The following is a 483129-nucleotide window of genomic DNA, read 5'->3' as shown; positions in this document are numbered from 1 at the left end:
TGGTGACAGCACAGGGACGGAGTGCCATGGGCATCCTTGGGATGGGCTCCAAGCTCCCCAGCCCCTTTCCCATCACTGCAGCTGTTCTCACAAGACCACGGTGTGTTTACACCTGAGTCTGGTGTGGGCCCGCCCAGCTAGCAGCAAAGGTCTCCTGGGATCCCTGGGGTGTCCCCAAGGTGAAGCTCCCACTGTACGGCTTCAGGCAGGTGCCAAGGGGCTGCAAGCTCCCTGCTTTTGGACTAAAAAGCAGCGGGGATTTAATTTTTCCTTCTCCCTCTGTTGATGCTCAGATCAAAGTGTTCTCTGTAGAACTCAATCCCATTTTTAGTCCACTGGAGCCAAAATCACTGCTTGCATCTGTTGAGCACCCTAAGCTGGCAACGGCTCCTACACACCCCTGCTTCCATAGCCAAGCGCCCAGGGGGCAACAGGCACCAACAGGTCTCTCTTCAGCCTCTCCCACCTCTGAGAAAATGAAATGCCAAAAAGAAGATGAAAAGTGGAGCATTACAGGGGCCCTGTGGCACTGGGGATATTCAGAGCTGGGCTGGTGCTGCTAGAGCATCCCTGTGCCACTGGTGGTGGGGTACAGTGACGGTCCCACAGTCCCATACTGTGGTTCTTTGTTGGCTCTGGTGGACACAGGGCTGGGTGTTTTAGGGTGGATGCTGCTTGGGATGTAGGTTGCCCTAGCAACCGTTGCTATGGAAAACACTTTAGTGGCAAAATTTCCAGCCATATTCATGTGTCCATCATTGTCTTCTGGAGAGTCCCTGGTGTACGTATGACAAGCCAGGCACGGCTGGCTCTGCACTGGGCAGGCTGCTGCGGCTGCAGGGGACTGGCTGTGCTGAGCCTGGCTTTTCTCAGCTTTTTGCAGCTTTTCCCACTGGTTCTGGCGTAAGAAGGTGTAAGAGGACTTTAAAGTAGGATTTGGGAGAGCGTGGCAGACATGCACAGGACAGGGGGAGAAGGCTGTGCTGTGCCATGCCATATTGATTGGCTAATTGCCAATTAATGTCCTTTGGCTCAGCTGTGTCGCAATCATCAGATGAGACGCACTTTGGTGAGTGAATGCCAGGCCTGGCACAGCTCTGGGATGGCAGGCCGTACCGGGAAAGGGACTGGCACTTGGATGTTTGTGGGAACCAGTGGCTCCACCCAGGGCTGCCTGCTCCTGCCCACAGCCCTGCCAGGTCCACGCTTCGGAAAGCTGCTCCCCACCTCCTGGAGCAGCAATAGGATTACACGGGACTGAGTCTCCTAGCAATGAACAGAGAAATAAATCCTGTAAGGCAGGACAGGATTTATTAGACTTCAATATTCTGGAAATAATGAGGACATTTCTCTTGGCTTGTAATATCATGGGACCCAACTGGATCACAACCAGGATTTATCTCCGTGCTTCTCCACGGTGCTGGGTCAGTTCTTAGATGCAGAGAGAAGCTGTTGGGGGAATCTGCTTTTCTTTCCAGAGAGCAGGATGACAGGGCACCCCCTCATCTCCAGAAAAGCTGAGGCGGAGTGCAGGCCTTGAGCTGCCCCAACAGTAGCGGCTCTGTTTGTCTCCCCATTCATCCCCCGGCGAGGGCTGGCGCTGATCCTCACCCCCAGCCAGGGTTTGCCTGGGAGCAGGAAGGGCTGGCTGTGCCACTGCTGCCAGCTGAGCTTCAAATGCCAGTGCCAGCACCCACCACCTGCACAAGGATGCCCCAGGGTGGGGACCCTCCTTATACAGGGTGGGAGACCCACTGGCTGCCCTGTTACTCCCTATTTGCCTTGAACACACCACAACTAGAATCCCACTGTGCTGCCGGATGGGACATTGCCCCGAGGTGGGAAGAGGCTGAAAACAGCAGCTTGGAAAAGAGGATGTAGTGCTGCCAGCACCACCTGCCAGGCAGCAGCCTTGCCCCTTGGAAAACTGCTGTCCTGGCTGTGGGGAGATGCTTCCGGGTCAGCTCCACACTCTGCTCCCACCTCCCAGCTGCCATGTTTTACCCCATGACAGCTCAGTCCACAATTCCCTCGTGGCCCTTGGGACAGCCTGGTGGGGGCCATGAGATGCACCTCCAGGCAGCCAGTGTTCGGCCTCCTCCTGTGCTGAGAGCCAACATTTATTCCCACATCCCTGTCACTGAAGTAGCATTAAGTGCAAGACATTACCTCCCTGTCACAATTCCCGTGGCTCCGTAACAGCCTCCCCAAACTCCAACAGCTCAGTAGAGCTGAGCCTGTGGGTGCGGGTTGGACACAGCCATTTTTACCATGGCTCCAGCACGCAGACACCACGGCAGAAACCCCAACCACTGGGGCACAGGGACACAATTGGAGCCTTGTTTGGGGCTCAGCTGCACAAGGGGCCCCTTCAGGCGGCCAGGGAAGGGGGAGCTCCACGGGGTGAGGTGATGCTCTGGCCATGAGGGACTCCTTGTAGGGCCAAAATTACCCCAAGCAAGTGCTCAGGGCGGGTCCCAATCCACAGAGGACACAGCTTTCCAGAGAAGACAGCTCAAGGTGGGAATGTCATGAATGAGGGACCCACACGCCCTGGGAATGTTGCTCATTCCAGAAAGCACAGAGCTGTTGGGGACACCAAGGGCTGGCAGGGACACAGAACTGGCAGGTCCTGGGGCCAAGCCCCTTCATGGGAAGGTGACTGCGCAATGGAAATAGCAAGCAGAAAGGGGGTTTGGTTGGGTTTTTTTTTCCTTCCAAAGCAGCTAAGCTGTTTTCTGGAGACCTGTAAATCACTCCTCGTCTTCAGGAAAGAGAGGCGAGGAATACATGATCCAACCAAGCAAAAACGCAGGACACTTGGGAGCATGGAGGAAGCCAGGAATCAGCCCAGGCTGGAGGCTGCCTCCCAGTTGTCCCGCCAAGCCTGTCTCAGCTTGCTGGGCCGGGAGCTGGCACTGCATCCCGGCATCCTCAAGCCGAGCTGGGCACGCCACGCTGCCGCCAGGTGGGGAGTCCCGCAGAGAGGGGAGCCGAGGCTCTCAGCCACCGCTGTTTAACTGTGCTTTTCCAGCAGGTCAGGTTGCTTCCAAGATTTCAAAATTTTCCACGCTTGCTCAGCTCAAGGAAAAGAAAAACCCCAGAGAAGAAAGGCTGGAGGGTTTGTGGAGAGCAGAGCTGGGGCTGGCAGGCAGGATCCCGTAAAGTGGGGGTCATCGATCTTCCCAGTTCACCAGCATGCCAGTGGAGGCTGTGCTGGCCACATACCACTAACACACCATTTAAGAGTGTGTGTGAATCCAAAGCCACCCCCAAGTCATCCAGAGCCAGACGCTGCCGCAGGACTCACTCTGGACACAGTCTGGAGTTCTTTAATGCTTTTAAGAGCAGGACTAGGTTTGGTATCTCTGGCCTTTGGGATCTCCAAATGTTCTCACTGCATCTCCATTCTGCTCTTGGTCATAATATAACACACAGAATTATTTTCTGTTTCTTACCTACTTTTGACACCAAGTGCTGCCAAGCTGCTGGAGCAGAAAGAGCCCTACAATGCAGTTAGGATGCCCATGCCACAGCAAAGATTTTGGTTGGCAGCCACCAGGAGCCAGATACCACGGGGAACCAGCCTGTGCAGGGATGACATGACCTTTCCTCACCTCTGTCCGATGTGTGACAGGAGTACAGCCATGAAGGGACATGGAACAGAGAACAAACCAAATATTCCCTCCTGTTGTCTCAGCACCAGTGGAGCAAAAGGCAAGCCATTTCCCTGGCTATCTGCTCAGCACCCACGGTGGGCCAAGCTCTCCCAGCCCCACTTGTGGCTGCCTCAGCTGAGCTGCCGCCCCAGCATCTCACTGTCATCAGGCATCTGCAGCAAAACAAGCTCTGGCGGCCATGAGGTCCCTGTTGGGAGGGACCCTACAAGGAGGGCAGGACCGGCCACCTCCCAGTCCAGCACACAAGGAGAGAAGGAGCTGGAGATGATCCGGCACCACCATCCTGAGCAGGCAAACAGCCTGGCTACTGCAGCACCTGCCTTGCACCACAGTCCCCACCAAGGTCCAGCCAGGGCCACTCGCTGCCACCCAGGAACACCAAGCTGAGATATCCCCACAGCAGTGTGCTGGACAGGCTCCAGTTGGTCTTGCAACCTAAATCAGAGCAGAAGCTGGCTTGGAAGTGTTTGGAGATGAAAACACATCATCATCCCATTGTTTTGTTTCTGTCCAATTTCAGGCTCGTTTAAGCAGTTTCATTACAGCTGATTCTGTATAGAACAGGGTGCCAAAGGCTGCAGCTCCCCCAGGCACGTGGTGTTTTGTTCTTGTCTATCCTGAAACATGTCCACAGAGCAAGGGTTGACTCAGCAGTGGACATGTGAGCCCAAGGCTCAGAGCCACAGGCAAGGGTCCAGTAGCAGTGACGGCTTGTGCCACTTTTCCCTGGCACAGCACTGGCATGGGCTGTCCTGCTAAGCAGGCTCAGACCATCCTGTGGGGAAGCGCCAATGAGCATCTCTACTCCGAGGATGTGCACGGCCCAGACATCAGGAGCTGCTCAACCCCACAAGTGCCAGGCCAGCAGGGATGGCTGGGATGATGAGGCATTACTGGCCTCCAGCTCTGGCCACTCGCTCCACACCCAGGCCCCTTGGCCTGCCCTCGCAGGCAGCTGTGCTTGCTGAATGTCCCTGCATGGCCATGCCTTGGATGGGCTTCTTTACTCCTGCAGCACTGCTACAGGTCTACACTATCACCTCCAATTCTGGATTTAATCCCACCATCAGCCCCAGTACTGCGGAGGGAAAGCAATCCAAGCACTTGCTTGGACCTCCAGGCTGCTAATAGGGCAGACACCATGCAGGCACCTCTGAGCAGAGGTTTTCATGATCTCAGTCAGAAATTCCTTACTGTATGTGACCCTTAATTTCTTTGTCCTCTGCTTCCTGCAAAAACCACGCTGCCAGCATGCAAGAGTGTTGGGATGGAATACTTTATTCATGTGAACACTCCAATCCTGGCCCTTCCTGCCTGCTGCAGCTGCTCCCATCTTCTTGACAGTGTGAACAAGGAGGATTTCTTCATCAGCTTGCTTAAACACCCCCCAGCATCATCATACCCCACAAACAAGTACAAACAGTTTGGCTTTGTCTGGACAGGAGCAGAGGGCGGAGGGGCAGGGAGTGCTGTGGGACTGGCAGAGCAGGGAGAAGGGCTCCAGCCCACAGCTTGCACACGCAGGGCAGCCATGAAACCTTCCCGCAGTTCCACTCTCACCACCAAATATGCCAGCACCCTCCCAGCCTTGGCAGCTCCTCCTGCAGCCAGAAGCACCTGGGGTTGGCAAAGGATGGGTGCCACCACTCCTTCTCCTTGGAAAGCTGCTGCCAGAATCACAGTGGTGTCTTCTGTCACCTGCTGGGCCATTTAACCCTCGAAGTGCCCCATGCCCACTGACAAATACCCTCCCCACAATATTACAGTAAAAGGAAAAACCTGTATGTTGAGACATACAGGCTGAGTCTTGGGTTCCCGTGCTGGGTGGTCCAGCGGTGGCCAGCAGCCCCCAAGCAGCCCATGGGCACAGAAGGGAGCAGGATCCACCGTGGCCACCCCTGGCACATCAGGGCTTCATCCTGCTCAGTCTGATGTCACGTTCGATTTCAAACTGCCTGTGATCCACACGCTCCAGGAATGCTTTCCTCTCGATGTACCTGCAGGGAGGCAGAGGCTGTAAGCAGTGCCTGTAGCAACCAGTGGCAAAGCCCACCTAAAGGGATGAGCAAGGAGGGAAGGCACCATCCACCTCCCTCCCTCTCTCTCCATGAGCTGATCACCACACTGAACATCTTCTATGGCCCTGGCTACTGGCTGTCTCCCCACAGAGGTGTGAGATGAGGGGTCCCCATAGATTGGAGATCTGAACTGGCTGCTTCTGCTTCCAGCTCTTTTCCTACAGCTGAGAAATGTCCTTCACAGACACCTCAGAGGGGTTCAGAACAGGCCTTCACACCACCCAGAAAAGCACCTCAAACCCAACCACAGCAGCACAACCCATGATACAAGCTGGTAACAGGCTCAGGGAGCATTAAGGATACAAAGAGCATCATCCAGCAAACCTGCAGCAGCTCGGGGATGCAGGCCAGGGGCTTCCCACCCACAGAGGAGCTTCTAACCACCACTGAGTATTTACTGCCGCCCTTCAGAGAGGCACCTGAGTGCTGTGAGGAATAAGGCACGCCTGTGCCTGGAAGAGCACCTTGCCACTCATTAATGGCATGCAGCTGAATTTTAATGTACTTCTCTGCAAACCCTTGCCACAGACAGCCCGGGGGCTGTGCTACTAATTAACCTACAGAGGGAGTGAAATTGCAATTCAAAACAGGAGCTGTAATTGAATCATCACAATTGTTTTGCATTTGTTCCAGGGTGGCAAACGCTGGACTGCCATGACAAGGTCATTATGCTTGTGTGTGAGATGCATGGGGAGCCACAGCGTTCAGCTTCTCCGTTGGTCACTGCTTTTCCTGCATCGCAGCTGGTGACTGCTCACCAAGCAAGACTGAAGGCTGAGGGAAGATGAGCATCACAGGCTCTGCAGTTTTCCAGGCTGCTGGGTGGTTGGTAGTGTGCACTGAGGTGCCCAAGACAAGCTACGTGGGAAGGTTTACACCCTCTTCCACCATCAGCAAGGTTCCCTCTCACACAGAAGGACCTTTCGTGATGAGATCTCTTCAAGGTCAGGCAGGATGGGGCTCTAAGCAATCTGATCCAGTTGAAGATATCCCTGCTTAGTGCTGGGGGTAGGATTAGATGGCCCTTAAACATCCCTTCCAACCTAAACCATTTCATGATTCTGTGATTCTTTATGCTACAACTATCAAACCAGTGCTGAATGCTCCCAGCACCAGGGTGCCTTTGCCCTTGCTGCAAGGGATGGTCCTGACACTCCTGCCCACCCAGCCACCATTGGAAATTAATTAATGCAGATTCATTTCAGTGATTCCCTCAAGTGTATGAACAGCCCCATGTGTTCCTGCTGCCACCCCATCCCCACGGCAGCTCCAGCTTGCCTTGTGCTGACACAACTGGGTCAGCTCCTCTCCGCCGGCTGCGGGGGGCAGGGACAGCACGGCGCAATGCAGACGATGAGCTGGCTGTGAGGAGGTATTGTCCTGGCCCCCTCCCTTACCGTCGGAGAAGGGCTGTGCACCGACACCCCCTCCCCACACTGGTTCAGGAAAGGCGAGCAGGGGAGCGTCACTTTCCTTCACCCTTGCAAGCAGGGAGGTGACCCGTTCCTGGGGCCAGGCTCAGAGAGGCCACGGGAAGGAAGTCGAGGGGTCACGCAGTGTATTACAGCGTGTCACATTGCTGGGTGTGTGGTTTTCCTCCCCCTCCACTGCTAAACACCAACCACAACCACAGCTGGGAAGGCAAGGACAGGAGTTACTGCTGTTACTCTGGGAACACTATGACTGCCTGGGCAGCAACTGCCTGAGCTACTGAACCTGAAGCTCCTTTGGCCCCTCTGCAATATCCCTCTTCCAATGGGTCAGCAAATGGGAAAGCAAGGGGTCAGTGCCTTCAGACTCCTCCTCCTCCACGACTGCTGTGCCTCTCCTGTGGGCAGGACCTGGCTCCCGGGGGATCGATATGGATCATGAACCAGGAATGTGGTCTCACAGACACAGCCAGCAGTGCTGCATGGAGGAGGAATTGCGACGTCACCCCCGGCTTTGTCCTTGGCCAGCCCCAGCAAAGTGCTGTAGGGGCCAGAGCAGACCCTCCAGGCACTATCTGTGCATACACAGGGGCCTGGCTGGCTTGTGCTACAGGCACAGAGGCTGGAGGTGCTGATGGACATGAGCAGGGCCGTTGCAGGGTTGGTGCAAGCCTCTCTGTGCCCGGAACTCTCTGCAGCAGCTGCATACTGTCTCTGTTCTCAGCCAGCTCTGTGCGACTGACACCAAGGTGACGCCAAACATGGTCCAAAGTGCACAAGTGAGGCACAAACACCCATCTTGTGCTTGTCTAAACAACCTTTGCTACCTGAATCAATACCTTCCAGTAAATTATCAACCTGCCTGGAAACAGGGCAGCTGTGATCCACAGCAGAGGAAAGTAAATCCACTGAGAGCAAGGCTGTCTCTGGTAACAAGGGCAGTTGCTAGCTGCTCTGGGGAGGGTCTCGGTGGTGCTGCCTGTCCCCTGCCAGTTGCCATCAGTCACCCGGTGCAGGAGTGCACGGGTTGGCTGCTCCCCCTCGGGGCAGCCCTACAAAAGTGGCCCAATTAAGAGGCCTCTAACACATTTCCATTTATGAAGCACATCAGAGAGATCAACAGCAAAGGAGATAGCTGCCTCCTCTCCTTACTCCAGCCCCGCCTGTCCAATACAGGACAGGCCCTCAGGACCTGATACAGACAGGCTGCACAAGCCCAGATCCTGCTCCCAAGGAAAGGCAAATCACTGGCTGGGGCTGTTGATACAATGGGTGGAAAATCAGAGGCAAGGGAGGACAGAGCCAAGGGGCGGCAGTGTGCCCTCTGCCTCGGGAATCCTGGGCCCAGGCTGTGGCTGGCTGATAACTGGCACTGGCAGCAGAAAGATGCCACAGCCCCACTGCTCCATTGCCTGCTGGTGTTCTGGCCAAGCACATGTTGCTGCCGGAGAAGGGTCTGGGAGGTGCAAGGCACAGGGAGCTCTGGGCTGTGAACAACTTCTGCAAGGCTACCACAAACAAGAAATTCAGCCTGCCTTTCCTCCTGAACAAAAAGTAATGCTTCCTGCCTTCCTCGAGACATGCATGGAGCACCTCTGTAAGGGCACAGGCAAGCGTGGCATCGAGCAAACGTCTCCAGGAGCAGGCTGTGCGTTTCCTCATCAGGCAGACATTTACAATCACACAGTAGGACACGTGAGGAGCAGAGGTTTCTAACAGCATCAAGGACTAAAGGCAGTGCCCCACTTCCTTCTGCCTGGGTTGAAGGGTTAACAACAGCTCATTACAATTTTTATAGAGATGTGTAAATGATTGCCCACTGAAGGGTGAGCACAGCTGACATCATTAAAGCAGAAGAGGGGGCTGCAGAAGGGACAACAGGCTCCTGTGAAATAACCTGAGGCCTGCAGCAGCCGTGCCTGTGTGACCTGCCCCCAGGCAGGCTGGCTGCTCCTTAGGGATGCCACACCCTTCACGCTGTGGGCATTTAGAGGTGGCCTACAAGCAGAAATGAAGTGGGCCACACCTCCACCAGTGCTCCTCCCTTCTGCCTTCCTTCACCTTGATGTGGAAGAAATTCCCAGTGAGCAGATACCCAGTCGATCCTCTCATATTATATGCCTGACTAGCACAAACACATTTGAAAGGAGTGTGTAAAGTTATCATGGCATCACGTTTCTCACTTGTTTAATGACAAAACCCCTTTGCCAAGGGCTCAGCAGATTTTCCAGACTGGGATGTGACAGGCAACAAACCCCCAAACAGTTCAAGATTAAAGACACTCTTAAAATTGCTGCTCTGCCTTGCTCATCTTTTCAATGTGCTGATCCCTCCTCTGGCCTTCAAGGACCATTACATGAGCATCTTTGGAAAGGTCTGCCATGTGTGAAGAGTGACCTGTCCTGCTTAAATGTGGTGGGAAAGCAAGCAGCACTGGCCAAGAAAGGTTGGAGTACTAGGTTTGGGAACACAAGACATGGCACAAACACTGCTCTGCCACGCCTCTATGTGGTGTAAATCATTCATCTCCTTGGATTTCAGGGATCTCAGAGGAACACCTGACCCTCTCCAGCAACTCCTACTGAATTGCTCTACTCGTTCAAGGGCATGTGACCAGAAACAGATCAGGGGACATCTGATGGAGAATGAGTGTTGTGGAAGGGTGCAAAACCAAACTGAAAATATCTATTTGATAAGTTTGACAGTTATAAAATGTGCTTCAAATATAAAATCCAATCTGTTGGAATGCAGAAGCTCTGAGTTTTTCCTGCTGGGTAAAAGAACAGCTTATAATAAAATACATTTTACGATCTGTCCACTAAGCCGGCTACGTTTTCCCAGAGCTTAGCAAAGCACTTGTAGAGGAAATGCTGCTTCTGATCTCATTATCACTCCCTGCAGTGCATGTTATTAACTTTCTGTTTTATTTACAGCATTGCCATTTACTTTTATGATACTTCCATTAACTTCATTGGAGTGAACATTGCTTGATGCACACAACCAACGCCCAGCACTGCCATAATTTTGACGCACCTTGCCAGCTGTTCTGGGTTTGCAAATATCTTTATGAAGGAGGAGGGAGAACAGATGCAGCTGGAACATGTCATTTGAAGAACAGAACAAAAACCATACCTCCCAATTTGAAAAAAGAAAATGGGGCAAAGGCAACTCTGTTTCCTCAAGGGAGTGCTGGATTAGACTGGTTCACACTGCATCTGTGCCATGAGTAGGAGAGCTGATAAAGCCAGACATTGGCTGGACTTGGAGAACGCACAAGGTTGTTAGCAGAGAGTGATAGGTGTTTGCAGACTTACCTGTCTCGCTGTGACATCTACAGCAGCTACTGGCTTTATGTATCCCTAGAATAAATCCTCAAGAAATCTCATGGGTTTTCTGAACTCCGTAGCAGGCACCAGACTTCCTACATGTATAGGAAGTGGTAGGAGATGCTGGACTACTATTAGGTAAAGTCCCTCCCTCTTACCCGTCTTTCCCTCGATTGTGGATTGCCAGCTCCTCCACGATCCCCTCCTCCTCCTTGAAGTTCTCCCAGTCCAGTTTAGATTTCTCCAGTGTGCTCATCTTCTGCTTCTTGGCACCAATCTTCCCCAGGAGGCTACTCATACCGCTTGGCCTCTTCACCCTGATGGAGATTAGGGAGACGGCAATTAAATGCAGAGCTGAGACGTGAGAGTGGTGGCCTTGATGCTGGTGAGCCACTGCCACTAAACAGATGGCCACCAACTCCAGGCATCTTGCAGGCAGCAAGGTCACGCTTCCTGCAGATCCTGATCCACCATTCCCCTGGAAGCAGCAGAGTTCATTACACACATATCTCAAGTGCTTGCTTTTTGTGGAAGGGCTTTTTCATTTATCTTCTTAAGAGAACAGAGAGCTTTCAGGCCAAAAGAGATCATTAAATCATCTAGTTTGACCTCTTATATACACCAGGCCAAGCCATTTCACTGATCACCTCTGTGCTAAGCCTGGTTCTTTGTCTTCAGTTAAAGTGTTGTTTTCTGGAAGGGATCCAGCTTCAGTGCGTCACCAGCGCTGACAACACATCTAGGAATTAACCATTTCATTGCTATTAACACTTAATTTTCTCTAGCTTTAGGTTCTGGTTGCTGCTGCCTATTCTAAATCCAAGAGCACTCTGGTCTCCAGGTAAGACTCACTAGTGACATACTCATAGACCATAATGAATTTACATCTGAATTAAATTTTGTGCAAACAGATAGAGCTGTTTTGCCTCTCATTAAAATGCATTTTGTTCCAGCCCACATGTCACTTCTCAGGTTTTGTTCCCCTGCTTACTTTTCAACACTCTTTGAAGATGGGGGCACCAGAACGGCCCCATAGTCCTCCTGATCTGTTTCTGTCCAAGGATTGCCTAAATCCTGTTAGTTACACTACTGTGTGACACGTTGAGTCCCAGTGCACGTGCACAGCAATCCCACACCACCTCCAAGGTCCCTCTTTGGGAGGAAGACCACTTTGGTCTTTCATTACCTTGTCCTTAGAGGAGTGAAATCCCACCCTTGTGGCGCGGCCCCCTGAATCTCTCTTTATGCTGGGAAAAGTACACACACACAGACTCAAGTCGGCTGGGTTGCCCTCTCAAGGAAGACAACTCTCAGGGATAGGAACCCATAAAACAAACTCAATTTAACCCTTCTTAAACCCCCCCAGGAGAGGGGGGCAAACAGCATCCCACTGAACTCAGTGTTTACACACATTCCAGAGATAACTTCAGGTCTGCAGGGCCTTTGCCTCTGCAAGAAGCCAGAGAGGAAATGACTCTCGTTCCTGAGAGATGGAGGAATCTGGGGAGGGGGGCCCAAGGAAGGCAGCCAGGTGAGCGTGGTAAATTGCTCTCCATCAGTGCTCTCTGAGCACAGTCCTGCCCAGGGGTTGCCATTCTTGGGAACATATCCAAAGCTGTCCTTATCGGATCATTAGTGTGGTTTATGCTTCCCTAATTTGCAAGCCTCTAAAGGAAAACAATTCTGCAGTTTATGTGGAATTAAATCAAAGAAAATGACAACTCTGTAAGCCCCAGCCAGAAGCCTCTCAATGCAAGAATGACTGGCCAGAGTCACTTGGGGTAGCAGCTTCCTGACATAGATATATTTGGACTACAGATTCTGGATTAAGGGCAACTTGGCAGGCTCGATAGCCCCTGGATGAAGCTGCCTGCCCCTGCTCATACTGCCCAACCAGAGGAGCAGAATGTCCTAGGACCTGGCCCTCTTATTTTCTTCATTCCCTGCCCCATGGCTGGAGCACAGACCAACAAGCCAGCCCTTTTCACTCTGCAGGGACACAGAATACATTGGATGGTCTTTGATTCGCCTTTATCTCTGAGCATCTCATCAAGATGTCTACAGCCCTTCACATCATGATCACACAATAAAACCTTGACCCTTGCTCAGCACCCAATTCTACCTTACTTTTCAAGACTTGATGGCTCCAGGTATTCTTATCTGAAGGTAGCAGGAAAGTGGTGCTAGAGGGTAAAATGGACAAAGATGTTCTCAGCACAAGATAAAACTGAAGAGATTTGGTTCCCACATCTGGCTATCCAGGACTACACAAGCTTTGCACAACCACCAAACAATGTATCAGTGAAGCAGAGATTGAAGGTGGTGTCCCTTGTCCCTATATTTCTCCTAAGTGTTTTTCTGGGGAAAAAACCCACAGTGAACAAGCCATCTCACCTGTCCAAGGGCACCCACAGCTCATCTGCTAACCCTTTCATGGGTGGGAGCCCCACAGCCACTGTCAGCTGAACTGCAGACAGGCCTGACTCTGCAAAGGACACAGCATGCACCTGGAAAAACCCACTTGAAGCTGTTTCAGGATCTCTCCTGTGTGGTAGAGGAATATCTGCCCTGCAGAGGGACAAGCAGGTTCAGAGGCAGCCTCACACATGACCTGATGAGATGATACCTTTTCAGCAGAACCCTGGGCTGTTGGATGCTGGTGGGGAAGAGCTGAGTTGGGACAGGGGCCAATTGGCCAAGCTGGGCTGCCAAACACATCCTGCATGAAACACAGACAGAGACGTGCTGATAGGCCACTGCTGTCCCCAAACCACACTGGAGGATATACAGGAGGGAAGGGAACCAAAGGCAAGATGGTTCATAGTCAGAGGTGGAAGAAGAGGTGGTTCTGGCTTCACAGCAGGGAGCAGGGGCTGTAAGATGGATGAGGGTTGCTCATCAAGCACCTTGTCTCCCATGGTAATTTCTGTCATAAATTAACAATGTCTACATGCACACACCCACCTGTAATGGTGCTCAAGGCCTCTGCACCTCCTCTTGGCCATGGACCTCAGGAATATCTCTTAAGAGATACAGTTCACCCCACGTTTGAAGTTACACAGGCTAGGCTAGCACATGGACCTCCATCAAGCACACCCAGATAACCACAAGAACACTCACAAGACAACAGCTCCTTCAAGGCAAGGAAACCCGATGAAAAAGGGCAGGCTATGTTGCACCCTTGTGTTGATGACTACTCAACAAACACTGTTAATATCCAGTGTCAGGCCCATGCTGGAAATGGGCTCTGGGCAGGATGACCTGGCTCTGCTCCTGCCCAGACAATTCTGTGCTGCTGCAGCAGGACCAAGCCTGGGCCGGGCAATGAGATGGGGCCAGGTACAGGCTGAAGGACATGTTCAAGTCTGCTGCTGAGTCTTCACTCCACGCTGAGCCTTTCATCACCCTGAATAAATCCAACAGCAAACCTGGGGGTGGGAATTCCTATGCTTGTGCCAAAATGAAGTAAATGAGAGACATTAAAGTCCAATTAAAAACTTGCTTGGCCTTAAATGCCTCATCTGTTTAAAACACAAGTAAAGGGGCCTGATTAATTGCATTCAGTGCCAATAAGAGGAATTATTACCCTTTTTGTACTCATTAAGGGTATCTGCTGTGGCATCTTTAATCACTAAGGCATTTAAAAGAGAGAAAGTAATTTGCTAAGACATAATGGATCCCGGGGATGAGGATTGGGACAATCGCCTATTTAGGACACAAAGACATGCTCTGAATTTTCACAATTAAAAAAGCACAGCCAAAGTCAGCCCCTGAACCAGCAAAAAACCCCAGTGCTGAGGAGCTCTGCCTTGGTGAGGGGGATTCCCCTGCACCATCTAATGCCGTGAGGATAAAGACTGCCTGTGCATCATCTGGTATGGTCAGACCCAGGGACAAGCAGCAAGCCATGAGCTCCCTTGCTTTCCCACTGTAAGTGAACACACTCTGTATTCCTGTCCTTAACAATGAGGCTTCCTCCCAGCTCAGTGTGAGCCTCCAGCTCAACCAGGACATTGGAGAATTGCTGCTATACCAATGATAAAGTGTCACTGCCGCCTGTAATCCCTGTGATATGAAGGTCAGCAGCATGTGGGAAATGGATGCCTGCACCAAAGAGACAGAGTTCATCACGAGCTTTAGAAAATAATCTTCCAGTCAATTGGGAATATGGCTACAAAGGTCTCATAGTGCATCCCACCAGCCAAAGCCAGATGAGTTCCTCTCACACCCGCCCAGAGAGAGGTGCTCTGAAGGCCTCCTGACATCAACTCCCCATGGCAGCAGAAGTTTCAGCACTTCATCAGCCTTTCACTTATGCAAGTCTTTCCCAATGATTAAATTTCTTGTTCTGCCTATGGCTTGGTATCTTCTTCCTAGTAGCTACTAAGAACAGATCATTCCCTCGCTTTCTGCAGCAGCCTTTTATGTCTTTGAAAGCTTTTCGTATCGCCTCCCCACTCAGCTTGCTCTTTCCTAGACTAAACAATCCCAGGTCCTTTCAAGCTTTTCTCATTCCTCATCGCTTCCAGCCCTCTGACCACTCTCACTGCTCTTCCTAGACTCTCTGCTATTGGCCCATATCTTCCTTGAAATGCAGCATCCGAAATGGGAATAGTTCCAGTGATGGATTTACCAGCACTGGGAGCAGGAGGATGCTTCAGATGCCTTGCAACGCATGCAACTCCTTACACAGCCCCTGTGACGTTTGTCTTTTTCACAACCATGCGACAACATTGACTCATGTCAAACTCATGTGATTCACTGAGGTATCTGTCTGCTCTGCTGCTGCCAAGCCATTTCCTTCCTCTATCCAAGCAGAACATTCCTGCTACTCCAAGGCTACCCTTTGCACTGTGCTGCCCCTCCTGTTTGCCCTCACATTTCCCTCAACACAGTGGATCTTGGATGTCTCTGCCAATCAGCCTCTCCTACGCACAACAGCCATGATGCAGCTGTTGGAGATGAACACTGGGGAAAGTACCTCCCCTCTTTGTGAAATACCTATGGAAACTACTCAGCAGCTGAACCAGCACCAGCTGGCCAAAGATCAAGCTGATGGCCAGCACCAGGCAGGGACCAGCAGGGTCAGACTGAAGGAGCTGTAACAGTTCATGTTGTTCAACTCCAGTGAATAAAGTGAGCCCAAAGGACACCTGTTCACATGTTGACCAAGGAGCCAGCAGTGTCCCCAGCTTTAGCCTGACCTTCATCCACCCTGGGGGATCACAGTCCCTCTGCTGCAATGTTTCTGTTGGCTCTGTGGAAGTGTGCAGACCATAGACCCTGCACAGCTTCTCCATCCACCTTGTAACATCCTTCTTGTTGTGGGTAACAACTTCCGCAGCAGGAAGATCCTACTTCTGTCATCTGTCTATCAATACTTTTAACAACAGCTCAATTTGTAAGAAGAAAACGCTTAACACAAAACTTGATGTTACTGATGCTTAGCTAACATCCCAATGCTCCCTGAGCCCTCTCCTTGTTATGCCGTGTTTTGGGGAAATAAAGTGAGCAAACACACTGAGGACAGTCACTGACATACACAAGTCACAAATGAGATGCTTCCTTTGCCCCACTAATGAAACAAACCCATCCTGTTCTGCCAGGGAGGACCTTGTGCAAAGTGGCTGCTGCAAGACTTTGACAAGAAGCACATTTTTTTAGATTATCATGATTCTGACAGTGGGGCATCTCTGGCCTCATCACAGGCTTTTGAAATCTCCCAGAGCAGAGACAAATTGATGGTGGCCACTCCATCACCTTCCAGCATAACCCTGACATTAGCTCAGCTGGTGCTCTAGCATGATGCCGACTATGCCAAGGTTCAATCCCTGTACCTTCATTTAAAGAGTGGACTCAATGATCCTTGTGTGTCCCTTCCAATGCAGAACATTCTGTGATTCTGTGATAAAATATCTGGTGACTCTCCACGAGGCACTGCAGAGCAATTTTTCCTTTTGCAGCAATAAATGTGGGCTCACAGAGGTGACATAATCTCATCAGGAGGAAATCTTGTAAGACCAGGAAAGCCTCCATATCTCCTGCCCTAGCCTTTGCAAGCAGATTTTCAAAGAAAACACTAATTAGCATGTAAAAAGGCAGGTTATACCTACAACCTAAAAAAAAATCCACTTTCAAGGAAGGTTCAGAACTTGGATGGATAGTTTTTGTTGTGTGTTAGATGATGAGACCACTGCAAGGGCAAACGCACTTATGGTGTCTGGTAGAAGAGAAAATGCAGGAGGCATTAATTCCCAGACCTCCAGTAGGGCTGCATGGCTTTGCAAATCTCCAAGCAGCTCAAACACAGCTAGAGCACAAACTGCTACCCTGCTGCTCCCTGCTACACCAGCAGCACATCCGATCCCACCATCAGGACAGGATGCTCATGAGTAAATGTCACTGAGTGCAGAAAGATGGCACCTCAGGCCCTGCAGACCTCAAAGTACCATGTTCATGATGAAGTCCTGGCTCTCCCACAGCCCCTCTCCTGCTCTCCTCCCTTCCTCACTGGGCCTGTGATGTTTATTTGCAGCACAGTGACAGCAGCTCTGTTCCTGTCAGCCCAAGTGCTTCGATGGCAGGGATGCAGGTGAGAAACTCGACCACTCAACAAAGAGAAGAGCACAAAGGTTTTGGACATGGTAATATCTCTTCCTGCCGTGATCTGCTCTAAAGCTGAATATTTCACTTAACAGCAGGAAATGGTTCTCATACAAACAAACCCACAGCTGGGCAACTGATATATAACCAGTAAATACTTTCCTTTTAATAAAGTGGAAGATTCCTGCCCAGGGCACACGGATCACCCACCCCACCATCTTCCCTTCAAACAACAACATGCATGGTGTGTGAGAGACACTGCCCAAGGAGGATGCATGCAGAGAGCAGGCTGGTGCCTCATGTGCCACCTCTACTATTCACTCTCAGCCTCTCCAGACAGGCTTCCTTGGCAGAGGAGTGAAAATGCTGGCGGGGGGAAAAGGGGCACGTGTCAGGAAGGGAAGTGTAGTGACATCTTCCCCTTTGGGTCAGGGTGGTCTGGCTGGCTGGAGCAGACAGCAGCAGAACAACAGTGCCTGGTATTGCCAGGAACCTTCCCCAGAATGACATAACAGGTCTTCTTCAGATTATCAAATCAACTGTCTATTTTCATCCCTCACTCCATGTAACTGGCCAAGGACAGAAGAGTCTCCCAGGCAAAACCCAACTGCATTTCCACTTTTTCTCCCTCTACCTGGTATCGCTTCCCCAAGAGGCTTTGGGATTGATGCAGAGAGCAGTCTGTCTTGTTTTCAGCTCTGCCTGTCACAACAGGTATTTAAAAAAAGCAAAAAGAAACCCTTCCTAATGCCAAACAAACAAACACTGAAATCCCAGGTGGAAAATAAAAAGCAAGCAAGGAGGAAATTAAGATAAAAGCAGGGTGGATGGTGCAGGAAGGCTGGTGATGGTCTTGTTGGGAGGGCAGCACCCAGGGCAGGCTGGCAGGGAGAGGACTGATGGATTCCCACTGCCTGGCCAGGGCAGTACAGCCCAGGAAACTCATTGGCAACACAGGTGCCTCTCCATATGCTCCACTTGCTGAGCTGGTAGCAGGCAATGAGCATTTACACTCCAGAGCACACAAAACGAGCTGAAGAACCTGCCCGAAGTGCTCTGTGAACAGCAGTGCTTTCTGACATGGGGTTATAAACCCGTATCCTTCTAGTGAGAGCTGTAAAACTTCCTGCACTCTGAAGAGTGACATGCACCAAACCACTGTGGAAAAGCAGCCATGGCTGGGACAAAACCCATTTGGTGGTGCTACAGGGCACAGAAGAGCAGGCAGTCATGTCCAAAGGCAGCAAGAGATGCGAGTGCATTGGAAAACTGCAATTATAGGGCTGTGGTCTGGCCAGAAGGCCAGGCTGGGTTTTGCTGTACAGAGAGCTCTGAGGGCAGGAGTCAGCTCCCAGTGAAAGTGGTGAGTACAATGACACCTCCAGAAGGTGAGTGGTCTGACTGCAGCAGGACCAGCTTGAAGTACTTACAAGGAACAAGGAAATGTGGGTTTTAACTCAAGCCAACAGTGTGAGTTAACTTTTCTCAGGCTTTTGTTTGGGCTTGCCAATGCACACTAACCCCAAGTTTCTTTGTCATCACTGCTGGTGCAATCTGAAGAGGCTTCTGATGTCATGCCATACTCCCTGAGACCTCAGACAGCCTCATGATGGAGACTCCTACCTGAACACTGGTGTCCACAACTTCTTCCCACTTGCAGGAATTCTTTGACACTGGCTCTGACGAGCTGAGGAGGTAATCCAGGATCACAGCTAGAGCACACTAGTGTTCAAATAAGCGATGTGTCAGACAAAGAAGAAAGTGTAACCTCTCCACAAGAGAGAGTGATAGCTCTCCTTCCCACAGCTGGGTTCTGTGTAGAAAAGATGGACAGCCAGACCACTCCACCCTGGCAGCCCAGCAATCAAAGCCTGGCCAAGATGATGAGGCTTCCATCAGTGTGGAGAGGCAAGGGTAGATGGAACAGAGTAAGAGCCTTGGTGAGGGCTGCTGCAGGCAGTAGCACAGCTTGCCACAGGCACAGTTGATTCTAGATGTATTTGTGTCTAAAAATAGTCAGTGGGGGAACAGAGATTTGTCACAGGGGAAAAACCCATGTCACTCCCACCTCCCACCTCAGCAGGAGTGAGCAACAGCTCACCAAAGGACAGTGCTCTGGTATCCCAGCTACTGGTTCATTGCTGGATTGGTTATTAATCCAGCACAGTGAGTTTCGGTGTGACTACATGTTGCACAATGCTGCTCTGGCAGTGAGAGTGCAATTCACCTTCAGGAAGGAAATAAACATTGTGAAACTGGCTTACAAACAGCAAAACCGACATGGCAGCTGGTGAAAGAGCTTGCAGAGCATCACACCACAGGCTGCCAGGGGAGATTCCAGTCAGTGACTTCTTTTCTGGTGCACTTTCCAAGATACAGAAATACTTCATTCTCATCTCCATGTCATGGATTGTACTGGATAGGCCTTTCCAAAGTGCAGGGCTGGAAAAAGAGACCTAAGCATGCCTTGCTCCAAAACAGGACACCTTATTCTCCAGCTGGCTTTCCAGACTGGGGGACAACCCAGGTGTAAATATACATAATATTGCAACAGAATTATTCCAGGAATAAAACCAGTGTTGGGTCTCCAAGCTGGGTCAAACTTGCTGAGGAGGTGAGAGATGGGATGCTCCAGCTCACGAATGGCAGAGAGCTGCAGCAGTAACACAGGTGCACAACTCTGCCACAGGCAGGTCCCATTCCATGGCATCTACGTCTGCCCCACCTTGCTGGAGGGCCTGGAGCCTCATTTTACAGGTTCTGGAGGACATGCTCATCAAAAAACACATAGTTCTCAGGGAGCTGGCTGGCTCAGGCAGAGCCTCTGACCTGCAGGTTCTCTTATCAGCAGGAAGGGCTCATTAGGGATCGGATCAGGGTTTCCTGCTCAGGACCAAACCCTTTGTGAAGGGACTGCTGCCATGGAGAACCCACTTCCTAAGAGCCAGAGGAAGCAAAATATTTTCCTTGGGCCTCTGAGACAGAGTTGCTATGGGGTGGATGTCAACAAAATAAAGTTGCACTTGTGGAGCTGAGCAGTGCTTACCATGCACAGGCTGTTACTGTAGGATAAAGGTACGCCAAGCAGCATCAGTGTCTGTCCCCAGAGCCAGAGACAATTCAGAGCAGCATAAGGCCCCTCTGTGCCAGTGGAACTGCAGCTGCCCTCTGGGCTGTACTGGCAGAACTATTTTAGCAAAAACAAAATCTCGCACCCTCCCAATCAGTATGACATTGTGCAGAGCCTGGGGCTCACTCTGGCTCCTCTCCAGCCCTGAGCACAGACAGAGGCTGTTTCAGCAGCAGACTCTCCTAATGCACTTGCAGCAGGCCAGCCAATTACATTACTATATCTGTGTGAGGAGCTCAACGGGAGCTTAATTGAAAGAGCTGTAGCATTCAAATGACTTCTGATACTATGAAGACGTTAACAACTCCAGCCCAGCACTAACCAGCCATGTCTGATGCTTGGCTGATGGGTAAGGACCTGTAAACTCAGGGCTTGGTCTCCAGCCAAAGCTACACCCCTGTTAGCACACACAGCACCGCAGCTGCAGCCAAATGCTGATGGTGTTGCCCCTTCCCAGCTGGAAGCTGCAGTCACTCCTCACGTGAGCTCTCCTCCACCCAAGGCGTCCACACAACACAAACCAGACCTGCCCCTGCCACTGAGGGACTGCATTACATGCACCAGAACTCCTCAAACTGTTCCCACATGGACTAGCTTGAATCTGCAAAGAACTGCTTGCATTAATTAACTTTATTGAAAAATATCATGCATGCTCTTCATGCATATTTTACATTGCCCTTAAGTTCTGCAAATGTTTAGGGATAAGAAATGTGTTAGTTTCAGATGGATTTTGCTACACCAGCACAGAACCAGTATACCTACCCTGCTTGAAGGTGCTGGGCTAGATTTAATTTGGTATCTTAGTGCTGCCACTGAGAGTGGCAAGAAATGCCTTTCATAAAGCTCTGACTGTGTATGTGTTGGGGGGGAAGGTGTTCTGCTTCTACTACTTTAATTTCTGAACCAAAAGCACAGAAGTCAGCAAAAAATCACACATACACAAGTTTCCACTGGGATTACACCTGTGTGGCTGTGAGGCCTCTCACAGCCCAACAGCAGGTAAGAACAAAAATTTAAAGTGAGAAGGCACGATGCGTTTGGTATCCAGGTCCAACAGGTTGATGACCTCAAAGCTGCCAGAAGCTACTGCAGGTCAGTGTCTGGCATAGAGCACATTTGTTGGGCTACAACTTGGGTCACACACTGGAGCATTTTAGAGTAACACCATCTATTATGCCCATATTTAGCCATGGAAATCAGGGTGACGACTTTCAAACACTTGCAGCTCTCACTGACTTCACTGGGTTCAGTTGAGACATTTCAAATAAAACAATAACGACCACAACTCTGGGCTGGGATCAAGCACAGACCATTTTTATCTTAAAAGGCATTTGTTTGAGAACATTCAGAGCTGCTAGAACCAACAGCACTGAAGTTATTTCACCGTGCAACCTTAAAACATGGACAGCTTTGTCTGCAGAATGACATGGATTAATTGGTGACCAATCTTTAAAAAAATAATAGAAAAAAATTGCTGGCAAACAGAGGAGAAATTCTTCCTCTCTTCAGAGTCTCACTCTTTCCTCCTTTGTCTAACAGCAGATCTTTTGTTCAAGATTTCAGCTGCAAGCAGCCCCGAGGTACGCGGGGAATGTCTTGGTTATGACAGACTGGTGCGCGGACTTGGTTTTAATCAGCAGAGAAACTGCTCCCAATAAGGCCTAAGAAGTCCTGCTAATGGAATTGTTCCAGTGCTAAAGGGATTTCAAAGTGAATGAGTGCGGATGGCAGAGCAGCTGGTGCAACTCCCAGGTTGCTCTTTACAGCGCAGTGTGCCTTGCAAGGAGGATCCAACGCCCCAACCACCCTGCCCTTGAAAAAACAACCACCAGTGGCCCCCCAGCAATGCAGAATCCCTGGCTGTGTCTCTGTGACTCACAGACAGCTCCAGTGTTTAGTCCTGGTTAGCTTCCCACTGTATCAGATCAATGCCAGGCTTTGATCAAAATGAGAGACAGTCAGGACAGAGGTAGGAAGGGACCCCCCTCCTCACCCAGCGATTAATCTGACAGCTTTAAGAATAGGTCTGATGAAAACAAATACTCTACCTTCCACTGGCAAATGTTCACAAAGCTCAGCAGCCTAGGAGAGGGGAGAGTTCCCAGAAAATTAAGTGAGGGTAGAGGAGAGTCAGGGCTCCATAGTACAAATGCATCACTACAACAAGCAACAAGCCAGAGCCCACTGGAGTGGTTGCTTTGCAGTGCTGTGCAAGTTAATCAATAGAATGAATATAATATATTATCTTCCAGTGGAAAGCCTGGCCTGGCAGCACGTGGGACTATGGGGGACAATAAACGTTTGGACACTGCTACAAGCAGTCATAAAACAAAAATGAGGGTTTGATCACATTTAATTGCTTTTGGGAAGGCTAACATCACTGGGGGATCCATCACAATTATCATCCCCTGTTCCAGTCCAGATTAAGAGCTGGCCCAACAATCCAGATCAAAGAGGGTATTTCGAGGGGTAAGGAAAGGAAAGAAATATCCTAAAAGCTTTAAAGATGTTTCCCATATAAAACATGAAGTCCAAGCCACAAGAAAACAGGCAATAAAAAGTCAACCGATGAAAGAATGTGCTTTTTTTCTCAAAAACAACTTTCTAAGGCTACAGAAAATGCTCGGTAACAAAACAGAGGAGACAGTGCGGAGAGTCCAAAATGTATGTAAGAGGAGAAACTAAGAATATTCTCTGTCTTTTTTCCAGGGCTTGACTGAAGTGTTTTAAATGCCTGAGGCTGGCAAGGCCACCCCACAGTGCATTTCAGCTTTGGCAGAAGGCACTCAGAAAAGTTGCTCTTCCTCTTCCCAGGGACCCACCCCACTGGAAATAGATTTCAAGTCTCCAGAGGAAGAAAATGGAAACAGCTGACTTCTCCCAGCCACAAGCTCAGTTGTCACCTTCCAGCTGGAGGCAGGCAGAGGAATAAGCCAAGGCTTCCCTTCCACCCACACAAAGCGGGAGGTTCCCAAATAGATTTCTCAGCTAACATCCACCTACCAAATCTGCTCAGAAAGAAAAGTTCTCCTTGAATGTGGGGACTGCAACCTGTCAAGGCTCCCACCACCTCCAGCAGCCTCATGCAGAGGTGGGTGGCAGGGCAGGGCCAGGGTTTCATGACACATGGTCTCTGGAATTCACTGGTGAGTGTCTCACAGCCTCTGCCTGGTACAATGCCAGAGCTGTATCTCGACTCCTGTGTGACCTACCAGCTGCTGAGGGCACAACAGCAAGGCACACATCACCCAGAGAGGTGAGGATCAGTGGGCGGCTGCTGAATGAACAGACAAATGCTTCACAAAACTCACTCCATACTCGGTTGGAGTGAGCAGGTTCAGCTCCCTGGCTCTTCTAAACAGCCAGCATGACCCCAGGAAGGCCATTCAGTCCCCTTGTAGCAGGACTTCTGTCTCAGGAGGCAGCGAGCTTTGCAGCAGCGGTGAGCAAGGCAGGCAGGCTGCCAGCTGAGGACTCAAACTCCTTCAGGGAAGTGTAACAGTTATGAAGTAAACGCATTAACCATGGGAACAGCTTCCCAAAGGATGTGGTGGATCCCAGATTGTAAGTCTTTCCATTGTGAGTGGATGCCTCTTTCAGAAATGCAGGCTGTAGTTCAACCACAAATGCTCACAGGGAGCTCTCGGGAAAGCTCCATGACCCCAGAGACCAGGGCACCCGAGCAGCCATTTCAGACCCTCAAGCCACAAACCCATGAAATTCCTGCCCTTTGCACTGTACCATGGCAATTCAAGACTTCTCTTGGCTATGATCTTTTTCCATGTCTCTGTACGGCCCAATTTTCAGCTGTTTCTGTGATCTGCCCCAGGACAGCTAAATTCCCTTTGACCCAGCCCACTGAGCAATCCTCTAAACCTCGTCACCCCCTCTAGCTGGTTTTGTTTCCTTGTTTTTTAATTACAAATCAGATCTCCTAGTGAAAGTTTCTCTGTCTCTTTGCTAGAGATTCTGTTCCCCCAGCACCAGTTTCTTGGCAAAACTCCCAGAGAAGGACTAGTGAAAGCCTTCACAGCAGGGAGTACCCAATGACCCACACTGCTGGAGTCAGATCCTTCACCATCCTGTCTACTTTCAGTTCCTGGAGAGCATTTGCTGGCGAGAGCGAAGAGATTGAGCCTCACTCATAGCGTAATTCTTCATTTTCTTTAACTTCATCTATGACAACTGCAGTCAAGGCTGTCATACTCTGCCTGGGAGCTGCCTGGGGACACCTCAACACAGGTACTGCAGTGTGCTCACTTACGCTAAGCACCCAGTGATGTCTGTATTCTGAGTCCTCTCCTGTCAAACCAGATGCCTCAAGCTGCTCAAAACATTTGGTTTCCAGTAGAGACTCTGCTTCTGAACAATTCTGATGCATTTTGGAGGCTACTGTTACCAAAGCAGGGGAAAAATACACTTGAAGGGAGGAGAGAGGTAGATGCTTTGATCCCTCCTGACTCCAAACCGCGCTACAGGGCTCTCCAGGACCAGGCTCTGCAAATGGGCAGGTACAAGGAGGTCATGCTGAACGTCCCAGGAGATCACCAAGAGGCAGGAAACTTTCTACATGAAGAAAAAAATTCCCTTATCTGGCCAAGTCACAGTAGTATTTGGACAAAGTGTTCTTGCCTGTATCTGGACTGTAATCTCGTGTTTCAGCAGGGCTGCTTTCAGGTCTCCAGCAACACTCAGCTGATCCACACATACACCTTGGTGGAAAGCATTATTGTATCATATATAAGTTCCTCCTTTTCTTATCTCTTGGCTTCTGAGTTTCTAGTTCTCTTCAGGTTTTATAATCAGGGATTTTGAAGAGTTTATTTATAGCCAATAAAAAGTCACAGCCTCCTCCACAATACCTATGCTACAGCACTTCTCTTTCTGAGACTCTTTTCCTTCCATTCACCAACCTAAACCATCTCCGTGAGACTAAAAGTCCAAGCAAGGTAAAACCTTGCCAAGGGAAGAAATTCTCCCATTATTCTCATCCAAGAAAGTGGCACAAAGGAAAAAAGACCAGAAGGGATGGCTCACATCCCTGGGTCATGGCAGAGAGCTGGAAAAGGCTCATCTCCAGGAGGATGGAGTGCCAGCACTTCTTTTTTAAACTTAGCCAGCAGCTGCAGAATTTAAGCTTTATTAAAAGCCTATTTTGCTTTTGCTGCTGCAAAGGAAACTGACTCCCTCCTCTCCCCTCCCAAATAAAAGGGCAAAGTCTGCAAACAGACATCCTGTAATGTCACCTTAGAAAGAGGTGGCAACTTGACTCATCTCACTGGAACATGCCCAGAGCAGCTTTACTTCAGGTTACAACAGAAACACACTGCTGAGCCCTGCTTTGAGGTTTTGTTATGAGCAATCCAATAAACCTTCAATATCCTCTGATTACAAGTGTCTGGAGTTAAAAAGGAAGAGATAGGCAGAAAACCAGGCGGGTTAGATTTTGAGGCTCCACTCATGTCAGAGTCTCCCACTTTGTTCACAGCACCACTACATGCAGAATCCCCCTCTCTCACAGACATGTGTTTGAGAGGTCAGAGAGACCCCATTCAAACAGCCTTCCTACAATATATTTCAGTATAACACAAACAAGAAGCTGCTTTTTTTGTCATGCCAGAACACCAAGAGACGGAGACCACTAGATACCATTAACTAAATATTGTTTTCCAATGGCAATTCTAAACCTACCTCAATTTATAGATTAATCTGCTGGATCAGTAATTTAGGCTATTTGAGGGCTAGCACTTAGAAGTGCACATTTCTGGGAAGGCTGAAAATGTGCTTGTGATTTACAAAATTACTGCAGGGTCTCTAGTGGATTATTTGTCAGAGGCAGGTGTTTGGTCTTAAGACACATTTACCCTTCTCTCCCCACATCCAGGTTTAATATCAGCAATGAAATACCAACTGCTCCTGCAGCATTTACTCTAAAACAGCAGAGCAAGCATGAATCTTGTCCCCCTTCCCATTTCTACCCTCCTGCCACACAATATTAAGGCTTAGGATGATGTATATCAACCAGCTGGTTGGGGGGAAATGGGACTGGAAAGCATCCAAGTAATCTGTGCCCTCCCCACGCCCTGGGGAGAGTACCCCACACGTGCCATGACAGGGAACATTCCTGCCCTGCATCCGTGCTTGTGGAGGAGGATGGTGCCAGCGGCTGGCCAGGCTGAACAAAGCAGAGATTTGAAGAGGAAAAGAGCCTGTCTGCTTCTGATTGCAGCTTGCCCCTCCTTTTGTCCAGCCCTTTCTGACTGTGACCCCAAGCTGCTGGTATCATTCAGGCCTGGGTTGGGATTCCCTCTGGACTCTGTCAGCACAGCTCTTTAAAATGGCAGTGGGAATCCTCACAAGCAATAGGACTAACCATTCCTCCTCAAACACTGGGTGCATGGGCTCCAAACTCTTTCCAGAGCCTGCAGTGTCCACAAAGCAGGCAGCAAGTGTTGCTTTAGCTGGCTCTCAGCATGCCCATTTCATAACACAAAAGGAAGTTTGAATCCCTCAGGGCTCAAATTTTTCCAAACTGGGTAAACACACGCAAACACGCACTATTTGCATGCACAGCAACTGGGACAAAGGCTCTGTGGCCAGGTAGTGTCTAAACGGTGGTCTGGGCATGTGGTAACATGTGCACAATCCTAGAAATCTTGAGCTAAAAGAGACTTATCTCTAGACTGACTCTGTGTTGCTTCCAAGTCTTGCTTTTGAGATTAAAAAGCAGCCTTTGTTGTTTGCAATATTACCATTTCAGAAAAAAACCCCACCCCTTCTCGGCCCCCCACCCCAAAGGTTTGGTTTATAACCCAAAACATTGGCACCTTAACAGCAGAAGGTCAAAGCCCTCCAGTCATTAGGCAGATTATGTTTAAGAGCTCTATGTGCAGCTGATCAGAGGCTTATTCCTTAAAGGATTGCAACGGCAAGCCAGTGCACCTCAGCAAGCAATCTTGTTTAATAGTCAATTAGCAGATATGTGCTCCTCTGAGCTAAAGATCACTGCAGAGAAAAAAAAAGAGAAAAATGCACCACCATCAGATTTCCTCCACTTCTGCTATTACATCAAGCCAGATGATCTGCTCTTTCTTTAACTGGTAAGACAGGAATGCACCTAAAAGTCACCCAGCAGTTTTAACCCAATCAGGACAGTAATATCCTTGATAATAAACAATTGTTTTAGACTAGAGGGGGGCTGGATAGACTCAGAAGGCAAAAGAAAAACCTCCAACTATTTCAATAAAAAGTCTTGTCTCTGAGCATGTAATTAAACCAGGGTGAGATATAATCCTCCAGCAGGAACTCCCTTTGCAGCTCCAAATACCTAAACCCCACATGCACTGCCATACATCTGGGAGGAGGAAGGAGCTAACTAAAGGCAGATTTGCACAGTGTTGATGTATTAGTACCTGCCAAATCACAGTGAGGGCAGGCCACCTACACCCAGCCACATGCTGGTAACAAGCACTGCTGTGAACCAGAGCACACACCCAGATTTCACAGGCACATGGGCATCACTGTAACCAGGAGCACATGGGAGCTCTTCTCTAGAGCTGCCAACCCCAGTGTTCAAAAGCCATGAGTCAGCCTCCACACCCCCTCCAGTCGACGTTAGTTTCAAAGCCAGGCGTTGTAGAAAAGGAAGAATATCAGAAGCACCATTAATTTGCCTCCTAGTTTCCTACCCTAGGCTAAGCCAACCAGAGTGGATGTCTTTTCTTTCCAGCCATTAGCGGTAGAAACTTTCTCTTCCTTGCTCCAAAGCTGAGGCTTTTACATGATTGCTTTCCCCCAGGACCTGAGCACTAGAAGGAAAACTTGCCAAGTATTTGAAGACTTGGCAGTTCATTCAAAGCTGGTGTCGCCCACTCCCACAGTCAATCCACTGTGACACTGCCTCACTCGATTTGCAACAATAGGCTTGTGCCTGTTGGTTGAGAATAGAGCTGTTGTCCACAACCCAGCCTGGAGAGTCTGATGGAAAGGTTTGTACCACTAAATCAGTGCATTTCACCAAGTCTCTTTAACAGTGTGAACAGGAAGACTAAAGGGTTAAACTGCCCAAGGACTCTGAATGACCATGTGAATGACCCTCTAAAATCCTCTGTTCTGGATGAGGTGTAGTGTAATGTTATCCTGCAGAAAAACGGGGTTACAAGTGTAATCCTACAAGAAACAGCAAAAGCAGGGTATGAAACCGGCCCATCAGCATCGACAGAACAGAAACCACAGAGGTTTCAGAAAATCGTTCTGGTGACACAACCTGAACAACTAACAACACAGCAGGGAGGCAAGAGGAAAGGGTCTGCATGTCAAATTAAGGTTCCTGCTCGCTTGTGGGTTACCACAAACATCTCTGCAGGCTGACACTTACCCCGGGGACTCCGATTTACTCTCCGGCATTGAAGAACTAGGAGAACACAAAGATGCTCAAAGCCTGATAAGCCAGCTTGGTGACAACGTGCAAAGAGAAATTGAAGCTTATTTTCTGTTCTTATCATTGCCATGTTGACTCTGCACAGAGTGAACAAAAGCAAAGCAAGACTGCCTGAATGCCCTTTTTCAGCAGCAGAGTTAAACAAGACCAATTCTGAATGGAAAAAGACTGTGGAGTGAAGCTGCCACTAGAGACAACCATTTTTCAGTGTATCCTTGCCTGAATGCGGAACAAGAAGAATAAATTGTGACAGAAGAAAAACTGACAGCTTTTGCCATTTAAATATATGCCTAAAGGCACCACTTAGAAGCAGGATTCTGAGGCTATGAACAAAAAAACCCCTTCAGTTTTCTTCTCCCTCACAGCAAAATCCTACAGGAACATTTCCCAGGTGGGGTGATGCTTACCTGAGTAGACCCTGCTATGCTCAACTCCATAGAGAACAGAGCAGATGGAATGTCTGCATCAGTAGAGCCCCAAGTAGCCACTTCAGAAGGCAAATGTTTATTTTGCCTCTTTCCTCTGCTTTGAGTTGAGGCAGAATTTCCCTGCTGGCTTCCTGACCTTGCACATTTGATTGAGATAAAGGTGTGAAGTATCAAGTACTTTCAAACTCAGGAGCAGCAAGGGACTGTTGGGGCACAAACAGATGAGCAGAGGGACCAAAATTACAGGTGATGTTGGTTTATACCAGGAAAGGTGACTTGGAGGTAGTAACTCTCAGGGTTAAAGCACTGTAAGGAACAATGCTACACTTCAGAAGAGGGCAGACACAACCCCTCAGCCCTCGGCAGGTGTGAGGCACATCCTACAACCTGGGGGAGAGAACAACAGTAGGCAGAGATGAAGCCACACAGCAAACTCAAAGGCAGAGCTAAGGAGAGCCAGGGTGTACTGGGTCCTGGCTATTCTCAGCTACCAGGATCACCTCCTCTTCACCTTGCCCTTTTTCCCTTTGGACTGTATGCTACCTGCATGCGCAGCTTGGCTGAGAAAGCCTGTCTGTGCTGTGAGACTGCCAGTAACTCAGCTGCGTGTCTAATCCAGATCAGGGATTTTCGTTGCTGTGCCTTGATTCCTTTGCTTTTTTAGCTTATCCGGTTGTAACAGCCTCAGGGCCTGAAGGCAAGATCAGAGAAATAGCAAAGGGCACTTTTAGCTGCAGGGTTTCCCCATGGCCTTCACCCTGCATGGAGTGGCTGCACCCAGAGCCACATGGAAAAGCCAAGCTGGCTTGGAGCACACCAGCAGCATGGGTTCACTCTGCTGTTCCAGAGCAGCAAGCACTGTGCTGGGTTGCTTGGCACCTTCACTACCCTCCAGACACACTGCCCTTGCTGGGGCTGGAGCTCCCCACATCCTCCTCATCCACATCATGTGCATCAGGTGATACAGAGTGCTGGGTCTGCGTGCCCAGCTCTCCCCTACACCTCCAAGTCTATGGATCACAAAGTCAGAGCTTTCCATGTCCAGTTAAGCTACTAACAAAGCAAGCACCCCAAGATATCATTATGCCTGTTACATCACACACAACCCACTCACCATCAAATCCTCTTGAAGCAACTTCATCACCTGTTTCAACCCGCCGACACACAGATGAGCAGGACGACGTTAAACGTGGTTTCAGGCTGCTCTGGAGAAGGCCATGTGGGAACTGCTCACACGCCTGTCCTGAGCACACATTGGTGTAACAGTCTGTACACTACTCATTCCTGAGATCATGCAGCTGCACCAAGGGGAGCATCTTTGTTCCTGCCACATGTGTCTGCCTCAGAGGGGACATGAAAGCTGCTGGCTTTCTTTTACACTGGCATCCATGCCTTTTGACCATCTTCACAGCATTTGAAACAGAGGCAGCTGGAAGACTTTCTCCAGGACTTTTTCCCCTGCTTCTTTCTCTTAGTTTAGGACAAAGTTAATTTGTTGCTCTCTGATTTTGCCAGATAATTTTATGGAGAGTTCAACGATGACTATTTTTTTGATTGAAGGGCTGGAGCACAACAAGGCTAATGAAGGTCCTTTTCCCAAAAAGTGTTTGACAGTCAGTGGAGACAGCAAAAGCAGGACACTACAGGAATCTTTCAGTGCTTCTCACATTACATCCTCCCCTTTGCTGTTCATGTTTAAAGCCTGCAAAGCCCCATGTATTTAACTCCCTGTACGTTGCTGAGTCTCCTGCATTGCAAGCAAGGCTATGTCATGAGAACTCCAGCACAGCACATCCTTACCCATCAATTTTGGGAAATGGGGCTGGGCTGTGGTAAGCAGCAGACCAAGAGGAACATTGTTTTATTCCCTGTTGGATCTCCACATGGTTCCCTACCCCCACACCATTCAGAGGAAGCAGCAGGGAAAAGAGGAGCATGTTAGACACTTCAGTCTTTGGTCTTTTTCATATCTGCAAATACAAGTTTCTTATTAAGAGATAAAGAAAAACCCTTTCATCCTCTACACCCCAACCTAATCTTTAAATACCTAGTGAAATATAAGTAATTGAGAGATGCCTTTAGCAGCTGTGGGCTCAGTCATCCCTTTCATGTACATAGACAGAAGCTGACTAGGACTAAGGGTTGCTTAACTTAAAACTGACATAGTGAGATCGCTGTGCCTGGCAATGAATATTAAAAGCAACGACAAGATTGACATTATCTAGCTGCACTGTAGCTTCTACTTTTTTTTCCATTTAAATACTCCATTCCTCAGTTCTTACTGCAAGGATCTGACTCAGGAAAATACAGCTCAGACTGATAACTTCCAGAAGTGCCTGCTAAAGCCCAACTTGTAGGGTGCCAAATTTAAGACAGTTAAAAGGGTTCAGCTTACAAAGCAACACAATTTCCTGAAAACAAACATGAATAAAAACACTCCTCATGTGTCATGTGCTGTGCACACATTCAAGGCTACAAAGAGGCACTCCTCAGGTTTTTTTTCTAGACGTAGGGCAATGTTGTAAAAGCCTTCTTCACCTTCACAGCCAGCTCTGTTCTCTGAGAAGTGACTGCAGAGAGGCAGTAATGAACTGGAGCTCTCCCACATGCTCCAGGGACCACGTTAACTACAGTTTCTGCTCCCAGTGATGACAGATGTTTCCTGAATGTGTAGAATTCATTTTTTTCCCCTAAAGAAATGTCTTAAAAGCTGCTAAGTGGCATTAACTGAATGAGTGGTGGTTAAACAAGGGCATAATACAGAACAAGCAAGTTGCCAAAATGCTTTCTCTCTTTAAATAGGAGAAAGCACCAGTGCTTGCACAGACTTGCTCCAGTGCTCAAATTCTCACCATGAATATATACCTTATTTCTAGCTCCAGCTCTTTCAGTCACTCCTTACAGCTGCTTCTTCGTGGGCTGGGTTAAAGAGCATGTCCTTCAACTGAGAGTTCCATCCTTGTGCTGAAAACTACAGGCTAGGGTGAAGTCATGATTCTTTCTTACTCCAAAAGCTGTACCTCATCTCTCCTATTAATCAGAACCATCATGTGATCCAACAACACGTGTTGTGTTTTGTAGTGGAGGTGGGAGCTGTTTCCAAGTAACAGGGCTAAAACCTTGGGCTGCCCAAGGTCACAGAGGGTACCTCTGTTGCAGAGTACACTCAGGTACTTCTGCAGCTGCTGCCCTGAACTCCACAGAGAGCACACAAAGCCTCTCAGGGGATCCCCTCATACGCTAAACATGGGCCAGCTGGTTTCTCTGCAGCTGCAGAACAAATCTAAGCACAGCTCTGCCACAGGCTGACAGCCCCACTTACTCTGCAGCAAGGATGAAGGCCACAATGCACTGGTTGGGTCTCCACAGCAGAGCTGTTCTCCCCCAGCTTCCAAGGTTTCTCCTCTCCACTGGTCTTACCCTGAAGTGAGGCAGGAGCATTGCTGCCAGGCCGGTCCCATGCTGCCATCAAACCTCAGCACTGTTCTAGTCTTACCTCTTCAGGCTGCCTCATGGTATGACTTTAATCACTACAATCCCAGAGTGTCAGGACCTAACTCTAGATACCTCTTTCCCCTTTCCCTATCCTTCAAATAAAAGAGACATTTGCTATCAGTCACCTAAGAACAGTGTTTTCATCAGCAGATGTTCTTCTTGAGCACCTTGTCATCAGTTTGTGCCCTTAAATCTTTTTGAATTTACAAGATCTTGCTGAAAGCTGATGGTCAAGTGCTCACACAGCAAAACTGAGCTTGGCCTGGCCACTTTGTAAGTAGTTTTATTGTACATGGAAAAAGGTACAAAAGCCCTGCACTGGGCATAAACAAGCTGACTGCACATAATGGACATTGTTAGGTGTCTGAATAGGTCACTGACTCAAAGGAAAGTTCAGCTCCACAATGCAGGTCTTGAGCTGTGAACACAAGCAGAAAGCATCCCTGTGCACTCACACCCCAAGCATTCAGCGCAGCTGGATCTTTTTGTATTTCTCACTGTCCGTTTCCTCCTGAATTTCCCTAGTTTCCTTCCATTTGTGTTATGAGCCTTTGTTCTTTCTCTGCCCTCTTCCTCCTTCTATTTTGAAGTGTACAGATGGAGTCAAAGGGGTGGGGAAACAAGCAGAGTCACAGCATGTTAGAAAAACAACATTTGCAGCTCAGTAAAAATAGGATAAACCTGTTCTAGCACTAGTCACTCTAGGAAGAGTGGCCCTTGCTGCAAGAGGGAGGACCTTGCCAAACTGCAGCTACAAAGAATTTTGTATGTTAAGAAGTTGAAAATAGGGCTCTCCATGGAATTAATTTCATCCTATACAGTTGTTCAGTCCTTGCAAGTAAGGCTTTGCACCAGGACTCTCACTGTCCATCATGTGAATGGGCAGATAGTGACAGGACATAGGACAACGGCTTGAAACTGAAGGAAAGGAGGTGTAGGTTAGATAATAGAAAGAAATTCCTCACTGTGAGGGTGGCAAAGCACTGGCACAGCTTGTCTGGAGAAACTGTGGATGTCCCATTCCCGGAATTGTTCAAGGCCAGGTTGGACAGAGCTTGGAGCAATCCCATGGCAGTGGGGTTTGACTAGATGATCCATTTAGATCCCTTCCAATTCTACAATGCTAAGAATATTCTACTTCCCATCAACATATCTTGAAGTACCACAAGCATTTAGGCAGTAGAGTTATCCCAACTTGGAACATGGCTTAACTGAGACATCCTGAGCAGCCAGTCTGAGCATCCCTACAGTCTTCCAGCACAGAGGGAAGGTATTTGCACAGTGACAGCCTGGGTTTGGGTCTGATGCTGACAAGCTTCTCTTTGGACAGAGACAGGTCACAGCTTGCCTACTAACAAGATTGTAAGAGGCACCTGCTGTGAAAAACAAACCCAGAAGCTGGGTCACCAATCTACCCTGACCCTGGGGAGGCCCAGCCATGAGAAGCACAAGCTGAGAGAGAGGTACTCACCTCTAACGACAGAGCCAAGGAAGTGCTGAAAACACCCATGGAAGTTGTTTAGTTGTCATCGGCCTCACTTTGCTCCAGGTTCCACAACCAGGACTGTTCCCCATTGAGGTCCAGGACACCTTGTGATTTTAGGGTTGCTCTGGGACCAGAGTAAGTCCTGCCCCAACAGAGCAATGCTCAGCTGTCCTGCTCGCAGCACAGACAAGCTTCTTATTGTGCAAGTTTCCTACAGCCTTTCCTTCCAAATATCCAAAGACAACCTGCATGCATTACAAACAGCATCAGGACTTCTGCAGCACTTGAGACTACCACAACTGTCAGGTCTTTCAGTGATAATAATCACCTGTCAAAAATGCAGATCAGACTGGAGAAGAAATCAGGGTTAAAAGGAAAAGCATGAATAAGTACCTGGAGCTGTAGCCAAAGCAATCAAGAGACTGAATTCAGCTGCTTTGGTAAGTATCTTTTAATGCAACACACTCCTTCCATAGTGCAGAGGCCTCAGGGTGACTCCACAACAGTTTTGTGCCTGTGGCTTTAAATTTGCTAATAAATAGCCTATGAACTCATGCACACGATGGATGTTGTGGAGAGAGAAAAGAGAACGAATTCAGATTACAACAAGAACAGCATTTGTCACTTGCTTTACTTGGTGTGAGAGGCAGTTTCCAGGCTCTTGGACTCAAGAAGAATATTTTCTGTTCCACTCCTGATGTGTCTGGCTGTCTTCTGCCAAAACCTGTTTTAAATCCATTAATGAAACTAGGCCGAGCCTGCGTAAGTTCTTAATACCCCAGTGGAAAAAGGGCACTTGAGCATATTCCTGGGAACAACAGACACCCACAGTTCCCACCACTGTCATGCAAAGCACTGCTATCTGGCCAGCTCCCTCCTCAAAACCCACTTTCTCTCTGGAATATCACCCCAAGTTGTCACTGATTGCTTTATGGAGAAAACAGGAACGATGTAGCAGCAACTCACTAGTGGTTCCTCCTGCACTTGTGCTGTGTTTGCATCCAGGTTCATACACACTGGGGAGGTCACACTCGGACACATGGATCAGGTCCTGACACCACTCTGCTTCAAGGTCATGAACAGATCTGCTCCAGGTAGTAAGGATAATGGGAATGGTAAGGAAGGCTTTTTACTCCTGTACTACCCTGTGCCTGCTCTAAAGGGACACACTCAGCACCACATCTGTGCCCCCTCTCCCTCAAGAGAGAGCAGTGATGCATCCTGACAATTCCTAGCAGGAACTAAGTTTGACAGCTCCAGAAACAAACCCACTTCCAGGAACTGAAACAGTCCTCAGCAGAAAGCTGGTTGGGGGCTCTTTGCAGATCCAAGCACAACCTGGAGAAATCCTGTGGGGCAGAAAATGACCTGATCTACAGGACCACAGGTGGGCCTGAACCTGTGAAAACATTCCCATTGTAAGCAAGGCCTGCCCGTTCACTTACACACAGCAGCTCCCATGTCAGTTTGCATGAACTGAAATCCTTTAAGGATAGGGATGACAGCTGCTAGCAACGTGGGCTCTGCCTAGGGCAGAGTCCTTCTCCAGAGATCTAGAAAAGAGATGTTAAACACTTCTAACAAAAAGATCAGAATTATTCCAGTATATGAAAAGAAAATCCTCTTTTCCGTGTTGTTAAGGCACAGGTAAACTACATTTTTAAAACCCCTACATTCTCTACAAAACTAAGTTAAAGGACATAGCAACAGCTAATAAAATGGGCAGCAGTATTTTTTGGCAGAAGTATTTTAAGGCTAACCTCCTGTTCCATGAACAGTGGCAGCCTAAATGGGAAGGATCGCTGAGTCAGCTTTTGCTTTGGACTTCACAATGTGCTCTATGTTTTCTAGCAGGCTCTAATCTTCCAGGGAAAGCTGAAGTGGGGGGAAAGGGCAAACATAAGACCTTTGAAGAAATGTGGAAAGGAACATATGGAATTCAAGTTTAATTAAAATGCTGAAGAAAACGGTATCATGATGTCATAGGTGTGAGTGAGCTCTGACTGCAAAGACCAAGGGCACCAGCAGTTGCGTGTGTGTGTGTATGTGAGTCCAGCAATGCTCTGCTGGGACATGAACCATCTTTTCTTTCAGCTCTGTGCAAGAAAAGATGATGCTAACCTAACAGTAACCTTAACCCACATACACACAGAGCAGCTTTCAAAACAGGAGATACAGCAAGTCATTGTCCAAAGGGCCTGTTTTACCCAGAAACCTGCCTCTATACTGCTGCCCAAGAGCATACATGTAAGAAAAGAAAGCATCCAATGGACCTTCTTTGGTGCACCTTTTCTGCCTCAAGAAATCAATCTTGTTTGGAAAAGATTAAGTTCCTTAACTGAGAATGAAGTTCCTTCACTATTTAAATCCCATCCATGTCTTCCATGACATTGGCTCCAGCACTCAGCTGTTGCAGGGCTGGTTTAGCTGCAGTGCTGGCAGTCAGGCTAGTTTCAGCTAAGTGCACTGAAATAGCTCAGCAAAAAGCTCCAATGACCATAGATGCAAGAGGAATAGTGGGAACACAAGACCGTCTGGCTGACGCTGCAGCAGAGCCTCAGCCTGAATGAAGTGTCATGCACAGGACCACTCTGCTAACAGTATCCTTTGCAAGTAGCCATGAAAAGCTTTTATGTATCAATAAAGGACTTGGCAGAGAAAAATCACTTCCTCTCGTTTACTCTCTCCACATTCAGCAAAACTTCAGTTGAATTACAGGTTATCATTGCCCTCCCTGTCCCAGGCAGCCTCTCATCAGGGTTTGCTTTTTACATGAGGATAGTTATCCTAAATTTTTATAAGCTTGCTTTTCCTTTACCAACTAAACATGCTGAGGTTCTCAAACTCTACCAGGCTGACTGTAGGCAACGCTAACTCATAAAAATGTGCTCCCATATTGCTCGCTGATGCATTCCCTCCTGCACAGCTTTACCTTGCCCACAGGAGTCCCAGTTGTGCTGAGATGTTCTCTGCTGCCCTCATCAATAACCATCCCTGTATGTTGAAAGTTTTGAACATTTCTCACAAGAGCTATACCCTACACTGGAACCACCTGCAAAAATTAAGTAACTGTGACTACTAGTTGTGCTGTAGACCACAATAGTTACATCCAGTTAACATAAACCCCAGCACTGAGACACAGAAAGTATCCTACAGTCAGCTCCCCACCTTGACAGCAGCAAAGAGGCTTCAATGCCCAAAGTGCCAGACCTGCACTTGCTACACAACCAGCCTGCTTGTCTCAACAGGCACTGCCCAGCAAATCCCACTTGGGGAGAGCCGATTAGACCAGGCACAGGAAGGCACAAAGCCAGGGTGGATTTGGAAGCAGCAGAGCTCATCCTGCACAGAGCTATGCTTTGCTGGTAAGCCCTCTGAGGACTGGCAGGTATGCCCTGAGGGGAGCCAGCTCAGGGGCCGTGGGTCTGTTGCAGTTTATTCACAAGGGGCGATGGGGAAAAGGCACCTGCACACACACGAATGCCAACACGTGGCTCAAAGTCCTAAACGGACTGGAGTGAATGAGAACACTTAAAGTTACTTTACGAAGTTTCTCAGCCCTCAGCATTCCTTCTGGATAACTGTTCAACTTGATTAGCTGCTGAAGAACCACACAGAAGTACTCGGTACTCTACAAATCGAGGCTCTAGAGATGACAATGACCCACTACACTCAACTCTCCATTCCATGAGCGTTTCCAAGGAACAGGGTCTTCATCTCCTCCACAGCAATCAACCCATAGGCATATGGGTTTTGGGGTAGCTGCTTTTTTTTCCAGTTACAATTAAGATCAAAATAAACAAAGAACTCTGTCAGGGGCCTCTTCCGAAGACTCAGCCTGAATCTTTCCTTTCCTATTTTCAGCCCCAGAGCCTGTGGACCTAAGAGGATCCTGTCCGTTATTTCTCCATCTGAAGCATATTATCACTTTGCAAAGCCCTTTCTTTTATTTTGCACACCACTGAATTCCCCAAGGAATTCAGCATAATCTCTGAGCTAATGCTTCAAGGCTCCCAGATTGCCACAGCCTTGTTACATTGGTATCAATATTTAAAACTAAGAGGCCTTTTCCTCCAACACAATCTGCATTTCCAGGTTTATCACAAACAGTAAAAAATTCATGCATGTACTTTCTGCTCAAGATGCACATACAAAAACAGATTCACTCATGCATCAGCCAGACAGCTGACATCCACCCTGACATTTATCTCCATGGATGAGGAGGAAAGATGAATCACTCACAGCTATACAGCTCAAGAGTTTGCCCTTGGTCAAGCCAGTAAATGACACAAATCAGCCACTGTGCATCCTCAAATTCAGGGACAGACACTTGGAGAGAACTGGAGAGCAAGAGGGGCAGCAGCAACCTCTTCCAAATTAAACAGGCATAAACACTACCATGGCCTAGTGACACCTAAATAAACCCCACAATAGCAGAGCTCAAGCAATTTGCTGTATTCTAGGAAGTTCTGGCATAATTGTAACTGTTTCAGTTTGTTCAACAATTACTTGCCGCAGTTAATTAACCTCAAAGAAAGGGAGGATTCTTTATTTATTGAGGTATTCAACTCAAAATTAGCTACAATCCTTTACCAGAAAGGCCAAACAAAGGCCACTGTTTTGGCACAGGGCTGGCTAGTGAGCATTCTGCATGCCATGCAGGAGCTGAGGCAGATGCTGAGGTGCTGTGTTCCAACACAGCTGCACACACTGCCCAAAGCTGCACATACTGCCCAAAGCCACTTCAGGCTGAGATGTTTGATGGTTTAGTCTGCTAGTGTGGACAAAATGATGCCACTCAAGGTTCTCCTCTATTTCAAGAACAGATCTGACTCCCAATAATCCAGCATGACTCAGGACACTGTTCTTTTACTGGCTAAAAAGTATACAAGCTGATTGAGGTCCCCATCTCAACATACAAGCAGGATTTAGGATTCACCCCACTGAATCTCCAGGTACTGAGTTCTTGGGGCTTCCAATGGAATGAGAGGCTCAGATCTTTTTCCAGGAGCCACGTGTCCTACAGAGCAGGTAGTGGCAATAAATGCATATTGTCAAGGTTTTTCTCCTCCCATGTACTACATCCAGCTGTAAGCAATGAAGCCAATCCACCAACAAGTGTACAGGCACCCTCAAAGCTTTCCTCATCACTCTGGGAATGGGATTGCTGGGATGATCCAGCTTGCCTTGCCAAGTCTCTGTTTCAGGCTTGTGCCCTGTAGTAAAGTTACACCCAGCAGAGGCTTGGGTTCTGTTCCCAGCAAATGGGAGAAGCCAGTTGCAGAGCTTGCCTTGGGAGCCCTAGATGGAGCATTACTTGGGTGTTTCCAGGACTGTCCCAGGCTCCCTCCGTTTGTAAGTCTGATACAAGAAATGAATCCTGGAATGACTGATATCCAGCCAATCCCCCTCCCAGCCAGTCATACATCAAGGAAAGCAGAAACTGGCACAAAGATGAGCATATCTAGGGAACATGCCAATTTCTGTCTGGGTTTTAAGTCCCAGGACACTGCACTCAAGGTTTTCCACAATCTGTGGCAGGGCCTGCATGGATTTATGTTCTCAGTCCTGTCAATGTGACCTCATTGTCTCCTAAAGGAAAAATATGGCCAGAAATTCCATGGCCAGAGACACCACTCATTTATTTGTTTACAGGTGTCTATGGTGCCAATGCAGTCCCTCCCAAGCTCCTCCAGAGGTGCCACTGAGTCCATACTTGTTGAAGACTATTTAGCAGCTGAGAACAAAGCAGCATGAATGCCTGCCGACCTGTCCAAAGGTGAGCAGGGCAGTTTGTGGATGGAAGGTATAAAAATTGACCAGAGAATCCCTGTGCCATGCAGAGACAGGAAAGCACTCCTTGTAACAGCAGTGCTACCTACCAGCTCACCTAGTGCTAAAGAAAGGAGGCAATAGGCAATTTTTTCCCAGAAGACATTTGTTTGTAACAAAGGAAGTGGAAGTGTAGTGTCCCTCAACAGTTACGACTAACAACCTCTTACTGATATTCACCAATAAACTTTTACTCCCCAAGGCTTTGGAGAAAAGTCAGGATAAAAATTTACCCCATTTGTCTGACTGCTGATATTTTGCCCCCATAAAAGATTGAATCCCTGCTCTGCAATCACAGCAGTGACCAGCAGAAAGATGCCAAGCACTGTGAGTGTCCTGTAGGACTACTAAAGGTGATGCCATACCATTCCTTCAAAGGTTTCTTAAGAGTCCTTGTTAAAAACAACCACCATGAAAAGTGAGGATGGAGATGGCTATCCTGTACAGTCTTCAGAGTCAGTCTAAAGCACATGACCTGTTTGTGCTGATCTGTTTGCAGAGGCCATGTAATCCTCAAGAAGCGTTTTTGTTTCCAAAACAAATGCTACACACTCTTCTTTGACTTGAGAAAGTAGGAAAAAGTCCCCCCCAATGCAAACAGCCCAACAGTGCTGGTGAGGCTCACCAGTGCACGCATGTGAGCAGGAAAGGAAACAGAGAGCCCTTCCAGCTTTCCAAAGGGTTACTGCAATCAGCAGGGAGGGAGAAGGGATTTTACACATTAGGGAAAACACCGTGATGGTGCTTGTCCTTAAAGAGGACGCTGCACAACAAAAGGCCCTGGGCTGCATTGTCTGTTTAACACTTCTCTAATACCAAAGGTTACACACTGAGACGCAGCCTCTGGCTGTAGGGTTCATGTCATAGAACTGCGCTGGCTGCAGCACAGGTCAGTATCCCGAGGGCTGCACAAACCCTGCTGAACCACCTTCGTGTTTTTCTGGCCTATCTGACTTGCTGTGCATCATCCAGAGCCTACGGCAAAGCCAAGGACACCCCCACATCCCAGTCTCCAGAGAGTCAGAGATATCGTATGTACCAGCTGCTTCCTCAGCTGCCCTGCAAAGGGAAATCTGCAGGTCACAGATGAAGAGGCAGGGACGCTGCATCCCAGACACAGCGTAGGGGAACAGCACGGACACACTGGAAAATGACTCTTTCAGTGTTCTCCCAAGAAAGTTTAATAATCTCATCTTTCACACACTTAGGCCTCTGCTGGGTTTTCGCAGAGCTTCCCTGTGCAGGCGGGACTGGCAGGGATGCAGGAGTCAGGAAGGTTATCCTGCCTCCAACAGCCTGGAAGGGGGGTGAGGGGGATAGGGGAGATGAAGCCGCTGAATTCCCACAGGCTTTGCATTATGAAAGCCATGAGCTGCAATCAGCCAGCCTTTGCGGGCTCGCTTTAACCCTCTCCTTGCTGCTAAACAAGTGTCTCAGCTGATCTCCCAACACCCTACACATACTGGTGGCACACAGCACACATATACCCACACAAGGCAAAACAGGCAAGCATCTAAAAACCAGCTATTTGCTTGCTTTCAGTATTTTCCAAAAGGTACAAGTTTTCTCTGTGCTAACATTCATGGGTGCTGCAAACAGCCCTGCTGCTCTCAAGCCTGCAGCTTAAAGGGAAAAAAAAATAAAGCGTTCCAACCCAACTCTGCACATGCCCAGGACTTGTTACTTCAAGAAATGCCATCATTGTTCTCCAGTCAGGCAGTCCAGCGATGAACAGGCGTCACTATTGTCCACTGGCTGCCTGGAGGCTCAGAGCAACAGCACTCAAGTATGAGCTCCCAAAAGGGTATCAAAGCTGCTACACAAGGTCAGATCAAACTCATATATATCCACTATTATTTGCTGATAATCAAAGAATCCTAGAATGGTGCGGGTTGGAAGACATCTTATAAAGATCATCTAGTTCCAATTCCCCTGCCATGGGCAGAGACACCTTCCACTAGACCAGGTTGCTCCAAGTCCCATCCAGCCCACTGGCCTTGAACACTCACAAGGATGTGGCAGCCTCACCTCCCTTGGGCAACCTGTGCCAGGGCCTCACCACCCTTACAGGGAAGAATCAATAGCAGACGCCATAATAAGAAGAGAGGGCACAAAATGCATCTTCCCCTGGGATTACCAGAAAAAAAGAGCGGTCTCCAACAGAAACATCAAACAAATCTGTTCCCTCTACTCCTACCTCAGCGGGTACAAGAGCATGTCACACACGTCCATGCACACCCAGAGGGACATCTGCTGCCAACACATTACCAGTTATCTGCCTCTGCAGAGGGTCCCTTTGCACAGCAACTGCCCCAAGGACGGTGTGCTCTCTGAAAAGCACTACGGCAAAGGCTCCGGGGCAAAGACGACTGGGCTGTAATCCAACACATTAGTGAGGCTTTGAAACTCCTTGGATAGCGAGACAAAGCACTCGGTGGCTTGGCAGACTGGATTAAAGCACCCTGGAGAGCTTGAGACAGACTGGAGCTTGTTTAAGGTGCCCTTTCAGCTCAGACCATGCACCAGTTCACCTGAGGCTCAGGGTTTCAGGCATGAATAAGTAAAGGGAGTGCAAAAAATGGGGGGGCTCTGCCACCTCCACACCAGGACAGTGACAGTTGAACTCCAGCCATCCTAACCATCCTCATGGCAGAGAAAATCCCCAAGGCGTGGGCAGACACTTGCTCAGCCTCTCTTGGGCTTTTTCTGGAAGAAAACAGAAGAGCAGTGGCAGAGGTTGCTGCCAACTGAAGAGGTTGGAGCTCTGAAGAGAGACCAAGCACCTTTCAACAGTTCAGAGTCACACCAACATCTCCTTTCAGGCAAGAAGAGAGAAAGCTGGTATTTTAGTTGGTAAATAACCCTAATTGCTTGACTTCACATCTTCATATCAATCCAGCCAGCCTGGGCATGCCTGTTTTCTGCACATAGTCCTGCACAAGGCTGACAACAACAACAGAGTGCGGATCAAAGTTTTGGCTAACAAACATGCTGGAAAATATTGGTGTGTTCATTTTCCATGAATGAGGCCACTAGTATGAGGTTTTCCATGAATGAAGCCACTACTATGTGAAAAGCCTGGGGCAACAGGACTGCCTGAGAGCAGGGAGCATCACTCTTCTCTGACTACCACTCCAGCCTTAGCTGGTTCATATTTTATGAAGAATGATTCAGCTGAACTTGCTCCTTGACATGAGAAAAAGGGAGGAACATGAGTGTGGGAAAGCAAGAGGATGTAACACAAGCATCTGGTATGGGGGAAACACTCAAGGGACATGGTACAGCTCAGTTAATATGCAAGGAAGCACTATAAGAGCAAAATAAAACAGGAGTGGAAACAAGTCTCGGTAAACACACCCCCAAGGCACGGCACAGCTGGGAACAGGAGCTCAGCATTCAACTTCAATACCAGGCTTTATCCATAAAGCAAGGGTGCCCTTCTCACCTCTCACTCCAACCAGAGCAAGTTCAGCATGGGAAGATACAACTTTGCAAGGGATCTGGAATAAAAATACAGCTGGCTTCGTTCCCCATTAGCAGTTAATTTCCTCAATCATTCTTACAGAGGGAGAAAGAGAGATGCTCATGATTCAAGAGATGAAAGCAAATGAAAATAAGCCTCATAAAACCTGTACTGCCCTAAGGGAAAACTGCCCCATAACTTTCATTGGGGAATTATCAAAGGCCCCAGACTGGTGGGGGGTTGTTTGCATTTTATAAGACAGATGCTTTGGAGATGTAAGTCCTCAAATAGCTGAAATTCCATTCTGCTGAACCTCCAACGAGACGAGAAAAAGAAACAGCTGATCCCAGTTAGTCCAGCCCAGGGATCCAGCTTAGCCACATCAAGACAGAGGACTGGAGTAAGGCACAGAGCTGTACAGGCACTGCTAAACTTCTTTCCAGTAAGATGCCATTGCCCCAAGGAAAAACAACCACACGCATGCTAGCAGGGCCACAGGAAAGCACAGAATGGAGCTGAAACTTCTCATTCATTCCCATTGCAAAACAGAGGTGGGGGGAGAAGGCACTGACTCATTTGGCCTGAGAACAAGAAGGGACTGCTCCTGAGAGACTAGTTTAAAACAAGGATGTTTAGTGCACGTTTTGCTTTGAGTCTGGGAGAGTGAGTATGAAGCTTCCCACACTCAGAGGTCTGTTTCTTATTGAAAAAGTTTTAACGTAAGCTCAAGAGCAACCAACTGTTCAGAAGAGAGGCAAAGACCCAACATGGCTGAGCTCTCTGACCCCAGTCCGAGGTGAGTGCAGTCCCGGACCAGCCTGTCTGCAGGAAGCAGTCAGGTCCCCAGCACAGGGGCTGACAGCAGTGAGGCCACAGCTTGGAGAGCCTCACTTGGTTTCGCAGCTGTGCAACCCATACCTGTGCCCTTGCTGTGCCAAACCTGCACTGGACAGAGATCAGGCCCTTCAGTGCTGCGGGCTCTGATCCCATGTGATGCTGGACACCTAATTCCATGCTGACTCCAAGAGGGGAAGCAGATGTTCAGAGGACAAGGTGTTGGGCATGATTTACAAGTGTGCAGCAATCAGCATTTTATTTACTATGGCTGATGAAAACACTTCAACACTGATCCAGAGATCACTTTCCCTAATGACAAACCTGCCCTTCCCCACACATACAAACACCTTTCCACACTCAGCCCCACGGGGTAATTTATTTTGGTTCCCCTAGCAAATAAAATCAAGATCCTCCAAAAACTCACCCACTCCTGTCACCACATTGACTCAAGGACTGGATACCTGTAAACCAGTGGAGAGACACTAACAATGAATAATTAAAATAAAAATAATAACAACAAAGGACCTGAAGAGAAATTATTCACTTGGAACAGCTACTGCCACATTTAATCTTTCACAAGCGAAGCGTATGAATAGAAAATAAGTAAAACTAGCTCCAGGGCAAAGGAATATTGCCCCTAGCTGGCTCATCTTGTTCACAGAAAAATATGTCATGTGCTACTACATTCAGGCATTTGGCTATGGTGCAAGAGGCTGGATCTCTCCATCTGGGAGAACAGCACTCTCTGGAGCACAATACGGGAAGAGCAGGAGAAACATGAGAAGCCTTGAATTCACTAAGAAGAACAGAGATATTCAAGTGCTTAAGTGACTACTGAAAAAAACTCACCTCCAGCTCCATGAAAGGTCTTTATTACTTACTTTATTTGCATCCTTACTCAGGCTTGTACAAGAAAAATGTGCAAAACTTTTAGCTAAATTACTGTTTGCAGTTGATGCTGAGCTGAAATTGGACTGTAAATTTCTGCTTTCTAAAGAAAAAAAAAGCTTATGGGATTGCTATGAAATGAAACTGCTCCCTGGAGGCATGTGAATGCTGCAGCACTTGCTCTGGATCATCTGAGTATTCCAGAAGCTGAGACCCTGTGCCTGCCTCACCAGTGTACACCTATGAACTCAAGTAACCAGATTGAGTCATGACAGCAAAAGAATCCAATTAGGTCCAGCCAACTTATACAGAAAGAGCATCTTTTACAGGAAAAGGTTTTGGATGCAAAGTAACTCCTAGGAAGAGCCAGGCTGGAGAAGGAGCTTAGCTTAGAAATTACAGTTAACAGGTCAGGATGCTGCAAACAGGCCCCAGGCTCTCCCACAATCCCGATCCTTCCACAAAGACTGCACAATGACTCCTCCTGCACACTGAAGGTCAGAAACAAGACATGTACACATCTTGCTGCTGGAGTCACTCTACTCTAACATTAGCATGCAGCAGAGTAAATGACTTATAAAACCAAAGGCCTGAAGCTTTTCTCACCATTTAATGGTCAGTCCATGAGAAAGGCTCTACTGTAGGCTCAGGGAGGAAGGCATCCATCATGAACAGGCTAGAGTTTATCTGGCTTTCTTTGTTCAGGGCAAGTATGTGTCTCTGGGTCAGAGCTTTCCTACAGTGCCTCTTCCTGTTGGGTCTTGTACCAGGGTCCAAATGCTTGCAGACCCAACTCATCCTGGGGGTCAGCAGGCACAGCAGCTCCTGAACTCCGTGGGACCGGTGCCTGCTCACTTCAAAGGCAAATTGTACCCTGTGTTTATACCAGCCTACAAGGCATGAAAAGGCCTAGGAGGTCACACATCCACCACCGTAATTTCAGGCAGGATCAAACAGAAGCAACAGCTGGGCTGAGTGAGCAAGTCCACGTTTAATTACAAATGGTTTCGGTAATAAGCAAAGGCAAGAACAAAGCCAGTTAAAAACCTCTCCTTTTCTTCCTGGCTCCTGTTCAGGCTGCGTAGAAACAGCTGCCTAGAGCGGAATCTCAAATAAGATCCACCAAGTACATTTTTTCATTTTCAGGACTGCTACAGCAGCACTGTTCCCTTTGGAATGCTGCTGTGCTCTGGCAAGCGCCAAGGACCGATGGGCAGAGCGCAGCTACTCCTGCCCAAGGGCTCCAGTCGAGCAGGGCTTTCCCAGCAACCCCCTGCTGTGTCTCACAGGCACATGCACAGTTGTGCTGCACTAAGCCTCTTGGAAGATTCAGTTGCTTTAACAGCCTTTGAATATGAAATGCTGGTTGCAAAATGGGATTACTAGTGCAGAGGATGATGGACCCAGCTCACAGGTCCTGCCTGGCCCAGGGAGGAGGCAGAAAGTGGCTTGTGGAGCACCAGGAATGCCCACTGAGCTGAATGATCCCTCCATCAGGTCATGCATTTCATTTACAGACAGGAGCTACTCTTGCTGCCTCCAAAACACCCTGGAACAGGGGTTAAGGATAGGAATGAGCCCTAATACACAGACAGGCAAGAAGGCTGAGCTGGATGGGTGGAGGGCTGTTTTTGAACACTGGGAGCCTTCCACCCATTTACTGGGGCAGCAAATGGGAAGGCATCAGTGGGTCCCTTCATCACATCTGATACCTCTGATGTCACCAGTGAGAGCCTAACACAACCCAAGAACACAACAGAAACAACTAGAACAGAGCATCACAACCCCAAACTCCTCCAACAAACAGATATCCATTGCTCACAGAACACTGCCTAGCTGGGTGTCACGGGGGAACATGACGGGAACAACGTGAAGGCTGGGAAACCATCACATCCCTGGGAACCAAGAGCTTCTGACCTTTCTAGCAAAGCCTGCTGAGAGAACTGGGTGGATTGTTTTGTACTCCTGGTTTTAATTACAGCCAAGTGTTTAAGTTATTCTCCTCCAACCACCCCCATGTCCCTCACAAGCACAAATCTATCTTTTTATAGCACATCCGGTATGGATGTTAAACACATTCAGGAAATGCACTTTCAGCCCCAAACAACCCCTCCCCTGGACCAGTTAGGCTGCAAGGGTTTGTGCCATGGAGACGTGGAGCCGGATGTTTGGTTTTGTGACTGCTGCTTTCCTGGATTACTTCTGTCTGTTTAGAGAAGGGAAATTAAATAAATGCAGGGTAGGCTGGAGGCATCCAGAAATAATGCATGCTGCTTGCAAGGTGAAGAAAGAAAAGCCAGATGGAGAGGCCACTCTTAGCTGCTCGAATTCCCTGCACACAGGGCAAAGCTTTTTTTTTAAATAGCTGACAAAGCTCCTGGGGGCTGACAATGGCTCACAGCACAGTGGGTGTTCACAGGCACAGTGAGAATCCCAAAATCACATGTTTTTCACTGCCTTGTAGTGATGCTGCCCCAGACTGGGGCTATCCTGTAATACTCAAGGGAGAAATGCACCCTCTCCCTCAAAACTTTTATTTTAAGTAGCCAGAGGACACCTGCAAAGAACTGTCAAGCTATGCCAGGCTGTCAGTCCCCAGTCACTGCTCTGGCATGTCACTGAAGTTTATGGCTCTTTGCTCCAGAGCAGCAGGGCCTGGATTATAGCTTGGCTCAAGTCTAAAACCTGACCTTTGTAACTTTCTTAACATAAGGGGCTTGCCTCTGGCTTTAAGGAACACCACAAGCCTGCTAGTAATTTTCTCACCTGAAAATACCCTGGCTGGCTCCCAGCTGGAAGCACCTTCCTAAGCCCAAAGCAAGCATGTTTGCTGGCAGTCTCAGAGATCAGTCTGGGTACTACCCCAAGGTAGGAAACTCCCTGGAGTGCTCTCAGAGCACAGGGCACACGCTCATCAAGAATACTGGGCTATTCTACACGTTGATCAAAACACCACTGCTGTACCTCTGCCATAGGATCACTGCACAAAGCCAGGATGTGCTGTAGCAGGTTGTGAAAGGCCTGTGCTGCATCAGGGTTTGCTGCTCTGAAGAGGCCCAGGGGATTTTTCCCCTCCCTTCCCCACAGCCAGGTCACCTCATGCTCTGGGCAAGCAACTGCCAGTAGGACATCACACATCAGCACGCTGAACAATGACCTAATTAAGCTGCTTCCAAAATAATCACACTAGACAAAAGTTAAAGGAGTCCTTGAACTCATTATTTCTTATATTGATTTTTACTCCCTTTTTTTCCATATTTGATGTGGATTCTTCAGTTACCTGCAGCATTAACTCAAACTGGGCTCTGGCTATCACTCCTGGGCAATCCAAGCTCCAGCACAAGCAGCCATGCCTCTTGGTAATGACCAGGCTGTGCTGGCCCACTGGCCACCCAGCTCCTCCCTGGGCCTGTAGGACACAGGAGGAAACGTGGACCTCAGCAGAGCAGGAAGGTGGATAGCTCATGGAGCTTTCCCAGTGGGCTGCCAAATCTGGTGCACTTAGAGCAGCAGATCAGTGACTGGAGAAACTGGAAGGCAGGTTTGAGGACACGGGACCACCAGCACTGTACACAACAAGAAGCTTCACCTGTCACCCGAACCACTTCTGGCCACCAAAAGTGAACAAAGAGTGCCAGCCCAACCCTAAGGCAAGTTTTCCAGCACAAAACCCCCTCCACGACACTTAGGTTACAATTAATGAGCTCTGCTGGGACAAAGCCGTGTGCAGTGTGAACAACAGCACCAAGACTGTGCTCATCTATGCCCTCATTCAACTCAGGGAACAGCAGCTGCCAAGGGTCATGCACACTGTGCTTTCACTACCCTGAGATAACTATGAGCTATGCAACACTTAGCTGGAAAATGAGTGACAATCCAGCTGCAGCAACTGAATAACAGTATCTTGGGGAAAGGCAGCCTTAACTCATACTGCAGAATTGATCTACAGCAGATGGAAGGACAATGTATTTATTTGATGGGCAATGTTTCTGTGTGACCAAATACTACACAGCTTATGTCTTTCAAATATAAATGCAAACAACTGACTTAAATAAAAATCACTGTTGGAACACAGAAGCACCTCCTCTATTCCTAAGAAGCAGGTGATCTCTCAAGCTCATCAAGAACCAGAGTGGCATGTCAGACACACAGAGGGCCCGACCTCCTCGTATCTTTGACAAGCATTATGATAATCTCAGAATTAGGTGTTACAGCTTGAACAGAAAGTGACAAATCCACATCAAAATGATATTAGAGAACATCAAAGAGGCTGAAACATCTCTCGTGTAAATGCTCACCCAAAGTTTGTAAGAAGCAGCAGCCCAGCCTGTCATGGCTTTTTACAGTCCTGAGAAGCATCTGTCCAAAGAACTGCAGGCAATCTCAGGCATGTTCTTGGCTACCTGCAGTTTCATCAGGCTGCTCAAGACATTTAAACCACTGTTTCCTTACTAGGATGAAGGACTTATGGGGATTGAGAAATTTGATCCTGAACATGCGAAGTGAGTCACTGGAAGTCATGGGTTGCTTTCCTCACTTCCCTCCCAAATCATCACCCCTTCCAGGCCTAGTCTTGCTCCTGCTGAACTCCTATAGAAAACACACACCCATTGAACACTGCAGAGCCTGTATTACTGGCTCGAGTGCCATCTTTCTCACTGGGCAGGGAAACCACATACTCACCCTGAGACTGTCGGGAGGGAAGGTGGGGCTGCTGACTGCAGTTTCTCTTGCTGCTTCAGAAAAGATTTAGCTTCTTTTGAGTTTGCATCCACTTCTTTAGTCACTCTGTTGGATGAAAACAGGCAAACCAGAGGGTAAGGAAGAGCTGTACTCAAGAGCAAAACCAAAGATCCATCAAGAAAACATAAAAACAGGTACAAGAATCCCCACACCCCCTGCACAGAGATCACCTCCATCAGTTGCAAGATGAAGATTGTGCCTCTTTTTAAGATTTCATTCCAGAGACAAACCCCTTATGTTCATGGCAGAAAAAAGGAAAAGAGGAGCTAATTGCAGCTGGAGGAGGAGGGGATTTTTTTTCTTCCAACAAACAGGAATTCTTATTCATTCAAGCAGGCCTGTCTCACTAGCAGCTACTAAATGCTCTCCTCAGGTCACTGGGGGCAATTCCAGGCTCTTAATTGGGCTTCTGATTTCCTCATTTGTTGGTCAGTGAGGCAGGTCTTCTGTCACATCTCACAGCCCACGGCACACAGGCTTGGCAACAGCTGCAACCCAAACTAGAGCACAGAAACCAGCTCCAGGCATAGGGGAATGGGAGAGAAAGTTCTGACGAGGCAGAATGCAGAAATTTATTCTTATTGTCTAGTTAATTTTTGTTTGAGGCCCTGAGGGTGCAAAATATTGAACTTCAAAAAATTATAAATCAATATGGCATCTACAGTGGGGAATGAATTACAAACATGAGAAAGAATCTCTAGAAAACCACTCAATAATTAATTGTTAGAAAAGCCCAGCTACTTTAGCCTCCTCATTTACCATGACCTGCCTCCAGCAACACTTTTCACACTCTCAGTAGCTCTAAATGAAATGCCCCAACTTGCCAAACTAACAATTTTGTTCCCTTGGACCACAAGCCTGTGATTCCCTCCAGAGCCCTGCAGCTCTGTGGGCACAGGGGCAGCCTGACCCACAGCTCACTCAGTCCAAAGAGATGATCCTCCATTCCACCCTCTTGTATCTTGGAACTCTGGCTGCATCTACTCCAGCAAGGGTGGGGAGGCTCATCCCTGGTTTAAAGCAAAAGCAGATGAGAGGCTGAAAGCCTCACTGCTCATGGGATCTGCTCTGGTTACAAGTCAGGCCAGTCACTGCTGGCCTCCTACTCCCCAACCTGACCCTGCAACTTCCATGTAAGAACTGGCTGATGGACATGAAGAAACCCAAGGAGCTGCAGCCCCAGATGGGTTACTGCTAGGCTGGCAACAAGGAAAGCAGCACATTCATTAAACCTGGAGGCACCAACATCCTGAAATCAAACTTGCACATAACTAGTACATCCATGTCTATCCTGGCAGTGAATCAGCATCTGAAACTTTCTTTCTCCTTCTCCATAGATTGCAAATACAGCGGAAAAAGTGTAAGAATAAACTCCTGTGCTGTACAACCCCTGCTCAGCCTTGTTCTGCCAGCACAGGAGGAGATTAACCTCGTTTGCCCCCTGCATTGTCACATGCCTTTCAAACCAGCAGCAGTCATGTGCATAGAGACAAATCCCACACCATGAATATTTAGAAGCGTTTGCTGATCAGATTGGTAAGGGGTGGGGTGGGAAAAGGGGAAAAACAGTTCAGGAAGAAACAAAAGCCTTGCTACAACTTTCACACAATTTAGAACTTCACAAATGCCCCATCCAGTCACAGCCCTCAGCAACAGTGGTCCATCATGCAGCAGCCATACACCAAAGGTGACCCCATGTCCATGGATTTCCTCTGACAGATAAATTCAGTGTTTTCATGCAGCAATAAGGCAGAACTCTCCTCTCAACCATGAGGGCTGAGTTTAGATCAATATAATCACACAGTCTATTTATTTTCAAACACAGCATCCGAACAGCCAGCTCTGTCCCTTGCTGAGCTGGGAAGCAGCACCTTCCCCGTGCACCCTGCAGTGCTGGCTCCCAGCACGGGACCCCCTGCTCCTGTCACCCCCCTGCACTCCCATTGCCACCAGGGTCCATCCCCAGCGTGCAGGGAACATGCAGACCACTGAGAGAAACATCAGGCAGACCTCAAGCACGCAGGAATCCCGAGAGGTGTAGTGTAGTAACCACATGTCCTAGGGAAAAACACCCAAACCACAAGCCTGTGCTGGTGTCAGTACAGCTGTGGGATGTGCTCCTGGGTTGGATCCCAGCTGTTAAACCCTGCATGCTTCTAGGCCTTGAAGAGTGTAGGACTAAGAGGAGGCAGAGGTTGGAAAAGGCAGCAGAGGTCACTGAAAGCACACCTGGCCACTGGTTCTGCTAAGAGATGACAGCCCAGCTCAGCTCTACAAACCTACGGGAATCTGGCAATTAAACAGCTTATGGGATCTGGACATACGCAACAGTGAGCAAGTGTTCAAAGCCAGGGGCAGAGCTGGGATGTCGCCATAGGGCCCTTGGTCTTAAACTCTTGAGTACCCTCAGCCTTCTCCAATACAGAGGCAAAACTGCCTGATGTCTGTCCTACTAGCTGAGCAAAAGAAAGGCACAAAAAATAGCTCCAGGGATCTGCACTCTGACAGAGTTAGCATGCTCTTAACTGAATCAGTGCTACAAGCCACAGCTCTTGGTGCAGGAAGATGCCAAATTCCAGGAAGGCTGAGAAAGGAGAAACTTCTGTTTGCTGAGGTCCCTCAAGCAAGATGCACAGGGAGAGGCAATGACAGACACTTCAGCTACCCAGAAGCACAAGGTAGGTTGCCACCAATGGTTTACTTATGCCTCAATACTCTCATCCTCCACCACCTCAGGGTACCAGCAGCAATGGCTGGGCATAGAATATGACACTTGGTTCAGTTTCTTTGCTCCCTTTGGCCTGCCAGCAGCTGCTCTAGCATATATTTTTGAACTTGTTTGCTGCAGAAATTCAGCTGCAAAGCTGAATGCAACCTGTTCCACCAGGACTACACAGCTGGGGACAGAGGAATGTGACAGGAATGTAATTAAAAGTGACCTTTCGAGGCAATTCCATCACAAGACCCACTGATTGCCTCATAAACTGAAACAAAAGCTGCTCTGAAGCAGGCTGCTGCTGGGCTGATGCCAGCAACAACTCCTGCACCACTCCAACAGGAATGATGAAAGAGATTTAAGAGCTTTACAAGGTATTAATTCAGGTTATGCACATTTCAACTTTTCCCAGATCCCAGGCCAGGAAGGAAAAAGAAATCCTCTGGTCTGCATTATTATGGGAGACAATAACTCTCTCCATGTAGAAACCAAAACACTTCTTGTTCTTCCTGGGGAGAAACGGCAGTCATTAATCCAGCTGGAAGAAATCACAGTCATTACTAAGGAAAATTACAAGACCTTTCACTTTTAAATAGTAGATAAATAACTATTTGCCTGATTATTTACTGGGATGCTATTCACACATTGTAATCCAGGAATAAACATGAAAATAAGTATATTGTCAGCAATAAAACAAGTAGCTACTGTCTCACCCACTTGCAGCCCCTGTAATTCACACACAAAACCACTCTCATCACTTTCCCGCAGAGATTTCATTATACGGCTATGCCATTAAATTGCATAATAAGGTTTTTTGGACCATGCTGGAGCCTGGTAGCACAGATGATGCTACTGTACAAGGTGATGTACAACTGTAAAATAGAAATGTCTTCCATATTTAGAAGTTATTATTCAGAAAACATGCTAGGAACTAGATCACTGAGTGCCTCAAGTACTTTCAGATGTCCTCCTTAGGATCCTTCATCTCTGAACCAAGCTTGAAGTGGCACCCAAGCATTTAATCACACCCACACCCACCCAGCCTGCTGTCTTGGTGCCCAGTGGTGGGTATGGTATTTCCAACTTCCACTGAAGAACTCACCATCCTTCCTTTTACATTTATCAACCGAAATGCTGCAACCTTTGTGCATGGAAAATGCCCCAGTTACACACACCGGGCACCAAACCACATGAAGACAACACACATGCTGTCACAGGCTGTTCCATAGAGCACTTACAGCACTGAAATGCAGCATATTAACTTCAGAATAAGTGCTTGATCTGCTCCCAGCAGTCCCTTTAACCTCATAAGCACCTATAAGGAAGGAAGAATACAGGCTGGAATGAACACTGTGCTCAGACAACTTCAGCTAATCTGCAGAAGGGCTTAAACTCCAATTTTCATGATTTGGTTCAGTGGCAGAGTGAGTCTAACAGATCAGCTTGTGTTCTGCACTCTGGTGTTACAGCAGGGGTAGAGCTGCCAGGGTGAAGAGGAGGGTCCCAATCCATCACACCAGGCACAGCACAACACCCACAGTCCAGGACTTGCCCCAGGGCAGTGCTCAGGTGCCTCCACTCCAGCACAACCGGGTCCAGTCCTGATTGCCACAAGAACTCACTTGGGGATGCCAAGTCTGTCTTGTGTCAGCAAAGCGCCCAGCTCAGCACTCAGCAAGCTGCCCTGCAAGCCCTTAGAGGAAGCCATCAACTGAGCTTCATCCTTACAGAGAGGGCAAAAAGAGGCAGGGTCTCAGAGGCAAGATGGAGGCAGCCAGGAAAGACAAACAGGCACATCAAGTAGGCTTGCAGGCTTCTATCTACAGTCTGCTGTGTAAGAGCAACCTTATGTGTCCCAAGTGCCAAAATCCCTCTAACTTCCCCCCAGGTGGCTCAACAGAGCTGCACTCTCCTAACCAAAACACCTGGTGCACATCAGGCTGAGATGTTGCTATTGGGGTATAAGAGGACTTGGAGAAGAGAAGAGAGTTAAATACTTAATCACAGCAGTGCAAAGTTACCATCTCCCCTGACCTTCCTGCTGAGAAAGGGAGAGCAAGAATGGCAGCTCTGGAAAATGCCAGCTCTTTACCGCTCGTAGGCAGGACAGTCCTCACTTGGGAAACCTGCCCCAGTTTAGACCTGGCACAGTTATAAAACTTTCCACACAATCTTAATGTTGTTAGCTCTGGGGAATCACAGACCAAGGGGGGCAAAAATGAGGTTAATTATCCTTTTTCAATATTCCCCATCTGTGTTCAGCCTCAATAAATAGTCCTCCAACCTTCTGGAACAATCACTTGAGAAGAAAGTAATACTCATCTACAGGGACTTGTAAAAAAACCTAAACCCTTCTGAGTCCAGAGGAACATTTTGTTTCAATATTTTTAGTGGACTTTAGTGCTCATGCTGCCATGTCTGTGGCTCCCACAGATGGATGGTCTGTATGAAAGGCAGGTGCTCCAGCCTGCAAGGTCCTCACACTGCTGGAGTGCAGTGCAGCCCTTTCTTGGAGGGAATTAAGTCCTCACACAAGTGAACCTCCACATCTGCCTGCACACTGCATACATATGTATTTTATGTTGGATTACCTGGTGTAGAGCAGACAGAACTAAAATTAATATGTTCCAATCACTTTGCTAATTTCAAAGTAAAACATTAGTCTTTCCAGCCTTCAGAAAAAAACCCAGCATCTTCCAAATCTTTCTCTTCAAACCAGGTGTGAGCTGTTCCCTGGGAAACTGAGCCTGTCCCCTGGAGCAACACAGACAAGACCAGGCTGGAGTGACTGAGAGTTTTGTGGGCTGCCTAGATAGGCAGAAGAAGCTTGCTGGCTTCTAGACAGAAGCTGCTGGCTGGTTTTTGAAAAGAATCAAATGTGATCAGAACTCTCCTGGAATCAGGCAAAGGCCAAGCTGCCTGCCTGGTGCTGTTCCTCACAGCAGGTGTGTGCTGCTATCCAAGCAGTCAGCCCAGGCTGCACCTCAAACCAATTCACCTGAAAACAGGCAAAAGTGAATGGTATTTTAACATCAATAATGTATCAAAAGTACTTTTTGACATCCACATCATAACCTCATAAGCCTTGAAGGAAGCGACCGATTTTCCATCATCTCCTCTGTGACAAAGACTCTGTGACAGATGTAAAGAAAACACATGGACAGTGATGCCTCCTGAGTTGCTGACCAAGGTGTCAGGCCCCTTTTGGGCTTCAGCTTGCTGCTTCCACAAGAGACTCTCTAAAACCCAGAGGGAAGTAGCAATCCAGTTACCGAGCTCCCACTGGGACTTGCAATAGGTAGAATGTGTCAAACGGCTCTCTAGAGAAGCTGATCCACATCCAGGGACAGGCCTTCATCTCCTTGTTGACTGGAACTTTTATTCACCCCTCTTTAAAGCATCTCCGAAGTATCAGATCTCTGCCTGCTCCTTTGGGTAATTATGCCCTTGGCCAGTTCCGTTGTACTGCCTCAAAATCCCACCATGTGTTAGCATTTCAATCTTTGAGGCATCCCATGGCTTTAATTTGTACCTCCCCAAATGATTAACTCACATTATGGAACACACCTCCAAGCTGAGCAATCCATGTGAGCAGATGAGCTGCTGCATGTGTGAGTGTGACAATCCCTGACCCTGTTAACTACAACTTGCAAATACAGTGAAAGCAAAACAGATCCCTGCAGCCCCCCAACAACTGCAGCGAGCCTCCAGCTCCCTAATTAGTGCAGTGCTTTGGTCATGCATTTCTTTTCCCGCTGAAGGAGGGAGTACCACAGGTATTAAGAGCCAGAAGTTCCAAATTCACTTATAGCTATGAACACTGGACACAAAGGTTACACAGATCACAACAGGAGGCAACACACTACAAAGTAGAAGCATTTCCATGGGGAAAAGGCCAGACTAAACTTGATTTGGTTTGTAATGTGTTAATGAGATAGTAAGGCAGTGAACAGCTCTGCCTTCCCTTCAGGCTAATACAGAAATTCTCCTGCTTCACCATCTCTTAGTTACAGAAAAAAAAATAATGCAACTTGCAAGCAGCACTTTCCAGCAGGGGAAACCCCAGGCCCAAGGGCAGCAAAGCAGACTCTTGCCAACCTCTCACCAGACATCAAAAGCCCTTTGCTGAGCCTGGAGCTGTCACAAATGAGCAGCAGCTTGGAAACAAGGGGAACAGGGCAAGCAGCAAGATGCTGGGACTGGATCTAAGGCCCCTGAGATGAAGGCATGAACAGAGGGACAAAAGATCCCCTTACTAACAGCAAAAGAGCCCTCTGTGAGACCAGGAAACTGCCAGGAAACTGCCTGAGACTCAGGTACAGACACAAGGTCTCCTGCTAGGAAAGGGTGGAATTTTTACTGAAGTATTTCCACACTAATTACACAACACTTGGGAGGACCTGAAGATGAGAGAACACAGATTGTCATCCAGTCCCCAAAGCCAATGCAGCACCCAGATACCCCAGGTTTGAAAGACCTAGAAATGCCCAACTTAATCTGGAGGTCAAGCCACGTTTTTAGATTTGCTTCAAGACTCCTCCCACCTTTGGAGATCCAAGCTGAGCCTTCTTTTTCATCACACTGATTATCAGCAAAACCACACAAATGAAACCAATACACATAAGTTATTTCTTTAAAAGTATCAAGGCACATTAGAAGCATAAGATGACTTTCAGGTGGACATCTGCTCAGTCACTTTGGAATTTTCAAAAGCATGGTGAGACGAAGAAGAACTGGACAAAGCTGGCAATACTGTGGTAGCCTTTGCAAGTCACAGCCCCTCCATGCTTGAGCTTCTCCATCTGAGCAGAAGCCTCATCTGCACATCTACTAATGAAAAAACCCTAAATAGAAGCTGTTCATTAGGCCATTCCCCTTCTCAAAGCACATTAGGCAAACCATAACATGATTTACTTTAGAAACAAGTGCTCTGGCTTAGAGTCCTGGCTAGGTTTGATGTTTATGAAATCACAATTTCTGCAGCTGCCTCTAAGAAAGGCAAGTGAACCAGCACACAGCAGAGCTCCTGCTCACACTCACTGACCTCATCTCTGGACCACCACGGTGCCAATCAGCCCTGTACATCAGGATTCCCCAAGGAAACTGAGACATCAGGGATGATGCACACAGAGGAAAGGTTACCAAAATGTGTCCCAGAGAGTCTGTCATTCTTAAGCATCCTTTGAAAGGTAACATATTTTCCCTTACTGGCTTCCACAAAAAAAAAAAATCAATAGCCGTTTAATAAACTGGAAAAAGCCAATATAAACTGTGGATAACTGAGGCATGCTCTGACCTCTAAGAATAACAGCATAAGGGCAGAAAGAGGTTGCTGCCTACACTCCATCATGCCAAGATCAGCATTTTGGTGCTTGTTTGTAGAAAAGCAACCAGTCACTTCTTAGTCTGCCACCTCTGAACAGCAGTCACTGACATTCCATGTAATTCTGAGTGGTTTGATCTGTTTTACGCTCCCAAGACATCATCCCCAGGCTTCTACTGCTTACAGTAAATTTCTGGAAAAATCTTAAAAGCCAAGTTTTTTGCACCCTGCAAGCCTCCTTGAGGAAGTGGTATGTCACCAGAAAGTGGCTAGGACACATTTCTCTAGGACACCTTAGCCAGGGAGGGCTGAGGATAAAACCCTACAGACATCAAGCATCACCGGTCAGCAACACAAAGCAGAAGTCCCCAAGGAGGCTGAGCTTTGGAGTGGCTTCTCAAGGGGCTACTAAAATTTATTTGTCTTTTTCTAACACGTCCTTGCTACTGCAGTTAAAGCCACTACAAAAACACATCAAATATGAGTGGTTTCTTCCTCTGCCCCTATTAGTTCAGTTCACTGTCTTCCATATCTAGCCTGACAACATCCATCCACCTCATCTACTGGAAGCTGTGCAGCACTTGCTATCCAGGTGGGAAAAAGGCAGGGCTTTCCAAATATTTTCCTTTTTTTTTAAAAAAAAGCACATATGGAACATGTCAAGTATATGTGAACCTCGATCTGACATGCACCACACCACCTACAACATCAGAGATGCACACACAAACTCCTGATCTTTCTCCTGATTTTTAAAAGTTTCTGTGCTTCAGCCTTGTGCAAAACACCAAGGACACAAAAATGACCAGGATTCACACCCAGCAGGAACTGTGAACATGCTGCCAACCCCATGCTTTGATTCATCCACTGCCTTTCCTGAAAAGCATCACAAGGTAAGGAGGGAGTTAATGGTGTTACATGTTCTCTCCTGCTCGTTAGCCAGACACCTGTGACTGAGCCATGCTGGGATCACAGAGCAAGAACACAGATGGACAATTACACGTTTTTAAAATCGCCCTCTGTGCCAGTTCTAAATCTTGAGACTTGTGGGAGTAAATTCCCTGCCCTTTTTACCCAAACCCCTTGAAATACACAATAAGCCTCAGGATTTTCTCCACTTCTATTCAATGCTTGCCAAGAAGAAGCAGAAGCAGCAACTACTGCTCAGACAGCTACCTTAACTGTGTTTAAAGCAAAGCAATAAAATAGGAGGCAGTCTCCCAAACTCCCTGGCTTACACACCCTTTGTTTGCCAGCTCTGTCACATTTGGTCAGTCTTAGCTGTCATGTAAGGAGCAGAGAGGGCATCACAGCCACTGCTAAGGAAATCAGAGGGTGAACACGAACTGTGGAAAGCTCAGGCTGTTCTCAGAGGTCTGATCTGCTTCTCCTGCAGCCCCTTCCACCTTCTCTCTCCTAGGAAGGGCCTGGATCATGCAGCTGAAGCTCCTGGAGAGGACAGCAGATCCAGAGTTAGAAGCAGTGAGCAGTCCAGGACACAGCTGTGCAGTCAACAAGCACACAGGTGAGCTGGATTAAAAAAAGAAAACCAATATTGCAGTAATGAGAGGCTGCATCAAGAAATGCTGAAGAAGCAGCACTGTAGAACTGCAGAGCACTGAATTATAACCTCACCGCAGCTCTCAGGCCAGCACATCTTGCTGCAAGGGGATCAATCAGTCCTTCACCAGCTCTGCACAGTCTCCTGAGGAGCTCAACAAGGCGAAGAGTTCAGTAGCCCAGACAACACCATAGGCTGGGCTCAGACCTCACCATCCCAGTCACCCAGGCCAAAGTTAAATCTCAATGACTTCACAGGACACCAAAACCTGAAACTTTGGCCATGGCCCATAGCCCTGCCCACACAGTTCCCTTCATCAATGGCACTCTTGTACAGAGACTCATGCTAGTGGTGAAGAAAGGGCTTTCTTATCACAGGAAAACCTCCTGACAAGAACCTGCTCTCAGCCACCTCAGATCACTTCTGCTTCTTCTGCTCAAAAAGTCATGAATTTCGCCACCAGAACCTACTGATTCAACTTTAGGTCCAGTTAAGGTCCTTGAATTTCATCTTGAAAACAATTCTGAGTAATTTTCCTGAATCCTTAGGGCAGGATGAAACCCTGTGAAGCAGCAACACAGAATGAGTAATGAGTTTTCTTCCCAGGCATATCCAGCTTGGTTGGATCCCTGCATATCCTGAGCCATGAGATCCAGGAGTCCCAGTGAATCCTCAGATGTCATTGACTCCGCCATGCCTCAGTTTCTGTATTCCCAAATAGGGAATAACAACACCTCTTTAAAAGGTGCCTTGAGATGCATGAACAGAAAGTTCTGTAGGAAAGCCAAGGATTCTACCTCTTTACATCTTTAAAGCCTTCAAGGACTTCACACACATCAGAGAGCTTTCAGTTCCTTTGTACGTACCTCTGGACTATATGCCTGCCTGAAACCTGCCTCAGAGCAATATAAAAAAGCAAACAATATCTGTGTAATTGGGTCATCATCTGTCCCTTTGGGAAAAAAAAAGCCCACCCTAAGTCAGTTATTTTCACAGCTGTGAATTTTATCTGAGAGCTCTCTCAGTGAGGGCCCTGCATGGGGCTTCCTGCCCCACCAAACAAGCATTTCAGCACTGAGGTCCAACAGCAAACTTTAATCAGGTAAACACTGAAGAACACCTTCAGTAGCAGTCTGAATTAATCAGGAAACAGGCACTCAAGAGGCAGATAAAGATTATTGAGCTCAACCTTAAAAGATGAACTTCAGTCAAACTCAGCAAAATCTCACCCATCTGCTCAGCCTTCAAATACAAAAGCAACCAGAGTTCACTGGACAAACCTTTACCTGTTATGCAAGATCCCACAGCAAACCCCCACCTCCCTGGCTGTAAATGCCTCAGGTTCAGGTCTCTGTGGCCTGGGAATTTCTGAGGTTGCAGTAAGAATGATGCCTTCAGCACTCACAAGCTGTTCAGCAACAGCAAGACACGCAGTGTGCAAGAAGTGCCGGCTGGATCTTTGCACCCACTTATCCTATCCCAGCATCCAGACAGCAGAAGGAAGCTCACACTGCAGACCAGGGGAGATCTTGAAACCTCTCTCTGAAATATCTCACATGGATCCAGGCCCAGCATTCTGCCAGCAGCCATGCAGCCTGCATGACAACTCTGGCCCCAGATGTGGCCAGAAGCCAAGAATTACTCACATGGCAGGAGCACCTGCCAGGGACAGGTTTAACGTGTGCGTGCACAGTGAAGAAGCTCAAGAAAAATTCTCAAGGATTAGTGAAAAATCTAATCTGCAAGTCTTCCAAGCATCAGGAACAATCACATCTGAGAAGTTCACTATTTGCCACCTACCAGTGGTGAGGAACCAAGCAGAGACCACAGTTCTGAGGTCACTGAGCTTCCTGGGAACCCTTCTGGATCCCACAGTGACATTCCTGGAGAAGGTACTTTCCTTGTGGGAAAGGAAAGGGAGCAGCAACAGCCTTGCCAGATTTCAGGAAGAGAGCAGGGCTATCCCCAGCAACAGATGGAGAGTGGAGCCCTGCTAAGGCTTTGCTTTGGCTGCTTCGTTCCTGCACACAGGTAAGTGGCTGAGATCACTGAACAGCACCATCCACAGCTCTGCCAGCACCACCAGCACAGCACAGCAACTCTGCAGGACCACAAACCATTCCCACCACAGGAATAACCAGAGTCTGTAAAGTTCTGCCTTTAAACCACGTGAACAAAGTATGTGCACAGAAATACAAAGCTTCTAATTTGGAGTCCTTTAGTTGGAATCTGTGGTGTAAGAACAAAGCAGGGTGTTGAGCACAGGCCTCCCATTCCCGAATTAGCACCCAAGCCAGGCCCCACTACTCCTCTCAACTTTGTTCTGCCTCCCATAGGCTGAACTAAGGTACACAGAAGATGTTTCAACATAAAATTACTCTTGATAGCCTTCAATAACCAACCTGACTCTGCTTTTCTCTCACAAGCTGTCACACTGACACCATGACAGCAGGCTCCACTCTGCTCAGTCCCAGCTGGACACAAAGTTGGATTTCATGGAAAGAGCACAGAAGAACCATATTGATACACTGAGCACAGTGGCTGTTTAAAGAAAGCCAAGGACCAAAGCATACTGGAGTACAGAAGATAAAATAAGCAATTACATATCACAGTAGTTAAACCCTGGCATTAGGGATGCACTTCCCTATTAATGCAATCACACGTCCTGCACTGTGAGGCAAGTTCATAAACCAGAGGCTTCAAAGAAGCTTCAAACTCCTCTGCCAAGGAGAAACGGCTTGAACTTCCATTTAGATGCTGAACTGCCTTTGCAAATTGCTCTCATTGACCACAATTACAATCATTTGGGTGACAGTGACCTGCGGCTCCCCCTAATCTATTCAGCATCAGAGAGGCAAGAAAAGCAGACAGAAAAGTCAAAACTGGAAAACACTGCAATCAGTTAAAGATTGCTTCTAGTTCCAGGCTTCCACAGCTTTAGTTTTACAAAGTAATGTTATACCATGTATTTTGTAAACTAAAAGCCATTACATTCTTCATTTGTTAATTGTTAATTTGTAACACATTGAACTTTAAATTCAGCATTAGCAACTTAAACGAGCACAGACTCATCAAAACGGACATTAAATGCAGCAAAAACCTACAGGGGAGTTGACAACTTAACGAGAAAGGTGTTTCACTAATTCCAGTACAGCCCTGTAGCTGGGGATCTCTTTCAAAAGAATTCTGCTACTCCCATCAGGCAAGAGAGACCATACCATCTTCTTACAGGAGAAAATAAACTGTTCTGCAAGACGAGATCAGGACTAAATGATCTTCTGTTAAGGGCTTCAGTGAGCAGACTGGAAATTTGTGCCCTGAATCTACTACTGCTTAAATACTGATCTAAATTCTTCTCAAGCTTTCAAAAGAGCAACACTCAACAGTAGCCTCAAACCATTTGAAAGGAAAGTGACAGTTCACATTTCAGTTCTTTCAGTCCAGAAATGCACACACACACAGAGACACACAGAGCTCCCATGTGTTGGCCTCCGTACCCAACTATTTGCCAGCTGCTTCCCCAGGCAAGGAAGTCAGTGTTTGGAATTCAGAGCATTTGCAGACGTTGGGGCGGTGCAGAGACAACCTCCTGCTATTCCAAAGAACGAGCAGCCCTCTGGCCCTCACCTACTGCCGTTAGGGGAAAGTACCAGCAGCTGTGAGCAGTGAGAACCCCTCTGCCCCACCCACAGCCAACAGTGTAACCCATTTAGAGAAGCAAGAGACAGCAAACAACAGAAAAGCCTCAGCTTTGAGTATCAGAGAAATCAAAGGGGCAGAAAACATGGAAGGATTTTTATGTTATCACAGAGCTAAAGAGCATAACTTTGTTTTAACTCTGGTACCAGCAGAAAAGGGTCCAACAGACCTCACTGCAAACCTTCTGTTGCTGCCTCTCTAATAACCTATTGATGCAACTGCTGTAAACAAAATATGCATGAGCCTTGGGGTTTGCAGGATTACAGTCTCATTGTCACCCAGGCTCCAGCTTTTGTCTCTTTCATCAAAAATTCATAGAAATTTCTAGTGATTCCTCTGCATTTTTCAAAGGGAAAACAGTCAGTACTGAGCACTACAAAGGACACTACAAAGGCACATTTTTCTGCACCAGTTGCACTTCTCCTAGTTATAACTATGAAAAAATTACAGATAAGATACTGACATGAAAAGCACAAAATCAGCATCTTAGGAGCCCTGAACAACTTTTGTTCTCACAAGGCAAACCACTTTTCAAAGGACAGAGAAAGTTGCCCCAACCCTTACAACAAATATTGCCAATAAAAGGAAGAGCTGCACTCCTAAAGCTGATCTGTCATCTCCATGCAAAAGCTAAAACTCCAAAATCAGACCATCACCTGAGCAATTCTAAGCTTAAATCATAATTATCGGGGGCTTCTTTCCATAGAGACAAGTAAATAAGCAGCTTCAAGGCAGATGTTTTTATTTGCTCCTTACTTTAAAAGTTCTCATACTTCACCCAAAAGTTTGCACATAAAACATTCCCTTTCACAACTGGAAGCCTCATGTTCTGAAGGAATCCTGCCAGGCAGGATCAACTCTGTTCTGTGCTCGTGTTAGGCCACAACACACCTACAACACACAGAGGGATGTGTCCCCATCAGTCACACAAGACTGCTCATTGATTCCATGCAGCCCCAAACCACCAGGGATGCACTTCTGCCCTGTGCCATCTGATAACACATCAGAACCCAGAGAGGCTTTTGTGTGACAGCCCTGTGATCCTACAGCTCTCACCTGGTAGGACATCACATTTTAATCAGGAAAAACCCCAGGAAACTTGTGGACAAAAGCTGGTGGCTAAGGAGGGCAGCAGAACACACTTATCTGTCCATGGCAAGAACTTTGTCTTGCCTTTGGAGAAAGGATATGACAGACACACTCTTTCACAAAAGCTGCAGTGGTACAGTCCTTTGCCATTTCATCAGTGCACAAAGGGTATTCCTGCAGCCCGGACTGTGCAGGGAATAGGGAAGCTCCTGCTATGGCTCCGGGCTCTCCTCAGCTCAGGTAGCAGGGCTAACACTAAAAGCAAGAGCAGTGGAAGCCCCAGCTCTGTCTCCTCCAGGCTTAAGGCAGCGCGGCTGTTATTGCTGGGAACTGCTGCCCTCTGCTGTCACACGAAACAGCCAAAGCGTCTGTCTAACAAATCCAGATTTACTGCTACATAGAGAGAAAATCGCCCGTGGCAACAACCAGAAGGTCACAGCACAGTCAGATTTCAGTTGCCTTCAGCCAGGCCCCTCAGTTCTGGCCTTACACACTTACAGAACACCTGTCCTTTCCTGCAGCACAGCCTGAGAGGCCTCTTGCAAGCCAAACTCAGACTGAAGTGTGATTTTCTTCAGCCCACCCCCTTTGCTGCAGCTGTTTCAGAGGTAAAAGCACACTCAGCAGTTAAGTCTGCTCAGCAAAATACCTCCCATTGCTGCTCTTTATTGTGGATCGTGAGCACCACCAAGGAAAGTGCCAGCCAATCTCCTGCCCCCAGCACAGGCCCTGGACCAGCCTGAAGGAATACAATGTGTGACCCTCATCCCTGTGTCCCAGCCTTGTCCCAGCCTTCACAGTGGCAGTGCCACTGGGCAGCTCTGCCAACATCACAAACACTGCCCAGCTGAGGAAGCCCAAGTGAATTTACAGGCATATTTTGAAGTTGAGCAAAGACTGAGGTCTGCATGGAAGGGCACTCTGCAGCTCTCAGGCAGGACAATCTTGGCCTTGTATGTATGTACTCACAATAGAAAAAAAAATCAGTGCAAAGGAAAGAGAAAACCCCGTGTTTTTCAGAGTCCAGGTCCAGCCTGCCCACAGCACACCAGCATCCAGGTTGCAGTGGGCCCACAGTGGACACGTCACATCTGCCAACTTACTTGATTTCCTCACCAGCAAAATCGAACGTTTTGGTGATTGTCACTTTTCCTGGATTTTTTGGCTTCTCCTGAAGCTTATTCCCACTCTTCTCTTCTTCAGCCTACAAAATACATGAAGGAGAAAGCAAATCATGCATTTGTGGAGCCAAGGCACATTCCCATTCCAAGGGGCCAAGGACCCAATGCAGACCTCAGGCAGCACTGCAGTTTATGTTGGTGGTCAAAGCAAATCACCCACAGGTAACAAAAAGGAAATAAATGGCCCTTCCACAAGAATGAAATTCCCCATTTTTGCTCAAGGCTCTCATTGGAGTTTTAGGATCAAAACAGACCCAAAACAAGAAGTGAAGTTGTAATAAATTAGGAAGGAGACAGAACATGTTGCAGTGGTTCAGAAAGCAGGCAAAAAAAAAGACTTTGTTGTCCCAAACTAAGCACTACCAGGCAGTAAAGCTGTCAGGGTGAATTCCACAAAAATATGATTATTTTTACTCAAGAATAAAAAAGAACACAACCCATCAGCAGGACAAGCAAGGCAGATCTTCACACTTGTCATTAATATCTCTCTAATTTGAGAGGGAAAAATCTTTATTAAGCAACTTGTCAACAATGCCTGAATTTACTCACAGTTACAGCTTTTAACAGCATACAGAAAAACTCCTCAGATCCTATAAATAATCAAAACAACCCCCCTAAATTCTTGCTCTAAATCAACCACACACCACAAAATGAGAGAAAGTCAGATTTGACCTCATTACAAACATGCAGCACCTTCCAGATCCCTCACTGCACAAGGATGAATGCTCTTCTGTTTCCCCACTTTCACACACACACAGACACAGAGCCTCCCTTTTTTTTTCCTTCTGAGCATCACAGGAAAGGCAAAAGCCTCTGCAAGAGCTGTACCCACAAGCACAGCTCAGACCAAAGCTCACCGTGCTGTTCCTGTGTCACAAGGAGAATCCAAGACCAGGAAGAAAAGCCAACAGAGCTCCATGGGACACTCTGAGATGCTGACAAGCAGCTCCAAAAGCAGCACAGCCACACCACAGACCTCCTCAGCTGGAAGGAAACCAGCACCCTGCTGTTTGGCCCTTCATGGGGCTCTGGTCCTACAAAGCAGGAGAGGCAGGGGCAAACCCAGCCTCTTCCCAGCTCTGCCTGGCTCCTGGTACCAGCCAGAACCAACTCTAAACCTTCAGGCCCTTCCCACACTCCCAGGCCCCTGTTACCTTCTTGCCTTCTGTCATTTGTGTGGCAGCCCCTGCTTTGGGTTTCTGTCCTACGTCACTGAGGAAACTGGCCCAAAGAGCATCCTCTTTCTTTTTTTCTTCTTCTCTTCTTCTTTCCACGTGCTCTGCATTATCAACTTCCTCTTCTTTCTCCTCCTCTCCATTCTGCTGAGCCTTTTCTTCCTCTTTCTCATCTGGCTCTAGCAAGAGACCTCCTTTCTTCCTCTTCCTGAAACCAGATGCCAAAAAAAAAATATATATATATACAAACACTGAGGTGCTGCAACACCGAGTGTGAGCTTGACTGAAGCCACACAGTATTTCATATTCTCACTACAATATTCAACCTGGGATAGTCCCTCTAACCTTGGGGGTGAAGGAATTTAATTAAAGATGATGCTGTTCAGCAAACACAACGAGACTGGTGCAGGCAGTGCCCCTGAAGTGGTACGTGTGTGGTGAAATGCTGGCACAGATTCCCCAGAGAATCTGTGGCTGCCCCATCCCTGGAAGTGTCCAAGGCCAAGTTGGATGGAGCTTGGAGTGACCTGGTCTAGTGGAAGGCGTCCCTGCCCATGGCTGGGGTTGGAACGAGATGAACTTTAAGTTCCCCTCCACCCAGACCATTCCAGGGTTCTGTGATTCTGGGCTAGTGCAGGAAACAGGAGTGGAGGAGGATTGGGCTGGACAGAAACCAGCCTCAAATAACATGTATCTGTATGGGTTTTTCTCCCACTGATGGGCGCTTTGCACATAAAAAGGCCTATGAAAAGTGATGCAGCCCCTGCTGGGAGGGGTTTCAGGGACCGTGTCCACCAGGCCCGAGGCTGCTCCTAACGCAGAACCGGAGCCAAGAGCAACACCCCCCGTTCCTCCGCCCTTCGGCGGCCCCGGGCCGGGTCACGGCGGCCGTACCTGCCGGGGGTGTTGCGGGGGCTCCTTCTGCCGCGGGGCGGCCGCGGGCTCTCCGCCGGCTCCTCCTCCCGCACCAGCTCGCTCTCGTCGTCCTCGCTGTACTCCGCACCTGCAAGCGCAGCCACTGAGTGCCGGCACGGCCGGCACCGCCCGCGGCACCGCCCCCCGGCCGCCCCCGCTCACCTGAGGGCACGTAGTCATCGTCCTCGGCCGAGGAGTACTGATCCTGATCCTGATCCTGCTCCGACTCGGACCCCGACATGGTGCGGCCCCGGCCCCGCCGCCTCGCGCGCACCCGTCGCCGCCCAGAGCGCCGCCACCGCCCTCGGGCGCCCCCTGGCGGGCGGGAAGAACGGCCGCGCCTCCCAGGCGGTGCCGCGCGCGGGGAGCAGCGAGGAGAGACCTCCAGGGGCCAGAGCGCCCACCAGTCCCAGCACTCCCCGCGGCACATCGCCGTTCCCATGGCAGCGCGCGGGAGGGCGGGGCCCTGCTGTCCGGAGCGAGCAGCGATTGGCAGAAAGTCCTGCCTGTCACCTTTTAGCGCTTCCCATTGGCTGCTCGGGCGGAAGGGGCGGGCGGAAGGGGCGGTGGCGGATGGCGGCGGGGCGGGCGCGGAGATGGAGGGCGGCGAGCCGGGCGGCGGCGGGGGCCTCCTGCAGCAGATCCTCAGCCTCCGCCTCGTGCCCCGCGTGGGCAATGGCACTACCACCTACTCCAGCCCGCTCTCCACCTTCCCAGGTACCTCCCCGCCGCGGGGCCTGCTCGGAGCGGGCCCGGCCGCCGGCGCCGCTGGAGGCCCGCGGGCCCCGGGCCGCCCTCACAGCCCTTCTCCCCACAGAGATGTGGTACGGCGTCTTCCTGTGGGCCCTCGTCTCCTCCCTCGCCTTCCACGTCCCGGCCGCTCTGCTCGCGCTCTTCACGCTGCGGCACCACAAGTACGGCAGGTTCATGTCCGTGAGCGTCCTGCTGATGGGCATCGTGGGACCCATCACCGCCGGCACCCTCACAAGTACGGCGGGCGGCGGCACTGCGGGGCGGGGGGCTCGGTGGCGGTCAGAGATCGCCTCTGCGGGCGCTCCCAGGGGTGGGGGTGAACGTTCTGGCCCCATTCCCCCCTTACCCCGCGTCTGACCGAGCCCCCTCCCGAGCCCGGTGTCGAGGGTTCCAAACGTGCCCCCGGGGCGTGGAGCCGGGTGGGCTTTCAGATTTCTGAGCACTCGGAGGAAAACCACCTCAAACATTGCCTGGAGATGTTCCCTGTTCCCTGCCCCAGCTCCTTCTCCAGAGGCTTCCCCTCCATGCCCGTGGCACAGCAGCGGGTGCCTCCCCTGCGCCGTCACAGCTCGGCCTTTCACCTCTCCACAGGTGCTGCCTTTGCTGGAGTTTACAGAGCTGCGGGGAAAAAGATGACCCCCTTCGAGGCCCTCATTTTCGGCGTGGGGCAGACCTTCTGCGTGGTGGTGGTCTCGTTCCTGCGCATTCTGGCCACCCTGTAGCCCCCCCGGGGGGGCTGGAGAGCACAAACCACAGGGGCTGAGGGACCTGTCACCTGCTCTGCCTCTGCAACAAATCACAGGGAGCTCGAGGCTTGTGCTTCCTGCAGTGATTTAAGGAATTGTGAGAGTCTGCTCCTGCCTCTGGTGTGGCTTGGGATTAAGCTAAAAATTGTGAATTTTGTTACTTTTTGGTAACATGAAGTGCCAAGTGAAACATTTCTCTGGAGGGCAGGAAAATGGTTCGGGAGGTGGAGATCCACACAGCCTGCAGCAGTGAGGACCTGTAGCCACGGCAGGTAACTGGGATGTGACACTGGCTGTGCTGGGCTGGGAACAGGCCCACAGAGGGACAGGGTGTGCTCAGAGCTCACCCAACGCTCTGACCTGGTGTTAGTTTGTTTTCAGTGAACATGCAGCTCTTTTAATGTGATTTTTTTTAAATTAAAACATTAATTTGTTTTCTGCCTGACCCAGACTCCTTGACAGCAGGTCATAGTCATAGTGGATTTGGGAGCAGCAAAAGGAAACCCCATTTTAGATGGATGAGGGTGCAGATTTGTGAACACTGTGCAGGGGAAATGACCCAACACAGCCCCCACCAGCAGGCAGAGTAGTGTCCTCATTAACTGTTTTAGTTTGCTTTGTATTTAAGTGACTCTTAGCTCAGCTGGTGACTCTGCCCTTGTGCCTGGAGTTGTGCCACAAGGCTGGGGTGCTCAGGCAGCTCAGGGGCTTTCCAAGGGCCTGGTTCTTTGGGGAGGGTGAGGTTGGATCCCAGGGCTGTGCTGGGGCAGTGTAGCCACCCCCAGGGGTTTGTTGTGGTCCCTGTTTGTTTGTTCCCACCCTGTGGAGGAGGGAAGGCACTGTCTGTGTCCAGCCTTGTAGGACACACTCCCATCTGTGTCTTTGCTGAACTGCTTTGGTTTCCAAACCAGCTGCTTTTGTACCTGCAGCATTTCCTAAGGCTCCTGACCTTCCCTGAGCCTCTGCCCTCTGAGCTGGAACAACTGAACATGGCACTTGGTGACAGGGTGGTGATTTGTCAAAGGTTGGACTCAGTCATCTCAGGGGGCTTTTCTGAACTAAGTGATTCTGTGATGCCTCAACAAGGCAATGTGTTTGTCATGGGAAAGAATTTCTTTGTGCACTGACTGCTCCAGAGTGGTCTGTGGCTGGCAAGAGATGTTTTGCAGGAGCTGCTTACTGAGATTACACTAAATTTTAGCCCAAGTTAATTCAGGGAATAAAGCTGTGCATTTTAGGAAAGAATTTAATGTGAATCCTTCTCCTTAGGTGGGTGAGGTCCAAGTGATACTATTTATACTAAACCCTGGATCTGCAGTACCCTGTGTGCTGTGCTGTGCTGTGCTGCTTGTAGAGAGCCAGTCTTCCTGCCAGGGCTGCCCTGGGGGCAGGTTGGGCCTCTCCTGCCCTCTCTGGGGACAGGAGTAATGAAAAAGCAGGAATAATGATCTCTCCAACTGTCTTTCCCCCTTCCAGTTGATTATTTCAGCACGTGTCCGGAGTGCCTGTTTAACTCACAGGTATTATCCTGCCTCTTCCTGGGTGGATTGGAAGTCTCCCACGGGACTGGGTGTGCCTGGCATCCCTCAGTAGCCACTAAGCTGATTGCAGCTGGGAAAGCACTTTATCCATGTGCCCTGTGCTCTGGCATGGGGATGGTTCCTCTGCAGGAACAGGGCTGAGGAATGCAGGACACAAATGGAGCTCAGAACAAATGAAACGTTGCTCAGTGAAATCATGCAGTGCTGGGCAAACTGAGAAGCTCCTGTTCCCTACCCATTCAGATCTCCCAAAGGCTGTTTTGAGGGGGCTCTGGTTTACTTTGAGAGTTGGCAGCTTGGCTGCTGTTTGGCTGTGGAGTGGTTGGAGCTGATGGTGCCTGTGCCCAGACACTGAGAAATTTTTAGGGAATTCTCACAGGTGAACAATCAGTTTCTGATTTGTCTTGACAAGTATTAGTGCTGAGGGCAAGTTTTTTGTGGCCTCTTAGTGCTCACAGAGCATCTTCCACTCCCCTGTCTGCCTTCCCAACTTCCCTCTCCAGTAAAACCAGATCCAGACAGGAAGGAGGAATAGACTTGAGTCGAAGCACCAGGTCAGTCACTGGCAGCAGTTTCCTCCCCTCTCATCAGTTTGGCCTTCCCTTTCCATTCCTTTATCCCAAGGGAAACAGGTGGAGGAATCCCTTCAGTTATCAGCAGGTATTGGTAGACTTTGCTCAGTCAAACTTGCCAAAAACTGCAAAGACCCTGCAAAAATGTCAACACTGAAGGTGTCCCAGGCTGGGCAGCTGTGAGCCCCTGCCAGGGAGCCCAGACAGAGTATTGATCAAGGAAACACCTTCCAGGGAAGCTGCCTGTCCTGGAGGAACCCCTTGGCTCCTGGCCCTGCTCCCTGTGTGCAACATCCCCCCTGCTCCCACCCCCTTCCTCTCTTGCTCACGACTGTGGCTGTCATGAACAAATCTTTGTATGATCAAAAAAATCTGTAAATTTTATTTTTCTACTGACACTTCTAATCCTGATGGTGATTATCAGTAAACTCTGTAACTATTGAAGTGAGTGATGTCGTGGTGTGTTTCTCCTGCAGTGCAACAAAGTGGTTGTGCTTTTGGACATGAGCCTCACTGCTGTGTCACTTGGGGCAGGTTTCTCCTAACAGGGGCCATCTGCACCAGGAAATGTTCTGATTCTGGTGGTTAATGTTGTCTCCATTAGGAGCTGGCCCTGTGCCTGGAGCCAGGCATGGCAGCCTGAGGTGACATCTCGCTGCTCAGCTGCTGTTCAGCTGCCGGGTGGTCTCAGCTGTCATCCCATCCCTGCGGGGATCTGCTGGGTCCCTGCAGCCCCTGGGCTTGGTGCTGACCTGCTCCCGGCCCATGGGGCTCTTCCCTGTGAGATAACTATGCTCAGAGATCACAGCTGAGCCATCAGGGATCTGGGAGGTTTTATTGGCAGTAGAAGGTCAGCACGTTCTCTTGGTTTCCCCGGGTGAGGATGATGGGGGGTCTCAGGTCCTGCGAGAGGGTCTCGAGCCAGGCCATGTAGAGGGAGCTGGGGCAGCGCCCCTTCCTGCCGATGGGCGGAGTGCTGCGGCACAGCGAGGGAGGGGCTGCTGAGGCACCGCCCCGCGGGCCCCCAGCCACAGCTCCCCTGCAGCCACAGCTCCCCTGCAGCCACAGCTCCTCTCCAGCCACAGTCCCCCTCCAGCCACAGTCCCCCTCCAGCCACAGCCCCCCCCCCAGCCACAGCCCCCCCCCCCCCAGCCACTGCAGGATATCTCCCGAGGAAGGGACAAGAACAGGTCCTCCCCCGACAGGACCCAGGCCAGACTTCTTGGTGCCTTCCAAGGGCTATTCCCAGTGGTGTGGCACCACCCCACCACAGCATTAGGGTGTCTGTCCAGGATTTGCCTGCCCAGGAAGGGGTAAACATCCAGAGGGACCATTTCCATGCGGCAAGAAATGGGCACAAGGGCATTGCTGGCACCTACATGGCTATGAGTGCTGCATCCCGTGAGTAGTCCAGCAAAATCTCGTTCAGCCTCACTTGTCGCAGCGACTGTGAAGGAAACAGAGTTGACAAAGGCAAAATAAAGGTTTCCAAAAAGACTGAATTTTGTCTAAAAAGCAGGAGACCCTTTGCAGGAGCCCCCCTGGGACTGGTGCTACCTTGGCTCTGTTTTTATCAACCTCATCATCAGAAATCTTCCAGGGACAGCCCTGCCTCATCTCGTTCACCGTGGCCTCGTCCTTGAAGCCGTCATTGAGCCTGAAGGGAGCGATCATGTCGTCGAACCTCTTGATGCTGCAAGACAAGCAGGTGGTGACTGGGAAGGGGGTCTGGGCGGGATTGGGGGTGCTGGGGAGGCAGAGGAAAGGGGAAGGGGCCATTACTGCTCTGGCCGGGGTTTCTGGTTGATGTCAGGGAGGATGTGGACTTCATGGAAGCCGAGGCGGAACTTGCTCAACAGAGAGACAATCCTGCCAGTGGAAAAAGGACACATTTTCCCCAAATTAGCAGGGAATGGCAGCTCTGGCAGGGACCTGCCATGGCAGAAAACCCTGCTGCCAGCTTGGTTTGCACTTGGTTTTCCCACAGGCAAAGCATCCAGGTCAGACCTCACAGACCCCGTGGGACTCAGTGTGAGGGGGAAGCAGCTCCTGCCCCCACCCAAGGGGATAGTGGTGGTGCTCATGGGACTGTGGGGGGCTGTGGCACCAGCACTTACGCCTTCCTCTCCTCATCCATCCTGTTGATCTGCCCACCGACGAACACACGGATTTTGCACTTCCCCCACCGTTTTTTGCGCCCCAGCAGGTACGGGATGAGCAGCGTGAGACCTGCCCCCAAAACACCCCATGGGAGACACAGCAGTAAACCCCAAGCTCACCAGGGCTTACTTGATGCCAAATGCCAGGGATGCCCTGGGACCATTTGGCAAGGAGCAAGCCCTCCTGGGCACCACAGTGAAGATGCTGGGCTCACATTAGCTGGACAGATGGACAGTAGACAAAGGTGAAAGTTACCTCCATCATCAAAGAGCCAGTAAATGTCAATGGTCTTCTTGCCCTGCTCACTCTGGAAGATGGTGCTTGCCTGCTGTTCACTGGCCAAGGTGGTGGAGCCCACTGTCGGGGCAAGAGGGTCCCGGCATCAGCAAGGGGCACCCCCAGCTGCGGATTAAAGGCACCACTTCCTCCTGGTCCCAGCCCTGCTCCCTGTCCCTGCAAACCTGGCTCCCCGAAATTAATCCTGAGAGCTGAGGATGCTCTGAGTAGCCCCAAGACAGGACCAACCTACCTGTGCTTGGGGCTGCTCTGCTGCCAGTGCCGTTCTCAGGGTGCTCCTCTGCCTCAAACATGGGGTTAACTGAGGAGGGAGGAGAAGAGTACAGGCAGCACAACAGCACCTCACTGTCCCAGTTCCCTCTGATCCCAGCCCAGGAGTGATGTTCCCTAGGACTGTGACCTTGGTCTGGGACACGGTGCTGGCTGGCACATCCTGCGACTCTGCTGAGCATCCCCAAACTACTTACCATGTGCCTGCAGCACTCGGGAAACATTCAGCCCTTCCTTCATCCTCATTACACACACGCCGTACTTGAAATCAAAGGCGTCGCTGGAAGGAGGGAGGAGAAGGCAGTTAACAGGGGGCAGCACTGCCGGCAGGGGGACCCTGCGCGTGTGGCCGCAGCGTCCCCGTCAGCAGGTGCTGCTGTCCCCGGAGGAGCCAGCATGGCCGTACTGCAAGATGCCCACGTAGTCCTCCAGGCTCTGCGGAGACGCTGTCTGCCAGTTCCTCTTGTAGCCCAGCACTAGGATGTTGGGTCTCATCTTCCCAAGGCCAGCAGCCTACGGAGAGATGTCCTGTGAGACCTTTCTCAGGGACAGATGGACATGAGTGGTGTCAGTCCATGGCAGAGTGACGCAAAGGGGGTTGGCTGGAGGTTGGGGGGGTGTCAGAGCCCCTCTAGCTGTGATGAAAGAGAAGGGACCTTGGTGATCAAGATGGCTGTACCTGCAGGAGCATTTGGACTCCACTTCTCAGATCCTCAGCCACCACATCTGTGTAGAACGCCTTGATCTTCCTCTTCATAAGCCACTTGGCGTGGCCATCTGCTGTCAGCCGGGACTCTGGCATCTTCTGCTTCCGTGGTCCCTGCAGGAAGCAAGGGCAGGGGCTCAGGCAGCCCCTTCCAGCTGGTGTTCTTGCCACCAAGGATCTCCAGCTCCTCTCTTCCCAAATAATTGGTTAAGAGGTGGATGTAACCACTGCACACATGGGAAGTTGCAATCACAGTGGGAAAACCAGGGAATCCTGGTGACTTGACAGCCAGTGCACACGATGCTGGCACTTCAGGTGTGGATGAGATGGCTCTTACTGCACCCAATTGCTCTGGAGGCTTTAGGGCTGCAGGACTCCCTGGTCCTCTGAGCAACTGCCTCATCCTACCAAATATTTGGCAATTAATTGGCAAAGAGAAGCCATTAGCCCATAAGGACATGATGGTGCTTCACCAGTATTGTCTAACAACTCAGAGAAACTTCTGTTCAACACACTTCATCATACAGCAACAAATATGTGGGCACATTTCAAACCCCACCCCAGGAGCCTACCAGGACACATCTGATTTCCCAGCCTACTGTCTGTGGGTGGCCAGAGCGCCCAGGACAATGAACCAACTGGCTTCTGCAGGTGACTCACAATCAGCACGTTGCCACAGAGCATCAGGCTGAGGTTCTTGGTGAAGGTCCCCACAAAGTCCACCAGAGCTGGACGGAAGTTGGGAGGGCCAGTCAACACCAGGCACTGTGGTCTGCGGACAGGAGGGAAAAGGGGATGAGGGATGATGCTCTGGAGGCAACTCTGTGGAATGAATTGCAGCTCCTGTCCCACACCTGGCCAGTGGCAACTAGAGGGAGCATCTTTAGGATGAAAAAAATTCATGTGGCTGAGGATCCAGTCTCACTCTCTGGTCTGATATGAAAAGACCAGCGTGTCTGCATCTGCCTGGCACAGGGAGGGCAGGGTTTGCTCAGCTATTCACCTCTGCCAACAGGACATGGGATTTTGGAGGCAGACACATTTTGCCATAGCTCTGGATTACTGAGGGTGGTGGCCATGGGCACAAAGCCATCCTGGGTTTACTGGTGGTGGTGGCTGGCTCTACATCCTCTTCCCTCCATGCCCCGCACCTCACTGAGCCACCCTTGCCTGTAATTCTTGATGTGCTCGTCCACCTCGCTCAGCCCCACTGAGTAGTTGAGGGCCATGTTGTAGGAGCTGGCTTGCATGGAGGAGCCCCAGTTGACATCTGCGTGGGGAAGATGGATTAGCAATAGGGCCAGACACCTTCCGGGTCACAGCTGGTGCCAGGTCACTGCCACGCACCCGGCTTTTTGTAGAGGACATATCCCAGGAGGAAGATGACGATGCCAAAGGCAATGAGGGCCGCCCACCAGGTCAGCAGGAACATGATGACCACCGAGACAGCAGCCCCGAAGAGCGCGGCCCACTTGCTGTAATACCGAAAGGAGGGTCGCCAGCCTGCACGCAAACACACACAGCGGGACGGGACGCTGCCGGGACGGGGCGCCGGATGGGAGCCACCCGCCACCTGGCACAGCGTGGCAGGGCACAGCCCACCTGGGGAGTTGGTGATGGAGGCATGGAAGCAGCTGAAATTGATCAGGGCGTAGGAGCAGAGGAAGAAGTTGGAGATGATGGGAGCGATGGCGTTGAGCTCAGCTGTGGGAGGAGGAGGAGAGCAAGCTGTCAGTGGCAGTGCCTGAGCCACCTGGCTGATGTCAGGGCCCAGGAGGGTGCCAGGGTGGAAAGCACCCACCGATGAGGATGAATCCAATGGCGATGACATAGGTGAGCATGTACCCACGGATGGGCTCGCTGTTCCTCCCATAGCCCTTCCCGAAGAAGCCAATGAGGGGGTAGAGTTGGTCCCTGCACAGACACTGCAGGGAGAGACACACTGCAGATGTGGGGCTTCACTGGAACACGGGATGGCAGTGCTGTGGTGGATCTTGCATCCATAAGAGCAAGGGCTGAACTGGCCACAGGTCTTACACCAATGGCAGCGTCCATCTCACCCCGAGGCTGCTCAGCTGCAGATCCCTGCACTCAGGAGCACCACCCACTGCCAGGCTTGGGGAGGGGAGCTGGGGTATGTGGGCACACCACCCTCTCACCTGGAATACTTTGGGGGCTGAGACAAGGCAGGCCAGTGCTGAGGAGAGGGTAGCACCAAAGATCCCTGCTGTGATGAGGGGGCCGAATCCAGACACCATGCTCATGCTCTGCATGAAAACCAGGGGGTCAGGAACCCTGGCATCCCTGGTCCACCAACCTTCCCACAGCCCTGAGGGATTTCCAGCCCCACAAGCCCCATCCTGCCACCCTCAGTGCTTTTCCATCAACATCATCCATGTGAGAAAATCCAGCCACATCCAAAATCCTGAAGAAGACACACTTCCTGGTGCATCCCTGTTACGTGTGTGCTTTAACAGCACAGGTACACCCCCGGATGCCAGGCCCTGGGAAATCCATCCATTGCAGCACAAACCCAGCCAGCAGCAGGCACTGGGACTGGTGATGGTGCTGAGCAGCACCTGGTAGTAGTTGCTGAGCCCATATCGGCAGCTCTGCCGCTGGACGCAGGCGGTGAAGTTCCAGCCGTAGCCGCAGGCCAGCCCCTCGCAGCCCGGCGCCCACACCGCCACGCTGTCGTTCAGGCTGCCCGAGGCGTCCCGGACCACGCAGGCACCTGGGGGGACACACAGGGCTGGAGCGGGGCTGGTGCCTCCCCACACTTCTGTGCAGCCCAGCCCCATGTCCCAAATTCTGTGACAACCTCCAAGTCCCTGCCGTGGGGCTGCCCCACTGCACGATGGCTGTGAGCAATGCTATGACTTCTGTTGCCACCCAGGATGACTTTGCCCCATGTGGAGGCAGGAACAAGGTCTGGCACCTGTGGGACTCACCCCAGGGTGTCATTGCTGGTGTCCACAGCTTGCTCCTGGATCCCACCCAGCCACATCCTCCCAGCTCACCCATTTTGGGGGAGGACCAGCCTACCTGCCCACCCAGCTCACCTGAGGACATGCCACTTACCAATCGTAGCAGAAAGCACCAGGTAGGACACAGTGGTCCAGAAAATGGCCATCAAGGTGCCCTTGGGGATGGCCACAGCGGGATCCTGCCAAAGGGAGTCACAGAGATATGTAAGACAAATTCCCAGCAGCAGCACTGACATGGCATTTTATTTGTGGCTGCTATACAAGAGGAATTATAATTCACTACATCACAAAGCCACAGAGCATCTCCTGGCTGAGCCTCCCCCAGAGTTTATAGAAGAAATAAAAGAGAGTCTAATGATTGGATCAAAATGAAAGCCCCAGAGGAAAAAGGGTTTGAGCTCTCAGAAATGCTGGCTTCAGTCACAACCCACCTTCAGGTCACCCGAAATGTTGGCCCCAGCCAGAATGCCGGTTGCTGATGGGAAGAAAATGGAAAACAAGCCAAAGAAGGAGCCTTCAGGTCCACGCCAGTTGGGCACAAAGTTCTGGGCAAAGATATCAGCTGAGGGAGGAAGCAGAGAAGCAGCATTGGGGCCTCCCAGTTGCCTCAGTCCTGACTGAAGCACCTCAGCACTGGATGGAGGCAGAGCACTGACAGCAGGGAACCCACAGGAGGGGACACTGTGCTTTTAGTGAAGTTTCTCAGCAGGGAGCACCTTCCCATAGCAAATATCTGCCCCAGCAGCAGCAGCAGCAAAGAGCTGGGATCCAGTGATGCCCTTGTACCTGCTGAGCGTGACCCCAGCCCGTGGTGAACCCACCTCGGTAGCTGAAGAAGCCCTTCGCTTGCTTCTCGGCAGTGGCCGGGATCACCGTCCCCACCAGGTAGTTTATGAAAGAAACCAAGATCACCAGGAAGAACAGTATCTGTGCCTGCCAGACCAGAAAGAGCCAGCTGAGGGGCTGGATGTTTGGGCACAAATAGTGTGAAAGATGAATCAGGAGAAACCCTCACATGTTTTTGGGGAGTTACAGGCATCCTCCGCTCCTCGGATGCCTGGTGGGCAGCAGGGACAGCTCTTACAAGCCCAAGGGAATAATGTGAGCAGAAGTGATGGTTACCTTGGCCTCCCACTCCATGCCAGCCAGGGAGATGCCCAGCAGCACCGTCACAGTGATAACTCCAATGATGCGAATGTCGTTGGTGGGGTCCACAATGAGGGAGTTGTGCTCCTGGGAATGGGGAACCATTAACAACATGGAAATAACCCACTCCCTTACTGAAGCACTGGGATTGCCATGAGTTTTAGCAGCCACTATTTGATTCCAGTGGTCCAATATTAACACAAATATTGTTAATTAATGCAGGTCGTGCAAGGAGAAGGTGGGGGGTGTGGGACCCAAAGGACACAGAGCCACTTTCTTACCTGCAGCAGGTCCCGGACAGTTTCGGCGAAGCCCACTGTGTGCATGGCCACGGCCACAGCGTTTGCAAAGGCAAAGATCAGCCCGATGGAGCCACCCAGCTCTGGCCCAAGGCTCCGTGAGATGAGGAAGTAGGTGCCTCCTGAGGCAGCAGGAACACCCCAAGGCATTACTGTCTCCCCCACATATTTTTGGGGACCCCTCTGCATCTCGTAGCCCACGCCAGGAGTTCACATCCATGGGGCAGCCCCAGGGTGAAGGAGCCCCCTGGGGTGGCTGGGAGGGAACAAGCTACCTGACTTCACTTTGCCATTGGTGGATATGGCAGAGATGGACAAGCCAGTTATGGTGGTCACTGTCACAGACATCAGGATGATGAGCCATGTCAGGGCTGAGGGGAGAGGGCACTGCTTCAGTCCTGCATCACCCCAGTCCCACAGTCCCCCTTGCCTTCCCTAGGAGACCCACAAAGACCCTACACATCACCCCATGCCCGATGCTGCAACATTCCCACCCCAGGTGTTTAGGTGATGATGAGCCCAGTGCCACCATCCAGCTCACAATGAATTGCAGCACCCACCGATTCCTGCCTGGGCAGTGATCCAGGGCAAGCGCAAGTAGAGGATGACTCCCCAGATGTTCAGCATACAGCGAATCTGAGGGACAGAGAAGGGTACCAGCCATCAGGGCACAGGCACCTGGGGATGGCCAGGCCATGCCAGATCTGCTGCTCTTGAGAGAAAACCACCCCGCTGAGGAGGGCAGGAAAGGCTCACAGCACAGGTGTTTGCAAAAAGTAGATACTGGGAAAAAGGCAACAAGAGGGAAATGTTTGTGGGGTGGGAGGGCAGGAGGATGCTCCGTGTGGGATGAGTCATACTCACCATGACACCCTTCACCCACCCAAAGCGGACAGGTTCTGGCACAGGTTCTGACTCCCCTTCTGCCTCCTCCAGCCCAGCCTCTGGCCCAGCCTCTGGCAGGCCATTGCTCCGCTGCAGGTCACACACCGGCGTGCGGAGGTGGCCCGGGTCAGGCTGCGGGATGAGGGAAGGCAGGTGAGGGTGGACAGCAGCCAGCCCTCCCTGGAGGGAACACTCTGGCTGAGCACACAGCTGGAAACAGCTGGGTCCCCCCTCCAGCTTCTCCTGGTGCCTTCCCAGGGATCTGCAGTTGGCACAGCATCAGTTACGGCACCAAGAGGCAGGAGACAAAGTGACACACCACAGACACATCGCAGGGACCAGTGGCATGGCCAGCGGATGCTGGAGATGCCCCAGGCACGGCCGAGACCCCGTTACCTTGAGGATGGAGTGCAGGTCAGCCAGCGAGGGCCTGCCCTTCCTGGGGTCGCCCACCCCCTTGGTGTTGGCGTAGTGCTCGTAGGCAGGCACCACGTCCACCGTGTTGTAGCCGAAGGTCCTGGTGCAGAGCGTGCTGCTGGAGAGGTGGGTGGGCTGGGCGCTGTCACAGCTGCTCCCCTCAGTGGGTGTGTAGGGACCCCGGGCCCCCTCCTCCATGCCCAGGAGGGTGCTGATGGTGAAGCGGCCGCTGCAGCGGGACGGGGGCAGGTCTGGGATGGGCAGCTCGTCCATTGCCCCTGCCCAGGTACCTGCCAGGTGGGGGACGGGGGGGTGGAGAGGGGCTTGCCGGCTTTATACCCCGCAAAACCGGAGCGAGGCAACCGGCACACACCCACCACCGATGGTAATGCAGGAACACAATCAGCTGGAACCACCCCAAGCTGGTCAGGAGGAAAAAAATAGCTGGAAGGGATACCAAAACTGCCGTAATGGGCATCAGTGCCTCCCAGCGCCCGATGGGGGCAGCGATAACAGATTTGAGATTAAGTCCCAAGGACAGATCAGCAGAGAAATGCGGCGTTAAGTTTGCCTCTGGCCGCCACCAAGGAACATTCAGTTCCCACAGGGATTTATTATGGAAAAAGGGAGCAAGACTCCCACGCACCCTCGCCCTTCCCTGGGATACTGCCCCAGCCCCGTCAGATCCCGAAACTCATCTTGGCTGGTCTCCAAGCTGCTGCCCGTGGCATGGAGCTGGGCCGGATGTGGGGTGGGGGATGGCCCTTTTATCTCACAGTGAAACCAGGGGAAAGGGAGGAGTGTGACATCAAGGGATCTGAGAGATGCCCCTCCTGGGACTCAGATGCCAGTGGGCTGGAGAGGCCAGGGTACACCAAGCAGGGGCAGTCTGTCCGTGCTTGCGCAGGGCTGGGAGTGGACAGCTCTTCAGCACTGGCCAGCAGAGATGCCCAGAGTCCCAGAGCCCGCTTCCCCTCCCAACCAAAGGAGAGGGCACTGCTGAGCACCCAGGGTTCAGAACTGCCCCAGTCCCATCCCGGATTTGATAAGCCACTTAGACGCTTGCCCACATCACATAAAGCATGAACTGAGCCCGTGAGGCTGCTCAGCATTCATCCCACAGCCACAGCAGGGGAGGACAGGGGGAGAGATGGGCATTTGTTACACCTCTGCAGCCTCTTGTCACATGTGCCTCAACAGCAGTTAGAGATAAGATCAGCAAAGACAGCAAACAAGGCCAGCAATAAAATTCCAGGGCAGCCCATTTGAATTTCAGCTTGGTGTGGCTTTGCAAGTAAATGGAAAATTGGGCCTGCCTGCCCTGCTGCCTCTGGCTGTGTTTGCATTCACACACAAATTTTAACCTGCTTTCTGAGGACTTGCTCCAGCCCCCTTGCATAGTTTGTGTGCAAGCAGATGCCAGCCACAATCACCAAGGTCCCGGAGCTTACCCGGGAAGCTGAGGGCAGGCAGCCTGGCCTGCAGCCTGAGCTCAGCCCCCACAGAGCTTCAGCACTGTGGGTGAGGAAAGAGTAACCCCAGCACCTGGTGCAACGTCTCCTACAAGGTGGACACCAACCAGCCTCCTCTCCCCACAGATGCGGCAGCCCACGCACACCCAGCAGAGATGGCTTTATTTCAGAACCTCGTTATTTCAACAAAAATACTAATTTTCCCAAACCAGCACAAATCACAGTCCCTTCAGTGGCGGGGGTGGGTCTGTTAAACACAGCATGGTCAAAGATGCTCCGGAGGAGACAGGAGGATTCCGAGGCGCCGGGCGAAGAGCGAAGCGAGTGGTATGATGCAACCCTGGTGTAGTGAAATAGCCGGATTGTAGGATGCGCTTGTCGTCGGCCTGATTCACAACACCAGCTGCAGCAACAATACCGGGGCTGTGCGGCGCTGGGAGCTGGGGCAGGGGGAGGAGAGCTCTGTGGCACATCCCTCCAGCCCCTGCATGCACAGGGAAGAGGCGCCGGGTTGTTTCTGCAGAGCTTTCCCTCACTTCCAGCCGATCCCCCAGTTCGTTCTGGCTACTAAATGCATCAAATGAACCAAATCGAGTTAAGTAGAGAACGGTGCAATGCTTTACACACAGCTTCTCCTAAAGATTGTCACAGTGCTGTATTCCAACAGGCTTTAATGAAGTTTTAATTGTTCTGTTTCCACCCCTGTGGAAGAGGGAACCTACCATCCTGAGGGACACAGGACAGGCAAACGATGCAGGGGCTCCGTGCTGCAAACCCACCGCACAGAGCAGGACTCGTTTTCTCAGCCCTGCAGCAAAGGAAGCCTGGGAAGAGAAAACAGATGGTTATTCAGCCAACTGCCTGCAACCTTTCCAAATGGGAACAAAGGAGTCATCTCCTGTCTCTTCCAGACACCACGTCCATCCTTCCAGCTTCAGACCCGGAGAGAAAGGGCATGAAATGCTGGTACAGGGACATGAACAGGGTCAGTATTTGAGAGCTATCCCATGCCAGGGACACAGAACTGCAATTAGCAATATGCTCTTCCTTCCTCCAGGCTGGAAGGAAAACAGCTTGCTTCCTTGAGAGGCTGGAGTGATTTTTTCTGCACACAATTCCTTCAGCTCCTTCAAGGAACAAGGCCCAAGCACTGCCTTAGACAAATGCAGTAGTGATAGGAAACAGTAGTGGAGAACACAGAAGCCATCTAATTTAGCAGATCTACTCCAGCCAGAGGGTCTGAAAAACACAACAAAAAAATCAGACTGAGGTGCAGAATCTGTGTTCAGTGGGGAATTTCAAGTAAAGGCAGAGGAGTAGGAATGTAGCCCACAGAATGTAAGCAGTACCCTGCTTACATAAAATACTTAGAAGAACTAATTTTCTTGTGAGGACTAAAAAAACCTCACAGCAACAGCTGAGAAGACAGGACCCAGTGACACCAGCTCCCTGACAGTGTTCAGGAGGGCCCTGAGGCACATTTCAGCAATGTCAATTCCCACACAAGCTGGCTTGCCTTAGTTCAGTGTAGTTTTTACCAGGTTAACCCTGGGTAGAGCTTTAAGTATTTTTTTCCCTACTGGACAGGTAACCTAGGGCAGAAGTTTACAGTGAGTATTTCTACATTTCCCTGCAAGTCCCCTGTAAACCCAGACCACATCACTCAGCCCTTGTTCCTCAAAGGAGGTGCAGCCTGTAAAGCTTTAGGAGCTGCTGTGCTGATACCACAGCACAGGTGGATGTTTCAGCACTGAAGAGCCGCTCAAACTGTGGAACACAGACCTGGAGACTCTGCCTGTCTCTGCTGCATCCACACCAGGACAGGATGGCACACACTCTCATGGCAAACACCTTTTCCAGCAGCACAAGCTTGAGCTGCACTTGGTTCAAACCAATGAGTCACCTTTCAGACGCATCTCATCTACCTGGAAGACCTTTAATGCCGAGGATTTGTCCCAGAGCAGGAAAAAGCAGATGGAATTATCCTAAATTTAATCTGCAGCATTCATCTGTACTCGTTTCTGGTATAAAGAGCAGAGCTCCACTGATCTAGAGATTTGTCAGTTTATACTAAGAATGAATTCAGCTCAGATGAACATCCCCAGCTCTGCTGCACACTGTGCTCTACTCTTGTAAAGGAAGTGCTTAGTGACACCAACAGGCTAAACCAGACTCAAGGTATGAGTTTAGTGACACCCCAAAAAAACCCTTCCAGCAGATAAGCTATTTAGAAAACCAAGGCTAAGCTTGTACATTAGCAAAGTCAGAGCATGATGGTACAAAACCTGAGGGAGCAGAACCCAGTTTTTTTCTCCAGCAGAATAAGCATGAGGTGGAGGGAAAACAGGGACATCTGGAAAATCACAAGGGTGCCTTATTCAGCAAAACACCAGTATGTGCATCAGCATCTACCTCAAAGCAGCAAAGCTCTTAAAAGTCGTGCAGAGGAGAGCCAGGTTTGACAGAGCCAGGTCTAGGGAGCTGGAACCTGCCACTCTGGGAACGTGGGAAGATGGATGGGCTGCAACATTCACCTTCTGCACAGACCTAAGAAGAAATCACAGGGCAATCGACAAGTAATAAATTATTTCCAAATATCAGTGGCACCTTCTGTTATACCCACAATCTCTCATCTTGACTGAAACAGGGCTGGCCTTACCTTTCCAGGGTTAGTCTCAGGACTTTAGACTCCCTGGGGTTTATTTCCTCTGACTGTCCATCTCAAAAGAATTATCCTGGGTTTTGAAAGCATGAAACAATTCAGTTTCTGATTAGGTTAAAAGGGGCCAGAGGCTAGAGTTAGGGCATAGAGAGAGCAAACTGTATACAGACATTAGCATTCCCTTTTACCAACACCCATGAAGGCTGAGAAGCACCACAATGCACCTGCCACAGCTGTCCTTGAGGGGGAGATGGAGAAAGGGCAACGTGCTCCTTAACAGAGGGCCCCCAAGTTAAACACTGGACATCAGAACATGCAGTGAGGCAGCAGGACTGCTCTGCTGAGCAGGGGATGGGCAAAAGACAGAAGAACAAGGTCCTGCAAATGGCAGTGTTAAGAGCTGAGCCCCAAAGGACTTCTGTCCCCACATGAACGGCAGAGCAGGGAGAGAGAATTCCAGCAGGGAAGGTGGCCTTCACCCTTCCCGACTCCAGCAGACGCTGTCCCTCTCTTGGTCAGGTCAGTGGTTGCCTGAGGACAGGTACAGACTCGCCAGACTCTCTGTACGTGAGGTGGTTTGATGCTGGGAGTAACTCAGGGACAGGAGCTGAACACTGGCCAGGAAAACACAGGAGCAGGGTCATCCTGCAGGGCCGTGTGTGTGGCAGCCCTGGCCACCCCAGGAATGTCCACAAGCATCAGGGAAGGTGCCTGTTCTCTAGGGAACTGGGTCAATTGTCAATGGAGACATGCCAAGAACATTTCCACACAAATATGCTAGAAATGTTCACAGCCAATACAGCTTTCCACACTCATCTGTTGACAGGTTGTCAGGCAGTTCTACCTCCCACTCCCAAATAACTCCTTGGTAACTTACTATCTCCCCCTTACCTTGCAGGGTGTTGTCCAGGTCTTCCTCAGCCTTTGGAGCAATCCTGGCCATGCTACAGGTGCAGTCTGTGCCATACACAGTCCCTAGCTCTGTCTGCTGGGAGTCCCAGCAGCTGGTTTGTCAATGTTGAGAGACATGGTTGGGGTGGCTGGGCAAGCCCTTTGCTTCCTGTCCAAAAGCTGGACAAACTTTATAATACATTTCTGGTGAAAAAAGTAGTTAGGAAATTGCCATCAAGTCAGTCAGATATTCCTCCATCCCAGCGAAGCCAGACATTGCAAAATGGAGATGAATTCTCTCCCACCACAGCCATTAACACATAAAAGCTGAAACCAGCCCCTACATTTTGCTGCCTGTTCTGCATCCCAAACTGCATGTTCTCATATCCCAGTAACACAAGAGGGTGAGGCAGCAGCAGGGGAGCAGCAAGAGTAACCACCAACATTCCTGTCATTTCATTTCAAAGACAGCTACATTTAAAAAGAAAAGCTTCTACTATAACATGCTCCCTGGGCTTTCACACTTATTTAATTGTAGCTTAAAACATTTAAAGGTAATCATTTTTAAAGTCCCACACTTCAGTGGGACTCGTTTCCCACCAAACCAACAGTAGCACTGCACCCACACTTGGACCTCTCTGGTCATCCTCCTCACCTCTCCACGTGACCACTTTGAATGCAACTGACTAAAAACCCATGTGTTGCTCACAAAAATCTCTCCTACCAAAATATGCCTGTTTCCAACCCAGGTCCTCCTGCAAAAGCTTCAGGAGAGCTCTAGGATGGGCAGAGCTGGGAACATCCGAGACACTGACCCAGGAGTTTACACTTGGTTAAGGACATGGAGTCTGTGGAGCACACAGAGCTCACCTGCAGCACAGCAACACAAGCACCACACAAGACAAGGTGATGGACTGATGGCAGTGGATCACAGGGGTGGCTGGTGCATCACCAACACATTTTCAACACTTAACAAGCATTCCAAACCCCAACCTCCTAAAGTTTCCCAGATGTATGTTCATTAAGCATTAAATCAAAGTTTTCTTCTCCACTTCCTCTTCTGTTATAAAATTGCTCATTCACCTCCCTGCTGCAGAACTAGGACTTCTTTCTCTGCACGGACCATTAACCAATTAAGAATAAATTTCTAAATGTAAACCAATTGAAAATAAAATAATAAAAACATAAAAACACAAGAATCAGTGAAAATGAAAATGTCAAAAACAAATATCAAAACCAAAGAAATTTATTTCCATCAACAAAAATACAGAATACAAAATGACACTGGTCCCATGGGCCCTCTGAACGTACTAAAGACAGGCACAGGCTACTCCAACCCCAAGCCAAAGCTGCTCTGCTAATTCATAAGGATCTCCATTTGCACCAGTCTTGCATTTGTGTCTCCCGAGGTCCTGTAGGGGATCATCCCAGCAAACATTATCAGGGCACGGGCTTGAGCCTGAAGTTGCTAAAAAACAGAAAAACAAGTACAGTTACTTTAGTATCAAACCCCCCACAACAAAAGCTGAGTTAGACATGAAGTTAAAACACATGCCCCTTCAAACAAGCAAACGTAATCTTTATTTCTCAGAGCTGCTCTCTGGATAATGAGTCTTTGCATTTGGAAGGAAATTCAGTTATTTCCTTTTCCAACCATTACAAGCATGTCGAGTTACCCTTTTGCTTAAAAAAAATAATCCCATTTATTTGAAATTACATAAGAAAAAACATTTTCAGCAATGTGGGGTGGTGTTATACTGCAGCAATCTTGTAATTTCTGCATAAAGTGGGCTTGCCCAGGGCAACAGGATTCTTTCCCACCTTGCAAGATCTAAAGTTGATCCTGCTGAAATGCAGTATTAATGTTGTCAAAGCAGAAGTACTAGAAATAAACAGGTAGTGCCATGCACACTTGAAGATCTCCAGCATCACCTACAACACAGCAGCTTTCTTAAAGCAGAGGTACCAAGTACACAGAGCCCTTTGCCTGAAGTAACTAAACCCCTTCTTGTGCACCTGGAGAGCTGAAGGAATTCCAGAATAATTTGTTTCATTTGTTAAAACTGTTAGTAATTTAAAAAGAAAATCATTCCAATAACTGGTAAAAGTCAGAATACAGAAAGCTCAGACTACTTTGATTGCTAACAGTGGATTCTTGTTAAATATCAGGCAACTCAAAATTGCTGTACTATAAGATCCCACTGTTCAAGTCTTCCTTTCACCTTCTGACTGCAGGGAAAGCCGAAGTTCTTAGGTTGCTGTGGGCACGTGGATGGTAAATCTGACAGCCGGAATTCACAATCTGAGAAGTGACGGAAGCCCATTCCACGGTTGGGAACTGCTACAAACACCATCCCCTCTGTTCCTCTGGCCAATTCCACTCCTTTTTCAGAACCAGTCTGTTATTCCAAGGCCACAGAGAAAGTTTGGAGGCTGATGCTGGAAAAGCTGGGACTGACCCAATTGCTGAAATCTCCCGGGACAGTTTCCCTCCCTCTCTGTCTGTTACCACCAGTGCACTGGCTGCTTAAGGTGGCCTGGAAATTACTTCCACTTCCAGACACAGTCATATTTCTCCCAGTCTGCTTACAAATGTGTTACATGGCAGGGTTGTGTAATTATGTCTGAGCTGCTGCTTTTCAGTGGAGGTCAAAACAGGTGGTGGATGAAAAAAAAACATGTCAAGGTGTCCGATTCTTTGGAATTAAAGTATTAAGAGGCAGAAACTCTCATCATGACTAAGAAAGGCTGAGGAGCACTGTAAATTACTGTTCCCTTTACCTTTACAGTAGCAATGACAGCTGGCCTATTTTCAAAAATCAAAACAATACTTTGGGAAGAATGAACAGAGGTTTACAGAGGTTAAGAGCGGCCTGGAGGTCTAGATGTTCTATTGGCTGTAATTACTTAACAAATGTTAGAGTTACTTGCAATTTTAAATAAGACCACAGATTATAAAATATGTAATTCCATTCCATTCATGACCTAATTTTGCCACTGAGATAATGCCCTTGGGCTGCTCCAGAGAGTTCACCACCCCAGCTCAGAGTGGGCAGCATGACATTGCTGTCATGCACTCACAGCATCTGGGTCAGGGCTGTCACTGCAGCCAAGGGTTTCAGCACTGCAGGCTGGAAATCTCTACCCGAAATCTGACAAAATGGATCAGGTCAAGTGGGACAAGACCTTGCTCCCTCGTTCCCAAAACTAATTAATGTATAAACTTAAAAAAAAAGGAAGACTTAAAACACAATTTGAATGATTTCATCCTGAAATAAACAAAATGCATAAATGCCAGCTCTGACTCCAGCTGTGACCCTTTCACACAAAGTCCATTCCACCTCCACAGCGGGACAGGAGATGTTTAACAGAGAGCATTACTGAGTTCAGGGGGCTCCACTACTCCAGTACTACTCCTCTCCATGCTGCCCTTCCTGTCAGGTCCAGCCCTTTCTGCCAAAGTCCCTTCCCATCACAGCAAGATGAGCAGAGCAGTCCTTGGCACCAGAGGGCAAATTCAAGAGCTGTGTGTTCCTACTCTGGGGGACTCCATTCCCTGCTATGTGGAATAAGCCTCAGAGTTACAAATAACTAATACCTTGTGTTTTCTTCTGATGAACAGAAGATGGATCTGGAGAAAAGCCAGGAATTTCAAAGATCTATTCAAGGAAAGGTAATTTTTCACTTTCATTGTCTACTGGGCAATGTGCCGAGATTGTTGGAGTTTCTGAAAGAGCTTGAATCACCCTAAAATTTGCTTTCACAGAGGAAATGGAAAAGCTGCCCTTCTCCCAGGGAAGATCAGAAGACGAATTCTCAAGCATAGCCTGCTGAAGCTCATGTCTGCCATCTCTGTTCAGGTGAATGAGATTTTTGTGAAGAAACACCTCCCTCCATGTTTGTAATGCCCTCATTTCTATCACTAAAATCGCCTGAGTTGCTTGCTTCCCTGACATGGAAACTGCATCAATCTGGATTCCCTGGTCCTGCAGCCTTGTAGGAAATTCTTCAGAGTAAGAAAAGAGGGGAACATGTGCTAAAGCTGTTCTTACCCTACCTTCCATGTGCCCCTGCCTGGTATTTTACTGCACATGCAAATCTTTCAGCAGACGGGAGCTGCAAGGCAGTAGTTTTTTCTCCCACTAATCCTACATTAGCAGATTTGTGCTCCCTTGTGACACTGCAGTCACATAACTGTTCTCTTATCCCCTCCCTGACAGCAGAGGCAGCAGGCACTTGTTCCCTCTGATGGCTAAGCACAGCTTGTATTGCACATGGCAGCCAGAGATTTGTGACTCAGAACCCCCCTGTCCCAAGCACTGCTGACACCCAGAGACCTGCGACCCAGAACCCCCCTGTCCCCAGCACCACTGACACCCAGAGATCTGTGACTCAGAACCCCCCTGTCCCCAGCACCACTGACACCCAGAGATCTGTGACTCAGAACCCCCCTGTCCCCAGCACTGCTGACACCCACCCAGCTGCTGTGAGACCCCACAAGGCCAACAGCTTGATTAACAAAACTTAAAGCCCGAAAAAAGGAAACTTTCAAGGGTTTTTAGCAAGGTACATCATCAGCTGATCTCCACAACTGTGACAGCAAAAGAGAGCAGAGCATGTTTATGAAGCAGCTGTTGATACCATATGATGTCATGGTGGCTCCTTCCACACAAACCTCTGCCAGTGAAGCTGCTCATCCATCCCAGCCCCAACCAGCCAACAGTGTTCATACTGAGGTGACACCTGACAGCACTGCATCCCTACAGAGAGGGTAAATGCTTCTACATGAGGCACAAGACTGAAACCGAAACCAAAACCAACAGCTCCTTGGAAAGCAAGGAGCTAAGGCTGTTTGCTCAGTGCCAGCCTTGTGCAGACACGGAGCAGGTACAGATTGTGTCAGCCTGTGGCTTCTTCCCATGTGTAGAATTTAAGGTGGGAGAAGCCCAAGCAGCATGCATCCTTCTCCAGTGCTGCCACCCTAGAGTTAAAGCACTGCTGTAGGGCAGGATCCTGCAGCTCTCACAGGCTGCACCCCAAAAAGAAAAGATGTATCATACTTGAGACTGTAATTTTTTAACACTGTTACTGATGTTCCAATTTACAGATCAAAGGCACTTTTGCAGCTGACCAAAGCCTGGAATAAAGCTGGCTGTGCCCCAAGTTGGTTTTCACTCTCAAAAGGAGTTGATATTTATTTTCTAATCTGTTAAGACAGGATGAATGGCTTGGCCTTGGTTTCCAAGTGCCTGTGGCAGCTTAAGCTTAATAACAGTGACAAGACCAAACCCGACAACATTTAAGCTGAGAGCCCTTCTGGTCAGACCTGCATGTTGACAGGTGAGTGCCCCCAAATCTGGCTGTGCCCTTTAAATGACAGGCATTCTGTGGCTTGCTGAAGGTGGAGGCTCCTATCAGTGGGTTGGGGAAATGCTTCTGCATCAGCTCCAGCAGTGCAGTCAAACCCAGGCAGCCAGAACAAGCACTATTTAAGATCCCACAAAGAAGTAATTTGCTTTCTCTTGCTGGGGGGATATATAGAGGTGTAACATCTCTGTATCAATGCCATTTAGAGCAGCATCATGGACTCTGAATGGTTTGGGTTGAAAGGGACCTTAAAGATCATCCAGTTCCATCCTTTCTTTACACAAAGCTGAAGGTATCAGAGACCAGCCTTGAGACTCAGCAACAGAGCACGCTCAGCAGACCAAGACTCCAAGTAACTGAGCAAGTCAAGAGCAAAGACCATTAAAGACTCACGGTTTTTGAAGCTTAACCTCTTAAAACCGGGGAACAAGATGTAGGAAAACTTGTCAGACAGTGAAGATTATATTCTTACCGAATCTCTGTCTTCCATTACCCGCTGAGGTCTGGCAGGAGTGGTTGGGCTTGTGCCTTTCATCCTCTTATACTTGGTGAATAAAATATTCATGGTTGCAAGCAGGACCTCAGATAAATTGTGCTTGATCTACACAAAGGAGAAAAAGACGACACATTGCAGTGAAAAGCAGGTTGACAGAACCATTACCCTTGATATGCAGAATCAGAAAGCCAGACAATGACAACGATGGTTGTTATTTAGTCCTGTAACAGTCATGGTTGCCCCTCCCTGCTGTGATTGCGCCATCCAGCAAAAACACTGCCCAGAGCCTTCAGACAGACATGCATAATGACTGCACCTTCATGTGTGATAGCAACAGGTCAGACAAAACCCAAAGTGCCTGAATACAAAGAACGCTAAAGCTCCCAAATACACATAAACACCGTCTAAAAGAGAAGTGTCATCCTCCAGCTAAAACAGTGCAAGAGCAGTAACAGCCCTCCACATTGCTTCCTCTGCTAATACACAAACCCATGAATTCCTCTGATTCAGAGGGAAGGAGACAAACACCCCACAAATGCTTAAGAGCATGGAAGAACTAAGTCACCAGCAAGTTAAAACTTTTCAATATTTTGAATTCTTGGATCAAACTCAGGAAGTTCAGGGAGACTCGGGCAGATGCCTCCTTCAAAATGGTGACAGGATTACTGGGTAGGGAATTCTAGAGCTCAAAAGAGTGGCACTGAGGAGAAAGTTTTAAGCCAAGAATCTACTGTAAAGATTCAAAATAACTTCATCCTATTTCCCTGCTGAAGAATAAGGATGATGAGATGACAAGGTTTTAAGATCCTTTTAACAAAGCAAAAGGCTTTTGAAAGCTAAACCCAAGACATTACTTACTTCATCGCTGAAATTCCGGAAGGCAGCAACTCTCTCCTTGACGCAATCTTGGCTAAGAGGTACAAGCTTCAGGCGTTCAATAATCTGCATAAAGGAAAAGCAGGAATCAGGGTAGATAATCAGCATTCTATGTACCATATACTAATAAAGTGTGTTTTTGAAGTATTAATGAAATCCCCTTGGTTCCATTCAAGAGAAATAATTTCATTGTTATTTATTGGTTTATCTCCTCACTTTGTTAAGCAGTAGGAATATTTTGTTCAATGTCTATAAAACAGCCTCAGAAGATCTTCCTGTTTATCAAGCAACAGGGAAGAAACACCTTTTAAAATTCCTATAGCATTGCAACCCCTTATAACTCATTAAATATAATTTTTTAGGTGATGTTATTTGAAACATTCTAGGCTTTCAAGGACATTAGGAAGGCTACACTTCAAACAGAACTCTTGAAACTTACATCAAAGGCCCTGTCAACGTGGCCAGCGTGATATTCATCAAAAAATGTGATTAAGTCTAGCAGAAGGTAGAACGTGGAGTCAATGGATTTCTTTGCACTTATCCCTTGTGCTTTGTACCTGAAAGAAATTGTTTTACAATTTTATTGTCAAAATGGCAACTGTTTATAACTGTGTTCTTGCAATTCTTGGAAGTGAAGACATCAAGCACAAGGACAGAGGGCATTTAACAAAGGACAGCTTTCATTTTCCCTAACCAGGAGGCAGAATTTTCACAGGTTCTGACTTTAAAAAATACTTTTAATCACTTCCAGTTTTGCATCAAATCCAGCAATTGTTTCCTTTTAAATGTTTACATTTCCCACATTCATGGGGAAACAGTGCCAGGCAGCAGAGACCTGCAAGGCAAGCTCTGTACAAGCCTGTTTAACACGCTGTTTTACAGCAGACAATCCTCCAGCACAACTCCCTGCTTCAGGCAAGAAGTTAAGACTTTAAGATGGATTAAGTGCTCCTCCTGCACGCTCTCTGCAGCTGCACTGGCCAGGGGATGAACTGCAGGGCTGCCTGCTCTTACTCCTGGCTGCACGAGGTCACAAACGAGCTCCTTCCCCAAGGTGCTGCAGAAGAGGAAGCCAAATAACCTCTTGGCCTTTTCTGTTCGGTGTCTTCCCTGTTCCAAAAGCATCATAAACGTACAGGAGGAATCCTGCATCACTGTAGCACTGTCTGCAAGAGGGGTTCAATGAGGAAAAGCCCTGTCTTACACTTAACTGGCAAAAAGATGCACTAATCAGAACTGTTCTGGCTTTGCAATCACCAAGGTTTGCAGCTGTGAAGTGGCATTATTGCACAGCAATATTTAGTGCTTTCAAACAGATCAAAGCAAGCAGCAAACCAAAGGCCATTACAGCATTTGCTGAAGCTTTAACTCAAGCCATAGGTTTAATTCTCTTTAACGTCTGCCACGAAATCAGTCTCTCACTAAGTCAATAAAGCACCAATTTTCACTTGGTCTCAGCCTGGTTAAATGAGGGAAAGGCTGACTAGAAGGAGAGACTGGCAAATGTCCCTTGTCAAAAGAAGGCAAAGGCCTCTAATGGAAATCAATACATTTCTGTATTTGTCTTTCCAATTTCAAAATGCCAGCAAGCAGGGTTGGTTTATTTTTATTCTCTCCACAGCTGAATGGAAAACCAGTTAAGACATTTCTCACAGGTACCCACATTTGCTGTAGCAAAATGCAGGAATTTTCCATGGAAGCCACTGTAACAGGATACATCAAAAGAGGACTATCTTAAAAAATAACAAAGTTATTTTGCAATTACAGCCTTTCAGAATCAGGCTATTCCTAACTTGTAGCTGCTAATGAATCTCGAGCACTGATGTCTCTCAAACATGTACCCTAATTAGCACATGGACATTGCAGGGGACATTCCTTTTGGTCACTTCCACTTCTCTCTTTTCTGAGTGCCACACAGCACTTGTCTAATGCAACAGGCTGTGGAAATAAGATCCACTGCTTATATTAGCCATATACACACCTCAGCTTAAACACTCCCATTTTAGCCTTCATCAAAGCAGCATGAAAGAAGGTTTTCAGACAGCTACTGAACTCACTGTGCTGCTGTTAGAACTCAGAATTATTGGGTTTGTAGCTCTCTCTTAATACTGTCTAAAACAACTGAATTGTGTGCAATGACTCTCCAAATGTTATGATATTTTGCTTAAAAATAATATAAAACATACAATTCATGACATTGCTCCTTAACAGACTCTGTCTCAGCTGGCAATCCTGATTCACCTACAGATAAAGCTTCTTGTCAATTTACCTGCCCTGCCCCAGGAGATTTTCTCTCTGGCTTCAGAACTGCAAGTCAAGAGCAGGAGAGGGTCAATTCTGACCTCTTCTCTGTCTTTCTAAATCTATTATTGTGGATGCCACAGTCCACCCTGCAGAAACAACATCCAGAACTAACACCCAGCACACTGACAGCCCCAGGTCAGGTCAGGGTGAATCACCCAGTCCTGCCCTTACCTGAGTCTTACCTCTCAGCAATGGAATGGGCCATGTTCTTCAGCCGCTCTTTGTTTGACTGGGGAGTGCTGATCTGGGCGACAATTGGGCTCAGAAGCTTGTTCATCAGCTCTAAAACCTTGTCAGGGTTCTGTTGACATTAAAGTTACACACAAATAAAAGGAACACGATGGGACTTGGTGTTTTAATCTCATTGAAAAAGCAGGTAAGTTTCGTGCTTTGTGCAAGCTCAGAGACACTTCCCTCCCACAAAGAGTCAAGACTGTATTAACTACAAGCAACATAATGCTGCTGGCTCATTGAAAAAGTATTCTCCTTTAGTTTTTCTCTAAAATAGTGGCTATGGTTGTATCCACTTTTATTTCAAATGTATTTCAAAAGGAAACAAGAGTACTCACTACAAAGTCCAACTATTTTAGACCTCAGTTCAACACCTATGAAATTGGAAGAGTATACTCCAGGTAAGTAACTTTGCTGAACAGAATGAAATCATGCAGGAGGGAATCTCTTCAAAAGATCACATTGATCAAGAACCAGAATGCCCTAAATCAGAATCCCCAGAGTGCAATCCACCTGAGTTTGTTCACTGAACCCCCTCTCTGTGCAGCCAATAGTTCTGCTCTAACAGCAGCAGAAAGAAACTGGTTGAATAAGGGCAATTCAATCTCTGAGATGAAATGTAACCCCCTAATCACAGAGAGAGTGGAAAGAAGAAAGGCGAACCAGGTACATAATTAAGGCAGCACACAGGAGATATTTACCTTTGCAAGGTCATAGAGTTTTGCAGCTTCTTCAAACAATCCTTTATTTTCTGCTGCAGAAGCCACTTTGTTAATAACGGATTTTGTGTCACTTGTGAACTTGTCTATCACTCCAGGCTAAGGAGGTGAGACAAAAACAAAGGGAGAAAAAAGCAAAATCAGGATGTTTAAATACTCCTGAATATTCTATTGAGGCAATGAATATTTCCCGTTTTGGCTTATCATTAGAATGGCCTCTGCATTTCCATGGGAAGGCGCAAAAGTGAGACATTAAAAATAGAATGAGCTCTTGCAGGAGAGACTTTCTCCAAAACAGAGTCAGCACTGAGACATCCTTAGTTTTTATTTCACTCAAATGACCCAGATAAAATAATTCAAAGTTTGAGCTGTTAATTGCTGATGACACATAACAGAGGAGAAGAAAACACAAAAGACTTCAGCATAACATGCCAGAGGCTCCAGGGATGCTGTTTGTTTATACTGCTGTGACAGGTTGCAAGTGAAATCTTACAGTTAAAAAATGATTTTACTGTAGTTGAGCAGGCAAAAATAAGACTAGATCATCCAGAATTTATTTTAAACTTAAGATTGCTGGTTTCACACCAAAGAAAGTGTAAAATATTTGTAAAGATTCTTAAATTACCTCACTCTCTTGAGTGCAATCTCACTGCTTTTGAACTGACAAAACAAAGACATCTTAAAAGAAAATCCTGACAGAAATAACTTTTCCCCCTTTTTTTGACAGCAGCATGAGACCTAATTCTAAAATTAAGAAATGATTCTGTAGTCTGTTTTACACAGAAAGCTTCCAAAGTTGCCACAGCAAACAAATAAATTTTCATTAATTATCTACAATTTTCATAATTTGCATGCATTCTTGAAACCTTAAGGTTTTCTTTATCTTTCAATTGTGTAATCTTACATTTTCCTTTAGATAACTGCTTTTACAGTGGAAATAAGATCCATCACAACTAAAAATGGCTGAACTTTGATCCAATACTTACCCTCACCCCTATGAAGGTCAGATCAGTTGTGGCTATGCTTGTGCTCCCTTAGCCCTTGCTCCTTTCATTACAAGAATTATTAAAGGTATTTCCTACTGAAAACATGAAATTCTGACCTCACTGAAGTTACCTGGTGCCATTTGTTTCTTCAGTTACACCCACTGTCTAGAGAGACAGTTTGCCCTGTGGTTCTTGACCTGCCTTCTCTTAGGGCAGGTCACAGATTATTCTGTAAAAGGATGTCATACTGGGAGAACTTAAATTTATTCACACACAGTAATAATTTGGCAAGTGAAAACCAAAGAAAAGCAAACTAGCCTTATGACTGCTTTGGAAATCACACATACTTTGTACTTTTTATGTAAAATATAAACATAAATTGTCAACTCACCTTCCTACTACCATCTTTTTCCAGCTTTCCAAGAATCATATCAAACTATATCCAAACAAGAAAAAAGAAAACAAAAACAGAGAAATGAATTACACATTTCCCAACATACTTTCTAAATACAAAGATGAAGTCACGGATGAATAAAAACCAGTGACTGGTGTCTAAAGTGTTTATAACTAAATAATACGCAAAAAGATACGATCAAATATGTTAAACATATGGTCATTGCAAGACCTTCCAACATCTAGGTCTGCATCAGGCAGAAAGGGTAAACAACTGTTAAGACTCTCCTGTCTAATAAAGATTTCAATGAAGAAATGAACTTCAGTTTAACTGAGGAAGGCAAAACACGGCCAAACGTACCTCTCTGCTTTCAATTACTATTTCACTAACGCAACGCAAGAACATATTCTCTCCTTGGCTGTCCTTCTCATTTCTACAAAAGAAAGAGAAGGAGGAAGGCACTCCTGTTTCTGAGAACTTTCCAGGTAAGAATAATTAAGCAGCAATAACTAGGAGAAAATCTAGGGACATATATTAGCTCCTACCTGAGAAAGTAAAAATACTGCAGAGCTTCCCTTGGGTCTGTTGATTCAAACTTACGGGTGTAAAGCATCAAAAGCCGCACAAAATTTAGACGCCTGACACCAGGAGGGTCACCAACTTCATGGCTTACTGCAATGTCAGAAACAACACTGTCAGAGAATCCAATGCCAGGGAAACTGTTCTTCTTCTCAAATTAGTCAGAGCCATGTTCCAGAGCGCTAATGCTACTAAAACAATTAACCTTTATGAGATCATTCTGATAAACATGACTCGTTTGATCAGTTGTATAGACCTGCAGTGTTGACAGCGTACTCTGAGGGCTCAGAAAACATTCCTTTGTTGTAAAGTAAATAGGACTTACACAGCTGTGCACTCTGTCCAGATGATTTCAGGAGCAATTTTAACTCAAACAGGACCAAAGCCACATGAACAGCGTGACAGCGCAGGCGTTCTGTCCGAAACAGAAAAGCAATTGCAGCTTCAAACTGTGCTGTCAAGAACAACACTTGGAAGTAGAGGAAAGGTGGCTGGTTCACTGCAAAATGTGATTCACCTGAAAAAAACAAACCATGGAGCATTTTCACATCATTTTCATGATTTTGCAATCAGAGATGACTGACAGTGGATGCTTTCTGTCACAGTGCATCATCACTGTTTACCCAGTGCCAACCAAAACAGACATAGGAGACAATACTGAATTCCTAATCACACACCAGTGGCTCATCTACAACTGCTCCATTGCAAATTTATCATGAAAGATCACAGTGTCTTTTCAGACAACACACCATCTACTCTGATAGACTGCAACACGACTTCTTGCCTTCATTCATATTTACGCCAAGTGGTACAAATAATATCGAAAAACTGGTGTTTCTACCCAGTGACACCAACAGTAGCTTACTGTATTTCTTTTCCACACATTTTTGTGTGAGTATGAGTGATACTACAAACTAAAAGGCTATGGAGAATCAAATTCTGCATGTTTTGGATAGTCCAAATGAATTAATTTTGAGTGATTGGCAGATGATTACAGGAAAATGACCCTGGGATGTGGATGTTATAAAAAACTTTCTGAGGTGTAAGAAACTGATTTGGATCCACAGAAAATTATTTGACATTCATTTAAGGGAAACAATGATCATTGGATGCATATAGAGACAACGTTTGGAAAACACATGCCTACGTTAGGAAGGGATTGCTTTTCTGTTCTGTATTCCAAAACTGGAAGTTCTGCTAAAAGGCTTTGGCACATTTATGGTAAAAGAAAGCAATCTGCAACTAAGTATGGCTCAAAGGAGAAACAGCAGCAGTATTGTTCACAGATGAATATTTACTCTCTGGATTGCTGGGAACACACTGGACTTACTCATCACGTCTTACTGAAGTCTGCCATTACTCCAGGGACACCCTGACGATGCCTGTCACTAGTGGAGAGCTGCAGGGTTTTGTGTGCAATCTGTGGTTTGTGTAACAAGTGGAAAGTGTCCTAAGCAGAAGAGCAGAAGCCCCAAGTAACACATTTCTCTGTGGTTTCTCACCATAGTCTTCCAGCAGCTGCTTCTGGAACTGTGATAACGTTAGTCGGTCCTGTGGGGAGCTCGCACCCCCATCATCAAAACACACTTGGTTCAGCTGGAAAACACATCCAAAAAAAGAGGCACAGTTATTTCCCCTTGCACAAGGAATGCACTCAGTCCATCTGAAGCCCCTCCTGGGATTTGACCAACTGACTATAAGCTACTTCAGTCACATCAGGTCCATCTATTGCCAGGAGGCAAAGATGCCTAATGCAGCAACAGCAGCAATCCATGCAGGTACAGCCTGGGGGTTCTGTACCTGTCCATGCCATCATCTTCAATGCAAGGACTCTGAATACTCTCTAAGCAATAACTAAAAGCAACATTTTTTAGCCACAAATACAATATTATTTTAACAAGTACATAGTTCTACCCCCTTCTTTCCGAGAAAAGGGAGAAACAGGTAGCAACCAGTGTCGGTCATGCCCTCACCAAAACTGTAAGGACTTCAGACTACAGAGACACTGACAACATTGTCTGTGGTCAATTGACACCAGCATTTCAGACACAATCCATCCAGGGGGGAGAATCCAGAGAATCCTCACTGTAGCTAACATTACTTGTGAAAACAGCTGACAAAGATCAGTGTCAAATGAAGAACACGGTACTTCCAAAGACAAGACAAGACAAACCCAGACTAACCCCTGATAGTACTGAGGGGAACAGAGCAGCTCTGGAACTCAGGTTCCCAACCCTTCACTCTTTTCAAGGTTAAGTCACACGCATTACACTGATGCAAAACACAGAGAAGCAGGTTTTCCCTAGCCTAGAAACAAGCAGGGCAGCAGAGCAGTGCAGAAACACAGTACCATTTAGAACTGTTCTTTAAAAAACCAAAATCCAAACACCAGCACCACAACCCCAGCATCACACTTACTTTTAGCCAAAGATAATCTTCTGTTTTATCAGCAACTTCACTCTGGTTGTCTGTAATGTCACAACGGCCAATAATACAATAAACAGCCCTTTTGTACGGATCAGTATTATTTCTCAGAGCTCGTCTGTAGTGAAGACGCAGCTTATTTTCTGTGGCAGGAGACAGTCTAAGGAAAAGAAAAGATTGGAATACAAGACATGAAACTCATTTTCCCTATATAAGGAAACCTGGATACAAATCAATGTAAATAGGTGCATATTCACATCAAAGGTATGACAGCAAGCACTTTGTCAGTATTTCCTGCACTTTCCATCTATATCTGTAGATCAAAACTTTGCACACATGAATTTAAACACATAATTGAAGTTATGGAGGATTGTCTTCAAATACCCATTGCAGGAAAAAAAATCATATGACAGTGTCTTTAGGGGAACATTAATACTGAGGTAGATGAGCTATTTTTGTCTGACCCTGCTATTTCATAATTTCAGAAAAAGAGAGCCCACAAAGCCTTTGGAACTCTTTGGGTTAGTAACGAACAAGTGAGCAGGTCATTGTACCATGAAATCTTTTAGGAAAGACACTTTTATCCTTATTACCAACTACTGCCATAATGTTCTTTGTCATTCTTTTTTTGCAGCCTTTTCTAGAGAATTTTACAGAAATGAACCAGTTAAAGTGTTCTAGACAAAGACACTGTTTGTCTAATCTGTAGGCAGAACATCTTTCCATAGCTGTAATAAAAACAAAATAAATCAATTACACTGTATCTCATTAAAGTTCTTGCAATGAAAACAATGATAGTACCTTCACTAAGGTTTCTGGAACAATCTTAATATAATGAGCACTCCTAAATACTCTACAAAACAGGCTAATTTATAGAAGAATAACATGGCATACACTACTGGGTAAATGGCACTTGGATTTTTTTTTCCTTTCAATTTATTTTATTAGCTTGGTTATGTTTGGGTTTGGTTTGTTTGTTTGTTTGGACTTTTGTTTGTTTTGAAGACATGCAAACCAGTATGTTCTTGCTCACATTTCCACACCTGAAGTGCCCAAATACATATTGCAGAATGAAATTGTCATAGACTGAGGTGGGATGTTACAGGTTCCTGTCCTGGCACTTACCTGGGCCCTCCAGTTCCCCCAGACTTTGGGCAGTAGCTTAACACAGTGTCATTTCCTGAAGGGAACACAGCTACGATGCAAGAGGTGACCGTGTACTTGTTTGAAAGTCATTGTAAGTAGAAAGATAGAAAGCAAAACCACTGTGGAGTTCAGAGCACACCTTAAGATGCACTGACTCAACTGCTTGCAACCACACCAGCAGCAGTTTGGCCAGTGGCCTCTGTCCAGTGATGGGCAGCAAAAACTGGGAGAGGAGAATAAGCACAAGAAGGACATGCATGTGAATGCCTCTAAAGGCCTAACAAACACTGCTTGCTTTTCCTGTATGGTATTCTTATGAAAACAGGTGTAGGAAAAAGTGTTTCCTAAAGGAAATTCAGCTAAAATCAGCAACGGGGGAAACAAAAAAAAAAATGGGATTCATGACAGCAGATTAAATCTGATCTATTGCATGTAGTACCCTGCTGTTACACAGGGCATCTCCTTCTGTAAAAATCAAAGCTACACCACACTGTATTCTTTTTTAAATGTAAATTTTTGCATATTTTCAAGCAACTTTCTCTCTATTAAGAGCTCTAGACTTCAAAGCCACAAATTAGAATATGCAAACTTCTTACATGTAGTTTAGGTAGGTAATATAAGCAAACATCAGGCAGCCATCACCACCAGAAGAGACCTGAACTTCTTGTATTTCTACCAAGCCTCTGATTATTTCACTACTCCACAGCAATTCCCACCCCTCACAAAGATCTTTCCTAGTTCCCAATTACCTTCTGTCTTTACTGAGCATGTACTCCTGGAACCAGGTTTTGAACTCTCCCAGCTGGTGCTGTGCCCGTTTCACCACATGCATGGCCGCAGTCAAATCTCCACAGCGCATGCAGTAGTAAATCAGTGCCCACACAGGATGGCCCTCCACCTCACCATCCTGAGAAGAAAGTAGGAAATACTTAACTTTTTAGATTATCCTTTGCCTCATTCATTATACCTGCCTTTATACCCACACTGATTTTGGTAAAAAATTCTATTTGTGTTACAGAAGCCAGAGATCATAAGGGTTAAAGTCCTGTGAAAACTGCACAACTTGGCAATGAAGGGTGTGACTCTTTTCTGCTTGCCCAGATTTCAGTTTTGAGTGGGGTTCTGACAATCCCAGAAGTAGCCTATGATATTTTCCCCACCCAGGAGGTGCATGTGTATTAGACCTGACACATTAAAACACTAACATCAAAATTAAAAACATTTTTACTGAAACAAAGATACCAAGCTAATCATAGATCCCAGCAGGAAAGAAAACAGCTGCACTTAGCTGTATGCTCTCCAATGTTATAATTTATTATTTCTTCATTTAACTTTTAAATTTAATTTTTAAACTCAGCCTGCCTATCTGCTGATTTTGTAGATGCACAGCTATGCACCTTCTACTACAAGCAGGTAAGCAGGGTTTTATTCAGATTTCTAAATAAAAGGCTCAGTCTACAATTCAGATGAATTCATTACATATTTAGTCATCAAAACTGGTGTCATCATCTTACAATAAGTATAAAAAAAGAGAAAATGCAAAACAGGGAGATGAAGTTACTGCTTTTTGAACCATTATAATGTAGTCTAATCCTTGCTTGTTGATCTCTGAAACGACCACCAGAGGAAACAATAATTTCTAGCTCAAAGAATGCCCCATGTTTTGTAACTAGCTCTGAACTCAGAGTGATTTTGTCTACTATCTTCAATTTTCCTAATGAAAAATTCTAGAGAAGGACTAAGAGCCTGCTACCCTAAAAGCAGCTACAACAACAGAAAAGCCACCAGAGGCTGCACTAGTTTCCCTTCTGTACTGAAGTGAACAGATTTGTGTTACCTGGAGACCAGGGACAGACGCAGGGAGTTTGATGTTCAGGAAGCTGCGGACTAGTTGGTAGGTCCCTGGGACTCCACCCAGCTGAGCCTGGTGCAAGTTCCCAAAGACTGTCACAAAGGTGTAGTTTTTGTAACTGAAAAACAACACAAGCAAACCAAACATGAACAGACTGAAATATATCTGCTACAAAAACATCATTAGCAATTTAAAGCAAATTACCTTGATATTCAAACATTATCATTACAACAAAAGGAGGCAAAAATTTCTATCAATTTAGGAAGATCCTTGATTCCAGCAGTCTCGAGAGACACCATGTTTGGAGGCTGTGGTGGACTGCTCCAGGTTCAACCCTCTATTATGAAGTTCCTCTTAATAGGCTTCTATAGTACTAAGTTAAGCTCAATGGGATAATTGGCAAAAAGCCTTTCCATCCTAATGCTTTAACTCTCAATTCCCTCACTAATGAACAGTTAAACATCACAGATGTGTCTGTCTCTCTTCCCTGCCCTATGAAAAAATACCATCCTTAAGGCTATGACTTGCCAGAATGAAATCCCAGAGAAAGAGAGAATTCAGAGAAACACAACTGAAGCTTTAAGAGCACCTTTTAAAATAACCTATCAAAGCATTTAATCAAGGCAGATCAATGTAACAAATACTCATGTTTAGAAGCAGGAGTATCATAAATCTGTACCCTAATGGAAAACCTATGTAAGCAGCAGCAATAAATGCCATGAAGTTCTTTCTTTCTCTGCAGCACACACTGGACTCCTGCACCATCAGACTACAAAACTGAAAGGCTATGCTAAACACAGGCAAATATCAGAGTACCTTCAACATTATGGCTTAGTCAAGAGCATGGTCCTCAGGGCTTAAGATCACAGTTGTTCCACAGCAACTAATGCAAGAATAGCTGTGAGTGGCATTCCATCTCCTCTGTGTATGTGTGAGGGGCTCGTGAGGCATGGAAGCACTCCAGGATTAGTCAATTCCCACTAGGAAAGAAAAACTCTGAAGCTAAGCACAGGGCTGTGAGTCAAGCCTGAGAGGCACAATCTCCACAGCTGGGAGGGTTAGGGGAGAACTACAGGTAACTATTACAGTTAGCAGTTAATGGCACTGTGAAAATTTAGCAAGTTGGATCTTTGGCAAGTCAGGGTAAGAGTCACCAACTGATCACACTCTGCTGAGACCAAAGAAGTGGGAACAGAAGATCCTTCCGATGTGTCAGTTCCTCTGTGCACAGGCAGGCACAGGTGACACCCAGGGCTGGTGAGGTGTGACAAACAACTGTCAGGGCCAAGAACAGGCTGTGCCAGAAGTTGAAAGCAACTCTTCCCAGAGTGCTGTAACACAGCAGAGCACTTTCTGTGCTCTGATGACAGATCTGAGTCCTTAGCAAAAGCCAACATACTGCACTGCAGTTATTGTTTGCATGGGCTGATTGAGCCTGCTGGCATCACATCATGGCTACAGCACATGAGAGACACTGCAATAGCCACATGTGCAGTGAATGGCTAACACAGCCATCCAGGGACTCAGCTTGGGGCAGCTCCACAGCCTGCAATTCTCCAAATCCTCTTCTGGTCAAGGAACTTAGGCTCCCATGACTCTTACTGATGATACACACAGCAACCCCCTTTCTACAGTCTGAAAATCACTGCTGCATGTCTCAGCTTCAGCCTCTTCACATTTTCAAAAAGCTTTACAGTGTAGAAATGGCATGATCAGAACCTGACTCCTTGCACCAGGTTTGACAGTACTGTCCTCACAAGCTGCTGACAGTGATCAGCAACCAGAAAGTGAACACACAGAAAACAGGAAATTTTTTTTGCAGAGGAGAAACAGATTCCTTTACACAAGTGAAAAATCTTCACTTATCACTGTGCAGATACAGAATATTTATAAGCAACATAGAAGAAAGAATAAGAAGTCTTTGCGCCTTCCAAACAACCTCCCCATGGGATTCAAGGCCTTTTTAACTTGGTCACTCTTTAACTAAACCAGTTCTGTACTCAAGTGGCTGCTCTGAGCCCTGCACAAAAAAAAAGGCAATAGACACTGCTGTGCACATTACAAAGACATGGCTCATTATGAGGGCACTCCAACTGTGCTGCCCAGAGCATTCCCCTTACCTTTGCTCCAGGTAGTGCAGCGCGTGCCTCACGAACTCCATGCGCACCTCCATGTTGGTCCTCACCTTCAAGGCATCGCTAGCAGGAACCAGGGTAACATCAGTCATTTGCTTCACCATGGCCCACATCTCGGTGATGTTCTATCAACAACACATTCCACACCTCAGCAATTAGTACAGAATGAAGGAGAAACACGGTTTTGAGCTACCTGGTGTTTTGATGCTTAAGAAAAGCATAAAAACGAAAGAGTAATGTCATTTTAGGTTTGTACTGGAGATACTGGATGCAGTCATGAAGGTAAGCTGCTTCTGTCCTGTGGAATTCAAATTTCACAGGCTTTTCTGCGTAATTCCAGTGCACGAAGACGGCTCTAAATGTTGTACCTGCAACTCTCACCCAGGATTAAAAATTATTTCCAAAACTAGGCTGGGTACTTGGTGCTTGGCCTCTTGCTCATTTCCAGTTCACACTTTCCACTCAATAAATATCGTAGCACCATCAGATTTCCATGTAAGCAATGGCTCTGGTTGCCACTGGAAAGCTGTACAATGAGCTGTGATAAGAAGCATCAAAAGGACACTGATCACTTGGACAAAGGCTCAGTTATAAATAAAGGCTGAAAACCATCCAGGTCTACTTATTCACAAGGACGAGATCGTATCAGTTGTCTACAGGACTAGGGCATCCCTGCTGAAACGGCAAAATACTGAGAACTAACAGCTCTGTTCGCTTGGGCAAGGGCAGCTCTTTGATCTTGGTGCTTCAAAACAGCAAGAACATTGAAATTCCCCTTGCAAAACAAACAGAGCTATTCAGAGCAAAAATGCACATCTGTAATTCAGATGTGACCGAAGCACTTTCTGAACAGCTTTTTGTTCTCTTCATAAGTTTTTCCATGGCTTGACCCTCTTGCAATATTCTCCTCCAGGCATTTCTTGAAGGTGGCCAAGTTTGTGCATTTGTTTTGATATTGGGGTGGATCAAGGCAACCCCGTTAAAGGAATAGAGAAAAAGAAAAGTAGGCAGATAATTGGTTTAAAGTCAATCCTAGGGGCTTTATGCTTTGCTATGGGAGCCTATTTCAGCTCTACCAGAGTCTGATTGAAAACCCTTCACCTACAACTAAATACCTTCAAAGGATATGAAAAGACCACATTTTGAAAAGTAAACAACAGAATCTATTTGAAATTGAAAGCAAATTTTTCCTCCAACAGCTCATCACTTATGATGGGAGAGCAGGGTTGTTTCTTCCTCACTGTGTTAAGAAATTTTCACCATGACCAGCTGCGTTGCAGGTGGGCCTGCTGTACTAGAGAAAATTCCAGTATTGACTCCGTGTTTTCTGTGGAGCCACACAAATTTTTTTGGCAGTATCAGTATTTTTCCCCTGATGTCAGCAGGCTGTTAATCACAGTTGAAAACAGATTAAACGCATTTCCTTATGTTAAAGTACTGGCAGTACCTTATCATCCAGTCCTGCAGTAGCAGCACAAAGGTCCACCAGGTTAGGCTGCAGATGTCCATTCACAATCTTCTCATTATAAATATAAATCTAAAACACAATTAAAGTAACCATGTTTAACAACATATATTATGCCCCTTCCCCTCCCCAGCCACAGCAGCAAAATCTGAACCAGGCTTCAGAAGCAGTGCCCCCAGCAAGTCCCTCTGTTTCGCTCCCACATTAACTGCTCCTAACCCAACGGAATGGCAGAGGAATCGGCACCAGCCTCATCCCAGCTCCCACAACACCCCAAAGCCCCAGGCCTGCCTGAGGGTGGGCAGCAGCCCAGCTGTTCAGGGGTTCTGCATGGCAAAGCACTGACTGAGTGCCTTGTTAGACTAATTGCAGCTAATTGTTCAAGGACAAAGATTCAGAGGTGACCTGACAACTAGATGTCTGTGATATTCCCCTGCATGGCAACCTCCTACCTGCTGACACAAAAGAAGCAGGATTTTGCTGGGTTTGTGGCAGTATTCAGGGAAATCTGAGACAAGGAAATGAACAGAAACCTGGTCCTTCAAAGCCCCCCCTTTAAATCTGTACATATCCTTAAACATCCTCCTGTTTTGATTTAATTGAGCTTTACCTACTCTTGTTTATTCTACTCTCAGCCTAAAGACTGTCCACTATGTCTAAAAATAATCACTCTCAATCCTAGAAAGGCAGTGCCATTGTACTCTAACTCCCTTTGTCATGCACTACTTCAACATGCCCAGCCTGCAAACAAGATGCAGAGCTCAGGACTGCAATCAGAATGCAGCATTAGTGAAATCATGTCCATGGACATCACTGTGTTCCTGCAGAGCAGTTTGAACTGTGCACGAAGAACAATTAACCACACGAGTGTAATTAAAACACATCTCATGGCTGCTGATAAACCAAAGCAGCACAGACTGCCTGATTCCAGGTGTCCTAACCCCCCACTGAAACCACGGGAGCCTCAAGCAGGCTGCTGACACCCAGGTATTTCTGCACTCCAGCAGGATGATATTGAGCAGAGCTCAGCCAGCCCAACTCCTCCAGAGGGTTTGCCAGGAGCATTCAGGGACTGCTCGGAGTGTTCTGGTAGCAGAAGCCTGGCCACAAACACCACATTTCCAGGGCACATTGCAACAGCCTGTGAACATGACGAGGGCCCACCTGCCAAAGTGACTCCACAGCTACCTCAGAGCCAGCACTGCTAGAGAGGTTGGGCTTTCCATGTTCAAAAATCAGCAGGAAATAACAATGATAGCCTCGAAGTACAGACACAATCATGCTGTAAAGAAGACCCTTACTGCAGGTACATTACAGCAGGTATGAACTAAATTAATGAACTATTAACAGCCACCAAATCAAATGTACACTTTATCAGCACAACCATGAACTTTTTGCAATTTTTCCTTTCCAGTTACCGTAATGGAATGTGGATGTAGGAAAACAGATGTACAAGCAGCTATCTCTGCCTCAGCACAGACTGAGCCAACACACACAATAACAGTAATTGTGTGCAAATTAGGCAACACTTTGTCTGCGTCGTTTCACATATTCCATTTTGAAAAAAATCAAGTCCTTTTCTTTCATTTTGTTCCCAACAGTGCTGGTAAACAGAAAATCTCAAATAACAAAAGCAATAAATTGGTTATGTAAAGAAAGGTTTATCAGTTTTCCATGAAAATTTTCCAAGGGAGTCTAATGCTAACAGGCATATTAATTCATAGCTCATGCATTAAAGCTTCTCAAGTGATGCCATTAAAATAGGATACAATTTGACAAACATCAGGATTAAGACTTCAGCATGTTTTTTCCTACATGCATACCCAAGAAAAATGATCTGCCACATGTGAGAATATAAAGCCTTCATTTGCACACAATTATGCATTGACACAAATCCTAAAAAAAATCCCACTGCTTTTGAAAAATGAAAAGAATTTCAGTTTACTTCATAAGCATAAATGCTTTCTAGAGTCATTTAATAATGGTGTTCAGGATCTCTTTTTTGACCAAAAAACAAACCTACAGCAAACAGGTGAGAATGCTTCTAAAACATGATGCAAGGTTTATGTATTTGCCAACTGCATTTTATCTTCAGGCAGATATTTTCATGTTTTACTTACCATACCTTCTTACACGCTGTGCTCAGATCTATTTTTCCCTGCCTCTCCCCCAATAGAACACAATGTTGAGCTGTGCTTTTTCAGTTCCACTCACCTGACGAGCATATGCCATCTCCACACTGTCCAAGGAGCTGCGACCTGGAGGACCCACCTCACCAACGTAGCTGGGCTGTTTAATGAGAAGTACAGGAAAAAATAAAGCATAGAATTACCACAATGCATTTCACCAATGTATTTGCTCCTAAAGAACAACAGCAAAAATGTGTTCCTGACAGAACTAAGAACAGGGTTTTGAACTATCTATAGAAGAAAATGCAGTCTCACTGCAAAACCCCCTTATCTTCCCAATAAAGGTTCAACTTTCAAAAGTGACAGAAATCCTCCTTACTCAGTGCACAAACCAACCATTAGCTCTCTAGAATTAGGACATCAGTGTCTCTTGGTAACATCTTATAATTTTAATTCTTTAGTTCTGTTCCTTGAAAGGTGGCCTCTTGTCATATCAGTGTCTCACTGTGAAGCATCTAGTCTGAAATTCCATCGCAGCAAGGACTTGGAATGCAATAGTTCAGCTCAAACGGACCTGATACTCCAGTTTTGTCCCAGCACCACGACACAGACACAAAACAGGACTGCAGCATTAAATTATGTGCTGCAAAGTGCCCCACTGCTGGTCTGCTGCAGGAAGAAGTACGCTGGCAATATCCTGACCTGAAAAAATAGTCTTTTTACCCATAGAGACTATGCCAGGACTGAGATATTTTAGGTGTAGAGCAGGGAGAGACAGCTGATGGAATCATGGCATGGAAAATTCATACTCTTACACAACTCAAAATACAACATGCTGTAAAAGTCTAATTCTGCATAAGCTATTCCTGTATGTGTTCACTACAAAGCACAGGTGTGTTCTTAGTACAGCCACCACTGAACGCGGAGGTTCCTCTAAAGAAAAGAATACTCCCAATGAAGTATGCAACACTGTCTGGTATCTCCTGCTTCCAAAAAAAAAAAAGTAATTCTTCATTTCAGCATCAGCATTGCAAGTGTTGCATTGGAAAAATAAAGTGCAATCATTTTTAAGACAGATCCTTTTGAGACCAGCAGCCCATTAATATCACCCATTTCATAAGCCATGCTGGTCTGAATATAAAAGCAAGACAAGCTCAGTACAGGAGCATAATATTTATTATGAAGCCAACTGACAAGGAAAGAGGAACAAACAAGCTTTCAGAAGAGCAAGCAGGTTTTCAGGTTTGTTACCATCTAACTCTAGTCCATCAATATTCCTTTAAACTGGAATCAGTAACTTTTTCCAAGAAAGAACAGGTACACCTGCAGAATTTCACAATTAAGCTTTTTACCCAAGCCATTTTACAACTTGCTGCACATCCTCATTAGCTGTTACACTGCACCTTAGCAAAACTGTCAAACAGCTTTACTTCTTGTATCAGTTACCCAGAATGTCAGTACTTCACTGTGCATACAGGATCACCTCCTGGTATTGCTTAAGGACATGCTCTAGTCTTCTTGGAAGAGATCACTTAAATGGGACCAACTTGCTACATGTACAAACAACATGAAGCCCAAATGCAATGAAAAAATCATTGTTTTCACTTCCAGTTTAATCAGCTGTAGAGTTCAGCTTTGCTGACACCTGTCAAGCAATGTTCCTGCCATGACCTGGCTTGCACGGATTTCAGGAAGAGATCCAGGAATGGGTAGCATTTCTCCAGATGGTGCCATCATTCAGCTTCTTATTTCAAATGAGGATGAAATGCTGGCAGATTCTCCAAAAGAATCACACTTTTTTGGGAACTGTATCCCAACTTGAAACTTAAATAATACAAACATATAAAATTCCAGACATGTTACTGATCAGTTTTCCACTGAACAGTCTCTCAATCATTCCCAAATTAATTTCATATTAGTTTAACCTAGAATATCTTCTACTGCAGAAGACCTCCCTTTACATTCATAAGCAAAGACACAAAATGTGTTCTTGTCAAGACAATGGTTACCAACTGTCCTAGTCCAGGAGTTTAGATCAGGTAAGTTTTCACAATTTAAAATCTAGAAACAAAAAAAGTGACACAAATGCAATGGCCAAGAAGCTCTTCTGAATTAGCCAGGAATTTACATGTGAAGGTAAGGACATTGACCTCTGTCAAGAAATTGTAAGAGCTTTGTGCAATCTGTGAGTTACTGCTTTCTGTGCAGCATATAACAATTGATTACAGAATAAAAAATACTCAGTTGTGTTTGTCCCTAATATAATGATTTATAAATGAATGACAGCACCAAAGACAAACCTAGACAATCCTTTAAAAGTGTTGGATTTAGTTTATTGCTGCATTAATTTCTCACTAATAATGCTATTTAAATAATGTCCAACCTGATTATGAAATCAGGCAGGTGCATTTAGACCTTAGGTTATATAAAAAAGCCTTACAAAAAAACCCAAAAGAAATCCCACTTTTTCTTTTTGCAACTGAACTTACACCAAAAATATTCTTCACAGTGCCTCTTAATGGATACTGATATTCAGAAGCATTTGCATTTTTCTTTCAGTGCCAAATGATCTGACACAAATTCCTTTAAACCCACCTAAAACCCGACAAATTCTTTGTTCTAAAGAACAAAGAAGCTGTTAAAGCAGGTTTCCTGGGAAACAGACATGATGGCAGAAATAGCGCTTTGCACCCTTCCCCTACGCTGTGCCAGATAAAACGCAGAGTTATTTAAAGTAACGCTAAATTATGGACACTGTCATTAATTACTGATGAGGTTTTATCTCCTAAAGTAAGTGAAGAACAGTACATGGTGACTTAGTGTCACTTTTCAACCCGTGCCCAAGCACCAGACCCATAAGGATTGGGGCTTTGTTTTGTGACTCTGGTTCCTTTTTCTGCTGTGCAGCCCCAAAGAGCACCCACGTGGCTGCCACTCCAGAGTGGTGTGTGACTGCTGGGTTCAAACCCACAGGTAAGCCTCTGAATTCAAAAGTGCATGCCTGAAACTACAAAACAACTCCTCTGAGGTTTGTGTTTTCCTTTCCCTTCCCTTCCCCAATTTTAATTTTACCTCAACCATTATGCTTTGAGGATCACTTATTAAAAATCCCACAGCTGAGAACTGTTGCATTAAAATTAAACTCTTTAAAAGTCCACTACTGACTTGGTACTCCAGAAAAGAAAATTAAATTCAGGAACTCCAGAATTTGTCCTGCTTTTTTTATGTTTTATTTTCTTTTGGAAAAAGAGCCATGGAAGCAGGTTTATTTCCTTTTCTTTTTTCCAACTCACACACACATTCTGGCTTCATCTTTGAATTATTAAACTTTAAGAAAGCACACGCTCACTGAACTATTATGTCATGGTTGTGCTAAAAAGAAAGTTCAAAAGGAAAACTGAAGCAGTGACTCAGCATGGGGAAGGAAGGCCATTCCACTCTTCCCGCTGAACTGCAGAAATGGAGAGTTGTGCAGACAATCCCTCTCTGGAAGGATGTAAGAGGCATTCCACAAACTGGGGTGGGGTGTGGGGAAGGGGGAGAATACCCTTTGCTGGCAAGTCAGAACTTACTAAGTTGTCAAGCAAGGAATGAGAGAAGTGCTGCAAACAGCAGCTAGGAGCACATGAGAAGAATCGTGTTTCAGGTCAGGTTTTCAAGTTTAACTGGAGCAGCAAAAGCTAAAACAGAAAAGTGGGGAATGCACAAAGGACAGTGGAAGCACAGGCACACACACACATACACCTGTCTGCATCTCTAGTCTGATACTGCTTAAACGTTTATCTCAAACACCTTTGCTTTTCCCTGCCCTGAAATTTAGGTCTTTCCAAAACATTCTCCAGAACCTTAACATTTATTCTGACTATTACCCATTTCTGAAAGCTGCAGCTGTGCTGCACTGCCACCACATTTTTGTATTTTAAATTCACTTAGCCTAACGACACCGGTTTTCAAAGGAGTCCTCTTTCATTTCTACTCAGCCAAGCATTCAGCCTCACTCGCACACCAAACCTCGTGCATGTAAAGATGCATTATTCATCACCCTCATATGCATATGCACATTCCTCAGCAGAGGTCTGGGCAGACATTTTGTCAGCTCTCCAAATGGCTTGGCCAGTAGATGCAGCGAATAACTGGGCAGGAGATTGAGCTGGAGAAGTCCCATCAAAATACACTGTGGTGGAGTGGAAAGCATCTTGCAGTCCTTGGGATGTAAGGGACTGAAGACATGATACAGAGGGGCACAACAGAAACCAAGAGCACCAGTGTCTCTTTGTTACTGCAGGAGTGTGTTGCTTTTCAGCAGGAGTGGATGAGCTTGGGGCAAAGGTGGAAGGAATTAAAACTTGAAATAAAAGGACAAAAGAAATGCCTCAGCAGCTAGTGGCTCAAGCCTCATAACAAACACCTTGAAAGCACAGGTGTTTGATACCTTGAAAAACAAAACTCAGGTATTCCTCCCTTTTTCCCCTCACGAAGCACCTTTTTGCCGGCTCTGGTTTTCCCTGATGGGAAGGCAGGCAGGCTGGAGGACAAGGGGGAGAAAACCCTAATGGCAAGTCCTGCACTGTGCTCTTTGAATTGTGAGCTTTGCCTGTTAATTGGTCTGATTTCCATGAATAATGTGTTGGTATTTCACTCTGCCCAAATTAGCTTGCCCGAAGCTTGAGAATTGGCTCGCAGGCAGACCGGCCCCCTGCTGCGTTTGGATCTGTGCCTTTTCAGTTGATTCTCCATCTCCAGAGGACATCAATTAAACCACTACTATATTCTACAGGCTGTGTCTGTTTGTGTCACACACACACAAAAAACTTATTTGACTGGAACAAGGCTTTAGAAGAACAACCTGCTGTGGGGAGGTTAGATAACAGGCTTTTAACACAGTAGACGCACTTCAAACCTCTCAGACCTTTGACTTCTTGAGGCTAAGACTAGAATATATCAAGGATTTTAAACACTCTTGAAATGATATACTGATACTATGAGTGCTTTGGAACAGAGAGTGGAGTATTACTAAGTGATGGTGCACATTAAGTCTTTAAACTCATTCATGAAAAACATTAGGAGGTGGGTTTTTTCCCCTCCTCTCTCCCACCAATTTGATGCTTGGCATCTCTGAGTGCTGTGGACTGCAGGTAGCACCCATCTGACACTGAAACATCATAAAAGGTCCTTTACCTGTTCAGATTAGGTTATAATCAAAGATGTTAGAAGCCATCAGTGCAGCTGCCAAGTCTTCAGACTCACAGCCTAAAATAATAGGGTAGCTGTTCCTAGTTTTAAATGACATCAGTCTGCATTATTTAGTATTTCTAAGATTGGATAGCTGAACAACCTTTAAGAAGTCACTGTAAGGGATCAGTAAAATACTTTCTGGGGAAGACAGCCTCTATAAAAAGATGTATGCTAACTGGGATTAACCTATATTTAAAAGAACAGTGATCAGAAAGAGACATTTCATTAACAACTTTAATTATTTCCAAATCCCTATACAGGTCATACTCCATTAGCACCAAGGGCTTTTTTTATTTTAATATACTTGCAGGTCTGTAAGTCATTCCAGTGAACAAGAATTCATTTTCATGGGTGGAGAACACAGCTATAAAAAAATGGGTCTGTTTTCTTGCCTGAAAGCTCAGCAACTTGCATCCCCCCACTCCTCTTCTCTCCTCACCTCTCCTGTCAAGGTGAGCATTTTCATGGAGCACTGTGCAGAGGCTGTGATGTAACTTTGTGCTCCAGGGATCACACCTGCTGTCTGATGCTTCCAGTTCAGAGGGGTTGAGTTCCCACAGCTCTGCCTCACTCTTTTCTATTCATTTAACCGGAGTATTTTCTTTAAGAGAATGAACTGTAAAGTTTTAAGTTGTAACAGAAGATGAGGAATGTTTAAGATGCTGAGCAGTATCTTTTCATGTTAAACATGGAGTTAGTCTTGCTCAAAGGATTTGGTCACTACTGGACTAACTTTGACCTGATAAACACTAGAGGTCTTAGCAGCACAGAATTCTAATCTGCTCTGCATGAGACAGCAAGATAAAAAGGAAAGATTTTTTTTTTAATTATTCATTTGGTATTGCCAAAAAACCTGAGAGACTTCATCAGCTTCCTAAGAAAAGCCATAAATTCTGGCTAGCACACAATGATAAGAGAAAGAGACACTGTAAGACCTATGTGTAAGCACAAATGCACCTGAGAAATTGTCTGGTCTCCCAAGCATTGCAAAAGTTTCCTGAAGGTGATGTTCCTCAGGGTGTTTTCTGTCCCCTTGGTATATTGACCTAACATGTATTAGTGTGACAATTTCCAGCTTGCACACAGGTGGCTTAAAACAGCTTCAGCAACAGGAGCTCGATTGCCTGTACCCATCAGTCAACAGAGACAATCAAAGAGGTTTGATATTTTGCTAGACAATGCATTCTGCTAGTCACAGGCATTCTGGAACTAAACAGAGATTTGATACTTCTCATTTTCACACAGTTGCAGCTGCAGAATAATCCAGAAGTGGGTTCAGCAGTGCTGGAGTGCCAGCTGTGTACAATGCTGTACATGACTGTGCACAGTGTTTAGAAGGACAGTTACCTCATTTTCCTGAGTGAAATCAAGAGCATCTTCCCCTGATGCAAGTAGAGAATGAAGAATCCTTTGTTTCACCTGTTCCCATTCAACCAGCATTGATTCTCGGTGATATTCCTCAGCCATAGCAAAAGTCTGTTGGTGAAGAACAAGAGCTAAGGAACACAGAGAAACACCCACCAGCCCAGTTCTGCTATTAATAGACAAGCCCAAAAATGAAAGAGATAATAGCAACTACATAAATCAACCAGGTCAGCCCTCGAGAGCTATTCATGTGCTGCCTATTTTAACAGGCTTCCTGTTCAGGCGCAGGGGGACTCAAAAAGTAGATGTGTGTTCTAAGACAACTCTCACGTACCCCCAGCTGGTAAAAGAAGGAAACTGTGTCTCTTCCATGGTACTGCAATACACAAATCTGAGCAGGCTGGAAATCAATATGCTTGCTTCTTTAACTTATCAGCACACACCCAATATCCAGGTCACCACTGATCCGTGTGGCTTGTTGAGACTTAACTTCTCTAATGAAAACTAGCTTTTCACCTCCCCGGAGGCTACAAAGGTCTGACTCGCTGCATTCGTAACAGAGATGTGTGTTCACTGTCCATAATTCACTACCAGTGTTTTTCTTTTAAATGGGAAATAGGATAAAACAAAAATTGAAAGTATTAAGGGAAAATTAACCAGTGCCAAAGAATAAGAGTGTCTCTCTCGTCAGGAATGTAGCTCAGGAAAGCACATAGGAAAATCATATCCCAAGAAAAAAAACCTATCCTTTTACCTTGCAAATGGCTGATGTACTACATTGTCTTCAGATTCAATGGCGGAACACATGGAAGGAAACGGCTTTTCCCTCAACAATCCTTATTTTGGCAATAGCATTAGAATAGAGGAGATGCCTCACTATCTTTCCTGTTATTGTTGGGGTGAGACTGAACACCCTTGGGTATACTGGGGCAGGAAATATCTCCACTAATTCTAAGTACAGAATAAGTGTTATTGTGTCTTCCACTTCTTTCCCTTTCAATAGCTCTGTACAGCAATGGGCATGACTAAATGTCTTGGCTGGCGAAGTTTCTCATCTCTTTGCAGTCCATTGTTAGGATATTGCCAATTAATGAGCAGAACGTTTCTCGGAATAAATGAATTGATAGGAGGAAGTGACATTTGGCAAACATTTAATTACAGTGAATGTATGCAACTAGAGCATAAGATTTGTGTTTCTTTGTTTCATTAAATAAATTCACTTTATACTTTCGTGGTAGGATATAGGTCTTAACCTCACCTTCACAGTAATAATTTCAACAGTATTTTAAACAGGCTTCAATAATTACAGTATAATTATACATAATTAAAATAATTTAATAATGCTTAAATACTATTTCTTATCATTTGAAAGAAACAGGCTCAGTTCTAAACCTGATGCCCCAAGTGTATATGGAGGGAAACAATTGTAACATAAGCACTAGGAAATATGGAGTGACATTTCCAAGATGCAGTTTTAAGAGAAACAACAGGAAGCGTTTTTCCACAATGCATAATTCAATTGTGAAAATCATTGCCCCAGAACATGACAGATACCAAAAGCATAAACAGATTCAGAAACACGATCAGATGAATTTCACATCAGGAAACAAGTTGCAGCTCAGATGATCTTCAAAACAACTACTTGTTTGGAGGTGAAAAGACAGGAGATGAACGGGGAAAGCTGTCTTTTTCTTACAGACCATGTACTGGTTCCTTTCAAGGGAAGAAAACTAGACTCTGCAGACCTCTCCTGTTTTTGTTTTAAAGAAAAAAAAGTTCTTTCTTCCAACTTACCCTCCTCCTAGACTCTTCAATGGCAGACAGCAATGCATTATCTTTTTCATTCTTCAGGAATCCCTGCAGAAAAGGAGAAACAGAGCTTCAGCCAAAAAATCAGCCTTGCACTAACATCAGATACACATTGTAGTACTCAGCTCTTTCAGCTGTGAGAAGTGCTCAGAGCTCTCTCCCCAGCCCACTCTCGAGAAGTTTAAAGGTCACTTGACTTCACCAGAGGTACAGTAAGATGCCCATACAGAGAAATGTGAAAATGAAAATGCATTAATCCCCTCTTTTAATATGCATTAAGTCCTAGTGAAATGTCCTGCTTCTATTCTATTTTATCTCTGTGTCCCAGCATCTGCTTCCTCTTGCTCTCCAGTTGAGGGAGCTGGGATGAAAGCTGGTAGGAGCGATAAGACAAGATAAGATTGTTGGACTTGAGTATGCTGAAAAAAATAAAAGAAGCTTTGACTTGGCAGCTTCAGGCAGAAGTGGAGCTCTTGGAGGACTGATGGGAACTGTGAAAAAGAGCCTTAAAAATAGTCAGTTGATGAAGGATGGAAATAACTAAACAGTCAGAAAGCATACAGAAAAAGTTTACCACACAGCCTTTCTCCATGCATACAGTACAGTGGGTAAAAAACCTGTATTTTTAATTTTCAGTATATCAGTAAATCTCAAAGAGGTCAGGTGTATGTGAACAGACTGATTTAGATGAGCTGTTAGCTCTTTATCCCCAAGTTGACTTTCATGACCTGTACTAGAAAATAGAAAATAGTTTTAACTTTACACAAGTAGCCATAGGGTAAACTGCAGTAACACACACAGGCAACGATCAGGATATGTTTATCACACCTTAACTTGAATATCTTTCATTTGCATTTTCACTGTTATATCACCAATTAGACAAATCAAGTTGATTTGTACTCCCACACTTCAACTTAATTATTATTCAGATCATAAAAAGGAAAAAGAAGCCTTTGTCTCCCTGTGAAGTAATCAACTATAAATGATCAACTCCATTAAGTGCTAATATCTTAGAAGTCTGTACACTCATTCCACAGCCCTAAAACCAAAAGCAGTTAACAAACCTAAAGATTGGGAACTCAATGGACCACACCATGCTCTTACAAAAGAGAATACACAACTGCAGCAGTGACCGACTGAATTTGCCCAGAATCAGGTTTTTGTGCCCTGCATTCTCCCCCCGTTCCTGCAAAGAACGCCTGTGCTGCCACAGAGAGATCTGAGCCACTGGAAAAACAGAAACAGCCCTGCAGCAGCAATACATACAGCCACAGGTATCACAGACTGCTACCTAGCTCTGGGAGATAAATAGCATTTGAAACCCCCACAAACTGAAGAAATCTGGCAGGAAACTGCTGCATCAGTGTTCTGCCTGCCTTCCTGCTATCCAGCACAGGAAATGAAGGGCACTGCATCCTTCCCTTCTGAAATATGTAGAACGAGCATCTGAGATGCATGGGACAGGCTGTGACCCCCTTCAGCTGGAAACAGGAATGTGACTCCTTTCTGTTCATCAGAGGGAGAACAAACTGCCATCCTCCAAGACAGACATGCAATGCAGTTCTCCAGAAACAGCCCTTGGATTACATATGGAAGAGAGCGGTCACTTCCACCCAGCCTGCTCTTCATTCCACCAGCCACCATGTCCTGCTTTATTTTTAGACAATGCCCGCAGAGAAATCACAGTCACAATCTGAAAAAAGGAAGCTAAATCCAGATCCTTGCACACGTCTGGGGACCAACTATTCCAGCAGCTGTCACTGAGACAAGGGCTGCCGCAGTCACCGAACTGGGCCAAGACCCAACCCTGGCTCTGTGCAGGAGAGGTGGGAAGGGATGGAGATGTGCTTTGTAGGGCTTGTCCATGTCTACATGGGTGGAAGGACTTTGGGAGGGCAACAGGTTTGCTGGGTTTTTTTTGCCTCTATTTCCCCACCTCTAACCTAAAGTGGAAAAAGTTATCTGGAATTGTAACAAGTAGTTTTTCTAGACCTTTGAAGCACACACCAGTGTATGAGCAGAATACACAGCTACATTTCTGACGGCAGGGATGTGATGCTACAAAGAACAGCATGCTAGCAGTATTCTAACAACACTGTTAATTTCACAGGCAAAAGCAGGCCCGTCTCCGACACCCAGAGCTGCGGCTATCTGGATGCAATGGATGGTGTGAGCTTGCAGAGGTCCTGGATGCCTGGATCCCTGCTTGTTCTGTGAACACTGGACTCCTGAAGGCCCCAAGAGATACGAGTCCTACCTTTATTGCCCTTGGTATTCCCCTCTGTCCTTGGAGGGATGTGTGCCCTGAGCTGAGCAGGTACCTGCCTAGAAATGTACACAGCAATAATGGTAATCGACAGAGTAATTTAAGATGTGCTTGAACTTCCCTTGATGTCAGTAAATCCAGGCTGAGTATCTTAATGAAACCGCCCAGCTCCCAGAGAGTTCACTGGGTCCATTTAAGGGATTACATTACACCGAATGCCAATTAGAGGATTACAAAATTGTCTTTTTCAATCTCAAAAACTACTCCTTTAGCAAAAGAAAATCCTCATACATTCCAAATAATATCTGTAATGCCTCACTGAGGAGAGGTACATTTTAAAAAGGTTGCCCTATGTCTTGTGCTAAACATTATGACTGTAGCATGACAATTGCTGCTTCAGTTAATTACAGGCTAATTGCTAAACCTCAGAAGAGTGAGTTTCAGTAACTGACGCTGGAGCTCCAGTTACTGCTCATGAGACTGCTGCTGCTTAGTTTGGCCAAACAAGAGCTCCTGCAGGTGTCACTCCAGGCTTTGGTGGCCAGAATTTCACTCATTAAGAAAGTGAGGGGTGCCTGGGTGCTGGATTCACCATATTGCCACCTAGTGGTGCACTACACTTTGGTCCCTGGACACGGAGATTTCACAGACATACATAAATGCACACAAATGTCCCTCTGTTATATGAGAAAGCAGAGCTCTGGAATAATATGGGCAGAAAGGCGGAAGAGATGTGCTTTATATCAGAGAATTTTGATCCTCAAAAATCCCAGGCCACAACTTTAAGGGTTCATTCATCTCTTAAGAAGTCTGGGCTGTGAACAGCGCGGGTTGTGCTCACCAGTTACATCTGCCCTAAAAGCTTCCTGCAATCCCAGGGGCGAGGTTTGACTTTGCCGGGAACACTTGTGGGCTGTAACAAGGATGCGGCGGGACAGCGCTCGGCACGCACAGGGAGTACACGACCCATATCGCAGGAGCTGCCCCTCTCAGGGGAGATGCTGCTGACTGTACATCGAGTAACGAGACATATTCGGCATCCAACGAGGAAAGAGGGAGGAGAACAGAGGTTATTGTTAGATGACAAAAGGGTATTTCACAGCAGCAGATGACAAAGACAGGAACAGCCAACATGAGCATTGCTAAAACCTCAGAGGTGGAAAGCTCACCTTGCAGCTCTCTGTGCACAAGTTCTGCCGTTGCAGGGATCCCAACATAGCCTGGATTTTGCTTGAAAATTAAAATGCAGGTTTACACAAAAAGCTCAGAGCCCCAATGTCACATTGCTCTGCCCTGCTTTAGTGAGTGGCTTTTTGTTTTCCTCTCTATTACTGTGGGACTCCCACACATTCTTCCTGTGTTTAGTTTGGAAGGGAAGCAGCACAAGTCTTTTTCATCGCCAGTTCTCTGCAAAACTCGCTGCTGAATGTTTCCCACACACCATTTGTACAGTATCCGATGTGATGGTGTTTGCAAAACAGGGACACAGGCATAGAAATACACTCACTCTCCCACCTTCAGGTTCCTGTTTTTCAGTTAGTCCTGCTTACTCTCACATGTCTACTGGCTCTCAGCATCTTTCCTAAGCATGCTGTAGATGCTCTTGGATCTCTCATACCTTGAATTCCAGCCTGATCCTCTCACATCCTCCCCTTTCTGCTGAAATCCAGCCCCACTCTGCCTTGCTCAAGGATGGTTTGTAGAGGCCCCACCAGTGGAAGGGCAGGTGTCTGTGTGCCCCCAGTGGCCAGTGCACTTCCCTGCTCTCATCTCCCTCCTTGTTCTACTGTTACTGCTCATCTCAGACTAGCACTGACACAGACTGATCTGACAGGAACCAGCACTTGCCTTGTTGCAGCCTGAATTCCAGCAAGGAAGTGTTCCAGTAATTCATTATCTCTATGAAAGGGCACACACACACGCACCAACGGCCTTTTTTTGACAGGAGACTGAAAATCTCTTCCATTTACTGCAGTAAATGAGGTTAGTAAACTCTCCTGGCTGAGAGAAGTCTCTTAATTACTTTCATCAGCCAGGCCATACTTTTAATACTTGATTTTGGTATTCAAGCTGTCAAGAGAAGGCGAATGTTGCCAAATAGTATACTGAGGCCTTGGATGTTGACAGCAATGGTTACTTTTTCACTGGCAGGGAAAGAAAGAAGAAAATGAAATGAACAATCTGGGACCATTTCAAGTCAATTGCTCTTTGATTAACATTTTTCCAAGTGGTGGATTTCCAGTAGATCCAGTGAACCCAGCAGGGATGGTCACCAAAATCATTCTTTGGGAATGGTTTGGGTACAGCAGCTCCAGATGAAGCGACTGAATTTATTATCTCTACTAGCAATTCCAAGAAACAATTTGTTAAATATAATGCTATCCCAAACATGGACATGTCTGAGCCCACTCATGAGGTGGTATAACCTGGCACAGCCCTCCTGGTCATGCTCTCTCTGGAGCCAGAAAATGAAGCAAAATTGCCTGGAACTCATAATAATAGACCTTAATAATAGACCCATAATAATAGACCTTAATATGTACTATTGCTTTATTTATCCAAGTTATTGTTTGTGCTGACACAAGCATCGGTGCTTGCTGGCTGGCTTTACAAAGATTGGTCAGAGGACCCATAAGCCATGGGTGGCCAGCTATTGTATTCCTGAGGATGGGGACACACCAGTGTGGCATGGGTAGTATTTCTCTCTATTCACTCTTCCTTTCCAAGCATGATACTGGTGCCTCTTGGAAGCTTCCACAGGTCTTCTCAAGATTTGTTTTGCAGAAAGCATTGGGTTTTGCTAAAGCCACATGGATAAGCAGCTTCACTACAAACCTTGGCCAGCGCAATACCACATCCTCCAAAGCAGCAGCTGCCCAAAGATCAGCTACCAAGCACAACCAGCCAAGGGCATTTGTGAAATTGGCTCTCTCCTTGGAGAACTTCAAATGGCAAAACTGCTACAGGGCCAAAAAAGACTGAGGGCCTGAGTGCAGAAATCCTCAGGGAAGAAGAGAACCCAAGGAAGGGTTCAGTCAGTATCACTTCAAAGCTGCACAAGGGACAAGGAACAATTGACTGTACACAGACACAAAGATCCACTCGCAAGGATGGTCTGATGAAGCTCATCCCATGGCTGTATACATTGTTCAGTTTAAGGATTTAGCAGCACAAAACTTCCCCAGCCTAAGACAGCTGTACTTGTCAAACTACAGCACGCATTTCTCAGCTTCCTTACCATCATGTTTAGAGTGGGAAATCCTGCCACATTTTTAATCCACTGTTGACTGAACAGGAGAAGCAGGGAAAAACCAGAAGGCTTTACAGTTTGCTAAGACCCAAGAGCCTCTTGTTGCATTTTAGACTTTCAAAGCAACAGCCATGTTGAAGCTGAAGAAGCAAAAACACGTAAGCAATAGCTTGAACACAAAATTCTGCTAATACAGCCCAACTGGGGAAGATTTGCTGCTCTGCTACCTGCTTTCACAGAGGTGTCAAACCACATCCTCCCAAGCACTGAGACTGTGCTCCACACTTATAGCCAACACTCACGTTTGACTGGTTTGAGAGCCGAGTTTGGGGAGTTATTCCCCATCCTGCAAGCAGACAGCACTTGAGTAGCAGCAAGTCATTAAAATATAGAAAGCACTACCATTGCTCTACTCCATTGCGTGACTAGCAACAGTTATAAAGATTACTTCAGGTTTTTTTAAAGTGGTTTTCTGCTCCAGCCAAATTAAATTTTGCAGAGCTGCATTACTGTCTCCTTTTATGATGGAGAAGCAGCACCTCACCCTAGCAGCAGCAGGAACTGATGCACACCCTGATGGAGCCCAGTGGGTGGCACACATGGTGCAGAACGGAGAGGGGCACCTCCATCTGCCCACAAGCCTCTTCCATGGGCTGCGTGCACTGTGAAGGATGCACAGCAGCACCCTTGGCCAGAGTCAAGACCTGAGGCAGGAACAGGGCTGCCCTGCCCCACCATCAGCGCGCCATTGATGTAGTGCCCAGGTTTGAACACAGCCTTTAATCTGCGTAGCAGAGTGAGCCCTAGGCAAATATTTACAAAGTACTCTCGGCTGCAGGTTAGTGCCGGCAATTCAAAAAATCTAGTACATTTTTTTTTGTATTTTACTGTTTTAGACTGTTTGATCTGTGAAATTCATGCAGTTTTCACAGTAATCTTCAGACCATATCCAGGAACATTGGATTTTGCTGTGTTGGATAAATACCACTATTCCTTGTAGCTGTGACAGGAAAAACTCAAAACTGCCAAAAGAAGCACTCCTCAGGAAATCACAGATCAGCTCTAACAGAAGCAGGGGCAGATGGTGCATGCTCTTTGACTCTTGCTGGGCCTGTTTGGATCTGGCAAGTGAAGACTGGAAATGTGTTCCTTAGACATACAGGCTCAGAGGGAAGAAATACAAATACCTCTGAGCTCTCTCATCTGCCAGGACACCGTCCATTAAGCACAGAGGGCTAATACCAAACCATCAGTTAATACCAAACCATTCCCAGCACTGAGAGGCACCACCACAACCTACACCCAGCCCACGAAACACACCTGCAGCATGGGGGCATCAAGGAGAGTACAAGGTGTCTGTAGTGAATAGAAGCAACACTTACCGTGTAACATACAGGGAGCACAGCTTTGCCACACAGGAAATGTCTAGAAAAATACCACTGCTCAGATTTCCTGTTGGAATACTGTGCCAGGCACTCAGCAGCCCCTAAAACTGACCTCTCTCCTATGTGGCACTGCTTGTTCTGCATTAAAGGGAGATCATCGCTGTTGGCACAAAACACGACTCCGCTCAGTTTTAGTTTCTCCTAATTCAATGTAGGATGTTCAGCAAGTTCAGGCTTTCAAGCAGTATGAGATTACAATATTTCACTCAAAATTGTACTAACAAGTGGCTTAACTCCTAACATAACATGGAAATTCATTGCGGTGTTCCTGTGTATTTTAAGATTTTACAAAATATGTCAGATATGGATGAATTAAAAAATCCAAACGCAATGATTAAAATGAGTGAAGTAGGACGCTGTTCTAAAAAACACCACAATACATAAACCATTATATGTATAATTTATATAGTACTTACACAGTGTACCTAATTATTAAAATATTAGTAATAATCTTTACTATTTGTTTTGTATTTCCTCTCCATCAAAGTGGAATCAAAGTAACTTCAGTTACACAGATCAGTCTCTCATTCTCAGGCTCTACAAATCATTGCCGTGTCATGTTGGGTTGCACAGTGCATGGGAATGCTGTTAGAAGAGGATTTAGTAGGCTTTTTTCAAAGTCACAAACACTTTAATGGCATAAAACTAAGATAATCCCTTTTTTAATCTGAAATTTTACGGCAAAGTTGCTCAGAATGAGATTCTTTTTCAAATACAACTATCAGCCTCCCCTGCACGGATCATTTTTGACAGCAATTGTTAAAGCAACACAAATGTAGTGTAAGCAACAGTGCTGCCTTCTCCAGTGATCCTTTCTTTTTCCCCAGGCATGTTCTCATTTTCTTTCTCCCTACAACACAACTGGGAGTGGTTCAACAAGAATCCCAGGTCCCACCAAGCTAAAAATCGCCAAGGAGATACATGGAAAATACAGAGCCTTGAACAGTCCTAACCTGTTTAGAGGTCATGCAAAGAACAGAAGGAAGAACAATAAAAATATATCTGAACTAGAAAAAGAAAGTGGACAGACTCTTGCCAGCCAGCTATGGCAGTAGGAATTCAAAAGCTACCAGAAGGAGCTCGTTCAGCTGGATAACACTGGTACATCACCCCTGAAAGCCTCTCAGGTGGTGTTTTGGTTTGTCTTAATAAAGAAATATCACAAAGGCAAGTGAACACAATGCTACCTCACTGGGAATAGAACTTCTCAGGTGAGGGAAGCCCTCCACACAGATCAGGTCAGCAGGACCCGTGGGAAGCCCATCTCCTTTGGCACTGGCATTTCACCATCAGTCATGGCATCAGCACAGAGAACGGACCACACAATCTGAAATCTGAGCTCATTCACCATGTTTCCAAATACATGGCTACCTGTTTTTCTCAAAATTGTTAACTGCAGGGGGATGACCTTAGTGTGGAGCTTTGCTCAGCGCTATGATGAGTGGCTACAGTCTCTCCCCTGTGCTATACAGTCCTTGCAATAGCATCGTGATTAAAAAATACAACCCTACAAAAATCACTAACGCATCAGGAGATCCACAATCAAAGCACAACTCAGCTTTGCCTCTTCTTTTGAATTTATTTTAGCTCAATTAAATTAGGAGGTAATTCCAAGGGGTTTGAGATCTACAATACAACCCCATATTAAAAATATATATAGCATGCAAACAAAGATAATTTCTGCTCATCTACTAGAATAAGCTCTTATATCCGCCTCTCTGGTATCATGCTTTTTAAGGGAATACTGTGAAAAAAACTAGAAGTAAATGACTTAATGTCTGTATCTTTATGTGCAGTCCTAACTAAGGCTGTAATGTAATACCTCTTGCTGAAAGCACTCTCAGATGAGGCTGGATGCCCTCAAATCAAGCCATTGAAACTAATTTCACTGATGACGCCATTTTCTTATTTCTTTCGCTGCCATTTTAGCATCGTGGTTACTCCACATTTCCTCGAGAAGTAGCTGCACCTTCCCCGCTTCTAAGAGGAAGCCATGCTCAAATAACACAGTGACAAATAAAACCTGTGTGTTGAATTTCTGGCTGTGTCACGTCCTTGCATGCAAGGCAGGGACGAAGCACAGTTGCCATTGCAGACCACACCTCAATTCACTGTACCGAGAGCCAGCGAGGAGTCTCCTGAGATGGTGTAAGCTGAGAAAGCAACCACTGGAAATCCCTCAGCACCACACGGAAAACTGATAAAACTGAGGAAAGAGGAGTCTCCAGCCCTGTTACAGGATAGCCTTCTCTCTGAGCCCCATAGAAAACACTAGCTAATAAAGGGGTAGTTTGAAAAGAAATGCAAAAGGCATAAAGGAGGCACTGACAAGCTTGCAGGGTCTACTGCTGGACTAATTGTACATTAGCATCGACACACAGGCAGCCACAATGACCCACTCAACCTGGCAGAAAATTAATTTCTCAGGATCACGTTCAAAAGCCGAACTGCCATCCCTATCAGTCCATGAAGTATTTCCCACCCTGAAATGCCACATTTCTGATGGATCACTAGCAAGAGGGGTAAATTATTAAACAAATCTGCTGCTACTCATTAACACTGAACCCTCCTCTAACCCACTTCTGAAGATTTTAGTGCAGTCCTTCGGTTTCCCACACCCCTGTTAAGTGCTTTATCCTCCTGTCTGTCTGACTGGGAGCACGTAACCTTGCTGCTTGTGAGAAACAGGGATGACTGATATTTGCACATCTCTTCCTTCACAATTTCAGATGTGTAAAAACAGTTCAACGCCTTCAAGTCAGTCTGAAACTGTATGTAAAAAACAGCAATGAAAAAAATCGGTTCTCTTTACCTCCTGTGAATGCAAGCAGCGAGCCTGACAGCGCTGAGCCTGACACTCTCCCTGCTCTCAGGCTGACTCCAGCAGGATTTCGGCTGCCGTGCCCCCATCCCACAGCCCAAAGCCTGTGTCCCACCTTCCTGAATGTTCCTCAGGAGCACTAGTTATCTTTCAGCTTCAGGAAAAAGAAAAGCCAAGCAACATCTTCCAGCCTCCATCTGCCTTTCAGCCAGGGAGTGATGCACGCAGCGAACAGTCACTGCCTCGAAGGGACAACGCCTGGTTCACAGGCATCAAAGCCCTGTCAGTACCGTAAATGCGACAACCAAGTTACACCAGGATGCAAAGCCTGACCCAGCACAGGTGGCTCTCCCCAGTGCTGCACCTCCACAAAGGGGTTCCCCAGAACATTTCTGCTGCAATTTGAAGTCTATCCGAAAAAACACACATAGATAAAGAAAACCTTTCCCAAGTTAAATTTACTTTATTTCACTAATAAGGACTAAGGCTACAAAGAAACAGCCAAGATTACATGCACTGTAGTGGGAAGAATATGAGTTTCTTTTTTTGAAATACACACTGGCATGTTAAGAAAATGTGCAAATGCAAAGTTCAGACCTCTTAAATAACATGAGATGATTTGGCAAAATCATCCACTCCAGTTAAAAAAATCAGCCCAAATTAACTAGTCCATTCTTTTTCAATATTTGTAAATAAATCATACTACATGGCAGCATGTCCCTTGGAATAAAGATAAATATTTTACTGACAGTGAAAGGAAGCAATTTGGAGTTCATACATACTATGATATCTTTAAATCCTCAATTTAAATATGCCATGGTCTTTAGAAATGGTGTTTCCTTACTAGATTACTGATACATTTCACAAAGTTAATTATTTAAATTATCTATGAATTATTAATTACAGATCATTAAACTAAGAAACAGAGGTCTGGAATATGCCTGTAATAATTATGGAATGTGTATTTTAAAATGTTAGACACTATAAAGCTCAGAGAGAAAGGCATGTATTAAAATTCTCAGCTACAGTAAATGATATGTTATAATAAATACTTTATCCTTTTTCAGCTTATTTCTCCTATCCTGTAATAAACCTGAGGTTTAAACTTTCCAGACTTGGGGCATGAGACTGGTGTGCTGAGGATACACCAGAGACAATAGGTTTCCATTTTTCTCCTTCGGCTGTACTCCACCCTGGCTAAGGAACTGTCTAGCATTGCATGCCTTTATTTGTGCCTTGCATTAACAAGGCACACAAGCTTTCGGACTTTAATGTAAATGAAATGTCAAGTCCAGATGTTGCCAACAGATACCACGGAAAACCCTGCCATAAGAGACCTACAGCTAATTATTCATTGCAGTGGCTCAGTCATTTTTCCATACATTAATTTATGGAGCTTAGTTGAACTCTGTCTCCCATCCACTTCAGACAAAGGAAAATAATTTGCCACACTGTACCAACTGCAAGGATAACCGAGCTGTCTCCCATACAGGGTCAGTGGGGATGGGATGGCTCCCTCCATCTTTTTACACATGCAAACCACACATTTCATTGTCTTTTACTTGATTTCTTGCTAAGCTGCTGTTGTTGTAAGACCCCCGCCTTTGCACAGGTAATCTGGTTGAAGAGAGGCAACTTTTTGGCCATCTATGTCACTGTTCTGTGTCTCCCCTTCTGAGCATTTCCCAGTTGACAATAGAAGAGTGCAGAACATGGCACACAGGCACCTTAATATCTGGGGAGGGAGCCCCAAAGGAGGCGAAACACCCTCTGCTGCAAGAACACAGGTAGCTGTCCCAGCACAGCACATTTTATTAAACTGCTTTTTTCCGTATAGAAAAACAGAATTGAAAGGACAGGAGAAAAAGTAACCCAGCCTCTACTTTTGTCCCCACAGCAAAGGCAGGCAGAACTCCCAGTTTGTGAGAAGCCTCTGAGTCCTCAGATCTGAGAGCATTAAATCAGCTGCCACCCACCCAGCTAGTCACGGCCACCACATTTATATAAATGTTAATTCCCTGACTGCTTCCCTTGACTATCATTTTACTGGCTTAACCCCTTTCATAACGTATCCTATTCACTTGAAAGAGAGGTGGGATCTAAGCTGCAAACTCCAGTTGACTAAGCAAATATACTTCACCACCTCAGTCAAAAAGCTAACAAAAAAAGCAAATGTCCAAGTGCTTTCATTTACTTTGTAAGAGTAGAAATAATTCCTTATTTTCACCCCACATTTGAAATCCTTACTTCAAAATAAAATTAAAGAAAGTTTAGTGTGTCTTCTAAATAAATCATAAGTGCATCTGTAAGAATAGGGGAAACAAAGTGGACCAGTATCTTTGCACAATGAAAACCAAGAGGGAAAAAACCCCATATAATCAAGTAGCATCTTTATTTTTTGTTTAAAGTACTTCCACAGACTTTTCACAGCCTAGGGAAGAGAAAACAGGAATAAAGGCATTCAGAAAGTTATGCTACTGTATTTCTGCTTAAATGAAAAGCAAAGTCAGCAATGTCAAGAGGGTCTTTAAAAAGGCAACACAAATGAAACCCAAAGCAGACGCTGGACTGCCCCACCCAACAGCTGCTCTAGCGAAGAACACTGGAAGGTAAAGGCACAGACCTTCAGGTTTCTTTCCTGTGAGCAGAGCACCGTTTCTCCAAAACTACCCACCTGTTCTCGTTAATTACTCACCTACAAATTTAAACAGCCTGCAGCAACAGCACAAAGAAAAACCGCCATAGAAGACACCTGAAGGAAAACTCTCTCTTACCAAAGCAAGCTTTTTACCTTAATTTTATATATCTTAAAAGATAGACATTCCTACCTGTAGATCTCAGTGCTGAGGAGTTACAAACCTGTTAATGCTGGCTGTAACTGCCACACTTCAGTGCCTGGTATTAGGCTTACACAGCTGTATCTATCTCTATTAATGTTCAAGTTTTCTCATCTAAAAAAAAAAGTATAAATCAAACCTGCAAGTCCTGAAATGGCTGAGACAGTCAAGAGTCCAGCAAGACAATAAGAAAGCAGCTGCTTTCCACGGCTGAACACCACTGCCTGTAAAGCATCTATATTTTTTTTCCAGTGGTGCTTTATTCAAATTCTAGGGAAAGCATCAGTCTGGAACCAGTAACTGATGGGAGTAACAGTTTATAGGTTACAGAAGGATATTTTATTGTTAACGGACTGTACCATGTAGGAATTAGGAGGGGGTGAGGTGGCAGGAAGGCAAGAGGAGAGAGATGCTACTATTTTTTTTCCCCGAGCCACTGCAATTACTCTGATGTGAATTTTTGATGACTTCCGACATATTGCATGGTTAATAATCGTTTCAGCTGTCATGTTTAGTTAATGTGGAAAATGCATTTGCTGCATTGTGATGCAGCACTCCAGCCACAGATTGTAACACCAGTTGTGAAGCTATTCCCTTAACTGAGCTGCATGAATTTGCACATACCATGAGGCTGAAATAAGTGGTAGTTTGATTTTATACAGCAACAGAAAGCTTCTGCCATTTTAGACCTTCAGAGCTGTTGGTACAACTTGTACAGGCAGATAATTTCACTGCATATTAATTGGTGTTGATGTTCTTTAAAGGGGAGCTTTGATTCTCTATTGTTTTGCTGGGTTTGCTTATTTAGCAGTTAAAAGACTGAGATCCTATTTACATTAAACATGGCTCTTTTTTGTAGCTTTGAACAGCTTATTTTACTGTAAGCATATATACATCAATGAAACTGTCAGCACTAAACAATGCAGCCCTGTTATTCACACAGGCTCAGCCTACTTCTTCCTCCATGCCATACTTATGAATGTGTGTATATATAACCTTGTCTTACAAATGATTGCACATGAGGGGTGAAAATAAAATGATTGCACAGGAGGGGTGAAAACATGCTGCTTACATTCAAATAATGAGGATTTTATTTCTAAGTACCACTTCACCTACATGTCAAACACCAAACAAAAAAGTATAAGGTTACATAAATACTGGCGTGTGCCTTTCACTGTCACCAATAGAAAAACAATGCTGCAAGCAATCGTGCAATTACAGGAGGAGATGTAAAACAGCAGAGATGAAACCATGCTAAGAGCCAGTCACCCGATGATTAAAGTCAGGCCAGTGTATTCCAGCAGTCAGGTGATGGTGCCATCATTACAGTGCAGAAAGCCACGGAAAAATCGAGAAACAGACCACCCCCATCTTAAAGAAAAAAAATTAGAAGCAGCAAAGGAAAAAGGAATGCATTTGCTAATATGCGTAAAACCATGAAGAAGTATTCCATAAAACGTGTGTCTAACACTATCAGGAAGTTACAGCCACAAGTCCCAAGTGTACATTTAACCCATGGTGCCAACCCAGCTCCCATCTGCAAACTGCTGGTGACACTCCCAAACTCAGTTCTTCTTAAATTCCAGAACAACAGCCCTGCTGCAACAGTACTGCATTTCACAGTTCAGTAATTCTGCTCACAAAATGCACTGTCTTGTATTTGCAAACACACACACAGACAAAAATCCAGACTTGAGATGTCTACGTATAATTTAATGATAGACAAAAAGCTATCAGGAGAGTGTTTTACTGTGCATGAACATCAAGGTGTCTGCAGAATCACCAGCAATATCACTAATGCATTATTTCCACTTCTCTTTTAATTAAAACAGCACTGCAGGGATATCTGTTGGACACGAAGTACCAGTAAATATGGTGCAGGATATTTTATACAGAAAAAAATGAGAATCTGAATTAACATTGTACTCTGGTTTGGGAGCAACTCCCATTAACAGGATTATGTCTTTGGAAGGTGCTCTGTGGCTCAGTCTCACCTACCCCAAAGGTATCACTGGGTACACATTGCAGAAGTCAGGGTTTCACAAGTGGCAGAGCGATCTCTTAAATGCAGTGTATTTTGGCCTTGAAACGAGCAAACTTGATCCTATGGGTGATTTTCCTCAAAACACTGCAAGGAGCAAACCCTCCCTGCTTTTGACCAAATGAACAGTGTATGGAATATTTGAATCCTCTTACCAGGCACCTCGAGTGAAGACGACACGTCCAAATCCAACATTCTTAGGGGAAATCTGCAGTCAGTTGCATTGCAGGGAAAGCTATTGATCGAGACCAGCTACACCCCATATTGCAGGCAAAGTCCCTTTTGGGAGAGGAAGGGTAATGCATTTGCAGGGATAATTTAACTCTGGCATTGCTCCTGCATTTCTGAGCATCCATGCGTGGCACCATCCCTGCTGCCGTGCTCACCTCGGTAACTCTCCACTCACCTCACACACTGCTCAGGTTTTGGATGGCTTCTCCCACTACTTACCTCTAATTTGCATAACCCACCAGTGGTGCAGAGCCAGGAGCACAAAGGACACACAGAGGTTTTGTTTTCTAGTCAAACCTTGACACAGGTAAAGGTACCCAGAGATACAGTCGGCTCTTTAGGACAGGCTGCAGCTTCACCAGAAATTTCAGCACAACCATCCACCCAGAGCCACTGCCACAACTTTAAAGATGATCAACAGAATCTTTTATCAACAGACATTCTGTTATTTTCTGGACATGCAATGTTACTGCAGAAGCTACTCCCAAATGCAGAACTATGCATTACAGATCAGCACAACTATATATACACACTTTGTTTTACATATTGCATTGCCAGGGAAAGCCTTCCCAGTGCAGCCCGGCACAGCACTGCCTTCTCTTACCTATGGATTTCTTAAAGCAACAGCTTTGAGGGATATGAACAGAAACCACTCACCCCAAATGGCTGTTAGTGTAAACAGCTCTGAGTGGTAACCCGGCTAAGATGTCAGAACCACTATCTGTTTTTCACTGGCAATCAATTTAGTGGAGCGTTCAGTCAGCTCATGCATCAATCAGTTCTGCACTCTGATGTGACTGTGGGAGGAGAAAGGGAAAACTACTGTTCAGGGTTGCTGGGCCACAGCTCAGGAAAACCATAAAAAGTCTTCCTTTGGAGTAGAAAGCATCGTATCTCTATGAGAATGATGATGCAAAGACAATGCAGAAGCCGCTGGAATAAGAATATCCTTCTCTGTGTCAGGATCATTCACTCACTCCATCTCTGGGTGTCCACAAGGATCTCCTGCCTTGACAGGCACAGCTGCATCTCTGTAGTGAAGGAGGTTCCTTCTACCATGACTGCAAAAATCAAGATATGCAAACACTCCCACCCTAAAACCCAAAAAAACAAACCATAAAATATTCTAGTAATCTGCCATCACTCATACCTTCTTTTCTTTCAGTCTTGCACTGGACAGGGGTAAAGGGGAGAACAGGAAGAGCATCCCTAGATCTGCTCCTGTATTAGCTCCTTTTTGAAGTCCTACAGCTTCAGTGCCTGCCAATGTTGGTGAGCATTAGCCAGCAAAATTGAGACACACCACTGGCAGTGAGCTGTAACAGTGATAGGTAGCTGTTTCCCAAAAATCTTTTTTTCTCTGCTTAATCCAGCACTGTAGCAGCACCAGCAAATACTGCACTGTCATACTGGGTCTGGAGAGCATCTTAAAGCATTCACTGCTGCCCTCTCTGCGGGGCTGGCAGGGTGATTATCCAGCATTAATGACAGGCAAGGTCTCTGTCCAGAAGCAGGGCTGTCACACCCAGCATGCTGCCTCTGCCTTCAGCTCTGCACACTCATCCTCCTCCTCCTCCCCCTTCACAGGGATGCAGAAAAAAGGGCCAGAGAGTTCAAGAGTTCGATCCAAGCAAGTGGTGGTGAAAAGGAGAGGAAGAAAATCCAGGCTAACACTTTCACATCAATACAGTTATAGTCACACAGAAACAGCGCAGAGCAAGAAGTCAGGTGGGTTGAGTGCATTATGATGCTACTGGCCTGTCTAACAGGGAATTTGGGCTTTGTGGCAAAGGGCTAACTTTCATGGACTAAGAAAGTATGAGCCATCCAAAGTGAAAGCAAAAATTACCGCTGGGAAGTGATCAGCTCCAGTAACACCCAGTACCAGCACTACAAAGAGCCATCCCCTTGCAAAGAAAAAGCCACCAGCACGCTCAGAGTTGCTGGCTTATTACAGAGCTCAAATGAGACCCGAATTTCAATACAGCTTTCTGGAGATAAATTTGCACCAAACAAGAGGCAGGATGTAAAGACAGTGAGTGGGAAACACCCCGAGAGCACCGACTGAGCAGCAGCGCTTTGTGTGACCAGGCGGATGCAGGGGGAAGAGAAACACAAACCTTGTAAAATTCGAAGAGTGATGGTCCCAAGCAGGGGAGAGCTGGGAAAAGCCCAGCCAAGCTGAGAGGATTAGCACCAACACTGGCAGTGCTGTTCCTGCCATCCACACCCCAATTAGCGGTATCATTTGTCAGGATGAATGGGGAACTTGCACTCAATTCGGCAATTTGACAAGAGTGTCACTGAACCACCTCACGTCCATATTTATCCAAGAGGCAAGTGCAGGAACCAGTTTTAATTAGAGCCTGTTTAACAAAGAACCAAGGGTATTACCCATGCTCTCACCATCAAGCGATAATTGAGATGTAATCGTTTAAACAAAGCGCAACAAGTGTCCATTTACCCAAAGCCATTGTTAAATATCCACTAGATTATTTTCAAAATTATAATGTGCCATGAATATGCAAACCACTTTCCATCTTTAGCATTGAAAGGAATAATCACCTTTAAAAAAAACACACCACCAAAACCCACAAGTAGAAGCCAAACAGCTATTTTGCAGCAGAATCTGAGGAGTGCTTTAAACATGCCAATGCTAATTTAAAAGGAGGGGGGGAAAGAAGTGATGGCTCTGCTTTGGGGCCATTAAGCTCTGTCTGGAAAGCCCTTTTTTGTACAGCATTAGCGTGCTGTAAGTCTGTAATTATGCAGAGAATGTGTTAATTTTTAATTCAGATTGCTAACCCCTTTTTTTATGTACCAACCCTGCATGTCAATCTCTCTTGCAGATGACTGTAAGCACCACCATGACCAAATTCAGCTCTCGGTGGTAGAAGCACGCTCTCCCTGGGAGGTTTGGCACTGCGCATTGGAAAGCAGCTCAACTCTGTAGTAAAATAGCTCTTTTATAAAACTGTCACCTCAGCATCGTGGCAAGAAAATCCTCTCAACCCACAGCCTATTAAACCAGAACCGCATGGTCACTGATATTCACACCTTCGCTTCAGCATTCCTCAGTCCAGCTACTGCCTGTCTTAGCACAGCCTCACTGGAAGCTGAAGAGTTCCCACGTCCCCTCACATCCCAAACAGAGGAAAGCACAGGATGAGAAGTTAACCTCACCCTGCCTAGAGACCCGCACCAAGTTAATGGCTGTCAAACACTAAGCCCATCTTTCATCTCTTCTGACTCCTCCTGATGCTGGCAATCCACGGAGGAGCCTGACTTAAGAGCTTGCTTTGACACAGTCCATCAATGAATTATTAACTCTGGCGGAAGCCACAAAGCAGGAGCAATCGTGAGCCTTCGATGATGATTTACCAAAATGCAATTACCAATGCTCCTGCTTCTCACAAAATGTCTCCAAATTCCCCTTCCCACAAAGCCCAAAAGGCACCACACAGGAATGCACATCCACATGTATGAAAGCAGGAACAATTCTGTGCCTTTACCTTTGTTTCTTCAGGGTTAGATTATCAGCCATGAACAGTCTGAGAAAAGAAAACTCTGCCTTGCCCCCTTTATTACAGCATTTACACAGGGACTTGCATCACTGAAAGAAGAGTGACATATGCAGAATCAAGCCCATATTCCTAATTTCCACAGCAATTCAATCCATGCAATCACAGAAACTTGCCTGCAGATTCAGAACCATCCTTTTCCCACGTTACATCTTGTAGCAGATAACATTTCCAGCCCAGAGTGTGCCTGGGCACACATATGAAGAAGCTTTGGATCCCAGCCTGCTCACCAACAGCAGACAGATGAAGATGGGTGCATTCACCCCTTACAGTGACTGCTGCCCCAAAGGACATCCCCAGCCTCCCTCCAAAAGGCAAGAGGACCTCCCTTCCAGCTGGATGTAATCTGTGGGCCTCCAGCAGCATTCCAAAACTCAGGAAGAACAACTTCCTCAGCTCTCTCCAAAGGAATTCAGACATCTCCCCTTATTAGACCATGAGGTGCCCAGAGGCAACAAACACTAGTAATGGACCTAAGAAGACCAGCTGGACCCCAAGATGCACAGGGATGTTTTCTTGGGATGGGATGCTATGCAGTTCCGAAATTAGCAGGGAAAAGGCATGGTGAAGACAGCATATTATTAGGTTTGCCTTAGCAGAGAAGCGAAATTTGTGCTTTTCCTTTAATTACAGCTGCCAGCTCTGAAGAAAGTGGCACTAGAACTGCTGGCCAGCATAGGAAATGAACACCCACAAGCATGCTGGTTAAAATGAAGCACAGCAGTGCATGGCTGCCTTGTCAAACCATCCTTGTATTTCTCATGGTGAAAGTACAACTGAAATCAGTATTGGCATCTTGGTGGGCTTAATTACAACTCAGGTCTACTCTATTCAGGTCTTTGTACTGCGCTCATTACATTAATATCCAAGTGCCTTCCAGTCCTGCATTAAGTGACATGACTAACATCTGTCACACATTGTTTGTTCTCTTCTCCCTTTCCTGGAGGAGTGGAAACACAGTGTTCGAGGGGATCACAGAACAGCAAGCAACTGGTGAGGGAGATTCCTCCAGCCCTGGCTCACAGAGAGCATGTGCTGGCCATGTCTGCTTGGTTAATTGTTTAATAGCAGCAGCAGCAGCACAATGATTAAGAAGCTGTACATATTAAGAGCACCAGGTCTCCTCCCAGTTAACATTTCCATGCAGGCGTGACAGGATTTGAAGACAAATAAAAATCTGTCCTTAAGTCATTTGGGAGTTTTATCACTTCATTTCTCTGACTGGATCTCCTTGCCTTGTCATCTTACATTAACCAATCGTGCAGATACAACTTCCAGCAGAGGAAATACAAGTGTCCATCTGTTGAGTTTGACTAAAAAGGACAACAAAGGTATAAGCAGCTTATCCTGATCTTAAAACCCTTCCAAAATGCACCACATTTTAAAGCTACAGAGGTTTCACCTGGATATCAAAACTAGAAGACTGAAGTCAGTAATTATTTCTTTTATCCTCTTTTGCCTTTCACCTTTCCCAGTGATCCTCCATTTGCATTATCTCTGCCCATTTGATGTTGAAAAGTTCTAATGTCACCCTTGCTTCTCAGTTACTACCCAGTAATTCTTTGCAAAGACAGTGATAGGACAGATAGCTAGAGAATGGGAAGAGCTAGGAGGAAAAGAACTGGGAGGGATCAAATTTTAGAGCTCAGTCAAGATGATGAAGGACTGGCAATGTTACATGTCCAAAAGTCAGCTAGCTGTGGTTAGGCAGATGTTTCTACAAATGCCTGGAGAAGGGTCAAACTCAAGAACATAAACTTGGTAGAGACTGGGAAACAACAGGCTGAAGAGGATGAGACCCCTGCCATCACCTTCTCCCCATTTGTCCAACTAAACATCCCAAACTGAAGGTAATAGAAGCCCACTGAAGCTGAGGCACAAACTGTGAGATCAGAAAAAAAGCAAGGACTTATTCCAGGCAAGTGAGGGGAACACATGGAGCTTTCATTTAATGCAATGTGCATAGCCATACAAAACGGGGATTAGTCTTTCACAAAAAAAGAACAACCATTTCAAGTGTACAGATAAAGAGACTCTCAGGAAGGGAGAGAGGCTGACTCAGAAAAACTACTAAAAGGACAAAGTGACTTTCAGAAAGAGGTCATTAGTTCAAATATGCACTAGATCAGCAGTGGTCAAGACTAAAGCATCTAAAGACTGATTAGTGATGTAAACAAAAATATGTTGTTAATCCTCCTTGAGCTGCTACACAAGAGTCCATATTCCAAGTTCACTGCGGAAAGCAATGCAGAATTTACTTTCTGTCCAGCCCCAGAGAAATAGTCAGGTCTTAGGTGGGCACCCAGACACCAAATGCCTGTCTCCACAGTCACTGTAGAAATGTGACAGCTGCACTGCTCCATTTGCTTGAAATGAGTCAGTTATTTCTCCTGGTTATGACACTCTACCTTGGTGTGCACATCACCAGATACCCCACTAAACAACACTCACTTAGTGCATGAAGATCACATTGCGGGTTTTGGGCATTATTTTGTCAGAGAATTTTCCTGCAAAATTACTTTGATGATTCATTAATGTCATACAACTTACATGTTAATGAAAAACAGATCCACCAAGCATCATTTATCCTTTTTCCCAACACTGATCAGAAGAGGTTCCAATTACCCCAGAGACCTCGCAGCACTGCAGGCTCAGACGTACATTATTAAAGGTCTTACTGAAGAACATCCTTCCAGAAGGCACCCACAGAGGGCAGACAGGATTCCAAAACATACATTTCACTAATGAAAAGCAGTAAGCCCACAATGTTTAGCACTCAGGAGGAAGATCCAGTAGTGCAGCTGTTTGAACTTTGGTCATCAAGAACAGCTTAGGTGTTTGCCATCCATCTTCACAGGCAGCTGCAGCTCTAACACCACACCATGCTGTAAAGCAGAGACATCCAGTGAAGCACTGTCCTTCTCACCATTACTGGGCACAAAAATACAGGCTGCAGATGTATTTACTGGGGAGTTTGGGTTAACCACTCTCCATCTACTATTAAATAAACAAACACTTCCTTGTGGACCAGCAGTTTCAGTAGCACAGTCATGATTACACACATCAGTGCATACTTTTATAAAATATCTTAGTTTCTACTCAATTATGATGTAACATATTATTTACAAACTATTACTGAACTAGGGTACTGCAAACAATATTAATTTCTGTGTGTATTTATTGAAAGGAAGGACATGCTGGAGGCAAAGATAAAGAATACTTGATTTCCTTTTTAAAGAAAACTTTTATTAATATTTGTTTCAAACACGATCCTCCAGCTGCTGAAGTTTAATACTACCCAAAATGCATTTTCCCTTGGGTCCTCCATTATCAGCAAGGGCCTTTCTTGTAAGTCCATATGTACTTTCAACAGATTTCCTTTGCTATCTAACTTGAGAGCCTTAGGTGTTCTGCATTTGAGGAACGCAATCAAATCCTTCCCCTACCAGGCCTTCTGGGACACCTATTAATTCACCCTCCTGGAGAGAGGGAGTTTATCATCTCGTGCAATTGCTAGTATCTAAGAAAGTGGAACAGGGCAACTTAAATTGGCATTGCAATTATTTAAAGTCTATAAATAGTTGTTTCCATAGTGTTAATGAAATTGCTATATAGTAACGTCCTTTCTGTTTTACCTTTTAAAGCTTAACTCTGATTAAGTCAGGTAAGCTGGGACCACACCATACAAGAGTCCACGGAAAGGACTACAAATGCTTGGAAATTGTGTTGTACTCCACACAAATATGAGCTGAAAATCCAAAATAGCTTGTTATGGTCTCTGTTTCCTTGGTATGAAAGAGACTAATTTCCAAATTGCTTCATCATTTGTAACCTAAACTCAAAATTTTGAAAAATCACCATAAAATTCAACAGACCAACCACACTAAGTGAATGGATATGAACTGCATAGAAAAAAAAATCTGAAAGTTCTTCTCCAGCATCTTTGTACATTTTGGAAACACAGTGAACAACGGCAACAACCACCTCTGCACAGAACAATCAGATCTGGCAGATTACTGAAACAGGGGAACGGAGAAGGTCACATCAGTGGGGAAAGAAATAATAAACCCAAAATATTCCATGTCAGAAGTCAACTTTAACACAAATACCAGCACAATCTTCATCTCAGTAATTACACCGCTCCCACCAGTATTTGCTAAGAAAGGGAGCAATTGCTACTACTTCCCAGTGACAGAAAACCATCTATTTTTTTCGTAAAAGTATCATACTAATTCCTTTTAAAAAGGTAGACTCTGACAGACAATAACCCTACCTTACAAAATCTTACTATTTAATGGAAAGCTGAAATCACAGGAAATGGACTGAAAGCAAGTCTTGGCTAGAAGTCTAAGTAAGAGATTAAATAACACTCAGGACAGCGGCCAGAGGGCAAACTCTTGGATCCTCACCTTTTGCCAAGACTTTCCCATCACATTTGGTACAGTGGAAAGCTGTTTTGGTCTCCATTTCCAGTATTTACTTCTTGCTGCAGTGAAGTATTTAAGGTTTGTACAGTTACAGTTCTTTCTTCATGGCAGGTTGTAACAAACAGCAAAACTGCCTGACAGAACCAGATAACTGAAAATGTCATTTTCCACCACAAGTGTGTTCATGCCACCATCCAAAACCGGGGACATGCAGAAACCAAAACAAGCTTAATCCTCTCTGTTTTGTGAAGGTTTGTGTTTCTGTAAAAGGGAGAGATGGCTCCTGAAGGAGCACTGGGTACCTATTCCAGAGAGCGATTAGAAAGAATTATAGATCGAATGGGTTGGAAAAGATCTCCGAGATCATCAAGTCCAACCCCTGGTCCAACTCCAGTCCCTTTACCAGATCATGGCACTCAGGGCCACGGCCAATCTCAGTTGAAGAACCTCCAGGGATGGGGAATCCACCCCCTCTCTGGGCAGCCCATTCCAATGCCTGATTACTCTCTCTGGAAGGAATTTTTTTCTGATCTCCAACTTCAGTTTCCCCTGGCAGAGCTTGAGCCTGTGCCCCCTTGTCCTATTGCTGAGTGCCTGGGAGAAGAGACCAACCCCCACCTGGCCAGAACTTCCCTCCAGGTAGGAAGAAAAGGTTTTGGGTAACTGGGTTTGCTGTAGGGGTAAATGATTCACAGCAATTAAAGGTTCCTCCCTGTCTACCTTATCAATACAAGGCAACCAGCACCATAATCAGGACAGCTGCTTTTTACAAGAGGGTTCGTGTGCAAGAGAAATAACATCAGGCCTTCCATACCCATCACTTCAAAACCTGCTGTGGTCTTTCCTACCAGCTGGAAAGGTGGCCCATCAGGAGCAGGGGGCCAAGGGGAACATGGACCATTAAACCAAACCAGGAAGCACTGTGGGAACTGAGCACAGATTGCTAATGGTGCTGCAGGGGGGACAGCACACCCCACCTCACATCTGAGAAGCACCACACAATGACCACAACAGGCCTGTTCTCATGGGTAATGCTCCTAATATACAACACATCTGTGAAGCTACACAAAGGAAAAACTTTCCTCTAGAAAAATTAATGATTGGTTTTAAATGAATAATATTACTCTGCATCCCCCAATGTCTGTCAGCAGCCAGCAAGCACTGAGCATCTCAAAGATGAAAGGTGAACAATTTTAAGAGACACAAACCTCAAAACATCCAGATTTCTGCCTGCCTCCCTCTGTCTTATTTTCAGCATCTCCTACTTCAAAGGCTCATTTCAGCATGTGAAGGTTAACAAATACAAAACAAGGAAAATCAAGACTTGCCTATTTATCTTTTTTTTAAAATCCAAACCACATTAGTACTTTTGGATAGACAAATTATATTATAAATGCAGGATTTCAACATTCTGGCATCAAGCCAACATTTTAATGGACATTCAAACACGAACTAAGGAAATGGTTGTGCATTAAGTCTACCAATAAGTCAACAATCAATACTTCAGTATTGCAGTAAAAATACAATGCACTCTTTATAGCTGCATCTGGCCTCATCCTTCTTTGCCAAGCTAAGTTCTAAATAAAAAAATAAGTCTTGAAGCAAGAAATGAAGCACATACTATTTCACAGCCACCAAGCATTTATCCTAAAGTCAAGATCTAATTGGTCCTCTGAAATGTACAAATTTTTGGTTTTCAACATTGTACTGACAGGGCAGAAGAGTCAAGAATAAAAAGAACAGAAGTTCAGACACAAAATTAATCAAGCAGGTCAACACGTAAGAGCAGCAAAGTAAAGAAACTTCAAACAGCTAAGCCCCAATCACTACAGATTAGGAGCTGGTTCCAACTTTATCTCCAAAAAGCATCTCAGTCAAAAGAAAACAAAAAAGAATCCCATCAAAACATACTAACATTTGGGTTTTAATCCAATTAATATTTTAATTGCCTGCACAACATCAGTCCTGCACAATCCCTCTCAACTTATTGTATCAGTTTGATCAAATGAAACCAAAGGCAAGCTCTGCAGAGAACAGGATCTGGACACCATCTGGGAGGCGTGAGCATCAGGCAGTATTGCTCTGCCACTGAACAAATGTTTTAAATTTAGTTTACCCTGGCTCCCCATTCAAAGCCATGGCCATAATGTTGAGCCCCCACAGTGCAAAAACACCCACAGTATTTGGATGCTCAGAGCACTTCCCTGTGTCTGCAGAAAAGCTCAGGGTAAGTCTGTTTCTCAGGAAGAAACAGTGGCAGAGATTGATCCAACTCTGTGAAACCTGAGTGTAAAAACAGGAGGACAAAACCAATCAAATTGATCATTTTTATCTCCACAGCCTAGTAAGCTCCATACTGAAATGGACCTTCATCATGGAACAGCTAAGCCAGTGTAATAGCTTGGGTAAACAAGCCAACCAAATTCTCAATTTTCTTCTCCGAGTCTGCAAATACACAGAGGGAAACAGAGAATGATTGTTTCAGAAATCCCTCCACAGATCCCTCACGTTTATTTGCTAAAACTATCTTGCATCCCTGGGGTTTCAGCTATAAACAAGCACAGAGCACAGCTGGGAATCTGGAAAGACTTTTTGGTGATATTTTGAAGTCAGAGCATCTGCATCTTGAGGCTGAGCTCTGCCAAAGGAGCCAGCGCTGCAAGCCCAGCAGCCAAGGGGCAGGAATACCCAAGTCCTCACAGACCACAGAGCAGTTTGCTGGTGCTTGATCCAAGCTCAGGAGCTGGGTAGGTGCCCAGCAACAGGCTGGGCCAGACTTCTGATCACTACATTTTGCTACTTCATCTCACCCTCTCTACATCAGGCACATCCTAAATAATCCATCTCAAGTGAGAGTTACCACACTACAAAATACTGTTGCATAAAATGATTATATTGGTAGTGGCAGTAGCCGTATTGACTGACGTTTTAGCCTACAACTAATCAACTGTCAGCTTAAAGGGTTCTTGCATGGCCAGAATTCCAGCTCAGGGCAGCAACTAACAGCAGTCTTTGGACAATTTCAGCTCAGAGAATCTGAAGATCTCCAGTCCAGACTGGTGACAGCCACTGCAGGTGTCTTCAGGATTAAAGAGTGGTTTCAGCACAGCTGCCAGTGGACAGATGTTGGCAGCAAAGCTTCAGTTTCTTGTTTCAGGTGGGGAAAGGAGCTCTGCTGACAGCTGGTGTAGCACAGGAGCAGCCAAGGACTGTGCTGCTCAGCACTGTTCAACCAGAAAACTACTGACAGAGAAACAATCTTATTTTTCACAAGGTCTGGTATTCTGAGGGAGGGAAGTTGGAGGCCAGTTAAATGCTGTCAAATACTGATCTGATCAGGACTGCAACCAATAAAGACGTCTGAGAAAATAGCAAACAGGAAAAAATCCATAAGCTTCCACCACAAAATCTCACAGTCTTGTGAGAGTCAGTGGTAAATGCAACTTTCATTTCTCAGCTGAAGAAAATGATGCATAGGAAAACATTTCTTGAACTCAATGTCAGGCATGAAAATCATGACAAAAATTGGATCAAAATCCAGCTTTCCCCATTTCCTGCAATGAAAAGCAGCTGCCACAGAAGGACGTTTTCTAAGTAAATACACACATCAGGGGGTGCCAGTCAGGCAAGGATCCAAAAATTCAAGGGTCAGGTGCTATTCAATATTTGAATCAGTACAATAAAACACTACATAAATATTTAAACTGGCATTCCTGCTCCAAAATACTCTTGGAACGTATTTCAGCAGCTTGTTTTCAAAGTTTGTAACAGACATCCCCTTCTTCCTTCTGTCCTGTGGAATCTGAAATAAAAAAGCATCCTCTGTTCATCCACAGCACCTCTGACAGCTGTTTGCTGGTTTGTTTTGAATGTGCTGCTTTCAGTCAGCAAGTACAAATGGATAAATCTCAAGTGCTGAAATCCTATATCCTTGGCTCTTTATGAGCTCTTGTTCTAAATCTGCCCTCCATTCTGCAGAAAAACCCAAATAAAAAACCAAAACCCCAAACTCCAGAACACTCTCTATTTTTCCATTTCACTTATAGCCTCTGGCTTCAAAAGCCTTTCCTTCCTACCTGGAGGGAAGTTCTGGCCAGGTGGGGGTTGGTCTCTTCTCCCAGGCACTCAGCAATAGGACAAGGGGGCACGATGGGCTCAAGCTGTGCCAGGGGAAATTGAAGTTGGAGAGCAGAAAAAATTTCTTTCCAGAGAGAGTGCTCAGGCATTGGAATGGGCTGCCCAGAGAGGGGGTGGATTCCCCATTCCTGGAGGTTTTTAAACTGAGATTGGCCGTGGTGCTGAGTGCCATGATGTGGTAAAGGGACTGGAGTTGGACCAAGGGTTGGACTTGATGATCCGGGAGGTCTTTTCCAACCCAATCAATTCTACGAGTCTATGCTTGGGTTCCATTTTAGTTGTTCTCATGAAGTGTGCTATAAAACAACGTAAGATGCAATTTGTCATTAGACAATTCCGAGCTCTGGAGTACACATGTGTTTAGATCTTAATATATATCTCAAGAAGTCAAAGTCAAGTAACAAGTGCATTTTGACATTCCATGTGCACTCGAATCTCTTAATTGTTTTAGCTTGACAAAGAAAAAACATCATGCCAGTCATTAATGAAAGTTATGATTATGAGCCCGTAGGGCATCATTTCCCTGTTGGTCACGACCTGTGCTGTGCTGCTCAGTCCCTGCTTTTAAACTGTGCAACACTCAGAGAGCTGAAATTGCTGTAACTGGAGGTAGAAGCCATGCAGATGTGCCCTGCCAATAACCCACCTGGCTGCACACTCAAACAATTCAATACACTGAACTGCACCTCTACTGAAGGTTCCAGTCCTAAGATCTCCACAGTTACACTCTATACTGATTTGCTTGAACCTATTCCTGTTTCAGCCTTTATCTCCCTGTGCTTCTACACCCTCAGCCTGTCAGTGTACCTATGCTCCAAAACAGCTAAAGTTTCTCTTGAAAATAAAGTTAAAAACTGTTGGAAAAGATATTCTAATACACATTCTAAGAATCACTAACATTTTTTGTAACACACACACCTAAATACCAACCACAGAAATTTGACAGTAGCAATAGCTTGTTCAGAAGACGCTTCTCAAAGTAGCTCCTGTGTACATTCTTCAGAGAGTAATAGTAAAAATAAACCCAGATCCAAATCATACCCAAAATATAAGGAACAAAAGACAGCTCTTTCTGTTTTATTTCTGCTGGGCTATCAGAAATAACAATTAACTAAATCTTTGGTATTAATGCAAAAGGAAGCTCAGCTGATCCCACAGGTAAGATTGTTCTGATGATCCCACAGGTAGGATTGCTCTGATGGAATGTACCACAGAGTATGAAAAGGCACTGAATTCATAGAAACACTTCAAAAGGTAGTGCTGCACTTCAATCAGTTACACTCATGATGGCCCTGGAAAGGAAGAGCCCAAAGGAATCAGCTGCAAGACTTGTCAGTCTGAGTAAACAACATTCAGTCTGTGAAGCAGTGCCCATCAATCAAAGTTACATTAATTAACACTCTGCACTGATTTCATAAACAGCATGAGAAAGGCCAGTACTTCAGCCTTTCAGATGTGGTACTTCTCAGGGCCATCATCCTTACACCAAGGAGCACCACTGTGTGACCACGTGGAGGCCTCTCCAATGGAGGAAGAGGTTCCCACTCCTGGTGCTGACACAGTGTCACTCCTGATTTGCTCTGGATACTGGAAGTTCATTTTTTAAAGATAATTAGTCAATACTACACAGCAAGGGCAATGATCCAATGCAATAACTGTAACAAAGGGTTCTTTCAAGATGTAAAACACTTGAGTAAAATAAATTGATAAGCTCAGGAGTTATGTTTAAATGCTGAGGTCCTACCTACCTACACTGCCTCCACAAGTTAATGAATTGAACAGAATTCCTTGGATTCTCAAGGAAGTGCATTAATGACATAGCTTACAAAAAGAAAGAGCAGCACTTGATGAAAAATAAATTGTGAAAGAAACAAAATGCCCTTTTCTTTAGTCACATGTGACAGTGATTCAATTTCATTGTCTGCTGCATGCATTTTCCATAAGGCAGAGGGGGACAGAATAGTGGCCATGACAGTTTTCAATTTATCATTCTGGAACTTCAGTTAGAACAAGGATGAAATCACCAAACCATTGCCACTGACACCAGGAAGAGCCTCACTAAGGCAAAGGCACAGCCTGCCCAGCTCTCTATGCTCTGCTGTGACATGGACAAACACAATGTAACTCGTGCACTAGAGGCAGCGCAACATCGAGCTTTGCTTGTATAACCTGCTTAAAGTCAATTAATCAGTATATAAAAGACTGACAGTAAAATTCACGACCATTGTAAGTGGTGGCCATCCTTGTCGTCCTTCAGCATTTGGCTCTTTCCAGAGTCAAATTTTTCATGTTGAGGTTCATGTGAAGTTTCAGAAAAAAACTGGTTTTTTCTGGATGGCCATAACCATCCAGCACTCTTGCCACCAGACAAACATTGCACTTGCAAATCCCAGCACCAGGCGTGTTCTTTCCTATACATGACACCAACCAGGGGTGCTGAAGGCAAAAGCATTCCCCTTGGAAGTCTGCATAAAATCAACGGATTTAGAAACTCCTTTGAGATGGCAAGATGAACCTTCCCTGGATCCACAGGGGCACTTCCCACATGCAACATGTTCTGCTGAGCCGTCTCTGCAACGACACGAGTCTTTGAATTGCGCTTCCCACCTTCCTCTCTGAATATGTGGTTTCAAGCAACATTTGTTGCCAGGATGCACTGCTAATACATAATATATTGGCTGGAAATTAGTATTTCATCTCAGAGAGAAAATGTTACAGGCACTTCTTTAGGGGCAATGCATGCAGAAGAGTTTGAGGAAGAAATTTTCTAAGACAAAGAGAACAAACCTGTACCAAGAGGAGACAGGTCTGTTGAGACAAACAACTAAATCCTGCCCTTTAAGACACTCTGCAGATTCAACCCCCTGTGGGAAGATCTGTTCTGCTATTCTGCTGCAAAAGAATGTTATTTCTCAAAGCTTAGCTTTGGGTATTTATTATAGGGATAACTTCTGACTGAACCCTGAGATTAGCTCAGTTGGTTAGAACTTCGTTGTAATAACACCAAGGCCATGGGTTCAATCCCCTCTGTGGGCCACTGACTTAAGAGTTGGACTCAATGACCCTTGTGGGTCCCTTCCAACTCAGAATAGTCTGTGTGATTCTGTGTGTGTGTGGTTCTGTGTGAGAGCAAGACTTGCTTCTCTTTCCTGCTGATGCTTTGCAATCAGCATCCCATTTCCAGCATTCCTGGGGATAGACAGACTCACACATAACATTGCCTTCCCAAATCCGTCATCCCTAAACATCAGCAAGAACCACTCAGCCTTCAAAACAAGCCTTATATTCTCTTCACACAGAGGACTGTCACTTTGACTTGGAGGACCTGCCATACACCAGGGGCAGGACTGTCCAGAGGTGTCCAGCTGCCTTCTGACGGCCTTCATAGCATAACACACCTTACGTGCTGGAGGGACTTCTCAGAGAAAATGCCAAAGCAAGAAGTAAGCAAATACAGGGACCCAGAGGAAAGAAGTTAACTTTGCTCTTACAGTAACTAACAGGGATACAACTGAGTGAAAAGTTACCATACAACTTTTAGGCAAAGATGGAAATCATACTAATGGTGGGAATCATTCCCAGCTCAGCTCCCCCTGCTCCAGTAACAAGCCAGAGGAGGTGTCCACCTTGAGTGCTTATTTCCATAATTCACTAAGTCATAAGCTTATGAAGAACAAACCAGTTTTTCCTCAGAAAAGGAGGGGAAAAAAATCAAGAGGATATTAGGAAAGGTAGAGAATAAGGCCTCTAAGGGTATGAAACTACAGACAAACAACAAAACGTTTAGCATAACATTAACTAATTACGCACAGCACTACCATGTACTTCATCCTACCAGCAAATATGAAGCCATAACATTAACCTCAAGTCAAACAGCAAAACAAAATTAAGAAATGATATTGATTCAGTGTATCTATTAAGTAATCAAGCTTCTTACCATTAGCAATGAGCTGCAAATTTTCTGGACAAGCCAATTTTAACCTTGGAAAAATTAAATCAAGACAGGTAGGTAGTAAAAGAAATACTGCAGGGTTAACTCTACAAAAAAACCCAAAGCAAACCAGAGTACAGAGTCCTAATGTGTAATTCCACAGCAAGAGAGATATTTGCATCCAGCTTCCAGCATTTAGCTTTCATTAGGACCTAAAGATGGTCAAGAGAATGGTGACTCTTTTGACTGCTGTATTAGTGCTTATTTTGGATTCATTAAAGCCTTCAAGTTTTGGTATATATTTAACAGACAAAGTAAAAGGATTTACACATGTATTTTCTGCTACAAGCCCTGGGGCAGGAGAGGAAAGCAATAATGAATGTTTCAGAGTTACTATATGGTAACCATAGCAGGCAAAATCAATTACTTCTCCACGGATCTGGAGATAACATGCAAGTTCCCACTCATCTATTTGAAATGTGGTTTGGTTTTTCCCCCTCTCCATTTCCTCCCCCACTTGCCTTCAGAAATGTCTTTTCTCATACATTAGAATCTGGCCCAAAGAATCCTACTGGCTTGCAAACACATTTAGAGATAAGGATTTGTCATGATACTGTACAGCATCTCCACCTGTGCACTCCCACTTATCCGAGATTAAAATCAAATCCTTCACAGATTACTACTTCTGCCTTTCACACCAAGTTTGGCTACACTGAACATCATGATCAGAAAAACCAAACAACAACGTGGTGTTATCAAGAACACTGTCTAAGCTGGACAGCCAACCTCAAGAGAAACTGCAGGGCAGATCTGGGGAATTAGCAAAGCCATGCGACATGAGCTGGGAACACTTAGGGGGTGAATAACATTAAAAAAGGAACAAAGTAAAAGCTGGTACTTCAAAAGTCTGTGAAATAACTGTTCCAGAAAGGGCAGATCCAGAAATCCAGTTCACATGGGTCTGAACAAAACCAAAACTATGTCTGTTTAAATGATGCCAAGCTCAAAAGCAATAAAAGGAAATGAATTTTAACACAATCTGTAACTGGACTGTGGTCCTTAGCATCCCAGGAAGATGGCAAGGCCAAAAACATAATGGGATTAAAAACAGACTCACTATGTGCACGGATATTGACAGTATCTAGAGCTGGGTTTAATGCTAAAATTGAGGAAAGAATCATTATTCTTCATGCATCCAGGATAACCAGTCTCTAACCACCAGGGAACAAGGTGATGCTCAATAAACAAGCAGATATCCCCATGAACATCTTTGTCAGTGTTTCTCCTCCAAGTTATCCAGTGCTGACAATAAGAATGTAAAGGCAACCAAGCAGATCTGTCCCAAATGCAGTCTAAGAAATCAACTATGACAGATTTAGTTTCAGCTAATCCTGTATCAAGCCTAGGACAGCCAACTGAAGCATGCAAAAGGGTTTAATAAAGCTGCTGAAACTGAAATTAAGCACTGAGGTGACTACTGCTTTCTTTCCTCATCCACCAGCCTTTGAACAGCACTCATGTAACAGAGTTGGACAGCACTGGCCAGCCCTCCCTTTGCTCACTCAAAAATAACACAAATTAGGAAATCTGTCTCCCCTTTTTCACCTGCACCCCACAGTAAACAGTGAAGATAACACGTAATTCAGAAACTGATGCCTGAAAAGCACAGTCCACAGAGACTTGCACTGCAGTCACAACAGCTGGCAGCATGCTGTTTCATTCCTCTATAAAGTTATTTTAAAACTAAATCTCTCCAACCTTCTCAAGCCTTTATTACCAAGCAACAATTAAGCATGCTGTTCCAATTAAGTTAAAAAATAATCTAGTAGCTGTTGCCCAAAATGCTGCATAAACATTTTGGAGGTTCTGGTGGAAGCACCATGCATCTTGCACACTTGCTGAGATACAAATAATGGAATGGTATAGAAAATTTCCAACTCATCTCCCTAAGCTTTTTTCAGTCATTTCCACATGCCCGGGAAACCATTTTGCAATAACTGCTTTTTGTTTAAACAGGAGTTGAATGTTTTAGCTCCAAGTAAGCAAATAACCCTTTTGCACCCAAAATACCGTCAAAGCAGAAACTTAAGTAAAGAGTTGGGAAGAGGTAATAGATGAATCCAGAGCAGAAAAGCAAAGAGAATAAATACAACAGAAGTCAGAAAAAAAATGAGACAGGAATAAAGATGAGAAATAAAGGATAGGAAAGAAAACAAAAAAGAGGTAGCAAGAACAGAAATTATGCCAAAAATCTAAATGAGTGAAGCAAATGCATGTATCCTTAGTTCTACCTCAAAAGGCTGCAACTTTCTTTCAGGAGCATATCTTGGCAGGAATAAGAATTCATTTTGACTTCAAAAAGAAAGTTAAAAAACATCCATACACACAACCCAAACATTTCTTCTGCAAACTGCCAAATTTTCAGGCTGCCGTTTTGCATGGGGAAGCTTCAATGCATCTCAGTTTGATGCCCAGGCATTGATAAACAGTTGACACACTTCTTAGTTAGTGACTATTTTTAACCAAGGCTTGATAATGCCTAGGATTCAAATTTTGGATGTGGAGTCAAACTGACTAATTACTACAGCAGAGAGGAGGCCACGCACAACAATGTACCTGTGGCCTTTCCCAGACTGCTAAATTACACAAATGGTTTGGTTATAAACCCCAGTGGAATTCATCAGTGGAGGACACTTTCAAGAGGCCTGAGTAAATTAGGGGAGCTTGAAAGGAGGGGAGGGAGTCAAGAGCTGCAGCAGCTGCTGGTTTTCCTAATAAATTTGATGAACTGCCTCACTGAAAAGAAACTGTCCAGGGTTTTATGCTGTTTGTGACCACAGGAGTTCAGCGAGAGACTCTGGCCTGCCCACATTGCAGATTTCCCTTGTGGAAGAGGGATTCATTCTGTGCAGCTCACAGCACCATGACGGATTAGTCGAGAAAGATGGTCCAGATAACACTCATGTAATAAAGACTGGCAAAAATCCCTGCAAAAGCAACAGCTCAGGACAAAGGTCCACATCTCTCACAGGTCAGCTCCAAGCCCCTCTGTCTCGTTTCAGGCAAGTTTGCTCAAGATCAAAATTCTTTTTTCCCTATTGCAGTAGGGAAATTTTCTGTACTTCTCTTTTTCAGAAGAGCTGAAAAGCCACACTGACATAATCAGGTGCATTTTTCAACCCCAAACCTATAGCTTAAATCCAGACCCACTGCAATGCTGGGACTGAAATCTTCTGCCTTCTGTGAAAAGTCCCTGCAACAAGACCTCTGCATGGCTATGAGCAGGTTTCCAAAAGTCAAGAGTTTCCATTTCCAGTTTCCACAGAGGCCCTAGAAGGAAATACCAAGGTCCACTGAGAAAACTGGATTGCTTTCAAAATAAATACATAGAAAATAAAAAGAGAAAACCTCCAAACTGTGGCTTTATGCTGCCACTACACAAAATGCTGTTCGTATCTTAGAAATCTCCTTTACCTTCTTATTAATTTTTCACAACTTTTTTTTCCCCCTTAAATGCAACACAGATGAACTGGGTTCACTTTTGTGTATAATCAATTCCACTGTGAAATTCCAGCACAGCTTTGCAGATTTTTTATTTCAGAGCTAAAATTAAGGTACTGGAAATCCTCTCATATAAGGTCTATACTTGTAATGTTTTCAAAATTTGACAAAATAGGAGTTGTGCTTTGCAAAAGCTACATTTAAGACTAAAATAAATAAATAAAACCTTTTTTTTTAATCCAAGGAAGTTCTCTATTCCATGATACATGGAGGAAGTAAATTGCCAGGTTGCAAGAATTTGCATCTCAGCATTGTTTCTTCTCACCAATCTGTATAACCACAAAGATTAAACCATTCCACTAAGTTTTTCCAACACCATGAAAACACCAATTCCACATTCATTTGCACATGCTGAGCACACACAGTCTAGGTCAGTAGTCAATAGAAGACTCAGCGAGCACTAAATTAATGGGACGGCGTGACACTCAGAGGTATAACGTTGCCAGAAGTGCCATCCTCCTGGTTACATGGAACACAGATCCTGAAAGCCATTAATGATCCCACCATCCTTCTTGTAATAGTGCCACTGCTACCAGCAGGGTCTGGGTGAAATTCTGACTCTGATCATCACACCCAGGCTTGCCCTGGAGTTTCAGTATTAAAGGATCCTGCAGTGCTACCAAGAGAATCAGAGAGATTTACACCTCAGCACAGGAGATGCTTTTTGGATATGTGATGTCCAAACTGCCTTTTATGCTGCATTTGCTCCTGCACAAGGGTACGAGTTAACATTCAATTAGGAATGGGAACAATTTTCATCCAAGGGCAGAGCTACACAGCAAAAGGAGGAAAACGGGAGGGGAATAAAGACATTTATTAAAAGTCTACAGTTGTACCTATTTGAGATGCAAAGAGCATCATATCTGGATTAAGCAGACAGGAAACATGAAATGTGCCAGGACATAGCCAAATTTAAATAGATCAATAAACACAGCTACTAGAACAAGAGTTCCCAATTTTTCCATCTCATGACCTTTGCATTAGCACAAAGTTTGGAAATATCCCTTTCATACCCTCTTGTTTACACACGATGAAAGAGAAGGGCAGATCATGTCTCTTTTCTCCCTGTTCCCACCTACCTTAGGGTTGGCAATCCATGGTCAGAACCGTAATGAACTGGAAGGTCACCACGTAATTACTCCAATTAGCATGCAACCAAGCAAACAAAATAAATTTTAAATAATTCAATATCACAGTATTTATTGAGTGACTTTAATCTGGCCAACTCATGAAATGCCAGAGTATTCTACATTAAATGTGCCACGGTTTGGGTTTTTGAGGTGTGTGTATGTTTGTTTTTAAGGTGAATAAGGCCAGGATAATTTAAAAGTGCACTACTAAACCATGCTAGTGCAGTAAGGAGAACTAGAGACAAATGCTGCTTAGATGTAAACTAAGCATGTGAGGGGAAAAGTGAAAGAAAAAAAACCACCAGAAAAACAAAAAACCCACAACACCAAAACCCTCCAAATACATTCCCAATATCTTGGGCTTTTTTTCTGTCTCTCATATCTCTTTTTCTACAGTGTGAGTCACTCACCTGTCTGATGCCAAAAGGAAGGGGGGTTGTTTCTTTTTTGTGTGTTCATGTTTTTGGGTTTTTTATTTCTTTTAGCTTAAAACAAAAACAAACCCCCAAAACCCAATGCTGGCTAGGAAACATGGAAGCCTGCACTCACAAATCCCAGTCCCATCCCAGTCTATGCACGCCTTGGCTCTTCCCAGGGCATCCCTTAATGATGACAGACCTTGGGAGGTTCAGGGCCAGCCTGTTCACTCAGAGGGGCCCTGGGACACTGCCAGTGTCAGGAGGGTGGCAGACAGGCCACCAAACCCCTGGCTGCCTCACTGAGGCCCTTGAAGAGAGCACAGGCAGGCTGCAGTTTATGTAGAATTGTTACACATTACCTAGAAGTAGGGAGACATGTAAACACCTCAGAGATGAGTCAAGGAAGTTTCTGTAATTTATATTTCTAAGGTCCACATCCCGTAACTCCATTTGCTGCATGTCAAAATACTGATTCATTTCCCATCATTGCTTTCTTCAACGGTGTTAAAACTGCCTCTGGCCACATTTAATTACCAGGATATTTATATTCTTGATTTACATGACTAAACGCATACACTAAGGCTCAAATTCCAGTGCAAGCAGTGAGACAACCCAGGCAAAGCAGAGAGCAGGGGTCGACACATGCACGAGCAGCTGCAGAACAAAAGAATGACTTCTGAGAACCTCTGTAGAGAGGTGTTTTTGGAGCCCAAGATTCCTACAGCTTTTGAAGAATTTACAGCTACGACTGCAAATAACATTTTTCATTCAGACTGCAGCAATGAAAAGAAACCAACAGCTAATGACCAACCCTAAAAAGCCAAGGTCAAAGGCTGTCCTCTTGCACTCACTGTCATGGCTCTGCAATGGTTAAAAGGTCCCCACAGCTGTGCTGGCATCATCGATTTGGGTGAACAAGGAAGCAACAGAAAAATAAAGCCACCTTAATTTCAAGCTCCATTAGAACTGAAGGACTTGGGGGCGGGGGGAGAAATCAATGTTTGGCAAATGGAAAAGGACAAAATCTGCAAAAGGAAAAATGCATTTTCAGGCTAAGCTAATGCAAACAATGGATGGTGAACAGCACTTGATGCTGCCCCTTTAAGGTTGTGTCAGCGTTTCCATTTATAAACTCTGATTTTAGTTACCCTCTAGTAGATCACCACAGGCTATGATATTATTCTAGCAGATACCACAAAGTATATCACAAATGGCAATATAAAACAGCAATAAGAGCTCAGTTCTTGAATAATGCACCCTTTCAGTACCTGATGCCAGAGTAAGAGTTTCTAAAGTACAAGTCATATGCTCACACACACACACACACAGTGCTGGAGCAAGCATCATGGGACCCAGATCCTACCAACACTACAGCAGAACTCAAAGCTCCCTTTGATACAGAACCTGTTTATGGTATTTTAAAAAGCTTGAAAATATTCCAGATGCTTAATTTCAGTCTGTCTCCATTGCCACTTGGATGGATTTCAGTCTAACTCTCTGCCCTCATTTAGATAAAAGCTCGTATTTCTGTATCTGGACCTCCAGAGAGTTATTCAGTCAATACTCTGAACATCCACACCCAGAAATCAAAACCAAACCCTACTATGCAACCTTTAATTTCAGTTCTGCCTAGATCAGAAGGTCAAGGTGGAACTGTTGTATAAATTAGGTAATTCAAAGCTTTCCTTCAGTGTAATGGAGCCAGGCCTTCACCTCAAACTTCCTAAGCAGGTAAGCAATGCATGCAAGGAGAGCTCGTGTCTCTGCTTCATGTCACAAACCTGCACAGAGCTGGAACGAGCATGAAAAGTATGAGCAAACCCATTTCTTAAATTTACCACCATGACTTTGGACTTAAACATTTCAAAACAAGCATAGAAGGGGACAAAATCTAGTATCAATGTAAGATGTTCAAAACACAAAGTAGACAGGAAAGCATAACATACACTGTAACCAGTCAAACTATCTCACCAGGTACGAATCAGGCCTTGATGCTGCAACTAATCCCTACCAGGCACCAGGATCAGTTTGCCAGAGCAGCACCAAACCTCTCTCTGACCTCCACACATGAACCAAACAGCACAAATGCAGGGCCAGGTCCCACCTCACATGTTACAATAGCACAGCTTTCCATACTCCTGGAACATTCCTTCTCTGGCTGCCATTACTGCAACCCAAGAGAGGATCTGCTATGACAGTGCTCAGTAGGGGAGGACATCATAGTTTGCATCTTTGGAAGCGTAAAGAAATACTTTTTCTGAACAGAATATCATTATTATGTTTAGATGTACATAGCCTCATACTCTGTCTCTGGGATACAGACTTCAATGATTAAACCTTATCTGGGATTTTTAAAAGACACAAAGAAACAAACAAAAAGAGCCAAGCAACTAAATACATGCTAAATATGATGTTAAGAATCACCTGACTAACATAGTTAATTTTGAAAAGATTTTCCCAATATGGGGCATTTTGGCAATATAGAAAAATCTTGATCTGTATAAATTCTTGACATAACTATTATAAACTGAATTTACTGCTATAAGTGTTTGTTGTGTTGCATGCAATTTAAGAGCCCAAACTGATATAAGAGAGGAAAAATACAAATTCCTATAATTCAATGGCAAGCCTAGAATCTTTTACATAATCTTCCCGGCCTACTGCTCTAGTGGGAGACATTTCCTGGACTCACAACCCTTTTATGTGCAAGCAATCTACATTTTACAACTGATAAATAATTCAGATAATTAATTGAGCTGCAATTTGGTGCACTTTTTAGTCAGCACTACAGCGTACCTTTTAAAGAGGTTCTGTACAGAAAGTCCCTCCTGCTTGTTAACCCAAGCTGAGACTGCTATTAAGGTGAATTCCTAGATTCTCCTAACATTTTCTGAATGTCTCATCAGCATCCTAGGACTTCATGCCTTAGGATGCACCCCTCTGATTTTTTTCTTGCCATGTTTTACTCTCTGTATAAGAAACAGTGTTTGCTGGTATTGTCCTTCTGCAGTGCTGATTGCCATCATTTGAGAGGTTAGATTCTAGCCTGTTTCTCTCTCTGTGCTGCCCTCCCACAGGCTTCTAGAACAGACCACAGGGGAAGAAGGAACAGAGACAATAAGTAAATACTTTAGGTCAGAATGCAGGAGAAGCTCAAGCAGACTGTCAGAGAAATCAGTAGATGCAAAGGACTTATGTGGGAGCACAAGTCAGGAAGTCTTAACAAGTACTTTCCTGATGTAGGAGCTCTGACAGAATTCAAAAGTCAGGAGAATCCTAAAATTCACACAAATAAAGATTTAATCACATTTGAGCTTTCACATAAGTGCAACAGTCAGAGATTCGCTCAGTTGGTTAAAACTTGGTTGTCATAATGCCAAGGTTCAATCCCCTGTGTGGGCCATTGACTTAAGAGTTGGACTCAATGATACTTGTGGGTCCCTTCCAACTCAGAACAGTCTGTGATTAGGCCTCTGCCTCTGGCACAAGTGCCCCCATTCACCACCTTCTCCAGTGCTGTGGTGCACAAAGGCTGCCCCAATGCAGAGTCCCATCACTGCTCCACAGGGAGAGCACACAGACCTGCAGCTTCAGGCACTTACCTCAAAAATGTTTTAGTCTCAATCAATTTATGAACTGATAACACTACCTGCTCAAACTGAAGCTTGAGAGACAGCTAAGAGGAAGCACATATAAAAAAATAGCTGGTATTAAGGACTCTACAAATGACAATTAAGTTTCAGATAGGATTTAAGGCTAAATAAATCTGCTACAAACTACACAGAGTTGTAAGTATGTGTGTTGAGCATCAAGAAAAGACAGGACTGAGAAAGGACAGTTGAGCCTGCAACACTGACGATAAAGTGTGAACCAAGTTCATTAAATATTTACGAAGTTTTTGCTGGTTAAAAAGAGTAATGGTTATGCTGGAAAGCACAGACTGAGGGCTTGAGGCAGAACAGAACAGGCCCTCCCAATTCACAGAATTAAAACCAACCAGTATGTGTGTGTAAATACTGAGTAACCGCAGAGGAACTCTGAAGTCCTGTAAAGAAATAAACCAGATCTCTCCCTTTTATCACTCTTCACTCTGCCTAACAGGAGCAACTTAGGGAGGAAGGAGTCTACATGGTGCAAAGGGATACATACACCTGGCCAAAACTAAACACAACCCATCTGAAGGAGCCTTATGAACTTAATTATCTAGGAAGATGATATTATAAACAGTAACATACAAAGAGACACATCTTATCGGAAAGCATCAAATAATTTTAAGACCTGCTTTGTTAACAGAGACAATTAGAGGACTGTCAGCAGTGTCTTACATAATTAGAAATAAAAACTTAACAAAAACTACACTGAAAGCATTGGTGACTGCATACCAGAACCTACAGATGAGTGCAAAGCCTTGTACATATTCTAAGAAATTAACTTTCAGGTAACAGACCACTGTTGACACCAGCCAGACAGTCTGAGATGTGACTGCAAATATCCTCAGACAGAGCAGAGGATGATGTTCTTGCAAGACAACATAAAAATTATTGTACCTGTTAACTGCAAAAACACGCAGGGACAAAACATTTAGAACTCACACTTTTATTCATGTGCCTGCAACATGACCTAAAATGGAGCCCCTTGCCATGCTTCTCACTGCAGGTCACTTTTAGCTGACTATGAATATTGTCTGCACATGGCCTGCAACAAAAATTTAAGATTCCAAGCACACAAATATTAGGCCTAAGAGAGGAGTTGTTAGAGTTAAAGTGATCAGTGATTAAACCACCAGTGTTAATCATGATTCAAAAGAGCAAACAGGGAGCTTTGATTTAAATGATTGATTTTAACCCTGTTTCTCATTTGTACTTTTAAGCTGTTTTCCTAAAGAAAGGGCTGAATCTAATTGGCTGATTTGGCCATTTAAACACATTGATTTACAACTAACTAGCAGTTTTATGCTAAATTTGAAGCTTTTCCTGAACAGGAGGATACATTCAAATATTGACAAGGATGATGAAAAAATACACTGGAGATGAGAAAACATTCTGAGACAACCATAAGGATACACCAGAATCACCCTAACAAATTAGGCCTTGAGATCTGGGACAATTAAGGAAGAAAACTTTCACATTTTAGTTAGGTAACCAGTAATAATATAAATGTGATTATTGTGCAGTCCTATCTATTTTGTTACATGCCTCAGATTACAGATCCAAAGAGTCAAGCACTCCACTGCTTCTGGGTTTGAGAATCTGCAATAAGATTCCTCTTAAAAGAAAACCACCAGAAATCAAAGAATTAGCAACAGTAGAAAATCCTAAAAGAAAGGAAAAGAAAAAAGAGGCAGGAGTTCTTGAAAACAGAATCTAGACAGAATGAGGTCAAGGAAGACGTGCACAAAGTTTAACATCACCAATTAGAAATACAACAACATCAGAAATTGGAACAAAGGAATAAAATGAGAAAAGACAGAAAGTGAACAATGCCAGTGGCTCAGAGCTCTCACTCTATGATCAGGCAATAGACAAAAGTCTCCAGAGCACACTAATTTTTGGGGAAAGAGAGGCCTCAGAGAACTGGGATTAAATAAACTTGGCTGAAGACAGAAGACCACCAGGCTCCTAACACTAGAATGAGATTAAAATAAAGGTCCATTCACCAAAAAGGGATGGCACCAAATGTTAAAATAAAACACACATTAGATAAAATGGGTTAATTTCACATTCCTCCCTTCTCCTCCTGAAGCTAAGTAGTTTAGAGCTACTTCTGCAAAAAGAGAAAGAGCTAACAACTCCTCTGACCCTTCTAATTTAGCCATCTGCCAATAAGGAGAGGAGATAAACTTCGAAATGATTAACAAGTAATTCAGACTGCTACCTTCAATGCAACCCACAACATCAATTCTATTACCAGCTCTTAACTGAGTAATGAATACTGCAGATTTCATCCTGAAGATACTCTACAAGGGCAGGTGATGAACAGAAAGCATAAATAGATGGGTCACATGAATTTCTAAGACACACAGGGAGACAATGCAGAAGAAAATTTTCTAGATTAAATCACCTGGTAGAGCATACGAAACATGGCAAATTCAGTCTGCCATCAAGACAAGGCTATGACATCTGAGATACAGTGAAAGCAAAGAGCTATACTCACCTCTTTTCTTGTTGACTTAAATGCCCCCTATTCCAGCATCTCAAAATTGCCAAGTGGTTCCATATGTGTTTTTGCAATCAGACATTAAAATAGGTCTCAAAACTACGAGGAGAGGTATATCTGGGCAATTTAGGTTGCAAAATCTACAGAGACGGGTCCACAGAGGCACTAAGTATGTACCCAGTTCCTCTTGAATTCAGCAAGAATTTGGATCTTAAAGTATTTCTGCTGATTCTGGTACTTAGTGCTGCTTCTGATGGCTAAATCAAACACCTTCCATCACTGAAAGCAGCATCTCTCCTCTGCACTTCCTCGAGCCAGTGCATTAAACAGAAAGCAAGACTATCTCCACAGAGGCCTAGGAACAGGTTAGAGCCACAGCACAGGAATGGCAGTGACAAGGCCAATGTAATTCACATGTCAGAAATGTCCCTACCTGGATGTCAGTGTCCTTCACAGGTTCAAGAGGCTCAAAAGTAGTGACTGCACTCAGACTCTCCAGTCGCTGAGAAATGTGAGATATATCAAGCCCTCTAGACCCGAGAAGAACAGACCTATAAGGAAGAAATTGTACAGATACAAAATTAGTATTGAACAGACAGAACTCTAAACCCAGACTCATTGCCAATATTTAGGTCAGCAGCTAGCCAATGCTCCCAGCTGTGTCATAAAAACTGCACAAAACCAAACTCAGAGCAGCCCTATGTGCCTATCTAACCAACTCAGCCCTGCTGAATGTTTTCTGCTGTTCCACTGCAGTGCTGCACAGATGCCAAATCCTTCCAGACAGAAAAAATGTACACCATGTTGGTAAACATCTTCAGCAGCAGCCAGAACAAGGTACTGCATTTTTTGCTTTTAGTGCCCAAAATCAAGAACAGTGGCTCCTCAAATAAATCCCTCCATTACTCTATTGTTTTTTAAAAGTATGACAAAGGTGAGAGGGGAAAAAAAACCCACAAAAAAATGCACCCCAGATAAGTACCAGCTTTGCAGTCATTGTATTTCTTCCAGGCATGTCCTCCTGGCAAGAGTCTCCACACGTCAGAAACCAAATGCATAGACAGCTTCCACCCTCAGTGCAGAGTTTCCAGTGTCAGTGCTCCATACTTACGCCTTGACATCTGCAGTCTCCTGGGAAGTGCGGGTCAGAGTGCGGGACCGCAGGCGCTCCCCGGCCTGCTGGATCTCCTGCAGGTTCCGTTCGACGTGAGGGAGCTCAGAGATCCCTTCTGTCTCGGCTGCCAGCTGTTCTGCCTGCTGAAGTAGCTCCCCAAAGCCTTCCGTGTCCATCTCTGCCACAGGTTGCACTCAAGATACACTTCAGAAAGAGAGAGAAAATTCTTGCTCAGTTATAAACTGTTTCCACACTTGTGGGGTCACAGACAGACCAACAAGAGCAGGTCTTCTAGAACAGGATACTCTGTCCAATCTCCCCAAGCACTAAACATAAGGGAAATTCTTTCACGTGATCTCACAGAGCTTTCCCTTGCTGGTCTACAGATCTGTGGAACTGTCAAAAGAGGGAAGCAGATGTGGTATGACAGTTCATATATTGCCTTAACACAAAGCAGGGTGAAAGCAGAGAAGTCCTATGGAGAACTTGGTGTTAATTTAGCTATAAACTACGTGCATATTCACATAAATAGCTTGGAGGATTGGACTCCATGATCCTTGTGAGTCCCTTCCTATCTTACAATTCTGTATTTTTATATATTATAAACAGAGATGCATAGATATACATGATTGGTATATACAAGGGCTGAAAACACACTTAAACATGAGGTTAAGAGCTCCAGATGCCCATAGACAGCCATAACTAGCTATTAAATGTGTTATTCCATGTGTCATTAAACTTCAGTCAAAAGAAACAAGTATATGTTGTTCCAATGTAGAAGACCTGTGTCTAATTTCAATACCTGTAGAAAGTTTTACCAGAGTGAGAATTCCTTCCATAGACCCCATGAGAGGATAGTTAAATAAACCACAGAGCATAAGGCAATGGCTGTAACAGACAAGGGCATTAATGCATCACACAGTTCTAAATTCAGAATGCACACTTTGTTATAGAAAGGACAAAAGCATATATATGTTTTGCAGCACAAACCCAAACCCTCAACTCCACACACCAAACCTTGATTTGCAGCTACGTGTGATGAGCACCTCTGTAAAGTCACTGAAGATCATGGAAATCTGTGGTGCTAAATGGTGCTAGATATGGAAATCTCCAGCAGTCTGTCTCCCACAGCAGGCGGACCCAAAACCAGAGGGCCTGGGATGAAATAAGATGAACCACATCTCAAGCAATAACTCCAGCTCCAAAGTAAAATCAGTGGGGCCTATCTGATTCAAGGGAGCTCACCAAGAAGAAAACAGGGATTTTTAAAAAACAACAACAGCCTGCAATTCAAGTATTTTTTGGTACCCTCTGAATGATCCCAAAGCAATTTTACATGACAATTTGAACATTCCTCATGTTCTCAATCTCACCATCATTCCCAAGTACAACTACCAGTAGCAGTGCTTTCCTCTGTCTGGACAAATGATTTAAAAGCACTGCATGATGATTCATCCAGACATATGCAGTTAGAGAGAGAAACTGATCCCTCCTGCCTGGTGCCAGGACAAACCCTAACAGCCGGCATCCAGGAATGGAGAATTTCACAAGCACTCCCCACACACTTCTGGAAAACTGGGAGCTGCTGGGGGAGGCAGTGATTGTATTTGCACTGACTTCTAAATCAGATGAGATAGCAGAGACCGGATTTGTTTGAACAGAATAGCGTGACGCCGAGATGGAGCGGAACAGGGAGGAGCAGGGTGGAAATTAGCAGTTTCATGCCCTGCAATGCAGTACAGAACATCTTTCCAGTGTTTACTTGCGATAACTCAGGTGCACCCCTGCCAGGAACAGCCTCTGTTGGCAGACACTGACCGGAACAGCCACACTCTGCACAGTTACAAACTGATCGGATCCTCTGGGAGCAGTGACTGCGAGAATAACACAGACATCAGCTTGATTTGATCTGATCTGGTCCACTTTCTCTTTTCATTACCAAGATAAAAAGCCAGGACTGTAAGAAGCACTAATTTCTTAGAGCACTGAAACCAAAACTATGAACAATCAGTGCTATAGAACTGCTCCCAAACCTGCACTTTTTAGCCCCAGACACTACGTCAATACCATGTAAGGTCTGTCCCATAAATTTGCCTGTGTAGGACAATTGCAACAACTCTGTGAGACTGAACTCAATTCAGCAAATACAGAATAAACTAGTTACTTTGAAGCAAGTTAAAATACCTAGGATTACAACTAAGCACTGGGAGTAGCAATTCAAAACTTAGCCAACACTAAACAGCTTTTTCTAAGTGACAGAATTCAAGTATTTAGACCGAATATTTGTATATATGTAACAGCAAGAACAACTTTGTCTCCACCCTGACAGAATTTACTGCATTCAAAAGACTGCAGTCTGACTCTTCAGGCTGCTGTGCAAGATGGAAACTGCTACCACAGTAATGAGCAGAGCGATGGCAGATTTTCATGTCTGGCTGCGGAAGAAGCAACAACTCACACCTAAGGGAAAGAAAATACGTCAGAAATTAAATTAACATCGGTGAAACTACATTGACCTTGGGCTAAAAGCCAGGACTGAAAAGGCTCTTCTGTAAAACAACTTTGATGAGTTATCAATAGAAGCTGCTGCATTAGACTACGATTCCATTAAACCCCAGTTTAATGTTTCCCCAACATTTAAAACCACACATAAGCACTACAAGTGCAAGTTGACTGAATTTAAGCCAAAAATAAAATAGAAGAGATGACAGGTTTCTTAAGTCTATTTAGACTGATTATAATTATTTATTACCTAAAAAATGCCAAAAAAATCCTCAAGAACACTACAATACTATCTAAGGAAGAATGCTGTAGCTATTCTACTCCCCATATGGCCAGGATAAACAGTTTATTGCACTAAATTCAGAAAGACACCAAGATGAAATACTCCAATGCATATGGACATGTCTGTTGTAATTCACATACCGACACAACTTGCCATCTAACTTACTAGCTTTGAGAAACAGAGTAAAAACTTCAGATTTTTCCAGTGCTTTGGGAAAAAGAAAGAATGGAAACGCCACAGGGGAGAAGGAAAGCCTCACCCACTACTATCAGAATAGTTCCCCACAAGTTTCAGAAAGATTCTTCAAAATCGGAAATGAAGAGGAAGAAATCCAGTGTTGGCCTCTTACAGAGGCTCCCACCTCAGAGCGCTCAAGAGACTCAGTTTGATGAGTCAGGATCAGATTCTTGTGGAAGACAGAGGAGTGCAGTAGGAAGAGCAAGTCGGCAATTCTCGACTTGCTACAGCCAAGATCTGAGGCACAAGGGCTTTGTCAACAGTCTCCAAGCCTGGGCTGCTACAGAGAATGTAGAAGCTTCTGTCCACTAAGCTAAAAATGAATAAGTAAAAGGCCCATTTTGCAGGTCTGGAGAATTCTGTATGAGCAGCAGCAATTTAATCCAGCTCCTGCACAGCACTTGGCAGAAGAGACATCCAGACATTTCAGAGAGGAAGTCAGCAACATAATCCCTGTGTTACAGACAGGGGAACTGATTAAGAAAGGGAGAGATGGAAATCAAAGAGCAGGTGGTCAAATTTTTGTTTGTTTTTAAAGGAAAGCACAATTACATTAACAGGATATTAGACAGACACTGAAATCAGCTGTCTTCTAAGGATGCAGACACTGATACTGGGGCTCTTTTAGAGAAGGACAGGAGACCTACTGATCCCTCACCAGCAGCAGGAGCAAACACTGGGGTCAACTCTTGAGGTCTCTTCCTGCCTTATTTTCCATGTTGCACAAGTGAAAGTGATCAGGTACAACCCAAATATCTGCTGCACTTTCACCCTCTCGTCTGTAAAGCACAAATAACTGTTTAGTCAAACCTAACAGAGGGAAAACTTCCATACCCTAGTTACATCAAAACCAGATGAAATCAGGATAGGCAAGCTTAAAAACAAATACGTACAAGCTCCAAGCTATACTTGGAACCCATCTGGTACAACAGCCTGTTCCCCCCACAACAGGCTGATGCAGGAAAATCCTGAATAGGCCACACAACAATCTTCCAAATCTGTTGTTTCTTCTACTACCGTTCAATCAATGCTCCTCTGCCTCCCACAGAGACTTTCAGTCCTGCATCTTTTCTTCTTCATCTGTAGGTAGACACACAGAAGTCCAATCTTTCCACGGCCCCAAAGAACCCTTACAGTATGTATACTGAACAAAATGGGGGTTTTTTTCAAAGTTTTAAAGGCAGTAATATTGTTATTTACTCTTGCACTGTGAGAAAGGAGAAACAAGAACACACAACTCTTCTTTACACTGTCACTATTTAATCTGGTACTGAAGAGTATGCATTTTAAGTAATTTCTTCCAACACTATCACACATTTGTCAACACTGCCTTTTACCTGCCACAAGTTCCTCAAGTGGTCTCAAGTCCCCACTTTTCTGAGTAAAGTGACTCAGCTGGCAGCTTTGCCATCTTACCACTCATCCTCTTTTCCAAACACTTAGTACTGATTTTAAGCACCTGACTCAGCAGAACACTAACTGCCACAGGGTGGCAAACTGACCCTCATTAAACAGAGCATTTGGTTTAATTTGAAAGTCCTTACAGGAAACCTATATGCTACCCCCTCACTGAATTTCCTATTATATCAGTACCACAGAAATATTATGGATATAGATGACAGAATCATGTACATTCTCCAAGAAATTTTAAGCTTTTCCTATTGGTAAGTTTTCCCAAGGAATAGGAAACCTTTTTAAAATACACATTAAGTGAAGAGCAGTGAAGTGCACAGAAACTGGTGTTTCTTTGTCACCCTCACCCTAGCTCTCCATGCCATAGCTATTGTCCCTAAGACAACATGACCAAATTGCAGAAGAGGAGCAGCCCTTCTTTGCACTTGGACTTTAATTCAAGCCCTCATGCATTCTGGGTTAGAATAATGTCAGAACACAGATGGCACCTAACACTCCACAGTGGTTGCTTATGAAATACCCATAGTCAGTGAATCCACAGCTCAAGGTTTAACAGAAAGGCACTTCAGCATCACATCACAGAAGCGTGGCTGTTGCCTGCAGTTCGGACCAAACTGGGAAAGCAAGTCATCCTGTACACCCTATGCACTTCATGACGACTCTGGAAAAACCAAACCTGTAACACAGAGCAAATCTTGCCTAGGAGAGACAAACAAATAGCATTCTTTAGGTTCAGGAATAGAGTTCCGCATCCAGTGTGTGCTGTAAGAAATCCTTACAGTCATTTTCACCTGTTTAGCCAGAGAAGCCAGAGCTGCTACTGGTAGAGGACTTGTGACCCAGGGTACTCTGCAGGGTCCACATTAAGTGTTTAAAGACAGCTATCCTCTCCTGCATCAAGCTCACCGACCTGAAAAACACCAGAGCCCCAAATATCATCTATGGTTTACCTTCTGCATTCTGCCTGGCATATATGAAAGCAACGCTTGGCAACTCTGTGGTTGCTTCATGACATGATTCTTGAGGCTATCCTGTTCAGAGCCACAAGCTGGATCCCTGTGTGTCCCTCCCAACTCAAGACATTCTATGAACTATAAGGACACACGAGCTTATCAAAATCTGCTATAAACCAGCACTTGAGTGGAGGGCAGGGCTGTGAGCACTGTGCCTTTCACGAGCTCCCACTAGAGCAGGGGCTCTGTCTCTCACAGCAACCCCTCAGTAACTGAATGGGGCCTACAGGGAAGCTGGAGAGGGACTCTTCATCACGAATTGTAGCGACAGAACAAGGAGTAATGGGTACAAATTGACAGAGGGAAAAGTTAAGACTGGATATTAGGAAGAAATTCTTTACTGTGAGGGTGGTGAGACACTGGAACAGTGCCCAGTGAGGTTGTGGCTGCCCCAAGACTGACATTGTTCAAAGCCTTGAGCAACCTGGCGTAGTGTGAGGTGTCTCTGCCTATGGCAGGGGGGTTGGGACTAATTATCTTTAGGGTCCCTTACAACCCCTTAACATTCTGTGATCCCCTAGGAACCAACCAGCATCCCCACCGTGGTAAGAAATTAACCCTACGCACCGAACTTGAAACAGAGACACCAAACCACACGCATACACAAACACGCTCTTCTGAAGCCTTCCCAAACAACGAGCTTCAGCGTGGCGCAGTCCCAACACGGCACGCTGGTTAAACACTTAACTCCCTTTCCACAGCCAGGCTTGGCACTGCCGACCACCACAAAGGGGCTCAGGAGGAGAGACCCCTCCTCGGGCACTCCCAGCCGGCCCTCCTGCGAGAGCTCTGCTCGGGCAGAGACACGCGGCTACTCCAGGGAGAAGAGCCCACGGGAGGCCCCGCAGCGTGAGCTGTGCTTGGGCAGGGACACGCGGGAACCCCCCAGGGAGGAGAGCCCACGGGGAGGCCCCGCAGCGTGAGCTCTGCTTGGGCACCGACACGCGGGAGCTCCCGGGGCGCCCCAGGAGGGCCCACGGGGAGGCCAGCGAGCGCTCCCCGCCAGCCTCCCGCCGCAGCGGCCTGCGCGGGCCCCGCGGGTGGGGGCCGGCTGCCGAGGGGCTCTGGCCCCCGCGCGAGCAGTGAGAAGCCACAGCGGGAACAGGAGGAGGGAGAAGAGGCGGCGGCACCGCAGCCCCGGCGGGACGGCGGCCCCGGCCCGCCCGCGCACCGCCCGCACCGCAGCTCACCTGCGCTCTGCCCGCCGCGCCCGCCGGCCCCGCGCCGCGCGCCCCCATTGGCCGACCCCTCGGCCCTCCCTGCGCTCCCATTGGCTGGTCCGCAGCACTTCCTCGGTCCACGCGCTCCTATTGGCCCAGCCCGCGCCCTCCGCCGCGCGCCGGTTCCGCCCCCTCGCGAGAACGCCACTTCGTTGAGGCGCTCCAGGGGGACGCGCACGGGGCGCTGTGATGGGGACGGCGTCTCCCAGGGCCGGGGGTTCGAGGCTGCCCCTGCCTGCCCTAACCCGGGCGCGCCGAGCCGCACCGCGGGAAGTCACCAAAAAAAGAGAAATACTGACTGAAAGTACTGATCTCTTCGCTCTCGTGACCACTGCCATGAGGCTGAGTCAGGGGAGGTTTCGACTGGATATCGGGAAAAAGTTCTTCACGCAGGGGGTGGTCGCGCACTGATCAGGCTGCCCAGGGAGGCGGTCACAGCGCCAAGGCTGACAGAATTCAAGGAGCTTTTGGACAACGTTCTCAGGCAAGAATCCCTGGTGGGATTCTTGCCGTGTTCTATCTAGGGACAGGAATTATACTCTATGATCTTGATGGGTCCCTCCGAACTGAGCATATTCTGTGATTCTATGAAATAAAACACATGGGGTTGTTACTCTCTGACCTCTCTCTCCCTTCTTAGTCACACCTAACTCTTGCTGACAAATCCTGTCTGAAAGCTGATTCATTGGAAGGTAAAATGAGGATAACCTATTTATCCTGATTTTCCCTCCTATGGCCAAATACATCAGCAAACAAACCCACAGCCAGCAGGAACTCTCCCCATCACCTGTGGTATGGTGTACTGGAGGTGTGTAAGGGTACACTGTGTTTGGTCACCTCATGGGCACAAGAACATGATAGCTTAAAGCAGATGTTGCCAGTGACCCAGGATTTGTCAGACAAGATCTGGGAACTGAGAATTTCATGGACTGGCAAGAGTACATATGATAAATGTGACCATGTGGTTTTTTGTCATTAAATCTTGTTCTAACAAGCAGCAACAAGAAGCAGTCCCTGCTTCCCTTTGCCTCGATCCCACTCCACTGCCTTTTGCCCAGTAAAGAGGCAAAAGTCCTCACATTCCTGCTGAGGAAATGTATAGCACCACAGTTCAGCAGCAGTGAAACCCTTGGATACCATTTTGTGATACCCAGAAAGGGAAGCAAGTGGATGCAGCCCCAAGATTTCCTATAGCCCTTCAAAACCAAACAGATAGAACCTCTGCTTCCAGAAGTGCCCATGTAAAAGGCAGTTCCCAGGCCCGAGGCAGCTCCAAGTCCAGGGGCAGTGCTGGTATGAGGTGCTGTCACTCCCCTAAATGCAAAGTGCAGGCAGGGGGTCAGGGTGCATCCCTGACTACTGATTCATGGCTCTGCTCACTGGGTGGTGAAGTAGCTGCATGGAAATCTGCCCTTGCTGGGATGTACTTGGACAGATTACATCCCATCCTGCCTCAACACCTAAATCCAGATTTCCCCAAGCATATCTTCTTGAAAGCAGGATGACAACCATCAAAACATGGCTTTCCCTGAGGTCTCCTGTGGGTTTCTTTCCTTTGCCTTACTAAATACAAGTTTTCTCAAGCTGTCATATATTATCTCCTGCCACTTCATATTTTCCCAGTCCACAAGCATCACTTAGGGCATAGAAAAGCACCCAAGGTGTCTAAAATGTGGCTGTCTGGGAGCTGCCTGCCTCAGTGCTCGGTCTTCCCATGCCCCAGACCACAAGCCAGGAGCATCTCTGAGGTAGGGCAGAGATTTAGGACCCCATCAGAGTGCAGGGAGGCCCATAAGCACTTCTGCTATAAATTACAGTCCTGCTTCAGGTCTCCAAGGAGGTGAAGGTGATTCACAGCCATTCCAGCTCAGCCACCTTGCCCAGCAAAAAAAAAGTGTGAGCCCCAAATGTTCCCCCTCTGAAGTGGGTAGGTTGCTCTCCCTGCACTGTGACAAGTCACCGTTTGATCAGCAGCTGGTTGACATCACTGAAAACTTTTTTTTCCAGTGCTGGGTGCCTGCCTGGCTCCCTGGAGTCCATGGTCTTTGTAAATCTGTAGTTTTAGCAATTTCTGGTGTATTTAGCACTGTATGTTGAGTCTTGGCACATATAAACTATGTTTTTTCTGTTCCTTGGGCTGTTCTATGCTCTGGGGTCTTGCTATGTTTGGGCTTGGCCCACAGGGTGCCCTGTTAGATCAACTGTGGACCTTCATCCCAAAAATTAGCAGGGGGAAGGGGCTCTGGCACTGGAGTGTTTGGAGCAGATAGTTTGAGGGGTGCACTTGTTCCCAAAAGGTTGGCCTAGTGGAGTGGATGTACTGACAGGATGGGACTCCTGGTGGGATGGAGGTGTCTTGGTGGGACAGATGTCCTGGTGTGATAGGCATCGTGATGGGATGGGTGTCCTGGCAGGGTGGCAGTGCCACCACACCTCTCTCTGAGCCCGACCAGGCTCCCGGGGCACTTTTCCAGTGGGAGGAGGAGAGTCCAAGTCTGCCCGGGGACCAGTGCTGGTGCCCCCGGGGATGAGATGGGGAACAGGCGCCCTGAGGGGCCGGGACCGGGAGGGAGGAGGGCAGGCGGGAACTCAGGATAGAGGGCACAGGCAGAGAGACCGGGAGAGCGAGGACAGGATGGCATCGAGGGAAGAGGGGACAGGCAGGGACCGGGCGGGAGCAGGGACAGTCAGGGACCGAGGGAAGCGGGAACAGGCAGGGGCCGGCGCTGGGCGGGCGGCGATGCTGCGGGCAGGCAGGTGGCAGCACATCCCTGTGGAAGGACTCGGAGGCACCGGTAGCGGGAGGAGCCGCTCCTGAGGCGGGGCACGAGGTGCTGTTCCCTCTGTGGGCGTCCGTCGCCTCTGCAGTGGGTGCACATCTCCTCTGCAGTGGGAGCACGGGGTGCTGTCCTCTCTACACCGGGTGCTCGTCCCCTCGGTCCGGGTTGCCCTTCTCCTCTATACCGGGTGCCCATCCCTGAGCATAGGGTGTTTGTCATTTCCTTGCCAGAGGCAGCTTACACTGGATATTGGTAAAAATTTCTTCACTGAAAGTGTTGTCAAGCAGTGGAACAGGCTGCCCAGGGAAGTGGTGGAGTCACCATCCCTGGAGGGATTTAAAAGACCTATGGATGTATCACCTGGGGACATGGCATAGTGGAGGGCTTGGCAGTGCCGGGGTAATGACTGTACTTGTACCTGATGACCTTAGCAGGGCTTTTCCAACCTTAACAATTCTACAGCTCTATGATTCCCCTTCCACCGTGAGCACATTTTCCCCCTGCACTGAGTGCATGTCCCCTGGGCATATTTTCCCTGTGCACACGTGCCTGTCACCTCTGCACAGGGTGTGTTTGCTCTCTGCACACAGTGCTTGTTCCCTCTGCACACAGTGCTTGTTCCCTCGGCGCAGGACGATGTCCCCTTGGCACAGACTGCCTGTCACATGTGCACAGGGTGCTCTTCCTCTCTGCACACAGTGCATCCCTCCTCTGCACAGGGCACACATCCTGTCTGCACAGGGAACATGTCATCTCTGCACATGGTGTATGTCAGCACCACCCAGGGTCAGGGACATCCATCATCCCTCTGGGGCTCATGCAGAGCCAGAAAAAGTGGAACTGAATGCAGCCCCATGGGTAGCTGCAGGGTTGCATGGGTCATTTGCCCAGTATCCCTGGTTCCCCTCGGATGCCATGGGGGAATGCATGGCCACCTCAAACCACCTCTGCAAACTGAGCTGGGCTTTTTTCTTTGAGGGGCTTGATAAAGCACATCAGCCTCTGCTTGCATTGAGCAAAGGCTCCCATCACCCTCCTGCTAAACACAGCCACGTGCAGGTTGAGATCAGTTCCTGCTTCATCAAAAAGTACTTCTTTATACAGAAAATACTCCTGAGGGAACCAGAAAGCTCTAAGTCACCTCACTGAGAGCAGCTACAGGCAAAGCTGGGTGCTGGGTACATTCTAGGCCAGTGCCTCACATGAGTGCCAGCACCCATTCTGCTGAGCCTGTAGCTTTCCTCACCCCAATCCCTCCTGGGGAGGCTGGAAATGGCACCGTGGCTGGGGGTCCCCACCTCTGCCAGATGGATGTGCAGGCAGAGCCAGGAGCAGGCAGGGGAGGCTGGCAGCAGCAGCAGGTTGCAGAGGTTTGTGCCCACATTCCACCCTGGCACTTGCTGGGAACAGGGAGCGGTTGATGCCTGAGGCTCTTCCTGTGAGGGGAAACCCCAACCACATCCTGGCCTTGTTTCTGGTGCAGGATTTGGGCACCTGGCCCCAGGGGGTGCTCAGCTCACAGCCCCTCTGCTGCAGTGGCTGGGGTCACAGCCCTGCTGCACAGGGATCCAGCAGTGGGGCCAAGTCAGTCTTATTTTCCAGCAAAGCATCTTCTCATGGGATTTATTAGGGGTTTTTTTTAAATGCATATAGGGCAGCCCCTTGAAACTCATCTCCAGCACTAAGCCTCTGTTGCAACAGGCAGTGCTGGGAGGCTACTTAGGCAAAGATACACTAATGTAATAAGGCAACACATTTAAAAGGCAAATAGGTGCTGAGCTGGGTGTTGCCTTCCTCATTGGCGAGGCTGGGTGCTGAGCAGGCTGTCCACCCACTGCAGAGCCATGTGCTGAAGCTGAGCAAACCTCCATGGAAGGGGTGAGCAGCTCCCCTGGGTGCTGACATCCTCCCCCCCTGCAGGCAATCCACTTTGTGCCACCCAGCCTAGCAGAAAGGACTACTTGGGTACCCAAGGGTCTGATTTTGCTGGGTTTTAAATTGGTACTGTCCCTGGTGCTTTGTCATCAAGGGTTGGAGGAGACATCCCTGCCAGGCTGGGCTGTCCCACTGCTCCAAAAGGCACCAAAAGGGTGAGGGCAGCAGGACTGGGAACCTGCATCCATGGCGGGGCACACCCAGGAGACATGTATGGGCAAGCAGGTGCTTGAAAAATTACTCTCACTTGGCAGAGACTTTCAGAAGCAAAACACATCCCATGCATCTTCCCATTGCCTTCCCTCCCCCACTCCCAGCAGCCAACCCTCATCCAGGCAGCTGAGTGCTGCGTCCAGGGCTATGGTTATCTGCCCTCCTGCCTCTGGAGGTCATCGCAGCTCCAAGCAAGATGTTCCCCAAAAATGAACTGGAAAAAATACTCCTGTGCAGGGCAGGAGGAATCAAGCAGTAGGTATTTGGCATGGGGAGGCTTCAGGGAAAGTGTCCTTTTGGGAACGGGTCTGCTCTGCAAGATTGGGGTTTGCAAAGCACAAGCTCTAGGAGAAGGGAGCTTTGTCCCCGCTAGGATTTGTTCAAGAGCTCTCCAGCAACAGCTCAGGGTGTGCATGTTGCCAGCCTCCCACTCACCATGCTTGCTTCCACAAGCTCTTTCACACAGAGGAAGCCCCAGGGTGGTCCAGAGGTACCTGCCATGAAGCCAGAGAAAGGCTGGAGCCCTCCCTGCCACTGCTTGCCCATACCCCTAGGCATGTCACCTGTCCTCACTGGGAGACCAGCACCTTAAAGATACTCAGAGCCACCCCACATGCAGGATGAGATCTGTTCCATGCCCTGTGTCCCAAGTCCTTTTTCCTCCCAGGAAGGCAGAGGCCACTCAGAGAATTTTGGCCATAAGAGCATTTGTGAACAACACACCCTCCAGCAACAATTCCCACACAGGTGTCAGGAGTGGCTACCACATGTAGCCTCTAGCCCAGCCAGACAGCAACACTCGTACCTCAAGACAAACTCCTTTATTTCCATCCAGTTTCACCACTCGTACAGAAAATACAAAACATGAAAAAAATATTTTTTCCGTGCCCCCCACCCCCATCCCCGAAGCGTGCCGGCTATTTACAGGCGCAGGCGAGCGGCTCAGTGGCAGCAGCTGCACTTGCTGCTGGCCGGCTCCTTGCACACGCAGCCCTTGGCGCAGTTGCTGCAGCTCGCGGGACAGCAGGAGCAACAGCCTGAGGGGGAACACAAGAGTTAGGAAGTGGGTGGAAGAGATGGGGATGCCACGGGACAGGGACACCAAATGGGGACCAGGAACACCACCTCCTCATGAGCAGGGCTGTGATCCCAGTGGGTTGGAAGTCCCCAAAAAGGTCCTACAGGGCAGGGCAGCCCCCTCACACCGGAGAGGCTGATGGTGTCTCTACAGGCCAGAAAAAAAGGGAAGGATCCCAAGAGGGTTCTACAGGGCAGGGGCCTCACCATGGAGGAATGGTGGGATTTCCTACAGGGCAAGAAGGGGTTGTCTATGGGACAAGTGTTGGGAGGTCCCCATGGCAATCTGACAAGACCCCTGTGGGGCAGGAAAGGACTAGAAGAGATTCCCCTGTGGAAGGTCCGCAGGGCAAAGAGGGGTTCTATGGGGCAGAGAGGTGTCCACGGGGGTCCCACAGGGCAGTGGCAGCCCCCCCCCCCCGAGCCCCCCACTCACTCTTGCGGCAGCTCCGGCAGCGGCAGTTCTTGCACTTACAGGACCCTGCGCAGGAGCAGGAGTCACCTGGGGAGGGAGGGACAGCGGAGTGAGCGGGAGCGAGCAGAGAGTGATCGGGGAGCGATCCGGAGTGAGCCGGGACAGAACGGGGCACTTACCGGCGGCACAGGTGCAGTCCTGGGGGTCCATGGCTCGGCTCGGCTCGGCTCGGCTCGGCTCAATTTGGCTCGGCTCGGCTTCTGTGGCTCCGGTGGGGTGGCAGCGGTGCTGAGCGGCGCCGGCCGTCCCGTATTTATGGGGCAGGGCGCGGGGCGGTGCTGGTGCTGCGCACGGTGCGGTGGGGCCGCCGGCACCGGGGCCGTGCTCACCGGGGGCGGTGCCGTGCCGTGCCGTGCCGTGCCGTGCCCACCCCGGGCCGTGCTCACCGGGGGCGGTGCCGTGCCGTGATAACCCCGTGCCGTGCTGACCGGGGGAGGTGCCGTGCCGTGCCGTGCCGTGCCCACCCCGGGCCGTGCTCACCGGGGGCGGTACCGTGCCGTGCCGTGCCCACCCCGGGCCGTGCTGACCGGGGGAGGTGCCGTGCCGTGCCGTGCTAACCTCGGGGCCGTGCTCACCCCGGGGGCGGTGCTGTGCGGCTGTACCGTGCTGTGCCGTGCTCACCTCGGGGCCGTGCTCACCCCGGGGCGGTGCCGTGGGGTCGTGCCATGCCGTTCCGTGCCGTGCTTACCCGGTCACGGACCTGCTCATCCCCCAGCCCGCTGCTGGGAAGCTGGGGAGTCCCACCCGCATCCCCCTCCCCGGCAGGGTGCTGCATCCCTGGGGACAGAGAGGATGGAAAGTGCTAGGTGTGTGGGTGACAGCACCAGCATGGCACTGCCACTGGGTCCCGCACACTCGGAACATCCCCGACACTGCCCTATGTGCCCAGTGCTGGGGCGTGGTGGTACCCCCCACCCTAAAGGTGGCCGCGGGGCTGTCTCTGTGGATGGGACTGACCATCTCAGTGTCCCACTGGAGAGCAGGATAGCCGTGGGTACCCTCCGTGGGGCTGAACTGCTCGAATGGTCTCTCAGGAGGGCTGAATTATAGAATATCCTGAGTTGGAAGGGACTCCCAAGGATCTTTGAGTCCTGCTCCTGGCCCCGCACCGGACAACACTCAGAAGAATCACATGATGTGCCTGAGAGCATTGTTCAAACACTGAAGTCTGGCAAGCTTGGTGCTGTGACCAGTTCCCTGGGGCCCCTGTTCCAGTGCCCAACTGCCTTCTGGGTGAAGAACCGTTTCCTAATACACAGGCTAGACCTCCCCCAGCTGTTCCCTCAGGTGGGCATGGGGATGCAGTGTGGGAGCATGGCATCACTGGCCAACTGCTGATGCATGGTTTTCCATCCCTGTGGGTTTTCCATGGGTGTTTGTCATGTTTATGTGCCTTCTGGCTTCTACCACCCCTCACATGCTGGTGGACAGTTCAACATCCAGCATGGAAATCAGTGGCTGGGCCAAGGCCCGCTGCTCTTGGTGGTGGTGTCACACATGATATGCCTGGGCTTGGAGCCAGTGCTGCCAGCAGGGTCTGTCCTGTGGAGTCTGGACCAGTGGGCACTGGGACCAGAAGAGAGTCAGTAGCCCTGGGAGGTTGTGCTAGGGAACGGTTCATGCTTGTTATTAAAAGCAGAGAGTTGTTTTTTCCTGGCAGTGTTTGCAGGCAGCAGCGAGGCGAAGCCAGCAGGCATTGCGCACGCCACTGGCTGAGCGGGAAGGAGGAGAGGTGGAATCACTGAGCACATGTGGTCATACTGCACATAAACATGGGTTGCGAAATCACTTCCCTCCTGAACACCCCCCAGCACGGTGCTGTAGGAAGGACCTGCCTTCCCCACCCCTCCCTGAACTGTTCCTGACCAGCCAAAATGGGATCGTGCATCCCTACACGGGGCCATAGTGAAAGTGGGTGATGAGTGTGCAGGGGCAAAGCTTCGGGAAAAGGAGGGGAATTCCCAGATTTCTAGGAATCCTGCATGTCACACGTGGAGGGGCTGTGCTGAATCCTAGGACACGTTGTCCCAGGCCCACGTCACTGTGAGCAGGAAGGGGCAGCACAGCATCCCCACAGAACTGTGATGGGAAAAGAGCCTGGAAAATGCCTGGTTTCCCAATCAGGGAATTTCCACTGAATAATGAGGTCATCCTGCAAGCACCACAAGGTAGGAGTATGTGTGCCCCAAGCTGTGGGCTTGCTGAAATGCTGGGGTACAGGGCACATACTGGACATCAGCGGGAAGAGGAGAGCTTCGGGAGGGTCTCTCGCATTACTTATTCCAGTTTCCCTTCCAGGGACAGGGAATAGTTAAAGCCAAGGCTGTTCCCATGTAAGAGGAGTGCCAGGTACAACTCTGGTTTTACAGCAGCCATAAAGTGAGCAGTGGAGCTGCAGCTGCACAGCACAGGGCTCAGGGCTCAGAGCTGGACTGCTGGAACCCCCGTCTGCCCCTCACTCCCCCTATAAGAAGGACAGCATGTGGCAGCTGCTTTCCTTTACACTGCTGTGGGGCACAGGGATGTGCACAGCACTGAGCCATGGGACAGGACCAATACAAACGCATGGGGACCAGCAAAGCTGGACTGATGCTGTGTGCCCTGCTGGTTAAACCACATTTGGTGATAAATCTCATTAGCAACCTCTCCTTCACCCTTGTTGCAGGCTCACCAATGATGTTTTTGCATGGTTGACACTTAAATCTCTCTGGGATAGAAAGAATAAAGATAACCATGCTCTTTGCAGAATGCAGTTTAGTGTGAGGCTCCGTGCCTGTGGCGTGTCTGCCCTGCCCTACATTCAGCTGGCACAGGAATGGGCTCACGCCCGTCAGAAGTGTGGGGTGATGGTGACATCTCAGGGGACACACTGTGGGAGGAGCTCTCCTGGAGCAAAAAGTATCCCCTAGGGATTTGCACAGTGAGCAGCCAGTGGGCAGGAGTGTTGTGCTGTTGGCTGTGCCAAAACCCAGTCTGAATCCTGTCAGTGGTGACTGGATGGGTCAGAAAGGTTTTGCAGATAAAAGGAGGCCATGAAAGGCTGCATTTTGGGGACAATAAGGACCCCTTGTGTGTGCTGGGAAGCAGCACGGTGGAGCTTGGTGCCTGGGGTGCAGAGTTCTGGCAGCAGCATGGCTGTGCTTGGGCAGGGTGAGCATCACACACTGGCATGGGCATCAGATCCCCTTGCAGGCATCACATCCCATTGTGGACATTCCATCCTGGTATGGGCATTGCAAACTGTAGTGGGCATCACACCCCAGTGTGGGCATCACACCTTATCGTGGGCACTGCACCCTATTTGAAGCAGTGGACTTCATCGTGGGGATTGCACCCCAATGTGAATACTGCACCCCATGGTGGGGAGCCAGGTCACCTGATGCTCCCTAGAGGTGCCCAGCCAGGCTGACAGAGGTGGCAGAGGGGATAAGCAGTGTGGTTCTTCCAGCCAGTTCAACTAAGCTGCCAGGAAGGAAACAACCTGTTTCCCCGCCACCCCACCTGCCGTGGAAATGTTCCCCCTGGAAATGGGCAGGGCTGGGATGGTTATTACAGTGAAAGCTTGTAATAACGAGCTGCTCATTAGCCCTGAGGATTTCTGGTGGAGGAGAGAGCATGGGATTTGCCCTTGGGTAACAACAGGGTGGGGGGAAAAAAAATCCCTTGTTGTGTAGGGCAAGTGTTAAAACAAGAGTCAGGGCTGCTGGTAGGGAGAGCAGAGCCAAGACTGGAAGAAAGGAGCAAAAATAAGATGCGGGCTTTTTGCCATGGCCTTTCCCCCCCTCTCCCCCCCGCCACTGCCCTACCCCTCCCCAGGGAAACCGCCCCATTCAACAGAAGTGCCAAGTTCCTTATGGACCTTTATATACATATCATTTTATTTAAGTAGCTTATTACAGGTCAAAGTGACAAACACTAAAGAAATCTGAACACATATGTAAAAAAGACAACCAACATACACAATAAGGTTATTTTTCTTCGGCCCCCCAGATGTGCATCACCCCCAGATGTGTAGCTGGGGTCCCCTATTTGCAGCAGCTGCATTTGGCAGAAGCGGGTCCCTTGCAGACACAGCCCTGTGCACACTTGGCACATCCTGCTGGGCAGCAGGAGCAGCAGCCTGTGGGAGAGAGAAAAATGTGTTAGGGACATTGCTGGGGGGTCTCAGGGTGGGTCTGGGAGGGGTCTCACTGGTTTGGAAACATCCCATGTATCTGTGTCCTTCCCTTATGGCAGCACCTCCATCCCTGTCAGCATCTCCCAGGCTATTTGTGCAGCCAGGGCCAGCACTGGAGAAGCAGCAGAAGGATGTGGAACCCTGAAGGGCTCTCTCAGATGCCCCAAGTGCCTCTCAGTGACGGTTTAGGTGATACTAGGGGGCCTGCATTGCCTGGCAAGGGGGTGGGATTCACACTGCACTTCTTTGGGGGAGAAAAATAGGTGCAGAATAAACTCAGCTCTGGCAATGCTGAACCTGATTTGAATGAGTGCACCCAGAGCTATGTAGTGAACTCCCCCTGAGTGTTTCTGACCCTCCCCCGGGGGCTCAGGGATCTCTGTTACCTTTTTTGCATGATGTGCATTTGCAGTTTTTGCATTTGCAGTTGTCCCCGCAGGTGCAGGTGCCACCTAAAACATAAAGAAAAGGAGAAAAAGGGTTTGAGAGGAGGTGGTGGGAGGGAATCCCCATATCCCAGTGATCCGCGGGATGGGCATTGTCGCCCCTCTGAGCATCTGCTCATGGTTCAGCCTTGCTCAGCACGGAGGTCACGGCATTCTCAGCCACTTCCCATGAGAGGCTCCCAGTGTGACATCGCAAAGCTGGGAGAGGATTTTAGAAGCCGGCGCAGCACCGGGAATAGCGGAGGAGGCGGGTGGGAGCGACGGTGTTACCGCAGGGATGCTCGGGCTCCTGCTGCCCCCCGGGATGGAGGCAAGCGCTGGCTTACCCGTGGCGCAAGGGCAATCCTGGGAGTCCATGTCTGGCTGGGCTGGGTGCCGGCTGTCGGACGCGTTGTGCAATGGGAAGAACCTTTGGCAGGACTGGCAGCCGCCTCCTATTTATCGTTGGCCAGGCGAGAGCGAGTGCAAAACCTCCGCCCCTGCAGCCTGCGCACGGCTCAGCCCGGCTCCTGCCCCGGGCGCTGCTGATTCACTCCCTGGGCGGCCCAGCGTGACCTGGGGCTCCCACAGCCCCCCACGCCCCCCACCCCGGGGGGCTGTGGCAGCAGGGAGGGCTGGTGGGGTGACCACCCCTCTCTGCTGAGATCTTGGGAGGGGTGCAGAGAATGGCAGATCTCATCACATGGATGGCACCTGCCCTGGGGAGTGATGCTCTGCTCCCAGGGGCTGCAGAGGTGCACCCAGGGAGCCCCCCACGGTGCAGCCCTTGATTGATTGATTGATTGATTGATGCCAAAATCAATCTATCAAGCCCCTAGGTGTCTCAGGGGGTAGATTGATCCCGGGAGTGCCACCATTGGTGAGAAATCTCTGTGCCCTCCTCTCAAAGCTGGCGCAGTGGGGAGATGGGCAGCTGGCACAGTGAGGTGACAGGGATGCAGTCCGTGCCCGAGACCCTGTCCTGTGGCTCTGACACCCTCCCCTTGAGCGGGAGCAGCAACAAGCTGGACTGGCCTGGCTGGAGCCTGCCATGCCCTTCCAGTGCCCCAGGAGAGTGGCACCCACGTCCTCTCGGCGCCGTGCATGGCACCTCAGGGCCCTGTCTGCTTCCTGGCTGAGGTGCTCCATCCCACTCGTCTGAATTAATTTCCATGTGCCATTAGCCGTGTGTGCAGGGGAGGAGGGTGGCAGGCGAGCTGCCATCACCCTGGTCAACTCCTCCAGTGGGTTTTACCCACCCACTTGAAAGAGCAGAGAGGGTTTAGAATGGAAGGCACAAAAAATAGTTATGCTTGCTGAGATTTTGGGTGTAAGGACAGTTTAGCCCATGTGCAGGAGACACTGCCAGCCATGGAGCATCCATACTCCTCATCCTAGGGGTTTCTGTGTGCTCCCTGGTATTGGTAGTATCACATCCCACCTGCCCCCTTCTTTGAGAGTCCTCTGCATTGGAGTTTTATCTAGGCTTGGCTTTTGCCTGTAGAGCCTGGCTAAGGTGGATTGTTGATGCTAATCCAGCCAAAACAACAGCCTAGGGAGTATTTTTACCACTCAGCTGTCTGGGCTTGTCAGGAGCTTGTTGGGTGACCTGATGGGGAGTGTTGCCAGCACCCCAACTCAGAGTCTTCTCCAGCCTCACTAGGCCAGTGTGGGAAATCAGAATGGAAAAGCCTGAAGAAGGCAGAGCCGATAGGCCCCTTCCTCACCTCTGCTGCCCTGGAGCAGGTTGTTGGTGCCCTGGCATGCCAGCCCTGTGAGGTCGTGTGAGTGTCACACTGCTGATGATGCACTGGGGCGTGATTACAGGGGACAGTGCCAGGGACCAGGCGCGTGCCAAGGGTGTTAGTTGCTCCTGTGGGAGCACGGAAACACAAACATATGAGGAACACATGTGCAAGTGGCCACCTGCCACCGTGGTTACAGCCCCCAGTACTGTGTTTGTGGCACGGCAGAGGGGACACATCTTGGTGTCCTGCACTTGCTCTGCTCCTGAAATTATTCTGCAGTGCAGGAATATGCCCAGGGAAGTGCTTCCTGCCATGTTTTGATGGATGTATGGAGAACAGCAATGCCACAGTGGCATCTGCTGTGTCCTCCCCCACCACCTGGCATCCTTGACCACTCAGGCAAAGATTGTCCCTGTCTCCAGCTAGTGGTGGCCCAGGCACGCAGGTACAGGTGGCCCCTCCAATATAGTCCCTCGCCTCCCATCTGTGGGAAGAAAAGTGAAACCCACACTTCAGAGGGAACAGAACAATCTCTGCCATGAAAGGATGGGATGCAGAAAAAGTTCTCCAGTATCTATCCTCAGTTTAGACTCCAGCCCTTTTTATGTTCTTTCCTTCCTTCCTGCACAAAGAAATAAAATATCTTCCAGGTGATGCAGAACTGGGGGTCAAGGCTCTGGGAGATCTTGCACCGCTCATGCTCCATTCTGTAATTAATTTGGGATATGGCTGGAGCAGTGGATTATCAATCAGACATGCACCAGCCCAGCCACCTCCAGAAGCAACCTGTGATTGGGGTGATAAGCTGCAGAACTGGGATCCCAGAAGAACCTTCCTGCTGCTTAAATACCCTCTGTGACAAGATCTTGCCAGCCTCCTTTTGCCTTCTGGCCCCTGCCTGCCATTTGCTGTGAGAGCCTGGGGGTTCCCCATCATTTACATGAGTCTGACTCTGCTCCCCAGAGCCGAGAAAAATGGGCAAGATTCCTGTGCAGCATTTATTCACCCTCCCTTGCCGTACCCCTTGGCGATCATGTCCCCTGCGTGGGATTCCCGGCTCTGTCCCCAGGCATATTCGTGGCCATCACCCTGAGATTGCCAGGCAGATTAACTCAGGTGAGTCAGCGTCAGCTCCAGTGCTCCAGGCAGAGCCGGAGATGATGCTCACTGGTGGGGTAGTGATGGCTGAGCATCAGTATGAACATGTGAGGAATGGGGCTCCCTGAAAAGGAGTGGAGGAGGCTGACAGTTTTCAGGAGGATGTGTTGGAGGCACCTGTTCCTGTTGACACCTGAGGTGCCCAGCGTCGATTGCTGAAAGCCACGGGCTGGTGCCAGGGCTGGTGCCAGGGCTGGTGCTGGTGACTGGCAGTGACTCAAGGCTGGTGCCAGGCAGGCGAGGAGGACAGCAGCCAGCTCCCGTGGAGGTGACCTGGCACAGGTCTGCCCTGGCTCCCTGCTGAAGAACACGTGGCTCCAGTCACCCATGGGCATGCAGCAACCTGTGATGGACCTGCATGAGCCTCCACCTGCCTGTGTGCAGCCACCCAGCACATCAGCTTCAGGGGGCCCTGCAGATGACAGCAGGTCCCCCTCTCATCTCTCTGATGGCATATGTCTCCCCAAAATGCTCAGTCCAGGGTCATCATCTCCTCTGGAGCAGTGATGGGTTTGGTGGCCTGTCCTTTGCAGATACAAATTCCCAGACAGGTGTGGGGCTCTGCTGGCAAAGCACCACAGCTCAATGGGTACAGATTGGGGGCAGGGGTGCAGGGAGCTATGAAAACAGAGTGGGCACAGCATGGACACCTGGGGGACAGTCCCTGGGGGTACACTGCCCTTCATCATTGCCTATCGCTTTCCAGGCAGGGTGCTGATGCCGGGCACCCGAGTGTGCCCCTGACACTGCAGGAGTAGCGAGGACAGCTCAGCTTTAGCAGCTTCAGCTGCCTCTTTGTTTTGGACTATGGGCAGGAGAGTCATGGCTGGCTAGTGCTGAGCTGCCAGGGGTGCACTGAGCCATGACCCACCTGGGACCAGCCTTTCAAACTCAAATAGAGAAAATAGGGGTCCTTATTTGAGTACCCAACAAACACCCAGCACACTCTAAGTGTTGAAAGCCAGAAGGAAGCCATGGGAGTGATGGATGCTTAGAAAGCAGGCTGGTTCAGCTTTGATCCAAATCAGGCAATCTCAGGTTATTGTTTGCTGATGATAAACAAGTGTTTAAAACATGGGAAATAGGTGCTGACGTTGTTTTGTTTTGCCAGTGCTTGCCAGCCCTTTGGCAGAGGAGGAAGAGGGTGAATCACCTCTTGCCTACCTTGGGAAGCCATTCCCAACCGCTCCCCATGTGCATAGGTAAAGCCTTGGAAACCATTTGGGAGTGAAACCAGATCAGTGGAGTGACCTCAGGCAGTGCAGACTTCTTTCTTTTTCCCAGAAAATGGGGAGCAAAGACTTGTTCCACTCTCAGTAGCAGACATTGGCTAAAACCATCGTCTGATTTCCCTCCTCACATCTTCCTGGGAAGCTGTGTGCTTCCCTGCCTGCACTTTGATTGCAGCTCTGGGAAAATATATTCCAGTTAGTACTTCTCCAGCCACCAGCCATAGGCAAAGACGTGATGTGTCCCCATTTTCCTGGGGAAATGCCCTCTTTGGTGGACTTCGCTGGCCCACGTCACATTTGTAGCCATAGGAAGGGCCCTTCAGTGAGGGCCTGCTGGCAGGGGGAAGGGAACAGGCAGATTTCCATTAAGCAGGAATTGCATGGCATGCAATACTGCGACGCTTTCACAACCCGGCAACACACTTTGATGTGGGCTTTTTGGGAACCGCCCTGCGACCCAGCCAGCTGCGCTAGGGCTGGGACTTCCAAGGCCAGGATTATGAGCCGGGCTCAGCTGCTGGCTCATCCTGTGGCTCCAGGCAAGGGCTTGCCATTTATTCTCTATTTCTTATCTGTAAGGGATATTACCCTCCCCTTGAAAGTGGTGCAGAGAGGGTGGGGATTTGCTAATTCTTGATATTTAGGGGGAAGGGAAAGGAAGAAATGCTGAACTGACGCCATGAACTGCATCTAGGAGGGTAAACTGACCCTGCAAAGCCCCCACTGGTTTTGGGGTGTGCATCGTGAGGGACCCCAGCACAAGGTGCAAGCTCCCACCCGGCAGTACGGGCTTTTGGGAATGGGTGATGTGTGTTTGGACATGTCTGGAAGATGAAAGGGCTGATTCCTCTTTTGATCATGAAATTCTCATAAATGTTAATGGGAATTACTTCGAGGTCTAACAAGGGTTGAATTGCAGCCCCCAAGGGAAGGAAGGGGGTGAGGACCAGCCAAGCTTTGGCTGGGAAATAAAAGGGCTTAAATTTACCTCGTCCCCCAGCTGTGAGAGCAGAGAACTGGTGGGTCAGGGGCTGCCAAGCATCCCTGCACACCCTCATGGGAAAGGGGGTCCCCAGGTGTTGCTGCCCTTGCCCAACACTGCTGGCACCTTCATGACAGGCTTTAAGCATCACTCTAATGCTAGGCATCATTTCAACTCACCAATCTGATGCTTTCCCAGTGTGCATTTGGATTTTCTTTTTTTTTTTTCTTCTTTTATTTTACCCTTACATCTTCCCTTCCCTTTTGTCTCATTCAAGTTCCCACAGACTTCAAACTCACCTGCTCCAACTACTTGCCGCCTCCCCTGGCTGAAACGTGACCCAAAGTTTCCAAGTATCGTTACCTTGGGCGTATTTAATTATTTTATTCCCCTTTAGTTGCTAATTAGAAGCCAAGAGTAGAGGGGATGAGTAATCCCCTGGGATGGCAAGTAGACAACTTGCCTGAACTTGCAAAGAAAACACCAACCCCCTTGGTATAAAGGTGTGAAATAAAAGGATGTGATATATTCCTTGATGTCTTCACAGCCTGGCTCCTGAGATCCAGAGATCCTTGTTGCCTATCCTGGGAATGATTCACACAGCTGCCGTGCTAGATCCTGCCTCCCTGAGAGCAGCATAGCTGTAGAGAGAGGATCTGGCACAACAGTCCTTTCTATCCCCATTCAAAAGCATCTCCCACCCCAGGGATAAGCATGGGATGAAGGGAGAAATACTGCTCCAGCTGGGGCAGCAAACCTGGGATGGGGAAAGAGTGAAGTCCCTGCAGACAGGCTCATTCTTCATTTAAAGTATTATGTAAGTGCACAGATGCAATTGCTTGTCCCTCCCCACTCCTTCCAGCCATATTATCCCCTCCTCAAAGGCTGGGGATAGTTATTTTTGACAATATTTTTCCAAACTTGGTATCTGAGTGCTCTTCAGTGTTTTCCTGCCAGGCAGATAAATGCATCAAGAATTTTCAGTCAGATTTGAAGTCTTTGCCAAGAAACAGCTTCTGGGTGGGTGATGATCCTTGTACCTGCTGTGGAGTCATGGCCAGCTTCTCCACACAACTTGCCTAGAAAGCCAGTAACCCATGCCAAGCATGTTTGATTATATACATATTGCTTTAAAATATTGTATCAAATTAAGATATTGTTATTACATTGTATTTATTATAGTACATATATAAAGTTATTTTCCCCCAGGAGCTAGAAAAGAGCAAACATTGGCCACAGGGCATCACCTTGCCAAGCCTGTCCAGAATATCCAAGAAGGAGCACGGTGATGATCTCTTGCTGGATTTTAAGACCCCTGCTCTAGTGAACAAGCTGAATAATCCTTCAAATACAGCCCCACTGGTCCTGGCCACACAGCAGCCCCCAGCTGTGCAGCAGTGAAACCCAGGAGCTCAGCAAGGATTATATGGAATTTTCCCCATTATAAAAGTGGAGAGAGGGAAGGACCCCTGTCCCAAGTTTTGCTCAGGTCTCAGGACTGGATGCTGTACATTTAGATGTAAACACATTTCATTAGATTTTATTATTTTATTTATAAAATAAATAAATTTAATTTTGTTTTATAGATGACGAGCCTTTCAAATGAAGGGAAATGAGTGCTAAAAGCCATGATTTCAATATTAAGAGTTTCAGAGCCAGCCGATTCAAAGTGGCAGCTGTTGCAGACGTGCCAAATCCAATACCATAATTAGTGATGCAAAGTAATATTTACAGCTCAAATCATACATATTTGTGAGAAGTTGAAATTTTCATCTATTTACAGATTTACCAGCTGAAAAAGGTCTCTGAGACAGTTTTTCCCCATTTTGCTCAGCTGGGTTTGCAGAGCCCAGCAGAGCAATGCTGGGCACTGCTGGGAGGGGAGCTGGGGATTTTGTCCCTGCCTATGGAAGGAACTAGATGATCTTTAAGGTCCTTTCCAACCCAAACCATTCCAGGATTCTGTGATTTTCTCTGTGAGGGCAGCAGTGTTTGCTGGCTTTGAGCAACATCCCATTGCGTGCCTAAGTTCACGCTGCTGCTTTGCCTTTGTGCTCCAGTACCAAAACCAGCACACAGGAGGGGGGACCTACTTCAGGGCTGGCACCAAGACCCACACTCACCCCAAAGAGAGCCACAAAGAGGGAAAAAACACCCTCTTTAATATGCTACTTGCACTTGCTGCCTTGTTATCCACAAGTATAATGGCACATTGATACAGCTGCCAGAAAAACTTGGTAAAAACAAATTAAAAAAGAGGAAAAGGAGGTTGTCACATTCAGAAACACATGATCCCCACTCAAGCACTGCCTTTGAGAGCCCTCCTTCTCATGCAAGGCAGGGATGCTGCTGCCGGCCACAGCTCGGCCAACACAAGTAAATGCCAACTGGGACATACCTGCCAGCTCTCTTAGGAATAAATGAATCTCTGCCTCAATCCAGTGGCCTCTGCATGGAAGGAAGAGCTATTGTTCCAGTGCATCCTTTTCCAAATCTGCCTCTTGCTGGGATGGGGATGATAGCATGAGAGCAGATGCTGGATTCAGGCACTATTGGGGAGCATGGTGTATTTACGGTCTCCGTGAGGGTTATAATTTTAAATTATTTCTTAAAGCCAAAATAATTTAGGAGTTTTGAAAGTCATGACCTTGAGCCAGGTTTCCCTATCCAGCCCATAGCTGGGCAGGGCACGGGCACTGCAGGGAGACCCGTGAGGGTCTGGGTACTGAAATCCACACTGGGATGGGGACTGGCATCAGAGCTTACACTACGTCTGTGAGGGGATTTGCCCTCTAAACTCCCCATTTCCAACCTCCTCCCAGTGCCCCAGTGGCTGGTTTCTGTCTGAACCAGTGCATAATCCCACAATGCAGCAGCACTGATGCTCTCAGGCTGTGCTTTCCCATGTGCACAGAGAGTTGTACCTCTCTGGGTTGAGTTTTACTGCCTTGCTGCTCCTTGATTAGAGATACTTCTGGTTTACACTCAGGTGCTGGACTGCCAGAGAAGGTGTGAGTAAGGGCAAGTGTGGCAGCTTGTGGGCAGCAAGGGGTGAGGGGAGGGGACTGGAGACAGAGATGAGACACCCTTTGGCCTTCCCTGGGTGCTGACCACACAGAGGAGTTGGGACTGAGATGGTGTGTGGGTGTTGGGGACCACTGTGGCTGCCAGGGGGCAATTGCCTCTAACCTCCTGCCCCCTGCTCCCCTAAATACCCTCTGGGATATCCAGTTGCTCCCCCAGTTCTCCTGACCTCTGCAAATGCCTCACCTAGTTCCACACCTTCAATTGGCCTCCAGCTCCTCCAACTGCCCCTTGCATCCCAAACTGCCCCTCAGCTCTCCTGCCCCCTAATCCCATATTGCAGCTCCCTCAGATGCTCCACAGTATCTCCAGTTGCCCCCTCCCCATCTCCCCTGGCATTTGTGAACACTCCCCCACCTCCCCCAGTCCTGCAATCCAGTCCATCCCCAGCTCTCCTGACCTTTGCAATACTGGCCCAGTCCCCCCCACTCTGCTCCCCCAGCTGCCTCCCAGTCTCACATCCCATCTCCCCCAGCTGCCCCCAGTCCCACATCCCATTTCCCCCAGCTGCCCCCCAGTCCCAGCTCCCACAGCTCCCTAACTCCCTCCCCATCCCATCTCTCCCAGATGCCCCAAGTCCCACTCCATCTCCCCCAGCTGCCCCTCAGTCTCACCCTACACCCCCAACTGCCCCCAGTCCCACCCCACCTTCCCCCTCTCCCCCAGTCCCACCCCAGCTGCCCCAAGTCCCATCCCATCTCCCCCAGCTGCCCCCCAGTCCCACCCCATCTCCCCCAGCTGCCCCCCAGTCCCACCCCATCTCCCCCAGCTGCCCCAGTCCCACCCCATCTCCTCCAGCTGCCCCCAGTCCCACCCCATCTCCCCCAGCTGCCCCCAGTCCCACCGCACTCCCCCCTCCCTCTCGGCTGGCCCCTCCCCGCTGACGCGGCCGCGCTGCTGACGCTGACGCGGCGGTGCTGAGGCCGGTCCCGGTGCCGGCGGTTCCCGGTGTGGCTGCGGCCCCGCGGCCCGGCCCGGCCCCGCCTGTGCCGGTGTGCCCGCTCCGCTGCCGTCATGCTGGTTCCCGTGTTCACGCTGAAGCTGAACCACAAGATCCTGCCCCGCATGGTGGCGCTGGGCCGGTACGACGGGACGCACCCCTGCCTGGCGGCCGCCACGCAGGCGGGCAAGGTAACGGGGCCGGGCGGGCCGCGCCGGGCCCCGCCGGCTCCCCGGCCGAGCCGAGCCGAGCCGGGCCAGGGGCGGGCGGCCTGTGCCCCTCTGCCCCCGCCGCAGGCCCCGGCCGAGGCGCCGGAGCTGAGTGCGGGGTCGGAGCGTCTCTGTGCGGCCACAGGGAGTTTGCAAACATCAGTAGCTGTGGCCCGGCTGAGCACTGGCACAGGCTGCCCAGGGAGGCTGTGCACGTTCCTGCCCAGTGATACTCAAAAGCTGCCTGGTCTGGGCACAATCCCGAGTAACACGTTCTGGGGACCCTGTTGGGGAAGTGACTCCAGTGGTGCTTTCCAGCGTGACCCATTCAGTGAACCCAAGTTGTCAAGGAGGCCTTAACGTTTTCTAGCAGACTATTTTTTGGTTTTGTTTTTTTTTTTTCAAGCCATGTGTTTTGTCATACAGTTCTCAGTCACAGCAGTGAGGCTTGGCACTGGTACAGACCAAGCTCTGATAACGGCAGTGGTGCTGAGGTTTCTGTGGGTGATGCACAGACAGCCTTGGCAGGAACAGAGAGCATCCTGTGTGCCCTGTTTTGAGTTTGAAACATAAACATAGAGGGTTAAGTACAGTCTGAATAATAAACAAAACATAGGTTGAAGCATAAAGCCACAGAGGCACTTGGGTTGTAAATACAAACAGGGTTCATCTGTGATGCTTCCCAGCACTATTATTTTGGAGCCTTTAGGAACCACACAGGATGCAGCCTCATCCAAGGAACAGACTGCACAGCCATAAAGCAAAACCTATTGAGCATAATATCCTGAGATACTCTGACTTGGCTCCAAACAATTACAGTGACTGCATATTGGTCAGTAAGAATAAAATCTTATTTATCATATTTATCATAGGCATCTTTTTAAATTAACCATGCTCACCTGTAGATGGAGGTTACAGATAGGTACCACGTAAATTGTCCTAAATATTTGGGGCTTTTGCAAACACTTACCAGCTGGATGTAATTTGTTTAGTTTTGTTGTTGTTCTCTTTGGTTTGCTTCTTTTGCCTTACCTCCAAGACTTGTCAGTTGTCATTTTCAGAAACAAACAAAACAATGGTGTTGCAACCCCACTGGCCAGAGCAGTTTTTCCTGCCGTTTCCCTTTTTCTGGTATAGGTTAAAGAAATATTATTGTCAGCAAAACCCCCAGTCTTTTATCCTCACTTGCATTAAGTAAATGCCCTTCCCCATCACATTTATTATCCAAACAATAGTCTTCACTGTTTGTATACACAGATACATGCTTTGTGTTCATATTTATGTCCTTGTTTCCACAGGTTTTTATACACAATCCTCATGCCCGAGGGCAGAGAACAAACACAAACCGAATGGTGCAAAGTAACCAAGATTCGGACATTTCTCTTCTCAACATCAATCAAGGGATCACTTCTCTGGCTTCAGGAGTGCTGAACCCTCAGCTGGGTTATGATTGTCTTCTGGTTGGAACCCAGACTAATTTATTGGCTTATGATGTGTATAACAACTCGGATTTGTTTTATAGAGAGGCAAGTTAATTTAGCTGTCTGTCCTCTTTTTTTAGTGTCTCTATTGTTTTCTGTTTTTTTCCATTCTAGAGATTCCAAAGTTTCTACATTATGTTGTCAATTAACTGTGCTTGTCTTCTATGGTTTAATTCTATTACTGTATTCAGAACATTTTGTCTGTAGAATATCTGCAGTATTACAAAATAGAGATATGAATGTGATGTATGTCTGTATGTGTGAGAGCAAATTTTCACAGTATGTCACACATCACGTAGCAAGACAAAATTAAAGAAAATTAATAGGCATTCAGAGCTCAGCTTAACTGGTAGTGATAATGTTTGAAGCCTTGATTTGTGTACTCTGATGCCTTATTGTCTCTGTTTCTTTTTCCTTTGATGTTTCTCTGTAGGTTTCAGATGGGGCCAATGCAATAGTTCTTGGAAAGCTTGGAGATATTTCACCTCCACTTGCTATTATTGGTGGAAACTGTGCCCTGCAGGGCTTTGATCATGAAGGAAATGACCGGTTTTGGACGGTAAGGCTATGCATAATGTTTTTGATGTTATTAGAATATCCCTTCAAAGGCAGTAATTCATCTTGATTTTTTTTATATAGAGTTATACAACGTTTGGGTTTGGAAGGGGCCTTAAAGATAATTGAGTTCCAACACCCCTGCCATGGACAGGGACACTTTCCACTAGATCAGGTTGCCCAATGCCCCGTTCAGCCTGGCCTTGAACACTGCCAGGGATGGGGCAGCCACAGCTCCTCAAAGCAATAGTAAATATTAATTTAGTTGTTGTTCTGCCTTAATTTATCTCAGACCTTAAACTGTATTTTGATTGTGTGTTCAGTGCACTCAGATGTTGGTTGAACACAGACTATGTCAATTATTCTGTTGCAGTTGAGATAATAAACCCAATTCAGCTTCTGACAGGTATCAGCAGCACTGAGGACTGTCCTTCTCTTTTTAGGTTACTGGAGACAACGTTCGTTCCTTAGCCTTGTGTGACTTTGATGGTGATGGCAAAACTGAGGTTTGTAACCATTTGCACATGAACTCAGCTGTTTTTGTGGTCTTGTAGTGAAATTATGAGAAAAAAACTTCACTTATCAAGTATGACTGACTTACATTACAAGTTGAAGGGATCCCTGTGTGGGAGATGTGTCTTTTTGAGACGCTGGTCTGGCAATGACATGCAAAATGGTGAGTTGATGTATAAGGAGCAGCACTGCTGTGGTGCTCCTTGGAGTGGCTAAAACTGGTCACATCTGGGGTCTTCACAGCATTGCTGCCAAGCTCTGGTGCCTGGATTGCTGGCTGCAGTGGAGAACTTCTCTCATGTTTCTTCCCTGCACCAGGAACAATATCATGAAATCTCTGTGATCATCAGTTACAAGGCATCTCTTTCAGTGGTATTTCTTGAATATGGTTATTAATTCTTCTTTGAACTTCAGAGAAACAACATGCAGGCATCTTACATGTAAAAGTGAGCTCTTAAAAAGGTGTCCTGTGAAAAGTTTCACTTATACTTAGTAAAACCAAGAAATCTGTCTTCACATCCAGCCCTCCTGTTTCTTTATAGTGACGTGGGGAAATGAAATAGTGTTTGCTTTGCTGATTTAAAATGATAACTTGTAGCACACATCTTGCTGATAGGATGTGAGACAAGCAATAGGAAACAGCTGCCATTCTGATCATGCAGGCTGAAATTGTGAATTTGCATGGCATTCTGTGTTGGAAATGTTCTTCCATCCCAAATGAAGGATCATACTTCTAAATACGAATCTTTAAGAGTAATGGCTTAATAATGTACATCAGATGCAAGTTAAGACAAAGATAAATCATTATGCTAAAAATACTTACTTTTCTTATCTGTCTTTCAACTTTAATCATAATTACTTAAGCTTTTCTGTGTAGCTCTGGAAAAATCCTGGTTTGGAATATCCAGTAGGACTATGTAATAGTGAGATACAAAGGGATTCAATACCTTTCACATGTTTTTTCCTAACACTGAGTTGATACAGACATTTTGCTTGATTGGGATCTTCAGGAGGTGAAGCAAGTTCAAGTTTTCAAATCAATTTCTGCACAGCTCCTTGCAGTGTATTTTTTTAATGTGCTAAGAGATGGTTGTAGAAATGGAGACAGTGTATAAAAATTCAGAAACAGGGAAGTGATCTGTGGCACTAATTGTAAATGGTTTGTGCTTGTACTGCCAAGTGGGTTTGTGCTGTTTTCCTTATTTTCCTGCATGATAAAGTTTCCTTCTCAGCAGTTGGTGTAATTTGGTGCTACTTTGAGCTGAGCAGAGTTGAACGTGTTATCCAACTAACTTGCTGGACCAGTTAGCCCAGCATACATTTGCTGAGACTTTTTTATGGTTCTTTTTCATCTTAATTATGTAGGTGATTTTTAAAAGTATTTATTTATTTATCTTTATTTGCTGCTTTTGTGAGACTGCCTCTGGTTTAAAATTGAAGTTCTGAGAAAAGGCACAGAAACATCTTCCTAAATTATCACTGCTTGTCTTACCTGGTAAATAAATGACTGTGCTACCTTCATTTCCCTTCTTTCTGAGCCAGTAGAAAGATGTTTACATTTAAAACTGACTGATTTTCAAACTGCATGAATATGCTACTGTTAATCAGTAGCTAACAGAATTAATTTGTTGTCACTGCTTTCCTCAGGATTTTTAGATTACTGCAGGTTAATTTCTCCAATCTTGGCAAAGACTTGAGGGGGCAAAACTTTTGACTTGCTTTTCAAATTCCAGTCCAGTGAAATGAGAGTCATTGAGGTGGATGAAGTGAATCAAAGTAATGAAAAAAATGTTTGAGGCACCTTTAGGAAATGCAGCATCACCAATAATTATTTCAGGATTCTGTGCTTTTAGCTGGTTGCCTTTTGCTGCTGGTTACAAGTTGGTCAAGAAATCTGTTTCATAAATACATTAATTGTAAATTTTTTCAGTGGCTGCAGTAGGCTTAGCTTGGTGTGATTCAGGTTGTCGTAATTTGAAGCATCTTTGCTTTGGAACAAAAAAGGCCTTTAATATTTTTAAAAATCCGATTTTAGTATGGATTTGTATCTCTTTGCCAAGTAAAAATGTAAGGCTCATGGGTTCCAGTGGAGAAAAGTCCTGCCAGGTGTTAAACTTTGATTTATAATTGCGTTTGTCACTGATTGATGGATGACTTCATGGGCAAGGCACTGAGCAGATCCATTCCGTAGTTTCTCAATTTGCAATATAGAAGCTGAGACTTGTCATCTTTATCCATGTGCTTTTTCATGGGGCTCCTTTTCAGTTTACAACTTCTACCTGCTCAACAAAGAAACAGGAAAAGAACTAAAATGTAAGAAACTGTAAGGAATGAGGATGCAGAAGACCCACTTCAGTGCCTATTTGTATAATGATTTACATCAAGGCAAAACCCATTTCACTCATGCTTTTTGCAGTAGTGGCAGCCACCACTTAGATTGGAGGAGCAGGGGCAGTTTGATACTTGGATTCATTGGTTTGGGTTTTTTTTGTTTTTTTTTTTTTTAATGAGGGATGTTTAGTGCTAAGCAATTCTTTTTTTTTCCCCCAGAGTTTTGCTCTCAGGCGTAACCAGGAGATGCTGTTTCTCTGAGCCCAGTAGTAAAGTCAGAACTGAGCTGCAGGTCTCCTTGCTCCAGCACAGGCAATGCAGTGATTTTGATGTGTATAATTGCAGTTATAACACTGAATCTTCTACAGTAAGAAAAGAGCAGAGCTCTGATGTTTCAAAGTGTCTTTTCTCATTCCTACTCTAGGTATTTCACTATGCTTTTGTAGAGACTGGCTTGACAAAAAATGAATAACTAATACTTGATCAACAGGAGACTTCTGAAATCGTGTCTTGACAGAGGGTACCTTTTGTTTTACTGGCAACTTTTCAAACAGCTGTTAAAACTTCTTTATTACTGGATTTGGAGTATTTGTTTTTCTTCTGGATCCTTGTGTATATTCTTTTTATTTCCTTAGCTTGAATAACTATTTTTAAGATACACTTCTTTTTTCCAGCTTCTTGTTGGCTCTGAAGATTTTGATATCCGGGTGTTTAAAGAAGATGAGATTGTGGCAGAGATGTCAGAGACAGAGGTAAATTACTTCTAGCTAATGTTTATTATAGTTGCTGATGGAGCTGAAAGTGTTTTGTACTCTAAAGCTTTTCTGATTCAGATTTATTGTGCAGTTAATTAGTTAATTATTTGGCACAGTATCTATTCTGCTAAAACTGCAAAAGTTAGAGTTTGATAATGTCTTTCTTTATGCAGGATTTTTTTTGCTTTGTTTATTTACAAACCCCTGACCCAGCTGAGAAAAGTGACTGTTGCTTGGCTGAAAGCCAGGGATACATCCAAGGGTGATTAAGGTTACTGGATTGTGAATGAAGCTCTTAGTGCCCTCTGAGCAGAAGAATGTCTTCTACACATCTCCTCAAAGCCATCAACACAATCATAATGATGTAACTTGTCCCTGTGTGTTTCCAGACAGTGGATGGCAAGGTAGAAGAGGGATGTGCAGGCAGAATTGAAAGTGACAACTGGAGTTATGCACTGGCTGTATAAGAAGGGCTTTGGTGACTAAAGTAAGGTATGGGATAGATGGGTTTACAGGGGGATAAATAAAAGATGTAGGAGATGCTCTTTAGCTTAAGAACTGATACAAGATCCTCAAGATTTTGGTTTCTTGGAAGGGAGTAAAACAGCCTTATCACAGCATTTAGGAGTGTTCTCAGTCTTCTCCTGGCCCTTCTGGACCCAGGGTAGAGTAAGGACATGTTACAGGCCTTTGTGCTTAAAGATCTGAGGTCTCCCCACTGCCCAGGTTGGGACTCAAAGGCTTAGCTATTAAACCACTTACGAAGAGCTATAAAAGACAAATCCACTGTTCTAGTAAAGGAGGCTGGTGCTGTTACTGGAATTAGAACAGGGCCTGTAACACAACCTGCTGTGTGTGCAGTGGCCAGTCTAGTCACGTAGTGATTTCTAGTTAAAGCGAAGCTAAAGGTTCATCTCTCTCATGTCTGATTTATTTCCAGATCCATAGTAGAATTGTTTTAAATTCACACCTGCAGAGTCTTAGGAGGCTTGTTACAATCCTACTGTTCCAATTTAAAAAGACACAGCTACACCTAAACCTCTAATTTTTAGGAGAGTAAATTCAGGGAACAACGGCTTTATACCTTGTACTTGGTTTGGAAGTTTTGAATAGTTTATATTTTCTTTGTTTAATCACTTACTCTGGTGAAACTGAAGCTGTAGACTGTTGTGACTCATATAAATGGACAATCAGGTGTAGGTTTAGGGAGTGTTACCTTTGAGTTTCTCACTTTTGCTGGAATCTTTTGTCCTTGCTGGATGCTTGTAATTTAGAGGGTTTTGATACTTAGGAAGGACTTTGGAGAAGATTGTGTGAGGAAAGGATAAAGGGTTTGGAGACCATGTTTTATGTAAAATCCCAAGAAGCACAGTCAGCTGAGTTTAAATAAGAAGTTGAAGAATATAATTGAATGAAGTCTCCTGTGCTACTTTGTACAGAAGACCAGACAGATGATTGCAATTGTTCCTCCTGACATTAAAATCTCTAGTCGTAGTGTGTGGAAAAACCTGCATTTCCAAGCACTGAGAACCTTAGCTCAATGAAGAATGGGTCTTAATAGGAGTGAGAAACAGACGGAGTTATGACTCTCAGGTCTTTCCCCAGAGCTGTTACTTATTCGGGTAATATCTAGCCTGGTGTTCCAGTGGTGTTCCAGAGAAGTCCAACTGTGAGAGCTGTTAATTTTTATCTTATTAATCTTGGGTGAAGATTTTCTACCAATAATTTCTGGGCTTTCCTAACCCAGGCAAAGTTGAACCTTTGACATCCTCAGCACCTGAAGCTTAAGTGTTGTTGTGTGTTTGGACTAGTTTTTCAGTGATAGTGTGTTAGCACTGATGACCACAGGAATCCTATGAGCAGTTGTGTTGCTGCTTGTGGTCGGAAATACTTGGGCAAAGTACACAGTTTGAGGGCAATTCTGCAATCCTTGCTAAAGTGTGTCCTAACACTGGCAGTGCAGGTTGTATGAGGAAATCCTGCAAGGCCTTTGGTGATTTCAAACTGATTTTAAAAAGTATTTTTTTCAGTACTCAGTGCTTCTTACAACAGACTTATTTACCATTTAAGTACTGTAGAGTTCATATGGTAGATCATATAGCCTATTCCCTGCTACTTGAAGTTGCAGAAGTTTTCACTCCTATATGCTCTCTCTCCCTCCTTTCCCCACAAGACCATCACTGCACTCAGCCCCATGTATGGCAGTCGGTTTGGCTATGCTCTTGCTAATGGGACCGTCGGAGTGTATGACAAGACATCCCGTTACTGGAGGATTAAGGTTAGTCCAGCACTGGAATATCTTCACTGAAAGCTTGAAGGCTGCTTGGAGACTTGGTACCTCATCTCAGGTCATTCTGATGTTATCCTGACTCTTTAGATGAGCAGAGAATCCAATGTAATTTTGTTCTTACGAAATCTACCTATTTTTATAGGTATGTGCTAAATAAATACTGTGTCAGTTCTTTTTGGGCTGTTGGTGATGGTTTAAACAACATGGATACAACCACACACCTAGGGATGCTTCAGCTTCACAGAGTTGTTTAAGTAACAGGGAAAGCTGAGTTCATGTTAGATAATGCTTCTGTCTGTATTGTTGAATCAATAAACTGTTTTTCAGAGACTGTAATCTTGCATTGTCTGTGTTCAAAGTTAATTTTTCTCATCAATAGCAATTTGCTGCTCCAGCAAATCAATTTGGCAGGATCCTTTCCTGATGCTCATTTTAATATTCTTAATATGACACAGATTAGAACAGTATATTTAATAGTAATAGGAAGATACCTTATGAGGTGGTAGGAGGAGGCTCATGGCTGTCCTCAGTGGTCTCATTTTATGATACTGTTGAAGACCAGATTTTTTTTTTCTAGAGGATTTGCCTTTTTATTCTTTGTTTTTGTGAGTTTAATCATCTGCTTGGATGGAAATATATTTAAAGGAACAATCAGATCCTTTGAAAGTAGCGAACTGGATTTGTAATGCAGGGCCTAGGCTAAGATTTCACACCTCTGTGTGTGACCTTAGATAGTGATGCTCAAACTTCCTGTTGAGAGACAATAGTGTATTTTTTCTGAAATCTCTGTAGCCTCATAGTCCAGTGTTTTCCATGTGTCAAGCATGTGCAATTCAGATAACATACCCAAGCTTAATTTGTTCTTTCTGTCCTCAGTCAAAAAACCAGGCGATGAGCATACACGCATTTGACCTGAACTCTGATGGAGTGCCAGAGTTGATCACTGGCTGGTCCAATGGGAAGGTGAGTTTATACAGAGGGGAAACGAGGAGCTGTAGATATGGAAACTGTGTTTGATCAATGCTGTTAAATTACCTGAGGAACAGCAATCCATAAAATGAAAAAGACTTGAAAACTGAGTGGTGAAAATCTAGTACAATAAACCTGGTTTGGCTGGTGAGCCCTGTGCCAAGTGCAAGATCAGAGAAAAGCTGCTTCCTCTGCTTAGCTCAGAGTCAATTGCAAAGGTGTGGCAAGTTGTTTCTATGGCAGCAGAGATCATATGCCACATCCTAAAGCTCCTGAGTCTCTCTTTTCAGGTGTGTCTTGAGGACACGCTAATAATCCTCTGCAATGTTTCCTGAACGTTCCCAAACTACAGGGAGACAAAGCAGTTATGTAACAGCAGAGCAGCGTCACTCTCGACTGTGGCAGGATTAGTAAAGCATTATTTAATTTCATGTAAAGGCATTCTATACAGCTCAGACATAGTCTTTTAAACCTGTTTCTTGGTATTCCCCTTTGCCAGGAATGACTCTTGTAACTGCCACATCTCTCCTGTTTGCAGTTTGCCAGGTTTTTCTGTAAAGCTATGCTTTTTTCTTCACACCTCTCATTACTCTCATTAGCTTGGGGGAATTTAATAACTTCATATCAAGCTGGCAGTCTGGAGCCCAGATATGTTGTAACTTATGTTGGATTAGGTGTATAACTTAAAGGGAGAACCTTTCCTTGCTTTACTCCTGTTTTTTTCCACTGGCAGCTTGTTGGTCTGAAACAGTTCACAGATCCTAGAAAGAGTAGTGCCGAAACCTGTGCTTTGGAAAACACACAGTGCTCAGAACTGAGCCCTCCTCACCCTTTTTCTGCAGTGAAAGATAATTGAAGGTTGTGGTATTTGTGTATAAAAATAATTCACCACACAAGGGCTGCAACTGAGAGGAGAGGTTGTAAATACTGCATTATTCCTGGTTTAGTCCCATCGTTGCTGCATTTGTATGTACATAACCTGCCCAGTGCAGACTTGCAGTCCCCTTTATTTCCTTCCTTGTGTGTAACATGGGGAAGCGTCTCTGAAGAGCAGTTCTTTCTAGCTGAGTCTGCCTAGAGGTTGTTTCTTGATGGTATTTTTTTTCATGTGTGTTCAGATCAGCAGAGCTGCAACTTCAGCTGCAGTTCTATGAGTGGGGCTAGCTTTCAGTTAACAGCTCAGACTATGGCATGACACCTATTTTGGAGTTGGCTTCTCTTTTCATGCTGAGGTTTGGAACTCCTTGTTGTTCCAGGTTGATGCACGCAGTGACCGGACTGGGGAGGTCATCTTTAAGGACAACTTTGCTTCCTCAATTGCAGGAGTGGTGGAGGGGGATTACAGAATGGATGGGAGCACCCAGTTAATCTGCTGTTCAGTTGATGGTGAAGGTAAGAACAGTGTTGAGGATATTAATTTAATGCACAATAGTATCAGGCACATCCATCATCTCTGATTAACTAAACATTGTTTTGCTTTCAACACTCTGTGTGCCAAATTCCCTTTGCTTTATGTGAAGTTAAGGGAATTTTGAGCGACACCATCTGCAAATAAGGTTTTGAATATTGCCTTCTCTGTGAGAATCAGTGTGTATTTCATTATGATCCAAGAAGCCATCAAAATTCATTTGTCTAATGGAAAAAGCCCCATCCTAATGCAAAGATAATGATATTCAGTACAGATTCTGGTTCTTCAGGCTACATTATAATAGATGAATGTATAGGAAATCTTTTTTTATTATTAGCTGCTTTACAGTGGGTAAAGGTGTTTAGAGAGCTAAGAGTGTGTGTGTGTTTTGGTTTTCTGCAGACACATTTTTATATTAGAAATTTTAGATGTTAACAATGCTTTGCTTCCTGGAAAATGCTCTCCAGTCTCTCCTGAGGAGGGAATTTATCCCACCATGCATTCTAAAAGTCAGACCTGGTTACTGTGAGTGGAGACAAATATGATCACAGATTATTTAAATAAGGTCAGCATGAATTTACAGGAATGGCTTCAGGAAAGACAGTGGTGTGATTATCCGACTGCTTGGCGTCGGTGGCCTGAGACAAGCAGGTCTGGCACAACCCATTTGAAATAAAAGCCTGTCCTTGTTAAATAGCACAGTGTTTTGCTGTTTGTCTTAATCACAGGCTGTAGGGATTTGCTGCACTTGGGCTTCAGCATATAAACCTTTTTCCCAAGCTTACAGAAAGGGTGCATTGTACACAGTTCAGAAGAACCTTGTCCTTGCAGAGCTATGTGGGTTTATGTCACTGTCCAACACCATCCTTTTCTGATGGGTCCATCATAAACAAGTCTTGGCATGGTGGGGATTCCTTTAGGCCTTACTAGTTAGTGCGGCTGGGGTTATACAGACCATGTCATTAGACTTCTGTTTGGGACCAGCATCCTTTCACATGAGGTGGTGTTCTGTCACTGCAGTGTGTTTTCTCTCTTGCACTCATTTTAAATGAAATAATAAAGTGGGTCATTTCATCAGTGTGCAAGCCAAATGCTTTCCAAGTTCCATGCAACCTTCTATGGGGCAGAGTCAAACACAGACAGCAGCATTTTCTTCACAGGTATAAGAGATTTGTTGCTGACTCTAATTGTCAGCTGCAATCAGAGCACACAGCCCTGGAGCAAAGTGGAAGTTTAGAGCAAGTGTCTTTGTCTCCTCATCTGTTGAAGTCCTCTGTCTCCATAGACAGAGATTTCCATAACTCAGTGCTCCACTGGACTACTGGGAAACAGGTCCTACCCCTTGAAGTGAAGCATCCCTTGATTTGGGGAAAAACTACTGTGGGTAAATCTTGTTTACTGGCTGATTGACAGTGACTTACAGTCACTTCCAGACAGCAAAACTCCTCTGACCAGCTCTAGAAATCCAGGTACACATTTTACTAATTTTACATAATTGCAAACTTGCCTAAGCACCTGAAAGAATGATTGTAGTGGGAATCCTCTTGTAAAAGGACTGGGTGCTGCACTTATCTGGCCAGGCGAGTACAGCAGCTTAAAGGCAGGTTGGAAATTCACTTTTTTTTTTTTAAATGTATATTTCTCTTGTCCTGATCATCAAGAAAGTCAGTGCCTCTGTGGGTCTAAATCAATGATTAGGTTTTCAGCTGAATAGTAACAACTGAAAAACAGAATTAGTGTCTCTTGCAGAGGTGATAGAAGGTAGTCTTGTTACAGAAAGTTTTGGGGAGGCTGTGAAAGGCTTTGCTGACATTGGCTGTGTTTTGTTTCTGTACAGTCCGGGGCTATCTACCAGGAGGGGAGGAGATGAAAGGAAACCTAATGGATACAAGTGCTGAGCAGGATCTGATCCGAGAACTTAGTCAAAAGAAACAAAATCTGCTGCTGGAATTAAGAAATTATGAGGAAAATGCAAAGGTACTATTTAATAATGTGTAAGGCCAAAACACACCTTCCCACTGGTATAAATCCACAGTACTCTGAGAAGTGGTTGTGGGGCAGTCCAGACAAGTCAGAGCTGTAACCTGTCAGGGTGCAGCAAGATTGTTTGCTGGGGGTTCCTGCTTCTGCATTTGGCTTGTTCCTTGTGCAAGTTCAGAACTTGCTTTGTGTATTTTAATAAATAACACTTTCCTTGCTCCTTCCTCTTGCCAGAGCAGTTGTGTTTGGAGCTGGATCCCCCTCAGCCCTGTGCTTTGGCTTATGACTGCAAATTGTAATTTTCAATGTGTAAGCCAACTTGGGAGTCAGAGAGGATTGTGTGAGAGGATCAAGTCACTGGGTGAGGGGTGGGAGCACTGCTAGGGTATTGGAAATGCACTTGTGTCTTGATGGTGAATGTGCAGAAATGGAGAGTTTCAAAAATAGTCTGAGGAAAGAGCAAACTCCTGTTTGAACAGCAAACGACCACCACAGAAAAAGCTTGAAATTCTATAAGCTTGTCCTTAAAGTTGATACTTATTAAGTGCTTTTCTGAGGAAAGGTCTGAATACAGAGCTGAGCTCCATCAGTTATAAAGCACCCAAAGAAATTGTATCCATAGGTCTGTGCCTAAGCCAACTGCCACTCATAGTTATGTGAAGTGCCTGGGAATTGCTGTAATGCAACCTTCTTCTGCAAGGAAAGAGAACTTAACATGTATGTGTTACAGGTTTCTTGACTGGAAATCTTGAAATCCTGTTACTGAAGGGTGTGTGTTTTGCAACAGGCTGAATTGAACACTCAGTTGAAGGAAGCTGATGGGCAGAGAGGTGTGATTCCAGCAAACACCCAACTCCAGACAGCCCTCTCAGTTAATCTGGGCTCTGACAGCCAGTCTGCTCATGTGGAGCTGTGTATTTCCACCACAAATGGTGAGTGGTAACCTGCAACCGTTGACATTCATTTAATGTAAATTCATGCAAATGTTTAGTTATATTTAGCTCATGATTTGCATGTCTCCCCTTTGTTGTCTATAATGTCCCCTTTGTGGTTTATTTGCTTTCACAGTGTTTTGAATCAAGCTGTGTTCCTTTGTTTGGTCTCAGGAAAGAGGAGTTTGATGGAATTTGTTTCTTGTTATGTGTTATTTTCTGAGGCAATTAACATTTAGCTCACATAAAACCAGTGCTGGCGATCCCTGCAGCACTCCTTGTGCTGACTGTAAACATTAACCTACAGCTGCCTTCTGAGGGTGTTGTGTGAATGCAGCTGGACCTCAGCTGGCTTTATGTGCACAGCTGGAAGTACCCCAAGACTGCAAATCACCACCAAGCATGCCGAGGATGCCTCAGGTGTAGATGTGGTAGTCCTGGTCATCTGGGATATTTAACAGTTCAGAGGAGGGGGTGTAAATAGTTGACCATGCCTAATTCTGAAAGCAGTGGTGGTTTGTTGCCAGAGGACAACTTTTAATTTAGGAACTGCTTTTCTTCCTGTTGCTAAGACACAATCATCCGTGCTGTGCTGATCTTTGCTGAGGGCATATTTGAAGGAGAGAGCCATGTGGTACACCCCAGCCTCCAGAACCTCTCAGGCTGTGTTCGTGTTCCTCTTACTCCACCCAAAGATGTCCCTGTGGATTTGCACATCAAAGCCTTTGTGGGATACCGGAACAGGTGAGCTGTGATCTCTGCTGGTCTCCAGGGCTAACTGTGTGACCAGGAAACAGCAGTGATGTGGCTTCATGCTTGTCCCATGTGAAATGCACCGTTAGTTCCTGGGTGCCCCACTTGTCTGTGTTACTGGAGGGAGAGCCAGAATGCTTTCTTAAATAAACTGGTGCACCTGTGATATTGAGACTTCACCACATAAAGTCTAAATGCCTTGGAATCACTGGGTTCTATTAAGTTCTGGTTCTGCCTGTAGGGAAGGAGTGCACATTTCTGGTCTGGGACATGCTGCACTGTGAGTCTGTGGAGAGGGAATCGAGAGAGGCAGAGGCTGTATCCTGTCTGTCTTGTATCATGTCTCCCTAAGGGGCTACCTCTCCAGGCCCTGAATGGTGGCTGCTCTGGAGAGAGTACTTGAGCAAGCCTGGAGACACAGCTATGTCTTTCAAGCTATAAAGTAACCCTGAACCCATTTGGCTTCTGGGCAAATAGGAAGTAACACATGCTTGATTTCAAGACAACGTTTTTGCAGTCTCCCATAGAAATATCTCTCCATAGAAAACAAAATGTCTCTTCATACACCCTTGAAAGCAACATTCTCCTTGCTCACATCTGCCAGAACTGCTGGGGCCCCAGGAGGCAGCATCCTTTCCCCGCACAGGGAGGCGTATTCTGAGAGCAAACCACCTACTGCAGAAAGAATGTGGGGACTGAATTCACTTTTTGTTTCCTCTGTCTTTATTTTGCTGTTAATAAGACTTCACTGAACTTGTAAAGAAAATATCCAGTCATGTAGTAAAATTGTAAATGTGTTAGTCTAGAGAGTGTGTTTCAGTGGAAGGATTATCAAAAATGTCAGCAGTGAAGGGGAGTCAAAGAACTTCATGATATGATAAGGCTGGAATTTTCAAGTTCTGGTGTTTCTTCCTGGGAAGCAGTAAGCAGCTGATTATGTAGCTGCAAGCTGCTGATACCAGTATCCACCTAAAAAAGAACCAGGAATCCATTGCAATAGGTGAATGAATCCCTGCTATGTTAGTAATGGTTTCTGTTTTCCGTTTGGATTGCTTCCAGCATGCAGTTCCATGTATTTGAGTTGACACGACAGCTTCCCCGCTTTTCCATGTACGCACTGAGCAGCCCAGACTCCGCCACGGAGCCCCTGAGCTTTGTTAACTGTACCACGAATGAGAGGCCACAAAGGGTGAGTTTCTGCTCAGCTTCCTATTTTGCAGTCCTTCATAGGTGGAGGGTTTGCAACCAGCCTGTGATTTCCAATAGCAAAGCAAAAGTTATTTGGTGAACTGCACTGCTGGCCTTTGGAGTCTGTGTGTGGTAACTTGGTGCAGCTTTTTCTTTCCGTCTTTAAAAGATGCCTCAGTTGAGGCATTGCCAGCACCAGGAATTCTTGTAGGAACTAAAGGCCTGAAATCATGAGGTGTTTCGGATGTTATCTTGTTTGCTGTGTGCCAGCTGCTGGAATGCCAAGGGCAGGAGCTCAGTAGTGAGTGTTGGTTATGTAAATAAGCAGGGAATAGGAAGAAGGCAGCACAGTGCCCAGGTAATGGCTCTGTTTCAGAACAGATGAGCAGCTTTGGTTCCTAAAGATCTGATTTGTGGGATGGCAGTAATTAAAGTGGGTCATTTCCCTCACCGTAGGGCTCTGCCATATTTCCATGACCTTCACTGCATTGAATGACTAGGACAAAAACCAAGATGAAGCAAAATTTTTAACTCCCTGCAGTTAGAACAAAGCCTTGCTTTCCAGCTTTCTCTGGTCTCCAGGCTTGGGTTTATGTTTTGATCTTGGGCTGTGGTCTCTGATTGTTGGATTTGACTCCTCTAGGAATAATATTCAGCTTTGATGCAGGGATTCAACTGTCTTCATTCTAACAAGTTCATGGTTAGGGGATGAAATTTAGTAAATGAATTTTCCATGATGTCCTGGTGCACATCACGTGCAGGGACATTATGTGGTTCCCCAGGCTTTACACACAGTGGGTGGCTGATGCTCCTAATTTTATTTTTGCAAGATCGTTATGTGGCTGAATCAGAGCTTCTTGCTGCCAGAGGATGCAGAGTTTCAGAGTGCTCCCTTTCAGGTTTGCTTCACTTCCCTTCGTAATGCAGGTCAGCTTTGCATCAAAATCAAGCCTGGTGGAGAGGTGAGTACCTTCATGGACAAGGGGAAACACCCTTTTAATTACACTCCAGTGAAACTGAAGGATGGTGCCAGTATGAGGCAGTCAAAATGAAGGACAAGTGAATGGGCAGAGAGAGGACTCATGTTAATAGGGATGCTTTTGGAAACTTTAGTGTCTCTTTACTGTTAGTGGGTAAAATTGCAGGGCCTGTTAGTGAAGTAAACTTCTTAGCCTGCAGATCTGTAGGAAGGAGGGTGTTTGTTTCCTCACAGAGTAGTTTCAGGTCCCCATAATGTGAGGCACAAAGGTTGTCTGTAACTTCTGCACTGGTCCTGTGTGTACAGATGCCTCTCTATCCCAAGCCTGAATAAATTCCCCTTTGAAATCAATGTCTCCTTGTCTACTGAAAGCTGCAGAGCTTGGCCACGCAACAGTGTTGCCTCTTGGTTAAAGGACCTGTTTTGCGATGCTGGGCAGTGTTCTGGAGTGGAACGGTGCTGAAGTGCTCTCTCTCCTTTCTGACAGATTTCCATCAACACAGATGACATTGATCTAGCTGGTGACATTGTCCAGTCCCTGGCCTCCTTCCTGGCCATTGAAGATTTGCAGGTGGAAGCAGATTTTCCTGCGTACTTTGAGGAGCTGCGGAAAGTGTTGGTGAAGGTGAGGAAGCATCAGGCATTTCTAAGTTGGCACATAAACAGTCAGTGGGGGCATTTTATAAGAGGATCTCTAAATTGCTTTATCATCTTTGTGGAAACCAGCTTACAGTGGCTTGCTGTATATTCTATGGGACACCCTCAACTCTCGGACTATTCTTTGTTCTGTAGAACAGGCCCTTGGACCCCAGATGTTTGTTGTTTTCAATAATGTAAATTTATTTTTTGAGGGCCTGAGCTGTGGGTTTGAGTCAGAGCATAAGGTGTGTATTTGAGCCTGCTCACCCCCTTCTAAGGCTCAAGGTACTGCTCTGGCAGCTGAGGGTGAGGGAAAGGACAGTGGTCTCAGGGATGCTGGTAGGTCAAGTTGTGGCATTATTTCGTATTTCACTGGACCAAAGTTTAGCCTGAACAACTACCTGTGTGCCCAGGGTGCTAAGGACCCTTCTCACGACTTGTTTGCCTTGGACAGGTGGATGAACACCACTCAGTGAATCAGAGGCTCACTGCCGACATGGCTGAACACTCCAACCTGATCCGCAGCATGCTGGTTCAGGCGGAAGATGCACGGCTCCTGGGAGACATGTGAGCAATGGCTGCTTAGCCTGTGTGGCTTGGGTTTGGAATGAACAGTCTTTGCTTTCCAGACAGAAACGAGTGTAAAAAACCACTGGTGTGATACAGGAGTTGTCTAGTTACAACTTGTGATGTAGAATTGTACCTTTGCTGGTCCCACTATGAGCTGTCTTTGAACCTTGTCTTGTTCTTTGGGTGCAGAACCAGTCAGGGGAAGGCAAGAGGGCAAGGGTAGGGGCTTAGTGTAGAGCAGGTGAGGGGGGGTGTGAATCTGCTTCAAGATGGTGAGATGTTAGAAAAGATACATTAAGTGAAGAAGGCAGAAAAAGCTGTCTATGGTGTATGAACTTTAGAGAACACCAAGAGAAAAATGTTAGGTGTCAGTCTTTTCACTCACATTTTCTGTGGTCTGTTAATGTCTGAGCTTTACTGGGAAAGGGTCTGAGCTACTGCAGGGCGGTGGTACTTTCACTGGGGAAAGTGGCATCTCCACTTGGGCTTGCTGGATAAAATAACTGCAACAATAGACCATTTTTTAAAAAAAAGTAAAACAATGAGTGTAACCAGCATGTTTAGACAAGTCTGTTGTCTTGTAGCTGGCAGACTGTGGTAGCCATCCCAACCACGTACCACTCCACTTTTATTCTGACAAACCAGGAATGACTTTCTTGTCGCCAGAGAGGCAAATAACTGGACTGATTGTTCCCCCAGGAAAAATATGAAGACACGGTACATGGAGCTGTATGATCTGAACAGAGACTTAATAAATCAATACAAAATTCGTTGCAACAATCACACAGAGCTGTTGAATAACCTGAAGGCTGTGAATCAGGCGATCCAAAGGGCTGGGCGGTTACGTGGTAAGTCTGTGTTTTTGGAGGGAAGGAGGAGTCTCAGACCTCGGTGAGGCAGATAAGATGTGTCCCAGAGGTCACCTGGGTTGGGTAAGTGACTTGGGGCTTTTTGGCCTGAAAGATAATTGGTAGAAGTAATCTTTAGTTTTTCAGTTATTGCCAATTTCCTGTGACAGTCAACTGTGAGTATCCAATATAATCTGGGATCACAATTTAGAAAAAAGTTTGAAGAAATTTCCAGCTTTCTGAATGATACAGAAATTGCTAGTTTTGTTGAACATAAATTCTAAAAATGTAAGTAGTATTTCAACTCTTAGTTTATAATTATGCTTTAAAAAACAACTACCAATTTAAGCAGGGCTCTTTCATGTATTATTAATCCTGTGGGTCTTTGGGGAAGGAAGTACTTTTTTGTCTATAGCATTCCTCTTCCAATCAGTGCTTTAAGCTGTCCTAAAAGAGAGCTACAGATGATTCTTCTTTCAAGAAATTATTTTATTTATGTATTAGAAAAGGGCGTGTTTCACCATGTGTTAAAAAAATACCTGAAAAAAACTCCCAAGTTTTTAGACTGGATCAATAAGCATTTTGTCCAGTTTCTTACTCAGTAACTGAAATGTTTTTTTCTTTCTTTCTTTTCTCTTTGCAGTTGGCAAACCTAAAACACAAGTGATAAGTGCTTGTCGGGATGCAATAAGAAGCAACAACTTCAACACACTGTTCAGGATAATGCGTGTGGGAACAGCCTCTTCTTAAGGAGTGGAGCAGCAGCTGCACAGAGGTCGTGTTTCCAGGCAGCAGGCAGATAACTCAGGCAGTTAATTCAGTCTCCTACTCCACTGTAGGGTGAAGTAATTGCAAAGGTAGCACTGTAGTTAAGCTGTCAGCTGAGAAATATGCAGGCCAAAGCTTCATAGAGAGAGCATCAGAGATAAAGTGCAGATGTGGTATTTATGCAAGACAGAAGTATAATGTTTGAACAGTTATTTTTCTTACAGTAACTTATTTATGTATTTGAATATATTTTGTAGTTAAGGTACCGACCTTTTCCATTAAAACAGAGACTGACTTGACTGTTTTGGTTCTGATTTAGTTGAGGAGATGCGTAGTGTTAAGTTTATTTGCTGAAAAGTCCAACTTCTCTGGCTTTTGCTGCAGTGTCTCTGTGTGCTTGAAGTCCCTGTGCTGGAGACTCCCAGGTTTCATTGCAGGGACACGTGGCTCTTTAGGTAAACTGCAGCACCAAAGGAATAATGTCTCTGTGCTGGCTTTTAAGCCAGATCTTTGACAACCATCCAGTTCCATGGTCTGCACAGGTAGGAAGTGGTCTGTTTCATATCCCTCTGACACTTGCCCACACCTGGAATGCAGGAAGTTTTGCTTCCAGCTGCTGGTTCCATGCTATGGCTGGAAAAAGTGCAGGTACTGAGGTGGGTAAGGGTGCATTTCAGGAACAACAAAAACAAACTACACCCCCAAACTTGGTGCATACTCACAAAGAGTTGGCAGTGCCTAATGGGATCAAAAGAAGAAGGTACTGAAAAATCATTTGGCTCCTGGCTCAAACCCATTTAATTGTGGAATCTCTTTGAATTGGATTAAAATATTACAGTAAGGCTCTGTCTCAGATCTAAAGATATTTTTGAATCTTTGACAATGCAAATTTCTTTTAGAAGCTAAAAATATCCAGCACAAGATGGATGAAGAGCCCTGGTGCTCCTTGTTCCTGTGCTGTGCATCACACCTGCTGCTGTGTGGATCAGGGCTTATGACCTGGGTGGGGAGGAGTTGGCCTGTCTTGTTGAAACAAAGTTCTGTGTTGCTTCTTCTTCCTTCAGAAGGATTTGTGTCCTGTAGCTGGTCTGTCTATTATGAGCCACTACTAAATTAAAAATAGCAACCCACCATTTTTTAGAAGCAACTGGTATGTGACCAGTTGAATGGGGAATGCAATTCTTTAAATGTGCTCTAACCCCCAGAACTCCCCTTTACCACTGATTCAGCCCCTTCCATACAGAGAACTGTGCTGCTGAAAGTACAGACCTCTGGCACTTTGAATCTGCAGGAGGAGCTCATTTGAATCCTTTTAAGAACCTGGTTGTTAGTCAAATCCAGCTCTTTGGTAAAAGGGTGGAGAGCCACCCATGCTGTTCTAAGCAAGTGAGCTCAGAGACTTGATTATGGAAGAGTCTCCTGGCATAAGTGCTGGGCTTTCTGCCACCTGCTGTAACTATTCCCACTGTTTCAACCTCTTGTTCTTCATGTTCAAAATCCTAATGCTTGCTTATATTTATGTACTCCATTTAATGATAAGAGAGTGGCTCTGATCAGAAAGCAGCTTTCCCATCAGCCTGATTTTCAGGACTATGCACCAGGCACTGCCAGTCCCACCTCTGTTTTATTCTTGGCAAGGTCAGTCCTTTGCTCACTGTCCAGACCTCTGATAAGACTGATTTCTGCAATCTAAGTTTCTGACAACAAATTTGTACTTTTTCCTGTCAAGCCAACTTTTATCTGCCAGGTGGAAAATGCACATCCTGTAAGCTGAAGTGATACCTGTTGCCTGTTGAAATAAAGCTGTTGTGCAGTAGCAAGCTGGCATAAGCTGAGCCTGCACCGGGAGACCAGTGGCAAACAGTCCCCAGTCATACAGTTCAGCCTAGGACTAACACCCAGTGACCCCATTTTTGGGTATGGGAGGGGAACTGCACTCAGCAGGTCAAGCTGCTGGTCAAGTATAGAATAAGCTCTGAAATGATGCTAGCAGAGCTGTGTCTTGCTAAGAGTTCATGGGCAAGGCTGCTTACATGGCACCACACCTTGATATGTGTGCTGGGGATTGGGTCTAGACAACTGTCATGCCCTGCTGGGATATGGCAATTTGGTGTGGAACCTTCCTCATGTGGCCCCTTCACTGCTTGGGAAATGCACTGCAGCAGTACCATGCTGGATCAGTACCTGCTGAAGAGGGATCTCTATAGCAGTGATTCCATGTCCTAATTCAAGTTCCAGTTTGGAGTTGAAAAGAATAAACAATTGGAATTGAAGGTTATCTGATTTGAGACCCTGTTTCTTCAAGCCTTGTGTATTGCTGCTCATCTCAATACTAACTCACTGAATACTCACTGGCAGAACTTCTTTGCTGCCTGTTTATGAATGCTGGAACCATTCCTGCAGTCTGGTCTGCGGCTGAACTGTTTTATCTCACTCCATATTGAATTGTTCCTGTTTTCAGCTACTTGGCAAACTGATAGCCACAAATCTCTAAATATTTGTTGTGAAGTAGGTGAACAGCTCAACACTTAAATAACTGAAAGCCACTGGTGCCCTGCCTCAAATGCCAGGCTTGGAGGTGCAGTCAGCCGGTGGGGAACGTGCCCTCGTACAGCCAAGCTGATCCATGGGCTGCACAAGGCCACCTTGCCAGGTATGAGGTTTCTGTTCTGTTTCTTCCCCTCCATAACTGTTCACTTGCCCATGTTCTTTAGCCCACTTTCCGGTATTGTCCTGCTTACTCATTTTGTGGGTATGTGTTTCATATTCATACTCCTTTCCATAATGATCCAAGTACTTTGCAAGCGGCTACACCTAATTGTAAATACAGATTTGTACCCCGCAAGAGCATCTGTAGAGATGGTTCCCTGTGTAAATTAAGACCCCGTCTTCCCCCCAGTAGCTCATGTCATTTGAAATTCCAGTGAGTGGAGTCTTTGCCCTGTACCTGCAGTGCTAGCCTCTGGCTTTCAAGATCTAGGACAGGAAGGGTGGGAGAGCAGACGTGTTCATTTTTAAATCTTTGAAAGCTAACTGCAAATTTGGCTCCTTAAATTACTTCATCTGAGTCACCGGAGGCAGAAGGGTGGTTCCTTGTGTGATCGGGTAGGTAGGGTTTTGCTCAAGCCGGGGCTGGTACGCCCTCTAGTGTAGTATTATTAAAAAGCAGCAAGCTCTAGAGAGCCCAGCTTCTTCCCAGTCTCCTGGGAGGCTGTTCCAAGATCTACCAAGCACAATCTTAGGCTCACAATGCAGTCGAAGAAGTAACTTTGTTTTGTTAATTAATTTACTCCCAATTTTGCCAAGCAGACTATGCTGTGAATAGCTGTAGTGTCTGCCACTTTTGTACAAAGCTACCCAAATAATTTTTTTGTTTTTTGAAACCTCCATTACTCACCTTTTTCTACTTCTACTGGAGCAGTTTAGAATAAAAACTATTTTCTCCCCAAGGAGAGCTGCTGCCCAGATGGGCAGCACAGTGCCTCACAAACCAGTGATTCACAGAGTCCTGTCCTTTTTTGACCCTTGTGTTTTGGGATTGAAGCTGAAGATTGTTGCTTGTGTATCTTCATGAAGATTTGCCCACAGGACATGCTACATGCTCAGACAAGGGTGCAGAGTACTCATGTCACTTGCTTTGAGCTCACTGCTCCTCTGCTGCCAGCTGTGGTCTTACACCACTGTGGTGGTCTTCAACAACAGGCCTGGAACTGGACAAGGAGCAGACTTGAATCCAAAGCTACTCTCTCCCACCCCAGGAGAGGCAGGAGGAATGAGACATGCACACTGTCCCCAGCTCACTGCAAGCCTGCACTGTCTGGCTTGGATGAAAAAACACGTGTGTCTCAGTGCCAAAGTTTCCAGTAAGCAGGTGCAGGCCAGGGCTGAGCCTCCAGCAGGGAATTATCAGCACAGCTCTGCTGCCCTTTTTGGTGGGCTGGACACTTAGGAGGTGAGTCTGGCTCAGTCCTACTTGCAGTGAACACAGGGCAGGTGCATAGTACTGGAAGCACATGCAGGGAGGTGCACCAAGAGCACTGCCCAGGACACAACTAAGAGGACACGAGGCCATGCTGTGGATCGCAAGCCAGAAATAGGTAAGTTACCACATTCCTGCTGCCAGCACACCAGCCCTGCTGAGGCTGGAGCCACAGCCCTTTCAGAGCTGAAGCCAGGAGCTCTCTGCACCCCACCCATGCAGAGTGAATGGGAGCAGGTTCTTCTTTCAGCTGTTCAGCTTGTAAATTCTGTGAAAAAAGGCTGCATCTGGGTCTGTCTGCACAACATTTAGCATAATAAAGTCCTGCTCCTTGTTAAAGTGCCAGGGCCTTCCCAGTGCCAGCAGCTTTACAGCCTCACTGTCTTCCTTCTCAACTCCACAGAGTTGTGCAGCTGGAAAAACCTCATATTTCCCATGGCAGCTCCTTTATTTTTGCCTCTACAAACAGGGAACACAGTTAAGTCCCCAAAAATGTCTTGGACATTTTGTAACAAAACTTGCTTGACCAGTGTGTTTGAAGCATTTAACTGACCCATTTCCTTTTTTTTTTTTTTTAATAAAAACAGTCTTTAGCTCAGAGCAATGAACAGTTGTAATTCTCACCCTGACAGGTCAGAGATGCCACTGTGCTGCTCCCTGAGAGAACAGCTGGAAAGCTGACAGTTGTGGGACAACCCTCTCCCCGTGGCATTAAAAGCAGTTTAGAGTGTGTGTTACAAAGGACTTGGGAGAAGACTGAATTTCATTTGTACAGTTAAAAAAGCCACCTGGATCCTACTGTATGCCTTGATGAAGGTGGACCAGCAAAGTTTGTCTGCTCTTAGACAGGTCCCAGCTGAATGCCTGGACAGGAACCTGCCCACCAACATCTTCTGTGCCAGTGGTCACACTCTGCACCATCACTCGTAATAGACAAAGGAAAAATCCCAAAATCCTGTTCTGTTGCGATGCTTGTTCGGGCCTGCCAAGCTACGATGGTTGATGTATTTCACAAACTTCATAGTTTCTCTGTCTCTGTAAACTAAGGCCAAGCAGTTGTCCTCTGGGTTCACTGTCAACAGCTAGAAGACAAAAAAGTAAGAGAGGAAATCAATTTCATAAAAATTGCTTTGATAGAAATTCTGAAACAAACAGAACAGTTTCAAGTTAGTGAGAACAAAGGTCTGGTGTTAGAAAATTAACTGTGACACTATTTTAATTTTAATACCCCTCAACCTGAAGCATTATTATACAGTTGGGGAGTTCTGGACTTCTTACTAGTATGAGTGGTCAGCGCTGTCGCTGGTACTGATGCTGAATGTGACCCCACTGACCAGTACTTCCCTGGAAAAGTGTCATCTCTGCTACAGCCTTGTGTCCCTCCAAGGCTGGCGGGTGCAAGAGCTATGAGGCACTGTCAGGGCCTGAGTCTCATGCTGTAGGTGAACACCAGCCTCCTGAAGCACGAGCAGTGACGGGGGCAGGAAGGCTCCAGGGCAGTACTGAGCACCCCCAGGATCGTGTATGTGTTATGACAAAGCATAACGTTATCACTCCACCCTGAACAATTTTATCTGATTTGCAGCCAGTAACTGATGTCCTTACCTCTTCATCTTCACCTTTAGCAATGTAGGAGGTAAAGCCACCATATTCAGGGTCCCAGTCTTCAAACAGAAAAAAAAAAAAGATTCTTAGTAAGTTCAATGCTGCCCAGGCTCCATACAGCCCTCCTGGAGATGCCATTTTATCACCCCGCTGCCCAAAGTTACTGGATACAGAAAGATCCCAAGTTTACCTCCTCCAGTCTACTTTTTTCTTCTGTTCAGAAACAACTTGAAGCAATTGTACTGGATTTGCCTCTTACAGAAGACAGGCTATTTAAAATTGTTTGGTGCTCTGCTCCTCACATGTAGAACAGTTTTGCCTTTGTAGATACTCAGATGGATTTCAGTATAATTACCAGCATGTGCCAGATAGTTTCAGATGTCTGTTCTGGGCTCAGCTGGTCTAAAATGCTTGTGTTTAGATTTTTATTTTCATCACTATTTAACTAGCAATCAACCTAAAATGCCTAGACATGCCTAAAGTAACTTTTGAAAACCCTGGGCTTTGTGAATTAGAGATGCAGTGATAATTCTGATGAGAAAAGGGGTGAAATGGAACACCTTTACTAGCTGTTCTGGCCACCTGACCCTCCTTCCACTGTGCCCAGGGCCATTGCATTGCTTAGGAGAGGAAAGGTCTGGGAGACTCAGCCTTTCCCTTTGCCCAAGCGCCACCTCCTGGCTCCAGCAGGAAAGGCCATAATCCCAAATCTTTGTATACAAAGATACTGAAACAAGGGTTTACGCCGAACTAGGACTTGGACAAAATCTAAAGAGACTTCTGTATAGAAGAAAGCAGGGACATTTTGGTTGTCTTAGCACTGCTGAGAATTCAGAAGTCATTCCCTTATGCAGACCTTGTAAGGAGGGTGACATCTCTCTCCTGTTCTCACTTACCCTCACAGCCACAGAAGAAGAGCAGGTCAAGAGCAAATTCTGTTGCTTGAGTGTCATGGACCAGAGTGTAGTGCCCGTGTGTCCAGCGCCGCAGCTCCCCTGCACACACAGGGGTTCCCGAGCCTGGGAGAGGGCACAGACATGCCAGGGAAAGGCAGGAAGCCACGCAACAGCATGTGGGGAGCAAGGCCTGGCACTGTCACACCACTGTGAAAACTGTCTGCTGGCCCCAGTGAAAAAAAGGTGAAACCACAGATCCCATGTCAGTGTCTTTCCCAGAGGTGGCTCCAGGTTATGGACTTGGAACAATGTATAGGAGCGGGACCGAGATTTGCTCCATACAGACCCAAGCTCTGATGTGCTTTAGTTTAACCAGTTCTTCCTTTTTTTTAATGTTCCCCTCCCCAGATTGAGCTCTGAACCTCAACAGGCAGCATCCTGTCTGCTCTGGAAGTACCCTGGAACTACCAGAAGCCTCAGTGAAGAAGGATATTGCTCTGAACTGACTCTTTGTGCCCCTTCCAAGGAATTTTATTAGAATCTGGGGAAGCTTTTCTTTTCTCATGAGTTTAGTTCAGTTTTCAATCCACATATACCCAAACTATGGCCTCCTCATATATGAATTTAAAATCACACAGTGGGGACAGGGCAGATAGAAGAGCTAAATGACTACCTGTGGAAATTAGAAAAACCAAGCCTCTGTTCCTTCTAAGTGTTCTGATGGGATTTTTCAGTAGGACTATTTTGTTTACTAACTTTTATTCCAGTGTCCACTAATTTGCCTGCCTTAGTGCAGGATGAGCATTTTCAAAATTCTGCCCTTAAACTTCAGAGCCACTGTTTCAAATACACATCACCAATCCACACATCCAAACTTAATCTCATCTTTGATAGCAACGGTATCTCACTGCTGACAATAAATGGTTATTAAAGCTGACACTGTTTTCTCAAAGGTTAAATCCTACTTTTTAGGTATCACTTTTCTAACTCTGAAAAGACCTTACTGTTGACCTGTTCACCTTTTTCCTTTGAATTTGTTATCTTGTGTGAGAATCTGATTTATACAAAGCAGGGATATTTGGATGCAGAAACCACACAATGATTGACAAAGATTACTGGGCAATTAGCAGCTCCCACAAGAAGTCCCACCCTTTAGACTTAGGTCTGTTCAAAACAGTAACTTTAAGTTAGTTGTTAATTTACTCTACATTCTTTTGCAATGGTCACTGATTTTGGATACCCAATCTGATTGTGCTTCAGGTCCTGCATTTGTGCTGGTGCCTTGTGCTGGCCGCAGTACAAGATGAAATGCTACATTCCATGAAAATGATTGGGAATTCTGCTGCCAGCACTCTCAGCATCAGGATTGTGCTTGAGTCCTTTCATGCTGCTGCTGGTCTACTTACCGTTCTGCATCTCGCCGTCCTGTGTCTCAGGAGTGTTGTCAGGCTGGTCTGGCTGACAGGCACTGCCATCAGCGTGTGGTTCAGTCTCTTCCTGCTCAGGTTTGGGACTGCTGTGCCCAGCAGTGTCTGCTGCTTGTCCTTCCCCAGCATCTTCATCCTCATCAGAGGGAGCCAGGAAGTGCAGCTTTAAGCCAGTGAAGTTGGAAAGCAGCAAAAACAAGGCCTCAGAGCGTAAGAGCTGCAGGAATTTCTTCAGGGTGTCAGGGAGACTGTCTTCTTCTGCTGCCTCGTAGAGTCTGAAAGACAGCAGGTGTATCAACAGGTGTTATCTCCTTGCTGGAGAGCCAACAAGGACCACTGCATCCTTGGGGGTAGCATGACCCAGTGCAGCCTCATGGCAGCTCCTGCTGGGCCTGATCAACAAGTGCAGCATTCTGTCCTTCCCCACCTTTTATTGGCAGGCCCTCGACTGCTCCACCGTATCTCTTTGTTCTCCAGCGCTTCACAGAGTAGTTGGAATTTCTCTTTCTAGGCAAAAAAGAGATGTTAATGCTTAGCTCCCGGGTGTGCCAGAAGCAGTGCCTCCAGATAAGGCTCTCTAACTTGTCCAAGAATCCCAAAACTGCTGAATTTAGAGGCACTGCCTGAGCCAGCATCGTGTCTTTTCAGTGTCAGTGACCAGGAGGTATCAAATGCTACTTGGTTGGTTGCTGGGTGAGAATGCAGTTTCACTGAGATACAGGTACCCAGTAAAACAGGTCAGTCAGCCTTGAGAAGCAAAGCCCTTCAAGTAAGACAAACCTGTCATGGGTCATTTATTTCACAAACAGGTGGGGTTCCCCAAATGCTACACTGTAAGAGTTGAGGGAAAGGCTGGGAAGCAGGAAAGGGGTCATGGGTTTCCAGCCTTCTGCTTTGCTTCTTGCAGGAACTAAGTCTGAAGACAAGTGTTTGATTTTTGCTGAGTCCCTATGCAGAGGTGTACAGGCAGTCAGAGGGGATCCATCCACAGAACCACAGTGTGGTGGATGTTGGAAAGGACCTCTGGAAGTCACCTGGTCCATTCCCCAGGGCATGAAACTGGAATGTGTTTTAGTTAACAAATGTGCAAGCAAGCCCTTTCCCAGCCTACATGCCATGTGGTACCTGTGAGCCCTGCAACCTGTTCTGGCAGATCAGATCAAATGGAACCACCAGGCTCACCTTAAGAAAGTCTTTCAGGAGAATTTCTGATCGCTCCTCAAATTCCTCCTGGATTTGAGCTTGGGAGTCCACATCCAAATAAACTAGATTGATCCACTCATACAGTATTTCATGCTGGAAGGGAGATGGATCGGAATGCTGAATTTGCAAAAGTTAGGAAGATTCTTCAATTTCCCCTACTGAGCTGCCACGGGGCTGGATTCCTACCCAAACACACTCCATTGCTTGCTTTATTTCATTGCACCACGAGTATTTGCCACATTTTCTGAACTATTCTAGGTATGCAAAACACACAGAGTCAAGAAAGATGCACAGGAAAGAAATTGGATACAAATTTATGGACAGGAAACAAAAAGCATCCCCAGAACATCAGTCCATCCTATAACAGGTATTACAGGAACATGAAAGAGAGAAACACAGACAAGCAGATGTGGGTTTGTTACTCACATCATAGGGGATGTGGGGGCTCCTGGGCAAGGGAGCCTCAACGTGGCGTGCAGGTCTGGCCACCGAGGGGCCATGAAACCAGCCACTCACTGACAGGCGGCACTTCTGGGACACAACTTCTGATACCTGCAACAATGGTGAACAGCACATTACTGTTTAGACAACAAAACATGTAAGGACCAAGTGTAACAGGCACCATATAAACTCATGACAGCAGATGGACATACTCCACAGAGCCCACTGCAAATGCAGAAAAGTCAGGCAGGGGTAGGCCAGGTCAGATTATCAGAGGTCTAAAGCAAATTCTGATGCTCAGGTCCATTTTACATTTCCAGAATTTCAGTCTAAGCTTCTACTCCAAGCTGACAGCAGAGCCTCTTCTCTCTCTCTCCGAGAGCTTTGTCATTCTGTTACTAAAGGTCGTGGTATTTTATTTTTCTACCATTTATTTTGTTGAAGGACTAGCCATCACAGACTGCAAAAATCAGCTGTCACAGCTTAATCTGGAAGCTCAGACGTGGAGCAGCTGTGGGCCTCAGCAGACTATACTGCTCTGCCTTTCTGTTCCTCACTTTTTAAAAAATGCTGTAACACAAGCCATGATGAAGGGCATTTGCCTGTAGCTTTGGCTCTTTGTCTGCCTATCTGTGAGACTAAGAGCAGCCACTCTATCCTGGCATTTATCCTGGTTTGTGGAAACTCTTAATTTTCCCACAGTGATGGTCACTGTTAAATCTTGATTTCATGAAATTGTGCAGATGAGCTAAATGGAACAATTTCACACTCTTGGGTGCTGTAACAGTAGTGTGAAGAGAAAGCCATTCCTTTATGACAGGTTTCAAGCCACAAAATCTTGCAAATTTTTGAGGAGCACATACAGACTTTCCACTGTTGGTTTTTGGGTTGGTTTTTACAATATGCTGATGGAACAGGAAGAAGAAACACAGTCCGTTTTGAAAAGGTTTTGGTTCTTATTGTTACTGCAGTGGCCCTTGTGTAACTCAAGAGGTGTTCTAAGTTATTTGGAATGGCTACGGAATCCTAAATCACTTGGGAAATGGAAACCAGAAAAATGCCTGGTACTAAAAGCTCATGGATCTGCTCTGCTCAGCAAACACCTGCAGCTTTATTTGTCATTTCTGAAGAAATGTAAGCTACCAAGGCCAAAACCTTAAGTTGAAGAGAAAATACTGACTAAATGGCCCAATGGCCCACAGGAATTTAAGGCTGAGCAGCTTCATATCAGCCTGATCCTTACATAGTCCTCTAATGGCAACTCACAGGCTCTGTTTATTGATGAAAGGGTCAAAGAAATGATTCCATGGTTCAGCAAATACTCTGGGTACAACCAGTGAGGTTCAGATCTTTGAAGTTTTGATTCCCAGCACTCCCAGTTAGGCTTATTTAAGCTGGGTTTATTCCCTGCGTTAACAATATCAGAGACAGTACATGGGATATAGTGCTAATGTGGCAGATTAGGTCAGGAGGAGGCAGTCACAGGTAAGTGGAACATGGACATTAAATGATAGGATTAAATCACTATCTGAAAACAGTTAGAGCAGTGACCAAGTAGATGCTTCTGTAAATTAACTCTAAGATATAGATGACAAAAAATAAACCCTTAAGTGGTTTAAAGGAGGATATGTCCAACCTACATCACTGATTGTCTTCCTCTCCAGCCTTCTGCTCTTTGGCCCTGTTTAATACAGTCCCTCATACTCTCACGTTCACAGGAGTTTCAGCTTTCAGTCAGCTGTTTGTATCCTGCAGTTCCACAAATTATGCCCCTGTTGGCAACATGATGGGCTAAGGAGCTCTTCTGGAGCAAGGTCACAGCATCAGCATGAAAAATGTGAGCTAGTTTAAAACAAGCCAACAAAGAAAAACAAGCCCCAGCCAAATTCACAGCTATGGCTTGCCAGGATAGCAACACAAAAAAGAAATTTTTCTTTCCCAGAATGATGATAGTTTAAAGTTGGCTTTGTCAGTTCCTGTCCTCTATTTAAAGTCCTTGAAGCCCTGCCTTTAGCACACAGCACTTGGCATGAGTAACCACTCTAGCCCCAGCTCTTCTCCCTACCCATCAGTATTGTAATAACACACAGAGTAAATAACCACAACAATGAGAATCAAAAAATGAACAAGAGACAGCTCCTTGCCTGGTGGAAAGAGACTGGAGACACTTCAAAGAAAACCAGAGTGTTCCATGAAGGTACTAATGACTTGGTGATTTGCTGTGGCTGAAAGTGTTCTGAGGAGGAAGAAAACATACTCTGGTTAAGATATTGAACTGGAACTTGTTAGAAACTGCCATTTCTCTCTGACTTCATGACACTGACTGGGGGGAACACCTGGGTATAAGAGATGGAGCTCAGAGAAAGGGCTTGGTGAGGAATCAGGGCAACTCTGCTATGGACAGGCAGACAAAGTTGGAACTGTTCAGTCTTGAGAAGAAAAGGCTCCAGGGAGACCTTAAAATCCTTTACAGTGCCTAAAGGGGCTACAAGAGAGCTGGAGAGGGACTTTGGACAAGGGCATGGAGTGACAGGACAAGGAGTAATGGCTTCAAACTGACAGAGGGCAGGTCTAGATTAGATGTTAGTAAGAAATTCGGTACTGTGAGAGCATGAGGCACTAGCACAGGTTACACAGAGAAGCTGTGGATGCCCCATCCCTGTTCACAGCCAGGTTGTACAGGGCTTGGAGCAACCTGGTCTAGTGGAAGGTGCACCTGCCCACAGCAGGGGGTTGGAACTAAATAATCTTTAAAATCCCTTCCAACCCCAAACCATTCTGAAGTTCTGTTGCTGGTAAGGGACATTATCCTCATCAAACTGGAGTTACTGGCATCGCTTCCAGCTTGCCCCCACTCTTGGCCCTCCCAAAAGAAGGAAATAAAAAGCTGTTTCTTTATCTGCTGTTGCCCATTGCCTGCAAAGCCCAGTACAGCCCAACTCCAAGGCACAAATTTTACCTACACATCAGCTTTTCTGGACAAAGGCAAAACTCTTTATCTCCCTTTTACTGAGGAAAAGAGTTGCTGCAAGGGGTGCACAAGCTTCATGTTTTTGATCTACCCAAGGCCAAGCTCGCAGCTCTCACCATCTGTGCTGAATAGGTCCAGTGTTCCCCCATCACTGCTCTCCCAGGGTGGGACGAGGTACAGGATGAAGGCGATTCTCCGACCTTCCAGCTCATCATCGTGGCACAGCAAGACATCTGCAATTACACACGGTTTGCTCCTGGGGCATCTTTCCAGTACACACGTGATTCATTCCAACAACTGCTTCCCAGATTTGTTCCAAGGACACAACAATAAAAACAATAAAATCCAAGAACTGCATTTTCAGTCAGCAGTATCATCAGCCCAAGATCTGCAAGATTAACTTCCATGGGACTGCACTGCCATTGTTAGATTAGCCCACTGTGAAGGTACAAGCAGGCAGACCTTATCACCCACACCTTCCTGGCTGCCACCAGGCACAGAGGCCAGAGATTCCCAATGGAATGGAGGTTTGTGGCTGGAATAGAGGCGAGGGGGAATCCGGGGAACAGAAAAGCTGAACCAGCAATTGGTTGTGTGAAAGACTTAAGAATTAGAGCTGATTACAGTAAAAAAATTCCCCTTTCTCCAGTAACTTTCTATGACTAAAAGCATAGGCACAGCTAGAACATGGAGTCACCAAGTGATGTTTAAACATCAGACAAACTCAACTGCAGCATTTGGAAGTTGAGCACGTCACCCTTTTACATGGAAATAGGCACATAAACATGGACTGAGTATCTCTGAAAAGGTGGGGACTTGCAACAGCACCAGGTGCAGTTAAAGCCACCAGCAACAAAACTACAGCAACAGGTTTTTTATAACTTGTACTTTGTTTTCTGAGATTTTGATTTGCTGCTGACAACCTACAGGACCCTCTGGAAGTAGAAACGGGATGGAATGGGTTATAAAATTAGATTTTCCATAGACATTTTGTTCCCTACACATGCACAGAAGCTTTGGGGAAAGGATCACTTATATACTGACCTGTATACTCATATTTAGCACAGGAGATGTCAATAGTTGGCTCCAGCTCTATCTGGGTCACGGCAGAAAGCCACGGTCGGAATTCTTCACACAGAGCATGCCTGGGAAGACAAGCACAAGGTAAGTGTCCTCCTGTATTATAAAACACACATATCACCACAGCCTAAACTAATTTATTGCTTCTCCTCCAACTATTTAAACAGTTACAGATGCTGTTGCTGGGGGTGACAGTGTATTTCCTGTAGAACCACACAAGAATAGGTAGGCAAACAGCCCAATGTTCACAGCACTGCTGGCAACAACCAGCCAGAACTGCACAGGGAGGCGTTTCAGAGGTGACAGATGCAGGAGGGCCGAGTAAGGAGGAGAACTGAACAGACTGAAGTGTCACGAAGGGCACAGGGCAGACTGAGGTCCTCAGGACCGGTCTGTGGCCCGAGCACGGGGGCAGAGAGGCGGCCACGCCGAAGGAAACCCCTCGCAGCCCTCGCCCCGTCCCCGAGCGGGCAAAGCTCCGGGCTGGCGCTTTTACCTCAGCGCAGCGATGTGCGGCTCCGGGCTGGCCCCCAGCTCCTCGGACTGCGGCGGCCCATGGAAAAGAAGGAACTGGGGTTAGGGCGGCTCATCCCGGCTCGGCTCATCCCGGCCCGGCCCAGCCCGGGGCGCACCTGCCGCAGCGAGAGGAGATCGTTGCGCCGCCCGCAGAACTCGAGGCTCAGCAGCTTGTCCCGCAGCGCCTCCGCGAAGGCCGCGCCCGCCAGGAACCCGCGGATAACGCCGTGCCGGAACGGGGCCGGCTCCAGCACCGCCGCCTCTGCAGGGGAAAGGCCGCCGGTGAGGGGCGGGGAGCCGGGCCGGGCCGAGTCGTACCGTGCCGCAGCCGCTCCCCGCACGCCCGGGCCGGGCCGTACCGTGCCGCAGCCGCTCCCCGCACACCCGGGCCGGGCCGTACCGTGCCGCAGCCGCTCCCCGCACACCCGGGCCGGGCCGGGCCGTACCGTGCCGCAGCCGCTCCCCGCACACCCGGGCCGGGCCGGGCCGGGCCGTACCGTGCCGCAGCCGCTCCCCGCACACCCGGGCCGGGCCGGGCCGTACCGTGCCGCAGCCGCTCCCCGCACGCCCGGGCCGGGCCGTACCGTGCCGCAGCCGCTCCCCGCACGCCCGGGCCGGGCCGTACCGTGCCGCAGACGCTCCCCGCACACCCGGGCCGGGCCGGGCCGTACCGTGCCGCAGACGCTCCCCGCACACCCGGGCCGGGCCGGGCCGTACCGTGCCGCAGACGCTCCCCGCACGCCCGGGCCGGGCCGTACCGTGCCGCAGCCGCTCCCCGCACGCCCAGGCCGCCCCCGCACGCTCCCGCAGCTCCGCGTCCCCGAGTGCCTCGCACAGCTCCGCACGCGCCTCCCGCTTCCCGCGCTTCGCCCCCGGCGCCGCCGCCACTCCGCGGCGTTTGGTGGCCATGGCGCTCCTCGCTTGGACTGCAACTCCCGGCGGCCCCCGCGCCGCCTCTCCGACGGCCAATCGGATGGCGCTGAAGGCGGGACAAGGCGCCGCTGGCCAATGGGTGGGTCGGACGGGGGCGGGTCCCGGCAGGCGGCGCGCGGCGCTCGGGGCCGGCGCGCGTTAATGGCGGACGCCGCTGCCGCCGCCCAGCGCTGACCGCCCGCTCCGCTCCCGCCGCCTCCCGCCATGTCCGTGGTGCCGCCCAACCGCTCGCAGACCGGCTGGCCCCGCGGGGTGAACCAGTTCGGGAACAAGTACATCCAGCAGACGAAGCCGCTCACGCTGGAGAGAACCATCAACCTGTGAGCGCTGCCTGGGGCCTGCCCGCCCCTGCCCTGTCCATTCCCGCTGCCGAGTCCGTCCCCGCTCCCACGGCAGCCCCGGCTGGGGTTTCCCTTCCTCAGTGTCTGCTATGCGAGGGCCACAGGGTGCCGGCTCCCGGGGAGCGGGGGCACAGCCCGGGGGCCGGGGGGGCTGCCCCTCGCAGGGGCTGCGGAGCCGCACGGGGGGTCCCGAGGGCCTTCGAGGGGTGTGGAGCCCTTGGCCAAAGTGCTTTAGAAACAGCGTCTGCCTCGGGAGGTGTGAGCCCCAACAGCACAGGGAGGGGTTCGGCGTGATGAGCATCACAGACAGTGGCGCTGTCCGCTCCCTCAGGGGTATCCAGAACGGCGAAAAAGAGAAACACTTGGCCTCGCTGGGGTCTGGGCTGACCCCGTGCAGGCAGCAGGGTGTGGATGGATGTGCGTGGTGTTTGCGGATTGTCTGGTGCAGGTGTTGGCGTTGAAATTCCGAGTGGTTGCTACCAGAGAAAACTTTATAGATATAAAGTACTTGCTAATAAGTATTTACTTATTTTTTAATGAGAAACGATATATTTTATCTTCTTCCGGTAAACTCTGGTGGATGTGGAATGTGTTCTTTGCTAAACACATCTGTCAAGTTGCAAAAACCAGCAAATGTTAACTGCAGCAATCAATATTCAATTTCAGCTATTCATCACTGAATGATGAATATTTTCATTTTTTTTTGGTGTAGCTGAGTTTATTCAGAGACTCTTTTGAAAGTTCAAGTATGAGCTTTAGAGATTGGAATATTTCTGTAGGGTTTCTGAAGAAATGACTCATCAGGAAACTGTGTTATCAAAATAATTTTTTTGGAGTCTAGGCTAAGGGTTTTGATGTACAGTCTAGTGCATCCACAATAGTATAGTAGGGGTTTGCATAATGGGTCATTAATAAAGGTATTTGTCTATCTAAAAGTGGAAGTGAATGGAAAAAGAAATGTAGATTAAACTATCAGTGCTAATGGGAGAGCTTGCTGGTAAATGGATCTGTGGTTTGGAAACTGGTTGTTTTGTCTCACTTGTCTACGTGAGAAAAGGCTCAACAGCAGCTGTTTTGTGCTTTCACCACTGTAAAATATGAGGAGAATTGGGGGGCTGCAATTTGAGAGGAAAGAGTGTGTACTATTTAAATCTGATATGATTAAATATTGAGGAAAAAATCAATGACAAAATGCATCTCAAGGAAAACATTCCTCAGGAGGTCAGACTTTTATTCTGTTAATTCAGTTGCTGAGTGCCACAGGTCAGTAAAACCATGTTGATAACTCATCATTGCTCTCCCAAAAACTGTTTTCCTCACCTTTTTGACTTGGATGGGTAATCCTGTCTTTCCTCCGGGCCTGCTACCATCAGTGCTCTGTGTTACATGGATTTAGTTGTACAACGCCATTCCCCTGTTGCCCTCTGTGCTCTCTGGGACTGACACATTTCTTGCCTAACCTTTCTTTTCTGACTGTTTTCAGTCGCTCTTACCTGGAGAAGTTGCTGAGTTTCCCCTGCACTGCCCTGAGAGGGCAGAGGCCCAGCACCAGTTCAACAGAAGGATCTGCTCACACTCTTTATCTTACCCCAGGCTCTGACCCTGCACTCAGACACTCAGCATTTCTCCTCTTCTTTGATCCAGATGCCTGACTTCCCACTTCAAAACAAAACCACTTCTAACAGTTTAGTTTTCAGCCCCTCCATTACATCTGCAGAGTAAAACTGCAGTCCTGTGCAGCTTCCTTCCCTTCCCCTTCCCTTCCCCTTCCCTTCCCCTTCCCCTTCCCTCCCCCTTCCCTCCCCCTTCCCTCCCCCTTCCCTCCCCCTCCCCCTCCCCCTCCCCCTCCCCCTCCCCCTCCCCCTCCCCCTCCCCCTCCCCCTCCCCCTCCCCCTCCCCCTCCCCCTCCCCCTCCCCCTCCCCCTCCCCCTCCCCCTTGCAGACCTTTTCTGTCCTGTCTCTTTTCCAGCTTCTCTTGGAGCTTTAGCTGCCTTTTCTCTGTGGCATGGAGATCAGAGGGTAGCTGTTGAATAACAGTTGGTTGTTCTGGGTTTCTTTCCGTTTTTTTGAGCCAGCACCAGGCTGGTGTGGCTCAGCAGGGCTGTCTGTGCCCATGTGGTCCATAGTGCAGCTCTGTCTGTGAGCCACCAACAAGGATTTTAGCCCTGCCCTGTGAGTTACCCCTTAAACACAGAAGGTTCTGCTTTAGACTACGTGCTGTGTCAGACTGATTTAAAGTGAGGTGTCTTGCTGTGCAGTAACATTTTTGCCCTCCTTCACAGGTATCCTCTGACAAACTACACGTTCGGCACGAAGGAGCCGCTGTATGAGAAGGACAGCTCGGTGGCCGCGCGGTTCCAGCGCATGAGAGAGGAGTTTGACAAGATTGGCATGAGGAGGACAGTGGAAGGGGTTCTGATCGTGCATGAGCACAGGCTCCCCCACGTGCTGCTACTGCAGCTGGGTACAACTTTTTTCAAGCTGTAAGTGTCTCTTAAACTTTAAACTTCAGTTTATTGTTACAGACCACCAAATCTGTGGGCTAGAGGTTAAATGGTGGCCAACTGATTGATGTTTTGAGTGGGATTCATTTCTTGCCAAGACTTAGTCTGGAAAGTCTTTTTTGAGTGGTGGGGTTTTCATCTGAAGTCTGACTGCTCAGAGGGGGGTGACTTAGTTTGAATCTCCATTATGGTGCATCACTACATTAAAATCTTGTTTAAAACTCATTGTCAGCAGTTAGTCTGCTGTACTTACATTGTGAAAGCTGTTATGCTTCAGTAGTTATGCTATGCCTAGAAAGTGAAAGTGGAGTTCAAGAACTAACCTCCTCTAAATGCAGAATGATACCTGTTTACAAGCTGCTGGGTGAGCTGGGATAGCAAGAAAAGTGGGCATCTAAACCTGAGGAAATCAGTTCATCTCATAGTTATCAGGGTCAGAGTGAAATTTCAGTGTTTGAATACAATCCTAGTGATGGTGGTGGTGCTTGTTTTCTTTTTTAAACTAGATGGCCTTGTCTGGTGTCAGGTTATCCTGATTGTGTTCTTGCTCTTGTTTTTAACATTTATATTGTTTAGTCTCAGCTTTGTGCATGTGTGAAGTCTGATTTTACAGCTAGGTTAGTTTTTCACATCTTGATTTGAAGGGTGTTTGTGGGTAAACTGGGGCTTGACTGTGAAACAGACTTACAAAATGCTGTATTGATGAAAATGTGATTTTAGATTTTTCATTAATTCTGCATCAAATGCAGGATGGGTCCCCATGTGGGTTTTATTTTCTACTTCCTGTTTGCTTCAGTATGTGCTGGTTTTGAGATAAGAACAAATACAGGCAGTATTTACAAACCTTTTCTTTAACTTCTGGTTATTGTTATTAAAACTGTTAAGTGTCCCAGTCATTATCATCTGTGTTTTTATGCTTTGTTCTGCTCAGCTGAAAGTATTTTATATAATAGTTATTTTTACAAGGGACATAAGTAGCCATTTTAGTCATGGGTTTGGTGAAAACTTACCCTGCTGTCTTCAATTTCAAAGTTAGATTTGAAATTTCTGACCTAAGGACCATAAAAGAATTTGTAACTCCCTGCCTGGAAGCACTTCTGAACTTACCTATGAAAGTTAGTAAATGCAATAAAATGTAACTTTAGCTTTCATCATTGATTATTTTAACAGACCTGGTGGTGAACTCAATCCAGGAGAAGATGAGGTAGAAGGGCTCAAACGCTTAATGACAGAGGTCTGTTTTCTTTTGTTGTGTTGCTATAGCAGAATGCTACATTATTTTTGAATTAGCAGAATAAGCCAAAACATTAGAGTAGTCATCTTATCACTGCTGTTGTTTTGTTGCTTTTGTGATGTTCTCAGGTAGTTACAAATAAAGCAGTGGTTTTCATTTATCTGCATCATGAGTGTGGCTGACTCCTGCTGCTCAAGGCCTGTGTTGATTTGCAGCTTTGCTGTCTGGCTTCAGGCAAGTGAGTGTGCAGATGAGCAATAAAATACGTTGTGGAGCACAACTGATGGGGATTTCCCTTTGACAGAGCCCTCCCATTGCACCCATAACTCTAAATGCTCTCCCATTAGCCTGAATTAATTCTGCCAGGTAGTGTCACAATGTATTTCATTCTTCCCATTGGTCTGATGGAACTCAGATGAACTGAGTAGAGCATGGAATTTGAAATACTCTCTGAAGTGGCCTTGTCCTGCCAGATGAGGCTTTTACTAAAAAATTCCACTTTATACAAAAATATGATTTTGTTGAAAGCTGTCTCGGAGCAGTTCTGAACTACCTCAGACACTACAGCAAGTCTTTGTTCTTCCAGTATGTGTTTTCTAAAAAAATGGACTTGGGTTAGTTAGAGTTTTGTTACTGGATTTTTGGCAGATACTGGGTCGTCAGGATGGTGTCCAGCAAGACTGGGTGATTGATGACTGCATTGGCAACTGGTGGAGACCAAACTTTGAACCTCCACAGGTGAGTGCTGCTGTGGGCTGCCATCTTCTTAAGTCAAGTACTGATTGTACTTCCAAAAGCCTTCAACCTGTTGATTGGGCATTTTGAGTACCTGCTGCATGAACAGTTAGTTTTTCTGGTTTTTACCTATTTCATCTCCTTTTTGTGACTGAGGAGAAGCTACAACCTTTTTTTCTGGAAACTCCTGTCTCCCTCCTCACACCTGTCATGGTGGATGAGAAACCCCTGGGTGTAATAGCTTTCAATTTTGTGCTGAGACAGATGCACCATTTGCTTTCGTTGCTTTTATCGCCACAGTGGAAACTCTTGCACTGCTGCTTATGGAACAGATGCCTTGTGAATAAATTAGTCTCACTACCCCATTTCTAAAGCTTTGTATACTGAAAATCCTTGCTCAGTTTGCTGTTATGTATTTCTGTCTTACTGGGTTGCTTTAACTGCTTGTTAGTATTGGTGCCTCTTTAGATCCTGTTAATAGCTCTGACAGCAATAGCATTTCTTTCTTAAGGACTTTCTTATAAAATGTTTTTTTCTATTAGAGGCCATGAAAGAACAAAATATGACACATTGAAAGCTTGCACAGTGCTTGATTATTTTATAAAGTAGCACTTAAGATTGCACAATATTTTCAAAGCTCTATTCAACTAATTTTTACCATTTTTCTTCTAGTATCCCTATATCCCAGCTCATATTACAAAGCCAAAAGAGCACAAAAAGCTTTTTTTGGTCCAGCTTCAAGAAAAGGGTAGGTGTTTGTTTGCAGCAAAGGGTGGTATTTGTAACAATGTCTAAATGCTTGCATTTCACACAAGGAAATGTAGTAGCAAGTTTTTGTTCATATGCTTGTAGTTGTTTATAGTTGATTACTAACAAAGTTATGCTGGTGTTGGGTTTGAAGGTAGATGATCTTTTGAACATGAGTTCCTAGTAAATTCTCATTCCTGCTCCTACATCAGTCTGTGTTCAGCATGTGAACACCCCACATTTAACTAGAAAAGGAATAAATGTGCTTAAATGCTCTGTGTAATGATCTTGCTTTGAGGGCTGTGTGGGATGATACTCTGGCTGAATGTTTGCTGGTTTCTCTTATTAATCAACTTGTATTTGTTTTTAGCTTTGTTTGCAGTCCCCAAAAATTACAAGCTGGTTGCTGCACCCTTGTTTGAGCTCTATGACAATGCCCCAGGATATGGACCCATTATTTCCAGCCTTCCTCAACTTCTGAGCAGGTATATTGTGTTTGTGTGATGGTTCTTGGGAACACATTTGCTTGTGGGACACCAGAGCAAGGCAAGGCACTGCAGAAACCAACTTGAAAAGGTTGTTGCTATCCCAAGGAATCTGTCTCAGACAAGGTGTGATGGACAGCTTAGAGGCAGTGATCATAACTGGCTGGCACCAAAGTCCTACTCAGCAGTTGTAGCTCAGAAACCTGAAAGACAGTGAGGATGAGGCTGTGCACAGACTAAGGAACAGCTTCTTGTGGGTACTGGGGACAGCATGAGAGTAAAAGCCAAGATGTGAGGTTGAAGCACTGAATTAGGTGTGCATGTTATCACAGCTTCCTGCTGATTAATGTGATGCATTTTTTAGACTCTGCCACAGTTTGTAATGTGTAGCATTTTTATGACATCTGTAGAACAGCTGTATTTTTTCCTTCTTCTTCCCAATATACACACTCTTTGGCTTTCTTACCTGGAAGTGGCTTGTGCCTCAGGTCTCCAGAGCTCGCTGGTTTCTTATTTCAGTGAATGTTCGTTCAGACATGCCAGGTGTCCCACAGCCTGCCAGCTCTTCCTCAGGGAAGTAGTTCTGTCATCCTCCTACTTTGATGAAAAAAGTCTGCTAGCAGAGTGTCATTATTGGTGTTGCCCTTAATAGGCTTGTTTCCTGCCGGATTTCTTTTTCTTTAGCCAGCCCCAGTTTTGGCTTCCCCCTCTAAGAACACCAGGTACTTCTGAGTACCAGCAAACCACTGGCTGTTATGCAGACAGGTGTTGGTTGGGTAGTGGTACAGTAGAGGCATCCAAAGACTGGGCATCTGGAAGTTGAGAGGGAGGCTTGTTTCCACGGTTATTTGTGAAATTTAGTTGAGAAGAATTCTGTCTTCTGCCATGTCTGTATGTTACCCATGGAATATGTAAGGTTGGCCTGACAGCAGAAACACTGCAGAGGAGTTGCTGATGGAGGAATGTAACTGTCACTGGGATTTTTGTGTCTATGAAACTCTCTTAGGAGATGAAGTGTTAGTAATTATTTATTCTGCGGCTGTAAGAGGCAATTGTGAAATGTTAGGGCAGGATTGGCTGTTGAACATGACTGTAAAGCTGTCATACTAAAAAGTGTACTTTTGTCCTGTCAAGTTGAGGCTTATCCAGAGCAGAAACAAAGTATTTGCATAATAATTCAAAAGTAACCTTAAATAGAAAAAATGAAAATTTTTCACTTGGTATAATCCTTTTAATTTTAGGTTCAACTTTATTTACAACTGAATTCCTGTTTACCTGGACTCCTGATAGAAGAAGCCGTCTCTGTGAGCACAGCTTTAAAATGTAGAGTAAAAAGTACGTGTGACACAAGGATTTTTTTAAGTCTTTGTGTTCCTGGAGGCCATTAAAGTTTCTATGGTATGAACAGAGAAGTGAATCTCAATTGCTTAGGTAGAGAGATGGCAATGTGATACCAGTGTTTTAATCCCTTTTCATTGTAATACTCACCAATTTTTTGTTTTGTACAACATTAAATAAAATGGTTAAAATTCTGTTTGTCTTGTGTCTTGGGTTTGGTTTGGCTTTTGGAGTTTTTTGGGTGGTTGGTTGGGGTGTTTTTGTTTTCTTGTTGGGTTTTTTGTTTGGTTTGGGGTTTTTTTGTTTGTTTGGGTTTTTTAATTTTTGTTTGTCTCCTACTTTTAGAGACATATTTTAAACTTTTATTACTTTTCTTCAGGAGTACAGAAGGTCTGGGAAACCAGAGGAGGAGCTAAGCCATTCAGGGCCCATTCAAATGCTCTGGTCTGCATCCCTGAGCAGGGAATTAGGATCAGGGAGAAATTGAAACAGTATAAGTAGGTGCAATATAGTTTTGAGTCTTAACTTGGAGAACCGAACTGCTGTTTTGAGGGAGTATGAATACTTAGAGGTAACTGTAGCCTTTACCTTTGACCAGAATTGGTCTTTTTGTACAGGGCTTGGGTGAGATGCAACATGCTCCTTCTGTGCCCCCTTAAGATAGTAACAACCCAAAAAATTGTGTTGGACTGGCCTGAGATAAAGTTAAAATAGGGAAAGTGAAGAGAATTTTGCATATTTTTCCATAGCTACAGGACAGAATTGGGGTCATGTTGAAATGCTTTGCCAATGCCATTGCAAGTGGTCCCATGTTACGCCGAGCTGTGCTGTTGTCCTGCGAGGGATATCTGTGCTTATACTTTTATCTCCTCAATATTTCAGTCTCTTGCAGGTAGTAAAAATCAATCTTACTAATTTTGGGGTTTTTACATGCTTGGCTAAACATAAATTCCAGTTGGATGTGAGATGTCCCAATGCCTTTAGCCTTCCATAATTTTGCTTAATCAGTCTTCAAAAGATTTGTTTCCAAGTTCTGTCTCTGCTCAGAAGGTGCACTGTTGCTTCTGCACTGTCCTCTTTTATGAAGGCAGGGTTGGAAAATGCCTGCTGCCAAGAGAACTGAGTCTTGCCAAAGTGCTTGGCTCTGCTGCCATCTGCACTGGTAAGCAATGTACAGAACAATCCTGACAGCTTTGTGCCTTGGTCAGATTGAAGCCGTGCATATGGCAAGTGTACTGACAAATGCTGGAAAAAGTAGAGGTAGGGCTGTTCTCTTTGGTGCTATGGCTGGAAGTCCAAGGCAGTTGCTGAGCAGAACGGATGGTTTCTTAGCTGCCAGATAGGAGAAATAAAGCTGGGAGTGTAGAACAGAACCATTTTTGCCTGTGGAAGTGAGGAAGGGCAGGTGCAGGTTTGGAATTCGGCTCCTCCAAGAACAAAGTGGAGTGCCGCTTCTGAGCCCTGGCATTTAACAGCACCCTCACCTTCCGTTACCACATGGTAGTTGGGGAGATACTCTTGCTGCGGCTGCCCCTGGCAGGGCGCTGCCCGCGCCGCCTGCCGCCTTCTCCCCGACCCCGTGGCTGCGGCTCTGGAGGCTTCCGGGAGGCTCCTGAGGGTCCCCCGGCCCCGCCACGGGGCTGTCCGGACGCGGGTGCGGATTCGGGTGCAGGGCAGGGCCGGCCCGCGGGAAGCGCCGCCCCGGCCGTGACTCAGCGCGCGGGTGACGGGCGGACGCGGCGCCCGGAGCCGGGGCGGGGGGTTCGGGGCCGCTCGGCTTTGCCTTCCGCGGCGGGGGCGGCTCGCCCGGCCCCGGGGAGGGGCGGCGGGGCGGGCGTTGTGCCGCGGGAGCGCAGCGGGCCGCGAGCGGGCCCGGGCGGCGGCGACGGCTTCGCGATGCCGCTGCTGTTCCTGGAGCGCTTCCCCTGGCCCAGCCTCCGCACCTACACGGCGCTCAGCGCCCTGGCGCTGCTGGGCGCCGGCCTCAGCGCCTACCGCGCCCTCAGCCAGGCGCCCGCCGCGCCGCCGGGCCCCGAGTCGGCCGAGTCGCAGCGCTGCGCCGGCCCGAGGGCCCTGGACGTCGCCTACTACCTGCTGTCCGACAGCCTCTGCGTCTGGGTGAGCGAGCCCCGGGGCAGCGGGGCCTGCGGGCCGCGGCCTGCGGCGGACCGGGAGCGGGAACGGCCTTCGTCGGCACCTCCCGCGGCGCGCGGGGGAGGGCTCGGGGTGTTTGCTTATTGTTTGCAAACTGCTCGCGGGCAGCCGCCTGAGCCCGAGGGCTCGGCCCGCGGCTTGTGCCGGTCCCGAGCGGGCCCCGCTCGCCCGGCCCGGGGCTCTCCGCTGGCAGCCCTCGCCGCGGTCCCGGCCCGGGGCTGCGCTGGGGCTGCCCAAGCACCGCCCCGCCTGCTCTGCCAAAAGTCTGAGTAAGGGACTGCCAGGTGCTCGAACCTAAGCCTTACCTACCTTTTTTCCTTTTTTGCCTTGTTTTTAATAATATTTAAAGTCATGTAAGTAAGAGGGAACATTCTCACCATTTAAGAAATCTGAAAAGAAATCTGTATTTCTTTAAACCCAAATCTGGCAATAGTATAAGAATCTTGGCTCACTGATCTCAGAGGATATCAGAAACCTCCTTGCTGAGCTCTTGCTGTTGAACTTTTCATGTGTTTGTCAGTCAAAAGTGGCAGTAGTTGGATATCTGCTTCACAACATGCTTGCTTGACTGAGGTGCTGATTTTTTAATAGACTAAACACATTCATCTTCATTGAAACCTGGTCTCAGGACCTTAAATTAATAGTCCTGGAGAAGTTTATTGTATGCCCTTTAGAAATGACAGGCTGAGGCTGCTTCATGATCCCCCTTCTTGCTTTTTTAGTGTCCTGCATAGGTCAAAAGTCAATTACACGTGTCTTTGTCAAGTGTGAGAAGCAGTTTTCCCAGGTCCATGTGTTCTCCTTGTTGCTTTGCTTTAACGCAGTTTCCCAAGAAGGGTTTAGTCAGCGTTGTTGCTGAAGGGGTGTGTACTATTCAGCATGTTTTGTTTGAGGCAACCCTTGAGTCTTGTTACTGTAACAACAGATCCAAAGTGGAGTTTTCTCATCTGCCATATGTTAGACAAAATGAGCATTTCAGTGATCTCTAAGTTTCATCCCCATGTTCCTTTGTGCTGAAGTTTGCCAGTCTGTATAAAATGATTTATTGTGAAGAGGTAGGTCAGTTTGTTGGCTGTACTGCTGCATCAAACTGACAGTGTTAGTATTTCTAGAAGAAAAAAGTTAAGTGACTTATCAGTTGCTACATGGGTCTTGGAAGAGGCCAGGCTTAAATTTCACCAAGAAAAAAAAAGGCAACTAATACTGTTTTGTGAACAATGGCAGGTTTTGTTAGACTTATTCATCCCCCTTCTCTTTCTCCCTTCTTCTAAGTAGGGCAGAAGTATTTGTCACTGACTGCTTTATTTCTTTCCAGGTGCTGGTGAACACTGCCTGCTGTTTTCTGATGCTGGTTGCCAAGGTAATCCAGTGTATGGTGTTTGGTCCTCTTCGTGTCAGCGAGAGGCAGGTGAGACAGCAACACAGTGCCTTGGATATTGTACCCTAGGAAATTGTGACACGTAACAACAGATATGTTTTTATATGGAATTGCTGAAAGTGCACAAGAAAAGTAAAATTTTAGAACAACATGAATCTTACCATTTGGTTAGCCAGTATATCCACAGCCACAAGTTTCCAGTTTATTTCTGAGGGAATTTTTCCTATTCTATTTTATAAGCCCATGGTCAGCTTGAAAATCCTGTTTCCTTAATGAGCTTTGTCAGATTTCTTACCTCACTTCAAAATGCTTGTATAATGTTCTTCTCTGTCCAGTCTGCACCTGGCAGTATTTCTCCATTGCATTTTGTAGCTGTCAGCACTGGCAGTCTGAGTTCCCTCTTCTTTGTGCCTTGACTGCTGGAGAAGTGCTGTCCATCCTCATATGCTGAGTAGGTGGTTTATCAGCCCTCAGGTTTAGGAGGGAGTAGGGAGAAAACTGAGAAGTGAAACTTTCCAGAGAAAGGAGGTGAGCAGATCTGGAAACCGAGGCTGTTTAGTCTTGCTCTAGGGCTAAGTGAGAATGTTTTTAAAAATTCAGCAAGGGAATCATGATAGCCCAGGGTTTTTAAAGAGAGGTCCTGCAGAAGCTGAAAGCAGCACCAGGAGTTTGAATAGTATCTGTATATTTAAAAAGAAAGGCAAGTGCTTAAGTTGCTCTGTAGATGCAGCAGCAGTGGTTTGAATGTGGTCACATATTAAAAAAAAGTCTGTAAATGCAGTTCTTTAGGAGGAATCAGGCCATGATGATTTTTGACATGCAGAACTGAGGCACATCAAGCCTCATTAATAACTGTGGATCTCTCAAAGCCTGTTGCATTTGTAATTCACACACTGCAGGGTCTCTGAGTGGTGTGTTAAAACCAAGGCACTATCAAACTGCACTGCCTCAGATTTTCTTTCTAGCCCATATTAACTCTAAGGATGTGGAATTTTAACCAGTGATGGTTTCCAGAATATTGTCTACCCTGTTGAAAAGTGAAGTGAAAAGCAGTGGCAGTGTGGATCCATTTGTGTTTGGACAGTGGGAATATGCTTCAGTTCTCATGTAAAGGAAAGATGTTATTAATATGGGAGAGCCCTAAACAGGAGCATCGTGAAGGAATTCTGGGCCTGGCTTAACCAAACTCCTGGTGATTTCATTGTGTTCTTTAACAAAACATGTTGTTTCATAAATTTTTTTCATCCCTACTAAGCTGACTTGCTGTCTGCTGCTTGAGAGCATGATATTGTTTCTTTCATACCGCATATGCGTGGGAATAATTTTTTTTCATTGCTTATGCATCTCATTCTCCACTGTAGGCTTTGTGATCCTTAAGAACAGACTTTGTCATCTTTTCTTGATCATCTGTGCTTTTTGTCAGGTTTTTGGAAGCAAGGTGCTAGGTGATTTAGGCATCTTGAATAACCAACTGTGGCACCTCTTCTAGCAAAGAGGGCTTTGTGTTTGCAGCCTGGTGGCTGTGTTGCTTGGGTGTAGAGAATCGAACTGAGATCAGACTTGGTTTGTGCTGAGCTCTGTTTTAGAAGTATGGCAGGAAACTGTGCTCTGTGCTGTGGGGCACAGTTATGGTGCTGTGGTACTAAAGACTATCTGAATACTAAGGACTGCTAATATTTTTAATGGTTTTTAATTTAGTAAAGGTAACAGATACTACTCAAGGTGTGTATGCCAAAGTATTATTGCATTTCTCCTTCCACCTTTTTTTCTTTCCCTTTCTCTTTTCCCCTTCTTCTTCCCACTGCGTGTGGATTGTCAGTGCTTTCACTACAGTAACCAAGTATCTTCCATTCCAGCACCTCAAGGATAAATTCTGGAATTTCATTTTCTACAAGTTCATCTTCATCTTTGGTGTGCTGAATGTTCAGACAGTGGAAGAAGTGGTGATGTGGTGCCTGTGGTTCTCTGGACTTGTGTTTCTCCATCTGATGGTTCAGCTCTGCAAGGATCGCTTTGAATATGTAAGTTTTGATTAAGAGCTGTCTCTTTGGAGATGCAAATTCTGTTTCTGGTTCAGGCAGTGGCTCCTGATAGGTTACAAACAGGTCATTTAGACCTTTTCCCCACCTCGTGACACTGAACACGTGCACATCCCAGTAGCTTCAAATACTTGCTTTAAAGTGTAATGTCAATCTTACTCCTTCAGTTTTCCCAGGAGACAAATGGAGCTGAAGATACTTATTTTCTTTGATAAATTGCTCCTTATATGTGCCCTGTAATTACTATTACATAACTGCATGAGATGTCTTCATAGCTCTCCTTAGTGAAGACATCTTGACAACAGAACATCCCTTAGATTTAGGATTGGCCTATGGACCTGTTTCTGCAGATTCTCTGCCCCACTTAAACCTGCTGGATTTTGACAGCCAGTGTCTTTACAACATACAGTGCAACTTTCTGCCTAAGCTACATTTGCTTTCTGTTGATACCAAGAATAAATCTAGTAGAGATGCAGAAGTTGAAGGCTAGGCAAGGAAGAAGGAACTGAAATTTGGAGAGTAAATCTTGGCCTTTAAGCATCTATATATGGGCATGCATTTTCCTAGGCTCCTCTCTCCTGGAAAAGAAGTTTGTCCTAAATTGGATTGGTGAATTTTTTTGGTGACTCTGTGCTTTGCAGGTTTTTAAAATGTCCAACAAGGCCTGTTAATTCACAGGTAGCTGAGCACTAAACTTGGAACTAGATTGTCTGGGGTTAGGAAAATGGAGACAGCAGTTAACAAGGCAATCATCTGGTATTTTTGGTGTTGTTCAGAAAGCTGTGAAAGAACAAAGGTCACATGGGAAGAAATCATTATTATATTCCTCTTGCATTCAAAGCATGTATCGTAATTTTTTTCTTGAACAAATGATACGTGTGTGATCTGCCTTGCAAAGACAGGGGCATGTGGAGCTGAACTGGATATAAAGAAGTAAGAAAGAACCCATTTAAAACATGAGGGAGTCAACTCTGTATATCCAACTAGGGTGAAGCTTTGGGCAACTGCTTCTTGCCTTGTCCTATTCTTCCCCATCCTGCTCTGAAAGTATAAGGGGATGGACCAACTAAACACTTCACCCCTTGGGTCACCTTTGAATTAGACAGCCTAGGTGTAACCTGCTGTTAGGGTTGTTCAGAGCTTTGCATGCTTTGAATGAAACAACTTTTTCAGTATAGTCTGCCCAGCAGTCTGTAGCTGCAATTTACATTCTTTGGGGGAGATGTCTCTTTCTTCCAGGGAAGAATGATATTGGAAGAACTAGAGGATGGAATATTAAGCTGGACAAATTCAGATCAGCCGTTAGTTGAAAAGCTGGCAGAACATTGCTCAAAGGCTATATATTAAACTAGGTGACTTTATAAAATGCATGTTCTTCCTAAGAAGATGCTGTAAATTTGATGCAGAAACTACTGTGTCTGTGGTTTTCTTGCACAGGTGATTCAAACATTAAGTCAAATAATAATTATAAATAAAAAATTGTAAATGATTGTTTAAAAGCCTGGTGAATGTAAGTGACAGGAACACGAAAGAGACTTTGGGATGGTGTGTGGGTTTAGCTTTATTCTGCACAATTTATTACTGAATTGCATGGTTGAGGTTCTGAAATTGGTTTTATTCTAGAAAGCAAACTTTTTTCCTGAATGAGGACTTGTTTGGTGAGGTGTCTATAGAGGGCAGGGTGAATGAACTACTCCTTTAAACCTGTCATGTATATATTTATGTGTGTTTCAGCTTTCCTTTTCTCCTACCACACCCATGAGCAGCCACATCAGAGTCCTGGCCCTGCTCATAGCCATGCTCCTGTCCTGCTGTGGGTTAGCGGTCGTCTGTGGAGTTGTTGGCTACACCCATGGCATGCACACGTTGGCTTTCATGGCAGCAGAGGTGAGACTTCCTTCTTACATGTTGTGGTTTCTGCTTTGTCTTTCACCCCTCACTCGGGGTTATCCTTGTACACAGTGGATTTTCTTTTAGTTCTCATAAGGAAGAAACTTTGAATACACAAACAAGCCATCCCCTGTGTTACAGTAGCTGCCAGGTCGGTGTGCTTGCTCCCTTTAGCCTTTAAGCATGAAAAAAATGTTTATCTGAAAGAGAATGAGAGGATAAACCCATAAGATGATGCTGAAATCAAATGACAGCTTATGAAAAAATAATAGTTGTGCTTCATGAGCATTGCAAGAACTGTTCGTTGAAACAGCACTAGAGAGAGGCAGAGAGTGTGTATGAAAGTGTAATGTGCACTTCAGCCTCCTTCTTTGAGGCTGTATTTTCTATTTCATTTTTCCTCAAAAAAACCTGAGAATCCTTAAGGCACAGTCCTGGGATTTGCTGATGTTTGTGTAACAAGTTGTGTCTCAGCTGAGATGAACAAGCATGTTTGAGCACTCCTGAACCCTTTGCACTGTGGAGTAAATATCAGTGTGTTTGTGGATTGAACATCAGTATGTTTTTGTTGTTGCACCCTGCCTGAGGAAGTGATAATCTTAAATAAAGGAGATGAATCCAGTATAATTGCAAGTATGTTGTGTTAGCACATCCTTAGTTCAGATAACAAGTAGCATGTACGATTTATTTTTTTTCTTCTATCTTGAATTCGTACTTGTGAGCGAGGGAGGAGGAAAGGAAACAGTTTACTGATAGTAGGAGAGTATGATGCTGATCACACCACAGTTCAGTTATTTAGTATGTCTCTTTATTTTTCCCTAACTATGAGAATATGCAAGACCAGATTTGTAACTATGCAGTGGAAGGGTATTTAAGATTTGCCAGTGTCTGTCATAAGTGGGGTCTTGTTGGTGTCACGTCTCTTATCTTGGCTTGGCAGAAGGATGTATCAGCCTTGCACCAGCACAGGGCAGGTTTATCAGGGAGTGTTCTGGTGCCTGAGTGTTGCCTCCTTAGCACTGCACTGTGTGCTAGTGAAGTGTTTTGGGTTGCAGGATGGGGCCCAGCTGCTCATTTCCGTGGGAGCTGTTCTGTCTGCTGATGAATGGAGTGGCTCAGTCAGAGTCAGTGCAGTGTCCCCAGCCAAGCCATGGATCCCAACAGCCTGCTGTGCTGCTGGTGGGCAGTGAGGAACGTGGTGGGAAATGCAGAGGAAAGGGTTTCCAGCCCTGCTTGCAGCCACTGGTGTTTGAGAACATTCCTGAGTTGAGGGCTGCATAAGTTCATTGAGTTTGGTAGTCCCAGAGATACTCTGGAAAGTTGTCTGAACACTTGTTTAACTCATTTATACCTCACCCTCTGTAATATCTAAAGTCAGCATTTACTTGGCTTAGTGTACAAAAAAAGAGCTCTTTTAGTTCTGAATCTTCTGTCTGATAATCACAGAATCGTTTGGGTTGGAAGGGACCTTAAAGACCACCTAGTTCCAAACCTCCTGCCATGGGCAGGCAATAATGTTCCCCAGCTATCTTCTGATATATTTATGGTGAAAATCTGCAAAGAATTTTCCCCTGTTTACTCTTCCTAAGACTATTGGTAATTTTACCATCCTTTCTCCTGTTCTTGTCCTGACTTTCTAAGCAAAAGAATTGTAGTCTGTTTGATCTTCCATCGTAAGAACTTGCCTTTTTTGAACATTTTAAATGCTGCCAGCACTCATGTGAGTGGAACAAAACATTTTAGCTTTCTTTCTGTACAGGTACTGGCAGTGACACCTCATGGCAGCCCTCAAGCTCTCAGCAAAAGCTTTAAATCTTGCAGACTGCAATGTTTTCCTGGTGGTGGCTTGTGTGATGCTGCTCAAGAGGGGTCCTGCCAAGTGTATCCCATTAGCATGAATGAATTACATTAAGTTACATTAAGCTATTAATCTCTTTTCTGACTCTGCAAACATCAATTTAGGTTGATGCCTCAGGGGCTTCAATAAAACAACATAGATGTTTTTCTTGTGTTTTAGGTAGACTTCCCTTTGTTCTCTGTTGTTTGTCAGCATTTTCTTTACTGAAGAGGGTGGATGTGGAACCTGCAAATGCCCAGAGAAAGGCATTGAATAAGGACTGTCTGTATTTTTGAGTAAATATTTATCTTTTTTTGCCTTAATATATGATGTTTGAAAATTATAGGACAGCAAGCAGTGTCCAGTCAGTCTAGTCTATCTTTGCACCCTATTTATTGTGAGAAAGAATTACTCCATTCCTATAGCAGCCATCTTCTGCTCCTGTTTGATCTCAGTTAAGGCCACGATAATGATAGTGATATCCAAGTCTTAGAGTTGTACCTTATGGATAATAAGCTTCTATAGCTTCTCACTCCACATCCATTCTCTTCGTGTTTGAGTGCCTTCCAGCCTGATGTACATGATGAGCATCTGCCTGAGTCAGAGTCCCTGCAGGATAAGCTGTCAACTTTGGGCAGCACCAAGAGCTCCTAAGGTGTTGGAGCTGAAAATGGCCTGCTACACACTTAGAGCCTCAGATTACAGAGCTGTGTAACTTGTGATGCAGTCTTGTACTTTCTGTGAAGTACTTCTTGTGAAGGAATGTTGAAATGCATTTCTGGAAACAGTGGAGGCACCAGAGGCCAGTGCCTTCACCAAATCTGCACTAGCTTGTCATTTCAATTCTGATGCTCCTGTTGCCTCAGCACTGACCAGTACACATTGTGTCTTGGCAACATTAACTTAGTAAAAATTACAAAGACTAGACCCTTCAGATTTCTGCCTGAGAGATGCCTTCCTTACTGGGGACTTTGTGCCACATGTACAGGTTTTGATACAAATTTGTGCTCAATGTCCAGCAGCTCAGGTAATCCCTATGTTTCAGCCCTTGTGGTTAGAACTGGGTAAAGTTTCCCTTTCCTCTGTGGTCTGGTCTCCCCAAAGTTCTTCTGTAGTCACAAAACATCATGTCAACCATGTGTAGTCTCTGTGGTACCCACTTGCAGGGTAGCAGGAGAAAGAAGAGAGTCTTGTAATGTGCCTTGCAGGAGCAGCCAGTGTGCTAATTAAGCTTTGTTGCGAGAGGTGCTTGTGATGAGAACAGCCCACTGTGCTAAGTGACTTGCAGTTACTTTCTTGACTTTTTTTGTATTATTTGCATGATTTGTGTATCTTATCCTGAAGTGTTTATTTGAATAAAAGATCACACTGGTGTTTGAGTAGTCACAGGAACACTTATTTTAAAGCCAGATAGTAAACAGTTGACAGATATGTTGGATTTTATAAAGGGTTAAATATGCATAGAAGCATTTAAAGAATGCTTTTTACAGATGGAAAAAAATATTCAAACCAACTGGTTTATTGCTACATTGGGAAGTCAGTGGTTTTGGTAGTTCTTCTGTACTGTTTGTAGTCCTTGTGCTGAAGGCATGCCATCAGACCAGATCTTCAGAAGTGGTTTCAGTTGCTCATTGTCAGTCCCCTGCCCTCAGTGCCAGCTCGTGCTGCCAACCACAGGGCAGTGTGGGCAGTCTTGGACCAGGGGCTTATCCTGTCCCATTTTTTTCACTGAGGATAGAATGAAGGGCCGGAGCACTGTGGGCTTGGTGGGTTAGGGAGAGGTGATGGGGCCATGTTTCTTAGATGATAACAGCCACAGAGGTGTGGTTAGGTATTCTGGAAACAGTTCTTCCTGATGACTTGTCTTTACGCTTCTGATCTTACACTTTGTGATATACTCTGTTTTTTTCCTCTGTACTTAGCCTAGAGAGGTAAGTATGATTAAAGAGAGAGGTTACCTTAGCAGCGTTTACATCTCAGCAATAAGGGAAAATTATTTGAAAGTTCTTCCATGGTTTTCCTGAAATTCCTGCTACTACTTAGTTCTTCAGGATTTTTTTTTAGAAGTGGGATGAGGAGAGGTGGTTGGTGGGATTGTGGTCTATACACATGCTGCATGATAATAATTGAAAAGGTAGTATGTCCTGTGTAGTGGGGGAGAAGTGACACTTAACAGCAGTAACACTAGTGGCTGCTCTAATAACATGTATTTGGGAACAATTTCTTCCATATTTATTTATAAGCTTCATGTTTGTCACAGCTCTGTTGTGCACACAGTCACCTACAGTGACCATTGGTTCACAGGAACTCTTAAGCTGCAATAAATGCATTTTGTGTTTTAGCTCTTGAGCTCCTGTATCTGAAACACTGTCCCAGCCATAATGTTGTTAATATATATGTTTTTTCTTCCTCTTTTGCAGTCCCTGCTTGTGACAGTCAGAACCGCTCATGTGATTTTACGGTGAGTAGCTTACGTTTTACAGGTTCTTGTTCAGGAAGGCAGTGTGTATAGCACGTTGATGTAAGAGGTGTTTGTAATTACCTTGTTGAATTCCAAACCCTGAGAGGGAAGAATTGGGGGTGCTGGTGGATGAGAAGCTTGACGTGACTCAGCTTTGTGTGTTTGCTCGGAAAGCTCAGCTGTATCTGGGGGAGCATCCCCAGCACTGTGGGCAGCTGGTCAAGGGAAAGGATCTTGCCCTTCTGCTCTGCTCGGGTGAGACCCCACCTGCAGTACTGCCTCCAGCTCTGGGGGTCCCCAACATGAGAAGGATGTGGACCTGCTGGAGTGTGTCTAGAGGAGGCTGTAAAGATTCTCAGAGAGCTGGAACACCTCTGTGATGGAGACAGCCTGAAGAGAGTTGGAGTTGTTCAGTCTGGAGAAGAGAAGGCTCTGGACAGACTTAAGAGCCCATTCCAGTACCTAAGGGGGCTCCAAGAGAGCTGGAGAGAGACTTTGGACAAGGGCATGGAATCATAGGGCAAAGGAGAATGGCTTCAAGCTGACAGAGGGTAGAATTAGATTAAAAATTAGGAAAAAAATTTTCCCTGTGAGGTTGATAAGTCGCTGGCACAGGCTGCCCAGAGAAGCTGTGACTGTCCTGTCCCTGGAGGTGCTCAAGTCCAGGCTAACTGGGGCTTTGAGCAACCTGGTCTAGTGGAAGGTGAGGTATCCCTGCCCATGGCAGGAAGGTTGGAACAAGATGAGCTTCCAGCCCAAACTATTGCAGAATTCTGTGAGATGGGCAAAGGTGGTTAACTTTGCCTGTGCTGTTGTTAACCATGAGTTCTGCAGTGGTAGCTGTAGTGGGTGCTGATAGCTTGAGACAGATTAAAGTGGATTGATGCTGCTGTGTGAGGATTGACATATGATGCTTAATGTCATCCTTTGAATTTCTTTGAAGATCTTGTTCTCTGGATGTTTTGCTTTGAAAAAGTCACGTGCACGTGTATGTGTAAAGCACCTGTGTGTGCATATGTAGGACATGGCATGTAGCACAGGAGCCTCTTTGTTCAGGTCACTGTTGGCATTTCAGGTCTGACACCAAGCTGCAGTGACTCACCTGAGAAATAAGTCACGTGCTGAAAAATGTGGCTCTGTAGTTACTGTAATCCCAAGACTGACTTTGGACATGTGCAGAAGTTTTTAGGAAATGTTGCATCTTCTCTGTTAGCTGGCAGTGTCTGTAGTGCCACTGTGGGTTAAGCCTTGATTGCTTTTGCCTTTTTAAAATGTTGCTCTTTGAAACCATTAACAAAAATCTCCCCTGGGAAAGCACAGAGTATGGGCACAGAGCTTAGGACAGGCAAAGAATCCATATCCAGAACTTGTTTGAAAAATGGATGAAATAATTTGAATTACAGAGATGCTATTTAACAAAAAAGATACAATAATTTTTATTTCCCCACTCTTGCAGATATGTGGTTCATCTCTGGGATCTCAACCATGAAGGAACATGGGAGGGCAAAGGCACTTATGTTTACTACACAGATTTTGTCATGGAGCTAACATTGCTTTCCCTGGACTTGATGCATCATATTCATATGCTGGTATGAAATACTGAACATAATGTTGAACAAATAGACTGGCCTTAAAAGAAAGGGTATTTGTTATACTTATTTAAATAATTTTTTTGCTTAGCTTATTTTAGAAACCAGATATTACAGAAAAGCTATTTAAATAAAAATGAAAATATAGTTGGGGGGATTCTGGCATTCTTTCCTCCTGTGTAATTGGAGTCATCACAAACAACTTTGTTATGGAGCATTAACTACTGTGTTAATAGTATGTGTTTAATACATGTTTAATTAGCTTTTTTATTGAGTTATGTCAGACTGAATTATTTTCATTGGCAGCAGGGGATGCTAAGCTGGACAGGACTGAATACAGTTTGTCCTCATTATAAATGCAGTGCTGCCAAAGTTGTATCTGAAGAGGTAATGAGTCGTAGTACCTGTGAACATATGGGTTAGTCTAAATGGAGTCAACAAAAGACAAATCCGTCAGTGCTGGTTTCTCGATTTCTTTTTGCCTTAAGACCTGATGTAGCTTGTTGTTACCCGTGGTTTCTGTTCCTGATGGCTGCTCTGTTTTTCCCCAAGCTGTTTGGCAATATCTGGTTGTCCATGGCGAGCCTGGTGATTTTCATGCAGCTGCGCTACCTGTTCCATGAGGTTCAGCGGAGAATTCGGCGGCACAAGAACTACCTGCGTGTGGTTGGGAACATGGAAGCGAGGTGAGCCTGTTACTGTTACTTCCTTTGCAGTATTGATGTAGATCTAGGAGAGAGGATCCTGACAAAGAAGTTGGGATTCTTTTACGTTCCTTTGCTACACAATGGGATGATGTAAGCTGGAGAGATGCAATCTTGCAAACCTGACTCTTTAGACTTTACACTTAGAGTTTGTTTTTATCCATTTTATGTGTTACAGGGGGACTCTCTCTGGTTTTAGCAGATATGTAGGGTTGACTTTTATAATAGCAATATTACTGGTAATGTATTAACTGGCAACAAGTGAACTCCCCTGTCCAGTATTTCTTCTCCTGTATTCTCTTGTATACTGCTCTGGTGGAATGACAGAAGCTGTGCAGAGCTCTGCTTGTTTCAGTTGTCAAATACTGGCTTTGGCTGTGCTGGAAATAAATGCTCTTAATTTCATTAGGCCATACTATTCAGTAACTGCGTGAAATGAAATAAAAATATTAACTACAACTTGCCTAGCTTTACCTATGTATTTATTAAACCTGAAGCCAGCTCTAAACAGACTCTGTACCTGTAGTAGAGCTGAGAGCACCTTGGCATTACTTTAGTCTGGCCCCTGTAGTGAGGCAATACAGAGAAACTGGGAGGTCTGCTAAAACCTGGTGTTGTGCCAGATACTACTGCATTTCTGATTCAGTGTTTCCATAATTTGGCTATGCCCTTAAAAAATTTAAGAGCAACAGGGAGTTTTGCTCTTTCTGTACATCACTGTGCTGTTTTAATTTTGGACCTCTGTGGATTTGATTAACTCTGACGCCTCTTGCTGTAGTCCAGATGGAAAAGGCTGGCTTGCCTAGAAATTCCTGTGGCTTTCTTCATATGAAACAGTTGTTTAATGGCTATGATATCAGGTTAAGAGCTGCAGAATAAAGTTCATCCTCAATGCATTGCTTCCTTTCAGTAAGATGGCAGCCACTAAATCCCTTTGAGCCGCTTACAAAGCTGTTTAAGTTGCACATGTCACAGACTTCTTGTCTCAGTGCCTTGATGTGTTTTGGTCATTCTGACTGTGCTGGAAGAGCCACATTGCAGCTTCCTTCTGAAGCTGCCAGTGGCAGTGAGCTTCCTGCCTTTGTGTGGTTGTTCTTCGGGTACATTCCACACCAGCAATACTATGAAATATTGTTATGCCACTTATCTCTGTATTGTCTGTGTTTGGCTACTGTGTAGAAACTGCTTACAAGGCACTGCAGCTTCAAAAAAAGGAAAGCAAATCAAGACAAATGGGGGTGGCAAAATCTGAAGCCACATTAGTCAGACCATAAATGCTTATGATCCCAAGGAGACATCTTAATGGGTACAGCTCTTAAAACTCATTTAGAAAAATGACATAAGCCAAATCTTTACAGATTATAACTTGAAGATCTCAACCTAATGATCATATAATTATCTTGTGGAAGGTACAAAGTCAAAGTTTTTTGTGCTTAGGATGTATGAGGAGATGTGCAAAAAAGTATGCTTGCAGAAGGCATGAGAGGGATGTGTGTTTGTGCTTGCTCCTTTGCATTGTCCAGCTGAGTTATCAGAAAAAGCAAACTGCTGGCACAGCTCTCCTAAGGCAGAGTTAACGTGGAAGGATAAGGCTTTCTCAGGGCTGGATTCTCTGGAAAGGAGGCCATGCTGAGCTGGTGTAGTCATTACTTCTGTCTCTTTCTTCTGTGTAGGTTTGCAGTTGCAACACCAGAGGAGCTGGCAGTCAACAATGACGACTGTGCCATTTGCTGGGACTCCATGCAATCCGCACGCAAACTCCCTTGTGGCCACCTCTTCCACAAGTACGTTTCCAGGGCTGGAGAGGCTGCACCTGACTCAGGAGGGAAGGGATAGATGGGCATGGCTGAAATTTACAGAGGGTTGATGAGTAATGGCCTGCCAGCAGAGCTGTGGGTGTTTGCTGCCTGGGTCCCCTTGGTGTGCTTCTAATAACAAAATACAGGTCCTGTTCATGCCAGTGGTTTCCATGTTTGAGTTGTTTCACATACTGCCTTTTTTCCACCAAAACTAAGAGTATGCACCTAATGGGTAGGTAGTACTGAGTTTCTGAATAGCAAGTTGATAGGTTTGTTGTCCATGTGGTTGTGTTGTTTTTCAGGTGAAGAAGAAAAAATTTAGTTAAACCTTTAAGTACCTTTCAGATACCAACTTTAAAGAGAAAATGGGAGTATTTTTATATAGTGCATCCTTGCAGGGTGCTGAGTCCCCCAGGGCAGTTGTGGAGGCCAGGTCTGATTCTGTGGTTTCATGGGGGAATGAGTCCATCAGGGGTGTAAAACAGGTTAACCAAATTAGCTGAAATGGTCCCTAAGCAACTGGTAGTTAGACCTGGGAAGCTCTTGGCCTAAGGATCTCTCATTGTGCTGCTTCTTGCACTCATTTTGTAGTGAATAGTAGCAGATGCTCGTGGAGACAGTGTGCTGAGATAGATGTGACTTTTCTGGGATCTTTTGTAGCAGTATTCACACTTTCATGCATGTGCTTAAAAATGAAAGGACATGCAGGGATTGACTCTGGCGTTTCTGGAGTGCCGTGTGATAAACGTGCACGATCAGTTAAATTGTCCCTGTGGTGTTACTTTCTGAAAATAGCTTTTTACTTTTCTGGTAACTATCAAACCAGAGGTTGTAATCTTTGTGCTAATTTGTTGTCATTTATGACAAACCTTGCCATCAATATTTATCTGTGTTCCAAGAAGTCTCTAATGAGATAATGTGCTGCTGTAGCAGAAACTCCTCTTCCAGTGCTACTGAATCATGTGAATATTTAATCACCTGCTGAGCACTTGAGAAGCCCAGGGTATTCTCTTCAGAAAGTCATTTTCTCTGTATTTAAAAGGATCCCTTTGTATTTTTTTTCTGAAGCAGTTACGGTTCTGAAGCAGTTCTTCTGAGGCAAGTTACACTCCTTGGTGCTTTTAACATACTACAGTGGATGACTTATGCTTGCATGTAAAACCAGATGTAACTAATAACCCTATTTACAACCTGAGAGTGGTTTCTCTCCTCATAAAAGCTTGGTGATTTTGCCAGCAGGCTGAACATTGTGTCCATTCTCAGTCACATGGGATTTCTTTTTCATTGTCATGTATTTGGAATGAAATAGAAGGTGTCAGGGAAGATTCACATCCCTGAGATCAACCCTGTGCCTAAATATTAAAGAAATTTAATGGGAGTAGGTGTCTGTACCTTTTAGGCTCTATTGAAGCTCTCTTCTTTATGTTTTAGGAAGCAGTCAGTTTCAAAAGAGTTGTTGCTGAAAGGTTGCCAGGCTTGACCTGGTGTTGGTCCTCCTACTGAGGGGCTGTGGGTGACCAAGACCCTCCTGCCTGTGTGGTACAAATGGGTATAGCCACGGCTGGTTTTTAGGAGGGGGTGCTGTTGTGGGCTGACACTGGTCATGTCCACTCCAGCACCCTGTGGCTGAGCCCCTGAGGAGCGGCAGGAGTGTGGTGGCAGCTTGTGTCACTTTGGGTGTATCCCAAGTGATCCTTTGAGTGTGGCTCCAGCAGAGGTTTGAGCTTGCTGTGGGCAGGGTGGTTTTGCTGTGGTGAGGGGGGTGGTGTGTGACATCACCACCAGTGCCAACATACTGGCTGTGCTGGTGACCAGGGTGGTGGAAATTGGTAGATTTTTACTGCTCAGTTGTTTCTGGGAAACCCATCACTGTGTATCCTCCACTGCAATATAAAGGAAGTGTATTTGTATCCTTGACTTTGCTGTAGTTCTGCAATTAGGACTTACCCTTTGCTCTGTCAGTGCAAATCTGTGATCTGTGCCTTTATTTTGTTTGCAAGTACACAATTTGGGGAACAGGTTTATTTGACTATTTTTGTATGTCTTTACCTTTCTAAAGTGGTTTAAGAGCTCCTGCTGGAAAACCCACCCTGCAAGCATGAAGTGTGTGCTATGAGAAGTGTTCAGAGCTGTGAAATTCAGTTCTTCCACACTGCAAATTATATTTAACTTGAACAAATACTGCAATTGGGTCATATCAGTCTGAATCAAAAAGCATGCACAGCTTTGAGTGTTTCAACCTTCATTTCACACGCTTGTCACTTTCTGCAGGACTACAAATGTTCAGAATTAAGTAAGGATTGAAATGGCACAGAATTGTTAGTATGAATAAATCTGTTTAGAGTTCCTGGAGTGGTACTGACTTTGGTGGTTTGGGTATGGATATTTTAAAAAGCTGTTTGAAAACATTGGAGATGCCATTGCCACATCACAGGCAGAACTGCTGTGAAAATGTGTCAATATTATATTAATTATGTGTCCAGTTGGTTTTTGTCTTTTTCAGCTGGGGATGGTGAGAAAAGACAAATGCTGTTTTCCCTTCCAGGCAAAACTTGCTTGTTCTGAGCTGGAGGGACAACAAACTTGGAGAGTGTTTTAAGTGTGTGATAAATCTGCACTTGAGTATTTTCAGCTGAAAGAAATAAGAAACTTATGCCAGAGTTATCAAGGCTACCTCTGGGAAGTCCATGTGTTGATGCAGTGTACAGAATATGCTACAGCTGCTTGATGTACTTGTGATAGTGGTGTCTTGGGAAAACGCTGCAAGCTCACCATATAATATTCCTGTTTTTCTGTCAGCTCGTGCCTGCGGTCCTGGCTGGAACAAGATACATCTTGCCCCACCTGCAGAATGTCTCTTAATATCACTGACAGCCATCACGTGAGGGAGAATCACCAAAGGGAAAATCTGGATGAGAACCTGGTCCCCGTGGCAGCAGCAGAAGGCAGACCACGCCTGAACCAGCACAATCACTTCTTCCACTTTGACGGTGAGCTGAGCACGTCTGACATCCACTCCTTTTGCCCAAGTAACAAAGGGAGCAGCCCTTCTATGGAAGGGAATGCTGTCTGCGCTTCAGCTGAAACACAAACCATGCTCTCCTTGTGTTTGTCAAACACCTCTATGTTTCTCACGGTTCTTTTGCAAGAGCTCAGATATGTGTGTCTGAGTTTGTCCAGAGCTACAGAGATTTCTTGAAAGATTTTGTACAAGTGCTTCCTTTTTCTGGATTTGTTGTGGTTAACATCTTCCATACTGGCATTTGTTTATTGTGTGCCATGTTGACAAGCAGAATGGGAAATTCATAGACTCATAGAATCAATTGGGTTGGAAAAGACGTCTGAGATCATCAAGTCCAACCCTTGGTCCAACTCCAGTCCCTTTACCAGATCATGGCACTCAGTGCCACGGCCAATCTCAGTTTAGAAACCTCCAGGGATGGTGAATCCACCACCTCTCTGGGCAGGCTATTCCAATGTGTCTTTATTTGTTACCATGTGGTGCTTAATCAGTGCTGTCAAATAGGGGAAAAACACCCTCTGTGGTACAGTCTAAAGATTGACCTTTCTCCTATCTCCTTGCTAGTACGTGGGTGTCAGAAGTCCCTTTGCTGCTCAATTTACAACACACTTGCAATGCTTGGTTAGGTGCAGTTTAGTCTTAAAAGCAGTGGTGTAACTACAAGTTTTTACATTTGTTTTTTTCAGTGATGTATTATAAGGACTCACAAAGCAGATGTGATTTCAGACCATGATAAATTCTGTGTATGCAGACAGCTTGCCTTGAAAAAGACAATTTATGTTGCTTGTCTTCCAGATTTTTTTATAGTTCGAGTATCACCATGTGCTTATTGTTCCTCAGTTTCCCGGGTTTTGATGGCAGTCTTGGTATTTCTCAGTAGGTTTCAGTACTGCAAATATTCAGGTTTAGGCTCTGCTCTTGTGGAGCTCCCACAACACAGCTGAGATGCTGAAAACTCACATAGAGACCTGTTCTTAGTCTGTGCTCATTTTGCAACCTTTGGAGATGGTGGGAGGGGAATAATGGGCAGAGAAGAGTCAGACATTTCTAGGCACACTGAGACTGGCTGATGGCTTCTGCATGGCTTCCACTTTTTGGGGGGTGCTTTAGGTCTCCAAAGGACATTTATTTAGAATAACACTGTATTTCTGATGGCTGTCCTCCCCAGTGCTCTCCTGTGGCTTGGAGACCTGCAGGATTACCATTGAGATAGAAGGAGAAGTGACATAGAGGAAACCGTGTGTTTATTTAAATGGCAGCACAGGAGGAGGAGGAGCCAGCCAGGTGCCCTGCTCTGTTGAGCTGAAGCACCTGATTGCAGCAGTCACTTTGTGCAGTTCCTCTGTGCTCCTTTGAAATAATATTTTCTCAGTGATTACCCATTTTGGGACTGGATTCAAATTGTTTAGAAGGTGTCCTGTTTTGAGTAAGATTACTGGAGTTATTAATGTATTCCAGGACTGAATTTGACTCTGGATTATTTTAATTTTCACTGTAATGGGAACATTAAAAGAGGAAAACAAGAATGTTTTTTTGATCCTCTTCCAGCCCTCAGATTTTTCCACCACTGTGACAGTCTGAGAATAAATCAGCTACTGATTTACTCCAGCCATTTCCCACGTTTGGGAGACCTTAGGGATGGATTACACTGCAGAACTCCCTGTGTATACCTTATGGAATATGAAGAGTTACGTTAAATACATGCAGAAATTCTTCCCCTGCTGAGAACCCCATATTCGTTTTTGACTTTTTTTGCGATTTCTTGCCCTCAGGCTCCCGAATTGCCAGCTGGCTGCCCAGTTTTTCCGTGGAGGTGATGCACACCACAAACATCCTCGGAATTGCACAGGCCAGCAACTCCCAGCTCAATGTTATGGTAAGAGAGCTTTAATAGCCTGCACCTCAGCCTTCCTGCTTGTGTTGTGTGGGGGAAAGGGTTATGTGGAGATGGAGAACAGAGAGGAAGGAAGTCAAAACAGTGGTTAGACACTACATGGAAGCTGTTTTTTGGAGTGAGAGAAGGCTTATTTTAGAGAAGTTAGGGCTATATTGGTATTCTAATGTGCCAACATAAAAGTAGGCCTGGAGGTAGCTGAATGAGGGGAAAGGTTACATGTACTTCCTGTAGACACAGGGAGACTTTTTCTCAGCTTGCTAAGTCCCAACTTCTTTAGCTCTTTTTCAGTACTTCTTGTCACTCACATTTTGCAGTACCAAAGAGTGTGAGTCTGAAACCAGAGGCTTTAGCTGTTGGTCAAGTAGTAACTGATCAAACTCATTCTATAGCTTTTGATTTTTAATTTAATCTTTAATGGTACTAAGCTCCAAGACAGCTGTTTCTCTGAGTGCCTTGTCAGTGAGGTGGGGCTCTCTGGCACCCTCAACTCTTGCTGATTCATGATGATGGTAGAAATGTAGAGGATGAAATCCCAGATTTGTTGAATTTATCCGGAAAAACTCTAATGTAGTTCAAACAGAGAAGGATGTGGCCTCATGAAACACAGTTACTTAATTTCCTTTGAAAAGTGCTGTTTCCTTTGAGTTCTTCAAGTTATAGCTACATCCTATAGCATGTTAATGAATATTCAGTGAGGTGCCCCACTAACCTTCACTACTGTTTAAGCCTCAACAGGGTAAGGCCACAATTTTTAGGGGGTCTGACACAGGGCAGGCAGGGAGTATTAAGGTGTTGACAGATGATTTGTTATTTAAATACGCAGGAACTCTCCATCTGAAGTCAGTTGAGTTTTTCTTTTACTGGACACGTTTACACAAACTGGCTTCTGTTAAGAATGAATAATGATTTCTTGGGATTGTGTATTATCAAAAGTACAGTATCAACGTCTGTTAAAATGCCTACCTTAATGGAAAGGCCCAGGTTAGCAAATTATTGAAGTGTTACACATTTTTTAATAGAAAATAAGTGAAATTCTCCTTTGTGTTTCTGAACAAAAACCTAGGGAAGTATTTTGAGGGGAAGGTCAGAGACTGAAGTGCTACATCGGTTGTTTTGGTCACAAGTTCATACAATGGAGAGTTAGGTTTGCAGTAGTACTTGTGTTGGAACTCCCCGTCAGCTGGTGCATAGCTTTTGCTTTGCTCTCAAAACTCCTTCCACCCTTCTCTTATTGTTCTCATTTCCCTCTGTCTCCCATGGTTTGGGCATTACTGAAAATAGAGATTTTAATATTTAATGAAATATAGTCATTGGACTCTAAAAGCAGATTATTTGTCTACCCTCTTATCTATTTAATTTGGATTATTTAACTAACTTGAAATTCAATAATAACAGTTTCTCAAAAACTCAGTTTAATTTACTTGAGCTTTCATATTCTGTTAAACTGGTTTGTAGGCAGAGTGGCTGGAGAGAGTGGGTTATTAAAACTTATTCCACTTGTCCTTAACAGTACCATTTTGGAACCTGGCTGGCACAAAGAAAAATTTCTTTCCAGTATTGTTTTGACTTTCAGTCACTGGTGAATTTTATATAGATCTTTATTAAAAGGACTGTCATAAAAAGAGGGTTGGGACACTTCTGAAGCCTTTGTGCATCTACAAACACTGTTAGGAACTTAAATTTTCAGGGCCAAGTGGTGTCTCCATAGAGTTGCAGTTTTGCTGTTGACTTCAGTGAGGTCAGCGTGTTGCCCTTTGAGTCCATGCCAACAAGGGTTTTCTTTCTCTTTTCTTTCTGTGTGTGGGTTAGCATATCATAAACAGCATCTTTGAGCTGATAATATTTTCAAATCTCTTTCTGTTGACATACTTACCAACTTTTATTTACTGTTGATATTGACTGTATAAACCTTGCTTTTTCCAGGCCCATCAGATTCAGGAGATGTTCCCTCAGGTTCCTTATCATTTAGTTCTGCAGGATCTGCAGTTAACTCGTTCTGTAGAGATCACCACTGACAACATCCTAGAAGGACGCATCCAGGTGCCTTTCCCTACACAGGCAAGTCATAAGACTGTCACTTAAAATGATTGACTTTGTTACTTACCACAGCACTGAGCCTGTAATAATGAGTGAGGGGGATGATGTAAGTTGAAGCATTGGTGAATCCAGGATTTGTTTTTCCCTTTGGTTAAATCTCTGTAAATGCAGTGTATTCAGTCATGTACCAAAAATATATTGAAAATGTCCTAGCTAGACTAGAGACAAATATTTACTCAGTTAAAGCAGCTCTTCCTGGTCTCTCTTGTGCAGAGCCTTTAGAGCACTTCCAGTTGATTTCTCCGCTGACAGATAATTGAATTGTACCACTTAGGAAGGTTTTCTACAAAGAAAGTAGTCGGCAAAATGATGCCTTGTTCTTAATTAGTGTGAGCAGATTTCAGTAAAGCAGTCTGGGGACAATGCTTCTGTTAATAAGAATATTGAATTCTGGTTCTGTGCACATCAGATAGTACTGTTGTCTGGAGTCTGCGTGTGGGGAAGCAGAGAGAATTCTCTTTCAACACAAAGCATTCTGTTTATTGCTAACTTACCTGTTTCTAAATTGAACATAACGCCTGACGCTGCAGAGGGCAGAGTGTGAATGAGCTCAAAGGACTCAGTTTTGTTGGCCATTTCACGCACTGTACTGAACCCATGATGTTTGCATTTCAGCGTGCAGACAGCATCAGACCTGCATTGAACAACTCTGTGGAGCAGCACAGTACTGACCAGGAGGATGCTGGAACTGTCACACAGGTAATTTGGCATAAAAATGGGCAAAAAGCACAATTAGAAGCTGCATGAACTGTAGGAGCCTTTGGCTCCACACGAGGTCAGGTTGGTGGCAGCCCTTCCTTGCATTTCACACACCAGCTAACACGGGCAGATAAGTCAGACTTGAGCATGGTGCCCCTGTACAGGATTATCTGTGTGCTTTTCTTTTTCCTCCTTGAGGAAAAGTGCTCCCAAATGATACAAAGAACTGAAGATCACACCTCTGTTCACATCTGGTCAGCCAATGCCTGTCTGGAGTATGAAGACCAGAAAGCTTTGCTCTTCACCTTCCTCTTCTCATTCCTATTCTGTGTATTGCCAGACACTTACATTAAAATGAACAGTATTTCCCTGCTGGGTATAAGAATTCTTCTGGAGGAATTGCTTTAAGACATGGGGAACTTTTACATATAAAGCACAATAATGGATTTTGCTGTTCTTCACTAAGGGCTTTATTAAGCAGCATGTGCCAGCTCAAATGTGGCAGCCCTGTGGGTGGACTAAGGTCTCATTCCACTTTTGTTTTCCCTGACTGTAGCAGCAGCATCCTGAGGTTTTCTGTTTTATAGACCTCCCTTTCTGCTGGCTTAGAGTGTGAATTTGTGAGGTGTGTGACTTTCTGCCTCTGCAGCCTTTAGTGACCTGAATAGCCAACCTATTACTCAACTGGAATTGAACAGTGGCAGTTCCCTCATTAGCAGGTTGTAAGATACAAAGAACTTTGATCAGGTTTGATTATGCAGTTGAGGCTGAGGAAGAAGTGGTGGGGATTGGTACAGTTATTTGGTAAGAGCCTGGGGTAGAAGCACAGAAAGGCAGGAATGAACATCTTGAGCTGGTCTAGCAAGTCTTAACTTTTCTGGGTTTATGTGGAGGTTCTGGTGGCATTTGCCCTGCTCTTTAACGAGCAAATCTTCTCTTTGTACAAATGGTATCTAACTAGTTATCCTTAGCTTGCTACTGACTTCAAACCCTGCTTTGAATCATTGTGGTGCTGTTCATCTTTCTTCCTTCATGCCCAGCACTGCCTGTGTCTCTGTCCTTCTACAGAGCCCTAAAAGTCTGGGTGTGCTGTTCACATCACATTATTGAGCATGTGCTCTGTAACGAGAGACAGCTTTTTGCTTTGGTTACTGCTGAGCACTCTGCTCAGGTGATGCGTTCCTGCTTCAGCAAACAGTGGTTTGAATGAAGAACCTGTTTGTGTTTTGTAGAACAGCACAGAGCTGGCCTGGAGAGTGGGAAGCAGCTGTGAATGTCCCACAGCTGAGTGAGGCTCCTGGTGGTGTGTGTGGGATGAACTGGTGGCCTCTGTGCAGGTTTTCCTGGATGGATATTTACCTTGCCAAGTGGGAATCACAGACAAAGGCTGAAGTGGGCGAATGAGACTGCCATGCACGGAGAGAAGTGTGTTGCTGGGTAGTGTTGTGGAAGCTGGAAGGTGGTGCTGTCCTCCTGCTGCCTCATAAATGCTTTGTGCATGCACTCTTGGCTCAGGCTGCCTTCAGACAAGCTGCTCACCCTTGTTACAGAGCTCAGTTCTAGCAAGGAGATGGGAGCTGGTCCGTGTTATGGGTTTAGCCAGGTGGGCCTAAATTTAGGTTTTAAAGTTCAGCTAGGCCTAGGATTGTCAGCTGATTTAAGCTGGGCTGAGCTAGCTAACAGCTGACTTCTTCCAGCCAATAATATTGTATTCCATACCATACTACATCATGTCAAAGGGGGTAAAATCCAGTGTGTGGGAGTGGCTTGGGCAGTTGCTTCACAGCTGTGGTGCCAGCAAGAGACTCTGCTGTCCCAGGAGGGATGGGGAGGCCCAAGCCCAGAGCACCGGCTTAACATCATGTTATCTGAGGGAAGTAAAATGTTTGTTCTTAGCTTTTCTCTCTGCTTAAGTCTGTCTCTGAAGAACCAACTTCTCTAGAATGATTTGTAGTTAAAATGGTAGAATTTGTGTTTACTGGGAAGTGGGAAGTTATTTCTTGTTATACATAACTTGTGTAAGTGTGTGTTATATTGTAGTATCCTCTTAATTTTCTCTTTTCTGTATAAATACATGTAGTTAGTTTCAGCATAGACCTGGCTTTGGAAGTTTTTTTTTCATCTCTCCCTCTTCTTTTTCCCTTAGCTGGTTGGAGGGAGGAGGAACCCTTTTCACTCTGTCTTGGACAGTTGGCATTTTGCCAGCTCAACCCAGGACAATCCGACACCTCTTCCCACACTGGGAACACTCATAGGGACGTTCCCCAGTGTGGATCATCTGGTGGTTGATCAGGTTGGAGCTCAGACTGAAGCCCTTCCCACATTCCCTACACAAGTAGGGCCGTTCCTCAGTGTGGCTGTGCTGGTGGCGAATCAGGTGGGAGCGTTTGCTGAACCCCTTCCCACATGTCAAGCACTTGTAGCGCTTCTCCCTGCTCTGAAGCTGCTGCTGCACTCCCAGCTCAGAGCTCTGGTTGAAGCTCTGGCCATCTTTCCCACACTGGGTGTCTCTATCCTGCTTGGAGGACCCAAAACTCGGTTGAGAGCTTCTCCTCCTGAGGGATCTCCGTGGCTTTTTCTCCTTGGTGACTTCCTGCTCTGTGGAGCTGTTCAAAGTGGCCTCTGCCACCAGGTTCTGCTGGGGGGATTTGTCCTCCGTGCTCCCCGTGCTCACCTCGGGGCCTGGGGCAGGAAGGAACAAGGACAGGCAGGGCATTTGCCTCCGGCCCACAGGGAAGGCCAAGGACATCCCCCCAAACCCGGCCCCAGCAGGACGGCGCCGGTAGCAGGGTTGTCCTGCAGCTGGGGCCATGCTGGGCTGGAAGATGCCACGCAAGAGTGCGGCAAAGAGGCACTGACTTCCTCCTCACCTGCCTGGGGGTCCCAGGGCATCTTCCTCTTCCTCACAGCCTTCTCCGCCATTCCGACACACCTTCAGAAGGATAAATCCTGTTTTTTTGGGGAAAGCAACCTGTGAGTGCCTTGGGTTGAGTTGCCCAAGGAGTCAGGTTTGCTTGCATCCTTGCTATTGACAGTACTTCTGTTGTGGAGAGTGAACTTGGGAGCCTTAGGGACATCCCTCCTCTAGGAAGCTCCTGTCACTTCGGTGTCCCTTTGATTTTGATTTCCATTTCAATTTGTAACAAAGTATCTGGTGTATTGGAGATGTTCTCCTTCTGCTTGCCAGAGGAATCTGTTGCTGTGGTCAGTCAAACGCTGGTCTGTGAGGAAAGGGCTGGCAGCAAACTGGCTACTTCAGCAGTGGCCACTGGATTTTTGAGAAGCCTTTTAAAGGCAAGTGGGAAGGGACATAAGTCACCATCATCTCCTCTGGGTGATGCTTGAATTTCCAAATTATGAATAGATATACTCCACACCTAATGACCCAGTCTCCAAGAGACACCATGGAAATCCCACTTGCTTTGTGCTGCAGCCTTAGAGTAAATTTTGCAAGCATTCTATCCCTTTCCTTTTTTCCCCCCCAAACCAACTGAGAGTCTTTGTAGAACAGCAAGTGCCAGACCCATCACAGTTCTGCTTGTTGGAAATAACACTTCTTAGGACAGTTAAGGTGCTCAAATAAAAGCACTCTTCTTCATGAGTAGTGTTGGTTTTCTTAGTGTCATATGTCATACTATGACCTAATTCTACCTAAAGTTCAAACATCTTAAGATGGAAATAATGACTAATTTTGTTTTCCCTCAATTGTAGCTTGTGGTTTTGGGGAATCAGTGCTGATACAATGTAATGGTAGTTGAGAGGCATCTCTGAGCACCATCATGGTATAAATCATGTTTACAGGGTTGTGAGATAATGCTCTAAACACTGACAGCTTCTATCAGTCCTGTTCTGTACTGTTGGTGAGATGCTGTGCACGTGCTCCTCTCCAGCTATGCATTGGAATGCTGATGCTGCCAACGATGTGGATAATGCTCTGCACCTCCATCCCCATCCCATTTGCCCTTCCTCCCTCTTTTCTGACTGCTATCATTCCCACAAGAACAGATTGCAGTGCAGCTTGAGCTACTTTCTCTAAGCTTTTATTTTGATGTACTAAAATGTATTTAAAGATTATCCTTTTTTTGTGTGTATGTGTGTGTTTGTTTATCTGTTTCTGTAATCCTGGGCAGAGGTTGGGTAGGACTGCTCAGACCTGACTAGCAAGGCTGTTGTTACAAACCTGAAGCTTGGCTGTGCAGCTCTTGCCTCCCTCCTTGAGAGTCCAGTTTATTGTCATTGCTCAGGTACTTGGTGACTATTCAGAGAATCTTCCAAGGCATTCCCTGGCTTTCATGAAACATACTTTTTCTCCTGGAGTCTGAAGGAGGAATAGTTTCTGTAGCATACAGGCTTTTGCATCTGCGATGTGCTGCATTACTGAAGCTTGTCATAACTTTTACTGGAATTAGTTGTGATAGTTTTGTCTCTAAATCCTCCTCAGTAACTGTTCTTGAGCTCAGAGGACTCTGGGTATTGATTTTTGAATCTGTAAATTTACAAAAAACCACCAAATCTCCGGTGAGTGAACTTGCATCTTCTGATACAAATGGCCCGGGGGGAAGAACAAGAGATCTTGTCTGAACATTGACCACCATGAGTGGCCTCCTCACTGTTTCCCCCAGCAGAGCTTCCCTTTTCTCTGCCTGCCTGTGTGCTCGTTGGAAGCAGCAGTCAGGTTGCTCCATACCTGTTCCACTGGGTCTGCTGAGGTCATCTTGGCCCCGAGTACAATCCATGGTTGTTCTGTGGGGCTCTCCCTTCCTCCTCAGGGATGTGGCGCTCCCCCGCGTTACCCCAGCACATTGTTGTGCATGGTACGGGACCCTTTCTGTCAATCCCAGCGTGCTGGGGTTTGGCTGAGGGAGGCTGAGCACGTGTACTTGTGTTTGAGGTTGCAGTGTCTGTATTGCACTGACTTGAGCTCTGGCATTCCTGCTTGGCTCACCTACCTAATGGGAAGTGACATCTGCCTTGGTGTTTGCTCTCTTGAAGGCGTTGCATCAGGGAGATGGCGTTACTGGCCTGTCTCTAGGGCTTTGGAATGACTCAACTTGGTTTGCACATCAGCTGCCTAAAGCTGCATGTTGCCCACTGGAATGCTGCCGAGTCTGGGCTGTCGGGACTTGAGCAGCAGCCACAGAACCGGCTGTGGAGGCTCCTGTGGTAGCTGTGCCCAAAACGAGGCGGTAGGAGCTGACTTGGCTAATACCTCCCCAAAGCATCCCACTTGCTCAAGCAGCCCTCTTGGATACCAAATGATGGCTAAACTCCTCAGCCCTTCACTGAGGTGATTTGTTTCTTGACACTACCATGCTTGGTATCATCGTGCTTTCCCATCTCAGGGCTGATCTGATCGTGTGTGACAGGATGTGATCAGGACGTGCTGTTTCACCTCTGTTGGTGCATCCAGCGTCATCATCCATCAGATCCATTTTCGTGTTAGTGTTGTCAGCCAGATGTCAGGGGGGAGAGGTGTGATGTGTGGGGCTGCCAGCTCCTCTTATTGGCACACTGTGCTTGGGACAGTTGCCAGCCTTGCTCCAGCAGTCCAAAACATTTGGGTGCGGCAGAACCCACTGAACTGAAACTTCATAAATTCCCTTCTCGAGCACAAATCATCTCTGCAAATACATTCACTATTCTTTCTTTAGTATGTGGATTTCTGCTTTTTCTTGTCTTTACTGTTGCATCGCTTGTCAAGTCAGCTGCAGAATCTGACTTTCAAATGGCCCATTTTCAGAGAGCATTAATTATGAGTAATTAATGTTTGTCTTTGACATTACTTTCATACATGGCATAAAAGATAGAGCGTTATAGGATACAGGCTCTTTGAACATGGTTTGAAATAGCTTTGTTCTGTTTTTTGGCTGAGCTTTTCAAAGGAGCCCAAGGGAACTGGGTACAGCAGGTGAGAGTCTGGTTTCTTCCAGTGCCTCAGAAAATGACAGTTCTTTGTAGCTTGTTGTTTTGCTGCAAAGAAGCCCAAATTTTGCAAAGACTTATGCCTTTTTTTCTTTTCTCTTAGACCGAGAGAGTGCCACTGGAACTCAACTCCAGACTGGAAGAAATGGTGGAATTCAGTGAAATGGAAGCAGAGCCTAGTGGAGCAGAAGATTTTGAGGCCAGGGGAAGCCGCTTTTCAAAGTCAGCTGACGAAAGGCAGCGAATGCTGGTCCAGCGAAAGGAGGACTTGTTGCAACAAGCTCGAAAGTACGTTCCCTCCTAAAACTCCAGCCTGGCCACTCAGTTAAGAGTCCCTCAGAATGGGTTTCAAATGGATTGTGACCACTGAGAGCCTGGGTTGATGTACAGAGCACTACGAGGAATGAATACATCTGCCATGGCAGGCTCAGGATGCTCTTTAACACAACTGTTGCTGCTAAACCCAACTCTGAAAAAGCATCGTGTCCCAACACATACACAGCTTCCTACTTGGTTGATCCAAAGCTCTTTGAAATCAAAAGTTGATTTTTCCAGCTTCAATGGACTTCAGTCTGAGCCTGTAACAAGTGAGAAGGGGTTACTGGGGCTGAGTCCTCTTGTAATCTTTAGGTTGGCTCCTGGCACAGGTATCAGCCCTCACTGCCTGTGCTGTTACAGCTGAAATTCCTGTCAGAATTTCCAAATACAGAGCCAGAACAGCACAGAGCGGACAGACAACCCTTACTAGAGCTCTCCAGAGGAGCTCAGGACCAGCCAGTCAGCACCACTGAAGACAGAGGGACCAACTTGCACTGTTTTCTTTAGCCCAAGCAGTAGTAAGTGTTATAGGTAGAATTCAACTTTTTAACCTGCATTCCAGACATTTTGGTGAATTTTACTAGCATCCAGTTGCTGATTAAACAGAGAAGGAAAAGCACTTTAGTGATGTAGAAAAACTTCTTAGTGTTTTTAACAAGTGTTGTCCCTTCCTTTGTATTGCAGGGACACAGCTGAGAGGGTCTACAACGACCCCAGAGTTCTGGGTCCCTTGGTGTTGTCAGGGTACTGCTGCTCTATTTGTTTTCCACACTGAATGCCTTATAAAGACCTAAGGGTGTGACACCTCTTATGAGTCTGTAAATAGACTTGCTCCTAGACTTAAATTTTTCTTGGTGTTTGAAAAAAATGTCTCTTGGAGAGATGAAGTATTTTTGACTTTCTGGTTTTCTGGTTTGAAGAGCTGTTGAATTTCAAACTAAATTGGCACTAAATGTAAAAATTCATTGGGATGTTCACTCTGGCAGCAGCTTCCTTGTTCTCTGGGCTTGCCTTACGCTTTGCAGCCCTCGTGCCCCTTCTGTCTCAGACTTCCTCTCTGTCATCAGGGAGTGCTGTGTTGTGGTAGGCACTGCTGGCGGCTTTGGAGTGGAGTATCACAGAATCATAGAATGGATTGGGTTAGAAAAGACCTCCGAAATCATCAAGTCCAACCCTTGGTCCAACTCCAGTCCCTTTACCAGATCGTGGCACTCAGTGCCATGTCCAATCTCAGTTTAAAAACCTCCAGGGATGGTGAAATGGGAGCAAAGAGTCAGTAACTCACCTGCAGTCCCAATGAACTGCTCAGAGTTGAGAGTAGAGCCCTTACCTTTGGAACTGGCTCCTTCCCACAGGCACAGGGTGGGATCTTGCACAAAACCTGAGAGCTTGTGCCAGCTCTGCAGAGTCCATCGTAGGTGGTGTGGGCTTCTTTTGGAGTACAGAGCTTGTCTGTCCCTTCTGTGAGGCATTTTCTTGCTAGTGCTTTCCAGCCCTCCCTGACTCCTTGGATGTGTTTCCCAGAGCCAGAATGAGGTGGGCTCTGCTCAGCCATCTTTTTCTTTTTCTCTTCTCAGGCGTTACTTAAACAAAACCTCTGATGAGGAGCTGACCCCAGGGAGGCCTTTGCCCGAGGGAGCGGCAGCCGACGCCGTCACGCTGCGCCGCAGGACGCTCGCTGCCGCCGCCGAACGCAGACTCCAGATGCAGCAAAACTCGTAGCGCTCGCTGCCCCTCCTTCCTCCTCCTCGTGAGCAACGTTGAATAAATGAATTAAATACAAAACCCCTGCGCTTTCTATGCCAGCAGGAAAGCGCCTCTTCAGAGCTCAGCTGGGTGAGCTGGCTGCCTCTCTGCTGTACAAAGCATGTGGTCTAATAATGTTCGGACAGCTGACAAATTAACCTTTTTGTAATATTTTTTCTATGTGACGTTGATTCCCCTCCACAAACAAAAGGCAATTTCTAAACCATGGGCATGATTTCTGCAGCTGGCATGAGCTGTGGGACTGACTGCACTGCAGAGGCTGGGGAAAGTGTGTTCTGAGGTAGCTGTAGGTGCAGGTCACAGAGCACATGGGCATGCTCTGCTCAGGATCAGGGAGAGTTACTCCATGGGAGGGAGGCTTAGAAGCTTTCAGCAAGCCCGTGCTAGATGAGCAGGCGCTCGCTCCTCAGGCCCTGCTCCCATCGGCAGCGAAGGCTGCCACGCAGGGTGGCCTGAAGGGCTGGGGGAGCGTTGCTGGGAAGTTCTTACACTGGATGAAATTGTCTGGCTACGTAACACAGGAAAACCCAAATCCATGAATTGGGCAGCGAAGCGCTGATTCACATCGATCCCAGCATAAAATAGTCAGTTTGCTGTTGCTGGGCTCTTCTGCTCGGGCACAGGTTTGGCTCTGCTCATCGCCAGGGCTGCACTTTTCCTTCATGTCCAGAAACAAGCAAAGGACAGAGGGGGATCAAGTGAAGAAGAGGGACGTGAGGCGAAGTTACAGCCCCTGCCATTCAGTGTTACCACGAGCCAAGGGAGTGGAAGGTACAACCTGCCTGTCTGGACTCCAGCGCAACATGGATGGGACGGTGCAGAGATTGCTCTGGTACCTTGCTTTTTATTTTGTTTTTAACCCCACAACCTCACTGTGAGCTTTTTCAGGAAGTCTGGAGGAATGGGGACAGCTGGACCTTCGCTGGCTGCAGCCCAACCTGCTAACCTGGATTTTTCTTAAGAACTTTGGAGATCCCCTCAGCGCCGCCACCGCTCGCTTACACAGTTGAATTTACATGGCAATGACTTAATTTTTAAACTTCTGAAGAGTGAGTTCTAGTTTCACTGTCCTTTAGAAGGAGCCCAGTATTACCTAGAATTGTTGGTAACCTTTTTTTACTGTTGGTTTTTAGGTGAAGGTGAATTTAAATGAGAGGAATTGCATTGATGTTTAGGTGAAAATAATTTATTTCAATAAAACTCTTTGGGAAGCCTTACCTTGCAATGCTATTAGTAAACCTCAAAAATTTTTTGAGATCTTTGGTTTTGCCTAGAACACAGCTGTTTGTTTTTATTGTTAAAAAAACCAACCAACCAAAAATAAACCCTTGATCAGTGTTGGAAATTGTTTGGAAATTTCTGTAGTGTGATTTCTCATGTTCCTGGTTGTGTGTTTGGTCTGTAAATGGGGCACCTGCACTTTGAGGAACCATCCGGTGAGAGGGAGCACAGCCTCCTAACCCTGGGATTGGGAACAGTTCTCCCAAGCCTCGGGTCGCAGGGCAGCCATTGCTACTGGAATTCGGCCATGCTGTGAACATGGAAAGGGAAGAGAAACAGTGTGTCAAGGGACTGAACACCAAGGGGGTTTTGAGCTGTATGGAAGGGTTGAGAGCTATTGTATGTGTGAGCAGTGCAGAGTTTGGATTTTGATCCAAGCAGCAGAGTCCATGTTCCTCTGGGACTGAAAATCAGAGGGGAATAAACAGCACAGAAACCTTCTCAGGGGTTGTGTGTCTCCATGAGTTCTTGCTGTGTTTCTGGAGATGCTGTGCCTGCTGATGCATTTTGTACATGATGATGCAAAATGATTCTGTACATGATGATGCTGCATCTCGGCAGAGGGGCTGCCTGCAGCCAGGACAGGTTACTTGAGCTATTCTTTCTGGACTTCTCCTGCTGGGCTCCTGACCTTTTCTCAGCAGCTCTTCTCTTTGCTCCCTGAGGAGCGGGCCCTGGCCAGCCACTGGATGGCATCTTTGCCTGTGGCATCACTGCAAAATGACCTCCTTCAGCCACTAAAGGCTGGTTTGTGCAGAAGAGCACAGGGACCAGTGGTGGCCTCTTGGCTGGATCAGCCTTCCTGGAAGGGGAGGTCATCTGAGGAGAAGCCTGATGGACTTTCCCAGTGCCAACAGGCGCTACTTCTGGTCACTGTGAACAGCAGGAACCTGGAGGAGCTGCGCTGGGCAGGAGCTGCTGCCATGTGATGGGGGCTCTGCCAACCAACCTTCCCAAATCCCAGGGTCTGGGCAGGGGATGTGTGAGGGGTGGCCCCACGTAGGGCTGAGGTTGGGGGTCCTGGCTGCCTGGGCCACCTACGCTGTGGCTCTGTCACTGAGTGGCCCTGGGGGGCTTGGAAGTGTTCCTGTGGCACAAGAGGGGATGGTGAGTGCGGTGCCATAACCTTTCCCTGTGCCAGGCAGTGCCCAGTGGCTCCCCAGTGTCCCACCCGTGGTCATGGTGCCCAGCACTGGATGTCTGGGAGTCAGGGGCCCAGATTAAAGAGGAATGCAGGAAAAAACCCCAAACTGAAAAAAACCCTCAAACTCCAAACAAACCCCACAACACGCACACAGCAGGGAGAAAACCTCATCTTTCTTGGAGAACCTTCCTCTATATCTTAGGGGGGAAATCTCCAATATTGTGGCATTTCTTACGTTGCCACAAACGAAGGACTTACCCTGATGATTTTGTTTGCTTTTCCCAAAGAAATAAAAATATTTTCTTGTTTGGGGAGGTTTTTCTGAGGGTGATTTTTGCTCCTGGTGATGTTCTGAAACACCAAAGGGCTTCCACACACTGTGTTCCCAGGATTTATACCCAATCTTCTTCCTGTGCTATCAGCAGCAAATCCCTCCCAGATGTGATTTTTAGTATCTTTTCTTCCTCCCTTTGGAAGGAGTCAGGCAGGCAGTGGAAAGAAGGAGGCAGAGGCGCGGGAGGGGAGAGCCCGGGGTACAGACAAACATTCTCTTTATTGAGCTACACATGAATTTTTCCATTAGTCAGAGAAAGAGATTGGCAGTGTGTAATATATCACAGAAACCTCACTGATTGGTAATAGAAAGGCTTAGAAAGACCTGGCGCTTTTTATATATATATATATAATATTTTTTTAAGTTTCCTCTTTATTTATTCATTTTCTTTTGAACAGGTGTGACTGCTCTTCTTCAGCAAAGGTAACTCGTAAAAGTGAAACTGTGAAGACATCTGGTTACTAATCAAAGTAGAAATGACGAGGGATTGGTCATGAAAACAGTGGCTTCAATGTAAACACTACATTCGATTTTTGTTGTTTTTTTATTTTTTAATTATTTTTGTGGTTTTGTGTGTGTTTTTTAAAATTTTTAAATTATTTTAATTCTTGCTTTTTTTTAAAGTTTGTTTTTTTAAAGTTTTTTTTTTGCTTTTTTTCCCCCTTTTTTCTTATGTTGCAGCACAACATCCCCACATGAGAGAGAAAAAACACCACTCACTAAAAGGGAAAGAGGACTTGGGTGACATGGGGGAGAGAAAAGCAGCACAAAAAAGCATTCACTGGAAAGAGTTAAAAATTAATAAAAACAAAACGAAAACAAAAAATAATCTAAACAAAAAATAAAATAAAATAAAATATATATATATCTGTATAGCCCTCCCTGATGCCCCTGGTTGGCCCTGCAGGAGGGGTGGGGGGAGCCTGGCCTGAAGGGGCTGAGCTGTGCTTTTGCATATGGACCTGGAGAGTGAGGGGTGACCCGGAGCAGGGAGTTAAACCAGGATGGAGGGAAAACTGGGAAAAACCCGCCAGCTCTGGCTGGTGAGGGCTTTGGCCTGAAACGGGGTGAGAATTCAAAAAATCTGACCGAACCCCCCCCCCTTCCCCCCGAACCCTGGCAAGGAAGCAGGAGGAGGATGTTCCCTCTGCAGCTTCCCCACGAACAGCCAGGTTGGGAAATGCGAGATCTCTCTGCTGCTGCTGCTGATGTTTCCCTTTCTATCTGCCACAAGTAGCCGGGGTAGTTTTCATTTTTTCCCCTCCTTCTTTAAAAAAAAACCCAAACCCATCTCTTTGTTTCTGGAGGCAGTGGCTCACCTGGGCTGGGCAGTGGGGCAGGGGCAGGCAGGGGCAGCCCGGCCTTGCCCACGCTGGAAATAAAAATAATTGATCACCATCATAATAATAACTAAAAAAAAGCCAACGTACAGTAATCAATTATAACAGTAATAATTAAAAAATAACAGCCCATGGTCAAATAACTGCTGTGAGAAGTCCCTGCTCAGGGTGACCCTTTGCCCCCTCTCCCTGCCTGGTGCCACCGGGGGGACCCCCGGGAGCTGCTCGGGGTCTTGGCAGAGCCCCCCAAGCCCCGGGGGTGCCCCGAGCTGGGACATTGTGGGGCCAGAGCCTGGCGGGGGACGGGGGGGCTAAAAAAATCAAACTAAAAGGGTGGGTGTGGATTTTTTTATATATATATAGTATATATATAATTTTTCCTTATGCCTTTTTATTTACCAACTTGGATGATTATGACAACAATTTTTTTTCTCTCCTTCAATCTGTTTTTTTCTTTTTGTTTCTTTTTTTTCTTTTTTGTTTCCCCGCGCGCGTGTGTGTCTGTGTGTCTGTGTGTGGTTGCGTTGGGGTTTGGGGTTTTTGTTGTTGGTATTTTATTATTTTTACGTTTCTTTTCTCTCCTGGCGCCGGGATCGCCCCCAAGCAGTCGCTGTGCGCCAGGCGGGGTCAGTACAAGCCGCAGCCCCGCAGGTTGTTGGCAATGATGATGTCGGTGACGGCGTCAAATACCACCTGGATGTTGTTTGTGTCTGTGGCGCACGTCATGTGGCAGTAAATCTCCTTGTTGGGGGAGCGGTTTTTACTCTCGAACTGTGCTTGGATATAGGCGGCCGCGTCCTCGTAGGTGTTGGGACCTGCGGGCACAGGTGGGGCAGAGCAGGGCGTGTCAGGGCTGAGCGCCGTCACCTCCCACTGTACACCCGACCCTTGCTGCTTGCAAAGGGCTTTATACCCCCAGAAACAGGACAAAACTATTTATTTTCACACTCCTATCTCTCCCCATTCATCCCTCAGCAGGGTCCATTTATCCCTTTTGCAGCCCATCTCCCTCCTTTCCCCCCTATCCTTTCCCACCCCATTCGGCCCCATTTTCTCCGTTTTCCCACAAATTACAGCACACCTGAGTCCTGTTGGAGACTCCTCCCCCCCAGGTGTTGCTGCTTTGCTCTCTCCCCTATTTCCCCCCAGGAGGGGCAGCAGCCCCCAGTCACGCCCAGCCGGGCTGAGCCTGAGGGATGATTTCCCCCTGCTGCCCTGGCCTCACTGGTGAGTCCCCAGGGAGCACAGAGTGAGGGGTGGGGGGGAGAAAGGCTGGGGGGCCTGGTGGCCCCCCAGCCAGGTAGGCAGTGGGAGGGATGGCCAGAAGGGTTGGTGGCCACCCTGGTGTCACTCACGGGTGTTGGCTGTGCACCCTTGGTGGGGCAGAGCCCCTCTGTGCACTGTCAGGGCAATGCCTGGGTTGGATGAGGATCTTCCTCTGGGCTCTGGAAGGGGTGAGGGGTGGTGATGGGGCAGGAGCTGTGTGAGGATGTGTTGCTGTTGCCTGTTGGCTCAGTGAGTGGGAGGTTTGCTTTTGTAAGGTGGGCTGGAGAGGCGCCAGATGTTTGAGCCCAAAAATGTGCATTATTGCATTAAGCTGCTTATGCCAGCAAGAGAGGCTGTGCTGGCCCCTCGTGGGAAGCCACAAAGCTGAGTTACGCCCCTGAAATCGCCTTTGCCAGAGCTGCTATTATCTGGAGATTTATTTTCCTTTTCCAGCTTGCTGGTTCCCCTTGTGGGTGGCAGAAGGAGAGGGGCTGCGGGCTGGTGACACTGGGCTGTCCCCAGCTGTGGGGTAGCCAGGATGTGCCATGTGGCCGCAGTGGGATAGTTTGTTTTGCTCAAACAGGTGGCTGTGAAAAAAGGTACTGCTGCCTTTCATGTTGGAGAAGCCCAAATGCCTCTGGTGGAAGTGCCAGTACACTTGTGCTGTAGGGGAAGGGGGATCCCCCTGTCCTCAGGGTTCAGCATCCAGGGTGGGTGTGCTCTGCGTGGAAGAGTTTGGAGACATCTCAGTACCTGAAGGGGATCTCCAGTCTGAATCTGAACTGACTTTTTTCTTTCCCTTAGGGAATTCTGAAGTATCTCTTCTTACACATCTTCTTGGCTATTTGTTCTTTACCCCAAACTGTGCTGGTTTCTCTACAAAATGGATGATTCTCTTGTGGTTCCACAGATTCCGGCTGTAAAGGAGCTCTTCCCTTCCCCAGCTGTGCCATGCCAGAGGCACTCCCAGGAGGATGCAGCTTGGAGGACCACATGTCTTGCTTCCTCTTACAGGAGCTTCTCGGGAAGCACCAGGAAACAGGATGGCTCCAGTGGTGGGCAGGGTGCTCCTGCCAAGGCTTCTCCTTTCTGGAGCTCCCTGAGCCCAGGCTTGTTACAGCTCCTCTCCATTTGCCTCTACTCTGTCCCACAGCTGCCTGTGCCCCTTTGCCACAAGAACTGCTCCAGGCAGGACACAGCCCTACCCCACCAGTGGGGTGCTGGAGCTGCACCGCTGCTCCTGAGGGTGGGCAGTGTTTTTGCCCCCCCCCCCCCCCCCACCCCGGAAAGTTGCCCTGTCCCCTCCTCACCTCTGGGGTGAGATGCAGTCCCCCGACCCGGGTGGTGCAGGGTAAGTGTCACGCTGGGCTGTGCCATGTCAGCCCTGGCACCTACCTGTGTATTCAGGGAAGCAGATGGTCAGAGGAGACTTCTTGATCTTCTCAGCAAATAGGTCTTTCTTGTTGAGGAAGAGAATGATGGAGGTATCGATGAAGAATTTGTTGTTACAGATGGAGTCGAAGAGCATGAGAGATTCGTGCATGCGGTTCTGCAATGGGGAGCACAGAGGGAGGAGAGGGGAGAGAGAAAGGCAAAGACACAGAGTTAGAGGAGAGGAGAACATTTTTCTGAATTGAAATGGTTAGAAAGCAAAAATATCTGTAAAATAACAGTGGTAAATGTGAGCTGGTTACAAAAGTGGAGGAAATAGGGAATTGCCCTGCTCGTGGGCTGGAGGCCAAGCCAGGTGTGGAGACTGAGCTGATCTTCCCCACATCCCTTTGAGGCCACTCTGGCAGAGCACACACCTGAAGCTTCAAGGAAGAGCAGGAAAAAAGTAATTTATTCCTCTCCTGCCTCACCAGAGGTGTGGGGAGGGGCCCCTGTGTCTCCTCAGGGAGTGGGTGCCTCTGCAGCATCCTTTGCGGAGCTCAAATAAAGGCTGGACAAACAGCAGCAGCCAGGACATACTGTGCATGAGGACTGGGATGGAGGGGGCTTTGGCCATCCCAGGATGGTCCTATGGATGGGCCTGGAAGGGTTTTTGGTGCTAAGCAGTGCCATCCTGGTGAGACCAATGCCAAGGGATTGCCCAGAGGTTGGAGCAGGTCCTGTCTTAGCAGGACCCTTCTGCCTCGGAAAAATCTTCAGTCCATCTTTGAAAACACCACAGTGGTAACTGGGTTGCCCCTAAGAAATCCCAGTGTGGCTGCGTGGAAGTAACCAGTGGAGGTGTCTGCCAGCCCACCTCCCAGCTCCCCTGAGCCTTCTGGACTGCTCCAGGAAGTCTTTTAGCTTGTAAAAGTTTTGGTGGAAGCATAAGTATGGGCAAATTTCTAAAAGCTTTCCAAAAGTTGTTGTTGTAGGGTTTTTTGTTTAGTTTTTTTTGCTGTTGTTGTTTTCTTGTTTGGGTTGTTTTTTTTTTAATTGTCCTTTCACATGTGGATAAAAGCCATATAAAAGCCATTTTTGCCTGTGCTACTGAAGGGTTTACCAGGAAGAAGTGGAGAGCAGACAGCAGAACAGGAGAAGGAGGTGAGGCTGTTCTGGGTGGAATTGGCTGCCACAGGGCACCACAGAACAGGGTGTTCTCATGCAGGCACATGCACTCACTGTTAGTGTGAAGATGTAGCTGGACAGGACAGATTTGGCTCTCCAGGAGCTCCCAAATATTTTCTCCATCATTATTACCAGAAAGCCACTCCCTGATACTCCACTGACAGCTCTGGGGTCCCTGTCACCAGGCATACCCACCCAGTTTCTACTCGAACCTGCAAAGCTTCTGGTGCAAACCCAGGGCTTAGTGAAGTCTGAAGCAACTGCCCCCCTCCCTGTGCACCTCTCTGCAACCCTCTCTTAGGGCTGAGCCCCCCAGTTCTGGCTCAGCTGTCTGCAGCCCACATGGGGACACCAGCTGGTGACAAAAGCCCTGTGAACATCTTGTGTAAAGCAGCTCTGGGGCTCGGCAGCCAGTGGGGAACCTTCCTGCAGCAAATGTCCCCCACAGCCCCTTTTTGAAGGAGGCACAGCAAAGAGGGGCTTTGGACTTGCCAAGGATCTGTGAGAACGCATGTGTTTCCTAATGAAATGATGACCCAATTACACATTTTGGAGTTTTCCATGAATGTTTTATTAGTGACTCATTTTATTAGCTCCACTTCAACGGTAGCTTTTGCATGCAAAATTTAGCAGCTGTCTGATTTCATCTTGAAAGGCTTTGCGATTGCACTGTCGGTTCCTTGACAAAGAGTAGCAAGGGATGCCAAGCAGGCGCTTTCCAAAGCTTTGGGACTTCAATTTGATCCTTATCTTGAAATAAAAAAAAAAAGCCTTATTCATGGGGAAACCAGAAACTGCCACAAAAGGCTGTGGTTCCTCTTGACTTGTGATTGTAGCAAAATCATGGGGTCTTGAGATTTTCAGGGAGAGTATCTGGGTGGGATTTTTCCTGTTCATCCCTGGTGTTGTCCCCCACCTGTGTTGTATCTAAACAAAGGAGTGGTGATGTTGGTGGAAGAGCAGCTGCAATAAAGCATGTGCCCAGGGAAAGGAACATCCCCAGTCAGGCAAAATAACCCTGGTGACTTCAGGGCCCTGGACACCTATGCAGAAGATCTGAGCTGGATGGAGTCCTGGAGGAAGTTTTTAAAAATCCCCAATAGCAACTTGCAGAGAAAAATTCGTTTCCTTTCAGCTGTTTCCTTTTCTCAGGGCTGGTCAGTAGTTCTGTCTCATTTGCAGGGTGGGCTGTGGGGGAATTTGTGACTGAGGATGGGTCCAGCTGATCAACATCACTGCAAATTGGTGAAGACAATGGGAATAATGGTTCATTTTTCTTTGCTGAAGTCTATGGAAAACTCTCTTCATTTCTTAAAGTTCTGTACTTCCATTTCATGCCCAAAATAATGGAAGATCTCTGGTTTAAACATAAAAGAACCAACTGGCCCAAGCATTTGGTGCTACTGCAGGGAGGAAAACACATCTCAATCAAACTAGCAATGGCTCTTGTGCCTTTGTGCTTGCACAAAGAGATGGAAAAGTGAAGCAAAGCTTGTGATTTGTGAAGGATTTGCAACCAAACTGTTGGAGGAAGCAATGGGGCAGCAGGGATGCTCTGCCCTGCTGGCACCTGTGGTGAGCAGAGTTAAAAAAATTACACCAAATACTTACATAAAATGAAGTACTTTTTAATTTTATCCTTTTCAAATTCCTTATTTCTGGGTGGATGAGGCTGTGGCAGACAACTGACACTGCAGGTGTGCATGGAGCAGCCACAGGGTTAAAAATTGAGTTTGAGAAGCTGGACACGCTCAAGGGAGACACAATAAAACCACTCTCACACTAGAAAAGAGCTGGCACTTTATTAACATTGTAACTAATAAATACATTACAGACAGCCAATAAATTATTACAATAACTAATGCTCTATTAAACCAATGGACAGTCACTCTTCATACAAAATTACAGTTAATACAGTTTGGGCCATCAAACATGCAGGAGAAATGATTCAGCAGGAAACCAGCAAAAGGAAAGTTGTGACGGCCTCCGGTGATCCTTCGGGAAGAAATGTGGAGGGGGATGGGGAGTCCAGAGGCAGTGATGGTCACTGTTCCCTTGTTGAGCTGAAAGGGGAAAAGGGAGGTGGGGGAATAGGGCTGAGGGTTGCAAATTAGAGACTGGGCTGCTCCAGAACTAGAAAAGCTGGTGAGACTCAGGCACTGCTGAAAATGGTGTTTTACCTGCTCTGATCTGCTCTCCCCACCTGGAACAGGGAGTTTGGCTCTGGAGCTGCTTGCCTGCACTACAGGACAGTCAGGATTTGGTCTTGACATTGATTTCCATGACAGTGGGTGGGAGAGGGCCTAGGGCAGCAAGTGTCCAGCTAACTCCCACTCTCTCCCTCTTCTCCAGGTATCTCTTCCTTGTGCCTACTGCACCTGGTGTCCATGGAGAACAGAGCTGTCCTTTCTGCCTGTAAGATGCCAGCTGGAGGCTTTGGTCCTCCTCCTCTCAGTAAGGCATTGGTGTTTAAGGGTTGCACTTGTGTTCACTTGCTTATCTTTGGATACAAACAAAGATCTTACAGGCTGCAGGTTGGGCATGACTGGTCCTGTGAAAAGGCCCTTTCTGTAGCCATGTTCTCAGCCTAACTCTTTATGTAGGTCATGTACCTATATCTGTCAGCATCAATTACCTCCTGTCAGTGCTGGAGGTCAGAAAAGACACAGTACCCTCAAGTCTTTAGGAGCCTCAGGAGTGTGTTGGCCTGCTCTTTCCTCTGGGGATGTAGAGGCAAGACCATAGTCTGCAATTTTGTGCTACTTGGACCATATCTCTCCTTTCTTGTGTGTGCACTGGGGATGCAAGTGAGTGATGGGTCTGGGCACTTCAGGGTGATACTCAGTAGCACCATCTCTGCTGACCTTGATGCTTCCAGTACCAGACTGCTGATGCATGTTTTAGTCTCCTAAATGGAAATGGTTGTGGAGTTTTTGGTGCTAAACCCAAAGACAAACCTGGCCCGTGACAAAGCCTCAAGTACACCAGCACTAAGCTTCTCTAATTGACTTGACAGTTAGCCTTGTTCCCAGGAACTCAGCAACTCTCCCTGGCTCTAGGAGACTTTTTGGCCACAAAATGCTCGGGTGTGTTGCACAGACTAACACTGCAGGGTTGGTCCTTTCCCAGCATCGACTGCAAAATCCTTTGTGGGTGATGTCTGCCTTGCTGAGCCACACAGTGAGGCACTGCCCAGTGCTTTGCATAGCAGCTGCTGGGCAAGGGACCTTCTGGCACAAGGACATCTTCTATGTCTTACCCTGACCTCCTGGAGGTTGCACTCCTGGCCTGAGAACAAGGTCTGTTCCCTTGCAGGCAAGCACTGGGCTCATGCCATGATAGATTAAACCCACCAGACACACTATTATACATCACAGTAAAGACTGTCCTCATTAATACTGAAGTGTCCCGTAGAACAAAATCCCACCTACGAAGGAGGCACAGCAGGCTCCTCCTGAGGATGCTCTGCCCTCCATGGAGGGACAGGCTGGTTGGCCATCCAGGAAAGCTGGATGAAGGCAAGAAGCTATTTCTGGTACGAAACTCCTGAGAGAGATGTCTTTGGGAGTGTTTCTGGGTGGGTGGTGGGAGCCCCTGGCCCTGGCTGGGCCCGGTGGGAGGGCAGGGGCCGCAGGGACACTCCGCGCTGGCAGACGGCGGGGCCAGATGGCCTCGCTGAGCTCCTGCTGCCCTGCTGGGCTCCTCCGGCCTCGTGTCAGAGCCAGACTGTGTGTTGAGTTCTATTTGCTAAACTAAAAACTGGCATTGGCACTATGGGGCTGTGTTTTGTGTGTGCTTTCCCAGTGAGTGGTTATTGCTAGTTCTCCTAACCAGCCCAGCTATTGCATCCTCCAAGGAGCACAGTGCTCTGCAGCTCAGCCCTGCAGCACTGCAAGCCTTTCCTTCTATGGGTTTCTGTATTTCATTGAAATTGTTGTTTAAATAAAGGAGCTATTTGCATTTTTGTGGTCTCACAGCTCCACACCCAACCCTCTCACTGACTACGAAGAAAGATGGGGAGGGGCTTCCTTCTTTCTTTTTGCTGCTCTCTTAAGCCTATCATGAGTTGCTAATGCTACTTTCAGTGCTGACACCCCTTGGATGCTGCTGCTGGACAAGTGATCCCAGCCATTAAAAATCTCCTGCATCCCAAAAAGGGGTGTGTTTTTTTTTTCAAATTCCCACATTAGTTTTGAAGGGCAGCAGGGTGTATACATAGCTGTTTCAATTCTGTGCTTTTAAAATCTATCCCCCATGTCCTGGTACAATTTCTGATTCAGCTGTACCAGTTGCAACATCCCCGCTATGTGGAGACTGCAAATCAAACACAGCTCGGGGTCTCCAAGGGTCTGGATTCAGAGCATGGCAATTGCAAAGTACAAGGAGCTGTTAAGAAGAGGCTTTTGAAAGCAGGCAATGTATTTTGAGGTCTTTCTAGGCAACTGCTGCAAGAATGGCTGGTGTTTAGAAAAAGCAGGGGCAAAAGATTGCCTGCGGAAGGCACATCTGCCACGAAAGGCTTCGAAGGATGCAGGAGCCAGCAGTGAGTAATGATTTGGCAGCCACTCTGGAGACAAAAATCTATATATCACCATCAAGCAGGAGAAATAGTAGTGTTTAACACGGGAAGCATTTCATCTTCCAAATGCTGTTTCCAGCATTTGTCAGTGAATCCTCATGACGCTTGTGTGAGGGAGGGGTTGTCAGCAGAAGCAGCTGAAATGAGGCTTTAGACACACAATATGACAAAGAAAATGAAAGAAGAGGCTCTGTGTGGCAACATTTCCTCTGCTTTTTCTCCCCATGGAACACCAGCTGTTGGTTGTGACCAACGTGCTGGGAACCAACTGAAGCTGCAGAGGGGTTTTGGACCTCCCAGCAGGCATAGCTGGGCAGGGGTTACCTGGAGAGTGGCAAAAGCACACTGAGTCAGAACTGGCCACTTGGCTACATTTGGCAGAGTTTGGAGTTAATTTCAATTGTCTTTACCAAAATATGCCTGTGTGCTTTGTTTTGGGAGCTCACAAAGCCTTGGCATGGTGCTGCCTTCCCTGGGAACAACTTCTGTTACTTATTTACTTGGATAAAATGTCATCCACAGCAAGGGGTGGGAACAGAAAATCTCCAAACCTCCAACCACTGCTGATCAAACCCTTCTGACAAACCCACCAGCCATCAGCACACGGGGGGCTGGCACTGCACTCTTGGGTCCAGTGGTGACACACACTGTACGTACCAAACATAACTAACATGTGGCTTTTCAGCCCTTGCTTTGACACTCAGTGCACATATGGGTGCTGGGTATTACTGGTGGGGCTCAGCCATCCACGTGGGACAAGCTCCAGCAGCATCCCTGCCCCTCCACATCCCTCCAGCTAATTCCCTGCTCCTTCTGCAGCAAAAGCATTGCCCCTTGGCTGGTCCCTTTTAAGAAACCAAGAACTAGGCAGGTGCTTCCCGCTGGGAATCCTTTCTTTGAAAAACCTTCCCATCAGCTCCTAAAATCCTAAGCTAAACCAAAGACAACACCACGTGCAGACCTTTCCTTTGGTTCACAGTTGTGCAGCAGAGTGTGCTGGCAGTACATGGGGCTAGGACCCGGGAAAACAAGGTGTGTGGGTAAGAGCTCTTGGCTCTGCTGGCTGGCCAGCTCTCTGCAGGAGCTGATGTCACTGGAGGCATTTAAAGACTGAGATGGTGGAGAGAAAGGTGGGTACTCGCTGGTGGCAGAACAGGGGAGGCAGAGACCTGGCATTATTGCTGTTAGTGCCCAGCAGAGCACCAGTGGGTCCTCACTGTACAATACTAAATACAGTTTTATAATTTAATGCTGTTTAGAGGGTTACTAACAGTTACCAGCTGTGCTGAGCTGTGAGCTGGTTGGATGGGTGACAGTCACCTTGCTTTTCTCTGCAGGCCTTTCCTGCTTGTCCCGGGGTGCTCCTGCTCACGTTCCTGCCTGAAGGTTTGTCATGGATAACCCATGAGCACTGTCCTGGCAGAGCACAGCCTCTGATGGGGACTCACCTCTGGCTCCCAGCAGCCCTTCTCTTTCTGTCCTCCCTGCTGCCTCTATCTGGCTCATCTCCCTCTGCAACTTCTCTCCCAAACTGTTCCCTAAGCCTCTACCACTGGTCCTCTCCATCCTGTGCCACCATACCTGCTCCTGTCCCTGCCTCCTGCACACTGACACACACCTGGCACCTTCCATTTGGGCTGGGCTGCTCTGGGCTGCTCTCACACTATCTGTCCTAAATGGGCACAGTGAGATAAGAGATATTGTTCCTCTCAGGAGAGGCCTTGGAGAAAACTCAGACCTTCTGAGACCTGAAAACCACCCCTAGATCAGGCTGCCAAGAGAGGGCAGTTGAAATTGTGGCTGGCCTGGAAAGACTCATGTTTTCCACGATCATGGAATTTTAAGAGAGAAGAGACAGGTATCAGCATGGCTACTTGCTTCCAGGTGAGGTGGGCCCTTAGTGGGACCTCACAGGTGGTTCTCACCCAGACACCAAACAAGCTTTTGGGGTGGACTTCCAAGATTCCCTCCATGGCCCCAGAGGTGACACCACACCTCTCACATTCCCTTCTGCTTTCGACCTAATGGCACCCACAGCTCTTGGTAATGGCAAGCGAGCGGCCACATGTAACTCAGCCCACACACATTTGTCCCTCCCTCTGAGCCCCCACTTTCACTGTGCTGGGCACTACCTTTGTCCTTTCCACACCTCTCCCCTTGCTCTTTCTTCCTCCTTTCCTTGCACTTTTCTTTTCTACTCCATCCCTTGGCTCAAATCAGCTCCCTGAGCTCTCATTTGCCACTATATGGCCAGTATAAAACATCCTTCTCACTTCAGATACTGGTAAAGAGATGTCTGACTGAAGACACCAAACCTGGAGCTGTCTCTTGGTTGCTCAGGCAGGAGATGACACAGGAGCCAAGGAGGCTCAGAGCACAAGGCTGTGCTCCTCAAGGGTGTTCAGATGTCTGAGGGGCGATGAAGAGCCACAAGGCTCCCGCACACCTTCCTGACACCCAAGCACAGGGAGGTTTGCCAAAGCACCTCTCACATCTCAGGTGCTTGAGGGTCAAACTCTACCCACAAGAAGCCAAGACTAAATATTTTTGGTGCACTCCAGTGTTTCAGGGCTGAAGTTTGGAAAGACATGTTGTGTTTGCAGGAGCATTGCCTGTGCTGAAATCAATCCCTTAGGCTGGGAGGTGCTTTGGGAAAGGTCACTGAGTACCCAGGGAAGCTTCCTTGTCAGGACGCCCCTGAGTGTGGGGTCCTTGCTGCCAACACCCCAATGCTTCCAGCCCAGTGGCTCCGTAGCCTCTGGCAAAGTGTCTCAGAAATGGGTTACTGCAACCACTACATATATTTTAATATTAATTTTGAAAAATTTGAGGTAAAACTGCTACCAGTAACAAATGCTTTTAGACAAGGCTTAGTAGGTTTTGTTACTGTGTCCCTGTTACTCAAACATCAGCAGAACTTGATATGGCTGTTTTACTTGTTCAAATAGCTGACTGGAAAAAAGGACAATATACAAATCCAAGCTACAGCAGCTGCATTCAACACTGACCCCTCTGGCTTTGGGGTCAGAACTACTGGAGCCGTAACATACCCTCAAAATGATCAGGTTGTATCTAGTACTTCCCACAGGAATAGTGTTTTTTAAAAAAAAGATTAATTACCAGGCAAATAAAAATTATCCCTTAATGTCAAGGCAAAAAAAGAGTTTTGGTTCCAAACTACTCTGTTCCTGACCAGTGTTTTAAGGCTTTGATTTTTTTTCTCTTTTTAAAACTGAAGTATTTTTGTCTTTTGGCAGTTGAAATGCCCTTTGTGGGAAACGCGTTAGCTCCCTGCCCAGCACTGTGAGTTGGAACGGAGGAGTAGAACGAGGCAGCAAGGGAATGAACCAAAAATGAACCAAAATAAAATAAAACAGGGCTGGGGAGAGCAGAACTTGCTGCAAAGTTTCTGGGACGGGAGGAGGGATTTATTATTTCTTCCTCATCATCTTCTGAGGAGGAAAGAACAAGGAAAGAGAGGACCTGTCCGTGGGACTGGAGGATAGTCCTGGGAGGGACCAGGAGAGGAGGGGAGGAGAGGGCTTTAGTAGAGTCCACATCCCCGCAGGTTATTGGCGATGATGACATCCGTGACAGCGTCGAAGACGAACTGGATGTTGTTGGTGTCAGTGGCGCAGGTGATGTGAGTGTAGATCTCCTTGGTGGTGGACTTGTTCTTGCTCTCGTACTGATTCTGGATGTACGCCACTGCCTCCGTGAAAGTGTTGGGGCCTACAGGAGAACCGAGATGGAAGGAAAAAGAGCAGGTTAAGGCAATCCTGTAAGCCTAAATCTGCAGGGTGCCTGCAAACACCCTGTGTTGTGGGGACATGGGAGGCTTGTGCGGGGCACTGCAGCCCAGCTGTCCCATCTCCATCTCAGGGATGGGCACTGTTACAGCTAGGATTGCTGCCAGGCAAGACATGCTCTCTGACTGTCAGCTCAGCGGTATTTTTATTCTGAGTTGCTGTTTATAGTCTACAGAGATGGGGGAGCTGAGTGTTAAACAGGCTATGATGGGAAAACCAGAAAAAATTCCACATCATGATGACAAAAAAGAGAAGAAATCTGCCAGGAATGCAGCAAGTGCTTGACCTGGGGAAGAGGCTTAGCGTTTTTCCTTTTTTAGATTTTTTTTTTATTAAAGTTTCAGTTTTTGATGGAAAAGAAGAGCTAACACCTCCATGAATTGAGGGCAGTATCAGTAGCTGTGCCCTCCTTTCCCTGAATCACTAAGGACATGAAAAGACCCAGCCTCTGTTACAGAGCAAAGTGGGGTTTTCTCAGAAAACAAAAGTAAAGTACAAAAAGGCTAATACAAAATGTCCCTCTTTTTTAGGGATTAGAGTTGCAATACTCTCTGTTAGAGCCATGGCTAAAATCATAACACAAGGGATTTCTTGTTCTGGTGTGTAGAGGTGTCTTTGCCACACCTTATTAACCATCAAGTTTTGTGTTAAAAACGCTTAGGAGGAGTCAAGCAAAAGAGCAGATCCTTTCTCCTCTGGCCAGCCCTGGTCCTGCTCATACACACAGCTCCACTTGGGCACCTGCTCAGGGCTAACGAAGGTGGTTTCTCTGGCTGGCTTGGAGTGCAGCCCTGCAGCTCTGCTGGGCAATGCCAGATGCCTGACCCCCAAAAGGCTCCACAGCTCCTGCTTTTGGGTCCCTCTCCCTCTACGCTGCTTTATTGATAGGAAATGATGTTATCTGCTAGAGAGAAGCTCACTGGGGCTTGAGATGTGCTGTGGTGGAAGGCAGCTGGTCTGGGAAATCACTCTTGCATGCACACACATTGCTAGTTGAAGACACAAGCACATGAAGACCATGGGACTTGAGAATATGCTTGAAGAAAGAGATGCAAACTGTTTTCTGGGAGCAGGTTCTTGCAGGAATAACTGCAAAGAATCTGTGAAGAGTTCCACATGCTGTGCACAAATAGGAGAGTATTTTATGAACGGGAAGTTGGTTGTTCATAGAGATGAGGATTTAGATGCTGGATTCTGTCTAGGAGAGCAGGGAATCATTAATGCCAGCTTGGTTTAAAACATGCCATAGATTCTGCTGCTGCTTTGCTAAGTATTGTGGATTAGTTAAAAGCATGAGTGAATTAAGGGGATGGAAAGAGTTAGTGTTCCAGCAAACAGCAGGCAAATTTGTGGATGCATCTTCTAATAATTCCCTGTCAGCAGAACTAATGGACATCAGAAACTTCATTTCATTAAAAGCATTTTGTGGAACCTACTTGTGATGTTGAAAGTCTGCTTGTTCAATTTATAGGCTTTCATCAAATAATTCTTTTTAACTCCAGGGCAACATTCTAATAATGCTGCTTTTCCACAAGACCATGAGGGCTTCATCCTCTGAGCTGTGGCCAGCAAAGCAGGGGTGAGCATCCTGAAGTGTCTGCTTGGGTCCAAAGTGTGGGCTGAATGCTCGCTGAAAGGATGAGCTAACTTGTAATGGCATTGCTGAATGCCTGGGGGTGGGATATTCCTCACCTCTGACTCAGCTCCCTGTTGGATCAGTAAAAGGACTTTCAGCCATCAGACTTCCAGCCCTCTCTGATGGTACAAGAGAGACATGAGGTCTGTGGAGGGTCCCTGGCATTATGAGAACCCCCAGCTTCCAGAACAGCACCTTGAAGTAATTTAGAGCATCTCTGGGGTCCTCTGAAATCTGGGGAAGACTGATTTGGTTCACTTGGGGCTGAAGTGCTCCAGAAAGAAGCTCTGTTTGTTTTCCTCTGTCAGCCTGTGGTCAGCCAAGAGCTTAGCTATGTGTGTCCAAGGGTCTGCCTCCCTCACTGAACTCCTCTCTTGGGCTGGGATAGCTTGGGAAAGAACAGTTACATCTATAACTACATTCCTTCTTGTTCTAGTCTCACTGGGGTCTGTAAGAATGTTATTTCACAGTGAGGTTTCTGGGAGACTTCAGTGGAGAAACCAGGTGCACAAAATATGATCAGGAAGGAGTGAGAGGTGCGAGTTTGCTTTGCTGAAAAAGGAAGAGGCCATGATAGAAACCATCCAGTATATAGAAGTGCTGCTATAAAGAAGACAGTGATGAGCTGCTCTACAAGCCATCCAAAAGCAGCAATCCAATTTCAACTAGGAAAATTTGGGGTAGCTCATTATTATGAGCTTTCAACTGTAAAGACTGAAATTTCCATGATTAGATCTTTTCAGACAAATGTGTCGGGAATGTGTTGGTTCTGTCTGGACCAAGCAGATGAGTAGATGGCTGAAATGTGTTGGTAGTGACAAACACCCAAGCCTTCCCTAGAGAGGAAGCCTGCAGATGTTCTTCTGAATTCAGCTGGAGTCGTTCTGCTCCATGGCCACAGACCATTCAGCCCAAAGCAGCAATGAGGGATAGCTTTTGTCTATTCACAGTGAAAAATCAAGTGTTCAGAGATAAGAAGCTCTGGTTAATAATTTGTTGGCCTGCCCAGAAATGTGACACTCTTGGTGCTCCTGGTTCACAACCACGTTTCCTGACAAAGAGATCTGCTTCTCTGTCTGTCGGCTTGATTCATCTGGATGTCTCCTGTGAGCTTAAATAATTCATGACGATAAAAGTTTATTTTTATGCCGTCTCGGAATGGCAATGAGGGACTGTGGAAGCTGGCGAGATGCAGGGGGAAGCAGCGGGGTGCAGCTGCAGCCTGTGCATGGGTGATGTATTCCCATCATTAGCAGGTCAGATGCCAGGCAGGCAGCAGAAGTGGGGGCTCCTTGCACGCTGCCCTGTTGCAGAGCCCCTGCTCTCACCTCGAGATATCACTGAGGCCAAGATCAGGGCATGCTGTCTGTGGCTGTCCCCTGCCTGCACTATGGATTAAGGGGTGTGGGTGACAAGGAGAACAGAAAAACAAACACCTTGTTTTCTACCTGCATTTAACTGGAAGTGTTTCTATGTCCAGATGCTTCATTTCAGTGAACCTGAGAGTGAAACTGGGGACCTCCTCAACTAATGTGATGAAAACGTATAGCTTGAGTTGAAGCAGCCAAGCTGTGAGACCTGCTGCCTGCACACTGGGGGGCTGATCCTGGGATCATAGAATGGAAGGGACCTTTAAAGGTCATCTAGTCCAACTGCCCTGCAGTGAACAGGGACGTCTTCAACCAGATCAGGTTGTTCAGAGACCCATCCAGCCTGGCCATGAATGTTTCCAGGGTCATGAGGTGCCTGGCGGTGGAGTAATGGCCAGGAACTGCAGAGGGATTCTTGTTGTGGCCAGCCGGAAACTACAGGAGAGCACGGTGGGTTTTGAAAGAGCAAAGCTGGACTCCAGCTGAGGACAGCCTAGCAAACCCCGTGCATTGGTCTCCCAGAGACCAGTCACCCATTTGTAATGGTTGAGCTCACTGCACCTTTCTGAGAGACCTGCAAGGGGGTTCATGTTCCTGTGTGACACAGAGAAGCAGGACATATGGGTTTGGAGAGTGCACTGCAGCCCCACACCTGCAGGTGCTGGCTTGGCATCAAAACCACCTGTGAGGCAGAGACCAAACACTCTGCTCAGTGGTGGTGGCCCTTTGCCAGGCAACAACTTAGTTTAAGTCATCCTCCTGCTTTAAGTGGACCACTAAACATGGTGGGGATGATCCTACAGCACTTACTGAAATAAAACCTGCAGTGAAGCCCAAGGGAACTCAAGCTTTGCATCTTTAGCCTTGTTGCCTGTGATACACGACAGCATCAGCCCTGCTGGGAAGTCCTCTGTGGTCCCTGTGCTATGCATTCCTCTACAACCACCTTTCTCATTACCTGTATACTCAGGAAAGCAGATAGCCAGTGGAGATTTCTTAATTTTCTCCTCAAATATGTCCTTCTTGTTTAGAAAGAGGATGATAGATGTATCTGTGAACCATTTGTTGTTGCAGATGCTGTCAAAAAGCTTCAGAGATTCATGCATGCGGTTCTGCAATAGAAAGGAGAGATCCCATCAGGCCAAAGGCAGTGACTCAGAGACATTCAACATGTAGGGAAATCTAAAACAACTAAATTAAGGAGGAAAACAACAAAAAAGAAAAGCTACAATATACATAATAAATTTATGTATACATACAGCTGAACATATACATACACAGATGCAATCCCTATAACATTTGACACAGTTAGTAACTTAAGGGCATTTAACGATACAGAGCTGTTTTGATTTTGCATAACATTAATTTACAGGATCCCAGCTCACAGAAATCATCATGCACCATGCATGGATGGAGACTTATTTTTGCCCTTTGATCAGATTTTTGTGTCGGTGTAGCTCATGCAGATTTTCTAAAATGTTTTCAATCATCTTTAACAATTTTTTTTCCACTTTCTCAAATGTGTGCCGCACACAACTGGTTGGATACATTAACCAAGGACTGGTAGATCCTTGAATTAATCTAGAGTTGGAAGCAGACATCAAGGTAACATAATTTTGGAAATGACCTTGCCGTGACCTGTGCCTGGTTTTGTTATTTTGTTTAGTGTTGTCCCTTGTTGGGCTTTTAATTTTTAAAGGGTTTTTTGGAGTTCTCTTGGAAGATGGCTCAACAGAAAGTGACTTGCAGAGAGAAAAAAAGTGAAAAAGGAAGAGGAAGCAGTATAAAAAGGAAAAACGTAACAAAGAGCATCTAAGAACAATCAGACTAGAAGTCAGGCAGCTACCAGTGATGTTAGCTCATGCCTCTAGAAGAAGATTAGCTACTTGCTAGCAGAAGAGCCATAAGTTCAAATGCACACACAGCGAGAAGTCAGCTGTTTGGTTACAGGTCATGCAAAAAAGGACACAGAAAAGGAGAGAGATAAGAGGAATGCAAAAACCAGACCAGTTAGAGAGTTGCAAAGTCCACCACATGGTTTTATGGTAGTGGAAAGAGCTCACGGCAAAGTCAACCAAGTGTCATGTTCCCCGCTGCTTTCAACTCTCAATTCAGTTTTTCTTTTTTTTTTTTCTCAGTTCAAGAGAAGCTTCATACCTGCCAAATTTGGTTGGTCTCTCAAATGCTCATTTTTTGGCCTTTGTTTGGCTAGATAAGGTCAGTCGGCCGAGGAAAAGCTGTGGCGGTGCCGAGGCTGGTGATGTTTGGCACGCGAGGCCGACGCCGGAGTGCGCACGCCGGTCGCGTGGCCATCTCTCAGCCGGGAGCCGGATAGCGGAGAGAGCAGGTGCAGTGAGGACGAAGCACACCCAAGAGTCAGGGGGTTATCAAAGGCAAAGCATGGTACAGACCAGACCGGCTCCTCGGCTTTTCCCAGCGGGATCTCCTTGGGATAGCATTCCCCAAACCCGCCAGTGCACGTAACAAACTGGCTACAGCCACCACCACAGAGACGCTGGAGAGGACAGGGCTGCACGGGCCGGTTACTGGAGGGTTTTTGGCGGGGGGTGCAGCATGTCCTGCCCGCTCAGCTCTGGATTTGGGGATTTGGAGTTGTACAGGAGTCAGCTGGGGGCCTTTACCCCACTCCCACTCCGTTTCACACCCATGCTGGCAGCACAGTTGAGCCCAGCACTTTATTGATTAACACTTTTCGTTTCATATACTTTAGCTGCTGCTGAATGTTTTATACAGAAAGAAGTGGCTCCATGGATTAAGGAAACGTCTGATCCAACCCAGAGTAAAACAGGACGCATGAGATTTGCTGTACCCTGTCCTGAATGACTGAGCATTTCCCTGCTGTGCATTGTATCAATACATGGGGATGACGCGACCCTGTAAGAATGTAAAAATGCATTTACTCATTGGCTCTCAGTTGCAACATGTTGCTTATCTGGATCATTCCGTGCCCGTGGGCTGTTTTTTGCTAACCCATTTGGTACTGGCTTTGGTGTGGGAGCCCTGGAGCAATGCTCCTCTTTGCTACTTGTGGTCCCAAAATGTTAACCATGTAGAAACCTGGTGTTCAAAGGTTTTGCACAGGAGATCCTTGGCTACCCAAAGGCTTTTGAAGGAGAGAATAAAGTGGAGGGTGGTTCGGGGAACAGAAAGGAAATATAATTAACCATTTTTAAAAATAAAATCCCTCACAGAACATTTTAAATGACATTTTTATCATACTTGCTGATTCAAAATAAAAGCATGGAAAAACATATGAAGGCTGCCTGTGGGTTAAACCTACATATCTTACCCACAGCAGCTGCCAGCCTTTGGTCATTGTACGTGCCCCACTGCCCCTTGGCAGCCCCATACCATCCTGCACAGCCCTGTGTCACCCTGCACCCCTGCACAGACAGCCCCGTGCCACCATCCACAGCCCCATGCCACCCTGCACATCCTCATGCCACCCTGCACAGCCCCAAGCCACCCTGCACCCCTGCACAGACAGCCCTGTGCCACTCTGCACAGCCCCATGCCACCCTGCACAGCCCCGTGCCACCCTGCATCCCTGCACATCCCTGTGCCACCCTGCACATCCCTGTGCCACCCTGCACATCCCTGTGCCACCCTGTACAGCCCCGTGCCACCCTGCATCCCTGCACATCCCTGTGCCACCCTGCACATCCCTGTGCCACCCTGCACAGCCCCATGCCACCCTGCACAGCCCTGGCAGTGAGGGGTGGGGTGAAACTGCTCCTCGTGGCACAGGGAGCATGATGGGCAACATTGAGTTTGTCTAAGAAACAGAAGCTAAGGAGTTCTCAGCTGGGCTTTGTGGTTAGGTGAAGCCGACTCTTCTACCGTAGCAAGACTACATAAGGAGAAATCCTTCTAGTTCTCTCATAAAGTTTGATTAATTTGCATTAATATATGCTAGGAAATGAGAGTGTTTCCCCAAGAAACAAGGACTCTTAGTGTTCAGTCGTAACCAGAATACAGCATCACAGAATCATATACACACAGCACAAACCAATAGACCCCTGCAGAACAAGAGACTTACACAAAATGTCCTCTACTCCTTTCAGATCCCAGAAACAAGTTTTAAAGCTTCCTAAGGCTGCCTGACCTGGCTTTCTGATCTCTACATGTTGATTTCCCCCCCCAGCTGTGCCAGTTGGCTGAGTAAATATAACCAACTGTTCAACCCACTCATCCTTATTTACATGGGCAATGTTTTGGTCTTAAAATCCACCTTTTCCTTTCCCATCACTAAAGAGAAGACAACATTATTCAAAATCCAGGAACTGTCTTCTGTGTGTGGTAAAGATGCAGAGCAATATCCTGGTGAGTGGGCACAGATGTTTCTGTTGTCATTCCTGGATGTCATGTGGGAAATGTTGTCGCATCCTAGGAGGACTTCTGGGAGCCTAAACATGGATGCAAGCTGACCAGGTGCTTGCTAAATCAGGAATGCCTCAGTGTCTCCCTTTCCTTTCCCTTCCCAACTGTTAGTAGTTCAATAGATGTCTGTAGGAGCCCTCTAACAGCTATGGCAGACCCAGCCTGAGAGGTGAGAATGGGGAGGAAGGGTCTGGGGACCAAATGTAAAAGGACAGGCTGTTGCCAAAGGAGGAGTGAGAAGTTAAAGCCTCCAAATGATTCCACTCCTCCCAGTAAATCCACAGTGGAAGTTTTAGTCCCTCAGAGCTTGTATTGGGTTCCTCTCAGGAGCACCTGTGCTGCTGTGATGGGGTAGTCATGGCTGCTCTGCTAGGAGCCACCAAAGGTTACACTCCTCATACTTTCAGATAAAGTGATATAAACTACATCACCTGCTTATGGATCCATTGTGTTGCTTTTTCTCACTTCATGTTGAGTTTGTCATTAAGGGAAGGGCTCCTCAGACTTTAACATCTAAATGTCACTTCCTATTTCAAAATTGAAATAAATCCTTATGCCTGGAAATACTTTATACCCCAACAAGGAAAGAAGCTCAACCAGCCACGCTACAGAGAAGTAACCACTTGTTCATAAAATTCAAAGTCCAGTTAACTTTTCCTGCACAGGACAGGAGAGAAATTGCTCACAGCTGAGTTCAGATGTCATTGCACAACCATGTTCCCGTCATTGATGTGAAGGGCAAACAGCTCTCCACTGAGCATGAGGCAGAAGGGATGCTGCAGTTAAGACTCTGCCAGGCAGAAACACACTGATAAAACCCATCATTTCATTGGAGCATGGGAGGAGAGCTGGTGATTTCTGCAACACACAGTTGATTCAGTCTTTTCTGTTTTCCTTGGTGATTAAGTGGTAGCTGTCATGCAAACTATAAGGACACTGATGGTTATCTGAAGCACAGAAACTCCATATTCCCCCTCCTGCTTATATTTCCTAAGATGTCCAAGCCACTTTCACTTGCTTTGTCACTCCTAAGGCAATTTCTGAGTGCTGCAATTCCATTTTCCTTGCCTAATGACAGCAGAGAGAACACACTAACCAGGTCATGCAAAGCAACATGAACCAACAGGCCAACACTAATGCATGCCAAGGGTCACCAGCACAGTGCCCTCAACCCATCCCATCCTCAGCAATGGGGACATGAACAATACTTGCATGTCTTTGCTAGACAGGGTTGACCTAATATCTCAGTTTCAAAGGCAGCAATGTACAGCATGAACATTTCCCGCTCTTGCCATGACTCCTTTGAATTTGCAAGGAAAAAACCAGAGGATAGTCTCAGTTTCCATGACAGGTCCCATGCCGTTGCTGTCTTTTTTAAAAATTCCATTAGGAATGCCAAATGGAATTCCAAATTAGGAATTCTGAACAACAGAAATCTACCTTTTTTAATAATTTCCTCCAATTTCACTGAGTGATAAACTGCTGTCCCTCTTGCCTCCCAGATTACAGGGCTCAAGCTTTCCCGCCAGTAACCTCAATTTATGAAACATAAAGATAATTCACAAATGAGACAAAACAGCCTTGTTAAGATAGAAAGACATAACCCATGAAGATGTTCTGTCACTTAAAACCAGGACATTCCCACTGTGCTCAAATAAGGCAGAGATCGTGGCAGCTCCTTGTGATGGACTTGGTAAAGGCAGAAGCAGGTGTAACACCTTGAGGACAGTGACTTGTGCGTTGGATAGGCTGGGCAGAGGATGTAATTTAGCCTCATGAACTGTAGCCTGGGCTGTGGCTGGCAGCTGTGGGACTGATGAAGGCACTGCTTGAATCTCTCTCATGGCTGGTTCTTCTCTCCTAGGAGCTGGGCACACAGTTTAGATCTGCCAGCAGCAGTGTAAGAAGGTGTAGGAGGCAATGGGAGAAGCTGGGTTCAGCAGCTCTGGGGATTTCTGGGCCTAAAAATCACAGGTGCAGAAAGCTTTCTTTATTTTCTTTTTATCTTTCTGATCTGGACATAGGGAAGTACTTGCTTTCCTTGACTCCTGTTGTGCGGTTTTTTGTGGCAACAAACTGGAGAGAAAATACATCCCTTACAAAAGACTGCCTGCTCTTAGGGAGCAGGGATGGCTTCACACACAACAGCCCTGTTTTAGCTGCTGCAGGAGAATGAGTGCTCAATCTTTTAAAACAAAGAGCGCAATAAACCACAAAAAAACCTCTACAAGTGTAGAGCTGTGTTTGAATTTTAAGGGCAGGGACAGGTCAGGGGGTGTTTAACCCAGCATTGTTTAAGCAGCTCTTTGGAAAGGATTCACAGTAAACCTGTTTGTGAGTTTTTCCAGTGAGACAAGCTGACCCGACACTTGTTCCAGCCTGGAGCTCAGTAAGACGAGCCCCTCCCTTCTCTGTGTTAGGCTGACTGCATCTGAACTGCAGTTTCCTCCACCTGAAGCGTGGTTTGACGTACAGAAGTGCAAAAAGCGCCAGTGAAATCCTACGATCATTGACAACTGAGCACTGAGCACAGGAGGAAAAGCCATTCTCACCCTGTGCACCCAGCTTTCTAAGGGCTTTTTTGGGCACTGAGATACAGTAGGGCTTTTTCCCTCTCATGGCTCCATGACAGCAATTAAAGCCCCTTGCAAGTCTTCTCATACTCCCTGAGACATCTGTACAGCCCCCAAACCTTCAGGGACTCAATACAGCTGGAAGTGCCCAGACCATAGTAGGCATCTCTAGAAAATTAAGCTGGAGGAGTGGCTTCCAGATCACTTTCTCAGCTGCCTCCTCTTCGTGTTTTCCAAGTGAGAAGCAATAAAAACTGATTGACGTCATTAGAGCCGGCAGATGTGAGGGACGCAGACAGATCAGCTGACTGAGGAGCTGCTGCTGCACTGCTGGGGTTTGGGAGAGGCACCACCTCAGCAGGGAGGAGACCAAATGCTTGGGGGTTCAGCTGGGAGGGGTCAGGGTCTGCGGGTGCCACCTTTCCCACCTGCCATTTGTGATGGGGATATAATAGGGCAGGCAATATCCAACACCACTGGTTTTTCCTATTTGTACTGGCCTTGCCCAGAGTTGTTTATTTGGGTTAGGCAGGGGCGTCTTGCCGGCGCGGCAGTGGTGATACTGAATCCTTTCCCCGTTTACGCTGAATGTGTAAATGAGCAGCAGCTGACTCTGCCCTCCTGTTGCTCAGCATCCCCCAAAATGTGTTGTGAGAAGGGACTGAAATAGCAAGCAAATGTCAGCGCTGTGCCAGAGTTGAACCAGCCTGCTCTCCTGCTGCAAAAGGAAAGTCAGAGATGAATAAATCCCAGTTTCTGCAGCAGGGCACTTCAGGAGGGAGACTGAGCTGGCACCCTGCTTGTCTCCAGGGTTGTGCTGGGTGAGAGTCACTGGGAGGGCTCTCCCCAGGAGAGATGCCCTAACCTCCAGTTCAGAGGAGCGGAGTTAAGCCTGACATTTAAAAAATGGCATTGGCATTCATGCCCTTCCATTTTGTGCTCCATGGCTTTGAATCACAGGCTCTGGCTTGTGTAAATGAGCACCCAAAGGTGACCTGTATTAAAAGCTGCCATTGGCTTTCCAGTTTGGCTGTCACAGTCCAAGTTATACCTAGAGAGCACCTTGCTCTCTGCTTGGGTCCCAGCTTTGCTCCCTGACCCCTGGATGTGTTCTTTCCCTGTATGTTCTTCTGTATCTCCTGGCTGTTTTCACTGCCTGGCTGCAAAGCTCTATGGCATTGAGGATTTTTCAAACCACGTCAGGAGATTTTGGTTCATTCCCATTAAATCCTACAGGGCAGAGCATCTTTAAGCATATCAAGTCCAGTGTCAGAAGGAGACAACAACTGAAGGGTATAAATAAATGGACATGAGAGGATGTAGGGTGGCTCAGTCAGTCTGGAGGGATGTAGTCATGATCACAGAATAACAGAATCATAAAATATCCTGAGTTAGAAGAGACCCACAAAGACCACTGAGTCCAACTCCTGGCCCTGCACAGGGCAAGCCCAAGAATCACACCATGTGCCTGAGAGCACTGTCCAAGTACTTCCTGAACTCTGGCAGGCTTGGTGCTGTGATCATTTTCCTGGGGAGCCTGTTCCAGTGCCTGATCACACTCTAGATGAAGAACCTTTTCCTAATTTCCAGCCTAAACCTCTCCTTGACACAGTCTCATGCCATTCCCTTGGATCCTATGACTGGTGATGTTAATATCAACCTGAATTCTGGCCTCAATACCATCCAAACAACCAGGTGATTTCACCAAAGAGTTTGCTAGAGCTCCTAAACCTGGTTCAGAGGCTAGAAACCACAGTAGCCCTAGTCTTTTTGGGACAAGATAGCTGTTATCCAACAGCAATCTTTCCCTGTATTCCTTCCTCATGCACAGCTTTCTGCAAGCCTGACATCTTTACCAGCAGAAAAATCCAAAACCCGCTGAGAGACAGAGCTGGCAGGAGTGAGCCCTCCATGCTGCCACAGACTGGGCACCAATGAAATCATTACTCAGTCTAAGTATGGCCTCCAATTCCTTTTCATTAGGCAAATCCAACTGGGTACCCACAGCAGTTGTCATTAGTCCCAAAAACATGCATCCCCATTACACCAAATGAATGGCCAGAATACAGTAATGAGTCTTATTGCATCCTTTCTGTGTATTCAACTCACTTGTATTAATTGCACTGTAATACCAGGGAGTACACAGGTCCTCTCCAGCTTTATTTCCAGATGGTATTTTGAATCTAATGTCACAGTGGGAAGTCATAAAATCTCTCCTAGAGCAAATTACCTGAGGAATCAAACAGTTCCATTCTCACTAAGGAAAATGAATTTCTGTAGCCTGAAGAAATTGGTTATACTTCTAGGCTGCCTTGGGCACCTCTGCACCACAGCCTGACTGCTTCCCTAACATCTGATTTAAAGCCCATCGTGCTGTATCTCCTCTTGCTGATACAGGGTCCTGTAACACATTTTGAAAACACACAGGTCGGCTAGAAAGGAGAAATAAAACACTGTGACTTTACCAGTACAAGGAAGCATTACCTGGGCATGCAGACTTCATTTCAAAGAGTGTGGAGGAGGACAAATGTCCCCACGATTCCAGAGTCAAGAGGGAATGACAGATAAAAGCCCATTATTGTAGCACTCCAGGGAGCATTCAGTGATCTCCAAGGAGTTCCTGGCTATGCAGTATGCCATAAACAGGTGTTGGGGCCTCCAGGACCCAGTTGGACTCACCGTGGTTTCATCTTCATGGAGCACCTGGTCGTAGCCACTCAGCGCGACGCAGAAAATGATCGCTGTGACATCCTCAAAGCAGTGAATCCACTTCTTGCGCTCTGACCGCTGGCCCCCGACATCGAAGAGCCTGTGGCACAGGAGAGGACCATCAGCACCCACTCTTTCTCAGTTATCAGGAAGCTTCTTGGCATTTTCTGATCACAGGGTCCAAACACAAAGCAATGAGTCTTTCACCACTAGCATGGTCTTCTCCTATGGAGCCTGGAGCCTAGGAGGACTGGGAGGAGCAGCTTCAGATCGGGATGTGGGGATTTGTGGGAGAGCCTTAGCAGTGTGCTGGTTCTGGAGGGTCTGTGGAGGTGGAGGCCTCATGCCCTTCAGGTTTTATACACTCTAAATACTGTTTGTGCATGGATTTCTGTCTTTGTGCTTTCTGCTCTCTATTGGATGGGATCATGAGGGTCAAAGTATAGCATTAACTACATGGGACCAAGTCACTTCAGAGAAAAGATTTGGTCAAGTATTTTAACATTTATGAGGCTTGTCCTGACTTGGGAGTCAATCTCATATTATACTTTCCAACAAAGAGGTATTGTTTCAGTTAGAAGAAGCTGTCATGAGCTTCTATTTTACAGGCAGTGACTTTCAAGACAGGATTGTCAAATATTTCATGTTGCTGACCCTCCAAAACACCATGACTGCTGCAGTAGGAGCTATGTATGCATTGACCAGCACTTTAACAACTTTTCCTTTAGGCATTATGAGGAAATCCTGTGATAGTTGTTCTGAAAAATTACTGTGCAGTTCTAGACTAACCTGAAGTGGAGGTTTTTGAATGTGAAATGGGTTTCTACGATGCCAGTTGTTTTGACCCTGGTTCGGAGGATGTCCTGCTCCGTGGGCTGGTAGTCTGCAGCTCCGATTCGATCTAAGCTGTCTAGGTAGCTAAGAGAAAAAGGGAAAAGAAAAAGAAAGCAGATAAGAATAAGACACACATTAATCTTTGTCCATCTCAGATGAATCTTTCAGCTTCCTATTAATCTTTTTCAATCTCATCTTTAATGGCTGAATATATTGTAGTTAAAGGGGAAAAAAACCCTATTCTGGGGAAAAACAAACCTCACTAACCTAAGTATAAAATCTGATAGTGAACTGAAAGCAGGAAATTAAGTGTGGTGTGTTATGAGTCCTGATTACAATCTGTGAAAATACACAGTTTTAATATTACTTGCTATTTTTATTCCCCAAGGAACAGAGGTCCCAATTGGTTCATTGTGCTGGATTCTATATACACACACACTTCTCTCCAAGGGTTTATTCAGAGAAGAGCTTGTAGCACATAGGTCTTGCTCCCAGAACACACAGGTCAAGTCCCCTTTGGGAGATGGCTCTCCCTGTGCTGGGAAGGGAGATGCCATGTTCTGATGGGAACCCTTGCCTTCAGTCAGCTCAAATGAAGGGAGATGAATCTGCCCAAGTGAGTCACTGCTTCAGCCTGAAACCCAGCTCTGGGCTGGATTATGAATTATAAACACAGAACTGCATCACATAGGGAGGTCTTTCTCACCACCATTAAGGCTGCATGCAGACACTCCAGTTTCTCTTAAGGAGTGTTTGATGTGCATTACAGGGCCTAAACGTCCACATCTAGCCCGAGGAACATCAATCTAATGAACTGAGATGCTTTCAATATTCTATGGTATAATAGGGCAGGTCTGTTCATAAGCAGTGTCTCTGATCCCCATGCCTGCATGTCACCCAAACAGGCAGTGGGGCAGGAGGTGACCTGCTGGTGGCGGGATAGGAGAGTACCTGTTGAGGTGCTAGCCAGAGGGTGACAACTTTGCCCAATACAGTGGGCAAGAGATTAAAGAGTAGTAAGAGGAGATGTGCAGTTGTAGGGAAGGAAAAAGCTTCATGGTCTTTTGTCTGAGTTTACTGATGAGCGTGAGATAGTATGAGATGAAACCATTCACTTAAGACAGCCATGATGTCTAAGCTTGACTTTTACTTTAAGTTTAGCTAAATGTGATTAAATGTGATTTCTTTTAAACACATAATGTGGATTTAGTCCTGAAGAATAACCAAATCACCTCCCCAGACTCCTGTGTCTTGTCACAGCACATCCTGCTTGGCCCAAACTTGGCCCTGTCCTGTTGCTGGAGATGCTTTTCCTGCTGCATCCAAAAGCAGTGAATGGCTTTCCATTTGTGTCCTGGAGGGAGTGCTCTGAGCCAGGGCTCCGAAGCACAACCTGGTATGCTGGGGCTGTGCACTCTGTTACCCAAGAAAACTCCCTGCCACTGCCTTTCACGCCTACCCTGCTAGTCTGGAACAATAAACACAGAGCCAAACTCTATCCTAAGGTCAAAAACAAACCTCACCCTGCTCACATCACATATTTTCCTCACCTATCATATTTATAATTTATTTTTGTTAAGGAATTCCAAGAATCATATCAGCCAGATAAAAGTATATAACCTAGGCAGGCATATTTTTGTTGTGCCCTTTTCCAAGCATTTAAAGGCATTGTGGTTTTGTGGCAGATGCTCCCTTAATAACCTTATGATGGGCCCTCGATAGATGAGGGGCTTCATTTGAAATCAGATCCTCTGCTGTGACGGCTGAAGCCACGATCACTCATCTATTCACAAGTGGTGTCAACTCTTGTTATTTAAGGGACAGCTGCATCTCTTCACATGGCCCTGCAGACTGAGGCAGCCCTGCACTACTGGTATTTAGACATCCAGGCCCTCCTCTGTCCTCAGGAATGAAATTCTTCAAGGTGATGGTAAAAGGTGGAGGTGTAAGGATGGGGTAACAATTTTCTTTTCTTTTCTTAGCTCTTGGCAGTACCCTGAAGTCCTTTATCACTTCCTCCATTTTAGTTTTCTGTATTTTCTGATGATCCTACTCTCTTCAATTTAATATTTTCCATTAATTATTCTTGCCTTTGAGATCCTCCTTTAGAGCTGGGAGGGCAGCAAATGAAGAAATTTACTGCAAACTGGCCAAAGGATTCAGCACCACAGCAGTGCGGTGACAGAGGAGTTTATTACTATAATTACTGCCCTTGACCTGCGATGACTCGCAGGTGAACAGTAGCATCCTTTAAACTCTGGGCTGTGTGCTGGGACATCAGGGGGTCCTCACTCCTGCTTCTGGTGTGCATAGCCCATGGCTCTTCCACACAGCCTTCCCCATGGCTGCCTGACAGCTAGTTAGCTCCAGGTTGGATTTGACCCTGCACACATCCTGGCTCCCTTCATGTACTTGTCCATAGAGGTGATGCCGCCTCGTGCCTGGCTCCACCTGAGCTACTCTGGGAGATCAGAGGTTTGGGGGAGCTGGTGCAGCCTGCCAGCCTAGAGAGGGCAGCATGACAGTGAGAGCAGGATCCATCCTGGCCACCACCCTCTCCTACCTGACAGCATCCAGCTTCCAATCCCAGCTGGGATATCTCCCTAGGAACTTTGGCTGGAGGGCCTGTAGCACTGCTTCCCAATGCTTAACTGGTGTTGTGACAGAAGAACACCCAGTAGTCTCAGTACTCAACCTGTCCTGGCTGCAGGTGAGCTGTGCTCTGCAAGTCTGGTGCTGTGGGGTCACTACCATGCTAATGCCTCCAGCCTGGTTGTGGGCACCCCCGCTCCAATACCTGCTTGCCAATACACCCTTTGCCTTTTCTTTTAACTTCCCTCTTCATCTCTTCCCTCATCTCTAGTCTTTCCCCTCACTTTCTGTGTGTTTCTCTGGACTTAAATTCTTTCAGTTGCCTGGGTCTGCTTTTCATCTGTTCCTTGGAGTCTTGATGAGGGTCAGCCATCAATTTATATGAAGTTATACAACATTTTCAGTGCTGGTTTTGAGGCTGCATTCCATAACTGTTTACTCCTCTGGCTGCTCTCCCCTGGAATTTCTCCCACCTCAGGCTGCAGCAGATATTTTTTCCCCTGGATTTGGCTGCAGTAGAAGTGGACCCTGTCAGTGTATACACCCTGCAAAGCTCAGCTGGAAGAGCATGTCATGGCATGGCTGCCACAGTAATATCCAGCTGTAGGAATGGGAAGCTCAGGTAGTCTGCTGTTTGCATGGTGAGCTGATTTTAGCTGCTGCTTTTTCTCCTTGGTTCCTGCTTCAGGTATCTCAGGTTTCACTGAAGTGCTGGTGCTCCTTGCCCACAATGCCTGGAAGTACCTGCTGGTTTGCTGGTGTGAGCCTGAGCTGGGGAAGGACAGGGTGCCTTGGGGATGGCACTTCTTTGGGAACAGAGAAACCCAAGTGGGGACAAATTGCTACACATGGCACTGGATGGCAGCACTCGTGGGTACGCCCTTTGAACCACAAATCTCGAGGCCAAACTGTTGTGGGAGATAATTAGTTGTCACAGCCAACAGGCTCGATGACACATAATCCCCTCAGAAACTGGCATCTGTTTAACCAGCAGAAATAAAAGCACTTTGGAGGCCGCAGAGTGAGAGTTCGGCTCTCCCTCTTCCGCGTCATCGGTGCTGGCATCAGTGCTCTCCTACTTCCCAGCTCCAGGGTTTGCACACTGGAGTGGAAGCACATTTGAAATGACACATCAGCTCTTACTTGCAGCCTGCCTGTCCCAGGGTTTGCAGGGGTTAAGAAAAGCTGAAGGAAGGTTAGAAGATTTGTGAGCACATGAGTAACCCTCTAGCATTTTTGCTCCTGCATAGCTCCATTACTGCTTGCATCTTTTATCTTAAATGCTTTGTTTTGAAGCAGATTGCAGGTTTCTGAGTCATTCAGTTTATCGGGCTCAAGGAGGTGAAGCCCAACTTTGTTATGCTGCTAAAAGCAAAATGAAGAAGAAATGGCAATTCCCAAATACAGGGAGAGAAGTTCATTGAATGGAGGCTAGGAAAGGCAGAAGCTCTATACAGACTGGCTGACAGTGAATATTGGCATGCAGTCATATTGCCAATACAGCATGTGGTAGCAGCACTGCTGATGCCAGAGACACGGCACGGAGAAAGGACTTTTGTCCAAACTGTCCCACAGGAACAGCCTGGTGGCAGCAGCCTACGTGCAGTGCATGGACAGGGACCCCTGCCCGGGCTCTCTGCTACCACGAGAACCTTCTCCCAGGACCGTGCTGCCTATGCCACAGGCTCCACTGGCTGCTTTCTTGGATGAAGGAGCACAGCTGAGGTTGTAGGCTGTGGTCAAAGCTGGATACCTGCGGCAAAGTTTACACAGATGCACATTCACATCTGTTGAGGTTAACAGCAATAAGATGGTTAAACATCTGTTGGGTTTTTCTTGCCTCCAAGGTGACACAGTGGCAGTCTTTTTGCAGGCAGCATTCAGGTCTCCCTGTGCACACCTGAGGTTCTCACACTGTGCTGATGCTGAGCTCGTGTCCTGAGTGCTCAACAAGCTGCAGCAGCAGCCACAGCTGGGTCTTGGTCTGGGGCAGGTCTGTGGGTAGTGAGAGTGGGAGCTTCAGGACAGAAAGCCCGGACACAGCATCATCTTCCCAGTGGCTTCTCCATCCTGGCAATCCTGATCTCTGCTGTATCTCCTCCGTGAGGGAAACGCCGTGTGTGCATGGGATACCCCAGCCTTGGTTTGTTGGCTTGCACTGTATTTGACTGAGACAGCAGATCCCCATTTGTCAACATATGCAGCTGAGTCACTGCTGAGTTATTTTGGACTCTGTGTACTGAGGCACTCAAGGGGCAGCTCCAACATTGTGTCCTGGCAAATGCTGAGTTTTTAATCAAGGTTGTCACAAGTAGGATCCATCTCATCTAAATCTAGGTGATTATGTAAAGTTATTTCCACTCAAACACTCCTTCCTTGCTCATGGATGGAAGGCTACCTGCACCTAAACTTAGTTTCCACCTTACCTTCTTCCTTTCCTTCACTGAAGAACACAGCTCAATGTACATTTAGCAATAAAATAATTTAATATTTAGTGACCATATGGGTTTCGGGAGTATCAGTAGTGCCTCTACAACAGCACAATAAACACTTATCTCTTACCAGAAAGAAAAACTGTGTGGGCACTGCTGCCCAAAGGTGTTATAAAGGTTTGTTTGGTTGCCCAGGGCAGCTGGTGCTGGGCAAGCACCCAGAAGTCATGGCACCTTGGTGTTTTTCCTGCAGACACTATGCCCAGACATATCAGCTATATTTTAGGAGAAGGGGAAAAAATCAAGCACAGCCCACTCTCAGAATCCAGCACCCATCCAGCACCCACAGCAGTGATGTCACAGGTGTCTTAAATAATTATCAGTTATGAAAGGCTTGAAACGTTGCCAAGCAGTGGCATTGTGTCCCTTCAGGAATTGATCCTGCCTAAGGGTAGGGACTGTGGTGTGCACACACACGTGCAGAGCTCTCCCCCTAACAAAAGCCAAAGGTGGTACATTCTGTTCCTTGGCCATTTCCAGGTGGGTTGTGGTAGGTAGGGAAAAGACCTTAGGGGCTAAGAGGGCAAGAACATTGGTGTTTTCTCAGTCCAGCCCAGAGAAGGATAGTCTTGGAAATGTGCTTCTGGATTTTGGGCAATGTGTTTTGTGTCTCTGGCTGCATTCCCTGATCAGCCAGTCCTGCCTCGATGGGAATCAAATGAATTACATGGCAGGCTCTGCTGTTCTGCTGCTGCTTCCAATGATCAATCTCATCTCACATCCAACCAGACGAGATACAGCATGGACACACCCCAGCTTTCCCCCTTAACTAAATCCAACCAGTGACACATCAATCCTGGTGCCTGCTCCTTGCAGGCTGCTGAGAGCTGGAGGCTTAGGGATTACTGGGGTTACTTCCCTGAAAGAACCTTGCTGCATGACATGGGTTTTCATTACTCTCCCTTGGGAAATGAGGAGGATGGTCCCTGCTACTAAAGGAAAGTGACAGAAAAAAAGTTGCATTTTGATGCCTTTTTTTTTTCGCCCTGCACTGAAGCAGGGCTGTACAGGGTTGTACATCACCATCAGCTTGACAAGTTGGTATTAATACTGCTGAGAGGCAGAAGGAATGAAAAAAAGCAGGTTGGAGTTTAGCTGTCCTAGTTAGACTTGCAGTTTTCCAAGGCATGACTGGATCCAGAATAACTTTTAGCATCACATTTGGATAAGCAGAGTCACTAAATAGCAACCATTTGACAAAGATACTTCAGGTGCAAGCTGCAGGCTGGCTTTGCTCACAGGTGGTGGTTTGGTCAGCAATGAATCATGGTTCCCTTTCTGCTGGAATAAAAGTCCACTGTGTTATGGTTTGAGTTTGCGACCAGAGAGCTCTGGCTGGGGGAGAGGTGGCCTTTGGAGGAAAAGCCAGCACTAACAACCCATTCAGAAAGGGTTTTGGAGGGGCCCTGGGAAAGCAGATGTGGGCTCATCTTTCTGCAATGAAGTTTGCAAATTGGATGGGATGTAAGAGGAGATGAAAAAGTTTTGGGGTTTTTTACATATTGAAACCCTTAAAAAAGAGAAAAAGAATGTGTCTGGATCAGTTCAATGACTCACCTAGCTTAGCTGGTGTCCAAGAGCAGATGTTGAGAGAAGAGTATGAATACAGGGCAAGTACGCAGTACTCAGCTTTTCCCAGCCTGCAATACTTCATATGGATAATAGAATTTCAAAGAGAAGTGTTATGTCTGTATATTTATTACCCCTCAATGACTTTTCTTCCAGAAATTTGTCTAGGCACTTTTTGCAGCAATTTAAACTTATAACAGCCACATCTGCAGTGAGGAATTTCCAAGCTCAGCTACCCTGTCTGTAAAAAACTGCCTTTTTCCGGTTTTTAAACTGCCATGTCAGAGTTTAACTTTGTTAATTTCTGAATGGGAACAGCTGTCCTCTCTTCCCTATCCCCACTTCTTTCTCTGTAGACATCTCTGTAGACCTTTACACATCCCCTGTGAAGCATCTTTACTCTGCTACCTGTGTGGAAGCACTTTGGAGCCTTTCACCACATAGGAGGGAGTTTTCTCATCTCCTGAATCCTATCTGAGGTGGAGAAAGGAGGGAGCCATAGCTGTCTTGTTCTGTAAGTAACTATGGGCTTTATGGTCATTGAATATGATGCTACTTGGAGAACCAGACAGTGCAACTGCAGCCCCTTGGAGCTGCTGCATGGGCAGATTTGGTGACCACAGTTCACCAGCAATGCTGTGATCCCTTTCAGCAGTGTCCTCATCTGGGCAATGCCGCTGTTTTATATAAAGCCCCTGTGACTTAAACTGTTTAGTGCAGAGCCACTGACCACAGGGCACCCTCCTTTTTGTTTTATAAGCAAAAGGTTTTAGGGGACTGGCTGTATCTTTCCAGTGGTGCTGTGTGAACCCAAGCCTGCTGGGATGACGCAGGGCTCAGGCTGTGCAAGGTCCTCTCTCCTGGTGGCCCTGCAGGCAAAGTGTCCTCTGCACAGCAGGGCAGACGCAGGCACTGATGGAACTTTGACTGAAGCAGAGAAGGCTCAAAGCTCCTGCTTTACGTAAGTCTCTGCTCCCTTCTGACGCCCAGCTCTGAAGGACAGTAGCTGAGCTGGAGAAGGGATGAGGAATGGTGGGACTCAGAACCCTGGAAGTGAGCAGGATCTGTGCCAAAACCTTTATGCAACAGTTCAGTAGGTTTGAAGCTTTTTTCCTTTGCTCCAGGACTGCTGTTATAAACCTGCTGACAGTGGAGCTGATGATTTTCTATACTGCAAAAAGAAGGAAGAAAGGAAAATAAAGGAGGGGCTAAAAATAAGCCCTGGGGAGTTTGGGATAATGAAGGGCTTGTAATGGGATGGAGCCCTGCTCAGAGCATGCAGGCCCTGTGCTGCAGTGGGTCTCCTGGTGCATTCACAAGCATCTGCTCAGTCTAAAGAGGGGAGAGACATCAACAAACCCAGCTTGCTGCATCCACAGCCCCAGTGAGCACGAAGGATCACTCGCCCCAGTGCTCCTCACATTGCATGGCAGACGATTAAATTTGGCCCCAAGGCCAAGTGAGCTAATTGTTTAGAATTACTCCAATCCTGGAAAGCAGACAGCTGGGACCACAGATGAAACCAGTCCCACAGACTTTAACCTTTTGATCAGCCGCTGGCCAGAGATATTCATCAGGGTGTGCACAAAGGCCTGGGACATGTATTTACACACTTGTGGCAGTGGGAAAGTAGCATTAACATCTCCATTTTTAAGCAGGAAGGAAAAAATTAGATATAGTTGTAGTGTTTTGTAGCACTACGTTTCTGCCTCCAGCAGGGATAGCACCAGTGAGGGATTTAGATCTAATGCTGCAAAGGAAAGCACCAGTTAATGAGATCTGTGCTCTCGTATCAAGTAGTTGGAGGATGTCCATGACTGGACAATGGTGCAATTATGAAGAGTGGGGTGGGTCTTTCAGGAGATGGCTTCATTCAGGGGCCTCATTTATCCACTCACCCTGCTGAGGAAGATATGTTACTGGCAATGGAGTGGGAATCATATCTCTGGATCTTCTCATCTGTCCATTTTCCTGATCTATTAGCAAGCTATAGGGATTTCTGCTTTCAAATCCTACTTAAACATCCCTGCCACAAACTATGGGTACCAAAATTAGCTGGTGCTCTGCCATGGACAGATGTGACCCAGAGGTAGCAAAAGCAAAACCTGGAAATTTTACCCTTGGCTATATGCTAAAAACATCTTAGTTATCCCAGACATAGGTGAATCTCTTGGGCGAGTAAAATCTGTGCTATGCAAATGGACTTTCTGGTCCTTCTCAGCAGTGTCAGGCTGAGGCTCCTCTGAGAACAGCCCTGCTTGTGGTATTGCAGCATTTTAGTTTCAGTCCAGGCCAGACCCAGAAGAGACACATAGGGGAAAATTCATGGAGTTTCTTATCCCTTTAGGGAATGTTCAGCCGAATCATTGTTAGGGGAAAATTTGTATGTCATATATGAAAATACCTTATTGTTCCCACCAGGAAAACCTGTCACCAGGACTAGGCTGGGCTGATGAGGCATCCTGCTGACCCCACACTTTTCCCCCTCTTTTATTGGCATAAGCAACCTCAGAGCTCTGTAACCACAGTCTCCTGTCACCACACATCCACCACTGGGATTAGGCTCCTGCAGCCCTCCAACAGTAGTTCAGGTTGTTCCCGGGTCTCTGCAGAGGTGGGCTGATCCCTGTGTTCAGCTGAAGATGCATTAGAGATGTGTGCATGATAAAATCCATTTGGGATAATCCTTATGGCACAGCCCAGCCACAAAGCTGGGGTGGCTTTGTGGGAAATGAGCTGAGGTTACCACCTCAGAGACATGTCCCTCCATGAGGGCTGAGGACAGCTGTCTATACACTTGAAGTTGTGCAGACTTTCTCTGGTGCCCACCAGAAACAGCCTCTGCTGTCTGTCCATGGACCTTGTCAGTGACCACATCTCTCAGGAGCACATTTCTCAGGCGCAAGCAAGCTGTGAGCCATGGTGCTGCCATAAACCAGGTGAGAGGAACAGTAGTTCCTGCCTACTTGTGGGAGAAGTTTGATTTACCCAGGAGCACCTCATCTCCAGTGGGAGGATGGATTTGGGCCAGAGAGCAATAGGTCTGGAAAACATCAGGAGTTCTTCCAGACAACGTGGGCTTTATTGCCAATAAATACTTCTGGTGAGCTTCCTCTTGGCTGCAGGAGGGGAGGAGAGCACCTTGAGCAGATGGCTGGTTAGCACAAGCTTTGTCCTTGCTCCCTTCTGCTGGAGCACCTCAGCTCTTCCTGGGCAGGATTGATATGTCCTCCCAGCCTCCCCCTGGAGCCAGGAAATACTATTAATTACACTTGCTTTGGGAGGAATAAAAGTATTAAGGGGATAGATGACTCGCCTGAGGACACGATGGGAAGTCAGTGGTGGCACTTGGAAGTCACTTTGGGTTCCCTAAATTGCAGTCAATAGACCTTTCCATATTGAGTTTTACAACTCTTAAGCAATATTATTCCATATTTTTAATAGGCATTTTGCCCATGTAGGGGCAGATACTGCAAAGGTGGTAGAAATAAAAGGTATTATATTAAGGCCTATTATAAGAAAGAAACATATTCCATATATAAAAGGCAGCCCATAAAATGATGTTACAATTGATGATTAAATCACAATTCAACCCAAGAATCTTTGTAGAGATAAATAAATGCTTTCTTCTTTTTCTGACGAACAAACAAGGCTGAAAATGGATGTTGTCATGTACTTTTCTGCTTCATCCAATATAATTTCACGCATTCCCATATGGATTTTGATGAGTTCTGCAGATCAATGACACTGCATTTAAACACAAGCTAAGCAGTAATTACAGATGCATGCAAGATTTATTCATCTGGTGGCACTGCACCAGCTGATGGAAGGATCAGCCGTATCCAATCAACGTCTGAAGCTTCTCAAAATAAAGAGTTTTTTGGCTCCCACTGTGAAGTGAAAATATAAATAACCCTAAATCCGAGGATTGCCCCCTTAGGTCCATACAAGGAAGGCTGCAAAGTGGGTCTGGGTCATATCTGTGGTGTTACTTATCCCTTGCCTTTGCACCCCACAGATGTTGTTCATGTGGGGGTCTTCACACATTCACTGCATGACCCACTTGTCTCTGGGGCTGAGGACTGGACTGATGAGATTTAAGGCACAAGTGAGGAAAAAGAAGTAGAAGAAGCACTGTAGAACAAGGGGCCAGGAAGCAGGCAGCCAGTGTTCCCTGGGATCATCTCCCATGTGCCCAGGCCTGGCATGCACGGGCAGGGAGCCAGTGTGACGTGCCACACTCTGTACAAGGGGAGCAGCTGCGGGACTGCAGCTGAAACCACAGAGGTGCGTAATGTGGCTGTTGTTATGGGAACACGTGGCAGGGGATGCAAGGTAGCATGTGTAAAGAAAGATACTGGATATAGTCCAATTTTTCTTCAGGTCTTCCCTGTTGATGTGAGTCACATAGGAGCACTCCCCTCCCATGGAGCAAAGCTGCTTGCTCCCCACTGTCACCATGTGTTGCCCTGACAAAGCTGGGGAGTCCCACTCTGTTGTGCTCTTTGCTGGGACTTCAGAGAGGGTCCTTGTGTGCATCCTCCACCCAGATTTCTTGACAAGCTGGTGGACACAACAACACCTCAACCAGAGTCAGCAGGGTCAAAGCACAACCTACAGATCTCCAGTGGTACTTCTGTTCTGGGGCAAGGGAAGATAAATGTGAGACAAACTGACAGAGGCAGGTAGAACAGAGGTTTGGGCAGCTCCTTCAGGCACCCGGGGTCCCTGCACTGCAGTCAGAGAAGTCTCTTGGTAAGATAACTGGTCATGTGGGTGACCTCTCTGCATTTAACACATTCCTATTAGAACATTTTCTATTTACTACCAACTATTTTAAGCAGATGCTCTTAGGTCTGCCATAGTGACTGCAGATGTTTGAATGAACACAGCAGGCCTGAGCCTTGCTGTCCTGCCCGTGTGCTCCCCTTCCGAGGTAGCTCCACTGGTCCTGGGAAGGCAAATGGGAAACCCATCCAGCTCTGCCCAGAAAGCAGCTCCCAGGTGGGGAGAGGTTGCTCAGATGGAGGAGTGTCCAGTGCTGGGTGCTCCCCTCTGTTACCTTCAGGACTTGACTGCCAGTGCTGTGTGCAGGTGGGACTGGATTGAGACAGTGGATCAGGAGATGCAGCTCTTTATCACGTGCAGGGATGAGGCTCTTCCATCCTCAAGTGCGGTCCCCTGGGCAGGGTGCAGGTAGTTGAGCTCCTGGGCAGAAATGTGTGGCCTTTTTTCCTGACTTTTTTAACTTCTGTATTTGTGTCATTTCTTTGTTTAAGCATTTTTGTTCAGTGAGAAAGGCCTCTGGGGATTTCTTCATGCAAAGTTGCTGCTTCCAAGGTTAGTTTAATTTGAGCAAAAATTCTTGCCTGGACTCTGTTACCAGTTCCCAGCTCTCAGCATCTGTAGCTAGCATCAGCCTCCTCTTCCTTTCTCCTATTCCCCTTGCAGATTTGCCTCACTGCGCAGAACACTCCCTGGTGCAGTATTTCTCATGCTGGGGACTGCAAGACCATGGAGCTGTTTAACTGAAAATGTTTAAACTGACATTAATGCTGCTCGGTAGGATGTACTGGCTGGTATTTTCCTGAAGGAGGATTTGGAAATGGTACTTATGTTATCACCAAACCTTACATACCAAGAGCAGTACTGAGGGATTGGGAAATTCTGATCTATGCCATTAAAAGTGCTGTCAAAGCCTCAGAGCTACACTGACTGCTCACATGGAGTTTCATGGCCTGGGCTTGCAATTTTAGAGCACTAAATTTCTTTTCAAAGCTGGTGCTCCAGCAAACCTGCTGCTCAGCACTGGGATGGCAATGCAGCCCAGGAAGGAAGGCATTACAACAAGGCAAAGTGCATTGCAAATGCCCAGCAAGGCTTGGACTAACCAGCAAAAACAGAGCTGACACTTCCTTGGCGTGGCTCCATGGTGTGGTTTGTGCCTGGTTTCCCTCTCCCCTCTATCTCTTCCCTCCCCTCCCAGGAGCATGGAGAAGGTGCTTTCTAAAATCTAGGCTTAGAACAATTTCTCCTCCTTTTTTCCCAATAAATTCAGCCACAGAAAAGTCCCAGAGTCCCCAGGGACCTTTGAGGAGGTCCCTTCTCCAGGCACTCAAGCATTCAAATGCATTAAACATACTGGAGATGAGGAAGGTGAAAGCGTGAGGATTTTAGCACAAGGATGGGGGTTTGCTCTACTGTTCTCCAGCCCCCTTCTGCTCTGAGCTCTGCTGTCACGACCAAACTAAGCAGCCCCACCCAGAACCTGTGCCCACAGCGTGGAGTGAACGTTTGTCCCTGACAGCCCTCGCAGTACTACCCTGAGAGTCTGGGTTAGGGCAGATGGAGAGGCAGGTGCGGGGTTACAGGGTTTTCTGAGGGGAGTGACAAAAATAGGAGTTGTGGGTTTGGATCTGTGTGTTATGCCAGTGGTCTGAAAGCAAGGAGAAGATGAAATAATAGTTCATAGACAGTCTCAGTGTTATTTTTACTGTAATACTGTAAAAGGGTGAATGAATGGACTGATATGGACCTAGGTAGTCCAACTAGTGTGCTGGGGCAAAAAGAGAAATTTATAATAGTAAAAAGTTAAAAACCTGCCTGCAGTGTATCAGGCCTCCCGTGCTGACTGGGCTCATGCCCAGCTAGAACAACAGAACGGCATGCGAGCAGTAACGCAGGAGCATCACATTCTTCTGCCTTTGGCTTCCCTGCTCAAATCAATGATTGTCTCATCTGAGTGTGCTTAGGGGAAAACCAGGTACAAATGAACCCCTTGTCAGGTTTCCAAGAGAGGGAGGAGGCAGGAAGGCCAGCCCTGGCACTGACCCAGCCCTGGAGTGTGCCACAGCCAGGCAGTGCATGTTCCCTCCAGTCCTGCTGACTTTGGGGAGCTGGGGACACGGTGCTGGGAGCAGCTGTGCCTGCTGCTCTCCACAGGGCTGTACTGAAACTTCAAGGAAAAGCACAGTTCTTCCTGCCCACACTGCCTGTGCACAAATGCCCCTGGTGCCAGGTTTCCTCCAATACACCCCATGCACACACCACACACATGGCACTGGCCATGCCTAAACTGTGCTCTTACTGCTGAACCCTGGAGAAAGAACCCTGTATTTCCCTTTTTCCCACCTAAAATGCAGTAATAAATTGATGGCTAAGTGTTGAATTTTGGCTCAGTGCTTGGCCTGGATCAGCAAAACACAAAGTGTAGTTTGCTCCAGGGCTAATGAGAGCTATTGTATCAATTAGTCTGTGAAATAATCAGTGCCCTGAGCTACACAAGGTGAATCCCAGTAGGCAGGACTGTCTCAGCCAGGTGTTGGGACTCTGCTTCTGTGGGGCTGTCCCAGCCTCCACCCAACATGTTCTGCCCACCTGCCCAAACCCACCAGCTCCTGCCTTGTCTGTTGGTGCCTCTGCAGCTCCTGCCACTGTGCATGTCAGCACCTCATAAACAGGAGGGTGTTTATTGTCCCCTTTGGGGAACCAAGACAAGGAGCTTCAGCCTGCTGACTGATGGACACCATGGGCTTTTGGGGGCCTGGGGAGCTCTGCCTTCCTACCAGGGGCTGTGCCACCCTCCCTTCACGGGCGCAGATCTGCTGCTTCAAACCCATCATTGCCAAGTCCTGTGATTTTACGCCATGTCACAATGTTTGCTACATCCTTTTTTTCCCCTTCATTTCTGTTCTCTCTTAAAGCCTCAGCCCTTCAAGGCTGGATATTAGACAGACTATTTGCTTAAGGAAATAAAAAAGGACTTTCCAGCTGTTCTGTTCACAGACAAAAGGCTTTACAGTACAAGCCAGAGGGTTTAGGAAGCAGCAGATAAAAGCAATTTTCCAATGGTTGTCTTAATATATATTGAAAAATGGGTAGTTTTATATAAGCTTGTGATTGGTTTTGGATTTAACTCCTAACCCTGAACTTGCATTTTGGACAAAACTCCAAACCTGGGCGTGGGGATGCTGCACTCTTCTAGCAGGAAAGGTGCATGTATGTACATTGTGTGACCCCCAAGAGGGGATGGGGGATGAATGGCAGCAGCTGCACATCTCTGTGGGGCCTGATGAACAGCTGAGCAGGGGCAGGACAAGGGATAGGGTGACCCATGGAGGAACTGCCCCTCCTGCAGGCAGGGGAGGGGAGCTGAGAATCCTGGGGTGGGCAAAAGCTGGTGGCCATGAAACTGTGAAGGGAGAGAAAAGGGAGATAACTCTATCCTGAGCACACAGAGCTGATGAGTCGTAAGCTGGAGTGGCTTCTCTTGGGCTGTTGATCCCGTGCAGGCAGCCCTGGGCAGGCAGCTCTGCCCCAGAGCTCCCAGTGTGCTGCTATGTGCTCCACAGGCTGCAGCAAAGTCCCTTTGCAACTTTTGCTTCAAACTGGGATGGTTTCTGGGACAGGCCCTGGGGATGGGGGGGTGGGAGGGCCACAGGCAGCTGTGCAGCATCTCCCTGCCACACCATCATTCCTGTTGCCTGCAGACCCGAGTGGAGGACAGCTTGCTCCACCCTGGAGCCTGGCTACAAAGAAATCCCTGCGTTCCTGCCATTCTTTGCCATTTAAGGATTTCAGATGGATAACAAATAGTGGGGAAAACACACATGCTCCTGTCCCAGCATGGCAGATGGTGCCAGACCTGGCGCCAGCCGTGTGAAGAGCAACAGCATGGTGGTCTCCTGACAACTTTCCCTGTAGATGCACTGCAGAATCAGGAGGGTGAGAGCAGCCAGCCAGTCCCCACAATGCCACATGCACTGTGGGGTAACGGCTCACAAACCACGGTGAGTGATGAGCTGGGTGCTGGCTTAAAGCAGGAATCACCCACACAGGGGGACATAGGTCTTGTTAGAGCTACCTGATTCCCTAAGGAGCTTCTAGGAGCAGTAGGATGCCCTGAGAGCCTCTCTGTTACACCTCTCAGGAGACACCATCTCCTGCCCTCACTCGCTGTGAGTGATGCTGTTTGTCTTTCAGGGCAGACTGTGATGGCAGAGCTGGAGGTGCAGGTTATGTCAAATCACAGGGTGCAGAAAGGGAGAGAGAAGCTTGGATTCCTTGGCTGAGTAGGAGAGGAGGAGCAGGGGTTGCAGGTTTCCAGGAGGGCCTGGACTCCCTGGCTGTGAAGCTGCATCTCAGCACTGCCATCTCCCAGTGTGGGAGGCACAGGGTGAAAAGGTGGCAGACTGCAAGGATGGGCTCACTGTAGGGCACAAGCGCTGCCTGTGGAAGGGCAGAGCTGGTGGGAGAGGGACGCTGCAGCCAGCACTAGGGGCAGCAGTGAAAAAACAAACTGAACAGAACAAAAAAACCCAACCCCAACCCCTTGGTGGCAGCCTGCCAGCTCCAGCTGGTTTCATAAGGACATTTCAGCCTAAAAATACACAAATACTCAGCCAAAAAAAGTCAAATCTTTCTGTGCCGAATCTGTCACCCACAGCCCTTCGTAAGGCAGGAAGAAATTCCTGTTGGGTCTGTCAGTCGCAGATGAGAACAGATTATCCGGGTTCAGCAGGTTTCCTCAGAGGGAGGATGCCCTGTGCTGTGTTTATAGGTGGTGCTGGCTGCTCCTCATTGCTAGGCAAAATGTGAAAAGAGAAGAAATTGTTCCCAAATTCTCACAGTGTTCACTCTTCCAGGCAGTGTGAACTACCCTGGCTCCTACCTTTCTGTGTGGGAGCTTTGCCATAATGGGGACAGCCCTGATTGGAATTGTGGGTCATTAAATAGCAATTTATTTAGTCAAGATGTCAAGATTTTACTAAACCCTGAGCCAAAACCAACACTGTTACAATGCAACACGGCAATGAAAAATGGCAGAGAGGTGGCTAATACTGCTACATCTTTGTCTCCAAGGAATGAACTACCTACATAACTTCTCTGCTCCTGCTTGCAGTGCAGTCTGTATCTCCTGGCTCTCTCCAGACAGAGAAATTTTGGGGTGTACAGAAGGATTAGATGTGTGGAAGTGACAATACTGTACCACCAGTTTTTTGCCTGCAAGTTCCATACCCAAAGCAGCGCTGAGTTTTTAGCAGAGCTGGCTGCTGGATTTGGTATGTCACATGGAAAGGTGGTGAACAAAAGCATCAGAGCTCTGGTTCAGCTGGTGAATGCTTTCCTGGTCTTCTCAGATACCTTCACATGGGCCAAGAGGGGATATAGTCCTTCAGAAACCAGGTGGTCACTTGGGATAGAAGGCCCTGATTTCCCTTCTCTTGCATTTTCTTTAGAGGCTGCATGAACTTCAGGCTGGAAATGTCTTTTGAGACTCTGCCTTTCCCTGATGACTTGCATGCATGGCTTGGAAAGGTTAAAGGGAAGAGCCTGGCTTGGACTAAGCTTCTGGGTGGCCTCTTCTCCATGGAGAGGCTGTACCCCTGGAGAGAGACGGTCTGGTGGGGCTCTCCTCTGCCCAGGGGTCTGAGGAGGGCCTGGTGGGGTGGGCACTATAACAAGTGCCAACATCTTATAATGGAGCTCAGTGATGCAGAGTCCTGTAGATCTCTGCCTGTGAGTTTCCCACCAAGGAAATTCAATACTCATGCTCTGCTGGCAGCGTTTGGTGGGAGGGGAAGTTGAGCATTGCTTAACATCCACCTTCAAGACACTGTGACATGGTCTCCATCCACCCTGCTACGGGCCAAACGAGGCTGCCCCTGGAGAGACTGTATTCAATTTTGGTGACATTGGGTGTTCCAGGTGGATGAAGATGGAGGGTGAGATGCTAGAAAACATCCAGCTGATTTAAAAGACAATGCCTATTGTGCCCTTCCTCTACCTCATACTCAGCCCTAGGTGAAGTCATAAGACAACATAATTTCTTAATTTATGAGGATGATAGCAAAACCTGAGACCTCTACCAAGCCCAAGCCCTGCTGGACCATAACACACTGAAGCTCAGACTGCTCACGTCTCCCCCACCTTGCACTGACAAGAAACAGCCCCACTCCAGACCCAACACCAGAAGACACTGCAGAGCTGCTCCTCCCTGGAAATTGATTTGCATCTCATTTGTGGAAATGGAGCAAGGCTGGTGATTCCAGTCAACCAGCTCTGGCCTTTATGGACTGTTTTGTTTTGCTTATTGTAGGGGAAACTTAATTATTCGGAGCTGGTGGGCATATTTACTTACTGGGGTAAATTAAACCATAAATTCAGACAAATGTACCTACCTCTACACTTGTGATGTATTTTCCCTTTCTGCTTTATTGGGCTCCAAGACACAAAGGTGGGTTGTTCAATAAACAGTGCAATGCAAGTCATCCCAATTAATTGGATTGTTCCATTTATGCTGCTACTGCCTCCAATTAAATGCAAGGGAGCACAAGTGACAGGCACGAGTAAGGCGGGTGTGCAGAAAACCATATTCTAATTCAAAAGCTGTGATAAGAAAATGTAATCTATGCACCTGATGGGAATATTAATGCAAAACTTTGACCTATAATTTTTATTTCTTCATTTGAGTGCACCAGCAACAATTGCAGCTCATTAAAGTAGATCATGTCCTGACAGTCATGCATAATGTCCAAGTCCCACAAGTCCCATGGTCTAAATGTTTGCCTTGCTGGTGAAGCCACTAAGGTAAATGTTTAGACCATTAGACTTGTGGGATGTGGACATTATCATAGAACTGCATGGTCCTGCATGACTAGAAACAGGAGACTGCAGCAAACCTCAAAGAACTTTTCTCTCTTTTAAACCCAGTATTATCAGAGAAAGAGGGAGGGCAAAAAAACCCGAGCCAAAAGTATCAGAACTCCAAGACCTCTGGAGTTCATCTGGCCCATCCTCCTGTTCAAAGCAGGGCCAACTTCAAAGTTAAATTCAGTTTAAAAGTTAGTTCAGGTGGCTCAATGTTAAGCATTTCCAAGGATAGAGATTTTACAGCCTCTCTGGGCAGCCTATTTCAATGCTGCCTTGTCAGGGCTCAATCTGGAAGCTGTTCACCACAGCACAACAACATCTGGCTCTACTTTCTTAACTGCTTTTTTGATGCAAAGTGTGTGTTGGCACGTGGGATGCAGTAGGTATCAGTAGAGAAGGTGATAGCATCATGCAAAGACAATTCTTTTGCGAGGAAAATAGATCAGAGAACAGTCCCACACAAGATGGAGTGAGAAGGAAGACACTGCAGTATTTTACTCTGAGTTTGGTGCTGCTTTTCTATAAGGCACTGCCAGAGCAGTTCTTGGAGTAAGCAACTGTTGTCCAGTTTGGGCTTGGTATTGGCACAGACTTGAGATGTCAGGGCTGTGGATAGCTGTGGGAGAGCAGCAGACACAATTGCTTCTCTATTTCTCCACTGAGCAGTGAGGTCTGTACCCATCTTTCCTTCCCATTGCTCCTGACTGAGAGAGCCAAAGGCAACAAGCCTCCTAGCCCTGACACCTCTGATATGTGTGAAGATGGATGGGTTGAATGCAGGCCTAAAATATTTTACATTTTCACGGTAGTTTCACAGCCCTGGCATTATCAAATGATCTTTCAAAGTACTTGGAAGCAGGAGGAGAATAACTTGAGATGGATTCTAGCTTTTCTGTGTCTGTGTACTTGCAAACTGTCTCTGCCTACTCATCTTGCAGGGTCTGTGCCTGTTTGGAGATGCGCACGGAAAATCAGAGCTCGTGTGGATGCTCCGTCTGCTCCATTTCCCCCCTGAAGTTTGGAGGCTGCTCAAAGCAGGTCCCTGTCCCTGGGTGGTTAAGATCAGTCTTGCCCTATGTGCTGCACTTCACTGACCAGGCTAGTTAGGAACTCGAGGCTAAGAAACACAAGACAATTTCAAAATCTGAACAAAAGTAGGAGATTAAGGAAACCAGCTGGAAACCTCTATTTTGCTGATTTTGAAAGCAAAATGTGGGTCACAGATGTGCTTCCACAGACAGAAACTGGCTAAAGAAGAAAAAGACATCAACAGTGACCAAACTCTTTGATGATCAGAGGTAGATTTAGCTCCTAGGCATGGAGACAAGAAAGGAAGAGGAGACGAAATAGGAATAAAAACATAATCAAGATATTAGGAATGTGGAACGCAACCCACCCGTAAATTTGCCTTAGGGAACTATGAAAAAATGCAGTAACAAAAAAAGATGAAACCAACTGCTACATCTTACTCTCTTCCCTTCTCTTGCCATCCTTATGGTTTTACCTTTTGCAGTCCAAGACACAGGAGGTCCATTATAGAACCTTTTGTCTTCCTCAGTCATGTTTTTACTTTCTGAAAGTATTGTTTTCTACTGCTCCTTTATAGCTAAGGATCCTTGCTAAGGACAGGTGGACTTTAGAGTGCAAAAGAAACAAAGACTTGCAGGAAGGTGTTAAGGAAGCACGTATTGAAGACTGGAAAGCAATGTGCTCCTGGCCTGTCTTTGATAGGAGAGAAAAGCTACAACTCACTTCTGGTTTAGTCTAATACAAAATATTAAATTTATTTTCAATGAAATTGATGACAAAATAGTAAGAGCTGTGCTGCTGATTCCTGCAGACTGCTGATTAGCCTGAGACATAACAGAAGGCCTATTGTTCAGCCACTTAAAAAAACTCAAGGTAAAGCACTGGAAGAGCAATTAAGAACAACAGCAGCACTGACAGCAGAGAAGCCCAGGTGGTGGTTCCTTAGAAATAGACAGGCAGTGGGGGAGGTTCTGAAAAGCACTGAGAGCATTTGGCGGGTGATTTCTGGAGTGAAGGGAAGTGCCGCTCCTGAGGGTCCCACCTGTGCTGGTCATGACACGACCTGGTCACTTGGTGCCTTTGGGCTGTGACATGTGCTGAGCACTCGTGGAGCATCTCCAGCCATCTCCAATGGCTGCAGTAAACCTCCCTCCTCCCAGCAAAACACCAGTCCCTGCGGCTTAACACCAAGAGAAGCCTGAAATAAAAGCTACACTAGTCCAGCTCACTGCCTGTCACTGTTTTTCAAACTTTGGAGAACTTCAGATTCAGTTCTTGTCTGGAATTTATTTTTCTTAGCCCTAATGAAAACACATTTTGTAGTTGTTAGGGTTTCAAATACAATATCAGTGTCAATAAAGATAAGCCTTTTCCCAGGGTGGGGAAAAAATATAAAACTGTCTGAAATCTTACAGTCATGCAAAAGAAAACAACCCCAAAGCACTGAAGGATTAAATGAAAAATATGCCTCTTTTCACTGGGAGTCCACTGGGTGTGAATAAGTGCCAACTGAGCTCTCACTTGTATCACCATCTAGTGTGATGGCACCAGGGCCTAGAGGTGCAGCAGGATGTGTTACAGTGCCCTGCTCTGCAACAGCAGCTCTGCTCCCAGAGATGGAACCACCAGAGGCTCCTAAACACCAGCAAGTCCATAAATGAGAAGGACTTTGTTATCTTCAGCTTTGCTATCCAGCCTAGCCCAGAGAAGACAAGTGTCCAGCCACAGCACAACTCAGTGTGGCTAAGGAAAGGGGCAGCACAGCACTTCCCTGGCAAAGAGGCTTGTGCATCCTCCTCTGGATGCAAGTGATTATGTCAAAGACATCGAAATTCATTTTGCCGGGCTGCACCCCCACATTGAAATGGCTGTGAATACCACGGCACAGAGCCTCTTCAGTTGATATCTAGAAACTGCTTGTGGTTTCAGAGCTCTTGCTGATGAATTGCCCAGCAGCTGGTCACATTGGGAGGGCTCTGCTTATTATTTTCAACTGCTTTCTCTCATGGAAAGAAAATCAAAATACTTTCCTCAAGGTAATTGGCTCTAAAACAATTGAAGAATTTTCCACAAGGTTGTAATGCAATTAGGACTGGCATTTTAGATAATTTATATCTCTAAAGGTATGTTTATGCCATCATACCCTTCTTTGTGAAAAAAAAAAAAAAAGAAAAAAAGAAAAGATTGCTGGCAACAAAAGGCTGAGTTTGCTATTAAAGACAATGAAATATAAATTAAACACGGACATCCACCTCGTACTGATTAGAAGGCAACATAATGCCAGGATCATCTCTGAGCTGTGATGATGCTTGGCTTGGATGCTGTGCCACCAACTGCACATCTGCAGGTTTTCCATTTGGTTTTCCATCAATGCCAAGTGATGTGTCATCACTTGCCTTCTGCTGCAGCACCACAAGAGCTGCGCTCCCTCCCTGCCCTGCCAGCTTGGGTGGGAGGAGCTGGTGCAGCCTGGGACACCAGGCCCACCACACAGAACAAAACCAGCAGCCATGCCCATGCTTGGGCTCGTCTTTGGATGGATATCCAGGAAAATCCTAAGCAGAGTTGCCAAACAATCCAAACATACAATAACAACTCCAGAAGTGCATGAAAGAGCTGGTGAACTTATTGATATAGGATGTTGTGAAAGCCAAAAGCATGGACGTAGCATTGCCCTGACACCATTGGGAAGCCTCTATTTCCCTAAGTAACAAAGGGTCCAAGGGTACAATGGGAGAAATGATCACTCTGTACTTGCCTGTTCCTTATACCTGTACTTAATCACTTTTTACTGCCTCCTGCTCAAGACTCTGTACAGGACCAGGGAACATTTTGTCTGACTGCAACAACTTGTACAGTTGAAATTACAGGATGAAGACCTGGCCTAGATACAGGCAAACAGATTGGACAAATTATCATTACAGATGAATGTGAACTAAAACTGGGGAGACACTCAATGTCTCTTCAGAGCCAGAGCAGCCATTTACGGGCAGATGTTCTGTCCTTATGACAGGATGAACCAAAACCATGGATTCAGACAATTGCCATTAAAAAACATCTGGATGTGGTCCCTAATGGCAAAGATGCCACTGACTGTATTAGAGGAGTAATGCAATGCCACTGGAAAAGCAAAGATGTCCCTTACCCTTGGTTGTAACCCAGCTGACCTATCAGTACATTGTACGACTACCAGAAAAGTACACCCAAGATCTGTCCTGCTGTACAAAGCAGGTGATCACACTCTTCTGCTCTCAATGAGACAGACAAAGAAGGCATCAGCCACGTCCACGGGTTGATTTGCCTCTATTCACCAGATCAGTGTTTGCAGAAACCTATCTTGAGCTGTTTGGGAGCAATTTGGGAAACTGGCCCTGGGATCACAGACCTGCCCCCTGACTGGCCAGAAGGGGACATGAACATCCTGCATGATCCCTTCTGCCATGCAGCAGCCTGTGACACAACACACATCCCAGTGTGTCAGCAGAGACATGGTCAGTTCCACTGCTATGAGGTCATTAACAACCCCAAATGCACCTTCTTAACATGAAAGACTATGGACAGGGATACTCACTACTGGGCTGAGTCATTGAGTTGATATTCCCGGGACCGGTTGAAGCATTCTTGGATCCCAGAGTCTGCCCAGAGTCTCATCATAGCTGACAGCAGCTCTGGAGAGAAGGGCTCTGTGTCCTCCATCCGACTTACGACATCACAGACCATCTTGGCATCAGCCTGTGGAGGAAAGAAACGAGAGGTCACACAGGTGCTCAAGGCAGAATTTGGAGCCAGGAATTTCAGAAACAGTTCAATAAACCATCAGGAGTAAAGAGGTTGTGTTTCTTGGAATGGGGCTTTAGCGTTCACACTGTGTGATCCAGCAGAAAGGGCAAAAGGAAGATGGAGCAAGGAAGTCACAAGGACAAAGGTTGTTTGTCTAATTCACTTCATGTCAACAAATACTTGTATTCAACAGACAAAGCAGTCTGCAGTGCACATGTGTGGAGTTTCTTGGGAACAGAAAGCAATGCACACATGTACAAAGTTATTTATTTAATTGTTAGCAAAGTGGTGCATGCCCTGCAACAACGCCTGCACTAACCAAGTGTAGAACCCTTCTGAAGTAGGGGTTTTATATCAGAAAGGACAGCAGAAAGATTTCAGAAACAATTTTTTCCAGATGCTGGTTTATTGCTTTTCCTGAATGCTTGTTCCTTGCTATGAGCCCCTGCTATGAGGGCTAATGCATGTTAATGCAGACCACCTTGGCTGGCTGTGGTACTCTGTGACTCAGAGGGAGAGGAATCTCCCACAGTTAAGGAGCATGGCAGTGAGGGAAGGGCCAGCTGGCCATTTTCAGATGGAATCTTTTTTGGTGAGAAAAAGGGGATTCACTGGAACAGCAACTTTTCCTGGAGGATAGTGCTCTGACACAACTTTGGACTGGAATATGTCTCTGATTTAGGATGGAGATGTCTAGACAGCCATAGAATAGCTGAGTTCCGCCCTACTGCAATAGTCCACAGTGGCCGATGCTTTACTTGTTTGCAAAGCAGGACACCCAAATTCATGACTCCCTCTGCTTGCTTTGCAAGAAGTGAATCTCCCACACCACCACAGACTCCTGAAACCCTTGGGATGTTGCCTCATCTGCAGTTTTTCTTTCATTCCTTTGAAAATGTTTCATATTTCTATGAGTCGAAAAACCCCCAATTATTATTTCTATTATTAATTGGAAAAGAGTAGCTCTTGTTCCTTGTGTGTGTACAGCAAACTCGTGAAGACGTATCTGTGTTCAATTAACTCTCCTTGTTTTATTACCTTGTCTCTTGTCTGCTAGATTGAGCCCATTTCTGGCCAAACACAGGTGGAAGCCTTCACCTTCCAGGGTGTTTGATCCAAACCAACAAACACAAACCAGAAACACAAGTTCAGACTCTCTGTGAGAGAGTGTAGTGCAGGAAGTGCCCATGCTTTGCTGTGTACAATTAGAAGTGGAGGAGTGCCAGTGTTGAAGAGCACCATAATAAACCAATTGCATGGGTGGATAGGACAAGGTATATGATGGGGTTTGTATGGCCAAGACCAAAATTCCTCTGCAGCCTCTTTATTGGACACTGAAATTACAGAAAAACTGCAGGGCACCAAACTGCTAACATTGGAGACTGAAGCTGTGGGAGATTTCAGTGTTCAGAGAAAGAGCCTCAAGTTCCCTGAACACCCAGCCTTTATGGGCTGGAGAAGTCTCAGTACTGTATGTATCAGTACTGTATCCCATAAAACTTAATGGAGTGGACTCTATGCTTTGAAGGCTTTATGAACATAAGTCTCTCAGAGTATTTAACTTTGTATTTTAGTGCCCAGGGATCTTCTCAACCCTATGTACAGAATATGCTCATTTTGGAGAAAGTATTGGTGACTCACACCTCAAAGCCAAGACAAACGAAGAACCTTGAAGAGTTCAGTTAATTTCAAAAGCTTGTTTTCTGCCCCGGAGTGCTTCGTGAGCTCAGTGAATATTCATAAATCATCTGTATGGTTTGCCTGCCCTGCTGGAGCTGCAATTCTGCTCTTTTCACAGACTCTAAATGACATAAAACCTGCTAATGGCTGCGGTCTGGTGTGGCCCCATTATGTGTGCATGGGTGGTGCAGGAAAAGCATCCAAGCTTTCAGTCAGGTAGAAGGAGGTCTTTTTATGTTATCCCCACTATCAGGGGGTTTATAAGTGTAAGTTACAGATCTGTCCATCTGTCTACAACGGCAAAACATATGTGAAGCTCTCCAGCTGTTATGAGCAGAGTCTGGGCTGCTTCTGAGCTTTGTGGATTTAACTGCAGGCTGCTTCCTGCAAAGCATCAGAGGGAACAGCATGGTCGTTGCATTTTCTGTGCTGGGAAATGGCTGTCTCACCTTTTCAACTACTGAGACCTGTGGCAGTTCTCCGTAAGTAAGACCCAGCACAAGAGGGTTTGAGCAGAAGATACATATGAACAGTGAAGGACAGGACAGAGTGGGAGTTACCAGGGACAGCCATCTTTGGCTGTGGTTATCAGGTCTGCTTGGGCCAGAAGCAGGGCTGAGCATGTAGGGCAGGGGGTTATTTTGGTACACGCTCCTCTGCAGTCACTGGAGGTCCCTTCTGGGGACAGAAGAGGCTGCCTTCCTGCAGCATGGACACCTGCCTGCAGGGCAGGCTGAGTCAACAGGCTGGAGAGGGGAATGGCTTGAAGAAAAGTTTATTGCTCCTGCTGAACAGTAATAAAAATATTCCAGACTTAATTTTTATTTTGTAGACTGAACCATTGAACTCTTAGTTTTATAGACCCAGAAAAAGCAGGTGAAATGAGTATTTTTAAAAATACTCCTCCCCCCTGCCAAGGATGAAGCCCCTCTGTCAAGGAGCATGGGGCCATCCAGGAGTTCAGGGATTTGTTAGATGATTTAACAAGCAATTACGGATCCAAGAAGAGAATATCCTGCTTTCTTTTCTCACTCTCCAGGCTGCATTTCAAGCTGGGAATGACATTAAAATCTCCAGCCCCCTCTGGGCCCAGCAGGTAGACTTTTAAATACTGCCTGATTGACTTTTACCTGCCCGCCTCCCCTGGGTCTGGCACTCCTGTTTTCCTGAGGTGAGAGGAGCTGAGCCTCCCGCCACGCTCTGCCTCTGTACTGCAGCCAGCAATTAAATAAAGCAAAACAAAACAGGCCAACCGGCCTCCCCCACCCCGGCCTTGCAGTTCCCATTCGACAGGGTTTTCGTTAATGAATATCACGGTGGTATTTCAGCTACCTCGGGAGCTAAAAATAAGCAGCCCTTGGCTCCTGGGAGTGCTGGAAGGAGCTACAAAACGGTGCACTGCTCCCACCACTGCTGCCTCTGCCTTTCCCAGCTACTCTGTCTCCCATCTCCTCAGAACAAGCCATCTGGGAGGAGGGTAAGAGGTCAGGATGGTCTCCTTCATGCTGGTTCTTATCCAACAGGAGCATCCTAGCCTGTCACTGCAGCATTCCCACATGTCCTGCTGCCACTTCCCAAGGCCTTGCATTTTCCATAGCAGGTGAAACCCTGACCTGTGAGCTGATCGCCTTCAGGGTGTTCATTACTGAGAGTGGGATTTGTTACTTTGTATCAGTCCTGAATGCTGAATCCATCCACCTACAGTCGGAGAATTAGAGCTGGCTGGGCTTGGCCTGGGGAAATAGCTGACCTCAGAGACCCTGGGAAGGTGAAATACACATCCAGACTTCAGCCATTAAGCCAAAAAAACCAAATAACCCTTTGCTTAAGAACAAGCCTCGGCACTGGTCAGGAATGGAGAGGGCTCTGTAGGTACAGGGCAGGGTCTGAAACCCACTGGCAGATGTGAATTAGGAGCCTGTAAACACAGCGGGAAGTCAGCGTGTCTCATTCCTAACCCCGGGCTGTGGGCTCACCTGTGCACCACAGTCACAGTATAAATCCAGCTCATAAGTGGACCTGTTCTCTCCCAAACCTGGACATAAATGCAGTTATTTAATTGTCTCCCATATGTCACTGTCACCAAGCACACGGACTGTGCTCAGCATGCAAACTTGTGACTTTGCTTGCAACAGCCACATAGCCCAATTAATGTGTTACCTCGCTGGCGGGAGAGGGGCCCCTCCTATCAGCCTGATACTACTGGCACTTGTTTGTCTCTGCAAGCAAGTTATTTTCCATCACACCAATACAGACCACCCTTGATTATTCATGCCTCACCACCAGCCATGATCAGTGCCCATGAAGGTACCAGCAGAGCCGCTCCTGCCCTGGCTCCTCTAGAGTTGAACTGGAGTGTGACACAGGTCCCCATCTCTGACTATCCCAGGGTAAATCCTGGCTATGATCCTTTGAAATTGCCTGGACACTCATTAGGGGACTCCCCAACCACCACCCCCCCCAAAAAAAAAAAAAAGCAATAGTTTTTTGGAAGGGGAAAATTTAAGGAAGACAAAGCCTTGTGTGAAGCTATTTGGTACAAATCTGCTAAACCCTATAGAGCTGCACTGAGTTACAGCCACAGGAGAGCTAAGCCCTTGTGTCACATTGCACCGTCCTTTCCTTTTGGTGAACTAAATCTCAGCAAATATCATTTTTTGCTGTTATTTACTCTGATTAATGATACTTGTCACTCAGCCTGTCTCAAAGGTTAGCTCTGGGGCAATTTCCTCTGGTGGCTGGTTGTACTCAGAGCTGCATCTCGGAACATTTCAGAAAATCCATGCAGTGGGGGAAAAGATAAGCATTGCAATTTGGCTGATGGTGCAAGACAAATCAGCATGGCACTAGTTATCAGAAAGCAATCTCATGAAAAAGATAGTGGCCATCACCAGTCGTGAACTTGGGGGAAATCAAACTGATGTCTTAAGAGCAACCAGCATCCAAAAAGGATGTCCCTGGAAGGGAACCTTCATGGGGGATCCAGATCCTGATGCCAGGGCATAGCAGTGCATGCCTCTGCTAGTGCAGTGGAGAAATAATGTCCTGTAACTTAAGGGCAGAACATGTCTCATAAACTGAAAGCCTCCTCCTCCTCCTTACAGAGTGTCTCAGAAGTCTGGACCCTGCTTCCCAGCCAAAGAGTGGCTGCATCACAGCAGAAGCCAGGGATTTTCACAGCATTTGCAGCCTGAATAAATCCTGGAAACAAAGCAGGGCTGGTGAACATGCCTCTTCCAGAGACATCCAGGGCCCAGCTCCAAGTCTATAGGAGTTTTTGGAGACACTGAATAGCTGCACATATGACTCTCCCTCTCACTCTCCCTCTCTTTCTCACACATCTGTGTTTCCGAGCTGACCTCTCAATCTGTGGAAATGTGTCTGGCATGAAGCAGCTGCTGTGCATTGCAGGAGAGACAACCTTATCCCTTCCTCCTCCACCCTTCCATCCGCCTTCAGAACATTTAATCAAGGCCTCCCACCTCTGCTTGGCATTTGGCTTGCTGAGAGATCCTGGAAGGCTCTGAGCAGGTAAAAATCTATCCAGTAGCTTATTAAAATCTATCCCTTTGGAGAATACCTTGAGGTGGGCACTCAAACTACATCCCCTCTGCACTCTTGTTAGTTGGTGGTGGGACTGCAAAGCTCCAGACACAGATCCCAGTGGTCTGTGAAAGGGGTTTATGCCGAGCTTCAGTGTAGTGCTCTCCAGCAATTTGCATCACATAGCAAAGTGAAGCCTAACAAATTCAGTTAGAGATGGTTGGCTTTCCACAGTGTCACAGTAGCCATCTTCTACCCTGCTTGTGTACAATGGCTCACAAAAGGATGGTTGACTTGGGATACAGCACTGAAGGGCTGTTTGTGAGCAGACAGACTGTTCTGCACAGAAAACATAACTTGACAGCCATGGTGATGTCCAGAACTTCTCCTGAGGTTGTGCTGTCTGGCTATCAATTAGTACAGCCCTGGTTTTCACATCCTTCTGGAGCCAAGATGGCACCATCACCTCTGACTGTCTTGGCCAAACAGTTCTGTGTGTCTGGGATATGGTCTAGGATCTCTAGCCTGAAACCTTGTTACAGCTGTTTTTTTCTGTCTGCTGCTTCCTATTTGGAGAGACACTGAGCAGGACTGATGTTATAGATTATTATGGCTCTTACAGCAGGCCAATTGCTCTGTGTTCAGTACCACCTTTATTCTTACCCATTCTGTATGATACTGCAGCTGATCAAATAATAACTGCTAGCCGTTATGTGGGTATAACTTTCTTTTTCCCCTCCTCCAACATATGTAAAATAATACTCCCTGTTTGCTTGGACTAATGACTATCTGACAATCCAGGGACTTTATAATGCATGGACTAAACTAAGCTCTTGGGCTGCCAGCTGGCCACCACCATAGTAAGAGTTCTTACAGCTCTATGTCTGGTACAAAATACTGCTTCACTCCGCAGAGAGGTGAAAACCCACCACCCAACAATGCAGAACTCAGCCTGCAGGAGGGATGACAAGCCATATCCTAAATTTCCTTTATTCTAGGAAATTGCAGGGTTCTCCCCTGTTCTTGAGGAGCTCAGAAGAGCTCCTGAACTGGGTGAGACAAACGCGGTGGGTAGCTGACCTGATTTTTCCAAGCAAGGGTGGGAAAGCCAGAAAGCATGTGTTAAATGGTCTCAAAATAGGTCCTGACCCACTAGCTGCAAAGGAAGGTGAGAAAACGGTACTCTACCCATCCCAGTCCCTTCTAATTCAAGAAGAGGGCATTCCCAAAAGACCTAGAGCCAATGCAAACTCCACCAGCATCCCTCCCAGGGCAGCTTTGATGGGTCCTCTGTCCTACAAGCACTGAGCAAAGGGGCTGGGTGTGGGACCTGCAAGCGTAAATGTCATCATTGCTGAGGACTTTCAGACCATGCAGGCACAGACAGCGCTGCCCACCAGGGAGGGGATGAGAGAGAGAGTCACAGATGGGGGACATTAGCCGCATGGCTTCATGCTCTGCAGGGAAGGGCTCTGCCGCAGTGCTGAGGAGCAGACTGGAAACATGGAAAGATGAGAGAGCAAAATCCTTGCAGCTTACTGCCCTTCTCCTCGTTGTAAAATCCTCTGATGGGTAAAAGTCCACAAAATGTAATGGCAATGGAGTGTTTGTGCTGCAGGAAACGGCAGGGAAATGCCTGAGATGCCACAGTGGGAGGGCAGGTGTGGAAGCTGCACTGGCTCCTGGCATTTGTGAAATAAACGGCTATTTTACATTCATTGCAACGCCGATGGCTGAGGACGAGCTGAGTAGGAGTGGTGGCGATGCTCTGGGAACCCGCTCCGGGTTCGCGAATTCCTGACGGCTTTAGCCTGCTCATCTTTCACTCTTCAAATGTCTTTAAGATTTTCCACATCAACATCCCTCGAGGCGACTGCGTAAGGATGGCAGGGCAGAGGGGACAGGCTCGTTCCAAGCTTTCCCACCACAAAGGGGGAAGGCAGGCTTTGTCTTTGGAACAGAAGGGGAAACCAGCCCCTATGATGGGTGCATTCCCAGGAGAGACAGATTTTTTTGAACATCTCTGGCTAAATGCCCCCTGTGTATGATGATTTATAGGGCAGCACCTTCCTGCTGGGAAGCCGTGCAGTGCTGGAACCTGGTAATTAGTTTAATGCTCAGAGCTTGATGCTGAATGGTGGGTGCTAATCTCCAGTCTACAATTAATCTCGCAGATTTATCAGTGCCTCGTATGATGGAGGACTAAGTCTGTGGGTTACAGTCATCTGTCCCTGAAGAAAGCAATGGTGTTTCAATCAGAAAGAGCTCTGTTTCATTTTATGGTCCTATTTCACTTGGTGATCTATTTTGAAGATATGTACCTAAAGGGGGTGTAAGCAGGGGGAGAGGAAAAATTCCGATCTCCTTTCACCCCAACCCTGTTAAATTTCAGCTCTCTGTTGCCTCTTCTCTGTAATCCATAATTGGGATATCTGGGTAGGGATTTCTTACTGCTCTCCACCAAAACAGCTACAGCAGTCAGTGAGTTTGTTGTTCATACACAAGCCTTCTGCCTGACAAGGAGTCTCAAAATGATTTCCTTCATTGCTGATGTGACATCAGGCATCACAGCAGCCAAAGAATACTGATTCTTCCACTTGGCGGCAGAACCAAAAAAATCAGCTTGGATGTTCCCTTGCATTCTCCTGTGGACCCCAAGTCCTCTGAAAAATTTAATTTCACATCCAGCCAAAGCACTTGCCCTAAGTCCTATCAAAATATTTTGAGTTATTTGGGTGATAAGTATTATTATTTTAGATTTATGTCAATTTTCAAACAAAAATATTATTTCTGAAAGAAAAGTTGGAAAAATTAAAGCAAAATACTTTGCCCTTTCAGGAATGCAGAATCCTTTTGTAAAATTCCCATATAATTTCCTTTTCTCCATGACTACCTGTAGATTTTGGCTGGATTAGTACATTTTGACCAGATTTTACAAATTGTTTTGGTTTCTTTCAGACTGTTTTTTAGCAATTTCAACAAAGATTTCTGTCCAAGTCTATTAATAAGTACAACAAGAACTTCGTTATCAGGAGTCCTTTATTCACATCTTATTTGCTGTTTCAGTTTGAATTCTCCAATTTTCTGGTTTTTGGTCCTGTACTCTTTCACCAAATGTCTTACAAGATGATCACTGCTGAGTGCAGATGAAGGGGTTTTCCTTGGACTTTACAGGAACAAAACAAGGTGCTCAAAGTCCAACACCTGTCCACATGGTGGTTTAGGAGCTGTCCCAGTGACTGACTAAAGTTTAAAGCAGAAGTATTCTGGGAAGAGAGATCTCAGAAAACATGGCAGTGCTTTGCTTTGCCCAGTTTTCCCTTTTGCATATGTGTATTTCTGGGGAACCTCTACAAAAAGAGACTAGAAGTGTGCAGATGGAAGAGTGCAAACCTGCAGTCGTTTTAGGGTTGTCACTGGCAGCAGTTTCCAGTGCAAATACCCAACAGAGGTGCCAAGTAACGCATGTGCTTCCTCTCTTTGCCCGTGCTAGTGTGATACATTTCTGCTTTTTGGTCTCTGGCTGCAGCACAACCAGTGGTGGAGACGCGGGGTGACCCCAGACAAGGGGGAATGGCTTCACAATAATACATGGCAGGTTTAAATTAGATATTAAAAAGAAATTCTTCCCTATGGGTTGCCCAGAGAAGCTGTGGGTGTCCCATCCCTGGAAGTGTTCAAGGCCAGGCTGGATGGGGCTCTGAGCAACCTGGGGTAGTGAAAGGTGTCCCTGCCTATGGCAGGGGTGTTGGAATAAGATGATCTTTAAGAGTCCTTCCAACCCAAACCGATCCAGGATTCTATAATATTAACATTGTGAGGGGGATGGGCTGAAACAAGATGTAATTCACTGAGTGACTGGTTAGCAAAATTTTGCCCATGATTTCTTACTACTACAGTGATTGTTTAGTTTCTCTCCCTCTTAATTTCCAGGTGACTGTGAACCTTTCTTTGCAAGGAAGATGAGAATTTCCAAGAAATGGGGGTGGAAGAGCATTTGGCTGAGTTTCTGCTATAAGTGAAAGCTGCATCTGATGGGGCCGAGGTTGAGCAGTGAATGGTTGAGGTGTCTGTGACTGCCTAGAAGGAGCCCCAGAGATCAGAGCAGATGAAAGACAAATTTTTAGTTAAATCTCCCCTGTGCTGCTGTATTTCCAGCAAAATCAAGACTTGGGTTCTTGTAACAGGCTTGGAGGAGCTCTTCCTTTGATCATCAGGGATTACAGAGACTAACCCCCAGCAAGTTGCTCCTTAGCAGAGCTGAGGCACGTCACACACTAACAGATTTGCTTATATATTGTTTCAGGTTGCTGCAGAGAAAAATGTTCTATATTTTCCTTACAAGAGCATCAAAAAAGTTCTCCAACCCTTTGGTAGCAGGAGGGTGAGAAGAGGAAGAAGAGGGAAAGGAAAAGAAGAGGCAGGGGAAGAAGCCTGTTGGGTTGAGTGTGAGCATTGCCATTCCAGGGAAAGCTGTTCTTGGGAATACTAAAAGGAACTTTATTTTTATTAAGTACTCTTTTCAGAGAGAATGGGTAAATGGGACCTCAGGTGCATCATTAGATGACAGGATAGTTCATAAAATAAGTGGCTGGCAGAGAACTATCTAACAGCTTAACAAGGATAAGCAGAAACAGGCTGGGGGCTTGGAAGAAGTTTTTGATGATGTTGTGTGTATTTATTATTTATTCTTCTGGCACAAATATAGCATCAAAGAATGTCAAAACCAAAAAAGCTCATAACCTGCTGTCACTGGATTAGTCCTACATCTCTGTAACCATGGCATCATGTAGTATTGACAAGGAAAATCAGCAACAATTGGAAAAAAGCACCCGGCATTTTTAACACTTGTGAGGATGAGGCAGACTTCCTTGCTCTGGTGAGGATGCACCAGAAGGGATAAGAAATCTGTGAGCATCTTGCTAGCCTGGGCATCTGTGAGGCTCAGCTATGATGGAAAATGCCACGAAACAGCAGAATTGCTCCCTTGTGTGTAATCCTATGTGATATATATGGGGAAGAGAGGGTGGAACCTGCCCTAAAACATTTTGCTGCCATTACAGGTCACCTCAAGTCCCACCAAACAGTGGGGATGGCACCAGTGCCTGCCTGTAGTCAAGAATGGAAACAGCTGCACCACCCCAAGCACCATGGTCAAAGCTCTCTATGCCTGTGATGTGGTGGTCATCTCTGTGGTGTCCTTTCCCACTGGGTGTGGTGAGTCCTTGCTCACCATTTCTCAGGCTCATCCTATTCCAGTGCTTTCCTTCCTTCCCCTTGGTGCTCTCTTCTGGCCAGCCTCCCTGGCTCTGCAGCCACTGCAGTGGGAAGCCCTCCCTTGTGTCTATACAGAGTAGAGGACTGTGCTGACATGAGTAGCAAGGCACAGGCTTAATATTGGACCGATTATTTTTTGGAAAGTAAAATGTGTTCACGTTTTCTGGAATACTTTGGCTGGACTGGAAATATTTCAAGTACCATGAGGGGATTAGGGAGCTTCTTTAAATCTGCTTTTGGTTTGCCTTTTTTTTTTACATCTTTGCAGGAGGAGTAAAAGCCAACTCCAAAATGTTCTTCATGGAGGGATTGGGATTTGGCAGTGTCCTGCAGTGATGCCTGTGGATAAGGGGACACAGGAACAGTCGAGCCTCTGACTGCTTCCCAGTACTCCCTTGCAGAATGGGTCAGACTTCTCCTGCAGACAGATTTGGGGCAGAAGGAGCCAGTGTGCTCCAGCTGCCCAAATGAGAGCAAAGCTCAGGCTTGGGGTCTATTTGCACTGCCCCTTACTCGCCTGGTGGCACAGAGCAGAGTTGCCAATAAAACTTAGAGCAGAGACTTTCACAGCTGCCTAATAGGTCTGGAAATCTGATTTCCTCTAAAATAAGCAGACCAGGCCTATAGCCACTATATACATGTTAAGCATATATATACTATATACAGCAGAGTGTGGTGGGTCCCTCCATGGCATGGCCAGTCGGTGGAAAGTGAGAAATCCCAGGAAACACAAATGTCTGCCATTCATAGCTCCTTTTCATCTTCCCTTCTCGGTTAATTAGGCGTTTTCTCTCCCTGGCGCTACTGCAGCTCTGTCTGCCTGCCGCCATCCCAGCCCCAGGCACAGCCCTGCCTGTGCAGCACTCTCTGGAGATGCCATGTCTCTCTCAGGCGTTCAGCCCATGGTGCATCACAAACAAATACCCACTGAGGATTGAGTGATGCCAGTAAGATGCTCGCCTTCCCTCCACCTCCCAGGGCTACTTTCTGCTTTGGCTATGAGCCTGCTGCATCTTTGTGTGGTTAATAAAAATAACCTAAAAGTACTCGGGAGCAGACAGAGCAATCCCAGAGACTCCAAACATCTAAGGGGCTTTGTTTCCACGGCAACATCTTGTCTCCTAGCTGCAAAAGGCCACGGGAATGAAGGCAGCCTATGGAAAATGAATAGCTAAATGACAACAACAACAAAAAAATCTGCTGGGGAGCGTTTCAGGGAGGGAGGGGTGTTCGTAGGGGGGCCAGGAAAGAGCAAAGCTGAGCAAGCCAGGACTAGCTGCACAGAGCATGCAAAGGGACAGGGTGCAATTTATCTCATGAGAAGCTCAGTCCTGCCCCCATTGAAATGCAGAACATCACTTCCACCGACTTAATGGGAGCAAGGGAGCTTGCACAAATCAGCTATTCTTTCCTTTTCCCCCTTTTTTAAGCTACAGTGTTTGAAGATTGGAGCTAGTTAAAAATAATCCATTGTCCGAAGCAGAGCATTTCCCGGTCCCAGGAGCTCCTCAGCCAGGGCTGCAACTCTCGATTTTGGCCACCCCAGATTCCCACTGCCAGAGCTGCCTCCTCCCTCCACAGCGCAGGGTGGTGATGTGGGAGGTGCCAGAGAAACAGAGCATCCCTCCAGCTCTTCTCAGTAAGAAGGGATGTGTTTTCACCCATTTTCCAGCGTTTCCAGAGCACTGTGTGAGTATCCATGGGCCATCCAAGCTGCAGAGCCAGTCCTTTTGCTATGGCTGCAAGGATGGTTTTGCTCCTACCTCCCAGATAGTGGACTTAGAGCATCAGGAAGGGGGAAAGCACAGCTCCCTCTGCCCTCCAGGACCCACTGGTGACACCTGTGGCCCCTGTTTGACAGCACCCTCCCTCGAAGAGGGTGGGTGAGCAGCTCTGGGGCTCCACCATGGTGTATCTATAGCAAAGTTGCCCTTATGTAAGTGACTGTGGCAGTCAAATGCCTCTGGGATCATTTATGGGATTGATATCAGACAGGGAAGGGAGAGGCTCCCCAGTGCCAGCCGAGACGCCTGCCTGCAGATGCACTGCTCCTGCCTTTCCTCTCCCTTGTGTCTCACGGGAATGCCTAAAAGCTGAGCATCATGATGCCAAGTGAGCTGCTGGAGCTTTTCCTCTGTGTCCCAGGAGGTGGCATGGATGCCCTGGGAACATGACAGACATTGGGTCAGGAGCTCCTCAGCAGCAGCACAACCGACAGGGAGCTCAAACATGCCAGGAATGGTTTCCAGACACAGGAAGGGGAGGAGGAGGAGGGAGCCTGAGTATTTCCCTGGGGTGGCCAGGAGGGATGGAGGATGCTGGGGTGTGTTGGTGCTGGTCTCTGCCCTGGGCTTGAGCCAGGCTCAAGCTTGAGCTCTCCCTTTCCTTTTCCTCAAAGACTCTTTGGGATGATGAACAACTCAACCATAGATGTCTTGCCTGATGTTAAAACATTTTATTTAACTAATGTCTTTTCTTTGTACCTTCTCTCAATCAATACCATGTGAGCAAGAGGTTTCCAGAGGGAGAGCTGCTGGGAAATGTTCCCCTCACACTTCTTTTTTTCACACTCTCTTGCTGTGGGCAGGGCCAATCCATCCACATGGATGGATGACTGCTATTTATTATTCATCTTGCTATGCAGAGCAGAGCCTCTATCTGAGTAAGTTTTGCGATGATGAGGTTTGCTTCTCACTCCTCCTCCTGGAAACCTTTTAAATTTGACTTAACTCCAGGGAATTCCTCTGAAATTGCCCTGGAGAAGTAAGGCTGGAATTTGGTCCCTATAGCCCTGCCCAGAACTGGAGGGCTGCCACATGAAGTCTGCCTGCAGGGAAGTACAGCTGGCCTGTCTGCTGTCACTGTATCTCCTCCACCCAGAGCCTGCACCTGGCTGGGGATGCAACGGGCAGTGCTGGTTTGCCACCCTCCCCTGACTCAGGCAAAGCAGTCTGGTTCCTGCAGCCACTGGCTGGAGAGTGCAGGCTCAGGAGGCACGAGCTGTTGGAAAAGCTGGGGATGACCAGTCCGATGGGTCACTCTGCTCCCTCTTCCCAGAGGACACCCTGTGGGGGCCAACCTGGATGACAGGGAGTTCCTGAGGCTTGAGGATGGACCAGCAGGGATGAGACCCGATTTTAAGAATTGGAACAGCATGAAACTTGGACTTCTGCTTCAAAACTCCACAGCCATTTTACCCTCTTGTCCCCAGTTCATCCTTCTTACAAGTATCCACCAAGAGTATTGTACAATTGATAGTTTTCTGCCCTGAACTACTTTGCAGTGACCCTGGATCACCTTCCACTGCCATAACTTTCATCCCTATATAGCTAAACTTCACTTCTACATGAAGTGATTCCTGCAGACCACATCAAGTTTTCACTTGCAAATGCTCTTGGACCATTTTCAAAGAGCTCAGCCCCACTTAACCATGACATATATTGTGTAGTTTGTACCATCCTCTGTACAACTGGGTCTCAAAATAGTTCAGAATATTAATACAGGAGTTGGGATTTTCCAAAGCTGACCTAACCTGATTCACACCAGGCTTGGCTGTAAATTGTTAACAACAGGGAACAATGAATGTTCCTGAAAATCCCATTGCTTGGACATAATGATAGAGAAAGTAGACTTTGCAGGATACATTATTATTGGCTTGTTAAAAATTCTCACCTAGATGTCTTTAAAAATGTATCTGCTCAGGTCATTAATGGCATCTTGTCATTATGACTGAATGAATAAATAGTATTGATTTACACTATAATAAATTTATAGAGTAAATTAGAGCTAAAATACAGCCAGCTGGGTGACCTGCTACTTCTTCACAGTATTTGCTGGCAGATGTCTCATGTTTTAGTTTTTCAAAAGGCCTGAACAGGAGACAATACAGCTGTTACCCTTGGTCCTAACAGGACCAGGTGATGAGCACCCATTGAGCAGTCAGGGCACTCCAACCACTTCCTGAAAATCTGTCTGCCCCTTCATTTTCTCTGTCACCCTTCTGTTTCAGATGGTTTAGCTCACTGGCTTGGTCTTGACAGACACACACATGCTCAGACTGCCTTCCAGACCCTCAGCCAGGGACAGACAATACATGCTTACATCTCCTCTGCAGATAAAAACTGTCAAGCTTTCAACTTGCCTTTGAGCTGATATCTTCAGAGTAATAGGTCAAGCTGGAAATGCATTTCCAGCCCTTGTGTGCCTACCAGAAGCAAGCTCTCCTTCGCTCCTTGCCACTGCTTGTGAGCCACAGCACTCAGTAATGAGGCCATTGATGGAGCAGTGGTATGTTCTTTTGTCCCTGCCAAAACCCTGCTCCCTCCTATTCAGCTCAACAAGATGCGAAGCCCTGGTGCTGCCAAGTGTCCTTTCTGCTGCCAAAGGAGAAGGAGCTAATCAAACAAGGAAAAGAGCCCAAGCACCAGGCTCTGTTCCCAGCTCAAAGCCCGAGGATACAATACCCGCTGGCCGGACTGGTCAGCCCCAAGCAGCTCCTGCTCTGCCTATCCCGGGCTGAGAGCTGTGGGCTCCGCCGCTCCCAGTCCGCATTACTGCTGCCTCAGTTAGCCCGTGCCGGAAAGCTGCCACACTGGTCCCTCTCAAGGCACACCACAGGCTGTACTTGTTACTCCTTTATTTTTTTTTAGTTCCGTTCTGCAATGCCAGCTTCCTATCTCTTCCCTCCTTATTTCCCACACAAGCAGAAAAGCCTCATGCTGTGCCTTTCACGTCTCCTGTCCTGTCGGTGGGCAGCACCTTGGAAGTCATCTTTTTGGCCTCTGTTTCAAACTCTGCTTGGTCAGAAACAAGAGGAGACTGTTGTTTTTCAGTATCAATATTTGAATTGAATATGAGTTGTTGTCCCATAGCACTGGTCGGTCCGCAATGCTTACATAGGTGGCTGGGCTGTGGCTGTGAACTGGTATCACTGCCTTGGTTCTGATGCTGTTCCACATGGAGTTATACCAGATGAGGATGGGGTTTGTTTTCGGCTGTGTCCTGATCCGCTTCTCCACGACATTCTTCCATTTCTTCATTTTTAGCACTGACATTAAGTATTTAGAGCATAAAATGACTAATTTGCCTCTGCAGCCGCTATGTTTTGAGGCCATTTGGGAATTGCTGAAGTTATTTGCCACCTACAGCCCAGTGAGTTTTACAAAGGTATTGTATGTTTTCATACTACTTCTAACTTCCAACTGCTTATTTACCACGGAGCTACCACTGTGCCAGTTGCTGGGGGGCAGCCACTGCTGGGGTTAAACTTAAGGGTTATTGAACAGCCTGGTTACCACACATAACAGTTTAGGATGGGAGGTGAAAAGGCTCCTTTGCCAAATGAGTAACACCAAGTTATCTGTTTCAGTTGGAGCTGCTCCAATGCTTTTGGCATTTCTAGAGCTAATGGACACCGCAAAGAATATTTAAGGAGGCAAAAAGTGATCTGCACGCTTTGGAGGTTGGCCATGGTGTCACTGTAAACGTCTCTCTGCTCTTGTAAAGAAGTACCACAGGCACTTCAAAGGTCGCAGGCGCTCAGCTGCTCAGGGTTGCATCTCTCCTGCCAACAGGAGCCCCTCACATTGAAGGGAGAAGTGGGCCAGCTCCGAGGTGGAGAAGGGTGTGGTATGCTCAGCAGCCCTGCATCCCTCCTCTGAGCTCTCCTCCCCCACTGTAAAGCCTGCCCCAGCAATCTGTCCTTGTGTACACTGATCCTGGATTGGCTGGAGTTGCTGGAGGAGAAGGCAGCTTTAGCACTGCGATTCCAAGAAAATCCCAGGCTGGTGGTATGGCCAATGTAGTGCTCGTGATCCAGGGAACAGGGCCATGGGGATGAGCTGGTGATCAGCACAGTGTTCCCCAAACCCAGGCACAGCAAATACCTGTGGGGCTGGTCAGTGTGAGCAATGGTGCTGGTGCCATATCACAGAGGCATCGGCAAAGCTGCTCCTGATGGACCTGTGGCTACTTGTGCTGAACTCAGTCTCATGGTTACCTTGTATGCCACTCTTCTGCAGCACCCAGGTGCTGGGTCTTTGATGTCCATGTGCCACTGTGAAGTGGAAGTAGCACAGGAGCTTTCCAGCAGCTCTGATCCCAGCCCTGACATAGGAGGTAAAGTGGGAACATGCCACTTGTGGGTCCACGTTCCTCTCCATCACAGTCCATCACCCCTGCACTGCAGCCAGGCCCCAGGGTGCCTGCTCATTCTTTAGCTTCATACAAACCTCTTCTGCTCTCTGGTTGGGCCAAGCTTGGTCTGGCTGCACCTGTACCACTGGCTGCTGAAGGTCTGAGGGATGAGCCTGTGTCCTTCCTCCAGAGTCTTAGCTGAAGGTGTCATGGTCTACAGCAGACAATATTTTGTCAAACTAGTTTCTGTTTATTGTCACGGATCTGGTGAGTCTTGCCTTGAAAATTCACCTGTGAGCCCTGCATGCTGCTGGGTTAGGGATAACAAACTCCTAAGGAATGGTGTTCTGCAGTGGGCATCCTTCTGGGCTGTGGTGTCAGGTGCTGGTGCCCTTCTCTGTCTGATATCTGTGCACTGGACCAAACTTTGCTTGCTCTGTGAGAGTGCAAATTCCCCTCTCCTCACCTTTAGCCATGCTACTTTCACCTGCCCATCCATACCCAAAACAGAGTTTGTGTGATGCAGTATCTCTACCCACTCTCACTGCATCCCAGCAAGTTTTCCTTCTCTTCTTCGTTTCTATGAGAAGCTGTACAAAGCTGTACAACGTCAGGGCCTTGTCAAACAAGTGAAAAACACCCATGCATGACCTACCTCATGAAATTTCCCATCCCACCCCTCCAAACCAGCCTGATGGACTCATAATTTAACAAGCTTTTCCATTTTAATGTGACCGATCCTCATCCTCCAGCTGGAGTAATGAACACTGGCAGGAATTTTCTGTGCTCGTAAATATTTCCCTGCTACTGTGAAGAGGCTGTTTTTCCCATTCTTCATATCAGATGAAGATGGCTGCTCTGCCAGCTCACCATGTAAATTTAATAGCATTCCAAAACCTCTGTCCTACATAACTATGAATGTGTTTCATCCAAGAAGAACCCGTTATTGAAGGAGCTGCATTGCTAAATCATTCAGAAGGTTATTGTTTGAAGTACTTGCAGTCAACGGTGCCTTGGCGATTACAGCTCAAAAAGGGAGGGAGGGTGGAGGAAAAAAATGAGTGGGGATCATGGAAACTTCTTTAAATGAGGGAGCTTATGCACCAAGATCATCAAGGTATAAACAGGGCATTGCCAACCAGCAGGGCTGGCCCCAGGAGGATGGGCCAGCTGCAAGCAGCTCTACAAATTATTCACTGGCAATTGCTTTCTTGCTGCTGCCCTGACTTATTTACACTCCAAAAGATTTCTGAAGTGTGTTTATTTAAGAAAGATGCATCCAGAGGCTCTGGAAGGGGAGAAGAGCTTTCCAAAGGAATCAGGCCCTGCCACGACGCAATTCGTTTCACTCATTAACCCCTCCACACGAAGAACACACTAAGTGCTTATGCATTATGCATCATCAGGAAATTCTGATTTGATGGAGACTGAAGGCTAAAAGGCTTTTCTGTGCTTTTCCTTACTACTCATTGTCATGCTAGGAGATGGAGCAATATTGTGGAGGTGGGGAAAATTGGGGGAATGGGAACCCCTGTACCCAGACACTGAGCGCCACAGTGCAAATGGAAAGAGCTTCCTGGTTGCTGAAGGATGTGTGTTCCCCTCACATTATTATCTCTTAATGAATTCAAACATTTCCACCACCTTTAGTAAATTCCCTACTTTCTCTAAACACTTTCATGTCAAACACCTTCAACCCTGTTAAGAAACACAGTTCTGAGTACTGCAAGGACTCAGAGAAGGCAGAAGGTCCAAAGGGAGATGTTGTTCAGGCTGCACCTTCCTACTAAGCTTGTAAAGCAGCAGCTGGCAGAGCTCAGCGTTTCTAAGCTGATTTCAGTCATTTCATTGATGATGCAACTGTAGATATCTGCATCTCTGTTCTTTACTCTTTACTGGTTCATCTGTTCCTCAAGCAAATGTTTAAAATGAATTTGCTTTTTTACACCTGCAAATTAACAGAATCACAGAACCACAGATTATCCCAAGTTGGAGGGGACCCACAAGGATTACCGAGTCCAGCTCCTGTCCCTGCATAATACCCTCCCCAAGATTTACAATACCTGCCTGACAGTATTGTCCAAACACTTCTTGATCTCTGCCAGGCTCAGTTCTGTGACGATTTCTCTGGGGAGCAATTTTAAGATGTCAGTCTAATCCTTGGGAGGGCACAACTAGGCAGATGTTTATCTGCCCATAATGACTGGGGTTCATGTCACAGGGAGCTGTAAGTGATAAACCTTTGCATCATGCAGAGAGGTCTCCTAGGAGCATGTGCCTCACAACCAGTAACCCCTACTTGCATTTTGGAGATGCCCATCATGGCCAGCATTCTCCTGGTTCTGGTGCAAGGCATCTCTGACTGATGCCAGGAGCAGCTCAGGTCTCTTGAGTTACCATGGGATGGATGATGGTGCCATATGATTTTGCTGTTGATCCAGCTCTAGATAAGAAGTGGTTATTTTCCTGTTGCTTTGCTCCTCCACATGATACTGTTCAGCACCTTGTAACGCCAAAGGTCGGGACCCCATCTTGTTTCTGCTTAGGTTCAGCTGCATTTATAATTCATATGAAGCATTGACTCCCAGTGCTGCTGCTGGAAAGGCACCTCTGACAACCCTGGCCTGGCCCTGCTCTGGCGTTAGGGCAGCAGGTACTCATTTTTATGATGAGTGAAAGACATCTTGCAGAGTTCTGCTGAGGGTCTTTGGACTGTTCAGAGTTCAGAATTTTGTTTTTTGGCAATGGGCTTTCACATTCATATACTCCTCAAGCACTGCAACAAGATGAAGCTATTAAAAACGGAATTTAATTTTGGTCTCTCTGCTGATCAGACCAGTGGGAATTCTCACTTAATCAAACTTTAATGTTTTCCTTGTAAATTTCAGAAAAAATCAGTAATTGGTCTGATAATTGAATTTTCAGATCATGTGTCAAAGGAATAATGGCATGCATGGGATAAGCAGCAGTCTGCCTCTGGAAGCCCAAATATCTGAAATGGAAAATTCTGTAGAATTTAGATAAAGATTTGAATACACTGCTGTGGAGCTAAGAATAGACCATATTATTTATATCGTCAAAGGAAGCGGTTGAAATCACAGAGATCTTCAGAGAGTAAAGATGCTCAGACAGTTGTGCACAGGAATTGTGCTCATGGAGCTGACGTGGAAAGTTACTGACGTCTCAGCACAGGCATGCTGCTCCCAGCGGGCCCCACGGACCAGGCGGCATTTCATGCAGAAGAGAAATGCCAGGCTTTTCCCTCCTGGAAGACACACTCAGGGTACCTTCCAATAATCAGAGAGAGAGTGGGGAGTAACGTGCCCATGGCAGAGCAGCTTTGTGCCCCACCAGGTGCATCTCCCCTGTGCTGAAGTCCCTGTGTGATGTATTTGTCCCATGTTTCCAATGGAGAGCTAAATTTCAGAGATTCATCAGTGTTTTCCCATTGAGTTATTCTCCCAGTCCAGAAGCAGATTTCTGACTAGATCGGAGAAGGAAATGAAACAGCTAGTGGGAAAAATTCAAAGCATCCTTTAAATTAAAAATAAAATAAAATATAGGCTTCATATCCATAACAGAGGCCTGCGCTTCTCTGAAGTTCACATACTTTAAGAACAGTGCCCCCCTCTCCTGGGACCATGACAGCAACACTCAGTTTTCCCTCACTTCAGATGCTTTCCAGCTTGGAAGCATTTCCAGAAGTACAATACATCCTGCTTTCAGCTCTTTTTCACTTATTCTGTCTTTCCTCCCAAGTATGTTTCTTGTCTCTTCACTGACACTTTCCACCTTCCCCTCTAGTTCACCATCTCTCTAATCAAAGGTGAACATCTCCAACCCCAAAAAGGATATAGATGTAGGGGTACTGTTTCCTCTCTCTCACAGTTTGTACCTCCAGTGGCTTTGGTAAATTCACTCCTGCTCACATTAAAATACATGAGAGGAGAATGAGAGCCCAGGAGCCCACTTCTGTGGGTCTATGTCATACCTTCCTCCATCAACTCAAGGCAACAGCAGTGTGTGAGATGAAGGCTGGAGCGTGCCCATCTGCAGGATGAGGAGACAGATGCTGGGTAGGAAGCACGACTGCAACCTGCTCTGAGAAGCTCAGGTGCCAGAGGAAGGATCTGCTTTCCTGGGAGGAACAAGCAGTGCCAAGCACATTCTGCATCCAGGACTCTCCCCTGCAGAGGAGGGGAGCAGGGGCTGTTCTCACACTGCCTACATGGGTACCACCAGCCTCTTCATGGAACTGCAGTCAACAGTTGCAAGGAAGGTGATCACTCATCACTCTCATCAGCTTAGGTGTGGAGGGAGAGATGATGTTCACACTAATTCAGGCTTCTTTTTTTTTCTTTTTTGATGTGAGATATCTATTTGGCTTTGCCAATCCCATGTCCATCAGAGCCAGCTGGATGCTGAGGTTTCTTCTCAGTGCCATGACAAGAAGTTACACTGTTCTTTGCAAAACAAATGCGTCAGCAGATTTTGGCAACTGGTTCTCCCCATGCCTTGTTTAGATAGTATTAAGTTCTGTCACTTCAGCAATATCAAATGTTTCCACTAGAGTAATGGCAAAATATTATTTTATTTTTTCCTTTAATTTTAGTTTTCCTCTCACTGCCACCTCTCAACTAAGCACTGATATTGCTATGTAGCAAAAATTAAGATATTCAAACTGTTCTCCTCAGTTTTTCACTGTCAAAAATTCCAGCAAAACCACTTTCCCTGAAAATTGTGGAATTTTGAGAAGGCTGCATTTTTAAATGGAATATTACTTGCAGGGAAATAAAAAAAAATTGGATAGAGTACATTTGCTGGCATTAGCTCAGCTCCTTCCATCCAGGGGATGGGGAGTTGTTTTTAAATTAATTCACTTGGATGTGCAGGAAAAAATGGCTCTGATTTGTTTTGATGATTGAAATATCCAAAAATATCAGTTTCCTGTCCATCATTCAGAGTGTGTTTATGCCACAGCAAGATGAAGGAAAGCTTATCCTTGAACAGCAACAGAAGACCAAGAGACCAGCTACCTCCAGCTGCCAAATGCCACTTGCCACTGCTGGCCTTGGTGGTCATTTCCACACTATGCACAACCACTCTGTCAAGGTTAAAGGGTTACAGAGTTGTGGACACATTCATCTGCAGACCCAGAAATGTGTAGACAATTCCTTAGTAATAGCTTTTCCTGCTATAAAGCCCAGAAATTCTGTGCTAATTCTGTCCCATCAGGTTTTAAGTAGCAACAAATGCTCTTGCCCTGATGGTGAATACACAAGTGTAGCCCTGGGTGGTTTGCAGTGGGGACAGGACACAGCCCTCAGCTTCAACTTTCAGCAATGCATTGGTGATGCTACCTACATGTTACTGGGAAGAGAACATATTCCCTTTGCCTCCTGCTTTCTTCATCTACAGCATTTCAAGTGTGAGATGGGCAAAGAGAAGGAGCTCTGTATTGGTTTAACAGTCCATAGCATCCTCAAGGGGTGAGAGCCCTGGTGTAAGGCCAGGAGAGCTCCTGGGCTGCTCAGGTTCCCTGGCCACTGTTGGAACCAGGCATTGCAAGAGGGAAGGAAGAGATGATTGCGTAGCTCTGAGACACACATGGGGTGACAGTGAGGTTGGCAGCTCCTTCTTCTCCAAGATACTGATGAAAATCTGGCTTGAGAGGAATTTTCAAAAGGTAGGTAAAGCTGTGGAGAAGTAGGTGGTTTGGAGGCGATGACGAAGAAGTGGTGGAGGGAAAGGGTGCTCCCAACAGCAAATTGCTTTCCAGAGTGATATGTGTAAAATCACACTCTGGGCAGCACCAGGGATGTGTCTGTACCCAGAGCCAGCTCTTCCCCCATGCAGTTCACACAGCAACCATTCTTCTCCAAGAAAATGTCAGGGGAACATACTGCTGTGATGGCCTAAGGTGCATTCATTCCTCATACATTCCTGGGGAGCCTGATAAAGATAAACCCTCCTAAGTTACTGGGCAGCACATACAAAGGGAGCACCTCTATGGGGCACACAAGCCCAGGCACAACAGCTGCCTGAGCCCCATGCAAATACACACCACACACAACAACAAACACACTGAACCTCCCTTCCAGAACACTGCAGGCTTACTGAAGGAACAGCAATGGGAAAGGCAGATGAACAAGTGCTGACAAACCAACAGATGTTTCCTGTACCAGCACAAGCAAGTTGGACAGAGAGGTGTGGGATCCAGGAATCGTGTCTGTCAGTGGGTGAACGCACATCAGAGTCAGTCAGGCTGGGGAGCAGACCCTGCGCTCACAACCAGTAACAGCTACAGCCTAAAGATACTCTGTCAAATACTTTGGGCCTAGCCCTGTGGGGAAACTCTCCATGGGGTGATTACATAGCCAGTACTACTCACCTGATAATGATGGTTGGCAGAGCCACATACATGGAGAGACTGGTGTACCAAGGGGCTTTTGCTCTGGGGGACTGAGAAGTGCAGGATGCTGGAGGGCTCAGCAGACACAAGGAAAGTGCAGGGTACACCTCTGTTGCTGTCTAAAATAACTCATGGGCATCATGTTCAAATGCAGCAATTAGAGCTTCTGTTAGAAAATCCATACTCCGCTTTAAGGGGCTTCTGACAAGCAATAACAGGAGATTAGCAAAGTACAGAGGGGCTCTGAAGCTCCTGACAGCAGAGTTATTCTCTTTAAGATGGAGCTGTTGATAGGCAACCAAGTTACAAGTTGGGGGGATACAGCTGGTGTCTTTCCTATCACTATCATTCTTCTCTTCCAACCCTTTTAGCCTCTTCCTGCATGCAACAGATGTTCCAAAACAGTCACCTTTCTAAATCCAGAGAGTCAAAAATGCTCATTTTATAAGGGTTACCAAAGTTATTTGCCCTTGTTCATTTCAGTCTGCAAAACACTCCTCTCCAGCCACCTGTTTGTCTGAAGGCAGCTTTGAGTTCCCTCTCAAAGCACAGTGGGACACAGGTCATGGCTCTGAGATTAAGAAACTAGGTTTTAGACATTTTTTTTTGGAAGAGAAATAAGCCCAATCACCTTCACAATAAAGGCTTTTCTGGCTCAGCTGCTGGGGTGTTGCAGCAATGTAGAAGTAACTTCTGGTTTCAGAGTTCCTGCAACTGAGAGCAGTCAGGAGCTCAGCCATGGAGGAGAGGGAAACCCATGAGGTGTGAAATCTCAGCCCTTGTATTGCTTTTTTTAAAAGTTCCTAAAGAAGTGAAAAATGGCCAACTGCACCATAAACTTGAAGGCTGGACCCTTGGGAACTCCTCCAGCTTTGACTCTTAAATACCCTTTGTTCCTCTTTGCAGCTAGTTTTTGCTTATTTATACTATTCAGATCCTGCTTTGTGTATGTGCTGCTTCCCATCTCACCTGGAAATGCAAAGCTGACTTGTCACCCTAAGGCTGTTCAGCAACTCACTGGTCAGATCCAGCCACAAACCCCCTCCATCACACAACCCCACGGTGGTGCCCAGAGTGTCAGTGGTAACCACAGTTGGTGTCACAGGGATTGTGCAAGAAACAGCAGATTTCGAATGGCTGTGCCCCTGTTTAGGGCATTGTACAGCTTGAAAGCCCTCTTTATCTCCCTGAAGCTTAATTGCACAAATCACTAAAAGCTTCCACCCTTGCTCAGTGGCAGCTCTGGAACTGACTGATCCAAACCCTGGGTGCTTCCCAGCCTGTCCAGTGGTACCGAGGACAGTGGATTTGGATCCAGGTATCAGGAGTTCCCAGCTAGCAAACCATAAAAGTTTGTAACCTTTAAATCCTACTAAGCCGCTCTCTTTCAATGCCTGTGTATTAAGGGTGCAAGGCTTGTTACTTGTTGGTACTGAGTCACTGGGACTTGGTCTGAAATACAATGGGAAAGTTCACAGCTCCAAACTGACCTGACCCCTGCGACTCAGGGGGTGCATGTGTAAGCACTGTATTAAATTTCACTTTAGGGTCAAGTGGAAAACCAGAAGATTCCAGCACTGTGAGAAACTATTTGAAAGAGTTTAAGGAGTAATGGGAAGTAGAGACTTAGCTAAAAAAACCAGGCATCTTCAAAGGCAGGAGATCTCAGGGTGTGGCAACTGAATGGGCAAACATTGCAACAGCCTCAGATGCTCAGAGACTTTCCCACCCAGTAACAGGCAGAGGAGCTTGGAAATGTTAGCTGTGACCCTGTAGATCACTAGCATGGGGTGTTTCACGAGATACCACTTACAAAGACAAAGTCCTGAGGCGCTTCAAACCTTGTTTCAAGTTCCCAAGCTGGTACAGCGAAGGAAAAGGGGAAAGGCAAATAAAGTTGAGATGTGGAGGACAAAAGTCAGAAAGAAGGATATAAACCCAAGACAAATAAATATTGAGTAGTTTCACTTCTGAGTCTTCTACAGTGTACAAAACATAGTCTGCTGGACTTTTTCTCTCCCTGCCATAACTTAAAGGATATTTTTTGCAATGCAGGGTTGTCTCTCCCTGATCCCATCCCATTACTGGTACTGGCCATGGATAGTTGATACAGTCAAGAGAGTAAGCACTAGAATGAAATTTGCAGTAAAGACCAGGCAAGCAAAGCTTATGAGAGGTGGGAATGGTGACTGGATACATGGACAGCTTGACAGGATTGACTTCATGGGAAAGAAAAAGCCTGAAAGACCTAGAAGAGAAACTACAGGGCATCAAGGGAAAAGAATAGCAAAGGAGGTTTATTGTCTGCTTGCACCCCTGCACAGCATTAGGTGAAAACATGGAAATTGAGACTGCATAGCCCACTATTGGTTACGGGTCAGGCTGTCACCTCACGTTACATCATCTTACTCAACACACAAATCTCTTGCTGGGTAACTTTCCCCTAAATGCCAAATTTTTCCTTCTGTCAATTTTTCCTATAACAGTAGCTTTCTGTTTGAGCAAAAGCTGATGTTTATGATTACACTTCCAAATGCCAAAGTTCCCTAAGAATCAAAATAGACCCACGATTACCTGACAAGTATACTATTTTAAAATCTTTTGCAGGAAAAAAATCGATGGTTAGGCAAAGTATACATAAATAGCAGTCAGCTTGGCGTCATTATCCCAAATACAAAAAACATTTGGGGACCTCTTTTATGCGCTGAATATTTCATTCAGTCCTGCAGTGCAGTGACTCCCTAAACCTTCCCAAGCTGAGCTCTGCTTTTGAGGCTCTAATTTGCTGTTGCCATGACATTGTTAATGTCTGAACTGCTTTTTTTAACCAATTTTCTCCTTTTTTTCAATCTCTTGCAGAGGCATTCTGAAACAGTGGGCACGAGCTGATCTTGTGGAACAGCCTGTGTGTCCTCAAAAATAACAGAACAGTGTTCATTTTTACAAGCTGGATGGCTGATAGAATCCTGATGGATGGATGATTACAATCCTGAAGGATGATAGCTTTTTAATTGGAGAAACTACAATGAACATAACTGACCTAATTGAGATTGTTTTTGCTTTGCTGTGGAAGGGTGAGAGGTGGGGGCTATTTCATCTGCTGGGTTTTTTTTAAATAGTGACATTCAGAAAAAATGTTATTAAAAAGGCAAAAAGTCCTTATTCTCTTATGCTTAATTGGGCTTCCAGAGTGAGTAGAGTGTACAGAATAACATTAAGTTTCTCAGCAGTGAGTTTATTAACATACTTGCTTCCCAGATCCAAATGAGAATGGAGAAATCTCTGTGAAGGTCAGCCTTAGCAGAACAGCATTACTTGCTCAGGAACACTTTTCACAGGAGATGTACTTCCTTTAATGGGGTAATACCTTCCAATTACCTGGCTTCTTAGTAATATAGCAGCATTTACTGTCCAAGGGCTTAAAGAGTGTCTTTTCAGTCGCTTTGGAGAATAGGTCAGCTCAGCTCAGCCTCCCTGGGCTTCGATTCTTCCCTCTGATCAGCCAACCTGGATGTGTCCATCCTGCAGCACATCCCCTTTGAGACTCACATGCAGCAAACACTCCCTTTATCACCTGTAACAGCAGCTGCCCCAGACTGGCAAATACCCCTCTGCCAGCGAGGGTGAGGAGAAGGGCCCCAGTCTGTCTCTGCTGCCTTCCTGAGGGGCAGATCTCCAGAGCCTGATGAGCCTAAAGCTGAAGTGACTCATCTGAGGTCACCTGCTGTCAGCTCCCCCCGGTAAATGCATACAGTACTAGTCCCAGCCCTTGTTTCAGCACGAGCCTGAGACAGACTCCAAAGGTATTTTGACATCAATAATTTGTCTTTGGGATATGTCTCTGACTACCAAGGCTAGAGAAGTAGAAGATGCTTAACAAGCATCCAAACTTCAAAAAAAGTACCATGCTTGACAGAATGAACAGCACATTCTTAGTCATGTGATTTAGTTTTAGGTCATCCTGCAAGGAGCAAGGTGTTGGACATGAAGATCCTCATGGGCCCTTTCAACTTTGTGACTCTCTGACCCTCTAAAGGCACCATCAGGATTGTCGGTAAAATTTCAGCAGCTGTCATGACACAGAGGTACCACTCCTTTCCTGAAGGCAGGAGGGTGATGATGGTGCTCAGAGAGGTGTCCTTGGCTGTCAGATGTGGACCCTGCTGGATCCCAGGAAGGGGCTGATACTGGGACACTGGTAGATCCAATGCTCGTGAGCTGTGTTGTACTGTAATGACGTGGGCTGTGCATAGCTGGAGTGATGCCTCTTAATGATTAAATGCTGACGTATCAAGCAGAGATTGAGACCAGTTATTCCCAAATGTTCACTCTTACAAGATGGATGATGATTCCTTAATGCCCTGCCCAGATGTAGTTGGTGTCTTTTCAGTTTGATCTCTGCTGGGGTGGCTCTACCCTTGGATGAGTTAGTAGGCAACGAATCCTCTCTCATTAGGGCTTTCTCAAGTCAATGATAAAATTCCCGTTCAATGGAAAGAACAGGTTCACAGATGTTGGGTCTTTTGGGGCCATACAGAGTGCAAAATGCTACTCAAAACTTAATAAGCCTGTAATGACTTTGAATATTTCCATGCTTCAGTCTTAGTTTTTATAGGTACATCTGAAAATAAATAACACTCTTAGAACACACTGACAGTGACAACTGAGCATTTCCAGGAACCTACACTATATAAAAATGTCTGCCCACAACTGAAAGGAACACAGATAGACATTTCAGATAACAAACAAATGCCTTTGATTTTCTCTCGGTGCCAAGGAACACTGATATTGTCTCTGTCTCCTGGGTATTCCTCAATGTGCCTCATTAGAACGTTACGAAGTGTTGCTCTATTTGTTCTGTTGTAAAACAGCAAAACAATCCTTGGGGTCGGAGTGACTTCAAGGGAGCTGGATGTGTTTGTGTTCAGGCTGAGGATCACCCCTCTGCATGGGGATGCTCGTGCCTGGCATGGTTGGGGCACAAGGGCAGGGAGAAGAGTGGGGAGAGGGAGAGGCAATCCTCTGTCACCTTCTTGCTGTTTTCTTCCAACAGTTCACTAAGAAAGGCCCTAACCTAGAGCTGCTCTCTTTAACAAAGAAGCTTGGCAAGACCAGTTCTGCTGTGTTAATGCACATGTGCAGGATTTCAAAGGTTTTGGTCTTTAAGAGAGAAGTGGAGGGAAAGACAGATATAGAGCATTTTTAGAAATTATTGTTTTCCCAAGTTGGAACTCTTAAGCTAAACAGATAGCTAAGAACAGCTTCTGAAAATATCACAGGGACTCTACAGTCTTACTGTGTTTTTTCACTCAGTGAATAACAGGAAAATGTGTTTGGGTTTTTTCTTTCATTTTTTTTTAAGAAACACTTGCAAAGAGCAAACCAGAGGTCCAAGGTTCAAACATGCATGGAAGAACAGTCGCTAATTTTGCCACTGCATTTAACAAATTTTGCATGTTCACATCTACTAAGGAGTTTCTTATTGAGCCAAAGTGGTTCTCTGATCTGCACAGACAAGGTGAGCAGCTGTACACACACAGTCACTTACAGTAAGGCAGAGAATCAGCCCACACCTCTTCTGCTATTGCACATGCCAGTGTGTTACTGGGGAATGTCTAATCCTGCCCTGTGCTAAACCTGTCATGTTTGCTCAACTACTTTAGTCCAGTTACTCCCATGATCTTTCCCTCTACAATGAATAATCTTCAAGCTCAAGTGGCAAAGGCCCATTTCCATTTTTAGAGATTTGAATGTCAGCCACAAACTTAGATGTAGATTGCTCTGGAGATCTACCAAATATGGACTCTTCAAAATTCAGTCCTTTCAGAAAGGTCAGAAGTGACTGGGATTGCAAAATATCCTCTAGCCTGGCAAGCTTGCTCTGAGTTGCCATGCTTTGACTTCTGACTTTGGACAGAACTTCAACAGTGTCCTTTAATCCTGGTTTGTCAGACATCATGATGGGATGTTGCCATGTGAACTCACATCAGGTTTATGTACAAATCAAAGTGGAGCACAATTGCTGGCGTTAAACCCTTGAAGAGTTTACGCTGCATGATATAGTTAATACAAAACTCTGAAATACTGTGATGGAACTAATTAGAGTGGCATGAAATAGGATTGTAGTTACAACATCTAATTAGAAAGCACTGTGAAATATACACTTTTTATTATATGTGAGCTGGTTATAAATAGGAAAGTGGGATAGATCAACAAAAATTTGCTTCTTGAAACCTGCAGTGCAAAAGAATATTATGGGATCAGCTCTTTCACCAGAAACCAGAGCACTTTATGGTCTTCCTGGCTCAAGCCCTGAAGAACTGATTCCCAGGATAGCAAAGATTAGTTTCTCTAGTAGCACAAGCCCATATTAAGTCTTTCAGCTAATATTTTCTTCTGGGCAGAGACTAAAGGGTCACTGACAACATTTTTGAAGTTTTTGGTTGGAGATGAGCTGCTTTCACTGAGGAATCATCTCCCATCATCCTGCACCTGCTTAGCAGGTATAGACGGTTGTTGATACAGAGGGTTCCTGGACCTGATGCTCTGTTCATAATGGGCATGGCTCCATCACCTGTTTGAGGACTTTCCCTCTGGTGCACCTAGAGGTGATGGCAGCAGCATAACCTCACTGTGTGGGCTAATGAGGTTTAGGATAGGCTGCAAATATATCTGCCTTCCTCCACCTACATATTAGCATAGGAATGGCTTTGCTGAGACAGGTATCTCAGGGCTGGCTGGCTCCAGCAGCCCGGCACTGATGTGTGAAGGAAGCAGGACAGCTGCTTCAGAGAGGATGGCAACATGCAGACCCAAAGGAACTGTCCCACTCCCCTCTGTTTGCTACATGAACCCTACTCCTGAATGAATATCCAGAGAGTCCTTGTGCTCCTGTCTCAGTGTTCTGGGAACATTTCTGTGAGACACATCGATTTAGCATTTAATAAACTTATTTGGTTTCAGTTTTGTTTCTTAGTTGCAAATTAAAGTGCCTTATTGCCACCACAACAGAAGGACATCCATAAAAAGCATGGGAAGAGCAGGGCTGTGTTACCCCAAGCCTCATCTGTCCATCTGTGCCACCAGGGCTGTGGGGCCCTTCTGTTTTAACTCAATATGAGAGAAAGAAAACATACAGGCTGGACTGCCAGGGTTTCTTTTCTGACATCTCACCTTAGGGGGTGGAAAAGGAAGCCTAACTCCAGATAAACAGTCTTGGGCAGAGTATACAGAATGAAAGGCTTCTGGGTTTTGGCTGTGCTTTCAAAGGGATGCTAACCAGCAGGTCTCTGCTCCGGGTGTGTTGGCAGAGAGCACAGCGGCATCGCTGTCTCTCCGCAGAGGGGCACTGTAGCATTTTGAAGCCCAGGGATGAAGGCTTGGTGGTGAGGATGGTCCATGTGAGCCATCTGCCCTCTTGGGTTGCTCTCTGCCATGTTGTGAGTCGGATCTGCAGAGGCAGAGCCTGCTCTTGGAGCCAAGCCATTCCCAGTGATAACGGATGGGACAGCTTTAGCCCTGTTTATTTCAGCCTGTCCCGGCCAAAAGCTCAACTTGTGGATGAAAGGAATAGCTATTCACAGAGCTAGGAGAGTACATGCAGATCTGACCTTTAGAACAACCTTTTGCAGTTACAGAGATGCTACGTTTATCACTCCACTACTTGCTATTCTATTTAGCATTCAACTAGAAGTTGCTGCCCCTTTCTTTCCCGTGAGAGCTGGAAACAAACATCTAAGAACCTTTGCTGGTGGTCCTGCACATGAAATTGGATCTCCTTTCCTTCCACACATCAAGCCTTTTATTTCTGAGCACTCCTGGCATATGTCCATGCAGATTTAGGTGCTGGGCACTGCTTCAGATGCCCTGGATTTAGAGCTGTAATTTTGTGTGTGTGCACTGAGGTGCTGGTGGTTTGGCTAATTGTTTCATACAATGCTGTGATCTCTGGTTCAAGCCCAGGACTATGGTAACCCCCAACAGAGGCCAATAGCTGGGTCACTGTGGCTTTGGAAGAATACCATCTCTCAGAGCTGCCATCTTTATCCCAAGTATAAACAGACACTTTTCATTAGCAGCCTCCCCGTCCAGGGCAACTGAGAGGAAACAGAAATTAAGTTGGTGTCTCCCTGTGGTGTGCCCAGACTTGGGCTGCCATTTGCAGAGGGTATTTGAGCACTGATAATTCCCCCAGCTCCTGGCCCAAAGGAGAGGAGCTGTCTGGTTCAGTAATGAAGAAACAGAGCGAGGTCAGCATCGCCTCTGTCCACCTGGGAAGACCCCACTCTTTAGCCTATGGATAATCACCCCTTTGTTAGAACAGCCAAAGAAGAACCCAGTTCAGTGGGATCAGGGACAAGTGGTTCACTGGAAACTGTCCTGGCACTATTAAAGCTCCTTTGCAGTGTTGAGTGTAGCAAACTGATCAGTAACTCCTGGTCTGAACCAGGAACTGCATAATCAGTATGAAGCAAAATCTGATTTTTCTGGCTTGAGGAACTAGCTGGACTAATTCTTCCTGATCCCAGGCAATACCCTCCAGCTTCTTACAGAAAAGGGCTTATAACTGCACGGTGTGCTGGTGCTGCCTGATGCATATAATAGGGTTTGTAAGGGCTGCTGGGGAGAACATCTGTTTACATCTGGAATTTAGCTCACAGAACGCTGGTGCATTGTGATGGACTTGGCTCCTGAGGTCAGTTCTCTTTCTAAAAGGTCACTGAAGACTCTCTAGCACTGGAACTCATTCCTGGTGATCTCTTGGAGGATTTCAAGGCAAGTCAGATAATGATAGTGTGGATTGATAGGCTTCCCCTCCCCATCAGCCTTCACTGTTTATTTGCTGCCCATTCTTTCTTTGCAAAGTTGATGGCAAAGGGGAAAGGGACACGGTGCAATAGCCTGTTCACTTTTTCTATCCTTTGTCCTCTTGGATTGGCCTGGAGATACAAAGCTGAAAATGCATGCTGACAGGCAGCCTGACCCCAGAACTGGGGTCTCGCCTGCTCAGGATTTTAGGGGACAGATGATTAGTGGTGAAAAGGTAGCTCAGAGCTGCTGCCTGTGTGGATTACTCCTAGCAGCTCTCTCCTCGTGATATTTCTTCATTTTACAAATAAATGTGTCAGCTGATCATGCTTTCTGATGGTGTGAAACGTGGTGGGCCCTGCTTGCTCCTTGGCCTCATATGCATCGGTGCCCAGGGAAGGACAGTCAGAGATGTCTGTGTGGTGGTGTGGTTGGCTCAGGGTTAAAGGCTGCTGGGGGACACTGACTCCAGACACTGCCTGAGCAGAGCCAGGCTTTGCACCCTTCAGCTCCTTCAGGAATGGGAAAAGGGGAGCCAGAAAAGGGAGGTCACCCCAAGAGGCAGATTTTAAGCTGATTCAGTATGGAAAATATCTGTGCATACAACACATGACTGAAATAAGCAGAGCTGTGGTTTGGGTCTGGTGCCTCTTGGTTTCTGAAACCTCATGGCCTGGAGCCTTGATGCCTAAATTGCCCAGAGTCTTCATGCTGTGTGACAGGCTCGCTCCTCCTGGTTCACAGTGCAGGGCTTTAGCATTTGGATAGTTTTGCATATATAAATTGTTTGCTTGGATCACGAACAAGGAATATAACAGGCTTGTCACTTAGTCCACAACTACATAAAGATCATCTGAGCCCAAAGCTCAGCCTTGCAGAGCATTACATGCTGCTACAGATGGTCCTACAGCCTTCCTGAGGTTTTGTTCTTGGAGAGAAAGTTGAGGAACTAAGGATTTTTCCCTACTCACTGGTCACAAGACCTGCCTGGACTTGGCCCATGATCCACTGTAATGCTGAATATGGTCTTTCCAGCCTTGGTACGTTTTTTGCCTCTGGAGCAAATTAAAGAAGGCTGCAACAGCAGCAGGCACACCTCAACTGCAGACAGCAGATTTAACCTTGTGCCATTTCCTGGGTGAAGGGATGGCACTTCCACTTCAGTGGAAGTGAGCATGGGAAGACACATGTGCCAGGGGAGTTAAGGGATGCAGAACTTGAGCTCACTAGCAAAAGGTGTGTACCTTGCTGGGGGCTGCCTGCAATGCACATTGAGGGCAGCTGAAGTGAGACAAAAGCCTGTTTAAAACTAAGGGACTCCAATAAGGACAGCAAAAATATCACTGGTTAGAAACATGCCTCATAAATATAGTAGTGGAACTTGGCAAGAGAAAAGCATTCTGCAGCTTTTCGTACCAATAACAGCAATTATGAAGAATAAAAGCTGGAAGAAAAATGGCTTTGAGACCTCTGGCTAAGGTGATGGTGAGGTGGTGAGGAAAAACTACCCTAAAATTCCCATCTTTGGCATCCACAACAATGTCACACTGTATCTCCAGATAGGCTGTGTTGCCAAACCTGCCCTGCTGAAAAGAAAACAAAATTACACCAATGTGATGACATGTAGAAGGGAGAAAGAGAGATGAGACCTGCTTCTCACTTGGAAGAAACTAATTCATAACTTTACAGAACTAACTCAGACTCACTGGATGGTGGCTACTGGCATCCCCTTTTCAGAAAAAAATTTTTTTGTTGCCTGCAATGTCATCTACCAGCACTGAAAGCTCTCACAATTTTAAATAAAAACTCAGTAAAGTTGCCAAGCCAAACTCTCTCCTACACTCAGAAAGCTCTACTTCTCTGCCACTGTCTTCTCAGCTTTGCTCAGCTTTGCTGGCACACACAGAGACATGGATGAGAGCTGGGCTGACCTGGGATCCAAAGGGAGCGAGCATGGGTGTGTCCTGCTGTGCCCTTCCTGAGGAAGGCTGGGGAAAAAAGGTTTTTCCTTTGGAGCACAGCAGATGCTGGCAAGTAGGAGGGAGCAGGATGGGACAGTTTTTCCTTCCCAAACTCGTAAAGAGTTATTTTGGGGATGTGTGTTTGTATCTTCTCTCATTACTGGATACTCCTTTCCTCTGTGCTACACATTAATTGCCCCCCCCATTTCTACTTGTAAAACCTCTTCAAACTGGAAGGAATTTCTCTGGAGGACAGTCTTGCTCCTGTTTTACTATCAGGCTAACTAAAGACTAACTGTTGGCATTCAACACATGACCTGGCCTGGATACCCAACAGAACATCTGTAAGGTGTATCCAGCAGGTAAGACTGAATTACTACCCCACCCACTTCACATAAAGGAGCTCAGGGAGTTTTAAAACGCAGAAAGGTGGATGACGACCATATAACCAATCTGAGGATTTACTGCGGGATTGCTCCTGTGTTTTACTTGATTCTCCATTCCCACGATCTCAAGTGTAAATCAAGAGTAATTCCCATCTAATCAATGGAGTTAATGTAGTCTTAAACCAATCTATAGAAAAATGAGGACTTAATTATAAATAGCCAGCCTAGGGGAATTATCTCTTAGCAAGGGATAAGTGTCTAGCAACAGTCATGCCACCAACACAGATGCAACATGTTGCTAACCAGAAACTCCTATAGCCCTGGAAAATGAAGAGCACAGCAGAAAGGAGGAAATTTGTTCAAAGCTTGTGGGTGAGATTTTCTTTGGCTCCTGAGTGGGTTTTGACACTTGGAAAGGATGTGCTGTGGTGCCTGGAGCGATTCCAGGGTGACGTGGTGCAGATGTGGGTCTCTGCTGGGGAAGGATGAAGCGTCCTGGGGCCCCAGCAACTATCTATCAAAACGCTAAAACAGACACAGGCTAATTCATGTGTCCTGCACTTTTTTCCTCCACATTTTGTCTCTCTGACTTTGACCACAAGACTAAACGTTGCCATGGTGCAAAATGATACTGTTTTACAGCAGCTCTTGAGGCTCTGTTTTTTCTAACCTACATCTGGAGCTTGATTCTTTCCTTCCTCTGAATAAAACACCAAGAACTCCTGCTCAGCCCTCACCCCCAACAGTCCTGACCTGGATGAATGGCATCTTTGGGCTCTTGCAGCCCTGGGTGAGGCTGGTCCCTGCTGCATGGCCAGACATCCTCACATCCCACTCAGTGGATGAGGCTGAGGTCAAAGCAGTAATCGCAGCTGTTAAATGAGTTCCATTTAATTGGTTATTACTAAGGTACACAATACTGATTAATAGCCTCAGTAAAACCAGTATTCAGGTAATCAAGTCTTCATGTGTGACAGATTTCTGCCATCCCCATGACTGATGCAGTACAAGGGCCACATTTGAGGTGCTGCCACCCCACTGTGTCTCTGTGTGGGGGAAGGCAGGTGTCCCCAGGCAGCTGCTCCCCTCCCTCCCTGGCTGGCTGACCCAACTGCTCCCTTTGGAGGGACAGGCTTCCTCTTGGGAGGAGCATGGTGGTGTGGGGTTTGGGCACAGTGTCAGCACATTTCAGCTTCCTTAAAGGCAGGAACCAACTGGGAGCTCTGTCTCGCAGCCTTGCCTGCTCAGCAAAATTCCCCTTTTGGAAGGAGGGGACTTCACAGCCACAGGCCATGAAATGGCTCCTCTGCTCCAGTCTTTTCCCTTGTCTGGACTAATTTCAGGGTGTGAAGGGACTGGGCTGTCAGCGAGGCTTTCAAACACCTCCCTGCTGAAGCTGACAATGAAACCTGCTCTCACAGAGCCTGAGGCAGCTGAGCACTGTGCTCAGTGTGCCCTTGGACCTGGTACTCTTGCAAGGGCACAGGACATTGTGTCCCTCGGGGGGCTGAGTTGCTTTGGGGTCTGTGGCCAGAGCAGATTGTGGCAGGACAGTATTGTGTCCCACGTTTATGAGCACCTGGTGTAAGTGAGGACCATGTTCCCTACCCTTCCTCTCCCACGTGCCTGGGTACAGCAAGGCCAGCTGCCCACACTATCCGCCCTCCCCAGCTGTCCCATGCCTAGCCTGCCTGTGGTCTTGTCATTTGGGAGCAAAGACTGCATTACCCCTCCCCACAACCTCTGAATAAGCATGATATAACAGAGCCAAGGGATAGGTTCCATCCCAAGATGGGTTTTATGCCTTTTTGTGAATCATGCACCAGAAATCTGTTTAAGACCAGGGATACCCTACATAAATATTTTCATTTTACATCAGGAGACATTCAAATAATAGGAACATTATAGAAGGCATGCAGAAAACAAATATTTTAAATGGCATTCCTAAAACTGGTAAGTAAGAAGTGTGACTCAGCAGCACTTCCCAACAATTCCCAGAAGAGATGGAAATAAATCCACTTAATAACTGACATGTATTTGAAATGTGCTGAGTAGTTTGTAGTTATCTGCAATTGCTGCTGGGACAGCTGAATTGCAACCATATCTGAAGGCAGCACCCTGCCTGCACCAGGCTGCAGCCAGATGCAACCTGGACTTCAGTCTCAAACATGGTAGTGACTTTCTGGAAGGACCTGAGTGACTGCCTGATCACCCACACAGTGAGAAACATGTGAGAAACATCTGAAGCTTTTGCCATGTCAGTGTTTAACCTCAGTGCATCAGTTAGCAGTCCATCAAATCACCAGATGTATCTTCTGTTCTGGCTTACAGGCCCTTCAATCCCTTCATGGACAGAAAGGCTCTAGTGAAGGACAAACAATATCTGACTGTGCTCACCAACACCAGACACTACCCAGGGCAAGGCCACTGCCGTCTGCCCTGAGGGAGGAGCTGAGCTGAGCTGAGCCCCACTGGATGGGCTAAAATCTGCCTTGGCCAGGCTGTGCCAGCCATCAGGAAGGAGTGGATGGGGGTGTGGAGCCAGCCCTCACCTGACCCACATCGCCCACTGGATCCAGGAGCTGCCAGGAAGCCCCTTTGCATACATCAAGGAAGGTTTTCACCTTCTCAGGGCTCTGCTCCAGCTGAGCTCTTCTGCCAAATATTTTTGAACACCTTGTCATTTGTGTTGTCCCAGTGCTTTCCAGGGGCTCCCAGAGAATCCATCTTCCATCGGTATGTTGTGGAAATGGAGAGCAGCACACCACCTCTCATTAATTCACCACTAATGTCAGTCCCGTGGCTGCTTTGCTCTCCCCTGTGTGCAGAGCGATTCCCTGTCACACCACCACCCTGGCAGCCCTAACTGCGGCTGCATTTGAATAACAAATCTCACAGGGGAAGGCAGGCAGCCCTTCTTCCATGGAACAAGCTTGGGTGGGGTTTCTTTCTTCTTTTCAAACTAAAAATATTCCCCGCATCATCCAAAAAATCAGTATCAAACACATAAAGCTCATGGAGGAAAAATACATCCCTCTCTCAGAGAAAAGAGAGAGCTTGCACACAAGGAGCAGGAAAAGTCTAACCTCCCCATGGCACAGGGTCTGCATTTTCACAGGTGTACAGAGGTGTTGGACAGGGGAGATGAGGATCTTTTTCAAGAATCCTTTAGAGGCCTGACTGTTGCTCAGTCCCCAGAAATCAGCCTGAAATGGGAGTTGACAGCAGAAGCACTATGAAAAATCTAGCATCTCTAAAGATGGACTTGTACCTGAGGAGAACTCATCTGAGAAGCCTTTCTCCTGGTGGCTGGCTGAAGAGGAAGGCAATACCCATAATTTAAAAATCACCTTTTGGGTTATTTTTTATTTTCATTGATCCTCCCATACACAACTGTCCTCAGACCTCTCTTATACCTCCATTCTTCTAATTCTCAAAGGGTTAGGCAGCCCTTCAAGTGCAGACTGCCCTGATCTCTCTTGATGCCATGGAGAAAAGAAGAGGAAAAATGCTATGAGCCCAAGCCCACATCTGACTGGAATTCCCTTTCCTGGCACCAGTGACTGCTGCCTTGTTCTCTCACTGTGTCTCTCTAGGAAGACGCAGGCACCAAGTTCTTTAAAGCCCTGTTTAGGTGGTAAAAGATGTGATTAGACTCCAAGTCTGGAGCTTGAAGTTGAAGTGAGGTGACTGTGGTCTCTCTCTTATCAATGATCCCTTGAGACATCTCTTTATCTCTTCTGTTTTTCTTCAAAAGAATATTAAAAGGCTAGTTTTAATTGATGGCATCTGTTCTGCTCAGTGCTTTTGTAGGATATTTAGCTACAAAGCTCATCTCAGAAATGGGAAGGCAGCGTGGACAGCACATATCACCAACCTACAGTGCCTGGTTGATGCCAAGTGCTCACCAAAGAAACAGATCTGAGCAGCATTTTAAGGTGTGACCACATCACTTATTCTCATCTGGCTCACTTAGAAATGACACTGAAGTGCTTCACAATACTTTTTTCTCTAGAAATGTGTTTTAGGAACAGATTTCTGACTGCACAGAGGGACTGGAAGACCAAGTTAACTTCTCTTCCACCCCATCCCCTGACTGCTGCCCATTCACTATCAACCCACAGCGTCTGGGAGAACCCAAAAAGTACACTCAGTGTTTACTTTTGAGTTTAAAGTGTTGCTCTGCCAACACCACGGATATCATCCTGAAACAGGAACAATGTGAAAAACACCATGCTGGTACATCAAGGCTCAGCCAGGTGACACCTCCAGCCTTCCACACGACACACGTTTCCAACGTGCCACGCAATTGCCACCCACTCTCCCCTGCCTCCTTTTGGCTCCATTTCAAGAGACCTTTTTTCATTCTCCACAAATCTAAACTAAAACTGGGTACATTGGGCTACCCTGGGAAAGTCTGGGTTTTTAGAGCTCTTGTGACTGATTGACAGTCTTCTGCTGAAAGAAAGGTTACTGGTACTGCCTCTGGGTGCAGCGCTGTCCGTGCAGTTCAGTCGCTTGCATAGCTCACCCAGCTGTTTCTACTACTATTACATTTTCTAGGCTACTTCTGTGTGAGTCCCCATCTCTCCCCTTTTCCCACCAGCTGATATCATCTCCCTCCCAAAGTCTCCCTGCTCACAAGCACTCTCACACATTTGCAGAAGCCTGGGGTTCAGGCTGTTGCTCGTTGCCACTACTGCAGCCCTGTACATGGCTGTAATCTGTGCAGTGCCAGACTTAAGATCACATTTTAGCCCTAAATGAATTGCCAGTTTTCTGTTGGAGTTACCCAGGTTATAAAGCTGTCCTGTATAGCCTAAGTAGAACTCTACAGCCCCCAACCCTACAACCTGCTTATTTGACTGGATGGCTCTTCCAGGTCAAGTTCTGTCTGCAAGAGCAAGCCATGATGTGTTTATAGCCATGACACCGGCGGCTTTTCTCTCCCTTCTAATGGCTGTCTTTGTTAGCAGCATGTCTACAGCCAACCAGACACTGATTCTGGGGGATCTTTTTTGCTATATGAAGATCACTGTATGTTATTGACTTGATGGTCACAACTTCAGCTCTGCAGGAGCACAGGGCCAGGCTCTGCTGCTGCTGCAGCAGCAAAGCAAGGTCTGCTGGGTCCAGCCACAGATCTCAGCTGACTTGGCTGGGATCTCTCCTGGTGACAAGAGAGTTTGACTCTCACCTAAGAGGCAGAGTAAAGGCATGGAAGTAGACCATTCCAGGCTGTTTCAGTTGGCACGAAGGGTTATCATGAACTGGCTTTGGGCTCTGTTGGTACTCTACTGCAATCATTTATTAGAGAAAGATTTTGTGTTTTCAGAGGCTCAAGACATTTCCAAAGGAGGAAAATATATTAGTGGGATGTGGAAGGTGCAGCTTTTGTTTAGAGAGACTTCAGAAGTGGTGCTGCAGGGCATGTGGGTCATGTACCATGGCCATGCAGGCAGAGCTTGCTCTGGGCTTTCCCTTGTTCTTTGCTCTCCCTCTTTCTCCCACATCCTCATTTTGCAGCAAAGATTTCCCAATACATTGGCCATCTTGGCCAGCAATCACAAGCATTTCTTGAATAAGCCAACCATCTCCCTGGCAACAAGGCAGGCTGTGACAATAACAAGTGCTTTCCTCTCTTTTCCATGTTTCCTACCTCTCAAGAAATGTCCTGCCTTTTATTTTTTCCCACTGCTCAGGAACATGAATGATGGCAACTGAAATGCACCTCATGGAGGCACCAAGGAGAAGGTGCACGAGAAAGATGACTTCAGCCTTAATGGAAAAAAATGACAGACCTTTACCAAGGGCAGGCTGAAATATTTGTCCTGGTCTCTTACTTGGATATTTGTAGTGGATCTGAGACCAGCAGACTCAGGACAGTAGGAACAATTATATGCATGTTGTGGCTATTGCAAACAGACTTCAGCTGCAGCTGGACATCCAGACAAATGCTGACACTAGGCAAAAATGTAGTGCCTAATGCCACCCCTGTATTCAATTTTCCCTTTTTTCCCACTCCATCCTGCTCTTCTACAAAGCAGCCCTAAGTTATGCTTCACCGTGGTGAAATTGTCATTGCTCTCAGCAGCAGACCAGGAAGAGCCGGCTGCATTCTCAGTCAAGCAGCCAGGAACAAACCTAGGAATCCTGTGTCCATTCTCCAGATCACCCAGCCAGCTAACGGAGGCTTCCTACCAGCACGGCAGTGCCTGATTCACCTCACCTGCCCTCCCCAAGGCTGCTAGCAGCCTTTTTGCATTTCTGAGAGAGCTTGGGGTTAGGGACAGGCAGTAGGAGCCAGCTGCTCTAAACAGATACCTGACTGAAACAAAGTAACATCCACAAATATCTTGAGCTGACAAGTAGAAAAAGCCAATTATACGGGAGCAGGTCTTACAAAAGAGAGATCCTCCCACACACTGCTCCCCTCCAGCGCCTGGAAGGCAACCGGTGACAGCAGCAACTACCCCGTTCCTGCCACGGCCAAGCAGGAGCCAGAGGAAGGGGCAGCTCCCAAAATCCCCTTTCAGCATGTGCAGAGAGGATGGGGCTGGAGGCACCAGGTTTCTGCAGGCACTCCAATCTTCAGAAGCAGATTTGACGTGGGCCCTCTTTGCCAGCCACCTTGGGTTCCACTACAGACATTTTTTTAATGCTACTAGCCAGTATTTTAAAGTGTCCCAGCACATCTTTTTTTGTCCCACAGTTCAGGAGTTACACACTGTACACAGCAGAAGGTCACCACAGACACATTTTGCTACAAAGTCCAAAACAAAAAAAAATCCTTATCAAAATATTTTAACACTTTAGCAGTTTTTTAGTTTTCCCTTTCATAGCTCAAGCAGAGACATGTCCAGACTCACACTGAGAAAAAAGTTCAATGTGAAGGTCACTGCCTGCCCCCTCCAGACCCCAAGCACTGGACCTGTGACCTGCCACCTCAGACACTTGGATCTGAGCCACGCAACTGATATTTAGATTCTCTGTTGAGTAATTTCTGAACAATTTCAGCCTGTTTCTGCCTGGTTTATGAAAATATGAGCATGTTACATGGCTGTTTTCATACCAGCCTGCACAGGGCAGGGTGCCTGCACCTGGGCAGGCTCATTGCAGCCAGGGACCAACCCAACCTTCAGACAACCCCAGGCCTCCCAGCCTGGCTGCAGCTGTGGCATTTCACCCAAGTGGGATTGCAGGTGCTGCATTTCCAGGCAGCTTCTGGGGTCTGACCCACTGAGGCAGAGACTTTGTGCTTCTGGCTGGGATTTCTGAAGCCAGACTTCAGAACCAGTTTTTCAGAGATGGGAGACTCCATTCCTTCCCTGCCCCTCCTGCCTGATCAGCTCCAAACACTTGGACTGACTTTTAGATTCCTGGCTTCAAACATCCATTTCCCATTTGCTCTGCCTGGGTACACCAAAATGGAATCAGTTAGGAGCTTGTTTTATTAATACATTTGCACTTTAGAGGACCATTTAATCCAGAGGCTACATATTAGAGCCTGACTCTTTCCTGCCTGTTAATCTGATTATAAGGGTAAGGACTGAGTAGTGTCCTACAGACCAGCTAGAGGCTTCTGAGTAGCCAAGTGAGACTAAGCCTGTGCCCCTCTTCCTGTGTGTAGCCCCTTAGCTCACTGGGGATCCAGACCCAGGGAAGTGGTGGCCCTGGAGAAGAGGAACACCCATGGACACTGCTGCTCCCACAGCTGGCTCTCATCTCCTCCTTTTTCATCCGCCCTCTTGCAACACGTAAAGCACTTGTGACTCTGCACTTGCACAGCTTTTCTGGAGTTTCAGACTGACCTTCCATGCTGTGTGCAGTGACAACGTGCCATGAGCTGGCAGGATGTGCTCCTGCCTCCCTGTGCTGAAGGACATGAGACAAGGACCTGGGTGCTGCCCACAGGCCATGAACCTTTTGCAAGCCAAGCAATAAGACCCACTGCCCTGGACAAGGGCACGTATAAAAGTGAAATCCTACATGCACACAGACTGTTTTGTTCTTAACCTGGGGACAGGTCCTGATCAGCAGAGAGGGTCAGTGAGACCTGGAGCATCTGCTTTTTGTGGTTTGTCTTTTTAGCTTCTATTTCCTACATCAATCTCACTCTGACTGCCAAAACCTAAGGGGTTTAGTCTGGACTCTTTCCCCAGTTTTTCACTTCTATTAGACTAAATACTGGAGGTACAATTACAACCATGAGAAAAATGAGAACAGACAGAGAGGATTTGGTTATTTTCCTTCAATAGGAACAGCACAAACCACCTCGTTCATATTTATTAAATAAGGGAGGTTTTTTTTCACTCTGAACATGGTCAGGGTGCCATTTGGAAGGGATACAGGGGCAGATGCATCTTCCAGGAAATGAGATGGTGGAGGTGCTAATAACCAAGCAGTCCCAGGGGAAAAACTGCCTTGGGCCCATGTCCCCTCCTTCCCTGCTTGCTGAATCAGGCTTGAAAAGCCACAGCCCTGGCACCCCTTACTGAGCTCTCTTCTCCTGGGGGCTTAAGTGATGAGTAGGGGAAAATCCCCCACTAAAAGATTTGCATTGGAAACCTTTGGCTGAGGAATGACTTTTAAAATAGAAAAGCTTTGCTTGAAAAGGGATGAACCACGTAGCATAATACTCAACAAATCGCCTGTTTAATGGCCTCTCTTTATAGCAGCTGTGCATTAATAACAAAAGCGGGGTAGCAGAAGCCATGTGCTTCTTTGTAAGATTAAAATAAATACTATTTCATGCTAATACCAGCAACTTTCTGTGGAGGTTGCCTAAGAGAAAGGAGAAAGTGAAAGATCACAGTCTGAGAGACTCAGTTTCCTTCCCTTATGTCTGCTGCTGGATGAAGAAGTATTTCTGCCATCTATGAAGGGAGCAGATACTCTGAATCAGGCCTCCCAGGCGGTGGTTTGGTTTATTGTGGTTTGTGGCAGGCTTGTCTGACACAGTCAGCATGACACCACTGCTAGACAGAAGTAATTCCTTCAGGACTGCATAGCTTAGGGGAAACTAGGTTGAGGAGAACTTAATCTAGCTTGTTTTTACTTTGCAAGGCATAACATAGGACCCCTACTGCCATAAAACATAAATTGAAACAAGAGTGGTTCACAGTAGACGGAAGGAGAAATCTTTTCATCAGGAGGACAGTAAAGCAGTGGAGCAGGTTGTCCACGAGGCTGTGCAGTCTCTGTCCTTGAAGGATTTCAGACCCAACTGGGTACAGCCCTGAGCAACCTGGTTTGACCTCAGAGCTAACCTTGTCTGAGCAGGAGGCTGGGCTAGATACCTTCTGAGCTCCTCTCCAGCCTGAGTTATCATATGATCCTGGGAACATTTGGCATCTTTTCCATAGGAAAATGAACGGACACGACATTTTGTGCAGACCAGTATTCCACCTCTCGTTCCTGGCAGTCCTGATAACAGCTCTCCCCTTTCACACCCTGTACTGTGCCAGGCCTGGCACTAAAGCAGTGATGAGTCTTCCCTCCTTGAATTAGGACTTCAGGCATTAAAAAAAATTTTTTTTTTACATTTTAAAACTGTCTGCCTTAGACTATTTATCAGACATGGAGAATGATTTGTTTCTGTTTTCCTGGGCATAGGTTTTCAGCTGAGACGAGATACGTTGCCTTGCTGAGAGCTGAGTCACCGAGTAATCAACAGATTAATGTATTCAGTTCGAAAGCCATCAGCATTAGTTCTCGGCAAGCTCACAAGAACTCCATTATGGTATCATCTCCACCTTTGGGATAGAAATGTCTCTGGGATTTAGAGTTCCTATGGGAAAATCCCTAGATGCAAAGAAATCAAAATACCTCTTTGCCATTGGGAGAAATAAGGTACCTCTTCATACAGTGACACTACAGCAGGATTTTGGCATCCCTTCCAGTAAATGCTTTTATTATCAACCCTCAGATAAGGAGTTGGGGGTTTGTCATGCATCTGTCATTTGATAGCTACCTAAAAATAGTCATGACAAACTCAGTGGTATATAGGACTTTGCTTTTACCAGGTCTTAAATCTGAAATTATTTTATTTTCAGTGAAACCAAGTAGTTTTACTTTTTCTGGGATGGCAGCATGCAAAAAGCGTGGTCTTGGCTTCTCTCTAGGGCTTTGATTTCTCTGTGTGGGCTTGGTCTGAGCCAAAAATGCAAAAAGGCAAGGCAGAGGCTGGCAGGGGCACCTCACAGAGGAGCCACTGTTTAAAAATAGGGAGCTGGTGAAAGTAACCACAGAGCAGCAACTGTAAAAGGACAGGCTGGCCTAGGTGTGTGGCATGAGATGGCTGCCAGGCACCACATAGCCGTTCTGATAAGACACATGCCAACGCTGCTGCCTAAGAGCCTGTCCATACCAATCTCACTGAAGTAATACATCCCCTTGTTTTCAAGGGAAGTTGAGTACACTTAGATGTGGGATGTGTGAGTAAAAGTCAGTCAAGCCCCAATCAAGCCAATCCAAAGAGCTTTCCTACATTAGCAGGCTGGTGGAAGGGCTTTGAACAGCAGCAAGGCTTCTTCCTGATCCATCTCTCTGTGCAGACTGTGTGTCCAGGACATGCACAGGAGACAGGACACATTTTCACTGTTTCCCCAGGTCTGTCAGTAGCTCTGTCTAGGCTGTCCCTAGACAACAGAGTGGTTTATTGCCCTGGACTGGCTGGTGCCAGGTGTGAGAGTGTGGCTGTTGTGACACAGTGGTCCCCAGGGCTACACTTCCCAGTGTAGCTGTACAAATCACATGTCAAGGCAATTGTGCCTCTGTTGCACAAACTGCAAGTGTAATTGGAGATGTAAACCTCCCCCCCTTTCTTCTTTTCCCTCCAAGGTATTGAGATTGTGCAAATGCCTCCTGTTGGTGCTCTGGAGGAGCTCTGCTCTCTGTACCCAGGCAGTGGTGGTTGTGACTTACCCGTCGTTCCTTGTCACCGTATTCGATGCCCAGGGTATCCATGGCACGGACAATCGCTGCCAGGGACTGTATAGTGTTGCTGTAGACCACTGGCTTGTACTGCTTCACGTCTTCTCCAGAGAAGCCATCCTCATGGATGATCCTGAAGAAAATGCAAAGGATAAAAAACTCTTGAGAATGTAATTTCAGCGAGGGAGACATTTAAGAGACAGCTGTGTTCTTCTGAAGAGCACATCTGCTAGCTTGATTTGCTTAATTTAGTCAGCATTTCTTTTTAAACCTTTCTGGTTGTTCACCAGTAGTGTGTCTGAGCCCAGTGCTGGAATTAGCATCCCTTTTGCTCTCTCTCAATGAGGTTTTGTGCAAATGCTGGAGGCTGGAACCTGGAACACCTCCTGTTTGCACGCTCATCGGTCAGAGGGGGAGGTTTCCAGATCCTCTCAGTAAAAGTCTACGGAAATATGTTCAGTGGTTTCAATGACCATCAGATCAGACCTTAACCACTGAAAGCAATGATAGAAAACCCTAGTTCTTGTCTAGTCCTTTTAATACTAACTCCTGGAATGCCTTATGAAAGGAACTAGAGTTGAAATATCCCTGCCTGCATGGGGACACAGGCATGGAGAGAGGAAGTGACTTAGTTACATAGCACTCAAAGTATTTACAGCCCTCCACACCTCCTTCCCTCTCCTTTAGAAATGATGCTGGGATTTTTGTTGCCTCAAGGCATGTTATGTTCTCCCTTCCCAAAGCAAGATGGGAACACGACCCACAGTCCTATCGGCTCTGCACGCTGGACACTCTGTGCCTTGGTCTCTATTCAACTACACAAAAGAACTATTTGATGGAGTGAGTTCTTGCAGTCCCTTGCTCAGATCAGAAGACTGACCCCTGTAATTTGTTTGTCTCTGAGTAACTCAAGAACTAAGCCTGGATGTGTCTAGAAAACAGCTAGGATTTGCAGAGCTAATTGTGTTTGACAATCATTCTTTACAGTGAAGACATAAGTTATGATCCTGTCTTAAATGTTGGAAGAGAGGATGATCTGCTTAGCTAAAATGAAATCCTTGTTTGCTCATCCTCAGATGTCACTGGGCAACAGAGAGTCCCTTCAGTAACAGATCTAGTGCCTGATAAAACCTAGCACCCTGTTGGTAATAGGATTTTGGATTCCTTTTTTTCCTAAATCGCATACACACAACTGAAGGTCCCGACCAGCGCTGGCATCCCCTGGGGGAGAGGGAGCACTAGCAGGGATCACTGTGAGCTTGCAATAGATACAGAGCTGGGATGGAGAACGGGGCTGGATGCCAGCCTTGGGTTATTAACAGATGACTACACAAAGAACAAGGATGGTAGAAACATGCTGACCAAGATAGAGACCTCCTTCCCCTGACATGAAACTCAGATAAAGGTTTTCTAACACAAAGTGACTGACTCTCTGCTGTCCCCACCACAACCTTTGCTCACTCAACACTGAACACTGAGCACCTGGGAAGAACTGCTCAACAGCCTCTGAGTCCCAAAAAATATGACTACAAGCAAAGACAGCCTCAGACAGTCAATAATTCAAATTATTTGGTGACCAAGAAACATTTAAGCTACCGAATGAGGAAATGGGCAGAGCCCCCTGCACAGGTACTCTCCAGGAAAGGGGAATGGTGCTGGTGTGCTGGAAACAGCACAAGGGGCTGCTGGTTCACCTCGCCTAGGCTGAGGTGAACATGGTAGATGAAAACCTCTCTGAGTTACTAAATCCAAACTTGCCAGTTGCAGATCTTTTACTCTATAGCTTTTATTTTGCATTAATCCAGTGCTTGTGCCAAGGTTTGGAACAGCAGCATTTGAGTAATGGGGAACAAGGGGGTTGCAGCAGAGCTGTGTGTCAACATGGATGTCATGGATCTCTTACAGGTACTCAGACAAGTTGCTGAACTTCTGGGAAATGTGTTCTTTGCCAAAAGTTGCAGTCAAACCTGAAGAGTTACGGTTGGCACACGGCACAAGGATCTGCATCAATCCTGTTTGAGTTCAAGCGAGACTGTACAGCTCCAGTTCCTCCCAGTTACGAGCACGACAGCAAGAAGCTCAGCAGAGCAGGGGTCCCATGGGAGGCAGGCAGGTGGTTAGAGAAAGCATCAACAGGAATAATTCATTCTTTCTGGTTGGTTGGCTCTGGGCTGGATTTTGGGCAAGCAAGACTAAATGTTGGTTTTTAGGCAACTAAGGGAAAGAAACATGAGGGGGAAGAAAAAGGGGTGAGGACAGGCACGAAGGGCAGTGGAATGGCCTCAAGAGGATACCCCTCAAATTTGTTTGGTCCAGCTGCTGACCATGCTGGAGGAGATCAAAGTGAGCCCACACCTTGGGCTGGCTTTGCTTCTGCCTTTTACTGACAGGTGAATTGAGAAGGCCAAAAGAGGCCTGAACATTTGTATGGGGAAAGAGGTGAGCTTTGGTCTTCCTTGGGGTTTAAACTGTCTCTGGCCTTGTGCCCGATATTGTCACTTCTAAATACTCCAAGCCAGTAAGCCCCCAGTCGAGTAATAGGGCTCCTTGTGCTGAAGGGGCAGAATTAAGCAATGGAGAGAGGCTCTGGGACCCCTCAGTGAACATGCTGCAGCTGGGCAGCACACAGCTCAAACACAGACATAAAAGTGTTACTTTTAAAGGGGGGCAGAAAGAGTGTGGAGGAAAACCATCCCAATTGTTCCTGTGTGAAATCTCTCCAGGAGTGCAGCCACGGGGACTGAAAGCAGCACTGTGGATGCCAGTATTGAAGTTTTGCTGTAGGAAGTACCTATGGATTAATCAATCATGCAGTTAGCACTTTACCTAATATTTGAGTGAGCAAATCCCCACTGACTCCTGTTTCAAAGCCTGCTAGGACAGTGTGAACTGGTTTATTGTCCTAAATGCTTTTTGCAAATGTTTCTCCATTTGCTTGCCTTGGCCATCTGATGGCTCAAATACTGTAGTAGCTTTTTCCATAGTCCTTTGGAAATCTTCATGCTGCCACTCACCCATTTGGGATACACTTTTCTTCTTGTTTGTTATGGTGCTTTATTGCCTAGAGGAGTTTTTAAAGCTCCAACAGCACTCCTGGGAGGTAGATTGCTATGGGACAAGGCTTGAGCCAGCTCCTGTGCCACAGGACATGAGAAGCAGTGGGGTTTGGGTGCTGTAGTGAGTTGTGGCCAGTAAAAATGCACAGGTGTAGGAACTGAAGTGAGCAGCACATCAAGACTGCAACATCTATTTAAAGGTTTAGGCAGGGTGGGCTACTCCTTAAGTGACCTGCAAATTATGGGAACAGTGTTTTCAGCACCAAAAATGTGAATCCTCTGCTTTTGCAATGGTTTATATTTTTCCCTGTGTCTGAATTACAAATGAAACTGCTGCAGGCATGTTCCTCTTTGCCACACTAGAAGTGTATCTCTCCAGGGCAAAGAAAGAAAAGGGATTTAAGAGGATCCCTGGGGGCTATGGAGCGGGGGGAGAGAATGCTGTAATTTTAAAAAGTGATTCTGAGCAATTAAAAAGCCATTTCATTCACCAAGTGACTAATGAAACACTGTGCTCTGAATGGAATGGTGAGAGACAACTGAAGCAACCTGATTGCCTAAGGTACCCATTAATGCCTGCTCCCCATCCCTCAGCTGCTAACAACAAACCCCATATGTTGCCATGTTATGTTGTTGTACTCATTTCAGAATGGCAGTAACAGACAGGTATTTGCTGGGGAAAATGGTTCCACCGCAGATCAGATCTTCTGCCATCCCCCAGCAAGTCATTAATCCTGAAGAAGTGCCCAGTGCCTCAGCGATTATTGCTTAATTACAAAATAAATGAAATACTTGGAAACAGGGGGTGCATTCTGCGTAGCAGCTTGCTTTGGCTTCCGTTCAACAAAGCACTTACATGCCTTCAGCCTTTCACTACAAACCCAATGTATTAAAAAGGCAAAGCCAAAGATAATTTTGCCGCCTGTCCCTGCTGACACGCACTGCCCCAGCGGTTGTGAAACGGCGGTTTTGGACAAAGCCCACGACAGCTCCAGCACAGCAGGGCTGAGCCCACCAAGGAGCCAGTGTGCCCAGGGCACTCCTGAGGAAGGACTAGTCCACCAATTCTGAAAACAGCAGCAGAGGCTACAGTCATCGCTGTCCCGATATATCAGTTCCAGCCAAGCTCTTCTGGCGCTTTCCTTCCAGCCCTTCCAACCTGAGCCAGGTTTAGTAAATGCACTGACACTTCTTCTCTTTCAGCCACAGTGCTCCAGACTAGACCCAGTCCTCACTTCTCTAGCCTACCAACATAATTTGAAGCTGTAAAGCTTATTGAAGCACCTGTCCCAGCTCCTCATCACTGACAGGGGTAATGATGTGTTTTCATCCATTTTTCACTGATGAAAATTTTGAAGGAAATTGATCCCAGTGGAGCCCTGCCTGACAGAGTCCTCTGCTTTGACCACAAACCACCAATAATTGTATTCTTTGGGAATGAGTGGTGCTACTCATCCATTTTTATGTAAGACCTGAAGTAGTTTATCTAAACTATTTTTCCAGGTCACTTTATAAAAATCCAGTGGGACCATGTCAAACCATTTCCAAAATCTAGATAATGGAACCAACTATTCCACTCCTACTTCTGCTGAGAAATCAAATGAGATTAATTTAACATGCCTCATTTTGGTATAATCCATACTGGATGTCACTCATCTCCCTTTTTATCTCCAAGGTGCTTGCAAATTGTTTGATTGATAGTTCAATTCTCTTCAAAGCTTCTAGAATTTGACTGGTCTATAATTCTTACTCCTCTTTTCCCCCTCTATATTCAGAGATAGACACCATGTTTACATTTTTTTCTTGTCTTCTGGTGCCTCACCTGCCCTCCAAGAGCTCTCAAGGAGAAGTGTTTGTATTTCTGAGATGGCACCTGTAAGTATGCCTTAAGAAGTGCCTTAAACATGGCTCATCTGAAGACATTTAATCTCACCAAACTTGTCTTTCTTGCACCAGAATTAGGGAGATGACATGTTCAGCAGTGAAACTTTTGGACGCCCATGTTCCCACTCTTGCTTCCAGAACTTGGAATTCTCCATCCCTTTGACAGCTTTTGCATGCAGGTTCTCCTGTCCTGACTGACACAGCTCTGGCTCATCTACTGCCCTTTGTCATCACTCCAAAACCTTGAGCCAATGCCTCTGAAATATTTTCTGCAAAATTCAGGGAACTTTGCATGGCTTTGAACTATCTGCATCACTCTGAAAGACATATGTAGAGACTTCCAACTACCTACCAGAGAAAATAAATCCCATACTGTTTCTGTTTCACCTAAGGTGATTTACTTTCAATCAGCAAGATGTTTCCAGCTGAATGAAGTTTTCCCATATCAGTGCACATCCCTACAATTACAGTGATGTGCTTAAATAAAACCAGCCAAGAAATCACCAGGAGAGTATTACACTTGAAGTGTATCGCAAGAAAATACCCTACAAATGAACGGTCCAGCTCCTGTAAGAGCAGTCCTGCTCCTCACCTTCACCTGGACAAATTAAGGCACTTAAAGGTCATTGCATGGCTTTCCTACAGAGCCTCGTGCCTTGGTGATGAGTTTCAGCTCTTGGGGCTCTCAGGCACCGAGCTGGTTTGGGCTGGCAGTGGCACCCACCCTGTGTGGCACCTGCAGCTCCCCTTGGCCTAGGCAGCTTTGTGCTTCTGGGCAGCACCTCCTTCCACATCAGGAAAGCTCAGGTCTCCCGAGTGCTCCAAGCCCATGTGACACTGTGGGCAGGGAAAACCTCCCAGACAATGCAAAGTGTGTGAGATTCTGCTGATGGCTGTAAAGTGCTGCTTAAAAGGGAAGAGATGACTTGGGCCATGGCAGAGGGGAGAATAACTGAGCATTGACCCATTAACGCATTTTAACTTGGGCAGTTGAGAGTCCCATTCATACATACATGTTCAGGCTACAGACCAATCCAAGGTGGATTTTACATGAAGAATCTTGGAACTAACACAAAAATATATTTTTGCTCAGCAAACTTTCTGATTTTTTTTCCTCCCTTCTTCGCCTCTTTTTGTTTCAAACATAATCTTTTCTGTTTCCCAACCAGAATCAGGCAGGCTATTCTGGTGGGACTGGGCAGAGCTTGAGTCAAGAGTAAAAACCTAATTCTGAAGAAAACTCTGAAAGCTTTGTTTGCAAATGGGGAAAATAACTCAAAAATCTGATTTTATTGTGTAGGTAGGGAGATGATCAGATTCTGATAGAAAATCTTCTGCTGGAGGTAATCAGCTACTTTAAATTTATTTTTATCTTGATATGAGGTTAAAAACTTTGTTTACAGAGGAGTTATGAAGCTAAATTCCAGTGATTCTCTTCTCACTCATTTAATAGCCTGAAATGCGATTAAAAACTCCTGGATTATGTTAAACAAAATCAACACAGATGCCCATGACCTTGTGTTTCAAAGACTGCAAAGGCACAGCTCAGACCTCTGTGACAGGGTGCAAATCTCTCTAAACTCTTATTCTTTTCCCCGCTGGCTGCACTTCAGTGCCATGTTGTACATGCTATTCCCACAAGAAATTCTCTGAGATGGAGATTGAGATTACTGTTTGCCTACATGCCCATTTCTTGGGAAGAAAAACAGCTTCCTTAGTCAGGGTCATCTAAAAACTGCAAATGGAGCTCATTTTTAAAAATGTAATTTTTTCAACATGGTTTTTAACACTAGTCCAAGAAATACCGATGGAGCCCTAAGACAGAATCCCAGCTGAGGAAAATCTCCTTTCTGGGGTCACTCAAAGCTGAATTCTTACCACCAAAGTATTCCTTGCATGCAAAGATATTATTCTAACTAACCAGATGGTTCATGTTAAAAAATAAGCAAATCCATCAGGCGATTGAAATGCTGCCAAAATCTACAGCCCTGGAAATGGCCAGGCTTACACAAATCAATTGCAGAAGTTTTGTGGACCTGTACAAGGCATAAGCATTCTAAGGCAGTGAAATATTTGCTTAAAGCCTGTAAGTCGCTCTGATGTCTTCATGGTGTCTCCTTCAAGCCAGGCATGTGCTTCTGCACCTTAACTGCTGGCCAAAAAGCTTGGAAATTATGTTATAAGAAACTCTCTTGTGTCTGCTCAAAATAGACATTGCTACCATCTTATTTTTGTCTGTGGATGAGCAGCTATTGAGCCAACAATGATTAACTTCCAGACATATAGGGGCCAGGTACTGCATCTTCCCTAAAACTTTTGATTTCAACTTGCTTTCAGGTGTATGAAATATATGCAGAATACTCTTCATTTCCAATTTAATACAAACCTAAATCAGAAACAAATGCACTAAAGTGCACTCCCAACATGGTGCTGTGCCCCTACATCCCTGTGGCTTTTTGGAAGCAGCTCTTAGTCTTCTTTTAATTATTATTATTTTTTAATTGAGTTCTACATCAATGCCTAATTTTGGCTTTGGGCTGTCTTGAAGGGTGATCCCTGCCTTGGCTGAATGCTGTAGCTGAGAGATGATTTCCTGGACTGCATGCTAAGGGCCCTGCCATGTGTCCTTCACTGGACTGGGGTGTTGGGTTGGCTTTTGCACCCCACATCTGGGATGCACCAATGACCCTTCCCATCTCTGCTACCTGAGGACTCTTTCAGCATTTATATTTTCAACAGGAAGAAGTGAAGTGAAATACTTTGTTTTTAAGTGTGTGTATAAAACAATTTCAAGAGAGTAAACAGTCTACTGCATCCTGAAAGCAATTAATTACTGTTGGTGAATAAAGACACTGGTTCTGATATTTCAAAAGAAGGAAAAGCTGAGCAGGCAGAGCAAAGTCAGAGCTGTGGTAATACTCCACCCAGCTCAGTAGGGATGTAGTCCTTCAAAATTTATCACTACGAAATCAGGAAGACCATAGAATTGTTTAGGTAGGAAAATACCTCTAAGATCATCGAGTCCAACTGTTATCTCAGCACTGCTGAGACCACCAACCAGGTCCCTAAATGTCACATTTATATCTATGCATCTTTTAAATACGCCCAGGGATGGTGACTCCACTTCCCTGGGTAGCCTATTCAAATGCTTGATAACCCCTTCAATCCTTCCCAACATGGAATTTCAACCTCTCCTGGTTCAACTTGTGCCCATTTCCTCTTGTCCCATGGTTTACCCATGACAATAAGCATTACTCACACCAAGACTAATTGTGCACAGAGTCAACCACACCAGTGATTCTGCCCACCTGAGTCACCCTAATGATAGCTTTTTTCCTGCAGAGATCACTAGCCCCCGGTCCCAGGAGGAGTCCTGGTACCCAGAAGCACTATCCTGCTCCTAAGAGGCAATGACAGTATAAATGAGCTCCTTTCCTCTTGGGAGCTGCCAGTGAGGGTCAGGCTGGGCTGGCTGGCAGAGGTACTCTGATGCACACAGGCTCAGGGCCTGATCCCCAGCACAGAACTGCAAGGATTTAGTACCTGGCTCAGTCCCAAACCCAAACCTCAGACCCTTACCTACAGAACAGAGATGAGGCATGTAAGTATAAGGGTGCACTCAGGGGAAGAAAAATCCATCACACTTGTTGATGGAGAAGCAACACTTAGATCCTCTTTTTTGCTGTCCCAAATCAATTTCTTAGTACCCAAGAGGCCAATCTGCCCACGTAGGAAGTAAAGGGCTCAAGCAGGGGTGCAGGCAGAGGCTGCCCCAGACCCGTGTCCTGCTGCAAGCTGGGAGTGGTGCAGACTTATGTTTTATGCAATGTCAGGCCACTGGCACAGTTTGGTTTTACTAAAATTTGCAGTTGGTTAACTTTGATAATGTACCCTCTCCTGGGGCCTTAATATTAAGATCAAATATTGAATACCCTACATGCACCTAATTAGCTCTAATATGCATCCTGCTTGGCTCAGTAAGAACAGCAAAGAAACACAGTCAAAAACAATTAGATCAGGACTTTTTTCGACTAAAAAAACCCAGCTGGACTACACAGATTCCTGCAGCAGCATTTGCATTAGACGAGATTGCATTTTTCTGTGGAAAAAGCCTTGGAGCCAAAAGAGTTTCAAACAGCACCAGTGGAGGCTGACAGCTGCATTCTTTTATGTGCATTCCCAAATAATAATTCAGCAAAGGAAAAGGGTTCCTGCTCCAAGTGACTTATCTTCTCATCCCATGCAAAGTGCTGTACAGTCAATCTACTTTGTCCATGCTCTGCCTAAGACCAATGAGATCCCCCAGGGAAAAAAATCCACTGGGCCAGTAATGACCCACATGAGAGAATTCTCATTAATTCCTCAGTAATGTTACATAAGGTCATTTTGTTGAATTAAAATTATTGGGATTAATCCTCTTAAATGTTCTCTTAGATGCAAGGGGGATCCAACTGCAGCTGGATCATCCCACAGCTGGTTCTAGAAAGTCAAAACAGTGTTTTAAAGCCCCGTAATGGTTTTGTTAAATTCATCCCCTGAACAAGGACATAAAGCAGCTTTTTATGGCTTTTTTAGATCACTTACAACTTCTGTAAGCTGTCATTAACTATCATCAAAGCCTGAAAAATGAGGCAAATGGGTTCAATGTCAGTTTTACTGCCCAAACCTAAATAATATTTTTGGTTTCCCATCTGTCTCATCTGAAGTGTTTTGATAGCTGGAAGGTGACTTTGCCTTTCAAAACCTTTTCAGATGTTGCTCTCCATAACCAAATCTTCTGTGGACAATAGAGGAAAAAAGAGACATGCACACCTCTTGATCTCTCCATGTATTTCATCCTCACAATCCAGTCCCACCATCAAATCCCACAGTAGGAACAGGGCCGCCCTGTGTATTTTACCCAGACATTACAGGTCAGAGCACAACTCTCTCAGTGTATCAAAGCAAGGCCTTGGTAGAATGTACCTGGTTCCTTGCCCTCATGAGACAAACCTGTCTTCCAAAGCCCTCCGTTCTACTGAAATCCACTGGGATTCAGAGTTCCTCTCTTGTGGAAGAGCCGATCTTTGCACAGTTGACGTATTTTTCTGTGTGTCCTAGGCTGTATTAGTGCTCATTAGGAATTGTGTGCTGTCATGAAAACACTCAGCTAAAATAAAAAGATGCTTTAAAGCAGCTTTGCTTTTTTGGGATATCAAATCTAGCAGCAACTGTCTTTCTGAAGCAATAATTGATGTGTTTGATTAGGTCTGGTGGCAGATGGGGGTTTTTCAGTACTTTTGATGTTTCAACATGTTAAGCTGAGAAGGAATCAATTCTGGAATGAGTGATTATGCCATTCCTTGTATCCTGTCCATCTTCCCTGGCATGATTACAGCTCAGGGGCTCCATCTCCGAGCAGTGTGCTTGCCACAAGCCCCTGGGTGTGCTGCCAAGCTGACATTAGCCTCCACTAATCTCAGCTCAGAGATCTTTGAGTCATGGTGTTCCCAGCTCTGCAATGTGCTGCCTTTCCGTTAGAGGATATAATCAAGCAACACACCCCACAGATCACAGTCCGAGGAAGAGTATCTGACTACTGGAAGAAATCCCTGAAGACTACAATGGATTCTCTAGAAATGGAAAATTTTGCAATCAGAATGGGGACATCTGGTGTAGACGTGATAGAAGTCCTGGGTAGAGGAACAGCAGTTTGGCCTCTGTCACTCCTGCTGTAGGTTGCTTAAAACCAAACCCTGCCTGCCTAACTGTGCTGTTTCTTGCAAGGGGGGTGCAAGGTTTCTTCTGACTGTACTTACTAGAGCTTCACAGAAGTCACTGCCTACAGCTGAAGCACAGATCTGATAGAGCACCTTTTCCAAACAGAGCTGGTGAGAGCTTGCTTTGGGTCTCTGTGCTTGGCAATGCCAGGTGATGGGTTTGAGCTCTCCCAGCCTGGCTGCTCAGGTCTGCTTGCTGTGTTGAGGCTTTCCAAGCTGAAGACTTTGAGCTGAACCATGGCAGATATTATATTTTAGGATTCTGCCCACACTGCTAATAAGGTTTCACAGCAGGAAGGAGGTATGTTGCACTTGTGATTAATTACATGCATTTGGATATATTTAAATCATATCTTCTACACTTGTACTCAGAGAACAGGTTATCTGAAAAGAAGACAAATGCACAGCATTTACAGCTTTTCCCTGACACCTGCCACAGGGATTCAAATAACCCTTCAGAGATTCTCAAATGCAGCTGATATTTAGGAAATACCGGAGGGGGAACAAGACCTTGACTCGTCTAATTCAGCACATGCATCCACAGAGGTACCTTACCTGTGGCAATGGGGGAAGGCCCTCAGCTCTGAGTCTCTCACCTGAAAGTGCCCTGAGAAAGGGGAACCATCATTTTTTTCCCAGTGTTTCCCCAAGCTTTTTAGTCAAGCTATTCCAAGACAATACTGTTTTAAAAAGTATTTGAAGACCTCAGTGTCTCATGGCATTTCCTGGCACAGAGGACACCTGCTCTGGGGTCCCTCTGTGTGTCTCCCTATGCCCCTGTCTCTCTGAGATGGGGCAGCCAGTCAGTGTCTCCCTGTGAGGCTGCTGGGGCACTGGATGGAACTGGGAGGCTGGGTGCTGCCAGTAGTGGAGGAATACAAACATATGCCACAGTGAATGCTCCCACTGCCAAAAGACCACAAATGATTATTTGTCCTTACTCTGCAGTGAGCTGGCACTTTGTAACCAGATCCAAGAGCTGTCCTGTGACCTCCTGGCAGCAGCAGGAGAGGACAGGGCTACAACTGGGGGAGTTCTTATAAAATCAGCAGACCAAGGGCTGGCCACTGGCAGAAACCAGAGGAGCATCTCTGCATCCCTGGGTGACTCAGCCACCCTGGTGGGATCCAGAGGGTGCCCCTGTCCCCCAGGCACACCTCTCACACACTCCCTGGGTGGGGGACAGGTCCCTGCACTTTCCTAGAGCTTCATGTCAGCTTTTGGCCCAGCTGCTCCTGCCAGCGGAGAAAGGAGTGATCAAGAATCAAGTATCTGGGGTACCCTGGCCAGACACACTTCCATCTAAAGCCTGGCTTAGAGCCAGGCTGGCACTTAAGTTCTCCTTCCCAGGCTCATTCTCTGTTAATGGGAGCCCCAGGAGCACTGCACTACCAAGAAACAATGTGGACACTGCTGGGAAGTGAGCTCCTGGGGAAAGCTGTCCAAGAGCATGCCTGGCACCTCTTTCCCATGCCCTCCTGTGGCTGTGCTGCCTTGGTGGCCATCAGACCCTGCAGAAACAGCAGGTGCCCCTGGGGATATGGGCTCCTTTTGGTTCAGCCACCACTGGCTTTCCAGGTAGACACAGTAACTGAGAGCAGAGCCGCTTTTAAATGGATGTGTAAACGTGTTTGCCCATTATGCTGGGAAGTGACCACTGTTACAAACATCTCAGAAAACAAGTATATTCCTCCTACTGCTTTCATAAGTCTTCATCATCCCCCATGCCCTTATCTTCAATTGAGAAGTTCCTTATTGATTTAATATGTAAATTTGCATCTAAGTCTTTCCCAAGAGTACCTGAAAAGATGCATGGCAGTTCAAAGCCACTGTCTGAACCACCTTATAAAGTATGCAGGCCAGATACGGTAAATCTGCCTCACAATAATTTACTCCACATCTGATCATCTGAGTTTAAGCTTATCACTAGTATTATTTTACTCTCCTTGGTGTAAAAGATTACTGCCTTCTGGAGAGGTGTGATTAGATTCATAGAGGCTGAGGCCTATTGAGCATAGACTTCTTCGACTCTCTCCTCCCACACACATAGCAGGTGCACTGCTGGCATTTGGATGATGCACGATTCTGATGGGGTAGACTTCTGTTTTTTCCAAAAAGCATCTAGGAAAGCTTGGACAATTCATTAGTTTCTCTAGGCTTTTGAGTTTTTCAAACATCACAGACCTTTCCTCTTCCCTTTCCTCTGTGGCTGGGATTCTCTCCCTTTACCTGCAATCCCATGAACAGAAGCAGCTCCCAGCTTGGCTACTCGGAGGTCTAGGGAGGCAAGCTGGGAGCACCTGTGCCCTATGGGGGGTGTGGGTGGGAAGAAAAGCAAACAAATACAACAATGATCTAAACTTGGGAAATATGGGCAAGGGAGTGCTGATTTAGCATCTAATAGCCCTGTTAGTGTTCCCTTTAAACAAGCTGATTGTAGCTTACTAATACCTGTTTAACAGATTTACAACCTACAGGATATGGGGAAATGCATGATAAAAAGCAGCACCTAATCTATAAGCGAGGCAATAGTGCTGAGTAACCTACAGCAAACAAGTGGCTCATTAACCGATCAATTGATAACGTTAAATGGAATAACTCAGGCTGAGCGCTGCTCGCTGCCCTGGCAGGGCACAGGCAGGGCTGGGGAAGGCAGGCAGGAAGGACAAGGCCATTCCCACTTGGGAAGGATTGGCACAGCTGTCTCTGCTTGGGAACTGGAGAGCTGGAAATCACATTTAACTCAACTAATGCCCAAACAAGAGCCTGAGAAAGGGGCAAGGGAATAGGGAATATGGGGATGAGATGAAACATAGGCCCCTTGGTAAAACTGTTTTGCGAGCATCTCCAGAAGGAGGTATAGACGGGGCACAGCTGCTCCCTTCCCTCAGTGTCCTGGCCTCCTGGGGACTTCTGCACGGTGGCACATGCTGAAACTGCTCCAACATGTCTTCCTGGGACCAAACCACAGTGCAAGGGAAGTCTTCAAGATGCAGGCTGTGACATCCTGAGGGGCTCCCATCCCAAACCTCACACCCTGGAGCCTGAGCTGCACAGGACCACAGTGTGAAGATGCTGTCCCTTTCAAGGGGTGGAGAGCAGACGTATCTGTCCAGACACCTCCAGGCCAGCCAGGAGCATCTCTCATGGGCAGGACAAGTTATCTGGTCAGTCTCTGCAGCAGTTACTGCGACACCAGTGCAGGCCAACCAAGCTGTTGGCGGTGTTGTAGTCGCAGCAGCTCCCACCAGGAAACATGGCAGGAGGCAGTCCATGCACACCTGAAAGCAGTCAGGATTTAGCTCTCTGGAGGGGGAACCTGGGCATTGGAACTCCAGTCTACCCTTGCCAACCTCAGGAACCAGGCCAGCCATGGGGCTGCTTCATCTGGCTGATGGAAGTGAGACTTCTATTCCTGTTCTTCACTGGGGGTCCTCTTAGGAATCCCCAAATCCCTCAGAATATCAGGGCATGATTGTTCCCTCCTCTTCATTCCTAAATTCTTGCCTTAGAAGCTCATGGGCAATGAGGCTTTAACCTCTTCTCCAGGAATAATAATCCATAGCATAATACATTTCATCCTTAGAAATATTTCCTGCCGTCCAGTCAAGATTTATCTATTGACAAACTCAAAAACAGCTTCCACAATGTCATTCCCAGTTATTTTTAGTACCAGCATTGCCAGCAGAAATAACAGGCCTGATGTAACTCCTCCCCCCAGCCTTAGAATGAGGCTTCTGAAATTATAGATAGGAGCACTAATTGAGTGCCAAGAATGTTACAAAAGATTTGCCCTCTTATGGAATCTGGTAGCAAACCAACATGCTTCCACCCCACTTCCACGTGCAGTTATGCCACTGTCCACTCACACTGGCAGGAGTATTTGTGACCACAGTTTATGTTTGTTGCTAGAAATTATCCCTGGCAAGGAAGCATTTCACATTTTTTATGCAAAAAGAACATTAATCTTAAGAACTTCTCCTCCCCCCTCCCCCCCTTTTTTTCCATTTGTGGTTCTACAGACATAATAAGACTCAAAGGAGTCCTTCGATTCTTTTGGTTTCTGTGGCGGGGCGATGGAGTCATGCCCACTGTTCCTGGACTCCCCAGACCACCTCCCAGCCCCACTCCGGACCAGCCCAGGAAGGCTTCCTTGCCAAAGTCATGCAAGCAACTGTGTACGGCGAAGGCTAAACTGTAACACAGCTACAGAGCAACAAAAGGAAAGAAAAGCTTTCTGTTCTCTAGTCATTTAAACAAATAAGATAAACAGCATTTCCCAGCCCAGGAAGATTATGTTGGGCTTTTGTCTCCCCTGTTCTGGTTTCCTATGCTAAGCACTCAGTCACCCATTCATAGTCACTAATGCCCAAGGCTCAGAGCAGCACTCCCTTGTGTTGCTTTCCATGTGTACTTCAGGGTTTCTTTACATGCCCAAATCCTCATTATCACTCTAAACCACGGTAAATTACAGGAACAGTGGGCTGATAAAAGTCCTCCTAATTCTAAGCAATAGTGAGCCTGTTACTACTGAAAGCACTGGTCCCTGGCTGCAGCAGCACACAAGAATCGAGTGGGAGAAATAAAAAGAACCTGGCTGGTTAAATAGCCACGATGGAAGGATGTACCAACGGCACTGGAGTGACACAGATCCACTGGTGTTGGAGCAGAAGGTAGCCAAGCCCTCCACCAGGGCTTGGGGGAACAACCTCATCTCAGAGGACTATTTCCACCTCAAAACCAACAAGATTTCCTGATCACTCAATTCAGATCTCCCTTGTCCCCTCCCTAGTACATTCCTATCTCAACACACATATTCTGCCTTATTTTTCTTTCCATTGCCCCTCATTTCTTTATTTTGCTCGTTCTCCTTTTCTCGGAGTGTGAATATCGAAGTCAATCTTGGCTCATGCAGTGTCGTCTCTCATTACCCCACTCCCTTCAGGAACTGCTTTTAGCAATTTGGATCCTGCCTTCCATCGGTTTGTCCACCCAGGAACTCACAGCTTCATGCAGTCTTGCAAACCTGAGGCAGCAGAAGGAAGTATGTCACATGGAAAGCAAACGTGTGCCACTTCAGTCGAATCCGGTTGGTGGTGCAGCTGTGGGGGGAACCACGGGCTCGATCCCCCCCCCCGAGCTGCCTGGCAGGTAACGGAAAGACATGATGTACCTCACGCTGAGTCCTTAGAACGCAAATTTCCCGGGCTCTGTGCAATTATCCATCAGCGAAGGGGCTGTAAAGTGCTGGAGAGAAACTGCTGAAATCTGTGTCTCTAGTTTCTTACCGAAGAGTTGGATCAGGCCCTGGGAATGCATTTGTTTGTTTTTCCGTAGTCATCAGCCTGCCTTTGGCTGAGAGCTATAATCCATTCGGGGAGGACCTGTTTATCTGTGAGAATAGCGGCATTGCTGTGAAGAGGTAAGAGTGGGAGTGTGCTTCGGGCAAAAAAATGCAGATTATAGCCCCGCTAGTAATGAATTCAGCACAGAAAGAAAGAAATGCAGGCTGTTCTAATTTTCTGAATAGATGTAATTCCATTTTGTTCCCTGTGAGTCCCTTCACTGACAATTGTCTGAGTGGAGGGAGGAAAAAAGGGTTCCAAGCAAAACACTTGTCCATGAAGGATGTTATTAAAATGTCCTACATGAACACTGGCGCTCTGCAGACCAGGGTTGCAGAATACAAGTGTTCTCTCTCCTTTAGACAAGCTTTGTCTAAATGCAGAGTGTTTGTCAATTATTTTCCAAAAGCACAATTGCTATCATCAGAATTAGAGCTGGCTTGACTTGTCCTGCCTGATTTAGCACCCACTTGAACAGGGTAGGTTCAGAAGTTCAACATGAACTTGAGGGCTGTTGGATTTGCAGCAGGCTTTAGAAAATGCTCAAGAAAACAACACACGGTGGGAACACATGGGAGATATATAGAAAATAGGGATGAAAACCTGAGAGTGGTCAGAGACATTTTTAAAAAAAAATTTTAAAAATTAAAAAAAAATTTAAAACACTGAGAAAATCCCCTGAAGAAACATGGTGGCAAAAGTCTCTGACTGGATAAACTTCCATCATTTGGCCTCTGAGGTCTCATGCTCACTCACACTGCATACAAACTTGGTTCCATAGATTTGCTAAACTTGGCGGTCCCTTAGTCAAGAACTCAGCTGGAGGTTTGCACCATGGATGTCAGTCAAGTTTTAGCAGAGAAGTTGTCCCTACCATCCTCTGATGTAACTTCTGAAGCCACTTTCTTTATTGGTCTGGGCAAAGTGTCCTGTCCTCAGTCATGCACTACAGTGTCCTGTGAGACAGGAAATGTGGACCTTTGTGGCCATCTGGGGCATCTGGAGGTTTGTTCACAGCAAAACTCAAGAGCCCTGGGGCTTCCCAATGCACACCCTGCAATGCAATCACATCACATCATGAACTATCTAACCTGTGAATTCTGAAAGCATCTCACTCTGGCCTCCGAAAGATTTTCTTCAACCTCTCCTTGATTTGGGGGAAGAAAGGTGTTTTAACTCTGCAAAGCTGGACTCCAACTGGACCTGTTTGCCTACTACCATTGTCTGGAGCTGAAATAGAAATGAACAAGAGTGACCCTGGTTGTCCCTCACCCCATCACCCTCTTGAAGGTTGAAGAAACTTGTTCTGGCCTTTCCTCTTAAACTAGAGGAAGTTTTTGCATATGAATTCTGACATGTCTTTCATATTTACATTCCCATACCACAGACAGGTACCAAGGGCACCAAAGCTTTATGTCAAGAGCAAAAGGAACTGGAGAAACCCATTGAGGACCTTCACATTCTGTTCACTTTGTGAACAGCAGCACAATCCCCAGAGCATGAGGGCCCTTGAGAAGAGGACACAGTCCCTTCCCCTAAACTCTGACTATGTGACTATGCTATTATTGGTACACTCAATGCTGAATGGCCAAAGGAAAACACTGCACTGGCTCTTGCTTTTTACAGATACAGAAAGGACAGCAGGCACAAAGGCAAACATAGCATCTCCTGTGCACATGTGACAGTCACAGCATAAGCGACTCGCCATCAAAATGCCTCATTCCTCCTGACAGGTCTTGTCCTAAAACAATGTCTTAAAGTCTGCAGCTGGGCTGGATTTTCCATATCCAGCTGAAACTGCCAAAAGAACAGCAAAAGCCCTGCTAGCAGAAAAGATGCCTCTTAGTTTGGAGAGAGAAGCCTTCCCAGCAGTCTGTCTATAACCAGTGGACATGGTTTGCCATCCTCCTCCTGAGTGAACGTGCAGCTGTGGCATCTTAAAGCAGAGTATGCTTGAGGAAGGGTATCTGCTCTGCAGAACAATGGATAAAGGGTATTTCAAAGAGAGGGAAAGCTTCAGCACCTGCAGCCAGTGAGGGCATGTTTCCTTTGCTGTATTCACCTAGATTTGGGCTCTTGGCTCCAAAGCACTGAGTCTGTTTCCACAGGGTACCTGCTTGGTACAGACTGTACCCACATTAGAGCTTGGCTTAAAGTGAGCGAAGCACATACAGGGCAGTTGCAGCTGTGGGACAATCCAGCTTCTTCCTCTCAAATGCAGCACCTCTGTATTTGTTACTGAGCTTTATCTCATTGATTCTCCTGGGCTGTTTCAGCAGCACTGTTTCTGCTGCTGTGTGCAGCAGCACTTGCAGCTCCTCCCCAGTTTTTTTTTCAGCCATATCTTCTGAGTTGTACTCTTCTTATACTACTATACCAAACATGAATGGGAGTACTGAATAGCACTGGGAGCAGGACCAGATAATGTCAGAAAAAACATTGAAAGCCAATGTTGAAAGTCAATAAAAACTATGTGGGCACTTAGCAGCCCACTGTACACTCACTCAGTGTTCAACACCATGTCTTACGTGGTACTGTTTATAAGCTGCTTTATAATTTTTGATAGTATCCCTCATTACTAAGTTCAGGTACAGCAACATTCACTTCAGTAATCCCTCTTTGTTCTTCTAAGCTAGTAGTCTTGCTTTTCCCCCTCTATACTGAGAGCTTTAGGGATAATCCAGAAAAGAAAAAGGTGTGCCTTTCCATTTCTATACTAGTAATTGCTTCTGAGCTTTTTTGCCATAAATATGTCATCCCTTAGAAATGAATGAGAGCACTTCAAACGCAGCAGCCTCTAATGCTGCCACCACAAAAGTCTCTTTGGTTTGTGTCCCTTGGGAGGGAGCAGGGGAAAAAAATCCCAAACTGATCAGCAACAGACCATCCCCTCCAACCTGGATGATCTCTGGCTCCTTTCCAGCCTAAGTGTAGTGAGAACAAACTCCTTGCTGAGCTGGCTGCCTCCAACTGCCCCACTGCAGCGAAGGATGTGTTGACACCAAGTGCTGTATGAAGACAGACTACAGCCAAGCTGAAATGCTCTCAGCTTGGCTGGAAGTGCTGCCTGGAGCTCGGCTGTCACAAGGGCAGGTAGTGTGGGTGGCTGGGGGACACCATTGAGCTTTCACAGCCAGGCTGGGACTATGGAGGCCAAGCCCCTGTCCCTTCTCCCAGGGGTAGGTTCCCCTCCTTGCCCCCAATAATGTCCCACAGGAACCTGTGTTTTTATAGGCTGTGGTGGCCTTGGTGAGCAACAGGGGACTTGAGGGACCTGTCTGGAAGAGGAACTGCACTGAGAATCAAAATGATTGGAGCTCAACAAATTAGCCCTGTTAACTAGCACACATTCCTTACAGGCACGTCACAGGGAAATCCCAGCCAACATTTCTAAGCTTTATCCATCTTGCAATGGTTTCCACCCTTGCTGTTGTTTACAGGCTTAACAAACTGAAGACTGTTTGAAAGAGATCACTCCTTAATCTGGCTAGTCCTAAAACCAGTAGGAGAGGAGGAAAGGAAGGTCATGGATATCCAAAGCCAGCACAGAAACATCCTTATTTATCTTTCCTAAGCTGTTCTAAATGTTAACTCCTTCAAGATAATACTGAAATTGTCAAGCTTTGAATTTGGTGGTGACTGCAGCAGGTGAGGAAACCCTGGCACTTGTCAGTTACTTTTGGTGGAGTTCAAACTTCACTTTTGGTCCCTTTGTGCAGGTCCAAGCCATGAGACCAAACATGCAGCAAAGTCCCAGATGAACATCTCCTGCCTCCTACTTTATACTCAGCTACAAGCTGGGGGTCAGCCTCAGAGCCCCACCTATGTGGCATTGCCAAGTGCCTGACGAAAACAAGCTTCCAAGAGTCTAATTATGCATCCCCAACATGAAAAGCAATCCTCTAAATATCTGATTGGGGAACATGAAGCCAAGGAACGAGACAGACAGCAGAGCATAAAGTTAGTTTTTAGAAGTGGAGTTTAAGGTTGGCTAAAAATATTGCCTATCCCTTTCAAGGGTTATTTTGCTTACAGTGTTGACAAGAATAAAGCTATTAGTAACAGAGCATTCAGAGTATTTGGGGCTGGTGTTTGTCTGTCAGTCACTCATCCTCCAAAACAGTCTTGTCAACATTTGTAAGGCAAGTGGGATGTATGCTCCAGCCCCCTTCTGGGAAGGCTGGGAGAGGATAATGAAGCTGCAAGAGCTGCAAAAACAGGAAGAAGGAAAGAAAGGGGAAAAAAAAACTGTTCAGAAGGAAAAATATTAGAAACCCCAAAATGTCTAGAAAAGTGAAAGGTAGGGTTTAGAGAAAGAAAAAATCAATTACAGGGAAAAGCAACCAAACCAATTGTTTATAGAAAATATGAAAATGGACAAAGTATGTAAGAGACAATGAGTGGAGATTACATGGGGGAAGAGGAAATGACCATAGGAATATCAAATGATCATCTTTTCCTGGTATAGTGCAAGAGCTGTATTCACACAGCACCAATCACCAGGACACATAAAACACTTTCCTTAGAAGAGCTCTGTGCCTTAGGCACCCCAGAAATACAGGGCTGGGTGGGTACTTTGAGAGCCAGCCTTGCAGTCTGTTCTCTAGCCTAGCTTGCTCCGTTGACAGGTAGAAGAGGAGGTCACAGGGAAATTGGTTTCCTGCTTATGCTTCTCCTTATCTCCCACTGCCAGTGCAGGAACCTCTGCAGTGTGCACTACCCAAACCAGCCTTTTGTCTCCCTCCTCTGCACCTCTAACATCCTGTAGCAAGAACATCTTGTCTCCTCTCCCTCAACTAAGCTTTTAGCATCGACTTTCCTTTTTCAAAGGAAATCCTTTGCATTTCCTCTTGGTGCTACCTATGGATGGGAAGTGTTCTGCTGTTTAACAGCATGTTAAACACGACTGTAATTTAATGTACCTGCCCAAAAGGAGAGCAGGAACCTGGTAGAAGTTATTCCCTACACCCATTGTCCAGGGTGAATTGCCTGCTGAATTGCTACCTGGCCACAATACCAGCTTCAGACTCTCTCCTACATCTCCGCCACCAAGTTAAAGATCTGCAGAGCCAAGAGAGATACAGTACTTAGCACAGCAATTTCTGTTGTGACTAATCCTGCAGTCAGACACCTTTTCCCAGGGATCCCATTACTGACACACACTGGGCTCCCCCTCTGCCTGAATCCATGGCACACCGTGGAGAAGGTGGCAGAGTGAGCTCAGCCTCAGCTGCTGCCTGTGCCCGTGTAACACAGACACACCAGCGAGCTGCCTCTCCCTTGGCAGAAGGCACAGACAGCCCCTGTGCTGTTAAACCTCTCACATCGGCTGTGTTGGGAGGAATGGGCTCAGCTAAGGATTCCCAGGCAGTAACTGCAGTTGGCAGAAACAAGGCAATAATCTGGCAGCACAGGAAAACCCTGAAGTGCCCAGTCTTGCCTTCAGATGGTGGAAGTGCTTAACTGAGTGGGTTTTGTCACTAAGGTACCACTTGTGACAATGAAATGTGCACAAGCAAAGTATTGCTTTCCAGGCATAACCTGGGGGATGAGAAGTAACTTTACTCAGGCTCAATTTCCACCTCAATCCATGAAGCTGGTCTAAACAGATTGAGAGCTGAGTCACTTAGAGCTATCTTCACAAGGAGCTCATCAATTTGAGTAAGCCATCAGCCCCAGGCTACAGCACATGGCTATCCTCGCTTTCACCCTCTGAAGCAGCACTGCTGAGATCGGTAAAGCTCTGTGGATTTCCATCGTTAACAGCAGAAGGAACAGTCCCAGTGCGCAAAAAGAGTTGTGGTCCTGCTCCTGCTGAAGTTCATCTGAAAGACCTCAAATGTACCAGGGATGCAGCTGACCTGGCCAGCCGTGCCCAAGAGCAAGTGCAGAGCTCAGAAGTTACTGCAAGAGGAGGAAAGCCCTGAGACCCGGTATGGTTCCTCTCCTCCCATCCATCCTCTCTGCTCTACAGTGAGTCACAGGAATCTCACGCCTGCTTATTGCTAAGCCTCCAAATAGCTTATCCCTGGGTCTCATACCAGCCTGGCGAGGCGGCCACAATTCAGAGGGCAGAGCTCCCTGTGCACATGGGCTTGCTCTCAACAGGACACAGCACGTGTTGTGGTGGGAGGGGAAATTGTGCAAAAAAGCAGCAGAGGGTCAGTAGAGAAGGTGTGAGCAGAACCCAGATCCCTGTGCTCTGCACTAGTTCACGTGAGTCCCACAGCAGCATTTGGAAGAAACTGGGGAATGAGGTTATTTTGTGAGCAAAGACCTGTTTTCAGGGGTTTTCAACTCATGGCTTTGCTATTAGCTTTGTAAAAAGAGGAGCTTCTATGATGAAAAATGCAACTCCTTCCCCTAGCTCTCCAGAAAGAGAAGGGGCAGGGCTGCACTAACAGAGGGTAAAATCCTATTTGCTTCAGTTGTGGGTCTTAAATGCATAACAGGCTGTAAATACTGCGCACAGCAGGTTTACAAGGTGGAAATCCTTTGGAGACCTTTTACTGCAGGGCAAGTGGGGTAAATATGCAAATGATATGAATAAATTCTAAATATTTAGTTGTTTAAATAAATAAAGGTTTTCCAGAGTTTTGGAATCTTTTATTCATGGTGTGCTGGGAGTTGTCTGGACTGTGCACCAAGACACTAAACCAGTTTAAGGTGGTAGGAAATGACGCTCAGGCTCAGAAAGTTGAATCAGTTTGTGTGCTGAGTGCTAGTCCAGGCCTTTGTACCACTGGACAGATGAACTCCAATTCCTTCACTGCAAAATCAGCCACAGTTTGCTGGACGTTGTAGCCAAATGACAAAAAACGAGGCCAGAATGAGATTGTTTTAATTTCTGTACATGTTGAGCAAGAAGGGGTCTCTGTCAGCCACTAACATCCCAAGGTGTACATGTCCCTGGGAAGTGGCTCAGCCAAAGATGGAAATAGGCAGCAGTGCTAATTCACTTATTCCAAGTGAAATTTGTCTATAAACGACCTGATTTTCAGCTTTGTAAAATCACAGAACATTTTAAGTGCTTTGGTGAAACTGATTGCTTGAAGCAGTTGGAGGACTAGAAAAAAGGCCATTGTGATCCTTCTGGGGTGCAGCTTTCCAGCATGCCAGCTCAGAGCTTCAATACAGGCTTCCTGACATGATAAGAACACTACCATATTTCTCTAGGATTGTCCAGAATCCTGTGTTTTCCCTGTGCCTGTGTCTGTACTCAAACTGCACGATCTCAGAGAGAGCACAGCTAACCAAAGATGGGCTGCTCTGACCTGAGCAACTGCCTCCTTGTATTTGTGCTTTTATCTTGGCATTTTCAGCAGGGTACAATTAATTAAAATTCCTGATTAATTAAAATGTTTCGCAACAACAGCAGCAAAAATTGTTTGGAGAAAAGCCTGTGCAAAGTGAGAGTGGAGCCTGGTTGGTATGAATATACATGGTGCCCAAAGCACACTGTACTGGCACGTGTGCAGCCTGTCCTCAAAGTAAAAGATGCAGGGAGGGAGGATCAAAGCAGAGGCTTGGCAGGTGATGAAACAGGGGTATAAAAGTTTGCATTACCCCCTGTATTTCCCCTTCTGCCTGTATCTCACAGTGCAAGTGCACGGAAGTACAGTGGCTTTCAGTACAGCTGGATGAATGTGTGGGTCTGCCAGAGAATTAGGACTTGGCCAGTGCTCCTGCTCCTTGTTCAGCACTGGCTGAAAAAACATGTACAAGTCGCTTTCCCCTTCTGGGCCTCAGCTTCCCCCCTGTAAAATGCAGGCAAGACCACTTTGCTACCTTGTGTGAAGTGCTATGAGAAGTACAGAGAAGAAATACAGTCCAGGAGGAGAAATACGTGTTAGTGAGTGACTCCCTTTCCCTTTGCCTTTGTCAAATCTGTGGAGCGGGAGCCAGCTCCGGTCGCTTGGAGCTGTGAAGAAATCTTTGTGTGCTCTGAAAGCCCCGCAGCAGCCTGTCATTGTCAAGCCACTGATGAATGGTTCCACTGGGGATCCAGACCCTGCTCAGGCGGGAAAGCAGCAAGCCTCAATAAACAGCTATTGCTATTACCGAATCCTGTAAATTAACACTTGTGCAATTTTATGAGGAAAATGCCATGTTGTTGCAAAGAACACGGGGGGCCGGTGGCCCCGTTCTGTCAGTTCAAGTGGCCTTGGCCCTGGCTCTGCCTCTCAAAGGGCTTGTCCTGTGAGAAATGCCATCAAAGGGGATGAGGTTTCTCCCCTTTTCCTCCTTTCCTTTTTAAAACAGTTTCTTTGGCAGGCACCACTCCCACTTGAGCAATTTAAGGGCTACAGGGAAGAAGGCATGCTCTGAAAGAGCAATTTCAAAAAACATCTGCCTGCAAATGGTGCATGTTTTGTAATGGCTCTGTGCCCAGGGGGTTTGCAGGCTGCTCATTTTTAGGGCCAAAAATTAAATTTTGCAACCTCCAGACCAAGAGAGCAAAGAGTCAGAAAGAATGATCTCTTGCCTTGACCATGATTATCAGAGCTCTTTTCCCCATTTTTCCCAGGACACATGCCAGTGCATGGAAAAGGAATTCAAGGAGGGATGAAAGACATAACAATCACACTACCATGGTCACTGGCCATGGGACATACCCAAGTCAGGAAAAAGGTCGTGATTATTATATACAGATTTTCACGTGTTTGAAGAGATGATTGATATGAAATTGTTGCTCTAAAGCACAAAGGAACTGGATTTCTCATATATTTTATATTATAAAAGTATGATGAACACACATACTTATTTCTAGTTATATTTGGATTTTTAAGGTTTATGGGTCCACTGTCAACTTCTATGCTGTTATGGAGGATGAGATTTTTTTTCACCCCCCAAAAAAACCCTGCAACTGAGGTTTCTCAAATTCATGTGCCTCCAGGGGCTTTAAGAAAAATTCAGAAGGTATCATAAGACTTGCAAGAAGTGCAGGAGTGGGAACCATGCAGTGGCTTCTGAGCACTGAAATCATGAGAGCAGAGCCACAGAATCTTAACATTACAATTTTTTTTTTAAAGAAGCAAATCAAGTTAAAATTGATTATTACCAGTTAATCTCATTTATCCATCTATACATTATTCTCATTTATCCATAGTATTAACAGTCCTGTTGGCTTAAATGAGCTCATAAATGTGAGTAAAAGTATGCATAGGCAAAATGCTTAGCATATTAAAGGAAATATTTCTATAATATTAAGCATAATATAATATTAAATATTAATTTCTATAATATTTATATAACATTAGGGCATATTTAGGGCTAGCAGCTGGTTGCAGAACAGAGAAACTGATTAGCAGAAGCAAATATTAATTAAAATTACAGTCTGTATTCACTCATAGGTTTTCTTTCCCATTCTGTTCTGCTTTTTGATTAGAAAATAATCATCACATTACACAATATTTTCCTCATTAAACTACAAAGATCCCTTGCTTCTTTGGCCAATTAGTGCCCATGTACAATCATCACGAATACAAATCAAAGAGTGCTCCAGCTCTGACCTAATAAGCCATCTACGCAAAATCCAAGCTCCGCATTTTTCTGTCACTACAGCAATTCTTTCTTCTTTATCCCAAAGTAATAAGCACTGGGCATTATTCCCTTTCTCAGGAAACTATAAAATGGAATTGAATGGGCTGAAGGCTGCCGGTCACCTCCAGCTTTGTCAGCGCTCCTCTGTGGCTCAGTTTTAATCAACAAACCCTACGAATCCTTCTTCACTCTGCTTGGCTGTGGGGCTGGCAGGGAGGGTGGCTCCCAGGACACAAGCAGAAAGAGGAAGCTCTGGGAGATTGGAAGAGATCTGCATTTTCCTCAGGGCACATCCTGCAAACAGAGCCCTTTGTTCCTGGGGGCTGGTACCCACTTCTCAGCACAAACAGATCCCTTCTCGGCCTCTCCTTTTTTTCTCCTCTAAGAAAAAGGCCATTTTCAGAGTTTGTACTTCTACATCCACCCCCGCCCCAAATCCGTGTAAGTTTTTCTCACTTAAACCAATTTTGCTCTCCCACTGAGTGCAGAAGCGTTGTGAGTTACACTGTGCCGCACTACTCACGCCCACCCGACAGCCATTTTCTGACCAATTTCCTTCTGACATGCATCTAAACCATCTTCAGCTTCACTTCGGAATTTGGCCTAAATTGGAGAATAATATACTGAAAGTTTGCTGAAAGCAGTATGTAATTGATCCCTGCCAGAAGGGGGATCTGAGCTTTGCTGTTGTTTTTCAGGCAGATGGGGGGAAGGCACCAAGAAAGGGGCTGTCTGTGCGTCTGGAGTTTCAGCTCCTGTTTTCTACTTCCCAGCTATCTTATAGAAGGCAATTAAGCAGTGTCCGTTCATCAGTGTGATTCTATTTATTGAAACTGGCTAATAAGCCCAGAATTAGTTTTCCTTGTCAAAAAAATGCTTCAGTGAAGAATCTTTTCAGAGTGGCTTTAGTATGTCTACTTGCCTAGGAGTAATTAGGTTTAATATTTGTCCAGTGGTTTTGGAAACCTGGGTGATAGATTTCCCTGATGTGTTTCTCAGTCTGCTCTTCAGGGTCCCAAGGTTCATGCCTCACGTGCTGCATGGCCACACAAGTGCTCCTGCATGATCCTCCTGCCCCTCTGTTGGTAATGTTTTGGTTTCTTGGCTAATTTTGCCAAATGTGGTGGAGACCTCAAAGGAACTGAGCCCCTAGATGAGTTACACAAGGCACAGCACAGGAGAAAAACCCTCCCTGTTCCCTCTGTCAGGAACTAGCACATACCCTGAGGAACCAGAATGTTGCTCACTTTTGAGACTCCACTCCCTGAAGCTGGAACTCACAGTTTCCACTGCTCAAGGCACGATGGGATTAATCGGGAGGTTTAAAAGTAGTGGGGAGAGTCAGTGGGAACACACACCTTTCTGCAGCAGGCACCATCTCTCTGTGCTGGGTGTACAGTTTTTAACATGATGGGATCTTGCTCCGGTTGCAGCTTTTGTGTGCTTCAGGAAATCACTGCAATAGAGGTGTCCTGATCCCTTCCTAACTTCCACTGGGTGAGTGTCCATGGAGGAGAGACTTCCTCTGTCACTGTGAACTTCACTAATCCAATTACTGCTAATCAGAAGTGTGAAGAAAAGCATTTTCTCTGGGTCTCAGGTGCACAGCAGGTGGGGCAGACAACTTGTGGAATATGGATATCCATTTGTTTAAGTGAGTGGGGAGAGCAATGCACACTGCAAACCCTGGATCTCCCATTAAATGCTGGGATTCAGTTTGGAAATCCCTTTGGATTTTCTAGAATGGGCTATGGGAAGTATATTGATGGCAAAGGCGTGGAACTGGTCTATTTCTGCTGTGCTTCACTTCACTGCAGAGCGTGTGGCACCTGCAGGTCTGGGCTCACCCAGTATGTTTATTCACTGAAGCCACTAAACCACCTCTTGCTGTGTGCTTTGACCATCCATCCAGACCAAATTAGTGGTGGCTCCACTGCTCCAAGTGGAACAAATGTCACTGTCGTGTTTCACTTGCTCTCCTGCTGATGCTTTATTTTGGGTCCTGCTGCCTGTCAGGGCAGAAGCACGATCCTCATTTTGTGAGGTTCAAATGAGAAATTTCACTTTTCAGCTGAACAGCCCATCATCAAAGAGTTAATGACTTTTTTTATCAGTATGCTGGAAAATTGAATCTTTCTCCCAAGGACAGATCCTAAGGGCTTTTTCTGGCCTGTGTAAGCCAGCTTGTATCAACTGCTGCCCTTCAGCTGGATGGGCAGTGAGGTCACCGAGGGTGTGATGTCCCCCACGTGCCCAGTGCTGGCACAGCACAGCTCCCTCTAAGCAAATCTGCCATTCCAAGGGACTGCAGAGGCAAATATTCCACTGCTAGAAACCTTGGCCTCTAAAACGCAAATCCATCAAAATGCACTGTTTTGCATTAATGGGATGCATTTCCAGGCGTATTTGCTGTCCTGATAAATTCTTTAAAAAATACACCCTTGGCTAGGTGTGCAGAAACACTCATCAGCAGCAAAATGAGTGCACAACAGAACAAGTCTGTCTGATGCAGAGGAAATTTTCGTAGCCCAACACAATCTCAGAATAGTTAAAACAGAGCAAAACAACGTGTATTTGTGCTCAGATCCTGATGATGTTTATTTACTAGGACAAATATAGCTGAGGGTAGCAACTTATCAACGCTTGCTTTATTTCAAGAGCAAATTGCTACCATGGAACCAGACACTTGATGTTTCCCTGCTATCGCCCAACAAAGAAAGCTCCCTTTACTAACTCGGCTAATGACCAGCAAAGTCGCCTCACGTGGATTATAAAAGTAAAAAGGACAAAAGCTCCAGGATGAAAAATAACAATTTCCCTTGCTTGCTTTTGTGAACAAACAGTAGGGAATTCGCAGCAGAAAACTCTGCTTTGAAATAGAAAAATAATAGTAACAGTGAAAATAAATTCAAGGTCTTGGTTCTATTGAGCTTTACTGAGCCTGAAAACCACAAGTTTTGCTGCTGAAGAGTGTATAAGGATTCATTCAAAAGTCAATAATCAGCAGAAAGGGATTAGTGCCTTCCAATAACTGTTCTAACTACAAAGACAGTAAAAGGCTCAAGCAATGTCCATTATCTTATCCTTTTATACTGGCTCATGGCCTCGAGTTTCACATGTACAATGTTTACCATTATAGCAACACAGCAAATTTGATCTGAGTGTTGCTAACAAATAATCCAATCGCACTTTTGGACAAAATCTGCCTTGGTACTTCATGAATTTGCTGAGCTGCCGCATCCCAACCTGGCTTTCCTGGAGTGTGGAATATGTTCTGTTTTGCACAGCCTGATTACAACTCCATGTGTGCAGCCGACTCCTCTGTGCAGGACTGCACACTGCCACACTGCTGGCCTTTGGGACAGACTCCCCTTCCCCTTCCTGACCAAAGGACCCCACACACCTCACCTAGGCTGAAGCAAACTAGAACACTTTCAGTTTTTTTTGTTCAGGCATTAAAAAAACAGATTATTCTCCTCATCCAGCTGTGATAAGAGCTGTTTCCCCACACCTTGCAGCACCCACATATAGATTTACTTAAAAGATTCATAATGTAAGAAATCAACTAGAGTTGGAAAGTTCAACATCAGATGAAATTGGTTTAGCTATTGGTGAGACAAAGTATTTATCTACTATATTCCCAGAAACATCAAGCTCTGAATCACTTATGTTAGCACAAATCTACACATTTTAAGTTCTCTCGTATTGGGTTTGAAGTCGCATTTCCATCACGGTCAGCAAACACCATTTTAATGCTATGCCTTATGGCCATTGCCCCTTTTGCTTTACTGTTGACATGTTTCTAGGTTAAAAAAGACAAGTAAAAGTGAGCTGTATGATTATGTATTCTCCTTTTCATGCAATAATGTACTCTTGGCTGAAGAACTCAGAACACTTGGTGAACTGGTTGATGAGGCTGCTGGTCCTCTGAATGTACCTCAGCAGCCACCTTAACGAGATAGCAACATGAATATAGCAACTTGAGCATGAACAAGGCATGTGCCAGACCCTACTCTGAAGTGTGGCATAGGCTTGTAGGGCACATTTGGTCCTGAGGGCTGATCCACAGTCCAGCTGCACCTGAAGTCTTGCAGCAAGGACATGAGGCAGCTGGGGAAGCACAGGCAGCTGTGTGTGAATGGTCACTGGGTGACTCTTGGAGCCAGGTGTCCATTTAACTGGCACAAAAAAAGCAGTTCTTCCTCCATTATGGGTTTGTGTCTTGGAGGAACTGCCCTGTAAGCTGCTGGTTCAGAAGAGAGTCTGAGACTAATGTTTCTTTATTCACTTCCAGGTTTGTATTTCCAAACTGAAGAATTTTCTGGAACAATCAATCCCCTGAAAAACACTCCTCTTGGGCCAGTTTGGGATGATTGTATGATGAATGTGTTACACAAGGCTTGGCTAATACTTCCATGACACCCAAGAGAAAAAATCATCCTCGTTTCCACACCTACACTGCTGCTGGCTCAGCATTTAATGCCAAACCAAAGGGCTGATTTTTCTCAACTTTCAAGTGAATTCCGTGTAGATTGGTCACTGCTCCAAGGGGTTTCTGTAGTTTGTACTTTGTTCATACAATGTCTCTCAGAGATGGGAACACACCACATGTGCAGAGTCCAGGCTCTAGGAGGACATGAGGCCACTACACCAGCTGGCTTCTGTTTGAACGCAAACACGTCACAGGGGTTGTTATGAGGGGTTGGGTGATGAAGAGGTCACAGTGCTTTGCTGCAGCGTTGGTGTAAACCAGCAAGCACAGCCCTTTTTGTGTGGGTGTAGTGTGATCTTGAAACCAGCAAGCAGTGCCTACCAAAGCAGTACGGGCCATTCATGGTCTGCGTACAGACTGGAGGAACCTTTTGAACCAAGGCAACCCAGGGCAGGACAGATGGTCTCCCGAGATGAGATGTTTATGTAACTCAGGGAAGTGGCCTTACGGAAACACATAAGCTTGAAAAATACGAGTCCCTCTGTCCCTATCCTTGAGCTTTTATGTTAGAAAAGGCAGAGAGGTTGGGAAAGACAGAGCGAGATCCACCTTAAACACCACCAAAGAGATGCAGACTGAAAGAAAAGATAAGCCCAACAAAGGCGCTTGCTGAAAAGCCAACTATATCAACAAACCTCAGCTCCTGCAGCTTGGTGACTACACTGCCCAGTGACTCCTGTTCATAAAGGGCTGATTCTCCTCCCTTTCAGAAAACAATGTGTTCCACACACTGAAATAAATAACAGCCCCTCATCAAGGCCCCGGCAGTGTCAGGGGGTGTCAGGCTTTGCTCAGCGGATAACAAAGGCATCAGCATGCAGCCAATCTCCTCCTGCCATCTCAGGCTGCCCTTGCTACACTGAATGAAATTTTTCTCCTAATGTAAATGAAGAAAACCTCCAGTGCAGATAATCTTCTGTTACAATGGCTGTACATTCGGGACAGGGGCCAAACAGTGCAAAGAACAAGCCAAATCTTTTTTACTTAAAGCCTGACCTGAATGTGATAATGTAATGACTTCAGTTGGGATGTTTCAAATGCCATTCATTGGGATTGACTTAGCATATAGATGATATCAGCCAAAATAATTAAGAACAAGGAATTGAACAGATAGGATCAGCCAATTCCTCCCTCCCAACAAAGCTGGTATCTTTTTTCAAATGGTTGAGAAGACTACTTGGTTTTAACAAGGCTTAGTCTAACCTAACCAGCACCCTTTCACTTCCAGCTTTGTAGAAGGATCAACAACATCTGTTTTAAACACAGGCTGAAGTCCCAGAGATCCTCTTTGCAAAGGCAGAGTTCTTGACTGTTCTGTGCCCAACCTCCATCTGGCCACTGCTGATGACACTTTACCCGCAGAACCTGATCAGAATTCCACTGAAGTCACAGGGAAGTATCACAATCATTTCACTGGATTCTGGATCCATGACTTTCTTCTAGCAATGTAGGTTTCCAAAAGCGTGGTAGCCTTGCCTGTTGTTTAGCTTCCGAGTATCTGTCATAGCTAACTATTATTTCTGCTTTACAGAAATAAAACACAACTCAAACTCTGATACTACATGCAAGCTTAAAATGGCTTTCAATTACTATTAGCAGGCTTTTAAATGGGATTGTGGTGACAACTCAAAAGAAGCAAAATACTTAGGGGAGAAATTAAGCTATTGGAATGACTGGTTATATTGAACATGCTCCTCACACAGCTGGCAAAGAGCAAAATAAAGCTGAAATAAATTGACGACGACCACATTCTGGAGGAATGACAGTTTATCTTAAAAGAGAAAAGACCATTCAGCTTCTCTGCTACAACAGCTTATAACACTGAGCATTGGCACACCTCTCACACCAACCAGGAAACCAGTAGCAACCAGAACAACCACAGCAGATCACTTTCTATATCCCACAACAGCATAACTGAGGGCAGAAGGTAAAATGAGTACCAAATGCCACCATTCTGATTTTAATAGATCCAATTAGCATAATTCCGATGGCTACCTAGGGTAGGAGGCAACGCAGGATTATATTCATTGTCCATTTCAAGTGTTCCAGTTGGCAAATAAACTGAGTCCTTTATAAAAGAAAATAATCTCATACCCTGGACAAGTTTTGGAATGGTTACAAGCCCAAGATCTATTGTTCTGGTTGAATTTGTTACAAGCCCTAGGCATATCATCAAAGGAGATCTGTATTTGAATGTTTTCATCTTCCTGGTCATCTAATTCAGCTCCTTCCAGGAAGGTAATTTATTTTCTTCACTGTTGCCTTCTCCATTCACTAGGTATACAAATGAAATCAAGACTTGTCACAGCCCTGAGCAGGGTGTCAATGCTAGTTTGAATTTTCCTTCTCTTCTGTTTAACTGAATTTTCATTTGTATCTCCTCAGCTGCTCCCCCTCCAAGACCTTTCCCCCCTCCCACCACCCTTTTCTCCACTCATCCATACAGATCATACAAACATTTCTGGCAAGCACCAGCTGCAGATATGAGTTCTTGAGCATCTTCTACTTTCAGAAAACCACCAAGAGGCCAAACAACACCCATGCTTATTCTGTGAAGTTTGAACCTGGTTTTCAGAAAGACAAGTCTCTGTATTAACTCCACTGCACTCTCTGAGACACACGTAAGACATGGAGGGCTGCAGAACTACCTCTTTGTCACTGCAGAGGACAAAAAGCCATATATGTGTTTGCAGTCTCTGGGTCAGCATAGCCAAGCAGGACTTTGCAATGGCATTAAAAAGAATAATTTCTAGATTTCTCCTCTATGTAATCTTCCTTTTAGCTTTGAGTCTGCTTTATCTGACACAAATTCACTAAGAGGGATCTGAGATGTAACCCCTGAAATCTTCCTTATTGAACTGGTATCGCTTCTTCCAACCAATTCCTTCCATTGTGGGGACTGAACAATTCCTGTCTGTGGCTGAGGACAGTCTCCCTTGCACTGGAAATCTTCAGTATGGGAAAAGGAAAGCCACGCTGACTTCTCCATCCAAACTTTGGCACAAAGGCTAGCAAAGAGACAGCTTATCCCAAAGACTTACTGGTCATAATTACTACTTCAACAGTTCATATTGGTAAGAGCTCTTCTGTGGCAAGTAGTGAGTAGGAGAAACAAGAGAAAATTTCTGATGAAATTTGCAGGGCATTGGAGAAAGTTCTTTAATGCAAAATTTATCTGCAGTTAGTGATGTACAATTGTGAAAATACTGATGTCTTTAGGTTGTTTATAAGTAAACCATGCAGAACATTGAGGCATACGAAATCAAAAAGAGTTCAGCATTAGGACAGAGCTGGACAAAATGACCTTTTCATGATCTACTCCATCACTCACTAGTATAATTTCTGCTTGTAATTCATTATTCTGAAGCTGTTTACCATTTTGTCTATGACAAGGGCAACTGCCATCAGTCAGTTCTTGAATGTGGAATTCCTGGCTCGTTATCAGAGGAAACCAAGATTCTCATTTGAATATTCACCTTTCTTGCTCTTGTACACGGCACTTGATCCATCACTGAAAAGTTGACATTGTCTTTGGCACGGATGCTCTGTCAAACTGACATAATCTGGGAGATATTCAGGGTATGTTTTGCTACTAAATGAAAGACTGCTGCACTTCAGTCATTAATAATTAAGTGTGACTTTGCAATTGGATATAAGATCTGCTTCTGTTCCTATGTATGTTTGCATTTATTTTTACACTCATCACACGGCTGTTGGATATATACCACAGGAACTTTGGGCAAGTGGTTCAGTGTCTCTCCACTTACAGTAAGGACCACTACTCATGATAATATGTATTATGGAAGTCTTCTAGGAAAAAATAAATCAGATTAGAGAGGCTTGCTTGTAACTGAAGTTGAATTGAAACAGTTTCTCTGCCTTTCATCTGTGTTTTGGTGTTGGTTATGGAAGGATGTATTTTAAGAAAGAAAAAGCACATGGTATCATTATGTCTGTCGGCTTGTAGAGTTTTGGGTCCTGCTTCTGCATCCTCATTTAGGAAATTAGTCTTCAAGTCTTATCATGAAAATGGGGCTTGCTAGGTAGGATCTCTCTTGCTGGCATTCTCTTCTGGTCACATCCCACCACCCACATCCTACACTGCAAATGGGGTGTTGCCATTTTTCTCCTGCCACCTTCTGCCCCTCCTAACAGCTCTGACAGTTCTGATCCACTTATTCTTGGCACTTGCTTATAAAGGTATCACTGTCCAGTCCATGCACTGTTCTATCAAGCTGTTGTCAGTCTTCTGGATAACTGTTTAGCAAACAACCTTGTTTTCTTATCCAGAGCCTGAACTTGATCATGATTCCTCATTTGACTCCTGCTTTAAAGATAAGGCTCTGTCTCTTTCTGCCTCTTTTTCTCAATCTACACCAAGTTCTTGTCTTGTCTGCCAGGCTGGCCATTTCTCTCCTGTATGTTTGTAAGTGATGTTGCAAGTCAACAGAGTAAGTATTTAGGGTGGGCTGTTAAAATCCAGAAGCAAGTGGGGCTTCAGAAAACACTGAATTGTTTGGTGTGCTCTCTTGGTTTTTCCTAAGTTCCTTAATGCAAAGCATCTTCTTCTTGGGAAAAAGGTTCATTAAAACTTTCTTTTAAGGAAAAGAGAAAACACAAGACTTACAAGGGAAAGGGAGATAGAGCAGGCTCCTTCTGGAGCTTTTGTGAGACTATGAATGTGACAAATATCTTTCACAAGAAGGACTTTCTAGCCTGATTTACTTACAGTAAGAGCACAAAAGTGTCTTACTGAAGCTGTGAACTGGTGAGCCCTTATGAGGTAAGGAAAGCACTGGGATAACTCACTGTCTGAAAGGCAGATGGGTGAAGAGGATGATTCTGAACGCAGTTCTCCTCCCTTGAAAGGGCAGCAGGGACCTGTGCAAACCATCCCAGGCACCACAGTTGGGCTAACCATAGGAAGGACAGGCTTTTCATGCAGGCTTCAAAATTTACTCCCAATAAAATGGAATTTGAAAATGTTGTTCAGCACTTGTGTAATCATGATTCTGTAGCATTTTGGCAACCCAAGAAGGGAAGTTACCTTATAAGTGACAAAGCCTGTGTCTAATGCTGAGGGGAAATAAACAGAGAAGTCTCCAAAGCCCAGGACAACTAAAGCTTGTTACAAAACCAGAGAGATCATTCTAGTGTGAAGCAAACCTGAGCTTTGCATTAAAAATGTAAATGTGATTGAAGTAGCATAACCAGATTAAATGGACTTGACCTCCACAAGCATGAAAGATGGGCTAAATACACTGAAACAGCAACAAATGGCTACACTTTTCCTTTCACTGTGTTGTGGAGCACAGAAGATTTATTTAAAACAACATAGAAATTTCAAGTCAGTGCAAGATTTGCATTTCTTTTACAGGAACTAATAGGGAAAATACAGCTGGTTTGGAAAAAAACACTCATCATTTAAATGCCTAGAGGCACAGAAAGACTTGGAAACTACTTTTCAATCTTTTAATGTGACTGATTTACCCTCAAAAATGCAATTTACCTAACATACAGAACTAGCCAGGAGTGACTGAATCTTTCAAAACAATCTCACATCTCCACATTCAGCCCATTGCTGCCTTAAGGGAGCATTTGATGGACAGTTCTTTCTGGGGTTTTTTGAGTTATGTTAACCCAAATCAGTGCCAGAATCTGGTTCACTGCACTGCCAAACATCACCATACAAGTGCCACCCCACCACCATAGCTGAGCAGGGACAGACAGAGGTGATTTAAAACCACATGACCAACAAAACGAGACTCTAAACTGCAGCTTAGGAATTCAGAAGGCTGTCTGTGAAATGCTGCATGGAATAAATCCAAGAAAACAACACTCAGAAGCAAAGAAACAAACCCAAGTGGTGTGAAGGGAAATGAGAACAATAAACAAACAGTCCCAGCTCAGCCTGGCTTTTTATGCACTCTGAGGGAAAACTCTGGTAACGCCGTGCAACACTGTCCCTTTGGTTTCCAAATAGAGGGTAGTTCTTTAGTCAACACTGACATTAGGAATTTTGAATAAGGAGACTAATTTGGATTTTCTTGTCATAAAATCATTGAATAACCTGGGATGGAGGTCCCTGTCCAGAGCAGAGTTACTGTCTCAAGTAGGTCAGGCTGTGCAGGTCCTTGTCCTGTTTGAGTTTTGAAAGTCCTCAGGGATGATGATTCTCCCCTTCCCTGGATCAGTTCCACTTTTGTGTCAACATCCCTGTGAAACATTTTTTCCTTGTATTTCCATGAAATGCTTGCCTGTTGCTTCTCATCCTTTCACTGTGTATCTCTAAGTAGAGTCTGGTTTCACCGTATCTCTAGCCCTCTTTGGGTGGTGGGAGGGAGCAGCGAGGTCTCCCTCAGCTTTCTCTTCTCCAGCTCCCTCAGCCCCCCTTCACTAGACCTGTGCAACACCTTGGTGGGCCCAGTTTATCACTGGTTCACCCCTTGATTTAGGAGACCCAAAACAACACCACATTTCTGATGCTGCTCTGTGCGTACCAAGTAGCAGGGGAACAGGAAGATTTAGTTCCAGATGATTTCACCTGACCTCATTTCTTGAAGTCATTAAATACATATAAAATGCTACAATTAAACCTTCTTTTCCTAAAACCAGACAGTGCTTTTTCTCTTGTCCTGACACAAGTAACAGGGCAAGTAACTGTTACTGAAATAAATTTCAGAGCTGGTATCTGAGAAATCCTGAGGCAAAATGGAAAAGCGTGTGGCATGAAAAAGGTCACAACACAATCTTTTATTTTCCAAAAGGTATAAGAAACAGCATAATATCTGGACAAAGGTTACATAAACAGTGATGCTAAGACTGGGTTGCAATCAGCACAAGCAGGGAGGATGTTGTCCTCAGTGTATGCAACCCTATTGGTGTGCAGTAACTCAGTTCTGTTCAAGCCCATTGGTGCTGATGTGCACATTATTAGAAGACTGAATCGGTTTGGGGTTTGGGGTCTGAGTGGAATGAAACCTGAGTTATCTCTAACACTGGGGTTTAACTACAGATTAGCAGCATCTCTAATTTAGCAGCCCTGCAAGTCCTGTGGCCTTGCTGTCAGCAGTGCCGAGTTGTGCAGTTTCAGAGTCCTGAAATCAGACAGTGGGGGATTTGGAGCTGCTGAAAACCGACAGCAGAGAGTTAAGCATGGATCAAGTCTTTGGGAGGATCGAGGCATTCCTTCTGCTGAATAAGGACTCTCCTGGAGAACAGACTGAGCAGGATATGTCTGAGAGCTTCAGACAAGCTCTGCACTGCATGAGTTTGTGTGCTGCCCAAATTAGTGAGGGAGCCACTAAAAATGTTATGATCTTGGTTATTTTAAAAATCTCACTATATTTATCCAGTTACTGTGGAATTTAAATGCACCACTTTGTCTGGGTTTGTATCATTGTTATGAACAATTTTCTAAGAAGTTTTTTCTATTTTTTACTGTAAACTCCAAAAACCTATTTCAAATTCCTAAAAAGAAGTACTGAAAAAATTTAGAACTTAAAATTAATCCTGAATATGTGTTTATGCCAGAAGGCCTCACCTATTTGTTTGATCACAGATGGGGAAAGTAGTACAATTTGATCTTGCTGATCAGAACTAAAAGTACCAGTGTAATAATTCAATTTTCATGCTCTGTCATGTAGGAAAAACTTTATAATTTGTTTATCCAAATATGAATTTAAAATAAAAAAATTCTTGAAACGATCAGTAAACAGAAGTCATATATAAAAAAAAGATAATAAAGCCTAAATTCTGAGCTATTTCTGAACTATATGAAAATTACTAATTACTAATTCTTTAACTTTTATGGGGTCTCTTAGTGTTTCTGTCCTCTTCCCAAGTTTGTTCTTCTTGCTGAATGCTTTTAATAATTAACTATGGTGAAAGACATGGAACAGACATCAATATTACCAAAGAACATACCAGGATTTTGCACCATCAGTACCAAAGAACATACCAAGACTTTGCACTATCAGTACCTGAATGCCCAAGCACCACCACCGGTGTTCCCGTTGTCCCAGCAACACACCTCAGGGGAATCCCTATCAAGCACAAAGCAGCTGTCAGGATGAGGGTCTTGGAGGCTCCTCCTCTTTTCTAACATGACCCCGATGCCATCAGTTGATGTTGGAGGAACGCCAGGCCTCAAGCTGGGATTTGGCACAGCTCTTGCTGTTGCTCCTTACCAGTGTGTTTCACAGGGGCTCATGAATGCAGAGAGATGCAGGTAACAAACCATGGCCATCAGCTCCCGTATCTACCATTCAATTTAAACATCGTAAACACACACATTCAGGAGCACCAGGCTTCCTGCTGAATAACTGGCCAGAAACAACAGCAACAAGTTGATACAGCACTATGGGCTTTTGCCGAGCTGTAAATCAGGAGGATACAAATTTATCACACAGCTAAATTGAGGAAAACAAGGGCATGCTTCTAGGAGCTTTCTGCTTTATTAGATAAACATCTTCTCATTCATGTGGAAAATTTTTTGTAATTTGGCTAAATAATTAATCACTGAAGGGCGATTGGCAATTAATGAAGGGTATGATGACGTTCTGAGGTGTATGTTCATCACGGCAATTTTCTTCCATCCCAGTGATTTGTGCTCATGCTGCTGATGAATGAGAGGATACAGTCTCTGCAATGCCTGTGGTGGGGGTACACACATTATGGTGATAAATATCTGCCTATTTTAGAATTTATAGGTGATGAGATGGGGTACCCAGCTAACCTTGGCAAGGAGTATCAGTGCACCTAACCAACCTGCCAACAAGTGACTAATTTCTCATTCTCCCAAGGTCCATGTGGGAAGAGCTCTCTCTGGCCAGGGGAAGGAGGTGGTTTAGCTGCAGCAAGCCATAACCACCCCTGCTGTAATACACTTTTGCACTGCTTATAGATGTAAAGAGGCTGTGAGTAAATAAGAGTAGATTCCCAAATACACTGAATCAAACACTCAGTTCTGCACTAAATAAGTAGCCAAGATTGTGTTATATTTAAAATTCATTGTGAAGATGGTATGTCCCTCCTGTGGATGAAGCTGAGCGGAAACCTTCATGCTGTGGAGCAGCACGTGCCCTGCCATGCCAGCCACTGAGAAGCACAGGAGAGAATGACAAATTCACATGGGCTTAGCTATTGCAACCACAAATTAGGGCATGCAGATCCACATTGTGGTGCCCTGAAAGTAATTTGAAGATCTCACCATGAATTTCGGAGAGACCTAGAGTTGGTCTGCACCAGTTCCACACAAAATTCCTCCAGAAATACTTACATGGGACTAATTCATTACAAGACATTGAAATGAGATACTCCGCCATCTTTGCTGTAAAGGCAGAAGTCAGATAACAGCAAGATTCAGGCTACCAAGGCAGCAAAGAACCAAGCTGTGTGAATAAGGAGCAATGTACTGCCAGTGAGGAGACATCACTGTATCACTGTGAGGTAGCACACACCACAGCTCCAGAAACCTGGCTATAAAACCTCTCATTTGTTACCTAGATTATTCTGCCTTGCATCCATTTTGTGCACTCAGCCTTTCCTATTCATGATTGTTTAATGCCTTAAAACTGGAGCTACTAACTCAAATCAGCTCTAACAGGGTGAGGATAAATCACCAAATTCTGCTAGGAGGTAGTGTACATTTTTATAATTTAAGTGATATTTTCCTGTTCTCAACTTATCCCCTTCTGTAACGATTCCCAGCTGATGCAGAAATGCTCCCAGACTTGTACCAGACTGTTATGGTGTGTACAAGTTGCTGTTGATTATGCTCTTGTAGACGAGAGCCTTTAATACAAGTCTGAAGTTGCTCAAAGCATGTTGAGTCACTGTTTTGCCTTTCAGACTGTTTTAAGCACTTGGGGGTTATATTTCAGAGAAGGGACATGCACAGAGATGAAACATCATTCCCAGCCTCCCTGCCAAGGTGTAACACAGGTGATGAATTCCCTAAAGAGGGTATTTTCTCTTGGACCAATGAGAGCCTGCTGAGCTACACTCCACTCTCTAAGTCAGCTCCTAAAGACATCCCTCATGGCCTCCTGATGGAAACAGGTACCATTTCTATGCTGATTAGCCTGTCACATGCCAAAGAGAAGAAAATCCTTTTCCTTGTTATCAAACCCTGTATTTCCTACCAGCATTGGATCATGCTACTGCCAAAACCTGCTCACAGTTTTCCTGGAACACCACAATTCTAAAGAGAGTCAGTCAACTGCTTGGGGCTTTTTCAGAGAACAGTGAACACCTCAGTGCAGTTATTAGAATCAGCATCTCCTAACCTTTCCCCAAAAGCAACTCCCACAACATGAACCAGCAGAATTTCAGCTGAAAGATTTCACAAGTTATCCTGTAAGAAGCAGAACAGATGATGAATTGCCTTTGACTCCTGAGGACACAAGATCCCACAGAATGGCCTGATGGGGAGAGGAGGGTTATCAACAGCCATGTCTCAAACTCACTACCTTGTGGGAGAACTCTGTGTCACATCCCTTTGTTCTGTCTCTCAGGCTGGTGTACTCCAGCTCCTTGGTTTTAAGCTTAGAGATTTTATACTTGGATGAAAGCTGTGCTGATGAACCAGTATAATTTTTAGGGACCAAGCAAAGCAGGACATGCCCAAGAATAAAGAAAAACAAAGCAACTTCAGCCCTGCCAAGCCTTCTCTTTCAGTGTTAAAATTTTATTGATTAGCAACTTGAAAATAGGCATGCTGTCAGCTTACTACAGTTTCCCAGGCTTCCTTCTGTGACTGCTGCTCAGTTCTTTCTCAATTAAAGTGAAATCTGGGGAGGGTAAGCATTTTTATTGGTAAGCTAAGAAATGCCTCTATTGAGAGTTTTATTCTATTACCATAATAAGCACACAATGATCGAGTCTGGGATTAAAATACTTTTTAGTTCTTTTTGCTCAGCACTAGAAATCCATCAGTTCCTTTGTTGTGTTACCCAATAGCATTTTTCAGCCTTTAGCATTTTCTGATTTTAGGCAGATTCCTGAGAGCATCTTATAATCAGGACTGTAATCCTCCATCCTCCCCTACATCTGTCATTTGCCTGAATGGTCTTAAAAATAAAATGAGAATGATTCAATTAACAGTTTAGAGGGATTTTTACATTAGGCTTCAGCATTAGGGAAATTGTGGCACAAATCATTAGTATTTCCCTCTAAGAATGAAAGAAAAAAAAAGGCAAGAAGAATGGCCATAGGTTTAATCTGCCAATGGTTTCCAGATCTTTTTGGTTCCTGGTTTTGGTTTTGTGAATGAAGTTTAGCAATTGCCAGGATCCCACAAAGTGTCACATCAACATTTGAAATCCATCACATCTCATAAAACCCATGTATTGAATGGACATCATCTTCAGTGTAGGAAAACCTTGGCCCAAAGTCCAGTCAGCCCAAAGACAGGATTTGGAGCCAGTAGCATTCAAATTGATTTGAAATAAGTGAAATTGCTGGTTTCAATATTGCCAATGCAAAAAAAGAATCAGCTTTCAAAAATAATCAAGCAATTGAGATGTATTTGGTTTCTTTGCCTTTGTTTGGGATGGTTTTTATTTTGCTCCCAATTCTTGACTCCTCAAGACATTTAATTTTTAACTTTTCTCTGAACTGGGGAGTGCTGGAAGTTTTCTTTCAAAACCAAAATGGAACTAAGGAAAGAACCCCTGAGAGCAGAGCTCACCCAGTCATGATGTGAGCCCAGGCTCCACAGAAGTAATTTCAGGCTCTAAAGAAAACTGCAAATCTCGGAAGAGTGACTAGACTCTTAAATACCCTGGCCTCCTGAATTTGAGGTTTTGGCAATTCTCATCTGTCACAGCTCCTCTTCACACTCATATAACGAATAAGGGACAAAATACTGTCTTCCACACCCAGTTGCACTCAGGGTGTAAGCATGGACTTCAGCATGTAGAGGACAGGTCCTACTGTGAACTGCTGCTGTCTCACAGGAAGACATTTTTACCTTCCTCACAGCTTGAGTAGGAGCTTGCAAAATTGAGCTCTTGGACCCTGCACTTGCATCAGGCTTTCCAGCTGCAAATCCACCAGCTTCAATGCTCATTTTTGATTTTCTATCCTGCAGATTTAGGGGAAACCAGGTGAGATAGATGTTTGAAGAGGCAAGCTGTAACTCTGCAAAGGGGCTGAAGAAAACTAGCTAATTATGAGTCTGCAAGACATTCCGGACTGTCTGGCTTTATTCTCCAAGTGATGAGCAACCTGCTCCTGCCTTGGCCACCAGTGAAGCATTTCTTCATTTCACTCTTTTTCTTAACCACACCAAGCAGAAGAGCCAACCAAGTGCCTCTACCTCCATTATTTGCCTTCTTTTCATTCTTCCCCTGTTTTGACTACCTTCCCCATATCCCCAAGGTAAGCATCCTGGAGAACTCCCATCAGATCCGAAGTTATACTTCAGATAAATGGGAAAGGACAGACTGCAGAGAAAACCTACAACCTTTTTTCATTTGTCATGACTCAATCTAGCATCTCTTACAACTTCTGGGTTAGCCAAACCATAAAACAAAACAGATCCTTGGTTACCTTTGTGCAGCAGATTTGTCTCTTTCTTCTGAGCTCATTAAAACAACCACTTTCATCTCATTAGATTGCTAAAACATTTCTAACAGGACTAGATGTGTCATGTCAGAATATGACAGGCAAATTTCTTTTAAGGTTTTAAAACTGGGTTGAAAGAGGAGAAGGTATGCAGCTCACTGTTGTCACTGAAAGATATTTTTACTTTTATGAGTCTCTAAAACAAGAAACAAATTAAGAACTGTCAAGGAAAAAGAAAAAACCCAAACCCAAAATGTATTCCATCTTGCCTCCTAATATTGTTACTGCTTTTCTCTGAAATCTCTCTCAGTCTAATAATAAGAACTTTAAATATAAAGAAGGAACTATGGTTGTTGATGTTTTATCTTATAAGCACAATTAATAACCCAAAAGGAAGGAAATAAATGCTGAAAACTTGATTACCCTTTGCAACTACAAGCCAAAATGAACAGCCTCACTTTCCTATATTCCCAGCTCTTATTCCTGCCTGGTTCAGAGGCAATCTCCCTGCACTGTGCCACTGCAGGGTGTGGAATGTGGCTCCCATAAACATCCAGGGATGCAAGAAAGCATCTTTGAAGGAGGTGGGGAAGAAAGTAGCAGCAAAGGGAGAGCTCCCTCCTACAGCAGCCTCCACTGGGATGATCTGTGACACCCACCCTTCCTCAGGGCTGGCAAAACACTGCCCAGCTTCCACCACAACACCCCAGAGCTACCCTGGCAGGCAGTTTGCTACCAGATACAGGTTTCACTGCCAAAACAGCCCCTCTGGAGCTGCCTTCCTGCTGGGTCTGAGTGTGCCACATGTACAGTGCCAAATCCGTACCCAGGGCAGAGTGCACTGGGACAGGTCTTGGGCGAATGACACAACTTCGTCAGGAAGGCTGCAGCTCTTCCCCTGCTTATTGAAACCCAGTTCAAATACTGCCCAGGCACAGCCTGTCTCTGCCCTACTTTGGGCCTTAAGTCACAGAAATCCTGGAAAACAGAGCAGGGGACAAGTAAGGATGGCTCTGCCTGACCTGGTGCTCTAGTGAGGTTTGTGCCTCTGGGCTTCCAGTTCCCATGTGGTCAAATAGCTCCTGGACAGCAGGGCCGAGTGCAGGTCTGCACCCAGAGCTGCAGGGCAGAAAAGCTGCACTGGGGAGTGGGACAGACCAGGAAGACACAGCTCGCAGTTCTGTCCCTGGGAACATGTTGCAGAGGCGAAGTAGCCCCACACTATGAGCCCCTGTGGGGTGAGGTATTCCCAAGGGAAGGGGCTGCCAGTGTGAAATCACTACAGCTTTGAGACACAGACATGCAGCAAGGAGCACTTCAGTGGGTGTTCACAACACATCATTTCATTTCAATGGCATTTGGCATCAAATTGCTGAGATGGGCTGTAAAACCAGTGGGCGGGGACTGCTTCTCACCAAAGAAGTTCATTAGATTATAAGTAATTCAGTTACACAGAGAGCAAGTAGAACCTGGGGCAGTTTTGAGGGGCTTTTGAAAAAGGTCAAAACAATATATCACACAGCTGTTGGGACTGATGGCTGTTGGGAAGAAGATAGTAGATAGTTCAAGAGAAGCACTGTATGCAAGTGTATTTTTCTCCTGATCATATACCTTCATCCTTCTCATACATAACATAAAAACATTTTGCAAAACCTGGCACAACAAAGAAGCCTATCAGCTGAGTTACTGCCAGCATTGCTGGTGAAGTGAGACACAGCTGTTCTGGAGGACATGCAGGGCTGGAAGCTCCAGCACCTTTTGAAACGGAGCTGGACTCAGCTCTCTGCTCCCAGCTCTGCAGGGAACAGAAGCTGCTGCTTCTGCAGAAGCAAAATCTGAAACTAAACCTCAAGCCCCAAGATTTTTTCCTCTGGACAGGTGAAGCCCTGTCTCCTCTGGAATGCCACACTATCAGTAACCCCTCATTTGGAGGGTGAATTATTGCCCTGGCTCACCATCCAGAACGACTGCTGAGTGGGTGGCAGGACCTTGTTTGTGAAGCCACGCCAGCTAACTCAGCCTCTTTGTGTAAGCACGATTAAACACTGAATTCCCTAGAAGCCTCATGCTGATGGCAATGGATGGTGTTCCCCACTGGAGCAGTCCATCCCTGCACACCACTGAACCGTTGCATGCATTTAGGTATCCTGCTAAGCAGTAAGAGACGGAGATATGCTTGGTGTTCTTCTTGGCTGGCGCTTTGGATGAACAAGCACATTCACTGGAGTTGTAACTCTCCACAAAAATGTCCTAGAATAACATCAGTCTCAGTTCCATGTTCCAGTCCAGGTATTCCAGAAAAGAAGGTCATGTATTGCAAATTTTGCATGTGCACAACATTTATTTGAATATATAAGATGTATAAAATGTTGACATCCATTGCAGTCCTACATCGTAGTGAATTTGCTGAGATGTGGTGGTGTAAGTGGAAGATGAATTTCTCTCATCAAGTAACTCTCACCCTCTGGCTTGAATCTTCAAAGAAAGTCCCAGATTTGCTTGGCTACAGCTGTTTTTTTAGTTTAAGCTGAGTGAAAACAGAGCCTGGTCACAGCCTGATTCTGAATGCTGTGGCACACTCTAGAGTCTCATTGGCTTTCATGGCACAACCATGCCTTTCAGGACTGTTCTCTGGCTAGCTCTGCCCTGACCCTTCATTTTGAGGCCTGGGTAAAAGTATCTGGACTGCAGGACTGGTTATGAAAAAATATCAGCAAAACTAATCAGTCAAGATGCAAGGCCTAAGAGTGTCAAAACAACCATGGGTGCTAAGAAAAGTGCCCTTCTTAGTCTGTGTTGCCTCTTTTTAAGAAGTACATACCACACTTCAGTTCTACCTCTCTGCCACTCACCAGTACCTCTATATACTCCCCCACTCACCAGCTAAAGGTATCTCCAAATATTTTACTAAAATATCCTAATTTAATTTTACAAATCCTTATCCCCATCCTGGCTACACTCTCAAATTGCTGTAATTTCTACTTGCCACTTCTTCCCCCTGCTACCTCATATTTCAAGGATTAACTGGACAGTGTGTAACCTCTTCTTAGTCATCTGCAACAATGTCTGCTCTCTGTTCCTTTGTCTTAGCATTCTCTACTCTGTCTACAGATTTCTGTGCTTCTTCTCTAGGCAATATCCAAGTGTGAAGCTGCTTTGCCACTCATGAGGATGAGATTATTATCTAGAAGCACACCAATAACACAGTCTTAAAAAAATAAAATAGCAGTCTCTTTCATCAAAACCTAATGAACATACGATTCAATCTTTATTAAGAATTCATTAAGTTCTCAGCAAGCCTGTCTAATGAAGCTTGACCAGGTGAAATGCTAATGCCTACATTATATTTAAATTAATTTTCAGCGATGTTAATTTCCCCGTGTTGTTCCCTGCCCATCGCTCTCCCCGGTGCCGCGGCTGCGCGGCTCTCTCCATGCCTGCTGGTGCTCATGGCAACACTGCTGTCCCCACCCCAGCCTCCACACACTTCAGTGGAGTTTCCACACTCAGGGACACCTCCCAGTTTCCAACACTACAAGCCCTTCCACCACAGCAGCCTCCTCGTCATTTTCATGTCAGTTACAAAGCTGCAGGCCTAGCATACCTTATTTTGAGACAGTTTAATGAAATATATATATTTGTATAGACACACACATACATATACACACACACACACACACACACATATATATATAAATAAAATGGGGTATATTTCAGATATTCACTCATCTAGTTGAGCAAGCAGGTTATTATCTTGATGCAATTTGCTTCAAAAAACAAGAGCTCTGCTCTTGGGAAACCCAGGGTGACTGTACACTAATTGTGTAAGCCAGCATGGTCACTGCCTGCCCTCCCACCTATGGGCTCTGTGTGTGTCCTCTGCTGTTGTGGTGCCTACAGCCTCTCCCTTCAACCAAAACCCATCGCCCACCATTCCACCATGCTTCTGCAGAAGCAATTTCTAGAGATTAAATAATTTATTGGTGTTTATCTGCAGTGACATCTTCCCTGATCTACCTTTTGCACACAAACAAGAGCAAACCAGACCCTCCTCACCCCAGCTCCAAATAAAACTGTCTGGGTGGAAAGCCTCCTTTCAAATCATGAATGGGGGTGCTCAGAGCCTTGACAGAAGTAGGGTACACAGAATTTGGAGGGGAAAGCTACAGACACAGCTGTACACTGGAGGAGAACCTCCTCACAGCGAGACCTCCCAGCCCTGCAGTGCCTTGGGAAAAGTGCTGCCTCAGGCTGGGATGATGGTTTCATTGAAACCCCGAGGGGTGGACGCAGCGGCCACAGAGTTGATACAGAAATACCCGGGTCACCTGCTAAGCCACTCTGCCTGGAGGGGAGCTGGGCTGAAGGCCTGGATCTGCCCCCGTGGTGCACACACACTCACACTCACACACACTCACATGCACTCGAGCACTCACGCACACTCACACGTGCACTCACGCGCACACTCACACACGCACTCTGGCACCCACACACTCACACTCACGCACACCCGGGGTGGCTCCGGGAGCGCCGGGCAACAGCTCGCCGAGCCCTGCGAGCCCCTTCGGCTCCCCCGCGGCCGTGCCGGTCCGAGCCCCGCCGGGCGCTGTCCAGCGCGAACCGCCTGAACGCCGCGCCCAGACCCGCCCGCTCGTCCGGCCCGGCCCGGCCCCGGCCCCAGCCCCGGCCCCGGCCCCGCACCCGCCCCCGCCCCCCGCGTCCCTCCACACCCAGCTCGGAGCCTCGGTCCCTCGCCACGCAACCCCGGCCCCGGGGGGCCCTCCCAGCCAACGGATCCCTCTGCAACCACCGGCATCGCAAAGCGGCAACCGCTCCTAGCTGTAATCCAGACCCTGAACCAGCGCCCGGGCTCGTTCCGTGATGGCGCCCGCCTCCCCTCCCGTCTGTATCGGTGGGAGGACGGCGGATTTCATTGTATTTTGATATATATATATATGAGGGAGTGGGGAGAAAATAGCCGTGACACGGGTGTACCTCCACCCCTGTTAGCCTTCCCTGCACTTGCTTTCCTACGGGGAGCAATTACTCCAGCCACGGAGATGCTTGGAAGAGACCGTGTGGTGGGGCTTTGCACTGCTGTTTATTGCACGGTAACATCTAATTAAACACAAGGAGAGCGTGTGGGAGCCCCGGCGAGCGGCAGCCCGGGGTACCACCGGGAGACCCAGACCCCAGAGCAGGAGGGGCTTCAATGCGATGGGCGGCCAAGCTGGTCATTCATTAAATACAAGCAGACGCTAAAAGCTCAATAATAAAAAGCGCTCCGAGCGAGAGGGAGCCTTGGTGTAAATCCGCAGAGCCGGCGGTAACAGCCCGACAGGCAACTCAGCTGGCAGCGGTTCGCCCCGCGGGGCATCTGCGCGGAGGGCAGGGTGTGCTGCGGGCCGTGCCGGCGCCGCCGGGCGGGCCCCGGGGACACTTCAGCACCGGCGGCGCGGACAGCGCCAGGCGCGGCGGCCCCGCGCGGTCCCCCCAGGTAAACATGGCGCCCGCGGCCCTCGCTCACCTCCGCCAGCCCCCGCCCCGCTCCCGCCCCGCACCGCGCCCCGCGGCACTCACTTCATCTGCTTCACGATGGTGCTTTTTCCCGACTCTCCGGCTCCTGTTGGAAGAGAGATGAGGTGGGATAAGCGCGGGGGGGGCGGCAGGAGGGGGGCAGTGGGGGGGCGACTGGCGGGTTCTCACCGAGCAGGAGGAGTTTAACGTCTTTGGCCGCGCTGATCCCGTCCTCCTTCAGGTTCTTTTCGATGGCCTTGCTCCGCTCCAGGGCGGCTCTTTCCTCAGCGCTCAGGGTACATCCCATGGCGGCGATGAAAATTAAAAAAAAATTAAAAAAATAAAAAAAAGGGGGAGGGGGGATGCAGCCCCCGCCGCCGCCGCCTCGGCTGACTCCCGCGGGCAGAGAGGAGCAGGCGGCCGGGGGGCAATAAAAGAATCAAAGCAAATGGCCGTGAGGCTCCGGGCAGCGCAGCGCCTCCGCGGCGGGGCTGCCGGCTCCCTCCTGCCCCTCTCCCCGCGCCTGAGCGCTCAGTGCATCCAGCGGGGCTGCTGCGGGCACGGCGAGCTCTTCCCGGCCGGGAGGCGGAGGCGGAGGCGGGGGGGGAGGAGGAGGAGGAGAAGGAGGAGGAAGCGGGTTGGCGGCGGGGGAGGGTCCGACCCTCTGCCGTGCTCCGGCTGTCGCTGTCCCCTCCTCGGCGGGCGGCGGCGAAGCCGAATGGAGGCGCGGGCGCGGCGCGGCGGGAGGAGGGAGCGCGGGGGCGCGCAGGGGCGCGCTCCCGCCGGCCTCGCCCGCGCCCGTGACGCGCGCGGCTCGCGCATGCTCGGGGCGGTCCCGCTGTTCGCGGCCCGGCCCACACCGATCACCGCGCACCGACCGCGCTCCGGGCCCCTCGCCCCGCACCGACCGCGCTCCCGGCCCCTCGCCCCGCACCGACCGCGCTCCCGGCCCCTCGCCCCGCACCGACCGCGCTCCGGCCCCTCGCCCCGCGCCGACCGCGCTCCCGGCCCCTCGCCCCGCGCCGACCGCGCTCCCGGCCCCTCGCCCCGCACCGACCGCGCTCCGGCCTCTCGCCCCCCACCGACCGCGCTCCCGGCCCCTCGCCCCGCACCGACCGCGCTCCGGCCCCTCGCCCCGCACCGACCGCGCTCCTGGCCCCTCGCCCCGCACCGACCACGCTCCGGCCCACACCGATCACCCCGCACCGACCACGCTCCGGCCCCTCGCCCCTCGCCGGGACACCGGCTCCGGCCCCTAGCCCCGCACCGACCGCACTTCGGCCCCTCGCCCCTCGCCGGGACACCGGCTCCGGCCCCTCGCCCCGGGCGGGCGAGCCACTGTCTGCCCCTTCCCCGGGGCTTGGAGCTGGTGTCTGCAGGGACTGGGTGGGAAGCCGTGCGTGGAGCGGCTGAGGGTATTTGTCTAGCCTGGAGAAGAGGAAACTGAGGGCAGAGCTCAGTGTGGGCTGCAGCTCCTCATGAGGGGCAGTGGAGGGACAGCTCTGATCTCTGCTCTCAGTGACCATGACAGGACCCAAGGGAATGACTGGAGCTGTGCTGGGGAGGTTTAGGTTCGATATTAGGAAAAGGTTCTTCCCCCAGAGGGTGATCAGGCACTGGAACAGGCTCCGCAGGGAAATGATCACAGCACTGAGCCTGCCAGGGTTCAGGAAACATTTGAACAAGGCTCTCGGCCACACGGTGTGATTGTCCTGCACAGAACCAGTATCTGCGCTCGATGATCCTTGTGGGTCCCTTACAACCCAGGGCATGCCATGGTCCTGTGAGTTGGCCCTCGGTGCATGGGGACAAGGACACAGCCAGGGCCGGGGGACAGCAGTGTCTGTGTCTGTGTGTATGTCTGTATTTGTGTACTGGGCTCCCACAGCCCAGAGCTGCCATGCCCTGCCCCATGTGCTGCAGAGGGCCTGGCTGCCCAGAGGGTCCTCCACAGCTCCTGCACCCACACACTGCCCTTGCACCCTCCCCACAGTGCGCTGGATGTGGCCTGACCTGCGGGAATCCCTTTGGAGCTCCTCACAGCTCAATCACTGCAATCAGCACCTGCAACGTGAATCGTGTACATGCTCCATGCAAGGCATCACGTTTCACTACCATGTTGGATTATGTTTTCCATCAGTGTAATTAACAGATGGTTGGGGTTTTTTGTGTTGCAGCGCAGTCACAGATCTCACCAGATGACCTGCCTTCTCATAACCATTCCACAACATCTAACAATGATTTAGAGATTCTAGCGAGATAAAATCCTGCAATTTTCCATTTTGCCATTTCATAAGATTGGAAAAAGAAGGAAACAAATGTCAACGAGGAGAATAAAATAAATAGGACTTTGTTTAAAATGCTTTCCTACAGGCCCAGACAAGTCACAGTATATTCAACTTTAATCCATAACATTGATTGATATGTGACAGTCTGGCTATAAAAAGATCTAGAGAGGAAAGAACGAAGTGTTGAGCACAGCAAGATAAAATGCATCAAACTAAAATGAAAATCAAGGACCGCTGCCTGATCTGTGAAAAGGACACCTGCCATTTCAGTAAACAAGAAGTCTGCAAAAGCAGGTTTGGTTGTTTGGAAGTAGATGTGAATGCCAAGGCTGCTAAATTTGCCCTAAAACCCACTCCACCTCCCTGCCGAAAAGCAAATGGCTACAGGAGGTTTGACAGGAACATGCCAGTGTTGTGGGAGTGAAATGTTGGTCTGGGCTGTTCTGGGGCTGCCCCACAGGGCTTGGGTAAGGCAGGGAGGGAGCTGTTGTTTGTACTGTTGGGTGTGAGTGACCGAGTTCTCATACTGTGTTGGTTTTCCACTTGGGACCTCTGTTTGGTGCCTCCTCTGTGATCATCTGACCTGCTGTCCTGAGTTCTGCAGTTCCCATATCCGTGACTCTTTCTTTAGGAGCAGAAATATAATTTTTAATAGCACTTAAGAGTATTTTAAGCATGAATTTGCAGGCACTTTCCTTTCAGGCAAACATCATCTCCTCCCTGTGCTCTTTCCCATCCCATGTTCCTTGCAGAACATGTTCTTCCATTTTCTCTCATCACTTCTGAAATGAAAGGGAAAAATAGGACATGTGATTAACAAGAGGGTGTGAGAGAAAAGCAGACAAAAGAAAGCAAAAAGGTAACTCACAAATAATGTTAGTGTATTCAAGGATTGGTAATATTTACCAAATATTTGTCAGCTAATAGGCACGTGCTGTATATTTGACTTTTGGGTAACTTATTTCTGGAAGCTCAGGAGGCTGAGATGGAGAAGCAAGCCCACTGCTTGTGTGCAGCAGGGAATAAATGGAGATGGGTGCAGTTATAGAGCTGTTCCTGCTCTTTCATATTTGTGCAAATCTCATGTGTAAAATCAATAGGATCAGAATTTCAATCAGTAAGTTTCATTTCAATGGTTCTAACCAGAGGGCATTATGAAAAATGCCATATAGGAAAAGCACAATCAAGAAATCCAGAGGCAGTGTCCTCATGAGATGGCTGCATTTTCTTCTCATCTCCTCCAGCAGCTTGCCAGCCTTGGAGTCATATTGGAAACTCTCCAAGGGTTTTACTAAGAGAATTAGTCTTTTATATCAGCCTCTGGCTACTTGTTATCTGACAAATTTGTAGCCCCTGCCTCCTGCCATGAAGAAAATTATTTCTCTTCTGCTTGACCAGTGTGGAGTCTGCACTCAGCCCTTTGTCCCAAGTACATCCCTATAGCTACACAATAATCTGCTAATTTCTTTCTTAAGGGAAAATCAGAAATTGGCAAGTCTTCTCATTGCTCTCTCAGCTCTCAGAAAAATTCAGGGAAGCAGCTGTGAAATTGAGCCATTTCTGAGCCATTTTTTTTTGCTGCTGCTAGCTGAGCAGAGCTGGTGGAAATGTTTCTTTTGAAACTTTCTTAGAGGGAAATTTAATTTTTTTGAAAAATCTGCTTATTCATGGCAAATGAATTTTAAGAACCTGAAAGAAAAAAGCCTGCCTCCCCCACCAAACAAAATGCATTCCAGCCTACTTGGCTTTTAAGATAAATATATTGCGTTTTGTGGCTGAAAAAGATGTTTCCCTTTTTCAGGAGCTGACAAAAGTCCTCTTTTAATAAAAGTGGTTGCTAGCAGTAAAAACTTTGCATGAAAATAGGCTTCTTTTTTTCCCTCTTAAATATGAGAGAATCTCTCAATAAAAGGTGGGGAGAAGAACATTTTTTTTCCTGGCTATTCCTGCAATTAAACTATTTCACTCAAGGTGCATAAAGAACATTTGTTTCTGCTTGGACTGCTATCTTTCAAACCTAAAAGTCAGCAGTGTATTTTAAATAGAAATCTTTATTCTCCTGTGTCTCATCTGTGCCTCAGCACAACCCAGCTTCTTTCTGCAATCAGTTTTCAACCATTGTGCTAGAAAAATTGATCAGTAATTTCTCTAAGAAGTGAAAGATGGTAACAAAACTGACAGATGCCACTGAAACAGACTGTGCCAAAATGATGTTGTGGGAGAGATGACAACTTTGTGATCTCATGTGTGCTGTCTTCTGGGCACATCCAGCCTGAGGAGAGACGTGCCCTCCAGTACACATCACCCTCCTGGGCTCTGCTACCCAGATGAAGGTTTGTAGGGTGCTCTGGCTGTCTTCCTAGAATCACAGAATCACAAAATAGTTTGAGTTGGAAGGGACCTTTAAAGTCCTTCTAGTCCAATCCCTCTGTGGTGAGCAGAGGCATCTTCAACTTGATCATATTGCTCAAACTTCCTCATAATAAAATATTTCTTCCTTATATCTAGTCCAAATCTACCCTCTTCTGGTGTAAAACCATTGCCCCTTATCCTGTTGCAACAGACCCTACTGAAAAGTTTGTCCCAAAGCTTGCCAAGAGGTAGTAAAAGGGGGTGGGAAAACTATTCAGTGGGCCTTGAGAAAGTCTCACAGCTACCACAACACGCCCACCATCACAACTGAGGTTGCGATAATTTTGGAGGGAATATAACGTTGGCTCCATCCCTGTAATTAGTTGATGCTGCGGGTTCAGCACATCCTCAGAGAACTAGTGGGTGGTATAAAGAGGGAGTGGGGCAAGCCCAGGATAATGTGACTGTAGGAGGAAAGCTGCAGTGCTCTGCAACTTGTCTTTCCCCTCCTACTTCAGGATTGTTCTGTCCAATCTATAATCTTATATTCCTTCAGTACGGTTTTAATGTACATGCTAATGGAACAGCCACCAATCCCATGGAGAGACAGCAATGCATTCTAGCACATCTCCCCATTAGGAAGTTTTCCCTGGATATTCAGCCTAATTTTTCATTCTTTAAATTGATGTCAATTACCCCCCAGCTAAACCTAGTTATGCAGTGGAAGACAGGTTTAAAATACTGCATGATCTCACTAAATTGGAGAAATGGACAGAAATCAATACAATCAGAGGCAATAAGAACGCCCATAAAGGTTAAGTGGTTGATGGAGGAAGGATTAATGAAATGCACAGATACTAGGTCAAATTGCAAATATCCTTACTTCACTCTTACTCACTCCATACCCCACAAATATGTTCTACTCCAGCAAATCAAATGAGGAAACACCTTAGAATTTGACTAGCAACTCAGAGAAGTAGAGACCAGTATTAAGGGAAGAGGAGGTATGGGGTGGGTTTATCATAAGGAAGATTGGCATCAAAACAAGAATGAGACAACAACATTAAAAAAAATAACATGTGGATAAGAATATGACCAGCAATATACTTGATGTCAAGAAGTTGGACAGCCTGATCAAGTCTAGAGAAATGCTGAGTAAACTACTTTTGTTGTTAGTTTTCATGCCTGTCTGGGTGCATGATGATGACGATAGGACCTGGGAGTCACTGACACGTCCTGTCTTGGAACTGGGGCTTTATGGAGTTAGCACACCTGCATGACAAAGAGGTACAACAGCTTGTCTTCAAAGTACTTGGGACTAACCTTAGAAAGTTTTCTGTTCAAGTCTCTCATGCCACAGAGAGGAGAATGGGATATATTCTGGGGAAAGTAACAAATACCAGGGAGAAGATCTGCTGGGGAAGCCTGAGGAGAGCTGCATGTACCAGGAATGGAGGAGTTCCTGGAGCTGACCTACCAGTCCCAGAGGACAGCAGCTGAATGAAAGCACTGCTCAGTAGTGTGGCTCAAACCAACGATTTCCTGAGGATTCCCATCAGTTTCTCCACAACGAAGTTTTTTTTTTAATATAAAATTAAATGTTTTACTACTCATTGTGAAAAGACACTTATTGTGTGGCCTGAAATAAGACCTTACCTAAGTCAGTGGAGAGCCCCAAATTGTGGTTTCTCAAAGTGAGAAAGAACTTGTGGATAACCCTCGATGAGGTGTGAACTGCTTGCAGTGACTTTCAACTCCCAGCTCTAAGGAGTCTTTGCAGTGTCAGTGTTTTTCAATTTTCTGGTGGTTTAGGGACCCAAGGTGGATAAAAGACCTGTGGGCCTACAAAAAACCTCAAGAAGTGAAGTGATTAACTATTTTGCTGCCAGTGAGAGGAAATCAGTACAGATTGCCTTGTGGATATTTTCATTGTTAGGGACAGGTTTACATAAAGATGCACTATTTTCTGTCCCTTCATCTGGTCCAATTTCTGCTTGTATGGTAGTGTGGATATCTGTGCTTTAGTGGTGATGTGAGGACCTAAATGGAACAGAACTAGAAGTGGGGAAGAAGCTTTCACCCATCCACTTTCCACAGTAAGAAACATATAATAGCATGGGTGATTCAGCTTGAAAAGCCACAAAACTGAAGTTATACAATGTTGTCCTTCAAGCAAAGGTGAAATGGTGCCAAAAATGAGACATGGTAGCTGACCTTGGCTTGAGACTTCAGGAAGACAAGGATCCATCAGCCCTTTACTATTCCCACTTCTGCAGTATTAAGGGTGATGTTTGAGTAGGAATTAAATTATTCCAGCCACAGTCCAGGAGTGCTGGTTAGAGACAAAGTCTTGATTACTCTCTGTAGGAGAATCAGGCTTGATCTTGGTGGAACTGAGCTTAACCTTCTGCATTAAGCATTCGAGTTCAGACATGCAACTGATTGCACACAAGTGTCATTTCGTTCAGCTACTGTCATCAGATGCAAGATTTGGACAGACAATTTAAGCAGCTCCATTTACAGCACTTTAGGAACATTCCTGTTTTTATATAAATGATATCCAGAAACCTTGCAGCTCTCATTCACACAAGTAGTCCTGATGAATGATCTTATTGAGGAATGCTAATTCAGTCCCTGAAAATATTAGTCCATACTTAACTCACAGCTCTCAGAAGCTAACTCCAAGTACAAATATACTATTAGTTACATACAACTCCCCTTCTTTTCTCCACAAAAACCTTTCAGTGTTTTTTTATGGAATTATGACATTGTTTTTCTATTAAAAGTGTGTGTTAAAATATTTAAAAGAAGCGTCAGCTCTACCAATTGTTTCCGTGTTATGCAGTGCTTCCTGACTCTAAGTACTGATGTGATTCACAGAGGCTGCCTTTAGCTGATGGAGGGTATAATCAGTGGAGGAAAAGAGACACTCCGCCAGAGGATGAATAACAGGAATCATCTCTCACCTTTGATTTTGAAGAGAGCCTATAGACTGGCTGTCCTTGGCTGAATCTAACCTTCATGAGCTTCCTTTCAATGGCCTAAGCCAAGGGTTTGCTTTCTCTGGGAGGGGATGGGAGAGAACAAATTCTGCACATGCAAACCAGCCAGTGATACTGTGAGAAGGTCATGTTGGGGAAAATGACATCTCGGTCAAGGATGAAACAGTACCTGAAGCAAACTCTGTATTTGGAGTATCAGTGCACTCAGTTAATATCAAAATATTGCCTGGCTGCTAAACCTGATCCAGGTTCAAAAAGCAGGAAGAAAAAAGTCCTGTAGAAAAGATCCATCAAAGGTTATTAAATACAGAAAATTACTGCCTCTGGCTAACGCTGTCCCCAGGTGATGGGCTGTCAGGAGCAGTGAGTGCAAGAGGAGAGGGCTGCTGTGCATGTGCCTTGCTCGTATCCCTCCTACCGCAGCCTCCATCGGCCTTGGCACGAACCCAGGAGGCTGGACTGGGCATGGCATAGCCATCCTTACCTACTGAGTTTGACTGTGGCCAGAAAACACCCTAAAACTTCCTCAGAGGGGAGCATTTCTCATGATTTCACCAGGCAGCAGTGAAATTCTTCTTGATTTCAGTGGTGTCAGAAACTGAGCATCTGGGCAGCTCAGGAGAATTCTGCATTAATAATTAAGATGTTGAAAAAATGCATCATCACAGCATGAATAATCTATATTTCTGTAGTGTTCCAGTTTGTCTGAGATATATTTGACTGCTTCTCGGACCAGAAGATCCCAAATTTGGCTGAAAATACTTATTCTGTGGCTGAAGAAGTGTTTTTCAAATGTATTGTGTGAATTCCCTGATCTTCCAACAAAGTTGTGTCCAGGAGCTTTGGGAGCTGGGGTGGGATCTCTGGCAACCTGTATCAATAGTTCACATGAGTATTAAGCTGGCTGCCTCTTGCTTTCTCTCTTCTTGAATTCTTGGAATGTTGTGGTTTTTTCTTCACCTCCTTTATTGTTGGGGAGAATTACACTGAATTACTAAACACCTGTCCTGTTCCACCTTCCAGTGGGAGGTAACATGAGACACAGGTAGTCCTATAATTTGGTGTTCATACTTGGGATGAACAGCATTGTGTAAATGTAAGTTATTAATAACTTCTTGATTTTTTTTTAAACTTTGGAAGAAGGTAGTTGATCCCTTAACAAACACACAAGAATGATGCTTCTTTCTACCCTCTCTCCTTTGCTTGATATGAAGGACAAAATAGGTCAGTGAGAAGGGTTTTTTAAATACTGAAGTACTGAAGATAAATGTGGTAGGATTTAACCTGTGTGCAAAGGTGGAAGTTGTTTGGATGAAAAAAGTTCAAGCTGGGTATGAGTTCCAGCCTTCAACAGACTGATGCCAAGGTACAATTAAAGTGCATTTTCTTTAAGGCAGAAACTAAGGGCCTTAGCAGTCATTTATTCTTCTTGGTGATTATCAGTGGTTGTAGAGGGTTTGGAGATTCATGCAGCAGCTGTGGATCAGTTCTGTCCCAGGGCAGCCCTGACCTGCATGGACTGAACACCAGAGACACAGAAGCAATGGCACATGCAGTCCTAGCAAGAGGAGGATGGTTCAGGAGGGATCTCTGGCTGCTCAGCTCCACAAGTGTTGTCAAGCAAATAAAATGTGGCTCCCACACATGCCAACTGTGTGTACTTTAGTGTGTGATTACAAAATAATCAAACCAAAGCCCCCCAAGGAACTGAGGATATATCCTGAGCTGTTTGGACATAAAAAAATAGTGAGGTCATATATTTCCCCTATCGGTTGTAGCAAATGGCCAGGCTGGCTGGCTCAGGAATAAATACAGTTCTAATCTCTTAACTAAGTCTACAGTGAATCAGTCTCAGTGAATCCCAGCTAAATGAAGAGATACAATGGATATATTTGCAGAAAGAAAAATCTGCTTGAAAGTGTGGTTATGCTGCCGGGTGAGGGGGTTGCTGGGCTCACCCTCTGTTTCTGTGTGCCCAGACAAACCAGTTGATTTTGGCAATGACTGTTCAGTACATCATGGGGAGGCTGCACAGTGAGGCACCCCTTGATTGCACCATGCCAGGAGCAGCCCTGGGGGGCCACCCTGCCCTGGCATACTTGGTCACCTTCCTGAGCCTTCTCTGGTGAGCAAGTGGCATCACAGGTTGCTGGGTGATGGCAGCACTGAACAGCAGCACGAACACATGCTCTTGTTGCTGGGCTGGGCTGGGCAGGGCTGGCAGAGCACAAACCTCTGCCTGTTTTTTCTCTTTCCTTGTAAAAACTTCAGCCCCGTGTCTTGTTCTTGGATCCTGGTCTCTGCTTGGCTACAGTGAAGCTGCAGTGTGTTTTCCCATAGACTATAAGACAAAAAGGAAATTAGGCTATGCACTGCTACCAGGAGAATCACAAAGAGAACCCCAAATCCTGGGTGCCGTGTCGAAAGGGACTGCTTTGTTCTCTAAAAATGTTCTTCACAATTTCTGTTGCAGTGCTACAGAGAAATACATCCCAAGTCCTCAAGATGCAGTAATAGGAATACATTTCAGGGAAGAGAAGAACATGGCTCTGAATCCTTAAACATAGATGGGCTTATCAAGGGTATTTAAATCCCTTGGCTTATGACCACAGCAGGATGTATAGGTCCCTCCTAAAATCTCCAACTGGTTCCACTAGACACATAGCAAGAAAGGTGGAGTGTCTCCAAATGACTTTGGTGATTGTAGAGCAGCTGGAAGTCTAACAAAATTAATTACTTTACAGAGAGAAGTGGAAAAGCCTTTTCTGAAGAAAATTTGAACGTGTGCAACTCTCAAGTGTCTGAGATCTAGACTGTCTTTTATATTTTCTTGTTTCTTCCTGCTATGTTTTGTCTTCAGGTTTTTTCTCCTTCTCTCTTAACTGCCTTTCCTCATTTCATTCCACATGGCTATTCCCAGGTTTGTTTTCTGTCTCAAATTCCCACTCCCTTTTAGAGAGCATTGGGGATAGCTGGGAAGATGTCTGTGACCCAGAGATAAACAACCCCCACAGCAAGTAACTATCTCAGCTCTTGCTGTGCAATGACACAGGGCACTGTCACTGCCTGTTAAACAGAAACTCTCCTTTGGGAGCATGTCCTTGCTAACTGGGAAGCTTTTATCTTCCTCTAAACCCACACTTGAGTCTGTGTCTGCTTGCCTCAAGACAAAACTCAGTAGCTGCTGCCAGCAATGCCAAGGCGAGATGACGTGGGTTTGTGGATACGGGTGCCCTGCTCTCTGCACTGCCAGGAAGCTCTCTGGAGGTGGTTGGACAAGGTTTGTTTGCACAAGGCTGGGTGCTGCGGGAATCACGTTTACGTGATTTCATGTCAGCTTAGAGCAGGGCAAACCCTGGCAGAGGGACGTGTTCTCCAACACCATATTCAAGTGGGAAATTTTGGAGGAAATGTCCTTTATTTGGGGCAACATCAACACACCTGGTTGTGATCCCTCAGGCACCTTCCATGCCAGGGTGACAGCCTGAAAAGCACCTCTCTCTTTGTGGGGAGAGGCTGAGGTGGGACCAGGTCTAGGGAGCAGCAGGTGCCCAAGTCCCCCACTTTGGGTTTCCTGAGAAGTGTTTTCTCTGGGATCACTTAGTGCGATGAGATGAAGAGCTGCAGGTTTGTGGCATGCTGCCCATGTCCCCATGGCTGTGGCATTTCAGGAAGGCACAGCAGGACCTGCATCACAAGTTCTAGTTTTGCTTCCCAGGAGATTTGCCCTGTTGATGTCCCTGTGGGGGTGGCCCTGGGTGGGCACAGTGTGAGAGCAGAGCAGCTGTTTCCTACTGGCAAAGAGCAACTGAGGCAGCTCCTGTCTGTGCTGTGCTTTTGCTGATACAAATAGTTTTGCTTTTCCTCTGTGGCAGGACAATCTTACCTTGGTTTGATTGGCTTTGTTAAGAGAAGCAAGCTGAAGGGGTAGGAGTTATCTGAAACTCCCACTCATCCGCCTGGTACATTGCTTCTCTTGCAGAATATTTAGCTTTCAGGCCATGGAGACTGCATCAGGCTTCATCAGCTGATGTTGAATATTTTTGAAGTTTCAATTGCTTCCTTGCCCGAGATGGAGCTATCATTTTTATTGCTTTGGTTGCTTAGGCAGGGAAAGGGAAAGATGAACAAATCAGTACAGCCCTCTTGAATTAGGATTGATTTTCATGAATTCTTCTTGTTGATTTTGAAACACAATTGTTTCTAAAACATTTAATTGTCTGAGGTTTTTTTTCTTTCCTCTTTCTTTTCAGCAACATTTGTCCTCAGCCATTTGCCACTGCTGGGAGAGGGAAAAAAAGAAAATAAGCTCTGTGTGAGATCAAGATTTCAATGCATTACACACCAAAACATTTGTTGCTATTTACTTTTAAAAGTGCCCTTCTGAGGCTGCACGGCTAGAGCTGCCATCTGTTAGGAATTACGCTTTGGAACTCCTGGTTTCCCTGCAAACCTCCTGCCTGGCACTGCTCCGTCGGCAGAGGGAAGGGGTGGTGGGGACAGAGCTGGCTGCAGAGGAACAGCAGCTTCATAGCTGGATCTGCAATCCTGGCCAGGTTGTCAGGAGACCACCAAGATGGAAGGAGATTGCTGGTACTGAAGGTGACTCCAGAGCATTTTTTCTAAGATTCAGTGAGAAGTTACGTGTTTGTTAAAATAAGAGAGGGCCAGGACAGCAGTGTTGCTGTTCATCTCCTCTGTTTAGTCAGACGTCAGGGGGATGTGGCTGTGTGTGCTGGGGCCTCTAGGAAAGCCTTTGCCCAGCTTGGCTCCCAAAATGCAAGGAGTGGTGGCACGACAGAGTTTTTTGAGGTGCAGGGGGAAAACACCAGCCCCTGAAGTGGTGGGAGCATATCCTGAGTCCCTCACTCAGGCAGGGTTGAGTACCTTCCAGTCCTGGAAATCCCTCAGTAGGCACCAAGTGTGTGATCACTTGGTGAATTGACTGAGGGAGGTCTTCTTCAGGAGCCAGTGCAGGCTGTGTTTAGCTTTGTGTTTTGGGAATAAAGTGCTTTTCAGTGCAAGAAATTTGAGGTTTCACTGCAGGGTAGTCTTTTTTTCTAAATAGGTGTGTGCAAAAGATCTAAGTGAAGTCTCTGGCATTTATTCAGCAAGGAAGAGGATGGAGCTCCTGCTGCCAGACTTAGAGACCCTGCTCTGAACACACAAATTATCAATGGCTCCAAGAGCCTTCACTAGTCCCTGTGAAGCTGAAGAGTCTCAGGGACCAGCAACAAATCCAACGGAGACGCTGGCACAGCATTTTCCTCCCTGCCTGGATCTGCCTTACAGGCTCTGATGGCAACAGATGCTAATTATTAACATGAAAACTGTCACCTTTGTGGCTGTAACTCTCCTCCACACATCTCTCTTGTAGCCCTGGTCCATCCCAGCTCTGACAACACTCATATGACAAATGGTTTTAAGCTAGGCAGGAGCCTGGAGATGGTTCTGTATTTACCAGCTTAAAAATCAACAAACTGAGGTGCTGAGGAAATAAAGGCTGGAGCCAGGGTATTGCTTGAGCCTACGTCAGGGAATTCTGCTTGCCTGAAAGGGTTCTGGTCTTTACAACATGGTCTTCTGGAGCCAACTTTGTGAAATTGCTCAGAAACATGAAAAATGAGCAGTGTTTTTCACAAGTATTCAGCAAACAAGAGTTCTCATTGTACCAGTGTTGTGCAGATGGAGGAAACTTGTTTATGTGGGCTGGATTCTGGATGCTTTTTTTACATTTTTTGTCTTATGGGCTTGGTCACCTGAGGAAGGTCTTGAGTTATGGATAATATGGTAGCGTGGTTCCTCTGGGTCTGCACTATGTGCTCTGAATCCCCAGTACACTTCTGCTACAGAGCCTAGATGGATCTGCTTTTCTAGATAGTCTCTTTCCCAGATTTGTAATTACAGCCAGAAATAATAAATTTTTTAGAAACTGACAGAGTTTAAACTCCTGGGTGCGTGAGCAGTTTTTAAAAATTGCCCTGATGCTTCTCAGTGACTTGAGTAAATTAGAGAAATATATCCTCTCATGTGCTCTTCATCTATTTACTTATGCTTCTGCTGCCCAGAAATTATTTGCACAGCTAGCAAAGAGGAGAGCCAAGGCCCATTAATGGCACCATCCCTGTTTATAGCAGTGCTGCCATTTGGGGGATCTATTCTTGCCTTGGATCACCCTGGCCATGCAATCTCTGGCTCCCCCAGAGCAGGACAGGAGGGTCAGGTGTGCTCAGTGCTGGCACCTGGCATTACTCAGCCAGCACAGGGGAGATGGTTTGGGGGAAATCAGTGGGATTCTCTGGTTTGAGTCTCAGTTTTCAGTGGTAAGGAGCTGGTGTGCACAGTACAGGTAGTCCAGTGGAGCCCTGGGATGGGGTCATCCAGCTATTTTGGTTCACATGCTGGATTTTTATAGTTATGTCACTAATAACTTTACATAAGCATGGTGGAAACATGCAAGGCTGGTCATGTAGAAATTTTGCACTAGTTTGACCATGTTGACTCATATAAGAGTTTCTATGAACCTGGTGCCAGGTTTGTGAGAAGCTGGGGATGGGGAGGAAGTTCTTTGCTCTTCCAGTGGCCAGAGAGTCTGTGCTGCAATGTGGGATCATTTAGCACATCTATTCTGGAACTGAAATACATGTTAGTCTTTCTTATCTCCCCTAGGAAGGTATTTTTTCCCTTGGTCTCTATGTCAATAAGATCTGGGCTGAAATCCTGGCAGTGCTTTTCCAGATAATATCACTCAATGCAGAAGAAAGGAATAATGCACTTCCCAGATGGGTCCCTGGAGGCTTGCAGGGCTTCTGGTGACTGCAGGGATTCTGTGTGTGGGCAGAGCAGGAGGCAAGAACCACCTGGACAGCATTGGGCTGGGAAGGCACTGGCTAACTTTTACTTGGACTAATCACATCAGGCAATGCAGCCCTCAGCAAACTGTCATGAAGAATGTAGAATATTGGCAATGTCCCAAGCCTTTCCATTAGGGCTGGTTTTCCCATCTCCTTCCTCAAAACCATGTTGATGTTGTTCCTTCTTGAAGAATTAAAGTATGTCAGATTCTGGCTTCTGTCAGGTCTCAGAGTTGTCATCCCCGGCGTCCTGCCACAGCCCAGGAGAGTCTCAGGGAATCTGCTCTCTAAGGTTATGAAATCAAGGCTTGAATTGTAATAGAGAATTAATCTTTTCAAATTTGCCTTTAGCCCATGCAATTCTGCCTGTCCCATATTCATATTGTAAATGGGTTTTACAAGCTTACTGGAAAAAGCAAGGAGGTGAGATAGTTTGCCTTTTCCTTCCTGGAAAACAACATTGTTTAACCCTTTAGGTCTGGTACAGAATGGCTGGAGAGAGTAGCGTTTGTTTTTTTCTGAAGACCGAGGGTAAATTTGAGAACGTGGGAGCTCAGACAGGAGTCTGACCTTTCCCATACCAGGTTCCCAGCACACCAGGGCTGACCAGCATCATTGTTTGCAGCCTCTCCAACACTGTCGGGTGAAGGCTGAGCTTGCAGACCCTGCCCAGAGGTCTTCACAGAGCTGCATGTAGCACTCAGTCCCTGCTACAGCAGCATGGACAGATTCAGTCTTGCTTTTCTGCTGTGGCTGCTAGCTTGAGCTCAGGATCCAGCAACACTTTGGACAGAGATCAAAGGCTTCATCAGAGAATGGGGGTGCTGTTACTTCTGTTTGGTCTCTAATAAAAAAGACACAACCCATTGCCAAGTCTCATTGACAGGACACGCGGGGCAGTGAATCCCTTCTTTCTGTCAATGCTTAAGAGGTGGGTTTGATTTTTGGATGTGTGATTGTGTTCCTCAGTTGTCAGGCTGTGTTTAATTATTTAATTAGTCATGCAAATTTCACTGGCATTTTTTGCATCTAAGTCATTACTCTAGCAATTAAAAGGATGCTTTGATGAGCTCCTCTCATGGTGCGTGGTGCAGCGGAGCCTGCTCAGCGAGGTTTGGATGGGGTGGGCGGTGAAATGATGAAGGAGATTTTGTTTCTGGCTCATTGAGGGACCGTCAGGGGTATGGAGAGAAGGGCTCTGCTACCAGCAGTGGAAGACCCCACATGAATTTATACAGTGGTGATTTACTAACCCGTGGGAAGTTCAAGATAAGATGCAATCGCTGGTCTCTGTTGGAGTAAAATATTGGCCTGGGGCACTGCATGAACTCATGACTTGGCAGTGTTTTTGATGGCAGTGGGAGTGCCAGGGAGTCCCTCACAGGATGCATCATCAACCATCCAACTGGGTAGAAATCTCCCCACTCAGCCTCACAGGAAATCAACTGGGGGAAATTTTTGATGGGCAACAATGACCTTTTCTGAAACAAAAAGATCCAGGGTCATGTTCAGAGGTGCCTTCAGACCAAATTGTGCATATCTCCTTGCAAAAACTGGACAAAAACTGGCCAAGGTTACTGGAAGAGCAACAGTCCTCAGGCTTATGTGATGAAGGCAATTAGTTTCTTGTGAGTATATGTATGATATGAGTCTGAGCTAAGAAGCAGCATTTGCAGGTACCTCTCCTGACAGAGGAACTGATGGTGAACAGGAATAGTTTCCAGTAGCCAGTGAGGGCACTGTGGGATGGGAGTGAGGGGTGGTGATTGATGTGTGGAAGTAGCTTATTATATGCAGTGCAAGTGGTTTCTGAAAATGGGTCTGAATTTTTATGGGCCTACAAAACCTTGAGGGTAAAAACTTATTTTGTTGGCTCTGGAATGGCAGAAAAGACCCTTGGGATGAAGGGTGCTTGAAGGCCACAGCCTGGTGTCATACTGGGCAGTTTAATTCAAGCTAGCATTGATGGGCTTGAAGTGAGCTCAAAAGCTTTGATTATTAGTTCTTTGGAAATCCATTTATCCTGCCTATTGTCCCCTAAAATTAGGTTTTGTTTTGCAGACCTTAATTGTTTTATTTTGTCAAACACTGTTTGATGGGAAATCAATCTCAGTGCTTTTGCTATTGCTTTCCCAAGGAGGCCTCCCCTTTCTCCAGCTTATTTCATTAATATTTATTGCACTGGCAGGTAGGATCCTGAATTGAAGTTTCTGTTATTTCCCCATCTCCCTGATGCTTGCTCTGTACTTTTGATCAATGTTCAAGGTGCTTTGGCTCTGTAAATGTATTGCCCTACATTTTCTCTTGCAGCCTCTAAGCTGCAGCTCTATTTTGCTTGCAGGTCTCCTGAATGCACATCTCCTCAGCACCATCTTCTTCCAGTCTCCTCTGGCTCCACCTCTTTTAGATCACTGTAAGGAAGAAGTTGCTTAGGACCCTCTCACCTACCACTGTAATTAATGCTACATTTGAGCTCTGTGTCTGTCAATGTTGGGGGTGAGCTGGGGACAGGCTTCATGTTGGAAGATAATGAGGAAGATTTCCATGGGGGTGGCTTTGGCTTCACACTGTCCTGCCCCAGCCAGGCATGGTCACTGCTGGTTTGGCAGTAACACCCTGCAAAACCAAGGCTGTTGTGTCTCTGTGGGGGTTTGACACGTTCTGCTGAAGCCCTTAAGATGAGCAGTGGGTGTGTGGCTGGAGGGAGCTGGGGAGGCACCTCTGCTGACCTGCAGCTGGTGTGATGCTCCAGCATGTGAACAGCCACTTGCTGCCTTTGCTGGTGTGAGGCTTGATTACCCTCCCTGAGAATGGCACTTCCTTCTGGAAATCCTGTCTGGGAAAGCAGAGGAATCAGTTAGATGAATCTGCTGGGAAAATTCACAGAATAGGAAAATGCTGTCTGCCTTTTGGAGCTAAACAATTCAGGGGTCCAGTGGTGGGCATCAGAATGGGCTTAGCAGCATGGGCTCTGCTCCTCAAACCACAGCCCTGGGTAAGCAGTGCTGGGCTGTGCTGGTCTGTGCTGGGAGGGGAAGCTCCTTGAGGGCAGTGTTCACCCAGACCCAACCTCTGCCTTTGGGCCAGGGGAGTGGAAAAGGAGGGAGACTGGGCTGTCATATTAATATGGCAAATGGCTTTTGTAAGCTTCCTTAGAGAGGAAAGAGGATGTTGGCTAGCAGCACATGGGCTTGGCTTTTCTCCCCTCCCGGCAAGCTGTGGGAGGGTGGGCGCTCGTGCGCTGCAGCAGCCGAGCCCCACGCAGGCTGGCAGCTCAGTGGCAGCAGATGAGTGATGTGAGCTGGCTTTCCCCCCTCCTCATCTCATCCTCCCACACTCCAAACCTCCCTGCTGTCCCTGCAATGGGTGTTCCAGCAGCACCGGGGGGTGCCTCTGGCCACCCTGCAGCCCCCAAGGAGGACATGTGGTAACCCAGCAGCCTGGGAACACAACGGGGCTCCCAGTACATGGGGCAATATGTTGCAATGGAATAACATTTTAGGCAGTTAATAAAAAGCAGAATGCTTATCTGTTTGTTACATGAGGCCACCTATGATTCAAGGACCTCCAGATTGTTTAGTTTTGCATGGAGCAAGCACAAGAAGAGAGGGAAAAGGCATTATTTAGTGATAATTCAGTAATAATTTATTATTTATTTATGTTTATGGTTGGTTCCCACATCAGCACGTGGCTCAGTGTGAAATGTGCACTGTGTTTGGTGGAGGGCCAGGTCCCAGGGGTGTGTCCCAGCACAGGGCCCTCCTGCATGCTCTGGCACCCAAAAGTCAAACTGTAAAGGCACGTGACAAATAGGAAACTTTCCCAAAGTCCTGGAGGGAAATGGTGTTTGTACAGCCCCATTCCTATCTGCAAAAGGAATTGTACAGTCATTCCTATCTGCAAAAGGAATTGTACCTTTCTCAAGGCCAAACAGATCTCATTTGTGCTTTGTTTGTTCAGGCCATTTATGTTTCTTCTTTGTGTTGTTTCATTCCAGCCTACTTTGAATAAACCAGAGCTGAATTATACACTGGAAAGAGAATGCCACGGGTCAGTGGTAATGAGGAGCAGAAGTGGATTATTGGGGTAAGTATTCATTCCTAGAGGGTTTTGGAGGTAGCAGAGCTTCCAGGGAAACACAGAACCTTGTGGGGGATGGGGCAAAGGCTGTATACAAGCAAGTCTTGGGATAACCCCTCTGTCCAGGACAGATCCACATCGCTGCTGCTCCACTTGCACTTGGAAGCATCTTATCCCTGTAAGATGCCTGGTCTGACCACATTACCTGTCTCATTTCAAGACCTATCTCAGCAAAGCTGCCCTAATTTGGCTGCTCCCAGGAAGTGTCTGGGCTCCCGCAGGGCTGACCAACTGCTTGGCAGGAGCTCAGCCTGCCTGTCCCTGCTGCAGCCATGCCAGTGGATGTGGGGTGTGGTGCAGGGATGCTCAGGGAGGTTCGGCTTCTCCTGCTGTTGCTCACCTGCCAGAAAATGCTCCACTAATCCAGGTTTACTCATGGCCTTCTGGTTTATGGTATTTTTTTCAGCATTTCATTATCATTCTTCCTAATAAAAAGTAGAAAACCCCCACCTTTTTCTATCTTGCCTTATGTATATTTTTCTGTGTATTCTCACTTGCCCCTCCCTGTCCTCACACTGCACTGCAGTTTCACTGTGGTAGCCCAGTTGGCCTTTCCAGACTGGGAGAAAACCCTTTTCAGAAAATAAGGGGAGATTTTAATGTACATCCATTCTAAAAATAAAAGTGCTTTGTATCTCTAGAGCACAATTCAGCTGCTGATTTCAAAGATCCTTGAAATTCTCAATTAATGAAGCGTCCCTGCTCCTTTGGGAAAGAAACCCTGGGAATTGTTATTGGTACACCCTGTGAGGGAAGGACTGTTTCTTGTCCTGGGCTTTGCTCAGCCCCTGAAACTGCAAGGTCCTGCATGACAAGAGGGAATATGAGGGGATTTGAGCCTTGGCTTGCTGTCTGCCAGATCCCAGCTGGAGCAAAAACTTCATTTCTTGTCCTAAATTAGGAGATTTTGTCCCATGCAACCTCTGTTTGCATCCTGTACCCATCTTGTAATCCATTTGCAAGAGGTGAGATCATCTTCTTCTTTTAATTTCTATACAGCACTGTGGACAGCCAGGGCTTAATCCAGAATCCTCCCAAATTAGAATATGTTAAAATTAGGAGGTTTTCCCCAGAACAGAACAGGCTACATGTCAGTGGAAGAGGGAATGATTCCCGTGTCTGATTTGGCAGAGCAGTGATACAACAGCCCCATGTGCAGAGTGGTGCAGACAGGCAGACCCACCTCGGACTCCTCAGCTGTCCTCACAGCAGTTCATCCCAGCAAAAACAGGACAAAAGGTTTCAGCATCTGTGTAAAAGCCTCCAACACAACCCTATATACAGAGCAAGCTTTCAAGGACTTATTTTTTTTTGCATGAAGTATCCTTGAAATATATAATTTCTCATACTAGATGCTTTTTAAAAGCATTGGAGGAGGAGGACAGGAGCAGCAGCCCAGGTCCCTGGCTGCACCTCGTGGCACAGCGCTCCCAGCCCAGCCTTGGCTGGCTCTTAGACCAGCCAGGAGCACTGCCTCCCCTGCCCTCAGATGGACTTAAAGTGAGGAAGAGTAGGGAGGGGAGAGAGCAAACCAGAGCCCTCAGATCCTCTTCTCAGCCTTAGGGAGGGGCAGGATGGAGGAGGTTTATTTTAGGAGCTGTGGCTTCTCTTCCCAGTTCTGGCAGTGGCCGTGGGATGGCTGCTGGCACAGGCTCTGCCCAGCTGGTGTTGGGTGATGTGCTGAGCTTGTGGCAGACTGAAAACTTTTGTGGAAAAGAGTCTGCCTGCAAGGGCAGAAAACGTGGAATTTTACTTTTCTCAACCAATTAAATGCAGGGAGAATGAATTATTTTTTCTCTAAACCCATCCCTTCCCCTACCCCAACCAGCCAAAGAATGTGTGAGTTACATCAAACTGGTGGGTTGAAACTTCTTGATCTTTCTTAGTATGAGACACCTTGCACTGTTTTGGGGGACAGGGCTCTGTGGGGGTCTCTCTCTGTCCCTGAATCCCAGCAAGGGATGTCTCCGGCTCCCTCTTGAGGCAGTGGGAGGAGGGATAGATATTCCTGGGGAAAACAACAGGGGAGAAAAATGGATTCTGAGGCTTTCTGTGTAGTGCACAAGATCCGTGAAGCCCTCAGATGCTGCATGTTAGAAGTTGAAGCCACGTTGAGGCTTTTGCCATAGTTACAAACCCATGCTGCCAACTTCATTGCCACTGTGCCTGCTGGTTTCCAAAGAAGCCAGCTCGGTTCCACAGCCCACAGGACCTGTGGCAGTGATGTTCTGCTGGCATGCTGAAGCCTGTGTGATCCCCACAGCCTTTGATATCCTCACTCCTGTTTTCAGCTTTTTTATCTTTCCAAGAATTGCTCTTTTTCAATCCTATTTTATTACCCCTGTAGCAAAGCTTTCATCTGCTGAGGCATCAAAAGCTTTTCTGAAGTCCAGGGTGAGTCCTGCCCACTCCTTCCACCTTCCTGAGTCTTTGATTACCCCCAGAACAGATGATGGCCTGCATCACGCTCTCCCAGCCGGGAGCCCAAGCTCAGCCAGACCCAGTTCTGGCACGGGGAACCTCAAACCCATCCCATCTTCCTGCTGCTTGGCATGAACCTAAATACCCACATCCATCCCACAGCCAACTCTGAAGCAGGGAGTTGTTTAGGTGGGGTAATGAGGGAAAAAAAATCACAATTTTTTTTCACAAACACAATTTTTGGAATTATTTTTAGAGCCTAACACGTGAATGTGAATCATGGGTTTAGCTGTATGAAACCTCCTTTTCATCTTTTTACCTTATCATTATCCCTGCACACCCAGTTTTATCTGCAGTTTGACATCTTTTATCCCTGGCCTCACAGACAGCAGAAATAAGGGCAGCTCTGCTCCCGAGCACTGGGAGCACTGCACATGGAGAGCACACTGATTTGAAATTATAATCCTCTTTTTGTTGTATCCTTGCATTGTTTGTTGTTACTGTATATACCGCTTGTTGTTTTAGTTTTCCATTTCATGCAAAATACATCAAAAAATTTCAATGCCACGAATGCTTGAGGTCTGTTTGTTATTCTCTGTGTTCAAAACTATTTCTTCAAGACTAACTTCCCCAAAGTGCCTGGGTTTGCCCTTCACTTACCATCCCTCTGACTCCACTTGCATTAACACAAACGCTACAAGCTTCTCAACAAACTGCAGAAAGCTCTTTGTTTGCAAAGGGTTGGAGGAAAAACTATGAGTATGTTCCCAGAACCGGGAGCTCGTCCCTTTGCTTTAATTTGTTGCTTGGCTGATGTAACGTGGGACTGTTTAGATTTCTTTGATGTGGCTGGTGCTGGTGGGTCTGTGATGTTCCTACGGCTTTTTGGGTAGTCCTCATCCTGTCACTGTTGTGTTGCTGACAGCTTTTACGTGGCCTTTCCCCCCCTCCCAACATTTTAAAGCTAAACAAAAATATATCAAATGGCATTTTGTCCTTTGTCTTTAATTTGGCCCCAGTCTGCAGTTTTGGCAGTCAGGAGAGGGTTTCTACATGCACCAGGATGCAAAGCCTTCCACTCAGTCCTACCAAGGGAACTGTGGAAAAAACACCCCATAACCTGTGGATTTCCATTCCTGGGCTGTGTTTTGGACTTCCCCTGACACTTCTCTCTGGGCATACAGCAGTGGGTGGGGGTGTTGGTCCTCCTGGCAGGGCTGGTCTGGTGGCAGTGCTGCTGGTGGGAGGCAGCAAGGAACCAGTGCCCCAGCCCTGGGTGAGCAGCTGCCCCGGCTTCAGCTCCTGGCTGGAAAAGGACCCCAGAAAAAGAAAGACCTGTGGTCACTGCTGCTTGCTGAAGAAGATGGAATCAGACCCATCAGAGATTTTCAGTGGAAGGAGGGACCAGAGGACATAAGCTGCACACAGGGAGATTGAGGCTCTTCTCCTGATCCAGGGCAGGAAGTCACCATGTCCCCAGATAAAGTGCAAAGCTGGAAGCTTCTGTTCAATGGCGTTATACAACCTGGCACAAAAAGATCTCATTTATTTTCTCCTATCAGCCTAATGTGATGATTTGGGAGAGGGGGGAAGAGGCTGGGCAGTGATCTCCTGAACAGTTGGGCTGGGATTACACTTTTTCTATGAAGCTCATCACCATAATAACCAGGAGCTCTGTTTATCAGCCCACCAGCCATACCCATTTAGGAGATTACCATTTTCCAATCTCATTTCTCATAAAAGAGGATTGCTGCCCATCCCCTCCCCATCCCAAACCCTTCGCTTATGAGTGTTTATCTGCTCAGGGTGTTTATGAAGTCCCGAACAGGAAACTTCTGTTTATCCTCTGCGTCATCAAGGGCTGGAAACTCAATGGGATAATTACTTTTACAACAACACACGTAGCCCATCAGTAGACTTTGGCAACTTGCTGGTGTCAATAGTATATATATTTTCCCTGTGGAGATATATAAGGCTTATTTGTTTCTCTTTCCTGTCTCTTTAACTTGGCATGAGCTTAGGGTTTCTGGATTTCAAGGTGTCTCATGGAAGGAGAGATTTTTACTTACGATTAAGGAGAGGTGCTACTCCCCTCAAAACTGGTGGCATCAAGGATGTCCCCAGCAGCAGGGGACACCTTGGCTGGTCAGTGCCAGTCCTAAGGCACTGCTCACCCTGGCAGAGCATCACCGACTGCTTTCACCCTGCAACTGGAGAAGTCATGTGTGGAGAGAGCTTCTTCAGATGCTAACACAAGCACCTGGGCCGAGAAGGCTGGGTAATGAATCATTTATTCGGCAGAGCTCTTTACTTCTCTCTCTGCAGGTTGCAAGGAAGAGGTTCTGATTCCCTTCACCCTTCAGCTGACAATTTTTGAACTATGTAAAATGCAGAAGTAAGTTCATTAGTGATATCCACCCAATGAAATTCAAGATATGAAGTGTTTTGACTAGCGCTGTTCAAATAGAGGAATCACTCAGGAATATATTGCAATCAGTGCATTAAGATAAGATCCCAGAGCATTGGGTTTCCAGAGCATTGATTATAGATTAGCATCCCACTGCTCCAGAAATGGAGTCAGCTATCCCTGTGTACACCAGGAGAGCTGACAGATAGGGCTGGATTCATGAGACAGAATCAGGAAACGCCAGAAAATACCAGTGTGCAGCACGGTCCCCAGTGCTGTGACCAGCTGAGCACCCCCAGGCAGTTTGTACACACCAGCGTATCACAGTGTCCACTTTTTCCCCAGAGTCTGTTGTCTTCCCTGCAGAGCAGGGGCTCCCCTGCTGCCCCCTGGGACTTGGCCTCCCTGACCACGCACTGAGCATTGTTTTGGCAAGGCTACAAATGTGGAAACCTTGTGTGGTTGGTCAAAGCAAATTCACTCAGAGTGAGTGAGTGCTGGCCAAGTTGTCTTTTTTTAATTCTTTCTGGCTGTATTCACAGACCACAAATCTGCAGGCAGGAATGGGAGCCGTGTTTCTAATTTGGTATGAAACTTTTATTCCTGCTTGGCGCAGAGCAGTTGTGAATGATGGAGGCTCTTCCTAATCCTCTGCCCTGCGCATTGAAAATGTGCTCTGTCCATCCAGCACTCTTGGAAACAGAGTTATTTGCATTGCATAGCAATTTTTGGGACATAAATACAAGGTTCAGTGCTTGTGGGGACAAGGATGTGGCATCCTTACTGCATCGTAAGCAAAGACAGCAGTGAGGCAACACAGAAGGGCTGGATTTCAGGACCTTTTAAAGTTCAAGGCTGCCTTAAAAAAATTAAAGTCAACTTCTGCCTTTGTAAACAGAGTATTTTCAGGATCCTGTTGGAGGAAGCCAGCACTTGGCTGTGTGCTTAAGAAGGAGACTTGCCCAGGTTTTATTCCAGTCGATAGTATTAGCCACATGCCTAGGGATAAGTACCTGCTTAAGCAGCAGGGTGTAGGGTTTGTGGAGCAGCCATGCCCACACTGGGGCAGTCCTGCTGATGCCAGTGGGTTCCAGGTGGTGCTGCCCATCAGTCAGGATGTGATGTGGGAACACTCAGGGGTATGAAGTGTTGTGTGTTGGGAGTGGAGGTAGTCTCCGTATTTCTTCACCGATCAAGAAATTGGCAAACCAAATACAAATAACCTGGTTTGTATCAGGTGCAAATGTGTTCAACATCCCCTAAAAGTGTGATACATTTTTGCATGCCCCACCATCACCTTGTGATTTCAATTCAAGATGAAACCAGCTCCACAGCTGGATGTAGCTGGAAAAAAATCTCTCCTTTCTGGAAACATTCTGGCCTTCTTTTTCATACTGTTTCTTGAATTCGAATGTTTTCCCTAAGGATAACTCTTAGTCACAAGACATCCACTAGAGAAGCTGTGGATGCCCCATCCTGGCAGTGTTCAAGGCCAGGTTAGATGTGTCTTTGAGCAACTTGATCTGGTGGAAGGTACCCCTGCCCATGGCAGGGAGTTGGAATGAGAGGAGTTTGAGGTCCCTTCCAGCCCCTCTGTGATTTGAAAGGAGGGTTAAAAGTCCTTGTCAACATTGATAAGCCACAGATCACTGCTGGGGGTCACTGCAGCTCCAGGTGGCTGTTGGCTGTGGGCTGTAGTTCTCTTTTCTCCTTTTTCTGGGACTGTATTTATTGGCAGAGCCCTTGTCTTGTTGATCCCTTGGTGCGAACCAGATAAGCATCCCCTGCCAGCTGAGAGCAGGGTTTTCATTGCTGTTAGTGAGGGCAAGAATCCACCTTTCAGTGGTAGTTTTTGTCTGGCAGGGAAAGGGGGACAGATGTGCATTTGCAGAGGTATTTGTGAATTAATAGATGACGAGAAGATGTGAAGGAGACTGGTCAGAGTGATGTGTCTTGAAACATGGGAGACAGTGTAGTTTGATAAACTGCGTAATTGTCAGAATTTCTGTTTCATAAAGTCTTTAAATAGCATTGGGGAACTACAGGGCTTCCAGATCCTGGAGAAGGGAAGCTGGGCAGCGGTAAGAAGAGCTCTGTACACCACCACCAGCCTGGCAATGCGGGAATGAGCCCTTGTTCCTCCACCAGCCTGGCTCCATGGAGCAATCCAACCCCTCCCGCAGTGCTGGATGGAGGAGAGCCAGCGCAGCACCTCCCTTGAAGTGCTCAGAGCGTGTGTCCCTTCTTACGCAGTCGAGACTCTGGAATGATGCCATTAAATAAGAGCGTGGGAGAAGCAGCAGGGAGCTGCACTGAAGATGTCTATAGGGAAGGGTTGGGCAAGGATAGCAGGGCTGTGATTAATTGCTAGGAATTTGAGACCCAGAGGCAGCAAGCTACAATAAGGAAAAACCTCGTGCGTGGATCTCATTCCTCTGCTAGGAATGCATCTCTTGCATCACCCGGGCCAGGAGCCGGACATTTTCACGTGCCTCCTGAAACCATATCACGCAGAGAGCAAGGAATGCTGAAGACAGTGTTGTGTGCCCCCAGGATGCTCTGCAGTACCAAGCAGATGGGTTTCTCCCAACTCCACTGCTCCTCACTGCTGCCACTAGCCAGGAAATACCACGAGTCAGGGTGGGAGGGAAAGGCACCCACAGAGGCATTGCCGGAGGCATCTCCCAGGGTTGGGAGCCGCCCAGCCACGCTGGCACGTGTGCTATGCTGGTTTCCATGGAAACGCAGCACCAGATGTACTTCGCAGAGAAGCCACCAGTGATGCAGCGTGGAATGCAGTGACCTCTGGTGCCTCTTCAGTGGCAAGGGGGGACTGTTGGGTAGAGGGGCCACGTGGACCTGCTCTGAGATGAGCCCCCACGGAGCATGCTGCCCCTGGGGGTGCTGTGCTGTCTTTGGGCTACTGCTCTGCAATCAGTTCTTCACATGGGATGTGCTGGAGAATGGCAGGGGTGTCCCACAGGGCTCCAGAGGAGCAGTGAGGGCATGCCTGGGGATGTGGACTGAAGCCCTGACACACCCCTGGGGTACTCAGACCCTGGCTGAGATTGGAGTGAGGCTGAGACAGCCTCCCTGGAGAATCAAGAAGGAGAAACAAGGCTGCTCCTTGGGTTTTTTAGGGTCTCCCTGTTTTTCCTTCCTCTCACATCTGCTCAGGTTTTACTGTTTCATTAAATTGCCTTGCAGTTTTCCCTGCATGGCCAATGGAGAGAGAGCAGCATCTCCAGGTGAGATGCTTCCAGATGCACCCTGACTGGAGGCAGGCGGCAAGAGCCGTGTCCTGGATGTCTCCATTGGCACCAGTGCAGGTGGAACATCCACCTCCTGGACATGCATTGTCCCAAACCGCATGACTTTGAGCTGCCCATGACTGTGGTCCAAGAGACACAGCAGTTAGTTTACTGCTCTGTGGCGAGCTGGGCAGAGGGGATTTCTCCTGCCTCATTTCTGATGCAAGATGTTGCAGCTGAGCTGCTGTTGCAGAGACATCTTGGTTTGATGGAGGAGAGAGGGAAGCAGTATTTGGCCCACAGGGCCATGTCTCTCCATGCCAACAGCTGGAAGCTGACAGACACAGCTGGGCTGAGTCACTCCAGGCTTATTTTATCATCCCAGGAGGAAAGCAGTGTGAATCACTGCATCAGAATGCAGAGGTGTACTAGGGTGACTGATGTACCTTTTGTTGCCTGCGGCTCCCTTCTGGCTGCAGTCTTTACAAGGGAACATAAGGCTTGGGAGCAGAAATGCAACTTTCAGGCACTGTGAGTCTCTGAGCTGAGCCTATGACCATCCTGCCTGGCCAGAGTGCAGCACCCAGACACACTACAAATGGATGCATCACATCCTAAAACCAGGCAGCAAACAGTGAGAATGACCCGGGCCTTGTGACACCCAGACCAGGGACCTTGCTGCTTCCCCACCCTTCCTTCCAAACCTAGGCTCCTTCTGGCCTCACAGGCTGTACATCCTCCTCACTCTGTTTCCTGGAACTTGATCCTCCTAATTGGATTGCTGATTTCCAGTGGAAAACTTGCTTGCAGGGACTGCTACCTGCTCCAACACCTGCCAGTGTCCTCAAGGAAGGAGAGTGCCTGCTGAGTGCCCTTCAAGGTCATAATATGGAGTAGATGGGCTGTGCTAGTGTTCAATTACCTGTCAGTGCAGAGGCAGCACTTCATTGGGTGAGCGATGGGAGTGCTGGTGTCACACACCACTGGGCTGGCCAGAGTGTGCAGGGATGGAGGGAGAAGCCATGCCTGTGTCCATGTGCTTTGCTCAGTAGTGCTGCCTTTCCCAGGATCCCCTCCAGTCCTGTGCTCAGCCCATTAACTTGACCCAGTTTGGCAATGCATTTGGCTGCAGAATGGAGCTCATCTTCATGCTCTGCTCCCTGTTTCAGAAGCACATGCACACCACTTCCCCTCAGAAGCACGTGCACACCACTTCCCCATCCCAGCTGAGTGCCCTAGCTACTTGCTGTTGGCTTCATTGGATGGGGCTTTGCTTGTTCTGTGGAAAATGACCACTGTAGCTGTCACATTCAATGGAAATGAGCAGCAGAACTTCTTTGTTCCTCCTGCCTCCACCTGAGGATACTGGCAGGATTTCAACCACCCTTCAGCCTTCGCTGCCCTAAGTCCCAGCACTCCGTTGCTCCTGAGCAGTAGCTTCTGTGTCCAGGTTTCCACCAGCTGCAAATGCAAACTTGGATGCCTGACAGCTGGATAGGAGAAGGGGTTGAGGAATGTAATATTGGTACAGGTGACTGCAGGTGGGGCTGGCTTATCATTTCCTACCTCCTGATGAACTTCCTTGAGCTCAGGATGAAAAATCACTTGAGGCCACATACAGTACCTGCCTCTGGTGACATTTAATGAGCCCTCTGCCCAAACAAATCACCCTGATCAGAGCAGACAAGGAGTAATGAAATGAGTGGTGGGAGATGCACTTAGTTTGAAGGAGTGTTAGTGACATGTGGTGCCCAGGAGTCTCCCTGGCATCACTTGTGCATTTTGTTTCTGAAGGTAAAGCAGAGCCATGTGGCTAATTAAATGGAAACACAATCTCCTGACCATTTTGGAGTTTCTCAGCTAATTCCAGTTCAGTCCTTGCAATGCCTTTCAGATTTAAGGCAAGAGCACAAGGGCCCCAGGGAAGACCAAGCCACAAGGAGGTAAAAGGCAGCTCTCCCTAGGATGCTGACCATGGCCTTCAGCTGATTTTGGGGTCAGTCCTTCCCCAACAGGACAGACCCAGGAGGACATGTGGGGTCTGAGCCGTGGGGCTGGGCCAGGGAGAGGGAAGGCACACCTGCATCCCCCTGCAGCTCAGCTCTCCCCAGAGGGCACTGCAGAGGTGGAAAAAAGTGAGCAGAGAGACTCAGATTACAAATGTACAAGCATAGGAAGCAGAGATATATATTCCCTGGATATTAATTACCTCTAAAATGTCATCTTTTTTCCGGTGAGCAGGTGCTTTAGGCAACTGGATATATGGTGGAAAGGAGACTGTGTCAGGCAGTGGGAGGACGGACACAGCAAGAGGCAGCTGGACACCACCACAGGGGTGGGAGCTGCACATGGCTGATGGCCAGCCCATCCCTGAAGCATCCCAACAGCCCTTAGACCTGCCCAGGGGCACTGCCCTTGGACAGTGCCCTCTGCTATGATCAGGAAGACTGGTCTGGCTTGGGTCTGGGTGCGCTCCATTTGAGAGCTTAGTTCAGAACAAAAACCCTGCTGAGGGAGAAACCCTGGGGTCTAACTAGGAATTCATGCTAAAAGCTGCCATAAAGCACTGTGCTCTGTTCTGAACTGGGAAGAGGCACCACTGATGCCATCATGCTGGGCAAGAGGCAGAGGCTGGGAATAGCCACCAAATATCAGCGAAGATGTTCTTCACATGATCAGCCTGTGAAGTACAGGAGTCATTGAGAAAGATATTTGGGGGACTACATTAAAAATAAGGGTTACTTCTTTTTCCTCCTGTGATTTGGAGTTATCTCTCCCCAGGGATGTTACCAGTGGGCTCAGATGCCTTAACTGGGCTCTGGGGATAAAATATGTATTTTGTGAGGGCTTAATACAATGTGAAACCACTTCTGCATGAGGGTTAATGTACCAGCCAGATCTAGGCAAGGTTGGCATCTCCAGTGGGAGCTGCCTCAGCCAGTCTTGCCCTTTGGAAGAGCAAGAAGAAGCAGATTTGATGTGGGGGACACTCAAACCAATGCTTTGTCATAGAGGGGCAGAAAAGTCAGTAACACACCTTCCCCAAGTGTCAGAGCCTTTTGTTTCACTGTTTTCTATGTGAAATGCTGCAAATGTTGGCCTTGGACTGACCTTTGGTCATGAAATTACCTTGTCTCAATTAAATATTAAAACCAAACAAAATGTCCTGAGTGTGGAATGAATCGTTTTACTTCACCTGTGGGGATTTTTTTATTTCGCTTGAGTAGAAAAACGGAGAACCCAGTGTCACATTGCCTCATCCTGAAGTGAATTTTTGTCCTGACTTCCCATCATTAAATGTCAACACATGAAGAAATGAAAAGCACTTTTGTGACATGAAAATGCACCTTCCCATCACTACCTCTGCTGGGATTTGGGTGATTATTGCTTTTTACTGGCTCTGGGGGAGACTCAAGCATGCTGCTGGATTGTAGCTGGACACATGAAACCAGCTGGGCTGACACTCTGGGGTCTCTTGCTGAGGCCATAGAGCCTGCAGCAGGATCCCCATGGGTGCCAGTCCTTTGGTGGTGCCAGTTGTGATCCTTGTTGGGGTTGGTGGTTTTTCTCCTTGAAGTCTTTGCTCCCGGAGTCCAGCGATGTGTAAGATGAGCTTATCTTATTCATCTTCTTTTCTGAATGTTTTTGTGGTTTTGCAGTCAAGCTTAAAAGGACAATAAAAAAAAAAGGGAAAAACCCCCACAAAACCCCAAAGATGAAATACCATAAGATCAGCAAGCAAATAGGAAAATGGAGCAGTATTAAAGCCAAGATGCCAAAGCACAGCCACAGAGATGAAATGAAGGAACACATTCCCAGAAATTTTGACTAGTGATGTGTTGCTTCCCCCTGACCCAAACCACCTTGTGGAGCTGAGTGCTGGGTAGTGGCACCTCTGGCTCCACCATCCCCCAGCCTTTGCCCAGGCTGCTGCCAAGGGATGTCAGTGCTTGGATTGTGTCCCTCTCCTCCAGCCCCTGCAGCAAAATTGGTTTACTCAGCACTAATCCCACCCCCTGGGAGCTTGAACAGTGCTGTGTCCTCCCCTCGTGCTCCTCACCCATCTTCTGTGCCCACAAACCTGTGTGTGCCTTTCACAGCTTCCCCTGCCTGAGACTTAAAAATTTCCACTGGGAAATGTGAGTCTGAAAATTAAGTGTCCCAGCATTTTGCATGGTCATTATTTGCATGCTCAGTTGCTTTTTGGGTCTCGTAAACCCAGGACAGATTATGTCTGTAGCAAATAAGATGGTCCTGTGTTTGCAGCAAGGTCCAGAGCAAAATTCTTGCTGTTCCCTGGTCTTTGTCTACATCAGCACATTTATTATTATTATTGGGTTTTTTGTATTATTTATTCTACTTTGCTGCTTTGCTGGTTTTCCCTCTGGGATGCTGAAAAAATCAGCACATTTAAATATCCTGTGAGTAAAATAGTACTTGAAGTGCCTTCCAATCAGTCTGAAAGGAAACATTTTATGGAAATGTGGAACTGGTCTGGGTTGAAAGGGACCTCAAAGAGCAGCTCATTCCAACCCCCTGCCATGAGTAGGGACACCTTCCACTAGACCAGGTTGCTCAAAGCCTCATCTAACCCAGCTTTGAACATTTTCAAAGATGGAGGTTCTGCAACTGCTCACAGGGGAACTTGTGTCAGTGCCTCACTACCCTCACAGCAAAGAATTTCTTTCTAATACCCAATCTGACCCTGCCTGGGCCAGTTTGAAGCCACTGCCCCTTGTCCTGTCACTCCATGCCCTTGTCCAACATCGCTCTCCAGCTCTCCTGTAGCCCCTTTAGGTACTGGAAGCTGCTCTAAGGTCTCCCTTGGAGTTTTCTCTTCCCAGTTTCCATGAATTACCCTCTGCAATAGCCCAGACCATCCCTGGGGTGGCTGCTGACCCAGTGACCTCAGCGACTGGGTTTCACAGCAGATTTTTCTCTTTAAGCCCTTTGCTTTTGGGGATGGACGAGATGGGTGAGACAGGATGGAATTGAAGGGATGGATGTGTCAATACGACTCATGTGCACCTGGGACATGGATGTTGTGCTCCAGCCTGGGTCACCCCAGGTTAAACCTTGTGGAGCGAGCTGGCCTGGAGAGAGATTTACAGCACCAAATCCCATCCTGACCCTGAAGATGGATATTCATATTTCATTCAACAGGGATATTTACCTACTTAGGAAAAAAAATACAACACTAAGTGCTTTCTTCCCAGGCATGTTTTTGCCTGACAGTGTGTGTAATCCTAATCCCTTGGCAGGGCTAAACCAGAGCTGGAATGGGCAGGTGCCTGGCACAGGGAGGGAGGCAGTGCCTGATGGGCACTGGGGCTGAAGAAGGGCTGGAAACAACAAACAAAGTAGTGGGGGCAGGAGAAGGAGAGGAAGAGCTGGTGTAGCTAAGAGGGACTTGGGTCCTTCACCCTGCTGATTACAAAGGCTACAAATTTTGGGTCAGAGGCTGAGATATTGGAAGGCTCAGATCTGGTTCTGAGGAAGACCATGGTGAGCTGGAGGTGGTTGTGGAAAGGGCTGGAGGATACCATTGTATCGTGCCTCTGTCTCGGACTGGGCATGGGATCCTCCCCAGCACTGTCCTCCCCAGATGCTGAGCTTGTCTTATTTCTAATTTAGAAAAGGAATGCCAAAGGAAGAAGGAACCCATTTATATTTTCCTGAGAAAAGCCAGTCTCATGCACTCTTCCCCCAGCCAGGCAGGATTAAATTGCAGCTCTGGGTATGTACAAACATCCCCTTGTTTTCCCAGCTCTGAGCTGGTCGAGGGGGCTTAGAGGTCATTACTGAAGTTTGGGTTGATTTGGTAGCAAAAGGGTGACTCAGAGAACAAGTTCAGGTTATGTTATCACAGGATTATGTAGAGTTTTAGACTAAAATCTTCTTTAGAGTCCTTGGGCCTTAGCCAGATGTCAGATTCCCCTCCGAGCATCCACCCGATGGGGCTCAGCTGCGATAAGGCACCTCTCCAACAAAATGGCTTTTACTGTGGACAAATAAGTTGAACTCTGAATACCACAGAATTGTAAAAGATGGTGGCTGGGTATAGCCCATGACTCTGCTTGAGAGATCTCAGAATGGAGATTTTTTTTTTGTTTGAAAACCCATTAAAGTCCTCCAGCTTGAAGGCATTTAATTTGGCCCCTTAATTGTTAAAACTTGCTGAAGTACGAACAGCAACTGCTGGGAATTGTCTGCTCATGTTTAATGCAGCGTCTGGGAACCTGGGACCTGGGCTTGGTGCACTGTCACTCTGGCAGAACATCCTTCATATCCTTGACAATGCAAGGGTGGAGTGGGGGAGCAGCAGTGAGGTCTGCTCTGCTTGATCAGGGCTCTTCTCCCAAAATCAACCTGCTCATCTTCCTGTGTTTGTGTCCATCCTCTTTCTCTGTCCCTCACCCTTCTCCTGGAGCTGAAGCCTTCCATGCCTTCTGTGGGGTCAATAACCCTATGGGGATCATGAATAAATGTCTTTGCTCCACATGAAACCAGAGCACCCAAGATTTCAGCCTTTTCTGGCAGCCCTGGGTGATGGTGAGCTGAATCTCAGCACTGCCCTTGCCGGCATCCCCTATGCTGTAGAATTCTTTAAAATGGCTTAATCTGGGAAGTACTGTAATCCCTCATCTGACTTTGCATGCAGGGGGATCCAGGTGGCATTTTGCAGTGCCAGCAACAATCCTGTTACCCCAACTGTATGTTTTAAATTCCCCCCAGTCTGATGTCCCTTGAAAAGACGAGCCCATCAGCTCAGCAACTGGCAGTGCTGAAGAAATAAGAAGTTTTAGAAAATCAAGTTCTTTGCAGGAAAGAATAGAAAAAAGGAGTGCACCAGCCTCTCCATAAGGTCTGGAATGTGTTAGCCCAGGCACAGGGTAGCACCATGGAGCCTCCTTTGCCTGACTGCTTGGAAATCCTGGTGGGAAGCAACCTGTAAAGAAATGATGTATCCATGTAATATCATGGCTATTTTGGTGGGTGGAAAACAAGCTAGCTCCTCAGCCCTCTAGGGAGGTGAAAATAGCATCTCTGTGCACTGGTCTTTGCACTGGAAAATATTTGAAATATTTTCAGAAAAAAATAATAGGAAAAGTCAGAGTTATGTTTAGTAACAGAAGCTGGTTGGGCCCCAAGCTGGAAGACAATGTGGGTGAGAGTCATTTCAGAGTTCTGAAATGACACATTCCATGCACCAGGATTGAGGTTCAAGCTCCATGAGGAAGGACATGAGGAAGAGCACCCTGTGGAGGACAAGGGATCTGTGCTTGGCAGACTGGCTGAATTTGGACCAGGGTGGCTACAGTGGGGACACACAGTGCTCTGTGGCAGCAACCCCAGCACACCTGGGTGAAAAGTGGGCAGTCACTGGTGAGGCGATGGTGGCTCACCTCTCCCTGGTGGCCAGAAGAGCCCTCAGCCCTCTAGTTCTCGTTAGCATCATTCATATTTTATACCTTTCTCAGGTCTAATGATACAGAAATGCTGGAGGCTCATAAATAATGTCTGCTGGTGTGAGACTGCAAAAAAGAGTAACCAACTTTCTTCTGAGTCAAGTGAGTGGCCCCATCCACAGCCCTTGGTTGTTTCCAATTTGACTTTACTTTCTCTAATTATTTCCTCTCCATCCTCTATCATCATCCTTCTGTTCCTCCACCATTGCCTTCTCAATGTCCCATGATCATTCTTCCAATCCTTCATCATCCCCTTCACTCTCCATCATTGTTCTTCCTGTCCTTCATTGTTGCTCTCTCCATCCCCTATCATAATCCTTTCATCCTCCATCACCTTCTCCAACCTTCATCACCATCCTCCACTACCCTCTCCATGTGCTGGGTGGCTCTGCCAAGTCCCACCATCCCCAAGGATCTGCCAGCCAAGTGCCTCTCTGCACATGACCTGAAATTCAGGGATTTCTCTTGGACTCCTTTAGGGAAAAAAGGACTTGAAAACTCACATTTGGTTCCCTAGCAACAATCCTGCTTCTAATTCCTGATTATTTTTTCTTTTGGGGGATCCTTCCCATGTTGTGCCCTGGTCTACAGAAACACACCATCCCTGGACCAAGCGAGAACCCAGGCAGGCAGTGCAAGGGTGTCCATGGCACAGCCAGGGACAGACAGAGCTTGGAGGTGAATCCCCCTCCAATAGGTTCCTAGACCCACAGCCCTCCTTTTGCAAACAAAATCCTCCATTTTTTTAAACAAATGGCATTTGTGAGATAATGTAGCCACGGAGAAACAGCTGCCAGTGCCTTCTCCAAGGGTGCTGGGTGCTGATGCCAAGCCAAAATATCAGCAAAAATTATGACAGTGAATGGGGCTCTCCACGACTAGCGGGGGATATTCCATGTGCACAGGAGAAGTTATTCAATAAATCTTCTATCAACATCTCAGAGGAGATTACTGCAAGTAAAAACAATTATGTACTTTAACATGGAGGGGAAGAATTTTAAAGGCATATTTGAAGTTACTATAAAGTGAGCCTGTAGGAGAGTTTTTCTTGCAGTGGTGGGGTAGGAATATGTGTCATTACTGGTCAAGGCAGCTCTCTGCTGGGAATGGTGGGTTCAGGCTTTGTGGGTTTGGGTCATGCAGGGAATGCTTTCCATGGGGAAAATAAATAGACCTCTGAGCAGGACAAATATTTTCAGGGTCCTTTAGGTCAAACATTAGGAAAATTCTCCCAATATTGTTTAGAAGGGAACATTGCAGACCCTAAAATATTTCAGGGCTTTTCAGTGTGGTATCCACCCAAAAACTTATCGCTTGCTGGGCAGGGAGAGAAGATGGACACATCTCCCTGCAGTCCCCAACTTCACTGCATTCACCAGCACCATTCTAACCCCTAAATTGCCCCAAACCCAGGGTCAAATGCAACATGCACAGGATGCAAAAGCCAATGCAAAAATGTCAACTCAGGACCATCTTTCTGGCAGGGAACAAACACACCCGGGTCCCACCAGTGGAGCTGCAGGACAGGACATGCCTTGGGGAAAAGCCTGGCTGCATTTTGCAGAGCTCCTTTGCTTTTCCATAGCTTTTAGATTTTTTTTCTAAGCAACACAATGAAATGTAATACAAAGCTATATCCATGCTGGAAATTTCTTTTGGAAGTAAAAGCCTGCCAAAAACGTATGATTTAGCTCTTTCAAATTTCTAAATATACATTTGCATGCAAATTTGTAACTTGAAATTATAAATTGAAATGTGCATTTCCCCTTTGCTGATGTTAGGAGTGTTTTCCTGAAGCAAGAAATGTTATCCTCATTATTTGACCGAAACGTGCAAGAACTTCATTGCCTATGGAATAAATGTTCTTGTTATTTGAAAAAAAATTCTCTTGATACTACTTTCTTGGCTTCATTTCACAACAAATGCATCATTTCCAATGACTGGCATGGAGCAGGAGATGAATTTAAAGTGTGTCTAAATCTAGTTGGTTTTCCCAGCATGGGTGCAGACATGGCCAGTCAAGCCGAGCAGAGGCAGCTGCTCCCCATGCTGGGGGCAGACCCCAGTGCAGGACAGATCATGCTCCTTCCAGGGGCTGCTGGACCTCCAGATCAGGCTTTGGCCCTTTGCTTTACATTTGAGAGCAGAAGGGGTAAGGATCCTGGCCCTTCGTCCCCTGCACCCGTCCCTGCACAGAGTGGTGCAGTTTGGCACCCACCTCTCTCTGAGCTCATGTGATGGCAGTTCAGCCCATTATGCCCACGTGCAAGTGTGACATTTTAAAGAAACCCCCCCCAAATATTCTCCTTTTGGATTTAATATACCAGAAACTCCCATCATCCCTTTTTGTGAGCAGGGGTGTCCCATGCTGTTTCATGTGTCCAGGAGTGATGCTCCAGCTGTCCAGGTCCCTGAGCACCCTGCTGTCATGGTTTGCTGTTCAACTCTGTCCTGAAGTCTCTCTTCACTTTGCATAAAATCACATATCCCCTGGGGCCTATTGCTTCATCTCACCTGCTGTGTTCCCACCTTCTCCTTCTGGAGCCAGAATCAACATACTGGGAAAGGAAAACTCCCCCCCAAGACATTGCATCCTGTCCTAAGCGTGGTCGCTGGGCTTGCAGCAGCAGCAACAGCAGCAGGAACTCCCACCTGGAGCTGAGCCAGGCAGCAAGCACAGAAGGATGCTCCAGGTGTTAAGCACAGCACTATTTTGATCCCTTCATTGTGGGAAAATTGCTTCAACAATCTTTTTTTGGTGTAAGCAAAGCTAGAGTAATTACTGGGGAAAAAAAATTAAAAATCAAATGTTAACATTTCTCTGAAAAAGGTCTCATGATGATTAAATATTTCAATGGGCTCCTCTTTAGTAATGCAAAACTAATCAACTTTCAGATGATATTTAAAAAGCAGAGAACGGTGTATGGTTTAATATCCTAATTTCAATAGGCCAGGGTTTAGAAGACAGCTAATTATAAAATAATCCTTTTATGTTGTGTAAAACATCATTTTAAAGCAGATACTCACTACAAACACAGGGTTTCCTTATTGCTGGAAGTAATTAGCTGGGTGCTGATTTAACACGTGACTGTGCACGTGGAGCAGCTCTCAGGTTGGGCTAAGATGATGGAGCTCATTTTGGGGTGGAATGTCTCTTCTGTGGGCTTGTAGTGGGGTCCGTTTGGCCCCAAAGGGTGTTCTGGCAGCACAGAGTCTCACTGTGCTCAGGTACATCTCCATCCCTCTTGTCTGGAAAGAGGGATGGAGACGTACCTGAGCCTGGAGCCAGAGCACAGGCTGGGGAGAAGACGGGTAATAAATGCCACCGGAAAAGGCAGCACCATCGCTGGCAAGACACACAGCCCGGCAGCACCTCTGAAACCCCAGAGCACACCATGCTTGGGACATCAGCTGGCTGAGCAACAGGAGACCCACTTCTGTTGTTTCACAGCCAAGGTCTCATTTCTGTGGAGCTCCCTTTGGCTCCAGCAACAACCAATAACTAATTGGAGCCATAATAAAGCTCAGCTCTGGGGCATACCCAGCTCTGGGGCATACCCACCCTTCCCAAGGGCTTTCCACCAGCAAGAAATTTTCACCATTTTTTTCAACTTTGTGGCTCCAGATTTGCCTCATGAGAGCAGCAGAAAGCAGTGGGAACTGAGGAGCAGTACCGAGCCAAAATGAATTAACCTGGAATTTCCCTCTGGGAGCTGGTGGGAAAATATCCCCAAATGACCCCAAATATCAAGTCCATTCAGGGATTTAAGGGGCCAGATGTGATCAGTACAAGGGAAGAATTGCAAAGGGCACAGGGCAACCACAGAGGCAGCGCAGCTTCGGCCTGTACTGTCAGTTATAAAATGCTATGGGGCACACTTGGCTCCTGTTGGACTGGTAAGCAGCACAGCACAGCAAGCTGGCAGGGGGTTGCTCCCCAGGAGCATGAGCAGGGATTCATTCTGCATCCTGGCACATAAAATGGGGACCTACTGAGCTGCCAGTGCTGCCTCTGGCCCTGCCCATGGCAGGGGTGAGGTTCCCCACCCAGGGCTGGTGGCAGAGGCTGCAGGGATGCCACTCCTGCCTTTCCCATGCAGTTACAGTATATGCATATTTCATGGCCAATAATGGGATTTTGCTGTCGATACTGCTCCCAGATCTCTTTCCACCCTGCTACATTTTCAGGTTAAATAAATGTAAGTCTTTGGGAATCACTCCAGCTCCAGGAGAAGGAGCTTTCCCAGTGAGTTGGCAATGTCCCATGATAGTGGCCAGTGCTGGCCAGATTGCAGGTGTGTGGAGGCTCAGGCTTGTCCAGTGCCAACCTCAATCCTAGTAACTTGTCTCTGTGAGCCCACACAGGGCTCTGAGTGCCAGCTGCAGCCCAACTGGGGGTGTTTGCCCTGCAGTTGTCCTCATCTCTGCTGGTGGCCTTTGGCTGAGAGGCATGGGGTCAGGGATGTGGAGCTTTGGCATCACCCATGACTCTGAGAGCATCCCTTTCTGAGGGGTGGGAGAACAAATTTCTCCAAACATCCTCCCCACTGCCCCAATCCTCTAATAGCCTGGTAATCCTCTTATGGGGGTCAGCCTGGGGCACCCACAGAGCCTTCATGTAATGCTGGGGAGGAGAAATGTGTTTTCACTGCCGTGGCAAAAGGTCAGTGTTTGCTGGCTGCCACTGCTCCAGGACAAGGATAAGGATGGGGCGCACTGCTGCCCTGTGCCTGTGGCTGCTCCCAACACATCCCAGCTCCAGACGTGCTGGTCCCTGCCATTACCACACTTTCAAGGAGCTTCCCTTGCGAGGGCAGCCCCATTCGGGCAACCCCTCGTCTCAGCAGCCTATTTTGGGACCTGTAAGCAGCGCGTTCCGCCTCGGCTCTATTAATATCCTGCCCAGCCTCTCCGGATGGTTAAGCTCCCACTTAATGCTGGGCTGGTGCCAAGTGAGACTCCAGGATGATGAGGATGGTTTGGCAGCTGCTCAGGGTCTCCATCCCAGTGAAGCTTCAGGACATGCCCAAGCCCCTTTGGCCCCTGTGGCCCCTGTGGCCCCTGTGGCCCCTGTGTCTGGGTGCACATGGTCCTGCCCCTGCTCCCTGACTCTCCTGCCAGCAGTGCAGCATCTGGCAGGATCAGGATTGGTGAACTGGTCCCCCTAAAACAGCTATTTTTCTCTGCAGGTAGAGGAAAATGAAGTGCAAATTCCAGAGCAACATGGATTTTATGGCAACATCAGGCAGCAGTTTGGAGCTGAGTGCCAGCAGATGAAAAAGCTGTTTTCCACCATATTCCAAATGCTGTGATTGGTGACTTTGATGATGAGTCACAAGGAGACACTTTCTCCAGAACTGCTACCACAGCCAAGGACATGCTCTGAGGCACGATCCCAGCACATGGGCTCCCAGCCCCAAAATCCGAGCCAGACTCCTTCTCAGGGTGGCAGGAATTTGTCCTTTTTTTTATCCTCAAGATGTTCCAAGTGTCACCTTAAGGCCTTATTTACATTTTTTTGCAGGAGCTGTGCTGGTTGCACATCTTTCCTCAAACCCCTGAGCCAGCACCAGCAGTGCTGCAGCCCAGAAGAGGCTTTGGGGGTGTCAGCCCCCCAGGCCTGAGTTGGGGTTGTCACCAGCTTTAACATTCCCAGCAAATGAGCTACTTCATGTCAACATATTTGTTTCTTTTCGGTAATGAGGCAACTTCATTTCCACGGGCTGCTCATGCAGCGCGCAGCATCTGATTATTAAAAATGCTGCTGGAAGCCAGCCCACAACCTACTTAGGCATTAATCTTCCTTGACAGATGCTGACGAGGAATCGCTCCAGCAGCCGGGACCAGCTCCCCTGCCCGGGGTGCTTCATCCCTTAAAAGCTGGGTATTATCCCCGTTACCGCTGGCAGGAGCTGGTGGCGGATGCCACGTCGCCAGGAGAGCTTGAGCCGGACAAGTGGCTGGACAGACATCCCAGCAGGACCGACGGCCGCTCGAGGCCTGGCGGCGAGCGGTGCAGGAGCTGCTCCAGCACTGGGCAGTGTCACTGAGTCATGGCACTGTGGGGGTCCAATTTTTTTCTCACAGAGAAATAGGCAGAGTCATGTCAAGTCAAATACTTCATGAATTCCTGTTTTGTTCATTGCATTTTTTAGGAGAAAAAACCCCCAACATTCCCCCCCCCCCCAAGTCAGACTCTTTTTACAAAGTTGCTGCAGGAGGATTTTACACTTTTTCTGTACTGACATTTCCTCACCCAATGTACTCCAGTGCAATTTAACAAAGCAATTCAGGCTCCAAAATGAAATATTTCTCCCAATTCAGTTGCCCTTTTCTCATATCAAACCCAACTGAACTTTTTCTATCTCCATTTCTGGCAAAAAACTCCTTTCCTGATGATTCTTCTTGACTCGTGATCTGGAGAAACCCATTCTGGTTGCTGCTCTCCCATAAGCTCCCCAGTGCATATATTTGGGATGCAAATACAATACATGAGCAGCCAAGTAATCACTCAGATAGGGTAAAAATACATATTTCTAGTGCTTACTGGGGTGTCTTGAAATTTGAAATGTCTCAGCAGTTTCCGCCAGCCACTGCTAGAGACAGAGGAAAACCCAAGGAATATTATCCCAGTGTTTCAGCAGAGCTGTGACACCTCCCAGAGCAGGAGCTGGTGGGGAGTGCTCTGGCATGTGGGCAGCCGTGAGCTGTGCTCCCAGATTGTGGGTGCTGGCATAAAGGCACAAGTGTGGGGTTGCTGTACTTCCCCTCCCACCTGCTGCCTGAACCCTGAAAAAAACTCCAAACCACAAAGAAGCCCCAGAGGAAACCAGGCAGGTGGTGGGGACAGAACTTGCAGGGATATCCCCTTGCCAGCATGAGCCAAAGGGTCCCCTGGCTTGCTTAGGGAGTGGAGGGGCAGGAATGTGAATAAGGCCACTGGGAGAGCTGGTGGCAGGATCAGGTCCATCTCTGTTTGCTGTCTCCCATTTCTGGGAAAACAGATGAGAGGAAATCAGGCTGGGTCTGGCACCTCTGTGGAGCTTTTCTGTCTCTAATTGCAGGGTGGATGGGGAAGGGCAGATCCCTCACTGGCTTCCAGGGCCCTTTGGGACAAGAGTGTGGCCACGTCAGCCCATTCAGCCCCATCTGCTGAAGTGACCAAGCCATGAAGCAGAGCTGTGAAGGGTTGGATACTCATTGCATTCTCTTTGCTGCCTACAAAATATTTTTAGCAGCTCACTCCTGGGAGAATGGCGAGAAGCCAAGGCGACACGTGGCGAGGTTGGGTCCATCTCCAGCCCAAGGGCTGCTGGTGCTGCTGTGCACTCACAGGGGCTGAAGAAAATGTTCCAAGACTTGGGGGCTGGTGGCACTGGCAGGGGTGGGTGGCCTTGCCAAGGTACAGCAGGCGCCAGCCAGACCCAGTCGGGCAGATAGAGCGGGACTGCCGTGTCCCCAGGGCTTATCAGACCTTGGGAAACTTCTCCCTGCAGCCGACTGCTTGCTGGCTGCGGTTTTGCCACCCTACTCCTTCACCCAACACCCACATGACGTTATACATCACTGTAACCCCTCAGGATTAACTTTTCAACAGATGAGAGCAAATTGGGCCAATTTTCCTGCTTCACTCCAAATTGCTACAATGTCCTCCCAGCCTGAGCGTTGTTTATGAGTGACTTTTCTCAGAGAAAAGTGAAATGAAACCAAGTGCCCTATTTGTAATGGGTTCAATCCAGTCATGTTCCTCACCACTACCCCTTGCAGGTGCTGGGTCCAGCAACTACTCCAGGATATCCTGTACCCTGTCTGGATCTGGGAAACAATGAGCTGGGCATCTCCTGGCCACTCGCATCCGGTGTGGTGAGAGGTGCCAGCTGTCTCACAACCCTTGCCCCTGCCCCCTTCCCTGGGGTACAGTGGCACCTGAGCCACAGCTGCAGCTCCTTCAGCACCCAAATTTCCATCCAGAGGCTCTTGCTTCCCACTTCAGTGAGCAGAGGCAGCTCTCCCTCTCTCTTTCCTGCTTTGTCCAAAAACAACTGCAATTAATTAGGAGGATGGCTTCATCCTCAGCCAATGTCAGGGAAATTACCAGCTGCATTGCATTTCTTTCCCTCTTTTCTGTGTCTGCCATGAGCCCATGGGTGCTGAGCAGCCTGGGGCTGTAGGGATGCTCTGATCCCCCTGTATTGCTCCCTTGGCCATGTCCCTTCTTCCTGTTGCAGTCCTGTCTGTTTTCAGGAAACCACTGCTTTACTTCCAGTTTCTTTAGCCCAACTTCCTCCCTTTCTCCATCATCATGTGCCACCCAATCACTGAGGCAACTATAGCACCAAATAAATGCTCTATACCAGCCCCAGAAGTGGAGGATTAATAGAATCCTGGAATGGTTTGAGCTGGAAGGGTCCCTAAGTCTCATCTCATTCCAAACCTCTGAATGGGCTAAGATACCTTCCACTAGACCAGGCGGAAGGAGCATTTCTTGATGGAAATGACATCTCCTTTTCCAGATGAAACATAAATTTGGGATGAGTGTGGAGCTCCCGTTAGATGTGCTTTTGGTTCACCTTGGCAAAGTACTGGGGATGTCTGCAGGAGCAGTGCCCTGGGAAGTTATGTTGGGGCTGCACAGCCTGTGGAGGAGCAGAGCCTTCCCAGGAAACCTCCCTTCCACCCAAGTTACAAGCAGATGGATAAAAAAATTTTTGCTAAGATGAGTGCAGAGACACAGGTGGGACCCACCATGCCCGGTTTCAGCCATGCACATGATCACCACTCAGGGCTCACCAGCCCCCAGAGAGGCAGAAGATGATAATCCAGGGGGGACAGTGGCAATCAGCTCTAATGGAACTTTTGGCAATTATGAACCATTTTGTCCATCAGCTCCCGTTAGGTGATGGCTCTCCCTACTGCAGAGTGCTGGTTTTACAGAATCCAGATTTTGCATCCTCATGGTCCATCATGGTTTTACCTTCTCAGGCCTGAGGAATCATCCCTGCCTGTGACAACTTACGGTAAGTTAGCACTGTGAATTGCCAGACAGGCTTTCCACAGGGAAAATCGTGACTCACTGCTGCAGCCCTGTGTGCTACTGCCCCTGCACCACTGCCAAGCACCAAGCCCTGCACACTGGCTTGCAGCACTTGCTGTGTCTGTGACGGCAGGGGAGAGCTTTGCTGCCCATCCCTTCCCTATTCCTGGAGAAAGCCATGTGAAACATCTTTAAGGAGATCCTGAAACCCAGAGATTTGGAGACACCTTGAAGCTGCAGTTCGGGTGATTAAAACTGGCTGTTGGGCAGGTTCGATTCTTTCCCCTGAATCCTTGCACTCTGCGGTTGGATTGTAGGGTGAGATTCTGTTGGCTGGTGTTTAATTTCTTGGAGTTCAAACTCTTTAAGTATCCTCACTGTATATGTGGTGCTAAGGAGGTCTCCTGAGGTCCAGGAGTCCCAGGGTTGTCACAGTTGGGATACTTGGGGATTTTGCAGCACTTCGAAGAGCTGGGATTTGGGCATGTGCCTGGCCATGTACCACCAGAGATACTGACTCCCTCACCTTTTGCATGAGGCTCATTTGATTGGGTTTTTTCCACACTCTATGCTTCTATACAGCTGAGTCATTCCTATTCCTGAGTCCTGGAAGATTTTGTCAATGGGGACACCACTTTTCTGGTGGAACAACAGAAAGAAAAGTGAATGTGTCAGCTATGGAGCATTTAGAAGAGGCTAATTTTTGTTTTCTTCATTTCTGTTCTCCAAGATGCCTTTACTTCTACTTTTCTTCTGCTTTAAAACTGCAAACATGTCTTTAAACACCTCAAAATGTAAAACAATTATTTCTGAAACGAAGTACTCCCCTTCTGACTAAATCTCTTAACAACGTGAAAAAAAATTAATTCCAAGCCCAAACCATATTTACCATAAATTTTGTAGCATGGAAAATTTCCATCAGCCTGGCAGGTGCAACACAAACACAGCTCACTATGTGCCTGATTGCCTTCCTGATTGATTTACAGGCCAGAGGCATCACTTCTTGTCACCTGCGGTCGCCCTGTCACCCACTGAGTGCAGCTGGCAGCAGCTGCCTGGTGGCATTGAGTCAGTGGCTGCCAGCTGGGATGTAGAGTGCTCTCCCTGGGTCTCATTTCTGGGGAGACTCTTGTCACCCAAAATCTCTGCCCGCAAGGCTTGTGCAAAGGAGGAAGCAGCTGGTTGACCTGGAGCTACCATGGTGTGGTGCAGAGCATAGACTCTGAAAGCTGGCTGAATGAAACACTCCAAGCAAGAAGTACGTCCAAAGAATATCCAAAGTAAATCCTAGGAAGGTGAACATCAACACAAGCTCCGCATGTGGCTTGTGTGTACACAACTGAGCTCTGTGAAACCTCCTCTGCCCCATGAGTGTACAAACCTGCACACATGTAGCTGTTCTCAGGGTTTGTAAGACCAGAGCTGGCAAGCTTTGGGTTTTATTTCTTTTTGCTCTTGGCCGTAGAAAGATAAACCTATAAACTCGTGATTTTTTTTGCAGGGAGAAGAGGTTTTGCTGGCGGCCGGTTCGCTTTTGCCGGTACATGCTGCCCTCTTCAGCATCTCGCAGAAGAAGCCGGCTTTGCCACAGCCCAGCCGGCCCCACCGCCTGCCTCCTCCAGCGGCAGCAACAGCCTCTCTGCCTTCTCCTGTCACTCAGGAGTACTTGCTGCTGGCATGTTAATTCAGTTATTAAAGAAGAAATACCATCAGGATGCACACCCAGCTACATGAGCTGGGGAGAGGGAGTGGGAGCTGCTGATGGCGGCAGTAATAGCACAGCTGTGTAACGGCAGCCAAGAGTCAGTGTGTGACTACCACAGCACAGCCAGGGAATAAATTAAAAAAAAACATCCCAAGCAGATTACTGTGACATTACTGGAGTGTCTCATACACTAACCAAGCATCACAATGTCTGTCTGTGGAGTAAATCAAGGGGTGTTTATAATAACAGGAGAGCACAAGTGATGGTGCAGGACAGACAGGCAGTGTCCACAATCTCAACAGCCCCAGACCCAAAGCTCCCATATCCCCAGCACTGCTCCATTGACTCTACAACCCTGGAACCAAAATATGGGGCTCTGTGGCTGGGAATCAATTTCAATTCCCTTTCCAGCCACTGAGAGCAGCTTCTGGAGGCAGGAAATCACCAGAGGGCTGGGATCCCACATCCATCCTCCCTGGTGATGCTCCACACTGCTGCTGCTGCTGCTATTAATCACAGCTGCAGTAATGAAGTTAATGATCTGGGATCTCTTCTAATTATGTCTGCTCCAAACACAGGTCGGTCTCTGCCTTCACTGAGGGGACTCAGTGTGGGTGATTCAAACTCCACAGGCTACTGAGAGCTCAGATTTCTAAATTAGCTTCAGTTTACAAGATAGCCTTAGCTGAGCACCTGTGTTTCCCTCCCAGCAGGCTGACCAGCAGCAGGACACTCTTAATCACAGAGCATTTCAAGGGAGACTTTTATTTGTGTAAAAGTTTTAATAGAGTGGTTTAAGAGAGTGGTTTGCGAACTTAAGTGTCTGATTAAAATCCAGAGCCCTCTGCAGCTCCTTGAAGCCATGGCCTTGGGATGGCAGAGCCACTCTGATACAGGGATGATCTGGGATTGCATTGCTTCAGTTTAACAGCCTGGAGCCTGGCTGTGGGGTGAGCTTGCTTTGCTAAGAGCTGGCACTCATTTTTATCTTCATTTTTATCTTTAGATAAAATAGGCTTCATTTTTATCTTTAGATAAAATAGGCTTCATTTTTATCTTTAGACCCAGCCCCGGGACTCCTTACAAGGGATGTTCAGTTTTTGTAACCACAGGAGATGAGAGGTGGTCACAGTGTGTTGCATCCCCCAGCAAGTCCAGCTCTCACAGCATCCCAAACACACATTTCTCAGAACACAGTGTGAAGATTTCAAGTTTCCAAGGGCGATGCCGACCCACACTTCTGGAAGTTGATCAGGTGCCTCGAATGACAAAAGCATCATTATAGCTCTTGAGGGGAAAAGCTGAATGGCGTCATGCTGAATGACGCTTCCATTTCCTTCGCCTTCGCCAGCCTTTTACAAAGCAGCGTTGAGTTGCTCACACGTTTAAGACACCACAAGAGGTGGCTCTCAATAGCATTGGGGACTTTGATTCTGGTTTGCCGAAACCAGATTAATTGGAGCCCTGAATAGGCATGAGGAGTAGCACTGCTTGCTCCTCAGGGTAAAAGCAGCGTGTTTGCACAGAACGCCTTTATAAACTCCTGGGGGCTGAGGTTGGTTTGGCATTATTTTCCTCCCTCTCCCCTATTCTTCATATTTGAGCACTAAATCAACACCATATGATGTCTGGTTCATTTTCTCATTAGAGCTACTCTGTTGACTGTATAATTTCCCGGCATCACATTGCAGCACTGCTACTTCTCAGATGACACCCCAGCATCCAGAGTTTTGTGTCTGAGCATCCAGGCTCTGCTTTCCACAGGGAGGAAAAACAATTTGACTCCTGGGGGTTTCTCTGAATCCCAGGAGTCTGAGGTAGCATAACACAGAATCATAGAATTTTAGAATGGTTTGGGTTGGAAGGGACCTTAAAAATACCTCATTATAATCCCCTGCCATGGGCAGGGACACCTTCCGATAGACCAGGTTACTTAAAGCTCCATCCAACCTGGCTCTGAACAATTCCAGGGATGGGGAACCCACACAGTGGAACCTGTGCCAGTGCCTCACCAACCTCCCAGGGAAGAAGTTCTTCCTAATACCTAATCTAACCCTGTCAATTTGAAGCCATTGCCCCTTGTTCACAGTCCCTCTCCAGCTCTCTTGTAGCCCCTTTAGGGGTTCTAAGGTCTCTCTATGGTCTTCTCTTCTTCATGCTGAACAACTCCAGCCCGCTCAGCATGTCTCCATAGCAGAGGTAATCCATCCCCTTGGAGCATCTTTGTGGCTTCCTCTGGACTCACTCCAACGGGTACATGCCCTTTGTATGCTGGGGTCCCAGAGCTGGACACAGGGCTGCAAGTGGGGTCTCACCAGGGCAGGGGTGAGCTGCACTCTCTTGAGGTGCCTGGAGCCATCCCAGCACACACACTGGTGTGTGACACCGTAAGTATTGAGGCATGTGCAGTGCATGCATTTAAACCCAGATCCAAATCCCTGCGCAGATTAGGAGCTGGTACATGGAATTGGGATAAAACATAGGAAAACAGTGAGTAAAATACTGAGACTGAAGGCAGACAATGTTTTGTTTCTAAACTGCAAAATTTCCCTGTAAATTTTGTAAACGAATTTCAAAGAGTGTCTGATCAGCCATTGAACACAGTCCAGAGCCCCGGCTGAGCTGTCGCCATCCGTGTCCAAGCCACATCCTTCTTTGGAAAAGAAGTCTTCAATAACATGTTGGTAAACAATATCCCGTGCTGGAAAAAATTATTTACAACTCAGCGGGGAGCAGCCCAGACATTAAAGCCCAGACACTTTTAAATGCAATGGGATGTAGCAGAGAACGTTTCCCAAATCCCGGCAGGAGCGCTGGAAGCGCTCAGGGCTGGGGCCGGTCCGCGAGGTGCGGCGGCCGCCAGGGGGCGCGGCGGTGCCTCCGCAACAGCCTTTAATTGGCTCCTAAGGCGTGTAATTACTCGCCCCGCGTCCCCGAAGGCTGTGCCCGGTGAGTGAGGCTTGGGCTCCACGCGTGGCGTGGGTGCAGGAGCCGGTTTTCTCACTTGCCGGACAAGGGGTGATTCTTACGGGTTTTGGAACCTGCTCTCCCACCCCAGATCAGTTCCAATGCTGGAGAGAATTGCAAGTCTCTCCCAGCCACTGCAGCAGAAGTGCTGCTGGATCCACGTTCCCGCCTGGAATGTCTTCCATGGCTTTATTCCTCTTCGCTAGAACTTCTGCAGTGCAGAGCTTGGAAACGGATTTCTGCCTTTGGACAAACATTTTTGCTGGGATGAAGTCAGTGGGACTCACCTGTGGTCCTCGGGAGTCTGGCTGGGCTAAACGAGCATGTTCCTTTTTGGAATTGTGTTTTCCTGTCAACATGCTGTTGGCTCAAGGCCATGACTGTAGCTGCCCCATCGTACTACACTGTCTATCCCCACCAGACGGGATTACTTCTCATCCCAGACACAGGTTTTGCTCCTGATGTGGTTCTCAGGCAGAGGCATCAGCTGTGCCCAGGAAAGCCAGGGGTGTGGTACGCGTATCTGCCTCATGTGATAGGTAAGGGCACAGGTTTGCAAATCCTTTCTTCAGATGAGAAAGATAGATGGCTTATAAACCCCTCATCATGGCAAAGTCCCAAAGTGAAGTCAACAGGAGAACTTTAATTTTTTCTTTACTATTATTTTTAATTCCTGGATAAATGTTTATTACTTAAACATAGACACACACACACCCATCTGCTTTTATACTCTCACATTTCTGACACGATTTTCCGTCTTGTCCCTTTGAACCTATTTTTTGGTTCTCTTCCCATGCCCGTAGATTTGCCACACATGGAGTACAATCACTGTCATGGGATCAAATGCCAGGTTAATCCTTCTGGGAGACCTTTCCCTTTCCTTCTTCAGCCCATTGATAACATGGTCTGATTCCCTGGCTCCTGTTCAGCAGTACAGATGCTCATTTTCCTCTGTCTGCAGTGAAACCCCAATGTGCTCACAGCCTGCATCCCAGCACCATCCCAGTGCCATCCCAGTGCCATCCATCAAGGCCTGGCACATTCAGCTCTCACATTACCCTCTGTCACAGGCTGGCTGGCCACTTGGTGTCACTTGTCAGAAAAGTTGTGATAGCCACAGATTTATTCACTGGGATTAGTGCTAGAACAGCTGAAATCATATTTTCTGCCCTTACACAGGATATGGGAGCAGCCAAAGGGTTTGGTCCTGGTGGGCAAGTGAGCCCGTAGGATGCAGCCAGGGGCACTGAACTCCGTGAGAGGCTGACCATGGCAGCAAAGCCTGGATAGTGGTGACAGGGAGAGGGCTTGTAGAGGTCACCACTCCAAATCTCAGCTCCCTTTTTCTTTATGCCAGTTATTACCCATTACAGCCAACCCCACTGCTGCCAGAGACAGGTACCAGCTCCTTTCAGAGTTGAAGATGTTTTAACAGCAATGAACACTGGCTGCAAAATCAAAATGAGAGGAGAGGAGCGGAGAGGACAGGCAAGGGAAGGAACCTCCTCTTGGGAAGCGCAGAAGCCAGCTCTCCTGTACACCTCTTATATTTATGGCAGGTTTCTGCCGCCTTTAAGCCATAAATTTTGTCAGTGACTGTCCCTTGGTGCCTGCCTGAGATCCTCTGTCCAGGATTTACTGCTCAACTTTGCAACAGAGAAATACAGGACTGGCCACAACTCATGGTGACGTACCTGCCAGCCCTGAGTGCTGGATGCTTTCCCAGCTTGCCCTCCGCCAGAGCCTGGCCTCAGGCACCACCACATTTTATTTAGAACCCTGTTTTGCTGCTTTGCCACAGGTCTTCAGGTTGGGATCTCCTGTGATGACATGTCTTCAGGCTAAGCAAAGGGCCAGTGCTCCGCAGGCAAGCAGGACTGTCCTCAGGGGCAGCCAGCAGAGGCCGCGGGTGCGGGAGCGTGTGATGGTATTGTGTGTTGCTGTTGGGTTTCATGCACTGCATACAGGTTTGGGCTTCCTGTCCTCTTTGATATCACAGAGCCCATTAAAGTTTCACATCTCATGTTATGAAATATGGCACACGTCAGTGGTTTTTTCCTCCTTCCTGGGCTCCTCTCAATTTTCAGCTCACAGCCTGCAAGAGCCAGAAGCCCTTCCGCCCAGCATCATCCTGGAAGGGCTGGTACCCATCACATCACTCCCTGCTGATGGTCTCCTGGGAGCTGGCTGCCCTTTTCATCCTTTCTGCCCTTTTCAAAGCTAAGGGATACTGCTGAGCCTGGCTGCTCTCCCCAGCAGCTGAGGCCAAACCCTCTCACTACACAAATGCCCACCCCATATGCATAACTGCTCTGCTTTTCCTCCCACGCTTAATTCAAGATTATTTTGCCCATGGAGTGATCCACCCTCAGGGTTTTACAGGATCAACCTGGCCCTCTGCCACCCCCAAGCAGGGCAGGAGGGAGTTTCCCAGCTTCTCCCCAGGAGCAGGATGGCCCCAATGTCAGGGCAGTGGACACAGTGGGAGACGGCACTCCCACAGCACGCACAGCCTGGCGCTATCAGCCTTGGCATCTCCAGCTGCGTCTTCCGTGGGGGATTTATCTTCACCAAATCTGCAAACCGTAGCATGTAATTTTCCCTCCTTCCAGTCCGGGGGAGGGTTTGTGGCCGAAGCGGAACAGACAGATATTTGAGGCTGGGAGCAGGGAGCCTGCTGTGCCATGTTTGCAGCCAACCCCACAGGGCAGCCTTGCCAGCACCGGCCACGGCGAGATCAAAGAGGCTGTTTGCCACCAGGATCTGTTCTTGGTAGCCACTGGCTTCCCACAACAGCTGGGTATCTCATCTCAGTGAGAGGAGCCATCCAGCGTCTGGATGGAGAGGAAAGATGGATTCTATGCTTCACCAGATTTTCCCAGCATCAGTGCTGTAATTTTGGGGCTGGATCCTTGCTGCCCACCTGCAGGCCCAAGTTTCTACACCAATGTCCCTATTTTTCAGCAAAGCATCAGCTCTCCACCTGCAGTAGATGAGGCTGGTTTGTGCTGTTCAACCTGGTGTGCACAGATGGGTCCACACTTGTGGTTTTTACCAATTTTCCCCTTTTTCAGTTCTCACAAAATGGCATGTTCAGAAGGGGATTTTAATGAGTTGTGTCATGATTCTGCTTAGCTGTAAGTTATGGAAAATAACATTAAGCCAGACAGAGGTAGAATAGTCTTCAGTGTAATCAAAACTATGAGTCTGTGGCCTCAAATGCTCAGCAAGGGGAATTTTTTCCTCCCCTCTATCTGCTGAATCCTTCCTCTCTCCAGAGCTGAAGCTGAAGGTGCAGTATCACCTTGGCACCTTACTTGCTGCAAAACCTGCTTTGGGGAAAGGAATAAAAGCAAATCAGAAGCCCCTGGGGACAGGCACCTCTCCAAGGAGAGGGATGATGACCCTGTATCTGCTGACCTCTCCACTCTCCACTCAACACAATTCAGCAGCGAGAGGCCAATTAGCGCAGCTACAAGTTGTCACCCTGCTCCCGCTCCAGCGTGGGTGGGCAAAGAGGCGCACACATGGCCGGCAGCGTTGTCACCGCACCTCGGCCTCCCGCAACCCAACTCCCCGCGGGACAAAGCCAGAGGTAGTTAATGAGAGTCCCAGTGGAGGGGAGGGCCGGGGCTCTAATTGCCGCCTCCAGCCGGGGGTCACCAATTAGGAGGTGAGGTGTCAGCGATGCCGCACGTCTGAGCGCCCTGCTGCCGTGCCGTGATGAGCCGCTGAGGTGCCTGGGGCTGCTCCCACCTGGCTGCCTCTTTCAACAAGTGCTTTTGTCTTCGTCGCAGGCTCTCACTCTGGCTGTGCTCCCGGGGGCTTCGTTAGCGCCGGGGGCTTCGTTAGCACCGTGCGCACGGGGAGCCGCGTTCTCCCCGCAAAGGCAGAGCAGAGGATGCTCACCCAGCGCCGTGAGATGGGAATAGCAATATCAGCCCTGTCGATGGCAGGAAGCATCAGCCCCTCCGCAGTGGCCATTTAGCGATGCTCAATTTAATAACACTCTCGGAGTCTTCCCGTTATAAATTAACGCCTGCAGCCCCAAGACAGCAGCATGATGCTCGATGCCTGTCCATGGAGAGGGCAGCACGAGCGGCAAACTTGGGGGCGTCCATCCCCCCTCTGCTGGTATCCAGTCAGGGGAGTGGCATCCCCAGCAGCCCTCCGGCAGAGACCTGACAAGGCCAGGCATCCACAGCACCCTGGCATTGCTCCTGCATGCTGGGGTGCTCCCACTCTCTCCCTCTGATGTGGATTCTCTGGTGTGTGCGAAGGGTTGGGTCCCCACTGCAGTCCCAGTGCACTGCTCCCCACGAGGAAGAGGAGGGGACACACAGGGTGCACAGGGGGACAAGCAGATACAGCCATAACAAACCGCGGCCGCTCAGCCAGGAAGGCTCCGCGGTCGCAGCAGAGCTGCCGTTCATTAAACCACTCTGCTAATTAAAGCAGAGCGCGGTGTCTGGCGGGCAGGCAGCAGCCCCGGGTGCGGCTGGGTGGGCCGGGGCCACCCAAAGCCACGGCGGCTGGTGCCAAGGCTGCCAGCGCCCCGGGGAGCAGCCGCACCGCCGCCTCCCTGCCCGCCTTCCGCCGGGAATCTCCTCCTGGCGAAGGTGGGGGGCTTGGGGGACCCCACAACGCTGCCCTCTGCCCCGGCGGACTCGGGACTGTGTGACTGCACAGAGACTGATGGGGAGGATGCTCCCGCTTACAAGGGCTGAGGACACCATGAGCTCGGATGACCCATAGGGACCTGCCCGGGGGTGCTGGGAGTGGCTCACAGTGCTGATGGAGGCTGCGGAGAGTTGGACCAGCTCTGGTGCTGTTCCATCTTGGCCAAGCTTTTAATTCCTCCCTGGCCCGGCACCATGCCCTTTGGTGAGGATGGTAACCCAGCCCTGCGTGCCCATCGCCTCTGGCACGGGAAGCATCTCCCCTCGCAGGAGAAGGCTTTATTCACCCTTCTACCCCCTCTTCCAGCAAAATGCTCTAGATTACACAGGTGGTGCAGGGTATCCCGGGCTCCTCTCTGCCGGCTGTGCTTAGCCAGGGGGCACCACCACCAGCCCTGGACATAGATAAGCCGCTGGATGCTTCCCAGGGCTGGCAGCTTCAGGCTGCTGTGGGCCGGAGCGTGGCTGTGCTTTGGAGAGCGATGTTATCAGAGCTGGTGCAAGGGCCAGCCTTGCCAGCCAGTGACTTGGCCATTGCCTAAAATAAAATCCATGGGGGTAAAAAAAAAGAAAAAGAGGGAGAAAGAAGCCCGACTGGATTAATAATTCGGGCTGGCAAGAGAACAAACCCCTCCAGAATCCACCTTCCATTATGTGCCCACAAACCACATAAAATGGAAAAAGAAAGAACAACAAAAAGCCCAACGACCTTGAACTTCAGTGGCAGCCCCAGATATGCAGAGGTGCAGGGCAGAGAGGATGGGTGTGGAGATGGTCCCTTAGTTTGGGGTCCCACGCTCTCCTGCTGCTGCGGGCTGGGCAGGATGGATATTGGGGTGCCCCTGGTGAGGTGGGGTGCAGGATGCAGTGCTTGGGGGTGGCCAGACCACACAAAATGCAGTCCGGACAGCACCAGGCCCTCCCTGCAAAATACAGTTCAGCAAAAATGTTCTAAATCCTCAAACTCAAACAAGGTTTGTCTGCCACAAATTGCAGGGAGATTTGGGAAGGAATTTGCTACCAGAAAAGCAGTTGCAGTCTGGATGTTAAATATTTGGGGTAGAGACCTCCACATCTGGAGTGGGGGGATGCTGTCTTTAGCACTGAGCTGGAGCAGGGCTGCTAGGGACTGTTGGAAATAATTATAGCCAGGTATTTATAGCCCCCTTTTCAAAAGAATCTCTTTGGAGACTTTATCCCTGCACAGGACCACAGCCGCTCGCTGCCCTGCCCCCCTCCCCTGGTACCCAGCCCTATCCCTCCCTGCTGCCTCTCCAACCTGGCCTGGCCGTGGGACCCTCACGCTGGGAAAGCAAATGTAGTGGTTCAGCCTCTCTCTCTCTCACTTCTTTTTTGTTGCTGTTGTGACGAGAAATTGTTCAAAAGAAGCCCTCTGCTATCAGAAATCTGCCTGGGTAGTCTAGAAAATAGGGAAGGAGATAAATCCTGCCTGTGTGAGCTACTGGGGACTCTCTGACACCTTCTGTGGAGGAAGAGAAATATTTCAAGTCATTGCTCTGGAGAGCCATGGCAGAGCATCCCAGGAAAAGACAGATTTGGGGTGTGTTGCTGGATGTTTTTCTCTCCTCTGTTCATTTGTTTCTTTGTCTCTTTCTACCTTTCCCCACAGCTTAAGGCAGTCATGCCTCCCAGAAAAATGAAAGCTGTTGCTCCTGTCACCAGTAGAGGGGTGTCAATACAGACAGAACCCTCTAAAAAGGATGCAGCCACTCAGGCCTCCGGCTGCATAGACTGTCTGAGCCTGGACCTACTACCAGAGGACAGTATGAGAAGTGCCTGCATACGATGTGAGCAGGTGAACGATTTGCTGGGTCTGGTGGCAGAGCTAAAGGAAGAGGTTGATAGGCTCAGAAACATAAGGGAGAGTGAAAGGGAAATTGACTGGTGGAGTCACACCCTTTCCACCCCTAAGGAAGCCCAGCAGGAGGTGGTGAAGCCCAGCCCCTCCTGCCATCAGGCAGACGGAACAAACCATAGGGTTGGGGATGAATGGAAACAGGTGCCTGGTCAGAGAGGCAAAAACACCCCCTCTCGACCCCTTTCACCTGCCAGGGTGCCCTTAAAAAACAGGTATATGGCCCTGGACTCGGGCAGTCTGTTGGAGGACAGTCAGGAGGAGGATCTATCTACAAGATCTTCTGGTTACCCCCAGCCTACCGGACGGGTTACGACTACAGGTAAGAGAAAAAAGAGAAGGGTTGTTGTAATAGGTGACTCCCTTCTGAGAGGAACTGAGGGCCCTATATGTCGGCCAGACCCGTCCCACAGGGAAGTTTGCTGCCTTCCTGGGGCCAGGGTGAGGGATATTACCAAAAAACTTCCTAAACTTATCCAACCCTCAGACTATTACCCACTGTTGGTTGTCCAGGTTGGAAGTGATGACATTAATAAAAGGAGTACCAGAGTAATTAAAAAAGATTTCAAGGCACTGACCCGATCTCTTCAGGGGACAGGAGCACAGGTAGTAATTGCCTCAGTTCCTGTGCTAGCTGGGATGAATGAGGAGAGGTTTAGGAAAGCCCAGCTTACCAACAGGTGGCTTAGGGGATGGTGCTATCGTCAAAATTTTGGGTTTTTTGATCATGGCGCGAACTCCGTGTTGCCCAGTCTCGTCAAAGCAGATGGGCTTCATTTATCTAGGGAGGGCAAAAGAACTGTAGCCCATAAGTTGGCAGGGTTAGTTAGGAGGGCTTTAAACTAGGTTTGAAGGGGGAAGGGACGGCAACTGGGCTCTCCAGAGACAGGCCTAAGAGCATAGAGCCTGAGTTGAGAATGAAATCAATGGCCCAGCTGAAGTGCATGTACACCAATGCACGCAGTATGGGAAACAAACAAGAGGAGCTGGAAGCCATAGTGCAGCAGGAAAACTATGACATAGTTGCTGTCACAGAAACGTGGTGGGATGAATCACATGACTGGAGTGCTGCTATGGGGGGCTACAAGCTCTTCAGAAAAGACAGGCAGGGAAGGAGAGGTGGAGGGGTGGCTTTATATGTTAGAGAGTCTCTTGACTCTGTTGAAGTTGAGGTCAGCAGTGACAAGGTTGAGTGCCTGTGGGCCAGAATCAGGGGCAAGGCCAACAAGGCTGACACCCTTGTGGGTGTCTGTTACAGACCACCCAACCAGGATGATGAAGGGGATGAATTATTCTACAAGCAGCTGGCAGATGTCTCAAAATCTCCAGCCCTTGTTCTTGTGGGTGACTTTAACCTGCCAGATATCTGCTGGGAGCTTCATACTGCAGAGAAGAGGCAGTCAAGGAGGTTCCTGGAGTGTATAGAGGACAATTTCCTTCATCAACTGGTAAATGAGCCTACCAGGGGGAAGGCCCTGCTAGACCTACTATTTACAAACAGAGAGGGGCTGGTAGATGATGTAGTGGTTGGAGGCCGCCTGGGGCATAGTGACCATGAAATAATAGAATTTTCAGTCCTCAGGGATGTAAGGAGAGTCACCATTAAAACCTCTACCTTGGACTTTCGGAGAGCAGATTTTGGCCTATTCAAAGAACTGATTCAGAGCATACCCTGGGAAACAACCCTTAAAGGTAAGGGGGTCCAGGAGGGATGGACATGTTTTAAGAGGGAGATTTTGAATGCACAGCAACAGGCTGTCCCAGTGTGCCGAAAGGCCAGCCGGAGGGGAAGACAGCCAGCTTGGTTAAATAGGGAGATTCTGCAAGAAATCAGGGATAAAAAGAAAGTTTACAGACTATGGAAAAAAGGGCTGGCTACTTATGAAGAATTTACAGATAGAGCTAGGTCATGCAGGAAAAAAATTAGGGAAAGAAAAGTGGAATTTGAAGTAAATTTGGCTATTTCAGTTAGGGATAACAAAAAGTCCTTTTATAAATACATTAATAACAAAAAGAGGGGCAAGGAAAACCTCCATTCTCTGTTGGACTTGGAGGGAAATATAGTTAAGGAAGATGAGGAGAAGGCTGAGGTACTTAACACCTACTTTGCCTCAGTTTTCACCAGTAAGACAGGTGGCCCTCAAGACAACTGGCCTCTGGAGCTGGTAGACAGGGAGAGGGAGCTGAATACCCCTCCTGTATTCCAGGAGGAAATAGTGACCGACTTACTGAGCCAGCTGGATCCTAACAAGTCTATGGGACCAGATGGGATCCATCCCAGGGTGATGAAGGAGCTGGCAGAAGAGCTTGCCAAACCGCTCTCTATCATCTTCCAACAGTCCTGGCTCTCTGGGGAGGTCCCAGATGATTGGAGGTTGGCGAATGTCACCCCAATCCACAAAAAGGGCTGCAAGCAGGACCCTGGCAACTACAGGCCTGTCAGCCTGACCTCTGTGCCTGGCAGGGTTATGGAGCAGTTCATCCTGAGTGCAATCACACAGCACCTTCAGGGTGGACAAGGGATTAGACCCAGCCAGCATGGGTTTAGGAGGGGCAGGTCCTGTCTGACCAACCTGATCTCTTTCTACGATCAGGTGACCCACCTGGTGGATGAGGGGAAGGCTGTGGATGTGGTCTATCTGGACTTCAGCAAGGCCTTTGATACTGTCTCCCATAATATACTCCTGAAAAAGCTGGTAGCCCATGGCTTAGACAAGTGTAGCCTCTCCTGGATTAAGAGCTGGCTGGAGGGTCGGGCCCAGAGAGTGCTGGTGAACGGAGCTGCATCCAGCTGGCGGCCAGTCACCAGTGGTGTTCCCCAGGGGTCTGTGTTGGGTCCAGTCCTGTTTAACATCTTTATTGATGATTTAGATGAGGGGATTGAGTCCATCATCAGCAAATTTGCTGATGACACCAAGTTGGGAGGGAGTGTCGACCTGCTGGAAGGCAGGAGGGCTCTGCAGAGGGATCTGGATAGACTTGAGAGATGGGCTGATTCCAATGGGATGAAGTTCAACAAGGCCAAGTGCCGGGTCCTGCACTTTGGCCACAACAACCCCCTGCAGCGCTACAGGCTGGGCACAGAGTGGCTGGAGAGCAGCCAGGCAGAAAAGGACCTTGGAGTACTAATTGACAGGAAGCTCAACATGAGTCAACAGTGTGCCCAGGTGGCCAAGAAGGCCAATGGGATCCTGTCCTGTATCAAAAATAGCGTGGCCAGCAGGACCAGGGAAGTGATCCTTCCCCTGTACTCTGCATTGGTGAGGCCACACCTTGAGTACTGTGTTCAGTTCTGGGCCCCTCAGTTCAGAAAGGATATTGAGATGCTGGAGCGGGTCCAGAGAAGAGCAACAAGGCTGGTGAAGGGACTGGAGCACAAGTCCTATGGGGAGAGGCTGAGGGAGCTGGGGTTATTTAGCCTGGAGAAGAGGAGGCTCAGAGGTGACCTCATCACTGTCTATAACTACCTGAAGGGAAGTTATAGCCAGGTGGGGGCTGGTCTCTTCTCCCAGGCACTCAGCAATAGAACAAGGGGGCATGGGCTTAAGCTCTGCCAGGGGAAATTTAAGTTGGATATCAGAAAAAAATTTTTTACAGAGAGAGTAATCAGGCATTGGAATGGGCTGCCCGGAGAGGTGGTGGATTCACCATCCCTAGAGATCTTTAAATGCAGATTGGACGTGGCGCTGGGTGCCATGATCTAGTAAATGAGCTAGAGTTGGACCAAGGGTTGGACTCGATGATCTTGGAGGTCTTTTCCAACCCAATCGATTCTATGATTCTATGATTCTATGATTCTATGTTCTCTGGGCCACCAGCTCGGGAAGCAATGCTGACTCTAAAACTTTGCCTGGTGCCCAGAACCAAACCTTCTCTGCTACTCAAACAGAAAAAATGCAATTTAAACATTAAATATCCCATTACTCTGATCCCTGCCGTGGTGTTTCCTTAGACTTCCCAAGCAGACAGGAAGTCTTGCTGGAACTGCCTCCTTCTCCCTCACTCTGTTTTGCATGTTCAATTTTGTTATTATTCTTTTATTTTTTTGTTAAATAGACTGTCAGCATAGCATGGCTCCAAGCACTGCCTCAGACACTGCTGTGCCAATTTAAACTTCGGATCTTCTACTAAAAGCTCACATCATCTCTCCATGAAGGTGTTTTCCATGGACATGGGCAGGGGTAGCTGGAGGGCTGTGAGCCCTACCCAGCCGTAGCAGGCAGGGGCTCTGATGGAAATTGTTTTATCTTAATCCCACCCTGGAAAAACTTTTCTGCCTGCCCAGTTTCCATCTCTTGTGGTTTCAGAGCTGGTTCATGTCCCATGGGCAGCACTGGGAGGGTCTTACCCTGAAAAATAGGATGGTGGTTGTGGGATGACCGACCCCACATCCTTCACTTAATCAGGATATATGTTTAAATGTGCTCTATAGGTCAGGAGATAAAACCAAGATGAAGGTTTTGTATCTCTATTTCCCTGTCCATACTTCTGCAGCAGTGTTGCTCCAGAAACCCACAATAAATCCACACTCCCCAAGGCTGAAAGGGAAAAATCTCCATAAAACCCCTTTTAACTCCAAAGAGGGGTGACAATCCTGGCTGTTGGTAGGACTGTGCGTGCAGCACAGTGGGGCCAGAAGGAATCCAATATCTTCAGACACCAGGGGAGTAAGCATTAATTGAGCTGTATTAATGAACCAGCGGCTGGAAGGCAAAAGCTTTTACCATGGGAGTGGGGCAGCCCCAGAATGTTGAGTGGCATCGGGATGGGGACTCAATGAAACCCACAGGCTGGGAAAGCAGCAGAACCACTGCTTGCCCAAAATCAAAATATATATATATTTAAAAGAAAGCACACGCTTTGCAATGAAATAGCTATATGTGGTTTGAAATCCCCTGCTCAGCTCATGCCAAAGGAATTTCCAGGCCTGGTTTAGATCTGATTCAGCAAAGCTTTCATAATGATGTGAGGGGTGTTTGGAGGACCTGGGGCTGTGGTGGGTGCTAGGACACAGCAGCCCCTGTCTGGCCAGAGCACTCAGACCGGGCTCTTCATCAGGAGTTCTGAGGTACGAGAGCTGGGTGTGGGAGATTGGGGCTGCCTGCAAAGCCATTGTTTTCTTTCTCCAGCCTCAATCCTGCAGAAAACAGAGCTGGTGCCTTCATGAGCAGGGATGTGTATGGTGCTTGTAGGTCTTCCCCTGACTTAAGCCCAAGTTATGGGCCTCGTGGGATAGAGGATCAGCCCCAGGGTGATCACACTCCCTCAGGTTTCATGAGATCATTAGATGGGGCGAAGGGAGAGACTTCTGCTGCCAGCATAACCCTTTGTAGGCACTGAAGAATCTGCACAGTGAGGTGGCTCCTCTGGGGACCAGGCACATCCACAGCTCTGCTCTTCTGCAAGGGGGTTCTGGCTGCAGGAAACACACCCCCCCCCTTCTCCCTCAGAGTGAATAAATCAGACAAAACAAAGGGAAATGGTGAAAGTTGTGGTGTCCCAGTGCCAGGCACTGGAGATGATGGTTTCTTTAGGCAGAAGTAGGAAGAAAAACAAGCAGTGTACGCAATTATCTCCCCCATGAGTCACTCGGAGGGCTGAGAACTTTTTTTCCACAGTTAAGAGTTCCCAGAAACTGGTGAGCTGTCTGTCTGGGGGGTGTCTGTCTGGAGTGGGGATGGTGTCTGTCCAGGGATGGGTGAAACAAAGCCATGGTCTATGATCCATGGGTCCCCCCTGCCAGTGAAAGTCCAAAAGCTTTAGAGGCAGAGAGGGGTCTGGGGAAATTCTCTGCATCCATCCCCAGGGATCTGGACCCCACAAACTCCACAAACACTCCTTCGTCCTTCAGTCCCCAACACCGGCTGCAGCTAATCCTCGGATAAATAAACCAGGGGTGCAAGAGAGGGACCATCAGGGGCTTCAAAGTCAGTCCTAGGAAGGAAACTCACTGTCAGATATTGGGCTACTTCCACCCACGAATGGATTCTCCACGATTCTAGCAGAAAGTGTCCCTGTCCATGACAGGGAGGTTGGAACTAGAGGATCTTTAAGGTTCCTTCCAACTCCAAATCATTCCATGACTTTATGATCCCTGCCCCCCAGCCTCAGATCCCTCTGGCCAGGAAGGGTTATCCAGGGACGACAGCACAACCCCATAACCCGAGGGAGTTCCGCAGATGAAGATGCCACTGCTTTGATCAGGCTCTTCAGAAGCTTGATTTAAAGCTTGCAAGCCTTTTCCGAAACACTTTTCAGTCTAATTATTTCTCAAGATGAAAGGGAAAAAAAGAACCCCAAACCCTCCTCTTTGCTCCTCGTCTTTAAGGTGAAGCCTTCAGTGGGCTCTGCACTGAAAGGATGCCCTGCAGCCCTGGCCAGGGGATGCATCCAGCGGCCACATAGTGCCAGCACAGCCCATGCATTACACATCCTGACTACCTCTGCACGCTCTCCCCCCTCTTCCTTTCCATTTCAAGATTATTGAGGAATAATTGCATTATGAAAGACAGCTCCAATCTGGCATTAAGGAGCACTTCTCCCTGACTTCGCAGCACCGAATGTCCCAAGCCCCACCGCACGGCGGTAATGGAACTTACCGCAAGCACTCAGGGAAAGAGCTCACATCGCTTCAGCTAAGACACTTATTTACTTTGAGCACATCCTGAATCTCTTCCCTCCTTTCAAAGGCTCACTTCTGCCAAGAACACACCTGGGGCAATGGCAACGGAGAGGCTGAGCTGCAGGGGTGTTGGATATGCTGTGGGGCAGCACCATATGCCTGCAGGATGGATGGCATTCCTTTCTTCATACCTCAACTGGGCTTAAATCATGGGCAGTACAAACCATTGCAATGTTGGACACAAACTAAATCTTTGCAGAGGGCAGAGTGAAGAGAATGCATGCAGCAAAATATGTGCCAGGAGGGTGCACAGCAATACTGCTGCCTCACCTCCCCTCTCCCCTTCCACTCCCCTGCTATGAAGAGGAGGTGTCATCCCCATCCCACTCTGAACAGGAGCTGAACCTTTGGCACAGCCACTGAGATTTTTTTGATTTGGAGCCAGGTCTTTCTTCACTACCTTGATCCCCGATCCCTTCCAGCTGCTGCTGCTGTCTGCCTTGTGGTTCTTTATCAAAGGCTGTCTTGAAACCCCGATAAACGGTGGCGTATGCAGCGAGGCTCCCAACCTTGCACGTAACCACTCAGACATGCTGTAGAGACTAGCCAGAGTCCAGTTCTCCTCTGCTTCCCCATCTCTGACAAGAGCCCGACCTACCTAAACCAGTGACAACAGCAAGTGTCTCCCTGAGACTGAGCACTTGCTTGCGCATTAACAAATGATGTGCCCAGCTGTGCCACACTGGCATCACCCCCAGAAACGTGCTGCGTACAGGAACAACACGTCTGTCTGAAATGTGTGGTCCTCAGAGGCAGCTCAAACACCCGGCATTTGGAGCCAAATCTGGAATATATTCTGGCTAGTGGCTGGGCTTGTCAGCATTGCAGATGGATGAGCTGTTGTCACAGACGTTATGACAAACCTTCTCATGAGTCTTTATGTGAAAATCTGAGAAGGATTCAAGAACAAGCTCACCTTCAGGCTTGGACAAAGTCTGGATTTGGCAGCATCCCTTCTGTTCCTGTACAAAGGACTGAGCAAGGGCTGGGCTGTCTGTGGAGGCTCTGCACAAAGCTGGGTGCTGCTGCAGGGAAAAGCTTTTGCAGCAGAGCAGAAGCAAATCCAAACTGTCTTTGTGGCTGGGGAAACTGAGGCAGGAGCAGACAGGGGCTTGTCCCAGATCACCCTGCAAACCTGTCTTCTCCCACTGACATTCATGACTACCACTCACCCTTCTAACTCTGCCAGAGCTGTTCACACCCTTGGGTCCCACTACAGCCAGCAATGCCAAGTGATAATGATTTATTATTATTATTATTACTCCTGCTATTACTATTGCTGCCTAGATAATCCCCTGTCAGAATATAAATGTGCCTCCCCTTCCAGCGTGAAAGTGTCCTGCTTAATGATGTTGTTTTCCTCTCACTGGTACCTTCAGCTCTGACATATCGAACGTTAATGGCACCAGGAGAGCTTTGGCTGCTCTGCTTCTTTAGAAGACAGGTCATTATACCATCAGCCATCCTGGTACGAGGACTGCTCTTCCCTCCTCCTTTATTAAGATTTGCCTTTCCTTGATTAAATTAGCTTGAACGGCTTGCTTCCGCGGGAGGGATGGATGCCTCCATTATCGCCTATTCCCTCTGAAAAGGATGGGGGGAAAAAAAATACAGCGTGGCCCGGGATAATTGAATGAAAATTTAATGAGCACTTGCGAGAATACGTTAAGAGAAATGCCAATCGATAGAAAACTGATTTCCCGTTTTTAGCACCAAATGGACTCGCGCTGGAGAAGTCATTCCCCTCCACCCGTGGCAAGAGTAAGAGAAAAGGCTGGAGCAGCCAGCCTGCCCCTCTGGCAAACATGGCTGCGAACTGGGGACACAGAGGCAGAATTAAGTTATTAACACACTGTTAATAGTTTTGCAAATGAGGCCTGTGTCTGACTGTCCTCTTACTCTGGGCAGAGCAGGCAGCTATTGTAAGCAAAGAGCCTCTGACCACAAAAAAACATGGACAGAGGTTCGGCAGCCAGTACAACCCACCTGTATTTCTCTCCTTGGTTTACCTTTTGGGCACTAACCTGTTGGTGAAGCAGTGGGCACAGAGAGCTGTGGTGCAGCCAATCCACAGCGAGGATGCAGACAGTCCAGTCACCTCCAAAGCTCTCACATAAGCAGCTCACTGCAGGGCCCAATCTTCCATGTAATGCACATCTCTCACCCCAGAAATACTGTGGAGAAAAGGCCTTTCCAATGTTGAAATTGCTTCCACCGTGCTAAGTTTGCAAACATAGTACATGTCCCAGGCAGGTTTTCCCAAGGCACCTCGGCTCCACCAGCCTGGGTTTTTCTTGGGAGCTCAGCCCAGGATCTTCCCCAACTCAAAGCCTTGTCAGCAGCTGAGTCCTCAATGAAACTGCGATGCTTTTGCTCCTGGGGCTAAAGGCATCCTCGGTAGTGACCCATGGCAACCACTGAAGCAACTACAGGTTCAGTCCTGTTGGCCATTCCTCGGAAAACCAGTCCATAAAATATATCTACCTGAGAAAAGAGTGGAGAATGCAGGTCTCTGTCTGCTGCTGCTGGAAAATGCTTTTCATTTTTGATGAAAAAGCAGGACGTTGCCCAAAAGCTGCACTTTATTATCTAAAAGAGCCTTCATGTGGACTCTTGGCATCACCCCAGCAGCCTTCCCGCAACAGGGCACATACCATGGTTGGTCACTCCTGCAAATCAAGACCCTGCAAACTCTGGTCACTTTTCCACTTTTTATTACCATCTTTCTGTAAAGAAAGGATCTGAGCAGCCATCCTGGCAGGAGCAGTAACCAGACTATCCCACACCACAAGGACTGTCCCAGTGTCCCCAGATGGCTTGGGAGTCCTGTGGAGCAGCCTTTGGACACACTGACACTGTCATGTGCACGTCCTACAGCCCATGTCCAGCTCACTTCTGAGCTCCACTGTGTCCCGGAAAGCTCTGGTTTCACCCCAGATGCCCTGGGCAGGCAGGGCAGTGGGGGGACCCCCGGGAACCTCCACCCTCCCGCGGCCGCCCTGCACAAAGCAGCCCATTCTCGGCAGCCTCCAGTGCTGCTCCACAGCAGTAAATATTGCATTAGCTGTGGTGGGCCAGGGCCCCGGGCCCTTTTCCAGCTTGGCAGGCTCCTCTCAGCCAGCCAGCAGAAGAAGCAGGGATTATGCGAGCTGGGTACAGAGTGAGAGGGGCAGAAAGCAGCCCCAGAGGAGTGCTGAGGCAGTGATGGGTCATCTCCATCCTGCTTTCTGAGCTGTGATAGCTGACAAAATGCTTGTGCAACATGTGGCTTTGTTGGAGTTAAAACTTTCCTCGAGGGGAAAAAAAAAAGAAAAATATAGTGAATTTTTGGACCAAAGCATTTGGGAATCAGAGCCGAAAAGCTTCCAGCGTTGATCTGAAAAGGGCTTTTCCGCTCCCAGGCCATGCTCTGGGGTTTTGCCGTCATGATTTTGAAACTTTCTGGAATTTGTCGGGTTTTGTTTCTTCTTGCTGGGAAAGGTCACGGCTTCCCGGGCAAGGAGGGAGAGCTCTACTTTCTGGCACAGCCCTTCATGCCCAGCCTGCCCTTCTTGGGAGCCTCACTGCCCCAGCACGCCCACTGCAGAGTTCTGGGGCAGGGGGAACCTGGGGAGACAAGACAGAGGCATTAATAGATCACTCCATGAACAAAACCTGCATGCAAAATCCAATAATAGTGGCATAAAAGAAATCCGAGGTGGTCCCTCCAAAACTGCCTGGCTAAGTGAGTTCCTGGTCCCAACTCCAGCGTTTCCCCTCCGTCCTGCGCACAACAGGCCTTTTGTTAAATTTCACATCCTGAAAGAATTTAATAGCATTTTTATTTTTAATCCATCACATGTGTTTTGTTTGGACTAATTCAACAGGGCTCCGTTCACAAGGAGCTCTTTTCCAACATCACTAAATTTTCCGAGGCTTAACCTGTTGACAAGGACAGGACGCGTCGGTCCCGTGTTACACAAGCATCATTAGGTGCACAAGTACCCAAGCCCAGTGAGCAGATGGGGTGGTCAGGGAATTTTGCTGAGCATCGGAGGAGAAGTAGAGCACGGCATGGAGGGGAAGCTGTCGCCCCTTTCTTTTGGAGGGGACTCTAGGGCTGCTCAGCACTGGTTTTGCATAGACCTGTACTTCTGCAAACCAGACAATTTTACCCACAAAATGGGGGTTTGCTGGGAAGGATCTGGTCTTCTCCTTGCCCAGCAGAAGGACTGAGCTTGGGACTATGGGGAACAGCAACACTGATGTCCGTTAATTGCTGTAATTCAATTAACGCCTGCAGTGGGGTGCAGCTGGACAGAGAACCAACCTGTCTGCCAGGAGCCCAGGGCTGGTTCATGGCCACAAGGCATTCAAGGAGAGGCTTAACTTTAAACCTGGGTTGAAAGTTGTCTCTGCTTGAAAAAGTGTTTGCTCCTGAGGTGACGTCCTTAGATCCTGTTGCTTTTCTGCAAGGCTCAGACAGGAGGAAGGCTTGGGTGTTGGGCAGCACAGCAGGCAGGAATGGCATCAGTGGAGTTAGGAAAGGGCTGGGGAGCCTCTGTGGGTGCCCAGCCTGCCTTGGGGCTTACGCGTGCTGCAGATGTGCCTTTGAGCACATCTGGATCCTGTAATAATTTGGGCCGTGAAGAAAACACGCCGACGCGAGCTCACACCCCCGTGAAGCGCCTTTGTGCGATCCCTCAGAAGTGCCTGATTCCCAATCTGTGGATTGCTGCTCTAATGAACTCCAGACGTTGTTTTGAACATCAGATACATTTCAGTTTGCTGCTGCAGACGATGTCCCTCTCCCGTGGCTCATCCCTGAGCAAGGAGCGGGAAGCAGGCAGGGCTGGGATGGCAGGGCTCAGAGATCCCTGTGGGCTGGGGGCCAGGGCTGCCTGCTCTGGCAAAGCAACCTCCCTGGACTGAGGCTGGATGGTGGCTTTCAAGGGACAATAGCACAGCAAGAAACCCCACTTCAGACACTCCTTGCTCAAGAGAAACCCAGCCAAGAAACCGCCAGCAAGGCGGGTTTTATCGCTGCAGGGCTCAGCCGTCAGCCCCCGGTATGGCTGCAGTCAGCACTCCTGGCTGCCCCTGGGGTCACACCTGTGTGCTGAGCTCTCCTGGGGTTGGGTTTGAGCTTAGAGTTTTTAAGGGGCACCAGATTATCCTGTGGACATTATTTCTACGTGCAGGTGACCATTTGGTTTAAACCCAAGCCAGCAAATGAGGTCATTACAACACATCCCCTCCTGGATGAGCAGCCGGCTGCCACTTGAGGCTGCAAATGGAGTGGGTGCATTTTATGAAAGCCTTTTTCTTTTTTTTTTTTTTTTTTTTGAGCTGCTCAGTGACAAGCAACAAGATTTCCCTCCTCCCTGTTGCTGATGGCAGACAGGGGTGCTGGGCTCAGGAGTGTCCTGACTGAGGGAGGACAACTCAACAGGAACTCACAGGACTTGATGGCCAGTTGAGCTTCAGAGCATCGTGGTGAGTCGCCATTGCCAGCTGCCAGGGTCGGGAGGCCTCTGAATCTTTGCTTTGATCAAAATATGAAACCAAAGGCAGAAAAACCTCCACAAGGCAGTCTCTGGGACACCTTCTCTAAAGCCATAAAACTGATTGAGGGCAAATTGAGGCCACCAGTGCTCCTGGAACATGCCTGCCAAAAGGGACAGCAGGACTTGTTCCTACCAGCAGCAAGGGACAAGGGACAGGGGCTTTCCCATTTACCAGCCCTTAACAGAGCAGCTCCATGAGCCATTTGGGAGGTCTGGAAGGATGCCTTGGCCTGGAGATCCTACAGCAGTCACCTGGGGACAGCCAGCGGGTGCCCTGCATTTATTTATCCCCTTCCACAAAATGCCTGAGCAACTCATGCCAAACCACTGTGGCCCCCTCATTAAATCAACATCTGCCCTGGCATGGCAGAGCTTGGAGATCACTCGGTTGATCAGCTCAGGGGTGGGTTCTGTGTTGGGTTATGTTTGATACCAAAGTCAAAATTAATCATCTGACAAATCCAGGCTTTGTCACAGATTTGCAATAGAGCCCCAAACTGAAGGAAAATTCTGCTCTGGATGGAGTCCAAGGGTGGTGTTTTGTGCAGGGATCATATTCAATTAGTGGAGATATTTTGTCCTTGGGAACTGGATCCCTTCAAACTGGCTCCCTGGCAGGGGCAGGACAAACCCCAGCCACACCCTGAGAATAAACCTGGCTGGATAAACTATGAAGAACCAGGAAACAAACATCCCATTCACCAGCTCTCCTGGAAAAGTTGTCAGGATAACTGCCGTTGCCAAAGCCACTGCAGCCAAAGGCATCTCCTTCTGGCACACAGGAGCAGGCAAAGATGAGCCTGGGGGTCGGGGCTGAGCCAGGGAGGAGGTGGAAGTGATACAGCTCAGTGGAGTGGTCACTTTGCTGCTAGGCCATGGGAAACATCCCAGTGTGGTGCTTGTCTCAGTGGGGGAAATCTCTCCAAGTGGTGCTTTGGTCCCTTGCCTGTAGGAAAGGACAGCAGTGCTTCTGCACTGGGAGCTTTGAGGACAAACTGAGGCTTTGTGTGTGAAAGTGGACTTTACTCTGGGGAGAAAATGGACTGAAGAATGGCCAGTGGGAAGCAGAGAGGGGACTGAGGTTGCTCTGTGCCCAGATAGGCCTGCCCAGATCACGGGAGGAACGTTGCTGGGAACGTATTGGAAGCACACTGGAGAGCTGAGCTGTGCTGGCTGGTTGCTGTGGGACAGATCATGCTTGGCCCTTTTTCCTGCTTTACAAGCGAGAACTGCCATCCATGCAATCACACCACTGTGTCCATGTGCACTTCCATGCCCACGTGCACCCCTCTGCACCCAAGCACCCCCCATGTCCAGCCTGGCATGCCAGGACACAGCTCTTACTTTCACAATGCCACATCTCTCTGCTTTTGTGGGATGATTTTTCACTTAAACCATTTCTTCAGCCCAGATCTCAAAGTGCTGCAGGTTCACACCTGGCTATGCCAGCTCAGACAGCCTAATTTAACAGCACCCATTTTTAGGAGAAAAGGGTCACTTGCTGTTGTGCATATGAGCCCAGGAGCTGTGCTAGTCCATCCACCCTGGGCAGAAAGGTCCATGTGGGGCAGAAAGGGATGCAGTCCGGGGTGGGACACTCTCAGGGATGCTGCATTCCAATGCTCACTGACTCCGTCCTCTGTTGTACCTGAAATAATAATTTCCTCCCCCATGGAGAAACATCCTCAAAAGCATCTGACCTGCTGCTGCCTTTCCTACTGGGAAATCCCTGTCCTGCAAGTGGAGCCCACTCAGGTGTGGCCTCTGCAGTGGTGCATCCCATGGAGGAAGTATGGGATCCAGATGCCAGGAGTGGGGTTTGGTTTGCTTTCAATATAAGGCATTCGAAAAGGTCCAAGCAGGGACTATTTATTGATTTTAATGAAAATAATATGTTGCCTTGAATGAGGATGTTAATTAAAAGGCACCCGCTGCTGTTTATCGCTGGCTGGGTCTCTGGCAGCAGTAAAGAGAGAAACGAGTGGGGGAGCTTATGCCAAAACCTCCCCGCAGGGAAGGTGGATGATGCCGTGAGGGGGATGCAAGACTGGAGCTTTCCCGCTCCCCTCTGCTCTGAGAGAGCAGCTCTGAAAATAAACTCTTATGGAAGCTGGGCCTGGCAAGCAGCATTGCTGGAAAAGGGGGACTGAAACCCAGGCCCTGCTCTGGCCAGCCCTGCCACTCACAGTGAGTGGGTCTGGGTGAATCCTGCCCCAGCTCCCCTATTTACTGAATAATTTCACACAATAGCATCCTTTATGGAGATAGATATTTTGTTTTTCTTCTCCTTGTTATGCATGAGACCACTACGCAGACAAAGAGGCACCATGAGCATAAAAACTTGCTACATCTTGCCTAGAGGCAGCAAATTTAAAAGCAAAATTGAATTCTTAAGGCCCCATGGAAAGTCACTGAACCTGCCATGCAAGGTCTGCTGGCACAAAGGCAGGGACGCTAAATAAAAACCCCTGGGTGAATGCTAGACTCTTCTGATATAGATCCAGCACCGGGCTTGGAGGCGGGGAATTGCTTCTGAGTCGGGTTTTTTTGTCTGGAGAAGAAGAATGATTTCAGTTCATGAAGCATTTGGCTTGTGAGGTGTCCCACTCACTTGCTGGTAGTTCCTCTGGTGTGCTGGCTCGATGGGACTTCTGCTTGTCCCTAATTTCTGACCCTGCAGAGGATCTCCTCCCTCCAGGTAGCTTGGAGGGTTTGTAAGTTGATTTTTATCCCCCCAGCCCTCAGCTACCCTTGAGCATCACCCTGGTCTTCCTCCTCCATTCTGGTGATGGATCAAACACCATACTCGGTGCGAGATGCAGAGTCCATTTCCACTCCTCAAAGAGACTGGATTTCTTTTACACACTCTTTTTCTCGTACAATCTATTTAGGCACAAAAAACCCAACTCCCACTGCAGGAAAGAGGGGCTGTGAGTACAGGACTGGTCTCCTCAGCTGCCCACAGAAGGGCTCATCCCACCATGCACCCCAGCTCTCTCCAGGAACGTGAGTTGAAGCTGAGGACGCTGAAATCTATAGAGAAAATATATTGGGTTGCTTTAGTAAGCAATAATCTGTTGAGAGCTTCTGTGGACTTTGGCCTACTTAATACTGAGCTTGGGGCTAAAAGCAATGTCAAAGCCAAGATCAGCCTATTACTAGAGGTAATTCCTTGTTTTCTGTTCGGTTGGTGGTATGAGATATTCAGGAGCCATCCAGAGGCTTTTGAAGTATCCGGGCTTTTTTCTACTCTCTCTTTCAGAGTTAACTCCCACACAGCTCATCCATGACTGCTCTGTTCTGGGGGTACCCTGTGTGTCCCCCTCATCCATGGGGAAGACAGGAGCAGGCTGGGACATGCCTAACATTCCTCTGCAGAGGTGGAGCCTGGGGTCCGTACTGGCTAAGTGCAAATGATGCTTGGGGGACTTTGCAACCAACAATTAGACATGTTTACTCCTGTATTCACCACAGGTGCTTCCCCGAGCTCTCAGTAAACAGCATCAAGATCACCTCTTCTCTACAGAGACCTCCCAGGGCAGATCTTGACCTCCCTGAGGCTCGTGGTGAGGATGGCCATGTTACTCTGGTCTGTGGCAGCAGGATGCCCAGGTCTTGCTCATCAGATGGTGGCATGTTTGTATAGATGGGGAAGAAAGTGAGAGCGCAACCGTTCACCTGTATCGACCCCAGCTCTTGCCAGGCTCAACCACATCAAACAGCCTATGGGGATTACTCAAAATTTGAGTCAAGCTGCATGAGGTGGCGGGCGGGCTTTGCAGGGCTGGTCTCGCAGCCTATCAATGGGCATGCTGAAAACAAATGCATTTAAACATTTGGTTAGAAAATGGTTAGGGGGTTTTTTAGGGTTGTTTTCTTTTCCTTTTTTTTTTTTCCCTTTTTTTCCCCTAGGTCTGCAAGCCATGGGTGAGTCATCTTCCAGCTTTCCTCAATGAGAGATCTAAAGCACTCTAAAAAAAAAAAAAAAAGACAAACCAAAACACGTCTGCTGTTTTAATCATGGCTGGGTTTCACAAGACATAGCTGGTCTGGTCTGTGATGCAACTGAGTCTCTTCTTCCAAGTCACATACTGATTTTCATGTTTCTTCTGAGATTCTCTACCAGGCTGGCAAAGCTGCTCCGTGTGTACCCTCAGACCAACCCTGGGGACTTCCTTTGCTGTATGTCTGCAAGCACATAATGTCCTGACATGCTAAGCAGGATTTCTTACCTTATTTTGTTCCTCTCTGGCACGGAACAAGGCACTTGCTATTCTAATTTAAACAAGCAGCCACTGCAATCAGCTGCCCACCAAGGTCAGGGTGTTGCTGTGCATTAGCAGCCAAAGTATCGAGGGGTTTAGGAGCCTTTGCACTGTGGCCAAATGTGCTGGCGACCAAACACAGCTCACCTCCTCCCTTGGAGGTTGTGTGGAGTATCTGTACACGTGTGGGGAAGGTTAGAGCAGGATTTATTTTGCCTGTGGGAAGGCGGTGAGCTGCAGCCATAGGGATTTCTGATATAAAACAGCAATCGATTTTTATCTGAGGGTAAAACCCAGCCAGAAGCCAGGGCATGCTGTGGTGTACAGGCACAGCCAGCATGGTTTGCCTGCTCTGAGAGAGCTCTGAAAACTGCACTGGTGAAAACTCCGGGGCTGGCTGAGAGCCTGCAAAGGCAGGCAGCTCTGGAAGCCTGGCAGAAGGATGCTGGAGCAAAGGGCAGAGCTGGTTCCTCCTTCAGCAGTGAAGCCCAGGCAGCTCTGGATGCAGAGCTGCTGGGGGTTTTTATAGTTCTTGCATTTAACACAGAAAGAGAGCTCACAATCCTGGTTTGCTCCATTTCCCCCCTCCCCTCCAGGAAAAAAATTCCCCCTCCTTGGTTGTGGAGTGAGTGGGCATATTTATGAACTGTGAGAACATCAACCACAATGTCATTTTTAAGTTTGTTTTTGATGAGAACCTCTGGCTTTTCCATGACATAAATCAGCCGTTGGGTTGCGTTCTGCTGCAAGGTTGCTTTTTTGATGTGAAGGGGATATTTCCAGCACTGGGAAACACCCGGAGAAGGCTTGCATCCCGCAGAAAATCATGCTGGGCTCTTCCCATCTGTTGTTGGGATCATTTGCCACGTGTTATCATTTAGAAATGAGCTTTTTCCATTTGGCCAGGCAGGAAAAGCAGTTGAAAAACATTGCAGGCAGGAATGACCCACAGAGCCTTTTCCTTCCTCTCCTGTACCCTGCATCTCTTGTGGGAAACAGGGCACCAGGATAACATAAGGTCCTCTGTAACATCTGACAGCCTGAGATCCATTGGAGAGCTGCTGCTGATCATCCAAAAGGAGCTTGGGCTGTCTAGTTAACTCCAGTAGGGACCAGTTCTAAACCTCCTGGGAAGCATCAGGAAGACTTTGCTCCCTCTCCCTGCAATGAACTCGAGTTCTTATTGCACAGAGTCCAATCTTCACTTGAGAATCATTGAGTTTTCAGTCTCCAAACATCAGCTCTCAAAATCTGCCTCTCTACAATGCATGAAAAATGTAGTCCCAGCCTTATTATTTAAAAATGTACAGTACAAAAAACATTAAACCTGCGTATTGTATTATAGATGTTTCCGGACAATGGCTTTCCTTCTAACACGAGGCTAACCCTGCTCACATGGGCTCCTTCTTCCCTTGTACGAAACCAGGAGCTTCCCTTACTCAAAGGGAAAATGAACTTTAAAATCCATTCCTGAGGGATGTGGAGCTCCAGGGATGTCCCCTTAGGGGCTGTGCCCTCCGGCCCGGCAGTGCAGGTCCTGTGGGAAGGGGGAGGTGGGCAGTGGTGGGGGCAGGCCATGGCTCTGGTGTCAGAGAGGCAGGTGTGAGGAAGGGCTCATCCTGTGGAGCCCCACACCTTAGAAGCATCAGGCAGTAGCCTGCAGGGCTATGAAAGGCTGCAACCACATGATGCTCCTGTAAAGAGAAAGGGCTTGTGCACTTCATTTTAGGCTTAGGAGGTGCTTAAGCCTCTACTGTCTGCAGAAGGGAAGCAAGGCTGCAAAAACAGGTAAATGTGGAGCAGTGGGGTGGTGCTTTTCCTTGTGGAGTCTTTTGCTTTGTGGGGCTGTGCTGTGGGCCTGACTGTTGAAGTAAGGAGCAGGGAGATGTTAAAACAGGATTGTCTCCTGAAAAAAAAGAAGCTGGTGTTCTCAAGAACTGCAACAGTCACTTATGGACCTTGGAGGGGGATTGTCTTTCTAGTCCAGAAGCCTGGATCTACACACAGAACAGTCTAAGGAGTCTCTGGGGTCTGTGGGTTGAGGCTTCATTAGGAATTAAGTGCACTTTTGCTATGTGGAGTTTTAGAAATGCGATGATTGATCACAGAGCCTGGAAGCACAAATGCAAGCACATGTGCTTGTGTGTGTAGGAAAGTATTGAATCCAGAGGGCAGCTCTTTCCAGGCTGGCATCACCCAGTGCTGAACTACAAGCTTTGAGAGAGCAGCTTTGGTGAAAGGGTTGTAAGATGCTGCATGAAATGGATAATGTGAAAGCTTATGGTCCTGAATGTAACACCAAAGCAAAGGCACTGGCAAATTCTCAGCTGAGATTTGTAGGGGCCTTGAGAGTCACACACCCCCATGGGTTATCAAACACCTCTTCAAACCCCCCTCCTGGGCGTGCTTCAGCCTTTTCATGTGGCAAGTCACGTGTACCACTGCGCTGCGAGCTCACCGGAGGTGCTGTGATGAGAGAGGGTGGCCTTGCAGGAAGGATGTTTGGTTTACAGTGAGGCAGGAGAGTAAAGACCATACATACCTATAAACTCTCTTCTACCAAACATCTTAGATGTTGCCGGTGGCCTCCATGGGTGTGCTGCTGCTCACTGCAACCTGTGCTTTGGGGATAGTGACAGCTACAGGGGGCCTTGTTTGGAATGGCTGGGGGCAAACAAATGGAATATTTTTCTGCTAGGGTGCTGGAAAGTTAATCCAACTTGCCCGCTGCATGCTGGAAAGGGAAAGGGCATGGGCTGCATGTGGCTGACATGACCCAGGAGGAGGGTGCAGCAGCACAGGATAAGGTCTTCACTCAAACACCTGTCCATGGGGCACCAGGGAGGGATGTGGTCACTGCTGGATGAAACATGTCTGCAGAAAGGATGGAGAAGGACCAGGAGGCATTAACTATGCCTGGTTTTGACATCAGGCCTAGGTTTGTATACAACAACCACAGTAGCAGGAGGGTGAGGATCTAGTAGATCTAGAGAGCAATTATAGTTCCCCACATCACTTGTCACGCCTTCTGCCCACCAGGAACCTGGGTCTCCTCTGTCTGATTCTTGCAGTCTGTTGCACTCACAAAAAGGGTCCTGGTCTCATCCATGTGCAGCCACTGCAATGAGATCTGCAAGGCTGGGTTCTAATGCCCAGGCTTTGTTAGTCCTTCTGCTGCTAAGAGCTGTGCTGGCACCCTCCTGGAAAGCATGAGGAATTCTAGACTGGAATAAGCTCTTACCAGTGTAAATCATGCCCTGAGCTGGCACAGTAACTAAGTGTGCACAGAGGGACCATGGCAGCCCTGATTGCCTGGGGGAAAGTGGACTGAGAGCTGGACAGCTCATGACTTGAGCGTGAGTCTGCTCCTGTTCATCCCCGTATGCCCCAAAAACAGGCAGGGAGATTTGGGAAGTGCCAGGAGGAATGTCCTCAGTGCTTCATGCTATGCCTGGTCAGGACCTCCTCCTAATTTAAAGCATTCTGTCAGTGGTGAGATCCTGGAGGGGCAGGAGCTGTTGGGAAGCCCCACTGCACTTGCTATGGGGGAGGAAGCAATGCAGGACCTGGTACATTGGCCCCGTGCCGCTGGACAATCATCCTTGGCCAGCTTTGCCTCGGTTGGGGTCAGAACCGAGTGGCCAAGGCACTGAGCACGCAGCTCGCTGGTGCCGGTCTCTGCAGCAGCGCCGGGTGCGAAGGCGCCGTTCGGGGCAGAAGAGGAAGTAAGAGCAGATTTGCATGCCACGGCTACACCCTGCCCCAACCAAATTACCGGCAGATGAGCACCGGCGCACCTCCTACCTGTTCCTTAATTTATGGCAGCAGAAGCAGGGAGGGGAAGGTGAGGGGGAGTAAGGGAGGGAGCAGCAAACATGGCCATTATACATATGCAAATACAGCTCTTTCTGGTTCTCCAGTGCTTTCCCTCTGAGCGCCCCCGTGTATTTTCCCACCACTAACAAACTGGTCACTATTCTTTATATTTCGGCGTGCAAAGCACTTGGTGGGGAGACGGGCAGCCGGTGGCATCCCATCCCTGCTGCGGGTGCAGCAATGCGGGGTGTCTCCATCCCCATGCCTGCCCGGCCGGACCTGCCTGGGCACCCGGGGCTGTGTGCAGACAGAACCGCTGCCCACACCTGCCTGCACGGCCGTGTGGGAGCCACGGGGCTCTCAGGCTCGCCCGAGGCCACGCACTGCGGCTGGGACAGAGAACAAAGCCGGCACTTCATTCACCTCCCCACCGACCCGCGCAGTCTTCCTCCTTGGAGTATTTACCGCTTTTCCAAGGCAGCTTCCCCTGGGGACAAGCTAAGGAGAAACTCTTGTGGGACTGGCCGCGGGGGGCTGGGTCGGACATGCCCTTCCCATTTATCTGCTGGAGCTGCTGCCTCGGAGGAGCCCAGCTACAGAACGGGGGATGTGCCGACACCCTTTGCTCTGGAGCCCCTTCGAGAGGCACCCCTCAGCCTGGGTACCTCTGGCTTTAGGTCGATCCTGTTGGAGAGGCTGAGGTTTGCCTCTCCCTACAAATCGGGAGCAAACCTGCTGAGCAACTTTGGTATTAAAAGAGTGAGTTCAGAGTGAAGCAGTGGGAGAGCAGGATCAGTCCGTTTGCAGCTCCTCCAGCGAGGCTCTATAATGAAGCAGTCCTTTGTACATAGCAGGAATGGAAACAACAGCCCTCGAGTCTGACCCCAGACAATTGTTTTCAGCAAAGAGGACTGGGGAGGCAATTAATAATGTTTAAACAAAAGAAATAAAAAAAGCAGTACTGTATCTAGAAATTCTTCTGAGAGCCAGCACTGTGACAGAAAGATACATGCTTTAGCATTACTGTCAAAATAAATGACCCTCCTGAGAGAAGGAGTTTTTGAGGCTCTTTATGCCCCAGCGGACATAATTTAAGAAATGCATTGCAGATAAAAATCACTAATTTTAGCCAGTAGATGAATTGCAAAGGGTCATGTTTTAACTTCTGTGCTGGAAGGACAGGGGATATATTATTAGAGAGCCAGAACGCAAACGGTAGTTTCTGATTAGAAGAGAACATCGTCAGCATTTCTCCAATTAGGCTTGGGCATCAAGTTCCTCGCCACGCAAAGGGGCTGTTAGCAAACCTTTGGCTCCTCCGCTGGGAGTAGAGGAGCTGGCTGAGGAAACACAGCCCATCTCTTCAGAGCCGCTGTGGAGTTTCTCAGCAAGAGCCAAGCCTCAGCTCCAGCTGTCAGTGTGCTGCAGCCCTGCCGCCAAGGGACCCCCCTAAGAATAAGAGAAGAGGGTGTTTTCCATGTCTTCCAGCTCTTGCCCTTGCAGAGGCGCTGTACAGTGCTGATTTTCTATGTCATGGATGCTTGCCCCCTGAGACATGAACCCAGATCACCAAATTCATTTTGCAGAGACCACCAAATGGCCATCTGAGATCAATTAGCTTGTCATTACTCATCCCCATCAGATCTGAACCGCTGACCTACAAGTGAAAGTCCGTATATTTGTCTCCCAGCAATGTGCAGACCCATCCAGCTATCTAATGAGAAGAGCTTCCTCCGTAAACAAAGCCGAGGAGGTCGTGCTCTGGCCGTCCATCGCCTACTCCAATTAGCTTGAACCCAAGGGCCAACTTGAGCTCAGCGTGATGGAGAGGTAGGAGTCTCTGGGGTGTCCAGTTCTGTGACAACAGGCTGCGGA

General features: G+C 46.9%; 11 protein-coding genes and 1 long non-coding RNA gene across 16 annotated transcripts; 5 read left to right on the top strand and 7 right to left on the bottom strand.

Moving 5' to 3' along the window:
* Positions 1 to 4946: 4946 nt before the first annotated feature.
* On the bottom strand, positions 4947 to 67786 carry CFDP1 (craniofacial development protein 1). The gene is made up of 7 exons (XM_071567731.1): positions 67678 to 67786; positions 67495 to 67603; positions 66580 to 66808; positions 65348 to 65448; positions 49800 to 49904; positions 10673 to 10831; positions 4947 to 5677 (listed from the first exon to the last, which is right to left on the bottom strand). The coding sequence occupies exons 1-7, from the start codon at positions 67754 to 67756 to the stop codon at positions 5587 to 5589; spliced, it is 873 nt and encodes a 290-aa protein (XP_071423832.1). The 5' UTR covers positions 67757 to 67786; the 3' UTR covers positions 4947 to 5586.
* A 312-nt stretch (positions 67787 to 68098) lies between these two features.
* On the top strand, positions 68099 to 69459 carry TMEM170A (transmembrane protein 170A). Its single transcript, XM_071567497.1, has 3 exons — positions 68099 to 68232; positions 68333 to 68503; positions 68860 to 69459. The coding sequence occupies exons 1-3, from the start codon at positions 68112 to 68114 to the stop codon at positions 68988 to 68990; spliced, it is 423 nt and encodes a 140-aa protein (XP_071423598.1). The 5' UTR covers positions 68099 to 68111; the 3' UTR covers positions 68991 to 69459.
* Positions 69460 to 71674: 2215 nt separating this feature from the next.
* On the bottom strand, positions 71675 to 80615 carry SLC12A3 (solute carrier family 12 member 3). Its single transcript, XM_071567496.1, has 26 exons — positions 80274 to 80615; positions 79857 to 80009; positions 79553 to 79628; positions 79268 to 79363; positions 78975 to 79114; positions 78670 to 78780; positions 78369 to 78480; positions 77979 to 78109; positions 77642 to 77726; positions 77140 to 77294; positions 76720 to 76827; positions 76362 to 76485; positions 76163 to 76264; positions 75908 to 76063; positions 75731 to 75830; positions 75221 to 75332; positions 74534 to 74674; positions 74261 to 74367; positions 74052 to 74134; positions 73817 to 73885; positions 73543 to 73644; positions 73245 to 73356; positions 72910 to 72996; positions 72685 to 72820; positions 72507 to 72574; positions 71675 to 72103 (listed from the first exon to the last, which is right to left on the bottom strand). Exons 1-26 carry the CDS (start codon positions 80565 to 80567, stop codon positions 71962 to 71964), a joined length of 3102 nt encoding a protein of 1033 aa, XP_071423597.1. The 5' UTR covers positions 80568 to 80615; the 3' UTR covers positions 71675 to 71961.
* A 5934-nt stretch (positions 80616 to 86549) lies between these two features.
* NUP93 (nucleoporin 93) lies at positions 86550 to 166886 on the bottom strand. 4 transcript variants are annotated; one of them, XM_071567606.1, is made up of 22 exons: positions 166817 to 166886; positions 160176 to 160382; positions 159498 to 159615; positions 116817 to 116879; positions 115005 to 115133; positions 108508 to 108582; positions 106276 to 106365; positions 104814 to 104953; positions 102679 to 102811; positions 101591 to 101748; positions 99690 to 99855; positions 98774 to 98867; positions 97597 to 97788; positions 97238 to 97364; positions 97053 to 97125; positions 96690 to 96734; positions 95295 to 95411; positions 94545 to 94663; positions 92498 to 92615; positions 92041 to 92124; positions 91159 to 91287; positions 86550 to 86787 (listed from the first exon to the last, which is right to left on the bottom strand). In XM_071567606.1, exons 2-22 carry the CDS (start codon positions 160352 to 160354, stop codon positions 86677 to 86679), a joined length of 2460 nt encoding a protein of 819 aa, XP_071423707.1. In that variant the 5' UTR covers positions 160355 to 160382; positions 166817 to 166886; the 3' UTR covers positions 86550 to 86676. The 4 variants fall into 4 exon arrangements, with proteins under 4 accessions (XP_071423707.1, XP_071423710.1, XP_071423709.1 ...); XM_071567609.1 differs by lacking the exon at positions 166817 to 166886 and adding an exon at positions 166315 to 166535; XM_071567608.1 differs by lacking the exon at positions 166817 to 166886 and adding an exon at positions 165405 to 166300.
* Positions 166887 to 172580: 5694 nt separating this feature from the next.
* On the bottom strand, positions 172581 to 173621 carry LOC139677434 (metallothionein-2). The gene is made up of 3 exons (XM_071567395.1): positions 173446 to 173621; positions 173288 to 173353; positions 172581 to 172811 (listed from the first exon to the last, which is right to left on the bottom strand). Exons 1-3 carry the CDS (start codon positions 173474 to 173476, stop codon positions 172717 to 172719), a joined length of 192 nt encoding a protein of 63 aa, XP_071423496.1. The 5' UTR covers positions 173477 to 173621; the 3' UTR covers positions 172581 to 172716.
* Positions 173622 to 177177: 3556 nt separating this feature from the next.
* Positions 177178 to 178383, bottom strand: LOC139677456 (metallothionein-1). The gene is made up of 3 exons (XM_071567431.1): positions 178276 to 178383; positions 177890 to 177955; positions 177178 to 177446 (listed from the first exon to the last, which is right to left on the bottom strand). The coding sequence occupies exons 1-3, from the start codon at positions 178304 to 178306 to the stop codon at positions 177352 to 177354; spliced, it is 192 nt and encodes a 63-aa protein (XP_071423532.1). The 5' UTR covers positions 178307 to 178383; the 3' UTR covers positions 177178 to 177351.
* Positions 178384 to 187030: 8647 nt separating this feature from the next.
* Positions 187031 to 206539, top strand: BBS2 (Bardet-Biedl syndrome 2). The gene is made up of 17 exons (XM_071567675.1): positions 187031 to 187263; positions 188580 to 188807; positions 189196 to 189321; positions 189761 to 189823; positions 192836 to 192913; positions 195090 to 195194; positions 196083 to 196169; positions 197432 to 197567; positions 199421 to 199560; positions 200351 to 200495; positions 201068 to 201239; positions 202308 to 202437; positions 203267 to 203398; positions 203903 to 204040; positions 204509 to 204621; positions 205324 to 205472; positions 206116 to 206539. Exons 1-17 carry the CDS (start codon positions 187147 to 187149, stop codon positions 206220 to 206222), a joined length of 2166 nt encoding a protein of 721 aa, XP_071423776.1. The 5' UTR covers positions 187031 to 187146; the 3' UTR covers positions 206223 to 206539.
* Positions 206540 to 210656: 4117 nt separating this feature from the next.
* OGFOD1 (2-oxoglutarate and iron dependent oxygenase domain containing 1) lies at positions 210657 to 221285 on the bottom strand. Its single transcript, XM_071567707.1, has 13 exons — positions 221117 to 221285; positions 220475 to 220620; positions 220339 to 220385; positions 219807 to 219907; positions 218879 to 218995; positions 217936 to 218027; positions 215777 to 215902; positions 215330 to 215443; positions 214575 to 214654; positions 214127 to 214422; positions 212721 to 212843; positions 211825 to 211883; positions 210657 to 211301 (listed from the first exon to the last, which is right to left on the bottom strand). Exons 1-13 carry the CDS (start codon positions 221265 to 221267, stop codon positions 211140 to 211142), a joined length of 1614 nt encoding a protein of 537 aa, XP_071423808.1. The 5' UTR covers positions 221268 to 221285; the 3' UTR covers positions 210657 to 211139.
* A 114-nt stretch (positions 221286 to 221399) lies between these two features.
* NUDT21 (nudix hydrolase 21) lies at positions 221400 to 228869 on the top strand. Its single transcript, XM_071567780.1, has 7 exons — positions 221400 to 221611; positions 223915 to 224115; positions 225307 to 225370; positions 226019 to 226108; positions 226778 to 226853; positions 227223 to 227337; positions 228579 to 228869. The coding sequence occupies exons 1-7, from the start codon at positions 221496 to 221498 to the stop codon at positions 228598 to 228600; spliced, it is 684 nt and encodes a 227-aa protein (XP_071423881.1). The 5' UTR covers positions 221400 to 221495; the 3' UTR covers positions 228601 to 228869.
* A 1516-nt stretch (positions 228870 to 230385) lies between these two features.
* On the top strand, positions 230386 to 261604 carry AMFR (autocrine motility factor receptor). Its single transcript, XM_071567580.1, has 14 exons — positions 230386 to 230793; positions 232145 to 232237; positions 234064 to 234228; positions 235981 to 236133; positions 240394 to 240434; positions 241891 to 242023; positions 242576 to 242709; positions 244401 to 244511; positions 247326 to 247516; positions 249321 to 249424; positions 251369 to 251503; positions 252158 to 252241; positions 258267 to 258451; positions 260059 to 261604. The coding sequence occupies exons 1-14, from the start codon at positions 230572 to 230574 to the stop codon at positions 260201 to 260203; spliced, it is 1896 nt and encodes a 631-aa protein (XP_071423681.1). The 5' UTR covers positions 230386 to 230571; the 3' UTR covers positions 260204 to 261604.
* A 1596-nt stretch (positions 261605 to 263200) lies between these two features.
* Positions 263201 to 407295, bottom strand: GNAO1 (G protein subunit alpha o1). 2 transcript variants are annotated; one of them, XM_071567216.1, is made up of 8 exons: positions 406690 to 407280; positions 406564 to 406606; positions 358326 to 358467; positions 312989 to 313149; positions 290039 to 290167; positions 289220 to 289349; positions 267009 to 267162; positions 263201 to 265162 (listed from the first exon to the last, which is right to left on the bottom strand). In XM_071567216.1, exons 1-8 carry the CDS (start codon positions 406805 to 406807, stop codon positions 264975 to 264977), a joined length of 1065 nt encoding a protein of 354 aa, XP_071423317.1. In that variant the 5' UTR covers positions 406808 to 407280; the 3' UTR covers positions 263201 to 264974. The 2 variants fall into 2 exon arrangements, with proteins under 2 accessions (XP_071423317.1, XP_071423318.1); XM_071567217.1 differs by lacking the exons at positions 263201 to 265162; positions 267009 to 267162 and adding exons at positions 269953 to 276483; positions 280525 to 280678 and having other exon boundaries at positions 406690 to 407295.
* Positions 406567 to 449670, top strand: LOC139677345 (uncharacterized). Its single transcript, XR_011698856.1, has 3 exons — positions 406567 to 406625; positions 424994 to 425082; positions 449571 to 449670. It is a non-coding gene; the product is annotated as an uncharacterized lncRNA (long non-coding RNA).
* Positions 449671 to 483129: the final 33459 nt, after the last annotated feature.

Source organism: Pithys albifrons, chromosome 12 (assembly GCF_047495875.1).
Source record: "Pithys albifrons albifrons isolate INPA30051 chromosome 12, PitAlb_v1, whole genome shotgun sequence".
Lineage (NCBI taxonomy): Eukaryota > Metazoa > Chordata > Aves > Passeriformes > Thamnophilidae > Pithys > Pithys albifrons.
The sequence above is the reverse complement of the archived record's forward strand: the minus strand, read 5'-3'. Positions and strand labels throughout refer to the sequence as shown.

Bases quoted from the DNA above. Each gene is read 5' to 3' on its own strand.
- CFDP1 (XM_071567731.1), bottom strand. From the start codon at position 67,756: ATGTCGGGGTCCGAGTCGGAGCAGGATCAGGATCAGGATCAGTACTCC. The intron at 65,449-66,579 runs GTAACAGGGGCC...TGTATTTTGTAG, and splicing joins AAATGACAGAAGGCAAGAAG to GCTGAAGAAGAGAAGAGTGG. The intron at 49,905-65,347 runs GTAAGTTGGCAG...TTCATCCAACAG, and splicing joins TTTGCTGGTGAGGAAATCAA to AGTGACTAAAGAAGTGGATG.
- GNAO1 (XM_071567217.1), bottom strand. From the start codon at position 406,807: ATGGGATGTACCCTGAGCGCTGAGGAAAGAGCCGCCCTGGAGCGGAGC. The intron at 289,350-290,038 runs GTTAGTCTAGAA...CCTGTGCCACAG, and splicing joins TTCAAAAACCTCCACTTCAG to GCTCTTCGATGTCGGGGGCC. The intron at 276,484-280,524 runs GTAATGAGAAAG...GTTCTCCTGTAG, and splicing joins CTGCTTTCCTGAGTATACAG to GCCCCAACACTTTCACGGAG.
- OGFOD1 (XM_071567707.1), bottom strand. From the start codon at position 221,267: ATGGCCACCAAACGCCGCGGAGTGGCGGCGGCGCCGGGGGCGAAGCGC. The intron at 218,996-219,806 runs GTCAGTATATAA...GTGTAATTGCAG, and splicing joins TGCTAAATATGAGTATACAG to ATGTCTTGCTGTGCCACGAT. The intron at 218,028-218,878 runs GTGAGAGCTGCG...CTTCCTCCTCAG, and splicing joins GGACCTATTCAGCACAGATG to AACACTTTCAGCCACAGCAA.
- LOC139677434 (XM_071567395.1), bottom strand. From the start codon at position 173,476: ATGGACCCCCAGGACTGCACCTGTGCCGCCG. The intron at 173,354-173,445 runs GTAAGTGCCCCG...CTCCCTCCCCAG, and splicing joins GGACTGCACCTGTGCCGCCG to GTGACTCCTGCTCCTGCGCA. The intron at 172,812-173,287 runs GTGAGTGGGGGG...GTTCCCCCTCAG, and splicing joins CTGCCGGAGCTGCCGCAAGA to GCTGTTGCTCCTGCTGTCCC.
- TMEM170A (XM_071567497.1), top strand. From the start codon at position 68,112: ATGGAGGGCGGCGAGCCGGGCGGCGGCGGGGGCCTCCTGCAGCAGATC. The intron at 68,233-68,332 runs GTACCTCCCCGC...TTCTCCCCACAG, and splicing joins CCCGCTCTCCACCTTCCCAG to AGATGTGGTACGGCGTCTTC. The intron at 68,504-68,859 runs GTACGGCGGGCG...ACCTCTCCACAG, and splicing joins CACCGCCGGCACCCTCACAA to GTGCTGCCTTTGCTGGAGTT.
- NUP93 (XM_071567606.1), bottom strand. From the start codon at position 160,354: ATGGACACGGAAGGCTTTGGGGAGCTACTTCAGCAGGCAGAACAGCTG. The intron at 104,954-106,275 runs GTACTGCCAGTA...TGTTGTTGATAG, and splicing joins CTGCAGGACTGGATGATAAG to AACATCACCGAGATGTGGGC. The intron at 97,365-97,596 runs GTAAGTCCTATT...CTGACATTGCAG, and splicing joins TGGACAGAGTGCACAGCTGT to TAAGCCATGAAGTTGGTGAC.
- NUDT21 (XM_071567780.1), top strand. From the start codon at position 221,496: ATGTCCGTGGTGCCGCCCAACCGCTCGCAGACCGGCTGGCCCCGCGGG. The intron at 221,612-223,914 runs GTGAGCGCTGCC...CCTCCTTCACAG, and splicing joins CTGGAGAGAACCATCAACCT to GTATCCTCTGACAAACTACA. The intron at 224,116-225,306 runs GTAAGTGTCTCT...TTATTTTAACAG, and splicing joins GGTACAACTTTTTTCAAGCT to ACCTGGTGGTGAACTCAATC.
- AMFR (XM_071567580.1), top strand. From the start codon at position 230,572: ATGCCGCTGCTGTTCCTGGAGCGCTTCCCCTGGCCCAGCCTCCGCACC. The intron at 230,794-232,144 runs GTGAGCGAGCCC...ATTTCTTTCCAG, and splicing joins CCGACAGCCTCTGCGTCTGG to GTGCTGGTGAACACTGCCTG. The intron at 258,452-260,058 runs GTACGTTCCCTC...TTCTCTTCTCAG, and splicing joins TTGTTGCAACAAGCTCGAAA to GCGTTACTTAAACAAAACCT.
- BBS2 (XM_071567675.1), top strand. From the start codon at position 187,147: ATGCTGGTTCCCGTGTTCACGCTGAAGCTGAACCACAAGATCCTGCCC. The intron at 188,808-189,195 runs GCAAGTTAATTT...GTTTCTCTGTAG, and splicing joins CGGATTTGTTTTATAGAGAG to GTTTCAGATGGGGCCAATGC. The intron at 204,622-205,323 runs GTGAGCAATGGC...TTGTTCCCCCAG, and splicing joins GCACGGCTCCTGGGAGACAT to GAAAAATATGAAGACACGGT.
- SLC12A3 (XM_071567496.1), bottom strand. From the start codon at position 80,567: ATGGACGAGCTGCCCATCCCAGACCTGCCCCCGTCCCGCTGCAGCGGC. The intron at 76,486-76,719 runs GTGAGAGGGTGG...CTCTCCCTGCAG, and splicing joins CAGCCCCCAAAGTATTCCAG to TGTCTGTGCAGGGACCAACT. The intron at 74,368-74,533 runs GTACAGCCATCT...ATCTCTCCGTAG, and splicing joins GAGTCCAAATGCTCCTGCAG to GCTGCTGGCCTTGGGAAGAT.
- LOC139677456 (XM_071567431.1), bottom strand. From the start codon at position 178,306: ATGGACTCCCAGGATTGCCCTTGCGCCACGG. The intron at 177,956-178,275 runs GTAAGCCAGCGC...TTTATGTTTTAG, and splicing joins GGATTGCCCTTGCGCCACGG to GTGGCACCTGCACCTGCGGG. The intron at 177,447-177,889 runs GTAACAGAGATC...TCTCTCCCACAG, and splicing joins ATGCACATCATGCAAAAAAG to GCTGCTGCTCCTGCTGCCCA.